The sequence below is a fragment of the Bufo gargarizans genome, chromosome 5 (genome assembly GCF_014858855.1).
Source record: "Bufo gargarizans isolate SCDJY-AF-19 chromosome 5, ASM1485885v1, whole genome shotgun sequence".
Classification (NCBI taxonomy): Eukaryota; Metazoa; Chordata; class Amphibia; order Anura; family Bufonidae; genus Bufo; species Bufo gargarizans.
This window is the reverse complement of record NC_058084.1, coordinates 319557196-320133911: the sequence shown is the minus strand read 5'-3', so window position 1 is coordinate 320133911 and position 576716 is coordinate 319557196. Positions and strand designations below refer to the sequence as shown.

At 43.1% G+C, this 576716-nt stretch overlaps 4 protein-coding genes and 1 long non-coding RNA gene across 6 annotated transcripts; 1 reads left to right on the top strand and 4 right to left on the bottom strand.

The window, feature by feature from the left end:
* The first annotated feature begins 40724 nt into the window (after nucleotides 1-40724).
* On the top strand, nucleotides 40725-65035 carry TXNDC5 (thioredoxin domain containing 5). The gene is made up of 10 exons (XM_044295042.1): nucleotides 40725-40975; nucleotides 44351-44500; nucleotides 46578-46686; nucleotides 48532-48628; nucleotides 48863-48978; nucleotides 51117-51203; nucleotides 53281-53406; nucleotides 53901-53983; nucleotides 54112-54241; nucleotides 64330-65035. The coding sequence occupies exons 1-10, from the start codon at nucleotides 40797-40799 to the stop codon at nucleotides 64450-64452; spliced, it is 1200 nt and encodes a 399-aa protein (XP_044150977.1). The 5' UTR covers nucleotides 40725-40796; the 3' UTR covers nucleotides 64453-65035.
* A 21650-nt stretch (nucleotides 65036-86685) lies between these two features.
* BMP6 (bone morphogenetic protein 6) lies at nucleotides 86686-222138 on the bottom strand. The gene is made up of 7 exons (XM_044293847.1): nucleotides 221413-222138; nucleotides 116446-116638; nucleotides 102286-102434; nucleotides 98624-98821; nucleotides 91345-91421; nucleotides 88886-88996; nucleotides 86686-87123 (listed from the first exon to the last, which is right to left on the bottom strand). Exons 1-7 carry the CDS (start codon nucleotides 221858-221860, stop codon nucleotides 86974-86976), a joined length of 1326 nt encoding a protein of 441 aa, XP_044149782.1. The 5' UTR covers nucleotides 221861-222138; the 3' UTR covers nucleotides 86686-86973.
* Nucleotides 222139-235411: 13273 nt separating this feature from the next.
* On the bottom strand, nucleotides 235412-427729 carry LOC122938568 (carnitinyl-CoA dehydratase-like). Of its 2 annotated transcripts, XM_044294159.1 has the most exons (7): nucleotides 427663-427729; nucleotides 424619-424762; nucleotides 371551-371718; nucleotides 341924-342021; nucleotides 341688-341832; nucleotides 291835-291984; nucleotides 235412-236026 (listed from the first exon to the last, which is right to left on the bottom strand). In XM_044294159.1, the coding sequence occupies exons 2-7, from the start codon at nucleotides 424743-424745 to the stop codon at nucleotides 235806-235808; spliced, it is 909 nt and encodes a 302-aa protein (XP_044150094.1). In that variant the 5' UTR covers nucleotides 424746-424762; nucleotides 427663-427729; the 3' UTR covers nucleotides 235412-235805. The 2 variants fall into 2 exon arrangements, with proteins under 2 accessions (XP_044150094.1, XP_044150095.1); XM_044294160.1 differs by lacking the exon at nucleotides 427663-427729 and having other exon boundaries at nucleotides 424619-424782.
* Nucleotides 427730-439463: 11734 nt separating this feature from the next.
* Nucleotides 439464-539167, bottom strand: LOC122939434 (collagen alpha-1(XXI) chain-like). The gene is made up of 29 exons (XM_044295501.1): nucleotides 539136-539167; nucleotides 537469-537605; nucleotides 531595-532155; nucleotides 524463-524628; nucleotides 522689-522902; nucleotides 520287-520460; nucleotides 517511-517588; nucleotides 517327-517338; nucleotides 516770-516850; nucleotides 507948-508001; nucleotides 506835-506888; nucleotides 506106-506150; nucleotides 503955-504008; nucleotides 499385-499438; nucleotides 497543-497596; nucleotides 493449-493502; nucleotides 492127-492171; nucleotides 489882-489935; nucleotides 454334-454387; nucleotides 454192-454245; nucleotides 452894-452965; nucleotides 448103-448138; nucleotides 444113-444157; nucleotides 443992-444024; nucleotides 442030-442176; nucleotides 441302-441356; nucleotides 440798-440986; nucleotides 440179-440256; nucleotides 439464-439654 (listed from the first exon to the last, which is right to left on the bottom strand). Exons 1-29 carry the CDS (start codon nucleotides 539165-539167, stop codon nucleotides 439464-439466), a joined length of 2877 nt encoding a protein of 958 aa, XP_044151436.1.
* Nucleotides 539168-541735: 2568 nt separating this feature from the next.
* Nucleotides 541736-546442, bottom strand: LOC122938561. Its single transcript, XR_006390035.1, has 4 exons — nucleotides 546384-546442; nucleotides 545749-545819; nucleotides 543488-543532; nucleotides 541736-541914 (listed from the first exon to the last, which is right to left on the bottom strand). It is a non-coding gene; the product is annotated as an uncharacterized LOC122938561 (long non-coding RNA).
* Between the last annotated feature and the right edge of the window lie 30274 nt (nucleotides 546443-576716).

The window sequence follows — 576716 nt, the reverse complement described above, 5'->3', positions numbered from 1 at the left end:
ACTGGCTAGGCCTTCACTCATACCGTTACAGGGTGTGAGTCACAAATACCTTGCAGATAAAAAAAATCTAATATTTTTCTGTGATATAATCCCAGTTGCAAGCCAGTGTGTGTCTGGCCCACAGACTGTACTGTGGCCACTGGCTAGGCCTCCACTCATACCGTTACAGGGTGTGAGTCACAAATACCTTGCAGATAAAAAAAATTATATTTAATATTTTTCTGTGATATAATCCCAGTTGCAAGCCAGTGTGTGTCTGGCCCACAGACTGTACTGTGGCCACTGGCTAGGCCACCACTCATACTGTTACAGGGTGTCACTCACTCACAAATACCTTGCAGATAAAAAAATTATATTTAATATTTTTCTGTGATATAATCCCAGTTGCAAGCCAGTGTGTGTCTGGCCCACAGACTGTACTGTGGCCACTGGCTAGGCCTCCATTCATACCGTTACAGGGTGTCACTCACTCACAAATACCTTGCAGATAAAAAAAAATTATATTTAATATTTTTCTGTGATATAATCCCAGTTGCAAGCCAGTGTGTGTCTGGCCCACAGACTGTACTATGGCCACTGGCTAGGCCTCCACTCATACCGTTACAGGGTGTCACTCACTCACAAATACCTTGCAGAAAAAAAAAAAATTAATATTTTTCTATGGTATAATCCCAGTTGCAAGCCAGTGTGTGTCAGGCCCACACAGACTGTACTGTGCCCACTGCCCACCACTTATATAGGGTGGCACAGTACCTTGCACGCATAGTACCACTTATCAAAAAAAATGACAGGCAGAGGCAGGCCACCCCGCAGGGGCCGTCGTGGTCGTGGTGCTGTGATTTCCAGTGGCCCTGGAATAATGCCCAGTGTTCAGAGGCCACGTACCCTGAACCCAAAAAATTTGGAGAAAATAGTTGACTGGCTTACACAGGACACCCAATCTTCAACAGCTTCCGCTAAGAATCTTGACGCACCATCCTCCTCCAGCTCAGCTTTGGTCACCTGCTCTCAAGTTACCACTCTTCCGCCTGCCGCCACCAGCACCACTACTACCACAGCCGCTTCACTTGATCCCTCAGAGGAGTTATTTACACATCAGTTGGATGAAATTAGTGATGCGCAACTATTATTGCCAGAGGATGTAGATAACAGCGATGAGTCTCAGTCAGGCAGCATTACACACATTGACGTACAGTGTGATGATGATGTTGTACCCGCTGCTGCTTCCTTTGCTGAGGTGTCAGATACAAGTGAAGCAGTTGATGAGGACGATGTGTCCGTGGATGCCACGTGGGTGCCTGCTCGAAGAGAAGAAGAAGAGGGGGAAAGTTCAGAAGGGGAGACAGAGAGAAGGAGGAGACGAGTTGGAAGCAGGGAGAGGTCGTCGCAAGGAGCTAGTGGCACAGTCAGACAGCATGTATCGGCACCCGGGGTCAGCCAGACAGCACGCCAATCAACGCATGCTGTTGCCACCAACGGAATGCCATCATTGCAAAGCTCAGCAGTGTGGCATTTTTTTTTGTGTATCTGCTGTGTGTCTGCCTCTGATAACAGCAATGCCATTTGCAACCTGTGCCAAAAGAAACTGAGTCATGGGAAGTCCAACACCCACCTCGGTACAACTGCTTTGCAAAGGCACATGATCTCACATCACAAACACCAATGGGATCAACACATGAGTACAAGCAGCACACAAACTCAAAGCCACCATCCTCCTCCTGGTCCAGCATCTTCAGCCACGTCAACCACTGCTGTCCTCCTTGCCCCCTCTCAACCACCCGCCACTCCGCCTCTCACCTTCAGCAGTTCCATCTCATCTGCCCACAGTCAGGTGTCTGCAAAGGAAATGTTTGAGCGTAAGAAGCCAATGTCACAGAGTCACCCCCTTGCCCGGCGTCTGACAGTTGGCTTGACGGAACTCTTAGCCCGCCAGCTTTTATCATACCAGCTGGTGGAGTCTGAGGCCTTCAAAAAAAAGGTACCCGGACGAATTTTTTTTCAAAAAAGGCAAGCCCAAACCTCTACTCAGTGATTGAAAAGGAAGTCATGGCATCTCTGGCATACAGTGTTGGGGCAAGGGTCCATCTGACCACTGATACCTGGTCTGAAAAGCACGGTCAGGGCAGGTATATCACCTACACTGCGCAATGGGTCAACCGGCTGACGGCTGCCAAGCATGGAATGCGTGGCTCTGCAGCGGAGTTGGTGACACCGCCACGACTTGCAGGCAGGCCTACTGCCACCTCCTCTACTCCTCCTACTCCATCTTCTTCTATAACCTCCTCGGCTGAGTCCTCTTCTGCAGCGGCGTCTGGCTGCACATCAACTGAATCCCCCCAGCTCCCCAGGGGCTATTCCACATCCCGGATACGACAGTGTCACGCTGTCTTGGGGTTGACTTGCCTAAAAGCAGAGAGCCACACCGGACCAGCACTCCTGTCCGCCCTGAATGCACAGGTGGATCAGTGGCTGACCCCGCACCAACTGGAGATCGGAAAAGTGGTGTGTGACAATGGAAGCAATTTGTTGGCGGCATTGAATTTGGGCAAGTTGTCACATGTGCCGTGCATGGCACATGTGTTGAATCTCATCATACAAAGCTTTGTGTCTAAGTACCCAGGCTTAGAGGACGTCCTCAAGCAGGCCAGGAAGGTGTGTGGCCATTTCAGGCGTTCCTACACAGCCATGGCGCACTTTTCAGACATTCAGCGCCAAAACAACATGCCAGTGAGGCGCTTGATTTGTGATAGCCCGACACGGTGGAATTCAACACTCCTAATGTTCGACCGCCTGCTCCAACAAGTAAAAGCCGTCAACAGGAGTAGTTGTATGACCGGGGTGCTAGGACAGCCTCTGCGGAGCTGGGAATTTATTTGCCACATTACTGGACGCTCATGCGCAATGCCTGTAGGCTCATATGTCCTTTTGAGGAGGTGACAAACCTAGTCAGTCGCACCGAAGGCACCATCAGCGACATCATCCCATTTGTTTTCTTCCTGGAGCGTGCCCTGCGAAGAGTGCTGGATCAGGCTGTAGATGAGCGTGAAGAGGAAGAGTTGTGGTCACCATCACCACCAGAAACAGCCTTGTCATCATCGCTTGCCAGACCTGCGGCAACGCTGCAAGAGGAGTATGCGAAAGAGGAGTCAGAGGAGGAATGTGGCTTTGAGGAGGACGAAGACCAACCACAGCAGGCATCCCAGGGTGCTTGTTGTTGTCACCTATCTGGGACCCATGGTGTTGTACGTGGCTGGGGGGAAGAACAGACCGTCAATGACATCAGTGAGGAGGAGGAACGGGAAATTAATAGCTCGGCATCCAACCTTGTGCAAATGGGGTCTTTAATGCTGTCATGTCTGTTGAGGGACCCTTGTATAAAAAGGATGAAGGAGAACGACCTATACTGGGTGGCCACGCTACTAGACCCCCGGTAAAAGCAGAAAGTGGCGGAAATGTTACCAAATTACCGAAAGTCAGAAAGGATGCAGCAGTTCAAAACCAAACTAAAAAATATGCTTTACACAGCTTATAAGGGGGATGTCACAGCACAGCGGGAATCTAACTGGGGAAGAGGTGAAAGTAATCCTCCTCCTACCACGACCATGGCGGCAAGGACAGGACGCTTTACAGATGTGTTGTTGATGGAGGACATGCAGAGCTTTTTCAGTCCTACACATCGCCACAGCCTTTCGGGATCCAGCCTTAGAGAATGACTCACCGACAGGTAGCAGACTACCTCGCCTTAACTGCAGATATCGACTCTGAGAAGAGATGAACCCCTTGACTACTGGGTGTGCAGACTTGACCTGTGGCCTGAGGTATCCCAGTTTGCGATAGAACTTCTGGCCTGCCCCGCTTCAAGTGTCCTGTCAGAAAGGACCTTCAGTGCAGCAGGAGGCATTGTCACTGACAAAAGAAGTCGCCTCGGTCAAAAAAGTGTTGATTACCTCACCTTCACTAAGATGAATGAGGCATGGATCCCGAAGGGACTGACAGTGGGGGATACGTTTGACTAACAAAAGGGCTGATGACATGCCCTGGCCTCAAAATGGTCCCCACGCTGCTGTATTTAATGTCTGCATACCGGATGACTTTCGTGAATTCTCCGCCACCAACTAGGGTTCATGCCGCAATATTTTAGTCACCTTCCTGCCTGGAAAACATCAATTTTTCCGGCCGTTGCTACAGCAGCTGCTGCAACAATACCTAATTATGGTGCTGCACTGTGGTTGCAAAAACAAAACAAAAGGCACATACATGTGTCAATTCCCCTTCGTGATTGGTACCTTGTTGTGGTGAAGGGGCTTACGTATCACAATGAAGCGATCATAACCTCTACGAGTGTGTTCGCAATGTTGCCACACCCCAGATGATAAGGCCGTTGCTTCATTATGATCAGACTAAAAGCCATCGACTGGATAATTTTTCATAGAAAAAACATTCATTTTCTTTTTTTTCTTTTTTTAAGTTGTATAGGTTTTTAATACATAAAATAAAAAAATCATAATAAACTCTCAATAGTTTATTATAAGTACAGAGCTCAGAACTAAATTATTTCAGGATGTCGTAATGGTTCGTTAATTCGACAATGGTTAATCAATTCGATACGTCCCCGGATAGGAGACGTAACAGGGATTAAACAGGAATAGTACTAGTTAAGACACCACTCATATAGGGTGTCACAGCACATTGCCCCGTGCACGCGCAGTGCCCCAACTTGGGAGTAAGAGGACCGACCAAGCTGCTTTTTCCATCTCCCAGTTCCTAAAATCAATTCAGTTTGGTGTATCAGAGTTTGGTCTGTCACTGTGAAGGCAGTCGAAGGTACCTGGCCTAAGTTTTTTTTTTCACAAAAGGCAATCCCTGATATGGGACGTAACAGGGATTAAACTGATGAGAAGAGAACTACAGAAAATGCCACTCATATCGGGTGTGACAGTAAATTGCACGGCACAGACGCAGTGACCGTGGATTCAAAAAAAGGGGAGGGAGCCAGCGTTTTTTTAACCATCTCCCCGTTCGAAAAATCAATTCAATAAATGGATCCCAGATTGGGGACGTAACAGGGATTAAACTGATGAGAATAGAACTACAGAAAATACCACTTATATCGAGTGTGACAGTAAATTGCACGGCGCAGACGCAGTGACCATGGATTCAAACAAAGGGGAGGGAGCCAGCGTTTTTTAACCATCTCTACGTTCGAAAAATCTATTCAATTCACCTTTCGGGGACCCTTGGTGTTGTACGTGGCTGGGTGGAGGAAGAAACCTTTAATGACATCAACGGGAAATGGCTAGCTTGGTATCCAACCTTGTGCAAATGGGGAGTTTGCGGTTGGGCAAATTGACTGTTTGCGGTGCATTAAAAGGGGAGTTTGGTCTGTCAATGTCTGTAAAGCGGGCGTAACCCTTACACTACCTGATCGATACAACATCATACCTGATCGTATACACACACTGGATGTTTGGGATTGTTAGGTGATTTATGCCCTTTATGGATTAAAACCCAACTCTGCGTCAACTATGTAATTTTCCATGGGAGTTTTGCCATGGATCCCCCTCCGGCATGCCACAGTCCAGGTGTTAGTCCCCTTGAAACAACTTTTCCATCACTACTGTGGCTAGAAAGAGTTCCTGTGGGTTTTAAAATTCGCCTGCCTATTGAAGTCAATGGCGGTTCGCCTGGTTCGCCCATTCACAAACATTTGCAAAAATTGGCGCTCGCCGTTTGCGAACGGAAAATTTTATGTTCGCGACATCTCTACCGCTGAGCTCTTTTAATAGCTTTTTAGACAGCTGACTTAGAACCTCTTCGTCTGTAAAGACACATGCATCAAAAGATTCATTAGTCTTCCTCCCTAACTGAGGTAATTTTCCTTTGTAAAAACTGAGCAGAAGTATTCATTGAGGCAGTCAGCTAGTTCTTTATCTTCTTCCATATACCTTCCTTCTTTTGTTTTTAATTTGGTAATTCCTTGTTTTAATTTCCTTTTTTTATTTCTGTATCTGAAGACTGTCTTATCGCCTATATTTCACTGACTGAGCTAATTTCTCTTCTGCCTGTGCTTTAGAAGCTCTTCTAACTTGCTTGGCCTCTCTCTGCCTAATCTTAGAAATTTCCCTGTCATCCTCGTTTTTTCTTTTTTTATAATTACTAAAAACTATCTTTTTGTTTTTAATTTATTTTGGCCACTTCTGCTGAGTACCACAGTGGTCTCTTCCTTTTTCTGTTTTTACTGACAAGCCTAATGCATTTATCGGTTGACTTCAATAGTGCCACTTTTAAGTAGTCCTATTTCTCCTGGACTCCATTGAAACTGTTCCAGTCTGATAGGGACTCGTATACCACTAATCTAAATTTAGAAAAGTCAGTTTTTCTAAAATCTAAAACTTTTGTTTTTGTGTGGTGTGACTCAGTCACTGTACTTATAGTAAACCACACTGACTGGTGATCACTAGTCCCAAGCTTTCCCCTACAGTAATATCACATACCAAATTCCCATTTGTGAATACTAAATCTAAAATGGCCTCCTTCCGGGTTGGCTTCTCAACTACTTGTTGTAGAGATAATCCCAGTAGGGAATTTAGAATATCTGTACTCCTGGCAGAACTAGCTATTTTGGTTTTCCAGTTTATATCAGGAAGTCTCCCATAATGATAACTTCACCTTTCAATGTAATTTTAGATATTTCCTCAATTATTTGACTTGGCCAGGTGGTCTATATATCACACTTAAACAAGTTACTGTCACGGAAGGTGTAAGGGAAACAAGACAATGCAAAATGAATATATGACTCACTGGATCCAAAACTAAGGAACAAAAGGGAGACCCCTGCATAAGACCTGGCACTCTCCCTGTCTGCTCAGCCTATGCAAAAATCCCAATGGTGGATGATCGCATATCCACGTACCTCAACTATATACCACCTGAACACCCTACAATAGTGAGGGGACACGACCACCGGCTCCCTACACTAGACACGGAGGGAGTCAGGGTCACCTGGGATCCAGCAAACAGAAAATCACAAATAAATGTACAGCACTTATCTTGTAGAAGGCTGGAAAATAGGATCAGCATGCACACACACTCCAGGAAGTTGTATAAGCCGCACACTAATGCATTATGGGGAGGAATTTAAAGGGATGCAATCAGTCCAACTACATGACAGCTGAGAGAGGCTAACAAGATGAGGAACTGAAATTCAAAACAAAGAAAACTCAAGGAGGAGGTTCTGAAAGGCTTCTGTCAGAGCTTCTCAGCTGTCTGGTTATGACAGTTACCTTATAATTATCAAGCTTCAACATAACCCAAACTGAATCTAAACTGACCTTGGACTACACCTTTTGCCTGTCCCTCTATGCTTCGCACTGGTGTCTCTGACTGCCGTGGGTCAGCTGCCATCTACACCAGGACTACAACCAGGAGGTAGTGGCCTGGTTGGTTCCCTGCAATGAAGTCCAGATCCTTGTACAGGGGTAAAAGGAGGAATACCAGAGAACTGCTGCCTAATAGTGGCATTCATCACTCATAAGCTATTAATTGAAGCAGTTTAATGGATGATATGTTATAACCTATTAAATAGCCTATGATGTAGCCTATGGGTGACAGTTGCCACCACTAGGCATGTGTTCACTGGATCCATCACCCAGGCTTTAATGGCATCTGGATGCATCATGAAAACAAATTAAAAGGTTTTTGACATATAACCAGTCACCCATAACTACCATGTTTACACTGGACTTCACTGGATGGAATAGCAGTGTCTACTATGCTATACCATACCTCTTTTGTGGTGTATTGACATATACCATCGGAAGCTAAAAGGACACGCTTAGGGTCAGTTCACATGGCTGATTTTCAAAATACACGTGTAAAAAATCTGTGCTGAATCCAAGCAGATTCTTACGTCTCAAAAAAGTGTTTTTCAGTACTGTTCTACATATGGGCACATCTCAAATGGTGCGTTTTTTTCTGCTTCCCATTCATTTGAATGGGAAAATCTTCACTGATTCTGCCCCAAGATAGGGCATGCTGCTTCTTTTTTACACGTGTTGCTTCCTATTGAAATGAATGGGAGGCTGTTATGAGGCGTTTTTGGAGCAGATTTGGAACTGATTTTGAGACAGAAACGCTCCAAAATCAGTGCCAAAAAACTCTGTGTGACTTGACCCTTATGGCTTCCATCTGGCAATGGAAGACTGTCAGTATGTTTAGTGTATAAAAGCTCATTCACACGACCGTATGCATAAGTCCACATCCGTTCCGCAATTTTGAAGAACAGGTGCGGACCCATTTATTTCAATGGGGCCGCAAAAGATGCGGACAACACAGCGCGTTCTGTTCGCATCCATAGTTTTGTTCCGTGGCCCTGCAAAAAAAGATAGAGCATATCCGCAGATGTAGACAAGAATAGGCATTTTCCATGATAGTGCCAGTCGTGTGCGGTCCGAAAATTGTGGAACGCACACGGGCCAGTATCTGTGTTTTGCGGATCCACAAAACACTACGGTCGTGTAAATGTAGCCTAAGTCGCCAGCGTACGTGTAAACAAAAAAATGTGGTGTAAAGCGGCCATGCTTGTATATTGGAGTTTCGTAAAAAAATGTAATTCAAAGAAAAAAAATGAATATGAGAGTCGGATTTGAAGCATCATGCAATACGATCAACCAATTTTTTTTTATTTATTTAGTTATGTCCTAAAGGGTTAGAATACACTTAAGACACCTGAGATGTGCACCAACTATATTCATTTGAAACATAATTTTAAAATCTACACTTAAAAAGTGATATTTTGCGGAGGATTTTACCAATTCTAATGGGGTATTCCTGTATTAGACTGGATCCACATGTCTAGATTCCGAATGTGTGTCCCTGACCAACCACAGGTTTAATGACCTGGACTCTCAGCGTCATAGAGCTCTAAGTTTGAGCCATTAAACCGGCAATCAATCCAGGACACACATCCGGAATCCGAAGTCTGGCATCCTGACATGTGAACCCCCGCCCCCTTAGGCATTTACAGAATATCTACAGGATTCAGCTCAGGTACTGTCTGACTGGAGAGAGGCCAGTTTTGCCTGAACAAGTGAACAATAAGAGATTATCTCCTGATTGTGTACTTCAGAAGTCTCCTCTCCTCTGCTGTGCAGTTTGGTTTAATAATCATCTATTTATGAAGCTGTCACATGGAATTATCAAATATTGTGTTTCATGCTGTCCAGTTTTATTATTTGTAAGCTAAGCCTTCTTGTTCCTTCTGGCACTTGCATTATGTACTGACCTGTTTTACGATCTGTAAATCAAGGATATTTGCTGTTCCTGGCTGTTGCTTTATGCTAAGTTCATTTAAATTTTTATTTTTTTTTAGGTAAATTAGATTTACAATTCTCAGAATTTAGTAAGTTTTCCATCAGCCATCTTAGACACAAAATCTATTTTTACATAATAGAATTTCGATTTTCCACCCAACTCCTCTTCCTAAAAGTAACACACTGATCAAAGATCTATACTGAACGCCTAAAACATGTACAATATGCGGTGGATGTTAGTTACAACATTTCGGAGTGAAAGTTTAATTCAGATATGAACAGAACCTCTTTTTTCATATTTTGTCCAAGGTTGACAGGTTTGCAGAGGAAGAACTTATTTGCAGAGGTAGGAATCTTTGAATATGAGTTAAAGAGGTTGGACCCCCTCACTGGCACTGCGATATGCCACCATTGTCTGATAGGTGCCAGTCCCAGAGGTGAGACCCGCACCTATCTCCAGATCAGAGCCCCCGAATTAAAGGAGAGTGGACCGCACATGCACGGCCACCCTCTATTCATTTCTATGGGACTGACGGAAATAGCTGAGTGCTGGCTTGGCTATTTCAGTCAGCCCCATAGAAGTGAATGGAGTGGTTGCTGCTCTTTCCCACTCGGCTATTTTCAGCGCCCAATAGAAATGAATGGAGTCTGCTCTCCTTTATTTTGTGGGCTCCGTCCTAGAGATAGGTGCAGGTCCCAGAGGTAAGACCCACACCTCAGACATTAGTGGCATATCATTTTAGATGGCCCATCCCCTGTAAGTAAATATAGAACAGTCAAACTCGTGGCCCTCCAGCTGTTGCAAAACTACAAGTACCATCATGCCAGGACATCCTACAGCTATCAGGGCATGCTTGGAGTTGTAGTTTTGTAACCGTGGGAGGGCCATGAGATCTAGAACATTCATGAGCAAAGCTGACTCACTAGACAACATGAAGTATTCAAACCCCTCTTTCAATCAGTATTGCCTCTTTCACACGGGCGATACAGATTGCGTTAGGATCTGTTCTTGGAAAAAACAATGATTTGCACGCAAGTTCAATCCGTTTTTTCCTGTGTTTAGTGTGTGCGCTTTGTCTGTCTGTGTTGCATTTTTTTTTTTTTTACGCATGTGAAGAAAAACTGAATGAAAACACTCAACTATCAACCATCAGTGAAAAACGCATTGCATGAATCAACAAAAATTGCCAGAAAGCTATGCAAGCAAAACTGAGGATTCTAACAAAGCACACTACGCTCTAAAAGCAGTTGAAAATGGCACCTGAGCGATCATGTGACCTTGTTATGTGAGTTTGAAAGAGGGTTGGACATTTAAATTTGCTTCTTCAGGTGCGGACATAGCGTTACTAAATGGGTATGGCTCTTTAAGGAACTGCGGAGCGGACCGGAGCTAAGATGGACAGATTTTTTTTTTTAGGTTAAGTCTCTTATTGCTAGTGGGGGACCTTCCCCGGTCTCCTGGCAAGGGTCGGGACCTCCCCGGGTACAGTTATATAAAGGGGCCGGTGAATGATAAAGTTTGTACTTACTCCGGCGGTGCTCGCTCCAAATCTCGCGAGATGCGTGGCTATGTCAGACGGGAGTCCCACACACAGCGTCAGAAGGTAGGCGTGGCCTCTTGGAGCTCCGGGATTCCAGGTAGGCGGTATCCTCTTTCCAGACAGGGCAGCGTTTTTCCTCCTTGCAGGCTGGGCGGTACCTTCTCTTGGATGTTGCAGGTGTTTAATGTGCTTGGGGCAAGGTCCCTTTAAGAAACGTGACGCCAGTGCCTGTAACGGTGGCACACCGATTTCTAGTTGTAGTAATTGAGGAACACAGTGGTATGGCAAACCAAACTTTGCTTCACTGGAACAACAGTTCAACTTTGTACAGTTCAGTTTTAGTTCCACATTGCAGCAGTAACAATTAGCAGGCTCTTTATAAATGGCAGACAAATGTTCTTTGCAAGATACTCAGAGGGTAACAATCAACACTTCCCAGACCAGGCTGCACTATTCCTCAGTTATTCTGGCTGGCTGTATTCCAAGGCCCGTGTGACGAACTGCGACCGCCGCGGCCACAATACGTCACGAAACCGTCACAGCGCCCCTAGTGGTCAATCCGCAAACAGGCCTCCCAGCCACTTTCAGCACACCGACAGTCTAACTTGAGTCCGTACAGTCGATAGGCTGAAAGCGCAGGGAGTGGACCTCCGATTGACCGCAAGTAAGCGTGCGACGAACTGCGACCGGAACTACACACAGGGTAGTTTAACTGCCACCACCTCACAATTTATGGGAGCAAGGAACCCATTATCTAGATAACACAACCGAGTAGCTTTCTCTTCGGAGAGGCTAGGGTAAGTTTTTGCAGTGTTTGAAAACAGGCATATGGCTAGAGAAATGACTTGGAGGTCATTTATTATATATCTATATACAATACGAATTATCAAGATGCACAGTAATTATTAACACAATACTAAAGGAAAGTATAGTCCAATAAACAAAAAGGGAGAAAAGGAAGAAAATACTTAGTTTCCGCAGAAAAGATGTCCGTTGGTGAAATAGTCCGTTGCAGGGATAAAGTCCAAGAAACCTTTGTCCAGTGTAATATGCCTACAGCCCACGGGTTCTCTGGCTGAGGCCCTCTTTAGGTGTTGTTAAAAGTGGAGAACTCCTTTAGCAGATTCTAGGTCTTTGTTATAAAGGCTCCCAGAATCAAGGCGGGGAATTGAGAGTCCGCCTGCTGGGCAGGCTGTATTCCTGAGGTGAATGTCAGTTCTGAAATATGGCATGTGCCATATCGTGGGATGTCTCCGCTGTACACAAGTAACAAGCACATATTCACATTCCCCACAAAATATGGAGTTCAAGGATACCAAATATTACTATTATAACTGGTTCTATGATGGGGTAACACCATAACTTTACCTGGGTACATCTTAGAGTTATGTTTGTCCTATGTAAACGTCCAGTGAATTCTGAGTGACATGATGATGTAATTTTTACGTCCATAAGATGCATGGTCTCTCTTAAAAAGGTAAAAATCATATCTCAGATTCATGTTGCAATCTGGGAAACCTTGGTGCCGGCCTGTCTGCCCGCAAGCTACCTTACAGACCCTTATAGCAGCGACACCATATGGCTCCCCCCAGGTGCAGTCTTCACACCTAGCTGTGATATCTCTTCAGGAAGGGAAGTTCTTTTGTCAACCTGAGGAAGCCAGCTGTAATTGCGTTATCTGCTGGGCATCTATTGACTGACTTGAACAAAAGGACTATGTTGTTCTCTGGGTACACAGAAGGACAGAAGGAGACGCTCTTACACAGAAGGACAGAAGGAGACGCTCTGAATAATCAAATTGTAGGTTCTGGGGCCTAGGGAAATAATTACTGTTTAATAGACCTACTGTTCAATAAGGCAGAGTAATATTGGGAGGACAGTTCAATATTCTCGCGGATCATCCGTGACAGCCCGTATGCCCAAATGCTGGCTTTTATCCTTGGTAGGATATCTTCCTCAGGTATAAATCACTTGCCTTAGCTCAATGTCCCTTCTGCCCTTCAGCTTACTTGATTAGCTGGTACACTGGCTCTGCTCTGCTTGTGGGAACTGCAGGATTCTCCCAGGAGAAAAACTCTTCTCATGGGGTGACTCTTCTGAGCTAACATAGACTCAGGAACTTCAGGCTGGCTAGACTACACTACTAGCCACCTGGACTGCACTAACTCTTCCCTGTCTAGGCCTACCTATATATACTCAGGGCTTTCTAGCTCCCTCTAATGTCTAGGAGGCTGAACTACACCCTAACAGGCCTGATACCCAGATAACACAGAGAAATGAACATAAAACATCACATTAATGCAATAGACATATTAACCCTTGTGTAGTGCCCACCTTTACCTAGTGGGACACTACAGATGGCCTTAAGTTCTCCTGCAAAATGTCTTGATAAACTTGGAATTCCTTTTTCCTTCGATGATAGCAATCCGTCCAGGCCCTGACACAGCAAAGCAGCCCCAAACCATGATGCCCCCACCACCATACTTCACAGTTGGGATGAGGTTTTGATGTTGGTGTGCTGTGCCTTTTTTTCTCCACACATAGTGTTGTGTGTTTCTTCCAAACAACTCAACTTTGGTTTCATCTATCCACAGAATATTTTGCCAGTACTGCTTTGGAACATCCAGGTGCTCTTGTGCAAACTGTAAACGTGCAGCAATATTTTCTGGGGACAGCAGTGGCTTCCTCTGGTGTATCCTCCCATGAAATCCATTTTTGTTTAGTGTTTTACGTATCGTAGATTCGCTAACAGGTGTGTTAGCATATGCCAGAGACTTTTGTAAGTCTTTAGCTGACACTCTAGGATTCTTCTTCACCTCATTGAGCAGTCTGTGCTGTGCTCTTGCAGTCATCTTTACAGGACGGCCACTCCTAGTGAGAGTAGCAGCAGTGCTGAACTTTCTCCATTTATAGACAATTTGTCTTACCGTAGACTGATGAACAGCAAGGCTTTTGGGGATACTTTTATAACCCTTTCCAGCTTTATGCAAGTCACCAATTCTTAATCATAGGTCTTCTGAGAGCTGTTTTGTGTGAGGCATCATTCACATCAGGCAATGCTTCTTGTGAAAAGCAAACACAGAACTGGTGTGTGTTTTTTATAGGGCAGGGCAGCTGTAACCAACACCTCCAATCTCATCTCATAGATTGGACTCCAGTTGGCTGACACCTCACTCCAATTAGCTCTTGGGGATGTCATCAGTCTAGGGGTTCACATACTTTTTCCACCTGCACTGTGAATGTTTACATGGTATGTTCAATAAAAACATGGTAACATTTAATTATTTGTGTGTTATTAGTTTAAGCAGACTGTGATTGTCTATTGTTGTGACTTAGACGAAGATCAGAGCACATTTTATGACCAATTTGTGCAGAAATCCACCATTCGACAGAGGGATGCCAGATTCCTGGCAGCAGGCAACTCTTTTGCCTCACTGCACTTTGAGTTCTTGCTGGGAATTTCTACTATTTGTACGATCGTTCCAGGGATTTGAACAATGTGCCCAGTTTCCAAACTGTATTGGGGCGCTGGATGGAAAGCACATACGTGTGAAGAAGCCGGCTCACTCAGTGTCCCGATTCTTCAATTATAAGTAATATTTTTCTGTGGTCCTGTTGGCCTTGGTTGACAGTTACTACGAGTTTATAATTATCGACATTGGGGCCTATGGGAGCGCTTCTGATGCACGAATATTTTGTGCTTCCAGAATGGGTGAACGGCTTCAGTCCGACCAACTCGACCTGCCACAGCCAAGAAGACTGCCTGGATCAGCTGGACGTCCGGCTCCTTTTGTCATTGTGGCAGACAAAGGTTTTGCACTGACACCACATGTGATGTGGCCCTTCCCAAGACGTTATTTAGATGAAAGGAGTTCTGTCTTCAACTACAAGCTGACTCTTACACGTCGTTATGTTGAGTGCGCTTTTGGACTACTTTCCAATAAGTGGAGGGTCTTTATGTCAGCTATACAAATGGATCCTAAGAATGCTACCCTGGTGATTCAAGCGTGTGTGTAACGGTCACGTCCACACACAGGGGGAAGGATAGTGACCACTGCGCTCCACCCTCACCCCTGGCCCTGCCTACTTGCCTCACGAGTCCTGATGACAGGGGACAACTGGTCGACAGTCCCTTACTTAGGATATGTGCGGGGAAGGCAGACAAGACAAAATACGGAACGTGAACGGACCGGGTCAGAACCAAGAGAGCTACGCAGTACAAAGGGTTAAGCAAAGAATGGTCAGGAGAAGCCGGGGTTAAATACCAGGAGAGTAGAGAAGTACCAGAGGAGTCCGCAAAGAGTAGTCAGGTGGGAGCCGAGGTCACAATACCAGGAGGGATGCGCAGTACAGGAGGAGCAGGCAAAGGATCGTCAGGGAACAGGATCAGGTGAGTATTCAGTAGTCCAACAAATAGCCAGGAACCTAGAATTAACAGGCAACCTGTGGCCAGCAGGCTGCCTGTATTTATAGTGGGGTCTGAGGGTCATGTGACATGGCCAGCATCACATGACCGACAGACAGACAAGTCGAGCACCGAGTGATCAGCTCAGCGCTCAAGGCAGACCCAGGAGCAGGGAGCCTCCCCGCTAGCAAAGCTGCCCTGGGAACGAGGCCAAACACAAATCCTCGCTCCCGAAGCTAAGCAGCAGGTCTGCGGCTGATGGGAGACCGAGTGCTCCTTTGGCGCCTCGTGACAGTACCCCCCCTTTTTACGAGGGGCCACCGGACCAAAGACTTTCAGGGTGTTCTAAATGAAATTTTCGAACAAGTCTAGCAGCATGAACCTCCCTGGCGGGGACCCAAGATCTCTCTTTGGGTCCATACCCCTTCCAGTGAATCAGGTACTGTAAGGAATTACGCACTCTCCTGACATCTTAGACACCACATACTCGACAGCATCACTAACAAGAACCGGCGGAGGCGAAGCTTTCAATGGTACAACAGGTTCAAAATACTTTTTAAGTAGAGATTTATGAAATACATTATGAATGTGGAACGACTCGGGCAGCTCCAACTTAAACGATACCGGATTAATCACCTCCGTGATCTTATACGGTCCAAAAAAACGAGGAGCAAATTTTCTAGAAGCTACCTTGAGAGATAGATTATTGGAGGACAACCATACTTTATCCCCAACCTGAAAGTTCACCCCCTTGGAACGTCTCCTATCGGCCTTGAGTTTGTGAGAACTTTGTGCCTTTTCTAGGTTCCATTGAACCCGGGCCCAAACTGTGCACAGTTCGGAGGAGAGTTTATCCGCTTCAGGGTTAGAGGAGGAGACGGACGACCCAGAATGAAAACGGGGATGAAAACCATGGTTACAAAAAAAAGGGGAGACCCCAGCAGAAGAATTGACACGGTTATTCAAAGCAAATTCAGCCAACGGAAGGAATTTGACCCATAATTGCTGGTCATCAGCAACATACAACCTCAAGAATTGTTCCACAGACTGATTAAGGCGTTCAGTCTGCCCATTACTCTCAGGATGGTAGGCGGAAGAAAAAGACAATGAAATTTTACATCTTTGACAGAAGGCCCTCCAGAATTTGGACACAAACTGCACACCCCTGTCAGAAACAATATTTTCTTGGATGCCATGTAAACGAACAATCTCTCTCAAATTAGACGCCAGGGTTTTTGCATTCGGAAGTTTTGACGGGAATGAAATGAACCATCTTGCTAAACCTATCGACCACTACCCAAACCACAGTCTTACCCTCCGCCAGCGGTAGGTCAGTTATAAAGTCCATTGAGATATGGGACCAGGGTATACTGGGAATGGGTAGGGGTCTTAGGTTACCAGCAGGGCGAGTCCTAGGTGTCTTAGACCTGGCACAAACCTCACAGGCTGACATGTAGGACTTGACATCCCTGGTCAGAGTGGGCCACCAATAAGATCTAGAAACCAGATCCTTAGTGCCCTCAAAACCCGGATGTCCACAAAAGGCAGAATCGTGACACTCACCCAACAGCTGGAGACGAAATTGTACGGGAACAAACAACTTATCTGTTGGGGTGGATGTCGGTGACAGATCTTGTTCAGCCTTAATGCGAGCCAAGATATCCTGGGTTAGAGCTGCTAAGAAGATGTTTGCTGGTAGGGTGGGTTCAGGCGGTGCCTCGGTGGTCTCTCCTGATCAGGCTGGATCAGAATGGGAGCGCTACTAAATGCCTTTTTTAATGTTTAAAATGAAGAAATGGCCTTGGTAGAGCAATTCTCCAAATCCGCCCCTTTTTTTGTAAGGTCGGTCAATGGTTTAGCAATTACAGAAAAATTCATGATAAATTTACGATAGTAATTAGCGAAACCCAAAAACCGTTGTAAGGCCTTTAAGGATGAAGGCCTTACCCATTCCTTAATTTCCAAAACCTTACCAGGATCCATCTTAAAGGCATGAGGAGTCAGAACATGCCCTAGAAACAGTATCTCCTGTACACCAAAGACACATTTCTCTTGCTTAGCGGATAGCTGTTTCTCCCTCAACACCTCTAATACTTGTTTGACATGAGACACACACATGAGATTCGAAATCAGGAGAGAATATCAAAATGTCGTCAAGATAGACAATAATAAATTTACCTAAGAACTCCCTAAGAATATCTTTAATTAAGTTTTGGAACACAGCTGGAGCATTGCTGAGTCCAAAAGGCATCACCTGATATTCAAAGTGTCCTATCGGAGTACTGAACGCTGTCTTCCATTCGTCTCCCTCCTTGATTCAGATTAGATTGTATGCCCCTTTCAGGTCAATCTTGGAAAACCAGGTTACCCCCAGAACCTGGTTAAATAAATCCGGAATCAATGGGAGAGAGTATCTATTTTGGACAGTGATTTTATTTAATCTCCGGTAATCAATACTAGGCCTAAGACCACCATCCTTCTTCTTAACAAAGAAAAACCCTGCTCCCATAGGAGAGACTGAAGGTCTCATATGCCCTTTAGCAAGGCTCTCCTTAATATAATCTTCCATAGCCTTCCGTTCGGGCTTAGAAAGATTATAAATTTGCCCTTTAGGAAACTTGTCACCCTCTATTAGCTCTATGGCGCACTCATAAGGTCTATGGGGGGTAGAACCTCTGGAGTAGGGGATGAAAATACAGCAGAATATTCCTTAATAACTGAGGGTAATGTACTAGACCTTACTGAACCCCCAGCCTGGACCATGGATAAGCATAAGTCACACTTAGGTCCCCATTTCACCAACTCTCCTTTGGACCAATCTATTGTTGGGTTATGTAAACGGAGCCAAGGCAACCCTAGTACCACCTCAACCGGTAGGTTCTCCAGGACTAAAAGAGAACATCTCTCAGAGTGGCAGACACCCATGGTTAGAGAAATTTCAGAGGTACATGACCTCACCGTACCACCAATCAGGGGAGTAGCATCAATAGCCATGACATGGATAGGTGTAGGTAAAGCAAACATTGGAATACCCAATTTACTAGCATATTCAAAGTTAATAAAGCTGGTCGCTGAACCGGAATCAATAAATGCCTTACCCGGCTACTTATTAACCCCCAGAGAAATTGTTATAGGTACCAAAAGCTTACATTTAGAAAAATCAGGGTGTACCTGGTTTTTAGGTTGTCTTGCCTTAGGAGACTTGTCAGAGAGGACCCTCTTAGGACACTTGTTGATCTAATGGCCAGGATCTCCACAGTAGAAGCACTCTCCGCATCTGCAACGAAGATTACCCCGGGTCATGTCAACCGGCATGGGTTCCTCGGTGGAGACCTCAATGGAAAAGGCCCTGGAAAAGGCCTCTGGCTGGACCACCATCTGAGAACAGAAATGTCGTTCTTGTCGTCTCTCTCTAACTCGTCGGTCAAGTCGGACAACTATGGTCATCATCTTCTCTAAGGTCTCTGGAATTTGATAACTGACTAATAGATCTTTTAAATTATCAGACAGACCAGACCTAAACTGACTCTTCAGGGCTGGTTCATTCCATCCTGAGGGGACACACCACCATCTGAATTGCGTTCAATACTCCTCCGCAGGGAGATGGCCCTGAACGAGTGCCCTAAGAGCCGTCTCGGTTACCGGGGTCCTGCCTGGTTCGTCATAGAGGGTACCCAGGGCCTGAAAAAAATCCCTCCACAGAAGTTAGACAACTGGCCCCAGGAGGTAACGAGAATGCCCAGTCCTGGGGATTACCCTGTAGTAGAGAAATGATAATACCCACGCGTTGGCTCTCGGGACCGGAGGACACGGGCGCAAACAGAAGTAAAGTTTGCAACTCTCCTTAAAGGAGAGAAACCTCTTCCGGTCTCCAGAAAAGGGTTCTGGGAGCTTGATCTGGGGCTCATAATGTGGACTGGAGGGCTGGGCTGAGGAGTGGAAGAACCTTGCCCTAACTCAATAGAAAGGAGTTTCTCTCCTAGCTCCTGCACCATCTGTGTAAGGTTAGAGACATGGTCAGTCAGGGTCACAAGAGGATTCATGATACAGTGGTTATTGGGCCTGTTAATCTGTAACGGTCACGTCCACACACACACAGGGGGAAGGATAGTGACCACTGCGCTCTACCCTCACCCCTGGCCCTGCCTACTTGCCTCACGAACCCTGATGACAGGGGACAACTGGACGAAAGTCCCTTACTTAGGATATGTGCAGGGAAGACAGACAAGACAAAATACGGAACGTGAATGGACCGGGTCAGAACCAAGAGAGCTACGCAGTACAAAGGGTTAAGCAAAGAATGGTCAGGAGAAGCCGGGGTCAAATACCAGGAGAGCAGAGAAGTACCAGAGAAGTCCACAAAGAGTAGTCAGGTGGGAGCCAAGGTCACAATACCAGGAGGGATGCGCAGTACAGGAGGAGCAGGCAAAGGATCGTTAGGGAACAGGATCAGGTGAGTATTCAGTAGTCCAACAAATAGCCAGGAACCTAGAATTAACAGGCAACCTGTAGCCAGCAGGCTGCCTGTATTTATAGTAGGGTCTGAGGGTCATGTGACGTGGCCAGTGTCACATGACCGACAGACAGACAAGTCGAGCACCGAGTGATCAGCTCGGCGCTCAAGGCAGACCTAGGAGCAGGGAGCCTCCCCGCTAGCAAAGCCGCCCCTGGGAACAAGGCCAAACACAGATCCTCGCTCCCAAAGCTAAGCAGCAGGTCTGCGGCTGATGGGAGACCGAGTGTGCCTTTGGCGCCCCGTGACAGTGTGTACTTCTTCACAATTTTATCATGATGTACGATGCTTCCTTCGATGCAGACCTGGACCAATACACGACCTCTTCATCGTTTGGCCTGGACCAGATGCTGCATGGAAGACAGGATCATCAGGCCTGCATATTCGTGATTTATATGCTGACTATTTTATCAGCCCAGAGGGCGCATTGTCATGGCAGTTAGAAGCAATTCATGGCAGGCACTAAATGAATATTGACTCAGAACAATATTGATCATTTAGTTTAGTTTAGTTCGTTTCCAAGTTGTTATTGTTAGGGTCCATTCACACGTCCGTTGTTTCTTTCCTGATCTGTTTCGTTTTTTGCGGAACAGATCTGGACCAGTTCTGTACCCATTAATTTTCAATGGGTCCTGAAAAAAATCGGACAGCTCAATGTCTGATTTTTTTTCAGGACCCATTGAAAATGAATGGGTACAGAACTGGTCCAGATCTGTTCCGCAAAAAACGGAACAGATCAGGAAAGAAACAACGGACGTGTGAATGGACCCTTAGAGTAGGGACTCGCAAGAGAATGAGGACCCTTGACGAGGGCTTGCGGGCTGGGGTATCTTTCAATGCCGAATTCAAATTTATTCTCTACTGAATTTTTTATATATTTTTTTCTAATCTAAATTTTAAAAACGATTTTGTCTACATATTAAAAACTTAAATTTGATTTTGCCATTAGATACCCTCTAATACCTCATTACTATCAACCATTGCCATGAAATGATTCTAATAAAAATCAGTACTTCAGCTCATGTATGAGATGGGGGCATATCATCATGATATGGTCCCAGTATGTGATAGGTATTGGTGTCACCCGGTGGATACATACCTATCATACACTGGGACCATATCCGGGTACTATGTCACCTATGAGGTTGATGTAATGGGAAGCTAAAATATACCATTTGGATGTACAGAGATAGGTTTCTCTATATTCATTCTGCAGGATCTGCGGTGACATCACTGTGCTTACCACACGGAACGGGGTATCGCACTCTTTCACACAGCGGATTACTCGCATGGCATCCACTTGTGCGAGAGAGCCTTAATAGAGGCTCCTAACTGTACTCCAAAAATGAGAGGTTTCACATCCCTTTTTAAAAAATACATTGCACAAATACGTTAGAACCAAAATAAACTTTATGTCTGAAGATAGGCATATAAAAAACAAAAATAGAATTTTACAAGTCATAAAATTACCTAGTAAATTGGCTAGCAGGCCTTGTGGAGGTGGACCATCCCTCTTCATGTTCACGTTGGTGTATCTGGCCAGTATAAGAGCTGCTGGCCAATCATGGCTGTACAGTGGTAGGGAAGTAACAGGGCATCTGGACACAGATGGACGAGGCCCAGGGGTGGTTACTGGAACCCATGGTGGTCCAATTACTCTCCATTTGTATTGCTCTATTATATGTACCAATTCTGCGGGGTCTTGGGGCCATGAGAAGATATCAAGGATCGTGTTCATGGTAGACATGAACAGGGGCCGATGCACTTCTGGCACACGAGAGAGGAATGGAGCCAGAGATTGGAGCATTAATTCCTCAGGGCTCTCTGATTAATTTCTATTTAGATAGTCTAGTACTCGACTATCTATGACAGCACGAGTATCTGTTGGTGCTTGCACAGGAGGATTATGGCCCCGGCGTCTTGGTTCTGGACCGATCTCTGCTGGTGTTTCCTCTGTACCACTTGATGTCTGAATTTGCTGTGACATCTCTGGTGGGTATGTTGTGGCGTCATCCGGTGATTTCGGAGTCTCTATTTGGGTCTCATCCGAATCTACCGACCCAGTTTGCTCCTCCAGATTATCAACAGTGCTGTAATAAAAAAGAATTCTATACACCTTTATTTTTGTTTCACCACCAATTGGTTTTTGCAGTGTCTCTTTGCTGAAAGAGTAGAGTTTTTTTTTGCTACCTTTTTTGGCGCATTCATTATTAGACATCATTGGGCAAGGTGAAAAAATATTTTTTTGTTTGGCTCTGTTTTTATACATTAATATTTTAACCCAAGGGGTAAGGTGTTGTGATATTTTTTTAGATCAGGTTTTATATTACCACAATGTGTGTATATATATACAAACCGGATTCCAAAAAAGTTGGGACACTAAACAAATTGTGAATAAAAACTGAATGCAATGATGTGGAGATGGCAAATGTCAATATTTTATTTGTAATAGAACGTAGATGACAGATCAAACGTTTAATCCGAGTAAATGTATCATTTTAAAGGAAAAATACGTTGATTCAAATTTTCACGGTGTCAACAAATCCCCAAAAAGTTGGGACAAGTAGCAATAAGAGGCTGGAAAAAGTAAATTTGAGCATAACAAAGAGCTGGAAGACCAATTAACACTAATTAGGTCAATTGGCAACATGATTGGGTATAAAAAGAGCTTCTCAGAGTGGCAGTGTCTCTCAGAAGCCAAGATGGGTAGAGGATCACCAATTCCCACAATGTTGCGCAGAAAGATAGTGGAGCAATATCAGAAAGGTGTTACCCAGCGAAAAATTGCAAAGACTTTGCATCTATCATTATCAACTGTGCATAACATCATCCGAAGATTCAGAGAATCTGGAACAATCTCTGTGCGTAAGGGTCAAGGCCGTAAAACCATACTGGATGCCCGTGATCTCCGGGCCCTTAAACGACACTGCACCACAAACAGGAATGCTACTGTAAAGGAAATCACAGAATGGGCTCAGGAATACTTCCAGAAACCATTGTCAGTGAACACAATCCACCGTGCCATCCGCCGTTGCCAGCTGAAACTCTACAGTGCAAAGAAGAAGCCATTTCTAAGCAAGATCCACAAGCTCAGGCATTTTCACTGGGCCAGGGATCATTTAAAATGGAGTGTGGCAAAATGGAAGACTGTTCTGTGGTCAGACGAGTCACGATTCAAAGTTCTTTTTGGAAATCTGGGACGCCATGTCATCCGGACCAAAGAGGACAAGGACAACCCAAGTTGTTATCAACGCTCAGTTCAGAAGCCTGCATCTCTGATGGTATGGGGTTGCATGAGTGCGTGTGGCATGGGCAGCTTGCATGTCTGGAAAGGCACAATCAATGCAGAAAAATATATTCAGGTTCTAGAACAACATATGCTCCCATCCAGGCGACATCTCTTTCAGGGAAGACCCTGCATTTTTCAACAAGATAATGCCAGACCACATTCTGTATCAATCACAACATCATGGCTGCGTAGGAGAAGGATCCGGGTACTGAAATGGCCAGTCTGCAGTCCAGATCTTTCACCTATAGAGAACATTTGGCGCATCATAAAGAGGACGTGTCACAACCAGACAGCTGAGAAGCTCTGACAGAAGCCTTTCAGAACCTCCTCCTTGAGTGTTCTTTGTTGTGGTATTCAGTTCTTCATCTCGTTAGCCTCTCTCAGCTGTCATGTAGTTGGACTGATTGCATCCCTTTAAATTCCGCCCCATAATGCATTACTGGGCGGCTAATACTTCTTCCTGGAGTGTGTGTGCATCCTGATCCTGTTTTCCTGTCTGCTACAAAGTTAAGTGCTGTACATTTATCTGTTATTTTCTGTTTGCTGGATCCCAGGTGACCCTGACTCCCTCCGTGTCTGGTGTAGGGAGCCGGTGGTCGTGTCCCCTCACTATTGTAGGGTGTTCAGGGGTTATATAGTCGAGGTATGTGGATATGCAACCATCCACCTCTGGGATCTTTGCATAGGCTGAGCAGCCAGGGAAAGTGCTAGGTCTTGTGCAGGGGTCTCCCCTTGGTTCCTTAGCTTTGGATCCAGTGAGTCATATATGCATGTTGCATTGTCTTGTTTCCTGTACACCGTCCGTGACATTATAAGCCGCCAAAACCGTCTCAAGCATGGATCCGGTTTCACTTTTGGCTGAACGCCTTCAGGGTCTTTCATTTGAGGTAGCTGATCTCCGCAGGACTTTTTCTCAGCTTCAAGTGACCGGTTCAGCTGGCGTTCATGGAGTTTGTTCTGAGCCTAAGATCTCGCTCCCGGATACGTTTTACGGGGGTAGTGAGAATTTTGTGCGTTTCAGAGAGGCTTGCAAACTCAATTTTCGCCTTCTTCCCCATTCCTCTGGTGATGAGAAACGGAGGGTGGGGATCATTATATCGCTGCTCAGGGGTAACGCTCAGTCCTGGGCCTTTTCGCTGCCGGAGGGGGCACGGCCCCTCCGTTCAGTGGATGAATTCTTTTTAGCCCTGGGTCAGATATATGATGATCCGGATCGTATTGCTCTGGCTGAGTCTAGACTACGTCTATTATGCCAGGGTAAACAATCCGCAGAGATATACTGCTCAGAATTTCGGAGATGGGCAGCTGATACTGGTTGGAATGATGCTGCACTCCGAAGTCAATTTTGCCATGGTCTTTCAGAAGGATTGAAAGATGCATTTGCCTTTCATGAAAGGCCTATTTCCTTGGACTGTGCTATGTCTCAGGCCGTTCGTATTGACAGGCGTCTTAGAGAGAGAGGAGAGATCTCTCCTTCCTGTCATACTCAGTCCCAGGACGGTGCAGCGGTCCCATTCTGTGCGCAGGGGTCTCAGTCGCTGTCAGCCCCTTCTGAGCAGGAGCCCATGCAGCTGGGGTTGATTGCTTCTGACAATAGAAGATTCAGCCCGCATGGGAGGGTTTGTTTTTGTTGTGGAGGTATAAATCATTTGGCAAATGTTTGTCCTTCTAGGAGATTCAGGCAGTTCTCTGGGAGTAATAAAGAAACAAAGAGGAAAAAATCTTTTAAAAATGTTCCGTCTGTTACTATTGGCAGGGTTGAGGCGGAAATTGAAGGTTTTCCGTTTGCTTGTAGTTCCCGTTTTGGCCTGCCTGCTAGGGTGGCGCTAGAGAGCAAGAGCATTTTTTGTGAGATTTTTGTGGATAGTGGAGCAGCGGTCAATCTCATTGATAGTCAATTTGCGATAACTCATGGTTTCCAGGTATGCACTTTGGGAAAGGATATTCCTGTTTTTGCTATTGATTCCGCTCCACTTTCTCAGAAATCATTAAAGGGCATAGTTCACAATATCCGTTTAATTGTGAGTGATGCTCATGTTGAGGATGTGTCATGTTTCATCCTTAGCGGTTTGCCTACTCCTCTAGTGTTGGGGCTACCCTGGCTAACTAAACATAACCCCACCATTGATTGGCAAGCGAGGCAAATAAATGGTTGGAGTGACTTTTGCAGAGAGAATTGCCTCACGACATCTGTTTCTGAGGTTGCTACTAAGACTGTACCATCTTTTCTCTCTGAATTTTCGGATGTCTTCTCTGAGAGTGGAGTTCAGGATTTGCCTCCGCACAGGGAGTATGATTGCCCTATTAATTTCATCCCAGGCGCCAAGCTGCCTAAATCTCGTTTATACAATCTTTCCCAACCTGAAAGGATGGCTATGCGTGCTTATATCTCTGAGAGTCTGAGAAAAGGACACATACGACCCTCGAAGTCACCTGTTGCCGCTGGTTTTTTCTTTGTTAAGAAAAAAAGATGGTTCTTTAAGACCTTGTCTGGATTTCAGGGAGCTGAACAGTATCACTATTCGTGACCCTTATCCGCTTCCTCTGATCCCGGACCTGTTTAACCAGGTTGTTGGGGCTAAAGTCTTTTCCAAATTAGATCTAAGAGGGGCATACAACCTGGTCAGGGTCAGAGAAGGAGACGAATGGAAGACGGCCTTCAATACCCCTGAGGGCCATTTTGAAAATTTGGTTATGCCTTTTGGTTTGATGAATGCCCCAGCCGTTTTTCAGCATTTCGTGAACAGCATTTTTTATCATTTGATGGGAAAATTTGTATTAGTGTATTTGGATGACATTTAGATTTTTTCTCCTGATTTCAAAACTCATAAGGAACATTTACGTCAGGTCCTGCTCATCCTGCGGGAGAATAAATTATATGCGAAACTGGAAAAATGTGTGTTTGCGGTTCCAGAAATTCAATTTCTGGGGTTTCTTCTCTCCGCTTCTGGTTTTCGCATGGACCCCGAGAAGGTCCGCGCTGTGCTTGAGTGGGAGCTTCCTGAGAATCAGAAGGCGCTGATGCGTTTTTTGGGCTTTGCCAATTATTACAGGAAGTTTATTTTGAATTATTCCTCTATTGTTAAACCACTCACTGATATGACCAGAAAGGGGGTAGATTTTTCTTCTTGGTCGGTAGAGGCGCGTAAGGCTTTTTCTAATATCAAGGAGAGTTTTGCTTCCGCTCTCATCTTGGTGCAACCTGATATTTCTTTACCCTTCATAGTTGAGGTTGATGCTTCTGAGGTGGGTGTGGGTGCGGTCTTGTCTCAGGGTTCCTCTCCTGCCAAATGGCGACCGTGTGCCTTTTTCTCGAAAAAACTCTCCTCTGCAGAGAGAAATTACGATGTGGGAGATAGGGAATTGTTGGCCATCAAGTTGGCTTTTGAGGAATGGCGCCATTGGCTAGAGGGAGCCAGACACCCTATTACCGTATTTACTGACCATAAAAATCTGGCCTACTTGGAGTCAGCCAAGCGTCTGAACCCGAGACAGGCCAGATGGTCTTTGTTCTTTTCAAGATTTAATTTTGTTGTCACGGTCCGCCTTGGGGTTAAGAATGTGAAGGCAGATGCCCTGTCACGTTGTTTTCCGGGAGGAGGGAATTTTGAAGACCCGGGTCCCATTTTGGCCGAAGGTGTGGTGGTCTCTGCTCTTTTTTCTGAATTGGAGACAGAGGTGCAGGCAGCCCAGTCAGAGGCTCCTGATCTTTGTCCTCCTGGGAGGTTGTTTGTGCCTCTCGCTTTAAGACACAAGATTTTTAAGGAACACCACGATACGGTCCTTGCTGGGCACCCGGGGGCAAGAGCCACACTGGATCTCATCGCTCGGAGATTCTGGTGGCCTACGCTTCGTAAGTCGGTTGAGGGTTTTGTGGCAGCCTGCGAGACTTGCGCTCGTGCCAAAGTCCCTCATTCACGGCCATCAGGTCCTCTCCTTCCCTTACCCATTCCTTCCCGTCCTTGGACACATCTGTCCATGGACTTCATAACGGACCTGCCTCGTTCCTCGGGGAAGACTGTGATTCTGGTGGTGGTGGACGTTTTAGCAAAATGGTGCATTTTATCCCTTTTTCTGGTTTGCCCAATGCTAAGACGCTGGCGCAGGCATTTATTGATCACATTGTCAAATTGCACGGTATTCCTTCAGACATAGTCTCTGATAGGGGCACGCAGTTTGTTTCCAGATTCTGGAAGGCTTTCTGTTCTCGCTTGGGGGTTCGGTTGTCATTCTCTTCTGCTTTCCACCCGCAGTCGAATGGCCAGACGGAGCGCGTCAATCAGAATCTGGAGACATATCTGCGCTGTTTTGTGGCGGAGAATCAGGAGGATTGATGTTCTTTTTTGTCCCTTGCTGAGTTTGCTTTAAATAACCGTCGTCAGGAGTCCTCTGATAAGTCACCATTTTTTGGTGCATATGGGTTTCATCCGCAGTTTGGGACTTTCTCGGGAGAGGGGTCTTCTGGTTTACCTGATGAGGACAGATTCTCCTCGTCTTTGTCATCTATTTGGCAAAAGATTCAGGATAATCTAAAGAGCATGAGTGAGAGATATAAGCGTGTGGCAGATAAGAGACGTGTGCTTGGTCCTGGACCTGAATGTTGGTGATCTGGTGTGGTTGTCTACCAAGAATATCAAATTGAAGGTTCCCTCCTGGAAGTTGGGTCCTAGGTTTATTGGGCCTTACAAAATCCTGTCTGTCATCAATCCTGTTGCCTACCGTCTTGATCTTCCTCAGACTTGGAAGATCCATAATGTTTTTCATAAGTCCTTATTGAAACCTTATGTTCAACCCATTGTACCCTCGCCTTTGCCTCCTCCTCCGATTATGGTTGATGGGAATCTTGAATTTCAGGTCTCTAGGATTGTGGATTCTCGTCTTGTCCGCGGTTCTCTCCAGTACCTTGTTCATTGGGAGGGTTATGGTCCTGAGGAGAGGATGTGGGTCCCAGTGACGGACATTAAGGCCTCTCGTCTCATCAGGGCTTTCCATAGGTCCCATCCTGAGAAGGTGGGCTCTGAGTGTCCGGAGTCCACTCGTAGAGGGAGGGGTACTGTCACAACCAGACAGCTGAGAAGCTCTGACAGAAGCCTTTCAGAACCTCCTCCTTGAGTGTTCTTTGTTGTGGTATTCAGTTCCTCATCTCGTTAGCCTCTCTCAGCTGTCATGAAGTTGGACTGATTGCATCCCTTTAAATTCCGCCCCATAATGCATTACTGGACGGCTTATACTTCTTCCTGGAGTGTGTGTGCATCCTGATCCTGTTTTCCTGTCTGCTACAAAGTTAAGTGCTGTACATTTATCTGTTATTTTCTGTTTGCTGGATCCCAGGTGACCCTGACTCCCTCCGTGTCTGGTGTAGGGAGCCGGTGGTCGTGTCCCCTCACTATTGTAGGGTGTTCAGGGGTTATATAGTCGAGGTACGTGGATATGCAACCATCCACCTCTGGGATCTTTGCATAGGCTGAGCAGCCAGGGAAAGTGCTAGGTCTTGTGCAGGGGTCTCCCTTGGTTCCTTAGCTTTGGATCCAGTGAGTCATATATGCATGTTGCATTGTCTTGTTTCCTGTACACCGTCCGTGACAGGAAGGTGCAACAAAGAAGGCCCAAGACGATTGAACAGTTAGAGGCCTGTATTAGACAAGAATGGGAGGGCATTCCTATTTCTAAACTTGAGAAACTGGTCTCCTCGGTCCCCAGACGTCTGTTGAGTGTTGTAAGAAGAAGGGGAGATGCCACACAGTGGTGAAAATGACCTTGTCCCAACTTTTTGGGGATTTGTTGACACCATGAAATTCTGATTCAACATATTTTTCCCTTAAAATTGTACATTTTCTCAGTTTAAACTTTTGTTCCGTGATTTATGTTCTATTCTGAATAAAATATTAAAAGTTGGCACCTCCACATCATTGCATTCAGTTTTTATTCACGATTGTATAGTGTCCCAACTTTTTTTGGAATCCGGTTAGTATGTATATATATATATATATATATATATATAAAATTATTATTATTTTTACAAATTTTAGTTTGTTTCATAAAAAAAAAAAAAAATATTGGCCCTTTTATCAACATTTATTTCTGTCCCACAATTGGAACTTGAACTTTTGGGGGTCTGAATCCCTTTTCAATGCATTACTAAATTTCTGTATTGTAATGCATTGCCTAATCCACTAACACAGGGATGGTCAGGTCATGCCCTGCTGTAGGCTGTTAACTGTAGACAGCCTTTGCATGCTGGGAGTTGTAATTTTCCTACACGAGCCGCATTTTGCCTATCCCTGCTAACAGGTTGCCTAGGAAACCAAGCAAGGGCCTTGATGATGAATGGCAAGGAAATTACAAGTCATATTGGTACACCATAGACTTTTTCCAGTGTGCAGGTGCACACAGAGAGGGCTCCGAGTGCCACCTCTGGCAACCGTGCCATAGGTTCGCCACCAGTGTAATAATAGTACGTCACTTGTCAGTAAAAATAAAAATGTTATAATATATATTTACTTACGGCCGCAACTCCATGATATCTCTTAAGAACTCAGCGGGCTGCTTGGTGTAAATGAAGGGACGTTTCTTTGCACCGGGTCACCGCTACGTGTACTATATACAGTCCTGATCAAAAGTTTAAGACCACTTGAAAAATGGCAAAAGATCATATTTTACATTGTTGGATCTTAACAAGGTTCCAAGTAGAGCTTCAACATGCAACAAGAAGAAATGGGAGTGAGACAAAACATTTTTTGAGCATTCAATTTTAATGAAAACAACGAATAAACTGAAACAGGTTGTTTTTCAGCTGATCCAAATTTTAGGACCACATGCCTTTAAAAGGCCAAATCTGTGCAAAGATGTGGATTCATTGTAATTTTATGTCAGGTAGTCCCACGTTGTGATGGCAAAGGCAAAAAACTCTCCCTTTTTGAACTTGGTCAGGTTGTTGAACTGCATAAGTAGGGTCTCTCACAGCGCCCCACGCTGCTGAGGTGGGACACAGTAAGACAGTCATTTGGAATTTCTTAAATAATCCTGAGGGTTATAGAACAAAAAAGTCAAGTGGAAGACCCAAAAAAATTTCACCAGAACTGAGCCGGAGGATCCAATTGGCTGTCCGTCAAGACACTGGACGATCCTCAACCCGAATTAAGGCACTTACTGGTGGCTGACTGCAGCCCCATAACCATCAACCGGCATCTGAGACTGAAGGGCTTCAAAAACAAAAAACGTCTTCAAAGACCTTGTCTCCTTGAACGACACAGAACTGCTCGTTTGGACTTTGCAAGAGAGCACCAAACATGGGACTTTCAAAGGTGGAAGAAAGTTTTATTCTCTGATGATTTTTTTTTTAACCTTGATGGTCCTGATGGTTTCCAACGTTACTGGCATGACAAGCAGATCCCACCTAAGATGTTTTATTTATTCGACGGTTAAGTCCGGTTGCCTGGGGAAGCTGAAATATTGGTCAGTCCATCAAGCTAGTGATCTCCAAAGAAATAACAGTTTGCTTTTTTCCCTGCATGTGTTAAAAAGGGGCAGTATCATCCCCCCATCACCTGTGATGTCACAGGAGGCCCGGGAGTATGGTAATGACCTTTTATGACCACTTACTGAAAACCAAGTCTGCCTCAAAATCTTGGTATTGAAATATCTTTTCGGGTATTCACCTTAGCAATTTCATATTACCTCCATCCACTCCATCCTAATGTCCTGCACACATGCGTAACAAACATGGCGGAGGTAATGGCAGGATGGCTGGAGTTATCTAATTGCTCACTGTTACTAAGCTGGGATCGAATTGACTTTGCATATACATGGCCTGAGTTCATGTATATGGAGGAAGCACATTGCTCAAATATGGATTTCTCCACTTATTTCTTTGATGTATATTGCAAGACAGGGGTTTCATGTGTGACCTCGGCTGGAAAGGACACTAGCCTTTTCCTGACCCCTCTAGGTCAAGCCTAACTGTAACATTGTATCTGTTTGGGTTGTGTTTCTCCACTCCACTCCTCCTACTAGAAGGTTCTAATTCAGCTGGAAACTGTATATAAGGAGAGCAGTCAGAGCCCTGTGACACAGTGACAGGTCTCACGCAGGGTAGAGGCAAGGAAGGGGTGGATAGTTCGGTCCACACCCCTATTCCACCACAGGTGAGACCAGCTGGAAGTAATCAGGCTGGCACAAAGCACCTCCCAGGGTGTCAGAAAGAGGGGAGTGTGTTACCTATGGACAGAGGCCTGGAGGCTCTGTCAGTGTGGTCCAAGCCAGGAGGGCCGAGAGACTACGATTCCCCAAGAGACACTGGACTGGAGACAGTGTGCGTACTGTGCTCTGTACAGCCAGGAGGCTGTGGGACATTGGCTCAGAAAGCCGCATGTGTTCACAGGGTGTGAACAGTGACTTAGGTGAGTCAGGCCGGGCAAGTGTTTATTATTTTGTATTATTGTTTATGTTTATGCGGCTGTGCCGCAATAAAGCACCGTGTTTGGATCTTAAAGTGGTGTCCTGAAGCTATCTGTGAGAATGACCCCCTGAAAGAGAGCTGATCCCCTACAGCCCCTAATTGTCTGCAGTTAGGGATCAGTGCTTAGAAGAAGAGGCTTTGTCAGACTGCATGAGTCAGCAGAAGACGATGCTGAGCCACAGACCCTGGCCACCAGCCTTTGATTAGTGGACTAGACATCTGAGAGCGAGAGGGACAGCTAGCTCAGGCCTTTCCTCAGCAAAAAAACAGGGGGGAGACTGGAGAAGCCAGCCCTATGCCTCGCCTTATTGTTTTGCACTTGAGTTCCTCCGGTAAAGAAGCACCCTGGTTAACTGCAGACCCCCATATGAAATTGGAGGCATGCGGAGGCAAACTTAACATGCTTTACAGATGTGTGTCACTCGCGGTGTGGGTAGTAAACGCCACACCGAACACAGGAGGGAAGGAAAAAGGTACTAGGCCTAAAAACTAGGCAAAGGGGGAAGTGAATCCCTAAACTGAACCTTGACTACTATCAGTATGAACAGACCTCGATAGTAGGAATGTTCATTCATACGCAGGAACCTAGAGCCCTATCTGACCCTAAAGGGCCCTGGAAATTGTGTCAGGACAAAAGATGACCTGTTCCTTCCCAGCTGAAGGAACAGGAGACTCCCTCAGGCCTAATACCAAAAGATAGGGGAATACAACAAACTAGAAATAGGAAAAGACACTTAACTCTGAAGTACGCGGATGAGCAGGAACTCAGTGGAGAACCAAACACCAGCACTTCCACAACCAGACAGGAGCTATCAATCACATAGCATGATGGGTGAGACCAGACTAAATTGAGGAGTTGGAATGACCACTTAAGCTACACCTGAGACAAGGGATGTGGACATAACCAGCAACAACACAGAAACAAGTGAAACCAAAGAGGCTGTCAGATCACATCACGTGCATCCAGTCTTTTAGATCTTCTGACCCGTGTAACGGGACAGACCGTGACAATGGATTTGTCCAACTACTTGGAGCCATCACAAGAAAAAAGTATGTGCTTTGCCTGAGCTTCACCATTAAATAACGCAGAACGAAGCTCAGTCTACGCCATCTGCATCTACAATTGCCAGGATTGGAGATAACTCCAATCCCAGCCCTTTAACACCTTAAATGCTGTAGTCAATAGGGACTATGGCATCTAAAAGGTTTAACACAGTAACTGACCCTCCGCAACATGAATGCGGGGTGCAAATGAGTTGTGATGGTGGTTGGAGGCCCAACAGTGTCTTCCAATGGCAGGGTCTTCTAGGCTGCCTGTAATACTAACAGATATAATACACTGGAACACAGAAGTCTCCCAGTGGAACTAAAAATCTGTAACAATTTTTAATTTTTTTTATGCTTTCTTTAGTGGGACTCCTCTGCCGCAGTGGCCCCGTGCTGTGTGTTAATCGGTCACACAGATTTCCAGTAATACCAGTTTTGCCAGCCAATCTGCATGTCCATCAGCATGATTAAAGTGTACCTAAACATTCAGAATAAATGTATTTAAAGCTGTTCTAAATGTGCTGAAAAAGTTTTTCTAATTTTTATTTTACTTGCGAAACACGCAGCTGAATCCGTAGTTCCGTCCACTGCTGTGTATGGGAGTACAGATTCCCCAGTTGCTGCACTGAGCGCTGTACAAGCAGGAGCTCCATGGCACATCACTCTCCTGCCTGACCGAGTGCTGCTCTACTAAAGCCTGGTATGGATGGGCTATGTCAGGCTTTAGCAGAGCGGGCACAAGCAGTAAAACACTGCCTTATGTGAGCTCCAGCGCTTGCTCCACTAATAGCCTGCATGCCACATCCGTACAGGCTATTAGCAGAGAGGAGCGAGCTCCTTCCTGTACAGCGCTCAGTACGGCCGCAGGGAATTTGTACCCCCAGCAGTGTACAAGAGTGCTAATTGTAAAAGCGCAACAGGCACCTGAACCCCCCACCAATCTGCTGATTGAAGCGGTCGCTGCACTTGTGTGAGCGCTGCATCCTCTTCAATGTTTGCCTGTATGCCGTTTCCTCCGTAGCGGTGGGGCAGCGTAATTTCTTCTCCAGTTCACTTGAATGGCACAAGCAGTAGTAATTACACTGCACAGCCTCCACAAAGGAGAAGGCGTGCAGTTGTACATTGAAGAGGACACAGCGCTCACCCAAGCGCCACCAACCCTTCAAACAGCTGATCAGTGGAGGAACAGGGAGTGGACCTCATAATTCTGGGGACTTTATTACGTAGTTTTCTGTGGCCTAACTTTTTATATTTTTCCTTCAACCTAGCTGTACCCTAAGGGCTCATTCAGACGACCATATGTGTTTTGCAGTCCGCAAGTTGAGGTTCCGCGAAACACGGATCCGGCCGTGTACGTTCCGCATTTTGCAGAAGGCCAAGGGCAGCCCTATGATAGATATGCTCTATCTTTTTTGCACGGCTGCGGAGCCGAAGTACTGATGCTGACAGCACACGGTGTGCGGAACGCATCTTTTGCGGCCCCGTTGATATGAATGGGTACTCATCTGTTCCACAATCTTGCGGATACAAAATAAGGTTGTTTAACCCCTTAAGGACACATGACGTACCGGTACGGCATGTTTCCCGAGTCCTTAAGGACACATGACGTACCGGTACGTCATGGCTTTAAATAGCGATGCCGGCGCCGCGGGGGTTAATCGGAACGGGATGCCGGCTGAATGATTTCATTTGACCCCCCCGCATCGACGATCGCAGAAAACCGCAGGTCAATTCAGACCTGCGGTTTTCTGCGTTTCCGGTCCATTCGGGTGTCCTGTGACCCGATGAACCGGAAAAAGACTGCGATCGGTGGCTTAATTTTACACCACCAATCGCAGTCCGAGGATTTGCAGAGGCGGAGCTGGCCCTGGTGCTGAACGCCGCTGTCCAGGGTGCTGATTGGTGCAGGGGAGAGAGGCGCGAGATTCAAACTTCCTGCGCTCCTCTCTCCCCTCCTCTTCCTGTCCAGCACCCTGACCGTGCAGCATCGTCCAGCACCAGCTCCTGTGTCCCCCTAATCGGCATCCATCACCCTCCTGCACCCATCGCCACCCAGGTAGGTTAGGGTCAGTGAGGGAGAGGCACCTTTAGGCAGGGATAGAAGGGAAAAGTTAGGAAAAAAAAAAAAAAAAGCACATTTATTCCAAACTTTTTTTTTTCAGCTACCAGACCCCAGACCCCCCTGCCACTTGCCCCCCCCCCGCATCCCCCCCACCACCAGCACCCCCCCCCCCTCACCAGACCCTTCCCCCACCACCACTTTTTTTTTTCTGCGTGCGCTGACTGGCCGGCACTTTTTAGCGTCCGTCCACTGTTAGCGCATCGCCCGCCCCACCACCCCACCGACCGCTGATCAGCAAGTTTGAACTTTTTTTTTTTTTTTTCTAACACTTGCCCATTTTTTTTGCCTGGACTTTTTAGTACGTGAACACCCGTGCCCCCACACACACGCACATAGAATAAAGGTTTACACGCACGCACATACACACGCACACACACACACCCATGGCCCGCCGGGTGTTCTCGGCCGAGGAGGCATATGCCCAGATTGCCTCCGACTCTGAGAGCCCCAGTGAGGATGAGGATGACCCCACGTTCCTTTTGTCATCCGCATCCTCCTCATCATCATCGGATGACGATGAGCCACCAAGGCAGCGGAGACGCCGCCAGGCGGAGCCAGGGGCCACACATGCTAGGGATCCTGTGGCCCACCCTAGTACGAGCCGCCCTGGGGTTCGTACTGGTTTCCCGGCCCACCAAATAAGTTCACCGGAGCCCCCTGCCGATGAACTTAGCTGGTGTCCCCCAGTGGACTTTGAGCCTGAGATTCCGGATTTCGCTGGCAATCCTGGAATCCAGATTCCCACAGTGGGGTTTACTGAAATAGACTTTTTTAGTTTTTTTTTCAGTAACCCACTGGTGAATCTGATGGTGGAGCAGACGAATCTGTACGCCCAACAGTTCGTCGCTCAAAACCCGGGCTCATTTTTGGCTAGACCCGGTGGCTGGACGCCGGTCAGTGCAGCCGAGATGAGGACATTTTGGGGCCTCGTGCTGCATATGGGTCTAGTGCAAAAACCCAGTGTCAGGCTGTACTGGAGTGGGGACGTCCTATACCAGACCCCACTGTACAGTACGGCCATGACACGCTCCCGGTTTGAGGCCATCCGGAAATGTCTGCATTATTCCGATAATGCAGCATGTCCCCCCCGAAGTGATCCTGCCTATGACCGGCTGTACAAGATACGGCCGGTCATCGATCACTTTGGGGCCACATTTCAGCAGGCCTACGTACCTGGAAGGGAGGTCGCGGTTGATGAGTCTGTCGTTGCGTTCAAGGGGAGACTCAGTTTCCGCCAATACATTCCCACAAAGCGGGCGAGGTATGGCGTGAAGCTATACAAAATTTGTGAGAGTACCTCAGGGTACACTTACAAATTTCGTGTGTACGAGGGGCGAGATTCCCGGATTCAACCACCAGAATGTCCCCCCACTCTGGGTGTTACCGGGAAACTCGTGTGGGACCTTATGTACCCACTGCTGGATAAGGGTTACCACTTGTACGTGGACAACTTTTATACCAGCATTCCCTTGTTCAGGTCCCTTGCCGCCAGATCCACGTTCGCTTGTGGGACCGTGCGGAAAAATCAACGCGGCCTCCCTGCCCACCCCCTCCAGGTACCTATCCCCAGGGGTGAGACCCGTGCCCTTACCAGTGGAAGCCTGTTGCTGGTCAGGTATAAGGACAAGAGGGATGTCCTTATGCTGTCCACAATCCACGGTAACAGCACCACCCCAGTCTCTGTGCGAGGTACCACGGCAACGGTCCTCAAGTCCGATTGTATCGTCGCCTACAATCGGTATATGGGAGGAGTTGATCTCTCTGATCAAGTCCTCAAGCCATATAATGCCATGCGCAAAACCCGGGCATGGTACAAAAAAGTTGCGGTCTACATGGTGCAGGTTGCCATGTACAACTCTTTTGTACTATCCCGAAGCGCTGGCAGCACAGGGACATTCCTCCAATTCTATGAGGCAGTCCTCAAAGACCTGATCTTTTCGGACCGGGAAAGAGCAGGCCGGAGTACCTCGGGAACTGGAGGCGCCCGGATCGTCCCTGGCCAACACTTTCCAGGTGTGGTCCCCCATACTGGAAAGAAGGGACGAACCCAAAAAAGATGCAGAGTGTGTCACAAGAGGGGGATACGGAAGGACACCACTACTCAGTGTGACACTTGCCCCGATCATACGGGCCTCTGCGTTATCGATTGCTTCAGGGAGTATCACACTTCCATGGAGTACTAAATTTTTATAATCTCCAACAGTCCCCTAGAGAACATAAAACACTATGTCTCTCAGACTTTGGAGACACAGAAACAATTTTTTTTCCCCAAAAAAATATTAGTTTTAGTGCAGGCATCCTCAAACTGCGGCCCTCCAGATGTTGTAAAACTATAACTCCCAGCATGCCCAGACAACCTACAGCCATCAGCAGGGCATGGTGGGAATTGTAGTTTTACAACATCTGGAGGGCCGCAGTTTTAGGATGCCTGCTTAGTGTCTCCAAAGTCTGAGAGCCATACATATTGGGCATCGTCGCGTGCGTAAAAGTCGTCGCTATAAAAATAACATTTGACCAAACCCCTCGGATGAACGGTGTTAAAAATATAAAATAAAAACGGTGCCAAAACACCCATTTTTGGGCAAAATTTCCATTTGAATCCTTTTTTTCCAGTAATAAAGCAAGGGTTAACAGCCAAAAAAAACTCAATATTTATGGCCCTGACTCTGTAGTTTGCAGAAACACCCCATATGTGGTCGTAAATGGCTATATAGCCGCACGGCAGGGCATAGAACGAAGGGAACTCCATATGGTTTCTGGAAGGCAGATTTTGATGGACAGTTTTTTTTTTTTGACACCATGTCCCATTAGAAGCCCCCCCTGATGTAGCCTAGACTAGAAACTCCAAAAAAGTGACCCAATCTAAGAAACTACATCCCTCAAGGTATTCAAAAGTTACTTTATAAACTTTGTTAACCCTTTAGGTGTTCCACAAAACTAAATAGCAAATGTAGAAAAATTTTAGAATTTTATTTTTTTGTTACCTTGCCTCAAAAAAGTGTAATATAGAGCAACCAAAAATCATATTTACCCCTAAAATAGTACCAAAACAACAACCACCTTATCCCATAGTTTCCTAGATGGGGTCACTTTTATGGAGTTTCTACTCTAGGGGTGCATCAGGGGGCTTGAAAGGGTACATGGTGTAAATAAACCAGTCCAGCAAAATCTGCCTTCCAAAAACCGTATGGCGTTCCCCTTCTTCTATGTCCTGCCGTTTAGCCAAATAGTAGTTTACGACCACATTTGGGGTGTTTCTGCAAACTACAGAATCAGGGCAACCCATTTTGAGTTTTGTTTGGCTGTTAACCCATTTTTTTCAGTAATAAAGTAAGGGTTAAAATGGAAAATTTTCCAAAAAATAGAAATTTCTAAATTGTTTCTCCATCTGCCATTAACTCTTGTGGAACACCTAAAGGGTTAACAAAGTTTGTAAACCCAGTTTTGAATACCTTGAGGGGTGTACTTTCTTAGATGGAGTCACTTTTTTGAAATTTCTATTCTAGGGGTGCAACAGGGGGCTTCAAATGGGACATGGTATAAACAAAACCAGTCCTGCCAAATCTGCCTTCCAAAACCCATATGGTGTTCCCCTCCTTCTATGTCCTCCCGTTCGGCCAAACAGTAGTTTACGACCACATATGGGGTGTTTTTGCAAACTACAGAATCAGGGCAACCCATTTTGAGTTTTGTTTGGCAGTTAACCCTTGTTTTACTCCTGGAAAAAATTGATTATATTGGAAAATTTTCCAAAAAATAGAAATTTCTAAATTGTTTCTCCATCTGCCAATAACTCTTGTGGAACACCTAAAGGGTTAACAAAGTTTGTAAACCCAGTTTTGAATACCTTGAGGGGTGTACTTTCTTAGATGGAGTCACTTTTTTGAAATTTCTATTCTAGGGGTGCAACAGGGGGTTTCAAATGGGACATGGTATAAACAAAACCAGTCCTGCCAAATCTGCCTTCCAAAACCCATATGGTGTTCCCCTCCTTCTATGTCCTCCCGTTCGGCCAAACAGTAGTTTACGACCACATATGGGGTGTTTTTGCAAACTACAGAATCAGGGCAACCCATTTTGAGTTTTGTTTGGCAGTTAACCCTTGTTTTACTCCTGGAAAAAATTGATTATATTGGAAAATTTTCCAAAAAATAGAAATTTCTAAATTGTTTCTCCATCTGCCAATAACTCTTGTGGAACACCTAAAGGGTTAACAAAGTTTGTAAACCCAGTTTTGAATACCTTGAGGGGTGTACTTTCTTAGATGGAGTCACTTTTTTGAAATTTCTATTCTAGGGGTGCAACAGGGGGCTTCAAATGGGACATGGTATAAACAAAACCAGTCCTGCAAAATCTGCCTTCCAAAACCCATATGGCGTTCCCCTCTTTCTACGTGCTCCCGTTTGGCCAAACAGTAGTTTACGACCACATATGGGGTGTTTCTGCAAACTACAGAATCAGGGCAACCCATTTTGAGTTTTGTTTGGCAGTTAACCCTTGTTTTTTTCCAGGAAAAAATTGATTATATTGGAAAATTTTCCAAAAAATCTAAATTCTAAAAATGTATGTCCATTTGCCATGAAGTGTTGTGGAAGACCTAAAGGGTTAACAAAGTTTGTAAAAACAGTTTTGAATACCTTGAGGGGTGTAGTTTCTAGAATGGGGTCATTTTTGGGTGGTTTCTATTATGTAAGCCTCACAAAGTGACTTCAAACCTGAACTGGTCCATAAAAAGTGGGATTTTGAAGATTTCTGAAAATTTCAAAATTTGCTTCTAAACTTCTAAGCCTTGTAACATCCCCAAAAAATTAAATATCATTCCCAAAATGCTACAAACATGAAGTAGACATATGGGGAATGTAAAGTCATCACAATTTTTGGGGGTATTACTATGTATTACAGAAGTAGAGAAACTGAAACTTTGAAATTTGCAAATTTTTAAAAATTTTTGGTAAATATGGTATTTTTTTATGCAAAAAAATTAACTTTTTTGACCCAATTTTAGCTGTGTCATGAAGTACAATATGCGACGAAAAAACAATCTCAGAACGGCCTGGGTAAGTCAAAGCGTTTTAAAGTTATCAGCACTTAAAGTGACAGTGGTCAGATTTGCAAAAAATGGCCTGGTCCTTAAGGTGAAATAGGGCTGTGTCCTTAAGGGGTTAATGAACCCTAAAGGAGTTAGGGAAAAAAAGGTCTGTTTTTCACCCAAATGCCATTCTTGCCCATGGGCTGTGTCTGGTACTGCAGCTGGCATCTTGTGCCTAACAGGAATTTGACCAAGCGCAAGGCAGCTCTTCAGTGGGGCACATTAACTAACAGACTTGCGACTATTTTAGGTGTAAAATAGTCGCAAGTCCCCTTTTTTTTACTAACCATGCAATAATAATCGCATGGCCAGGTGTTTACGCCATGTCTGCCAGTTGTGTGGTGGCAGGGACTCCAGCCCCAGCAAATTTACTAACAGTTATGCCTGGAAACCCCTGGCTGGTGTAGTGTTTTTACGCCAGGCGCTTGAACCGCCACAGATACGCCTAATTTATGATGAGCCGCACACCTCGCCGTCATAATTTACGCTAATCTAATGGCAGCGCAGACAGCAAAGCCAGTCTTAGTAAATGTGCCCCAGTGTGTTTTGACTGACTTAAGTGGTCATGTATGACACACGCGGGATAAACTAGCCTGAAAACATGGCAGACAGTTGAGCATTCACCACATGTCTGCATGGACAGCTGGTAAAACTGTGCAGATGGAACTTTCAGGACAATTGAGCAAGATCATTACTGAAGGGTTAGATAACAGCCACCACTTCCTTCATGAGGTGAAGACATGACACTTCCTTCATGAGGTGAAGACATGACACTTCCTTCATGAGGTGAAGACATGACACTTCCTTCATGAGGTGAAGACACTTCCTCTCACACATATTTGCTTAATCCTTTTGTAATGCCTGTGAATAGAGAGACGTGGCTGTGGCAATACACCTGGCCCGCTGTGCCCCCTCCTTCTTTTCCCGCCCTGATAAGCCATCTTCCTCCTCCTCTGTCTGGTGTCTCCTCCTCTTCTCGTACGGGACCAGGCCGCAGACTGCAGTCTCCTCGCCCGGAAAGATGATGCCGAGCCGGTTCGTGGTTCTGTCATGGGTGCTGCTGGTCAGCGTGTCCGGGGAGATGGGGGAACTGCAGCAGGAGGAGGACGACGACCCCCACAACAAGCACCTCTATTCCGCCGACATGTTCAGCCATGCGATCAGCCAGGCGCCGCACTTCATCATGTTCTTCGCTCCCTGGTAATGCTATACCTGTGCCTGCTGCTTCTGTCATGGCCGCCCTTACACCCTTATTTCAGGGGGAACCTCAGCGTGGTGGTCTTTGTTCCTGAGGAAACCCTCTGCCATTCCTGTCAGGCAGTGTACACACTGGCTGCGGATAAGCCTAATCTGCTGGTATTTCTTATCGGTCAGTAAACAAGAGGCAGTGATTGTGCCCCTCTGAGGGCTCCCTGCCAGGTGGTGACTTTCCCTCCACTTAACCCGTTATCAGCCGCTCCCCTGTAGTTACTATCCAGTCTTCATGTATGTAAATGTGTATATGGCCCATATACGTGTAGTCTGGTCACTGCGGCCTTCGTGTGTGGGACAGGGACCCCGGTCTGTGGGTCTGGACATCACTAGTGGGAGTGTGGATCTGCTGACGTGGCTTCAGATTCCTGGGATTAGGTTACGTGTGCTCAGGGGGTTGTACTAGTCGGATGGGATGATGATTCAGTAGTACGCTGTGCATATGCCTGAGGAGCGGGAACATCTGCTGGCTTCATGGCGTGTTTTTTGTATGTTTTAAAAAAAAACATACAAAAAGTTGTAGTCCTCATTATATCCTGATTCGCACATCGGTTCAGGTCATATGTTAGTCGGCGCTGTTCACACTTGTGTTTGCTGTTTTCCGTCAGGTTTCTGATGCATTTCATAGGTCAGACTGGACTTGGATACTGTGCTACTGTCAGTTTTTTTTTTTTTTTTTACCCACATTTACTATCGTACTTTACAACAATTTTTTTTTTTTTTTTTTTATTTTTTTAACTAAGGGCTCTTTCACATCTGCGTTATTGTCTTCCGGCATAGAGTTCCGTCGTCGGGGCTCTATGCCGGAAGAATACTGATCAGGATTATCCTAATGCATTCTGAATGGACAGTCCGTCCTTCAGGATGCATCAGGATGTCTTCCGTTCCGGAACGGAACGTTTTTTGGCCGCAGCAAATACTGCAGCATGCTGCGCTTTTTGCTCCGGCCAAAAATCCGGAACACTTGCCGCAAGGCCGGATCCGGAATGAATGCCCATTGAAAGGCATTGATCCGGATCCGGCCTTAAGCTAAACGTCGTTTCGGCGCATTGCCGGATGCGACGTTTAGCTTTTTCTCAATGGTTACCATGGCTGCCGGGACGCTAAAGTCCTGGCAGCCATGGTAAAGTGTAGTGGGGAGCGGGGGAGCAGCATACTTACCATCCGTGCGGCTCCCGGGGCGCTCCAGAGTGACGTCAGGGCGCCCCAGGCGCATGGATGACGTGATCACATGGATCACATGATCCATGCGCATGGGGCGCTCTGACGTCACTCTGGAGCGCCCCGGGAGCCGCGCGGACTGTAAGTATACCGCTCCCCGCTCCCCACTACTACTATGGCAACCAGGACTTTAATAGCGTCCTGGGTGCCATAGTAACACTGAAAGCATTTTGAAGACGGATCCGTCTTCAAATGCTTTCAGTACACTTGCGTTTTTCCGGATCCGGCGTGTAATTCCGGCAAGTGGAGTACACGCCGGATCCGGACAACGCAAGTGTGAAAGAGGCCTAAGGCTACTTTCACACTAGTGTTTTGCGGATCCGTCATGGATCTGCAAAAAATGCTCCCGTTACCGTAATACAACCGCATGCATCTGTCATGAACGGATCTGTTTGTATTGTCTTCTATAGCTATGACGGATCCCTCATGAACACCACTGAAAGTCAATGGGGGACGGATCAGTTTTCTATTGTGTCAGAGAAAAAAGATCCGTCCCCATTGACTTACATTGTGTGTCAGGACGGATCAGTCTTGCTCCGCACCATGTGGTGGACAGAAAAACTCTGCAAGCAGCGGTTTGTTGTCCGCCTCCAGAGTGAAATGGTGACTGATCGGAGGCAAACTGATGCATTCTGAGCGGATCCTTTTCCATTCAGAATGGATTAGGTCAAAACTGATCCGTTTTGGACCCCTTGTGAGAGCCCATGACGGGTCTCAGAAACAGAAAGCCAAAACGCGAGTGTGAAAGTGGCCAAATCCACCTTATGTCTTGTTAGGTGAAGTGCACATAGGACTGAAACATTGTGGCTTTTTGTGTGCTGCAGAACGCAGTGTTTTTATACAGTCCCAGCAAATAAATGCAATTTTGCTGTTTGTACAGTGTTTTTACTGGCAAAGATTGGTGCGGATTCCACACCACAGATCAGGGTTACGTCTGCCCCACATAGCTGAGACTGCTGCGGTTTATAGCCATGACGGCACCAGGAAAGGACCTGTGACTTCTAGGTGTGGTGTCCAGACGGACCATGCAGGATACCGTGATGGGCGGACACTTTTGGCCCCATTTAGTGGCGCTAAACTGTGAGTGAGTCAGCGGCATGCACATTAAAACGAGAGGGGTTTCTGCTGTGGAATATGCAGCTGCTTCTGCCTGTGCATCATCCACTGTCTGAACAGGGATGTGACAGAGGACCTGTCGTCACTCCTACTCGTTTCAGTAACTAATTGGGCTCCCTGTGATGTAGAGATTCTGGCCTATCGTTTGTGTGTGTTTTTTTTCTTTCTTGTGGTTGTGTCATCTCGGACAATGTGGGCATATCACTAGGACAGATGCGGCACCTATCTTGTCACACATTTTCATGCGAATTAGGCAAGTTCAGGTGCCTATTCACACTTTGGAATCTGTACCACCATTCAGCACTTTGCGGCCGTTCTGTAAGCGCTGCCATCTCAGTGAGCCGGACAAAGAAATAAAGAACAAACAGCAGGTGGCGCTATACAGATACACTAAATGTTTAAAGGAGTTTTCTCATCTCAGACAATGGGGGCATATCGCTAGGAGTGAAGGAGTGCACAGCCGCCCTCCGTTCATTTCTATGGGCCAGCTGAAAATAGCCGAGCACTGGCTCGGATATTGCCATATGCTCCATAGAAATGTATGGGATCATGGGCAGCGCATGCGCAGCATGCTCCCATTCACTTCTATAGGAGAGGCGGGGATTAGCGCTTGGTGGTGGATGAAATCTGGGGTCCTCCAGCCACAGTGCTCCTCGCTCCATACTCTATATAGGTCCGGGTCCCACCGCTGGGACCATCGGACAAAGGGGGCGTATCCTAGCGATCTGCCCCCATTTGGGGATACCCCTTTAATGACATGCAATTACAAAAGTATTAAGATCCAGGTGATGGTTTGAAAACTGTAGAATATTTTTCATGGGACAACCCCTTAAATGTACTTCTTACAATGCCCTGGTCATATACTTGTCGTTGATACAGCTGGTGGGGATCATTGTGTAATATCGGGCACTTTGCCTCTTTATAACGGTTGCAGATTTTTCTCTTTATGTAAGTGCCTCTTTTATGAAATCCCATTCCTGATTGTAGGTGTGGGCACTGCCAGCGTCTGCAGCAAACCTGGAATGAACTGGGAGATAAGTACAACAACATGGAGAAGACTCCGCTTTATGTTGCCAAGGTGGACTGTACCGTGGAAAGCAAGATCTGCTCAGATAACGGTGTCCGTGGCTATCCCACGTAAGTAGTGTGCTTCCTTAAACAACCAAAATGATAGAACTCTACAGAAATGGCAATGTACAGATTTTGAAGCAGAGTATTTTCCATGTATAAGGTAGGGCTGCGCGATATGGGAATTTTTTGCGATTAGGGCGCTAAAAATTGCGATAACGGTATGTGATGCGATATTTTAAGGGAATTGTGCTAGAGGTCTATTTGCTTGGATTTTCAAGGCAAAAGTACACACAAATTACTGATAATGCTGAAATGTAGTTATGCTTAACTCAAGAACTGAAATGCACAGTGTTTTTCAAAATAAAACATCTTTTACTAAATTAAATAACACATTTGCATTACTGCAAAAGTACAAAATACAAAACTTGCCATTTTCTTAATAGCACTGCACAGAACAGATGAATAAAATAGAATAAATAGAAGAACATTTGTTCATTAAAATAACGACTTGCTTCCATACCCCCCCCCCCCCCCCCCCCCATATACTGTAACTGATGTATCGCCGGCACGCGCTGTGCGGCATAGCGGCCGGCGATACATCCGCGTCAACCACGTAAAAAGTCAACCATCGCTTTATAAGGCGCACTGCTAGTTTCTTATAAAGCGAAAAATTTGGTAATATAATTGCAGCATTTTTGGGTCGGCCAATTGGCGATTGCGATATGGCGATTAACTGTGATTGCTTTGGCGATATATTATGTAGGCCTAGTATAAGGTATTCCTATAATTTAAGGGTCCAGTCACACGTTCATAAAATGTGCAGAACGGGTGCGGACACATTCATTTTCAATGGGGCTGGAATGTGCTGTCTGCATTGGCGGATCCGCACTTCCGTTCTGCAAAAAAATAGAACGTGTCCTATTCTTGTCCGCAATTGCGAACAAGAAAAGGCATTTTCTATTATAGTGCCAGCGATGTGCAGTCTGCAAAATGCGGAATGCACACTGCCGGTATCCATGTTTTGCGGATCCGCAAAACACATAGACGTGTAAATGGACCCTTAGGCTCCATTCACACGTCCGCATCCGTTCTGCAATTTTGCAGAACGGGTGCGGACCCTTTCATTCTCTATGGGGATGGAATGGATGCAGAGAGCACACTATGTACTCTCCACATTTCCGGATCTTCTGGTTCGCAGCTCCGGGAAAAAAATAAATAGAACATGTCTGCAATTGCGGACAAGAATAGGCATTTCTATGGGGGTGCCAGCCAGTTGTATTGCCGATCCGCAATACACTACGGACGTGTGAATGGACCCTTAAACTGTAAGCTGAGTTTTACAGATGAGAACTGCATCCACAGCTTTAACGTAAGCTTTGGGGACCCTGTCATCTGGTTCGTGCTGCCTGACCCACAGACTGTATGACATCCCAGCGGGGCTCCTCATGACGGAGGGTTATGATTCCCTCTGAAATGCGGCAGCTTTTTTGAGCAAACAAATTGAGGAGGGCACATGGAGAAGAGCGCGCTTGCGGCTTCTACCCGCCCTGTAGGACAGCGAGAAGTGGCACCACAAACTCCTCTCCCATTCCCAGCTCATGTTTTCTGTGAAATACTGTATAATTTCAGAGTAAAATCTCTCTGATTGGGGCCCCTGTGAGGATTGCCTGTGGTTCAAGCCTCATGAACTTGCTGATTGCTTCCTTTTAACAAACTTTCATGGTAAGTATAGTTTACAGTGTCCGCTCTATATTGTGTCCTATCCACCAGCAGTGGTAATGGGAGGCAGCAGAAGTGCAGGTTCACACTCGGAGATACGACCCTCTTACAATCCAGTGTCAGCTGGTCTGGCAGATCATCAGCTGTGGGCTACAAGGGTCCAGAGGGCAGAATTTGTATTATTCAGTCTGACATTCCTCCTTTCCAAGAGATGAGCAGCATCTGAGGCGTCTTACAGTTGCTTTCTTGAAGGACCTAGAATGTTATTTAGAGATGGCAATAAAGGTTGAACATAGCGCCCCCTCCAGAGTTTTTCACTTTCTGCTAGCTCTTCTGATTCTCCCACCATGTCCTATCCTGTCTTTACTATGTAAGTAATTACCATGCAGTGACTAGTAATGCTTCCTCTCATTGTTCTCCCCAGTCTAAAACTGTTTAAACCGGGTCAAGAAGCTGTGAAGTACCAGGGAGCAAGAGATTTCCAGACTCTGGAGAACTGGATGCTCCAGACTGTAAATGAGGAGCCAGAAGAAGTGAGTGTTCAGGAAGCACATCCTTCCTGATGATGCTAAAGCCGTCACATCTCTCCTGTGTTATAGATATGCCCAAGGGCACCTGTCAGGAGGACCCTTACTTACTTTTTTTTTTTGTTCTTTGTACATAGAGCTTTAACTCCCTTAATACTGAATGCATTTTAATGTTAAAGGCCTTCTGCAGCTCTTTCTTACTGATGCTCTATCACCATTTGCTTGAGTGGGACTGAGCTGCACATAGGTTTTGTGACCAATGAGTGTAACATCACTGGACTGAGGCTCCAGCAGTCCCTATAGTGCTGCTGTGTCTTTAACATCAGGCCCCACTGATCAGATATTGACAACCTAACCCGAGGGGTCAATATCCCAGAAAACCCCTTTAAATGTTCAAATTTCCCAATTTAAAAAGTAACTAAACTTTTAATTAACGTTTTGATGAAGTGTCCTAATAATACTTCTTGTAATGTTCTTTATTAAAGGGGTTCTCTGGGAATTTAGAAAATGAAAATACTTATTACTTTATTATAAATATATTCTCAAATACCTTTTCATTATTTAGAATGGCTTGTTTTTGTCTGGGGAGCAATGATTAGGAGAAACAAAATGGCCGCTGTCCCATTAGTTCACACGCAACCTGTACTGATCACACATGAGGACAAGTCACTTTCTAACACTGAGGTAAAGAGTTTTCGCCGCCGCCATCATGGTCCTGAATACAGATAAGAACTTTAGCTGAATCTCTGGGGAATTTAGTTCATGAGAAGACATGATGTACAGAGAGGATGGACAGGACAGGCTGTGGTAATGTGAGGCTGTGGTAATGAAGACTGTAAACAAGTGCTGTTGCTCATTAGCCATACCTCACCCTCCTCTCATGTCTCCTCATCATCTCCATTCCCACAGAGATTCACTTGTATTCAGGATCATGATTCCCGACAAGCAGAGCAGAGAGGAGGATGAGGCGGCACTATGGCTCATTGTGGTGAAGCAACTTGTCCTCCTGTGTGATTAGGACAGGTTTTGTGTATACTAATAGGACGGTGGCCATTTTATTTCTCCTAATGATTGTTCCCCAGACAAAACAAGGCATTCTAAGTAATAAAAGGTATTTGTGAATATATTTATTATAAAATATTTTAAGTGTTTTCATTTTTTATCCCTGGAGAACCCCTTTTTAATGCATTTAGAATTTTTGAGATTCCCCCTCCCCTTCCTAAAGCGCACATTTCCCTGTGCACTTAAAGTACACTCTTGCCCGTACTCCATACGCTGCGGCCACATTCATAAACTGTACAGCCCTTACACCACTGAAAAGTAAGTCATCACATAAACTAAAAAATACTTGCCTCTCCTGCTCCAGCCGCCGCTCCTTACCTCCAGCGTTCTTCTTGCTGCCGTTGGCTATGCTATTTGCCCCATAAGACGCAGTGACATTTTCCGCCCACTTTTGGGGGTCGGGGGGGAGAAAAGTATGTGCAGCCATATTACGGCTTTGTTTAGTCAACAGTTGGAAAAAAAAAATAATATATATATATATATATATATATATATATATATATATATATTTATTCTTCTACACTTTTTGACAGGAAAAAAAAAATTGTGGCATGGTTCATCCAATTTTTTATGTATGCAGCTCTTCTCCCATAATGCATTGCTCCTAGGAGAGGATGTGTCCACACACATGGAGTGTGACTGTGCTTGTACAGCAGTTCACATTGGTTGTATGGCAGTGTTTTAGGGAAACCATAGTCATGGCCAGCGTTTGTTATTACGATTTCAATTGTACTACAATTATCTGGTGTTTCGAAGTTTGCTTTGAACTAATTCAAATTTTTTATAAAGGAACCAAACGTTGAACAAGAAGCTCCCAAACCTCCAGAAGCTAAGCAGGGCCTTTATGAGCTTGCCTCATCTAACTTCAAGGATCATGTAGCACAAGGTACAACTTTTTTTTTTTTTTTTTTTTTAGTTTTGGGTCTTGGTTTAACCATATACATAATGCATGTACAAAAAAAACTATACATAAAAACTGCATACTGTTAGAGAACTGGTTTTTGTTTTTATTCATGTCCACATAAGTTTACAATATCTTCACTATGTAGCCTGTATACATGTATACATACCTGTATATGGCATGCTGTTAATTTACTTGTCTTAACGTGTAACCTTGTAGGAAACCATTTCATCAAATTCTTTGCTCCTTGGTGTGGACACTGCAAATCCTTGGCCCCTGCATGGGAACAGCTGGCATCATCATATCAGGATTCTGATGCTGTCCAGATTGCTAAGGTACGTACAGAGGTGTCGTTATTTATCTGTGGAGGCGGAGAATATGCCACTGACATGCTGGTCACATATACAGCCTGTTGGTCTTGTATTGGCTTGATCCTTTGGCTTGATATGTATTTTACTCTGTACTCTGAGTGATTTAAACATTTTCCCACTAATAGAAATTGTGATGAAATAACAAAAATGGCCATACGTACCAGTTTAATCCTCTGCTCCTTCCAGGGCCACGCTCTTGTCCTCACTGCTGGTCTAAATGGCTCAGGGAAAACCCTTATTTTAGATTTGGTTTAACAACCTGTCCGGTTTAAATGAACACATATCAGATCTCAGGCACGTATTGTACAGTACAATGCTGTACATTACTTTGGAGTATGTGCTAAATGCCAACCAACAAATTAGTCACCATTTATTATGACTACTCGTGAGCGTTCATATCCTGCACTCCGAGTTCCTGCAGATGTGTCCTTGCTTTATTAAGATTATTCAGTATACAATTTTCCCTACAAAATATCTTGAAATAGACTCATTTTTGTGTTGAAGGTTGTCACCAGGGAAGATCAATGCAGCCTGAGGGTTGAGTCAGGTTATTTGAAGAAAAGAAAGGAGAAAAAAAAAAAAGTTTAAAACTTTAACAATTCAAGGAGTTGTCTGTTTTCTGTTATAAATGACCAACCCTCAGATTGGTGAGGATACCACTGCCGGCACATTCACTGATCAGCGCTGCATTGTTTTCAGTATCTTTGTGCACAATGTCTAGGTTGTAGTGGCAGAGTGTGCTAAGTACAGCTTTAATCTTCTGTTCAAGTCATTGGGACGAACCACTGTAATGGCACGGCACTGCCGCTACAATCTAGACAATATGCAGGTAAACGGTGAAGAAGATGCAGCACAAGACTCGCGGCCTTGTCAAGCAGCTGACACCCACTTATCTGATATCAATAACCTGTCCTGAGGATAGGTAATCAATCTTTTAAGAACAGACGACCCCCTTTAATTACTGTCCATATGTAATTAGAAGGCAGTCTTGTGGTAGGTAGGATTGATCACTGGACAAACATGTGGGCCTGCGTTCTGGTTGACAGCTGTGACCACTATTTACTGGCAGTTTAAAGCTGAGCTCACAAGTTTTTGCTGTATGTTTAACATTAGACATTTGAAAAAAATAAATAAAAATAGTACACATTTTTATTTTTTTAAATATTATAATTTTTTTTAAATAATGAAACTCTGTAGTCATCCATTGATGATATACTTTGTCTTAAGTTCAACGTATGTGAACCCTGTTCTCTTCAATCCTTGTCATCACTGGAGCACAGTGGCTGTCTGTCTCGGCCATTTGTCACATACATGTGGGGCAGAAGAGCACTACGTTGTCCCTACATCTCCACAACTACATAAGTCCATGAATATGCATGACACAGGAAGGAGCTTCTCATTCAGTTTCCATAGCGTCATATTTTCTATTAAGGCCGTTCTCCAGTTCAGACCGCACCATTATCCCCGCCAGATGTTCTTTAACACATGTAAAGATACTATCATCCCATTCTGCTTTTTTAGTTTCCTTCAAACCCATCCCCCAGTTCTGTAGATTCAGCATAAAAGTTACAGAAAGTCACCTGCCTACTGCTGAACAACGATATGTTGCTTTGGTAGAAGCTGGGAACCCAAGGGTGCTGCAGGGCCCTGTTACTGTGCAGGAGTATAGAGAAGAGCACTACTGCCGTCACCCCATTGGTGCCCCATGACACTATCGTGGAACATTGATTTGCCAAGGCAGCCGGTGCTTACTGTGTCTGTTAGGCCAGGGTACAGACAAATGGCTTTTCAGTTTGTCACTGATTACAGAGTATAGCACTAGAACCGTGACTGGCAGATCATATTTTGAAGTCTCGTTGTGGTAATAAAAATGTTTAATAAGGCCGTTATCTGATCCACAATATGAGTGATGTAAAAAACAATGCTGTGTGCAATGTGTGTGTTTTATTCTCTAAATGCAGCAATGTAAAAACTCAAGTAGGCTCATTAATAAAGGAGGTTAAATGGTCTAGTTATAAAAGTTCCACATTAATTATCTTTGTTTAAATTAACATAACTTGTGTGGTGTTATTTGGTATCTTGTTTTTCTTCACTCCGTGTAGGTGGACTGTACCCAGCATAGTGACCTGTGCTCTGACAATCAAGTCCGCGGCTATCCAACTTTGCTGTGGTTTAGAAATGGGGAAAAAGTGCGTAACAACTGACATTTTATTTATTCTAAAGTTCTGTTAAGGCCTCATGCACACGAACGTTGTTTGTTTCCGTGTTTTTATTTTTATTTTTTTCGGATAGGATGTGGACCCATTCATTTCAATGGGCCTGCAAAAAACATGTACAGCACACCGTGTGTAGTTTGCGGACAAGTATAGGCATTATTACAATGGATCCGCAAAAAAAGATGCCATACGGATGGTTTAAAAAAATATATATCTATCTCTATTATTTTTTTTTTTTTTTTATTATTATTATTTTTGTCCCATTCTGGGACTTCAACTTTTGGGGGTATGATCCCCTTTACAATGCATGACAATACTTCTGTATTGGGATGCATTGGCTGTAAGTGTATTACCAGTGTAAGGCTGGTTTCACACGGGCGTTGCGGAAAAATGTGCGGGTGCGTTGCGGAAACACCCGCGATTTTTCCGCGCGAGTGCAAAACATTGTCATGCGTTTTGCACTCGCGTGAGAAAAATCGCGCATGTTTGGTACCCAAACCCGAACTTCTTCACAGCAGTTCGGGCTTGGGATTGATGTTCTGAAGATTCTATTATTTTCCCTTATAACATGGTTATAAGGGAAAATAATAGCATTCTGAATACAGAATGCTTAGTATAATAGTGCTGGAAGGGTTAAAAAAAAATAAAAACGTTAACTCACCTTATCCCCAAGATCGTGTAGTTCCCGGTCGGTCTCTTCTCTAGCTGTGGGCTTGGGCTGAATGACCTTTGGTGATGTCAGATCACATGCTCCAATCACATGGTCCATCACCATGGTGATGGAGCATGTGATCTGACATCACCAAAGGTCCTTTAGCCACAGCTAAAGAAGAGACCGACCGGGAACTAGGCGATCATGGGGATAAGGTGAGTTAACTTTTTTATTTTTTTTAACCCTCCCAGCACCATTATACTAAGCATTCTGTAGTCGGAATGCTATTATTTTCCCTTATAACCATGTTATAAGGGAAAATAATACAGTGAATAGACTGTCACCTAGAACCCATGCGTGAAAATCGCACCGCATCCGCACTTGCTTGCGGATGCTTGCGATTTTCACGCAACCCCATTCATTTCTATGGGGCCTGCGTTACGTGAAAAACGCAGAATATAGAACATGCTGCGATTTTCACGCAACGCATAAGTGATGCGTGAAAATCACCGCTCATGTGAACAGCCCCATAGAAATGAATGGGTCAGGATTCAGTGCGGGTGTAGTGCGTTCAACTCACGCATCGCACCCGCACGGAAATCTCGCCCGTGTGAAAGGGGCCTAATACACTTACAGCTTCCTGCCTGTGAGATCCAGGGGGCTGGATCTCACAGGCTCTACCAGAATGCAGCCACGATGCTTAAGGAAGGCATCAGGCTGCCGTCTCCGCCATCAGGTCGTGGTCATAGCAGCCGGGGACCCAATGGCCACCCTGCACACGTCTGAAGTCTGCATGTGCCGTGGTCAGCGCTGACCGCGGCCGTGCAGGGGTTAATGCGCCGGCATTGGTGATGCCAGCGCATACAGCAGGGGTCTGGCTACCTGTGACTGCCAGACCCCTGACGCAGATCGGGCGGGCGCAGCTCCTGCACCCGCCTGATCGGCGTGCCGTACATGTACGGCGCTGTGTGTTAAGAGGTTAACAATTAAAGGTCTTGTCTGGCCTCATGGTATTAATGACCTACCCTAAGGATAGGTCAGATCGATGGGGGTAGCACTGCTGGGAGAGAGAGCTGCAGCAGAATGGACATGCTCTCTGAGCTGCCACATTAAGAGATCTAGCATAGCAATTGGAGCAGTGAGCTTAGAGATCTCTGGATACATGTGAGGTACTGGGCTGCTTCTAGCTTTTTAAGAGGGGTTTGTCATCTACTATGTCTCATTTTCATTTTTTACATCAGTCAGGGCCCTTTTAAGAGGGCAATTTCAGCATATCCGTTTCCTTGATATGTCACATGATGAGGACTGCAAACCTGCTATACTCTTATTTTGTTTCTCTTAATGAGGGCACTAAACTATGATGAGGACTATGTTGTTTACCACGCACTTCTGTTATAGGTGGATCAATACAAGGGAAAGAGAGACTTGGATTCCATGAAAGAATATGCCGAAAGTCAACTGAAAACTGTGGACGGAAAGGAAGCTGATATCCCAGCACAGACTGAAGAGCCAGCAGCCGCAGAGGTGTGTACGTGCGGACAGAGATCCCTGGGTTTCCCTACAGCAAACAATGTGCCCGTTGTGATTGAAGGATACTCGTGCCATCCTCTGACCTGGCTGATTAGCTTTGCTGGATATGATGACTGGCTAATTATTGGATGGAAACCAATAGGTGTCAAAGCTATAACTTCAATAATATTGGTTATTATTTTTGTAGTCTTCATTCCACGTTTAGTTCTCAGCTACTGCTATTACTAATCTGCTGACAGCCATATAAATCTATTGGCGCTTTATAAGTGCAGCCAATTAAATTCACAGGAGTTGAAGAGTGAAAACTGATGAAACGTTACAGTTCTTTGGCAGTTTTAGTAAATACACAGCAACTTTACGCCGCAGTGACTGAAAAAGGGTACATTTAGTTTGTGTAATGGAGGGAATACCTGACACGGCTCATTAAGACATGAAGTGTAAATCCACGTAGGTGCTCATGAAAAACATTTTGTTTTTGTCTCTTCCAGTCCAAAGTCCTGTCTCTTACTGAAAGTGACTTTGACCAGACTGTCGCCACAGGCGTTACTTTCATTAAATTCTATGCACCGTGGTGAGTATTTTGGCTGTGAATTGTGGGGTGTTGAAAGTAGGTTCCCCAGATTGTCTGGGTCTACTTTCTTTTCATTAAGGTTTTATATAAAGTGACTTTTATTTTTTCCCCCTCTTCTTCACATCAAGGTGCGGACACTGTAAACATCTTGCCCCTATATGGGAGGATCTTTCTAAAAAGGACTTTCCGGGTTTGAGTGATGTGAAGATCGCCAAAGTTGACTGCACTGCAGAAAGATCCCTGTGTAATAGATTCTCAGTAAGTACAGCTCCGTATTAAAGGAGTTCTCCAGGATTTAACAATTTGACCTATTCCTTGGATAAGTCACCAATTGCAGATAGGTGGGACCGACACCCCACCCCCTATTGTTCAGCTGTTTGTGATTTAGCTCAGGTGCCAGAACTACACAGCTCATCCACTGTGTAGTGGACAGAGCTGCTGCCATTGACTTTAATAGGCGTTGTGCTACAATAATCGGCTCTGTCCACTACACAGTGGACAGAGGTCTGTAGTTCCAATGCAGCTGACTGGAGGATGTGCGTGGTGTTGGACCGCCACTGATCTGATATTGATGACCTTTTCAAAGTATAGGTTATCAATTGTTAAATCGTGTAGAACCCTTTTTAACCTAAAATGTGAACTGCGAAAACTGAACTTTTCACGGATGCGTTTTTCCGTATGGCATATACAGTAATTGCATAGAACAAATTAGGCTGGGCATAACATCTTCAATAGATCGTTCCGTTTTTTTTTTGCGGAACCGACGAGAGCATCCCCCCCCCCCCCCCCCTTTTTTTTATTTGCAAACCCATTGACTTTAATGGAGCCACGGAACATGATTTGCGGCCAAATATAGGACATGTTCTATCTTTGAATGGAGATATGGAAACACTGAAATGGAATGCATACGGCGTACAAAAAACATAATGGTAAATTATTGATTCCCTTGAATAGTCCTAATTGAATGGAAAAATTGCCTGTGCATCTGCCTCCCGTGCTTTCTTGGGAGACAGAAGGCTGGGCAGGAGTCTTAGGAGTTAAAATTACATTTATATTCCCCATTTCTATGAAATCTAATGCTCCGTTACATTCACTGACCTGCGATCCCTGTGATGATAATTCATGAAACAGCAACCGCCTCACTGCGCACAGTGCTTCTACTTCTGGCGGTTGCTTCATGAATTATTATCGCAGGTCAGTGAATGTAACGGAGCATTAGATTGCATAGAGAGGGGGAATATAAATGTAATTTTAACTCCTAAGACTCCTGTGCCCAGCCTTCTGTCTCCCAGGGAAGCACAGCCAGTCTCCCCTTTTCTAATAGGAGCCGCATGGCCCTTGCAACGCTCATTTGAAGAGTGCTGCCAAGGGCCATTTCAGCCCCAGTTTTCTACCAAAAATAAATGTTTTGGCTAAATAAAGTCTATTGCAAAATTGTTACGTATCACTTGCCCTCCACTTTAGCAAAAAAATTATAATAAATATGACAGTGATCCTTTAGAAACATAACTTTCACTAATAGTCATTAAAATATTTCAACACCATAGCGACATGCAACAATTATAGAACACTTGTGTGCTGTGCGCCAACTGGCTACAACATTACTGACTACATCACTAGGCAGGTTGGGACAACCTGGGGGAGGGAAAAATTGAACAATCTCACCAATCCAGACGCGATGGGTGGTTGCTTCGACAAAGGCCCCTAGGTTGCCATAAGTACCAGCTCCGGTGCGTGGTGTACCACCAAGTGGAAGATGGGAGTTCTCCAATGCGTCGTATATGCAAGGCAGGGTAGCTCTTGAATTTCTATGCAGAGGTGACAGCAGGAACAGCTCTCCCTAAATTGCCCTAGAAGGGGAACGGGGCTGAGACAACCCTACCTACCTACCTATGCAAAGCATCTGCCCCGAGAGCGGCGACACCCCCCAAACCCCCCCCCCCCCCCCCCCTTTCCCGCTCAGATACCAGTCCCTAGGCCCGGGAAGAATCCCTAGTGCACCCTAGAAAGAAGTTCCCGGTGTGCCACGTTTTCGTTGCAGTAACTAATCAGGGGATACGCCGTCTAGGTTAGAAAAGCTGAATACACTAATAGCTGCATACACCATTATCTGGGTAAATAAGCTGGGTACATAACTTGCTGGATAAACATATGCTAGTTGCTGAATATAGAGGTAGCTAAATACACATTGGCTGATTACATAATAGCTAAACTTTGAATATTTAAAGTGGATAACTCCAACTATGAATCAGGAGACAGGGATTACCACCAATGTAAAACGATGTCCCATACTGAAAATGCAAGTGATCAGGAAAAATCCCTAAGGGGCCCTATAGTGATAAAGGACTTCAAGGTAATTACAAACTACAGTAGCCTAACTACCAGTGGGCAGGGCTGCATGACTACGCGTCCATTCTGACGCTCGGTGTCTCGGTAAAAGGCGCTGCTTCGCGCCCTTAAATGCAAAATCTGTGTGACTAGTCAGGTGACTCGATCATGTGATGCCGGAACCGCGCCCCCAGGCTCGCCGATGTGTCACGTCATGCGCTCCATGGAACGCAGGCGGCGATCACATGATGTGGAAGTAGAACAGTGGGGACAGCGGCAGTGCCGCTCTGCAGTTGGAAATGCCTGATCAAAGGAATGGATATTCCGGCTGGGGAGACAAGGCATCGATGACTGATGTCAGTTGGTATACAACAAAAGTTCAAAGAAAAGGGCATTTAATCAGGTTGAACCTATCAAAATTCAGTGAGACCCAACTCGAGAAACTGGGTTTCAATCTTGCTCAATGGATGGGCTGACAGATTGGGGTGGAGCCCGACTGCAAAGGGGGAAGTGTACTCAGCTTTTCTAACCTAGACGACGTTTCCCCTGATGAGTTACTGCAGCGAAACGTGGCACGTCGGGAACTTCTTTCTAGGGTGCACTAGGGATTCTGCCCAAGCCTAGGGACAGGTATCCGGGCAGGGTCGCCCTTTCTGGGGCGGGTGCTCTGCATAAGTAGGTAGGGTTGTCTCAGCCCCCTTCCCCGGCAATTTAGGGAGAGCTGTTCCTGCTGCCACCTCTGCATAGAAATTCAAGAGCCTCGCATATATGACGCATTGGAGAACTCCTATCTTCTGCTTGGCGGTACATTGATCACGCATTGGAGCTGATACTGATGGCAACCTAGGGGCCTCCGAAGCAACCACTCATCGCGTCTGGATTGGTGAGATTGTTCAAATTATTATTTTTTCCTTCCCCAGGTTGTATCCCATGGTCCCAACCTGCCTGGTGACGTATTCAGTAATGTTGTAGCCAATTGGCGCACAGCACACAAGTGTTCTATAATTGTTGTATGTCTCTATGGTGTTTGAAATATTTTAACGACTATTAGTAAAAGTTATGTTTTAAGATTCCCCCACCTCCAATTACTGGAGATCTCTCAGATTTTTCTGCTGTTATTGCGAGTATTGTAGGGAGAAGATGCTAATCTCCTCTGGTCTCGTGTTATTGTTCATAGCTTTTAAGCATCTTGAGCAGTGTTCTGAGAATCCTCTCTGTGCAAGCCATCACCTCCTCAGAGATCATTAAAAATATTGAAAAGTTGCTCAGATCTCTCATGGAAATGAATTATGACAGTCAGCACGTTAGTCTCTTCCTATCAATGTTACAAAATCATGAAGTTGCAACACTACTCTCTTTAATACTAGCAATCATTATTTGAGTAATAAAATTTTGTGCAGCTTCAACTTTAGTGCTTTAAAATTTCACAATTCTTAAAGAGGTTATCCAAGACTGTAAAAATCTCCTGCATATGCCCAAGCCATTCAGTGAATATACAGTTGCAAGAAAAAGTATGTGAACCCTTTTGGAATGATATGAATTTCTGCACAAATTGGTCATAAAATATGATCTGATCTTCATCTAAGTCACAACAATGGACAATCACAGTCTGCTGAAACTAATAACGCACACAGAATTAAATGTTACCATGTCTTTATTGAACACACAATGTAAACATTCACAGTTCAGGTGGAAAAAGTATGTGAACCCCTAGACTAATGACATCTCCAAGAGCTAATTGGAGTGAGGTGTCAGCCAACTGGTGTCCAATCAATGAAATTGGAGGTGTTGGTTACAGCTGCCCTGCCCTATAAAAAAAACACACCAGTTCTGGATTTGCTTTTCACAAGAAGCATTGCCTGATGTGAATGATGCCTCGCACAAAAGAGCTCTCAGAAGACCAACGATTAAGAATTGTTGACTTGCATAAAGCTGGAAAGGATTATAAAAGTATCTCCAAAAGCCTTGCTGTTCATCAGTCCACGGTAAGACAAATTGTCTATAAATGGAGAAAGCACTGCTGCAACGCTCCCTAGGAGTGGCCATCCTGTAAAGATGACTGCAAGAGCACAGCGCAGACTTCTCAGTGAGGTGAAGAAGAATCCTTAAGTGTCAGCTAAAGACTTACAAAAGTCTCTGGCATATGCTAACAGTCGGTGAATCTACGATACGTAAAACACTAAACAAGAATGGCTTTCATGGGAGGATACCACAGAGGAAGCCACTGCTGATCTGCAACTATAGGAAACATTTGGTTGAAGTTATTACTGCCAAAGGAGGTTCAGCCAGTTATTAAATCCAAGGGTTCACATACTTTTTACACCTGCACTGTGAATGTTCACATGGTGTGTTCAATAAAAACATGGTAACATTTACCGTATTTTTTCGCCCTATAAGACGCACCGGCCCATAAGACGCACCTAGGTTTTTGAGGAGGAAAATAAGAAAAAAAATATTTTGAACCAAAAGGTGTGCTTTTAGTGGGTTTTGAACTAATTGTGGTCTGTGGATGGCACTGTTATGGGGGATCTGCGGGTGGCTCTTATTGGGCTCTCTGGATGGATGGCACTGTTATGGGGATCTGTGGATGACACATATATAGCATCTTATGCTATGTGTCATCCACAGATCCCCTCCATAAGTGTCCCTGTAGTGAATGACCTTCAATACACGGGGTGGGGGTCGCATCTGCGTTTATAACGACAGCGGGGCCCATGCAGTGACTGTATTCTACTACACGGGCCCCGCTCACTGTATAATCGTAACTCTAATAGTTAATTGTTATGTATATAATCGCATAATCAGCGCTATGTTTTACGGTACTTACAACTACAAGCGTTCGGTAGCAGGGGGGAGGCAGGTCGGGAGGACAGGCGCTGGCAGCGTGAGTTATACGTCATGCGCCCACGCCGCCTGCTTCATTCATAAAGTGGGCGGCGCAGGCGCGTGACGTATGGCTCACGCTGCCAGCGCCTGTCCTCCCGGCCTGCCTCCTCCCTCCTTTCTGCTACCTACCGAGCGGCGAGCGCTTGTAGTTGTAAGTAATACACAGCGCTGATTATGCGATTATATACATAACAATTAACTATTAGAGATACGATTATACAGTGAGCGGGGCACGTGTAGTAGAATACAGTCACTGCACGGGCCCCGCTGTCATTATAAAAGCAGATGCCGGCCCCCAGCCCCTCCTCCCTCACAGCTGATACACCCGCCGCCCGGCATCGCGGCGGTGTATCATTGAAAACTCTGCAAAATCAGCAGCATTCGCCCCATAAGACGCACTGCTATTTTTTCCCCCCCACTTTTGGAGGGGAAAAGGTGCGTCTTATAGGGCGAAAAATACGGTAATTCTTTGTGTGTTATTAGTTTTAAGCAGACTGTGATTGTCTATTGTGACTTAGATGAAGATCAGATCACATTTTATGACCAATTTGTGCAGAAATCCATATCATTCCAAAGGGTTCACATAGTTTTTCTTGCAGCTGTACTTGCCTGGCTCCTGCACCGCCACTGTTTTCATCAGCACATGTTTTGCTCTCTGCTTGACGAAACTAAGCCAAACGGATCTGTCCTGGCACACAATGTAAGTCAGTGGGGACGGATCAGTTTTCTCTGGCACCATGGAAAACTGATCCGTCTCCCATTGACGTTCAATGGCGTTCAAGACGGATCCGTCTTGGCTATGTTACAGATGATACAAACTGATGCATGCAGTTGTATTGTAACCGATCCGTTTTTGCAGATCCATGACTGACCAGCCCAAAACGCAAGTGTAAAAGTAGCCTTAGTTGTAGGCTTTTTAGGAACCATTTTGGGGTATATATTGCGTATTAAATAACTTTTTTTTAATCTTTCCCCCTAAATTTTTTTTGTTTTGTTTTCGTTCTCTTCTCCTCCTGACTGACGGGGGGGGGGGGGGGGGGGGCCTGATTTATCTGCTCATATCTCTGGTTCGATACCAGCTAGAGATATGAGCTTTGTATTGTCCAGCTTTCAGACAGTAAATGCCAGAATGACAGCAATATCTTCAAACGGGATGATATCGCTGATATAAATCGGGATAGTGTAAATGCAGGTTTTACCCGCAATTATTCCTGACTCATTTTTTAGCAGTGATCTCTCCTCTGTTGCTTGGACTTTAGCTGTTATTTTGTGTGAGCTAGAATGCCAGGTTTCAAACAAGACCAGTTGCATGTTTCTAGCTGCTACCATTCAGGAGGCATCTGCATCTAAAGCAGCCCTCCCCTGCCACAGTTGGCTACTTTTCCCACTACCCGAGCTGGACTCAGGCAAAACCATTATAGGTGGTTAAGATCTGTAACGGGTAAAAAAAAAAAATCTTATTTACATGCGCAGGTAGAAAACCCTTACAGCCCTTTTCATTCTAAATGAACATCCAGTGCAGCCATTCCTCTGATAGGCCAAGTTTACCCTTTGGTTATTTGGTCAGTTATTGTGGAGCCTACTTGGATCAGGTGTAATGTAAAGATTTGCACCTATTCTGTGTTTTTTGATCTGCACCTGGATTTGGCTCATAACTAAAGTGTGAACTCTTAGTGATGTTAGTAGAGAATACTGATGTACATTTTACCTTCCCTAATACACAAACTGTCAGCTAGAAGTTCAGCCTGTTTACTCACAAAGGACTATCGAGAGTTAAGATTGTTCTGGTAGATGCAAATAGGCCACCAGGGTTCAACGCTGAGACTTTCAGCAAGCTAGAGCTCCGTGCTCTTGAAGTGAATGTAGTGACTGGTTAAGGATGTGCACAGCTGCTCCATTCATCCCTGTTTTGGGACATCTTTTTAACTTACTATTTTTTTTATTTTATTTTTGTCAGTGAAGTTTTAATGGCACCATTTTTGGTGTACACAACTTATTGATTAACTTTTTGTTAAAGAGATTTCCCAAGTTTTTAGTGATGACCAATCATCTGGATAGGTCATAAATATCTTATTGATAGGGGGTCTGACACTCGGGACCCCCGCCGATCAGATGTTTGTGAAGACACTGGAGCTCACAGTAGTGTTGCGGCCTTCTCTCAGCTTTCACTAGGCCATGTGACGTCACATGGTCTAGGTGCAACTCTGTCCCATTGAAGCGAATGGGGGCTGAGCTGTGATACCAAGCACAGCTTCTTTAAAATGGACTGCGCTGTGCTTGGTGAGCTTAGAAGGCCGCGGCCCCCTCATGGGAACGCCGGTGCCTTCTCACAGTGGATCAGTGGAGGTCCTGGTTGTTGGACCTCTGCTATATCGCAGAAAACCCATAACACTTTTTGATTGCACTGTGTGTTTTTTTTTTTTTTTTTTGTCCCCCCCCCCCCCCCCCCCCCCCCCCAAAAAAAAAATCTTTTGAATGCTGCCTTAATACTCTGTACCCTGTAGTATACTGTTAGCACTAGACTGACAGTTGTCCAGCAGGCTGCGCCAGTGCACATCATGATGGGGATACACTGCAGGCAGGCCTGGGGACTTTATTAGCCGCTTCAAAGACAAAGGAACTGAAGTAGCCGCCAGGCACGGATTGGCCATAGACCTTACACGGAAATGTCCGATGGGCCAATGCCCAGAGGGCCGCCAGAGCCCTCCTTATGGCCGGCCAGTGGAAGTTTTTTTTTTTTTTTTTTTTTTTTTTTTAGGGTTGTATTTTGTGCTGCTGGCAGTGTTTTGTGATGGACTGTGGTACTTTGCTCTATTGGGGTGGTATAATGTGCCACACAGTATGGTATTGCTGGCTCTGCCTTCCATCAATTGAACCCAACTAAAAAAAAAAAAAATTTATTTTTTTACCAGGGTCACTTTAAGTTCCAAGTCTGCCCCTGGTAGCCGCTCATGACAACCATCAAGGTGCTGCCTCTATTTCAGAGTATTTTTTGGAAAGACAAACTGACGTGATTGGTTGCCATGAACAGCTATATCCATTGGTAAAAAGGAATTTAGCCCTCAACTATGGAAATGCTACTAACAAAGGGATCTGCGCTGCATTTTTTAAGCCTAGACCTCACACTTGATTAAAAGCAATGAAAATATTTTAAACACGACAATTACTTTCATCGACACTTGTGTGCATTCTTCTAGCCCAAATGCATGTTTGAATAGGAACTGAGCACCCATCATCCTATTGGTGGTGGTCCTGGGCAGGTGGTATGTTTACTGTAAAACAAATTTGCCGAGGACTATATAACTAAAAATGGATAACTTTCCCCAAACATGCAGGGAGCCTGGCTTAAAGGGGTTATCTGATGATTCATGTAAAAAATGAAATAAGACATCCTCTTTCTAACCAGCCCTCTACCTCAAGTCTTGAGACTTCTCTATTCATTACTTTAATTGATCTGCTACATTTATTTCAAGCTGACAGCTCAGAGGCCATGCCCTTTCTGGGAGGGGTGTGTCCGGTTGCAGTCCAATAGACAACATTTTTATCATTCAGTTATAAAAAAAAAAAAAATGTGCAGGTCCTGGTTTGAAAAGTAGAATATATTACAGTGTGCTGTCCGCATTTGTGGAGCACGGCTCCGATCTTCCGGTCTGCAGCTCCGCAAAAGATAGAACATGTCCTATTCTTGTCCGCAGCAGAATAGGCATTTCTTTAGGGGGTGCCGGCCAGGTGTTGCGGGTCCGCAACACACCACGGACGTGTGAATGGACCCTTGCACACAATCTCTGTCTGATCTCTTACAAACCATTTTTTTAATCAAAAAAAATATAATTCCATATTATACATTAGCTCAAAAGCTTGTCAGCTAGTAGACTTATAATCTTTGCTTTTGTCTCCCATAAAACATGACCAACCCCCACCCACCAGCACTGATGCAGATATTTTTCCATTACAGCTGTACTCCCAGTTGTGTATAAACCTTACATTATGTATCTGTATAGATGCATATACAGCTCAGCTACATGTGGCTACTCAAGTCCCCTAACATCACTTTGGCTGAATGGCTTCCTATATAGCTCTGCTACATTTTTTTTCTACTCCCCCGCTAGCACTGTGTCTGTCTGAAAAGCTTCATATACAGCTTTGCTACATCTGTCTGTTTATCTCTTCAACCAGCACTGTGGCTGAACAGTCTCATATACAGCTCTGCTACATCTGTTTCTCTCTTCCATCTCCATATACTTACATGCGCTGTGGCTGCCCGACGCTCCTTCTTGTAACTCACTGGTCTGTGCGACGCATTACTTATAGCAATGCGCCGCACAGACATGTGACGAGTTACAAAAAGGAGCGCCAGCCACAGCGCATGTAAGAATATTGCTGCAGAGTAACTGACCATGGCAGCCAGGACTTCAGTAGTGTCCTGGCTGCCATGGTAACCGATCGGAGCCCCAGCATTACACTGCTGGGACTCCGATCGGAACTGCGACTGCCCCAATGACTGAGGGGTGGGGGGCACACTGCCCACCAATGTTTTCGCCACAAGAATTTTATTTATACTCTGCCATTCTGAAATTGAAGGAGGGGGAGGGGGGGGGGGGCACATTTATACACAGCAGTGCAGCCTCTATCTCCTCACCATTCACTGAGGAGATCCGGGCTGAACTCTGAAAGCCCGGACAGCTCCCCTCCTTCGCTAATTCTACACTATTCTCCCGAACTGTTCGGGCGGCCGATGCGCTGAACTAGAATTATTTGTGCCGCGTTTAGAATGGAGTCGCGCATGTGCAGCTCTGTTTCGGACAAGGCACAAAGGAATATAGATGTGCGCGGTCACCCGAAGCCGTGCTTGCAAGGGAGGCTGGTCACTGGATCCCCAGAGTTCTTCTGCGCAAGCGCGGCCCATGGATGCGGCAGGCGAGTGGTGACCGTTTCCATGGGCAGCAAAAATAAACAATCGAATTGGAGGCTTCAAATATAAAGCGAACTTTTTATTTATTTTTTTTTTTTTTTTTTTTTTTAAGCAATATATTTAGCCAAATGTTCCTTGGGGGTTATATAATTTAATAAAAATATGATCATTAAGATAGGAATACCCCTTTTAATTGTACTTGATTTTCTTTCTTTAACAGGTACGTGGATATCCATCTTTATTACTTTTCCGTGCTGGGGACAAAATTGGGGAACATGAAGGAGCCAGAGACCTGGACACATTACAAAGCTTTGTCCTGCGCCACTCCAGAGATGAACTATAAATCTGTCCTAAACCCTATGGGTTTGTGCTAATTTATGGGCCAAATGATAACTGAATTATTTACATGCAGTACTATATGGCTAGGGCTCCATAGTGGCATAAGATGGCCTGCAACTCCTAACATGTGTGAACTTTGTGACACGTGACACCATGTAGCCCTATGCCTGTATTGACAGTTTGTCTTCTCAGTGTTTTGTGCAACAGGCCCTATCCTGAAGAAGGAGGCCCTTTAAAACTTGTCTTTCAGAAGTTCCACAAAGACACCTCAGGATGGACGTTTTACCACTAGTTGTTGGTTTATACACCTTTTTGTGCACCAGTTTTTTACCATTATGATAATATTTCTTCCCATTGTTAAATCAGATGTGAAGTGCCTTACTTCCTAGGTGGGTGAGGGATACTGGGTATGTGATTCCCTCCTCTTGTCTCCTTAATCGTGTAGCAAATGCAGTATGGTTTCCATTATATACAAATGTGACACTGTTTTTTGATTTCCAGCAAGGGGATGGGGGCGGATTAAATGATGTCTTGTGTACTGTTCATCCCAGCTGCTGCACCAATAAAAGTGGCTATAATGGACAAAATTCACTGTTTTGGTTCTTTGTGCATGAAGCGACAATCTGCTAGCACTAGTGCTGGGTATAATTTGGTTTTCTGTCAGTAGGTCAGGCTTTTTATATACTAGAATATCTGATCTGGTTTGAATATTCAAGTATCCAAAAATATGAAGAAGCATGGTGTTCCACTCTGAGCACAGAGGGGTACAGCCAAGTTACCGAGACAGACATTCTAATAAGGATTTAACTTAAGTCGTTTTTAATCAGGGGTTTTTTTTTGTTTTTTTTATGGTGACCGCTTTGCTAGGCTGCAGGGGATGTATGGAGCATCCATACATTATGGGTATTGGCTGTATAATAAAGCTGACACCAGCCAACAGTGTCCACGATCAATAATGATGCCAATCCCTGACGTTTACTTTCTTGTCAATAGCCACAACAGCATCTGTGAGGTTTAAAGGGATTCTGTCACCAGGTTTCACCCCTGTCAGCTAAACATATGCTGATGTTCAGGGCCTCATCACGATTCCTAATGTGGGCTCCTAAATGTGATCTGTAGCCTTATTTTGCTAAAAAAAAAAACAGCTTTTACTAACCTGTCATTCAAAGAAATAAGCTGCCCAAGGAAATGTCAAGGGATCCAAGCTGCCGGCCGCACCCGCCGCCGTTCGTGCCCAGCGCCGCCTTTTCAGACTTCTGCACTGCCTCCTAATCCTCTGTGCCGCCTCTCGCTCTCCCTCCCCCTCCTCCTGCTGTAAGATCTCGCGCATACAGGGGTTGAGCGAAGTGCCGGCGCATGCGCACTTCGCTGTAAGAAACCTCACACTTGTGCGTGGTAAGGCATTCGGCGCTGTGATGGCCGTACGCGGCCACTTGAACGCCGGAAAGATATCAAGTCAACCCCGCCTACAGTGGGGGCGTGTGTTAGCGCTCGGCCGAATCAGAGAAAGGTGCGTCATCTGACATTCACCCTTGATCCGCCCAGTGCTCTCATCGTGACACATGCCTCCAAATAGCACAGCAAGTGCTTGTATGAAGGGGAATCGAAGATCGCGGCTTACAATCTGCCACCTAAACGCCTCGTTCTGGTGTCAACATAACAAGGGATCCGAAGTTGGTGACATAGCGGTGTGTATATGCATCCAATTCAGAGCCGTACACCGGGAAAGCATGGACAAAAGCAGTGACATAAATAAAAGCGCAGACAACAGAGGGGTAGATGCATAGTCCAAAAGCGATTGGACAAGATGTTACCATTAAATAACCCCCCTGAACTTATCAAGCATTTCCATATCAAGGGAACAATCATAGAAATGCAACAAGCATTAAAGCTTACAGGGGTGCCCGTTATGATCAACATATATATGCACATGAGGGCAGAGAAAACATCCAAATTATTGGATGCCTGTAACTCAAATGAAGCATGAATACGAAATTGCTTCATTTAACCCATTAGGCTGGATGGTTTGCAATCTAAAGATCCACATAGCTTCCTTTTTTGATGCAGTGGGGTATCTATGTCTCCACCACTTGTGGATCTTTTGTGCATCACAATACCCTGAACTTTCAATACATCTGGATTCCCAGCATGTGCTTCACGCACATGACGAGACACCCTTGAGTTCCGGATGTCTGATAGATGTTCACCTATCCTGCGCCTCAGTTCTCGCTTGGTCCTCCCCACGTACTGTAGCCCACATTTGCAGGTAATGAGGTATATCAAACCCACTGAGGTGCATCTAATAAAGGACCGGATCTTATATCTTAATCCACTAGTGGAGCTAGTGAAAGAATCTCCTTTAGTGATGAATTTGCATATAATGCACGAGCCACAGGGGAATTTACCTTTTGCTGAACCGTATATATAAAGATCATGTTCGATGCTGGTGGGAGGTTCAGACCCTGGACACTTTTATATAAAAAACAATATAGTTCGAAGAGGTCTTAGAAGCCCGATCCTCCCTAGAGCACGTGTACGCTCTAGTGAGTTTCTCAAGAAATGGGAGCAGGAATCTATTGCAGGCTCCCTCCGCTTAATGCGGGTATTCTTGGAGGAAGAGAGACGGTTACTATCAGTGAGTGAGACAGAATTGAAGGAAAGCATTTTACAGGCTAAAAAATTCAGTGAACATAGTGACTTTAATAAAAAAGAAACTCTTTTACAACAAAATATTGAGCGCTTCACAGCCCAAATTAAAGAAAGAAAACATTTTCTATATACAGTCATGTGAAAAAATTAGGACACCCTTTGAAAGCATGTGGTTTTTTGTAACATTTTTAATAAAAGGTTATTTCATCTCCGTTTCAACAATACAGAGAGATTAAAGTAATCCGACTAAACAAAGAAAACTGAAGAAAAGTCTTTTCAAGATCTTCTGTAAATGTCATTCTACAAAAATGCCTATTCTAACTGAGGAAAAAGATAGGACACCCTTGCCCCTAATAGCGAGTGTTACCTCCTTTGGCTGAAATAACTGCAGTGAGACGGTTCTTGTAGCCATCTACCAGTCTTCGACATCGGTCTGAGGAAATTTTACCCCACTCCTCAATGCAGAACTTTTTCAGCTGTGAGATGTTTGAGGGGTTTCTTGCACGTACAGCCCTTTTTAAGTCACCCCACAGCATCTCAATGGGATTCAAATCTGGACTTTGACTTGGCCATTCCAGGACTCTCCATTTCTTCTTTTTCAGCCAATCTTTGGTTGATTTACTAGTATGTTTTGGGTCATTGTCATGTTGCATGGTCCAGTTCCGCTTCAGCTTTAATTTTCTAACTGATGGTCTCACATGTTCTTCAAGCACCTTCTGATACACAGTAGAATTCATCGTGGATTCTATGATGGTGAGCTGACCAGGTCCTGCTGCAGCAAAGCAGCCCCAAACCATGACACTTCCACCTCCATGCTTCACAGTTGGTATGAGGTTCTTTTCTTGGAATGCTGTGTTTGGTTTACGCCAAACATGTCCTCTGCTGTTGTGTCCAAATAATTCAATTTTGGACTCATCTGTCCAAAGAACATTATTCCAGAAGTCCTGGTCTTTGTCAACTTTATCTCTGGCAAATGTCAGTCTGGCCTCGATGTTTCTCTTGGAAAGCAAAGGTTTCCTCCTTGCACACCTCCCATGCAAGTTAAACTTGTACAGTCTCTTTCTGATTGTAGAGGCATGTACTTCTACATCAACAGTAGCCAGAGCCTGCTGTAGTTCTCGAGATGACACTTTAGGGTTTTTGGAGACCTCTTTTAGCATCTTGCGGTCTGCTCTTGGGGTGAACTTGCTGGGGCGACCAGTCCTGGGCATGTTGGCAGTTGTTTTGAAAGCCCTCCACTTGTAGACTATCTTCCGGACAGTGGAATGGCTGATTTCAAAATCTTTTGAGATCTTTTTAAATCCCTTCCCAGACTCATAGGCTGCTACAATCTTTTTTCTGAAGTCCTCTGACAGCTCTTTTGCTCTCACCATGGTGCTCACTCTCACTTCAACAGTCAGGAGCACACCAAACTAAATGTCTGAGGTTTAAATAGGGCAAGCCTCATTCAACATGCAGAGTAACGATCTACTAATTATGTGCACCTGGTGTGATATACCTGTGTGAGATCTGAGCCAATTTAAGAGGGAATACATGTGAGGGTGTCCTATCTTTTTCCTCAGTTAGAATAGGCATTTTTGTAGAATGACATTTACAGAAGATCTTGAAAAGACTTTTCTTCAGTTTTCTTTGTTTAGTTGGATTACTTTAATCTCTCTGTATTGTTGAAACGGAGATGAAATAACCTTTTATTAAAAATGTTACAAAAAACCACATGCTTTCAAAGGGTGTCCTAATTTTTTCACATGACTGTAATAGAGACACCAGTGACTTCAAGGAAGGGAGAGTACTTGAATTTGGCCCAAGACGTCAGGTCACTTCTGACATAGACACGGATCTGTCTTCTTCGGAATGCGAGACAGACGGTGAACGGGTGGTTTTGCCATCCCGTGGACAGGGCAACACGAACAGAAGATCTCAGGGACCACGGGGACCCAAATAAGGTGGAAGAGGAGGTAGAGGTTCACGTGGTTTTTTTTTTAGATCAGACCCCACCAGTATCAGATTACCTACTACGCTACAGGAGACCCCCAGTGGATCCAAAGTAGATGAACTTCAGGTGGTCAACCTGTCTAAGTGTGAGCTCTCTCCACTACAAATAGAGGTTCTTCAAAAAGGGTTATCATTTGTACCCCTTCAAAAGTTTAATTTGTTTTATTGGATCAAAGATCTACAGCTATATGCACGCAAGCTTAAGTGGAATTTTTTTTTCTCTATGCATAATAAACGACAGTGTCTTGAGCTGGGCATTGATGTGGAGGACCTGCAGGATTTAAATCTTTTGGTGGGTCTATCAGAGGAGGGGGATAGGAATATAGGTGATGGTCCGTATACGGATCTGAAGAATCCATCAAAATTATTCCCACCCCTCAATGATAACTCTCCTATTGATACCTTTCTAAATGTGGTGATTCGGGATCTTCGGAAACTTGATGGGGTGCGTTTTGGACACGATAACATGAACCCAGAGGAAAGAATAGCACTAGAACAGTTGGAAAATGACGACAGTGTTGTCATTAAGCCCTCTGATAAGGGCGGCAACATTGTCGTCATGGACCAGGAGAACTATCGTTCTATGTGCCTCAGACTTTTGGAGGACGAAAATACCTATAACATTCTGAGTTCTGATCCCACATCTATTTTTAAGGCCCAACTCGCGGAAATACTGCAGGATGCTTTGCAAGAGAGATTAATTAGCAGGACAGAGTACGAATTTTTATTACCTAAATTCCCTGTTCTTGCTACACTTTATAGCTTGCCCAAGCTACACAAACAAGGTTTTCCGGTAAAGGGCAGACCCATTGTCTCGGGCATGGGCAGCCTCACTGCAAATATAAGCACATATGTGGACATCATTTTGCGTCCATTTGTGGTAAGTCTACCCTCATATGCCCACGATACCATGGATGTGTTACAGAGGTTGGATGGTATCTACTGTGACCAGGGCATATGGTTGGCTAGTCTGGACGTCGAAGCCCTTTACACCTCTATACCACATGATTTGGGGTGTAAAGCAGTTGAGACTTTCCTCCGGCAGAGGGGAAATCAGGGTCGCCGCCATAATGCATTTATTATGCAACTTTTGGACTTTGTCCTCACACGTAACATCTTCCTCTTTGACCAACGTATCTACCACAGCTCAGGGGGGTTGCGATGGGCAGTCCCTGTGCCCACCCTACCTTCGCAAACCTCTTCCTGGGCTGGTGGGAGAAGGAGGTGGTGTTTTTGGATTCCATGGATCAATACACATCCTGTATCCAGTTATGGATTAGATATCTGGATGATGTATTGATTCTGTGGAATGGAACTAGGAATGGATTTCTTGAATTTGTGGAGATCCTAAATACCAACGAAGTCGGCCTTTTCTTCACATCAGAGATGCAGGAGAGTCAAATTACATTCCTAGATCTTACCATCTCGATAGGCGGTGATAGGCGTATTACCACCAAGTTGTTTAGAAAGCAAACCTCGACCAATAGTCTCCTACATTGGGAGAGTGGACATCCCCTGGCCCTGAGAAGGGGAATCCCTAAGGGACAATATCTCAGGGCCAGGAGAAATTGCTCAGAGCTTGGGGATTTTAAGGCCGTGGCTCTAGACCTGAAACACAGGTTTAAAAATAGAGGATACCCGGAATATACCCTTAAAAAAGCATATCATCATGCCATGAGTACGAATCGGAGCCAACTATTGACCCCAAAAAATAGGGACAATGTTAATTCAGCACCACGTATTCTGGCTAATTTTGACAAGGCCCACCGTCAAGTCCGTGAAATTTTGCAGAATCACTGGTCCATCCTTCAATCGGACCCTGACATTGGATTATCTCTATCCGATTGCCCATTGGTCACGTATAGACGTGGTTATAATTTACGTGACCAACTGGTGCATAGCCTCTATACTCGGCCCACTCCTGAAACATGGCTTAAAAACTCAGCAAAAGGTAATTTTCCCTGTTGTTCGTGCATTATATGCAAATTCATCACTAAAGGAGATTCTTTCACTAGCTCCACTAGTGGATTAAGATATAAGATCCGGTCCTTTATTAGATGCACCTCAGTGGGTTTGATATACCTCATTACCTGCAAATGTGGGCTACAGTACGTGGGGAAGACCAAGCGAGAACTGAGGCGCAGGATAGGTGAACATCTATCAGACATCCGGAACTCAAGGGTGTCTCGTCATGTGCGTGAAGCACATGCTGGGAATCCAGATGTATTGAAAGTTCAGGGTATTGTGATGCACAAAAGATCCACAAGTGGTGGAGACATAGATACCCCACTGCTTCAAAAAGAAGCTATGTGGATCTTTAGATTGCAAACCATCCAGCCTAATGGGTTAAATGAAGCAATTTCGTATTCATGCTTCATTTGAGTTACAGGCATCCAATAATTTGGATGTTTTCTCTGCCCTCATGTGCATATATATGTTGATCATAACGGGCACCCCTGTAAGCTTTAATGCTTGTTGCATTTCTATGATTGTTCCCTTGATATGGAAATGCTTGATAAGTTCAGGGGGGTTATTTAATGGTAACATCTTGTCCAATCGCTTTTGGACTATGCATCTACCCCTCTGTTGTCTGCGCTTTTATTTATGTCACTGCTTTTGTCCATGCTTTCCCGGTGTACGGCTCTGAATTGGATGCATATACACACCGCTATGTCACCAACTTCGGATCCCTTGTTATGTTGACACCAGAACGAGGCGTTTAGGTGGCAGATTGTAAGCCGCGATCTTCGATTCCCCTTCATACAAGCACTTGCTGTGCTATTTGGAGGCATGTGTCACGATGAGAGCACTGGGTGGATCAAGGGTGAATGTCAGATGACGCACCTTTCTCTGATTCGGCCGAGCGCTAACACACGCCCCCACTGTAGGCAGGGTTGACTTGATATCTTTCCGGCGTTCAAGTGGCCGCGTACGGCCATCACAGTGCCGAATGCCTTACCACGCACAAGTGTGAGGCTGTTCTGCTATACAGGCAAACAATGTTAAATAGAGATTTTCGCTCCTGATGAATTGTGGCTCACATTGCCATAGCGAAACGCGCTGAGCCGGTGATCTTGTGTTAGGACACGGTTCTCTAGGCAGGGTGTTATTGTCTGCCAGCAGCGCTACAGCTGATCTAGTTACACACATATGCTTGTGATCATTAATGAACACCTAATGGTTTAGGCAGGCTGATGGGGATAGCTGAGTGAGCGTCCACATATATTAGCACTCTGTGGATGCTGTACCCCCAATGGGATTTAATTTCACTCGCTAGCTATTTTACATCGCCCAGCCAGGTAGATCCGCATATGACGCACCTGTGCCTGGTCTGTTTATAGAAACCGTGTCCCTTTTCCCTCACCAGCCTATATTAGCACCTACGTGCTAGCTGGATAGGGAACTAGTCAGGACTCTTAGGTTGTGGTGTGGATTTAATCCCACTCCTACACCATTTTACCTGAGTCTGGAAGCCTGATAGTCACAGATGTGATATTCAGTTTCCCGTTTTTGATATAATAAACTATTTATTATTTTTCCCTATACGTCTATTCAGGCAGATAATTTGAGATCCTATTCACCCTGATAGAGCTCTATCAGGGTGAATAACGCAAGGGATGAAAAGATCCAGGTTCTAGTCCCTAAGGGAAGAAATGGTTATTAAATAAAAAGTAAAAAAACGAACAAAAAAAAAACACCAAAATTCTAAAAGTTTAAATGGCCCCCTTCCCAGTTTTACATATAAAATTTACAAACAATAAAGAATAAACATATTACATATCGCCACGTCCCAAAAATTGTGAGCTATTAAAATATAAAAAAATATTTCCGCTCAGTGAAGGCCGTAACAGAAAAAAACCCTCTAAAACACGCAATTCACCATTTTTAGTCACCTTGTCCCCCCAGAAGATGTCCCTGGATGTGAGAGGTATGTGGTGCTGTTTTCTCCTATACGTAGTGCTGGCTCACTACCGTGACCTGCGTCTCATCTTCTCAAAGTCCTTTTTTTTTTATTATATGCATTTTAAATTTTTTTTTTTTTGTCTTGAGCACTGCAAGGTATTTAAAACTGATTTTACAATCTTTGTTAACCCTTTAGATGTTCCACATAAATTTACTGAAAATGTAGTCATTTATCATTTTAATCCATTTTTTTCCATTAGCAAAGCAAGGGTTAACAGCCAAACAAAACTCAATATTTATTACTCTGATTCTGTAGTTTACAGAAACACCCCATATGTGTTCGTAAGCTGTTGTACGGGCACACGGTAGGGCGCAGGGGAAAAAGGAACGCCATATGGTTTTTGGAAGGCAGATTTCACTGGGATTATTTTAAGTTGCCATGTCACATTTGAAGACCCCCTGATGCACCCCTAGAGTAGAAACTCCAAAAAGTGACCCCATTTTGGAAACTACCGGATAAGGTGGCAGTTTTGTTGGTACTATTTTAGGGTACATATGATTTTTGTTTGCTATATATTACACTTTTTGTGAGGCAAGATAACAAAAAATAGTTTTTTACAATGTTCATCTGACAGGTTAGATCATGTGCTATTTTTATAGAGCAGGTTGTTACAGATGCGACAATACCAAATATGACACGGCGATACCTAATGTCTACTTTTTCAAGTTTTACACAATATTTTTAAAAATAAAAAATAAATCATGTTTTAGTGTCTCCATATTCTGGCATACGTGTTTTTTGATCGCTTGGTGTTGCACTTTGTGATGTAGGGTGACAAAAAATTGCTTTTTTTTACAGTTTTTTTATTTTATTTTTTTCTCTCTACGGGTTCATGTGAGGGGGTGGATCATGTGATATTTTTGTAGAGCTGGACGTTACGGCCGTGGCAATACCCAATATGTCTGGTTTTATTTAATTTAATTTTTTTACAATTTTATGTCTTTATTTTGGGATTATTATTTTTTTTTTTTTTACTTGAAACTTTTTTTAAACGTTTTATTTTTGTCCCACTCTGGGACTTAATCCCCTCTGCAATGCATTACAATACAACCTGTATTGTAATGCATTGGCTGTCAGCTTTTATGGGACGATTTGTGGAATTCACTGTTACCATTTTGGGATATATAATGGTATACACTCACCTATAGAATTATTAGGAACACCTGTTCTATTTCGCATTAATGCGATTATCTAGTCAACCAATCACATGGCAGTTGCTTCAATGCATGTAGGGTTGTGGTCCTGGTCAAGACAATCTTCTGAACTCCAAACTGAATGTCCGAATGGGAAAGAAAGGTGGGCTACAACAGCAGAAGACCCCACCGGGTAGCACTCATCTCCACTACAAATAGGAAAAAGAGGCTACAATTTGCACGAGCTCACCAAAATTGGACTGTTGAAGACTGGAAAAATGTTGCCTGGTCTGAAAGAGTCTCGATTTCTGTTGAGACATTCAATTGGTAGAGTCCGAATTTGGCGTAAACAGAATGAGAACATGTATCCATCATGCCTTGTTACCACTGTGCAGGCTGGTGGTGGTGGTGGTGTAATGGTGTGGGGGATGTTTTCTGGGCACACTTTAGGCCCCTTAGTGCCAATTGGCCATCGTTTAAATGCCACGGGCTACCTGAGCATTGTTTCTGACCATGTCCATCCCTTCATGACCACCATGTACCCAGCCTCTGATGGCTACTTCCAGCAGGATAATGCACCATGTCACAAAGCTTGAATCATTTCAAATTGGTTTCTTGAACATGACGATGAGTTCACTGTACTAAAATGGCCCCCACAGTCACCAGATCTCAACCCAATAGAGCATCTTTGGGATGTGGTGGAACTGGAGCTTCATGCCCTGGATGTGCATCCCTCAAATCTCCATCAACTGCAAGATGCTATCCTATCAATATGGGCCAACATTTCTAAAGAATGCTATCAGCACCTTGTTGAATCAATGCCACGTAGAATTAAGGCAGTTCTGAATGCAAAAGGGGGTCCAACACCGTATTAGTATGGTGTTCCTAATAATTCTTTAGGTGAGTGTATACGTTTTGATTACTGTGCAGGATAAACACATTGATTTTGTAGAACAGATGTGGCCGCTTCAATTATGTTTTTTTTTTTTGTGTAAGGCAAAAGTGTTTACTTTTTTATACGTAAAACCACTTAATTGCCTTAATTGCCACAATCACCACTAACTGGCATCTAAGGGGTTGTCTGAGTTATGGAAAAAAAATATATAGCACTGTAAATGTAGGCAGCAATATATAACTAAGTTAAGCAAGTTTTAGGCCCCAAAAAAAATATTTCCTAATTTCCCTGGTTCTCTTCTTGCCTTTGTTTTACCTGTAATAACAACAATCTCTGAGGTTTTCCTTGTGAATATTTGTGCCCCTCCTCCTGCTCTGCAAAGGGAGTGAATAAAAGGGCTGAACTGAGTGAAATGTCTGTACAAAGTCCGAACTGTACAATTACACTGCTGATACACACAGGATCTTCCCCCTACCTGTTCTTGTGCAATGCTCTGCAGAACTCCTCTAGTCTGTTAGCTCCTGTGCCCAGCATTTGTGTCCTCACTGCCTGCAGCTACTCAGTAAAGCCTCCAGCCCTGTCTGCTGCTGAAGGGGTTAAAGTTTTTCCTGAAGAATCCTGGGAGAGAGCAATAAGAAGCAGATGGCAGGGGGGCGTCGCCAGCACAGTGACAGACACATATATGCTCTCTCAGGCTTGTGCACGAAAATTCGTCAGAGCAGGGAGAGAAGCTGATATCACAAGTCATGTGATCCTCAGTGAAATCTCAGAAAGTAGCAACTGTAGATGCAGTAAGTGCATTGTAAGCCTTTACATTTCAGAAACATACAGAACAAAAAAATAACTCTGACAACCCCTTTTAAGTAGCTAAATCATGGACTAATTAGGTGCAGAGGAGCGATTAGATGAGCAAGTATTCTTTTCTAGAAAATAAAAATATCTCCCTTCCCATATGTGGCAATCACCAAGGGTGTGTGATGGTATGTACTAAAGTTTGTTACCCCATCCCTTTGGATCACTGCTTTAACTGCAGCCTTGCCCGTACGTCCCCTGCTGTCCTCCTTCCACTCCTCTCCTCTAGCTTAAGTGAGAGCTGCAGGTACAGTTGCAAGAAAAAGTATGTGAACCCTTTGGAATGATATGGATTTCTGCACAAATTGGTCATAAAATGTGATCTGATCTTCATCTAAGTCACCACAATAGACAATCACAGTCTGCTTAAACTAATAACACACAACTAATTAAATGTTACCGTGTTTTTATTGAACACACCATGTAAACATTCACAGTGCAGGTAGAAAAAGTATGTGAACCTCTAGATTAATGACATCTCCAAGAGCTAATTGGAGTGAGGTATCAGCCAACAGGAGTCCAATCAATGAGATGAGATTGGAGGTGTTGGTTACAGCTGCCCTACCCTATAAAAAACACACACCAGTTCTGGGTTTGCTTTTCACAAGAAGCATTGCCTGATGTGAATTATGCCTCGCACAAAAGAGCTCTCAGAAGACCCACGATTAAGAATTGTTGGCTTGCATAAAGCTGGAAAGGGTTATAAAAGTATCTCCAAAAGCCTTGCTGTTCATCAGTCCACGGTAAGACAAATTGTCCATAAATGGAGAAAGTTCAGCACTGCTGTTACTCTCCCCATCAGTGGCCGTCCTGTAAAGATGAATGCAAGAGCACAGCGCAGACTGCTCAATGAGGTGAAGAAGAATCCTAGAGTGTCCCCTAAAGACTTACAAAAGTCTTTGGCATATCCTAACATCCCTGTTAGCGAATCTACGATACATAAAACACTAAACAAGAATGGATTTCATGGGAGGATACCACAGAGGAAGCCACTGCTGTCCAAAAAAAAACATTGCTGCAAGTTTGCAGTTTGCACAAGAGCACCTGGATGTTCCACAGCAGTACTGGCAAAATATTCTGTGAACAGATGAAACCAAAGTTGAGTTGTTTGGAAAAAAAACACAACACTATGTATGGAGAAAAAGAGGCACAGCAACATCAAACCCTCATCCCAACTGTGATGTATGGTGGCGGGCGCATCATGGTTTGGGGCTGCTTTGCTGCGTCAGAGCCTAGGACAAATTGCTATCATCGAAGACAAAATGAATTCCCAAGTTTATCAAGACATTTTGCAGGAGAACTTAAGGCCATCTGTCCACCAGCTGAAGCTCAACAGAAGATAGGTGTTGCAACAGGACAACAACCCAAAGCATAGAAGTAAATCAACAACAGAATGGCTTAAACAGAAGAAAATACGCCTTCTGGAGTGGCCCAGTCAGAGTCCTGACCTTAACCCGATTGAGATGCTGTGGCATGACCTCAAGAAAGCGATTCACACCAGACATCCCAAGAATATTGCTGAACTGAAACAGTTCTGTAAAGAGGAATGGTCAAGAATTACTCCTGACCGTTGTGCACATCTGATCTGCAACTACAGGAAACGTTTGGTTGAAGTTATTGCTGCCAAAGGAGGTTCAACCAGTTATTAAATCCAAGGGTTCATATACTTTTTCCACCTGCACTGTGAATGTTTACATGGTGTGTTCAATAAAAACATGGTAACATTTAATTCTTTGTGTGTTTTAGTTTAAGTAGACTGTGATTGTCTATTGTTACTTAGATGAAGATCGGATCACATTTTATAACCAATTTGTGCAGAAATCAATATCATTCCAAAGGGTTCACATACTTTCTCTTGCAACTGTATATACAGCTCCCACTTCAACATGATATAGGTCTCTTTCTCAAAAAAGACTGCAATAGAGCTGTAATGTCACACTGCCATGGAGGAGTAAATTACACTTTTGATTGAACTTGTTTACAGTGCTGCAGCTTCTTCCTCTTTTTACGTGTACTTGTAACGAAGACTCAAGCAAATTATGAATATGGTATTTCCACAGGATATGTTGCCAAAACTCTTTACAGCTGCAAATGATATTAAATTATTTTATTCAAGTAGATAACTGAGAACATTCTAATAACTTGGCTGGTATATTCCAGGCAGACCTGTAAATTTTATTTTATTTTTTCAGTTTTTCAGCTATACTGTACAGGACATTGCGATCTCTGAGCATAACTTTAGGGTATGACCACACATTCAGGTTTCTTGATGAAGTTTTGGAATCCAAAATCAGTAGTGGACCATAAAAGAAGAAAAAGGACAGCTATGACTTCCAAAACGACATCATGAAACTTGAATGTGTCGCTGTACACTTAGGCTAAATGTAGACACTCAGGATTGCGTGCGGATTTTCCGCACAGAATATCTGCACCGTAGGTCATGTACATTGTATTCTATAAGAATTTGAAATTCTCAATGCACACGATGCAGATTTTTCCGCACAAATTTTGACCTGCGGTGTGGATTTTAAAATCAGCAGCATGTCAATTTACTTTATTTTTCCTGACCAGATTTTCTCCATTCACTTAGAAAAATCCTCACCAATTGATGCAGATTGACCGCACGGATTTGCCTGCGAACACCTGTGGATTTCAGTGTGGATTCTCTGCACATGAATCCTGAACGTGTGCATGTACTCTAAGGGCTGTTTCACACAAGCGGATGCCGTGCGTGACATCCGCTCCGTGAAAGAGTGCCAAGACCCGATGCAGACTGCAGAGGCACGGAGCATTAACATGACTGATAATGCTCCGTGCCTCTCTGTGATCTCTTTACTACGAAATCACAGTGAGATAAAGTTGTCACTGTGATTTCGTAGTAAAGAGGTCACAGAGAGGCACGGAGCATTATCAGTCATGTTAATGCTCCATGCCTCTGCAGTCTGCATCGGGTCTTGGCACTCTTTCACGGAGCGGATGTCACGCACAGCATCCGCTCGTGTGAAACAGCCCTTAGGGAAGCACATAGTCATTTGAAAGAACATGGATGCTTAGCTGCACTGAAGAGCCCCTTTTCTTGATAGAATGCAGATCATTTGTATAAACCTAGATGTGACAAATTGTGCGAATTGTGACAAATTGTCTGTTATACAGTATATGTGAATGTCACTTAGTTTTAGGACTCTTGCACACAACTGCATTTTCCTTCAATGCTCTCTGCATTTTCTGTAGCTTGCACACTTACCCAATCGTTTTTATGGAGCCATGCACACAGATCTGTGTGGCCGTTCTGCGTATTACAGTGCATTCGGAAAGTTCACATTATATTGCGACCTTGTGCTAAAATAAAAAGTTTTCCCAATCAATCTGCGCTCATTTTCCTACAATGAGAAAGCAAAACCAGAATTTTAGAAATGTCCGCAAATTTATGAAAAAGGTAAAACTAAAATTTTGCCTGGACATGAGTATTCAGACCCTTTGCTACAGCACTTGAAGTTTAGCCTCTCATTTCTCTTTTACACCTTGATCGGAGTCCCCCAGTGGTAAATTTAGTTAATTGGACATGATTTGGAAAGACACACCGCTGCCTATAAAGCCTCACAGCTGATAATGCATATTAGAGCAAAAACCAAGCCATGAGGAGGAAAGAACTGCCTGTAGAGCTCAGAGACAGGACTGTGTGGAGGCACTGTTCTGGAGAAGGATACAAAAAAAATATTCACTGAAAGTTCCCAAGAGCACAGTGACCTCCATAATTCTTAACCCGTTAAGGACTCGGCCCTATTTCACCTTAAGGACTTGGCCATTTTTTGAAAATCTGACCAGTATCACTTTAAGTGGTAATAACTTAAAAACGCTTTGACTTATCCAGGCCATTCTGAGATTGTTTCTTCGTCACATATTGTACTTCATGACACTGGTAAAATGAAGTAAAAAAAAAAATGTATCTATAAAAAAATACCAAATTTACCAAAATGTATTAAAAAATTTCCAAGTTTCAATTTCTCTACTTCTATAATACATAGTAATACCTCCAAAAATAGTTATTACTTTACATTACCCATATGTCTACTTCATGTTTGGATCATTTTGTGAATGATATTTTATTTTTTGGGGATATTACAAGGCATTACAAATTTTTCAGAAATTTTCAAAAATCAAATTTTTAGGGACCAGTTCAGGTCTGAAGTCACTTTGCAAGGCTTACATCAGGGATGTCAAACTCGTGGCCCTCCAGCTGTTGCAAAACTACAACTCCCATCATGCCTGGGCATACTACAGCTATCAGGGAATGATGGGAGTTGTAGTTTTGCAACATCTGGAGGGCCATGAGTTTGACATCCATGGCTTACATAATAGAAACCACCCAAAAATGACCCCATTCTATAAACTACACCCCTCAAGGTATTCAAAACAGATTTTACAAACTTTGCTAACCCTTTAGGTGTTCCGCAAGAATTAATGGAAAATAGAGATACAATTTCAAAATTTCACTTTTTTGGCAGATTTTCCATTTTAATAATTTTTTTCCAGTTACAAAGCAAGGGTTAACAGCCAAACCAAACTCAATATTTATGGCCCTGATTCTGTAGTTTACAGAAACACCCCATATGTGGTCGTAAACTACTGTACGGGCACACGGCAGGGCGCAGAAGGAAAGGAATGCCATACGGTTTTTGGAAGGCAGATTTTGCTGGACTGTTTTTTTTTGACACCATGTCCCATTTGAAGGCCCCCTGATGCACCCCTAAAGTAGAAACTACAAAAAAGTGGCCCCATTTTAGAAACTATGGGATAGGGTGGCACTATTGTTGGTACTAGTTTAGGGTACATATGAGTAGAAACTCCATAAAAGTGACCCCACCTAAGAAACTACACCCTTCAAGGTATTCAAAACTGATTTTACAAACGTTGTTAACCCTTTAGGTGTTCCACAAGAGTTATTAGCAAATGGAGATGAAATTTCAGAATTTAAATTTTTGGGCAAATTTTCTATTTTAATCAATTTTTCCCAGTAACAAAGCAAGGGTTAACAGCCAAACAAAACTCAATATTTATGGCCCTGATTCTGTAGTTTACAGAAACACCCCATATGTGGTCGTAAACTACTGTACGGGCACACGGCAGTGCGCAGAAGGAAAGGAATGCCATACGGTTTTTGGAAGGCAGATTTTGCGGGACTGTATTTTTGGACACCATGTCCCATTTGAAGCCCCCCTGATGCACCCCTAGGGTAGAAACTCAAAAAAGTGGCCCCATTTTAGAAACTACGGGATAGGGTGGCAGTATTGTTGGTACTAGTTTAGGGTACATATGATTTTTGGTTGCTCTATATTACAATTTTTGTGAGGCAAGATAACAAGAAATAGCTGTTTTGGCACAGTTTTTTTGTTATCTACAACATTCATCTTACAGGTTAGATCATGTGATATTGTTATAGAGCCGGTCGATACGGACGCGGCGATACCTAATATGTATACTTTTTTTTATTTATGTAAGTCTTACACAATGATTTCATTTTTGAAGCAAAAAAAAATCATGTTTTAGTGTTTCCATAGTCTGAGAGCCATAATTTTTTCAGTTTTTGGGCAATTACCTTGGGTAGGGTATGATTTTTGCGGGATGAGAGGTTTTATTGGCACTATTTTGGGGTGCGTGTGACTTTTTGATCGCTTGCTATTACACTTTTTGTGATGTAAGGTGACAAAACATGGTTTATTTAGCACAATTTTTATTTTAATTTTTTTACGGTGTTCATCTGAGGGGTTAGGTCATGTGATATTTTTATAGAGCCGGTTGATATGAACGTGGCGATACCAAATGTGTATACTTTTTTTTATTTATGTAAGTTTTACACAATAACAGCTTTTTTAAAACAAAAAAAAATTATGTTTTAGTGTCTCCATATTCTGAGCCATATTATTATTATTTTTTTGGGCGATTGTCTCACGTAGGGGCTCATTTTTGGCCGGATGAGGTGACAGTTATATTGGTACTATTTTGGTGGGCAAACGCCTTTTTGATCGCTTGCTGTTGTACTTTTTGTGATGTAAGGTGACAAAAAAATTGCTTATTTAGCACAGTTTTATTTTTATTTTTTTACGGTGTTCATCTGAGGGGTTAGGTCATGTGATATGTTTATAGAGCCGGTGGATACGGACGTGGCGATATCTAATATGTATACTCCCCCCCCCCCCCCCTATTGTTTACCAATTTTTTTTACTTTATTTGGGGAAAATTACGTTTTTGTTTATTTTTACTTGAAAGTTTAAAGTTTTTTGGGGGAAAACTTTATTTTTTCAACTTTTTTTTGTCCCCCTTTGGTACTTGAACTTTTGGGGGGCTAATCCTTTACAATGCATTCCAATACTTCTGTATTGGAATGCATTGGCTGTATGAGTAATACTGTGTGTATTACTCATACAGCTTCCGGCCTGTGAGATCCAGGGGGCTGGATCTCACAGGCTCGTCACCGGAAGGTAGCTGCTTTCCATGTCTTCAGGTCCCCCCTACAGCTGCATGGGAACCTGATGGCAAACCTGCGGTTTGCGGCGATCGCCGACACGGGGGGAGGGGGGGAGGGAGGTCCCTGGGTCCCTGGCCCTGGGTTTCGATCACCGCCCGCCGGGCGGCGGAAATCGGAAATACACATGACGTACCGGTATGTCATGGGTCCTTAAGGATTTGGGAACCATGCCATACCAGTATGTCAGGGGGTCCTTAAGTGGTTAAAGAGGTTATCTGTTAATAAATATTGATAACCTATCCCCTGATAGTTGGGCGCTATGTGGGCACCGTGGCCTCTTCTTGGGCCATTTGACGTCACAGTGCATCAGTCACATAGTCTAGTTGCTGCTCAATCCCATTAAAGTGAATGGGGCTGGGTTGCAATACTAAGCACAGCCTCTGTACCTGGGATAGATGTCGGGAGACCCCTGCCAATCTGATAATCATGACCTATCCTGTTATATTTTACTGGATAACCCCTTTAAATGGAAGAAGCTTAGAACAATCAGGACTCTTCCTAGAGCTGGCCCCACCTATCTAAGTAATCGGGGGGGAAAAGGCCTTGGTAAGAAAGGTGGCCAAGAATCCAATGGTCACCCTGGCTGTTCCAAAGATCCTGCGTGCAGACTAAAGAAATTTCAAGAAGGTCAACAATCACTGCAGCATTCCATCAATATGGGTTTTATGGCTGAATAGGCTCATGCACACATCTTTTGGATGTTTTGCTATTTGCAAATTGCGGATCCGCAAAACACGGATACCAGCCGCCCTTTAATAGAACAGTCCTACCCTTGCCCATAATGCGAACAATAATAGAACATGTTCTATTTTTTGGCGGAACAGCCATGTGGACATACGGACACGGAATGCACACAGTCAGTTCCATTTTTTTTTTGAGGCTCTATTGAAATGAATGTGTCCACATCCAACCTGCAAAAAAATGAGAATTGGATGCGGACAAAAAATATGTTTATGTGCATGAGCCCTAAAATTTGTGAAAGATTGCAACTAGTGATGAGTGGCAGGTGCCATATTCGATTTCGACGAAATTCGCGAATATTCGATAGAATATTTGTTTTAGATTCGTCGAAATCGAATATTCAGTGCTAAGTTAAAATCGAAATTCGATTTTTATAACTTGAATTATTCGCATTGCTATTTCAATAGGAGAGTAGCCTTTAAGTTAAAATCGAAATTCGATTATTATAACTTGAAATAATCAAATTGCGATTTCAACGTAATTCTCAAATCCGACAGTACATTCTAGTATATGGAGTCGTTCCCATGGTGATGGGGACGCTCCATGAGCATGGAATATAGCATTACTAAGTTAAAATCGCCATGCGATTACTTCGAGTTATATTAATCGCATGGCGATTTCAACTTGGACCTGGTTTACTATATGGTTGGCTTCAATGGCTTGGTAGAATTAGCGAATATGACGAATATATTCGTTATATTCCACAAAACGAAGATAACGAAGTATTCTGCATCTTCGTTTTAGCTACCTATTCGTCAACTTCGCTAATTCTAGCAATCATATAGGAAAGTTGACTATAGAGACAGCTAAGTTTAATTCGCTATGCGATTATATTACTTTGCTTTTTTTTAAAATAAATAGAATAATTATAATACCTGATAATTATTATAATTATACTATTTATAAAAAAAAAAGCAGTCATATAATCGCATAGCGAATTAAACTTAGCTGTCTCTATAGTAAACTTTCCTATATGATTGCTAGAATTAGCGAAGTTGACGAATAGGTAGCTAAAACGAAGATGCAGAATACTTAGTTATCTTCTTTTTGTGGAATATGACGAATATATTCGTCATATTCGCTAATTCTACCAAGCCAACCATAGTAAACCAGGTCCAAGTTGAAATCGCAATTCGATTAATTCAAGTTATAATAATCGAATTTCGATTTTAACTTAGCACTGCTATAGTCCATATTAGGCTAGAATTAACGAATATGGAATATAGCAGTGCTAAGTTAAAATCGAAATTCAATTTTTATAACTTGAATTAATCGCATTGCTATTTCAATAGGAGAGTAGCCTTTAAGTTAAAATCGAAATTCGATTATTATAACTTGAAATAATCGAATTGCGATTTCAACGTAATTCTCAAATCCGACAGTACATTCTAGTATATGGAGACGTTCCCATGGTGATGGGGACGCTCCATGAGCATGGAAGTCGGCAGAAGCGGCAACGGGCACTGACTGGAGCAGCTAGGAAACCAGGAATCCAAAGGACAGGTAAGAACAACTTTAGGGAAGTGGGAAAGAAAAAAATATAACAATAAAAAAAAAAAAAAAAAGAATATTCGAAATATCGAATTTATATCACTATATTCGAAATATTCACGAATTAGCGAAGTGCCGATATTCGCGAAAAAATTTCGATATTCGAATATTCGCGCTCAACACTAATTGCAACAAAAAAAAAGCACCTAAAAGGCATTTAGACTGTGAGGAACAAGAAAGATTATCTATCTGGTGTGATGAAACCAATTCCAACTTTTTGGCCTCAATTCCAAGTGTCATGTCTGGAGGAAACCTGGCACTTCCCAACTTTCTTTCAGCAACTGGGACAAGGAGACTGGTCAACAGTTGAGGGAAAACTAAATAAAGCAAAGTCCAGAGATATTAATCTCTTAATGAAAATCTGATCTAGAATTCTCTGGACCTCAGACTGGGTTAAAGGTTCACCTTACAACAAGACAATGACACTAAGCACACAGCCAAGGTAACACAGGTGTGGTTTAGGGACACATTGGTGAATGTCCTTGAGTGGGCCAGACTGAGCCCTGACTTGAAGCCAACCAAACATCTCTGGAGAGACCTGAAAATAGTTGTCCACCGACGGTCCCCATTCAACCTGAGAAAGCTTGAGAGGATCTGCAGAGATTAATGGTAGAAAATCCCCAAAACCTTGTGGCATCATACCCAAGAAGACTGGAAGCTGTAATGACTGCCAAAGGTGCTTCAAATAAGTACTAATTAAGGGTCTGAATGGATTATTTTAGTTTTCCCTTTTCAATAAATTATCAAAGATAAGATGGGGTACTGAGTCCAAAATGATGGAGGAAAATCTGAACTTTTTTTAATTTTAGCACAAGGCCGCAACATAACAAAATGTGAAAAAACTGAAAGTGCCTGAAGACTTTCAGAATGCACTGTATAGAGCAGATCCTATTCTTGTCCATATTGCAAGCAAGAATAGCCCTTTCTAAGAATCCACACAGAAGGTACCTGTATTTTGCTGATCTGTTTTGCTGGGAATGGCTGTTTAACAGTGTAAATGTTCTTCACTGCTACTTAGGTAATTTTCATTCTGCTTTTGAAGCTCTTGTCATGTTTAATAAATATGGGATATAATAGCTGCACAAGCCAATAGCCTTTCTAATGACATTTTTTCTAGTCAGTTCATCATTTGCATTGTTGTCTTATATGTTTTATACCATATTAATCATGCAAGCAAGCTCTTTCAGAATCCAAAGGTTGGCATGAGTATACTTAAAGGGGTTGTCTGCTTTTTTATATATTTTTATACTTCGCCGTCCCATCCACTTTAATGGGCGGTTCCTTCCCATTCAAGTGAATAGGAAGGAGCCTTCCCATTCAAGTGAATGGGAGTGCATAGTTTTAATTACACCTGCTTACTGCTGCCATACTGACGGCGAGCAGGTAAACAGTGAAGAGAAGCCAGTGCTAGTACAAGTGATGCTTTTTCTTCAAACAGCTGATTGACAGGGGTGCCTTTGTTGTGGTCCGCAACGTACAGGCACTGGCCGTGTGAATCTCATGCTGTGGATGCAGACCCACTGACTTGAATGGGTCTGCAATCCACAAAATACAGCAAAAGATAGGACATGGCCTATCTTTTGTGGTGTGGAAGCATGGACCTGAAAGCCCACGGAAGTGCTTCCAATTGTTTATGTGGGCTTCCAATCCGTGCCTCGGCTTCACAAAAGATAGGACATTTCCTATCTTTTACTGTATTTTTTGGATCGCGTAACCATTCAAGTCAATGGGTCCACATCTACAGCACCAATGCACATGGGCAGTGCCCGTGTATTGCGGACCCCAACTTGCGGTCCACAATACGGGCACCACGGCAATACGGTCATGTGAATGAGCCCTAAGTGATGTGAGCAGATGTTTGGAAGTATTGTTGGTGGTGTATCCATTACTAGAATACAGACTCTAGAACAATAAAGTGATGCAAAGAGGTTACACTTAATACATATATTATTTATTTTAAATTGAAACACAGCTTGATCCAAGCTAACGATAATGAATTTGCAAAATTTCATTTTGGAAGATTCCATATGTCCAACTCTGAAGTGAAATGACCATCCTGTGGGTACAAGTAATACACATAACTGGCATCTTTATAAATAAGCATCGATAATGCTCTTGCTGAATGCTTCAGTCACTATCAGCAATATGCAATCAAGTGAAAGTGATATAACTGGATGATCTTCTCTCACTTGATGACTCCTTGAAATGGCCAGATCCCGTTTTTAATGGCAGCCACAAGCTCTTACGACCATGTTCCTGTATTTCTTTAGTATGACATTGGAGTTGTCATCAAAATAAAGCACTGATATGGCATTTAACTTGGTTGGGGCGCAGCATGGCTTTGGGACATACTCTGGATTCATAAGGTGGACCTGGTCAGTGAAGAAAAACAAGACCAATGTCAAGCAGTAGTAGGCCATTTTGAAAACACTTTAGCAAATATTTAGCATCCTGTAATAAAGAAGTTGAACAGATTAAGTACATTGTTTTCTTTAAAATCTCTGTCCTCAAGATAGGTCATCAATATCTGAATGGTGAAGGTCTAATTCCCTCAATGATTAGCTGTTTAAAGAGGCCATAGTACTCTGGTTAATGCTGTGGCTCCCTCACGGCTTACCAAGCACAGTGCCATAAATTCTAAAGTAGGTGTGCTTGGTATTGCAGCCCAGGCCCATTTACTTGAATGGGACTGTGCTACACCTAGGCCATATAACCAATGAATGTGATGTCACTGGCCTAGGAAGAGGTTGCAGCACTCATTGGAATACTGCGGTCTCTTCAAACAGCTAATGGGGGGGGGGGGGGGGGCTGGGGGTTGGCCCCTCGCCGATCTGATATTAATAATATCTCTAGAAAAAAAGTGGACAACACCTTTTAAACCTGCAAAATGACAAGACCCCTGAAAACTGTGATAACTTTATATTGTCCAATCGGGAATATGGACAGGGTTTGTTTTCATGAGATACTTGTAGTCTTTTGGAAAAAAAACGTAAAAAACTCTACTAGTAACATAATAAGTGGGAGTTGACATCACGGTTTCATTTTCTGTTCTTCTGATCCATCAGAAGAAGAGAAAAATAAACAAAAAAAAAGGATGCTGTAGATTTCATTATGGCACACAGTCATAAATTAGGCGCATCCTCCGGCAGTGCAGGAAATTTTTGTTAAATCTCACCCCAAAGTCTTGTTTTTTCAGATATAAAATGGCTGACCTCATTATAGTTTTTCTGCCACAATTTCTATTTCTATGAAACCATCCCAATAAATAAACGAAACCGCAAATTCTGCAGAAACCTACGGATCATAGATGCACAACTGGTGGGCCAGACAGATGCTGCCCATAGACTTCTATTATGATGGAATGCCTGTAAGGGCTTGTTCACATCACTGTTAAGGATTCCATTATCGTTTTCCATTATAACAGAAAATAACGGAATCCATAAGACGGAATGACAAACGGAAGCCTTTAAAAGGCATTCCATTTTGATCCGTGATAATAGAAGTCTAAGGGCAATCATAACGGAACCGTCTGTCTACAGGACTTTTTTTCAGTTCTGCATAACGGAAACCAGACAGATCCGTTATGATTCTCCATAGACTTCTATTATGACGAAAAGCAGAACAGAATGCCTTTTAAAGGCTTCCGTTTTGCATTCCGTCATAATACAAGTCTACGGGCATCATTATGGATCCATCCTGGTTTCCATTACACAGGACTGGACTCCTGCATAATGGAAACCAGGACAGATCCGTTATGCTGCCCATAGACTTCTATTATTAAGGATCAAAACAGAATGCCTCTTATAGGCTTCCGTTTTGACTTCCATCTTATGGATTCCATTATTTTCTGTTATAACCATGTTATAACGAAAAACAATAACGGAATCCATAACGGTGATGAGAACCCAGCCTAAAGGTGTAATTCATAAATCACCCGAAACCGGACTTCAGGGAAAAAGTCCCGGTTCGGGTTCCCGAACTCGCAAAGTTCCGTACGAATCTCTACCTATGAGATATTTTGGGCATATATGTTCAATGTCATCCGTGTCTCAGATGGTAAGAATCCTTCCCATTTATTGTGACCCTCGGGATGTAAAAGGTTATAGATACTGTCATGAAGCATATGTCACTCACCAGGGTTTGCACAATAGCATGGTTTGTGGCATTCATGTGAGCATTCAGTGGAAATGAGCATTCTCCTCCACAATAGTTAGCAGCATAGCCTTTTGGTGCTATTATCCAGTCCTTGAAGAAACAGAGATATAGTTATTCAGATAGCTATAAATGTATACATGTGAAAATGTGTTCTTCAAGTGTAACTAGCATTTATTTTTTTAAAAAATTATCTAATATTTAGGGACAGTGATAGGGAACATTTTTCTAATACACTTTATTTACAGAATGTGTACTTTTATAGTAGAAAACTTGCCCTAAAATGTCACTTAGCAGAGCTCTCTAAATGAGCAGCTAAGGCATGTCCATCTACACAGTACAGAGCAGCACCCACTGTGCAGACGGCTGGGGTTAATTCTTTTTCCCTCCCTGCTGACTCCTCTATATTTCTAGAAATTAACATCTGAACTATGCACATATATTTGCTCTGCTATATTGACACTGATCAGGGTGGCCAGCGCTGACAGTGAATAATTCTTCTGTATCCCCGGCGCGCTGAGTAACTAACCAGCCGCTAGGGTCGCAAATTAGTCTGAATGCTGCAGCTTCAGTAATAACTTTGACCAATCAGTTGTCAACATGTAGAAGAGACTGTTCAATTCTGTACAGGACATGTACAGATTTGGGAGACTCTGCTGCCTGTATCTGAGTATCAGCTGAGCAGAAGTAGAGCCATCCTGGATCAGCTGAGAAAGCCAAGCCAATCTGTGGATGAATCACATGACTGCTGCCATCTCAAATCATATGGATGCTTTCAACATCAAAACGTAACAGTTTATTGCCATTTTATTTTTATTTTTTCCCGCAGGGCTACACAGCAAATTTGGCCATGCACAATCAACCCTCAGACAAGTCACACAAGCAAAGACATACTGTTGCACTATTATTATGGAGCTGCAATTTGGCTGTTAAAAAAAATGTATAAAGTTTGCAAGCAAATCACAGTCTCATGCCAGTTACATTTTGGTGTGGACTGTTATGACAGTGGTGCCCTGGGCACATTAGGGTGCCTGCTGCAGTGAAACTACAACACGATCATTAGATGCAATGCCACAATGCAAGATTCCAATCTTCATGTAGGGCAACCAAAGTTTCTATGTAGCCCTAGCATGGGCAGAACTACCAGGGTAGCATACATAGCAGCTGATATGAGGATGAACTAAGGGGGTCTTCAAAAGGTGCAGTTATTGGTAAAATGTATGTAATTTGGTATAGAAAACAGAATGGGCTCTGATTCTAAATATTACATCAATCTGCATGATTTACGCTGTGTCCAGGTTGTCTATTATACCTGTACTGTACATCATTGTGGTCATTATTTCTGCACTGTGACATCACTGTGCTCATTAACTCTATACAGTGACATAACTGATTATTTTCATAACACGGTATTAACACTGTGTACATTTTCCCGCTATTATTACATCACTATGTACATTATCCCACTGTTATTACATCACTGGGTATATTGTCCCACTATTATTACATCACTATGTGCATTATCCCACTATCATTATCACTGTGTGCATTATCCCACTATTATTACATCTAGTGATGAGTGAAGCAAGCTTTGGATGTTACATTTGAAGTCGCTTCGTTCAAAACTTCGGATTAATACTGTACGGAGATCCGTCTTCGTACAATATTAGAATGTATGGACTCCAATGAGTCGAAGTCTGTTATTCGCAAAGTTGCACGTGACTTCGTTGAATAACTTCAGCAATTGATTTTTGAAGTGGAAAGCCACTTTAAAACTTGAAACCGAATTCGGGTTAGGTTCTTAGGTACCAGTCTGAACCAAACCCGAGTTCGGTTTCAAGTTTTAAAGTGGTTTTCCAAAATCAGTAACCGAAGTTATTCAACGAAGTCACGCGCGACTTTGCAAACAACTAACTTTGGCTCATCGAAGCCCATACATTCTAATACTGTACGGAGACGGATCTCCGTACAGTATTAATTTTAAGGTATGAACAAAGTGTCTTCGGATGTATCATCCGTAGCTCGCTTCGCTCATCTCTAATTACATCACTGTGTGCATTATCCCACTATCACTATACAATTTTCCGTGTGCTGTGACATCACAGTGTGCATTAGGGAAACCAGTTTTTCAGAACTTGCTGCTGAAAGTTGTCATGATGGAGTGGGGCCTCATTCTAAGTTTTTCTGTGGGGTCCCATGTTTATTTCTTACGCCCCTGAAGGATCACAGTGTACTTTATATGAACACCATGACCTTCTCATAGTACAAGACATATTTATTATGGCATTCTAACCTCATTTGTGCAGAAACATAGAAAAGCGGGATTTAGGTGATGTAGACTTTTAACAAGTAGTTTAATCACATCATGTGCAATGTCGCTTTAATAAATAATAATTATTCTTATAATTTGATGACATTACTATACAGCCTGTTGTCCTCACCTGCCAACCCAAGTCTTGAAAACTGACATACAACTCATGTTTCCGACAGGCTGTTTTAAGGTCACTGCTGTTGTAATCTGACAGGGAAAAAAAATATAATAATCATTATTATAATAAAATATTGTACATGTATATGCCTTGGTTGCTAAAAATATAGAAGGAGAATTTTCTACTTGGCAGCCATCTTTAATTTGCACCATGATTTATGACATTGGAATAACTGACTGCATTACATTTCATTATGTTCCCTCTGGCTTCTGTATCTCCTAATGAAAACCAAACAGTTATGTTAATGGTTCCTCTAGCCTCCTCGATTTCATCAGCGTTTTTCAGTGCCGTGGTGTTCCAATTAAAACAAAGCTCAGTGCAGCCTTTGATCCAGATATTTCTGTGTCAAAAAAAAGCAGCGGCGTGGTTGACATAAGAGCGCAGGATTTGTATCATTTAGGGCTCGTTGAAAATTGCGGATCTGCAAAAAACGGATGCCGCACCTGTGCCTTCTGCAATTTGCAGAACGGAACAGGAGGCCCATTATAAAAATGCCTATTCTTGTCCGCAAAACGGGACTCATGATTTTTGAAGGGCCACGGAACGGAGCAATGGATGCGGACAGCACACAGAGTGCAGTCCGCATCTTTTGCGGACCCATTGAAATGAATGGTTCAGTATGCGGAACGCAGAAAACGGTCCGTATACTGAACGCAAAATACGTTCGTGTGAACCAGCCCTTAGGCAAGGGCTACGCAGCGAATTGTGGCCGCGTGACATCAAGAGCGGAAATTGTGTGCTGCCAATCGCAACTAATTATAGTAAATGTGATCATGCAGAAATCCAGCAGGTTTGGATTTCTGTAGACTCTTGTGTTAACACCTTCACTATCATTAGTTGCCATGTAGTAGCGCAGCAATGCGATCTTACATTGTGTCCAGAAGTTGCCTTGTAGCCTTGGCCTTAAAGGGAACCTGTCGATATAAAAATCCAATGTAATCTGCAAGCATCATGTCATAGAGCAGGAGAAGCTGAGCAAATTGAGCTATAGTTTAATGGGAAAAGATTCCGCATATCCTGTATTTCATTCATTTAAATTCTTGCATGTTCTGGGTTTTATAGTCAAGGAGGCGGTCCTATCAGTGATTGACAGCTATATCTGTATACACAGTCATTGGGGGAAGGCTGTCAGTCACTGATAAGACCGCCTCCTTGTCTTCAAAGCCCAAAATGAGCAGGAATTTAAATGAATAAAATTAAAGTTTTACAGAATCTTTTCCCATAAACTATAAATCAATCTGCTCAGCTCCTCCTGCTCTATAACATGCAGCCTGCAGCTCAGACATCATGTTCAACGTGACAGTTTCCCTTTAAATAAATAATTGAGAGATTTAAAAACTAAGAGTAAGAATTCAGATAATAAATCCCTAAAGCATAAAGTAAACCTCTATGTATCTGTAATATATACACATTTTTTTAATGCAATCCCAAACTTAAAGAGTTTGTTTGTTTAGTAACTACCCACACAAGTAACAATAGTTCTGGAACATCTTTTATTAGCATTCTATGCTGTACCGTTCCACTATTATGCCTAATAGAGGTTTATGGTTATTATCCCTGCTTGACGATTATGAATGAATTGCCAAAATCTGAAATAAAGATCCATCTGGGTGTTACCAATGGGGGGGGGGGAGCAAGGATGTCCCAGCACAGTCTGAAATTAGCTGCACTGATTGGATAATGTCCTATATTTATTGTAGAGTGCTGGCAATTCATTCAGTAACTTCTAGTACAGTCCTGATCGAAAGTTTAAGAAAAATGGCAAAAAATCATATTTAGCATGGCTGGATCTTAACAAGGTTCCAAGTAGAGCTTCAACATGCAACAAGAAGAAATGGGAGTGAGACAAAACATTTTTTGAGCATTCAATTTAATGAAAACAACGAATAAACTGAAACACTTACTGAAGCTCTATTGTTCCACTGAAGAAAAAAGCACCCCAGACCATTATGGCGCCCCCTCCACTGTGGTGCGTAGAAAACATCTCAGGTGGGATCTGCTTGTCATGCCAGTAACGTTGGAAACCATCAGGACCATCAAGGTTACATTTTTTCTCATCAGAGAATAAAACTTTCTTCCACCTTTAAATGTCCCATGTTTGGTGCTCTCTTCTTGCAAAGTCCAAACGAGCAGTTCTGTGGCGTTCAAGGAGACGAGGTCTTTGAAGACGTTTTTTTTTTTTTTAAGCCCTTCAGTCTCAGATGCCGTCTGATGGTTATGGGGCTGCAGTCAGCACCAGTAAGTGCCTTAATTTGGGTCGAGGATCGTCCAGTGTCCTGACGGACAGCCAATTGGATCCTCCGGCTCAGTGCTGATGAAATTTTTTTGGGTCTTCCACTTGACTTTTTTGTTCCATAAGCCTCAGGATCATTTGAGAATTTAAGAAATTCCAAATGACTGTCTTACTGCGTGCCACCTCAGCAGTGATGGCGCGCTGTGAGAGACCCTGCTTATGCAGTTCAACAACCCGACCACATTCAAAAAGGGAGAGTTTTTTTGCCTTTGCCATCACAACGTGTGACTACCTGACAGAAAATGACAATGAATCCACATCTTTGCACAGATTTGGCCTTATAAAGGCATGTGGTCCTAAACTTTTGATCAGCTGAAAAACAGCCTTTTTCAGTTTATTCGTTTTCATTAAATTCAATGCTCAAAAAATGTTTTGTCTCACTCTCATTCCTTCTTGTTGCATGTTGAAGCTCTACTTGGGACCTTGTTAAGATCCAGCCATGCTAAATATGATTTTTTGCCATTTTTCAAGTGGTCTTAAACTTTTGATCAGGACTGTATGAATAATAGGTGAATAACACAATAGAGGTATATGAAAAAACGATGCTCCAGGATTGTCATTACATGGGGAATGCAAACAGTTAATAAAACAAATGTGAGGAGAGGTGACCTCCCGCTGAATGTGCAGAATCTGTATGCATTCATTTAAGTGTACATTCTGCTACTGGTGCTTCAGTCATGTCTTGGCAAACAGAAAAAGAAGCTACCTCCTCTTAGACCCCTGGGTCTACTATCCCTGTCCAGTTCCAGAGCCTACATACAATCTCTTCTTCAGCCTCCGTCTGTCAGCTCTTCCTGGCCGTTAATCATTGTTAGTGAACTCCCCCTTTCCATGTTAAAAAGGACCTGTCCTAACATGTCTTTTTAGTACATACCTGTATTTCCAGAGAGATAACAATTTTGCATTGTCTTTTTTAAAAACATTACGTTTTTCTGTTCCTCTGTCTTTCCTCCATACAATGTATGAATAAATTGACAATAGGGCATTAGCAAATGGGGTCTGTCCTTACATAGTCTGACATTGCCCAATCAGGGCTGACAGTGGCAAAGTATATATTGATGCGGGCCTTTAAGGGGGTGTTCACATTTGCGTTATAAATTCCGTTACAGGGTTCCATTATAACAGAGTTATAATGAAATTTTAGGACAGAATGCAAAATGGAACCCTTTAAGAGGCATTCCGTTTTGCTCCGTCCTAACACATGTCTATGGCCACAAATAATGGTTCTATTTTGTTCCATTATATATGATGGAAAAAAAAAGTCCTGTCGTTGTCCTGTCGTTTTGCATTCCGTCCTAGAATTTAGTTATATTCCGTTATAGCTTTATAACGGAATTCCTAGTGCAGGTGTAAACCTGCCCTTACAAGGGAAATGATGATGTCTAGTTGTGAATTTATTCATAAATTTGTAGGAGAAATAACAGAGGAATGGCACAATAGGTCATTTTAGGAAAAGGGTCTCCAGAATAATTTCATAGATAATACACACATTTACTAAAATAGACAAATCTTCAAAGAGGACCTGTCCCCTCTCCTGACATGCCTGTTTTAATAGGTTCATGCATTCCCATGTGATAACAATTCTGCAGCACCTATTCTTATGTCTGTATATTGTGCCATTCCTTTATTATTTCCACTAGAAGTTATGAATGAACTGCTAGCAGTCTGCAGTAAGGGTACAGAGGGGATGTAACAAGCTGGGGGTGTGTACCTGCAAAGTCTGAAAATGGCTTCACTGATTGGATAGAGAGAGTCTGTGCAGGTACACCCCCCCAACTGGTTACCACCCCTCTGTACCCTTACTGCAGACTGCTAGCAATTCATAACTTCTTGTAGAAAAATTAAAACAATGGAACAACATACAGCTATAAGAATAGATGCTCCAGAATTGTTATGACATGTTAACATGAAGCTATTAAAACAGTCATGTCACGAGTGGTGCAAGGTCCTCTTTAAGAACCCAGTTTAAGAACTAGTTCAGCCTTTATAAAGGCAGCAAGCAGCAACATCACTGTTCTCAAAAAAACATTCCCCAATGTCTTTAAAAGTCGAAATTACTGGAGAACAATGGAACAGATATATGAGTGGAAATGCCCTACCACCAGTGCTACAACTTCCTGTGGTGAGATGGAATAACGTTCTCAGAGGAGGCGCAAATATAATTTCTCCTACCTTTTACATAGACACAAAAATGTGCGCTGTACAGGAGACAAGACAAAACCTCTTCCAGTACAGTCACATCTGAGTGTAAAAACATCTGCTTTAACGTAGGACTTGCTGCTTAGATCAGGTTTCCGAGTTTTGGCTGCATAACAACCAAAGGACACAGTCTTCTCATCACGAAAGTAATTTTAAAACAGAAGCTCTGCTTTTCAGTTTAAGACATGGACCAGAGGGATAGCTTACATTTCAGGGAAATCAAGTCAGAAACGAGAATTTTTATTTAAAAATTTCCCCAATTTTAGAGCCCATACCAATGATAAACTGCTCTTTTCCTACTTTGTTACTTTTAACTGCACAGGTACCTGTAGATATTAAAGGATTTAGTACCTGATCCGTTTCCAGAGAGGACATCATAGTCCACAACTATGATCTTTGAAAATAAGCTGTGAAAAAGAAAACGGCCCATGGACACAGCAATGTAGTGTGTACGGCACTGTGTAGAGGCACCCAGGGTCCACATGAGCCCGCATTATGTAATGGCTGATGCCATAGGGTGTCTACCAGGAAAAACTACCTACACAGTATGGGCATGCTAAGATCTGTGTCCTCAAAGATTTATACCGGGGGTCAGTCAGCAAGGACCTATGTGTGCATCCACATAAAAGTGGGAGACACACAGAGGTATGGTATGGCTTTGCAACAAATCATTTTTGCTAATACTGTGACAAGGTGGGGCATTGTACTGGTCACTGTGTCATATTATTTGGAGGAGGTCACAGTTTCTTAACTTTGTAACCCTGTAAATTATTTATGTAGGTGCCACAGTCAGTCCTTGAAGCTACTATTGGGACCACAGAGATAGGTACCATACTCGCGTTGACTCTATTTGCCTTAGCTCTAAAGGCTATGTACACCTTCAGGGGCAATTTTTTTAATGATTTCATTATACTCAATTTAGGCTAAAAGTCATTTTTTCAATTGTTCTTTATTAAAAATATTGAACCGTTCTGTCACAAAGGGTTAACTGTCCAGTTGTATAAACTGTACTTTCATGTTTTGTGCCGTCATCTAATAAACCTTATCTGTAAATTACTAAAAGGTCATCAACACTTATTTAAGCCACATTCTTAGCAGTAACATAAGGATTGAGCTATAATCAGTGTTTAGGACATCAGAGATAAGTAGCAGTCAGCTGAGCTCCCTGACGGAACAGAGTGAAAATTCAGAGCCTGCTACTAGAGGAACTCAAGGCTGCACAGAGACAGGGGTTCAAAATTTTTAATAAAGAGCAATTGAAAACATTATTTTAGCTCAAAAAGAGAACAATGCAATAATTTTAATAATACCCCCAAAGGTATACATAGCCTTTAACCTGTGCCATAGCCAAAGCAGCATTGACAATCAATCTAGACCATAGACCATACTGCCTTTCTATTACTAGATCACCTCACCAGAAGAGTGGATACATTTTGATTATTAATAAGTAGCCCCCCCTCTTATGCATCTACCTGGAAAATGTGAGTATCATAGCCAGGCTTTCTTTCACCCGAGGCAAAGATTAATTTTACTGCCCTGGTCCAAAATTAATTTTACCATTCTGGTCCTGTATTAAAATACCCTAGCCAAGGCAGAGTGACCTGTTACTTAGTACCCAGGGTATGTGCCTCATAACCACGTGTCTGCAGCATTAACAAAGATGGGACATTGGTATTGATATTTACGTTGCATGAAATATAACAGTAAATCACAAGATTCTTCCTAAAAGTGAACATATATGAGCAATTGATTCAACACACGCCACTGACTTTTTCACATGTCTGAATATGCCTGGATGACCATCAACAAAACGCATAAAAAATTGCTTCCACTTCACATCCTGTTCTCCATAATCGAAATCTCTTTGCAGCTTAAAGAAACTCCTGATATTTTGGAAATAGCTCAATATAAAAGGTTCAATTAAAAATAATGATGATGGCAAGGAGAAACTTTTGCTGGTGTCACTGGCTTTTTTTTACGTTAATGGAAACCACATTACTTTTTCCCCCTCCTTTATATATCAGAAGTAATTCAAGATTTCCCGACGTTTCTCTTAAGTGTAGGCAATGGCACACGTCATATAAGAAAATCTACATTTTCTTTTACTGGGAAGAACAGAGTAGCAGACTACTCTGGCTGGAGCCATATTTAGTCTAAGGAAAATACCCTGTCCTATGAGATCAGGAAAGCATTTCCCAAAGCAAGCTTTTGGAACAGCTTCCCTGATCCAACAGGATAGGATCTGACCCCATCTTTGCTGATCTCTGAATGTGGGGACTGATACATAGGAAGAAACAGCAACATTTCATAGAGCCATAGATGAGACATTGGGTCTTATTTATCAAAATTACAGAAAATCTAGTTTAATTGCCAAGAGCTCCTAATCACAGTTTAGTTTTCTTTTTGGCACTGGGGCATTTTTATGGGCACTGCTGCACCAGTAATTGTGCTATAGTGGAGACTGACTTCTTTTGGGGGCCAAATGCATATGGCTGAATAAAATGAATATTTCAATAAAGTGCATGCGTCCTCGGTGAGATAACTGCGGCTCGGAATGAAAAACGTAGAGAGTATTTCTCCTAGTCTCCTAGACATTTTTATAAAACTATCTTATACAGTATCGCTCTACACAAGGTACCACCACTGACTCCATTATACACAATTTACAGAAACTTCCTCTGTCAATGCTTTCTTAAAGATACATGACATTAAATACAAATTGATAGAAAAGCACTATACCTGTTACACTGGAAACTCTGGATACATCTTGAGAATGAGAGTAGCGGTTACGATTCTGGTTCTTGCGGTTGCTTGTTGCAGATCTAGCTGTCCTCAGGTGAACCTCGCTTGCTTTAAAAAAAGCGACCATGAATGGCTGCTTGTCATATGGGCCATCTCTGCCAACCAAACCTGCGGCTTTTGTGTTTACATTTTGACCTGGAACAAAATGACAGAAGTTATTACTGAAATATGGTATATGTATATATGAATGTATGCGTGGAAATATCCACACGAGTGGTCTGCTTACATATAACCATGATCAAATATAACTGAAAACTAGTTTTCCCTGCAAAGGCATGCAGGAGGCAAATAGAGGTAGGAAAAGTAAAATTAAGGTATGAAATCCATTTTTTTTAGGAATAGTTTTGCAGTAACTATATTACATCTCACTTGAGAGTTCCAACTTCAAGAGGACCTGTCACCTCTCCTGACATTTCTCATTTAGTAACTACTTACATTCCCCAGTTCTGGAGCGTCTGTTCTTAAGACTCTATGAGGTGCCATTCTTTTATTATTCCTTCTAGACCACATGAAAGAATTACCACCAGTCTGAGGTAAGGGTATAGATGGGTGTTACCATTTGGGGGGCGTCCCTGCATAATTTTACTCTATCCAATCAGCGCTGCCAGTGGCAGACTGTGTCATTTTCCAAAGGAGCTGTAAAAAATGAAAGGTGTAATCTGATTGGTTGCTATGGGCAACTAAGTCGGTTCTACTTTACACCCATTGTGTTTTTTGGGCAATACATTATTATTATAAATTATTGATTAAATGTTTTTCGGAATTCTTTCAGAAGGAATTAAAAAGAAAAAAAATAACTCCACCCTAAAAATAACTCCACCCTAATGTTATTAGTGTTTTTCAGCTGTTTACCATGTGGTAAAAATATGTATAGCATTTTTTACATGTTAGTTTTAAAGAAAAAAAGTTATTTTTGGAGTGCTACATTCTGAAAGCCATGTAAGGGCTTCTTTTTTCATAGGATGAGTTGTAGTTTTTATTGGTACCATTTTGGAGTACATATCATTTGTAGACTAATTTTAATATTTTTTTGAGGAAATGGAAAAAAAATCTGCAGCATAATTAATAAGATATCTATTCTAAGGGCTCATGTACACAACTGTGTGTATTTTTCAGTCCGCAAATACGGATCTGCAAAAAAATGGATGACATCCATGTGACGTCCGTGTTACATCCATTTTTTTTGCGGATCAAGTGTAACAATTATGTCCTTGTCTGCAAACCGAACAAGAATAGGTCTGTTCTATGTTCTATTTTTTTGCGGAACAGACATGTGGACATACGGATGCAGAATGCACACAGAATCATTTCCGTTTATTTGCAGCCCCATTGAAATGAATGGTTCCATGAAGGGGCTGGAAAAAAAAATGGAACGGATATGGACAACAAATACGTTGTGTGCATGAGCCCTAAGAGTCATTATGGCAATACCAAATGTGTATAATTTTTTGGTTAATCATTTTTTTTTATGGGGGGGGCTTTTTATTTTTATTAAATGTTATTGAACACAATTTTCCTTTATTTGGGGAAGGCCCACAAGGGGACTTAGAGCAGTGATCCTTTATCCCATATATAATGTTTTGGAAATCATAGTATTCTAAAGCAGTATAGCCTATTAGGGCCCAACAGATGTCTTAACCCCTTCATGACATCCGCTATGCTTGGCAGATGTTGGAACTTTAAAGATGGCGCATGCTCTGGATGGAGCAGGTGCCATAGCTGGTGGGTTTCTAGTGTTTCACACAGCAGACACACAGGGCTAATGTCTGTGATTGGTGATAATGCCAATCATAGACATTTAACTGCTCAGATGCAGTGGGGAAGTCATTCCTTGGTGATGATAAGCTGTACCCTGTGTGAGTCTACCAGGCCTATTACAGGTATATTCCTATGAAGACCTGCAGATGGCAATGCTTCAAAGGAATATAATGAATTTCCCATACAATACTGTATTAAAACACAGTAGTGTATGGGAGAAGCAATCCAATGATCACATGTTCAGGTCCCCTAGGGTGGCTTAAAAGAAGTAAAAAAGTTAAAAAGTTTTAAAAAATATAAACAAAATTTAAAAATATAAAAATTCTAATCACCCCCCTTTCCCATAACACAAATAAACAATTAAAATATAAAGATCATTTGCACTGCCATGTCCCAAAATTCCCAAACTATTAAAATGTAAACGTATTTATCCTGTACGATGAACGCCATAACAGAAAAAGACATGAAAAAAATTATATAAAAAGTGATCACAAAGTCATACACACCCCAAAATGGTATCACTAAAAACTACAGGTCACCCCGCAAAAATGAGCCTTCACAAAGCTCCATAATTGTAAATATAAAAAAATGTTACAGGGGGTCAGAATATGGTGATGAAAATGTATTTTTAAGTATTAAAACACAAGAAAAACGAATCAAATGAATGATCAGTTTTACTACATAGGGAAAGTCGTAAAAACAAAGCCCCTAAAAATGTCAGACTTGCATTTTTTATTCAATTCCATGCCATTTGAAATTATTTTCCAGTTTGCCACTACTACATCATATGCAAAATTAAATGGTGCTATTAGAAAGTAAACTTGTCCTGCAAAAAAAAAGCCCTCAAATGGAACTTGAAAAATATAAAAGTTATGGCTCTGGAAAGGCAGGGAGTGAAAAACGAAAATGCAAAAATGGAAAATTGCTTTGTCTTTAACTCCTTTTGCGAAGGAATGGCTACACTGATCACTGCATGGGGGAGCCATTCCTGACTCAGAAGCACAGCACTTTAAGATTTTCAGCATTTAGATGCTGTGGTCACATTTGACCACATCATCTAAAGGGTTAAATGTATGTGATCTGCGTTATTGCTATGGCGCCCACTGTGTTTTGCTGAAAAAATACACCAGCTCAAGCTGTTACCTGAAAGTCTATGGAAAATAATAAATACAGGATAGTCAAGTGTTTTTATGCTACTAGCATTTTTTTTTATTTGGTGCCATACTTTTTGTGTCTCTGACCCTTTATTTTATGAAGGATGTAGAAACTATAGCATATCTTTCCTGATAGAAAAATGCCATCCACAAATTTGTTTTGGAAAAAAGGCACTAAGAAAAAAAATACAAAATTCCATGGAATTTTTAAAGATTTGGTTAAAAAAAGCACCACAGCAAATTTGTGCGTGAAGGAAGCCTTAAAGAGTTCTAAGAATTTAGAAGACAGGATCTGCTTTTACAGAAACTGCTCCCCTCCTGTCTATAGGCTGTGCTTAGTAATGCGGCTCATCCTGCAGTATCAGATATAGCGCAATGTCATGATTGATGCTAATTTTGGAAGAACATCAGACTGTCATTTCTAATTACATCGAACTACCATAATGTTCCCAAAACTGTATTGTAGAGTGGCCCCTACATTCTCAGGATTGGTTGGGGTCCTGGTAACCAGACCCTCCCCAATAAAAAGTGACAGCATATCTTGTTGATATGACATCACTTTCTGTGCTGGCAAAACCTCTATAAGAAAGTGTTAAGGTTCCAGGAAGAGAACCTTCGTCATTGATCTCGTTCATGCACACTAATATTCCATCTAGGGAAAGTATGACAAATCTAATCATAAATTACCATCTCTGGTCTCCACGCTAAGCTGCAGTCCAAGATTGTGTCGAGGATTCATTACCCATAAGTTGCTGGTTGCAGTAATATCAAACTCCAGCCATCCTTCTTCAGAAGCCCACACTGTCTGGGTATCCAGGAGAAAAACATCAGTCTCCCTGTCAACCAAAGAAGAAAAAAATATTATTGCTTAGTATTGCAAATATTCAAGGGGTTTTCTGGGATTCATATTTTAATGACCAATCCTCAGAGTTGGACTCAGCTCCTTGAAGAGAGCTGCGGCCTCTTCCTAGGCCAGTAACATCACGCTCATTGGACACATGACCAAGCTGCAGTTCAAGTGAATAGGTCTGAGCTGCAATACCAGCTTGCATATTTCAGTGGGAATTTTTATTGCTGATCATGTGAGCAGTCACCCTCTGACTGACAGTGGGTACGGAATCACTCTGTTATCCAATAGATTTGGCTTTGGGCTAATCCTAAGAACCTTATTCTGGCAGTCCCCTGGTATTCACCCTTTAACCCCTATAAAAAATGTTAGCTGATTTTGGGATAGGTTGTCCAGAAAAAATTCTGGTTGGCAACCCTGTTCTTCTACTATGATGTTGTTGTATTGTGAAGGTTCTCATTCATCCAGGTCATGGTATATCAGTAGTAATAAGTCAGAGCAAGTGAACGTATATCTTTTTTTTTCTTGGATATGTTTCGCTAGTCATCCGACTAGATATTTCAATTAAAATGGCTTGTATGAGAATTCTCTGGCATGACTAAAGCTATTAGGTTTCAGTAAACTGCCTTAGGAGAGATGTTAGAACAGTTTTGTAAGTGACAGACAATAGATGTAGTGCCAGTGAGGAGTGCCAGGAGTTGTACATTGGGTGAACAAAAAAGCTACACCAGCATATTGCCCAGTACAGAAGAGTCAACACCTGCGGTCAGGACTCAGTTGTATACCTACATCTTAAGGACAAAAAACACTTGTCTGTTGACAGTAAGGTTTGCGTCTTAGACACAGAGGAAGACTGGTTCAAAAGAGGTGTGAAAGAAGCTATTTATGTTAAATTGGACAAACTAAGCTTGAATAGAATGCACTTACAATGCTGTTCTAACACCTCTCCCAAGGCAGTTTAATCACACCTAATAGCTGCAGTTATGCTAATTAATGCCTTACCTCCATTAGTGAAGCATGAGTCACCAGTATCTAATGTTTGAGATTTCTCGTACAACCCATTATAATTGAAAAAGCCAGTTGGATGAGCAGCGAAATGTCTTAAAAATAGTCCAGTTGCTCTATTTTCAGTTTATTTTTGAAAATTCTAAATAGTTCAAAATGAATAGGCCATAAAATTGAAGGTGTTCTCCCACAAGTAACATATTTTACATTTTTCAAACCAGCACCTGGATCTCAATACCTTTGTAATTTCATGTCATTTAAAATTTAGAAGAGCCACATAGCTATTCAATACAATCTATCTCTATAGCACCACCTGTTTGTTCTTTTCTTCATTTCTCTGTCTACTTTGCTGCAGTAGAAGCAACCTTTACAGTTCCATCCTCCAGTTGCCATCAGCCCTATCTACTGTTAGAAGCTGTGACAATTACAGTGAAAAAGGCAGCTGCAGTAGAAAGGACATGCCTCCTCGAGAAAGGACACCCTCCTGAGCTGCCAGTTTTAAATTAATCTCGCAGAGCAATTGGAGCAATAAATGGGGCAGCTCTGGACCCATGTGCAGAACAGGGCTAGTTAAAGTTTTGTTAGAAGTTGTCCTATATGATTGTACACTATGTTTTTTTATATTAATATTTGGATATCCCCTTTAAATTTTCTTTACATGTAAGGTATCTGCCATACAAACAATAGAAGATTTGATAATTTAATACAATTTTAAAACTGCAAGCAAAATACACTGCCTGTCCCCCCAAAAAATTCACCACCTGGATTTAACTAAGCAAATAGTTATGAGCCTCCTATTGGATAATTACTGCATGGGCGATTATCTTTCAGCCGGCAATATGTTATTTAACCCCAACTGGTGCAATGAGTTGCTTCTTATTTCTTAAACAATCATGTTGAAAAACATCTTGTGTTCGTGGAAAAGATGTTTGTCTGTTTGAGAAGGGTCAAATCATTGGCATGCATCAAGCAGAGAAAACATCTAAGGAGATTGCAGTTTTAAAATTGGGTTAAAAACTATCCAATGCATTAAAAACTGGAATCCAATGCATTAAAAACTGGAAGGATAGTGGGGACCCATTGTATTTGAGGAAGAAATGTGGCGGGAAAAAAATCCTGAATGATCGTGATCTGCGATCACTTAAATGTTTGGTGAAATTAAATTGAAGAAAAACAACAGTAGAACTCAGGGCTATGTTTAATAGTGAAAGTAAGCACATTTCCACACGCACAATGCGAAGGGAACTCAAGGGATTGGGACTGAACAGCTGTGTAGCCGTAAGAAAACCACTAATCAGTGAGGCAAACCGGCAAAAAAGGCTTTAATTTGCCATAAAGATTGGACTCTGGAGCAATGGAAGAAGGTCATGTGGTCTGATGAGTCAAGATTTACCCTGTTACAGAGTGATGGGTGCATCATGGTAAGAAGAGAGGCAGATGAAGTGATGCACCCATCATGCCTAGTGCCTACTGTACACGCCTGTGGGGGCAGTGCTATGATCTGGGGTTGCCGCAGTTGGTCAGGTCTAGGCTCAGCAACAGTATGTGCTCCAAGAATGAGGTCAGCTGACTACCTGAACATACTGAATGACCAGGTTATTCCATCAATGGATTTTTTCTTCCCTGATGGCACGGGCATATTCCAAGATGACAATGTCAGGATTCATCGGGCTCAAATTGTGAAAGAGTGGTTCAGGGAGCATGAGACATAATTTTCACACAAGGATTGGCCACCACAGAGTCCAGACCTTAACCCCATGGAGAATCCTTGGGATGTGCTGGAGAAGGCTTTGCGCAGCAGTCAGACTCTACCATCATCAATGCAAGATCTTGGTGAAAAATTAATGCAACACTGGATGGAAATAAATCTTGTGACATTGCAGAAGCATATCAAAACAATGCCACAGCGAATGCATGCCGTAATCAAAAGCTAAAGGCAGTCCAACGAAATATTAGAGTGTGTGACCTTTTTTTTTTGGTGGTGACTTTTTTTGGGGGACAGGCAGTGTACATAACATTTACAAACTTGTCACGTCTCTTTTTTCATGCTAATTTAAAGCTCGCTTACGTATTGACTATAAATGTCAAACTCTTGAAGGATACCAGAAACGGAATAAAACCCCCATGTCAATTACATCTTTTTGAATAATGGCTGAATGTCAAATTTTTCAATTAAGCAGGTGTTAAATTGGCGAGCATGAACAACACTACAGTGAAACGCTAAACAAAGTAGTTAATAAAATATTATAATCCACCAAAACTTTCTATCTATACTACTTCAAAGGCAGCAGAGACGGGTTCTCTATAATCTCATTTTAATTACAGTTCATTTAATTTGTTCTTAGAATGAGTAGAAACCATTGGTAGGTGCATTGGGGTATTGTTTAATATTCTGATATTTTGTTTGAATCCTTTAGACTGCAGTAAAGAGTGCAATAAATCAGACTTGTTCTGCTGTTGCCCAAGTATACGTACTGTGTCACCAGTTACAAGTAATCAGTGCTAGTCACACTGCATTGCATTAACAATTTTGAATAGGACAAGGAAGTTGAGTATCTTTTACAATTGTTTGATCATAGAAAGTCAATACCTTGCAAGTATCTGGAGTAGAAGCAGAACAATGTGGGAGATTTATTAAGACCAACGTTGTGTACACTGCTGCGCATACTTCCTAATACCTGTGGTGCATGTTGGGCCACCCGCGCACCAGAACTGAAATCTACTCCAGCCAAGAGCTGGAATAGATTTCTGGTGTAATTTGCACTAATTTTCTGGCCACATGTTGTTAAGGCCACTGTATTTTTCCTCTGCATACAATCCGATTCATTACAATGGGGCCGCAAAAGATGCAAACAGCACACCATGTGTTGTCCGCATTCGTATGTCCGTTCCACAGCCGTGCAAAAAAGATAGAACATGTCCTATTCTTGTCTGTTATGTGGACAAGGATAGGACATGCAAAATTGTGGCATGCAGACGGCCAAGATCTGTGTTTTGCGATCCACGATTTTCAGACCACAAAGCGGACACGATCGTGTGTATGAGGTGGTCTTAATGAGTCGTACCACAGAGGTCCTGCCAGTGGCATAGCTATAGGGGTCTTAGAGGTCGCAATTGTGACCGGGACCCTAATCCAGGAGGGCCCACAGGGCCCCCTTGCAAGTGGCACACTGCCAATTACCGTATCTTCGTGCTCTTCGTGGTGAAGTAAAAAGTCACAAAGCAAATTTTTTTGAGAAATTCGGCGAATCAGCCAAATCAAATTCGCTCATCTTTAATTATAATATATAATGGCCCCCTCTGTATTATTATAATATATGATGGCCCCCTCTGTATTATTATAATATATAATAGCCCCCTCTATATTATTATAATATATGATGGCCTCCTCTGCATTATTATAATATATAATGGCCCCCCTGTATTATTATAATATATAATGGCCCCCTCTATATTATAATATATAATGCCCTCCCCCATATTAGTATAATATATAATGGCCTCCTCTGTATTATTATAATATATAATGGCCCCCTCTGTATTATTATAATATATAATGGCCTCCCCCATATTAGTATAATATATAATGCCCTCCTCTATATTAGTATAATATATAATGACCCCCTCTGTATTAGTATAATATATAATGGCCCCCTCTGTATGATTATAATATAAAATGCCGCCCTTCCCCGTGTTATTAGTAGATATCATTCCTCCTCTATGGTATATATAAGGCTGTTCCCCACCTCTGTAGTACCCCCAGTACTGCCAGCATTAGAATGGATCTATATAAAAAAGAAATATTCACCTGGTTCTGCTGTCTGCCACCGCATCTCCTGAGTTCATTCGTCTCGCAAAAGCAGTAGCGAACACATCACTGTGCTCTCCTGCAGCGCATCATCATGTTAACGCGAGACTCAGTGCAGACACGACTGAACTGCAGGCACGGAAACCATAGGCTCTTGTGTCGCACAGTGAACTGTTGCCCCTCCACGGTCTGGTGACCGGCACCCCCGCATAAGCTGGCACCTGGGGTGGACCCCCCCCCCCCCCCCCGGAACGCCACTGGTAATATTTTGCTTACACCACTGATTATTGCTGTTCAAATAAACTAGGCTTTTGTCTGGATTCTGGAACTTCACTTTACAGTGAAGTTCCAGACAAAAGCCTAGTTTATTTGAACAGTGTGCTGCCCGTGCTGTGTCCACAATGCACGGGCACCGACAGTGGGCCAGCCGCATGCAGATCGCGACCCCATTCCCTTGAATGGGGACCGCGATCCGTCCGTTCCGCAAAAAGATAGGACAAGTTCTATCTTTTTGCGGGACGGAAGCAAAGAACAGAACCCCACAGAACTCTGTGGGGTTCCGTTCCGTGGTTCAGTTCCGTTTTGCACCACATGTCCAGATTTTCGGAATGCACGCGGCCGGTGTCCCATGTATTGCGGACCCGCCATATGTGTGCAAGAGGTCTTATTGTGATAAAACTCAACTAGTAATTCCCTTTCAGCTCCATAATGAGCGCCACTAATGTTCTGTATGAATACATGTCTACACACAACACTCTACATGAAAGGACATTACCAAGGGATAATGATTGAGAATAAGCATCTAAAAGTGTGATTGTTGGACCAATCATCAACCCGTGTGAATGGATCCTTAGCTTGACATGAGCTCCTCTCATCATTTCATTGTTAACAAATTGCTTTTACATGATTAGGGCAATAGCATATTAACCTGTTAAGCCACCATGAGGTAACTGCACCTCAAAGATGGGCGTTCATTACTTTATGTCATGGAGATCATGCAGGTACAGGAGCTGTGCCTGCATAATCACAGTGGACGTTCAGCACTAACTGACGGCTGGACTCCCGCTGTAATGGGAGGATTGTAGATAACTCCAATTCTCAGGGCCGGTTCTAGGTAAAATGGGGCCCTGGGGCGGAAAACAATAAGGCCCCGCCCCCACATGACACTTGCTGACTGCCCCCCCCCCCCCCATGCACATTTCTCCAGTCCAACTGACTCCAAACAGAACCAGGGCGGGCTAGTATACTGGCACTGGGACGGGTGAGATGGTGCCTGGGATGGATCTCGATCCAGTTTAATCAACCAACCAGTTACTGGTAGGTTGGTTGATTAAACTGGGTCGGATCCATCCCAGGCACCATCTCACCCGTCCCAGTGCCAGTATACTAGCCTGCCCTGGTTCTGTTTGGACAGTTGGAGTGGAGAAATGTGCATTTGAGGGGTGTGAGGGGGCCAGTTACTGGTAGGTTGGTTGATTAAACTGGGTCGGATCCATCCCAGGCACCATCTCACCCATCCCAGTGCTAGTATACTAGCCCGCCCTGGTTCTTTTTGGACAGTTGGACTGGAGAAATGTGCATTTGGGGGGGCAGTTACTGATAGTCCAACTGACTCCAAACAGACCAGGGCCGCAGTCCGCAGAGCGGGCTAGTAGTACACTGGGACAGCCCGGACGGGTGAGATGGTGCTGGACTAAGTAAGTCAGTGAGTGGGAAACACTGGGAATGGATCATGGATCCGATCCAGTTTAATTAACAACAAAACAATATAACCAATGAATTATGAACCTACCAGACAGTCAGTGGAAGTTTGGAACGTGGCTGTGGGCGGCGGGCCTTCCCTGGCGCTGCTGGCAGAGTCAGACTGGGCTCTGGGCTGTGGCTGCCAAATGCCATTGGCGCTTGCTTGCTTAATTGCTGCTTGCTCCTTGCCTCAAGTTCAATCCAGGGCGGGGGGCGGAGCCTGTGGTAACGTACGTCAGCCAGACGCTAGACGTGCCTGCCTGTGCCGTGCATGCCGCTGCTCCAGTCTCGAATCTCTTAAAGAGACAATCAGCAGCAGCGCAGCGCAGGCACAGTCAGCGGCCGCCGCCACCCGGCGGGGTGGCCCCTCTTCTTGACTCCAGACTTGGCAATAGAATTAGTAGTTGCGGCCGGGCCGGCGCTGGGGGGCCCCTAAGGAGTCGGGGGCCCGGGGGTAATTGCCCCCCTTGCCTCTATGGAAGCACCAGCCCTGCCAATTCTGACTGTTTAATGCCCTAGATGTCATGGTCAATAGCTCCCTCTGTCCCTATTATCCCCCGTGAACGAGGGTGTCGTTGCAGGGTGTCAATGCACTGCCTTGGCAGCTGGGGGCCTAATAAAGACAATGCCCCAAAATAGCACCAAAAAATAGAACTCATCTTCCAAAAACAAGTCCTCAATGAAAAAGTAAAGATAAAGTTATGGCTCCAGGAAGGCGGTGATGCAAAAATGAATTAGATCCTGTTGGCCCTAATGCTAAAATAGGCATGGAACTTAATGGGTTAAAAGGGCTTTCTGGGACGTTTTTTGCTAAGACAAAGTTAATACAAGGCACTTACTAATGTAATGTGATTGTCCATATTGCCTCCCATACTGGCTTCATTCATTTTTCCATCGCATTAAACACTGCTCGTATCCAGGGATTATGACCACCGCTGTAGTAGAGATACAAGGTGGCAGGGACGGGAGTTTCTGCGCATGCGTGCCTATGTGCACTCTCACAGTCCCCGCCACCAGAGAGGCTGGCGCTTTTTCTTAGTGTGCAAGCACGGTCACCTCTGCTGGATTGCAAGGTGGTCATAACCCCTGAAAAAGAGCAGTGTACAATGCGATTGAAAAATGAATTAAGCCAGTAAAGCAGGCAATATGGACAATCGCAATACATTAGTAAGTGCCTTGTATTCACTCTCTCTACATGACAAATGCCATGTGCTGGAGTGAGACAACCCCTTTAATATTATATTGGTGGGGGTCCGAGAAGCAGACTTAAAGGTGTTTTCCCATAATATATATATATATTTTTTTGCCCGCATCATGTCCCCTGAAATAGTCTGACTGGCCTAAGTGGTGATGTGGCCACAAGAAGCACATCACCACTGAAGCCAGCTTATAAACACGGAAAGCTATGTTTTATCCTATGTGATCCTTGTTTTTTTTTCTTTCTTTTTTACCATTTTTGTTCCATAAGCCATTTGGAGAATGTTTTATTTAGCACTATCATAAAATGAAAAAGAGGGCAGCCCTCCAAAAATCTAATAAAAATGGTGGATGTCTTTATTAACCCATGTATCAGCAACTTTTCAGCTCTACTCAATGAAGCCTTTATCCATTGAGTAGATCTGAAACGTTGCTGATACATGGGTGAATAAAGACATCCACCATTTTCACTTGATTTTTGGAGGGCTGCCTCTTTTTCAAGATGATCTTGGTCATTTCTCCTGAGGGGGATTGCACCCAGTTAATTTTAAGTGTGATGCTTTTTTCTTCTTTTATTCAGCACTATCATAAGCTATAATTGACAGTTTAGAGGTAAAGTGATATTTTCCAATGATATGTCAACGTTTAGCACAGTGATTTATGTGCTTTCTCCTGAACTAATGGCTGATTGTGAATCTCTTGTAATGAGTAATGAAAACGCCTTTAAGAAATATTTTGCATGGAAGTCGCATTTTGAAAAGTCTGATGAAATTTCTTAGCATCAACTTTGTCTTCTTGAGCCAAAATAACATTGATAAATAAGTCCCTGGATGACAATTTGTGTGATTGTGGATCCATTGTGTAAGGTCATCTCCAAACAGCAATCTTCCATCTTATACTCATTTATCTTGATAACTGCTTTGCAGTTTAAAACCATACATTCTTGGAGAACCATTTTGCCAAACAACATCTTTAAATTTCTGAAAAATTCCTAAGAGCATCAAAGAAAGTGAAATATGGTATAAGTACTTAACGAAATATGACATATCAAGAAATGTATCCCTGTATGCGCAGAACAGCTGCTCTTAGTTGGCTTACATGTGTCGGATTAGAAAATAACGTAAATCTTCCAAATATGAAGCTGGCTGCTTCTATCTCTATACTTCCTTTTATGAACATTATGAGCACGGGGCTCCCACCAGACCTGAAATGACATTCCTAATGAATCACTGGGAGAAATTAAAATATGCATCCACATCAGCTTCTGCAGATGTTATAACATCAAGTATCTTGATAAAATATCTGCTGTTTGTGTGAAATGTTGAATAATATGTCACATGTACTGACTTTCGTGAATTACTGTGTTGGCAAAGTCAATTGATGTTGCTGTTATTTCGGGATAACAGAGGTGGGTCCTGTTTAGGGTCTCCCTTGCTATAACCACAAAAGTAACAGTCCTAATGGGGCATTTTACAAGGTGTTGGCTAACCCAAACAGCTCCTTAAATCAACCAAATAAAAAGCATCAGCAAGTGTGAAGTCAACATTATAGTACTGTGAAAAAATATTCTCCCCTCCGTCCCCTTTCAAGCTGCCCCAATATTGCATATTTCTTAGGCTGAATAGTAATTGAAATGGAAACAAAATGTAATACTAGATTAAAGAAACCAGAGTAAACACATAGCAAGGTTTTGAATTATTACTGCATTTTTAGACATTTCAACGAGTTGAAAAAAATAAATCATATTTGAGTTTTCAAAATAAGTTTACATATTGACGGTGCTTCTTTGTACAGTCATAACTGTGAGGAACAGTTACGTTTGGGCTTCCCTAAAGTCTCTTCAGCTGCACAGCTAGATGCATTTCTCTCAGAAACAGTGGGTGGAATCGGCCAGTACTGTATGCAATGACCTCACTGCCCTTACTTTCCACTATGTTTATTTTCTTCTAGGGAGCTCAGAAAGCAGATAAGGAGGGATAAATCACACTTACAGACATACAGGAGCTTCTCTGCTCTTCAGAAGCAGTGTTAGAAGCATGCTAAGTTTTACTATGGGGCCCCTGATCTGGTAATCCCTTTAAAGAATAATGCTGAATCAAGTCATCCATATAGAAAATAACCTCCTTCCCACTTAAAGTACATTTATAGAAACTACAGAATAATTATTTGTGCCTGCTATTTCTAAATATATTCTGCACAGTAATCTGCAGCCTGTGCATGACACTGTGCATGCCCGTGTCACCCACATACACCAGGTATATTTTTTTTTGCTCTGTTTCTTATTGTTAGAGCAAGTGATGATGTACACTCATTGACAAAAAAAATAACACACCAATGAGTTGTTGGAATCCAAAGAAATCTAAGTGATTACAATATTAGAGTGAAAGGATATGCTTATTTGGGGAGAACTGTACAACTGAAAGGAGGCTCTAGTACCCTGATGGGACACCTCTAGTCTGGATACAAAATGAGATACAGTCGGCATAGAGGCATACATGTCTCCTATGGTATCCTGCGGCACCTTTGCCCACAGATATTGCAGCTAGGCCTGTAGATCCTGCACACTCATACAGTTGCAAGAAAAACTATGTAAACCCTTTGGAATGATATGGATTTCTGCACAAATTGGTCATAAAATGTGATCTGATCTTCATCTAAGTCACAACAATAGACAATCACAGTCTGCTTAAACTAATAGCACACAAATAATTAAATGTTACCATGTTTTTATTGAACACACTATGTAAACATTCAAAGTGCAGGTGGAAAAAGTATCTGAACCCCTAGACTAATGACATCTCCAAGAGCTAATTGGAGTGAGGTGTCAGCCAACTGGAGTCCAATCAATGAGATGAGATTGAAGGTGTTGGTTACAGCTGTCCTGCCCTATAAAAAACACACACCAGTTCTAGGTTTGCCTTTCACAAGAAGCATTGCCTGATGTGAATGATGCTTTGCACAAAAGAGCTCTCAGAAGACCTATGATTAAGAATTGTTGACTTACATAAAGCTGGAAAGGGTTATAAAAGTATCTCCAAAATCCTTGCTGTTCATCAGTCCACGGTAAGACAAATTGTCTATAAATGGAGAAAGTTCAGCACTGCTGCTACTCTCCCTAGGAGTGGCCGTCCTGTAAAGGTGACTGCAAGAGCACAGCGCAGACTGCTCAATGAGGTGAAGAAGAATCCTAGAGTGTCAGCTAAAGACTTACAAAAGTCTCTGGCATATGCTAACATCCCTGAAACCAAAGTTGAATTGTTTGGAAGAAACACAGAACACTATGTGTGGAGAAAAAGAGGCACAGTAGACCAACCTTAAAACCTCATCCCAACTGTGAAGTATGGTGGTGGGGGCATCATGCTTTGGGGCTGCTTTGCTGCGTCAGGGCCTGGACGGATTGCTATTATCGAAGGAAAGAATGAATTTCCAAGTTTATCAAGACATTTTGCAGGAGAACTTAAAGGGATTCTGTCACCTCCCCTCAGCCAAAAAACGATTTAAAAGCAGCCATGCAGCACAGCTTACCTGGATTAGGCTGTGCTGTTTTATCTTGAAATCCGTCCAGCAGTTACTTCAAAAAACGACTTTGATCAATAAGGAAATGCGTCCTGAAGGTGCCCAGAGGGGCGTTTTTTTCTTCCTAGTGAGCCCAGTACCGCCCCTCTTTCAGTGCCCAGCCCGCCTTCCTTGTATTTTCTAACCGCCGCCCCCAGCCTGCACACAGCCTCCCCTCCCTCTCCTCCCCCTCCCTCACGCCGAACGAAGTCTCGCACAGGCGCAGTACCCACTGAGGGCTGCGCCTGTGCGATCATCAGGAGACTGAGGGCGGCAGCTTCATCTTCGTCACTGGGCATGCGCCGAGCCCAGTGACGTCCGATGCTCGCTCTTCCCTCAGTCAGCAGGGAAGAGCGAGCATCGGACGTCACTGGGCTCGGCGCATGCCCAGTGACGAAGATGAAGCTGCCGCCCTCAGTCTCCTGATGATCGCACAGGCGCAGCCCTCAGTGGGTACTGCGCCTGTGCGAGACTTCGTTCGGCGTGAGGGAGGGGGAGGAGAGGGAGGGGAGGCTGTGGCAGGCTGGGGGCGGCGGTTAGAAAATACAAGGAAGGCGGGCTGGGCACTGAAAGAGGGGCGGTACTGGGCTCACTAGGAAGAAAAAAACGCCCCTCTGGGCACCTTCAGGACGCATTTCCTTATTGATCAAAGTCGTTTTTTTAAGTAACTGCTGGACGGATTTCAAGATAAAACAGCACAGCCTAATCCAGGTAAGCTGTGCTGCATGGCTGCTTTTAAATCGTTTTTTGGCTGAGGGGAGGTGACAGAATCCCTTTAAGGCCATCTGTCCACCAGCTGAAGCTCAACAGAAGATCGGTGTTGCAACAGGACAACGACCCAAAGCATAGAAGTAAATCAACAACAGAATGGCTTAACCAGAAGAAAATACGCTTTCTGGAGTGGGCCAGTCAGAATCCTGACCTCAACCCGATTGAGATGCTGTGGCATGACCTCAAGAAAGCGATTCACACCAGACATCCCAAGAATATTGCTGAACTGAAACAGTTCTGTAAAGAGGAATGATCAAGAATTACTCCTGACCGTTGTGCACGTCTGATCTGCAACTACAGGAAACGTTTGGTTGAAATTATTGCTGGCAAAGAAGGTTCAACCAGTTATTAAATCCAAGGGTTCACATACTTTTTCCTCCTGCACTGTGAATGTTTACATGGTGTGTTCAATAAAAACATGGTAACATTTAAGTCTTTGTGTGTTATTAGTTTAAGTAGACTGTGATTGTCTATTGTTGTGACTTAGATGAAGATAGATCAGATCACATTTTATGATCAATTTGTGCAGAAATCCATATAATTCCAAAGGGTTCACATACTTTTTCTTGCAACTGTATATGGTGGTCTGCCAGCTGTTCCCATAAATGCTCGATTGGTGATAAATCTGGAGACTGGGCAGGCCAAGTGTTTCAATCTGGTGGAGACATTCCTCAGAAACCCTTGCTGTATGTGGGCAAGCATTATACTGCTGATAAAGCCAGCTGGCTACCGTGCCATAAAGGGCAAAACATGTGTCTTCAGGATGTGCTGCACATATCGCAGAGCTGTGAGTGTCCCTCGTATCACTACTAGAAGTAACAGACTGTCATATGCGATGGCTCCCCAGATCATCACACCTGCAGTTGAGGGCAGTGTGTTGCTCCACTGCAAAGGGAGGATTGAAGCACTCACCACGGGACCTCCATACTTGAAATCGACCATTGTCAGACCCCAAACAGAACCTGGATTGATTGCTTTGTCTAGTCAATTGCAGTCCAGGTTTCTCGTTCATGACACCACTGCAAATGAAGGTGATGGCTAGCTGGCAATAGCAGGACATAATTGATCAGGACTTCAGGAGAATATCTCATATGCATGAATGTAATTAGCGGCATCCTGTAGACCCTCTAATTTAAAGATGGTTGTGGAACCACTGTGCCAACTAACTGGTATGACTTTGGGCTAGACCTAATGATGTTATCCTGGTGGTCCCCTGGTTTTCACCCTTTAACCACTATACTGGGATCTGGTCTTCACTGCAGTGGAGCAGCCATGCCGCTACCTCTTGGAATAGTCCCGATGTAGTTAGCATCTGACAGAGGGAACAGGCAATACCTATAGTCAGAAAACAGGCCAAGGTCAGGGCAGGCAGAGTTCATGCATATACGTAAAACAGGTCTAAAGTCAAGGCAGGCAGCTGAGGGTCAATACCATAAACAAGCAGAAGCCAAGGCAGGCAACAGAGGTCAAAGACCGTAAATAGGCAGAATACGGTACAAAGACAGACAAACAGAAAAGCATGCCTTTATTAGGACTAGCAAGCTAAAATACCTAAAGCTCAGGCACCGCTCCTCTCAAAAAGATGCCTAAAATACCCACAGGTGTCCAGCCATTGGCTAGCGGAGATTGGAGTAATTATGTACTGGCCCTTTAAGAGCTGGAACGCACGGGTCCCCTATGGGAGAGAGGAAGAGGTTTGCAGCCTGGAGCAGGCTGCGGCATCCGAGGGACACAGGACTTTGGTGCTCACCCTGCTGCTGGAGGGCAGAGGAGGGCCAGCTGGGCCTGGCCAAGGCACACAGGCTATTTGTGATGCAGTGCCTGTGCCCGCCCCAGATAGTTGGATGGCAGTGGGCATGGAATGCTACCATGCATTAATATGGTTATGGACATGTATACAGAAATGGAAAACGGACTGTACCTGTTTCGGTGCTCTGTTAATACTTGATAAATGCTGATGAAAAAAGTCTGATTCTCAAAGCTGCCCAGAACACAGTCCTTGTATATTCGGAATTCTGCAGCTGTCACGGCTTCTCCCTCAGGAATCTGAGATAAATTAAACTTGAATTCCTTATGATGTCTTAGGCGAGGTGAAAGCTCCTTGTCATACTCAACTGAAAAAAAAAATTGGTAAACATGTCAATAATCGTATGAAGCATATGATGGACACATGAAAGACAAGCGTTTAAATACATACAATGCATATGGCAAATGTAAGGATAAGGGTCGAAGGGCTTTCATGGACTCAGCAAATAATGATTATTCTTATATAATGAATAGTTATAGTTTCCAAATCAATTCCTCACAGTTTTCAAGATCTCTGCTTGCTGTCATCCAATAGGAACCTTCACTGTTTACTTGGAATATTTGTAGAATGATGGTTTCACAACCTGGACTTTTCAAACACTCGTTCTGGAGATTGGGAGCATTTTAGAAAGGGGGATGGGTGTTGTAGGTTGACTTATGTACTTTTGTTGATTGTTTTTATGTGTTTTATTTCATGAAAAATTGAAGTTTCTTGGTTCAATCTAAAAGATCTGATTTAAAAATAAATCTATCTTACTGTTATAATGGTCACAGAGGTGCATAACAAATCATGGCTGTCATAACTGCATTTGTATGTCCATCCCATGACCAGGACAGATTTTACCCTACTGGAAGTAAACAATGAAGATTCCGATTGATTGACAACAAGCAGATATCTTGAAAATTGTTAGGAATAGATGCACAATGTAAACTGGAGAATGGCTTAGGGTGAGTTCACATCACCGTTATGGATTGCGTTATTGTTTTCCGTTATAACATGGTTACAACGGAAAATAACGGAATCCATAAGACGGAAGTCGAAACGGAAGCCTATAAGAGGCATTCTGTTTTGATCCTTCATAATAGAAGTCTATGGGCAGCATAACGGATCTGTCCTGGTTTCCATTATGCAGGAGTCCAGTCCTGTGTAATGGAAACCAGGATGGATCCATAATGATGCCCGTAGACTTGTATTATGACGGAATCCATAACGGTTTGCGGCATTCAGTTTTGCTTTCCGTCATAATACAAGTCTATGGGCAATCATAACAGATCCGTTTGGTTTCCGTTATGCAGGAGTCCAGTCTTAAAGGCTTCCATTTTGACTTCCGTCTTATGGATTCCGTCATTTTCCTTTCTAACCATGTTATAACGGAAAACAATGACAGAATCCATAACGGTGATGTGAACTCAGCCTTAACTATTTATTATTTAATGAGTAGCCTTTATTTGTTAAAACCAGTGATTTTAATCATTTTTTGTTTCTTTTAAGCCCAGTATTATTAAACATTTCCCTTTGCTCATAGTACATAGGAGCTGCAGAATTCTGATCACATTGAAATACATCAATCTGGTTGTCTAACAGCTGGTTAACCAGTCCCTCTCTCTCTCTCCCTATGCCTTAACAATCTTCTAAGCTAATTTATGATCAGATGAAAATTCAACAGAACAGCATCCTGCAGCTTGCTATGTAATGTAAAACACAGAAGCTGCAGAAGCTAAAGAAAGCAATGCACATGGAAGTGTTGTCCACAGCAGCTAGGTAAATACCGGCTGATTTTCCTGATTTTCTTGGCCAAAGCAACACTTCTACTTGTACTAGTTATTATTAACTTTTCTGATAAACATCACAGCAATAAATGATAACACAACTTCCTAATTAAATTACTGTAAAATGCAGGAACTTTTAATTTACCACTATGATATGATCACAATGCGAACTGGAGATGGTCAAGACCTATTCTGCATACAGTTAACTTCTACAATTGATGGACATGATTATACAGTAGATTTTATACAATGACAGTAAAATAACAATCAATAGTATGACAAGTAACAATGGGACTCTAATTCTTTGCTCGGTCCCTTGCCTGCTACCCTGATAATTACAACCATGAGCTTGATTATATTTGCTAAACAGGAAGTACATAAACACATAAAAATAATCATACATATGCCTGGGGCAGTCTAAACTAAATTACACTTACCCCAGGTATGTCATAGAACTGCTTGCAGACATGCCAAATCATTCAGGAAACACATGATCACTGGGAAATGCAGTTTATCGCTAGGTAAATGATCAGGAAGTAGCTTTTCAGGCATGGAATGTAGCTACACTTCAAGCAAAGTCTGCTATTGTACATGGATGTAATCTCCGGAGATCTTGGTTTCTTATGTTTAAGCTATAACATGGCTAGTTTTCCTACTGAGCCTTATTTCTCTGCTGTTGCTTATTTACTGCACACGTTTCTAATCACTGGTCATTCCATGTTGGTTTCCTTTTACCTTTCTATCTAAATAGCATTTCCCGTCTTTGTGTAAAAATACCTGACCTAAGGAAGCACAAACCAGAGATGAAAAGTGAAATGAACCTTTGACTTCGGAAGATATGGTTCATGCTGCCGCCATTGTATGTGTATTCTCATCCCTGTCTCTTGCATTAGTTATGTCCTCGTCATAATTAAAATTGTAGTTCAGTCATCATGAACTGAATTGCAGGTCTGAAATTTTTCCTAGGTGACACATTTAACTTATTTCTTTAAAAAAATGTGCCATCAGAAGATGACCTATTAAACTATTGTTTTTTGATACTTTTTGTTTTTCCGTTTCCATGGCACTATCTATAGTTTTAAAAAAATCACCTAAAATGATACACATTTTTGCACTGGCCACTTGGCAAAATAATATATTGAGACCTGTTCTGTACAGGTAACCTTTCAGTAGCCATCACATTATCATCTCAGGCAGAATTACAATGACAGATTTCACATTTGTATAGGTAACATAGGATTCACCATTCATAATAGGTGATGTCATGGCATATCTACCCCTTCTGACCTCTGCATAGGTCACAATGCATGCCTAAAACATCTCCTATAGAGGTCAATGAGGTCAACTTCTGTCCATTGTGTCTATGGGCTTGGCATATTTGAAGGCAAAGAACAGGAAGGCTCGACATATTTCAGGCCAGTGCAAACACTGTATGATTGTAGTTTTTTAAATTAAAATATAGATAGGGACAAGGAAAATGTTAGAAAATAACCATACATTCTAAAAACATGATTTAAACAATAGGTAATTTTCTGATTAAACATTCCCTGTAATGCCACTAATTGCCTATTTCTTAGGTACATTTACTGTTGTTGAACCCATATATTTGTGTTTAGCCAACAGAAGATCAGAATGTATCCTACTCAACAACTGAAATCTGGGTATTATGTACATGAGACCAGGAAACACATAGGACTATGTTACATAGCACAGGCTTGGGGCCCTCTGAAGTTTGATGTTATTAGAGCTTACATAGTCAATCAATTTCTACCTATCTTACAACACTTTCTGTTCCAGCATCTTAATTAGAAAGAGGGGAATGGATGCTCATGACAAAACAATGACTATTAAATGGTATACAGTCAGGTCCATAAATATTAGGACATCAACACAGTTTTAAAATTTTGGGCTCTATACACCACCACAATGGATTTGAAATGAAACGAACAAGATGTGATTTAACTGCAGACTGCCAGCTTTAATTTGAGGGTATTTACATCCAAATTAGGTGAACGGTGTAGGAATTACAACAGTTTGCATATGTGCCTCCTACTTGTTAAGGGGGCAAAAGTAATGGGACAGAATAATAATCATAAATCAAAATTTCACTTTTTAATACTTGGTTGCAAATCCTTTGCAGTCAATTACAGTCTGAAGTCTGGAACGCATAGACATCACCAGACGCTGGGTTTCATCCCTGGTGATGCTCTGCCAGGCCTCTACTGCAACTGTCTTCAGTTCCTGCTTGTTCTTGGGGCATTTTCCCTTCAGTTTTGTCTTCAGCAAGTGAAATGCTTGCTCAATCGGATTCATGTCAGGTGATTGACTTGGCCATTGCATAACATTCCACTTCTTTCCCTTAAAAAGCTCTTTGGTTACTTTTGCAGTATTCTTTGAGCCATTGTCCATCTGCACTGTGAAGCGCCGTCCAGAATTCATCCTGCTGCTTTTGTCAGCAGTCACATCATCAATAAATACAAGAGAACCAGTTCCATTGGCAACCATACATACCCACGCCATGACACTACCACCACCATGCTTCACTGATGAGGTGGTGTGCTTAGGATCATGAGCAGTTCCTTTCCTTCTCCATACTCTTCTCTTCCTATCACTGGTACAAGTTGATTTTGGTCTCATCTGTCCATAGGATGTTGTTCCAGAACTGTGAAGGCTTTTTTAGATGTCGTTTGGCAAACTCTAATCTGGCCTTCCTGTTTTTGAGGCTCACCAATGATTTACATCTTGTGGCGAACCCTCTGTATTCACACTGGTAAAGTCTTCTCTTGATTGTTGACTTTGACACACATGCACCTACCTCCTGGAGAGTGTTCTTGATCTGGCCAACTGTTGTGAGGGGTGTTTTCTTCACCAAGGAAAGAATTCTTCGGTCATCCACGACAGTTGTTTTCCAAGGTCTTCCGGGTCTTTTGGTGTTTCTGAGCTCACCGGTGTGTTCCTTCTTTTTAAGAATGTTCCAAATAGTTGTTTTGGCCATGCCTAATGGTTTTGCTATCTCTCTGATGGGTTTGTTTTGTTTTTTCAGCCTAATGATGGCTTGCTTCACTGATAGTGACAGCTCTTTGGATCGCATCTTGAGAGTTGACAGCAACAGATTCCAAATACAAATAGCACACTTGAAATGAACTCTGGACCTTTTATCTGCTCATTGTAATTGGGATAATGAGGGAATAAAACACATATGCAAACTGTTGTAATTCCTACACCGTTCACCTGATTTGGATGTAAATACCCTCAAATTAAAGCTGAGAGTCTGCAGTTAAAGCACATCTTGTTTGTTTAATTTCAAATCCATTGTGGTGGTGTATTGAGCCAAAAATGTTAGAATTGTGTTGATGTCCAAATATTTATGGACCTGACTGTATGTCCCATACGCATGTTCATTCATGTGTGGTCCCAATAAAAAGATAAGATTTACTAGCCTGTGCACTTCCAAGGCGTGTCTACAAATTCTGCACCTGTTACTAATGTTATAGCTTTTGGGGAATACATGCCATAGTGAGTAAGGCCTCTCCTAATCCCATGTCCTTATGGGTTGATATTTATTATTTATTTATTTTATGCATTTATATCGCACTTCTATATTCCGCAGCACTTTACAGACATTACCATCAAGCTGTCCCTAATGGGGCTCACAATCTAAGTTCCCTATCAGTATGTCTTTGGAGATAATACAATATGTGCAGTGTCCCTGCATCGGAAGTCAGCTCAATTCAGGGTAACAGTGTCTTCCTTTTTGCATGGAAAGGAAATGGGAGCACAATAGTTAAAGGGGTTGTTCCTGCTGATTCATTAAAAAATAAAGACTTAGAACACTGTAAAAAAAAAAAAAAAATTCTTTTTGACATCATGTAAATAGCCTATTGCTTGTGCATCACCTATCTTCAAAGAGTCAGTACCAGAATGCAATATGGGAAGTTGACAAGCAGATGGAAGCAGTGTGATGCTCTAGGAAATGTTTTGTTTGGAAACCTTGAGTCCTGGCAATCATGTGGGTGTTACTTTAACACATAGCACATACCTAAATATTGTTTCAAAGTACACCCCTTCATGCCAACAGTATTCCCTAAAGGCAGTGAACAATTCCAGCAGGATAATGCAGTCTACTGCATGAATTTTTCAGAAATGGTTTGAGTAACATGATGACCAAGAGTTCAAGGTGTTGACTTGGCCTCTAAATTCCCCAGATTTTAATCTGATTGAGCATCTGTGGGAGGTTCTGCAAATACAAGTTTAATCCCTGGAGTTACCACCTCTCTACTTAAAGAAGTTGTCCAAGGTATTTTTGGTTTCTATAAACTACTTGGGTTCTGTCAAAGTAAGAGGAGCAAACTTACACTTACCTTCCCAGCTTCCTCCAATCCATCACCATGACCATTGTTTAAATGGGTATTCCCTGCTCTGACTTTTCTGTTGATATACTATAAAATTCCAATAGAATCTATCCGATAGTCTCTATCTCAAAAACAGAGCTTCATTTTTCTAATGCAGGTGTCTCCTCATGTGTGTCTCTCTCCATTTTCTTCTATGGGAGAATGGGACCCATGGTGGGACCTGGATCTATCGGACTCCTGTGGATATGCCTGCAGTCCTACATAACACCAACAATAACAGTGATAACTCTCTGAGTACAGATAATGTAGTAGATGTCACCTGCAGTTCTATATAACACCAGAGATAAAAAATGGATAACTCTTTGAGTATAGATAATATAGTAGATGTCACCTGCAGTCATATGTAACTCCTCAGACAACACAGTGATAACTCTCTGATCATGAACAAATCTATTGCCTTATGCTCTTCCATGATGACTATGTGCAGAATTGTGCCCTGAAGGCACATGAAGAGGACATCCTATCTATTGCCCAGTCCTAGAAACTACAGTGTCATTAATAAGTGGACAGTAGTTCTACATGAAGAAGTGAACTCACTCACACTGACTGGCTGCCTGCCTATGTGGAGCCGAGAACTGGTTTATGCCAATTGATGCCTTCTGGGCCAGTCTATCACACACACTAATGACCATAGCCCTACGTCTACACATAGTACTGAGCCCCCATGAAGGGTGTACTTGTCTGCAGCATACTTTCCTTGTGTGCTGCCCTCACTTTTCTTGTCCATGTCCTTGGTGGAGACAATCAGCAGGTCCAGTAATGGGTGTTCTTATTGTTGTGCCAGTAAGGAGGTCCTAGGTGAAATATTAGGTGCTACTTTTCTGCTGCAGTTCTATGTGTGGACCTCAAAGCTGGAGCCACTTCCTCTCTCTTGCCATGCTGTTACGTTGACCGTCTCCTCTTCCGGTGAGAACATGGCAGCAGCGTGGCAAAAGGGAAGAGGCGGCACAAGATTTTAGCCCAAACAGAACATCCTACAGTGTCTCTGAATGGTGGCACTATAGAAGCTGTGGAGGGAAGACTGGCCACCAATCCTTCTTTTTCCCTGAGCTGAAACCAGTGGTGACTTCCCAAACAGCACTGCAACCAATCACTGGTGTAGGACACAAGATCGCTGAGATCAGTGATATGCAACGGTGGTGTACGGGATGTTTCCGTTGCAGCCAAAACACGTCACTGCTCCCGGGGAGAGGAACGAGTGGTAGCTCTGAATTGAAGGGGGCTGGAAAAGTACGTGTTAATTTGCTTGTTATTCTGACAGATCCCAAGCAGTTTAATATAAAATTCACTGGACAACTCCTTTAAATCATCTGCTGCCAATATCTTAGTGGTAGACAACACAGGACACCTTTAGAAGTCATGTGGATATCTTGTAGAACAGGGATCAACAACTTCGGCTCTCCAGCTGCTGTGAAACTACAACTCCCAGCATGCAAACATGCTTTACTGCTCTTCTAACTCCCATACAAGTGAATGAAGCATTCCGTGAGTTGTAGTTTCTGAACAGCTGGAGCGCTGGAGGTTGCTGATCCCTGTTGTAGAATCTTGGTGGGTATATATAGTTTGATATTCATGGGTCATATATAGAAACAGCCCATGTCCAAGAACAGTAAAAGGAAAACATTTATAACCCAACTAAATCTTTTTTAAGTATAATAAAACTTTTCATGTACTTCAGTAAATCTCAGCATTTTATATTTATTAGTTTCAAATAGTGGATTTATTTCCTTTTGTAACCATAATCCGCATACATATGTTTTTAATTTAATCGTTTGGCAGACAAATAATATTCCTTTTCAACCTAAACTCCTTTCATTTAGAACAGGCACCTGGGAATTGGGTACAACAGCAAATAAAAATCAACAACTTGAATGAAATTAATTAACATCTAGAATACTTAAAGGGTTTCTACCACTTGGATTTCACATAATTAGGTGTCAGACACTAGCGCTCCGCTAGTGTCTGCTCTGCCAAACTATCCTGCTATAATAGCTTTTGGGGCAGCCGTTTACCTAAAAAAAGAACTTTTATTAATATGCTAATGACCCTCTAGGTGCTATGGGGGCGTCATTAGCACCTAGAGGATCGGTCTACCTTCTCAAGATGCCGCCGCTCAGCGCCTCCCTCCAGCCCGCCCATCTGCTTCAGAATGCATCAAACGGACGACTTCACGCGCATGCGCCGTGCGCGGCTGTATTCGGCGCATGCGCAGTGAATGTCCGACCGCTTCCCTGCTCAGACATCTCCACTGCGCCATCATTGACTTATGGCATATCCACAGAACAGGGCCCATTGTGCCCTGTTGGGAATGGAGAGGTGGCTGTGCATGTATGGCTCTCTCCATTCATTTAAAATAGCACTTCTGAAAATAGCCAAGCGTGCTAACTACATGATGGGTGGTATACTTCACAAAACTCCATCCCAACTCCATCCCAATCTAATATTAATAACCTATCATCTGCTACATCAGAATGGAATTACGTATGTTGCCTGTGATTTGTACAAACTCCATTGGCATATATACAACGGTCTGCCGTAGAAGCCTTTTGCAAATGAAAACTGCTATGTGTAAAGATTTACCAATGGGGTTTGCCTGAGTACGAGTGGTTACTTCTCTGTCAGGAGCACACATCAGTTCATTATGGAACTTCTTATACAGCCTCTCTTAACATATTTTTGAACATCCCGTTTGCACTAGATCAGTTTGCATCAGCAGGGGCAGGGCCGGTGCTACCATAAGGCAGACCAAGCGGCCGCCTTAGGGCGCACCCTGGGGGAGGGAGGAAAAATGTGACATGGAGGGGGAGAAATGTGATATGGAGGGCTGATATAGGGAGTGATTTGATATAGAGGGGGAGAAATGTGACATGGGGGCTGATGGCTTACATGGGGGCATGATGAATGGGGGCTTATGGCTGACATGGGGGGCTAATGGCTGACATGGCGGCATGATGGCTGACATGGGGGGCTGATCTGAGGTCTGATTAACATTGGGGGTCTGATTGCTAGTCTGACCTGAGGAGTAATGGAAAATATTTTTTTCATATTATCCTCCTCTAAAACCTAGGTGTGTCTTAGAGAGCGAAAAATACGGTCCTCAAACCATCGATTGTCTGAAGCATAGAAAAGATACCAGGACCACACAGAGGAGAAGCCAGCTGATGCAGACGGGACTAGGGCCAGGTGAGCTGCGAGAAGGGGGGGGGGGGCGCCAAAATGTAGCTTCGCTTGTGTTGGCAAAAATCCTTGCACCGGCCCTGAGCAGGGGCGTAACTAGAAATAACTGGGCCCCAAAGCATATTTTTGAATGGGGGTCTCCTTCCCCCTCAGAAACTACCCTGCAATTTCAGCAGGCATTCGCCGTATAAGGTGCAGGATTACCTAATCTCTACACCCACTGTGGTGAACATACCTGATCCCCACCTGGGTTCTGGCTCCACTGTTGGCTCTGAAGATCCTGGGTTTCCCGACATCCATTTTGATTCGGGGAATGTGTTCTCTACAGCCAATTACTGGCAACAGCAGTGATGGGTCATGTGCCACACAGGTGACTCCCAGCATTTCTAGGATGTTATTATAGGCTATCATAGGACATTACAGAGAGAGGTATAAAAGGAGAGAATTACAACTCTCAGCATGTCCAGACTGTTTCATAGAGCGTCAGTAGACATTATTGGGAGAAGAGTAAAGGGGAGATCAGATTACAAGCTACCATAACAGTCTGTTGAGAGGGGTGGAAAAGGAAAAGAGAACTGCAGGGTTAGAAAAAGAAACCGTGTTTTATCTGCAGCAGTACTGTTCAGAACTTTAAAAAAATGTCCTATATGGTGCTTTTGAGTGATTCCAAGTGAGTGACAGTGAGTTAGGGAGCAGAATCTCCTGCTGTTTCCATGTGCAGTATATGAGAGACACCAACAACTAGTCTTTGGACCAGTTCACAGATATTCATAGTTGCTGTCATAGTTCACTTTATGCTGGATGTCAAGATAAGGTGGCACATTTTCGAATTGAAAAATGTTTGTTTTTATGATAGGTATGGATTTTTGCCTGACAACGAAATGTTGCACATCATTTCACATGTTCATCAGGGGCTTTGGTCGTTGTTAAGGGCTGCACAGAAATAATTTGGGTCTATCATTTCCAGGGCAAAAGAGACTGCTGGAACTAGGGCGTGGGACTGAAATATGCTGAATCTCAACAAAGGAATGCTGAAAGCCAGGAGTAGGTATCAGAATTTTGAGACTGGATGATGTGCATGCAAACGCACAGTTACGAAAGGAGATCAGTCTTGTTCCTGTGACAGTAAGATGGTATCACCAGAAGGGAGAAGAACACAACAGAGTCCTCTGACTGAAGTCCAAATACTAATTCACAAAAGAGATATCCGTTAGTCTTAGTTTTAAAGGGGCTCTGCAAGAATGGGGGAAGGGGGGGGGGGGGCAAACTCCAGATGTTGTTCTTGGTTGGATGCAAACTAGGACTCCAGTGCTGCAAGGCACCAGTGCTGACCACTGAGCCACTGCGCTGTCTGTCTGATAGGTGTAGATCTCATCTCTGGAACCTGTACTGATCTCTTTTATGGGGGTCATCCAATCCCCATTAATTCTGGTGATGTGATCAATGTGTATGAAAAGGTACACATGCTATCTCCCTATTGACTACTATGGGAATACTGAATACAGCCTACAAAAAGTTCTGGAGATAGGTCCTAGAAGTTTTAGGCAAATTCTGTGGGTGAATCAATTGCAATGAATCGATTTGTCTCATCAGCAGGACTTCTTCACTTATGCAGGGGATGTCCCTGCAGGTGAAGAAGTGCCCACCTGCCACAAGATTATCAATTTCCTGCCTCTGCCACATGTCTACTGTAGACCAGTGGACAACAGATTCAAGTGAACCTTGAGTACATGCAATGTCTGCTTATTCATCCAGTTTGAAAAGAAATACCAAGTCTGTATTGCTGTCAGTCTCATGTACATCATTGACTTTAGATTCAGATGTAAACTTCCTGTACCAAGCAAACATATCAATAATCCTTCCTACTGCATTGACACATTGAGTCTGGAATATACGAATTTGCAAGGGTTTGCAAAACTTTATTCATATTATTTTTGGCCAGTAGATTTCGTATTTGTTAAGGGTAATATGAAACATACATACGCTGTAAGACAGTTTTAATGGCAGGTCCAAATCTTGACCACAAGATTTCCAGGGGACAAAACACACAAATACATAGTTAAGAAGAAAAAAAATCTTTTAAAGTAAGAAAATCTGTCTCTGCCATTTTTACTAAATAACCAAAGTCCACGGCACAATTTCATATGAATGATGGCTATCAAAGAATTATTTTGAAATGGTGGTCTGAGCTCTGTTTACTACATACCTATAGGTATACATTGTGTGTTGCCATAGGGCTCTGAAACCCATTTCCATTGTCAACAGTAAATAATGTTTTATTTTCTGCTTAATCTATTCATTTAAAGTAGCATTCCTACAAAAATGTTTATTCTCTGACCTGTTAGAAAGGTACATAATATAAGCTGTAGTGAATGTAATCTTCTCACTAGTGACTGTATTTGTGAGTTATCCCCTCCCTTCTGATCCTTAGCAGTGCTATATGCCATTGATCTGACATTGATGATATCCTCAACATCCCAAAGATAGTCCATTCGCATGTGCCGGGCCCCTCGCAGTAATATTCTTACCCCGCTCCCGGTCTCCGCATTGCCAATACTGCTTCTCCCTGTACACGGATGAAAACATCTGGTGTCAGGGAGGTGGCAGCCAATGGCAGGCAGGGACGGGGACAAGCCTCCCTAGCGTCACCTGCGATGATGGGGAGGTTCGTCCCTGTCCCTGCCTGCCATTGGCTGCTCCCCCCGAACCATGTTTTCATCCGTGTACTGGGAAAAGTAGCAGCAGCGGTGCGGGGACCAGGAGCAGTGTCGGGAGCGGGGTAAGTATATTATCGGTGAGGGGCCCGGCGCATGTGGGGGGTTTTCTTGAAATTGGATAACCCCTTTCCCCTATCCTTCAACAGAGTTTAAAAAAACTGGATGCCTACAAAGCATGAAGAAGGGTTTATACAACTCCTAATGTATGTAATAAACCTATCTTCAATAACTTTCTAAGCTGCTCCTAGTGGTCGCTTTAGGCATATATGTTATTAAATGAATAAGCACAAAAATAGGAGAAATGAAAAACTAAGTATGCTAGAGAAACTCTAATAGAAATTAGAGTTTCTATGACATAACCTAATAAAAGTATGTTATAGTCTTCCCAGACTCCAGATCAGCGGTGTTCAGCCAAAAGCTATTGAAGGTGTACTGGCACCTTTATAGAAAAAGATATGTATGTATATGTATATATCCTGCAACAGTGACGCCCCTCTGGGCACCTTACTGGCTCATTTGCATACCAAATAGACTGGATTTTCAGAGGATAAAAACATCTGTTGCTATAACAAAGGCACATATGGATATAAGGTACTAAGTGCTATTAGGCCATGGCTTTACTTCAATAGCGATTATCCTGGTGACAGATTTTCTTTAATGCTCACCTACAGCAGTGAAGAAAAATGGCTAGGTTGTTATGGAAACCTGGAGTAAAACTGTGTATGTAGAGGCTAAGGGCCTGCAAGCTTCTATTGGCTGATAAGGGTCATGTGACCAGGCTTCTATTGGCTAATGGATTTTTTGGGGACGGTACGTCCTAGAGAGCAGAGACCTGGTCTAAAACCTTCCCGGACACCTGATGTACCTGTGTGCCAAATTTTGTGATTGTTAATACGACAGCGCGGATTCCTTTAGTGGACATACATACATACACTCAACTTTATATATTAGATTATTTCGAACTATGATACATCTTACTTGCAAGCTGCTGACTGGTCATCTAAGTATCTATAGAAGATTTGCAGCACTAAACTGTATAGAAATCATTATGTTTATTATATTTAAAGGGGTTGTCCAAGTGTTTAATACGGATGACCTATACTCCGGATCAGTATCTGTTCGGTGGAGGTCTGAATCCCAGAACCACTGCGGATCAGCTGTTCTGAGACCAAGGCACCCTTCCTAGGACATATAATAACATGTTCACTGGTCATATGGCCTAGGTGCAGCTCAGTCCCATTCAAGTGAATTGGGCTGAGCTGCAATGTCAAGCACAAATGTCATACAATGGTCGGCCCTGTGCTTGGCAAGATGAGAGGAGGCCGTGGCACTCACTGGAGTGCTGCAGACTTCTCAAAGAGCTGATCAGCAGTGGTGCAGGGTATTGGACTCTGACCGATCATATACTGATGACCTATCCTGAGGATAGGTCACCAGTATTAAATACTCACAATTCATAACTAACTCCAAAAGTCATGTAACAGATAAATGACTGAAACCTGATTTTAATTTCTATGGCAGATCTCTAGGTATAACTTTATAAGTACTTCCTTGAAATTTTCTAAGTAAAATCTACTGCAAGGAAATGCGGAGGCATGTGCCAGAGGTGCCACGGAGGGTTAATATGTATACTCGTGTACCCAGACTCTGTATGGTGACACATGGCATCTTTATGGTTGTAATATGGAAATGGTAATGCTTCACGATACCTCTTTATAGCACCATATTCTGTAAGGAAGAATATGTCCGTAATATGGCAAGTGTATAAATCTGTGAGAAACCCCTCAGTATGCCAAAGTGTGAAATAAGAGGCACATGGAGGTACAATGCACATTACTAGATCCATAATATGGTCATGTATTGGGTTAAAATAAACTTAAAGTCAATAGATTACCATAGTCACTAAGAAGTTATTCCTAGAAGAACCTATGGTTAGCATTAGAGTTCACGACATTGGGGCATACAAAGTCCTTACATGACCGAATTATTGGCCCACAGTAGGCAATGTGGGCTGTATTACGGATCCATACTGCGGCTGTGTTCATAACCCTTACCTCTACAATATAGAGACATTCCTGATGTGAAAAAATGATTTAGACGTCTCTCCACTTATTTATAGTTCTGGAAGAGCAGATGGTATTTATCCTGTAAAAACATGTTGTTGTTTTTTCTAGAATTTAAATATGAAAGGCAAAAGTTTCAGTATCTGCAAATTCACATACATTTCCCTACAAGGATCACATATAACTTATTCCCAGTTTATCAATATGATACTGTATATACAGACAGAGACAGATAGACAAATAGATTGATAGGTCGATAGATAGATATTTTCATTGGAAATGGTTAAAACTTCAGCCTCTGTAGACAGATATGATGATATATATGTGAATGCAGTTTGATACTGCAGCATGGGATATCTAGGGTCAAATAGTTATGGAAAAAAATGGTTACACAATATTTGAGAACAGGTGCAGAAGAGCGCAGGATACGTGATAGTTAATCACAGTACGAGTGAAAGTGAAGTACAGGTGCAGACAAGGCTTTGGATTTTGTTCTAACTCTTGATAGTGTCTTTGTGCTCCATCCACATGGAAGAGGTTCTGATTTACAGTCCAAAGATACTAGTCCACCGTTAACCCCCATGCATACGTAAAGTAGAACCTGCAGATTTGTGCGTGGGGGTTAATGTTTGTCTTTCTGACCTCGAAGGGGAGCAGTGGTTGTCTGCATTTAATTTTCAAACCACATTTCGTCCTTTTTCCGCCTGCACATGACCACAAAGAAAAACATCTTTCATGCTGTACATTCTTTCCTGATGCTTTTGGGTTAATGTTAAGTTTCTGCTAGAAACAGCACTTGTTCGTCTAGCCAGAAATGTGAAAGCTCAACTTTATGGGTCCTCCTTGCGCAAAATGAACTGGCATTACGGATACATGTGTGTTGTTTCATCCAGTGGCTAGTCAATGCATGGAAAATCTATTAGATTGGGATGTCTACATATATGATGGTTGGGTTTATGTGCAGGATGACACAACACCTAAGGATTGGTTGTATTGATCAGGGCAGATAAAGTCATTGTGGTTCTTTTACATGTCATGCTGAAGATACACTATATGGACAAAAGTATTGGGACACCAACAAATTACACCTACAGGAACTTTTATGACACTCTATTCTAAATCTATAGGCATTGATATGGAGTTAGTGCCCTCTTTCCAGCTAAAACAGCTTCCACTCTTCTGAGGAGGCTTTCTAAAATAATTTGGAATGTGTTGGACTGGGCTCATTCAACCATGCCCTTATGGACCTTATGCTTTGTGGCTGGAACAGAAAAGTGCTTCCCCAATCTGTGCCCACAAAGTTGGAAGCCTAAAATTGCGCAAAATGTATTTGTATGCGGAAACCCTAAGGCTTCCTACCACTGGAATTAAGGGGTCTAGACCAACACCTGGTTAAACTGGGCAGACTAGATGGGCCAAATGGTTCTTATCTGCCGAAAAATAACCTCATAGCATTATGCCTCCTTTACCAAAGTTGGAGAATGCAGTTAGGCAGGCAATGATCTCCAGTGATTCGCCAAACCAAGACTAGTCAAATACAGAAACGTGACTTGTCACTTCACAGGATACTTTCCACTGTTCCAGAATTCAGTGGCAGCCTGCTTTACACCACTCCATCCGATGCTTGGCATTGTGTTTCATGATGTAAGGCTTGCATGCAAGTGAGCATGTGCGACCAGCTCCGTGAGATGGATAAAAAAAAAAATAAGGAAAAGAACAAACAGCAGGTGGCGATATACAAATACACTGGCCATTCTAAATTTTTAAGTACATGCAATTACAAAAGTATTGAGATCCAGGTCCTGGTTTGAAAAAGAATGTAGAATATGCTTTGTGACACAACCCCTTTAATATTGTATAAACCTTGTAAATAATAATATAAGCCCTATGAATAAATATTCACTTGCTAAATTGATAACCTTGTAGGCCAACAGGTGTCATTGGTAAGACACTGAATATTACAGAGGAGGCTTAGGCTGTTGCTCAAGAGTTCCTCAGAGACCGCTGTAATAAGAAATCCAAACTGCAGCTGCTTGGAAAGCATAATAACATCTGTAATGAACCACCATCCACCTACACCAACTGAAATCTAGACAAATCTGAAAGTGAGATTTTCTTTAGGTCCAGTGGGATGTGGTTGTAAAATTCATATTTCAGCACAAGCTAATTTTTTACTTGTTCAAATGTAGGGATATAATTACTTTTATAGATTTCATTCTTGCTATTTTGCAAATATCAGTACTGAGTACTGAGACCATCTAAACTATGCAATAACGTAAATGCAATTGCATGGTAAACAAATCACGTAGAATTGATATTACAGGGGTTGTCTCATGTGAACAACCCCTGTACATATACTGCTTTAGGACACATGTACATCTCAGAGGGATTCCTCTGTTCGAGACCCCCCTCTACCAGCCAAAACGGAGTGCAGTTGATATATGTTGCTCCAGTTCTGGTTAAATTGAGCTGCGCCTGTATTACATAGCCCGACAGCCAATCATCTGAATGGCCACATGCAGGGGAAATCTCTAGCTGGCCACAGAGTCCCTTGGCAAAATCAGCCATTGGGCAGGGACGTCAGGAGCACATTTTGAAAGGGGTTGTCTCTGATGAGGCAACCCCTTTAAAATGCCACTGCTGTTTGAACAAGCTTTGCAAAATTCAAAGGAAAAAAAATAATACTGCAATACATTTATTAAAATGTATTTTTCACTGTTTATAAATCCCATTTGATCCTTCCTCTGCCTTTTGCTCTGATCACTCAGATCACTCACTCTCAATTCACTGCTGGTTCACTGAGAGATAAGATTACAGCTGCTGCCTATAGGAGTTTATAGAGGGAGTGGAAGGAGCTGCAGAGAGAGAAGGAGTGACACACACAGAAATGCTGCTGCTTCTAGTAAGTGTTCTATTTCACCCCAGTGCTGGATGCACAGTTACACCTGTTCTGGACTGCTGTATAATGTCTCCCATACTACTGCTGCTTCTGAGGGTGTGCTACAGAGACATCAGAGAGTACGAACTCCTGTTTTGAAGGGGTTCCCATATATGTAAAGTATATGCAAGCAACTTTCTCTTTACTTTCCAGTCCAACTCTTAAATCATCATACTAAAGATCCATACAGTTAAACAAAACATACAATGCAACAGCTCACTGCAAACCAAATTAAGCTCGTCTGCCCCATAGGCTGATTTTAATTAGTGCGAGTATATAGCTTGGCCTGCTCCCCCTCACTCACTGAAGCCTTCTGCCACCAGGAGAGAGATAGTGTGTGGACTCTCATTGCAGTCCTTGGTGGCCATTTGGCACCGGGAGTGGTGTGGAGTGGGCCCAGCATTCATGTTGGTACCTGCTTTCCTTGGATATAATGGAGGCCATTTTGGCACCAAAAAAATGACAGACATTAAAGTGGGCCCAGCATGCATGTGAAACTACACTTGCTGAATTATATGGTAGCCGTCATAGCACATAACAGGTAGAATTTAGTGTTAGGAACCCGTCTCCCAGAGATCGCCTTGACGTGCGGCAGACGGGCTCAAATAATTTTGTACAAAATGATTTGCCAAGCATCTCTAACTTATTAGGATAGCATTTGCAATTGTGACGCAATTTTGTACTTTATTTGGCTTGCAGTGAGCTGTTGCATTGTATGTTTTGTTTAACAGTCTTGTTCTCAGCTATAGCAACGTGCCCCTGCGATTTGGGATGTGCTGACTGACCCCCCCCCCTTTTTTCTTTAAAGATCCATACAATCTGTAAGCACTGCCATACAGACTTGCAGCATTGGCCTCTGCCATGTACAATCAGGTCCATACATATTGGGACATCAACACAATTCTAACATTTTTGACTCTATACACCACCACAATGGATTTGAAATGAAACGAACTAGATTAACTGCAGACAGTCAGCTTTAATTTGAGGGTATTTACATCCAAATCAGGTGAACAGTGTAGAAATTACAACAGTTTGCATATGTGCCTCCCACTTGTTAAGGGACCAAAAGTAATGGGACAATTGGCTTCTCAGCTGTTCCATGGCCAGGTGTGTGTCATTCCCTCATTATCCCAATTACAATGAGCAGATAAAAGGTCCAGAGTTCATATCAAGTGTGCTATTTGCATTTGGAATCTGTTGCTGTCAACTCTCAAGATGAGATCCAAAGAGCTGTCACTATCAGTGAAGCAGGCCATCATTAGGCTGAAAAAACAAAACAAACCCAGAGAGATAGCAAAAATATTAGGCGTGGCCAAAACAACTGTTTGAAACATTCTTAAAAAGTAGGAACGCACCGGTGAGCTCAGCAACACCAAAAGACCTGAGGGACCACGGAAAACAACTGTGGTGGATGACTGAAGAATTCTTTCCCCTGTGAAGAAAACACCCTTCACAGCAGTTGGCCAGATCAAGAACACTCTACAGGAGGTAGGTGTATGTGTGTCAAAGTCAACAATCAAGAGAAGACTTTACCAGAGTGAATACAGAGGGTTCACCACAATATGTAAACCATTGTTAAGCCTCAAAAACAGGAAGGCCAGATTAGAATTTGCCAAACGACAGCTAAAAAAGCCTTCACAGTTCTGGAAAAACATCTTATGGACAGATGAGACCAAAATCAACTTGTACCAGAGTCATGGGAAGAAAAAAGTATGGAGAAGGAAAGGAACTGCTCATGATCCTAAGCATACCACACCTCATCAGTGAAGCATGGTGGTGGTAGTGTTATGGCGTGGGCATGTATGGCTGCCAATGGAACTGGTTCTCTTGTATTTATTGATGATGTGACTGCTGACATAAGCAGCAGGGTGAATTCTGAAGTGTTTCGGGCAATATTATCTGCTCATATTCAGCCAAATGCTTCAGAACTCATTGGACGGCGCTTCACAGTGTAGATGGACAATGACCCAAAGCATACTGCAAAAGCAACCAAAGAGTTTTTTAAGGGAAAGAAACATAGAAACATAGAATGTGTCGGCAGATAAGAACCATTTGGCCCATCTAGTCTGCCCAATATACTAAATACTATGGATAGCCCCTGGACCTATCTTATACGAAGGATGGCCTTATGCCTATCCCATGCATGCTTAAACTCCTCCACTGTATTTGCAGCTGCCACTTCTGCAGGAAGGCTATTCCATGCATCCACTCTCTCAGTAAAGTAATACTTCCTGATATTACTTTTAAACCTTTGCCCCTCTAATTTAAAACTATGTCCTCTTGTAGCAGTTTTTCTTCTTTTAAATATTCTTTCCTCTTTTACCTTGTTGATTCCCTTTATGTATTTAAAAGTTTCTATCATATCCCCTCTGTCTCGTCTTTCTTCCAAGCTATACATGTTAAGGTCCTTTAATCTTTCCTGGTAAGTTTTATCCTGCAATCCATGTAACAGTTTAGTAGCTCTTCTCTGAACTCTCTCCAAAGTATCAATATCCTTCTGGAGATATAGTCTCCAGTACTGAGCACAATACTCCAAATGAGGTCTCACTAGTGCTCTGTAGAGCGGCATGAGCACCTCCCTCTTTCTACTGGTAATTCCTCTTGCTATACACCCAAGCATTCTGCTAGCATTTCCTGCTGCTCTGTGACATTGTCTGCCTACCTTTAAGTCTTCTGAAATAATAATCCCTAAATCCATTTCCTCAGATACTCACTGATTTTATATTCTGCTCTTGGGTTTTTACGTCCCAGGTGCATTATCTTGCACTTATCAACATTAAATTTTAGTTGCCAGATTTTTGACCATTCCTCTAGTTTTCCTAAGTCCTTTTCCATTTGGTGTATTCCTCCAGGAACATCAATCCTGTTACAAATCTTTGTATCATCAGCAAAAAGACACACCTTACCATTGAGGCCTTCTGCAATTTCACTGATAAAGATATTAAACAATATGGGTCCCAGAACAGATCCCTGAGGTACCCCACTGGTAACAAGACCTTGGTCTGAATATACTCCATTGACTACAACCCTCTGTTGCCTGTCCCTCAGCCACTACCTAATCCATTCAACAATATGTGAGTCCAAGCCCAATGACTGCACTTTATTGATAAGCCTTCTATGTGGGACAGTATCAAAAGCCTTACTAAAGTCTAGATAAGCGATGTCTACTGCACCTCCTCCATCTATTATTTTAGTCACCCAATCAAAAAAATCAATAAGATTAGTTTGACATGATCTCCCTGAAGTAAACCCATGCTGTTTTTCATCTTTCAATCCATGGGATTTTAGATGGTCCACAATCCTCTCCATAAGTATGGTTTCCATTAATTTCCCCACTATTGATGTCAGGCTTACTGGCCTATAGTTGCCCGATTCCTCCCTACTACCTTTCTTGTGAATGGGCACAACATTTAATAATTTCCAATCTTCTGGGACGACTCCTGTTGCCAGTGATTGGTTAAATAAATCTGTTAATGGTTTTGCTAGTTCACCGCTGAGCTCTTTTAATAGCTTTGGGTGTATCCCATCAGGCCCCTGTGACTTATTTGTATTAATTTTAGACAGTTGACTTAGAACCCCTTCCTCTGTAAAGACACATGCGTCAAAAGATTCATTAGTCTTCTTTCCTAACTGAGGTCCTTCTCCTTCATTTTCCTTTGTAAAAACTGACAGAAGTATTCATTGAGGCAGTCAGCTAGTTCTTTATCTTCTTCCATATACCTTCCTTCTTTAGTTTTTAATTTGGTAATTCCTTGTTTTAGTTTCCTTTTTTCATTTATGTATCTGAAGAATGCCTTATCGCCTTTTTTCCCTGACTGAGCTAATTTCTCTTCTGCCTGTGCTTTAGAAGCTCTTATAACTTGTTTGGCCTCTCTCTGCCTAATCTTATAAATTTGTCTGTCATCCTCTTTTTTTTTATTTTTTATAATTCCTAAATGCTATCTTTTTGTTTTTAATGATTTTGGCCATTTCTGCTGAGTACCACAGTGGTCTCTTCCTTTTTTTTGCTTTTACTGACAAGCCTAATGCAATTTTCTGTTGCCTTCAATAGTGCCACTTTTAAGTAGTCCCATTTCTCCTGGACTCCAATGAAACTGTTCCAGTCTGATAGGGACTCGTATACCACTAATCTAATTTTAGAAAAGTCAGTTTTTCTAAAATCTAAAACTTTTGTTTTTGTGTGGTGTGACTCAGTCACTGTACTTATCGTAAACCACACTGACTGGTGATCACTAGATCCCAAGCTTTCCCCTACAGTAATATCAGATACCAAATTCCCATTTGTGAACACTAAATCTAAAATGGCCTCCTTCCGGGTTGGCTCCTCCACTACTTGCTGTAGAGATAATCCCAGTAGGGAATTTAGAATATCTGTACTCCTGGCAGAACTAGCTATTTTGGTTTTCCAGTTTACATCTGGAAGATTGAAGTCTCCCATAATGATAACTTCCCCCTTCAATGTCATTTTAGCTATTTCCTCAACTAGTAGATCATCTAATTCTTTGACTTGGCTAGGTGGTCTATATATCACACCTACACGAGTTACCTTATGATTATCAAGCTGCAAGGTAACCCAAACTGACTCTAAATTGTTCTTGCTAACTTGTATCAAATTCGATTTTATGCTATCTTTCACATACAGGGCCACCCCTCCCCCCTTCTTGCCTTCTCTGTCTTTCCTGTATAGAGAGAACCCTGGTATTGATATATCCCAGTCATTACTGGAATGTTATGCAATGGCCAAGTCAATCACCTGACCTGAATCCGATTGAGCATGCATTTCACTTGCTGAAGACAAAACTGAAGGGAAAATGCCCCAAGAACAAGCAGGAACTGAAGACAGTTGCAGTAGAGGCCTGGCAGAGCATCACCAGGGATGAAACCCAGCCTCTGGTGATGTCTATGCGTTCCAGACTTCAGGCTGTAACTGACTGCAAAGGATTTGCAACCAAGTAATAAAAAGTGAAAGTTTGATTTATGATTATTATTCTGTCCCATTACTTTTGGCCCCTTAACAAGTGGGAGGCACATATGAAAACTGTTGTAATTCCTACACCGTTCACCTGATTTGGATGTAAATACCCTAAAATTAAAGCTGACAGTCTGCATTTAAATCATATCTTGTTTGTTTCATTTCCAATCCATTGTGGTGGTGTTTGGAGCCAAACATGTTAGAATTGTGTCAATGTCCCAATATTTATGGACCTAATTGTACATGATCTCTATTAAAGTGTATTCTGTGCATTATAGGTCACTTTCAGTCTGCCTATCCTGTATTGATCTTCACAAGAACCTATTTCAGCAGAGTATTTCATGGTTTACGCCATTCCACTTTCAAAGTTACAGCACTGACTATCCCATATTGCTTATCTTTGCTGTATTTTGGACTACCTGAACCACAAAAGACCGATGTCTAGCAAAAAGTGCTATTTGACCCCACCTTGCTTTGTCTTAAACAGTATGAATGAAATACTTTATTGAGACACAATACATAAAAACTTTAAAAAGATGAATCACTACAAAATAAAAAGTGCGGTTTTCTTGAGGGATGGTAACAAGCAGTATATGGTGTTTAGGAAATGGATAATACAGTAACTGTACATGAAATAATCATAAATCAGCTATAAAAATTGTCTAAGAAAAAAGTAATGGCCAAAGGTATAATACAAATGGCTTATATTAAAACCAACAAGACAGTTGCTGATGCTGCAGGGCAATGGTAGATAATAGACAAAAGTTACCCACACTGGTAAAGTAATGCACTGCAGTTAAGATGAATGAGGACAAGTACCATATGTAACCTTACCCATAGACAGTGTTCACCTCAGGACAATGCGCTTCGGCACACCTTCCTCTAGGGGCACAGATTATATACAAAATAAAAAGCGAAATAAAATGTTAAATTGATTGATGTGCTATGAAAAAAAATCTGTTTCCTTTTCTATAAGTAATATAATTACCATCATTGGTGTATAGTCAGGAAGCCAACTGTAAGCCACCTAAAACAGTTTTGTGTGCAGAGACTTCATTAAGGTATGAACCTCCTCCATTCAACCTACAGATATGAAGCCAGGGATAACTGATTTGAGGCCAAGAATAAAATATAGGAACTGGGACCTGAACAGCTACAAAGTACAGACTGAGATCCAACAAAGTAGCTCACAGGAGTGTAATGGATATCTGTGGCAAAGTGGAGGGGAAGTAGGGATTTCTCCACATAGTAAACCTAATGAAGTGCCTTGAGGCCCATTATGGTAGAATAAGGAATTTACTGGAAAGATGGAAATGTACATGGTAAATAACCATATTCTAGACCAACTCATTACATTGCACAACGACAAAATGCTGCTGAGCAGATTGAGACATTTAAGTAGGTAAAGAATTAGAGAATTTAGTCAATCTTGTAAATGTTAGACACAAATGTGTCTTTGTTAAGCCTGTAATTATACCTCCCAAATCTTTCTGAAGTCTGATTAATTCTGGAGCTATTAAATACTCAAGACTATGAGATTGCTGAAACATAAGGAGTTACCTGTAGAAAAGATAAATGTAGTCATAATATTGTCTGCTCCACTGGAAAAAAGAATCGGAAGAAATATGGATAGTTTTCTTTATAGAACACTTAAGCTGTGTGTGTGTCAGGGAACCCAATTCTGAAATTGAAGAGGACCTGTTTAGATTTTCCATGCCAACCCAACTGGAGGGAACTGCAGCAAGTACAATACTGTATCCCCTTCATGCTCACTGTAGACAAACATATATAACTTCACAGTTTGCCAAAGGCATAAAAAAGACTGAACTCCACTAAAAACTCACCATCTTCACTGTAAGACCAATTTCACATGAGCATAATAGAGTGTATTTGTACGCCCATATTTCCAGAACCAAATCCTGTCCTGACTACAGGTCCAGTGACCTGAACTGACAGCCCACTAGCCTAAAGCATAACTGATGCACTGTCAAATTGTGGGATGCTTATCTGTAGAAAGTCCTAAAAAAAAAATCTATGGACTCCAAATATCTCCAACCTGTTCTATGTGTAAATAACTGGTCAATGCTATCAGGCTCTATTCATAGAAAAGGTCCAAATAAATCACCAATGGCGTCAGCTACAATGTACCTTATAGTCTCTGCAGGCTTTATTCTCTTCTATTAGGCAATTTAGATTGTAGACTAATGGCTAATAGGGATATGAATTTGGTTTTGGGACGCCATGCCTCATACTAGTTTGTTCAACAGCACTATAAAGATATGACAATGTTTTCCCAGTCTCTTCCTATATATACAGTACAGACCAAAAGTTTGGACACACCTTCTCATTCAAAGAGTTTTCTTTATTTTCATGACTATGAAAATTGTAGATTCACACTGAAAGCATCAAAACTATGGATTAACACATGTGGAATTATATACATAACAAAAAAAGTGTGAAACAACTGAAAATATGTCATGTTCTAGGTTCTTCAAAGTAGCCACCTTTTGCTTTGATTACTGCTTTGCACACTCTTGGCATTCTCTTAATGAGCTTCAAGAGGTAGTCACCTGAAATGGTCTCCCAACAGTCTTGAAGGAGTTCCCAGAGATGCTTAGCACTTGTTGGCCCTTTTGCCTTCACTCTGCGGTACAGCTCACCCCAAACCATCTTGATTGGGTTCAGGTCCGGTGACTGTGGAGGCCAGGTCATCTAGCGCAGCACCCCATCACTCTCCTTCATGGTCAAATAGCCCTTACACAGCCTGGAGGTGTGTTTGGGGTCATTGTCCTGTTGAAAAATAAATGATGGTCCAACTAAACGCAAACTGGATGGAATAGCATGCCGCTGCAAGATGCTGTGGTAGCCATGCTGGTTCAGTATGCCTTCAATTTTGAATAAATCCCCAACAGTGTCACCAGCAAAACACCCCAACACCATCATACCTCCTCCTCCATGCTTCACGGTGGGAATCATGCATGTAGAGTCCATCCGTTCACCTTTTCTGCATCGCACAAAGACACGGTGGTTGGAACCAAAGATCTCAAATTTGGACTCTGTGGCGGAACACGCCTCGCCACTGGGCATTGGAGAGGCCTGGCTGGCTGCCTCCTACCTGCTGACTATGGCCCCTGGTGATTTGGTACGTTTGAATGCAATATTTGGGCATGTGGTATTTTATATTGCTGCTACTGGCCCTTTAATGGCCATCCGTGGACATGTCTGACTTTTAGGAACAATGCCCCTTTAAGACTGTGTAGCAGATTGCATTCAGGCTGTCTTAAATACTATGTATGTTATTATGTGTTCGGTTACATTGTATATGTGTATGCCAGGGTTCAAGTTAGTCCATTACGTTTGATAATTGTATTTTGTGGATTGCGTCTGAGACAATGCTTATTGTGTTGGTTAATTACATCTCAGACAATGCTCATTGTGTTTTGTTTATTGCGTTACAGACAGAGGGAAGGGGATTTTGTGTACAATTGCTGGGAAGGTTTAAATACTGTAGATACATATGATTGGCTGTTTTTGCAGAGCCTGTGGGTGGTACCTTGTTGGAAGATGTGTATAAATCAATGCTTGTGTTAAAATAAAGGGAGTTCCTGTTTTTACCCTCAAGGTGAAGTGTCGTCTCATTCTTGGGGGAGGATTTATTGCATGCTGTCCCAGTTTGACTGCTAGGAGTGTAAACCTATTCGTATGGTTTCCTATTCAACTGTCTACAGCATTCAGGCTTGAAGAGGATTTATCTGCTTCTTCGGTTCAGTGATGGTGGTGTCTGCCAGAGTGCTTGGAGATCTCAGGAAACGCTAGGAGCATCCAGCAACGGAGGTACTCAGTCGGGGTGCCAGGTGATCCGTTACAGACTCATCAGATCAAAGCACAGATTTCCACTGGTCTAATGTCCATTCCTTGTGTTCTTTAGCCCAAACAAGTCTCTTCTGCTTGTTGCCTGTCCTTAGCAGTGGTTTCCTAGCAGATATTCTACCATGAAGGCCTGATTCACACAGTCTCCTCTTAACAGTTGTTCTAGAGATGTGTCTGCTGCTAGAACTCTGTGTGGCATTGACCTGGTCTCTAATCTGAGCTGCTGTTAACCTGCGATTTCTGAGGCTGGTGACTCGGATGAACTTATCCTCCGCAGCAGAGGTGACTCTTGGTCTTCCTTTCTTGGGGCGGTCCGCATGTGAGCCAGTTTCTTTGTAGCGCTTGATGGTTTTTGTGACTGCACTTGGGGACACTTTCAAAGTTTTCCCAATTTTTTGGACTGACTGACCTTCATTTCTTAAAGTAATGATGGCCACTCATTTTTCTTTACTTAGCTGCTTTTTTCTTGCCATAATACAAATTCTAACAGTCTATTCAGTAGGACTATCAGCTGTGTATCCACCTGACTTCTCCACAACGCAACTGATGGTCCCAACCCCATTTATAAGGCAATAAATCCCACTTATTAAACCTGACAGGGCACACCTGTGAAGTGAAAACCATTTCAGGTGACTACCTCTTGAAGCTCATCAAGAGAATGCCAAGAGTGTGCAAAGCAGTAATCAAAGCAAAAGGTGGCTACTTTGAAGAACCTAGAATATGACATATTTTCAGTTGTTTCACACTTTTTTGTTATGTATATAATTCCACATGTGTTAATCCATAGTTTTGATGCCTTCAGTGTGAATCTACAATTTTCATAGTCATGAAAATAAAGAAAACTCTTTGAATGAGACGGTGTGTCCAAACTTTTGGTCTGTACTGTATATATATATATATATATACATACACATACAGAAAAAAATATATATATATCTTATGGGGGACATTTATTAAGCCTGCTACGCCAGTTTTGTGTCATTAAAAAGTCGCAAAATTTGGTTAGCCTTGGCTGTCTGAAAATGGCAACATGAAATGATTTAAAATGATAAAAAAATTATATAAAAAAAAAAGTTAATGAGCACTTTACTCACAGTTTTCCGGTCTTCTTTCAGGCCCCGCACTGCACTGTGTCCTAACTGCACATAGCATCAGGAAATAGTTCATGAAGGCGTGCAATATGACCTGAGGCTGTGCATCGTATAAGGTCACAGTGCAGTGTGGGGCCTGGAAGAAGACCAAGGAGCAGTGAGTGCGTCAGTTGAAGCAAGAGAGGTAAGTTTATTTATTTTATGCCTGATCTGAGGCCTGATAAAGTTTTGAAGTATAATTGGGGGGGGGGGGGGGGTCTAATAAAAATTGGGGGGAGGAAGAGGGCTGATCTAAGGTCTGATAAAGATTGGGTGTCTGATGAAGCTTAGGGAGTCTGAACTGAGGTCTGAAGAAGACTGGGGTCTGATCTGGGGGTATTATGAAGATTGTGCGGTCTTATCTGAGATCTGATGAAGATTGGGGGTCTGATCTAAGGTCTGATGATCTTCCTCTAAAACGTATATGCATCTTATAATCAAGTGCGTCTTATAAAGCGAAAAAATGAGACATATAAAATTGAAATCTCTGTAATCAAACTGACCAGCAGAATAAAGATAATGTGTCATTTTTCCTGTCCTGAACGGTGTACGGCACAATAACAAACCGCAAAAGCAACAGCATATTTGCTGCCTTTTCTTTCTCCTGCTTCCCAAAAGCCAAAATAAAAAGCAAACAAAAAGTCCTATGTATGTCAAAATAGAACTTATAATTAGGGATGAGTCTCCGATGAGTCTCCGATGAGTCAAAGTTATTGCTTTGCGAAGTCTCGCGAGACCATGCAATAACTTCAGAAATTAATTTGTACTGTAAAAATTCAAGCAATAACTTCCGCTCATCTCAGCCAATAAATTCTAATACTGTACAGAGCTCCTGCTCCGTTCAGTATTAGAACAAAGTTTTATGCAAATCGACTTTGGATGTTTAATCCAAAGTCGATTCGCTCATCCCTACTTATAATAATATCAACATGGTGCCAGTAAACCAATCCATCAAAATCTATGCTGCAAAAGCCAAAAGGTGGTCTTTCCCTTCTGAACCCGGCAGAATACCCAGGCAGAAGTGTACATCCACATTTATGGCATTTCTGTACCCAGTAGAGTGGTATATTTCAGATGGCACAAGCTGGGCACCACACATTGGGGACTGAAAAGTCAGAACTATGGAAATCCCCAGCAAAATCTGCACTCCAAAAGCCAAACAGCACTCCTTCCCTTCATAAAGCAGTCTACATTTATGGCATTTCCGTAACCACTGGAACCTGGTGTAAGCTGTGGAAAAATTTCAATTTTTCATTTTGCATGGCTGCTGCACATTAATTTCTGTAAAATACCTGTGGTGTCAAAATGCTTACTCTCACCCATAATACCTTGAGGGGCAGAGTACCACAGGGTCTCTTCAAATGTCACATGTCACCCAAGAACCATTCCATTGAAATCTGCCCTCCAAAAGACAAATGGCACTCCTTTCTAGGCACTGAGGTGTGTTTATGCAGCAATTTATGACCACATTTGTGGTGTTGCCGCATTCAAAAGAAAACGAGCAACCAATTTTGGGATGCTTTTTCTCCTGTGACCCCTTATGAAAATATAAAATGTGGGGCTAATGCAACAATTTATTGGAAAAAATATATAATTTTTAGTTTTCACAGTCATGTGTTTTTAATTTAATTAAAATGCCTGTGGGGTCAAAACACTTACTACACCTCATGATAAATTATTTGATGGGTGTATTTTACAAAATTGGGTTTCCACTGTAGAGATACTTCAAGGTCTCCTCAAATGCGACATGTTGCCCGAAAACCATTCCAGCAAAATCTCTCCTCCAAAAGCCAAATGGCACTCCTTGCCTTCTGAGCCCTGCTGTGTTGCTGCTAACAGTTTACAACCACATATGGGGTGTTGCCGTATAGGAAAAAATGCTTACATTATTCTGTGTTTTACGAGTGGTATCCCTTATGAAATGGAAAATCTTGGGCTAAAGCAACATTTTATTGGAAGAAAATTTTCTTTTTTCACAACCAAGTGTCTCTAAATTGTATGAATTGTCTGTTGGGTCAAAGTGCTCACTACAACACATAAAAAATTCCTTGGGGGTGCAGTTTCCAAAATGGCTGAATTTGGGCTGTTTCTACTTTTGGGGTACTTCAGGGTCTGTTCAAATGTTGCCCAAAAACCTATGCAGCAAACTCTGACCTCCAAAAACCATATAGTGCTCCTTCACTCCTGAGCCCTGCCGTGTGCCCATATGCACAAAATCAGGATAATAAATATTGAGGTTTGTTTAACTGTTAACTCTCGTTGTGTCACAGGAAAGCATGGTTTAAAATGGAAAATCTGCACATGACATTTTTAAATTTCACTTACATTTTGCTATAAAGGGCATGTCAGCTTATTTGTCCCTTTGAAACTGGCTGACCTGATGATGATTTAATATAGGCAATTGAGCTTCTAGGAGCAACAGGGTTGTTGCCAGTACACTTAGAGGCTCTGCTTCTCTCTGCAACTGCTGTACTCTCTCGACTTTGATTGACAGGACCAGGTGTGATGATGTTTACACTGCCTGGCCCTGTCACTTAAAGTGGGGAGGACACGGTAGTTGCAGAGAAAGCAGAGCTTCTAGGTGTAACAGCAACACTTTGATTGTTTCTAGAGGCTCATTTGCATATTTTAAAATATCATTCTTCTCAGCAATGTAGGCACATATGAACGTGAGACCAACACAGCTGCCACGCACATGTGCAACAGGTCAGCTAGTTTTATAGCTACAAATCTGTTGATAGATGCCCTTTAATTACTGTGGAACATCTAAAGGGTTAACAAAGTTTATAAAATTAGTTCTGAATAATTTGTAGTTTCTAATTTATGGGTGGTTTCTAATATTTTAGCCCCTAAAAGTCAGTTTAAAACTGAATTGGTCGTTTAAAAAGTGGATTTTCTGAAATTTTCGTAAAATTTGGAAAAATAGCTTCTAAAATTCTAAGCCTAATGTCCTATTAAAAAAATGACACCTGCAAAAAGATACCAGCAGAAAGTAGACATATGTTAAATGTTAATATATAACTATTTAGATAGAGTTTTCACTTTCTGTCTTTAAAGTAGAGAATTTCAAATTGTGTAAACTTTTGCACATTTTCTATAAATTAGGAATTTCTTTTATAAATAAAGGTAAAATCATATTGACCCATATTTACCACTAAGGGCTCTTTCACACTTGCGTTCTTTTCTTCCGGCATAGAGTTCCGTCGTCGGGGCTCTATGCCGGAAGAATCCTGATCAGTTTTATCCTAATGCATTCTGAATGGAGAGAAATCTGTTCAGGATGCATCAGGATGTCTTCAGTTCCGGACCGGAACGTTTTTTGGCCGGAGAAAATACCGCAGCATGCTGCGCTTTTTGCTCCGGCCAAAAATTCTGAACACTTGCCGCAAGGCCGGATCCGGAATGAATGCCCATTGAAAGGCATTGATCCGGATCCGGCCTTAAGCTAAACGTCGTTTCGGCGCATTGCCGGATCCGACGTTTAGCTTTTTCTGAATGGTTACCATGGCTGCCGGGATGCTAAAGTCCTGGCAGCCATGGTAAAGTGTAGTGGGGAGCGGGGGAGCAGTATACTTACCGTCCGTGCGGCTCCCGGGGCGCTCCAGAGTGACGTCAGGGCGCCCCACGCGCATGGATGACGTGATCGCATGGCACGTCATCCATGCGCATGGGGCGCTCTGACGTCATTCTGGAGCTCCCCGGGAGCCGCACGGACTGTAAGTATACTGCTCCCCCGCTCCACACTACTACTATGGCAACCAGGACTTTAATAGAGTAACACTGAACGCATTTTGAAGATGGATCCGTCTTCAAATGCTTTCAGTTCACTTGCGTTTTTCCGGATCCGGCGTGTAATTCCGGCAAGTGGAGTACACGCCGGATCCGGACAACGCAAGTGTGAAAGAGGCCTAACATGAAGTACAATTTGTCACAAGAAAACAGTCCCTTTTTTTATAAGTAAGCATTCCAAAGTTATTAACATATAAAGTGAGACATAAGATTTGCCCAGTCTATAAACTGAAGGGGTAAAATTGTTCTTTATTGCAAACAGCTTAAAGTTGGTATATTTGGCTAACAAACCTAATTTGCAAGGGAGGTTGAATAATTTTCATTATAACTGTATATTAATTATATAATTAATTAATGGTCATACATGGACATTTTTAACAGTAGAAATGTTTAAATACTATAAGTCCAGTGCGGGTCTCTTTAAATTAGCAACTCTACGTAAAATGATTTCATTTTTGGTTTATGTCCAGAGATAATAGTTTCTCTTTTCCGAAACAGTAGGGCATTTCAGAGATACGCCTTGGGAAGATTCTACAATGTGTTGAAAAACAGACTAATGTGCCACTCCCTCCAATATAAGCAGCCTTGCCTTAGTGTCACTAGTCAAGGTCAAAAATCTCTGAAGAGCACTGAAATTGATGTTTTCTTACTAGTGCTAAGGGCTGTCCTTCAAATGATGGCTCACCTTACTTCAGTAGAAATAATGAATAGCTACAGGTCTCCAATGTGTTTTTAGGCTAGACCAGATTACTACACAACAGTGAGCATTAAGCTAGCCACACACTAGATACATTTCTGCAGAACATGCTGATTTTGGTGGGCTGACCATCTAATGTGTAAGGGGGCCTCCTGACTCTCTCCACTTGTCAGGGGAGATGAGAATTGGGGAGTTAGATTTCAGAGGTTTTTGCCAGCAGCTTTCTCCACTCTCCCTAATCAAGGCACATGCATGGCTTAAAGGGGTTCTCCAGGAATAAGAAAATAAAATTACTGAAAATTCTTAAATGTTCTTTTATTTTTAAATATATTTCCAGATACCTTTTATTAGTCATAATGGCTCATTTTGTCTAGGGAGCAATCATTAGAAGAAATAAGATGGCCACCGTCCTATTAGTACACACAAAACCTGTCCTAATCACACAGAGGACAAGATACTTCACAACACTGAGCTAAAGAGCTGCCTCATCCTCCTCTCTGCTTGTCGGGGATTATGATCCTAAATACAGTTAATTTATGATCTTCAGCTGAATCTATGTAGGAATGGAGTTCATGAGGAGACATGAAGTACAGAAATGAGGGTGGGGGTGTAGTGATGAGCTGCAGCAATTGTATGTAGTCTCCATTACCACAGCCCCACGTTTACACAGTCTGTCCTGCCCGTCCTCTCTCCACTTTATGTCTCCTCTTGAACTCCATTCCTACAGAGATTCAGCTTAGGATCTTATCAGCTTTATTCAGGATCATAATCCCTGACAAGTAGAACAGAGAGGAGGATGAGGCAGCTCTTTACCTCAGTGTTGTGAAGTAACTCATCCTGCTGTGTGATTAGGACAGGTTTTGTGTGTACTAACAGGATGGTGGCCATTTTATTTCTCCTAATGATTGCTCCTTAGACAAAATGAGACATTATAACTAAGTATTTTAATTGTCTTATTTCCCAAAGAACCCCTTTGAGTTATATTCACACAATGCAGTAGATTTGTTACAGAGATGTCTGCAATTGTTCTATTCATCTGAATAGAGCCTACAGAAATCCATACATATGCTGCAGAAGCAACCCATTAAGATGAATGGAACTCATTTTCGGTTTCAGAATTTGCTGCAATAAAATAGAGATATTCTGTTCAGCATTCATGGTCAGAACAGAAATAAATGAGAAAAGTCCATATACACTGCTTTCCAGTGGTTGCAATTACAATTCTGTTAGGCTACTTTCCACTCGCGTTTTGGCTGGATCCGTCATGGATCTGCAAAAACGGATCCATTACATTAATACAACCGCATGCATCCATCATGAACGGATCTGTTTGTATTATCTGGACTGTAACATAGCCAAGACGGATCCGTCATGAACTCCATTGAAAGTCAATGGGGGACGGATCCGTTTTCCAGATTGTGCCAGATTGTGTCAGTTTCGTCAAGCAGCCAGCGTTTTGGTATCCACCTCCAGAGCAGAATGGTGACTGAACGGAGGCAAACTGATGCATTCTGAGCGGATCCTTTTCCATTCAAAATGCATTAGGGCAAAACGGATCCCTTTTGGACCGCTTTTGAGAGCCCATGACGGATCTCACAAACGGAAAGCCAAAATGCGAGTGTGAAAGTAGCCTTATAGTGACAAGTTGTCTTTAAAGGTCCTCATAAAGTACTCTCCCACTATTCTCAGCCATCAATAATCTGTATAGGCAGCTCCAGACTCTCCCCAGACAGATGATGAATTTCAATGGTCCATTCCTTTGTTCTCCAAGCAGATAAGCCCACTGCCAGTAGTGTCTGGCAGATGCGTTCTCCTCTTTCCCCATTGTGTCAGCTGAGCGTGTATGGGGTGATGGGGGATGGCTATTGAAGGTGTTTGGACAATTCTGGTATAACCGCATACTGTAAGAAAATAAATGAATACTTCCATAGTCATTGTGCATGACATTGTCTTTTTTTAAATACTACTTTACATTTTGAAAAGGACACCAACGACACTGCATAGCGGTTTTAGCACTGCACAGTATAACTTCCAAATATTAGTAGAATTTGCACACTGAAGACTTAAAGGTAGGCAGACAATGTCATAGAGCAGCAGGAAATACTAGCAGAATGCTTGGGTGTATAGGGAGAGGCATTACCAGTAGAAAGAGTGAAGTGCTCATGCCGCTCTACAGAGCACTAGTGAGACCTCATTTGGAGTATTGTGCTCAGTACTGGAGACCATATCTCCTGAAGGATATTGATACTTTGGAGAGAGTTCAGAGAAGAGCTACTAAACTGGTACATGGATTGCAGGATAAAACTTACCAGGAAAGGTTAAAGGACCTTAATATGTATAGCTTGGAAGAAAGACAAAACAGAGGGGATATGATAGAAACTTTTAAATACATAAAGGGAATCAACAAGGTAAAAGAGCAGAGAATATTTAAAAGAAGAAAAACTGCTACAAGAGGACATAGTTTTAAATTAGAAGGGCAAAGGTTTTAAAGTAATATCATGAAGTATTACTTTACTGAGAGAGTAGTGGATGCATGGAATAGCCTTCCTGCAGAAGTGGTAGCTGCAAATACAGTGAAGGGGTTTAAGCATGCATGGGATAGGCGTAAGGCCATCCTTCATATAAGATAGGGCCAGGGGCTATCCATAGTATTCAGTATATTGGGCAGACTAGATGGGCCAAATGGTTCTTATCTGCCGACACATTCTATGTTTCTATGTCTCTTTTTATATGGGAATTTTGGGGGACTGGGAAAACTGCTAATGTAAATTTTGAACCTCTAATGAAGCAAGCAATAACTTTACAATACCATTGTGCTGCTTACTTCATTAGTTACCACTTATATCTAATCCACTTGTTTCTAGTCTTTTTCCTTTTAATAACCGTGTGGTTTAGAAATTGTTCCTGGAACGATTTTTCTATTTTCTTTGGGCCCATGATGCACACACATATGTCACTTCTGCTTCTGAGAGTCTTTTAACTGTGCTTTTTTTAATACAAGAAATCCAGTTCCAGCACTCAGCAGCTGTGTTTGTTTACAGGCTTTGCAATTAACACTGAACTAATGGAGAGATTCCAGAGACTTTCTTGGCACAGTAAAGCCTGATTTCAAATATAGAGCCATGGCCCCCGAATCATAAAATTGCCATTTGTGGTGTCCAAGAATTGATATGCACATATTGGCTAACCTCATACTACTATGGGATATATACACAGTCTAGATAGCGCAGTACTTACGTTACAAGTTTAAGAAATAAGACTACGGGAGGCTAAATATTAAAGGGATTGTGCCATGTAACACATCCGAAATGTTTCAAACCACCACCTGGATTTGAATACTTTTTTAATTGCATGTAATTAAACAATTAATATAGCCACTTTAGCTATTCGATAAAACGTGTCTGTATAGCTTCTCCTTCTGTTTGTTCTTTTCCTTGTCCACCTCACTGGCGTGGTCGCACGCACTCAGTTTAAATCACCAGCCATATCTACTGTTAGAATTAGAAGCTGCGGCAGTTACAGGGAAAGAGCTACAGCAGAAATTACATGCCTCCTGAGCTTCCAGGATGAAGAGAATCTAGCAGATCTTAGGAAGCAATGAATGGGGAGATCTCTGGACCTGGCTCTAGCTTGGTTAGAAAGAGGCTATCATTTACTATATAATGTCTGATTTTCATTTTTTACACAAATCATGGCATAACCCCTTTAATAGACAAACAGGGTTAAGCATAAAAAATACTGGTATTGAGAACGTATAAAGAAGTAGACAAAAAACAAAGGGAGAGATAAGTAACAGAAAGTATTAAAGGATTGGACAACACCCAATGAAGTACCCACCCAAGGTACAAGAAGGGTGGTCGTCAGACTAAGGGCATCCTCTTCACCACCGCTGTATCAGAGCAGACAATATCCTAGGGTAGGTCTTCAGCAGCACACATCTGCATTACAATATCTTTGATTTCATCCGGGTGATGGTTTAGTTCCTCCCTTTAGTTTTTAAATTGTTTACACTAGAGTTGTCCATTTAGAGAGAGGATGGGAAGCAGGGATAATAGTGACTTGCCCAAATGATAAAAATTAGCAAACTGGCTGAGAAATAAACCAGTTGTATTCACCATTACTGTGGATGACTGTTGAGTAGAGTTGAGCGAACACCTGGATGTTCGGGTTCGAGAAGTTCGGCCGAACATCCCGGAAATGTTCGGGTTCGGGATCCGAACCCGATCCGAACTTCGTCCCGAACCCGAACCCCATTGAAGTCAATGGGGACCCGAACTTTTCGGCACTAAAAAGGCTGTAAAACAGCCCAGGAAAGAGCTAGAGGGCTGCAAAAGGCAGCAACATGTAGGTCAATCCCCTGCAAACAAATGTGGATAGGGAAATTAAATAAATAAAAATTAACCAAAATCAATTGGAGAGAGGTCCCATAGCAGAGAATCTGGCTTCACGTCACCCACCACTGTAAGAGTCCATTTTCATAAATTTAGGCCCAGCACCCAGGCAGAGGAGAGAGGTCCCGTAACAGAGAATCTGGCTTCATGTCAGCAGAGAATTAGTCTGCATGTCATAGCAGAGAATGAGGCTTCACGTCAGCCACCACTGCAACAGTCCATTGGCATATATTTAGGCCCAGCACCCAGGCAGAGGAGGGAGGTCCCGTAACAGAGAATCTGGCTTCATGTCAGCAGAGAATCAGTCTGCATGTCATAGCAGAGAATGAGGCTTCACGTCAGCCACCACTGCAACAGTCCATTGGCATATATTTAGGCCCAGCACCCAGGCAGAGGAGGGAGGTCCCGTAACAGAGAATCTGGCTTCATGTCAGCAGAGAATCAGTCTGCATGTCATAGCAGAGAATGAGGCTTCACGTCAGCCACCACTGCAACAGTCCATTGGCATATATTTAGGCCCAGCACACACACAGGCAGAGGAGAGAGGTCCCGTAACAGAGAATCTGTCTTCATGTCAGCAGAGAATTAGTCTGCATGTCATAGCAGAGAATGAGGCTTCACGTCAGCCACCACTGCAACAGTCCATTGGCATATATTTAGGCCCAGCACCCAGGCAGAGGAGGGAGGTCCCGTAACAGAGAATCTGGCTTCATGTCAGCAGAGAATCAGTCTGCATGTCATAGCAGAGAATGAGGCTTCACGTCAGCCACCACTGCAACAGTCCATTGGCATATATTTAGGCCCAGCACCCAGGCAGAGGAGGGAGGTCCCGTAACAGAGAATCTGGCTTCATGTCAGCAGAGAATCAGTCTGCATGTCATAGCAGAGAATGAGGCTTCACGTCAGCCACCACTGCAACAGTCCATTGGCATATATTTAGGCCCAGCACACACACAGGCAGAGGAGAGAGGTCCCGTAACAGAGAATCTGTCTTCATGTCAGCAGAGAATTAGTCTGCATGTCATAGCAGAGAATGAGGCTTCACGTCAGCCACCACTGCAACAGTCCATTGGCATATATTTAGGCCCAGCACCCAGGCAGAGGAGGGAGGTCCCGTAACAGAGAATCTGGCTTCATGTCAGCAGAGAATCAGTCTGCATGTCATAGCAGAGAATGAGGCTTCACGTCAGCCACCACTGCAACAGTCCATTGGCATATATTTAGGCCCAGCACACACACAGGCAGAGGAGAGAGGTCCCGTAACAGAGAATCTGTCTTCATGTCAGCAGAGAATTAGTCTGCATGTCATAGCAGAGAATGAGGCTTCACGTCAGCCACCACTGCAACAGTCCATTGGCATATATTTAGGCCCAGCACACACACAGGCAGAGGAGAGAGGTCCCGTAACAGAGAATCTGTCTTCATGTCAGCAGAGAATTAGTCTGCATGTCATAGCAGAGAATGAGGCTTCACGTCAGCCACCACTGCAACAGTCCATTGGCATATATTTAGGCCCAGCACCCAGGCAGAGGAGGGAGGTCCCGTAACAGAGAATCTGGTTTCATGTCAGCAGAGAATCAGTCTGCATGTCATAGCAGAGAATGAGGCTTCACGTCAGCCACCACTGCAACAGTCCATTGGCATATATTTAGGCCCAGCACACACACAGGCAGAGGAGAGAGGTCCCGTAACAGAGAATCTGTCTTCATGTCAGCAGAGAATTAGTCTGCATGTCATAGCAGAGAATGAGGCTTCACGTCAGCCACCACTGCAACAGTCCATTGGCATATATTTAGGCCCAGCACACACACAGGCAGAGGAGAGAGGTCCCGTAACAGAGAATCTGGCTTCATGTCAGCAGAGAATCAGTCTGCATGTCATAGCAGAGAATGAGGCTTCACGTCAGCCACCACTGCAACAGTCCATTGGCATATATTTAGGCCCAGCACACAGGCAGAGGAGAGAGGTCCCGTAACAGACAATCTGGCTTCATGTCAGCAGAGAATCATTCTGCATGTCATAGCAGAGAATCAGGCTTCACGTCACCCAACATTGGAACAGTCCATTGGCATATATTTAGGCCCCGGCACCCAGACACAGGAGAGGTTCATTCAACTTTGGGTAGCCTCGCAATATAATGGTAAAATGAAAATAAAAATAGGATTGAATGAGGAAGTGCCCTGGAGTCCAATAATATATGGTTAAGGGGAGGTAGTTAATGTCTAATCTGGACAAGGGACAGACAGATCCTGTGGGATCCATGCCTGGTTCATTTTTATGAACGTCAGCTTGTCCACATTGGCTGTAGACAGGCGGCTGCGTTTGTCTGTAATGACGCCCCCTGCCGTGCTGAATACACGTTCAGACAAAACGCTGGCCGCCGGGCAGGCCAGCACCTCCAAGGCATAAAAGGCTAGCTCTGGCCACGTGGACAATTTAGAGACCCAGAAGTTGAATGGGGCCGAACCATCAGTCAGTACGTGGAGGGGTGTGCACACGTACTGTTCCACCATGTTAGTGAAATGTTGCCTCCTGCTAACACGTTGCGTATCAGGTGGTGGTGCAGTTAGCTGTGGCGTGTTGACAAAAGTTTTCCACATCTCTGCCATGCTAACCCTGCCCTCAAAGGAGCTGGCATTGACACAGCTGCCTTGGCGACCTCTTGCTCCTCCTCTGCCTTGGCCTTGGGCTTCCACTTGTTCCCCTGTGACATTTGGGAATGCTCTCAGTAGCGCGTCTACCAACGTGCGCTTGTACTCGCGCATCTTCCTATCACGCTCCAGTGCAGGAAGTAAGGTGGGCACATTGTCTTTGTAGCGTGGATCCAGCAGGGTGGCAACCCAGTAGTCCGCACAGGTTAAAATGTGGGCAACTCTGCTGTCGTTGCGCAGGCACTGCAGCATGTAGTCGCTCATGTGTGCCAGGCTGCCCAGGGGTAAAGACAAGCTGTCCTCTGTGGGAGGCGTATCGTCATCGTCCTGCCTTTCCCCCCAGCCACGCACCAGTGATGGACCCGAGCTGCGTTGGGTGCCACCCCGCTGTGACCATGCTTCATCCTCATCCTCCTCCACCTCCTCCTCATCCTCGTCCTCCAGTAGTGGGCCCTGTCTGGCCACATTTGTACCTGGCCTCTGCTGTTGCCAAAAACCTCCCTCTGAGTCACTTCGAAGAGACTGGCCTGAAAGTGCTAAAAATGACCCCTCTTCCTCCTCCTCCTCCTCCTCCTCCTCCTGGGCCACCTCCTCTTGCATCATCGCCCTAAGTGTTTTCTCAAGGAGACATAGAAGTGGTATTGTAACGCTGATAACGGCGTCATCGCCACTGGCCATGTTGGTGGAGTACTCGAAACAGCGCAACAGGGCACACAGGTCTCGCATGGAGGCCCAGTCATTGGTGGTGAAGTGGTGCTGTTCTGTAGTGCGACTGACCCGTGCGTGCTGCAGCTGAAACTCCACTATGGCCTGCTGCTGCTCGCACAGTCTGTCCAGCATGTGCAAGGTGGAGTTCCACCTGGTGGGCACGTCGCATATGAGGCGGTGAGCGGGAAGGCCGAAGTTACGCTGACATGTCGGGGTAGTTGTGACTGAACTTCTGCACCACCAAATTCAGCACATGCGCCAAGCAAGGGATGTGCGTCAAATTGGCTAGTCCCAGAGCTGCAACGAGATTTCGCCCATTATCGCACACCACCAGGCCGGGCTTGAGGCTCACCGGCAGCAACCACTCGTCGGTCTGTTGTTCTATACCCCGCCACAACTCCTGTGCGGTGTGGGGCCTGTCCCCCAAACATATGAGTTTCAGAATGGCCTGCTGACGTTTACCCCGGGCTGTGCTGAAGTTGGTGGTGAAGGTGTGTGGCTGACTGGATGAGCAGGTGGAAGAAGAGGAGGAGGAAGCCGAGAAGGAGGAGGTGGCAACAGGAGGCAAAGAATGTTGCCCTGCGATCCTTGGCGGCGGAAGGACGTGCGCCAAACAGCTCTCCGCCTGGGGCCCAGCTGCCACTACATTTACCCAGTGTGCAGTTAGGGAGATATAGCGTCCCTGGCCGTGCTTACTGGTCCACGTATCTGTGGTTAGGTGGACCTTGCCACAGATGGCGTTGCGCAGTGCACACTTGATTTTATCGGATACTTGGTTGTGCAGGGAAGGCACGGCTCTCTTGGAGAAGTAGTGGCGGCTGGGAACAACATACTGTGGGACAGCAAGCGACATGAGCTGTTTGAAGCTGTCTGTGTCCACCAGCCTAAATGACAGCATTTCATAGGCCAGTAGTTTAGAAATGCTGGCATTCAGGGCCAGGGATCGAGGGTGGCTAGGTGGGAATTTACGCTTTCTCTCAAATGTTTGTGAGATGGAGAGCTGAACGCTGCCGTGTGACATGGTTGAGACGCTTGGTGACGGAGGTGGTGGTGGTGGTGTTGGTGGTACATCCCCTGTTTGCTGGGCGGCAGGTGCCAACGTTCCTCCAGAGGCGGAGGAAGAGGCCGAGGCGGCAGCAGCAGAAGAGGCCGAGGCGGCAGCAGCAGAAGAGGTAGCAGGGGGAGCCTGAGTGACTTCCTTGGTTTTAAGGTGTTTACTCCACTGCAGTTCATGCTTTGCATGCAGGTGCCTGGTCATGCAGGTTGTGCTCAGGTTCAGAACGTTAATGCCTCGCTTAAGGCTCTGATGGCACAGCGTGCAAACCACTCGGGTCTTGTCGTCAGCACATTGTTTGAAGAAGTGCCATGCCAGGGAACTCCTTGAAGCTGCCTTTGGGGTGCTCGGTCCCAGATGGCGGCGGGCAGTAGCAGGCGGAGTCTCTTGGCGGCGGGTGTTCTGCTTTTGCCCACTGCTCCCTCTTTTGCTACGCTGTTGGCTCGGTCTCACCACTGCCTCTTCCTCCGAACTGTGAAAGTCAGTGGCACGACCTTCATTCCATGTGGGGTCTAGGACCTCATCATCCCCTGCATCGTCTTCCACCCAGTCTTGATCCCTGACCTCCTGTTCAGTCTGCACACTGCAGAAAGACGCAGCAGTTGGCACCTGTGTTTCGTCATCATCAGAGACATGCTGAGGTGGTATTCCCATGTCCTCATCATCAGGAAACATAAGTGGTTGTGCGTCAGTGCATTCTATATCTTTCACCGCTGGGGAAGGGCTAGGTGGATGCCCTTGGGAAACCCTGCCAGCGGAGTCTTCAAACAGCATAAGAGACTGCTGCATAACTTGAGGCTGAGACAGTTTCCCTGGTATGCATGGGGGTGATGTGACAGACTGATGGGGTTGGTTTTCAGGCGCCATCTGTGCGCTTTCTGCAGAAGACTGGGTGGGAGATAATGTGAACGTGCTGGATCCACTGTCGGCCACCCAATTGACTAATGCCTGTACCTGCTCAGGCCTTACCATCCTTAGAACGGCATTGGGCCCCACTATATATCGCTGTAAATTCTGGCGGCTACTGGGACCTGAGGTAGTTGGTACACTAGGACGTGTGGATGTGGCAGAACGGCCACGTCCTCTCCCAGCACCAGAGGGTCCACTAACACCACCATGACCATGTCCACGTCCGCGTCCCTTACTAGATGTTTTTCTCATTGTTATGGTTCACCACAACAACAAAAATATTATTTGGCCCAATGTATTGTATTCAAATTCAGCGGGATATTAATTTGAGGCCTAGTATTTAGGCGCTGGGTTACCGGTATGGATTTACTAACAGAATTAGACTTGGAAATGCACAGTAGCGTGTGTGTGAAGTTATTCTGAATGACCCTATGTGCACCTTGAATATTATATACCCTTTTAGGGATAGATTTCAAATAGCTCTGATATAGCAGAAACCACTAAATTATGAAATTGCTAAATTGGGAATTGTATTTCAACCCAGAACAAAAAATTTGCTTTGGCGGACACTAAATAACTTTCCCAGCCACAACAAGACAGCGGTAACGAGAGATTTAGCGGGATATAAATTTGAGGCCTAGTATTTAGGCGCTGGGTGACCGGTATGGATTTAGCGACAGAATTAGACTTGGAAATGCACAGTAGCGTGTGTGTGAAGTTATTCTGAATGACCCTATGTGCACCTTGAATATTATATACCCTTTTAGGGATAGATTTCAAATAGCTCTGATATAGCAGAAACCACTAAATTATGAAATTGCTAAATTGGGAATTGTACTTCAACCCAGAACAAAAAATGTGCTTTGACGGACACTAAATAACTTTCCCAGCCACAACAGTACAGCGGTAACGAGAGATTTAGCGGGATATAAATTTGAGGCCTAGTATTTAGGCGCTGGGTGACCGGTATGGATTTAGCGACAGAATTAGACTTGGAAATGCACAGTAGCGTGTGTGTGAAGTTATTCTGAATGACCCTATGTGCACCTTGAATATTATATACCCTTTTAGGGATAGATTTCAAATAGCTCTGATATAGCAGGAACCACTAAATTATGAAATTGCTAAATTGGGAATTGTACTTCAACCCAGAACAAAAAATGTGCTTTGACGGACACTAAATAACTTTCCCAGCCACAACAGTACAGCGGTAACGAGAGATTTAGCGGGATATAAATTTGAGGCCTAGTATTTAGGCGCTGGGTGACCGGTATGGATTTAGCGACAGAATTAGACTTGGAAATGCACAGTAGCGTGTGTGTGAAGTTATTCTGAATGACCCTATGTGCACCTTGAATATTATATACCCTTTTAGGGATAGATTTCAAATAGCTCTGATATAGCAGGAACCACTAAATTATGAAATTGCTAAATTGGGAATTGTACTTCAACCCAGAACAAAAAATGTGCTTTGACGGACACTAAATAACTTTCCCAGCCACAACAGGACAGCGGTAACGAGAGATTTAGCGGGATATAAATTTGAGGCCTAGTATTTAGGCGCTGGGTGACCGGTATGGATTTAGTGACAGAATTAGACTTGGAAATGCACAGTAGCGTGTGTGTGAAGTTATTCTGAATGACCCTATGTGCACCTTGAATATTATATACCCTTTTAGGGATAGATTTCAAATAGCTCTGATATAGCAGAAACCACTAAATTATGAAATTGCTAAATTGGGAATTGTATTTCAACCCAGAACAAAAAATGTGCTTTGACGGACACTAAATAACTTTCCCAGCCACAACAGGACAGCGGTAACGAGAGATTTAGCGGGATATAAATTTGAGGCCTAGTATTTAGGCGCTGGGTGACCGGTATGGATTTAGCGACAGAATTAGACTTGGAAATGCACAGTAGCGTGTGTGTGAAGTTATTCTGAATGACCCTATGTGCACCTTGAATATTATATACCCTTTTAGGGATAGATTTCAAATAGCTCTGATATAGCAGGAACCACTAAATTATGAAATTGCTAAATTGGGAATTGTACTTCAACCCAGAACAAAAAATGTGCTTTGACGGACACTAAATAACTTTCCCAGCCACAACAGGACAGCGGTAACGAGAGATTTAGCGGGATATAAATTTGAGGCCTAGTATTTAGGCGCTGGGTGACCGGTATGGATTTAGTGACAGAATTAGACTGGGATATGGCCAAAAAATAACCACACTATTGCTGGTTAAATGCACTTGGTGACGGGCGCAGCTTGCCCCTGATGTAGTATATGGCCAAAAAATGAACAGACTATTGCTGGTTAAATGCACTTGGTGTCACAGCTTGACGAACCACACTACTGAGGGTTAAATGCACTTGGTGACGGGCGCAGCTTGCCCCTGATGTAGTATATGGCCAAAAAATGAACAGACTATTGCTGGTTAAATGCACTTGGTGACGGGCGCAGCTTGCCCCTGATTTAGTATATGGCCAAAAAATGAACAGACTATTGCTGGTTAAATGCACTTGGTGTGATAGCTTGACCAACCACACTACTGAGGGTTAAATGCACTTGGTGACGGGCGCAGCTTGCCCCTGATGTAGTATATGGCCAAAAAATGAACAGACTATTGCTGGTTAAATGCACTTGGTGACGGGCGCAGCTTGCCCCTGATTTAGTATATGGCCAAAAAATGAACAGACTATTGCTGGTTAAATGCACTTGGTGTGATAGCTTGACCAACCACACTACTGAGGGTTAAATGCACTTGGTGACGGGCGCAGCTTGCCCCTGATGTAGTATATGGCCAAAAAATGAACAGACTATTGCTGGTTAAATGCACTTGGTGACGGGCGCAGCTTGCCCCTGATTTAGTATATGGCCAAAAAATGAACAGACTATTGCTGGTTAAATGCACTTGGTGTGATAGCTTGACCAACCACACTACTGAGGGTTAAATGCACTTGGTGACGGGCGCAGCTTGCCCCTGATGTAGTATATGGCCAAAAAATGAACAGACTATTGCTGGTTAAATGCACTTGGTGTCACAGCTTGACGAACCACACTACTGAGGGTTAAATGCACTTGGTGACGGGCGCAGCTTGCCCCTGATGTAGTATATGGCCAAAAAATAAACAGACTATTGCTGGTTAAATGCACTTGGTGTGACAGCTTCACCCTGATGTAGGCTTTAGCCAAAAAACAACCACACCATTGAGGGTTAAATGCACTTGGTGACAGGCGCAGCTTGCCCCTGATTTAGTATATGGCCAAAAAATGAACAGACTATTGCTGGTTAAATGCACTTGTTGTGACAGCTTCACCCTGATGTAGGCTTTAGCCAAAAAACAACCACACCATTGAGGGTTAAATGCACTTGGTCGCAGCTTGGATGCACTTGGTCGCAGCACCGCACAAGACACAAAATGGCCGCCGATCACCCCAGAAAAAAGTGACTGACAAACGGTCTGGGCAGCCTAAAAACAGTGAGTGAGCATTTGAATTTCAGCAGCTCAATGATGCACAGCTGCAGATCGATCGATTAATCAAGTGAAGTCCTTTGGAGGAGTTAATCTGCCTAATCTCGCCCTACTGTCGCATCCGCAACCTCTCCCTACGCTAATCAGAGCAGAGTGACGGGCGGCGCTATGTGACTCCAGCTTAAATAGAGGCTGGGTCACATGGTGCTCTGGCCAATCACAGCCATGCCAATAGTAGGCATGGCTGTGACGGCCTCTTGGGGCAAGTAGTATGACGCTTGTTGATTGGCTGCTTTGCAGCCTTTCAAAAAGCGCCAAGAAAGCGTCACAAAAGCGCCAAGAAAGCGACGAACACCGAACCCGAACCCGGACTTTTACGAAAATGTCCGGGTTCGGGTCCGTGTCACGGACACCCCAAAATTCGGTACGAACCCGAACTATACAGTTCGAGTTCGCTCATCCCTACTGTTGAGCAATACTGAATAATGTCAGAATAATGATAGAAAATCCTCAATAAACAGCATATTCTAGAAATATGTTTCTAGGAGAAAGAATGGAAGGTTTCTTTTCTCCCTTGTGGTGCAAAACAATTTTTGAAGTCCATGATAATGAATGTAATGTGAAAGGGGTGAAAGAAAATCTTATTCTGAAATACTCTTAATTTAAGGAGTGTGAAATATTTCTCAGTAATAAGCAAGTTAAGATGCATCAAAATGAAAAAATGAAGAAATAATAGTAGCTTTAAAGGGGTTTTCCACTGAATAAGAACTGAGCTGCAGGCCACTACACAGCGGACAGAACTTTCTGCACCCAGTTCCATTAACCGTTTTGTTTCCAGATTCACAAAACAGATGATCGATGGGGGTACAAGGTGCTGGACCCGATCAATCTGAAATTGATGACTATCCTGAGGATAGGTCATCAATATCTACAGGACGGAAAACCCCTTTGATGAACCGGTGGTAAAAATAAAGATCTAATTACTTTAACTCCTAATTATCTAGCTGACACGCCTAACATTTGACAGATATCACCTTCAAAAAACTTTCAGTTAAGGTCTGAGTATAGTAGGGATGGAGGGATGCTTAAAAATCAATCTTTCTATGAAAACAACAGCATAAAATTTCACAAACAGGGATGTGGAAATCTTAATTAAATGTAATCTACAATACAGAAAAGGTAGTAGGTAATTTCCTAAAGTCAGAGTGCAACTACTCCAGGACTGCTGGAAGCTTGCAACATTTCTCTGGATCTCCAAGAACTTCTCTAAGCTTTCTTCCAGCTAGATTTGTTGTGCGTTTGGAACTTTGTGCTTATTATTAGGGAATAAGAAGGGAAAATGTTCCCTCAACTGTATAACTAGTTACAACAATGGGTAAAATTTACTAAGACTAGTGTGTCACATGCCAATCTTAGCATAAAGTCCACCAGCTTAACATGCACCAAAATTATTAAGAGCTGCACACCTCCTACTAATTGTGGCATAACAGGACTGTACCAGAAGCTGAAATCTATGCCAGCTATCTGTCACCGCCAGATCTCTGAGAAGTTCTGACAGACGTTCTTCAGTACCTCCTGCATGATGTTCTTTTGTTTTGGTTTCGCTTTGACATCTCTTCTCCCTCTTCCAGCTGTCATCTATTAGCAGTGATTGCCTCCCTTTATATCCCCTCCCATACTGCCTCACTTTGCGGTTTATACTACTTCCTGGATTGTGTTCACTGCTAGATGCTACTACTGCTGGTTCCTCAGTTAGTCTATTTCTGTATTTGTCTTTTCCTGTTGGCTTGATTCTAGGTGACCCTGACTCCCTCCGTATTAAGTGTAGGGAGCCGGTGGTCGTGTCCCCCACTATTATAGGGTTATAGGGTTTGCATGTGTCACTCAGTCTAGGTACGTGGACATGCAACTTTCTATCATAAAGTTCTTTGCATGGGCTGAGCAGTCAGGGAGAGCTCTAGGGCTTTTATAGGGCTCACCTATTTGTTCCTTAGTTTGGGATCAAGTCAGTCGGGTCTTTATTTGTTATTTCTTGTTTTCTGCAACACCATCCGTGACACTATCCCTCTCTTTCACTACGCACCACCCTACCTACCCCTAATTGATATGTTTCCTGAAAAAGATAATGGGTTTGTCCCAGGATTCAATATTAGAAGCTCTTAATATCTCTCGAACATACAAAACATAGGGGGTAATTTATTAAACAGAAATCCGCCTAAATTAAGCTTATTTCTGGCGCATATTGCGGCGCAAAGGTACTTTGCCCCGCAATCTGCAACTTATCCCCGCTAACGCCAGGTCTAAAAAAGTGGGCGTGGTGTGGGTGGGGAAGGGGATGGGCCAGCCTGTTTTAGGAGTACAAAATGGTCTCAATGTAAGACAGCTAGGAAGCTGTCTTACATTTAGAAGCGTTGGTAGATCCGCCACATTTTGTAGAGGCCTGTGCCTCTTCATAACTTCGACGGATCTACCACAAGTGCAGGGCTTTATTAAGGCTGGCGTCTAATACCCTGGTCTTAATAAATGTGCCCCATAATTTTTTTAATGACTCTTTTTAAATTAATGTACCTGCATCTTGATATTACTGTTGCAACCTTTTTTGGCATCCCCTGGTGTTAATTTGATTTAATCAAAATCCACATAATGAATCCATTGCAGATGGTCACACATGCTCAATAGTGCAGTCTCACGACAAAGTGATTCCGCTATTGTGCAGGCCAGCCCACAGGAATCAGCGCACTAGAAGTAGAAACATAGAATGTGTCGGCAGATAAGAACCATTTGGCCCATCTAGTCTGCCCAATATACTAAATACTATGGATAGCCCCTGGCCCTATCTTATATAAAGGATGGTCTTATGCCTATCCCATGCATGCTTAAACTCCTTCACTGTATTTGCAGCTACCACTTCTGCAGGAAGGCTATTCCATGCATCCACTACTCTCAGTAAAGTAATACTTCCTAATATTACTTTTAAACCTTTGCCCCTCTAATTTAAAACGATGTCCTCTTGTAGCAGTTTTTCTTCTTTTATAAAGTTTCTATCATATCCCCTCTGTTTCGTCTTTCTTCCAAGCTATACATGTTAAGGTCCTTTAATCTTTCCTGGTAAGTTTTATCCTGCAATCCATGTACTAGTTTAGTAGCTCTTCTCTGAACTCTCTCCAAAGTATCAATATCCTTCTGGAGATATGGTCTCCAGTACTGAGCACAATACTCCAAATGAGGTCTCACTAGTGCTCTGTAGAGCGGCATGAGCACCTCCCTCTTTCTACTAGTAATGCCTCTCCCTATACACCCAAGCTTTCTGCTAGCATTTCCTGCTGCTCTATGACATTGTCTGCCTACTTTTAAGTCTTCTGAAATAATGACCCCTAAATCCCTTTCCTCAGATACTGAGGTTAGGACTGTAAGTGGTTTCTTCTCACCAGTACTAGTCACAGGATTCTGAGAGGGACTCAAACACCAGAAGGCACAATATCAAGTAGGCATCAGCAATATCTAGACAGGAGAATTTTTAAAAATAATTACAATAAAAAAATGTTTATATAGTATATGGCATTAGGTAACAGAACTTTTAAGGTACTCGTCATGGATTTTTCCACTGCAATTTACATTCTCTATGGACGTACCCTTAATAAAGAAAAAAACAATTCTGCTAGTAAATGTAACACTAATACAGGTGGTAACACTCCACCGTTTAGCAGCTGACATCACCAAAGCGTTCTATATCACAACACTGAGTAATGAGCATAATATAAGAAGAAATACCGCTCTTGGTAACTAGGAGTATGAGCAGTCATGTGACACTGGAAGACTTTGATGGAAAACATCATCTAATCATTAGTCGACGGCTGAAGCGCATACTGTTTTGATTGTTAAACAGGTTGTATATGATGCAAATATATGACTCAGAAATGATTTCACTTAAACGCAAGAGAAATCTGACTCATAAGCTCCAATACAGGGAATAACAAGTCCCTCAGCACATCTGTGCAGTGTGACTGCTGCTCTCTAGAAATGTTGCTCAGCATAAATGACAGCCATACTAATAGTACATTAAAGGGGTTGTCCCACAAAAAATATTCTACAGTTGTCAAACCAGCACCTGGATCTGAATAGTTTTGTAAATGCATGTTATTAAAAATCTAACATAGCCACTGAGTTATTCAATAAAATGTATCTGTTTAGCGCCACCTGCTTATTTTTTTTTCTTATTTCTTTGTCCGGCTCACCGAGAAGGCCGCACATGCTCAGTTTCGTCCTTCAACTGCCTCCTGAGTTGTGATAGGGAGAGCTGAGACACGCCCCCTGAGCTCCAGCAGAAAAGACACTCCCCTTGAGCTGCCAGCTGGATAAAAATCTAGTAGAGCAATGAATGGGCAGATCTCTGGATCCATGGGGCGTGACGAGGGTAGTGTGTGGACTGGATCATCATCATAGTTGGCATATTTATCATCATTTACTAAAGAAACTGGCGTAAATGATGACTTAAATCTACTCCAGCTATCAGCTGGAGTAGATTTTTGTCTGGTGCATGGACTGCCAGAGGAGGGGTTTAATTTATAAAGAGGCCTGCACCTCATCATAAACTAAATGCCTCCTTTGGTAGTGCAGGGCCTGTGTAGCACAGGGCCTTAATGTTTGCTTACATTTTTTATTTGCAGTCCATGGCATGAAAATATATTTACAACGCTTACCATTTTAAAGAGGTTATCCCATGACTGATGTAAAAAATGAAAATCAGACATCATATAGTAGATGGCAGTCTTTTTCTAGCAAATCTAGAACCAACCCGGTTCCTCACATGGATCCAGAGAATAAGCCATTCATTGCTCCAATTGCCCTGCTAGATTTATATCAATCTGGCAACTCAGGAGGCAAGTCATATCTGGTCAGGAGGCAGTTCAAGGATGGAACTGAGCATGTGCGTTCACCTCAGCAAGGTGGACAGAGACATAAATAAGGAAAAGATCAAACAGCAGGTGGCGATGTACAGATACATTTTATTGAATAGCTCAGTGGCTATACTAAATTTTTAATTACATGCAATTACAAAAGTATTCACATCAGGATGCAGTACAGTATGTAAAGATTCCAGGATAAGCAGTTTCTGTGATCTTGCACTTTAGATAAAAGTTGATACTGGCAAAGGTGTTACCCAGTGTCAACCCATCCCATCCTGATTGTCTATGGATCGTCGTAAGTAGCACAAGTTCATGGCACCGTGATAAACCCTGCAGGGAATTTCCGAGTGAGCCGATTGCCGGGTAGCCGCTCAAGCCCTCCTCACGACCGCTAGCCAGGTGCATGACAAATTGATGCCTTCAGCATTAATTATGGCTAGGAGCATAAGGTACTTATACACCTGGCCAGTGACTGCAAGTGCCCTCCTGAACTTCGCTGTACTACCATCCTTAGGACGGTGATACAGTTGAATACCGTGATGAGGGCGACAATATTTGGCGCTGCATTGTGGCATTTTGTTCTGCTGGGGAGGGACTACAGTATTGCAGGTCTTGCCTACTTATTTTTTTCCCACCCACTTGTGTTGGCCCTACCTGCTTGTTTTGCCCAGTGCCTCTTTAAGTGCCCCTGACTGTGCAAATTTCAGACTTGATGCATTATAATGATAAGGTATAGGTATTGTTATTGCCAGAACATATAATATTTCTACAACATCCTAAAGTTCGTACCGAACTTTAGGATTTTTGGACCCCGGACCCGAACCCTTCAGTAAAATCTCGGGTTCGAGTTCGGTGTTCGGAAATTTATTGGCGCTTTTTGAAAGGCTGCAGAGCAGCCATTCAACAAGCTTTTTACTCTTGTGCCATTAGAAGCCATCACAGCCATGCCTACTAATGGCATGGCTGTGAGTGGCCAGTGCAGCATGTGACCCAGCCTCTATATAAGCTGGAGTCACGTAGCGCTGCACGTCACTCTGCTGTGCTTAGTGTTTAACTGTTAGTTAGGTGGGTGGCTGCGGTAATTTTATGAAAGCTCAGTGCACCAGCACAGCATATGTGCATTTGTGACATTGAAATACTAGCTTGAAATACTGCAATAATAATCTGGGATTAAAAAAACTCAAATTTTTGGCAATATCCTGAATCTGGTGCCTTTGCAGCATTTGTCAGTGTGAAAAAGAAGCTTGCAATACTTCAATAATTTTCTGGGTTTAAATAATCACCCATTTTTTGCAAGACCCTACAACTGGGCCCTTTGCAGCATTTCTCAGTGTGAAATTTTTGAAATACTGCAATACTTGTCGTCTGGGTTTAAAAAACACCTATTTTTGGCAATACCCTACATCTGGGGCCTATGCTGCATTTTTTTGTGTGAAATACAAGCTTGAAATACTGCAATGATATTCTGGGTTTAAAAAAACACCCATTTTTGGCAATATCCTACATCTCGTGCCTTTGCAGCATTTGTCAGTCTGAAAGACAAGCTTTAAATACTTCAATAATTGTCTGGGTTTAAAAAAACACAAATTTTGGAGAAATAAATAAATTTGCCGCTGGTGCTGCATATGTCAGTGTGAGATACACGTGTTAGATACTGGTGTTCTATTTTGTTATTTAAAAAAAGAAAACATTTTGGGCAAAATACTTAATTTTGCAGCCTATGCTGCATTTGGTAGTGTGATATACAAGCTTGAAATACTGCAATAATATTCTGAGTTTAATAAAACACCCATTTTTGGCAATACCCTACATCAGGGGCCTATGCTTCATCTTTCAATGTGAGATAAACACATTAGATACTGGTGTTCTATTTTGTTATTTTAAAAAAACACCCTTTTTGGGCAAAAAACTGAATTTGCAGTCTTTGCTGCATCTGTCAGTGTGAAATACACGTGTTAGATACTGGTGTTCTATTCGGTTATTAAAAAAACACACATTTTGGGCAAATTCCTAAATTTTAGATAAATATGAGGAGAGCGTCAAATAAGGGACGTGGCCCCAGTCGTGGTGCTGCTGGTGGAGCTCCTGTTGCAGGGAGAGGACGTGGTCGATCTGTGCCAGCTATACGCACAAGTGAAACACCTTCCTCAGGTGCAAGTAGGCGACAGAACCTTCAGTGTTATTTGGTCGGGCCTAATGCGGCTCTACGAATAGTGAGGCCAGAACAAGTACAGGTGATAGTAGATTGGGTTGCTGACAGTGCCTCCAGTTCCTTCACATTGTCTCCCACCCATTCTTCTGCTGAAAGATCCGAGTTAGCACCTGCAGCCGATGTCCATCAGTCTTTCACCTCACCCCCTTGCAAATCAGCCAAGCAGTCTGAGCCCCAAGTCATGCAGCAGCCTCTTCTGCTTTTTGATGACTCTGCTAGCAGGGTTTCCCAAGGCCATCCACCTAACCCTGCCCCAGAAGTGGAAGAGATTGAGTGCACTGATACCCAACCACTTATGTTTCAAGATGAGTACATGGGAGGACCACCGCAGCACGTCTCGGATGATGATGAAACACAGGCACCAACTGCTGATGAAAGTGTGCAGACTGACAAGGAGGGCGGGGGTGAAGACTGGGTGGAAGATGATGTGGAGGGCGATGAGGTTCTCGACCCCACATGCAATCAAGGTCATGCAAGTGACCTGTGTAGTTCGGAGGAAGAGGCGGTGGTCACACAGAGCCACCAGCACAACAGAAGATGGAGCAGGGTGCAAAAGTAGAGCGGCCGTCCCCTAGACAGTACGCCTGCTACTGCCCACCGCACCAAGGGACCGAGCACACCAAAACCAGCTCCAAGGACTTCCCTGGCTTGGCAGTTCTTCAGACAATGTGCTGACAACAAGACACGAGTGGTTTGCACGCTGTGCAATCAGATATGATTCCTCTTCTGCTGCAGTCTTGGCCTCTTCATCCACCTCTGGAGTGACAGTGCCACCTGTCACCCCACAAGCAGAGGATCTGCCAGCAACACAAACTCCTGGGTCACCAAGCATCTCCACAATGTCCCACGGAAGCGTTCAGCTCTCCATCTCCCAAACAATGGAGCGGAAGAGGAAGTACCCCCCTACCCACCCACGATCCCTAGCCCTGAATGCCAGCATTTCTAAATTACTGTCCTTTGAAATGCTGTCATTACGCTTGGTGGAAAGCCTTATGGCGGTGGCTGTCCCACAGTACGTCGTTCCCAGCCGCCACTACTTTTCTAGGTGTGCCATCCCTTCCCTGCACAACCAAGTGGGGGACAAAATCAGGTGTGCACTGCGCACAGGGCCGGCCTTTGGGGTGTGCGGGCTGTGCGGCCGCACAGGGCGCCATAGCAACAGGGGCGCCGGGCGGCCGACAGCCCGCAATGTAATATGGGCAGGCGAGGCGGCACTTATGTTTCCCCCCCCCCTCCTGTACTCAGCAGGGGGCGCCCGGCGCCCGTTGCGGTAAAAAAAAAAGTTGCTTATATAAGTTGGGGGCGGCTGGCGGCGCCCCTCATTCTGCGCCGCCTGAGTGGCTTGCCGCTCTAAAGAATCCTGCCTGCGCCTGTTAATGTAGCGTGGCCGAGCTCTGTTAGGTCCGCGGTACAGGAGCTTTTGTTTCCTGTACCCGGCCGGACTGACAGGAAGTGCTCACTTAGTGTGCACTTCCTGTCAGTCCGGCCGGGTACAGGAAACAAATGCTCCTGTACCGCGGATCGAACAGAGCTCGGCCACGCTACACTAGAGGTACACTAGAGTGACAAGGGGGGAGGAAAGAAAGAGAGAGAGTGACAAGGGGGGAGGAAAGAAAGAGAGAGTGACGAGGGGGGAGGAAAGAAAGAGAGAGAGTGACAAGGGGGGAGGGAAGAGAGAGAGTGACAAGGGGGGAGGGGGGAGGAAATAATGAGAGTGATGGGGGGGGGGGAGGAAATAATGAGTGATGGGGGGGGGGAGGAAATAATGAGTGATGGGGGGGGGGAGGAAATAATGAGTGATGGGGGGGGGGGAAATAATGAGAGTGATGGGGGGGGGGGGGAAATAATGAGAGTGATGGGGGGGGGGGGAAATAATGAGAGTGATGGGGGGGGGGGGGAAATAATGAGAGTGATGGGGGGGGGGGAAATAATGAGAGTGATGGGGGGGGGGGGAAATAATGAGAGTGATGGGGGGGGGGGGAAATAATGAGAGTGATGGGGGGGGGGGAAATAATGAGAGTGATGGGGGGGGGGGAAATAATGAGAGTGATGGGGGGGGGGGAAATAATGAGAGTGATGGGGGGGGGGGAAATAATGAGAGTGATGGGGGGGGGGAAATAATGAGAGTGATGGGGGGGGAAATAATGAGAGTGATGGGGGGGGAAATAATGAGAGTGATGGGGGGGGAATAGTGAGAGTGATGGGGGGGGGAATAATGAGAGTGATGGGGGGGGGGATAATGAGCGTGACAAGGGAGGGCGGGTGGAATAATGAGTGACAAGGGAGAGGGGGGATAATGAGAGTGACAAGGGAAGGGGGGGGGGGGGAGAGAATGACAATGGAGTCCCCAGAGCCAGACTGCAGCCAGAGTCCAGATCATCTTATTGTCCTGGTGGTAAGTAGACAATGCAATATGTTTATTATTTAATTGTTTAGTTATTAATACTACATTGGAAACAAATTTTCTCAGCTGGACACCGGCCGACACTGTGCATGCGCTGGGAGCCTCACCAGCGTTTAGGGTAGGGAAAAAGCACTGGCCCGTACGTAATTTTTCCCTTCCCTAACCGCTGGTGAGGCTCCCGGTGCATGCGCAGTGTCGGCCGGTGTTCAGCTGAAAACATCCATCCGATCACTGCGCATTGGCCCATAGTTTTTCCCTACCCTAACCGCCGGCGAGGCTCCTGGCGCATGCGCACTCTGCTGTGAAATTTCCCTAACCTGTCGTTGTGCGCCTGCGCGGCGCTGCACACCTCCTCACGTCATGTCCGGTGCGACCGGAAGTGACGAGGGTAGGGAAATCTCACGAACTAGGGAAGTATAACATTACACCGGCCTTTGGGGTGTGAGGGCTGGTAACTACTTGGTTGGATAGTCAGCCAGCCTATGCCATGATGCCAGCAACAAGCAGTGTTTTTATTTTTTTTTGGGGGGGGGGGGGGGCGCCACAAGGTTAGCTCGCACAGGGCGCCTGAACACCTAAGGCCGGCCCTGACTGCGCAACGCCATTTGTGGCAAGGTCCAGCTAACTACGGATACGTGGCCCAGTAAGCACAGTCAGGGACGTTATATCTCCCTAACAGCACACTGGGTAAATGCAGTGGCGGCTGGGCCTGAGGCGGATAGCAGTTTGGCGCATGTCCTTCAGTTTGCCCCCTGTTGCTTCCTCCTCCTACTCCGCTTCCTCATCCTCTACCGTCTCCTCATCCGGTCAGCGTAACACCTTCACCACCAACTTCAGCACAGCCAGGGGTAAACGACAGCAGGCAGTTTTAAAACTTATCTGTTTGGGGGACAAACCCCACACCGTGCTGGAACTGTGGACGGGCCTTGAACAACAGACCGATGAGTGGTTGGTGCCAGTGAGCCTCAAGCCGGCCTGGTGGTGTGCGATAATGGGCGAAATCTCGTAGCAGCTCTGGGACTAGCCGGTTTGATGCAGATCCCTTGCCTGGCGCATGTGCTGAATTTGGTGGTGCAGAGATTCCTTAAAAATTACCCCAATATGTCAGAGCTGCTGCATATAGTGCGGGCCGTCTGTGCGCGCTTTCGGCGTTCTCACCCTGCTGCAGCATAACTTTGGCCTTCCAGCTCACCACCACATATTCGACATGCCCACAAGGTGGAACTCCACCTTGCACATGCTGGCCAGACTGTGCGAGCAGCAGCAGGCGATAGTGGAGTTTCAGCTGCAGCACGCACGGGTGAGTCGCTCTGCGGAACAGCACCACTTCACCACCAATGACTGGACCTCCATGCGAGACCTGTGTTCTTTGTTGCACTGTTTCCAGTACTCCACCAACATGGCCAGTGCAGATAACGCCGTTCTCAACGTTACTATGCCACTTCTATGCCTCCTTGAAAAAACGCTGCTGGTGATGATGGAAGAGGATGTGGCACAGGAGGAAGAGGAGGGATCATTTCATAGGGTTTCCGGCCAGTCATTCACAAGTAGCTCCGAGGGTGGGTTCCTGCACCCACAAACTCCAGGTACACAATTGTCCAGCCAGGGCACAGTTCTGGAGGATGAGGAGGTGGAGGATGAGATGGCGGAGGAGGAACCATGTTCACAGCAGGGTGGCACCCAAACCAGCTCATGGCCATCACTAGTGCGTGGCTGGGGGAAACAGAGGACACAGACGATACACGTCCCACAGAGGACAGCTTGTCGTTGCCTCTGGGCAGCCTGGCACACATGAGTGATTACATGCTACAATGTCTCCGCAACAACCGCCGAGTTGCCCACATTCTAACTTGTGCTGATTACTGGGTGGCCACACTACTGGATCTCTGTTACAAGGACAACGTACCGTCCTTAATTCCGTCACTGGAGCGTGATCTTAAGATGCGCGAGTATAAGCGCACACTGGTAGACGCGCTGCTAGTGGCATTCCCACCTGACAGCCGGGGCACAGTGGAAGCACAAGGCAGAGGAGGAGGAAGAGGTCGCCAACGCAGCTGGGGCACCACCAGGACGTCAGAAGTTAGGGTTAGCATGGCCGAAATGTGGAAAAGCTTTGTCAGCACGCCACAACAACCAGCCCCACCAGCTGATATGGAAAGTCTTAGCAGGAGGCAGCATTTCAGCAATATGAGCAGTATGTGTGCACACGCCTACACGTACTGAATGACGGGTCTGCCCCCTTCAACTTCTGGGTCTCCAAATTGGGCACATGGCCTGAGCTTGCCCTTTACACCTTGGAGGTGCTGGCCTGCCCTGCAGCGAGTGTATTGTCTGAACATGTGTTTTGCACGGCAGGGGGCGTTATCACAGACAAGCGCAGCTGCCTGTCCACAGCCAATGTGGACAAACTCATGTTCATTAAAATGAACCAGGCATGGATCCCACAGGACTTGTCCGTACCTTGTGCAGAATAGACATGTATACCAGCCTTACCCAGCCATTGTTATACTATCGCGCAATTGCTCATTCTTGTATTTTGGATATTTGACTCTCTTTTGCAGTGTACCCTAATTAAAAAATAAAATAAAAATGAAAACCAAAAACCAGTGTTGGCTACCTCGTCCTCCTCCACCGCTGCTTCCACCTACACTGCTACGTCCACTGCCTCCTCAAACTCCTACTCCATATGGACCTCCACCTCATAAATCAAGATTAATTTTTTTTATTTGTACGTATTTTATTTTATGTCATTTCACTAATTTGTCTGTTAAATTTTCGGGTGAAATTCACCAATTTTTGGGTGTGATATACCCCTGCTGTACCTAGTAGACAGGTAAAAAAAATTCACTAAATTGTCTGTTACATATTTGGGTGAAATTCATCAATTTTTGGGTGTGATATACCTCTGCTCTAACTAGTAGACAGTTAAAAAAATTTCACTAATTTGTCTGTTATATATTCCCGTGAAATTCACCAATTTTTGGGTGTGATATACCCCTGTTATACCTAGTAGACAGGTAAAAACATTTCACTAATTTGTCTGTTACATTCTTGGGTGACATTTGACCATTTTTTGCCGTGATTAATGCCCTGCTCTGCATAGGTGACATGGACATAAATTTAAAAAAAATCGTCTGTTACATTGTCAGGTGACATTTTACCAATTTTGCCGTATACAAACCCCTGCTCTGCATAGGTGACAGAAAATTACATTTAAAAAATTCTTCTTTAATTGACGCGCTTAAACTGTTAAACTTGTCCCACATTTGCGCTTCAATAATTTGTCCCACTTTTCCGCTCGATCACATTTAATTTCAAACAATTAACCTGCCTTGGATGTTGTATCCCTTTCTCACGCTCCCTCTCCGGCGTGGAACCCTGATTCGCCGCTAACCGTTATCAACATGGTAGGCACAGAAAAGAACATTGAAAGTTGATAGAGCAGATATCCAATTGGATTGTGAACATCACCGGGACGTGCGACATGGTGGGCAGTATGTGTGCACACGCCTACACATACTGACTGATGGGTCTGCCCCCTTCAACTTCTGGGTCTCCAAATTGGGCCCATAGCCTGAGCTTTCCTTTTATGCCTTTGAGGTTCTGGCCTGCCCTGCAGCCAGTCTATTGTCTGAATGTTTGTTTAGCACGACTGGAGGGGGTTATCACAGGTTATATTTCCCAATGTTTTGGGGTGTACCCTAATTTAAAAATTAAAATTAAAAATTAAAACCAAAAAGCAGTGTGGGCTACCTCCTTCTCCACTGCTGCTTCCACCTACACCGCCACATCCACTGCCTTCTCAACCTCCTACTCCATATGGACCTTGTCCTCCTAGATCAAGATTATTAATTTTTATTTTTACGTATGTTACTTGAAGTCATTTCCCTATCCACATTTGTTTTCAGAGCACTTGCCAGACTCTTAACCACATTTTGCATGCTTCTCTGGAATTCTGGGAAGAAAGGGATGCAAATAAGCTCCCAACAAGCTCCAAACAGTGAGGCCAGCATCTTTTATCTGTTAGTACAGGTATTGTGGCTATTGGAACATTTCTCCAATTTAACTTTGTAGTCCTGCTTATGCATCTATTTAGTGTCTTTCAAGGCATAACCAGCAGGTGGTGCTATGTTATAATCATTAACTAATCCTAATTTATTAAAGATGACCAGAAAACAGCTGGATTGTATTGTCTATAATAAGCTTCAGCACAATTTAATTAGGCTGGGGCTACACAGTGATCTTGGCTGTAACACCCGAACACCCGTAGCGACACAGCAGCCATTGAACTGAATGGCGTTGTAGCGTGACCCACAGTTGCTGCAACCACTTCCCCAAAATCACAAAATCAAATCTAGCACTGCTAATTAAAACAATGGCAATGTACTGAATACTAAGAGGTATCAGTATTCCTTTAATCGATAGACAAATCCCAGAAGTTAAGTAGATGGTTTGTAAATTTGCTCCTAGATTCCTTGGCTGCTTTTTGAAACCTACAAGATGAGTGAAAGAGTAAGTATTTCTGTAAGCCTGCATTCATACTCTGTTGGTGCTTACAAATGCTGCAATAAATGCGAAGAAAAATGATTGATGCCAGGCGTCATGCCATTTTTACTTCCTGACCCTGTCAATCAGGTTGAGAGGGTGCGGCAGTTGCAGAGAAAGTGTAGTAACGGTAATGCCCCCATTGCTCCTAGAGGCTCATTTGCATATACAGTGATCCCTGAAGATACAATGGCCTCAGGATACAACATTTTCCACATACAGTACAATGGCCATCGTAAGTTGAAACCAGACTCAACAAACAATGTCTCAGATTCAGATCCATCCAATCAACATGGGCATTTCTCTGGTAAACACCTTTATTGGTTGTTTAGTAGCTCCTCTGTGGTACTAAATATTCTGTACTGCCCCCTATCTGTGCCAAGATGAGCTGCTCAATTGGACACGAGTTGAGCGTTGACTTATATTTCTGGTACATCTAGATACTATGCAAGACCCTTAACAAGCTCCTGCCCTAACCATAGAAAGTCATTTACAACTTGTAGCATCTATTCCTGTCTGCATTACTTGATTTATCTCTCTTGGTTATCTGCTTATTTTTCTTCAAACTTCACATTTTCCTATTCTGGGATGACATTTTTGGGTTTTCAAACTAATTACTGGTTTTCCATGTTACAATGTTTTCAACTTACAATTGTCATCCCGGAACCAATTAATATTGTGAATTGAGGGACCACTGTATTAAAATGCTATTTTTCTCACTAATGTGGGCACATATGAACATGGGACCAAGTGTACATGCAACAGGTCAGCCAGCTTCATATGTACAAATATGCTGACAGATGTCCTTTAACAAGTAAACTAGCCTTGAAATAAAAAAGGAGACCTTGGTGTTGCAACTTAAATTGGTTGTGTCACAAAACATATTCTACATTTTTCAAAAAAAGCACCTGGATCTGAATACTTTTATAATTGCATGTAATAACAATTTAGTATGGCCAGTGAGCTATTCAATAAAATGTATATGTATAGCGCCACCTGCTGTTTTATTGTTTTCCTTACTTATTGTCCCTTTCACTGAGCTGGTCGAACACGCTCAGCTTAAATGTTCAACTGTTAACAGCCATATACAGTGGGATGCGAAAGTTTGGGCAACCTTGTTAGGCCTTCTTCACACTTGCGTTCTCCGGATCCGGCGTGTACTCCACTTGCCGGAATTACACGCCGGATCCGGAAAAACGCAAGTGTACTGAAAGCATTTGAAGACGGATCCGTCTTCAAAATGCTTTCAGTGTTACTATGGCAGCCAGGACGCTATTAAAGTCCTGGTTGCCATAGTAGTAGTGGGGAGCGGGGGAGCGGTATACTTACAGACCGTGCGGCTCCCGGGGCGCTCCAGAATGACGTCAGAGCGCCCCATGCGCATGGATGACGTGCCATGCGATCACGTGATCCATGTGCTTGGGGCGCCCTGACGTCACTCTGGAGCGCCCCGGGAGCCGCACAGGCGGTAAGTATGCTGCTCCCCCGCTCCCCGCTACACTTTACCATGGCTTCCAGGACTTTAGCGTCCTGGCAGCCATGGTAACCATTGAGAAAAAGCTAAACGTCGGATCCGGCAATGCGCCGAAACGACGTTTAGCTTAAGGCCGGATCCGGATCAATGCCTTTCAATGGGCATTAATTCCGGATCCGGCCTTGCGGCAAGTCTTCAGGATTTTTGGCCGGAACAAAAAGCGCAGCATGCTGCGGTATTTTCTCCGGCCAAAAAATGTTCCGTTCCGGAACTGAAGACATCCTGATGCATCCTGAACGGATTTCACTCCATTCAGAATGCATTAGGATAAAACTGATCAGTATTCTTCCGGCATAGAGCCCCGACGACGGAACTCTATGCCGGAAGAAAAGAACGCAAGTGTGAAAGAGCCCTTAATCGTCATGATTTTCCTGTATAAATTGTTGGTTGTTTCGATAAAAAATGTCAGTTAAATATATCATATAGGAGACACACACAGTAATATTTGAGAAGTGAAATTAAGTTTATTGGATTTACAGAAAGTGTGCTATGATTGTTTAAACAAAATTAGGCAGGTGCATAAATTTGGGCACCACAAAATAGAAATGAAATCAATATTTAGTAGATCCTCCTTTTGCAGAAATTACAGCCTCTAAACGCTTCCTGTAGGTTCCAATGAGAGTCTGGATTCTGGATGAAGGTATTTTGGACCATTCCTCTTTACAAAACATCTTTAGTTCATTCAGGTTTGATGGCTTCCGAGCCTGGACAGCTCTCTTTAAGTCACACCACAGATTTTCAATTATATTCAGGTCTGGGGACTGAGATGGCCATTCCAGAACGTTGTACTTGTTCCTCTGCATAAATGTCTTAGTGGATTTTGAGCAGTGTTTAGGGTCGTTGTCTTGTTGAAAGATCCAGCCCCGGCACAGCTTCAGCTTTGTCACTGATTCCTGGACATTGGTCTCCAGAATCTGCTGATACTGAGTGGAATCCATGCGTCCCTCAACTTTGACAAGATTCCCAGTCCCTGCACTGGCCACACAGCACCACAGCATGATGGAACCACCACCATATTTTACTGTAGGTAGCAGGTGTTTTTCTTGGAATGCTGTGTTCTTTTTCCTCGATGCATAACGCCCCTTGTTATGGCCAAATAACTCAATTTTAGTTTCATCAGTCCACAGCACCTTATTCCAAAATGGAGCTGGCTTGTTCAAATGTGCTTTAGCCCACCTCAAGCGGCACTTTTTGTGCTGTGGGCGGAGAAAAGGCTTCCTCTGCATCACTCTCGCATACAGCATCTCCTTGTGTAAAGTGCGCCGAATGGTTGAACGATGCACAGTGACTCCATCTGCAGCAAGATGATGTTGTGGGTCTTTGGTGCTGGTCTGTGGGTTGACTCTGACTGTTCTCACCATTTGTCGCTTCTGTCTATCCGAGATTTTTCTTTGTCTGCCACTTCGAGCCTTAACTTGAACTGAGCCTGTGGTCTTCCATTTCCTCAATATGTTCCTAACTATGGAAACAGACAGCTGAAATATCTGAGACAGCTTTCTGTATCCTTCCCCTAAACCATGATGGTGAACAATCTTTGTCCTCAGGTCATTTGAGAGTTGTTTTGAGACCCCCATGTTGCTACTCCTCAGAGAAAATTAAAAGAGGAGGGAAACTTACCATTGACCCCCTTAAATACTCTTTCTCATAATTGGATTCACCTGTGTATGTAGGTCAGGGGTCACTGAGCTTACCAAGCCAATTTGAGTTCCAATAATTAGTTCTAAAGGTTTTGGAATCAATAAAATGACAACAGTGCCCAAATTTATGCACCTGCCTAATTTAGTTTAAACAATTATAGCACACTTTCTGTAAATCCAATAAACTTAATTTCACTTCTCAGATATCACTGTGTGTGTCTACTATATGATATATTTAACTGACATTTTTTATCGTAACAACCAACGATTTATACAGGAAAATCATGACGATTAACAAGGTTGCCCAAACTTTAGCATCCCACCGTATTCTGTTAGAAGCTCTGGTAGTTATAGGGAGAGAGCTGCAGCAGAATGGACATCCCCCTGAGCTGCAAGGCTGAAGATAATCTAGGAGAGCAATTGGAAGAGCGAATGTGGAGATCTCTGGACCCATGTGAGTCACATGACGGGTTCTAGCTTTGTTAGAAGGATATTGACATGTACTCTATGTTGTCTCATTCTTACATCAACCATGGTAGAACCTTGTTAAAATGAGTTCTTCTGAATTTAACAACTGATGACCTATCCATAGGATAGGTCATTGATACCAGATTGATGGGTGTCTGAAATTCCACACTCTCGCTGATCAGCATTTTTGCCATAGTACAGGTACTTGAATGACACAGCTCCATCTATTTTGTTATGCTGGTAACTACAGCGCTACTTCGTTTAAAGTGAATGAGAGCAGCGCCGAAGTAACCAGCTCTGTTCACTGCATAGTATTATTATTTAAGTGCCATTCATTCCATTGTGCTGCACATATGATAAGGGCGCACATACATAATACAGACAATTGCAATAAGCATGAACAAGATAAGTTACAAACTGGTACAGAAGGAGAGAGGACCCTGCCCTTGAGGGCTTACAATCTACAAGATATGGAGGAATGAAACAGTAGGTAAGGGTAAAGCTGGTCATGGTGGTTGCAGGCTTGTCTGAAGAGGTGGGTTTTCAGGTTTCTGTTGAAGGATTCCACTGAAGGTGAGAGTCTGATATGTTGGAGTAGACAATTACAGAGTGTGGGAAGTGGTGATGTGCGGATGCGGGTGATATTTTTGAATTGGAGATGGCAGGTGGTGGAAAGGGCTTGGATGTGCAATTTGAAGGACTGGGCCGAATCCAAGATTACTCCAAGGCAGAAGACTTGGTTGACCGGGGACACACTGTTTGCAGCCATTGATTGTAATAGATAGATTTGTTGAGCAAGAAGAAAAAATCTGTTTTATTCATGTTAAGTTTTAGAAAGTGAGAGGAGAAGAATAGGATAGAAGAGGATATAGAAGATAGGCATTGTTGGATTCTGGATAGTAAGGTGGTGATGTCTGGAGTCCAGAGAGGTACATTTTTGTTTCATCAGCATAAAAATGATACTGAAAGCCATGGGACTCTATGAGCTGTCCCAGGCCAAAGGTGTAGATTGAGAAGAGCAAGGGTCCTAGGACAGAGCCTTGTGGGACACCAACAGAGAGGGAATGAGACAAGGAGGTGATGTGAGAGTAGGAGACACTAAATGTCTGGTCAGTGAGGTATGATGTGATCCAAGAGAGGGCCAGGTCCATGATGCCAAGAGGTGACAGAGCTTGTACTAGAAGAGAGTGGTCCACAGTGTCAAAATCAGAGGACAGGTCAAGGAGGAGGAGGACAGAGTAATGTTTTTTGGTTTTGGCTGTCAGCAGGTCATTGGTGACTTTAGTAAGGGCAGTTTCAGTAGAGTGGTGGGGTCGGAAGCCAGATTGTAGCCGGTCAAAGAGGGAGCAGGAAGAGAGGTGGGAGGACAGTTCAGAGTGGACATGTTGTTCAAGTAGCTTTGAGGCACATGGGAGAAGAGATATGGGGCAATAACTGGACAAAGAATATGGGTCAAGGGAAGGCTTTTTGAGGATGGGTGTAATGCTATCAGGTTTAAAACCAAAGGGGAAGACACCAGTGATATTAATAGGTTTATGATAGGTTAGGGCTGGGATAAACATCGTGGTGAGGTTGTGGATGAAGTGGGATGGGATTGGGTCCAGTACACAGGTGGTGAAATGTGATCTGGAAAGTAAGGTGGAAAGTTTTTCTTCTGTAATGGTGGAGAAGCATGTTTTGGGAGAAAAAGACTGAGTAGTTGTGTAGAGGGGCTATGGGGACTGTGCGCTGAAGCTTTCTCTGATGTTGACGATCTTTTGTATAAAGTATGTGGCAAAGTCTTCAGCTGAAATGAGAGGTGAGGGTGGGGTGCTGGGGGACGGAGAAGAGAGTTGAAAGTGTTAAAAAGTTGTTGAGGTTTGTGAGACAGGGAAGATATGAGGGATGAGAAGTAGTTTTGCAGCAGTAAGAGGATTTGAAAATAAGGAGGGGTTGTTTGTATGCTGTGAAGTGCTCCTTAGAATGGGATTTTCTCCATCGCCGCTCAGCAGCCCTGAAAGCTTGTCTCGGTTTTTTGGTGCCAGGCTAGTGTGCCAGAGTTGTCTGTTGATTTTTAGGGATTTGTTGTTTGTGTATGTGGTAGAATTTGTGTCCTGGAGGGAACATATGGTAGAGAGTGGTGGAAGAGAGTCAGAAAGCAAGCGAAAGTCAAGGTGTTTAAGGTTCCCTGTGGGAGTGGGTTAGTGTGTGGACTGGGGGAGCAGCTGGAGAGACCAATAAAGAGAAAGTTAGTAGGTTGTGATTGGATAGGGGGAGAGGCGAGTTAGAAAGTTAGATAGGGAGCAGAGGCAGGTAAAGATCAGATCCAGATTGTGACCATCTCTGTGGATGGTAGCGGAGGACCACTGCGAGAGGCCGAAGGAGGAAAAGCATGCCAGAAGCTTAGAGGCAGCTGAGTGGCAAGTGTCAATGGGGATGTTGAAGTCACCCATAATTATAGTGGGGATGTCAGCTGAAAGAAAGTGTAGAAGACAGGTGTCGAAGTGGTCAAGGAAGATGGTGGCTGGGCCAGAAGGGAGGTAAATGACATCTACTTGGAGGTTGGAGGGAGAATAGATGCGAACAGAGTGTACTTCAAAAGAAGGGAATGTAATAGAGGGTGGCAGTGGAGTTGGGCTGTAGGAGCAGTTGTCTGATAAGAGAAGACCAACTTCTCCACTATGGTTGCTGCCAGACCGGTGGGGGGGGGGGGGGGGGTGAAATTAAATCTGTTATAAGAGAGTGCAGTGGGGGAGGCAGTGTCAGAGGGTGTCAGCCATGTTTCTGTTAGACCCAGGAAGGAAAATTTGATGAAGAGGTCATAAATGTAGGAGAGTTTGTTGCAGAAAGAGTGAGCGTTCCATAATGCTCCTGCAAGAGGGACCAAGGGAGCAGGGGTCAAGGGAATGGTTTTCAGGTTTAAGTGGTCACAGAAATTTGTAGAAGGAGATCAGTAGTGGGAGGTAGACGTGATAGTGGGGATTTGCTGAGGAGGGCCTGGATTTGGAGAGATATCGCCAGCAATAGTAGATGGAGCTATGTAGCTGGTTTGGCACTGGAGCTACTTCTAAACAATTGACCTATGGGGTTTTGGATCCCCGCCTACCTGTGTTAATCTATAGTAGGGATAGGTAATCCAGTGTTAAATTTTGGAGAACTCCTTTTACACTACTACAGATAGAAAAACATAAAATAAAAAACAACAACAGAAACTTTTAATGGGGAAAAGACCATAATTATAGTATAATAAGATTAAAAGAAGAAAGCTCTAAAATCCTCAAAAACAAACTTTAGAAAAATGTAATGTAAAAGGGGTTATACTGTGCACAATCCCTTTCTGGGAATGTTACATGTCCCTGCGGCACCACCACAGGGGAAAAGTAGCATTAGAGTTCACATTAAAATGAACTGGTCTGTGTATTAATTGGATATGCATGGCCCTTCAGAGACAATGAAGCTTTTAAGGGAGCCATACATATTCAGTAGCCTTTGGATGAACAGCTTTCGCCCCTGACTCCCCCATACACATATACATTCTGCTCGGCCAAACGTGTATGTGTATTCAATGGGGAGTAGGGAGAAAGATGTTGCCAAACACCTCTGGCAGTGGCTTATCTCCCAGAAGAACAAAAAGATTGGGCGAAAATATTCCCAATCCTTCTCTGCCTCAACATCATCTGTTGGGGGTAAGTTGGGAGCCCTCCACACACATTAGACTGTCGGTTTCAGGTGACAAAACACTAATGTGTATGAGGGCCCTTAGCAGCTACTTTGGCTAAACCAACCTCTTTAAATCTGCATGCAAGAAAATTTGAAATTTGCTTTTCTAATACAGGCAATACCTTTAAAGGGATTATCCCATAAAGATCACCCCTGTCCTATAACTCTGTACTAACAGCTCTCATTCGAGAGGACATAAAAGGTTTTTCCAAGACTGATATACTGATGACATATCCTCTGAATAGGCCATCAGTATCTGATCGGTGGGGTTCCGACACCAAGGTCCCTAGCCGATCAGCTGTTTAAGAAGGCACAGGTGCTCCTGCCTTCTCTCTGCTGACCAAGCACAGTGCCGTATATTGTACAGCAGCTGTGCTTGGTATCGCAGCTCAGCCCCATTCACTTCTATAGGGCTGAGCTGTGCCTAGGCCATGTGGCCGATGAACGTGTTGTTACTTGGCCTAGGGAAAGCTGAGAAAAGGCTGACGCGCTATGCAAGTGCCACTGTCTTGTCAAACAGCTGATCGGTGGGGGTCCCAGGTGTTGTACCCCCACCAATCAGATACTGATGACCTATCAAGAGGATAGTTAATCAGTATTTAAGTCTTGGAAAACCCTTTCAAACCATCTATGTATTACATGTACAATAATCTGTTTGAATTGCTGCCATGTAATACTACATTTCTCCTGCGGTGGCCGCTGCAGAGGAAATCCCCAACTGACCTGGGGCGATCAGCTGATTACTTTGGTGGCCACATTTCGAAAGAAGTTTTCTCACAACCCTTTTAGGGTTTTTACAAATATCAGTCTTCTTTAGTACTGAAGTTGGTAACCTGATATACTGCTGTATACTTTGTGTGCTACAACAATTTCTTTATTTCTACATTCAAGCTGATTGTTTGGACCAACGTCGATTTAATAATTGATGTGCAGCTATAAACGGCTAACATTTACGCAATATTTTATAGAATATGCTCTCAAGTTTTCCCCTGAAATATTGCGTAACACTTTTGTTCCCCAATTAACACAGCTGGGCTGACATAACTCCAATGTGTGTCACCACTTTCTATGAAACTTACACTGACACGGCCCATCGGGAAGCAGCTTGCAAACATGTGAGCACTTGCTGGCATCTAGTTCTGTTCATTTTAAGAAGTAGTTTATGTTCTTTTATGTTCCCCTATGTTCTAATCAGCTCTTTTAAGACAACCCGTTTATATTATCTTAAAGGAAACTACACTCACCTAAAGAATTATTAGGAACACCTGTTCTATTTCTCATTAATGCGATTATCTAGTCAACCAATCACATGGCAGTTGCTTCAATGCATGTAGGGTTGTGGTCCTGGTCAAGACAATCTCCTGAACTCCAAACTGAATGTCAGAATAGGAAAGAAAGGTTATTTAAGCAATTTTGAGCGTGGCCTGGTTGTTGGTGCCAGACGGGCCGGTCTGAGTATTTCACAATCTGCTCAGTTACTGGGATTTTCACGCACAACCATTTCTAGGGTTTACAAAGAATGGTGTGAAAAGGGAAAAACATTCAGTATGTGGCAGTCCTGTGGGCGAAAATGCCTTGTTGATGCTAGAGGTCAGAGGAGAATGGGCCGACTGATTCAAGAAGAGCAACGTTGACTGAAATAACCACTCGTTACAACCGAGGTATGCAGCAAAGCATTTGTGAAGCCACAACACGCACAACCTTGAGGCGGATGGGCTACAACAGCAGAAGACCCCACCGGGTACCACTCATCTCCACTACAAATAGGAAAAAGAGGCTACAATTTGCACGAGCTCACCAAAATTGGACTGTTGAAGACTGGAAAAATGTTGCCTGGTCTGATGAGTCTCGATTTCTGTTGAGACATTCAAATGGTAGAGTCCGAATTTGGCATAAACAGAATGAGAACATGTATCCATCATGCCTTGTTACCACGGTGCAGGCTGGTGGTGGTGGTGTAATGGTGTGGGGGATGTTTTCTGGGCACACTTTAGGCCCCTTGGTGCCAATTGGCCATCGTTTAAATGCCACAGGCTACCTGAGCATTGTTTCTGGCCATGTCCATCCCTTCATGACCACCATGTACCCATCCTCTGATGGCTACTTCCAGCAGGATAATGCACCATGTCACAAAGCTCGAATCATTTCAAATTGGTTTCTTGAACATGACAATGAGTTAACTGTACTAAAATTGCCCCCACAGTCACCAGATCTCAACCCAATAGAGCATCTTTGTGATGTGGTGGAACGGGAGCTTTGTGCCCTGGATGTGCATCCCTCAAATCTCCATCAACTGCAAGATGCTATCCTATCAATATGGGCCAACATTTCTAAAGAATGCTATCAGTACCTTGTTGAATCAATGCCACGTAGAATTAAGGCAGTTCTGAAGGCAAAAGGGGGTCCAACACCGTATTGGTATGGTGTTCCTAATAATTCTTTAGGTGAGTGTATATCTACCATCTACATTTACTCACATGTCCTACAGAAAAAGGTAAAGACAAAAATGTATTCCTTATTCTGGGGCCCACCTTTATTGGCAAAAGCCATTTAAGAGAGAGAGAGAGAGAGAGAGATAGTCTTCTTACATTGTGCTCAGGTTTGGTGATCTCAAATCAACATTAATGTCCAAGTTAGGTGCGTTTTTAGGTTAGTTACGATGTGGAAACTGGTGTAGATAGAGGAAAAGATCCATAAAAACTCCCTATGATGGAAATAAACCACAAGAACTAGACGTACTGACACACAGAAGTAGGTGGCCATAATGTTTTTCACTGGTAACTTGCCAAGTAAGTTTTTCTTCCACATTTATTTTAAGTACACTAACAAATTTGTATGTAAAACTTGTGATGGAGTTCACATTTTAATAATCTACTTACCTTTGTACATTGCACTATAAAATAGCTCCTAAGGTTGCTGTTTGCATCCGTAGTTCCCTTCTGTGGTCCCACCAAAAAGATAGAGCATGTCCTATTCTTGACAATAATAGGCATTTCTATCATAGGGCTGGCCGTGTGCACAATGCGGAATGCACATGGCAGGAACCCATGTTTTGGGGATCTGCAATTTGCAGACCACAAAACACTTATGGTCGTGTGACTGGACCCTAAGTTGCATGCCACAACCTATTAACAGGGATGATGCTGCTTTTGCCAGAGGGCAGACATGTTTTTCTAATAATGGATAACCTTAAGGGAGATTTCGCACATGTTTCTCTGGAAAAAAAGCTAAAGTTTTTGTGGTAATTTTTCATGCAGTCTTTTTAGCCAAAGTCATAAGTGGATTTAAAAGGAATTGTAAATATGAAGAAAGGACTCATTCTTCTCCTGCCTGCTGGATCCACTTCAGGCTTTGGCTCAAAAAACTGCATCGAAAACTGCAGTGGATTTTACAAGTAAAAACATACTAGGGACTCCTTTATGCACGGATCTGGTTCTGGTCGTTTTTTGGGGCCAAAACAAAGGCTAAAAAATGACTGACTTGATTAGCATTTTTTAAAGGGCATCTGTCAGCAGATTTGTATCTATGAAACTGCCGCGCCTTCTGCACTTTAAGTGACAGAGCCAGGTGTGATGATGTTTTCACTGCCTGGCCCTGTCAATCAAAGTGCAGGGGGCATGGCAGTTGCAGAGAGAGCAGAGCTGCTAGAGGCTCATTTGCCTATATTAAAACATCATATTTCTTTATGGGTTCAGGGAAGGGTATTACATGTAATTAGATGATGTATGTAAGTTTACATGTAACACTGATTATGTTGAGACTTACTTCTTGATGTAACTTTAATGTACAATGTTTTTTTTTTGTAATACATACTTTTAAAAACTAATAAAGATGATCTGATAAAAAAAAAAAAAAAAACATCATGTTTCTCAGCAATGTGGGCACATATGAACGTGGAACCAACACAGATGCCTTCATCTGCCAAGCGCACATGTAACAGGTCAGCCAGTTTCATAGGTACAAATCTGCTGACTGACGCCCTTTAAAGCGGTTTAGCCCAAATAATGTGTATTATCAGCTGTTGAGTTTTTAATGGAGCTTTTAGTATGCTGGTGTACAGTACAGGACAGAATGTGCCCAATGCGAAACCACTCTCCCCTGTGTGACACACCCTTACTGAGTGCTCTATCTGCAACCTTTCTTCTTTACGGCAGTGGTTTGAAAAGGTCTTTACTGACCGAAACGTCACGTGTGTAGCCACCTCTAAATTTACTCACGCTTTGCATCTTGAAGATCCTGGAGTTTTTTCTTACACTATGGATAGGGTGGGAACCCTACACCAAGCACTGGGTAACCACAGTGTGCTGCAAGATTCCTATTGAACTTGTAAAATGTGGACAACTGCTAGCATCCAAATAATTAAGTTAAAGTATAGCTGTCATTTCAGTTTATTTTTAATGTTGCGTAGGGACAGGGACCTTAAATATTTTTGTATTGTACTTTGTTAGTGAAAGATACTTCTTTGTATTAGAAAATACTGCAAAGTGTCTCATTAGCAACGATGTATTGCTAAGGGGCATCCGTCTTTTTCTGATGACCTATCTTAAGGATAGATCATTAATATCAGATTGGCGGGGGTCTGACACCTGGAACACCCGCCGATCAGCTAGTTAAAGAGAAAGCATGCCTAGTTAAAGTCGTGCCAGTGCAGCCTTTTCTTCAATGTTTACCTACTCGCCATTACAACAGCAGCGGTAATTACAAAAATCCATCTCATTCACTTCAATGGGACAGCTTGTTCCTATACACTTGAATACCAATCCTGAGGATAGTCAAGGGGGTCTATGCTGCAGCCTCACACAGCGGCATATATTTTGTAGGGACCATTGCGTGGTACTGCACCTCCATTCCATTCAAGTGAATGGGATACAGCTATGTGTAGTACCATGCACAGCCCCTAAAGTACAGCACCGTACCTGGTAATGATGAGGCAACAGTACTAGTGCCCTAGTGCCATGGGCATTCAAACAGCTGATCAATGTGGGTGCCGGGAGCCAGCCCCCCACTGATCTGATATTGATGGTCAGTCCTAATAAGAGGTCATCAATATTACAATCCAAACATTTAGTGATGGTCAGTTCGCAGTGTTCGCCAGCGAACTCATGCGGGCTGCCATCTTTAGTAAGGTAGACTCACCCGTCCAGCGATGCACAGGTAATCCCTTACCTGTGCCTGTGCCGGGAGCCGGTCTGAAATCAAATGCAGTCACTGGGAGCAGGCAGTTCCGAGAACAGCCCGATGAAGGCCCCCAGCGGCTGTTCTTGGAACTGCCTGCTCTCGGTGACTGCATTTGATTTCAGACCGGCTCCTGGCTCAGGCACAGGTAAGGGCTTACCTGTGCATTGCCGGACGGGTGAGTCTACCTTACTAAAGATGGCAGCCCACATGTGTTCGCTGGCGAACACTGTGAACTGACCATCATGCACACAAGTCACAAACTGCAGACTGTAGTACATGGCAGCCAAATAGTTGGCATGACAAACCTTAGTGGAGATAGTCTAGAACCACTAGGTTACTACAGATTTGATTCTTAAACATTATGAATTCTTCATCCTAGAATCTCTGCAAGATGGTACAGAGTTTCCCACCAGGAATTGTAAGGTAACTACTCCCAGAGTTGTCTTTGTTAGCAACTTCTGTCATTTACAGAAACTGAAGATGCAATTGGAGGGTCGGAGGAGGTAAGACAGCATTTGTCTCATGAATATACCAGACACATAAGTATTATGTGATTTAATTCAATTGTTTAATTGGTTTACAATTATTTCAGTTGATGGCTGTTACCGCCAGACATCTGAGAAGCTCTGACAGACGTTCTTCAGAACCTCCTGCTTGAGGTTCTTTTGTTTTGCTTTCGTTTTGTCATCTCGTTTCCCTCTCTCAGCTGTCATCTAGTTGCACTGATTGCATCCCTTTAAATCCCCTCCCATACTGCATCACTTTGCGGTTTATACAACTTCCTGGAGTGTGTACATGCTGGATGCTACAACTGATGCTTCTACAGATAAGTCTGTTCATTTATTTGTGTTTTCCTGTTTGCTTGATCCTAGGTGACCCTGACTCCCTCCGTATTAAGTGTAGGGAGCCGGTGGTCGTGTCCCCTCACTAATATAGGGTGTTCAGGTGTCATACAGTCGAGGCACGAGGGCATGCAATTTTCTATCATAGAGATCTTTGCATGGGCTGAGAAGACAGGGAGAGTTTCAGGGCTTAACTAGGGGTCACCCTTTTGTTCCTTAGTTTTGGATCAAGCCAGTCGGCTCATTATTTGTAACTTATTGTTTTCTGTTACACCATCCGTGACAATGGCTTCTCATCTTTGAACAATTAGGGCACATTTATTAAGACCGGCGTTTTAGAATCTGCACCAGATATATGCCACAAAAGTGGCATATATCTGTTCGTAAATTACCCCCATTGTTTTTTGACACTTTGAGTTGAGTTTCATTGCCTTTCATTAGTGGGACAGGATATGCCAGTAGGCTAGGGAGGCAAAGTAATTTCCCTTTGATAGTGATCTCTTCTGAACATTGCTGTGGTTATCCTACATCATGCAACATTTTGGAGTTCTGTAGGACTTTTTTGTTTTGTCAAATGTGATTCAATACATTATTGTACTTTTAATATAAACAGTAAACTTGTAGTTCTTCTATTCCACATAATGATATTGTGTTTGAGGTTTACTAAATGAAGTGAATTTTTTTCTGCATATTTCTTCTGCTCAACAGTCCATTACTTTCAATGGTTTGCTGAGAACTATACTTTAGAAACAGGAAAGCCTAAATCATTTAAATATCAAAAGAAATCTGCTGTAACAGACTGGGTTTTTGGATGCATTTTTTGAAAGCAGAACCAGCTGAAGATCATAATGGGAAATTAACTATAAAGGACAGATGCTACCACTTTAACTTCACTCTTGGTTTTGGTTTCAAAACCTGCATCCCAAAAAACTCAACGTGGAAACCCAGTTTTAGACTTTTTTGCTGTTTACATAAATTTCCTCAGCATTACATTACAGCTATTCTCACTTATTTCTGTCAGCCTGTTTTGACTCATCGTCCTGAGGAGCTACAATGCTCTTGAGGGCATTATGTGGCTGAAGGGCTGCCAGCTGGACCAACCTTCTCACAATGGGAGGTCCCGTTTTGTAACTGTGATGGAAAGGCTGAGAAGACACATCTTGCTATAAAACATTAGCAATAAAGACTTAATGCTGAGAAACAATGCCAAAACTTTGGAAAGACCTGCATTTATGACACAATTTAACTACATCCCACTTGAAGAATGTATTTTGTTCATGAAACTAGCATATAGCAAAAGAGGAGAAACAGAAAAAACATGGACATGTAAGCAATGCAGTATATACACTACCACATTGCATCTACAGGAACTTTTATAACATCACATTCTTTCCCCACTTTGCAGCTAAACAGTTTCCACTCTTGTATGGAGGCTTTCTATAAGATTTTGGCGTGTGTCTATGAGAATTTTTGCCCATTCATCCAGAAGAGCATTTGTGAGGCCATACACTGATGTTGGACACGACATCATGCCTCAATCTTCCATTCTAGAAAGATGTTCTAAGGAGTTGAGGTCAGGGGTCTGTGTGGGAAAGTCAAGTTCTTCCACACCAAATTCACTCAACCGTGCCTTTATGTACCTTGCTTTGTGCACTTGTACAATTGTCCCTTCACTGGAACTAAGGGAGCTAGAGTCTGTGAAGGTTCTCATTTATCCAGGTCATGGTATATCTGTAAAGAATAAATCAAGGCAACTGGACCTACTGTAGATTTCTTGAAAACATTTCACTCGTTCTTCCAACGAGCTTTCTCAATTCTGAGTGACTGTACAAGAATTCTCTGGGAATAAATATGTAACTGAATCAACATCTGGTAATTATACCCAGCATGGGGTCAGAGCTCATTATATCCAGCATGGGGTCAAAGGTGTTGATTGCATTCCCAGTGCAATGAGGAATGCTCAGAACTGTATATCGGTGAAACAAAACAACAACTACATCAGCGTATGGCTCAGCATAGAAGAGCCAAAACCTCTGGTCAAGATTCAGCCGTGTACTTACATCTAAAAGAAACAGGTCACACCTTTGAAGACAGTCAAGTACGTGTTTTGGTACAAACAAGGTGTGAAGGAGGCCATCTACGTAAAAATGGAGACGCCAAGCTTGAATAGAGGCGGGGGGGGTTAGACATCTACTGTCTGCCACATACAATGCTGTCTTGACACCTTTTTCTGGGAGGTCATTATCACCTACTGACTCCAATTAGGATAATGGAATTATCACCTTTGACCCCATGCTGGGTATAATGACCTCTGACCCCATGCTGGGTATAATTACCAGATGTTGATTCAGTTCCATATTTATTCTCAGAGAATTCTTGTACAGTCACTCAGAATTGAGAAAGCTTGTTGGAAGAATGATGAAACGTTTTCAAGAAATCTACAGTAAGTCCAGGTGCCTTGATTTATTCTTTACAGAAGCCGTGGCATTATCCCTCTTCCACCAAATGTTACAGATGACATAATGCAGTCAAGCAGATATTGTTCTGTCTGACAGTCTCATCCATCAGACTGTCAGACAGAGAAGCGTGATTAGTCACTCCACAGAGCACGTTTCCACTGCTCCAGAGTCCAGTGGCAGCGTGCTTTCCACCACTCTATCTGACACCTGCCATTGAGCTTGCTGATGTAAGGCCTGCATGTAGCTGCTCAGTCATGGAAACTAATGGCATGAAGTTCCCAGCGCACAGTTTTTGTGTTGATCCCAAATGCGTAGAAGGCTTTCTTAGAACTTTGAAGTTGAGTTAGTACAGAGTTTGTATGTACTATAGGTAGAGATTTACCAAACTGTTGTAAAGGAACAACAACCAATCATATTCCACCTTTAATTTTCCAAATGAGCTCTGAAAAATAAAAAGTGAAATCTAATTGGTTGATATGGGCAACTAAGCCAGTATTCCTATACACCAGTTTTAATAAATCAACCTCTATGTGCCTCAGCACTCAGCGACCCCACTCTGTAAATTTACCTGCTCTGCCTTTGTATCTGGGTGGCTGTGGTTCCTAAACGCATCTACTTTGTAATAATATCACCCGCAGTTGATGGTGGAATATCTAAGATGGAAAAACATTTAAAAAATGGACTTGTTGCAACAGAGGCATGCTATTAAAGTACCTCGCTGGAATCCAGTTAGAACAACCGATTCTTTCACAAATGTCTGTAAAGGCAGACTGCAGGACTAGGTGGGACTAAATGAGACACCCGGATTCAATGACCAAGAGCTGCGTCCCAATGCTTTTTTTTACATAGAGTACATTAATATGCATCTATATTGTACCCACTGTAAATATATATATATATATATATATATATATTTGTAAAATCCAGAAAAAGAAAAAAACTTTTATTCACCTATATGGAAAATGCAATGTTTCGGCTCAGCAATAGAGCCTTCTTCAAGCCATATTGCTGAGCTGAAACGTCACATTTTCCATATGAGTGAATAAAAGTTTTTTCCTTTTTTTTTCCGGAGTGCTGCCCGTTTTTCTAGATTGTCTATATTGGGGTTTGCTTATCCCCTTTATGGCTGTTGCACCCGATTGCTTTTTTCTAGACGGTGCTGCCATTTCCTTTTATATATATATATATATATATATATATATACACACTGTATATTGTGCTGCTTCATTTTCCATCTCCATGTTTGTTTGTTTGTTTTTTTTTGCTACATACTAATGAGGACTATTCAGTTAAATGAGTTGTCCAGGATTAGAAAACATAGCTACTTTTGTAAAAAAAAAAAAACAGCATCACCAGTGTCCACGGCTTGTGCCTGGTATTGCAGCTCAGCTCCACTGGAATCAGTGGGGCAGAGCTGCAATATCACACAAGACCTATGAACAGGGGCAAAGGGGAACTATAGCCATAGAGCTTGCTATGGGGCCCAGAGGTTGAGTGGGCTATAATTTGGGTTTTCTGATATATGGTACTAATCAGAGATGAGCGAATTAAAAAAAAAAATGATTCGCCGGTTCGCCGAATTTTCGGGAAACCTTTGGTTCGATCCGAATATATTCGCGGCGAATTACATTAAAAAACTGCTATTGTGCCTTGCTGTACCTCACATAGGGAGTCTGCTTTGGTAGGGCTATAATACTGTGAGTCTGTATGACATGCAGATGACAGGGGTCGCTCTTAGAATCACTGCACACTTCACTTTTTAGGGCAGTCCCGGGTCCAAAACTGACCAAATACAGTTGCAAGAAAAAGTATGTGAACCCTTTGGAATGATATGGATTTCTGCACAAATTGGTCATAAAATGTGATCTGATCTTCATCTAAGTCACAACAATAGACAATCACAGTCTGCTTAAACTAATAAAACACAAAGAATTAAATGTTACCATGTTTTTATTGAACACACCATGTAAACATTCACAGTACAGGTGGAAAAAGTATGTGAACCCCTAGACTAATCACATCTCCAAAAGCTAATTGGAGTGAGGTGTCAGCCAACTGGAGTCCAGTCAATGAGATGAGATTGGAGGTGTTGGTTACAGCTGCCCTATAAAAAACACACACTAGTTCTGGGTTTGCTTTTCATAAGAAGCATTGCCTGATGTGAATGTTGCCTCACACAAAAGAGCTCTCCGAAGACCTACAATTAAGAATTGTTGAATTACATAAAGCTGGAAAGGGTTATTAAAGTATCTCCAAAAGCCTTGCTGTTCATCAGTCCACGGTAAGACAAATTGTCTATAAATGGAGAAAGTTCAGCACTGCTGCTACTCTCCCTAGTAGTGGCCGTCCTGTAACGATGACTGCAAGAGCACAGCACAGACTGCTCAATGAGGTGAAGAAGAATCCTAGAGTATCAGCTAAAGACTTACAAAAGTCTCTGGCATATGCTAACATCCCTGTTAGCGAATCTATGATACGTAAAACACTAAACAAGAATGGATTTCATGGGAGAATACCACACAGGAAGCCACTGCTGTCCAAAATAAACATTGCTGCATGTTTCCAGTTTGCACAACAGCACCTTGATGTTCTACAGCAGTACTGGAAACATATTCTGTGGACAGATGAAACCAAAGTTGAGTTGTTTGGAAGAAACACGCAACACTATGTGTGGAGAAAAAGAGGCACAGCAACATCAAACCCTCATACCAACTGTGAAGTATGGTGGTGGGGGGCATCATGGTTTGGGGCTGGTTTGGGGCTGCTTTGCTGCATCAGGGCCTGGATGGATTGCTATAATCGAAGGAAAAATGTATTCCCAAGTTTATCAAGACCTTTTGCATGAGAACTTAAGGCCATCTGTCCACCAGCTGAAGCTCAACAGAAGATGGGTGTTGCAACAGGATCGACCCAAAGCATAGAAGTAAATCAACAACAGAATGGCTTAAACAGAAGTAAATACGCCTTCTGGAGTGGGCCAGTCAGAGTCCTGACCTCAACCTGATTGAGAAGCTGTGGCATGACCTCAAGAAAGCGATTCACACCAGACATCCCAAGAATGTTGCTGAACTGAAACAGTTCTGTAAAGAGGAATGGTCAAGAATTATTCCTGACCGTTGTGCACGTCTGATCTGCAACTACAGGAAACGTTTGGTTGAAGTTATTGCTGCCAAAGGAGGTTCAACCAGTTATTAAATCCAAGGGTTCACATACTTTTTCCACCTGCACTATGAATGTTTACATGGTGTGTTCAATAAAAACATGGTAACATTTAATTCTTTGTGTGTTATTAGTTTAAGCAGACTGTGATTGTCTATTGTTGTGACTTAAGTGAAGATCAGATCACATTTTATTACCAATTTGTGCAGAAATCCATATAATTCCAAAGGGTACACATACTTTTCTTGCAACTGTAACTCAAGTATGAACTCAACCTTACAGGTCGATGTTAGCGCCAAGAAGAAGAACACTCCTTTTACACCGTTGCCAGCTGATTCCACATAGATGTCTACAGAACCTGTTCTATTACGGTAAATGTGTATACAAGTAGAGGCCCCCGGACAGAGTGAAAAGGGTGTCAGCAGTATATTTGTGTTGACGTCACTGATTAATTTGCCCTTCCTCTGATCCGTCAGAACAATAACCCACAAAAAACAGATACTGTCTTTGGACCATAAGCCTTCACTCGGTCAGCATTTGCTCAATAATCCATCAGTATTGCTAATGCAAAAAAAAAAAACAGGGGTGGATCTAAAACAGAGATGACACAAGAATTAAATATTTGTATGTCTTCTGTGTTTTGTATCCACTCCTGCTTTTGGCTACCAAATCATAAGGCAATTCTGATGGGACCATAAAGGCCTTAAAGATACTACACAGACAGGATCCGTTGTGACAGATAAGAAGAGAAGTAAAATAAATCATGATGTCAGCCAGGCCGAAAGGCAAAATAGTGGCCCAGTCATGAAGTGGGGAGGGTGGGAACAGAATGAGAAGTCCACAAAGTGGACCTATGACATAGTGGTGAGGAGAAATCAGCATGAGGAGACCATAGAGTGGCCTAATGACAGAGTCTGGAGGTGGCGGCAGCATCAGGAGGCCACAGAGTGGCACAATGACGAAAGATTGTGGAGGTGGCAGCAGCATGAGGAGGCCACAGAGTGTCACAAAGACAAAGTGTGGAGGTGTCAGCAGCATGAGGAGGCCAGAGTAGCACGACAATGAGAGATTGTGGAGGTGGCAGCAGCATTAGGAGGCCACTGAGTGGCACAATGATCAAGTTTGGAGTTGCCAGCAGTATGAGGAGGCCACCAAGTGGTACAATGACCAAGTCTGGAGTTGGCAGCAGTATAAGTAGGTTACTGAATGGCACAATGACTGAGTCTGGAGGTGGTGGCAGCATCAGGAGGCCAGACAGTAGCATGACGATGAGAGATTGTGGACGTGGCAGCAGCATGAGGAGGCCACAGAGTGTCACGAAGACAAAGTGTGCAGATATCAGCAGCATGAGGAGGCCAGAGTAGCACAACGACAAGAGAGGCCACAGAGTTGCAGCACGACAAAGTTTGGAGGTGTCAGAAGTATGAGGAGGCCATTGAGTGGCACAAGAACACAGTCTGGAGTTGGCGGCAGCATGAGGAGACCACAGAGTTGCCCAATGACAGAGTGTGGAGGTGTCGGCAGCAGCAGCATCAGGAGGAGGCCACAGAGTGGCACAATGACCGAGTCTGGAGGTGGCGACTGCAGCAGCAACAGGAGGATACCAAAGAGTGGCAAGTTGACATAGTGTGGAGATGGCAGTAGCAACAGCATCAAGAGGATACCATAGAGTGGCAAGGTGACCAAGTGTGGAGATGGCAGTACCATCAGCAGCATCAGGATACCAAGAGTGGCAAGGTGACAAAGTGTGGAGATGGCAGTAGCAGCAGCAGCATAAGGAGGATACCACAGAGTGGCAAGGTGACCAAGTGTGGAGATGGCCGTAGCAGCAGCATCAGGATACCACAGAGTGGCAAGGTGAGGTGTGTGGAGATGGCCACAGCAGCAGCAGCATCAGGAGGATACCACAGAGTGGCAAGGTGACATAGTGTGGAGATGGCAGTAGCAGCAGCATAAGGAGGATACCAGAGAGTGGCAAGGTGACCAAGTGTGGAGATGGCAGTAGCAGCATAAGGATACCAGAGAGTGGCAAGGTGATATAGTGTGGAGATGGCAGTAGCAGCAGCATCAGGATACCACATATGGTGACGCTTCATATGTTGACACAGGGCTGTTGTGCCAACATTGGCACGTTGGCCACGCTTCACCTTCTGTCCACATATTCTACATATGGCCATGTTAACCTCCTCCGGCGGCTTAACATCAAACTGCCCCCCCACCAAGTATGTGATTTTCCCCCATACAGTCCGCACTGACTGACTGCTTCCGTGAACCCCTGCACCACAACTTCCCGGGCAGGTCAGCTGCTGCAAAGCAGGTGGTCTACCCAATGTACGTTTGGCTCCCGATCTCCCACTGCTGCCACCCTGCTGACTCCCAGCCATGCTTTCAACACATTTAACTGCCGACGTGAACTGAGAATATATTTTTCTTTTTGTACTGAAATACAAAATAACACATATAACTGCCGCACTGACTGACTGCTACTGCTGCGGCTTCCGTGAACCCCTGCACCACTACTTCCCGGGCAGGTAGGCTGCTGCAAAGTAGGTGGTCTACCCTGGGCACTTTTTGCTCCCAACCTCCCACTGCTGCCACTCTGCTGACTCCCAGCCATGCTTTCAACACATATAACCGCCGACATGAACTGAGAATATATATATTTTTTTGAACTGAAATAGGCCACTAAATGCTTTCAACACATATAACCACCGACGTGAACTGAGAATGTATTTTTCTTTTTGTACTGAAATACAAAATAACACATATAACCGCCGATGTGAACTGAAAATGAATGTTTCTTTTTGTACTGAAATAGGCCACTAAACGCTTTCAACACATATAACCGCCGATGTGAACTGAGAATATATTTTCCTTTTTGTAATGAAATAGGCCACTAAACGCTTTCAAGACATATAAACGCAGCAGTGAACTGGGAATATATTTTTCTTTCTGTACTGAAATAGGCCACTAGACGCTGTCTCCACAAATAACTGCAACAGTGAAGTCCATATATTTTTTTCTTTCTGTACTAAAATTAGCCACTAAAGTCTTTCACCACAAATGCAACAGTAAAGTGCGTATATTTTTTTCCTTTTGGTAATGAAATAGGACACTTAACGCTTTCACCACATATAACTGCAGAAGTGAAATGTGTATATATATATTTTTCGTTTTGTACTGAAATAGGCCACTAAAGTCTTTCACCTCAAATAAATGCAACAGTGAAGTGCGTATATTTTTTTCCTTTTTGTACTGAAATAGGACACTAAACGCTTTCCCTACATATTACCGCAGAAGTGAAATACGTATATTTTTTTTCCTTTTTGTACTGAAATAGACCACTGAACTCTTTCAACACAAATAACTGCAGAAGTGAAATGCATATATATTTTTCTTTTTCCACAGATATAAGCCACTAAAGTCTTTTTAACATAGCACTTGCACCCCAATAACAAGAACAAATTGCTGGAATGCCAGAGCTGTATATTGGCTATTTGGATCCCGAAATAATGTTTCCCTGCACTTGTAAATCGCTTTTTTTTTCACAATGAGATTTTTCTGGCACTGTCCCTAGCGACTTCAGACATCTCTCCCTGCACTAAGATGCTGTGAAATGATTTCCTCCCTATCCTTTCCCTGCACTTATAGGTTTTTCCTATTGCTATCCCTAGCACCTTCTCACATCTGTCCCTGCAGTCAGAACATGTCTGACTCTAAGATGGCCGCCGTATTTATAGGGCTGTGACATCACAGCGCTGGCTGCTGATTGGCTGCATGCATGGCATTATGGGTCAGCCCGCCTTCCTAGATTTCCTTGCTCCATGTCCTCACACATGTAGCCACCATTTTAGGAAAAATTGTGATTCGTTACCACGAAACGTGAGGAAATTCGCATTCGTTGCGAATCTAATTTTTCCTGAAATTACGATCGAATTCCACTTCGCCTAATTCGATTTGCTCATTACTAGTATACATACCTTTAATTACTGCTACTAATGCTGCTGTTAATTTTCTTAAACTAGGTGATGGGGCCCTATGAATTATAGTTACGCCCCAAGGGATAGTGCTTTTTTTAAAAGAAAGCAGTCACGTTTTTCTATTCCTGGACAACCCCTAAATGCTAAGTAAACAAAAAGATTTGGCTATAGCTTAACTAATTGAGGAGAAATTCTGACAACTGCTGCTGCCACCTCAGTAACGTGCAGCAGCAGTTGTTTGCTCCTTATGCTTATGGACTATTTTATATGTAAAACCCCTTGAAAAGCCCTAGATTGAACTAAAGAATGTTAAATGACTTTTTAACCCCTTAACACATAATGCTGTACATTTATGGCATTATGCCCAGGAAATTGTATGGATCAGGGTGCTGCGCTGAGCCGGCTCCATACGTGGCTGATGCTGGCTGTATGCTACAGCAGGCACCTGGCCGCAACGACACCGTCATTTAACCGCTCAGATGCCGCATGTAAAATCGTTAGCGGGATCTGTGAGGTTAGTCGCATCCCTCTGCCTTCCAATCGGAGCCCCCACAGTGAAATCGCGGGGCTCCAATCAGTTACCATGACAACTGGAGGTTTCCAGGCCTGCCATGGTAAGCTTCCTGCTAAGGCTGAGTTCACATCACCGTTTATTTTTCCATTCTTCTGATCCATTAGATAAATGAAAAATAAAGAAAAAATGGATCTTGTAAAAACAAACGGATTCTGAGCACCAGTTATGCAAATTTGGCATCTGTTTAAGCCATTTCCGTCTAAGATCTGTTATTTTAGACGGAAAAAAAGTCCTGCATAGAGGCCCGCCTACGAGTCTGTGTGTCCCCTGTTACTTTACATAGAGCCAGTCTGACATGTAGGTTTCTATAGAAAATATGTTGCATAATGTGCATTACACCTTTAAGAATTTTTATTTACTGAGCTCACAAAATAACATAATATCTAGGTAAACCTCATATGGGAGTTATTTGATGTTTAAAAGCTATAAAATATAGTAACACCTAATGACAGGAAGTGTTTCATGGCTGTAATATTCAGCAGGTTTGTCATTAAATGATTTAAAATTGGCTTATTTATTTCTCACTCACATAACTTACTGTGGTCCCCCGGCCTCCCCGCTGCTGCTGCCGCACAGTAATTGAGTGCATCTAGACCTCTTACAACTTTGATGTAGTTTTCTGTTTTTAATGTTCCCTGTCAGTCACCAGTGACTGAGTTTCAATAGACATTATGTCACCTCCTTGGCACAAGTAAACATAATGTCTAACACCTAAATAACCTGTGCCAGGCAAGCGTAATGCAAATGATGACAAGATAAGTACACAATTTTGCACCTGCAGGAAGAATTATTCAAACGGGTTTACATGGACAAGATGTGTCCTATTTGCTGCTCCTCCCGGCCTCATACAGCTAGTTTTACGAGCAACGAGCAATAATTATGAATCCCAACTTCTTGCATCTAAATAAGTGAAATAAAAATGGTCAGAAAACATTACCGACATTACAGAAGCGTTTCTGCTTGTAATACCTCACATAATAACTTACATCTTCTTGTGAAAGCTACTTTCTATTAGTCTTACATTTGTGGGCCATAGCTCTTATTCTGCAGGAGGGAAACCTATAGTAAGGCCGCTTTCATACAGTCAGCGTTTGATCAGTGATGTAATGCAAAACCAGGTGCGGGCCAAAAACACAGAACGGGTACAAATCTTTCCATTATACCTTCATTCGTTGTTTGTCTAACAATCACTGATGGAAATCACTGACCAAACACTGACAATGTGAAAGTGGCCTAATGCAGGAACATCTATATGAAAGTTGCTTAAAGGGATTATCTGGGAATTAATGAAATTAAAATACTGAAATATTACTTTATTATAAATATATTCCCAAATACCTTTCAATAGTTATAAGGGCTTGTTTTGTCTGGGGATCAATCATTAGGAGAAATAAAATGGCTGCCGCCCTGTTAGTACACACAAAACCTGTTATAATCACACAGGAAATAATGGCCAGGAGATAGAGAAAGGCGCTCATAGGGTGAGTATGTTCAATAGGTGGATAATCCACAGGTTTGCTCACCTATTTTGGTTGCACCTATTGGGTGCAACCACAATGAAGGCTCAACGTAAATGGTTCACAGTTGGTACAGCCCGGGTTCGTCCAAACACCTTGGACGAGAGCCACCCCACCACTCTGGTGTGAACTACAAATGGAAGGATGCTTGACTTTATCAGTGTGGATAACAGGAGGTGCACTTACACAACTGAGTATTTTGCAATATTCAGTTTATTGGTAGACAACGTGTTTTGGGGTACTTCTGACCCCTTTATCAAGTGAGAGGTTATTTTGATTGATGTAACACCTGGTTTGAGTCAGAGGTGCAAGCGGCACGGCTGGTGTGTCAGCAACACGTGGAGGACGCCGAGGTCAGAAGTACCCCGAAACGCGTGGTCTACCAATAAACTGAATATTGCGAGATACCCAGTTGTGTAAGTGCACCTCCTGTTGTCCACACGTTAGACTAATAAAGTCAAGCATCCTTCCTAATCACACAGGAGGACAAGTTACTTCACAACACCGAGGTAAAGAGCTGCCTCATCTTCCTCTCTGCTCTGCTTTTCAGGGATTATGATCCTGAATATAGTTTAATATGATCTTCAGCTGAATCTCTGTAGGAATGGAGTTCATGTGGAGATAGAGAGGAGTACAGAGAGGAGAGAATCTTCAGTAAAGTCTAATTTCAAAGAAATAGACCCTAGTGGCAAGTGATTGGCTCCAAATGTGATTCACCTCCTGGACCTTTAAGGCCCACTATGGCTCCAGAGTATCCTCTAGTACTCTGATGGGCCAGTCCAACCCTGCTTAGAAGCGCCCCCCTCTGCAGCCACACAGCCTAAGCAAAAGAGCATTGTCCAGGATTGACATATTGATGACCTATCGGCAATGGTCTGACTCCTGGGACCCCTGCCGATCAGCTCGAGGAAGAGACTGCAGCCCTCAATGAGTGCTTAAGCCTCTTCCTAGGCCATGTGATGTCACGTTCTCAGTCAAATGGCCTAGGTGCAGCTCAGCCCCATGCCTAGGCCATGTGACCAATGAATGGCCTGGGCTAGGCAAAACTGTGAAAAGGCCACGGTGCTAGAAAATGTAGATATTGAGTTTGTCAATGGTTTTCAATAGCTTTTGTAACGAGATAACACTGTGACACGTGTTATCTCGCCTCCTTTTAGTTCTGCTACATCTGTAGCTGTAGTTCACCTGATTAAAACACAGTTTTTCTTTAGTTGATCCAAGATTCAGTTCCCCAGTATTATGCAAAGTAGGCATTTGGTGCAATGAGGGCGTCACTGTTGATCTTGTTGCGCCCAAGCTCCACCCTGTTGTGTGGCCAGATGAGAGGGCCAGATGATGGAAAAGCAGCGAGGGACAGGCTGGCCAGAGAAAGGTGCTGAGTTTGGGTGCGCTAAATATTAAGGAACCACCCCCTGGGCTCTTACAGGATGAAAACATTGAATCTCGGTTATTCAACCTGCATGACCATCACTCTAGGTATAGCTCTCTCCATTCCAGATTTGAGCACTCAAACTGCTTAGGCCAGGTTCACATCACGGTTTCATTTTCCATTCTTCTGATCTGTCAGAAGAACACAAAACATCGTAACAAAAAATCAGATCCTGTATTTAAGCATCCGTTATATCCATTTCCGCCTGAGATCCTTTATTTTAGAAAGAAAAAAGTCCTACACAAAGTAAAAAAATTTTCAGTCTTAAACGGATCTCAGATTGAATTGGCTAAAACGGATGCAAAATGTAAATAAATAAGCAACACGAATGCTTAAAATACAGGATCCATTTATTTTATTTTTTGTTTTCTGCTCTTCTGACGGATCAGAAGAACGGAAAATGAAACCATGATGTGAACCCGGCCTAACAGACTCAGTTTAGGAATGTGCTTTTCACCAGCATCATGACAATAGGAGGTCGCTGCTCTTTTGAAAACATACATACTTATTAATATACTTTGACTAAAAGGTAGTTTTCATAGTTAAAACGAGTGCGTGAGCAGCTTTGACTCCTCAATACTGCTGGCAGGGCTAGAAAGATAAGATGTAAAGCAGGGGAGAGGTTTGGAAAATGTTCAGAGCTGAGGGCCCAAAACACTTCAAAGTTGCCCAGCAGACACTTCGCATTGCAGTGCTAGGCTAATTGCACATTATTTTTCTTGCTCGTACAACTAATAAAACCATCCAGGTATGTTTTCACTGCTATACACTCACCTAAAGAATTATTAGGAACACCTGTTCTATTTCTCATTAATGCGATTATCTAGACAACCAATCACATGGCAGTTGCTTCAATGCATGTAGGGTTGTGGTCCTGGTCAAGACAATCTCCTGAACTCCAAACTGAATGTCAGAATGGGAAAGAAAGGTGATTTAAGCAATTTTGAGCGTGGCATGGTTGTTGGTGCCAGACGGGCCGCTCTGAGTATTTCACAATCTGCTCAGTTAACTGGGATTTTCACGCACAACCATTTCTAGGGTTTACAAAGAATGGTGTGAAAAGGGAAAAACCTCCCGTATGCGGGAGTCCTGTGGGTGAAAATGTCTTGTTGATGCTAGAGGTCAGAGGAGAATGGGCCAACTGATTCAAGCTGATAGAAGAGCAACGTTGACTGAAATAACCACTCGTTACAACCGAGGTATGCAGCAAAGCATTTGTGAAGCCACAACACGCACAACCTTGAGGCGGATGGGCTACAACAGCAGAAGACCACCACTACAAATAAGAAAAAGAGGCTACAATTTGCACATACTCACCAAAATTGGACTGTTGAAGACTGGAAAAATGTTGCCTGGTCTGATGAGTCTCGGTTTCTGTTGAGACATTGTAATGGTAGAGTCCGAATTTGGCATAAACAGAATGAGAACATGTATCCTTTATGCCTTGTTACCACTGTGCTGGCTGGTGGTGGTGGTGTAATGGTGTGGGGGATGTTTTCTGGGCACACTTTAGGCCCCTTAGTGCCAATTGGCCATTGTTTAAATGCCACGGGCTAGCTGAGCATTGTTTCTGACCATGTCCATCCCTTCATGACCACCATGTACCCATCCTCTGGTGGCTACTTCCAGAAGGATTATGCACCATGTTACAAAGCTCGAATCATTTCAAATTGGTTTCTTGAACATGACAATGAGTTCACTGTACTAAAATGGCCCCACAGTCACCAGCTCTCAACCCAATAGAGCATCTTTGGGATGTGGTGGAACGGGAGCTTCGTGCCCTGGATGTGCATCCCTCAAATGTCCATCAACTGCAAGATGCTATCCTATCAATATGGGCCAACATTTCTAAAGAATGCTATCAGCACCTTGTGGAATCAATGCCACGTAGAATTAAGGCAGTTCTGAAGGCAAAAGGGGGTCCAACACCGTATTAGTATGGTGTTCCTAATAATTCTTTAGGTGAGTGTATACCTCACTTGTCTAACACTGCCACAGTTCTGAGGGGTCAAAACTGCTAGAAGATTCCCTTTAAAGGGGTTATCCAGGAATTTGATATTGATGGCCTATTCTAATATCAGATTAGTGGAGGTCCGACTCCCAGCACCCCCACCAATCAGCTGTTAGAAAAGGCCATTGCACTCCAGTGAGCTCTGCTTATCAAGAAAAGTCCCACTTGAATGAGACTGAGCTGCACCTAGGTCACATGACCAATGTATGGTGACGTCACTGTCCTAGGAAGAGGCCTAGGCACTTACAGAGAGCTGCGGGCTCTTTGAACAGCTGATTGGCGTGTGTCATAGCAGTCAGACCCCCACCGATCTAGCATTCATGACCTATTCCGAGGATAGTTATGAACCTACGAGACCTCTCTGTCTATAGTCGACAGCACAGCACTCCACCTGAGATAGCACACAATATCATAACAAAAGAACCAGTGGAAATAATATATCAAAAATAATATCAACTTTATTGCATATAAAAATATGAAGAAAAAAGGGCAAGATGGAGAAGGTATACAGAGAAGCAAAGGGCATTCCCTCAACTGGACAACCATGTATCCCCACAGAGCTAGTAAGCAAAAAGATCGTCTTGCACTTAGGGCCTTCACATCTCTCCTGGGCTAGATCATGTCTTCAGGTATGTCCCCGGTTAGGTGTTTCTATTAAGACACTGCCATACACAGTACTCATATTAGGCCTATGATATTGACTAGGCTGTGTATATACCATCATTATGTTGTATCCATAGACTAGGCTGTGAATATATAATTATCATGCTACTTATATACATGTTGTCTATAGTTACCAAGGACGCAGGCTGTGGATCTCACAAATATCCAGGGATCACTTTTTGATACAACTGTACCACGGTGTATAATCTCCTATTGGGGTGTTTGACACATGGTATTATCTTTTGTGGTACATAACACAGCGTATGGCCTGGTACCCGGAAAGTGCTTACTAGCTCTGTGGGGATACATGGTTGTCCAGTTAAGGGAATGCCCTTCGCTTCTCTGTATACCTTCTCCATCTTGCACTTTTTTCTTTATATTTTTATATGCAATAAAGTTGATATTATTTTTGATATATTATTTCCACTGGTTCTTTTGTTATGCTATTCTAAAGATTGGCCATCAATATCAAATTCCCAGATAACCCCTTTAACTAAAAGTAGGTGCAATAAAAAAATGTTTTTGAACATTGACCCATGGTAAATGGAAGATGGTTTTTCAAACTCAAGTACATTTCAAGAATTTATGAAAAGCTGGACTTGTTTATAGAAGATAGGATACCAGTTATCTTAGAATATACCATTTCTCATGTCAGAACTTGCACTCATAGCAATGCAGTTAACAAGCATCTACTTACGAATGCTGTAAGTCGCTTAGGAAAAGACGACTACACCGTATAGAACTCCATCATCATGAATCAAGAAGCCTTTTGAGAAGACACAGTAATTCTCACTAACGTCATTAGGGAAAAGAGTTCATGCCAAGTGAACCAAATAATTAATATGAGGCCGAAAGTAGCAATTGGGGTGGGAAAAAAACTGATGGCGTTATTTATTTGCACTTTGCACAGGCTTTGATCTGGTGAGGCCCAAAGAGTTCAAGTATAACACATAAAGGACAGAACGTGGTACAGACTGACTCCAAACTACAACGCAAACATCGCATGTGGTAAAGCACTAAGGTGTGACCCGACCCAAAATCCACTTTGAGCTAATCATAGCCCATGAATGAGTAGCCTATTTCAACCATGCCCTTATAAATTCGCAGTTGCACTAGTTATGATCATTGCTAGCATAAATGCATGCGCTTTTCTGTAGTAGACTAACTTTATTTTCATTGGTGCTTGATGCCAAGTATGATGTAACATATGATCTAATCATTACCAAAAACACAGATTTCTATAAATAAAAAAAAAGTAAAAATTAATATACTATATTAAGAGAGAAATTTCCGTAGGTACAGTACAGAGATTGCATGAAAAGCAGCAAAGGGGACAAGTGGACCAAGGAAGTACAAGAAGCACAAGTTGTTCTACAAGTAGCTTGTGGGGGAGGAAGAGGGTCTCAAAAAGCTGTATTACTGCTCTGTTGGTTTTTGTCCAGTAAGGTTTCATTATCAGGACCACCAGAGTACCAATAACAGTACTTATGGTACTATTTCCAGGCAAATAAAGGACCCAAACTCACCCGAAGACCACCATGGACGTTACCAATGGGCAAACTTGCTTCCCAACATGTGAAGCACTACAGTACCACCCACAAACGATAACCAGCTTCCAAAGTTGTGCTATTCTGTTGTCTGTTCCGGATGACATCCGTCTGTTCAAACCACGATCACTGTGGGTGCCCAGAGACAGATCCTCGCTAATCTGATATATTGATGACCTATCATAAGGATAGGTCATCAATATTACAGTCCCAGCAACCCCTTTAAGTTCTGTCATCCCCACACATGGACCTGAAGTGTGACATACCATCTACATGTATGTCACCACTGACAGCCAATCAGTGACCTCAGAGGCGATTTTGGTCACGTGATGGTCCCACCCGGGTCACCTCTGAGGCCAATCATTGGCCATCAGCAGTGACATGCACATACATGCCAGATCTCAAAACCAGAATGCAAAACGCATATGTGAAAGTAGCCTAAACCGTGACTTTTTAAGGTTTACATGAAAACATAAAAAAACATGTGAATAGATTATTCTTAAGTATTTGTGAGCTCACTGATATGGGTGATCTTAGGCTACTTGGATTTCAATGGCTCCTGAGAAAAACTAATATGTGAATTTCAGCCCGATTATCAAAATGCCAAGTCTCTGTACTGCCTTATTCACACAGTCAGTGTTCAGTCAGTGTCTTCAGTCAGTGATTTTGAGCCGAAACCAGGTGTAGCTTTAAAGGGATTCCGTCAGCAGGAAAATGGGTATTTAGCTGACTGACATTAGTGATGTACTAATGTCAGCTGAAGGTAACTATATTAGTGCCACCTCACTGCGTGCCGCCGTTATTGAGAAAAAATAACTTTTATAATATGCAAATGAGTCTCTAGGTGCAGGGGGGGCGTTCAACCTGCTCCTAGAGGCTCCCACCTCTGGCCACGCCCTGCTACACTTGATTAACATCTCGCGCCTGCGCTGTCCCGTTCAGTATTCAGTGCAGTAAGTGAAGGACGCTTGCCGGCTGCCGGCCTCGCTCACTGCGCCTGCGCCAAATACTGAACGGGACAGCGCAGGTGTGAGATTTGGAGACCAAGTGGAGACCAACAGTGCCTGGCCCTGTCAATCAAGTGTAGCAGGGTGTGGCCAAAGGTGGCAGAACGGAGTCTCTAGGAACCTCTAGAGGCTCATTTGCATGTTTTAAAAGTTATTGGCACTAATATAGTTACCTTCAGCTGACATTAGTACATCACTAATGTCAGCCAGGTTAATACCATTTTCCTGCTGACAGAAACTCTTTAAGCAAAAAACAGGTGCTGATCTTTCCCTTAGGGCTCACGCACACAAACGTTTTCTTTTCCGTGTCCGTTCGCTTTTTTTTTTCAATGAGTTGTGATCTTTTTACTAGAAAATCACGGTGACAACTTTATCTCTCTGTGATTTTGTAGTAAAAAGATCACAGAGAGGCACAGAGCATTATCAATCATGTTAATGCTCCGTGTCTCTGCTGTCCAGAGCGTGGCTTGGCACTCTTTCACGCAGCGGATTACCCGCACGGCATCCACTCGTGTGAAAGAGTCCTTAGGCTCTGTTCACAACATATCTTTAACCCCTTAGTGACCTGCCTGTTTTGGGCCTTACTGACCAAGCGTTTTTCTTCCTTTTTTCATTGCCGCCTTCCAAGAGCTATAACTTTTTAAGCTTTTTATTTTTCGGTCTATATAGCTTTATGAGGGCTTGTTTTTGTGGGACAAGTTGTAGATTTTAATGCCGCCATTTTGGGGTACACATAACTTTCTGATTAACTTTTATTAACTCTTTCTGGGAGGGAGATGGGAAAAACTGCAATACTGCTACTCCATTTTTATGTTATACAGTTTACAGCGTTCATTTTTTGGTATAAATAACATAATATCTTTAGTCTCTGGGTCAGTATGATTACAGTGATACCAATTACATATAGTTTTTTTACGTTTTACAACTTTTTTGCAATAAAAAAGAAAATTTTAAGAAAAAAATGTTTTCCCAAGGCCATAACTTTTTTTTATTTTTCTTCCTACGGAGTTGTGTGAGGGCTTTATTTTTGTGGGACGACTTGTATTTTTCATTGGTATCATTTTGGAGTAAATGGCGCTTTTTGATCGCTTGTTTTTAGGTTTTTTCGGTGGCAACTAAGAATAAATTGTCAATTCTGTCTTTTTTTTACGGCGTTCACCATAGGGGATAATTTACATGATATTTATGTAGTCCAGGTCTTTACAGACGTGGCAATACCAAACATATCGGGGAGATTTTTTTTTTGAATTTTTTTCCATTGAAAAGCGTATTTTCAATGCAAAAAAGGACATTTTTTTCATGAGATTTTTTTTATTGATTTTTTTTTACCACTTACAGTAATATATCCCTATAGTGAATTGCATTTCAATGTCAGTGCTATTCTGACATCTCTGGGGCAGCCTGCTGGAAATTACTCAAGGCTGGTCTGGGGCCTACATCAGACCCCTGCCAGCCTTCACACAAATCAATCGCATTTACGGGGTGCCGATGGGAGACAAGAGGGAGTCTACTCTTTCTGTCAGCACTTTACATGCAGCTGGCTCCATTGCCCGCGTCATGTAAAATGTAAAATGGCCCAGGTCAGCACTCCTGCTGGTCCGGGCTGTTAGAGTAGGGCTGCGGCTCTTATGCGGGGACCCGTGCTTAGACTGGGCCGCTGTAAAAAAGCAGCAGCCCAGCCTAAGGCCCCGGAATACGGCAACAGCTGAGCAACGGTCGTGTGCATGAGCCCAAAGGGTTACAAAAATACTGAGAAGTAGGACCAGAAAAATGTCCTTTCACAAACCCCACACAAAGACATAAAATAGACAGATGATCGCCAAAATTCTGCGTCTGGAAGATGAGGAGCTGTGATTCCTGATGTCATAAGTCTCCTTGATAGACTTTGCAGATCTATTCTCATCATTTGCAGAAAGTGGACTCTCCATGTCGCTTCTCTGAGCTCGTGGTATAGCAATGATGCTAAACTATGTAACGTCTGCACTGGATGAATGAAACACCTCAGGCAGCACATTCATTGTAACCATTAAGCCTATTTTTCTGAGCGTAATGAAGTATCTGCTAGGAGAAATAAAGCAACATTTTGAGATTTTTTTCCTTCTTTCAGTCCACACAACTCAGCAATCCGCCGTCACCTTGTGTTCACATTGTTTGCAGTGACAGTGATCTTGTAATTTTTTAGGAACATATCTGATTAAAGAACCATATACAGTAGGCACAACAGGCACAGGGTGAATGAAATACTACCGGGGGGTTACTATATAAGTCACTGTGGAAAAAACATCGACATTTGGGATAATAATGTATAACACACAAGCTTACCGACTCATTTAGTATGACTGGAAATATATAAATATTAAGGATTAATTTAGAATAGTTCAAAATAGGACAGACTCAGATTCCATTCTGTGGCGCCACCACCACTACTATCTCTAGAGGGTACTATGGTGATCTAGCGTCCATTCCGTAGAACTGTGGGACAGCCATCATTCAGCCCAAAGCTGGCCATATATATTAGATGACAACCTCCGGCACTCCAGGTGTGGTGAAACTACAACTCCCAGCAGTTCTATGGGACTTCTGTGAACAGCCAAGCAAGTGTGCATGCTGGGAGTCGTAGTTTCCCCACAGCGGAAGTGCTGAAGGATGCCGATCCCTGTATTAGATGTCAGGTGATTTGGCAACGACTGGCCGACCATCTACTGCATGTTGAATGGAAGCCTCCAGGCTTTCCCCAATGGCAGATATTGGGGGAGGTGGGTGGGGGAGATAATGATCAGACAGTTTGATTTTAACTTCCCAAGAAGCGTCTGGTAGTGGCTTCCTCCCCTCCGGTGATAGCTGTCATCCACCCAAATAGGCAGCAGCTATCGTTAAGACTCATGCACACGACTGTCTGCATTTCTTTTGTGGACCCATTGACTTCATTGGGTCAGTGGTCCACATTCCGTGGACATACGGAGGGTTAAACCATGTGTTTTTTACATCCTTATGTCCATTCAGCAAATAGTTAGAACATGTCCTATACTTGGCCACAAAATGCAGACCACTGACCCATTGAAGTCAACAGGTCAACAAAAAATGTGGATGCAATGCAAATGGTATACATATTTTACAGAATCGCAATATGTGGACCACAAAATACATACAGTCGTGTGCATGAGGCCTTATGTGTATGGCCAGCATACCCTCATGAAGTTGGCACTGGTATAGTATGATTGGCCTATCACAATGAAATGCTTACCCGCCAGGGATATCTACGATATGTCTCCTTGCTGGTATTCACTGTGACACATCTGTTTCTTTTATAATTACAGAGGAAACTTCCGGGTCATCAGCAGCAGAAGAAACATACCAAATATTTCACCTCGTCACACATCTGACCATTCACTACTTAATCCGTCATTTCACAGACAGCAGTGGTATAAGGAGAGGCAGCTTGTCAGGTGCAACAATATCTCCTTCAAATGGCCCCTTGTGAATAATAAGTAAGAAAGACTCCCAATATATGTTGGTTACTGGAATATATTCATTTATAAAAAATACAAAAAACATGATTAGGGTCCATTCACATGTCCGTAAGTGTTTTGCGGATCCGCAAAACACGGACACCTGCAATGTGCGATCCGCAATTTGCAAACCGCACATCACAGACACTATAATAGAAAATGCCTTTCCTGGTCTGCAATTGCGGACAAGAATAGGACATGTTCTATTTTTTTCTGGAACGGAATTGCGCATCCTGGAAAAAACGGATCCCAAAAAAACAGATGTGGATCCCGAAAATGCATATGCGGATCCCGTAAATGCGGATTCGCATCCGTTCCAGCCCTATTGAAATGAATGGGTCTGCAAATTGCGTAACTAATGCGGACCCAAATTACAGACATGTGAATGGACCCATAATGACAGCATTGCAACATTAAGCCAGAGAAGTCAGCCATCATTATAATAATGTTTCTAGGTAGAATTGTAGAGAGAGGGATAACATAAAATGGTTTAAAGGGAACCTGTCACCGGGATGTTGTCTATAGAGCTGAGGACATGGGTTGCTAGATGGCCGCTAGCACATCCGCAATACCCAGATCTTATAGCTCTGTGTGCTTTTATTGTGTAAACAAAACGATTTGACACATATGCAAATGAACCTGAGATGAATCCTGTCCCTGATAGGAGTCCAGCGTGAAGAAGCCCAGCACCGCCCCGCATCCTCAGAATTCTTGCTCCCCGACGTCTGAAAGCTAGAGCGCTGTAGTCGTCACAGTGTTCCTTCCCTGTGCTGGCATCAGCCTCAGGGAAGGAACTGCGCATACGCTAGCTCGCGCATCGCAAGATTACGAAGCTCTAGCTTTCTGACGTTGGGTAGCAAGGAGGAGATTGAGGATGTGGGGCGGTGCTGGACTCATATCAGGGACAGGACTCATCTCAGGTTAATTTGCATATGTATCAAATAGTTTTTTTTACACAATAAAAGCACACAGAGCTATGGGGACTGGGTATTGCGGATGTGCTAGCGGCGATCTAGCAACCCATGTCCTCAGCTCTATACACCAAATCCAGATGTCAGGTTCCCTGAGGCATCTGTCAGCAGATTTGTACCTATGAAACTGGCTGACCTGTTACATGTCTGCTTGGCAGCTGAAGGCATCTGTGTTGGTCCCATGTTCATATGTGCCCGCATTCCTTAGAAAAATAAAGTTTTAATATATACAAATGAGCATCTAGGAGCAACGAGGGTGTTGCCATTAGTCCTAGAGGCTCTGCTCTCTCTGCAACTCCTGCGCCCTCTGCACTTTGATTGGCAGGGCCAGGCAGTGAAAATGTGATCATGTCTGATCCTGTTAATCAAAGTGGAGAGGGCAGTGCAGTTACAGAGAGAGCAGAGACTTTTAGTGTAATGGCAATGCCCCCGTTGCTCCTAGAGGCTCATTTGCATATATTAAAATATAATTTTTCTCAGTAATGCGGGCACATATGAACATGGAGCCAACACAGATGCCTTCAGCTTCCAAGCGCACTTGTAACAGGTCAGTCAGTGTCATAGGTACAAATCTGCTGACAGATGCTCTTTAATGTTGCATGGCGCTATTATTTGTGTACTAGCAGGAAACATACACTCCTGACATACGGTAGATATATTTGGGTATGATATCATTTGTCTGCTATATAGTGCTATGTTTGACATCATTCACTTTGTACAGCACAGCTGAAAAGCACCGTGTCCTTCATTCTATGGGAACGCTGGTTATACTGACATCTAGTGTGCAACCAAAAACCTAAATCCTTAGGAGGATTGGATCGTTGTAAAATGAGTTCAAAATAAGCAAAAATATATATAAAAAAATCAAAGAATAAACAAATATCCTTTTTTTAAATTGAGATACCCCTTAAATCCTGGGACAGTTGTAGCTTTGACCGTCACATACTCCAGAAGGAACTGCTGTTATATAGAGGACCGTGGTTCAGCATTCCATAAAGATGTAAACAACATGGTTATCGTGTCAGCAATAAGTGATAAAATCTGAAACCAGAAACCAGATCTAATATGAAAAGCAGGAAACCACAATAATAAAATATATGGCAAGAGGGCAGCCGCCATCAGAAACGCCCGGTGAAAAGGAAGGTCAGCAGCTGTCTTCCTTTCAGCAGTTTTCTTATCAGACTTGGAGAGCTGAAAAAAATGTCTGTTCTCTAGGTTCAAATGTGAACCTAATTTGTATCACATTGGTAGAATGACTCAGGATATACTTACATAGAGCTAGGACCATTGCACTTATTTCATGTTCTCATGATGAGACCAATTCCACGGTGAAGCTTCTGCTGCATGTTTTGACATCACTACCACTAAAATATCACCAATCCTAAAAAACTGATAACTGCACTAAAACAATTAAATAAGAAATAGATAGTAGCATCGGATCTGAGCAAGCAAGTGCCACTAGCCCGATTGTTCTGAATGATCATCACTTATCAAAGTGAACCTGTCAAATATGGGGGTTCTGAGGTAATTATGGGCATGGCTTTGACTTGACTGGCGTGAAGAACATCTTGGTCACAATTCTCCAAACCAAAATAGTAACTTAAGTACTAAATTAAATTAATTTCCTTAAACTGTTGATCAGATGTTTGACCTAAAAATGAAAGTGCACATTAAAGGGGTTTTCCAAGTGTTTAAGGCCTTATGCACGCGAGCGTAGGCGGTCTGTGCCCGGTCTGCAATATACGGGCACTGGTCATGTGTACTCCGTATTACATATGTGGACCCATTCACTTGAATGGGTCTGCAATCCACCAGATACATTGCGGAACGGAGGTACAGAGCCGAAACTCAGGGAAACAGTACGGGGTGCTTTTGTGGGCTTTCTGTCCGTGCATCCACACCACAAAACAGATCGCAGACCCATTTAAGGGACAACGGCCACACAGACGGGGCCCATGCATTGTGGACCGCTACAGCCATGTGCATGAGGCCTTATACTGATGAGCTATCTTTAGGATAGTGGTATACTCTCTATGATGAGAAGAGGAGCTTCTTCAGAGTCCTGTATAGTACACAATGTACCACAGCATAAATCTGCACATGATACTAAGATATCTGCCACGAGTTAGCCAGCAAATGCTGATTAGATTAGATAATTAGTGGGACAACAACCCCCAGTAAATGAATGGCTTTATCCAGTGTACAGTTCTTGAACAGCATATTAAGGGCTCCAAATAGAGCCAAGCAGTTACATGACAATTTGTGGCATTTCATACTTGTCTGTGAAGGTTCTCATTTATCCAGGTCATGGTATATCTGTAAAGAATAAATCAAGGCAACTGGACCTACTGTAGATTTCTTGAAAATGTTTAACTCGTTCTTCCAACGAGCTTTCTCAATTCTGAGTGACTGTACAAGAATTCTCTGGGAATAAATATGTAACTTAATCAACATCTGGTAATTATACCCAGCATGGGGTCAAAGGTGTTAAATCCATTATCCTAATGTGTAATTGGAGTCAGTAGGTGATAATGACCTCCCAGAAAAAGGTGTCAAGACAGCATTGTATGTGGCAGACAATAGATGTCTAACCCCCCCCCCCCCCCCGCCTCTATTCAAGCTTGGCTTCTCCATTTTTACATAGATGGCTCCTTCACACCTCGTTTGTACCAATCGGCCTCCTTATCCAAAACACGTACTTGACTGTCTTCAAAGGTGTGACCTGTTTCTTTTAGATGTAAGTACACAGCTGAATCTTGACCAGAGGTTTTGGCTCTTCTATGTTGAGCCATACACTGATGTAGTTGTTGTTTTGTTTCGCCGATATACAGTTCTGAGCATTCCTCACTGCACTGGACTGCGTACACAATGTTGTCCATCTTGTGTTTAGGCGTTGGGTCTTTTGGGTGAACCAGTTGTTGCCTCAGTGTGTTGCTGGGTTTAAAGCAGACAGGGATGTGATGTTTATTAAAAATCCTTTTGAGTATCTCAGGCACCCCAGCTACATATGGGATAACCATATTCTTGCGTCTGTCATGCTTCTCGCCCTCACTGGTAGTCTTGGTGCTCTTTCTTCTCCTTTCTTCTGTTTTGACAAAGGCCCAATCTGGATACCCACCAGTTTTAAGTGCCCCTCTGAGGTGTTTGAATTCCTTCGCCTTGGACTTGCTGGTGGGGATTTTCTCTGCCTGGTGGTGTAGAGTCTGGATGACTCCCAGTTTGTGGTCTAGAGGATGGTGGGAATCAAATAGCAGGTACTGGTCTGTGTGTGTTGGTTTTTCGCTAGACCTCTATTCCCAGAACTTATCCTTATACTTGAAGTAAGTGGTACTCAGACAAAGGTCCAGTAAGGCACACACTTGGTCTGGGCTAAGTTCTGTTCTGCAGCCTAAGGTGTTGTCTAGTAGCAACTGTTTCCTGACTGTTTCAATTGCCTCTGTAGTGGGTATGCAGGTAAAGAGGGATGTAACATCATAGGAGACCATTGTTTCTTCTGTGCCCAATACCAAGTTCTGGATTTTGGTGGTGAAATCCTGAGAGTTCTGTATGTGATGTTGTGTGTTTCCAACCAAGGGCGCTAGGATTCTGGCTAAGTATTTTGCCACATTGTAGGTCACAGAGTTGATGCTGCTGACAATTGGCCTTAGAGCGGTCCCATCCTTATGTATCTTAGGAAGTCCATAAATACATGGAGGGGCTTCCCCAGGGTAGAGGCGATGATACATGGCCCAATCAATGATTTTGTACTTTTCTAGTTGTTGTAGTAGTTCTATAACCTTCTTCTTGTGAGAAGGTTATACTTGGATCTTCTAGATGAGCAGGCATTGTTTCAAACCTATTAGATATATATTTCTAAAGACTAATGCTTCTTGTTAATCTTGTATGTGACCATTAACTTCAGCGTGTCACAGATCTTAAACTCTTGTTAAGAACCCTTGATTGCCTAATACTTGACTGCACCCTATCTATGACCTGCTTCTTCTGTTTATACCCTTGACTTGTCCCAGACTTCAATCTTCTGCTCATCATAACCTTTGAATTCAACTTGTCTTACCGCAATGTTTTGTTTATAACCACTGACTTTAGCTTGTCCCAGGCCTAAATCTTCTGATTATAATCCTTGACTGTAGCTTATCTCAACCTGCTTATAGCCCCCGTCTTTAGCTTGCCTTAGACCTCCGTCTCCTGCTTATAACCATTGTTTGAGTTTTTTCCTAGACCTCAATCTTCTGTTCATAACTCTTAACTTCAGATTGTCCCAGATCTTAATCGTTTGCTTATAAACTTTAATTTCAACTTGTCCAAGATCTTGCTATTCTGCTCGTAACCCTTCATAGAAACTTTTCCCAGACCTCAATCTTCCTCATAACTGATAACTTAAACTTGCCCAGTCTTCTGTTCATAACCCTGGACTTCAGCTTGCCTCATTAATAATCTGCTCATAATCCTTGACATTAGACTGCAACAGTCCTTGATTGCCTGTCCATGATAATTAACCCAAATGTCTGTTCATGTTCTTTGACCTTGACATAGTCTCTTGCCTGTGTCTTCTGCACTCCATCATCAAGCAGTCTTTAAGACAGGAATGGATTGGCACATATGAGGAAGTAAGGAGAAGGACTGGTTTTGCAAAAACAAAGCTAGAGAAGGAATGATCTGATATCCAGTCAGAAACTGTTGCTACTGACATCACACTATAAAATTGTGTGATTGGTACATATCAGGAAGCAAGGGTTGGGAAGAAGATCCAAATTTACCTCACATATCATATTTGCTGAAAATAAAGTCTATGGACTATGGAAAATAAAGTCTATGGACTGTTGTCTATAGTTGTAATGGGTCCAACTGGCTTGACATTTAAAGAACCAAAAGGACTATTTCTGCTTAAATGTAAACTGCTATAATAAAAACTATAACAGCTCATAGGAACTCATATCCACCAACCATAAGACAATGAGATTTGTAGATTTACTTAGGCTGTTTGCTGGGAAGTACAGACATTTGCAAACATAATTTTAAACAGGAAATAAAAAATGATGACTTGCACCATGTACTCAATTCGAGCAAAACGTCTCTCACATACCAGCCCTTCTTTTATTTCATCTATTTATTTTTCAATTTAGCCATTATATGGAATAGGAATGCTGTTTAAATATGAAATCCGCAATTGATATTCTAGGACTCCCCCAACACCCATCCTGGGAAGTAACATGCTGAGTAAAAATGCTGACAGCAGTATATTTAACACTGCAGAACATTTATAGCTGTTATGTGAATGAGTTGTTATTGTTATGCAGAACAATAGAATATGTAAGATGTAACCTGAATAATGTGGAAAGAATCCACCCAAAACCGGCAAAACATCATCAGATACTTGCTAGAACGTTCACATTCACATCGGCATATTCCTCAGCATGCATAATATACTCCCATGTCTAATAAACCATCATTTCACAGGATGAGCTACTGTATATCAATTACTTATATATAATATTTAATCATTTTTAGTCGTCATAAAATTTTCTTTCAGTTTATTTTGAATCAGGATTAAAAGAAATCATCAATCCAATCTTCTAATTCTTGAAAACCACAGAATTTATTGGCATCACTAACAGTTGGCAAAACACATTAGATGACTGTTGGCAGAATATGCCAATATCGGCCGGACTGACCGTGCATTTAACATTGCATGATGGTATCCCGCCTCACTTCTTGATGGTAGATATTAGGGCAAAGAGAGGTTGGACATGTTGTAGTTCAACATGCCTGAACCTTTATTTTAATTTAAGATGTGCTGCTGCCGCCAGTGGTGTTTGGCAGTGGCTTATTCCATTTTACTGACTGAGAATGCATGTACACTCAGTATGTGTATGGGGTTTGGGAGGAATAACTCTTAGCAGTGGCGTACTAAGGGGGGGCGGTCCGCCCCAGGTGCCGCTCTCAGGGGGGTGCCAGAAGCAATGAGCGCTTCCATCAATACAGATGGAAGTGCTCATTGCTGGAGCGCTGGGAGCTGCGGTCCTGTCACTCACCGCTCAGCTCCCCACACTCCTCCCCTCCTTCAGGCTGGCGGCGCACAGAATGGTGAAGCAGGAAGACTTCTCCCCACTCCACCATTCAGCCTGCAGGCACGGATCGCGCTGCCGGCCTGTGTGGGAGGAGCCTGCAGCACGGAAATCTGCATAAGCTCCGCCCACACCATGCTGCAGAGCGATCTGTGCCTGCAGGACAGAGAGGTATTTGAGCTTCAGGAGCAGGACAAAGTATGTAGTTACTCAGTTTTTTTTTTTTTTTTTTTTTTATACAGAGGGGGCACAGAGATGCTTTATTACTATGTAGGGAGAACAGAGGGCTTTATTACTATGGAGGGGCACAGAGGGCTTTATTACTATGGAGGGGCACAGAGGGCTTTATTACTATGGAGGGGGCACAGAGGGCTTTATTACTATGGAGGGGGCACAGAGGGATTTATTACTATGGAGGGGGCACGAAAGACTTTATTACTATGGAGGGGGCACAGAGGACTTTATTACTATGGAGGGGGCACAGAGGGCTTTATTACTATAGAGGGGGCACAGAGGGCTTTATTACTATGGAGGGGCACAGAGGGCTTTATTACTATGGAGGGGGCACAAAAGACTTTATTACTATGGAGGGGGCACAGAGGGCTTTATTACTATAGAGGGGGCACAGAGTGATTTATTACTATGGAGGGGGCACAAAAGACTTTATTACTATGGAGGGGGCACAGAGGAATTTATTACTATGGAGGGGGCACAGAAAGCATTACTACTATGGAGGAGGCACAGAGGGCATTTCTACTATGGAGGGGGCACAGAGCCAGAGGGCATTACTATAATAAAGGGGACACAGAGGGCATTATTACTGTGAAGGGGGCACAGTGGGTGTTATTACTGTGAAGGGGGCACAGAGAGCATTATTACTGTGAAGGGGGCACAGTAGGCATAATTACTGTGAAGGGCGCACAATAGGGATTTCTACTATGGAGGGGATACAGAGGGCATTGCTAGCACAGTGGGCATTACTACTATTAAGGGGACACAATGGGCATTATTACTGTGAAGGGGCAAAATGGGCATTATTACTATGAAGGGGGCACAATGGGGATTATTACTATGAAGGTGCACAATGGGGATTATTACTGTGAAGGGGGCACAAAAAGGGCATTACAACTGTGAAAGGGGCACAAAGAGGGCATAACTACTGTGAGGGGGGCACAAAATGGGCATAACTACTGTGAGGGCACAATGTGGGCATAACTACTGTGAGGGCACAATGTGGGCATAACTACTGTGAGGGGGCACACATCTGTACAAAACTACTGTGAAGGTTGTACAATGAGGGCAATACTAATGTGAGGGGGTACAATTTTTTTTAAAGCATTGAGGTAGGAGGTGCCAGAGAAAGAACCCTCCCCGGGTGCCAAACATCCTAGGCACGCTACTGACTCTTAGTTGAAGGGTGTAGATGACAGCTCTTTTAAGTTGGAAGTCGAGCTTTAGGCTACTGTAGGTTCTTCAATCACATATTTATTGTGGACCCTCGGTTGCAGAATCAGCACCGAAATTCCACACTAATGTATAATACAATTTCAAGAGGTTTCTCTAGACATAAATACTGATAGCCTATCCTCTGGATAGATCATCAGTATCTGATCGGTGGGGGTCCGACACCCAGAACCCCCACTGATCAGCTGTTTGAGAAGGCATCGGTACTGGCAGTAGCACAGCAGACTTTTCTTAGCTTTTCCTAGGCTGAGTTACGATACGTGACCTAGATGAAGCTCAGCCCCATAGAAGTGAATGGGGCTGAGTTGCAATAGCAAGCACAGCTACTATACAATGTACAGTGCAGAGCAGTGCTTGGTGAGCAAGGATAAGGCCATGGTGCTCACAGTTGCGACAATGCCTCCTCAAACAGCTGATCAGCGGGGGTCCCGAGTATGGGGCCCCCATGATCAGATACTGATGACCTATCCTGAGGATAAGCCATCAGTATTTAAGTCTCGGAAAACCCTTTTAAGATAATGGGTTTTAACATATTTCATTTACTGTACTGCATGAGGGAAATCTATAGCTATATCGCCATCAAAATCTGAATGTAACAAATGTGTATTTCACTCCAGATTTAGGTACTGATTTTAATGGGGTTATCAGGATCTTTATACTAATGGCTAGAGATGAGCGAATTTCAGGTTATGAAATTTGTTTGTGCATCGTTTGGTGGTAAAAGGTGAAATGCGTTATGGATTCCGTTACCACAGACCATAACACAATTCTATGATGGCATTCTGTTATTCATTCCATCATAACAGAAGTCTATGGGCTGCAAAACGGATCCACCCCATTTCCGTTACGCAGGGGAGTCCTCTCCTGCATAACAGAAACGGGACGGATACGTTTTGCAGGCCATAGACTTCTATTACGACGGAATGAATAACGGAAAGCCTCTAAAGGCATTCCGTTATGCATTCCGTCATAGAATTGTGTTATGGTCCGTGGTAACAGAATCCATAACGCAATTCACCTTTTACCAGTAAACCAAGCATGAACGAATTTCAAAATATGAAATTCGCTCATCTCTACTAATGGGCTACCCTCAGGATAGACAATCAATATCAGATCAGCTGGAGGCCGACACTCCGCACCCCAACTGATCAGGTGCTTCTTTGCCACTCCAGCGCCAGGAGCAGGCAGCGGAACTACACAGCTCCTTTCATCGTGTAGGGAACAGAGCAGTGCAGCTCCCACTACACAATGCATAGAGCTGTGTAGTTCTGGTGCCCACTTCCGCCAATCAGCTGAGGGGGAGCAGAAGCTGGCACAACAATCTACATGCTACACCGCACAACTTCAGAAAAGTGAGTCCATTGTCTACCACTCATTCTCCTGTTTGAATGTCCTACTACCAGGTGAGCCTACTGCAATCCTATAACTATGGTCTGCCATCAAACAAGCTGGCACTGCCCCAAGCCATGCTAAACTCTGTTGCGTACCTCTACCTGCCACTCAACTGACTGTCAATCACCTCAAAATCTCAACCTACAATCCTTACTACGGCCAGATTCCTCCATACATATCCTCATTCATCTCAAGGCTGACTACTTCTCCGCACATATTAATCCAATCCCCTCACAAGGACTCCTCTTCTCTGGAATCTACTGTGACAATCCATCCGCCCCATTAAAAGAAACCTAATCTGACCTCTGAAGTCTGGCAGAGATACCCCTCATCAGTAAAAAGCGCAATCTGCCCCCTATCTACACCTCTTATTGGCAGTGCCCTCTATTTCTGATTACTCTATGGTGGTGTTTTATAAACAGCCATAATAATAACATCATAAAAGATCAATAATAATAAAAAAATGTACAAATTGTTATTATTTATTTGCCACCTCACAAGGAGCAGCCTCCAACTCCAAACACATGATTGGAGACTTGACACAATAAACTACAGATCAGTACTATGAAGTGAAACAAAGTCATCTACATCTAAAGAACAAAAGGAAATAATAAACCTCTAAAGAGACAAAAAGGAATTCACTAAATATCTTGTTCCATATGAACAGGGTCAGGAGACCCCATCCCACCTGAGCTCACGCACTTTAGCGCTCTGATACCGGTGCACATAAAACCTGACTAATCTTGTCCTCGCCCCATCTAATGTTTATGGTGTCACAGCCACCAAAAATGCATTGTCATATCCAGTCACATGATGCTTCCATTGTCACCATTTGTAGGATCCCCATACCCTGCTTGAATGTATTACTGACATTCTGTACATACTAATCCGCCCCCACACACGGCTATCCACCATGGAAACACTGAGCTGTGCAAATCTATTACAGATAATTCAATCCTTTGAATTAAAGAAAAACAAATTTCCAGAAATTAAACAGATTTCCAGGCGATCAATTTAATGTGTTCCCCACATGTTTCTCAATTAGATTCATGTGTAGGAAGAAGAAAAGTAGGGGCAATAAATCTCTACCATATGCATCACGTATGGTACATGGAGCACAATGGTCTCTGCAGATTGCAACACATTTGGCACATGGAAGAGAAGGCTTGGGACACTCACCCAGGTTAACAAAGCTCATGACCATGTCAGCATCATTGAGGAAAGCACTGTCCTGCTGGCTGGTCAGGGGGCTGCTCAGCAGACTCTTCACCTGATGACTATGGGGGCTTCTGTGTGACCAGCCCTTCATGTCCATGGCTTGCTCCTGACCAGACATGGCATTATACAGGTCCAGCATGAAGAGGGGGGCAGAGTTCAGTCTCCCAGGCTGCTGTGCAGAGCTGAGTCCATGCAGGGGTCTAGGTCTATGGGGCAGACCTAGGATGGAGAGGATCTCTTTCTGCATCTCCCTCTTCTCGTGGTTCTTCAGACGCCTGTACAAGAAGCCACTGTCCATGTTTGCTCTTCTGCTGCTTTCCACCAATGTCCCCTGTGCCATGGGCAGCAGCATGAGGGAGCAGCAGGAGAGCCAGAGTGACCAGGAGAAAGGTAAGGGTGACCTCTGCATGCTCCCTGCCCAGATACCCCACTATGACTATTGAAGATGCTCCTGCCTTGGAGGTACCATCTCAACACCAGCTTCCTTCTGAGTGAGGTGAGGAGCCAGGCACCTGTCTGCTCTGTACCTGGCAGTCTGGACCTCCTCCACTTCAGCTATGGAGATGACAGATGTGAGGGGAAGCAGTCATCGCCTCTATCCGGAGCCCTCAGCACAGAGGCTGCCTTCTTCCTCGTCTCATACAGGCTTGGAAGTGGAAAACTTCAGACAGGTTTGAGCGGACTTGTTCTTCCTTCCATAGCAGATTCACTGACTCACTTCTCCAAAGCAGGGCTTTATGAAGTACAATAACGTGTCCACTAGAGACACCTACTGGTCAATGTGAGCACTGCACTACGGGGTCGACTGAAAGTTCAGCATTATCCACGACCATTGTCTTTTTTCAGTATTCCTTGGGTTTCAGTATCCAATGTTCATATTTTTGGAATTTTTAAGCAATCGTAGAAAAAAGCTCAGCTGTTTATATGGTTATTAATCCAGCTACTTAATCACAGATATGTTCACAACAAATCCTCATAAGGTCACATACAGGCCTCTTGCACAGGAATGTTTTTTCCCCCCGTTTTATTGCATTCCGTATACAGTCCGTATACGGAACCATTAATTTCAATGGGTCTGCAAAAAAATGCATTCCGTTTCCGTATTTCCGTTTTTCCATTCCATTCAAAGATAGAAAATGTCCTATTAAAGGGTCCATTCACACGTCCGCAACGTGCTTTGCAGATCCACGGAGCAGCAAAACACGGACAGCGGCATTGCCGGCACTATAGAATATGCCTATTCTTGTCCGCAATTGCGGACAAGAATAGGACATGTTCCATTTTTTTCGGGAACGGAATTGCGGACCCGGAAGTGCGGGTCCGCAATTCCGTGTCCGGGCAGCACATCGTGCTCATAGGAATGAATGGGTCCGCAATTCCGTTCCGCAAAATGCGGAAAGAAATTGCGGACGTGTGAATGGACGTATTTGTGGATCCGCATTTGTGGATCTGCAATACACGGGTCCCGTTCTGTGGGCATTCCGTATCACGGATGCGGACCCATTCACTTTAATGGGTCCGCAAATCCGGAGATGCGGAATGGTGCGGAACGGAAGCACGGAATGGAACCCTACGGAAGCACTACGGAGTGCTTCTGTTGGGTTTCGTCCCGTACTTCCGTTCCGCAAAAAGATAGAGCATGTCCTATCTTTTTGTGGAACGGCCGGATTGAGGACCCATTAAAGTGAATAGGTCCATGATCTACTGCGGCTGCCCCACGGGCTGTGCTCATCCATTGCGGCCCGCATTTTCCGGGCCACAGCACGACCACGGGGCGCACAAGCCCGTTTGAAAAAGGCCAAAAGGGAGCTGCAGAGCATCATAATATACAACTCAGCTGCTTCAGAACTTCATAATATATACCTCAGCTGCAGCAGAACATCCTAATACACACCTAGCTGCTGTAGAACATCATAATACACACCTAGCTGCTGTAGAACATCATAATACACACCTCAGCTTCTGCGGAACATCATAATACACACCTAGCTGCTGTAGAACATCATAATACACACCTCAGCTTCTGCGGAACATCATAATACACACCTAGCTGCTGTAGAACATCATAATACACACCTAGCTGCTGTAGAACATTATAATATACATCTCAGCTGCTGTAGAACATCATAATACACACCTCAGCTTCTGCGGAACATCATAATACACACCTAGCTGCTGTAGAACATTATAATATACATCTCAGCTGCTGTAGAACATCATAATACACACCTCAGCTTCTGCGGAACATCATAATACACACCTAGCTGCTGTAGAACATTATAATATACATCTCAGCTGCTGTAGAACATCATAATACACACCTCAGCTTCTGCGGAACATCATAATACACACCTAGCTGCTGTAGAACATCATAATACACACCTAGCTGCTGTAGAACATCATAATACACACATAGCTGCTGTAGAACATCATAATACACACCTTAGCTGCTGCAGAACATCATAATACACACCTCAGCTGCTGTAGAACATCATAATACACACCTAGCTGCTGTAGAACATCATAATACACACCTAGCTGCTGTAGAACATCATAATACACACATAGCTGCTGTAGAACATCATAATACACACCTTAGCTGCTGCAGAACATCATAATACACACCTCAGCTGCTTCAGAACATCATAATACACACTTCAGCTGCTGAAGAACATCATAATACACACCTCAGCTGGAGCAGAACATCATAATACACACCTAGCTGCTGTAGAACATCATAATATACACCTCAGCTTCTGCGGAACATCATAATACACACCTCAGCTGCTTCAGAACATCATAATACACACCATAGCTGCTGCAGAACATCATAATACACACCTTAGCTGCTGCAGAACATCATAATACACACCTCAGCTGCTTCAGAACATCATAATACACACTTCAGCTGCTGTAGAACATCATAATATACATCTCAGCTGCTTCAGAACATCATAATACACACCATAGCTGCTGCAGAACATCATAATACACACCTTAACTGCTGCAGAACATCATAATACACACCTCAGCTGCTTCAGAACATCATAATACACACTTCAGCTGCTGAAGAACATCATAATACACACCTCAGCTGCAGCAGAACATCATAATACACACCTAGCTGCTGTAGAACATCATAATACACATCAGCTACTGTAGAACATCATAATACACACCTAGCTGCTGCAGAACATCATAATACACACCTAGCTGTTGAAGAACATCATAATACACACCTTAGCTGCTGCAGAACATCATAATACACATCAGCTACTGTAGAACATCATAATACACACCTCAGCTGCAGCAGAACATCATAATACACATCAGCTACTGTAGAACATCCTAATACACACCTCATGTGCTGAAGAACATCATAATACACACCTCAGCTGCTGCAGAACATCATAATACACATCAGCTACTGTAGAACATCCTAATACACACCTCATGTGCTGAAGAACATCATAATACACACCTCAGCTGCTGCCAAACATCATAATGTATACCTCAGCTGCTGCAGAACCTCATAATACATCTCAGCTGTTGCAGATCTTTTATTTTATTTTTATTTTTTGACAGGTATCTTCCCCTCAGCGTACATCCACAAAGGACAGAAAATAAGATAGATTTTACCATATACATTGCAAAACAGGAGTGTTCAGTAACTGACAGACAGGAGGAAGAGGAGGACTGACTCTGGACAGGAAGAGGGAAGAACCATGAGACAGAGTGCTGCTCTCACTATGCCCACAGACTCTACTTGTCAGAGGCTAGGGGACAAATAATGCTGCCCACCCTACTCCACTCACCCCATTTTGCAGCCATGAGCTCTGCTCCTACTTCCAGAGGATCTCTCTCCACACTGGCCTCCTAGACTCCACTAACTTCCTCACAAGGAAGGATCTAAGTGCTCACAGCACACCAGGAAACTTGTTTGGAGCCCTGGAGGAACCCTGTTTCTGCAGTCCATTATGTAGGTGGGCATGTTGCAGTGGGAGACACTGTCAGAAACGGTATAATCAGCGGAGCTGGCAGTAAACTGTAGAAATATTATTTTTTTTCATAAGAAAATTGCACCCCCTCCTGCGTGTCACTAGGTGGCGCCCTAGGTGATTGCCTACCTCTGACCACCCCTGCAAGGTGAGCCCTAAATACCCCTTTGCCTAAGGGTCCATTCACACGTCTGTAACGTGTTTTGCAAATCCGCAAAACACGGACACGGCAATGTGCGTTCCACATTTTACGGACCGCACCTCGCCTGCACTAATAGAATATGCCTATTCTTGTCCGAAATTGTGGACAAGAATAGGACATGTTCTATTTTTTTCGGGAACGGAAATGCAGACCCAGAAATGAATGGGTCCGCAATTCCGTTCCGCAAAATGCGGAATGAAATTGTGGACGTGTGAATGGGGCCTTAGGGCTCATGCACCTGACCATGTCACGGCCGTGCCAGTATTGTGGCCCACAAACAGCGGGTCCGCAATATACAAGCATCTGCCATGTTTACAGCGTATCATGGATGTGGATCCATTCACTTGAATGGATCCGCAATACAGAAGATACGGAACAGAGGCACCGACCAGAAGGTCGCGGAAGCACAGCGGAATGCTTCCGTGGCATTTTGGTCCGTTTCTCCACCAGCATAAAAATAGAAAATGCTCTATTTTTTGAAGTGTGGACGGATCAAGGACCCATTCAAGTTGAATGGGTCTGTATCCACCAGCGCAGGCCAAACGGACGGTTCCCGTGCATTGGAGACCGCAATTTGTGCATGAGCCCTTAGAGAGCAGTTCCAAGAGGCAGGGAAAGCAATATCTTCCCTCTCCAGGCCCCATCCTATGGTTGCTGAGGCCCCAATTACTAATTATCGTCTTGTGGCATCTTGAAGGCCTGCTGCTGTGTGAGCGCATACCTACTGCTACCAGCTAAGAGGGCCATACTTTAATGGAGGAGCCAGTCAGCAGGCCCCAGACAGGGCCCCCAGAACATAAACAGTCTACACTGGGCTCCAGAATGAATGTCACTGGTCACCCTTGGCACCCCAGGTCAACACTGTTCACAGGCAATGTTTAGGCGCCTTTAAGGCAAATTATTTTTCTCCTTTCTTTTAGCTAAAGTGCTGTTTGCTAGGAGTCTATATAAGGCCCTTTTCACACAAGCGAGTTTTCCGTACGGGTGCAATGCGTGAATTGAACGCATTGCACCCGTACAGAATCCTGACCCATTCATTTGTATGGGTCTGTGCACATGACCGTTGTTTTTCATGACTCATATAAGTTAATAGGGCTTCCGTAAAAAATGCAATCCGGATGCAAAGCATTTTTCACTGAGGGTTGCTAGGAGTGCTTATAGCACTCACGCTGAAAAAACTGATAGCATCCTTGTTGAAAAAATAATTGGAGCCACTGAACGCAGTCGCAGACAACACTGAAATAATTTGGTCCCAAAATCACATGAGTTTCACTGAACACATCCTGAGGCAATTCGTAACACTCGTGTAAAAGTTCCTAAAATTACAAAAATAACTAAATACTATTATTTATGGTGTTTTCATAAATTTTTGCCGCATACTTCATCCTGTGTATTGCAAAAAGTGAAATCCATGGGGAGATCCTTATCATAAATTGACATGCTGTGGATTTAAAATAGACACCCCAGGTCAATTTTATTTGCAGTGTGTGCAGACTTGGATAAAAACTAAAAGTGGCCCTATGGTGTTGGCAGGTCCAAATTGACAGAATATGGTACAACACAATTATTCAGCGCCAACACAAGCAGGCAGAGACAACAGACATAGGTGGGGTCTGCAATAATGTAGTACAGCACAATATACTGTCTCAGCAGAAGCAAATACCACGTACATCACAAAATACTGCCACCACCGCTGCAGTAGTCAACTGTAATCACTCCTGAGGACAGTGCTACAGTTGAGTTCAGGAGGGCACCTGCGGCCGTTGGCCAGGGGCATAAGTATCTGATGCTCCCAGCATTAATTAATGCTTAGAGTATCAGATCATTATGTAACAGCCGGCAGATGTGCGGAGGGCTTGGTCAGTACCTAGGGCATCGGCCCACCGGGAAATTTCCCTGTGGGGTCTATGGCCAGTCCACCCCTGAGTGTATGAATGAAATTTCCGAAAATCTTATACACACAGATATGCAGATATGCCACACACAAATCCACAGTGTTTGAATACCCTTGTAGACATACCTTAAAAATGCCTCAAAAAAGGATGTAAACAATTTATTTAAAACAATGCAACTAAAATACTATAAAACAGCATTTTTACATGAGTAAATTTAAAATCCTAGTAGTAATAGCGCACACACTTAGCTCCATAGACTTTGAATGGAATGACCATGCCCATGCTCCACCGCCAGTGGTGTACCCCCAATGGTGGTAGTCCAAGCTGCTATGAGGCCCATGGGGGGACAGGGCTCAACTGTGGATGAAAGGCCTGCGCCCTAATTACCCTTGGCAAGCTGGTTGTGAACAGGAGACGATACCAGGTGGAGAAGGACCTGAGTGATGCCATCATCATGTGACCAGTGCAGGAAGAGACAGAACTCAGCAGTGCACGGGAGAACTGGTGAAGGACCTGTGTGATGTCATGATGTGAGGGGGTGACGCTTCTGTGCTGTGTTTGGAGGCTTTTTCATAGGTGTACAACATTTATATCTAAATAGCATAATTATAGTGATTGATTATATAGAATAGACCATATTGTGTTATATTCACCATTGTGTATGTATTTTAAAGTAGGCCGAAAGAGGTTCATGGAGAGGACACAGTTCATATAATTTTTTCTATGTAAATTATCCCCATGGTTTAATATATAAATTATCCCCATGGTTTAATGTCTATTGATGAAGGAGAAAATCTGTGATATATGTGTATAATGAACATTAAGTTTTAGTATAAGATAATCAATAGGAAATATGTATTGTACTATGTTGAATATTATGAAGGATGTCAATGCATCTATTATCTTATATATTTCTCACTAGGAATGCATACACTCCTAAAATATGATGAAAATAATTTTAAGTGTAAACTTTGTTAGTAAGATAGTGTTATTTTAATTAACAAACAATCAACGTTGGAGTAACAGAGACGACACACATTTCTGTGATAGTACAAGGTCCATTATACTCATATCAGTACAATAAATGTAATAGCTTGGGAAATGTCTCAGTAGTACCCAAATGTCTGTGTTTTAGTTGGGTTATGTGTCAAAAATAATCCCTTAGCTCTGATTTAGGATTCCTTATATTATGTGTATAGAATGTAAGAGAAATCAGACCTAGACAGTTAACCCTTAATAGTGATGCATAGTAGTTTATGCAATAGTGCCACCTGAATAGGTAACATTGCACCAACAGCTGAAATGGATTCTGGGCGATACAGTGAAATCACAGTCATTATCATATGCACACGCCTAACTGACAGTGATTGGAAACATCCAAGTTAAGAAGGTGTGTCTAACTGATAAGTTTGTGATCATAAACCACACACACATGAAGGGGAAAAACAGGGAGCAACAGAAGACAGAGATATAAAGAAAGAAAGGAGAGACCCCAGGAGAAAAATCCCAATGATCAGAACGTACTTCAGAGCTGACTTCCCTTAGACTCTGCATATCAACTACACTCTCGGGTAGCGTATAACTTTATTATGTGTAGTATTGATTGAATTATTTGGCTTGATATTTAGGAAAATCCTCTCTTTAGTGTGGATGTATAATGTTAACTGCTACATCAATATTATTAGATCTAATATTGATATCGGAGAAACTCTCTGATTGGAATATTATATTCCATAGCCAATATCTGGTCTGATAATTTATAAGTTGTATAGCAATACTACCCAATATCGAGATCAGTGGTCATACTTTGAGCAGAGCAAGGGTTCGTATCTAACTTAGTAAGTTTATTGTGTATATTTAATAATTCAAATGCAATGGCACTCTGCAACCAGCACTCTGCCCTGCCTCTATGCTGGATGTTGAATGAGGCATTAGTGTACATTTTGGCCAAAGTGTAATAAGCCACTCACCACGTCAAGGTCGCCTCTATGAGTGGTTTCTAACACTAGTTCCTACCTGTTATAAGCCATGACAGCCACACAAAGTCCAGGGAGCGCAGGTACAGCATGCACACAAGGCACACTCTGCTTTTAACTCCGTCCGGTGCCATAACAGCTTCCATCGGATCCAGGGATGCAAGTACCAACATGCATGCTGAGCCCACTATATACTTCTCCTGGAGCCAAATGGCTACTGGTAGGCACTATAAAAGCAGACTTAGTTTTATACTGACTTTAAAACCAGCCTCCAGGGCAGACTAACTGGTCAGGTGTGCATGACTGCATGGAGATCGCCATGCCTCCAATATATACTACAAAGAAAAAAATGTGGGGGGTTTAGTCAGCACAACCCTGTATGCAGGTGCACATTGCTATGGCGAAATACAGATACAAACACAAAAACACAAATGCAATGGCACTCTGCAACCAGCACTCTGCCCTGTCTCTATGCTGGATGTTGAATGAGGCATTAGTGTACATTTTGGCCAAAGCGTAATAAGCCACTCACCACGTCAAGGTCGCCTCTATGAGTGGTTCCTAACACTAGTTCCTACCTGTTATGGGCCATGACAGCCACACAAAGTCCAGGGAGCGCAGGTACAGCATGCACACCGGGCACACTCTGTTTTTAACTCCGTCCGGTGCCATAACAGCTTCCATCGGATCCAGGGATGCAAGTACCAACATGCATGCTGAGCCCACTATATACTTCTCCTGGAGCCAAATGGCTACTGGTAGGCACTATAAAAGCAGACTCAGTTTTATACTGACTTTAAAACCAGCCTCCAGGGCAGACTAACTGGTCAGGTGTGCATGATTGCATGGAGATCGCCATGCCTCCAATATATACTACAAAGAAAAAAATGTGGGGGGTTCAGTCAGCACAACCCTGTATGCAGGTGCACATTGCTATGGCGAAATACAGATACAAACAGAAAAACACAAAATGCAATCGCACTCTGCAACCAGCACTCTGCCCTGCCTCTATGCTGGATGTTGAATGAGGCATTAGTGTACATTTTGGCCAAAGCGTAATAAGCCAGTCACCACGTCAAGGTCGCCTCTATGAGTGGTTCCTAACACTAGTTCCTACCTGTTATGGGCCATGACAGCCACACAAAGTCCAGGGAGCGCAGGTACAGCATGCACACCGGGCACACTCTGTTTTTAACTCCGTCCGGTGCCATAACAGCTTCCATCGGATCCAGGGATGCAAGTACCAACATGCATGCTGAGCCCACTATATACTTCTCCTGGAGCCAAATGGCTACTGGTAGGCACTATAAAAGCAGACTCAGTTTTATACTGACTTTGAAACCAGCCTCCAGGGCAGACTAACTGGTCAGGTGTGCATGACTGCATGGAGATCGCCATGCCTCCAATATATACTACAAAGAAAAAAATGTGGGGGGTTCAGTCAGCACAACCCTGTATGCAGGTGCACATTGCTATGGCGAAATACAGATACAAACACAAAAACACAAATGCAATGGCACTCTGCAACCAGCACTCTGCCCTGCCTCTATGCTGGATGTTGAATGAGGCATTGGTGTACATTTTGGCCAAAACGTAATAAGCCACTCACCACGTCAAGTTCGCCTCTATGAGTAGTCCCTACCACTAGTTCCTACCTGTTATGGGCCATGACAGCCACACAAAGTCGATCTCCATGCAGTCATGCACACCTGACCAGTTGGGCTGCCCTGAAGCCTGTTTTTAAAGTCAGTATAAAACTGAGTCTGCTTTTATAGCGCCTACCAGTAGCCATTTGGCTCCAGGAGAAGTATATAGTCGGCTCAGCATGCATGTTGGTACTTGCATACCTGGATCCGATGGAAGCTGTTATGGCATCGGACGGGGTTAAAAGCAGAGTGTGCCTGGCGTGCATGCTGTACCTGCGCTCCCTGGACTTTGTGTGGCTGTCATGGCCCATAAAAGGTAGGAACTAGTGTTAGGGACTACTCATAGAGGCGACCTTGACGTGGTGAGTGGCTTATTACACTTTGGCCAAAATGTACACTAGAGGCAGGGCAGAGTGCTGGTTGCAGAGTGCCATTGCATTTGTGTTTTTGCGTTTGTATCTGTATTTCACCATAGCAATGTGCACCTGCATACAGGGTTGTGCTGACTGAACCCCCTACATTTTTTTCTTTGTAGTATATCTAATAATTGTCGTCGGGACGCTTGTACTACATTTTTATGTTTGAGAGGTGTTATGGAGCTCTGGTAGTTGTGCTAGCGCCATCTAGTGGCGAATTTAGAGTACTGCATATAACTGTCTTATTGCATATTATTGAGTTTTTTCTATTGATTAAGCTTTGATTGTATTTTAAGTTATCATATAATAAATTATTAATATTTTTGCATAGACACTTGTACCATGTTTTACTGATTGCAGAATATAATTAAATTAACGACAAACTCTTTTTTAGGTGTTCTATATGTCCACCTCTAGTATCAATTCCCTTTGATCCTTTCTTTTATATAAAGCATTTGCTTTGTATCTCCAACAGAGATTAATTAGTGGTTTCTCTACTTCTATAAGTTGTAATGTCTTGTGAAAGCCCATAATAACATTCTAGAAATGTAGCCCTCTCCATGTAATGTCCACTGATGCACTATAATAACAGTTTGGTCATGCTTAGAATTGTAGTTCTCTCCTCTTATACCCCATTACTGTAATGTCCATGCAGGTCCCATAACAACCGTTTGGTCTTGCTGAAAGTTGTAGTTCCCTGTTTCTATACCTCTATCCCAGTAATGTCCTCTGATGCCCTAAAATAACTGTCTGGACATGCTGGGAGGGAGTTATAGTTCTCTCATCTTATACCTCTTCGCTGTAATGTCCACTGGTTTCCCATAATAAGTCTGGGCATGCTGGGAGTTGTCATTTTCTCCTTTTACATGTACTCACTTTTGTTGCCAGCGGTTTAGACATTAATGGCTGTGTGTTATTTTGAGGACAAATCAAATTTACAGTTATACAAGCTGTACACTGACTACTTTACACTGTATCAAAGTGTCATATCCTCAGTGTTGTCCCATGAAAAGATATAATAAAATATTTATAAAAATGTGAGGGGTGTATTCACTTTTGTGAGATACTGTAGCAAGTAATTTAGTTTTTCATAAATTCTCCAAAGGAGGTGCTATTTACCTAATCTGCCCGGGGCACCAAAATCCTGTCCCTGTTCCCCTGTCAGCACAAATTTCACTTGGACCTGACGGACCTTTCCAGACCTGACCTGTGTCATCATCATCACCAGTTCAGACTCCAGTCCAGTGCTGTAAATATCTCCTCCAGTCTCTGATTGCTCGCTACCACAGTGGGGAAGAGAGGGGAGGGTGAAAAAGCAGCAGGCAAAGATCATAGGAGGGTATGACACACTATGAAATAGGCAATAGGCACAGTCCATGGGGGAAGAGTGGCACACTGTATAAAAGGCAGCAGCAGTGGGCATAGTTCATCAGGTAAGGGTAGGTGCACACTTGCGATCAGTTTCCGGTATTCTGTTGCAGAGTAGGAGCACAATACCAGACTTGCTGCATCAGACATAGGCTGAACACCACCATCACCTTCCAGATCCCATTCACAATAATCTGGATCTAATTGTTCTGGATCAGGTGTGAATACAAGCATATTTTGGCTGGAATCTGTAATGGAGGCTTCTGCTGGAACCTCTGCAGCAGATGTGCAGGTAGCCCAAGGGGTCCTATGGCTCAGAAGACTGCAGGTGCAGCGCAGTTCTTGGGTGGGCTGATAGGATTGCAGACACAGTTCTTGGGGGAAAATGATTGGGCTGCAGTAGTTCATGATGGTGGGTGAGGGGAAATTGGGTGGTAAGTTTGTAGCAGTCCATGATAGGGTGGGGGAAGATTGCCCATAAGAATTCAGATTTTCTGGCTGAAATGGCTGGGTGGTGGTTAAATGATTGATAGATTGGTGGATAGAGTCCTAGATTGTAAGCTCTTGCGAGCAGGGCCCTTATTCCTCTTGTTTTAATTGTTGACTTGTTTGTTGCTATGTTATTTATGACTCTCTTTGTACATGAATCCCCTGATTGTAAAGAGCTGCGGAATATGTTGGCGCTATATAAAGATTATTATTATAAATGGCAACAATTCTTGATATGGGGAACAATGATTTCTATGTATGCCCTTGTCCACTGCAGCTCCATTAAAACTCCTCTTTACCACAGTCCTGTACTGGGAATGATTTGGTTACTTGGGTCCCCAATTCTGGTGGTTGCTGGGACACCCAGCAATTATAAATGTATCAATTATTCTGGGGATAAGTGATACATTTTCTTTGTGTTAAAACCCACGACAGAATACTCTCAACAAAAGAAGAAAATCCGCTGCAGAATACAATATACTGTAAAATCTCACTGGAGTACTGCAGCCTCTTCAAACGGCTGATCGGTTGTGAGTGTCAGACCCCCACTGATCAGATATTGATTACCTATCCTATGTTATACGTGCAAAACCTCTTTGGCCTCTTTCACACGGGCGTCATGTTTTTTGCCCGGATAAGACACGGGTGCGTTGCGGAAGTTTCTGCGCGAGTGCAAAACATTGTAATGCGTTTTGCACACGCGTGAGAAAAATCGGCATGTTTGGTACCCAAACCCGAACTTCTTCACAGAAGTTCGGGTTTGGGTTAGGTGTTCTGTAAATTGTATTATTTTCCCTTATAACATGGTTATAAAGGGAAAATAATAGCATTTTTAATACAGAATGCTTAGTAAAGTAGGGCTGGAGGGGTTAAAAAAATAAATAAATAATTTAACTCACCTTAATCCACTTAATCCAGTCTTCTTCTTTGCTGTGCACAGGAATAGGACCTTTGATGACGTCACTGTGCTCATCACATGGTCCAATCACATGGTTCATCACCATGGTGAGGGACCATGTGATTGGATCATGTGATGTGACATCACCACAGGTCCTTAGCCGGCAGCTCAACATTACAGAAGAAGACAGAGATCCGCAACTATGTGATCAAGTGGACTCGGTGAGTTAATATTTTTTTTTTAACCCCTCCATTACTATTTTACTTTCCATTCTATATTCAGAATGCTATTATTTTCCCTTATAACCATGTTATAAGGGAAAATAATACAGATCGGGTCCCCAGCCCGATCGTCACCTAGCAACCATGTGTGAAAATCGCACGGCATCCGCACTTGCTTGCGGATGCTTGCGATTTTCACAAGGCCCCATTCACTTCTATGGGGCCTGCGTTGCGTGAAAAACGCAGAATATAGAGCTTGCTGCGATTTTCACGCAACGCACAAGTGATGCGTGAAAATCACTGTTCGTGTGCACAGCCCCACAGAAATGAATGGGTCAGGATTCAGTGCGGGTGCAATGCGTTCAACTCGGAATACTCGCCCGTGTGAAAGGGGCCTTTATGTCTCTGTCACAATTTCTATGAGTTTAGATGTCTTGTTAGCCAATAAACTAAGCCTCAGTTAGTGTCTGTTCTCACTTCAGAGCATTAGGCACTGTGTATAACACCATAATTTATGAAGGTAGCACTCCCTAGGAGCATAGTTTTTAGTGGAGAATACCTACCTCTATTATACAGCATATGACTGTTTTTTCTGTTTGATTTTATATGAATCTCATTAAAAAAAACTCCATATGTCCCTGCGTGAAGTCAGAGGGATGTGGAGATACAGTATGGCCTCATAAACCTCTATTGGTACCATTTATGGATCCATACGACTTGAAGCTTATGTGAAGTACTGAAGTAACATAGCTATGTGCCTCTGTGGATCAGAATGTTATGGCACAATATCTAGTAATGTATAATGTTAGCAGGATAAAGGAATGTGTACACATGGAGCAATGACACAGACATTTGAGTCTTAATTAACTTTATTGTGTATCTATAGCATTGAATACAATAGGAAACCAATCACAATAGGGATCCATCCCTTGGCCGCAGTATAATGTCATCAAAATTTTGTATGGATTCTTTAAATGTGTTCATCTTGGGACATTTTACTTTGTGTATAATTAGGATAGCCCAATATTCACGCACAGGTTCTTCAGAGCTCAACTTAAAGCCTTGAACCAGACACAATGGATTCCTAATGTTCTACACAAATTTCTATCTTACGCACCTTGTACGGTATATTGGGCATAAGTACAATTATGTAAAAAGACTACATATACCAACTGTTAGTGTCAAGGAGTTTATAAATGTAGGTTACAAAAGCCTTCATCCTCATGAATCAAGAATCCAGAGTACCTATAACTTCCCTTTCCTCCCTTCACCAGCAGCGAACCTGCTTGCGCCTGCAACCGACTCTTCCACCAGAACTTCTGCTCCATGGTCGAATTCAAACTGCATCGCATCTCTGAAGCTGGTGGTATCAAATGTGCTGTAATAGGCAGATGCTCGGTCACTACGCATGCATTTCTGAGGGAAGGCAGAGATATGTTCTGCTAACTCAATAGCACTCTGAAGACCTAAAACAGGAGTAAATGGGCCATTAGTAATATAATAGTAATAATAATATAAAAATCCAATACATTACTTGATACTTAGCTGCAAAAAGCTAAAGGGTCATGTAAAAACTGTGCTGTTTACGAATTGTCCAAGCCATGCAATGCTTTCACTTACTTTATGTATATATAAAAAGACATTGCAACATTAGCCCTTTTAAGACCAGCCTATTTCGGACCTTAAAGGGATTATCCTGAATTTTGATGTTGATGGCCTATCCTCAAGATAGACCATCAATATCAGATTGTCAGGGAACTGACTGCCCACTGCCCTGCTGATCAGCTGGTACCATGTAGCTGAGACAAGCCAGAAGTCGGTGCTGGAATGACACAGCTCCATCCACTGTGTAGTGGACAGAACTGGTAACTACAGCTTCTCTCATTCACTTCTATGGGAACAGCGCTGCAGTCACCAGCTCTGTCCACTACACAATAGACATGGCTGTGAAGTTCCAGTGACAACTTTGGTTAACTTTGGGTGCAAGCGGTTGGACCCGAACTGATCAAATATTGATGGCCTATGCTAAGATGACCTATCAATATCAGAATCCTGGGCAACCACTTTAAGAAAGATTTTTTTTTTCTTTGTTTTTCCACTGTCACATTCCAAGAGCCTTAACTTACTGTCTTATTTTTCTGTTGATGGGCAAGCTGCAGTTGTCATTGGTACCATTTGAGGGTATACACAACATTTTGATAATTTATTACTCTACTTATCAGTAGGCACAGGGCCACCAACAGGGTAGTACTGCAGGCAGGGGCCCAGCAGCCTCATTAGTATTCACTACAATGAATCTTAATAAAGCTGTGCTAGATATGGATTGGAGTAGAAACCCTATTCTAGCACATTTTGCTTTTACAGGTTTTTGAACCTCAGACCTTTGGCATGGCAGACAGAAGAATTACCATTACATTACAGACCTGCCCCATTGACAGGGTTGAATTTTCAGTGTTTAAAAACCTATTTTCTTTACAGGCATAGTATTAAATAAATAGTATATTATTGAAATGAAGAAAAAAATGTGTGTAATTTACCAGTCACCATAAGTAATGTACTCACTATATTGTATAGCTTATGACTACAGGTATACCAAATAAAGTATTGTGATATTTCATTGTATGTTACAAAATGTAATACTTTTTGCTTAGTTTTTTTAATAAGAACTTTTTCAGAAAATTTTAACTTTTTCCATAAAAAAAGCTGGAAAATAAAATTAAAGATTATTTTTTCAGTCTTGGTAGGATTTGAACTCTAGACCTTCTATACAGTAGACAGTAGCCTTACCTACTCCTATACAAAAGTTCTGCTGTAAAGACAGGATTTATTTTATGCCTAATTGTATTACTGTTTTCTTCACAAGCACAATATTGAGTAAATAGTTACACTATGGCGTTTTAAGCACAGACTAAAACACATCTTTATGACAGAGCAGTCCTATAGACCAGTGGTATGTCTGTTGCCTGCTGTACAGATTATCTGTGAATCAATTCCCACCAAGACCTGAGAATTTATTTATTTATTTTTTACAAAAGTTATGGCAGAAAAATTTAATATTTACATTCCTGCTTTTTTCTTTTATAGTAAAAGTTCCATGTTTCTCCAAAGTTAATGTTACAAAAAAATAAAACACATTATTTATGGTGATCAGTAAACGGCATAAATAGAAATGGCAAATTTTTTCCCCCTAATTTAATCCATAATAAAAGTTGATAGAAATTAAAATCTTGTTGATGTGTATGGCATAAAAGAAGTTATAGCTCTTATGGCTAGGAATGTGAGAAGGCCACATGGTTTGCCTCTATGGGGCTCTGAAATTCCTGATGCCAGTCCTGTTAGGCAGAAAGAGAGGGAGACTTTCTACATAATAAAGCCTCATATCACGTTTTTGCCATCCATCTAATGTATTTATTAATGGATGCCGCAGACTGAAGTCATACAGTGGCATCGGTTCACCAGAGATTTCTATTGTAAAAATAACGTATCATTTTTTTTTACTGGTGTGCTACGCTTTTGTATGCTTTTTTTCCCCAAACTTTTTAAACATTTCCATTTACTATATTTATTAGTCCCACAAGGGATCTTGAACATATGACCATTTGATCGGCTACATCTGGCAGGTTATATAAGCTTCTGTGCTAGGCAGACCTAGGAGGTCATTATTAGGACCCCACCTACCATAGCAACCTTTGGCACCATGCAGGGGGAGATATGGAGTGACAGAGGAGACTACTCCCTCTAACTGATTATATGGCATGGTCGCTATTGACCATGGCACTTAAAAATAAATTTGTCCTAACTAAAGGCAACATAAACAAGTGACAAATACCCTTAACAAAATGCTGGGTCACTTTCTTTAATTGACCCAGCCGTTTTGCCAAAATCTTGTACTGAGCAGCTCCATCACATAATGATAGTTCCCGAATAGGGTTTAGCGAACTTTAGGATTTTGGGACCCCGGACCCGAACATTTCCGTAAAAGTTCGGGTTCGGTGTTCGCCGCTTTTCTGGAGCTTTTTGAAAGGCCAAAGGCCTACTAATGGCATGGCTGTGATTGGCCAGAGCAGCATGTGACCCAGGCTGTATATAAGCTTGAGTCACGTAGCGCTGCACGTCACATCAGCTCTTACTAGTGTAGGGAGAGGATGCTGCTGGACTTGTGATTTCAGGGAGAGAATAGGAGAGAATCTAACTCAGCGATCTACAGACAAATAGTTGTGTGGGTGCAGGGAACTATCGTTTTACCCTGCCCTGAGCTCATTGACCAAAAAATACTAACTTTTAGAATTCTGTTAGTTAGGTGGGTGGCGGCGGCGGCCATTTTATGCATGCTCAGTACACCAGAACTGCATCTGAGCTTTTGGGACATTGCAAATCACCATTTTTTGGGGGCAAACTACAACATCTGTATTAGTCAGTGTGCAATTTAAGGTAGAAATACACCCATCATTTTCTGGGGTTTAAAAAAAACATTTTTTTTTTTTAAAAACAGTATTTTCCAGATCTGCAAGTGTTAAATTCAAGTTTAATATATACAGCTTTCATATTCTGTTAGCAAAAAAAATACTTTTTGGGCAATCTACAACATCTGTATTAGTCAGTGCCATTTTGTGCAAAGATATATTTACTGCAGGCCTACACTGATTCAGGGCGTGTGAGATACCCTCTATACAAACAGGGGTTTGAATTAGGCATTTGAAATACAGCCATTTGTAATGCAGCCTTTTTGTGCAAATGTAAGAGGCAGCCCTGATCATCCAGCAACATTTCCAACACATATATATATAGCAGACTGTCATGTTTCCCTCCAGCCACCAGAGGCCACTGTGGCTGAGTAGGACAGTGAGAGGAGTTGTTTTCCAGAGGACAAGGAGTTAAGTGTTTTTCCCGGGCTGAGCAGGGAGCCTGGGCTGAAGGTGTCTGAGTACACAGGAAGAAGGACGCTGTGCACTGAGAGGGAGATCCACAGGGAAGATTAGAGTGATTTCTCCCTGCCTGCTGTGACACAGTATCTGGGACATTAGAGTGTGTTTGCTCTCTGACTGAGCTGATGTGCCCTGGTGTAGAAGAGAGACTGCTGTAGTGTGAGGCACTTACCAGAGGAACTGTGAGTGAATTCCAGGCCCTCCCTGATTACACGTCCAGAGCTGCTGATTATCTCTAACCAGAGTTACAGAGACTACAAAGAGAGGCCAGAGCTGAGCCACGCTGAAGCAAGCAAGCAACCAAGCAACCAGATCGGGACCCAGACTGTACCTGCCTGCATGTGCCGGACACCGAACTGTGAGTGCACTGATGCTAACCTGAGCTAGGACATAGTGGAACAGGATTTAGTTTAGTGCACCGTAGAGGTGCACCCCGGGTAGCGGGGACAGATAGAACTACCTAGAAGAGAGTAGCCTGCTATTGTCTGTACTTGTGTTTGTGATTCATTTGTGTTCTTTATGCAAATTTCCATTATCTTTATTGTGAATTCTCAAGCTGTTCATATTGTAAATCTGCTTCTCCGGCAGTTAGAGTTCTCTTTTAATAAAGCCGGTTTCTACTTCAGCCTCCTTGTCTGCTGCACTGTACTTGAGTCCTGCTCTACGGTCTCTTCCTCTGCTGACCATTACACAAAGATATATTTACTTCAGGCCTACAGGAGTTTCAGGGCGTGTGTGATCCCCCCTACATACAGGGGTTTGAATTAGGCATTTGAAATACAGCCTTTGAAATACAGCCATTTTGTGCAAAGATATATTTACTTCAGGCCTACACTGGTTCAGGGCGTGTGTGATCCCCCCTATACATACAGGGGTTTGAATTAGGCATTTGATATACAGCCTTTGAAATACAGCCATTTTGTGCAAAGATATATTTACTTCAGGCCTACACTGGTTCAGGGCGTGTAAGATCCCCCCTATACATACAGGGGTTTGAATTAGCCATTTGAAATACAGCCATTTGAAATACAGCCTTTTTGTGCAAAGATATATTTACTTCAGGTCTACACAGGTTCAGACCGTGTGAGATACCCCCCTACATACAGGGGTTTGAATCAGGCATTTGAAATACAGCCTTTTTGTGCAAAGATATATTTACTTCAGACCTACACTGGTTCAGGGCGTCTGTGATCCCCCCTATACATACAGGGGTTTGAATTAGGCATTTGAAAAACAGCCATTTGAAATACAGCCATTTTGTGCTAAGAAATCTTTAATTGAGGCCTAGTCTGGTACAGGCCGTGGGAGATACACCCTTTACATACTGTCGTTCTTTTCTACTATTAAACACCTGTTTAGGGCAAGATCCTAAATTCAAAAAAATGAGGAGAGCGTCAAATAAGGGACGTGGCCCAGGTCGTGGTGCTGCTGGTGGAGCTCCTGTTGCAGGGAGAGGACTTGGTCGATCTGTGCCAGCTACACGCACAAGTGAATCCCCTTCCTCAGGTGCGAGTAGGCGACAAAACCTGCAGCGGTATTTGGTCGGGCCTAATGCTGCTCTACGAATGGTGAGGCCTGAACAAGTACAGGCGATAGTAGATTGGGTTGCTGACAGTGGATCCAGTTCCTTCACATTGTCTCCCACCCAGTCTCCTGCTGAAAGACCACAGTTGGCACCTGCAGCCGATGTCCATCAGTCTTTCACCTCACCTCCTTGCAAATCAGCCAAGCAGTCTGAGCCCCAAGTCATGCAGCAGTCTCTTCTGCTTTTTGATGACTCTGTTAGCAGGGTTTCCCAGGGCCATCCACCTAGCCCTGCCCCAGAAGTGGAAGAGATTAAGTGCACCGATGCCCAACCACTTATTTTTCAAGATGAGTACATGGGAGGACCATCGCAGCACGTCTCGGATAATGACGAAACACAGGTGCCAACTGCTGGGGCTTTCGAAAGTGTGCAGACCGACAAGGAAGTCAGGGGTGAAGACTGGGTGGAAGATGATGTGGAGGACGATGAGGTCCTCGACCCCACATGGAATCAAGGTCATGCGAGTGACCAATGTAGTTCGGAGGAAGAGGCGGTGGTCGCACAGAACCACCAGCACAGCAGAAGAGGGAGCAGGGTGCAAAAGCGGAGCGGCCATCCTGTAGACAGTACGCCTTCTACTGCCCACCGCAGCAAGGGACCAAGCACACCAAAGCCAGCTCCAAGGAGTTCCCTGGCGTGGCAGTTATTCAGACAATGTGCTGACGACAAGACACGAGTGGTTTGCACACTGTGCAGTCAGAGCCTGAAGCGAGGCATAAACATTCTAAACCTGAGCACAACCTGCATGACCAGGCATTTAAGTGCAAAGCATGAGCTGCAGTGGAGTAGACACCTCAAAAACAAAGAAAGGTCTCTGGCTCCTCCTGCTTCCTCTTCTGCTGCAGTCACGGCCTCTTCATCCACCTCTGGAGTGACAGTGCCACCTGGCACCCCACAAACAGAGGATCTGCCAGCAACACCAACACCTGGGTCACCAAGCATCTCCACAATGTCCCACGGAAGCATTCAGCTCTCCATATCCCAAACGCTGGAGAGGAAGAGGAAGTACCCCCCTACCCACCCGCGATCCCTAGCCCTGAATGCCAGCATTTCTAAATTACTTGCCTTTGAAATCCTGTCATTCCGTCTGGTGGAGACGTATAGTTTTAAAGGCCTTATGGCGGTGGCTGTCCCACAGTATGTCGTGCCCAGCCACCACTACTTTTCAAGGCGAGCCATCCCTTCCCTTCACAACCAAGTAGGGGACAAAATCAGGTGTCACTGGTGTGTGGATGGGAGGATACAGAGGACACAGACGATACACCTCCCACAGAGGATAGCTTTTCGTTGCCTCTGGGCAGCCTGGCACACATGAGCGATTACATGCTGCAGTGTCTCCGCAATGACCACCGAGTTGTGCTGATTACTTGTGCTGATTACTGGGTGGCCACGCTACTCGATCCCCGTTACAAGGACAACGTACCGTCCTTAATTCCCTTACTGGAGCGTGATCGTAAGATGACGGGCTGGTAGACGCACTGCTGGTGGCATTCCCACCCGACAGTGGGGGCACAGTGGAAGCATAAGGCGAAGGCAGAGGACGAGGAAGAGGTCGCCAACACAGCTGGGGCACCGCCAGCACTCAGAAGGCAGGGTTAGCATGGCCGACATGTGGAAAAGCTTTGTCAGCACGCCACAACAACCAGCACCACCAGCTGATATGGAACGTCTTAGCAGGAGGCAGAATTTCACCAACATGGTGGAGCAGTATGTGTGCACACGCCTACACGTACTGAATGACGGGTCTTCCCCTTCAACTTCTGGGTCTCCAAATTGGGCACATGGCCTGAGCTTGCCCTTTACGCCTTGGAGGTGCTGGCCTGCCTTGCAGCCAGTGTATTATCTGAACATGTGTTTAGCACGGCAGGGGGCGTTAACACAGACAAGTGCAGCCGCCTGTCCACAGCCAATGTGGACAAGCTCACGTTCATTAAAATGAACCAGGCATGGATCCCTCAGGACTTATCCGTACCTTGTGCAAAATAGACATGTATACCGGCACTAAGCAGCCATTGTTATACTGCAGCACAATTGCTCATGTTTGTATTTTGGATATTTCACACTCTTTTGGAGTGTACCTTAATTTTACAAAATTAAATTAAAACCAAAAACCTGTGTTGGCTATCTCGTCGTCCTCCACCGCCGCTTCCACCTACTCCGCTGCGTCCACCGCCTCCTCAAACTCCTACTCTATATGGAACTCCACCTCATAAATCCATTTTTTTTTGTACGTGTTTTATTTTATATCATTTCACTACTTGAAATTCACAAATTATTGGGTGTATAGTGCCACTGCTATACCTAGTAGACCGGCAAAAAAATAATAAATTGTCAGTTACTTTTTATGGTGAAATTAACAAATTTTGGGGTGTATAGTACCACTGCTATACCTAGTAGACAGGTTAAAAAAAAATATAAAATTGTTATTTAGATTTTAGGGTGAAATTCACCAATTTTGGTGTGTATAGTACCACTGCTATACCTAGTAGACCGGTAAAAAATAAAATAAAAATTGTCAATTCGATTTTATGGTGAAATTAACACATTTTTGGGTTTATAGTACAACTGCTATACCTAGTAGACAGGTTAAACAAAAAAATTGTCAGTCATATATTCTGGTGAAATTCACCAATTTTTGGGTGTGATGTACCACTCCTATACCTAGTAGACCGAAAAAAATAAAAAATATTGTCAGTTACATTTTTTGGTGAAATTCACCAATTTTTGGGTGTAATTTGGGTGTGACAGCTTAATAAATTTCAATAATTTTTCTGTTACAATCTTGGGTTGACATTATACAATTTTAGACGTGAATAAACACCTGCTATGCATAGGTGACAGGGAATAGAATGTTATAAATTATTCAGTAATTAATGAGCACCACATCCTTTCATTCAATGCCTAAACTTTGAAAAGTTGTCACACTTTTGTGCTTTAATATTTTCTCCCATATTTCAACTCTATAATTTTAAATTTGAAAAAATTAATCCTCCCTTGGATGTGGTCTCTTTTTCTCACGCTCCCTCTCTGGCCTGGAACCCTGATTCCCCGCCACCCGTGATCACCATGGTAGGCGCATAAAAGAACATCGAAAGTTGATAGAGCAGATATCAAATTAGATCATGAACATCACGGGGACGTGCGACATGGTGGGGCAGTAAGTGTGCACACGCCTACACGAACTGACTGACAGGGGTCAGCCCTGCAACTTCTGGATCTCCAAATTGGGCACATGGCCTGAGCTTGCCCTTTACTCCTTGGAGGTGCTGGCCTGCTCTTCAGCCAGCGTATTGTCTGAACGTGTGTTTAGCATGACTGGAGGGGGTTATCACAGGTTATATTTCCCAATGTTTTGGGGTGTACCCTAATTTTAAAAATAAAATTTTTTAAAAAAAACCAGTGTAGGCTACCTCCTCCTCCACTGCCGCTTCCACCGACACCGCCACATCCACCGCCTCCTCAACCTCCTACTCCTCCTCAATATGGATCTGGTCCTGCTAGATCAAGATTTTTTATTAAATTTTTTTACGTATTTTATGTTATTTAAAGTCATTTCCCTATCCACATTTGTTTGCAGAGCACTTGCCATGCTCTTAACCACATTTTGATGCCATTTGGAGCCCTCTAGCCTTTTCCATGACATTTTTACAGCCATTTTAGTGCTCAAAAGTTCGGGTCCCCATTGACTTGGGGTCAAGTTCGGTTCAAGTTCGGGTCCCGAACTCGAACTTTTTTCCAACGTTCGGCCGAACTCGTCGAACCTGAACATCCAGGTGTCCGCTCAACTCTAGTTCCGAATATTCATGAGCTACTGGCTTTCCCCGCCCACCTGCTGCTGATTCAGTTGGGGGAAAAAACTGTCATTCACAGGCAGGTGGGCGGGGAGAGCCATGTGCTCATGAATATTCGGGACTCATCATTATGCAATGGAGATGTTAGGATTTTAAATGGAGGGCAGCATATACCGGTGACAGATATATATTTAAGGGACCATTCACATGACTATTTTTCTCTCCGCATCCATTCCACAATGCATTTTATGCTCGAGTGATTTGGGGTTATTAGAAAATTTCTACATGCAGGTAGTTTTTTATTAAAATGCTATTATTTGAAACCAACATAAATGTTAAAAATATTTACTAATACACTTAGAACACTTCAAAAATGTTTTAAATCAATTCTCCCAGATAAAAATCATGTTATTTTGGTGCTGAATATTATGTCTTCATTTTACTCTTCTTAATGTCAGTCTCCACCCGAACATCCTTCACTTAGTATGACTAGCCAGGAAAAACATGCCAAATGTCATTCTACTTTGCCTACAGTATATTCGACAAACGGCACTTGATTTTATTAGCATTCGTTTTAAAGATAGCCCATTACCTGCCAAGCTAAACAGTCATATTTTTAATTTGAATCAGGGCAACAACATGCCCAGGGTGCAAGGCAGCTGCGCTGAGTCTGTAGAGACATTAGTCACCTCTTGGATGAAATGATGGTAGTTTCGGGAGGTCTGAATAATGTTCTGTGCTGTAATATTGTACACTTCATACGTGATCACCTCCCTTGGTTCTCCTTGTATACAAGTTGTGCAGTACACATACAAACACAGACATCATGCAGAAAATGTCTTGGCATTGAGTTCTGAAACAGCTCAAATCTACTGTGTAGTGCAAACCATCACGGATTAGCCACACAGATCCAACTAAGATAGAAAATGGACATTTTCCAGGTTTAATAGACTAATGCTACAAATGGTGGAACATCTGGCTGAGGCTGTTACTGATTTAATATACAGTATCCCACAAAAGTGAATACACCCCTCACATGATTGTAAATATTTTATGTTATCCTTTCATGGGACAACACTGAAGATATGTCACTTTGATACAATGTAAAGTAGTCAGTAGTAGTAGTGCCCTCAAAATAACTCTATACACAGCCATTAATGTCTAAACCGCTGGCAACAAAAGTGAGTACACCCCTAAGTGAAAATGGCCAAATTGTGCCCAATTAGCAATTTTCCCTCCCCGGTGTCATGCTACTCATTAGTGTTACAAGGTCTCAGATGTGAGTGAGGAGCAGGTGTGTTAAATTTGGTGTTATCGCACTCACACTCTCTCATACTGGTCACTGGAAGTTTATTATGGCACCTCATGGCAAAGAACTCTCTGAAGATCTGAAAAAAAGACTTGTTGCTCTGCAAAAAGATGGCCTAGGCCAGTGATGGTGAACCTTTTAGAGACCGAGTGCCCAAACTGCAACCCAAAACACACTTATTTATTTCAAAGTGCCAACACGGCGATTTAACCTGAATACCAATATAATATATTCCATGTACTTTATCATTTAGCTATAAAAGCCTGCTTACATTCAGTGCGCTGCCTGTCCTATTCATAGTGTGCCCTGCGCTGATGACTGGCAGGAAAAGTCACTGGCATAGGCTATAAGAAGATTGCCAACACCCTGAAACTAAGCTGCAGCACGGTGGCCGAGACCATACAGCGGTTTAACAAAACAGGTTCCACTTAGAACAGACCTCGGCATGGTCAACGAAAGAAGTTGAGTGCACGTGTTCAGCGTCATACCCAGAGGTGGTCTTTTCAAAATAGACGCAAGAGTGTGTGGTGTGCCAGAACCGCAGGGGCGACACGTGAGGTGCACAGTGGGCCGATGAGGGGGAGTAATAATACAGTTCATCGGTTTAATCACGATTAGCAGAAAGCCTCCCTAGGCCGGCAGCACAGTGATGAAGAAGATGGCACGAAACCTTCCGGGGCACACTCTGTGGTAGGGGAGCACCAGCCAAGATGGAGGTTGAGGTGCCCTTGATGACCGTGGTGTTTAGGGTGCTTGTGGCGGCTGGGTCCCTTAGTGGTACGTCAGTACCGTTTATGGTGGTACAACCAGTTGTAGTGGTAGTATTGAAGAATGAGGTAGACAGTGGTAGGGTACAACTCACAACTTTTACTGTAGCTGGTTTAAGTTGCAGCATAAACATCCAGACAGAATACAGTCTCTTGGTATGTAGAGGAATTCTGTTGATCCACTGTTAATAGGTTTTGGCTAGGTCCTGACTCAGACTGTGGTTCAGTAGTACTCTTTTCGGGTATGCTTAGTCCTATAATTTCTGTATCTTCCAAGCTCTTAAACAGGTAGCTAATCTGTCTTCTATACTTTATGGTGATGCTGCCTGTAGCTAGATTGTCCTCCACCATGTGCAAAGGTGCCCGTTAAGCCTTAGGTAGTGGCTGTTATCACCGATGTCTCTCTCTTAGATTTCTTCCAGGGACGAAAATCTATCCTCTGGTTGTAGGATGAAAGGAACTAAGAGGACCACAGGAGGAAAACGCTCTCCTGCTCCTCATACCTTGGCACTACCACATCATTGCTTCTGACTCCATTCACTACTCTGTGATGTGTAGTCTTAACTGAACTGAATCTCTCTCCTCAACAATCCTTCCACACTAGGCCTGACTAAGGTATTTATATAGACTGAGTGCTACCCCCCTAGTGGTGGGATGTATAAAAAAAATCTAACCAGCCTATGAACAGGGATACAACAGGTGATGTAATGCAGAATGACATGCAACACAGTAATTCAGTTTTACAGTGATTTTGCAGTTCCCACTTGTCCTGAGTGGGACGCTGCAAGTGCTGACAACATTGCTGCGAGGTTAAAGGGGTCAGCCTATCAGTGCGCAGACCATGTGTTACACGCTGCATCAAATTGATCTGCTTGGCTGTGATCTCAGAAGGAAGCCTCATTTAAAGAAGATGCACAAGAAAACCTGCAAACTTATTGTGGAAGACAGCAGACTAAGGACATGGATTGCTGGAACCATGTCCTGTGGTCTGATGAGACCAAGAAAAACTTATTTGGTTCAGATGGTGTCAAGTGTGTGTGGCGGCAACCAGGTGGAGTACAAACACAAGTGTGTCTTGCCTACAGTCAAGCATGGTGGTGGGAGTGTCATGGTTTGGGGCTGCATGAGTGCTGCCGGCTCTGGGGAGCTACAGTTCATTGATGGAACCATGAATGCCAACTTGTAATGTAACATACTGAAGCAGAGCATGATCCCCTCCTTTCAGAAACTAGGCTGCAGGGCAGAAGTCCAACATGATAATGACCCCAAACACACCTCCAAGATGACCACTGCCTTGCTAAAGAAACTGAAGGTAAAGTTGCTGGACTGGCCAAGCATGTCTCCAGACCTAAACCTTATTGAGCATTTGTGGGGCACAGAAGGTGGAAGAGCACAAGGTCTCTAACATCCACCAGCTCTGTGATGTCGTTATGGAGAAGTGGTAACCTGTGAAGCTCTAGTGAACGTCATGCCCAACAGACTTAAGGGAGTGCTGGAAAATAATGGTGGCCACACAAAATATTGACACTTTGGGTACAATTTGGCCATTTTTACTTAGGGGTATACTTACTTTTGTTGCCAGCAGTTAAGACATTAATGGCTGTGTGTAGAGTTATTTGAGGGCACACCAAATTCACACTGTTATACAAGCTGTACTGTCACGGCTGAGGATGGGGAAAACCCTCAGCCGTGCGATGCCAGAAGATGGTAGGTCGCTACTTGGCCAGGACCACAGAATAAGGGAGCAGGTCACCTCCTAGAGCTTCCCTAATCTGACCCTGACTCCTAGCTACATGAGCTGACCTTGAAGGTAGGAGGGCTCATGCTCAGGAACCTCGGATCCCTACTCACCCTCCGCAGATCCCTGAGCTAGGAGCTGGGTAGACAGCCCGTTCCTCCTGGACGCAGAGAAACAGAAGTCTAAAGTGGCCAAGCTGCAAGGGGATAGGAACATGAACAGCCTATGGATATGGCAGGAGGATAAAAAGTACTTCCACACCTACCTGCCACAGACACACAGACTGGATCCCGTGCAATACAAGCTAGTGTCCACACCCAAACATAAATGGACACAGCACACACACAAACACACAGGAACCGAGATCCATAGGTGCATAAAATATGAAAGAAAAAAGAACATCAACTAAACATCATGTATAACATTTATGACCACAAGGGTGGCCCCCACTGGCAGATGGGATTAGAGACCAGGAGGGTGCCTCCAGCTTACTACAAGGCTGGAGTACCCCTCAGCTTCTGAATCACAGCAGAAGCTATATAGGCCCAAGTAGCCACACCCACACAGACACACCCAGTGTTCACACAAACAGAAGGGAATTAACCCTTCTCCCACCAGGGAAGGGAAGACAGCAACTTAAAGGAGAATACACACACACACACAATAAACCCTGTGCACACCGGACATGGAAAGTGCACACCTATCACACAAGTTGCCAGAGACAACCGCCTGCTATGACAGCGAGCAGCCTAGCAACCAGATGCTCTACTGCCACATACCTAATGTTGCCAGCGGCAACCACAAGTGAGCCAACAAACTAGCAGCACTCACCTGTGATTGAACAAGCAACCAAACCGCAGGCAACAGCAAGCGGTTCAGGAGTCGGGACCATGGCCATGGCATGTACACAGACTACTTTACTTTGCATCAAGGTGTCATATCTTCAGTGTTGTCCCATGAAAAGAAAATATTTACAAAAATGTGAAGGTGTGTACTTACTTTTGTGATTTACTGTACATCTATACTATATAAATTTGTATTTATAGTTTATAAGGCTGAAAAAAAAAACATTTGTCCATTCAGTCTGTTTTCCTGCAAAGTTGATCCAGAGGAAGGCAAAAAACCCATGAGGTAGAAGCCAATTTTCATTTTAGGGAAAAAATATCCTTCCTGACTCCAATCAGGCAATCAGATTGACTCTCTGGATTGACAAACCTTCTCCAGAAATCTAATAACTATAACATGTAATATTACTGCCCTCCAGGAATACATCCAGGCCCCTCTTGAACTCTTTTATTGAGTTTGCCATCACCACCTTCTCAGGCAGAGTTCCATAGTCTCACTGCTCTTACAGTAAAGAATCAATTACTATGCAGAATTGCAAAATTGTTTATCTCCTTTGGTTGGTAAGATACCTAGTGAGCCACTTGTGCCATGGATCTATGTTTCAGACATACATACAGTACCATTGTATCTTATATTCTAGTACTAATTTTGAAGTCGTAACGAAACATTCACCAACAATGTAAACCATGTTTGGTGGTTAAATAGTGCATCAGGCAGCCAGCAGGGGAGAGCTGCGAGGAGGACAGGAGTAGTAGCAGTGGCAAAGATAGGAGTAGTAGTGCTTCACAGTGGCTGTCCCTGGGACTATGCAGTGAATGGAGGGCAAACCCTTTCTTTCCTCAGGACAGTATCTAAGGTTTGATGCTCCTGTCTGGTGCTGAGTGGGGTGCCCTTGATGTTGTGAAGTTGAGAGGTGAAAGGCAGGGCTCCATTGTAACTTAGGCTGTGCAATGAAGGTGCAAAGTAATAACCATGCCAGCGTACGGATAACAAATCCAGTGTTCTTTACTTAGGTAGCTTAGGCAGTTCATAAACAGAGAAACTGGTAGCATTCAGTTCAGACTCTCCAAAGTGCATACCCAATGCTTCCAAGGCTGAACATGGGATAACTTGCAATAAAATGGCAGACAGAGTCTCTCTCTCTCAGACCCAAACTACTTTCCAAATTGACCAAAAAGGTGCACATTCACAGTAGGTACTACAGTTCCCACAGCAGTGTGTAAATCCTTCAATGGGTAGCTAATTTGTGTTAAAAATGTGGTCAGCACCTGAGGCCATGCACCCTTTCCAATAGCAGTAAGGCCTGTTGCTGTATAAAAGAGATTGCATCAGTCCTTTAAATTGGCCCTCAACACTCTGTGTATTCTGTACTTATTTCTCTCTCAGAGGATGGTGGTAGTTGTTGGGATGCAAGGATGAGGGTTCCTTGCAGCAGGTCTCACTTGTACACAGGCACAAGCAGATGCTTCCTTTTTCTCAGCCTATCTAGACTGCTCTCACTTGGCTCCTGGCCAAGAAGAGAAGGACCTGCCTCCTCCGAAGGCACAATAACTAAACGTTGTTCCCATTTCAGCTCTTGGATTACAAACATCTGTGGGGTTTCGCTCTGGTTTACAGGATTAGCGGACACAGTATAGAGGCAACAACAAGTTCTTTGGATCAAACAGTTCAGTGTTTAATTCACACTTTAGACAAGTGACAAAACAAGCAATCATAATGAAACAAAAATCCACCTTGTGGTGTTGGTGGTAATTCACAGCATGCGGCAATTCTGCCTCAAAGAGTCCTTGACCATAGCAACACCAACCTGTTTTCTCGCCAAACAGGTATCAAGCCTTCATCCAGACACAAGGCTCCCAGATCCCAACACAGAGACCTGGCTTCTGAGCCCAGCTGCCTATTTAAAGACAGGTGCTGCCAAAACCTGGACCGGGACTTAAAATCCGGTCTGGTATTTGACCTCACCTGGCTGTAAATCAGCCCAGTAGCACATGCTGGAAGGAAAATACCTGTTTTCCCAGACAAAACCTCTCACTGTGTCACATACCCCCCAACAATTTTGTTGAACCCTGAGGGAGTGAACACACACCAGACAGTGTACCAGGGACAGGGCATCTGCGTTTCAATGTAACCGGACTGCCCTGTGTTCCACTGAAAACTTAAAGTTTTGTAGGGAGAGAAACCATCGGGTAACCCGGGCATTTCTGTCCTTGGCCAGGCTCATCCACTTGAGAGGGGAGTGGTCAGTCACAAGGCAGAATTTTCTCCCCAATAAATAGTAGCTGAGAGATTCTAGTGCCCACTTGATAGCCAGGCACTCTCTCTACTATACTAGAATGGGTCTCGGCTGGGGTGAGCTTACGGCTGAGGAAGACAGCGAAATGCTCCTCCCCGTTGACTTCTTGAGACAGTACAGTACCAAGGCCTACTTCGGAGGCATCGGTTTGTACTATAAACTTCCTTTTGAAGTTGGGCGTCACCAAAACCGGGGACCCGCACAGGGCCGACTTCAAAGCGGAGAAAGCCTCCTCCGCCCGATCATCCCAGCAAACCATCATTGACTTGTGTCTCTTCAAGAGTCCTGTCAAGGGCGCGGCTAGAGTAGCAAAGTGGGGAACAAACCTCATGTAATAGCCCACCATTCTCAGGAATTACTTTATTTGCCTAGTGGTGACAGGTCGGGGCCAATTCCGTATCGCCTCTATTTTTTTCACTTGGGGTTTGAGGACATACCCCAGGTACTTAGTCTCTTCTAACCCTATCGCACATTTTTTTGGGGTTAGCGGTTAGGCCAGCTTTTCGAAGGGAGTCCACTACAGCCTGCTCTTTGGGTAGGTGACTTTCCCAGTCAGTACTGTGGATGACAGTATCGTCCAGGTAAACCAAAGCGTACCGACAATGTGGACGAAGCACAATGTCCATTAGTTGCTGAAAAGTGGCGGGGGGGGCCATGCAGACCAAAGGGTAAGACCTTATTTTAATACAGCCCCTCAGGCGTGATGAAGGCAATTTTCTCTTTGGCAGCCTCCGTTAAGGGAACCTGCCAGTACCCTCTCGTGAGGTCTAAAACAGAAAAATACCGGGCTTGTCCTAACCTCTCGATGAGCTCATCCACCCGGAGCATGGGATACGCATCCAATTTGGAAACCTCGTTAAGTTTTCAAAAGTCGTTACAAAACAGCAACATCCCGTCTGGCTTGGGAATCAATACTATAGGACTGGCCCACTCCCTTTTTGACTCCTCAATGACGCATAGCTGCAACATTAGCTGCACCTCCTCCGATATGGCTTGTCGCCGAGCCTCGGGTACCCGGTATGGTTTTAATCATCCTTTTGTCTGAGGCTCAGTGACAATGTCATGCTGGATTATGGAAGTGCATCCAGGGAAGTCCGAGAACACGGATCTGTCAGCAATTAGTACTGTAGCAGCTGCCTCTCTTGCATGAGACAGAGGGGCCGGTACCTCTTCTCCTAGAAAATCCGGCCGCAGGCTGTCTTCTGTACAGGTTTCCCTATCTTTCCATGGTTTGAGTAAATTCACATGGTAAACCTGCTCCAGCTTTCGCCGCCCTGGCTTATGTACCTTGTAGTTTACATCTCCAATTTTCTCGAGTACCTCGTAGGGCCCCTGCCACCTAGCCAGGAACTTACTGTCCACGGTCGGCACCAGAACCAAAACCCGATCACCCGGGTTAAAGATCTGGACCGGAGCCTGACGATTATATACCTGACTCTGGGCTCGCTGAGCTGCCTCCATATGCTCCCTAACAAGAGGCAACACTGTCTCTATTCGATCTTGCATCTGGGTAACGTACTCAATGATACTTTTATGTGGAGTGGGTTGTTGTTCCCACGCCTATTTGGCCACGCCCAAGAGACCGCAAGTGTGTCTGTCATATAGCAGTTTGAAGGGCGAGAACCCAGTAGAGGCCTCGGGTACCTCTCACACTGCGAACATGAGATAGGGCAGAAGAAGGTCCCAGTTCTTCCCATCTTTAGCCACCTTTTCAACATATTTTTTAATGTTTGATTAAACCTTTCTACCAGACCGTCCGTTTGTGGATGGTAAACGGACGTCCGTAGCTGTTTTATGTGCAGCAACTTACAAAGTTCCCTCATCACCTTGGACATAAAAGGGGTCCCTTGGTCGGTCAGAGCCTCTTTAGGTATGGAGTTTGGCCGAGGTATGGCGCAGTCTAGAATGACTAAGGCCTCTTTCACACGGGTGAGATTTCCACGCGGGTGCAATGCGTGAGTTGAACGCATTGCACCTGCACTGAATCCGGACCCTTTCATTTCTATGGGACTGTACACATGAGCATCTTGTGCGTTGCGTGAAAATCGCAGCATGCTCTACTTTGTGCTTTTTTCACACAACGCAGGCCCTATAGAAGTGAATGGGGCTGCGTGAAAATCACAAAAGGCTCCATGCACTTAATACGGACGGAGTCAGGGTCACCTAGAATCAAGCCAGCAAGGAGAAACAATGCATGAAAATACTTATCTGAGCGAACAGCAGCAGCAGCCTCCAGCAGTGAACACTTCATCCAGGAAGTAGTATAAACCGCAAAGTGAGGCAGTATGGGAGGGAATATAAAGGGAGAAGATTAGTCTAAATAGGTGACACCTGGGAGAAGGAAAGGAGATGACAAAGTGAAACCAAAACAAAGAACGTCATGCAAGAAGTAGAGAAGGACGTCTGCCAGACCTTCGCAAAGAACTGGCGGTGATAGACGCACCCGCATCTTATCCGGCCCAAAACCATGATGCCCGTGTGAAAGAGGCCTAATATGTGTTGATGCCCTCTGGCGGACTTCGGTACTGGGCCTATGAGGTCCATAGCTATTCAGTCAAACAGTTCTTTGATAAGCGGGAGAGGTACTAGGGGACTACGGAAATGTGGCTGGGGGCTAGTTATCTGGCAGGTCGGGCAAGACAAAAAAAAACCTCTTCCAATTCTTTGAATAAGCTGGGCCAGAAAAACCGCAGTGGAACATGTTGGTGGGCTAGATCACCCAAAAGTTGGTTTACCCGATACAACATATCCTGATGAACCACAAAACGGGGAAACACTGACTGCCCCAGGTTGTTGTGGTTCACCATCTCCATTAACACATTTTCCCAGGCGCGGGATAAAATTATCCCTGGAGACATTGAGGTCTGCCAATTCAGGACCAAGCGGCAAGTCCTCCACGTCTCCCACCATCACACTTATCGGGGTTGTCACCCCCTCTTCCACCGAAGTGGAGGTCAGCCCTACCGCTGGCCCTTCGGTCTCAAGTTCCCAGGGTTCTGGTCTCCCCCCTGAGCGGGGCCACTATGCTAGAGTTACCCCTGTCTCATGGGCATTAGTCACTCTCATAGCAGGCCACAGTGCCGGGAAGCCCAGGAAGTATCTTCCTATTATGAGTTCATAATGTCGATTTGCGGCGACAGCCACCTCGTAGGTCCATCTACCGGCCACCGTGGTTAGAGACACCAGCGCGGTGGGGTAGTCTTTTAAGTCTCCGTGGATGCACATCACCCCGACTTTCCGGACAGTATTCTCAGGGGACCGCACCAGGGTAGCCCTTACTAGGGTGACCAGACTCCCTGAGTCCAGAAGAGCCTCCACCGGAGTGTCTCCCACTTACACCTGGCACAAATGATCTAGAGACTCTGGGTTACCTGTTAAACACAGTCTCCTGGCATATAGCGACTGATGGTAGCCATAGTTAATGTCTATGAGCTCAACCCCATGGGGACAGCCAGCCCTTACATGGCCAGACTCCTGACACAGCCAGCAGACTATCGAAGCCAGGTCTGCCGTGGGTACATCCTGGGTGGGTTTTATCGTCTCAAATCTCCGGGCCTAGGGTTGAGATTTCTGGGGTTTGCCGACCCCCTCCCGACAGAACCCTACTTTAGATTTCTGGTAGCTTCATAGCATTCCACCAGGTCCACCATCTCAAGGGCATTGCCAGGAGACACCTGACCGATCCAGTGCTGGAGAGGGTAAGGCAAAGCCCTCCAGAACATATCGGCTAACAGACAATCCAGCATAGCAGTGATACTCAGCACGTTAGGCTGTAACCATTTTTGCAAGAGGTGAAGTTAGAATAATGGGGTCTTGCAGGCTCAGCCGGGTTGAACCCCCACTGATGCACGCGCTGGGCCTGGACTAACACATTCACCCCCAGTCTTTCCATAATCTCACCCTTGACTTTCTGGTATTCGGCCGCTTGATCGTCCGGCAAGTTGAAAAACACCCTCTGGGAATTGGATGCCAGGAACGGAGTGGCGACCTCAGCCAACTGGTCACGGGGTAGCTTTTCCCTGTTGGCCACTTTCTCGTACATCGCCAGGTAGGTTTTGATGTCGTCTGCGGGGGGCATCTTAGGAATCACGGCACATACTGCTTTCCGGGCATCGTGGATGCTTGGAGCTGCTCCTGCTCTCTGCAAAGCCATCACATGTTGTAGCAGCAACTGGTTAGTCTCCTGCGGCTGCTTATTAGCCTTGCGTTGCTGCAGGTTTGTTTCTCACTGCTGCAGATTAGCCTCCATGAGGGCCTTCACAACTGCCTCCATTTTGTTGTGGGGCACTGGTTGTAATACAGATGGTTTAATGTAAGACATACAACCGTGCCTGAAAAATGCAGAAACCCCAAAAAAATCAGCGTTAACGCCAGCCTCACTGCTCATGCCCACATCCTCCACCAATTGTGGGGTTTTCGCTCTGGTAGACAGGATTAGCGGATGCAGTATAGAGGCAACAACAAGTTCTTTGGATCAAACAGTTGTCACGGCTGAGGATGGGGGAAACCCTCAGCCGTGCGATGTTAAATGTATAATGCAGCTGCTTGGCCAGGACAACAGAATTAGGGAGCAGGTCACCTCCTACAGCGTCCCTAAAACTGACTCCTAGCTGTATGAGCCAACCCTGAGGTAGGAAGGCTCATACTCAGGAACCTCGGGTCCCTACTAGCCCTCAGCAGATCCCTGAGCTAGGAGCTGGATAAGACAACCTGTTCCTCCAGGACATGGAGGAACAGGAGTCTAAACTGGCCAAACTGCAAGGGAAGGGAAACATGAACAGCGTATGGATATGGCAGGTGAGTGAAACCACTTCCACACCTACCTGACACAGACACACTGACTGGATCCCGTGCTCACATGCTGATGTCCACACCAAACATAAAAAGATACAGCACATACACATAAACACACAGGAACCCAGATCCATAGCTGCAGTAAGAATAAAGACCAAACAAACATAACATAACATCATGACATAATATTTATGACCACAAGGGTGGCCCACACTGGCAGATGGTAAATGAACCAGGAGGATGACTCCAGCTTAACAAGAAGGCTGGAGTACCCCTCAGACTTCTTATCTCAGCAGAAGCTAAATAGCCAGTAGCCACACCCACACAGACACACACTGGGAAGGGAGTTAACCCTTGTAACACCAGAGAGGGTAAGGTAGCCACTTAAAGGGGAAGTGCACACATACATTAACCTTGTGCACAACAAACAGGGAAAGTGCACACATACATAAACCCCGTGCACACCAAACAGATAAAAGGCACACCTACAAAGACAGGTTGCCAGGTGCAACCGCATGCACCTAACAGCAAGCTGCCTAGCAACAGCTCAGACGGCTATGCTGCCAAATACAATCCTGTTGGCAGCGGCAACCACACGTGAGGCAACATACTAGCAGCCCTCACACCATGTGGTTGACAACAAAACCAGTCCGCAGGCAACTGCATGCGGTTCCAGGAGTCACTGCATAACCATTGTCGTGACAACAGTGCAGTATTTTATTAACACTTTAGGCAAATGACAAAACAAGCAGTCATAAACAAAAAGTCATGTAGTATGAGACTGGCACTCCCTCGCATGGGAATAGAGCAATAGTAATAGTGTTGTTACACAATATTTAATTGGCAAAATATATTAAAATACAACATCACAATACAATATTAAAATAACAATCGCTGCAGCGGAGACAAAATCAGTCCCTAAAAATACCTAGAATCTAAAACTTCAATAAAAACTCAAAAAAAGTCCAAAAAAGAAGGGGACCATACGTCCTGAATGTGCAAAAAATATCGCAAGGCAAAAGTATCAGTCTATTCCTTATAATAGTATTGGCATTCCTTTCTTGTATGCAATATAACAAGCAAAATCCATGCAAGGCACCTTTTCAAATATTCGGAATTGTCAGATATAAATATTCAATAAAGTATCCAATCGGACACCAAGTTGTTACTCACAGGTGAATGTCGATTATCCTGCAGTCCCAATATTCAATCCTTTTGATTTTTACTCACGGTATTTATTAATGTGGTTCTCAGTGTTAAGCGTCCCACCTGGTTCGTTCGTCTCTGGTCTCTCTCGAACATTATTCACAAATCTCAGTTTGAATGACTGAAAATCCGGGTCTTTATCTTTGGAGCGCTCCAATTTCTTTATATATCTCCGGATATTAGTAGCCGAACTTCCAGTGGGGGTCACTTGTTGGGAATGTCTTTGAAAAGCACCAAACGCGTTTCGGGGATCTCCTCTCCCCTTCCTCACTGAGCAGTTTATTTATTTAAGTTTTACACAATGACAGCATTTTTGAAACAAAAAAAAAATCATGTTTTAGTGTCTCCATATTCTTAGAGCCATAGTTTTTTTTATTTTTTTGGGCGATTGTCCTAGGTAGAATCTTATTTTCTGTGGGGTGAGATGATGGTTTGATTGGTACTATTTTAGGGTGCATATAACGTTTTGATCGCTTGGTATTACACGGTTTGTGATGTAAGGTGACAAAAAAAATAGCTTTCTTGACACATATTTTATTTTGTTTTATTTTTTAATTATGTTCACCTGGGGGTTAGGTCATGTGTTATTTTTATAGATCAGATCCTTACGGACGTACATATGTAAAACATGTAAGGTGATAAAAAAATATGATGTAAGGTGACAAAAAATTGCTTTTTTGACACTTTTCTTTTAACGGTGTTCTCCCGAGGGGTTAAGTCATGTCGCATTTTTTTAGACCAGGCTGTTACGGACACGGTGATACCCAATATGTCTACTTTTCTTTTTTTCCCTATTTTTAACGTTTTTTTTTACTTTATTTGGGGAGAAAGATGCTTTTTTTTTACTTGAAACTTAAAAAAAATATATTTCACTTTCTTTTTTGTCCCACTCTGGGACTTCAACTTTTGAGGGTCTGATCCCCTTTACAATGCATCACAATACTTCTTGTAATGCATTGGCTGTAAGTGTATTACCAGTGTAATGCACTTACAGCTTTCCTGCCTGTGAGATCCAGAGGCCTGGATCTCACAGGCTGTCACGGAAGGCAGCCATGATGCCTAAGGAAGGCATCGGGCTGCCTTACCCACCATTGGGTCCCCTTCACAGCAGCGTGGGAACCCGATGGCCACCCCGCACCCGCGCTGATTGTGGATGCGTGAGGGTTAATGCGCCGGCATCAGTGTTTTCACCGATGCCGGCACATACAGCGAGGTCCGGCTATCAGTGACTGCCGGACAACTGCCACTGATCCGGCAGGCGCAGCTCCTGCACCCGCCCGATCGGCCCGCTGTACATGTATGGCGCGGGTCCTTAAGGGGTTAAGTACGTTCTCTCCTCTATATGCGTGAGAGGGACATAAGTTGACAGGCAGCTAAACTTCCTCTTAGCAACCCATTGACTCAGGACAAACAGCTAAACTTCAGCTTTTATTGCTAGGATAGTGTGAAACTGAGGAACAGTAAGAAAATGTGCTTACTATTGTTCATCAGCAATAAGCTATAACACGTAACTACAAAGCTATGCAAACACAAGCATGCATAAAATACAGGTTACACATTGCATATAAATGTGCATGAACATACAAATCTGCATTGCTGTATGATAGCCTAAACATACCAGTGAAACCACATTACATCTGGGTAAAGAGGATCCCAGTGTGGCTTCCAGTCCCCAATCCAGTGCAACATCTGGACAGACACCTGGGAGTCCTCCTTTTCTGTTGCGCAGCACACTCAGACAGCGGCATTTATCTATCTATCCATCCAAAAGCGTAACTTGTAGTTCTAGGACTCCAAATTCAAAATTATTAACAGGAACCTCATCTATAATGCTTCACTTATAGTACTATTCTCCTCATATGGGGAAGAAAGACCTTATCAGAAACCTGAGGCTTCTGGACCCAGGTGCAACCACAGTGTCTGGACCCTCTATGGTTGTGACCCTCTATCTACCTGTCTGCTCTTTTCTCAGGTAATTATCAATAACCCACCATTCATTTCTGATAATTGCCTACTCAGCATGGAAGGTGAAAGATACTGTCATGGACGTTCCCGTGACAGGTGGCAGGAGATCGGTGAGACTGGCAACACGTGGTTTGATCTGACATGTTCTCTGTTTGGATAAAATGACGTCTGTGTTGTTTCTGGTGCTTGCCATGCCTTCTTTCCCCAGGTGTGGCTATTATGGTCATTTAACCTTCTCTAATTATTGTTATTTGTCCCACTATGCTATGCGGTTTATAGCTTCTCTTGGAGTTGTGGATAGCTGGTGTGTGGATCTCAACCGAGTTCCTGGTGTTGTGATAGCCACTTGAAGTTAAGTATTTTCTTTCCCTTTTGTACTTTGTTTGGGTTATTTTGTGTGTTGCATTTCCCTGTCATTTGTATTAAGGCCCGAGGGAGACTGCTGTTTGTTCTTCCTTTTGGAGGAATAGGTTGTCTCAGTCCTGACATTAGTACCAGGGTCCTATAGGGTGAGTTAGGACACTAGGTATACAGTGTATGAACTTGCCTACCTCTGGGGCCTGTTCATACTGGAAGTTATGATAGGAAAAGACCGGCACTCTGTAGCTTGTACACCTCTATAACCAATCAGAAGGATCTCAATGCTGTCAAATGTCTTTTAGAGCACAGTACACACAGCACAACACAATGCGATTTTTTTCTATCCCTCTTGACGATTGTACTGGAGCAGAATTATTTCCGTTTCAATACACATTCTACCAACACTGGTGTGCGGGGCTGCGATGGGTTCGAATGTCGCACCGCCATACGCAAATTGCTATATGGCAAAATTTGAGACAGATTTTATTTACTCTAACCAACTATATCAACGACATTGCATCTTTTGCATGTTTTTTGTGTGTGGCGAGGCGACATTCGAACCCTACAAGAGTTGAATTTCTCTATAAATGCGATCTGGCCTGAATTACAATTCACTCTTTATTTTGACAAATGTCGAATTCTATTTTTAGACACCTGGGTCATCAGGGGAGTGAATAGTCTGTTTGAAACTGACCTTTATGTAAAAAATACAGATCGGAATAGTCTACTCATGTACACTAGTAACCACTCAGCTTCCACCAAATAATAACTCCCCTACTCTCAGTACCAGAGAGTCAAGCGGATTGTGAGTGATCCCACTATACGTGAAATGAGATTGGATGAAAGGACTTGAAAATTCAGACGAAGAGGGTATCTCACACATCTATTACAACAACAACAAAGGAACAGAATCCATGAAGTTCACATTCAGGAGAAAACTCCAAAACAACCTTGAATACCTTTTGTAGTGAAATATTACCCATTATTGATTAACAAAGTTAGAACAACCATTAATCTTCCCATGTTTTGTTACAAGAGAACAGATAATATCAGAGGTAAAATTATTAGAGCCGATATTGGCAGTAATAAATGTGTACTGAAACAAAGTGTATTCTCTACAACAAAACTTGGCACCTATCCCTGTTTGAACTGTACACATCGCTCCAGTGTTATTAAGGCTTCCTTTTTTACTTATCCACACACAGGGGAAAAAATTCCAATACAATTTTTTTTTTTACCTGTGACAGCAAATTTGTCATCTATACTCTAAAATGTCCATGCGGGTTACGTGCACCATCCAGCAGGTATATCGCAGTGCAGACTGACTATTGTTACGTAACATACTGGTAGTTAGTCAGGACTTTGATTAGGGTTTTACTAGGAGGTGTCCATCTCCTTTCCCTAGTTTCCAGGCCTTATTCCCTCACCCCTTTCCCTCCTACTGCATGTTCGATGAGGTGTTTCCCTCCCACACCCGAACGTAACAAATACATTTACAAACACCAATCAGCTACTGGGATCTCTCTTCCCCATATAAATTTATTGGGGCACATTTACTATTAAAAATTTGCATTTTGCTCATAAAAATAGGCATGCATGCTTTGCATTACATTTGTTGTTTTACACACTTTTCTGAGCAACAAGAGACGTGGTCTCACAGGAAAGGGTGTTGCTTTGCTGGAAAGGGACTTGGCAAAATTTTGGTACATCTTTGGAGTGAAACTACAGGAACTTAGATTAGACTTTATTTTGCGTACACTGGCAAATTTTTTAAGCATGGATGGAATTCTAAGGTAAATCTGGTGCATGATTTATAATCCTTCAAATTTATAAAGGTCCATTCGCCAGAACTGTAAATTTGTGTAATATTAAATCATTAAAACAGTGATTCTTATTCTTAAAGATTGGAAAATGCATCTATCTGGCTCATATCTGTCAGATTGGGAATGAAAAATACATGCTCCTAAGCACTGCCTTGTGTAAACTTGCCACATATATTGTGTTCAGTAAAATATGTATGTATGAAAATATCACTAGCAATCAGCATTTACTAGAAAGATAACCAGAAATGCACAAAGAGCTAAGAAATAGTCCAATGAATGTCCTCTTCTGCTGGGATGGTGCCAACCCTCAGATGTGTTTCAGTGAAGGCCTCATCTTGGGGTGGGCCTGCATGCTTTCAAATGCCAGGGCTGAATTTCTGTTCTAGTCCGGCCTTGAATTTAACCTTCAGCCGGTTTGGACAACCCATTGACTATATGTGTCTGGGCAGTCTTAGTTTATTTCTGCAAGGGAATTCTTGAATGTTCTATCATAGATGACAGCTGCATTCTAATCATGCAGCTGCAGGAGCATGGAAGCCCATTGTCAGTAACAGCCAGGTTACCTATAGAAAAGGTACAGATTTTTTTCTTTTTACTATCCTTGCCACCAGCTTCGCTGTATATACAGCGTTCAATGAATGCTATATATACGGACAAGACAGCAGCAATGCACTTCCTGCTTTAGCCCTAGAAATCATGTAATCTTTGGGGACTGAGAAACTGCAAAAGCTGCTGGGTCTAAACAGACCCAGATCAGCACTGCAGTGAGACTGAACAGCCTAATTGCAACGTCAGGGGGCTGAATTCCCCCTGTAACTGGGGCTAATACAGTATGCCAGTATTAGTAATGTTAAAATACCCCTCCCCCTAAATGTTTTGTATAGCCTTATGGGGGACACAAACAGTTAAAAAGATAAAAATAACAAAAAATAAAATAAACATAATAATGATAAAAAAAATGCCACGAGTATCCCACACCACATCTTCTAGCCCCGCCCTCACCCTGCCCCAACTATATACGGTATAGCCATATCAAAACTACCATTACGGTAAGGGAACACAATAAAAAAAATGCATTTTAATTACAGTTTTAGTTAACAGTTAATATAAGTTTTTTCAATTTAAGTATCTTTATTATTTTTTTCCAACTACAAGCAGTATAAAAAAGGACATCAGATCACAGGGAATGAGCACATATAACAATTACATGTAGAATGTATCGCTTACATACCATAAAGCAAGCATATATAGCGAGATGTCTATAATCAGGATAGCCCAGCTTTGATATCGATTCTCTGGCATAGATATCAAACCCCAAGCAAAACCCATCCCCCCCCCCCTCATCACCCCCCCACCCATCCCACCTGGCTTGGTGCGGCCGCCACGAGGGGCGGCGGAGTGCTCATGCCCCCCTCATAGATATTTTCTTCAATCCTTTTCAATATCAAACCTGCTTAATGTGGACTGTGTTGATAGAGTTTATCTTGTAGGGATGTATAATGATTTGTTAGGTTGTAATTTTGCCATAGTCTCCACCGATAAGTAGTCATCAGTTCTAATCCAGATATTGCTACTAGCTGTTTCCCCTCTCTATACGCCCATTCCTATGACATCGCTCAATCCGCGTCGTTTCATGCCCTCAAAATGTGTTATTCTCGTCATTAGACTTTGCCATTCATTTATTGTTGGAGATCTATCTTTCACCCACTGTCTCATGATTATCACCTTAGCCAATAAGAATCCCTTCAACCAGTACGCCTGTTCATTTTTGGTGGTTTTGTTTTTGTACTCAGGGGGGAAAAGTCCAAGCACAGCTACTTGGATAGTCAAGGGGGGGCTATTCCTACTGTTTACCGCCATTGTCTGAAATAGGCAGCCCCAAAAGGTCCTAATAGCGGGGCAGTCCCACAGCATGTGTACAAGCCCTGCGGCTACGAGGGAGCATTTCAGACAACTAAATTCCTGACCGTTATTGATGTACATTTTGGATAATAGACTTGGGGTAACATATAGACGATGTATTATTTTAAATTGTATGAATCGGTGTTGTCGTGAAAGGGAGGCCTTCTTAATGTTTTGGTATATTTCCCGCCATTGTGAGGGGTTACATTCCCCAATGTCCATCTTCCATTTATCTACACTTTTGAATTTAGTGATAGTGCTTAATTCCTCAATGAATCTCCTATATATTAGTGAAATCTTAACTTTATTCCCTACTATATTATAACAAAATAGTAAAAACCCCTGGGTAGCTCTTGTCAGAGGTGTTTTTTTGAGCGTGTATGCTGATGCGTGTTGTAATTGACAATATCTATAGTGCTCTAGTGCAGTTATTGGTGCTTGTTGTATCAGTTCCCTTATTGGTTTGATTTTCCCTTTCGTGTATATATGTGAAACTAATGTGATGCCTTTTCGAGTCCAGTATTCATTTTCGTTAAGTGTCAGAAATTCTGTTAGCGCGGGATTATCCCATAGCGGGGAGAAGTCCAAAATTTGAGGAGCACGAATCAGTACCTTGATTTTATTCCAGGCTTTCTGTAGCGCGGCCCCAATGGGGCAGGAGTAATCTGCGCGCTGAAGCAGCCCGGATTCCAATATACTAAAAATGTTATTTACGTGCTGTTGGCGTTGACCTAGGATATGGGATAGTAATACTCCGTCCCCGGTGTTAACACACCATTGTAGTTGTGCACACAGATAGTAGATTTGAAAATGGGGCAGGCCTAGGCCCCCATTACTTGCGGCCATTTGCAAATATTGTAATTTGATGCGGACCCTTTTTCTGCCCCATATCAAATCATTTATCAAGCGATCAATCAGATTGAAGACATTGTCCTCAATCCAAGCAGGGCAGGAGCTGACCGTGTACAATATCCAAGGCAACAAAACCATTTTAATGAGCGCAATCCTATTAATCTGCGAAAGCGGAAGTTTCTGCCAAACTCTTATTTTGTCTTTTATTTTCCCAACTAGAGGGGTAATATTTAGCTGATTAAACTCCCTAATATTATTGCTAATTTTTATCCCAAGATAATCTAAGTGGTCTATTGGGGCAATAATTCTAATCCTGAGGTCGTTCGGGGGGGGCATCCGGTTCAGGGGGAAGAGTACAGACTTTACCCAGTTTATCTCATATCCGGCAATTCTGCCGAATTCCTCTGTTATCCGCATAACATCGGGGACGCTTCTCCATCCATCATTCAGGTAGAGTAAAACGTCGTCTGCATATAAACAAATCTTATCATCCGTCCCTCTCCCCCCAAAACCCACTATACCAGGTTCAGCCCGTATCCTGCAGGCAAGGGGTTCCATAAAGATTGAAAAGAGGAGTGGAGAAAGGGGGCATCCCTGACGTGTTCCCCGCTTTAGGGAGACAGCCGGGCTGAGCACCCCGTTAACCTTAATTCTGGCAGTTGCTTCACTATATAGCAATTTAACCCATCCAATAAATTCCTGGCCCAGATTCATCCTATACATAACACGCCAGAGGAAGGGCCACTCGACCCGATCAAACGCCTTAGCGGCGTCCAATGATAGGATCGAGCGGTCCTCCCCCCCTCCAATCTGAGTATTAAGGATGGTCCGGCGTATATTGGTCTGTATCTGTCGCCCAGGAATAAACCCTGTCTGGTCTACATGGATCAGGCGGGTTATTACTTTTTTTAGCCTGTTAGAAAGAACTTTTGCGATTATTTTATAATCTGCATTAAGCAGTGATATTGGGCGATAGTCCTCCACTCTATTGCCCTTTTTCCCTTTTTTGAGGATCAGTGTAACCGTTGCTTCGGTCAACGACGGGGGCAGCTTTCCACATTTGCTAGACTCATTTAGGACCTGCAGCAATCCAGGCAAAAGTACCTCCGCATGGCGCTTATATATGCCAAATGGGAGTCCATCCGATCCAGGCACCGAAGAACCCCGGGTCTCATGCAGAGCCGCCTGTAGTTCCCCCAAAGAAATGGGGGCGCTCAAGGGGGCAGAGTCGGAGTCCGACAGCGCCGGGATCTTGACTTGTTCTAGGAAATCATCTATTTTAGTCACTGTATCTACCACGCCGGATCGATATAAATTATCAAAGTGATTAAAGAACTCTGCCACCATCTCCACTCCTCTTTCCAATGTACGCCCATCACCTGTCAGTATTTGTCTAATTCTTTGGGGGGCTTTTTGATTCGCTATAATAGAAACCAATAGTTTACTCGGGGTGCCCCCCTCGCAGAAATCTTTATAGCCCATAAAGAATAATTGATTCAGTGCTTTTTCCTTCATGAAGGTAGTATAATGATCTTTGGCAGATTTTAACTTGGTGCGCGTATTCGCATCATTCCGTACTCGAATACAGCCCTCCAAGTATGCAATATTTGTCTCCAACTTTTTTTGTTCCGCAAAGAATTCATTTTTTTTCTTTTTTATTCTAGAAAAATAAAGCCCGCGCATAAATGCCTTCATAGCATCCCAAACAAAGTGGACGTGTGCTGTACCGCTGTTCTCTTGCCAAAATTGTAAAAGTTCTTTATCTATCCCAACGGAGTCGTTTAATATGGTTAGCCAGTGTTCATTCAATCTATACGATCTGCTAATCCCGGTTTGTTGTCCGGTCTTCATCACCAGTAAGATCGGTGAGTGATCGGAAATGCCGTGTATCTCATATGTCATTTTTAAGATAGATTCAAGCATCTGCTCATTGGCCAAGGCCATATCAATCCTGGACATAGCGCTGTACGCTTTACTAAAGCAAGAGAACACCTGTTTATTGCCATAAAGCCATCGCCAAACATCTGTTAAACCTATCTCCTCACAGAACCCACGAAGTAAGGCATGTTTTCCCTGCGCACTTTTCCGGGCAACTGAAATTCTATCCAGCGCCGGGTCAAGCACGCAGTTAAAATCACCGCATATTAATATCGGAGAACTCTCTATATTGTGCATAAAAAGCGCCAGCTGCTTTAAGACTGTCATTGTAAACGGTGGCGGAATATACAGAAAAGCAAGGACGCACTTTCTGCCATTCCATTGGGCAAAGAGGAAGATATATCTCCCATCTCTATCAATCAACTGGTCAAGCAGGGTAAAATCAATGCTATGATGTATATACACGCTGATCCCTCGGGAGTATGCCGAGAAACCAGAGTGGAATTGATGCCCTGCCCATCTCTTTATTAAGTATTCAGGGATATTAGGTGTAGCATGCGTTTCTAGTAAAGCAACTATTGCAGGGAGATGTCGAGTAATCAAATCGAAAACCACTACCCTTTTCGTTCTATCAGCCAGTCCACGCACATTCCATATCATGACTCTATTATTAGTCATATCATGAATTGTGAAGGAGGCGTCCGTCGCCCCCCAAAGGCAACCGCCACCAAGCCAGGGTGCCCCCCCACCCTCTATCCGCCCACCCCCTTTGACCCCCACCCCCCGGCAACCCCCTTACTGGTTCACTGATGCAAAGCATCGTTGTCAACCTCTTACATTTCGCCCATCCGTCCATGGGTCGCCCCCGCTGTTCCCCCACCCCTTGATTGAGTGGCATTCCTGCCACATCAACCAAGACCCGGCGTACAAACCCTGACAGAATCTAGCCATTCTAGAGTTTCTCTAGGGGAGTGAAAAAACATTACGGTATCTCTATACACCACTCTTAACTTAGCGGGATATAACATGGAATATTTAATATTTCCCTCGCGTAATCTTTTCTTAATATCAAAATATTCCCTACGCTTACTTTGGGTATCCCTAGAGAAGTCGGGGTATATCTGTATGGGGTGTCCATCAAATATAGTGTTAGCTAGATCCCTCTTGCGTCGAAGCACCCAATCTCTATCACTGGAAGAAAGTATCCTAATTAGGATGGCTCGGGGGGGGCCACCCGGCGGGGTCTTTTTTGCTGGAATTCTATGCGCTCTCTCCACACATAGTGCAGGAGTATCACCGCCGGATCCTAGCGTTTCAATCAGCCATTTTTGCATAAACGCCACGGGGTTCCCCCCCTCTACCCCCTCAGGAAAGCCCACTATTCTGAGATTGTTACGGCGTGCCCTATCCTCCATATCAGTTAGTCTTGCATTAATCCGTTTATTTTCTTTGTCCAATTCTTCTATTTTTTTTGACATCTGTAACTGTTCTGTTTGAACCTTGGATAACCCAGTTTCTACAAGTGAGATGCCGGCCCTAATTTGGTTCATATCTTCTCTAATGAGAGTAAGTTCAGTCTGTAGTGTCTGTGCGGTGGTGGAGACGTCTAAGACTGATTGGTTGGTGGTCTGCACTACCAATAATATGTCCGTTAATTTGTTCTCAATAATGTCAAATCTCATGCACTGTTCAGTCTGTATAGGTGGGTCTATCTGTATTTCCGCCAGTTCGGGTATTTTTTTCCCCCCCCTCTGTTTCGGTGGAGGCGATTTCAGGTATTTATCCATTCTCGCCTGTGGACTGCTACCACCGCCCGCCCTAGGGGATCCCGTACCCCCGGATCTCCGGTTGTATTTAGGAGGCATATTGTCAAGTTTTTCAAGCAAGGGTACACCATATACTATTCCAAAAGCAGACGCTCTCTCAGTGCCGCCCCCCTGGCGAGGGTATCCCAGCGCTGTTTCAGCGTCCGGTTTTGTAATTGTATCAATCAAATGGCAAAATGAAATTTCTATGCAACCTGACGTTAATTTATACAGACCCGTCTAGGAGGGGGGTATAGCTATATAGGCATATACATATATAATAGACCCAACGCTTGTTTACATGGCATAAAGAAACAATAGATATCAAAAAACTTAAACAGTAGCAAACTGTGATCGCAGGTGTCGGGCGTGAGCCAGACACCCATTTAAATCAATGGTACAAACAAAGTCAGTAGTGGTGGATAAGGGTCACGGACACCGTCACCACGCATCACATGTACCCAGGTGATGCCTGGTGACCATTAGGGCCCCTGATTGACGTCAGCGAATAATGTCCATCGCGGGAGCTCCAGAATAGTAGAGGGTAATCCCTCATTTAAATTGCCGCAGAGGTAGTCCAATCGATCCGGCCAAGCTCGGCACAATAACGTAGAGGTGGCCTCTATTAGCTTTTTTTTTTTTTTTTTTTAAAGGAAAGTATCAGCAATAGGCCCCCATAGACCCTAATATGTTCCTTATAGTTTAGATTCTTCGGCACGTATTCAATGTTCATTCGTCGTGAGGGAGTGTGTGAAGGCTGCTGCCGTTAAAGGGTTAAATTGACATCGACTGGGACTTGAGGAAAATCCATATAACGGCTAGCCACATAATTGGCATATGCCCACGTATCAAAAAGGAGTGTCGGGGTTCCAGCCCTCCGTCACCAACCATCAATTTCATAGGGGGTTATCACGGGGGCTATCCCACACAGCCATTCCAGCAGTATATGCAGGAGTCCTGCTCCTAACCAACCCAATAGCCGATAGTCAACAGATAGGCAAAAACTGTACCGTGCAGGCGGCGGCTATCCGTGCACACAGGATTAGAATAAGCGACATGGGTTAGTAGGGAAGGGTGACAATGGGCGACTTGACACACTTGACACAGAGGCGAGGGGCGACACAGAGGCGATCTCACCAATCTTCAGTAGCAGCCCGCCATCAAATACATCCGGCACTTCACTGCACACATGACAGGTATCCCTCAGTCATCCATAGCCGGCGATCCCAACGTGCAGCAGACGGCACCCAGCGAAACCTCTATGTCCACCACCGGCAGGTGAGCGCCGTATCATAAGCCTCAGTCCGCATTCTTCCTCCAGGACAAGACTGCAGGGCGGCCGTCCGGCCGTTCAACACCTCCACCTATTCCCTGCTTCGGTCAGGTTTTCAAAAGACCGCGCTCGAGGCTGCAGAGCAGGGGAGAGGGCCAGGACGCCGAGACGCCGAGTCGAGCGGGTGGGCGGTACCCATGCGGACGTGCAGTACGCCTACGCAGCTACTCCGCTACGTCATACTGCTACGGCACTTTTAATATAAGTTAATTTTTTTATTTTTTTATTTTTCCTAGGTACACAAAATAAAAAAATAAAATAAAAATACTATACTAAAAAGGGAATAACAATAAAGTCCCATGTATCACCAAAGAAAGAAAAAATATTGAAATAGCTGAATGAGAAAAAAAAATAAAGGTTACAGAAACCACATGTACTATATAAACCAAAATGTGTCTACTCAGGAATGGGTGCCTGCTCTTGAATTGGTTAAAGGGTTTGTCCCATTAAGATGCCATGCTTAGGGTTATGCCTCCTGCTGTGCAGGACATTACCAGGAAGACTACATATTTCACATCTGCTTTCCCCCCTGACCACAGCTGTCCAGCAGCTGGACCTCCTGGACTACCAATTTCATTTACAAAAGTATAAAACAAAATAATAATATCATAAATTAGTAAGGTTTTAATTAAAATTGTTTTTAGTAAGTATATTGTTCATTTTAGGAAAGATCATTGAAATGTTCACTCTTGTGAAAGCATTTTCATATGTGCTGTATGCTCACATAGACATTTGTTTTTATGGCTTGCCGCTACATTAGTGAAAGAGAAGTGCCCATAGGGTGTTACTGCAGGATTAACAGTACTGTTAGCTTTTAGTAATCATACAAATATCAGATTGATAGAAGCAGCACAGTATTCTTGTATGTCATAGACTACTCATTTGTTTACCCTACAGAGGGGTGATCCATCCTTAGGCAGTATCAGACTGTGAATTCTGGAACATTTACATTTACCTTCTACAGAGTTACACCCTTGTTATTCTAACAGATTTACGCGGACAATTTATCCAACAGGCTAAGTACGAATGTAACTCAGTGGAGAGTTCTCCTCAAATGAGAAACAACTGAGCATTATGTAACCTGGAAAATCACTCCATCCTATTCAAATACTACAAGTTATCATAGTTTTAATAATCAGCCAGTGATCACAGAAAGTGATTTTATTTGTGTGTGGGTACATATCTATATCTATATATATCTATACACACACACACACACACACACACACATTTAGGTCCATATATATTTGGACACTGACAAAATTTTTGTTTTTATTACCTGTTTACTAAAACATATTCAAGTTATAGTTATATAATGGAAATGGACATAAAGTCCAGACTTTTAGCTTTCATTTGAGGGTACATTAAAATTGGATGAAGGGTTTAGGAGTTTCAGCTCCTTTACATGTGGCACCCTGTTTTTAAAGGGACCAAAAGTAATTGGACAATTGACTGGTTGTTTCATGAGCAGGTGTGGGCAATTCCTTCATTCTCAATTAAGCACATAAAAGGCCTGGAGTTGACTTGAGGTGAGGTGCTTGCATTTTGAAGATTTTGCTGAGAAGTAAACATGCGGTCAAAGGCGCTCTCCATGCAGGTAAAACAAGCTATCCTTCTGCGAAAACAGAAAAACCATCCGAGAAATTGCTACACTATTAGGAGTGGCAAAATCTACAGTTTGGTACATCCTGAGAAATAAAGCACTGGTGACCTCAACAATGCAAAAAGACCTGGACACCCACGGAAGACGACAGTGGTGGATGATCGCAGAATAATTACCATGGTAAAGAGAAACCCCTTTCACAACAGCCAACCAATTGAACAACACTCTCCAGGATATAGACGCATCAATATCCAAATCTACCATAAAGAGAAGACTGCATGAAAGTCAATACAGAGGGTTCACTGCATGGTGCAAGCCACTCATAAGCCTCAAGAATAAGAAGGCTAGAATGGACTTTGCTAAAAAAACATCTTTAAAAACCAGCACACGCCTGGAAGAACATTCTTTGGACAGATGAAACCAAGATCAACCTCTACCGGAATGATGGAAAGAAAAAAGTATGGCGAAGGCATGGTACAGCTCATGATCCAAAGCATACCACATCTTATGTAAAACACGGCGGAGGCAGTGTGATGGCTTGGGCATGCATGGCTGCCAGTGGCACTGGGTCACTAGTGTTTATTGATGATGTGAAACAGGACCAAAGCAGCTGAATGAATTCTGGGGTTTCAGAGATGTACTGTGTGTTCAAATGCAGCCAAACTGATTGGTCGGCGTTTCATAATACAGATGGACAATTACCCAAAACATAAAGCCAAAGCAGCCCAGGAGTTTATTAAAGCAAAGAAGTGGAATATTCTTGAATGGCCAAGTCAGTCACCTCATCTGAACCCAATAGAGCATGCAATTCACTTGTTAAAGACTAAACTTCAGATAGAAAGACCCACAAATAAACAGCAACTGAAAACCGCTGCAGTAAAGGCCTAGCATAGCATTAAAAAGGTGGAAACACATCGTCTGGTGATGTCCATGAGCTCAAGACTTCAGGCAGTCATTGCCAACAAAGGGTTTTCAATTAAGTATTAGAAATTACCATTTTATTTACAATTATTTATTTTGTCCAATTACTTTTGAGCCCACGTTGCAGAGGGAATAAAAGATCCACCATTTTCACTTTACTTGGAGTGCTGCCTCATCCTTTGGATATTTATTTACCTATAGCCGTGTGAGCCTGCGACTGAGAGGACCTGCACCTGTATTCCTTGTCTTGTGCTGCTGGGACCCGCTTTTTGGTTTCTCTCTCTCTCTCTCTCTATATATATACACATATATATATATATATATATATATATATATATATATATCCATATCCATATCCATAGGAAAAGTCTGGCAGCACTCCCTTTAAGACTTTTACGATGTAAATGTAGGGTGCCCGCGGTGATCCCTCGATTCAGGACAGAAAACAGACAATGAAAGTCTGCAGCACTCCTTGAAAGATAAAAATTTGCTCTTTATTCACACATATCAAGTGACAACATTTCGGTTCTCTCACAGAACCTTTCTCAAGTCAGGTCAGGTCCTGACTTGAGAAAAGTTCTGTGAGAGAACCGAAACGTTGTCACTTTGATATGTGTGAATAAAGAGCACATTTTTACCTTTTTAAAGGAGTGCTGCAGACTTTCATTGTCCATATATATATATATATATATATATATATATATATATATATATAAAGAAAACAAAGTGGCAGCACCATCCCTGGTGCAAGTAATAGGGTGCAACTGGCCCAATATGGATATAAGCCAATCCAAATAGACAGAAAATGTAAAAATGGGCAGCACTCCAGAAAGTAAAAAATTACAAAAATGCTTTATTTACCCAAAAGGCATGCGACGTTCGGCTCTATACAGGAGCCATCCTCAAGCGGTGTGTACAGACAAAGTGCAAAGTATATATAGCATTATGCTGAATCATAGCAAGTGTGTTCAATTCATAACAATTAATAACCAATCATAAAAAAATACAGTGTAATCACATAGTAATGACGTGTAACTAAGATTATCAATAATTAATGATCACATAATACATATCAAGATGACAAAGTGCACTCATGATTCTTTTCTATATACCGTATTTTTCGCCGTATAAGACGCACCGGCGTATAAGACGCACCTAGGTTTTTGGGGAGGAAAATAAGAAAAAAAATATTTTGAACTAATTGTGGTCTGTGGGTGATGCACTGTTATGGGGATCTGTGGATGACGCACTGTTATGGGGGATCTGTGGGTGACACTTATAGGGGATCCTCTCTGGATGGCGCTGTTATGAGGATCTGTGTATGACAGTTATGGGGGGGATCTGTGGATGACACATATATAGCATCTTATGCTATGTGTCATCCACAGATCCCCTCCATAAGTGTGGGGGTCGCATTTGCTTTTATAATGGGGGTGGGGGTCGCATCTGCATTTATAATGACAGCGGGGCCCGTGCAGTGACTGTATTCTACTACACGACTGTTGTGTGCACTGCATGTAAAAGCATAATGAGCGATGATGAGCGCTATTACTTACAATTAGAAGCGCTTGCCGTTCGGAGCAGGGAGGAGGGAGGAGGCAGGAGGCAGGCCGGGAGGACGGGCGCTGGCAGTGTGAGTCATCCGTCATGCGCCCACGCCGCCTGCTTCATTCATGAAGCAGGCGGCGCAGGCGCGTGACGTATGACTCACACTGCCAGCGCCCGTCCTCCCGGCCTGCCTCCTCCCTCCTCTCTGCTCCGAACGGCAAGCGCTTCTAATTGTAAGTAATAGCGCTCATCATCGCTCATTATGCTTTTACATGCAGTGCACACAACAATTAACTACGGTATTAGGGATATGATTGTACAGTAAGCGGGGCCCGTGTAGTAGAATACAGTCACTGCACGGGCCCCGCTGTCATTATAAATGCAGATGCCGCCCCCAGCCCCTCCTCCCTCACAGCTGATATACCCGCCGCACGGCATCGCGGCGGGTGTATCATTGAAAACTAAGCAAAATCGGCTACATTCGCCGTATAAGACGCACTGCTATTTCCCCCCCACTTTTGGGGGGGAAAAAGTGCGTCTTATACGGCGAAAAATACGGTAGTAATTCATACATAAACATATAATTGGTGTTGATAGCATTATCGGTGCCAAATGTGATCAATAATACAAAGTGCCAGGTGCTTACTAGAAGGTATTGCAGACGGAGGGTGAAGGAGGAATAAAGAGATGAATAGCTCTGCCATCCATGGTAACGCGTGCAGTCTGGATGACGTATACTTCGTACTTCCGGATTTCGCCGCGATCGTCATAATGTAGCTGCGCTTTGCAACTGCGCACGCATTCATCAGCAAATGTGTTATTCCCGCACCCAAAATGGCCGGCCCGACCTCAGAGTTGTAAAGCGCAGCTACATTATGACGATCGCGGTGAAATCCGGAAGTACGAAGTATACGTCATCCAGGTATGTGCAGTTACGCCTCAGGCACGCCGGACTGCACACGTTACCATGGATGGCATATACATATATTAAAACATTTGGTTTTAAGGGGTTTTGATAAGTGGGGGTTCGAGTGCTGAGAACCCCACCGATTACTAAAACAAGCAGATAGAAGTACTTATAGAGAGCAGTGTCTCTCCTCAGTCCCGGTTAGACTCAATAGAATGTCTATGTCTAAAGAGAGACAGAGGTGAGGAAAAATACAGGGTCACTCTATGGGACCAGTCTAAATCTGCTCCGTGTCTTTCTTGGCTACTATGTTTAGTAGGAGTGGAACCAGGTTACAGGTAACACACCTATCAGATATAAAGGGACAGCAGGAGAGAAGTACAGGTGCCGCAGAGTTCACAGTCACAGTCATAATGCATTAACATAGAAACATAGACTGTGTCGGCAGATAAGAACCATTTGGCCCATCTAGTCTGCGCAATATACTGAATACTATGGATAGCCCCTGGCCCTATCTTATATGAAGGATGGCCTTATGCCTATCCCATGCATGCTTAAACTCCTTCACTGTATTTGCAGCTACCACTTCTGCAGGAAGGCTATTCCAAACTAGATGTGATAACTCACCAAGTGTGACTGTTAACTCTTCTAAATCTGTACAAGCCAGAATCTAAAGGCTGTATTAGACAGCCCCATGTGGCTGACGATTGTCGGGAGGGAAGCGTTCCCTCCTGGCAATCACCTGCTCACTTGGGGAGGAGACTGCTCTGCTGCTACATGCAGCGATTTCCTCCGCAGCATGGGGGGGAGTGATCGCTATGCCATCACTTGCTCCCATGCTGTATAGTGGTTTGCTGGCAGCAGATCGTTATTAGAAACCACGTTATGCCGCCTGCAAACAATTATTTTTTTAAATGTCAAAAGATTTGGTTTGCCCGATGATTGATAGTTTGCTTATCCATCGGGCAATCGGCGGCAGTATTACACTGCAAGATGATTATTAATAGGCATTCATACAAACGCCTGTTTATCGATCATCTGCCAAAAATTGGCAGGTGTAACACAGGCTTAAGACAGGAAAATCAGTGGGAGCCAGATCAGTAGACAACAGGTAAATCCTGACACAAGGCAAATTCAGTTCACCAGAAGAGACAATTGAAGTCAAGTCAGTAGACAATAGGTTAATCCAGTAACAAGCCAAAGTCAATATATAGGAAGGTCCAACAGACATACAGCAAGGTTCTGAGCACACAAAACTAACAGGAACCAGGAAAAAAAAATCACAGGCAATGGCAAATAGCAAATGTCAGACTTAAATCCCCTTAATAGCTTTGGGAATAGACTGGGGTTGCCTGGGGTTTGGCTAGTCAGCATAAAAACCATCCTAAAACTTCCATACATTGGATCATGGCTAGGTAAGCTCCTTACACTATGTGGAATTGAGTGGATTTACCAAAACTGGTGCAAAGATAAAAATTAACTTAGCTGCCCATTACAACCAATCAGATTCTACTTTTCATTTTTCAGTGTTCCTTTGGAAAATGAAAGGATCAATTTGACTGGTTGCTATGGACAACTAAGCCAATTTTCCTTTGCACCAGTTTTGATACATCTCCTCCTATGAGTCCATCATAAGCAGTGAGGAGAGTGTGCCCTGTTTGAGTACTCCTGTTTCCTCATACAGTCCTGATCAAAAATTTTCAGAAATCATATTTTACATTGTTGGATCTTAACAAGGTTCCAAGTAGAGCTTCAACATGCAACAAGAAGAAATGAGAGTGAGACAAAACATTTTTTGAGCATTCAATTAATTGAAAGTAACGATTAAACTGAAACAGGCTGTTTTTCAGCTGGTCCAATTTTTAGGACCACATGCCTTTAAAAGGCCAAATCTGTGCAAAGATGTGGATTCATTGTCAGTTTCTGTCAGGTAGTCACACCTTGTGATGGCAAAGGCAAAAAAAATCTCCTTGAACGTGGTCGGGTTGTTGAACTGCATAAGCAGGGTCTCTCACAGCGCGCCATCGCTGCTGAGGTGGAACACAGTAAGTCATTTGGAATTTCTTAAATGATCCTGAGGGTTATGGAACAAAAAAGTCAAGTGGAAGACCCAAAAATATTTCATCAGCACTGTCCGTCAAGACACTGGACGATCCTCGACCCAAATTAAGGCCCTTGCTGGTGCTGACTGCAGCCCCATAACCATCAGACGGCATCTAAGACTGAAGGGGTTCAAAAACAAAAAACGTCTTCAAAGACCTCGTCTCCTTAAATGCCACAGAACTGCTTGTTTGGACTTTGCAAGAGAGCACCAAACATGGGACATTCAAAGGTGGAAGAAAGTTTTATTCTCTGATGAGGAAAAAGTTTCACCTTGATGGTCCTGACGGTTTCCAACGTTACTGGCATGACAAGCAGATCCCACCTGAGATGTTTTCTACGCGCCACAGTGGAGGGGGCGCCATAATGGTGCTTTTTCTTTCAGTGGAACAATTGAGCTTCAGGAAGTGCAGGGGCGTCAAACAGCCGCTGGCTATGTCCAGATGTTGCTGAGAGCATTCCTCATGACTGAGGCTCCTCGTCTGTGTGGTAACGACTGGGTTTTTCAACAGGACAACGCTACAGTACACAATGCCCGCAGGACAAGGTACTTCTTCCAAGAGAATAACATCACTCTTTTGGCCCATCCTGCGTGTTCCCCTGATCTAAATCCAATTGAGAACCTTTGGGGATGGATGGCAAGGGAAGTTTACAAAAATCGACAACAGTTCCAGACAGTAGATGGCCTTCGTGCGGCCGTCTTCACCACTTGGAGAAATGTTCCCACTCCCCTCATGGAAACACTTGCATCAAGCATGCCGAAACGAATTTTGGAAGTGATAAACAATAACGGCGGAGCTACTCATTACTGAGTTCATGTTTGGAAGTTGGATTTCTGAGGTGTGGTCCTAAACTTTTGATCAGCCTAAAAACAGCCTGTTTCAATTTACTAGTTGTTCATTAAATTGAATGCTCAAAAAATGTTTTGTCTCACTCCCATTTCTTCTTGTTGCATGTTAAAGCTCTACTTGGAACTTTGTTAACATCCAGCCATGCTAAATATGATTGTTTGCCATTTTTTAAGTGGTCGTAGACTTTTGATCAGGACTGTATTAGCAATCAGTGAGTATATCAGAACTTAGACCCCACTGATCAATGCCTTTAATATGCCGCTATGTACAGTTACAATTTAACAATAGGATGGACAAAGGCACTGGTTGAAGTCTAATCTATAATCCTACTGTGTTGATCAAGAGGAAGGCATACACCCAGTATGAGACTGGTGCCAATTGCCCCATATTAGAGGACAAATTCCTATCTAACTCCAACTATGGCAGAATGCATCCAATCTCCAGAAATCTAGTACATATATCTTGTGATAATATTACTTTCAAGAAGACATCCAGTGCCTTCTTGAACTTGTACAATGAATCAACCATCCCAACCTTCGTCTGGCAGAGACTTCCATAGTCTTTTAGCATTTAAATAAAGAATCCTCATCTATGATAATGGTGAGACCTTATTTCCTCTAGGCATAGAAGTTGCCCTCTTGTCGTGGTCACAGACCTGGGTATAAAAAGATCATTACAAAGATTTAGATTGCCCCTAAAGCATCTGTTTTCCAGAGTGAGCAAACCCAAGTTTAACCCCTTAGTGACCAGCCTGTTTTGGGCCTTACTGACCAAGCATTTTTCTTCCTTTTCCAAGAGCTATAACTTTATTTTTCCGTCTATATAGCTTTACAAGGGCTTGTTTTTTGTGGGACAAGTTGTAGTTTTTAATGGCGCCATTTTGGGGTACACATAAATTTCTGATTAACTTTTATTAACTCTTTCTATATATTTTACGGCGTTCCTTTTTACGGCATAAATAACATAATATCTTTTTTATCTGGGTCAGTATGATTACAGTGATACCAAATACATATAGTTTTTTTTTACGTTTTACTACTTTTCTGCAATAAAACCCCTTTAAAAAAAATAAAAAATGTTTTTGCATTGCCGCTTTCCAAGACCCATAACTTTTTTGTTTTTGTTTCTATGGAGTTGTGTGAGGGCTTGTTTTTTGGGGATGACTTGTATTTTTCATTAGTATCATTTTGGAGTAAATGGCGCTTTTTGATTGCTTGTTATTAAGTTTTTTTCGGTTGCAACTAAGAATAAATTAGCAATTCTGCCTTTTTTTTTAGGGCTCATTCAGACGGCCGTATGCTGTCCGCAAAAATACTGAATGCTATCCGTTTTTTTGCGGATCCGCAAAAAAATTGATCCGCAAAAAAACGGATAGCATTCAGTATTTTTGCTGACCCATAGACTTCAATAGGGCCATGTCCTGATTTTCACGGACAAGTATAGGACATGTTTCATTTATTTTGCGGAACCTTGGAATCGAAAAGGGCCCCATAGAAGTGAATAGGTCAGCATCTAATCCGCAAAAAAACGGATCCGCATTTTTGCGGATAGCATACGGCCGTCTGAATGAGCCCTTATGGAGAGTACTAGGGTAGTTGGTAAGCTGTCACAGGCTGATAAGAGCCCTCCTTTTTGCTGTTCCATTCACAGTGTGCAGAACAGTGGCCATCTGGTGAGATCTGGTGACATGAGTACAGCACTAGATATATGGCCCATTGGTGATGTGACAAGGCACAATGTACAAGCAGATAATATACACACTAATCCATGATAGCAGCAATTAGAAGAGGTAAGTGGGCAAAAGAAACTATACCTTTAATACCATTACATTAACAAGAGGTTCAGTTTACAGCACATATATGTTACAAGGGAAAAACCCTGTAATAATAACCCCTTTAACGAGAACCGATCACCAAATTAAACTAGACACAATGCCTTGTAGGTATAGTACACCTGAATATAATAATACCTTTCGCTTTTGTTGCCTGAAGGTCCCTTTACATGGGACAACAGAGCAGCAGATTGTTGGGAAGGAAGCGTTCCTTCCCTGCAATCTGCTTCTCACTGGTGGAGGAGACGTCTGCATTTACATGCAGAAATCTCCTCCAGGGTATGGGAAGGAGCGATCGCTAATGCCATCACTCTTCCCAGTACTGACTCATTGTTTGCCATTGTGTTTGCCATTGTTTGATTTTTGCCATTGTGTTTGCCATTGTTTGATTTTTGTGTGCACACAAAGGATTGGATTACCCAATGAACGAGTGTTTCAGTGGTACATTTACCACCAAATAATCGCTAACAAGCATTCCTATGAACAATCGTTAGCGAGTATCTTTAAGATTCTCGGCCCGTGTAAAGGATCTTAAAATTTGGAGAAAAAGTACTTTTAATCCATATAGAAATGATGAATTATGTGCACCAAGGGCGGGCTGAAGCCACTCTCTGCAATCTTGCTCCTCCTGCTTTCTCTCTCTTCTTTTTGATTGACAGGCCAGGTGAAGTTACTGTGCAGGACCGTCTCCCTGTGAGTCATGGAGAGGGAGGAGCTGGAAAGGAAGCAGGAGGCGCAGAATTCACCTAAGCTGGCCCTACAAGGCATTGTGTCTGATTTAAGAATAATTTTCCTTATGGCAGACTCCCTTTAAAGGGGTTATCCACTTTTTTTTTTACATATAAGTATCTCACAAAGGTGAGTACACCCCTCACATTTTTGTAAATATTTAACCATATCTTTTCATGAAACAACACTGAAGATATGACACTTTCATACAATGTAAAGTAGTCAGTGCCCTCAAAATAACTTAACACACAATCATTAATGTCTAAACTACTCGCAACAAAAGTGAGTACACCCCTAAGTGGAAATGGGGAAACTGTGCACAAAGTCACAATATTTTGTGTGGCCACCATTACTTTCCAGCACTGCCTTAACTCTCTTGGGCATGGAGTTCACTAGATCTTCACAGGTTGCCCCTGGAATCCTCTTCCACTCCTCCATGTCGACATCATGGAGCTGGTGGATGTTAGAGACCTTGCATTTGTCCACTTTCCATTTGAGGATGCCCCACAGATGCTCAATAGAGTTTAGGTCTGGAGACATGCTTGGCCAGTCCAGCACCTTTACCTTCAGTTTCTTTAGCAACACAGTGGTCGTCTTGGCGGTGTGTTTGGGGTCGTTATGTTGGAATACGGCCCTGCAACCCAGTGTCCGAAGGGAGCAGATCATGCTCTGCTTCAGTATGTCTCAGTATATGTTGGCATTCGTGGTTCCATCAATGAACTGTAGCTCCCCAGAGCCGGCAGCACTCATGTAGCCCCAAACCATGACACTCCCACCACCATGCTCGACTGTAGGCAAGACACGCTTGTCTTTGTACTCCTCACCTGTTTGCCTCCACACACGCTTGACACCATCTGATCCAAATAAGTTTATCTTGGTCTCATAAGACCACAGGACATGGTTCCAGTAATCCATGTCCTTAGTCTGCTTTTCTTCAGCAAACTTTTTGTTGGCTTTCTTGCGCATCATCTTTAGAAGAGCCTTTCTTCTGGGACGACATCTTCTTATAGCCTAGGCCATCTTAATGTAGAGCAACAATTCTTTTTTCAGATCCTCAGAGAGAGTTCTTTGCCATGAGGTGCCAAGTTGAACTTCCCATAACCAGTGTGAGAGACTGAGAGTGATAACACCAAATTTAACACACCTGCTCCTTATTCACACCTGAGACCTTGGAACACTAACGAGTCACATGACACCAGTGAGGGGAAATGGCTAATTGTGCACAATTCGGCCATTTTCACTTATAGGTGTACTCACTTTTGTTACCAGCGGTTTAGGCTGTGTGTTGAGTTATTTTGAGGGCACACCAAATTTACACTGTTATACAAGCTGTACACTGACTACTTTACATTGTATCAAAGAGTCATATCTTCAGTGTTGTCCCATGAAAAGATATAATAAAATACAAAAATGTGAGGAGTGTAGATGACCTAATATCAGATAATATTAGATTATATTGATTACCTGAGGATAGGTCATCAATTATAAAAAAAAGTGCACAACCCCTATAAGCTTATAGGATTTCAGCTACTGATCATGTTCAACCTTAAGCAAACACACTATATATTTGTTTTTGTTCCACTGTTTAGCAATACATGCCTTGCATACAAATGTTTATCTACCATAAACTGATGTTGGAATTGTAACCAATTCACTGAAAATTACAAACCAATTTATTAAAGTAGTGGATATCCATGCAATCAGTTCTACCCTTTGGCATTTTACTTTTATAAAAATATAAAAGGAACCTGTTTTCATGTACTTCTTTTAGACATTTTCCTTTATTCTATATTAACTGAGACATTTATATCCGTAGCAGTCAAAGATTCCAAGGGAAAAATATTATAATCAAAACTTATGAATATTTTTTAATAGTAAGTAAATGGTGTGATACATTTCACAGAAATAATTTCTTCCTAGCACCAAGGACTATGAGTAATGCTTGCGTCTGGGCTCCTGAGTAAAATACAACCGCTATACATGGCAGATCGCCAGTGTCGGTTCTGGGTCACATCCGATAATTCACCTTGTGACCAGAGAGTTGTACTCTTGTCAGGTGAAAAAATAATAGCACTTTCACTAAAAACTTGTGAATTGTGTGGTTTTAAGTCAAAGGATTTTCACATGGCCCCACAGTTTATTAATAAAGAAACAGCTCCAATACTAGTTTTACTCTGAAAATAAAAAAAATGGAAAATATTACCAAAGTTTGTTCTGTACATGAGGAAAAAGAAATCCTCTTAATCGAGCACTAAAGTCTTTAAATTCTTTAGTGGCAGTGATGAGTCAGAGTATTGACCCAGTCTGGCATGGGACCCAAATGACAAAATTTTTATGTGAGGCTTAGTATGACTTAGGCCAGCTGTTTATAGAATAGCAGTCTCTAATATGGGTTTAGAGAATACTATCTGGCCACTTCTAGGCCCACAATTTTATACTTTGTATCACGCTACTGTAAGGGATCGCTCTCTATCAGGGGGTCTCAATCACAGATTTCTCGCAGACAACCGGATTGAAGTCCAAACGATACTTTATTTTCTAGCACTTTAGCACAACACAGCAACCAAAATAACTCCTGCCCGTCTAGGCACTACCTAATACATATCTCATTCCCTGACTCACCTCTAAAGAACACAGTTCACACACGTGATTAGATGCGGCTTTCTCAGCCCAAACAGTCCAGCAGCTTTTAGGTTGTGACTCCCACAACATTAGTACCTTTGGGGGATTGTGACCCAGAAGTCTTCCTGACTCTGGCCGTGCGACCCTCTCTCCACAGGCGTTGCTAGCTCCTCCAAACCCAGGCTTTCTCAGCCTTTCTCTCTTACTCTCAGGCCTCCTCAGCCTTTCCTTCCCCCTGATTAACACACAGAGGGTTGGTTTTATACCTCCTTGATTAGAGCAGGCCAAACCTGCAATCACCTCATGTGAAAGGGAATACCTGTGCCGGAAGGGTGTGGACTGGTAGATCCCACTACTAAACCTATCTGCCAATCCAAATAAAATCCAGCCCAGAAGAAAATGTATACAAAACTGTCTCAGCAAACTATACTTTGCTGAGACCACTGCAGCTTTCCGGATTTTAGTTATATACATGCCCTCTCGCACTGTCCACATTACCACACTACGGTTGCAACATGAACATCAATATTTCTCCTGTACTAAATGTAATAAATTAATAATTTGTTAAACAATTCTACTCCTGCTAAAAACTGCAAAACGTATGCTTACAGGGAATTACATAGTAGTTATGACCATACTAAATTGCTATCAGCACTAGGTCTGGGTTGGGGAGGCTAGAACAAGCATATATTTTTTGCATCAAGAGTAGTATGAATATAAACTTTTATTCTGCCAGATTATGCTCCGGCAAGTGCCCAGGGGGTGACCTTCCCTGTGAAGTGCTCCTCATTGAGCTGCTTACAAACCCCCCTCCCATAATACTCTGAATGGTCTCCTGGTTGCATGCTACAGTTGTCATTCAGAGCAGAGGGGAATGGTTATGAAGCAGCTGACTGCAGATGTATGTCCTGGGCATTTGCAGGGGCAAAACTAGGCAGATAATGAAAGTTCCACAAAAGGTATCGTTGTCCTGCTCTCCCTGGTCCCTACCTAGTGCTGTCAGCAGTTTAGCATGGTCAAAACTGCTGACAGAATCCATTTTATAAAGTGTGGATAATATCCAATGCTATGGTACATTTGCCATCCCCGTCACCATGGGAATGCCTGTGGGTTAGAAAATACCATCGGATCTGAGTTTTCCCTGAGATCGTGAAAACTCAGATCCGATAGTATATTCTAACCCACAGGCGTTTCCATGGTTACGGGGACGCTTGTCGGGGAGCAGGATGCCAAAGTGGAATAACAGTACACATTAGAGAAAAAAAATACGAATATTCTAAATAACGAATTTATTCACTCTATTGCTCTAACTTAGTCTTTTAGAATATTACGAATATTCTAAAAGACTAAGTTAGAGCAATATTACGAATATTCGTAAAATACACATATAGACTGTAATTTAGCTAATATAGTGCTATAATCTTTTCTTTTTTTAGTCAAATTTAGTTAAATTGAATATTCGTAATATTGCTTTAACTTCGTCTTTTAGAATATTCGTATTGTTCTAAAAGACGAAGTTATAGCAATATAACGAATATTCGTAAAATACACATATAGACTGTAATTTAGCTAATATAGTGCTATAATATTTTCTTTTTTTAGTCAAATTTAGTTAAATTGAATATTCGTAATATTGCTTTAACTTCGTCTTTTAGAATATTCGTATTGTTCTAAAAGACTAAGTTAGAGCAATATTACGAATATTCGTAAAATACACATATAGACTGTAATTTAGCTAATATAGTGCTATAATCTTTTCTTTTTTTAGTCAAATTTAGTCAAATTTAGTTAAATTGAATATTCGTAATATTGCTTTAACTTCGTCTTTTAGAATATTCGTATTGTTCTAAAAGACGAAGTTATAGCAATATAACGAATATTCGTAAAATACACATATAGACTGTAATTTAGCTAATATAGTGCTATAGTAATTTTTTAGTGTACATATTTTCCAAAACTGAAGTTCAGAAGAGGCAAAAAAAAAATAATCGGACAAAAAAAAAGATTATAGCACTATATTAGCTAAATTACAGTGTATATGTGTATTTTATGAATATTCGAACTTCGTCTTTTAGAATATTCATAATATTCTAAAAGACGAAGTTAGAGCAATATAACGAATATTCGGAAAATACACATATTAGCCTAGCCATAGGAACATTGCCTTATACTGTCAAAAGAAAAATCGCAATACGCGAATAATTAAATCGTATATTATTCGCGATAAAAGGAATAATGATGAATATTCGATTTCAACGAATATAAGATGAATATTCAATTGAATATTTGCGAAATATTGCGAAATCGAATATGGCACCTCCCGCTCATCACTAACCATTACTTTCTGAATATTATATTGGTCTCTGCTCTCTGATGCATCTCCACAGCAGCTTCCATAATGTAAGTCAATGAAGAGTCACCTATCACACACTTAATGTTAATTTACAGGTTCTAATAAGCAAAACCCTAAATTAAGACTTTTGGTGCCTAGCGGTAAATTAGTAGTTGAGTAATGGATGTGTCCAATTATTTTTTCTCCATCTATACAACTGGTTGAACTACTTTTCCAGTTTAAAGGGGTTGTGCAGTGGTATAATATTGATGATCTGTCTTTAGGATAGGTCATCAATATTACATTAAACAAAACAATAGCTGATCTCAGGGAGACTAACTACAAAAAACACTTTGGAGCCTCATTTAAGAGTCTCAACACAGCAATCCAAAGTGCAAAGCTCCCTAGGAAACAGTAATATGCAAAATAACTGTGGAGCCCCAGTAATGGGTCTACAACACAGTGAATGCCAGATATCCCTCCAGGGAAGGAAAACCAAGCAAAGCATTACAGAGATCACCAGATCCACCATATTAAGTGGCCCCTATGTCAAGATCCAGCACTTTTTACAAGCCTTAAAGGGGTTGTCCCACTTTGCTGTTTCAATCTTACCAGCAGTAAATGTCCTGATAACTTCCTGGTTCTCAGGCAGTTGAGTGAAGGCCACGCCTCCTCATGACTCACCCTCAGAGCTCAGTCCGTGCTCGTTCATGTGGATGAGTCATCCACATGGAGCCTGCAGAGTATGTAAAGCCCCTCCCCCTGCTGGGGAATCACTCAGTGACCACTGACCAATGCTAGTGAACTAATGGAGTAACTTGTGGCTGTCCTGCATTCTAATACACTTACACATAAAACCTGTGTTACAAACCCATTCTGTGCAGCAAAAACAATAAATCACTACAGCCCAAATGCATGTTAGCTAGTAGCCATATGATCTGTGCTAGATATAGATAGATATATTCACTGACTTATTACCCAGCTTTCCCGGTGTACGATATTATTACAGACTTATTACCCAGCTTTCCCGGTATCAGATATTATCACTGACTTATTACCCAGCTTTCCCGGTATCAGATATTATCACTGACTTATTACCCAGCTTTCCCGGAGTACAATATTATCACTGACTTATTACCCAGCTTTCCCGGTGTACAATAATATTACAGACTTATTACCCAGCTTTCCCGGTGTACAATAATATTACAGACTTATTACCCAGCTTTCCCGGTGTACAATATTATCACTGACTTATTACCCAGCTTTCCCGGTGTACAATATTATCACTGACTTATTACCCAGCTTTCCCGGTGAACAATATTATACAGCTTGACATATATCACTGACTATTACCCAGCTTTCCCGGTATCAGATATTATCACTGACTTATTACCCAGCTTTCCCGGTATCAGATATTATCACTGACTTATTACCCAGCTTTCCTGGTGTACAATATTATCACTGACTTATTACCCAGCTTTCCCGGTGTACAATAATATTACAGACTTATTACCCAGCTTTCCCGGTGTACAATATTATCACTGACTTATTACCCAGCTTTCCCGGTGAACAATATTATCACTGACTTATTACCCAGCTTTCCCGGTATCAGATATTATCACTGACTTATTACCCAGCTTTCCCGGTATCAGATATTATCACTGACTTATTACCCAGCTTTCCCGGTGAACAATATTATCACTGACTTATTACCCAGCTTTCCCGGTATCAGATATTATCACTGACTTATTACCCAGCTTTCCCGGTGAACAATATTATCACTGACTTATTACCCAGCTTTCCCGGTGAACAATATTATCACTGACTTATTACCCAGCTTTCCCGGTGAACAATATTATCACTGACTTATTACCCAGCTTTCCCGGTAAAGCTGGGTAATAAGTCAGTGATAATATCTGATACCGGGAAAGCTGGGTAATAAGTCAGTGATAATATTGTTCACCGGGAAAGCTGGGTAATAAGTCAGTGATAATATTGTTCACCGGGAAAGCTGGGTAATAAGTCAGTGATAATATTGTACACCGGGAAAGCTGGGTAATAAGTCAGTGATAATATTGTACACCGGGAAAGCTGGGTAATAAGTCAGTGATAATATCTGATACCGGGAAAGCTGGGTAATAAGTCTGTAATATTATTGTACACCGGGAAAGCTGGGTAATAAGTCTGTAATATTATTGTACACCGGGAAAGCTGGGTAATAAGTCAGTGATAATATTGTACACCGGGAAAGCTGGGTAATAAGTCAGTGATAATATCTGATACCGGGAAAGCTGGGTAATAAGTCTGTAATATTATTGTACACCGGGAAAGCTGGGTAATAAGTCAGTGATAATATTGTACACCGGGAAAGCTGGGTAATAAGTCAGTGATAATATTGTACACCGGGAAAGCTGGGTAATAAGTCAGTGATAATATCTGATACCGGGAAAGCTGGGTAATAAGTCAGTGATAATATCTGATACCGGGAAAGCTGGGTAATAAGTCTTATAGACTTATTACCCAGCTTTCCCGGTGTCTGATATTATCACTGACCTATTACCCAGCTTATATGGGGGGGGGGGGGCATCTGTGGAGGACACTTATGGGGTGGGGGGGCATCTGTGGAGGGCACTTATGGGGTGGGGGGGCATCTGTGGAGGGCACTTATGGGGTGGGGGGGCATCTGTGGAGGGCACTTATGGGGTGGGGGGGGCATCTGTGGAGGGCACTTATGGGGTGGGGGGGGCATCTGTGGAGGGCACTTATGGGGTGGGGGGGGCATCTGTGGAGGGCACTTATGGGGTGGGGGGGGGCATCTGTGGAGGGCACTTATGGGGTGGGGGGGCATCTGTGGAGTGCATTTATGGGGTGGGGGGGCATCTGTGGAGGGCACTTATGGGGTGGGGGGGGCATCTGTGGATTGCTGCCTGGACTCCTTCTGGGCGCCGGAGCACACGGCGTCCTCGGTTGCTATGACGCCGTGCGCTCCCTCATGCTGCCGGAAAACAGTAATACACTGCTATGATCTATAAGATGTATCACTGTATTCCGGTGGCAGGAGGGAGCGCACGGCGTCATAGCAACCGAGGACGCCGTGTGCTCCGGCGCCCAGAAGGAGTCGGCCCGTGACTAATAGGGCCCAGGGGAGCATATCAATCACTAACCTCTGCCACCGTGATCTTCCAGGGCCCTCCTCCCTCCTCTAGAATCTGCAGGACAGCAGCGTAGCAGGCAGACAGTCTCTCTCCCCGGCACTATCTCCAGCATGCAGGACACGCCTCCCCAGCTTGTAAAACAGCCATGCGTGCGCGTTCTCGAGCGGCCGGCTGGGGAGAAGGTAGGACATTGTGCGCAGGCGCGGCACATACAAGCCCCGCAAGTATCTGGCCGTATCCATGGGATACAGGTAGACAACAGAGGCGCAGATGAAGGCATTTTTCAGGAGAACCGTGCAAGTTAGGAAATGGAAGTTATTTAGAAGATTATTCAAGGACACTTGGGGAAACTGATTAACAGCAATTAATGAAATGGGACAACCCCTTTAAGGATGTGACACAGGAAGACCTAAGCCAGATATCCATCCACAGACAGCTATTTCACTTTTTAAGGACTAGTTCAGGTCTGAAGTCACTTTGTGAGGCTTGCATAATAGAAACCACCCCAAAATGACCCCATTTTAGAGACTACACCCCTCAAGGTATTCAAAACTGATTTTTACAAACTTTGTTAACACTTTAGGTGTTCCACAAGAATTATTGGAAAATAGAGAGGAAATTTCAGAATTTAACTTTTTTGGCAGATTTTCCATTTTAATAAAAAATTTTCCGCTAGCAAAGCAAGGGTTAACAGCCAAACAAAACTAAATATTTTTTGCACTGATTCTGTAGTTTGCAGAAACACCCCATATGTAGTCGTAAACTGCTGTATGGGCACATGGCAGAACGCAGAAGCAAAAGAACGCCATATGGTTTTTGGAAGGCAGAATTTGTGGGACTGTTTTGTTGACACCATGTCCCATTTGAAGACCCCCTGATGCACCCCTAGAGTAGAAACTGCAAAAAAGTGATCCATTCTGGAAAATACGGGATAAGGTGGTTTTCTTGGTATTATTTTAGGGTAAATATGATTTTTGGTTGCTCTATATTATACTTTTTGTGAGGCAAGGTAACAAAAATAACTGTTTTGGCATAGTTTTTCTTTTTTGTTTTTACAGTGTTCATCTGACAGGTTAGATCATGTGGTATTTTTATAGAGCAGGTTGTTACGGACGCGACAATACCAAATATGTTGTTTGTTTCAGTTTTACAAAATGATTTTTTTTAATGTCTTCATATTCTGAAAGCCATAGTTTTGTCTTATATAGGGCTCATTTTTTTCAGTATGAGATGACGGTTTTATTGGTACTATTTTAGGATGCATATGACTTTTTGATCGCTTGGTGTTACACGTTTTGTGACTCAAGATGAAAAAAAATAGCTTTTTTTAAATACATATTTTTTTCCGGGTGTTCACTAGTGTTGATCGAGCACTAAAGTGCTCGTGTGCTCTGACAAGACTAATAATCTTGTCATAAGACTATGAAACCAATAGATGGCGCTGTTCATGAGTAGTGTAGATTCGCAAATTATTAATGCAAATTGTTTATCAGCTGAAAAACATGGCAGATTCTGCTCATTTGCATGTCTTTCCCATATGCCGATGTTTATGTAAATGAGTTTTTACATGACAAAACTGTATAGAAAGGTTATTGAATATTATATTAGGACAATCAGATTTTTTTTCTCGCCCTAATGATATTGATCTAGGTGCGCAGGTCCACCCAAGGCATCCAACAGATGTGAAGCAACTTTGAGGCTTACTGGTTCTTAGTCAGATGAGAGCTGGTTAGGAATGTCTCATAGTGCACAAGGCTGTTATCTGTCTCATGGATAGATCGTTGGATTCCACATACCTGGCTTTTGTCATATAGCCTTTGTGTGGTTGTCTATTGTATGTCATAGATAATAGGAGTCCAAGACGCATTCAGCTATCCTCTTAAATGCTGTTTCCAAACCATTTTGATGGGGTTTACATCAATTTCTAACCTTATTTTGTGAACTAGACACCCTCTCTTCTTCAGAGCAGGGGGTGCCTGGTCTGATGCTCAGGTCTCCCATTGACTTTCATTGTATTAAATTGTACTGGAGCACCCAATGTATTCGGCCAAGCATAGCGATGCTCGAGCTGAACAGCGAGCATGCTCGCTCAACACTAGTGTTCACCTGAGTAGTTAGGTCATGTGATATTTTTATAAAGCAGGTTGTTATGGAAGTGGCAATACCTAAGATGTATACTTTTTTATTTCTTTCACTTTAGCACAATAATAGCAGTTTTGAAGCAAAAAAAAATCATATTTTACTGTCTCCATTGTCTGAGAGCCATACCTTTTTAATTTTTTTGACCGATTGCCTTAGGTAGGTCCTCATTTTTTGCGGGATGAGGTGACGGTTTGATTGGTACTATTTTGGAGGTCATATGCCTTTTTGATCGCTTGCTGTTACACTTTTTGTGATGTAAGGTGACAAAAAATTTCTTTTTTGACACCGTTTTTCTTTTAATTCTTTTACAGTGTTCATCTGAGGGGTTAGGTCATGTGGTATTTTTATAGAGCAGGGTGTTACGGATGCGGCGATACTTAATATCTCAACTTTTTTTTTTACATTAAACACAATAAAAGCATTTTTGAAACAATCAGGTTTTAGTTTCTCCATAGTCTGAGAGCCATAGTTTATTTTTATTTTTGGGGCGATTGTCTTAGGTAGGAGCTCATTTTTTGCGGGATGAAGTGACTGTTAGATTGGTACTATTTTAGGGGGCATACGCCTTTTTGATTGCTTGGTGTTTCACTTTCAGTGATGTTACGTGACAACAAATTTTCTTATTTTTTTTTGAAGGTGTTCACCTGAGGGATTAGGTAATTTGATATTTTTATAGAGCCGGTCGATACGGATGCGGAAATACCTAATACGTCTACTTTTCTTTTTTTCCCTATTAATTAATTTTTACTTTATTTTTGGAAAAGGACACTTTTTTTTTACTTGAAACTTAAAAAAAATTCACTTTTTTTGTCTGGGACTTCAACTTTTAGGGGGCTGATCCCCTTTACAATGCATTACAATTCTTCTGTATTATAATGCATTGGCTGTTAGTGTATTACCACTGTAATACGCTTACAGCCTGCTTGCCTGTTAGATCCAGGGGGCTGGATCTCACAGGCTCTTCCGGAAGGCAGTCACGATGCCTAAGGAAGGCATCGGGCTGCCTTCCCTGCCATGGGGTCCCAGTCACAGCAGCGTGGGGACCCCATGGACACTGGCACCCGTGAGGATACCACACGTGCCACGGTAAGCGCTGACTGTGGCCGTGCAAGGTTTATTGCTCCAGCTTTGGTGATTTCACCAATGCCAGCACATACAGCAGGGGTCCGGCTATCAGTGACAGCCAGACCCCTGCCTCTGATCGGACGGGCGCAGCTCCGGCACCCGCCCAACCAGCTCGCCATACCTGTACTGCCCTGGGATTTCCGTCCCGCATTTCGGCACCGTACATGTACGGCACTGGTATCCTAAGGGTTAATTTTCTTAATTTTTTTGTTGCTAAAAACAACTTCACTTACCCTGTCCATCAGGAACCACCCGATTGGCTAGTCCAAAAGCATATGCTTCTTGGGCTTTTACTGGCCTTCCTGTAAGAATGAGATCCAGAGCTCTGGAAAGCCCAATTAACTGTGGCAACCTCACTGTTCCCCCATCGATTAGTGGAACACCTGTAGAAGAAAAAAAAAGAAAAAATGTATCTATTATTTCATGGCTTCAAATGCTTTTTTGCAAGTACTCACAAATGCAGGACACAATGATTTTATTATTTTATCCTATTTTATTTGATTATGTGCAAAGTATATATTATAGATGGTACTACATCGGTGGTGGTCCCACCATCATGAGAAACCCCAGTGCCCCTAAGTTGCAAGACGATGGGTAAGAAGAGCTTGGATAAGCAGTGGTCACACAAATATGCTTCCACTCCATTTAAACTTACCCTAACAGTAATCAAATGGGGTTTGGACACCCATTTCATCAATATGTTGGGAATCTTAGTGGTAGGACCCCCACTGATCTAGCATTTATGATGTAGGATTATGGATGGAATACCCCATTTCAATAGTTTCCCCAAATACAAAGAGCACATTATAATCAATTACACATTTAGGACTGTGTAATGTGTATGCATCTGAATGGGTAAAGTTATAGGGAATGTAAAGGTTGTTCAGGCATGAACAGGAGTACCACTTTAAATTTGTAGTTCAGTGGGTTCAGAGAGTTATAGTATTCTGTGATAATTAAATAATAATAATAATAATAATGTAATGGCACGCAAAAATAAACAGAGACATCTCCATTGACCTATTGTTAGATTTAGTTTTTAATTTAAATGTATTGCTTAAGAATTCATGGGGATTTTTTTTATTCTATTTTATATGTCACTATATTTAAAAAGAAAAATTCAGGTTTTTAGACTGCCCACTAATATGCTGACAGACACTTCATATCCTGCAGAGATCAGTTATCAGTAGTCATATTATTACTGGCAAGTTTAACATAGAAGATATATCACAGGATTCACCATTCACAATAGGTGATATCACAGATTATCTACCCCCCTGCCCTGCACAATGACTCTACACAGTTCATAGAGCAAGTCTAGGAAAAACTTCCCATAGAAATTAATGAACATCCTCTGTCCATTGTGTAGTAAGCCCAGGAAGAGAAGTGGAGGATGGGAATGTTAGTACTACTGCCACCTCTGGGCCACAACTAAGGCAGGTGTCACACGAGCAAGTTAAACGCATTGAAATCGTAGCATGCATCTGACATAATGCTGTCAGTGTTATACAATACATTCCAGAACTCTAAGGGTTACATAGCATCAAAAATCAACATAATGCTAAGCGACCCTGTCAGTGCTAAGGAGGTCAGTACGGGAGCTTCCACAGACACATGCTGCAAGTTCAATGCATTGAACTCGCACGTGTGAAACCAGCCTAACAGTTCACAGTAGCAATTTCTTCCTCTGGTGCTCCCTGGGGATATGCAGTGATTGGAGGGCTCTTTCTTTTCTTTGGGCATACCCTAGCATTGGGGCTCCTGCCTGGTGGTAGGTGGGGTGCACTTGATGTTAAGTGTTAGTCTGGGTGCAAGCAGGGGTGGTCTGGGAACTTAAAGTGGCCCTTGAAAAAATACTAAAAGTGGCTCCGTTTTGTAGCCTGGTCCAAATTGATGGAAGGCAGGGCCAGCAATACCGTATTGTGGCACATTATACCACCCCTCACAAAATACTGCCAGCAACACAACATATACATCCCCAAAAACTTCCACAGGCCGGCCGTAAGGAGGGCTCAGACGACCCCTGGCATCAGCCCACCGGGAAATTTCCCTGTAAGATCTATGGCCAATCCGCCCCTGGGTGAAAGGCAGGAATGCAGGTGCAGTGGCTGGCGAACGGTGAGGTTAGTAACCAGGCCAGTTGGTATGAATAAATAAGTCTCTCTTACTCTTTACTAAAGTGCAGAATAGGAGTAGTAGTACATGCCACAATAACAAGGCACAATTCCAAGTCATGTAACACGGTGCAAGCCTTCCCCAATAGCAGAATATGGACAACGGCAATGATGGATGTTGTAGTACTCCTTCTCTCTGTCTCTATAATGTGTCTCGCAGAACCTTAGGCATGCAATGAGGTTCTTGATAATTTTCTGCATTTCCTGGGCTGAGGGGTGCAGATTTGAGATTCTGCTGGCCAAACCATTTTCAAGTGTTGAAGGGTGCGCTATCAATATTCCATCTCAAAGTAGTAAGGTCTCTCTGGAAATAACTTGCACAATACTTTGCTGACTGACTCCAATGCATGGCCTTCTAGATTCCGGACCTTCTGATTTGGTTCTATCTGAAGCACTTTTGATGTAAAGTAGTTTCCTTGGCTATAGAAGTGTAACATCCAAGAGTTGTGTTGCTACACGCCTCTACCCCGCTACTATCTTCTAAGAGCCTGTATATTGTCATCTGATATGATTTTGCTCATGTCTTCACAAATGTGCATGTAGAACTATGTTAAAAACAATTTTCCATGTTCACCAGCAGGTGGAAGCAAAGCATTAGTAAGGATCTAGTTCTAGTTTAGTGTATCTAGGCTGGAATAGATTATTCCAGCTTAGCTCCCCCTCTGTGGAGGTGTGGACTATTCCCACATCCTGCAGCTTGGGTGAAGAAGGGACTTAGAGTTAGTGTAGCCCACCCCCTGCTAGGGGTAGGGTGTGTGTGTAGGAGATGCCCTGCATAGGCAAGAAAGCCAGGATCTTGTCTCAGCTGAGACATTAATCACATACCCAGTCTGATCCCTGCAGCCTCAGCTGGATGAAGAAAGCTACAAACAATCTCCAGAGTTCAAGGATGAAAGCATTCCCTGAGAAACCATCTGAGAGTAAGTCCAGAGACCTAGGAGAAGCCATATCCTCCTCAGCTAGTCTGTTCCCATACAGCAGAAGTACAGAGAGGTGCAGAAGATTAGTTCCTGCCACAAGTACAGAGCTACCAAGCAGACGAATTATCCTGCAAGCTGCTCACATTAAAGCAGAAGCATTGATTCCTGCCAATGCTTGTTAAAACCTGCTGGGACCAGAGACCAAAGCTGTATACTGCTTGGATGCTAGTTATCGTTAGTAAAGAAAAGTTTGAACTTCATCTAAAGGTCTGGACATCATTTCTGCTGCAAAATTCCTCTAATATTCCTACTATCACTACACTCAAATTTATTGCTAGTGAGCCAGGATCCAGGAGTCCAGCCGTACCCAGGTAGAAGACACAATAACCACTACTCTACAGACATTATAGACCATTACACCACTCTGGCATTCCTAACCTGGGACGTGCGTTATAACACCTTGGAAGGGCCCTGTGATAGTACCCTGCTCACGCTGCAGTTGGCATCACAAACAAACTACAAACTATTAAACACCCATATCCTGGCACACTGCATAAGTGGCATCAGTGTAATCGTATCCTGCTCATTGCAGAAGTATCAGAGATGAAGGTTCTCTGAGCTCGGGTCTGGCTCTGATGAGCTTGCACATGTAGGTCTTCATTGTTCCTCAGGCAGAAATAGACTGCTCACTGACTTACCTGGGGGTGGACCAAAGTCTCTTTCCTGGCAGCCTAACAGGATGAGCCAAGGCTTTAACCCTTAATTGTCCATACAGTACTGTTAGGTACATAAATCACATGATTTTAACTTAGAAATATTACATGACAGCAATTAACCCTGCAGTACCCCTGATCTGAGGTACTGCAATTGCGTCTATGGTACATGTGGCTGCTGTAAAACATATCTCTAATGGGAGCCACATGAACACAACTGGAATTTAAGCATTAATGAAGTAAGAAGAAAGGGCAAGTGTAAGAGAATTTTTTCTTCTAAGCAAGCATATTGTTTTCATTAATATTTATAGTTATATAATGCAACTATAGTTGGGATTTAATAAAAATAATAATAATAATATGTGGGTAATGAAGAGCAGTTAAGTTGTTATATTAGAAAATGTTTGTTAAATGCATTTATGGGGTGTGTAAGGGTGTGTCAAAATACAGTTATAAATTTAAGAAGATTCCTAGAAGTGCCAAGCTCTACCAATTCAGAACTAATCTTCTTAACAGACTAACTAGAGAAAGAATACATGAAGAAAAATTAACTAAAGGGGTTGTTCAGCCTTTAGTTAACTAAAGGGGTTGATCAGCTAGTAATGACCTATCCTGTGCGGTAGGTCATCACTTAGTAAAGGCTGGACAACCCCTTTAAATTGAAAATATTGTATTTCACACATTATAAGACACATTTTTTTGCCCTAAGAGTCGGGATAAATGGCTGTGTGTCTTATAAAGTGAATACTAGTGAGTGCTATCATTATGTAAGAGCTCACTAGTATGCAGGAGGACTGGGGAGTGATAAGGCTAGCACTGTCTGTACTCACCGCTCCCTGGTCATCCTCCAGGTCCCGCTTAACGTGTCCTGACTGTATACAGTCAGTGTGTGCACTATGACCTGACGCTGTACGCAGTCAAGTCATAGTATAGCAAGGGTCCGGAGAAGACCAGGGAGCGGTGATTGCAGGAGAGGCAGCAGACCAGAAGAGGTAAGTTAATTAATTTATTTTATCTCTGATTGAAATCTGATATGGAGGTCTGATATGGGGGTCTGACATGGGGTCTCATCTGAGCTCTGATCGGGGTCTGACCTGAGGTCTGATGGGGGTCTGATATGGCCATCTGATCTGAGGTCTGATTAAGGTCTAAAATTGGAGTCTTATCTGAGGTTTGATATGGGGATCTGATCTGAGGTCTTATATGGGGGTGTGATCTGAGGTCTGGTCTGAAGTCTTATATTGGGGTCTGATCTAAGCTCTGATGGGGTTCTGACCTGAGCTCTGATGGCGGTCTGATCGGAGGTCTGATGATGGTCTAAAATGGGAGTCTGATCTGAGGTTTGATATGGGAATCTGATCTGAAGTCTTATATGGGGGTCTGATCTGAGGATCTGATCTAAGGCCTGATATGGGAATCTGATCTGAGGTCTGATATGAAAATCTGATCTGTAGTCTGATGAAGATTGGGTTTCTAATTTTGGGAGTCTGATGAAGATTGGGGGTCTGTTCTGATGAAAACAGTTTTTTCTTATTTTCCTCTTCTAAGACCTAGGTGCATCTTACATCAGCTGCGTCTTATAAAGTGAAAAATACAGTAAATCTCTTCTTCTCACACATTATAGGCTCCTTTCACACTAGCGTTCGTCGGTCCGCTCGTGAGCTCCGTTTGAAGGGGCTCACGAGCGGACCCGAACGCTTCCGTCCAGCCCTGATGCAGTCTGAATGGATGCGGATCCGCTCAGACTGCATCAGTCTGGCGGCGTTCAGCCTCCGCTCCGCTCGCCTCCGCACGGACAGGCGGACAGCTGAACGCTGCTTGCAGCGTTCGGGTGTCCGCCTGGCCGTGCGGAGGCGTGCGGATCCGTCCAGACTTTCAATGTAAGTCAATGGGGACGGATCCGTTTGAAGATGCCACAATATGGCTCAATCTTCAAGCGGATCCGTCCCCCATTGACTTTACATTGAAAGTCTGGACGGATCCGTCCGAGGCTATTTTCACACTTAGCTTTTATATGCCAATATAATGCAGACGGATCCGTTCTGAACGGAGCCTCCGTCTGCATTATTATGATCGGATCCATTCAGAATGGATCCGATCGAACGCTAGTGTGAAAGTAGCCATAAACTGACAACAAAAGAGACATTTGCCTGTGTATATATAAATAGGGAGACACCTGTCAGTCAGTCTGAGTTGGTCAGGGAGCGATCCTCTTAGGAGAAATTGGAAAGGATGGGAGTGGTATTGGTCCTGATGAGGTTTTGTGTTAATTGTGTACTCCCTCATGCTGTTGCTCCCTGGGGATTGGAGCAGTGAAAAGGTGCATCCAGCTTATGGTACATCCTGCAGTACAAGGGAAAAATACAATGCAACAGCACTCTGCAAACCAAATAAAGTACAAAAAAGTATTCTAATGCTATGCTTATTAAGTAAATTTGAAATTCTTGGCAAATACATTTTGTACAAAACTATTTGGGCCCATATGCCACATGCCAAAGCTATCTCTGTAAGACAGGAGCCTAACACAAAATTCTACCCATTATGTGCCATGACGGCTACCATAAAATTCAGGGAGTGTAGGTTCCACATGCATGCTGGGCCCACATTAATTTTAGTAATTTTTGGTGCCAAAATGGCCTCCATTAAATCCAGGGAATGCAGGTACCCACATGCATGCCGAGCCCATTCCACACCTCTCCTGGTGCCAGATGGCCCCCAACGAATGCAGTGAGAGTCCACCCTATGCCTCTCCTGGTGCCAAAAGGCTTCCAGTAAGTGAGGGAGAGCAGGCTAAGCTGTAGGCCTCTTTCGCATGAACGTCGCGGATTAGGTCTGGATGCGTTGCGGGTGCGTTTCGGGAAAATCGAATGTATGCAATTGTGTTGCGTGATTGCATTTTTTCCACACGGGTGACATGCGGATTGCATGCGTTATTAACACGCATGAAAAAAAAAAACACTCTCTTGATTCACCTTTTTACTGATAAGAGATATCAAAAACCACCAGCATGCATTATGTTTAAGGAAATCTCCTTATTTATTTTTGGGGAAAATTGGTTGTGTGGCTGGATTGTGTATTGTTTTTTTTTTTATATTTTGCATATTATTATTATTTTTTTAAACACGGTATGTGAAATATGTAAAAATACCTCATTGCTATAAAGCTTAAATGTAAGCACTATTAAAATGTATGCCAGTATCACCATCATAATAAAGAAAGCAGTAGTTGGCCTCAATATAAATTACTCAAACTATCATGACATGCCATGTCACTAAACTCCATCTCTATTGTCTATAGTATCGTGTGCATATGGACATAAAATTGTGTTAAATTTGTATTGGAAGATATGTATTATAAAATCCAAAATGTGCAATCAAATCTTTAAATAGTTTTATATTGTTTGTAAATAAATTAATATTTATGTGTAAATTATTTATAAATCATTTTTATATAGTTCCGTATATTTCAATTATATTCGTTAATAAGAAACATGTACAATCATTAATGTGTTATATGTGTGTGTTCTACATAAATATATTTATTTAATGTGTATAATAAAGACATCAAACAAGAAAATGTATGTAAATAAAACTCTGTTTATTTTTCCACAGAGTTCTTTTTTTTTTTTTTTTCAGAACATAAAGAACAGAAAATAATTATAAAAAGGAACACATTTATAATTTAACCACCTCCCGTCCGCCCATTGAATATAAATGTCCGGGAGGTGGTTCTCCATCTCGGAATGGAAGTTTTAAAACGTCCATTCAGAGATCGCAGCTGCACGCTTATCGTGCAGCTGCTGATCGGGCAACCCTTAGAGAAGGCGGGGACAGTGCCCAGGTGTCCCTGCTTTCTAGATCGATGTACACACAGCACTCACCGAGCACTGTGTAGAGTGCAGGAAGCACTATGCGCTTCCTGTTCCGGCCCGGCAGACATATGACCGCCGGAGCCGGGTGAGTGCCGGAGTGTGAGGTCTTTCAGAGACCTCGATCAGCCCTGCACTGAGGCTGTACAGCGCTGTATTGCGCTGTACAGCCTCTTTGGGGGGTGCATTTCACCTGTAACTGGGGCTACTATGTCAGCCCCAGTTACAGGAGAAAAATCAGCAGTGAAAAAAAAGTGAAGTAAATGTCCCCCAGAGGTCTTGTATGACCTTATGGGGGACACAAAGTGTAAAAAAATAAAAAAATAAAATAAATAAAGTGTTAAAAAAAATAAAATAAAAAAAGGTTTCACATGTAAAAAAAAAAAAAAAAAAAAATCCTCATGAAAGGCATAAAATAAAATGTTTAAAAATTGAAAAAAAATAAAATAGACATATTTGGTACTGCCGCGTCCGTGACGGTCGGCTCTATAAATATATCACATGATCGATCCATAAACACCATACAAAAAAATGAAAAAAAAAACACGGTGTCAAAAAAAGCCATTTTTGTCACCTTACATCACAAAAAGTGCAACATCAAATGATCAAAAAGGCTTATGTCCCACAAAATAGTACCAATAAAATCTTCACCTCATACCGGAAAAAATGAGCCCCTACATAAGAAAAAAAATTGCTAAAAAAAATTGCAAAACTATAGCTCTCAGAACATGGACACATTAAAACATATTTTTTTTGTTTAAAAAATGCTATTATTGTGTAAAACTTAAATAAATAATAAAAATTATACATATTAGGTATTGCCACGTCCGTAACAATCTTCTCTATAAAAATGTCACTTGACCGAAGCCCTGAGGTGTACACTGCAAAAATAAATAAATCAAAACTGTGCTAAAACAACCAATTTTTGGGTCACCTTGCCCCATAAAGTGTTATAATGAATGATCAAAACATCATATGTACCCAAAAATAGTACCAATAAAACTGGCACCTTATCCCCTAGTTTCCAAAATGGGGTCACTTCTTGGGAGTTTCTACTGTAAGGGTGCATCAGGGGGGCTTCAAATGGGACATGGCATCTAAAAACCAGTTTAGCTAAATTTGCCTTCCAAAAACCATATGGAATTCCTTTCCTTCTGCGCCCTGCCGTGTGCCCATACAGCAGTTTTTGACCACATGTGGGGTGTTTCTGTAAACCGCAGAATCTGGCTAATAAATATTGAGTTTTGTTTGGCTGTTACCATCGATGTGTTAAAGAAAAAAATTGGATTAAAATGGAAAATCTGCCAAAAAAGTGAAATTTAAAAATTTGATCTCCATTTTCCTTTAATTCTTGTGGAACGCCTAAAGGGTTAACAAAGTTTGTAAAATCGGGATTAAGTAACTTAAGGGGTGTAGTTTCTACAATGGGGTCATTTATGGGGGGTATCCACTATGTAGGCCCCACAAAGTGACTTCAGACCTGAACTGGTCCTTAAAAAGTGGGTTTTGGCAATTTTCTAAAAAATTTACAAAATTGCTTCTAAACTTATAAGCCTTCTAACGTCCCCAAAAAATAAAATGACATTTCCAAAATGTTGCCAACATAAATTAGACACATGGGAAATGTTAAGTAATACATATTTTATGAGGTATCACTTTCTGTTTAAAAGCAGAGAAATCGAAATTTAGAAAATTGCACATTTTTCAAAATTTTTGGCAAATTTGGGATTTTTTCATAAATAAAGGTGAGATATATTGACTCAAATTTATGACTAGCATGAAGTACAATGTGTCACGAGAAAACAATCTCTGAATGACTTGGATAAGTAAAAGTGTTCCAAAGTTATTACCACATAAAGTTAGATATGTCAGATTTGCTAAATTAGGCTGGTCAGGAAGGGGGCAAATGGCCCAGATGTGAAGTGGTTAAAAAAAATGCCTTGGGGAAAATGGTGGAGGCTGAAACTGGGGCGCATGGTAGGCCGTTTGGGAAGGGTGGACAGATTGCTGAGAGGGGCCAGCTTGTGAGGAGGAGGAGGAGGAGGGGCCAGCTGGCCATATGGTTACCCATTTGGGCGAGGTTGTGGCCCGTGATGTTCCCTACTCAGATCAATTTGTTGCGGCACCTGTGGACCCTGGGGAATTTGGTGGAGGCCAGACATGTGGCCATGGGTCCTCCAATTTTCAAGGGCCACAAACATGTCTGATGGGTCACCAGGTGGAGCGGCTGTCTCCAGAACAGTACCGAGAGCAGCTTTGGTTCTCAGTACTCGTTCTGAAAGCAGTCTCCAGCCAAATAATCCAAAACTTTGGTATTTAGAGCAGACTCAGCAGGAGGCATTGGTCTGCGGTGGCGGGCTGGTAATGACAAAGTGGGGGGGCCACAGCAGCAGCTGGGGGCTGAGAGGAGGTCGAGGTGCTGGGCCCTTCAGCACTGTCTTGAGGAGCTTCTGAGGCAGGAGGCTCCTCATCACGTGCTGGAGTGCTGAGGAGCACTCTCTTCAGCTTCCTCCTCAAGGTTGTCCTCCGTTCCGCAAAATAAAAACAAACATAACATGTTACTTAATATATGAACACACCAATATGTTCAAAAACTAAAATTATAATACTACTATCATCAGAAAAATACATTTTTAACATAATACCAGTTTAAATATGACCGATCAACACTCCTGACATGTGTTCTTTATTTACTTCATGTATTCCCCATGTAATAACATTTCTGGAACATCTATTGTTGTGGCTCTATGTTGTGCCATTCCTATTGCCATTATTATTTCTAAAATAGAAGTATTAAATGAATTGCTATTTTCCTTCATTTTTAAAGGGTACAGAGGGGTAGTTAACAAGTGGCTGCTCTGATTGGATAGAATGTGTGTCTGTACCCTTATTCAAGTCTAATAGCAATTCAATTATAACTTCTAGCAGGAATAATAAAGGAACACCACTACATAAGATTCATAAGAATAGATGCTCCTGAATTGTAATTGCATGGGGAATACATAAAGCTATTTAAAAAGGCATGTCAGGAGTGGTGACAGGTCATGTTTAACCCCTTCAACCCCGGGCCTGTTTTCACCTTCCTGCCCAGGCCATTTTTTGTAAATCTGACATGTGTCACTTTATGTGGTGATAATAACTTTAAAACGCTTTTACTTATACAGGCCATTCTGAGATTGTCTTCTCGTCACATATTGTACTTCATGACAGTGGTAAAATTGAGTCCAAAAAAATTATCTTTATTTATAAAGAAAATTCCAAATGTACCCAAAATTTTGAAAAATTAGCAAAATTCCAAATTTCTATTTCTCTACTTTTATAATAGATAGTAATACCTCCAAAAATAGTAGTTACTTTACATTCCCCATATGTCTACTTCATGTGTGGATCATTTTGAAAATGACATTTTATTTTTTGGGGACGTTAGAAGGTTTAGAAGTTTGGAAGCAAATCTTGAAATTTTTCGGAAAATTTCCAAAACCCACTTTTTAAGGACCAGTTCAGGTCTGAGGTCACTTTGTGAGGCTTACATAATAGAAACCACCCAAAAATGATCATTTTAGAAACTACACCCCTCAAGGTATACAAAACTGATTTTACAAACTTTGTTCACCCTTTAGGTGTTCCACAAGAAATAATGGAAAATGTAGATGACATTTCCGAATTTCACTTTTTTGGCAGATTTTACATTTTAATCATTTTTTTCCAGTAGCAAAGCAAGGGTTAAAAGCCAAATAAAACTCAATATTTATTACCCTGATTCTGCGGTTTACAGAAACACCCTACATGTGATCGTAAACTGCTGTATGGGCAAATGGCAGGGAGCAGAAGGAAAGGAATTCCGTATGGTTTTTGAAAGGCAAATTTAGCTAAACAGGTTTTTAGATGCCATGTCCCATTTGAAGCCCCCCTGATGCACCCCTACAGTAGAAACTCAAAAAAGTGACCACATTTTGGAAACTACGGGTTGTTGGTACTATTTTGGAGTACATATGATTTTTAATTGCTCTATATTCCGTTTTTTGTGAGGCAAGGTAACTGAAAAATGTTTTGGCACCGTTTTTTTTTATTTATTTTTACAGCGTTTACCTGAGGGATTAGATCATGTGACTTTTTTATAGAGCAGATCGTTACGCACGTGGCAATACCTAATATGTCTACTTTTTCTTATTTATTTAAGTTTTACACAATAATAGCAGTATTGAAACAAAAAAAAGGATGTTTTAGTGTCTCCATGTTCTGAGAGCTATAGTTTTTTTTATTTTTGGGCGATTGTCCTAGGTAGGGGCTCATTTTTTGAGGGATGAGGTGATGGTTTTATTAATACCATTTTGTGGGACATACGCCTTTTTGATCGCTTGGTGTTGCACTTTTTGTGATGCAAGGTGACAAAAATGGCTTTTTTTTGCACCGTTTTTATTGGACAAGGTGGATCATGTGATATATTTATAGAGCCGGTCATTACGGAGGCTGGATCTCCTCGGCACCCGTAGAAGGCAGTTCCCGATGCCATGCAAGGCATTGGGCAACCTCTGCACGGCACCGGGCTGCCTTGTGTCGCATCGGGTCCCCGCCACACCAGCGCGGGTACTCGATGCGATCACTCACCCGACACAAACCTCTTCTATGTCGCGGTCAGCGCAGACGGCGGCATAAGGGGTTAATTCCGCCGGCATCAGCTTTTACAGCGATGCCGGTGGATACAGCAGGGGCCCGGCTACCATGGACTCCGGTGCCCGTCCGATCACTCAAATTGCGGGAACTAAGTGGTTCCCATGACGTAGTAGTACGTCATAGGCCGGGAAGGGGTTAAACTAACCAACATATTACATATGTGGTCATGTAGCTACATTATAGAAATTGGAAGTGGCAAAGCTGTCCATAGCAAATAATCCTATTCCACTTGTAATATTTTTCACATAGTTATGCAAATGCAAAGAGTTATCGGATTGGTTGCCATTGTCAACTATGACATTTCTAAGTTACACATTAGTACAAATTACATTACCCACATAGTAAACATACAGTGTGTATTGATAAACATGTAGTGGCATTGTTTATAATGTACTTAAGGACGCGGCTCTATTAATGGGCGCAGGAACATCGGTTGTTCCTTGACCAGGTAGGGCCTTATTCTGGATGTCCCGGACCCACTGCGGCCTTGAAATTTGGATTTGGATTTCTTTCCGGAACTGGGCCCAGCAGTTCCTCCAGCGATTCTTTACTTCATCAACTTGTAATAACAATACAACAAAGATTTACGAAACAATACAATCTTACAGAGGATAATGTATGCTATGTGCTATGCTAGGGAGGACATCTTATGCCATGTGCTATGCTAGGGAGGACAGCTAGGATCAAACATGTATAGATTGTCCACTTTACTTACCCAACCTCTGCCGACTCTGGCATTGAGTATTCTCCCATACTGTAGAAAAAAGTTCCTTGGCTATTTCTTGCCATCCGTCGTCCTTCTTGTACCGGTCGTGGTACTCCCCCGACCTGCTATCCCAAAGACATGGCCTCTCCTCCACCAGGATGATTATTTTCTTAACATTTTTTGGCTTTTGGGGCCTTTCGCATGTTGAAATTCGCTCCGCAACGGCAAGACAAGAAGAACAAATCTCTTTCCCATGCAGTGCCTGCAGCCAGATGCAGAGAACTGAACTTCCTGTCTTAAATCCCTTCACTGTTGCTAAGTTACTTGTGTTAACAACGCAACGCAGTGCATACGGATGCAATGTGTTTTTCACGCAGCCCCATTCATTTCTATGGGGCCTGCGTTGCGTGAAAAACGCAGAATATAGAACATGCTGCGATTTTCACGCAATGCACAAGTGATGCGTGAAAAACAACGCTCATGTACATAGCCCTATTGAAATGAATGGGTCAGGATTCAGTGCGGGTTCACGTCACGCATTGCACCCGCACAGAATATTCCCTCGTCTGAAAGGGGCCTTATACTTACACTAATTAAAATCACCTAGGGGCAGACAGGCTGGTCAGGAGTGCACGACTGAAGAGTCAGCCACACCTCTGGTACAAACTGCAAAGAAAAAAAAAGGGGCAGTCAGCACATCGCAATGGGCAGGTGCACGTTTCTATGGCTGAAAACACAAAGAAAAAATACAATGCAACCGCACTCTGCAAACCAAATAAAGTACAAAAAAGTATTCTATTAGCATAGCATTAGCATTAGAATACTTTTTTGTACTTGTAATTTGGTTTGCAGAGTGCGGTTGCATTGTATTTTTTTTGTTGTGTTTTCAGCTATGGCAGCGTGCAACTGCCCATTGGGATGTGCTGACTGACCCCTTTTCTTCATTGAGGTTTGTGACGGAGGTGTGGCTGACTCTTAAGTCATGCACTCCTGACCAGCTCGTCTGCCCCATTGGCTGATTTTAATTAGTGTAAGTATAAAGCTTAGCCTGCTCTCCCTCACTCACTGGAAGCACCAGGAGAGGTATAGGGTGGACTCTCATTGCATTCGTTGGTGGCCATTTGGCACCAGGAGAGGTGTTGAGTGGGCTTGGCATGCATGTTGGCACCTGCATTCCCTGATTTAATGGAGGCCATTTTGGCACCAAAGATGACAAAAATTAAGGTGGGCCCAGCATGCACGTGGAACCTACGTCTTGGCACATAACAGGTAAAATTTAGTGTTAGGTTCCCGTCTTACAGAGATCACCGACGTGTGGAAGACGGGCCCAAATAATTTTGTACAAAATGTATTTGCTAAGAATCTAAAATTTACTTAATAAGCATAGCATTAGCATGAAAATACTTTTTTGTACTTTATTTGGTTTGGAGAGTGCTGTTGCACTTTATCCCGCAGTAGAAGGTACAAAGGGCAGTTTTGTTCACCAGATGATGAAGCATGGTGGCTGGTTAGGTGGTAATTAAATAACACTAACAGGCACTTGTGGATATAGGTTTCCATGGCATGGTGTTTGGCTGGCCTGGAAGAGGTCTAGGTGATGAGTATCTGATTCGTAGTCCCTCTCCTGCAGCAGGATCTGGAATGCTGTGATTTTGCTTTTCACTCTGCTGTCTAGGCACACTGAAACTTTTTGGGAAGTAGCGTTCTCGATTCTGATACTCTTCCTGGAGTGAAGGTCACAGGAGCTCTGACACCCCCACCGATCAGCTGTTCTCAGCAGCTGAAAATAACACATGCAAAATGGTGTATGGTACTACTTATAGCAGATTGGGCACTTAAAGTGGCCTTGGAAAAAAATATATAAAGGTGGCCTCATGTTGTAGGTGGGTCCAAATAGGCAGCAGCAGGTAAGGCCAACAATTATTGTGGTGTGCCACATGCTGTTGCAACAAATTATTCCTACTCCAGTACAGCAAACAAAGCAGCCAAAACACTCTAAAATAAACTATACATGAATATGGACTCCAAATGAATATTTGTTGTACATACTGGCCAATGTCCAATACATTTTTCAAATTGTTGCATACCCAAGCAGTATCTCTGAAACCACATTTCTAAACACAGAAACTATAGTCCAACACATTTGATCCAAGCACACTGAAGGCAATAATCTGTGGAATTGCGAGAGACGTTGCTGACATCATATAAGGCTTCTTGCACATGACGATAGTTTTGGTCTGCGTTTGATCAGCATTTTGCAGACAGTTATGTTATCCATGGGCTGTCCACATCTGTGTTGTCATTCTGCAAATTCTAGAACATGTCCTATTCGTATCTGTTTTGAGGACAAGAATAGGCATTTCTACTGATGGAAGTGAGAAAACTGTGTAATGCATACGCCCTGTATCCGTATTTTAAGGATCTGATGTTTGCAGACTGCAAAATGGATATGGTCATGGGAAGGAGACCTAACATTGTGATGCTGATTTGCAATGCCCTACAAATACCTCTATAGAGTGTTCAGCTAATTCCAGTATTAAGTGCCCAGTTAATGCCACCATACAATACATAGTTACAGACACTATTCAGTACCCAGTTTTTGCCACTGTTTAGCGCCCAGATAATGCCAACATACAATGTATAATTAATGCCACTATTTAGCACCTAGCTAGTCACCTTTAATATGCAGTTTTTGCTGCCATTTAGCACTTACAGTTAATGCAGCACTACAGCAATGTCCATAAAAGTACAGTAACCAGCATATATATACACTCACCTAAAGAATTATTAGGAACACCTGTTCTATTTCTCATTAATGCGATTATCTAGTCAACCAATCACATGGCAGTTTCTTCAATGCATGTAGGGTTGTGGTCCTGGTCAAGACAATCTCCTGAACTCCAAACTGAATGTCAGAATGGGAAAGAAAGGTGGGCTACAACAGCAGAAGACCCCACCGGGTACCACTCATCTCCACTACAAATAGGAAAAAGAGGCTACAATTTGCACAAGCTCCCCAAAATTGGACTGTTGAAGACTGAAAAAATGTTGCCTGGTCTGATGAGTCTCGATTTTTGTTGAGACATTCAAATGGTAGAGTCTGAATTTGGCGTAAACAGAATGAGAACATGTATCCATCATGCCTTGTTACCACTGTGCAGGCTGGTGGTGGTGGTGTAATGGTGTGGGGGATGTTTTCTGGGCACACTTTAGGCCCCTTAGTGCCAATTGGCCATCGTTTAAATGCCACAGGCTACCTGAGCATTGTTTCTGACCATGTCCATCCCTTCATGACCACCATGTACCCATCCTCTGTTGGCTACTTCCAGCAGGATAATGCACCATGTCACAAAGCTCGAATCATTTCAAATTGGTTTCCTGAACATGACAATGAGTTCACTGTACTAAAATGGCCCCCACAGTCACCAGATCTTAACCCAATAGAGCATCTTTGGGATGTGGTGGAACGGGAGCTTCGTGCCCTGGATGTGCATCCCTCAAATCTCCATCAACTGCAAGATGCTATTCTATCAATATGGGCCAACATTTCTAAAGAATGCTATCAGCACCAGAATCAATGCCACGTAGAATTAAGGCAGTTCTGAAGGCAAAAGGGGGTCCAACACCGTATTATTATGGTGTTCCTAATAATTCTTTAGGTGAGTGTATATCCACACACATGTATATGGCTAAATACACATGCACACATATGCAGCTAGCTCTTGAGGTGCCACAGCGGAGGATGGGAGTGGTAGTGGGCCAACAATAGGATGTATCACAGTGGTATCCCCCAGGCCGTTGTTCCCTAGGGCTGGCACAGTGAACAGAGGACGCACACTTTTTTCCCTCGGGGAAACTCCCTGTAGTTGGGGCTCCTTCCTGATGGTAGTTTGGGGTGTCCTTGATGTTGGTGGTTTTATGGGTGCCTGGCAGAAGAGTTATTAGCATTTAATTGCCAGCACGTGGCGCTGTAGGAGTCAGTAAACCGGGCCAGCTTTAACACAACAAATTACTTTATTTACTTGAATACAAAATAGGAGCTGTAGTACATCCAACAACAGTCTGTACACAGTGCAAATTCCCCCCAGATGTCTGTGTACGAGTTAGGAAATGTTGAAAGCCATCTGGTTACATTATCTATTGTTAAAGTCTCTCTACATTGAATCTCTAGCTGGCAACTGCATTCTATAAATAACGCTATTCGCACTGCTGCGTGCAGGTTCAATGATACGACTGGCCAAGTTGTTCCTGATGTGTGTAGAGTGTCTTAACTTGCTACCCCTACAGCAGAGTCTAGGAAGCTTAACACAGGTTACCTTGCTGACTGACTCCTTGCCTAGCCATGCAGATTCTCCAATCTTGTCTTTCTTCCTCTTTTGCTGTAGCAGGACCAGAGGATTCCAAAGAGATCTGTTAGTCTCTGTATTCTTGAAGCTGGAGGCCTGAGGAGAGAAGCACATAGTGTCTGCTCCCTACCCCCTTTAAGCTCTCCCTACAACTGCCTAGAATTAGCTAGAGCCAGGGGTGGAGCCAGCTATTAACCCTGCCTGTGCCTATTCATGCTCAGACATACTCATTATACAGTACACTACATCGCATAGAGTAACACTACAGTACAATACATTACCCAAAAAATAAAGATACCTCTGTACTGGGGTACAGCACATATGTTACTATAATAATAGAAATACATGGAGGGGAGGTGCTTTTTCTCTGTGCTGTCCCTGCCCTTCTTCTGTACAAAAAGGCAGATTCTTCACCCCACCTCACTTGCTTAATTTTCAGGGACCTACCTGAGAGGCGCAGGGCAGAGAATGAGAGTGGTGACTGAGGCCCTCAGAGGGGTAGTAGTACCAATAGTCCACAGTGACACTGGGGCCTGCAGTGAATGGAGGACACACATATTCTTTTCTCAGGGCATTCCCTGGTATTGGGCCTCCTGCCTGGTGGTAGTTGGGGTGTCCTTGGTGTTTAGTGGGTGTTTGGCAAGAGTGCAGGTCTGGCAGAGTATGGAGCCAATTGCAAAGCCACAGTTCTGAGGTATTTCACAAAGCAGCAGTATCCTCGATGGCAGCATAGGAGGAACAATGATGGCGGTTGTATGATGGATAAGTGTTGCGTGTATATCTCTTAATCAATCTTTTTGATGAATTATTTAGAGTTTTTTTCTGCTCCTCTGACAGCACAGAATGGCACAGAAAGGTAAGTGCAGATATGGAGGATTCATCCTAATCAATCCCTCCATCAATCAGAGAATATACTTACTCTCACAGTGTTACACTTTTTTTGGGGGGGGGGGGGGGGTTGTCTTTTTTATGAAAAGTGAGAAGATGAACGCTCTCCCATCTAATCACCTCTCTGCTCCTAACAAGGCCATTTTATTGACACTGTGATCCTGAAGTTTACCAGCATCTGGATCACAGCATCAAATAAGTTGCACCAAACACATAAACATCAATAAAGTTGATATTTTACTATGCCGTCCTCCTGTCCATTCGGGATCTTTATCGTAAAGCATGCCACTAGTGATAATTACAAGAGAGTACTATATAATATATCTATGATAGATAAAAAGGTTGTCATTAAATCAGAAAAGACATCTGTTTTTGGTGTAGAAAAACTTTTCAAGGCCATTGCAACTTTTCTAGTCACAATTGGCATTTTATGCACCAATTTTATCAAATGGAGGCGTGGCGAGATTGGAGTGTGTGCAGGGCTATCATCCCCGGCTCCTTCATTATTTTTACCGGAAACTAGACTAAATAATGACTGAATTCAATGGTAGCAAAAATCCGCCGTAGATTTCATTCCAGCTCACAGTCTCCTGGAGAAGCCCCCATCAAGACCGATGCAGAAAACGCAGGTCTTAACCCCTTAAGGACTCGGCCCGATTCCACCTTAAATAGGACCTTTCATCGGTCCAAACATTGTGAACTAAGTATCATGACATATACAGCGGCATCCAGGGATCTCACTGCACTTACTATTATCCCTGGGCGCTGCTCCGTTCTCCCGTTATGTCCTCCGGTATGTTCGGGGACTTGGTTATAGTAGGCGGAGTCTGCCCTTGTTCTGCTGGGCGTGTCCTTCTCCTAGGCTGTAGCTCTGGCCAATCGCATCGCAGAGCTCACAGCCTGGGAGAAAAAACCTGAGCTCTGTGCTGCGATTGGCCAGCGCTACAGCCTAGGAGAAGGAGACGCCCAGCAGAACAAGGGCAGACTCCGTCTACTATAACCAAGTCCCCTAAGTCTCCGCGTACTATAACCAAGTCCCCGAACATACCGGATGACATAACGGGAGAACGGAGCGGCGCCCAGGGATAATAGTAAGTGCAGGGAAATCCCTGGGCGCCGCTGTATAGGTCATGATACTTAGTTCACAATGTTTGGACCGATGAAAGGTCCTCTTTAAGGACTTGGCCATTTTTTGCAAATGTTTTTTCGTCACATATTGTACTTCATGACACTGGTAAAATGAAGTAAAAAAGATTCATTTTTATTTTAAAAAAATTCAAAATTTACCCAAAATTTGTAAAAAATTGCTAATTTCCAAGTTTCAATTTCTCTACTTCTATAATACATAGTAATACCTACAAAAATAGTTATTACTTTACATTCCCCACAGGGCTCCAGATGGCGACTTTTTTGTCTTGTCGCTATTTGCCACTGTACCGCCGTGATCCTGCGCAGCCCAAGTTCTCTTCAGTAGCACAGTCAGTGGAGAAGGAAGGAGTCCCTCCCTCTCCACTGTGACGCGGCCGCCACTACCACCAATGGGGAGATAGCAGGGAGGAGGAGGGGAGGAGCTGTCGCCACTGCGCCACCAATGAATGTAAAACATAAGTATAGGCAGCGGTATCACAGACCCGGCACCCGGCCTCAATAACAGGGCATGACGCGGCAATTAACCCCTCAGGTGCCACAGATCGCATGCCCTGTTATTGAGGCCGGGTGCCGGGTCTGTGATACCGCTGCAGACAATTGTATAAAGGAGTTAAAGAGGACCTTTCATGGGTCCAAAGAATATGAACTTAGTAACAGGCTGCATAGAGCGGCGCCCCAGGGATCTAAGTGCACTTAGTATTAGCCCTGGGCGCCGCTCCGTTCGTCCACTGTGGCCCCCGGTATTTTCAACATTCAGAGCAAGGAGGAGGAGACACCAGTGTCTCTCCTTCTCCCTGACAGCAGCGCTGACCAATCACAGTGCAGAGCTCAGAGCCAGGGAGAAAAAAAAACTCCCTCGCTCTGAGCTCTGCGCTGTGATTGGACAGCGCTGCTGTCAGGGGGAAGGACAGACACTGGTGTCTCCTCCTCCTTGCTCTGAATGTTGAAAATACCGGGGGCCACAGCGGACGAACGGAGCGGCGCCCAGGAATAATAGTAAGTGCACTTTGATCCCTGGGTGCCACTCTATGCAGCCTGCTACTAAGTTCATATTCTTTGGACCCACGAAAGGTCCTCTTTAATTACATTAATTGCTGATGCAGTGCGCCCTCCCAAAGCCTCATCACCCCCCATTATCACTGGCCACAAGTCCCGTGCCTACCCCCCCCCCCCATTGTATTATGGTGGCCACAGGGTCCCATCCCCTCTATTGGTGGCAGTGGCAGATTACACTGCTGGGGCTCAGATCGTTACCATGGCAGCCAGGACACTACTGAATCCCTGGCTGCCATGGTAACCTCCTTGCTGCTGTGTGCACAAAGCACAGGGAGATGTGTGAGATCCTATTCACCTGTCACGGCCACGGTTATGGCCATGACTCCTTGGGAGCCGCATACAGTTGCCTGCGGTTTGGGTAGTTGTTTCAACCGCAGCTTGAGGCATGTTGTTGTTTGCCTCAAGTGCGGTTGCCGCGGACAACAGTGATGTGTGCGGTTCCCTTGGAGTTATGTGCGTGTGTGTATGCTTGTATGTCTTGTCTGGTGTGCACTTTGACACTTTCCTTCACTGTGGCTGCCCGTGGCAATGTTTGGTATGTTGTACATGTGGTGGCAGTGTCCCGGCCTTTGGGCTGTCTCCCAGGACGGCTGCCACCCATGTGATCTTAGTTTGGTCACTTCCCCTTTATGTGTGTTTCCTTTCTGTGGTGCTGGAAGGGTTAACTCTCTTCCCAGTGTGTGTGATGTCACTGGGTGTGTCCAACTGTGGGGTGTGGCTTCTTGGCCTATATAGCCTTGGTGTTTGGCATGGCTCAGTAGGTTGCTTCAGTCATGCTTGGCTGGAGCAGCCTCCTGTGCATATTATCTGCCAGTAAGAGCCACCCCTGTGGTCATAAAGATAAAGATATTGTCGTTATGTTTATGTCTTGCTGTGTGTGATGTATGTTATTTTCTGTTGGGACCTTCCTATGTGTTTTGGTGCAGCTTACGGTTCTGGATTCCTGTTTGCGCAGGGATCCAGTCAGCAAGGCTGTGGCAGGTTGGTAGAACCACTAGTTCGCCTGCCATACCCGTAAGGCTGTATGAGTTCCCCTTTTCCCAACAGCTTGGCCATGGAGACTCCTGCTCCTCTGTACCTTGGAGGAGTAGGTCGTCTTACCCTCCGCAAATCCCTGAGCTAGGAGCTGGGTAAGTCAGGGCTCCGAGGTTCCTGCGCATGGGTCCTCCTACCTTAAAGGTTGGCCCATGCAGGTAGGAGTTAGGGTCAGGTTAGGGATGCTTAAGGAGGTGACCTGCTCCCTATCCTGTTCTCCTGGCCGAGTAGCCACTACATCATCTGGCATCGCACGGCTGAGGATTTTTCCCCATCCTCAGCCGTGACATCACCCTGATAGATCTCTATCAGGGTGAATAGCATAAGGGATGAAAAGATCCAGGTTCTAGTCCCTAAGGGTAGAACTGGTTATTAAATACAAAGTAAAAAAAAAAAAAAGTTTAAATGGCCCCCTTCCCAGTTTTACATATAAAATTTACAAACAATAAAGAATAAACATATTACATATCGCCACGTCCCAAAAAGTGTGAGCTATTAAAATATAAAAAAATATTTCCGCTCGGTGAAGGCCGTAACAGAAAAAAAAAACTCGCAATTCGCCATTTTTAGTCACCTTGTCCCCTAGAAGATGTCCCTGGATGTTAGAGCTATGTGGTTTTCTCCTATATGTAGTGCTATCTCACTACTGTGACCTGCGTCTCATCTTCTCAAAGTCCTTTTTTTTTTATTATATGCATTTTAAATTTGGCGACTAAAAAATTTAATTTGGCTCCTAAATTTTTTAGTTTAGAAGCCAATGGCTCCTGGTCATTTTTTTTGTCTGGAGCACTGCCCCATATGTCTACTTCATGTTTGGATCATTTTGGGAATAATATTTTATTTTTTGAGGATGTTACAAGGCTTAGAAGTTTAGAAGCAAATCTTGAAATTTTTCAGAAATTTTCAAAAACCCAATTTTTAGGGACCAGTTCAGGTCTGAAGTCACTTTGCAAGGCTTACATAACAGAAACCAACCAAAATGACCACATTCTATAAACTACACCCCTCAAGGTATTCAAAACTGATTTTTACAAACTTTGTTTACCCTTTAGGTGTTCCACAAGAATTAATGAAAAATAGAGATACAATTTCAAAATTTCACTTTTTTGGCAGATTTTCCATTTTAATCATTTTTTTCCAGGTACAAAGCAAGGGTTAACAGCCAAACCAAACTTTTGTTTACAGAAACACCCCATATGTGGTCATAAACAGCTGTACGGGCACACGACAGGGCGCAGAAGGAAAGGAATGCCATACGGTTTTTGGAAGGCAGATTTTGCTGGACTGTTTTTTTTGACACCATGTCCCATTTGAAGCCCTCCTGATGCACCCCTAGAGTAGAAACTAAAAAAAAGTGGCCCCATTTTAGAAACTACGGGATAGGGTGGCAGTATTGTTGGTACTAGTTTAGGGTACTTATGATTTTTGGTTGCTCTATATTACACTTTTTGTGAGGCAAGATAACAAGAAATAGCTGTTTTGGCACCGTTTTTATTTTTTGTTATTTACAACATTCATCTGACAGGTTAGATTATGTGATATTTTTATAGACCAGGTTGTCACGGATGCGGCGATACATAAATTTAAAAAAGGATACATATTAGGTAAGTTTTACACAATGATTTCATTTTTGAAGCAAAAAAAAATCATGTTTTAGTGTTTCCATAGTCTGAGAGCCATAATTTTTTAAGTTTTTGGGCATTTACCTTGGGTAGGGTATGATTTTTGCGGGATGAGATGACAGTTTTATTGGCACTATTTTGGGGTGCGTGTGACTTTTTGATCACTTGCTATTACACTTTTTGTGATCTAAGGTGACCAAAAATTGTTTATTTATTTAGCACAGTTTTTATTTTTTACGGTGTTCATCTGAGGGGTTAGGTCATGTGATATTTTAATACAGCCGGTCGATACGAACGCGGCGATATCAAATATGTATACTTTTTATTTATTTATGTAAGTTTTACACAATAACAGCTTGTTTAAAACCCAAAAAAATGATGTTTTAGTGTCTCCATATTCTGAGCCATAGTTTTTTTAAATTTTTGGGTGATTGTCTCAGGTAGGGGCTCATTTTTTGTGGGGTGAGGTGACGGTTAGAGTGGTACTATTTTGATGGGCAAACGCCTTTTTGATCGCTTGCTGTTGTACTTTTTGTGATGTAAGGTGACAAAAAAATGGTTTATTTAGCACAGTTTTTATTTTTCATTTTTCACAGTGTTCATCTGAGGGGTTAGGTCATGTGATATGTTTATAGATCTGGTTGATATGGACGCGGCGATACCTAATATGTATACTCCCCCCCCCCCTATTTACCTTTTTTTTTTACTTTATTTGGGGAAAATGAAATTTTTGTTTATTTTTACTTGAAACTTTTAATTTTTGGGGGGGAAAACTTTATTTTTTCAACTTTTTTTGCCCCACTTTGGGACTTGAACTTTTGGGGGTCTAATCCTTTACAATGCATTCCAATACTTCAGTATTGGAATGCATTGGCAGTATGAGTAATACTGTGTGTATTACTCATACAGCTTCCGGCTTGTGAGATCCAGGGGGCTGGATCTCACAGGCTCTTCACTGGAAGGCAGCGCGACCAGGTAAAAGCCGCAAACCGCAGGTCTGAATTGACCTGCGGTTTGTGGCGATCGCCGACACGGGGGGGTCACAGGACCCCCCGCGCATTTAGCCAAGGTGCCCGCTCAATGATTTGAACAGGCACCGGGTTCCGATCACTGCCCGCCGGGCGGTGGTGATCGGAACTATACATGACGTACGTCATGGGTCCCTAAGGGGTTAAAGGATGTCATATTTTCATTAAAAAATCTATTTTAACATATGTTACTGCTGCAGCAGCATTTAGTTTCTTCACTTACCACTCTTTTCCTTCAGTTTCCACCTTAGTTATAGCTGTTTTGAATCCTAAATTATGAGGATCTTCTCAAGATGGCTCCTCTGCCAGTTCTCTGAGGCCAAAACTGCATTCCCTCAGGTCACATGCAAACTTGCTGTAGCCAGCAGCTTCCTGCCAGCAAATCAGAGAGACACACCTCCTCACTCTGGGGCCTAATGCAGGCATGCAGTGTGAAGGACCGCCCCTCTGTCTTCCTAGCCGGAGACAGATGAACCATAGCAATAACCTTTTACGGGAGCAATGGAAAGGGACAGAGGACAATAATGAAAGCTGCGGTAATTACAGATCTTTTGGCAATCATTGATAGACTAACTCAGGTATACATGCCTAGCTCTAATAAACTAGCAAATAAAAGAAAAATATAACAGTTATCCTTTAATGAATCAGGGCCTTTATATCTCACTGACTGTTGCCATAAACCACCATTTTCAGTTAGAGTTTATGCTTCAGTTATTTGGTCAGTTATTTTGATCAGTTATTGTGAGCCAAATCCAGGTGCAGGTCAAAAACACAGAATAGGTGCAATACTTTAAATTAGGTTTAGGGCCAGTTCACATTGAGTTTTTCAGTGCTGATTTTGGCACGTTTCCACCTCAAAACACTTGAATCTCCCATTGAAATGAATATGAAGCATCAAAAAACAGCTCAGTACATGTCTGCGCGTTTTCTAGTGTGAATCTGGTCCAAAAACCACAAGATAAAAGTGACGTTTTGTACTGAATTAAACAGATTATTGAAAAAAAAAGACAAAATCCTTTGAAAAACAGCATCAAAAATGTGTAAAAAAAACGCATGAAAAACACGCAAAAAAAACATGCATAGATTCTGCAACTGTATTTGTAGGCAATTTTTGAAGTCCGTTGTGTGAACATACCCTTAGGGGCAACGATGAAACCAATGTAGGGGATGCATTTTTTCTGACTTTGCGCTTGTTTGCCTCTCCATAAGAGCTCATATAATTTCACCTGTTCACTCGCAAGGCCTTTTTATCATGTTTGGCTCCATTTGATATTAAAAATGGGAGGAAAAAATTGCTTGATGTTAAAGGTAATTTGTTTGTTATTGCATTGAGCTAAACATTTTTTTTTTATTGGTCTTTATTAAAAATATGGCTTTCTTTGTTCTGTACAGAGCTGATATGCTATAGAAGCACCCTTTGGACTTTGTCTTTTTCGTCAGACCAGGAGCAGACGGACTCCTTATCTATGCTCTCTGACCTTATAAATACTCATTATAGCTCAGTTCTTATCTTACTGATAAGAATGTGGGTTAAGTAAGTGTTTATGACCTCTCAGTAGTTTAGAGATAAGATTTATTAGATGAAAGTGTAAGTACCAGTCACAACGCTAGAAAAACAGCTAACCCTTTGTGACAGAACAGTTCAATATTTTTATTAAAGGCCAATTGATAAAATGATTTTTAGCCAAAAATGAGTAACATGCAATCATAAAAAAAATTGCCTGCGATGGTGTACATAGCCTTTAAATAAACACAGCAAAACTCTAAATATGATCAAGCCATTGATGTCAAATAACATGCCGTGTTAAAGGGACGCCCCCAAAACAGCACCCCCTTTTTACCCATGGAAACTTGGCCACAATTGACAGATGTGTGAATGAGGCCTAAAACTGAGGCTATGTGGTGCGGAGAGAACTTATCTTCTTGAAGAGCGGATTGTGGATGTCAGTGAACGCCTGAATGAAGAAACCACTGAGACAGAGAACTGAAGTAGCGGTAGGTAGGTTGCAATACGTCTGAAAAGGTCTTAGTGTCTCTCCAAGCAGTATAAAAGCTGAAACCCCTTTGCTTTATAAAACTAATTTAGAAATGCAGTGGGTTGTTTCAGTGCAGATTATAGGATTATAGATCATAGTAAATTTACTTTAATAGGAAATACTGTATATTAGCAGGCAATCAATGGAGCAAAGACCTGGTTATGCCTGTTAACCACATGCCTCTCTGAGTGAGGGGCAACAGGATGGCAGAAAGTGTCACTGAGTCTGGGAAATGTGAAGGTAGATGTGTCAACCACAGTTGTCAAAAATAGGGAAGACCTAAAAATGTTGCATTTTGCTAGTGTGGCTTAAAAACAGACCACATGACTAAACATAGAGCTTCAGAAGTCATGTAAGCAGTTCTCTCTGCTTGTGGATGGTGACGCAGACTCTAATTTTAGTCCATCAGAGGTGTCAACAGTTACCATGCAATGATAAATCTGGTAAATGTATCCACCAAGGAAAGACTTTATCAGTAGCTTTATGTGAGAAAACTGGGGTACAGAAGTCAAAGATCTTGGCTCAAGTCTCATTTTCTTAAAAAACTTTTGAGTTCTTATCACCACTTTTCTGAAAAGTGGCCAAGATTTTGCAGGAAGGGTGGGGAATCCCAGATTTACTAAAATGTATGCCAGGTGGTGTAATCAGATTTTCTGGCACGTAGACAAAGGTGCAAAATATGTATTAAGAGGCCTGTTAATAACTTTGCAGTATCTTACTCCAGAGCAGTTTGCACTAAGATCAAGGTATGATAATGCCAGCCTAAGTAAATTTCCTAAAAAACTGTTTATACACCAGTCCTAATTAGGGATGGGCGAACCGGAACTGCAAAGTTTGCGTTCATACCGAACTTTGGGAGTTCGGGTACCAAGAACCGAACCCTGACTTTTTCACTGAAGTCCGGGTTCGGTGTTCGGGTAATTTTATTATTTTCCGTTATAACATTGTTATAGAGAAAAATAATACTATTCTTAAGAATACAAAAGAGTATGGTAATTTTTAAAAAATAAATACAAATAAATCACCTCATCCACTTGATCGCACTGCCGCAGTGTCTTCTTTCAGCAGGACCTGCAAAAAGGTGGAGTTACAAAAGCCTGGAGAGAGAGATAGAGCAGCCATCTTGGGGATCGCTTTGAAGAGAATCCAGGCAGTGTAGGAGGAAAATCCATCGGCATCGAATCCAGGCAGTGTGGGAGCACCCTTCGGTGACCAGGTCTACAGTGCAGTGAAACTGATTGTGTCCAACAAGGCCCTGATCCTGTCCAGATGCCGAGGAGAGGATTGCTTCCAGGAACGCTGATGAGAGCTGAGGAGCAAAGCAACATACTCTGTGGCACCGCATGCTTGTTGGAGAAGCTTTTGTTCGCTCCACAGCCACGGATGCAGAGCAGACCCGGGTCGGTAAGACTGATCGTGCACGCACCCCACCACAGTGTTGGCAACTAGAATCCTAGAGACCAGGCCTGTAGTTAGTTAGATAGGATTTCTGTTTGTGTCAGGCCACAAGTGTTTTGCTCAGAATGAATACTCTGGCACGTGCTCAAAGACCAGTTATGAGGCTTGTGACTGAGCCTTGTGAGCCTCTAAAGTAGAGAGTTACAGGCAACTAAATATTAAAGTTGCTGCATAGATACAGGCCAGTAGGGTAAGCCCTGAGAATGTTATCAGGTGCTATCCTACTAAGTGATGTGTACTGAGAAGAGGAATACACATTGAAAACTACAGTCTCACCGCTCACTCTGAGGAATTTTAATCTTAAAATTAGAGTGATATCTTTTAAAATAGAATTTATAAAGATATATGTTTTATGAAATAAAAATAAAAGATAGTCAGTAGGTGATCCAAGCCACGCTTTGGTCGCATTGACCTCTAAAACTCTTGTTATATAATTAAATAGCATGGCCACCTCCTGTAGGACCCATTTAGTCTGTCACATGTATAGGGGAATACTGTAGAGCACTGTAAGATTGTAAGCTGTTGTGCTGCGCAGCAGGCTGGCCCGTACCACACAACCAAACAGTTGTTCTTGATTTTTTTCAGGGTAATAGGTAAGGTGTGGCTGTTTTTAGTTGTGCCTGCCAGTAGGTAAATTACTGCACTTTCCTCCTGCATCCATCGGAGGGCGCCATGCTGTGCAGCACAAGGGTCTCAGCCTCCGGGCTGGGTGTATGTAAATTTATTGTTTGTTCCCAGCATTTGTGGTTGTGCTCATTGCTACGTTTAAGTAAAATGCTGTTTTGGCAAAACCTGGTGTTGGATTCACTTTCTTCGTTCGTGACTTCACTGTATCCTGGGGAGCCCACCCCGGTACACGGCTTTTCTCACTGTGGCAAGATAACTCTGATTCCAGCATTTTAACCCTCCCAGATGCCATGGCAAATAGTGAACGTGCATATAAGTGGTTTACAAAATAAGGGGCTCCCTCTGTACCCCATTGGGCACCACAACATAATTGCAGGGTCCTAACAGTGGCCTCTGGGACTGCCATGTATGAAAGTCGATTAGACCCTAATAGGTGAACTGTCAGTGTAACATTGACAGGTGCGTGTAAAATACATTGCAGTACAGAAGTATTTTAATATAATTTCCAGTTATTAGAAGATTGTAAGTGCAAATCCCCTAGTGGAAAAGAAAGGTAAAAGTAAAAAAAAAAAACTTTTTTTGAAAAACTAAAAAAACTAAATTTCAGGAAAAAATCTAGTCCTTTATTATTGGAAAATAACTGAAAAAAGTAACACATAATTTGTGTTGCCACATCCATAATGACGCAATGTAAAAAATGATCCATGTTACTAATCTCATTGCTGTTTTTGGTCATTTCAGCTTCCAAACAAATGGTATTAATAGGGATAAACAAAAATCATATGTTTGCCAAAATGTACTACATTCAAAATATGGGTATATAGCGACGCAAAAATAAGAGATTTTTTGCTAAAAAAAAAGTGATGTAAAAAGTACACTATTCTTTAGCTAAAAAGTATGGCTCCTATAAGTGATTTCATGCTTTAAAAGGTAAAAGTAATATAAAACATTAAAAAGCAGTATAAATCTGGTATATTTATAGTTATATTAACCAGAAGAATAAAGCTATCACGTTATTTAGCCCACATGGTAAACCACATAATTATTCTGACATGATTGAAATTATTTGGCAACCTGGCCTGCCAAAATATGGAATAAAAATTTATCAAAAAGCCAAATATAACCCAAAATGGTACAAAAAATATATATAGTCTGTCCCAAAAAAAAATCCTCACACAACTGTCTTGACAGAAAAATAAAAATGCTATTGGGGATTAGAATATGGTGTCATAAACAATAATTTTTTAATATGATGCACCACCATAATTGTATCAACCTATATAATAAGAGCACAGTGAACCTCCTAAAAAATAAACACTAACAGAATAGCTGTTTTTAATTCATCTTAACTCTCAAAAATTAAATTAAAAAGAAAAACAACACTCTGTCCTGAAGAACCCCTCCTCCCCACACACAAACAAAACCTCGCACAGTTCCATCCAGCAAAAAAATTAAAAAATTATGGCTCTTAGAATATGTTGACAAAATCCTACGGCTTCAATGGTGCAAAAGTAATAAAACATCAAATGCTCTATACATTTAGTACCTCCACAATCATATCAATGCACAGAATAAAATTAATATGTCATAATTACTGAGTATAACCTCTGTTATTTTTCTAAAGCATTTGCAGCCCAGGAGCTTCCGCTTGGCAGTGTGTTCGGTGATGTCACCGACTCTGATGGGCGGGCTTTAGCGCTGCCTAGCCATTTTACTGGCTAGGGCAGCGCTAATGCCCACCCATCACTGCCGGTGATGTCACTGGACTTCCTGGCAGCCCCATGGAGAGCCCGGTACATCCCTGGATCTTCAAAAAATGCCTTTGCCCTGTGTGCGATTTACTGCGGGGCAAAGGAGAGCATCGGAGCATTGGAGATGCTCAAGTCAGGGGGGCTGCCTGGGTGAAAATGGGGGTATGTCCGGGTTTAGCTCTGAACATAGACGACCCTTTTAATAGGGGTTATCCTACAAATTAAAATTTGTTTGTAAAACTCTTTTACTCACTTATGTGGAGGACATTCTTTTATTTCTGTGGATAGGCAGCAGCTCATCAAACACCTGCATCTCCCAGGATGCCCTGCAATCAGCTCTTGTTAACCCTGCATAGAAAAAAATCCCTCACATGCAGCCCAAGAGATACATATGGTATGTAATGTCCCCACAATTTCCCTCTTTACTGACTAGAGACAAATATAGCTTTGTATTTCTGTTAATCTAGAGGTAATGATAAATGGATGAATGAAGGTATCTGGACCATTTCACCTTCTTCTCTTTGGGACCACTATGCCAGTACTTAGGGAAGGAGAAGGGAGCAGGGAAACTACTGAGATGTTAAGGCCCAACTATTGGGAAAAAGCATTCACAGGAACACTCCCAATAATTGGCCAATCAACCAATAATTGAGCAATCACTTGTGTGTCCACCAGGGGCATTGCTAGGTTAAAACATTCGGGAACTGGACCCCTGATGTTTTGTCCCAGGCCCCGAATGTACTGCCTGCCAGATAGATCCCACTGTATTGCCATCCTCAGGACGGCAATACAATTTAATCTAATCATTTGCAAGAGCTGAAGGACCTGTGATGACATCACAGTCTATGTGATCAGTTCTAAATACAGTAGCTGAAAAGGACCCGCGATGAAGTCACCATCATGTGATCAGTGCAAGAGAGGACGGCTCAGCAATGAAGAGAAGTCTTGGGTAGAAGCTGTGGTGAGGTCTGCTACATGAGGAGAGGTAAGTGAAGGGGTAGATTACTCAGTGTGAGAGGCAGAGCAATGTTGGGAGTTGTAGTTATTTAACTGTGACTCTATGTTAGGGCTGAAGTTATTTACGTGGGACAGTGGGGTGGAGTGATGTTATTTACATGGAACTGAATATTGAGGGGCAATGTTATTTACATGGGACTGTATGTTGAAGGTGGCTGGGGAGGGGGTGATGTTATTTACACGGGACTGTATTTTGGAGGGGGCTGTAGATAGAGAGGGATGTTATTTACATGGGACTGTATATTGGAGGGGGCTGGAGAGGAGGGAAATAATATTATTTACATTGGACTTTATGGTGGAGGGGCTGAGGAATTATAATTTCTGAGGACAGTCAACAGAGGAATATAACTACAGGGGGTATTATAAATACTGGGGTCGCTTCAAGGCGAGCATTATAACAGTAGGCGGCAATATAAATACTGAGGGGCACTGTGTGGGCATTATAACAGTAGGGGCGATATAAATACTGGGGCACCTCAGGGTGAGCATTATAACAGTAGCGGGAATTATAAATTCTGGGGGAAATGTGGGGACATTTTAAATCCAGGGGACATTAAGCGTTATTACTGGGGGCTCTATAGTAGGGACTTATAGATCCACATTATTTCTATTAAGAGCATTATGGGGGGCCTTATTACTACTAAGAAAGCTAAGATGTCTCTGTTTCACACTCTGCAGAGACGAGGTGTGGCTGAGAGAAGTTGTCTGGACCAAATGGAGAAGAGGACAGAAAAGATCTACATCAGAGGAGACATCACCTGGGATGCACTAGAAGTGAAAGGTACGTGCTGCTGTATAGCAAGTACAGTAAAATGTCTTTAGTGCTAGTGTTTGCAGGAAGAGGGGGGGGGGGCGATTGGGGCTTGGGCTCCGGATCGTTTAAGACGCTAGTAATGCCCCCGTTGTCCACTGATTTGCATCTTCCATCAGAATGAAAGATGACTCTTATCAGCAGCACATCTCTTAGTATATTTAGGGATACACTGCCACTAATGAACAGAACTGAATGAGGGAGGAGTGATTGCAGTAGCAGTCGTCCCTCCCAAGAAACTTTGCTTCAGCCTGTGTAACAGTGTTTATCGTCAATCAGCGCTCATTCTGCCTGAAACTCGGGGAGTGAAATAGGTCTCTTAGCCCGTAGTCCACCTCTGAATGCGTAAGAAGGTGGACAAAAGAGTAAACAGCATGGGACACTACAATAAAAATAACTGGCTCCAAATTATCAATCCTACTTTAAGCGCTGCAGCTCTCAGGTGTGGTGGATCCTGTTCACACTAAAATTCACTAACACAAGAAAAAAAACGTACTGCTCCTAAACTAGTGCCGCTCCGACCAAATGCAGACTTTTAGAAATGCACCAATCACTGTTTTAGTGCTCCACATTTTGCTGATAATCGTCTCTCCTATAGGTGTCAAGACGAGAAAAGCAAAGAATAGTGCAACACCACAATGGATGATCAATGTCAGCTTTTTATTATACTCAGAAAGATAAAATAAACATAGGCGCATCAAGTTTTTAGACCAATTTCCTGTCTGTCACCAGACCTGGGTTTCACCTTCACTTCCTCAGGGGTGCATGTCCCACCTTTCTAGGGGGTACTTTTTATACAAAAATGTTGTTCCTCCCATCATTTACATAAATATCTACAAACCATTCTACAATCCTTTAAAAATGAATTTAAAAATAAATTATATAAAACGTGATTCTCTATAAACATTTTAAACTATCATTCACAGTACTTATCTATCTCCCCGTTTCATTCATAAAATAGCTCTTTCAATCCATGATCACATGTCACAATGTGGCCAATTACAAGTTACTATCACATTCCATTCCTAAAAAAGGCTTTTCACCTCTCTCCTCAATCAAATATTTTTATCCTCCATTCAATACAACCAAAATATCTTGACTTTTAATAGAATGCTGCCATACATTTTATAGCTCTCCTCTATAATACATGGTACCTCCATATAAAATCATAAAGAATATAATATATTGGGAACATTTCTCTTTATGTTAAACAGGGTTTCAAATCAAAATCCATACTCAACCCAAAGGGCTGAAAGTACCTAATTTAAAAATCCATTCTACATTACGGCAGTTAATCTTGGCTATAGGTTCTTCTCCCCGCCATTTATTTTCCACTCGTTCCACTCCCATAAACTTCAATCCAAATCGATTTTTATTGTGCACTTTTTTTAAATGTGCCGAGACACTGTGTCCCTCTTTTATATTTCTCACATGTTCCTGTATTCTTGTCTTTAATTTTCTCAGGGTCCATCCCACATACTGAAGTCCACAAGGGCACTCCAGCATGTAGACGACCCCCATCCAGCATGTAGACGACCCCTATGTTTTCACAAGTTATTTCATCCTCAATTCTAAATTCACCACCATTACTTTTGGATACCACTTTATCTGCATTACGTATTTAATCTTTTTTTTCTGGCGGTTTTTGCATGGCATACAAAAGCCACACCATGTGAATACATGTTTTTTCTCTCCTTTTTTATCTATGGATAAACAACTGTGTGCAAGACGATTCTTCAGACTAGGTGCCTTCCTGAATGTAAAATCTGGATGTACTGGCAGAACTTTTCCCAAGATTGGGTAATTTTTTAGAACCTAGCTATTCTTCTTTATGGCATTCTTAATAGGGCCCACATTACAATTAAATTGAGTGATAAAAGAAAAACTAAAATCTCTTTTGTTCTTCAGTGCCCCTTCACAACTCGTGCACACCTCCTTTTCTTTCTCTATTTCTTTCCTGCACTCTTCTAGATCTTTTTTTGGGTAGTCTTTTTCCCAAAAAACGCTCCTGTATTATAGCACTCTGTTCCCTAAAGGTTTCTACTTCTGTGCAATTACGATACACTCTTTTTAATTTTTAATCCACGGACCATAATGCCAACTTGTATTGTCTATATATGCATTAACGTCTGTGGGTTTAAAATATGTCTTGATTTTTTAACTATTATTTTCCACATAGATAGTGAGGTCCAAAAAGTTAATACTATCTTGACTTATAAGTGCTAGTGAATTTCAAATTTCATTAATTAATATTTATATTATGTATAAACTCCTCTTCTAAGCCCAATAGCTCACCTTCCCAGATCAACAAGCAGTCGTCAATAAATCGTTTCCACAAACATAATTTTCCCTTTTCCTGTTCCACATTTAGTACCAAATCAATAAATTCTCTCCCATGAAGCCATGAACAAGTTTGAGAAACTGGGGGCGAATTTCGCCCCCATCGCCGTACCAGTCAACTGTAAATAAAAATTCCCCTTAAACCAAAAATAATTATGACTCAAACAAAAATTTAAACACTCAATTATAAAGTCCCCCTGTTCTTCAGAGATCCTAGAGTCACTTTCTAATCGTTGCTGAATCGCCATTATCCCTTTGTCTTTTGGAATGATTGTATAAAGTGACATGACATCTGCTGTAGCTAAATACATATTTTTATCACATTTCCTGTATCTTGTAAATATGAAGCTGTAGCAGTTACATAGAAATCCACATATTCCATAGAAGAAATCCACATATTCCGTTAACCTACTTGTGACCGAATTTATTCCTGATACAATAGGTCTTCCTGGGGGTTTATGAGGCTTTTATGGATTTTGCAGAGTTGATATATGACCAGTATTACAAGATATTTTATCATCAGGTATTAAAGTTCTTTTTTATTTAATATACTTTTCCTATAACTTTTCTCCAAAAGAACTTTCGGATTAAATCCCCTTTTCGGATCTCTCTTTAACCTTTTGTACGTACTTTCATCCTCTAATAATCTCAACATTTCTGCCTCATACTTTGTCCTATCTCGTATCACAACTCCACCCCCCTTATCAAAGGGGTTTTATTACTCAGCTTTCTTTTCTAGAGCCAACAAAGCGTGTTTTTCCTCATATTTTAAATTAAAAGGTTTCATGTTTATATTTTCTACTCCTCTTTTGAATGCCTCTTTACACTCATTTTCCTTCATTTGTGGACAACATGTAGATTTTTCCCACAGTTCAGTGTGAACTGCTCCTTCATCTCTGGTTGTGATATTTTGTATTTTGGGGTTTAACATGGCATATTTAGCCAGATTTAGCCTTCTTATATATTTATGCACATCTATGAATGTTTCAAATTTATTCATCGTTTTGGTAGAGGCAAATTTTAAACCCTTCATTAATACTTTTTCCCGATTTTTTGTTAGCTGATATGAACTTAAATTGGATATTCCTTTTATTTCTATTTCATTTTCTTGGATCTGGGGCTGTGATTTTTCTCTTTTTCCTCTAGCTCCTCTTTTAAATTCCTATTTAATAGGGTTCTGCCCTTGTCTATCCTTTCTTGAGTTCCCACATTCTCTTCCCTTTGCCTTCCCTTTATTCCCTGATGTGGAAAATTTTGGGCCTCCTCCTTAATCTTTTTTACATGTTCATTCTGCAAATGTATGGGTTCATCCTGTCTTCTCTCATAGTTATTATTTCGGTATGCATAATTTCCTTTACTTATTTTGGTTCTCCTATCTCCATGATATTGGTTGCATGGCAAGTATTAAGATCGCCACTGATAATTTGATCGAGGCTAATGCTGGACATTATTCCATGTTTGTCTATGTCTATAATTATTATAGTGTGTTCATGGTTTATAAAAAATATGAAGATCTCCTTTTTTGCATGTACTGTAGCTATAACTTTCCCTTTGTTGAGGTATATATGCTTGCTGATTTGGACTGCCTTCAGTGTATTTTTCCTTCTCGGATAAGGCTGCATTTCTATCAAACACCCTTTCATTGTCGTTTTTGAACTCTGTCTCTTTAATTCTCCACTTATAAACTCTTTTTGTACAGTAATCCTCCGTTACCTTTAAATACTTTTTATGGTTTTTAAAAAAAAAAAAATTGGCAAATCTGGGACAATTTATCATAATCTTTTAGATTTTTAAAGGGTTCTATTTTTTCATGTATATCTTCTATTTTTTTCTCTTTGATATAATAAACTGCATTGCATTAAAACCACACTCATCCATGAACTTCTCCCAGTCATCCAGATCTTGTTCCTCATCTGAACTCAGAGGTAATTGCCATCTCAAACCTTCTGGGATCTTTTTTTCTCCTAAATACTTCTCAAGAGCTATTATGTCCCAGGTGGTTTTCACCTCCTTGATCATCAACTTCTATAGCTCTACAAAGATCCCTTCCAAGTCATTTGTCTTTTTTAAGGCATATTCAGATAAAAAAAACTGCTGATAAGGGGGGTGGAGTTGTGATATGAGATAGGACAAAGTATGAGGCAGAAATGTTGAGATTATTAGAGGATGAAAGTACGTATAAAAAGGTTGAAGAAAGATCCGACAAGGAAATTTGAGAGAAATTGAGGTTCATCTGGAGAAGGGATATAGGAGAAGTATATTACAAACCGGATTCCCAAAAAGTTGGGACACTAAACAAATTGTGAATAAAAACTGAATGCAATGATGTGGAGATGGCAAATGTCAATATTTTATTTGTAATAGAACATAGATGACAGATCAAACGTTTAATCCGAGTAAATGTATCATTTTAAAGGAAAAATACGTTGATTCAAATTTTCACAGTGTCAACAAATCCCCAAAAAGTTGGGACAAGTAGCAATAAGAGGCTGGAAAAAGTAAATTTGAGCATAACGAAGAGCTGGAAGCCCAATTAACACTAATTAGGTCAATTGGCAACACGATTGGGTATAAAAAGAGCTTCTCAGAGCGGCAGTGTCTCTCAGAAGCCAAGATGGGTAGAGGATCACCAATTCCCACAATGTTGCGCAGAAAGATAGTGGAGCAATATCAGAAAGGTGTTACCCAGCGAAAAATGGCAAAGACTTTGCATCTATCATCATCAACTGTGCATAACATCATCCGAAGATTCAGAGAATCTAGAACAATCTCTGTGCGTAAGGGTCAATGCCGTAAAACCATACTGGATGCCCGTGATCTCCGGGCCCTTAAACGACACTGCACCACAAACAGGAATGCTACTGTAAAGGAAATCACAGAATGGGCTCAGGAATACTTCCAGAAACCATTGTCCGTGAACACAATCCACCGTGCCATCCGCCGTTGCCAGCTGAAACTCTACAGGGCAAAGAAGTAGCCATTTCTAAGCAAGATCCACAAGCTCAGGCATTTTCACTGGGCCAGGGATCATTTAAAATGGAGTGTGGCAAAATGGAAGACTGTTCTGTGGTCAGACGAGTCACGATTCGAAGTTCTTTTTGGAAATCTGGGACGCCATGTCATCCGGACCAAAGAGGACAAGGACAACCAAAGTTGTTATCAACGCTCAGTTCAGAAGCCTGCATCTCTGGTGGTATGGGGTTGCATGAGTGCGTGTGGCATGGGCAGCTTGCATGTCTGGAAAGGCACCATCAATGCAGAAAAATATATTCAGGTTCTAGAACAACATCTGCTCCCATCCAGACGTCATCTCTTTCAGGGAAGACCCTGCATTTTTTAACAAGATAATGCCAGACCACATTCTGCATCAATCACAACATCATGGCTGCGTAGGAGAAGGACCCGGGTACTGAAATGGACAGTCTGCAGTCCAGATCTTTCACCTATAGAGAACATTTGGCGCATCATAAAGAGGAAGGTGCAACAAAGAAGGCCCAAGACGATGGAACAGTTAGAGGCCTGTATTAGACATGACTGGGAGAGCATTCCTATTTCTAAACCTGAGAAACTGGTCTCCTCGGTCCCCAGACGTCTGTTGAGTGTTGTAAGAAGGGGAGATGCCACACAGTGGTGAAAATGGCCTTGGCCCAACTTTTTGGGGATTTGTTGACACCATGAAATTCTGATTCAACATATTTTTCCCTTAAAATGGTACATTTTCTCAGTTTAAACTTTTGTTCCGTGATTTATGTTCTATTCTGAATAAAATATTAGAAGTTGGCGCCTCCACATCATTGCATTCAGTTTTTATTCACGATTTGTATAGTGTCCCAACTTTTTTGGAATCCGGTTTGTAAATTAAAAAAACAAAAACGTAAATACCTGATGATAAAATATCCTGTAATACTGGTCATATATCAACTCCCCAAAATCCATAAAAGCCTCATAAACCCTCCAGGAAGACCGATTGTATCAGGAATAAATTCGGTCACAAGTAGGTTAACAGAATATGTGGATTTCTTCTTACAGGGCTATGTAACTGCTACAGCTTCATATTTGCAAGATACAGGAGATATGATAAAAGTATTAAAAAAATTTGGGTCCTTTACTAAAAATATGTATTTAGCTACAGTAGATGTCATGTCCCTTTAGGGTACTTTCACACTAGTGTTTTTCTTTTCCGGCACTGAGTTCCGTCAAAAGGGCTCAATGCCGGAAAAGAACTGATCGGGTATATCCCCATGCATTCTTAATGGAGAGCAATCCGTTCAGGATGCATCAGGATGTCTTCAGTTCAGTCATTTTGACTGATCAGGCATAAGATGAAACCGCTGCATGCTACTGTTTTATCTCCAGCCAAACAAACTGAAGACTTGCCTGAATGCTGGATGCGGCATTTTTTTCCATAGGAATGTATTAGTGCCGGATCCGGCATTCAAAATACCGGAATGCCGGATCTGCACAGACCGAAAAAAAGGTGAAAAAAATAAATGCAGGTGTGAAAGTAGCCTTATACCATAAATCCAAAAGACAAAGGGATAATGGCGATTCAGCAATGATTAGAAAGTGACTCTAGGATCTCTGAAGAACAGGGGGATTTTATAATTGAGTGTTTAAAATTTTGTTTGAGTCATAATTATTTTTGGTTTAAGGCAGGGATGCTCAACCTGCGGCCCTCCAGCTGTTGTAAAACTACAACTCCCATGATGCCCTTCTGTAGGATGATAGCTGTAGGCTGTCAGGGAATGATGGGAGTTGTAGTTTTGCAACAGCTTGAGGGCCGCAGGTTAAGCATGCCTGGTTTAAGGGAATTTTCTTTATTTACAGTTGACTGGTACGGCGATGGGGGCGAAATTCCCAAACATATTAATGGCTTCATGGGAGAAAGGGAAAATTATGTTTCTGGAAACAATTTATTGACGACTGCTTGTTGATCTGGGAAGGTGAGCTATTGGGCTTAGAAGAGGAGTTTTTACATAATATAAATATTAATTAATGAAATTAGAAATTCACTAGCACTATAAGTCAAGATAGTATTAACTTTTTGGATCTCACTATCTATGTGGAAAATAATAGTTTAAAAACCAAGACATATTTTAAACCCACGGACATTAATGCATATATAGACAATACAAGTTGGCATTATGGTCCGTGGATAAAAAATATCCCTAAGTGGCAATTAAAAAGAGTGTATCGTAATTGCACAGAAGTAGAAACCTATAGGGAACAGAGTGCTATAATACAGGAGTGTTTTTGGAAAAGAGTTACCAAAAAAGAGATCTAGGAGAGTGCAGGAAAGAAATAGAGAAAGAAAAGGAGGTGTGCATGAGTTGTGAAGGGGCACTGAAGAACAAAAAGAGATTTTCGTTTTTCTTTTATCACTGAATTTAACTGTAATGTGGGCCCTATTAAGAATGCCATAAAGAAAAATTGGTTGATTCTAAAAAATGACCCAATCTTGGGAAAAGTTAAAATTTTTTAGATTTTATTTTTCAGGAAGGCACCTTGTCTGAAGGATCGTCTTGTGAACAGTTCTTTATCCATAGATAAAAAAAGGAGAGAAAAAACATGTATTTACATGGTGGGGCTTTTGTATGCCATGCAAAAACCACCAGAAAAAACATTAAATACGTAATGCAGATAAAGTGGTATCCAAAAGTAATGGTGGTGAATATAGAACTGAGGGTAAAATAACTTGTGAAAACATAGGGGTCGTCTACATGCTGAAGTGCCGACTTCAGTATGTGGGATGGACCCTGAGAAAATTAAAGACAAGAATACAGGAACATGTGAGAAATATATAAAAAAAGCGCACAATAAAAATCGATTTGGATTGAAGTTTATGGGAGTGGAACGAGTGGAAAATAAATGGCGGGGAGAAGAACCTATAGCCAAGATTAACTGCCGTGAGATAGAATGGATTTTTAAATTAGGTACTTTCAGCCGTTTGGGTTGAGTATGGACTTTGATTTGAAACCCTGTTTAACATAAAGAGAAACGTTCCCAATATATTATATTCTTTATGATTTTATATGGAGGTACCATGTATTATAGAGGAGAGCTATAAAATTTATGGCAGCATTCTATTAAAAGTCAAAATATTTTGGTTGTATTGAATAGAGGATACAAATATTTGATCGAGGAGAGAGGTGAAAAGCCTTTTTTAGGAATGGATTGTGATAGTCACTTGTAATTGGCCACATTGTGACATGTGATCATGGATTGAAAGAGCTATTTTATGAATGAAACGGGGAGATAGATAAATACTGTGAATGATAGTTTATTTTAAGAGTACAAAGGATTAAAAATGTTTATAGAGATTCACATTTTATATCATTTATTTTTAAAATGCATTTTTAATGGATTGTAGAAAGGTTTGTAGATATTTATGTAAATAATGGGAAGAACAACATTTTTGTATAAAAAGTATGCCCTAGAAAGGCGGGACATGCACACCTGACTAAGCAAAGGTGAAACCCAGGTCGGGTGACAGACAGGAAACTGGTCTAAAAACTTGATGCGCCTATGTTTATTTTATCTTTCTGAGTATAATAAAAAGCGGACGTTGAACATACATTGTGGTGCTGCACTATTCTTTGCTTTTCTCGTCTTGAAACCGATAGGAGAGACAATTATCAGTGAATTGTGGAGCTCTAAAACAGTGATTGCTGCATTTCTGAAAGTCTGCGTTTGCTGAAGTGGTCGGAGCGGCACTAGTTTAGGAGCAATGCGGTTTTATCTTGTGTTAATGGGACACTACAAGAGAGGACATGAGTCTTCTAAAATTTTGATTACTTAATTTGTCATCAGTATTTGATCATGGGGGTCTGAGACCCAGGACCTCCACCGATCAGCTGCTTAAGGCAGCAGCATGGACGCTGCAGCCTTCTCGCAGCTCACTAAGCCCAGCGCTGTATAGCGGCTGTGCTTGGTGTCACAGCTCATCTCATTCACTTCAGTAGGGCTGAGCGGGGTACCAAGCACAACTGCTATACAATGTACGGCGATGTGCTTAGTGACACAGGAGCACCAGTTTCGGACCCCCACGGTCAGATTCTGATGACCTACAGTCAGGTCCATAAATATTGGGACATCGACACAATTCTAACATTTTTGGCTCTATACACCACCACAATGGATTTGAAATGAAACAAACAAGATGTGCTTTAACTGCAGACTGTCAGCTTTAATTTGAGGGTATTTACATCCAAATCAGGTGAACGGTGTAGGAATTACTACAGTTTGCATATGTGCCTCCTACTTGTTAAGGAACCAAAAGTAATGGGACAATTGGCTTCTCAGCTGTTCCATGGCCAGGTGTGTGTTATTCCCTCATTATCCCAATTACAATGAGCAGATAAAATGTCCAGAGTTCATTTCAAGTGTGCTATTTGCATTTGGAATCTGTTGCCGTCAACTCTCAAGATGAGATTCAAAGAGATGTCACTATCAGTGAAGCCATCATTAGGTTGAAAAAACAAAACAAACCCATCAGAGAGATAGCAAAAACATTAGGTGTGGTGGATGAGCGAAGAATTCTTTCCCTGGTGAAGAAAACACCGTTCACAACAGTTGGCCAGATCAAGAACACTCTCCAGAAGGTAGGTGTATGTGTGTCAAAGTCAACAATCAAGAGAAGACTTTGCCAGAGGGAATACAGGGGGTTCACCACAAGATGTAAACCATTGGTGAGCCTCAAAAACAGGAAGGCCACATTAGAGTTTGCCAAACGACATCTAAAAAAGCCTTCACAGTTCTGGAACAACATCCTATGGACAGATGAGACCAAGATCAACTTGTACCAAAGTGATGGGAAGAGAAGAGTATGGAGAAGGAAAGGAACTCCTCATGATCTTAAGCATACCACCTCATCAGTAAAGCATGGTGGTGGTAGTGTCATGGTGTGGGCATGTATGGCTGCCAATGGAACTGGTTATCTTCTATTTATTGATGATGTGACTGCTGACAAAAGCAGCAGGATGAATTCTGGAGTGTTTCGGGCAATATTATCTGCTCATATTCAGCCAAATGCTTCAGAACTCATTGGACGGTGCTTCACAGTGCAGATGGACAATGACCCAAAGCAGTTAAAGCACATCTTGTTCGTTTCATTTCAAATCCATTGTGGTGGTGTATAGAGCCAAAAATGTTAGAATTGTGTTGATCTCTCAATATTTATGAACCTGACTGTATGTGGAGGACATGTCATCAATATCAAAATCTCAGAAAGACTAACTATTTTTATTGCATGTATATTGCAATAATACTTCATTTGACGTGCGATATTCATTGCACTGTAAAACTTTTAGTAGAATAACCCCTTTAAGGAGAGTGAACACCGGCAAGGAAGTTTGTTGAGGATGAAAAAAATTGCATCCTGGAATGTGGCAGATGTTCAGCATCAAATACATGATATAAACATAGAAATAGTGAGCAAACAAGAACAGAAACAGTATCTGATAGAAATATGTAAACTGAAATCCTAAACACACTTATTATGGAGCACTGCTGCCAGCATGAAATATAATACAAGTTATTAAAGGCGCAAGGGAATCAGTAAGCACACAATCTATATATATAAAGGACGTACCTTATATATGTGTATGTATGCATGTTCTGTGATCACTCAAAAACGCAACCATCGATTTCAATGAAACTTGGTATACACATCCCTTGCTACCTGGAAATAAATCTTGTGGGGTCACGTACCGTTCCTGAGATATTCCGAAAAAATGAACTGCATTAGCCAATACAAGCCTGCAAGTCTTTCTCTTATATCCCCAGGGCTGGCGTTGGGGGGAGGGGGGTGCAAACAGGACCCCTTGCTGTTAGATACTTAAGTATTCCCTCTCCCCGTCTCACCAGAGCTCGGTGACAGGCCAGCATTAGCCACAATCCGGCATCAGGACGTTCTGTGTGGGTGGAGCTAACATAGCTCCGCCCCTATAATTTGCCTGCACTTGCTCCAGACAGCAAGGCCCAAACGTCTGACTGGGTTTACTGGGCCTTCTGCTGTGTCCAACCCACAGGCTCTGACCTCAGCTTCTGGACTGCAGGAGCTACCAGGACCCTCATATTAGAGCACCTAGTAAGTCCATCTAATAAGAAGCATGCAGCAGTGTCTATGGAGGGGGTGCAGGGCTGCTGTGGTAACACTCTCATTGTAACAGCCCTGCACCGCCCTCAAGTACTGATGGTCACTGACCTGTGAGCTCCCTGTGCCCCCTCCTGTGTGCTCCCTGTGCCCCCTCCTGTGTGCTCCTTGTGCCCCCTCCTGTGTGCTCCCTGTGCCCCCTCCTGTGTGCTCCCTGTGCCCCCTCCTGTGAGGTCCCTGTGTGTGATCCCTGTGCCTGCTGTGTGTGCTTCCAGTGCCCCCGTGTGAGCCCGCTGTGTGAGCTCCCTGTGCCCACTGTGTGTGCTCCCTGTGCCTCAGTGTGAGCTCCTTGTGTCCTGTGGGCTACGTGTGACTCCAGGGCACAACCAAGCGGCATGCCCGTGTGGTGCTTGTGACGTGGCAATGCTGCGTTCAATTACCACATGACTGTCTGGGCCATAGAGGGCTCTAGTTAAACTAATGAAGATGACATTGTTTAGGTGGTCTGCATTGTTAATGGGAGGGGGGTGGGGGGTGGGGCATTGGAGTATAGATTAAGAACCTAAGTCCAAATTAGCAGTGTATTTTATTTTTTATTTTTTTCAGTACTTGGGGGGAGCAGACCAGGACTGCTAATAAAGGAATCTGTAAAGCTATGTCACACATTGTGGCCGTATCACAGCCAGATACCCCTTAACAGTGTCCTCCACAGATTCCCTCAAAACAGTATGTCATCCATAGGTCACCCATAACACTGTCATCCACAGGTCCCCCATAACAATGTGACATCCCCAGGTCCCCCATAACAGTGTGTCATCCCCGGGCCCCCCATAACAGTGTGTCATCCCCGGGCCCCACATAACAGCGTGTCATCCACCGGTCCCCCATAACAGTGTGTCATCCACCGGTCCCCCATAACAGTGTGTCATCCACCGGTCCCCCATAACAGTGTGTCATCCACCGGTCCCCCATAACAGTGTGCGTCATGCACAGATCCCCTATAACAGTGTGCGTCATCCACAGGTCCCCCATAACAGTGTGCGTCATCCACAGGTCCCCCATAACAGTGTGCGTCATCCACAGGTCCCCCATAACAGTGTGCGTCATCCACAGGTCCCCCATAACAGTGTGCGTCATCCACAGGTCCCCCATAACAGTGTGCGTCATCCACAGGTCCCCCATAACAGTGTGCGTCATCCACAGGTCCCCCATAACAGTGTGCGTCATCCACAGGTCCCCCATAACAGTGTGTCATGCACAGGTCTCTCATAACAGTGTGTCATGCACAGGTCTCTCATAACAGTGTGACATCCACAGGTCCCCCATAACAGTGTGACATCCACAGGTCCCCCATAACAGTGTGTCATCCACAGGTCCCCCATAACAGTGTGTCATCCACAGGTCCCCCATAACAGTGTGTCGTCTGAAGGTCTCTCATAACAGTGTGACAGCCACAGGTCCCCCAAAACAATGTGACATCCCCAGGTCCACCATAACAGTGTGTCATCCACGGGTCTCCCATAACAGTGTGTCATCCCCGGGCCCCACATAACAGTGTGTCATCCACCGGTCCCCCATAACAGTGTGTCATCCACCGGTCCCCCATAACAGTGTGTCATCCACCGGTCCCCCATAACAGTGTGTCATCCACCGGTCCCCCATAACAGTGTGTGTTCTCCACAGGTCCCCCATAACAGTGTGTGTTCTCCACAGGTTCCCCATAACACTGTGTGTCATCCACAGATCCCCCATAACAGTGTTCGTCATCCACAGGTCCCCGATAACAGTGTGCGTCATCCACAGGTCCCCCATAACAGTGTGCGTCATCCACAGGTCCCCCATAACAGTGTGTCATGCACAGGTCTCTCATAACAGTGTGTCATGCACAGGTCTCCCATAACAGTGTGTCATCCACAGGTCTCCCATAACAGTGTCATCCACAGACCCCCATAACAATGTGCATGTGCAGCATTATCTCCATTCACTGCTATGGAATTGGCAGTGATCAGCTATTATCAGAACACTCATAGCATAATGGAGGATGACCATGCATGCACACTGTGCTCTCCCTTCACTTTAGGGACCCGGATGGGACAACCCCTTTTTTTCAGCTTGTGGTTTTATAAACTGCACCATGGAGAAACAGAAGTGCCCTGGCCATTCATAACGTGAGAATTCCCATTGAAAATTGGAAGGAATAAAAATCCACACCAAAACTGCCTCAAAAAGTGTTTTATAAAATTAGTCAGAAAAAAAAACATCCCAAAAAAACTTGATGTTTTTTTAAGCACAAAAAATACAGTGAGTGATTATACCCAAAGAGGCTGCAGGATCAGCAGTTTACAGTGGAAAGGCTAAAGAGTAGAGTTGGGTGAACACCTAGATGTTCGGGTTTGGGACCCGAACTTGATCCGAACTTGGACCCGAACCCGATTGAAGTCAATGGGGACCCGAACTTCACTTTATTATTTTCCGTTATAACATGGTTATAACGGAAAATAATAGTATTAGCTTTTTCAGATCTGAGTTTTCACGATCGTGAAAACTCAGATCCGACAGTATATTCTTTCTTTCTTTTTAAAATGTTAGAATATACCATCGGATTTGAGTTAGATCGTGAAAACTCAGATCCGACAGTATATTCTAACACAGAGGCGTTCCCATGGTGATGGGGACGCTTCATGTTAGAATATACTATACGAATATACTACTAATTAAAATCATTGGTGGCAGTGGCCACAGGTTAACAACCCCCCCCATCATTGGTGGCAGCGGTGCGGCAGTTCCGATCGGAGTCCCAGTTTAATCGCTGGGGCTCCGATCGGTTACCATGGCAGCCAGGATGCTACTGCAGTCCTGGCTGCAATGGTTACTTAGCACTTTTAGCAGCATTATACTTACGTGTGCTGTCTGTGGCCGGCCGGGCGCTCCTCCTACTGTAAGTGAAAGGTCTGTGCTATAAGCAATGCGCCGCACAGACCTTTCACTTACCAGTAGGAGGAGCGCCGGCCGGCCACAGACAGCGCATGTAAGTATAATGCTGCTAAAAGTGCTAAGTAAACATGGCAGCCAGGACTGCAGTAGCGTCCTGGCTGCCATGGTAACCGATCAGTATATTCTCAGTATATTCTAACTTGAAGCGTCCCCATCACTATGGGAACACCTCTGTGTTAGAATATACTGTGGGATCTGAGTTTACACGATCTAACTCAAATCCGATGGTATATTCTAACATAGAGGCGTTCCCATGGTGATGGGGGCGCTTCCAGTTAAAATATACCATCGGATTGGAGAAAACTCCGATCCGATGGTATATTAATATTACCCAAACTTTTACTGAAATACTTTACAGTTCAGGTTCGCTCAACCCTACTAAAGAGAGATGATGTGGCATTCTACGCTCAGCTACTGTGGTTGCAACCGCTGTCCGTGCCTACAAAGTCCTGTCAAACTGCTAGTCCAATATTTCAGGATTTGGGGCCCCGCTTTCAATTTTGCCCAGAATCACACTTTGCATATCCCAACTGCCATACACACGGTCACATGTACCTATCAGCCAATAGAAGCTTGCAGGCCCTTAGTCTCCACATACACACAGTTTTACTCCAGGTTTCCATAACAACCCAGGCATTTTTCTTCACTGCTGTAGGTCAGCTTTGGGCTAGGGCTACACAACGACGTGTCGCGTGACAATAAGTGGCACAACACATTGGGCACAACTACACTGCTATATGTGTCGCGCGACATTAATGTCTCACCAATGTCACGCGACAAGTTTTATATGGGGACCACATATGGGGTGTTTTTGCAAACTATAGAATCAGGGCAACCCATATTGAGTTTTGTTTGGCAATTAACCCTTACTTTATTACTGGAAAAAATGGGCTAAAATGGAAAATTTTCCCAAAAATGTAATATGTGATGAAAAAACAATTTCAGAACAGCCTGGGTAAGTCAAAGCATTTTAAAGTTATCAGCACTTAAAGTGACACTGGTCAGATTTGCAAAAAATGGCCAAGTCCTTAAGGGGTTAAGGTGCATTTCAGAAACAAAGCAAAGTCAGACTTAAAACTGACACAAAAACAACCGCAAATGATAAAGGTCCCTCTATGTCTTTATTTCCTGAGATTAAAAGAAAATGTTAGCAGATGTAGCAGGGGATAACAGTCACTCCGGTTTGGAGGGGTTATCTTTTAGGATAGGGGCTACACTGCGACTTTTTGTAGCGCGACTGACTATTTAACTACAGCTACAGTCCAAATAAATGCATTCCGCTGAATGCAATCTTGTGGACTGCAGTTGTCATTCAATAGTTAAAATCAGTCACGCTGCAAAAAGTCGCAGTCGCAGGCTTATGTCTCTGGACGCACACACACCTGCATTTGAATCACTCCCAAGGTGAAAGATAGTTTCATTCTTTTTATCCTGTGGAGGAAAGTGAATTCTGTTCTATTCTGTCTTTGCTTGACCCAGTGGGGCAATTTTGGACATATATGCGGTAGTTTGTGGTAAGTGTTATATATTTGCCTTTGTGTATTAAAGTATTATTCCCGTCTCAGCCGTTTATGGCTAATATCAGAATACCACTCTTATGTGATGGCCAGGGAGGTCAAAGTTTCGGAAACAGCCGAGCAAGCTGTGCTATGCTGTTTGTGTAACTGCACTGTAATCGACACTGTTTCTGTAGATCCTAAGTCACTGCGCTGCTTCTGTATCTCCCATTCACTTCTATGCTCGTCTGGCTCTTCTCTTCAGATTGGGTGGGTAGGTGCTGTTAAATGAGGCCACCAGCGGTCCCCGACCTCTCTATTCACTTAGACTATGCTGATGTCTAATTGCAGACATTACCACATATTGCCACTTTAGAAAATTGGCAGTCTGAATTTATGGTGACGTTGGTTGCTATGACTATTCATGTGACATCATATGTAAACCGACAGCCTGACCGGAACTCCATTCCCTAATAAAGTCTTCACACCTGAGCAAAATTGGCCGCACTTTGGGTTAAACAATCTGCAGAAGCTTTTGCCCCTTTAATGGAAATGACCTGTAAGTCCTGTTTTCCTTGCCCACACAGAGTGATTGACAGCTCTCCCCGTATAAACACTCATAAAACCTGTCAATCAGATGAGTAAAGCAGAACACACAGGCTTTCTCTATGAGCCCTGGCAGCGCTCGAACAGTGCTTTACATTAAAATACCCAATCAAATCCTCCTCTGTTATCCAATCGCATAGGACACTTGATATATCTGCATTAAGTAGAACGGCACATGCTCAGTTTAACAAGCAGATTACAGGGAAATGTACTTCAGGTCAACTCCTAATTATTGGAAATAGGAAACCCTATAATAGTATCAGCCACAGGGAGCTATAAGTTACAGTGACGGCAATTGTACCCCCATTATACTGTATCATGGTTATAGCCAAAGTGACAGCCATACAGTAGTTCCACACACAACATCCCATTAGGCTAGGTTCACAGAGGCCACAAAAGTTCCAGCATGGGCCTCCATTGCAGATTTTGGAAGAAATTGTACAAAATAGCACTGCTTGTAGTGGTATGTTGTCTGTTAGAGTTGAGGAAACGGTAATGGAGACCCAACAGGCCCCATAATAGTCAATGGTATCAGTCGGGCACCATTGGTGTCCAGTATATGCCAGGTGCAGGGCTTCCATTCATTTTTTGTTTTCTGTTACTAAACCAGAACAGAAAGATAGAATCGCAACAGTGATTTGAACCTAGCCTTAGAAGAGTATCCCATTTTTAATGCATGGCTTACTTTGGGTTAATTAAAGAGATAAGTCATACCTACACCGACGTCCCACTGCTGTCATTCCAACGCTGCTTTAGTCCCTGCTGCTCCCAACTTCCTGGTCACAGGAAATCCCATGAAAGTCCTCCTTCGCCAATCACTGGCGAAGGCAGTTCACTGTCATGGCAAGTGATTGGCTTATCAGGCAACTGAAAGCCTGTCTTGTATGTCAAGCCAGGAACAGGAAGTGGAGAGCAACAAGGACCTGAGCATTGTCGAAACAGCAGAGGTGTCGTGATCAATAAGGGTAAGTAAGGCTTCCGTTTTATTTTTCACCCCTAAAAAATGCTATACTACTGGACAACCCCTTTAAAAGTACTTCCCACAGTAACACATTCTCATCAAGATGCCAACTGCTTCTTTGCCCTACACTCAGGGGCGTAGCTATAGGGGGTGCAGAGGTAGCAGTCGCTACCGGGCCCAGGAGCCTGAGGGGGCCCAAAAACCTTTGTGCCACATAAGATACTGGCATTATGGAAAAGTGCATGCTGGTCTATTTACACCTCTGGCTAGAGGGAAGGGGTTAGGTCAAGAATTTGGCATGAGGGTGTTCTTTCAATGTTTGCCTCTGGCAGCAGGAAGGCTATCTGCTACCCTGCCCCTTGCCAACAAGCACTAAAGGAATGGGGGCCCAAGCTGAACTCTTGCACCAGGGCTCGTAAGCCTTTAGCTACGCCCCTGCCTACACCATCTTCTAGGAAGGTACATACAATTGAACAGTCAGCTGCTTGGTCTTAACTTCTCCTTCAGTAGTCTGATGAAGAAGTTTGTCCAACAGTAAAGATTCTGAAAGACTACTTTCCTGGTATTCCAGGAAGATGTTAACATGGCAGACTTCATGGCATCCGTTTACATAGTCTGCAGGCATTATACATGTGTAGAAATGACAATAATTACTCAGTACACAGTATTGCTCATAAAGAGAGCTTTTGAAAATGAACTAAACTTAACAAACTCACCAAAACGTCTGCAAAATACTCCAAATGTTGCACTTTCCTCCACAACTCGCAGGTCAGCTAGTAGAGACAGTTCTAGACCTCCAGCCACGCAATAGCCGCTAACAGCAGCAATGACTGGTTTAGAAAACTGCATCCTAGAAGGTCCCTGAGTAGAAATTTAAATATATAAAACATCATTTCAATGTGTTTCTCAGATTAATTCTACAGTACATGGCGCTTTAAACTATGTTACATACCATGGGTCCAGGTCCACTAGCAACATCCTGCTCTATCTTTAGAGAAGCTGCATTGTTGGCCACCTCTTTCAAATCAAAACCAGCACAGAAATTGCCCCCTGAAAATAAATCACATATATTAGCTGTTACAAAAGACAAATGGCTATTCTCCAGATTTTTCATAGTAAAAGTAAAATACAAAACAAGCAAAGACTTCTCTTATTGAAAATCAATTAAATTGTTATTAACTCTAATATCCAATAACATAATTTTGGATTAACGTGCCCTTAAATAATGTGAATAACATAATTTGCATGGGATTTTCTGACCTTTACTAAATGATTCCAAGAAGCTGGTAATGACTAGTAAGAAAAACTAATATGATTACCTTTAAAATCTTGTTGCTCATATACCCCATAGTGACAAAGTCAAAACAGAATATTCTTAGCTAATTTATTGAATGGGAAAAAACAAAGTCTTGTAATGACATAAGTATTCAGAACCTTTAATCAGTACTTAGTTACAGCACCCTTGGCAGCGATTACAGCCTCCAGTATTCTTGGGTATGATGCCACAAGGTTTGCATATCTGGATTTGGGGATTTTATGCCATTCTTCTCTGCAGATTCTCTCAAGCTCTGTCAGGTTGGTTGAGAGCTATCAGTGGACAGACATTTTCTGATTTCTCCAGAGATGTTTAATTGGATTCAAGTCAGGTATCTGGCTGGGACACTGAAAGACATTCAAAGAGTTGTCCTTAAGTCATTCTTTAATTGTCTTGACTGTGTGATTAGGGTCAATGTCTTGTTGGAATGTAAACCTTTGGCCCAGTCTGAGGTTTAGTGAACTCTTGATTAGGTTTTCATTAAGAACACTTCTGTGCTTTGCTCTATTCAGCTTTCCTTCAACCCTGATCAGTCTCATTGTCACAGCCTTTGAAAAACACCCCCTTGGCATCACTCTGCCATCACCATACTTCACTGTAGGGATGGTATTGGGCAGGTGATGAGCAGTGCCTGGTTTCTTCCAAACATGATGCGGGTGCAATGTCCCACTAAGGGCATGCCTGGAGTATCCCTTGCCCCTTAGGAGGTTTCTGCAAAATATGTCCCCCCTTATAGAGCAAGTAAACATGGCACCAGCTGTGGTTAAGCAGCGGAAGCACAAGGCTCTCTTTGTAGATGGTACCCAGGGGTAGGATTGCCAGAGTGGTGCGGGGGGGGGGGGGGGGCTACAGTCTCTGTAGATGTTATGTACACGTGTAACAGTGTTCCTACTTGGATATCCATGGATCCCAGACATCATGTGGTCCGAAGCAGTTCAAAAGGGGTAGGTGAACTTGGATGGTGGATGAGTAGAATAAATGGAGTCCAGACTTTGTAGTAACGTTGAACAGTTGCTTTTACTTAGCATCAATTGGTAATCCAAACAGTTTCCAAACAATATCTTGGTCATCAGCAGGTATTGGCTTAACTTTAGCAGGAAAATACTTCTATGCAACAATCTCAGCTCTGCTATGCTTGGCTGGATAAATAGGAAACTTTCCCTCTTCTGCTGGAACTTAAGTTAGCTGTAGTCTGTCTCTTACTTATAATCCTAGGAACTTCTTGTCTTCGCTTTAGAGTACCTCAAGCTTTGGCTCAGCTTGGATGAAGGCAATGCAAGCACAGGAGGGGACAAGCAACCATGTAGACTTCAGAGGCAGGGCCTCTGGGCCTAGCAGAGCAGGCAGTGCTGTGCTAGCCAGCACACAACCTCTCCCTGAGGGTAGACTAGACTGCTTCACTGACTAACTAAAACTCCTCCCTCTCTAGAATGGACTGGAAGGAAACAGAAGGTTCCTCTCCAGAAAAACTCTGCCAATGTTGCCGCCATCTGCTGGTGGACAAGGTAATTGCATGAATACAACAGTTTCAGGAATAAATATGCAAATTATTCAGAGATGACATAAAATACATTAGATGTTATACATTAGTACATAGGAGATGGAAACAAGGTGCCAAAATAAGTGGTAATGGCACTCCGGGTCATTACACATAGAATTAAGGCCCTGATTGGTAGAGTGCTGCAGTGATGGTTGACCTTCTTGAAGTTTCTCCCATCTGCACACAGGATCTTTAGAGGCCTGCCAGAATGACCACTGGGTTCTTGGTCACCTCCCTTAGCTAGGTGGTTCTCCCCTGATTACCAAGTTTGGTGGGGTGGCCAGCTCTAGGGAGACTCCTGGTTGTTCAAAACTTCTTCCATTTAAGTATTATGGAGGCCACTATACTCTTGGGAACTTACAGTACAGCAGAATTTTTTTTTTTTTACCCTTCTCCAGATCTGTGCCTTTACACAGTCCTGTCTCTGAGCTGAACAGGCAGTTTTTTCCTCCTCATGGCTTAGTTTTTGTTCTGATATGCATTGTTAGTTGTGAGACCTTAAATAGGCGGAGTCTTTCCAAATGATGTCCTATGAACTGGATCTACCACAGGTAGACTCCAACGAAGGTGTAAAATATCTCTCAGAACTAAATTTTAAGTGTCATAGCAAAGGGTTTGATTACTGATGTCCATGCAAAATGAGTTTTTCCTTTTTAATAAATTTGTTAAAATCTATAAAATTAAATTTTCACTTTCTCATTATGGGGTATTGAGTGCAGAATGATGGGGGAAAACTTGATTTTATTTTATTTTTAATTTAGAACAAGGCTGTGACGTGGAAAAAGTGAAAGGTTTTTAAGACTTTTCAAATGCATTGTTGAGAAATAGAGTAAATTACTTTTTGCGACAGATTGTCATTTACAACCTTCTGGGACATTTTAGGCTACTTTCACACTAGCGTTCGATCGGATCCGTTCTGAACGGATCCGATCATATTAATGCAGACGGAGGCTCCGTTCAGTACGGATCCGTCTGCATTAATAACTTAGAAAATTTTCTAAGTGTGAAAGCAGCCTGAGCGGATCCGTTCAGACTTTCAATGTAAAGTCAATGGGGGACGGATCCGCTTGAAGATTGAGCCATATGGTGACATCTTCAAGCGGATCTGTTCCCATTGACTTACATTGTAAGTCTGAACGGATCCGCTCGCCTCCGCACGGCCAGGCGGACAGCTGAACGCTGCAAGCAGTGTTCAGCTGTCCGCCTGTCCGTGCGGAGGCGAGCGGAGCGGAGGCTGAACGCCGCCAGACTGATGCAGTCTGAGCGGATCCGCTCCATTCAGACTGCATCAGGGCTGGACGGAGGCGTTCGGGTCTGGGAGGCGTTCGAGCTCACGAACGGACCTATGAACGCTAGTGTGAAAGTAGCCTTAAAGAGGTTCTTTAGGCTTTGCAGAAAAACCTGCAGAGTTCTGACTCTGAGGAGGAAAGATAGTTTCATACGTACCCCTCTGTTGGCCCACCAATGCCACTATCTCTGCTGTGCTCAGAACTAGTGTTGAGCACGAATATTCGAATAACAAATTTTAATAGTGAATATCTGCACTTCGAGAATTCGCGAATATTTAGAATATAGCGCTATATATTCGTAAAATTGAATATTCAGGTTTTTTTTGTTTGTTTTTTTAACACAGTACACATCAGGTGATTGTCCCTCCCTTCTTCTAGCTTGTGGGCCAATGAGAAGGCATTGTCACAGCTTATTAACATCCCTAGCAACCAATAGAAAAGTTGCCTACCCCTGACTATTGCCGAAAATTTGCAAGCGCAAATATATTGGAGTATTCTATCTGCATATAAAGCTATTCTAATGTTCTGCCGTGCCAACCATTTTCTCCATTCTCAGGAAACCTATACCAGCTTGAAAAATGTAGCATAAGTGACCCACGCCTGTATTTTGTGCGCATTACACGAATATTACATTGCCGATTTTCGCAATCAAGAATATAATCTTGAATTCTCAAATTCACGAATATAAGACAAATATTCTACAAAATATTCGTGAAATATCGCGAATTCGATTATTGCCCCTGACGCTCATCACTACCCCGGCTGCAGGCTCTTCCAGTCAGGACCCAACTGGATCTGTTCCCGAGTGTTCCTGTTCAGCTGCAGATACATTACAGTGTATATGTAGCTAACCATAAAAACCTTGCTTACACCCAAATCAACAGAAGGAAGCAGCACTTCAGTGCAACAAGGATGTTTATTCTCCCAATATCAGACAGGCAACTGCTCAATGCAGTCATTCTCAAACAACAGTGTTAACGTGTCATGGCATAAAAAGGGTAAATGTCCAAAGAATACAAGATTACATTAAGAAGCTAAATGCACAGTGTCAAAGTGCCAGCATATCTCAATTCATCCATATATAGATGTGTTCATAAAAGCTTACATAGCGTGCAAATAGTGCCAAAATTCATTGAATGCACTGACCACATTTAAATGTAAAAGAGAACATCCCATAACTATAACCTGCGCATGTCCATTGATCCCCCCACAATATATATTGAGAACTAGGAATGGCGCCTGAGGATCAGTGGCGTCCCAGAGATTACAAGGCATCTGCTCATGGAATCTATCACAGGATGCATGGCTCTCACAGCATGACAAAAGGGAAGGCGGGTCACATGGCCAAGACATACAACAAAACACCTGCCACCTAATGTCAGAAGGTCTGCGCCTGCTCACTACCATCACAAGCGCTGAAACACGCCATCTTACTATCTGGCAAAACACAACTATATCATATAAAGAAGAGGGAATAAGATGAAATTGAATGAAAATCAACAGAGACAACAATATAGGTGATAACGTGTCCTTGTTGCACTGGAGTGCTGCTTCTCTCTATTGATTTGTGGACTGGCGAGAGTTTGGGTTGGATCTCCCTGGAGGCTTGCACCTACTTTTATCGTCACATTGCTGCTTCATTTTCTTCAATTAACTTAGCTCAGGCACAACATTTCAGACCTAGTGTAGAACCTGGTGTCTAGTATCTGGTATATAATAAGCTGTAATATTAACGATGATCATTGTTCAGCATTTGAAACAAAGCTAAAGGAACACTAACCCTATAAATGAATGCTAAAAGTCAACATAAAATATGGTTGTCCGCACTGTTTGTCTCAGAGTGCAGCATTTTCTATATGATCCTGACACAGTTTTGTAGAAATCCTCAAACGATGTTTGTGATCTATTACATTTTTTTAGTGATAGAATAATACTACATATTCTTATAGTCTGCTGCCTTACTACACGGAAATCAATACCTCTTGCACCATTGATATAGACCAGTGATGGCTAACCTCCAGCACTCCAGCTGTGGTGAAACTATGACTCCCAGCATGTTCCATTCATTTCTATGGAGTTCTGAGAACAGCCAAGCAAAGGGGCATCATGGGAGTTGTAGTTTTACCACAGCTGGAGTGGCAGAGATTAGCCATGACTGGTATAGACCTTCTTATTTGGAGCTCTATCGGAAGTTCTTTCCTCCTCAAGGCTTGGTTTTTGCTCTGATATGCATTGTCAACAGCAGTGGGTTAATCTGCTAGTTTTTCCATCAATGTTAGGAGCATTAGGGATCGGTCTAGACGTCAGACGATACTAGCCTTCCTTACTTCTCAGGTTGCCGACGTTTACATGTTGCAGGAGTGTCCTTTGCCCCCCTCTAGGTCCTACAACCACCTGGCCAGGCAGTGGTCCCATGGCCCCTCCTACTGGTCTGGTGGTCGCAGCTTTAAGTCCGCTGGGGTTGCCATCCTCCTCAGGGGAAACGCGTTCACACTTAACTCCGTCCAGGAGCTTGTCTGCGGCAGGCTTCTTGTCGTAGACGGCTCCTGGGCAGGAGAGCCGGTTAGGCTCATCAACGTGTTCGCCTCCCCTGACAAGGGTGAGCAACTGGAGTTATTCCAGGCCCTACGACTGCAGCTCGCTACCACCAGGGCCATAGTGATGGCCGGGGATTTCAACTGCCCGATAGAAGGGGACGGACGCAGCTCCGGGAACTCAAGCAAGCTAGACATCACTTCCATCGAGATGGAGACCGAAGCGTCCTTGCAGGATGTTGTGGGATCCATGGGGAACGGCTCCATTAATTATACGTGGTGTCGGCCTGATGGCTCACTCCGTTCTCGGAACGACTTTGTGTTTACCTCTCGGGCAGTCAAGCGGTGTAGGCACTCTATGGTCCCCTGCTTCTTCGCCGACCACAGGGCCATTCAGGTCCAGTGAACCCTAGGCACCGGGTTCCCCTCGGTCCGTGGGTCCTGGAAGCTGAACTGCGCTCTGTTGAGTCGGGGAGATGTGCTGGCGGAGCTTAGGGACACCTACATAGACTGGCGGAACGACAAATGTTTGTTTAAATGTACTAGTGACTGGTGGGAGTATGTTAAAGTCCAGTTTCGTTGTTTCTTTCAGGCTAAGCAACAACATCAGGCGTGTGAGAAAAAGAAGGCCTTCAGAGCACTGCAGCGTGAGTGGCGGTCCAGGCAAGATCTTCACCGGTGCGGCTGGAACATGAGGGAGGACCTTGATAAGACCAAAAAGAGCCTTAAAAGGCACTTTGAGGAGGAATCCAGACGAATCGTCTTCCGTTCCAAAGTGGAAAACCTGGAGAAGGGTGAGAAGTGCAACTCATTCTTTTTCAGGAAACTCCACGCCGGCCTGAACGAACTGCGGGACAGAGATGGCAATGTCACGGACGGTGTACAGGAAACAAGACAATGCAACATGCATATATGACTCACTGGATCCAAAGCTAAGGAACCAAAAGGGAGACCCCTGCACAAGACCTGGCACTTTCCCTGGCTGCTCAGCCTATGCAAAAATCCCAAAGGTGGATGGTTGCATATCCACGTACCTCGACTATATAACACCTGAACCCCTACAATAGTCAGGGGACACGACCACCGGCTCCCTACACCAGACACTGAGGGAGTCAGGGTCACCTGGGATCCAGCAAACTGAAAATAAAAGATAAAAGTACAGCACTTAACTTAGTAGCAGACTGGGAAATAGGATCCGCATGCACACACACTCCAGGAAGAAGTATAGGCCGCCCAGTAATGCATTATGGGGCGGAATTTAAAGGGATGCAATCAGTCCAACTACATGACAGCTGAGAGAGGCTAACGAGATGAGGAACTGAACACCACAACAAAAAAAAAACTCAAGGAGGAGGTTCTGAAAGGCTTCTGTCAGAGCTTCTCAGCTGTCTGGTTGTGACAGTACCCCTCCCTCTACGAGTGGACTCCGGACACTCAGAGCCCACCGTCTCAGGATGAGACCTATGGAAAGCCCTGATGAGACGAGAGGCCGTAATGTCCGTCACTGGGACCCACATCCTCTCCTCAGGACCATAACCCTCCCAATGAACAAGGTACTGGAGAGAACCGCGGACAAGACAAGAATCCACAATCCTAGAGACCTGAAATTCAAGATTCCCATCAACCATAATCGGAGGAGGAGGCAAAGGCGAGGGTACAATGGGTTGAACATAAGGTTTCAATAAGGACTTATGAAAAACATTATGGATCTTCCAAGTCTGAGGAAGATCAAGACGCTAGGCAACAGGATTGATGACAGACAGGATTTTGTAAGGCCCAATAAACCTAGGACCCAACTTCCAGGAGGGAACCTTCAATTTGATATTCTTGGTAGACAACCACACCAGATCACCAACATTCAGGTCCGGACCAAGCACACGTCTCTTATCTGCCACACGCTTATATCTCTCACTCATGCTCTTTAGATTATCCTGAATCTTTTGCCAAATAGATGACAAAGACGAGGAGAATCTGTCCTCATCAGGTAAACCAGAAGACCCCTCTCCCGAGAAAGTCCCAAACTGCGGATGAAACCCATATGCACCAAAAAAAGGTGACTTATCAGAGGACTCCTGACGACGGTTATTTAAAGCAAACTCAGCAAGGGACAAAAAAGAACACCAATCCTCCTGATTCTCCGCCACAAAACAGCGCAGATATGTCTCCAGATTCTGATTGAAGCGCTCCGTCTGGCCATTCGACTGCGGGTGGAAAGCAGAAGAGAATGACAACCGGACCCCCAAGCGAGAACAGAAAGCCTTCCAGAATCTGGAAACAAACTGCGTGCCCCTATCAGAGACTATGTCTGAAGGAATACCGTGCAATTTGACAATGTGATCAATAAATGCCTGCGCCAGCGTCTTAGCATTGGGCAAACCAGGAAAAGGGATGAAATGCACCATTTTGCTAAAACGGTCCACCACCACCAGAATCAGTCTTCCCCGAGGAACGAGGCAGGTCCGTTATGAAGTCCATGGACAGATGTGTCCAAGGACAGGAAGGAATGGGTAAGGGAAGGAGAGGACCTGATGGCCGTGAATGAGGGACTTTGGCGCGAGCGCAAGTCTTGCAGGCTGCCACAAAACCCTCAACCGACTTACGAAGCGCAGGCCACCAGAATCTCCGAGCGATGAGATCCAGTGTGGCTCTTGCCCCCGGGTGCCCAGCAAGGACCGTATCGTGGTGTTCCTTAAAAATCTTGTGTCTTAAAGCGAGAGGCACAAACAACCTCCCAGGAGAACAAAGATTAGGAGCCTCTGACTGGGCTGCCTGCACCTCTGCCTCCAATTCAGAAAAAAGAGCAGAGACCACCACACCTTCAGCCAAAATGGGACCCGGGTCTTCAAAATTCCCGCCTCCCGGAAAACAACGTGACAGGGCATCTGCCTTCACATTCTTAACCCCAGGGCGGAACGTGACAACAAAATTAAACCTAGAAAAGAACAAAGACCATCTGGCCTGTCTCGGGTTCAGACGCTTGGCTGACTCCAAGTAGGCCAGATTTTTATGATCAGTAAATACGGTAATAGGGTGTCTGGCTCCCTCTAGCCAATGGCGCCATTCCTCAAAAGGCAACTTGATGGCCAACAGTTCCCTATATCCCACATCGTAATTTCTCTCTGCGGAGGAGAGTTTTTTCGAGAAAAAGGCACACGGTCGCCATTTGGCAGGAGAGGAACCCTTAGACAAGACCGCCCCCACACCCACCTCAGAAGCATCAACCTCAACTATGAAGGGTAAATAAATATCAGGTTGCACCAAGATGGGAGTGTAAAAAAAAACTCTCCTTGATATTAGAAAAAGGCTTACGCGCCTCTACTGACCAAGAAGAAAAATCTACCCCCTTTCTGGTCATATCAGTGAGTGGTTTAACAATAGAGGAATAATTCAAAATAAACTTCCTGTAATAATTGGCAAAGCCCAAAAAACGCATCAGCGCCTTCTGATTCTCAGGAAGCTCCCACTCAAGCACAGCTCGGACCGTCTCGGGGTCCATGCGAAAACCAGAAGCGGAGAGAAGAAACCCCAGAAATTGAATTTCTGGAACCGCAAACACACATTTTTCCAGTTTCGCATATAATTTATTCTCCCGCAGGATGAGCAAGACCTGACGTAAATGTTCCTTATGAGTTTTGAAATCAGGAGAAAAAATCTAAATGTCATCCAAATACACTAATACAAATTTTCCCATCAAATGATAAAAAATGCTGTTCACGAAATGCTGAAAAACGGCTGGGGCATTCATCAAACCAAAAGGCATAACCAAATTCTCAAAATGGCCCTCAGGGGTATTGAAGGCCGTCTTCCATTCGTCTCCTTCTCTGACCCTGACCAGGTTGTGTGCCCCTCTTAGATCTAATTTGGAAAAGACTTTAGCCCCAATAACCTGGTTAAACAGGTCCGGTATCAGAGGAAGCGGATAAGGGTCACGAATAGTGATACTGTTCAGCTCCCTGAAATCCAGACAAGGTCTTAAAGAACCATCTTTTTTCTTAACAAAGAAAAAACCTGCGGCAACAGGTGACTTTGAGGGTCGTATGTGTCCTTTTCTCAGACTCTCAGAGATATAAGCACGCATAGCGACCCTTTCAGGTTGGGAAAGATTGTATAAACGAGATTTAGGCAGCTTGGCGCCTGGGATGAGATTTATAGGGCAATCGTACTCCCTGTGCGAGAGAAAATCCTGAACTCCACTCTCAGAGAAGACATCCGAAAATTCAGAGAGAAAAGATGGTACAGTCTTAGTAGAAACCTCAGAAACAGATGTCGTAAGGCAATTCTCTCTGCAAAAGTCACTCCAACCATTTATTTGCCTCGCTTGCCAATCAATGGTGGGGTTATGTTTAGTGAGCCAGGGTAGCCCCAACACTAGAGGAGTAGGCAAACCGCTAAGGACGAAACATGACACATCCTTAACATGAGCATCACTCACAATTAAACGGATATTGTGAACTAACGGATATTGTGCCCTTTAATGATTTCTGAGAAGGTGGAGCGGAATCAATACCAAAAACAGGAATATCCTTTCCCAAAGTGCACACCTGGAAACCATGAGTTATTGCAAATTGATTATCAATGAGATTGACAGCTGCTCCGCTATCCACAAAAATCTCACAAAAAATGCTCTTGCTCTCTAGCGCCACCCTAGCAGGCAGGACAAAACGGGAACTACAAGCAAACTGAAAACCTTCAATTTCCGCCTCAACCCTGCCAATAGTAACAGACAGAACATTTTTAAAAGATTTTTTCCTCTGTTTCTTTATTACTCCCAGAGAACTGCCTGAATCTCCTAGAGTGACAAAAATTTGCCAAATGATTTATACCTCCACAACAAAAACAAACCCTCCCATGCGGGCTGAATCTTCTATTGTCAGAAGCAATCAACCCCAGCTGCATGGGCTCCTGCTCAGAAGGGGTTGACAGCGACTGAGACCCCTGCGCACAGAATGAGACCGCTGCACTGTCCTGGGACTGAGTATGACAGGAAAGAGAGAGCTCACCTCTCTCTCTCTCTAAGACGCCTGTCAATACGAATGGCCTGAGTCCAAGGAAATAGGCCTTTCATGAAAGGCAAATGCATCTTTCAATCCCTCTGAAAGACCATGGCAAAATTGACTTCGGAGTGCAGCATCATTCCAACCAGTATCAGCTGCCCATCTCCGAAATTCTGAGCAGTATATCTCTGCGGATTGTTTACCCTGGCATAATAGACGTAGTCTAGACTCAGCCAGAGCAATACGATCCGGATCATCATATATCTGACCCAGGGGTAAAAATAATTTATCCACTGAACGGAGAGGCCGTGCCCCCTCCGGCAGCGAAAAGGCCCAGGACTGAGCGTTACCCCTGAGCAGCGATATAATGATCCCCACCCTCCGTTCCTCATCACCAGAGGAATGGGGAAGAAGGCGAAAATGGAGTTTGCAAGCCTCTCTAAAACGCACAAAATTCTCACTACCCCCGGAGAACGTATCCATCCGGGAGCGAGATCTTAGGCTCAGAACAAACTCCATGAACGCAAGCTGAACCGGTCACTTGAAGCTGAGAAAAAGTCTTACAGAGATCAGCTACCTCCAATGAAAGACCCTGGAGGCGTTCAGCCAAAAGTGAAACCGGATCCATGCTTGAGACGGTTTTGGCGGCTTATAATGTCACGGACGGTGTACAGGAAACAAGACAGTGCAACATGCATATATGACTCACTGGATCCAAAGCTAAGGAACCAAAAGGGAGACCCCTGCACAAGACCTGGCACTTTCCCTGGCTGCTCAGCCTATGCAAAAATCCCAAAGGTGGATGGTTGCATTTCCACGTACCTCGACTATATAACACCTGAACACCCTACAATAGTCAGGGGACACGACCACCGGCTCCCTACACCAGGCACGGAGGGAGTCAGGGTCACCTGGGATCCAGCAAACAGAAAATAACAGATAAAAGTACAGCACTTAACTTAGTAGCAGACTGGGAAATAGGATCAGCATGCACACACACTCCAGGAAGAAGTATAGGCCGCCCAGTAATGCATTATGGGGCGGAATTTAAAGGGATGCAATCAGTCCAACTACATGACAGCTGAGAGAGGCTAACGAGATGAGGAACTGAACACCACAACAAAGAAAACTCAAGGAGGAGGTTCTGAAAGGCTTCTGTCAGAGCTTCTCAGCTGTCTGGTTGTGACAGGCAACATGCGTTCGGGGAAGGAGGAAGTAATAGGAGTCGTCACAGACTACTACAGCGTCCTCTACTCCCTGAAGAACACCGACCAGACGGCCGCCGATTTCCTGTCAGGTATCACTAACCATCTTGACCCTGCAGGTACGGAGGCCATGGATGACCCTCTGACGGTGGGGGAGGTGCTCTCTGCAGCTAGATCCTTTAGGTTAGGCAGGACCCCGGGCAGTGACGGCCTCCCAGCAGAGCTCTATGTAGCGCTGGGGAATCTGATCTGTCCGCACCTGCTGGAACTCTATGAGGAGATGGTGGTGGAGGGTAGGATGCCCCCATCGTTGAGGGAAGGAATGATCACGATCCTGTATAAGCGGAAGGGGGAGAGATGTGACCTGAAAAACTGGCATCCCATCTCTCTCCTGAACGTGGACTACAAGATCCTCGCCAAGGTACTAGCCAACCGGCTGTAGGTCGTCATCGGCGGAATCGTCCACCCGGACCAGACCTGCGGCATTCCAGAATCGCAGACAGCTTCGCTCTTGTGAGAGACACGGTGCACTACATCCAGGACCGTCTTGTTCATGCCGCCCTGGTCAGCCTGGACCAGGAGAAGGCATTTGACCGGGTCTCTCATGAGTACATGGGCAAGGCGCTGCGCAGGCTAGGTCTAGGCAGGAGGTTTTGTTCATTTGTTGACCTAATGTACCTTGACATTTGCAGCACGGTGTTGGTTAACGGTTGGAGGACTGACCCCTTCCCTATCCTCTCTGGGGTCAGGCAGGGCTGCCCTCTTTCGCCTCTTTTTGTTTGTGTTATAGAATCCTTCGCGGAGGCTATCCGGCAGAATGGGAAGATCAGAGGGATCACCGCACCAGGACCAGGACATCACGAGGTCAAGTGCTCGCTGTACATGGACAACGTGACCCGTGACCGTCTTCTGCGCTGACCGGCGTTCGGTGACTACACTCGTCCAGACCTGCAAGGAGTTCAGACAAGCTTCAGGTGCCAAAGTCAACTGCGGCAAGTCAGAAGCCATGACTTCATTAAAATCCTTGGAGTCTGGTTCGGGAAGGAAGGCGCAGCCCTCAAGTCTTGGGAAGAACGCTTGGCCAAAGTCAACCAAAGAATCGGACTGTGGAGCCTCAGACTCCTCACGATTGAAGGGAAAGCACTCGTTCTGCGTAAGTTTTGCCTGTGCTCCAGTACACCGCACAGGCATGGCCCCCTCTTGCCACCGTTTCCAGGGCCATCACCAGGACAGTGTTTTGCTTCATCTGGGGATCTAAGATGGACAGAGTAAAGCGAGCCATCATGTACAAAGAGCCCCGCAAGGGCGGAAAGGGCATACCGGACCTGCCCACTTTATTGTGGATCGCCTTTGTCTGTGACAGCGTTCGCCGGACTCTGAGAACGGTCAACGGCTCTGCGGGCAAGGCTATGTCTCGCTTTTTCCTCCTGCCCCTCTGGAGGGGTCTGGGCTGGTACAAGTGGGACAGCTCCATCCTTTACAACTGGCATGCTCCCTGGTTCTGCGGGGACGTCGTCAGGTTTGTGAGGGAACACCAGCTGGAGGGCCTCAAACCCGACTTGTGGAAGCCAAAAACTATCCACAAACTCATCAGAGCAAAGGATGTGGTGGAGTCAATTCCAGGGATCCAAGACGACACTGTAGAGACATTTTGGACTAATGTGTCGTCAAACAGGTTGACTAACGGGCATAAGGACTTATCTTGGATGGCCATTCAGGGCGGAGTGCCAATTCGGTCATTCATGCATGCCCGCAATCTGTGCAAAACCCGGTACTGCCCCAGGTGCCCTTTCCTGGAGGAAACATCTTATCACCTGTTTTGGGAGTGCCCCGTTGCATAGCGCCTGTTGGACGCCCTGGAACATGAACTCAAAGACTCTGTGCCCAGGAACAGCCTGCAATGCACCTCGGTGCTGTATGGACTATTTCCTGGGATTCATACTGTTGAGGCCATCCAGGAGGCCTGGCGACTTATGAATTGCTTTAAGGACACTATTTGGGTCTCCAGGAACCGGCTCGTGCTCAGGAGGGAGAACATGTCCGTCCTCGACTGCCGCAGACTTATCCATAGCCTGCTGCGGGATTACAACATCTCTGAGGACATCGACGAAGAAGAGGACTAAACCCCTCTCCTTCCCCCCTTTCCCCCGTGTGTTTTTGTCTTATCAATAAAGCTTCGGGCATGTGATCTCCCCCTCCCTACACCCTCCTTCCCACTCCCCCCACCCACATCACTGTCCGTACGCTTTGTTGTAAGGTTTATTGTGATTGAATAGGTATGATAGTGTAGCATGCATTGCGATGTATAACGTAGGATAGCCTGTATCTTTATATAACAATGCCATGCTCGCCAAGATGAATATCTGTAATTTATTGAGTGCTGTGCTGCGTCACAGTACCACAGTATGTATGTATGATGGCTGATTGTAATCTTCCATCTCTCCACCTCTCTTCCATCTTCTCCTGGTAATCTGATCTGGGGGCTTAACAAAGGGGCAGGGCTTACACATCTGATTGTACTGTTGCACACAGGGAAGATGGAGGAGGCTCCTTCTCCAGCCAGTTATCTTACAGACACGACATTGAGGAGGTAGAGAAGGTAGGATGTGGACTATATTCTGGGACACAGATTTCTTTATATACATTTTTCATTTGTAATTGTCATATAAGACAATTAAATAGAATAAAAATCTCTGGGCACTCTCAGGATATCTGGACCAGTTGAAATTTATTAGCATATATAATCATAAAATATCAATAAATAACAGTATGTACTGGCGATGAGGGTAAACACTAACAATATAACATAATACACAACATGCAGTATAACTGTGTAAAACACATGGATAAAGATATAAAATGTAATAAAATTTGAGGAATAAAATGGAAAAATTGATAATATAATGTTCATATGAATATTCAGCCGAATATTTGTATGGGAAAGTCACGTAACTAATGATAGCGATAAAACGGTGTCCTCTAATATTGCCCCATCCGATATAATAACAGGGGTATCCGAAAATGCTACAGTCCCAATGTGAAATAGACTGCACATATAAGACAAAATAGGACCAATCAAAGGAGGAGATGAAAGGAGGATTTTTATTTTATTGTGCATTTTCTTTAGTTAAATTAATGACCATTTTTACACAGCTCCAGAACACAGCTGCGGCTTTTTGTGTATAATACCACACCCTAAAAGTACATATTACTAAACAAGTATACAAACAGTGAGCAGCTACAACATTGTAACCCTTGTGACATATTAGTAGGTCAAACAGAACATAACTTTCTCAAAGTAGTTGATCTTGAGATACCTCACAGCAGCTGCAAGTCATTTCTAAATGAAAACATATTCAGATATTGGCACTTCTACAATGACGTAGAATTAGAGAAGGGTGTAAACAAAGATATAAAAGACCCAAATACTGTCTTTTATAACTAGAAGTATTTTTCACTACTAAGATACTATATAATAAAAGCCGAGAATTAAAAAACACAATTGGTATAAAAAAATATAAAAATTGTAAGTAAATATTACCTTCCTATGGGAACTATGAATAGTTTTGTCTTGGTTACATAGGATTAGATTTAGAATTTTTTTGTATCAGCAAATACTGTGCCAGTTAAAGAGGTTTTCCAGGCTCCACAAGATGGTGACCTATCCTCAGGATAGGTCATCAATACTCCAACCAACCAGCTGATCCCTGCCGCCTCTGACACCAGAAATAGCACTTTGAATGAAGCTGGGAGCACAGATTTGCTCAAAGTATAGTGAACGTACCAGGTTACTGCAGCTCCCATTTACTCCAGACGCAAGAACTGATGTTATTGAGTACTAAAGTCACCGTCCGGACTGCAAACTGCAAACCCCAAAATGCTTACTCACCTTCCCAAACTACTAAAAAGACCCCCAGGTATTAACCAGATCCCACTGCAAGACAGGGTGGACTTGGCTGCTAGGGACCCGGGATTCATCTGCAGAGATATAGCAGAACAACGGTGCAGGAACACTAGTTGCAGACCTAGCAGAATGACCAGGGTGGTATAAAGTGGAGTAAGCAAGCAGGGTCAAACCAGGAGAGACAGATACAATGAATGCAGTATACGAAAGGTTAATCCAGAGACAAGCCAGGGTAGGTTACCTGGAGAGTTTATATAAGCAGGAATGGCGGCCCAAAACAAGCCAGATCACCAGAGAAGTCAGTAGGCTCACAGTGTAGAATACTAAATACAAACCTAATCATCAGAATCAGAACCCTTAAGTGGTTCGACAACCAGTCAAACTGACAGGTCAACCTGCCGGGACTTAGCAGGACAGCCTGGCAGCCCTCCCAGCACTGGTCTGCATGGCGGTTTGGCTGGGCGATCACCTGCATCCACCTCCATCCAAAGTGCTAGTTCTGGTGCTGTAGGCTGCAGAGAACAGCAGATCAGTGGGGGTGCTGGCTGTCAGACACCACCAATCAGATATTCATGAATATGTGGAGCTGGAAAACCCATTTCAAAGAGGTTGTCAAATCCCTCTTTTTTTTTTTATAAGCAGCTGATAATCATATAAAACAAAAGGAATAATACAAATCGAAACAATCCCCCCCTTGCATACTTCCATCCGTCTATTAGTGCGCAGCAAGATGGATCCGTCCTGACACACAATGTAACTCAATGGGGACAGATCCGTTTTCTCTGACACAATAGAAAATGGATCCGCCCCTATTGACTTTCAATGGTGTTCAAGACGGATCCGTCATGACTATAGAAGACATAATACAACCGGATCCATTCATGACGGATGCATGCGGTTGTATTATTGTAACGGAAGCGTTTTTTCAGATCCATGACTGATCCGCAAAAAACGCTAGCGTGAAAGTAGCCTTACCTGGCTCTATCAGTCACATGGCTGGTCAACATGTAACTAATGCAACCAGAGATCAGTGTGGCTACCAAGTAAGCATAGGTATGGCAGGGAATTGCAAGGTTAGTATTGCTCCTTTTATTATTTTCTACAATTATCAGATGTTTAAATGGGTATTCCGGTTGGAACAATTGATTGCCTATTTTAATGGATAGGAATAACAGTTTTATTAGTGGGAGTTCAACCACTGGGACCCCCATCAAACATCTGTAGCACTTCACCACTCAAAGTCTAGAGGATTGCCTTATATAGCCCAGAGCAGTCCCATAGAAATGAATAGAGCAGTAGAGTTTATGCTCAATTTGCCACTCCATTTATACAGGGGCAAGTGACCCCCGTTTTCGTGATTGTTTGGGGTTCAAATGGTTAAACCCCATCGATCTACCCCTTCAAGGCTCAGACAGGTGTATTTACAAGAGGACATAAAGGGTAAATTGTAGAATCTCCTGAAATGGACTGTAGAGGTGCTCTTGAGAAGGACATATAGGTGGTACTTCAGGAGAAGAGCCCTATAAGTCAGTGACTTTCCTTCAGTTTTGCTACTGGAGGTTGTGGCCAAGGCTGCCCATCTATAGCAGCGTGACATTCAACTAGATTTCCAATAGAGAGATTTAGATTTATCTACATTTTTGCAGTATTCAAGCTTGACCCAATCTCCTCATAAGCTACAATATCAAAGCTTATTCTTCCGGGTCTATTTCTTATAGCAGTTTAAGTATCACATAATCCCTACAAAAAATGTCATATTTTTCCAAACACTTCTCTTGAAACGCTAAAATGTATAAGGAAGAAATGACTAGGCAAGCCTAATTAGAACTGGAAAGTGAGGAAATAAAGTGACCAGCTAAGGCCATCTAAGAATAAATATATCACTAGCCACATAAGGAGAATGGGTTAAATATGATTTCACCAGTGATGTCACTTTGTTTGCATTCACAACAAACCCTTCTAAGTGGGTCTTTTAGGAAATCAATGGCCAATTATCAATGATTTCTTTCCACAGATGAAAAATGTAGGATGTAAAATAATAAAAACAAGATACTTAGGAAAGTTTAAACTTAATAGCTTCCCAGCTCAGCTCTCCGACTTCCTGGTCGTGTAACAAAAGGTGCAAGTCATATTTTCTTTGCAAATACTGAAAAAGGGAGTCTGTATCTCAGCTTGAAAGAAAGTGACGGAGAACATGGAAACTTACACTTGGCCCCCTTGCTCATACGTCAGAATGACTACTGGAATTAGTGTGTTTAGGCTAGAATTACAGCTCCTGATGGCAAGTCATTTTTGAGACAACTCAGCTCATATTTTTGTAAAACTGAAGCTTAGCAGAGTAAAAGCTGACTCCTGTATTTCATGTGCTGCTGTTTATAGCGATATAGAATCTCTTACTATTTGCTTTATCAGCTTGAACCTGACAGCAAATTGGTATTTTTTTTATGTATTTATTAAGTATTTTAACAATTTGTTCCAAAGTAAACCATCAAAAAGGGCGACATAGTCTAATGTGTAGGATACCTGCCCAGGCTCCGACCCACTAGCCAAAAGAAAATTTGCATTTTATCACAGTATTTAACAGCTTGAAGATGTATACAATTAGGCCACTTTCACACAGTCAGTGTTTGATCAGTGACTTCCATCAGTGGAGGCTACACAGAGATGAGGCATAATGGAAAGATTTGCACCTGTCCTGTGTTCTTGACCCACACCCACACCATTGAAATCACTGATCAAACACTAACCGTATGAAAGCGGCCCTTCATTATTTTATTTTGATGTATTTTTCATATATAAAAAACTTATTATTGATGAGCGGCAGGGGTCAAATTCAAATTAGCGATATTTCATAGAATATTCATCGATTATTCGCGAATTCGAATATTCGCTAGGAGTAGTGTTGATTGCGAACTTTTGTAATGAGAATTTTCGTGATGCAAATTTTTGTGATGCGAATCTTTGTAATGAGAATCAATGAGATCGTGAAAACTCAGATCCGATGGTATATTCTAACCCCCAGGCGTTCCCATGGTGACGAAGACGCTTATCAGGGAGGAGTATGCTGAAGTGGAACAACTGTACAGATAAAAAAAAAAAAAAAAAAAAACACGAATACTCTAGAAAACGAATATATTCATATTTTTGAATATTCGTAATATTCAAAAACAAGAATATATAGCAATATAGCGAATATTTTATAAAAAACAAATCTTCTTTATCAAACAGTTGTAATTTTTTTCTAATCTGAAGTTCAGATTGGAAAAAAATTACAACTATTAAAAAAACAACAACATAGCACTATATTAGCTAAATTGTTCTACATTAGTTTTTTTTCCGAATATTCGCTATATTGCTATATATTCTTGTTTTAGAATATTACGAATATTCGAAAAACAAAAATTATTGCACTATATCAAATATATTTGTTTTTTAGAATATTCGTTATTAAGTAACTTAAGCAGGGAGGAATCGTGACTTCAGATGGAAAAAAGACTAATATTCTAAAAACAAATATATTCGATATAGTGCTATATATTTGTTTTTTTAATATTTGTAATATTCTAAAACAAGAATATATAGCAATATAGCGAATATTCGAAAAAAAAACTATTGTAGAGCAATTTAGCTAATATAGTGCTATAATCTTTTTTTTTTTATAGTTTCAATCTGAACTTCAGATGAGAAAAAAATTACAACTATTAGACAAAAAAGATTATAGCACTATATTACCTAAATTGCTTTATATTCGTTTTTTATCAAATATTCGCTATATTGCTATATATTCTTGTTTTTGAATATTACAAATATTCTAAAAAAACTAATATATTTGTTTGTTAGAATATTCGTCTTTTTTTTTTAATCTGTACAGTTGTTCCACTTTGGCATACTACTCCCCCGACAAGAGTCCCCGTCACCATGAGAATGCCTGGGGGTTAGAATATACCATCGGATCTGAGTTTTCACAATCTTATTGATTCTTATTATGAAAATTCTCATTACGAAAATTCGCAATCAACACTACTCCTAAAGTCAAAGATATTGCAGCCTTTCCATTGGCCCACAAGCTAGAAGCAGGGAGGGATCATGTGTACCGATTAAAAAAAAATCTCGAATATTCGAAATTACGAATATATATCACTATATTCTAAATATTCGCAAATACTCGAAGTGCCAATATTCAAGATAAAAATTCGCAATTCGAATATTCGTAATCAACACTAAAACTCATTTTATTTATGAATTTTTGTATACCACCACCAATGAGATTATGACCCCAACGAGGCTCACAGCCTACATTTCCTCTCACCTCAAAAACGTACTAGGGTCAATTTCATAATCCAATTAATCAAGTGTGTAACTTGATAGGATGCAGAGATAGGTATTGTATTATCCTGTAGTATTCCTCCTCTTTTGATCACTCCTGCTGTACTGCACACCATATTATGACTGTTCATCACCATATCCCTTGTCACAGCATAAAGCCTTATTCACACGTCAGTGTTTCACGGACGTGTGCTGTATGTGTTCTCCACGGACAGCACACGTCCCCCTTCATTTTAACGTGTGTATTTAGACATCAGTGTTTTAGCACGGTCCGTGCGTCAGTGTTTTCAGCACGGATGCATGCTCTATTTTGTCCGTATTCACGGATCCATCACGCCCATTATATGGGTCAGTGAAAACCACAGATGCAACACGGATGCCTTCCGTGTTACATCCGTGTTTCACTGATCATTAAGAATTTTTCAGCTGTTCAGTGTCAGTGAAACACGGATGGAATACAGACAGCAAGAAACGGACACACGTACCCAACATGGATCCTTCATGGACAGCTTCACGGATGCATCACTGACCACCTGCTTATGGATTTGAGCATGGACACGGACGTGTGAATGAGGCTTAACACAATGAGGTTTTCTGGCTGGAACCTTCTTTATCATGTAGAGAAAGTTAATACAAGGCACTTACTAATGTATTAGTATTAGTAATAGTATTAGTATATTGATTGCATCAATATATGTCCAGTAATTTAATTATACGTCACACAGTGCAGACCTTTTTCGTTAGGATAGTGCAAGCTTCACAGTAGGTCATCTATTAATAGGGTAAAAAGTAACACAGCCATAGTAGTGGCTGACCTTTTTCAACAGCATATACAGTCGTGGCCAAAAGTTTTGAGAATTACATAAATATTGAAAATTGGAAAGGTTGCTGCTTAAGTTTTTATAATAGCAATTTGCATATACTCCAGAATGTTATGAAGAGTGATCAGATGATTTGCATAGTCCTTCTTTCCATGAAAATTAACTTAATCCCAAAAAAACTTTTCCACTGCATTTCATTGCTGTCATTAAAGGACCTGCTGAGATCATTTCAGTAATCGTCTTGTTAACTCAGGTGAGAATGTTGACGAGCACAAGGCTGGAGATCATATGTCAGGCTGATTGGGTTAAAATGGAAGACTTGACCTGTTAAAAGGAGGGTGATGCTTGAAATCATTGTTCTTCCATTGTTAACAATGGTGACCTGCAAAGAAACGCGTGCAGCCATCATTGCGTTGCATAAAAATGGCTTCACAGGCTGGAACAGTCCTGGGAACACATGCTGACGGAGGGGAGCTGGAGGCTGGCGGTGCGCTGCTGGAGGCTAGCTGCCAGTGTCAGGGTGAGACTGGTGCCGACATCCCTGGGGACGCACAGTGTGAACTGTCACAGCCGCCTGCTTTTATCTACCACCCGAAACTGCCAGACTACAGTATGGAGAGGCCTGTGTACCTGGGGAGCCGCCACGGGAGACCAGCCTGTGGGGAAAGTGCAGTCCACCCATTACCAGCTCGTGTACACCTGCAAGGTTTGCTCTACAAGGTCCGTGAAAACGATCTCTAAAGTGGCGTACCGTAACGGCGTGGTGATCGTGAGGTGTCCCGGCTGCCAGAACCATCACATCATAGTCGACAACCTGGGCTGGTTCTCTGATCTGGAGGGGAAGAAAAATCTTGGCGGCTAAAGGGGAGAAGGTTCATCGGATTGTGGGTGAGGAGGCGCTGGAGCTGGTGCTGGACAGCAGTACCGCAGGGGACGGGTCAAGTCAACCTGAGAATCAGGACCAGACGACCTGCGAGAAGTCAGCGACTTGACCATCAAGATGGACTGTGATCTCGTAAAGTTTGGAGAATTCTGCGGAGTGGTCGGTTCACAAGTAAAGTGAGAGGAGGGCGGTCATTTTGTCGCACACCTGTTAATCGCTCATGAGTGACCCTACGCATTTCCACAATTATACGCCCTGACGACAAAATGGCCTCCTTTCTTGCGGACAGATCAGGGGTGGACTGTTCTTCTAAGATCCTGTGAAGAGACTGAAGACATTAGACTTGTGCCGCGCAGCTGAGGACCCTACCGAACAGCACCCCGTATCTCAGCTGCCTGCACCCCAGACAGGTTAATTGTAGCCGTGGCTGGATCCATACTTGACCGTCTCAAACTACAGTCCACGTTTGCAGTTCTTGTAGCAGCAATGGATTTGGGGTCCCAAGTTCTCACCATCGTTCTGCTCCCGGTGTCGAGCCGAATTGACAACCTGCAGCTGCATTGTGGCCGTCACTTGGTAGAAGCGCGATCCGAAATAGAAGATGAATAGGTGCCCTTCGCGTGTCAACGTATGTCCCTGGCAGTAGCAGGAATTTTCTGGGTTGCAGATAAACTCGAGCACCACAAGGGGGCGCTGTATATTATGCCTGTACTTTGTCTCTGTAGTATTTTCTTGTATTTTTTCATATTTATCCAGTAATCCCATGTAAAGCAAATAAAATATTTTTGAAGGAAAAAAATAAAAATGGGTTCACAGGCAAGGATATTGTGGCTACTAAGATTGCACCTCAATAAACAATTTATAGGATCATCAAGAACTTCAAGGAAAGAGGTTCAATTCTTGTTAAGAAGGCTTCAGGGCGTCCAAGAAAGTCCAGCAAGCACCAGGATCGCCTCCTAAAGAGGATTCAGCTGTGGGATCGGAGTGCCACCATTGCAGAGCTTGCTCAGGAATGGCAGCAGGCAGGTGTGAGCGCATCTTCACGCACAGTGAGGCGAAGACTTTTGGAAGATGGCCTGGTGTCAAGAAGGGCAGCAAAGAAGCCACATCAGGGACAGATTGATCTTCTGCAAAAAATATAGTGAATGGACTGCTGAAGACTGGGGCAAAGTCATATTCTCCGATGAAGCCTCTTTCCGATTGTTTGGGGCAGGAAAAAGGCTTGTCCGGAGAAGAAAAGGTGAGCGCTACCATCAGTCCTGTGTCATGCCAACAGTAAAGCATCCTGAGACCATTCATGTGTGGGGTTGCTTCTCATCCAAGGGAGTGGGCTCACTCACAATTTTGCCCAAAAACACAGCCATGAATAAAGAATGGTACCAAAACACCCTCCAACAGCAACTTCTTCCAACAATCCAACAACAGTTTAGTGAAGAACAATGCATTTTCCAGCACGATGGAGCACCGTGCCATAAGGCAAAAGTGATAACTAAGTGGCTCGGGGACCAAAACATTGACATTTTGGGTCCATGGCCTGGAAACTCCCCAGATCTTAATCCCATTGAGAACTTGTGGTCAATCCCCAAGAGGCGAGTGGACAAACAAAAACCCACTAATTCTGACAAACTCCAAGAAGTGATTATGAAAGAATGGGTTGCTATCAGTCAGGAATTGGCCCAGAAGTTGATTGAGAGCATGCCCAGTCGAATTGCAGAGGTCCTGAAAAAGAAGGGCCAACACTGCAAATACTGACTCTTTGCATAAATGTCATGTAATTGTCGATAAAAGCCTTTGAAACGTATGAAGTGCGTGTAATTATATTTCACTACATCACAGAATCAACTGAAACAAAGATCTAAAAGCAGTCTAGCAGCAAACTTTGTGAAAACTAATATTTGTTTCATTCTCAAATCTTTTGGCCATGACTGTACACTATTGGGGTCATTTATCAAACTGGTGTAAAGTAGAACTGGCTTAGTTGCCCATAGCAACCAATCAGAATCCACCTTTTATTTTCCAAAGAAGCTGTCCAGAATGAAAGGAGGAATCTGACTGGTTGCTATGGGCAACTCAGCCAGTTCTACTTTACACCAGTTTAATAAATGATCCCATATGTTCCTTGAAGTCATTCAGAACAAGCCACAGTTTGAAGAATGGGAATATACCAGATACAGCTGAAAATGGTTCAGGAGGATAGAAACGTCAAAGCACAATGACTTTGTTACCTTTAACCTAGTAATAAAACACCTGCTAATGTGAATTTTGCACTATACTTGCCTGCGAATGGGTATGTGACTGAGGATTGCCAGGAAAAGCTCATGTCGATGGGTAGCAAGGGAGGTTCAATGGAATGTACAGATGCGAAGTGTATTTTTTAACTAATTAATACATTTGTTCGGTAACATAATATTGAGAAATGATTAAATAATCAAATTTCTAGTTAATTTACAAAAGTAGCTAAAAAACAGAAGTGTTATGGATACACTGACACCTAGTGGTGCATTATGGCAAGCACTACCTTCAAAAAGCTTTCCAACTGATATTATACAACTATTATTATTTTACTATTACTATGACAAAGTATTATTTCTGTTTGTACTTTTGAAGATATTCTGATTTCACTGTTATCTGCCTCTTAGCATTACCCTGCCTCCACTATATTAACATGATGCTAATGAATGGGATCCTCGAGATATCTACAGCTACCATAAAGTGGATCAGTCAATGACAGCTTATTTTTGGGTATTTCATTTTAGGTGACCATCTTTTATTGTATCACATTATTCTTTGAGGTTGTCCGAGTATAATAAATAAAAGTACCTGTAGGAAATGTTATAAAAAACCCGCCAGCCATTTACTGACATGTCAAATATAGAGCAGCTCCACCGTCCATGCTCTGGTGGTCCCATATACAGACGTGGACAAAATTGTTGGTACCCTTTGGTCAATGAAAGAAAAAGTCACAATGGTCACAGAAATAACTTTAATCTGACAAAAGTAATAATAAATTAAAATTCTATAAATGTTAACCAATGAAAGTCAGACATTGTTTTTCAACCATGCTTCAACAGAATTATGTAAAAAAATAAACTCATGAAACAGGCATGGACAAAAATGATGGTACCCCTAACTTAATATTTTGTTGCGCAACCTTTTGAGGCAATCACTGCAATCAAACGCTTCCTGTAACTGTCAATGAGACATCTGCACCTCTCAGCAGGTATTTTGGCCCACTCCTCATGAGCAAACTGCTCCAGTTGTGTCCGGTTTGAAGGGTGCCTTTTCCAGACTGCATGTTTCAGCTCCTTCCAAAGATGCTCAATAGGATTGAGGTCAGGGCTCATAGAAGGCCACTTTAGAATAGTCCAATTTTTTCCTCTTAGCCATTCTTGGGTGTTTTTAGCGGTGTGTTTTGGGTCATTGTCCTGTTGCAAGACCCATGACCTGCGACTGAGACCAAGCTTTCTGACACTGGCTAGTACATTTCTCTCTAGAATTCCTTGATAGTCTTGAGATTTCATTGTACCCTGCACAGATTCAAGACACCCTGTGCCAGACGCAGCAAAGCAGCCCCAGAACATAACAGAGCCTCCTCCATGTTTCACAGTAGGGACAGTGTTCTTTTCTTGATATGCTTCATTTTTTCGTCTGTGAACATACAGCTGATGTGCCTTGGCAAAAACTTCGATTTTTGTCTCATCTGTCCACAGGACATTCTCCCAGAAGCTTTGTGGCTTGTCAACATGTAGTTTGGCATATTCCAGTCTTGCTTTTTTATGATTCGTTTTCAACAATGGTGTCCTCCTTGGTCGTCTCCCATGTAGTCCACTTTGGCTCAAACAACGACGGATGGTGCGATCTGACACTGATGTTCCTTGAGCATGAAGTTCACCTTGAATCTCTTTAGAAGTCTTTCTAGGCTCTTTTGTTACCATTCGGATTATCCGTCTCTTAGATTTGTCATCAATTTTCCTCCTGCGGCCACGTCCAGGGAGGTTGGCTACAGTCCCATGGATCTTAAACTTATGAATAATATGTGCAACTGTACTCACAGGAACATCTAGTTGCTTGGAGATGGTCTTATAGCCTTTACCTTTAACATGCTTGTCTATAATTTTCTTTCTGATCTCTTGAGACAGCTCTTTCCTTTGCTTCCTCTGGTCCATGTCGAGTGTGGTACACACCATATCACCAAACAACACAGTGATTACCTGGAGCCATATATATAGGCCCAATGGCTGATTACAAGGTTGTAGACACCTGTGATGCTAATTAGTGGACACACCTTGAATTAACATGTCCCTTTGGTCACATTATGTTCTGTGTTTTCTAGGGGTACCATCATTTTTGTCCATGCCTGTTTCATGAGTTTATTTTTTTACATAATTCTGTTGAAGCATGGTTGAAAAACAATGTCTGACTTTCATTGGTTAACATTTATAGAATTTTAATTTATTATTACTTTTGTCAGATTAAAGTTATTTCTGTGACCATTGTGACTTTTTCTTTCATTGACCAAAGGGTACCAACAATTTTGTCCACGTCTGTATATGATCGCTGCAGTGAATCACTGGCCTCAATGGTGATGCTTGCACATGACCACTGTAATAGTAATGCTTCAACACAGGTAATTAATTGAATATAGACTATTTTGTTCTGAAATTTACACACACTACTGATCAGAATATTTGAGTTTGGCTAAATTATTTTTGTAACTTCACTTATAATTTTTCTATACAGAAATTTTGTAAAATTACCTCCCCCCCCCCCCCCCAAGATGTCTCTAATCTGTGAAAAGGTAGTCACCTACAGACTGCATATATGGTAAAGACATCTGTCATCTCCCCTGACCTATCTGTAAATGGCTGTATCTCCCATGTAATAACAATTCTGGAGCATCTTTTCTTATAATTCGGCATTGTGCCATTCCTCTATTATTCCTAGTAGAAATGCATTAACAAATTGACAACTGAGTGTTACAATCCAATCAGTACAGTGTCAGACTGAGCAAGGACGTTTCTCTTAGACAAGGGGAATGGAACACCAGTTACATTTTAGGCTGGGTTCAGACCTGAGCGTTTTACAGCGCGTTCCTACGCACTGTAAAACGCTCAACAGGCAAGAACCAATGCTTCCCTATGGGAATGGTTCTCACCTGAGCGTTTTACAGCGCGTACGATCGCGATGTAAAACGCACAACGCCCCAAGAAGTACAGGAGCTTCTTTGGGGCGTTTTGTCGCGCGTTCCCGTACATAGACTTCCGGGAATGCTCGACAATGGGTGTTCGCTTGTTCCGGAGCCGCGATTGTAAACGTGCATACAATCACGCGCTCCATCCCGAACGCTCAGGTCTGAACCCAGCGTTAAGGTTCATTTCTAGGAGCAATAACAGAAACCTCCCAATATAGGTTTAGAAAAAAAATCTGGAATTACGTGGTGACATCATCATTACACCTGCTGAGCAGCGCAGGAGAGCGCACAGACAGAGGATAACTCCCCAGGAATTGGCCTGTGCACTCTCCTTCTCAGCTCAGCAGGCACAAGGACATCAGTGCATTGCACCTGCTGCTGGGAAGAGAATAATATGCTATTTATCAGGGGAACAGCTTCTCAGGCAACCTCTTAGAATCCCATAGACCTCAATAGTACTTTTTTGTGGTCCATGGGAAAAGCAGTCAGAAGATCACATGTTCATGTTCTAGTCCCCAAAATTACAGTAAAAATGTTAAAATGTGTAAAAAACACGAACAAATTCAAATAACACACTTTTCCGGTTTTACATATAAAACTAAATAAATAATAAAATTATTGAACAAAAAGTCATATACAGTATGCCCCAAAATAGTACCATTAAAAACTATAGTTAGCCTTCATACAGCTCTGCAGATAGAAATATAAAAGAGTTATAGCTGTCACAATATGGCAATGCAAAGAAAAAAAAGTGTTTTCAAATGTTTATCTTTTTTTAAAAAGTAGTAACACAAAATATAAACTAAATAAATTTGGCATCTCCGTAATTGTACTGAATAAGGTCGTCATGTCAGTTTCAGTGCATGGTGAACAGCATAAAACAAAACCCCCAAAAGCCTTGATGCATAAAGAATATTTTCCTGTTTTCCAATACATCCTATGGAAAAATAAACAGTGCTTTCAAAAAATACAACTTGTCCCTTAAAAAAAAGCCTTTATACAGCTATGTGAACAGAAAACGAAAAAATAAAAATAAAATAAAAATCAAGGCTTTTGGAAGGCAGGGAAGGAAAAACTAAATGGAAAAAATTAAATCAGTCTGTTTCACAAAAGGGTTACTAAGACTTACTAATATAGTGTGATTATGAATATTACACTTTTCTAAGGAAATCAGTGCCAGTTGAGAGGTCCCTACAGCTCTCCTTGTTGGTAAGTGACTAGTGTGTGATATTGTAGAACAGCTCTTCCTGTCTGATGTTTGTGCCTAATTGTATTGAAACTGTCATTTGGCATTTTGGGCACTAGAGGCCACTGTTTTGCAGCAACAGCCAGCACACTCTGGGATTTGAATATGCAAAGTAGATGATGACTCATGCAGTGTGCTTCTGAAGAGAATGAGGAAGTGGGAGCTAATCTGACATGGTGGGAGGATTGTTCTGGGAGAGACTGAATCCGATTCCATCCTGGCTTGCGGATGTCCGGGGGTGAATGGACACGCAGAGGAAGGAGATTAGCTGATGTCCCCTTACTGGATCCGGCTCTTTGAAAGAGATATTGTTCCAGGAAGACCATTTACAGCATGTGGGCAGAAGTCTTATTATCAAGCAAGGCCGCACGGTTGCTTAAAGGTTGGTGGCCATCCCGGGTAAGCAGCATCCTCGGGCCCAGAACCGACACAGGTCAGTACACCTGGTTACTGGTTGTCTTAGGCCCCATGCACACGGCCGTGTTTCACAGCCGTGTGCGGGCCGTGGAACCGCGGCCTGGATCCCTCCTGAGAGCAGGAGCGCACGGCGTCACTGGTTTCTATGACGCCGTGCGCTCCCTGCTGCCGCCGCTATGCAGTAATACACTGGTATGATCTATACCAGTGTCTTACTGTACTGAGCCGGCAGCAGGGAGCGCACGGCGTCATAGCAACCAGTGACGCCGTGCGCTCCTGCTCTCAGGAGGGATCCAGGCCGCGGTTCCACGGCCCGCACACGGCTGTGAAACACGGCCGTGTGCATGGGGCCTTATACTGTGTGGTGCCTGAAGTAACGGAGACTAGCCTAGACCTTAAAGTAGTGAGATAGTTAGGGTTATATGTTTTGCTAGGCCTTACTGTACTGAACTGCGGCGCAGTATTTGACTTGCAGGCTCTGCTGTGTGCGCCCTCTATCGGCACAGCACGACTTGCAGGCTCTGCTGTGTGCGCCATCGGGCTAGGCCTGTTCCTTCGCACAGGGACGGTGACTGTGGGCCTAGGGTATAACTTAGTCTGTGTATACTTATATTGTTGTGTTATTACTATTGTTAAAGTAAAGTTTCTGTTCTTGCATATAAAGCTGGTGTCAGTGTCGCTTTTCTTGTCTGTGACTTCGCTGTATCCTGGGGAGCCCACCCCGGTCCACGGCTTACAACTGCTCAGCTAAAAACTACGCCTGCCCCTTCTCCATCACAAAGACAAATAGAACAGACAAGCAGCATAAAGATTCAACCAAAAACTTACCCTCTCCTGTACCCTGACAAACATGACTTGGATAATAGGTTTAACTATACTTTCAAATTTCTAATTCATCTTTAAAAAGTATTCACCCAATCCATGGAGAACAGCCGCTGTTAGAGACGGGTCCTTCTCAAATTCTTCAAATGCATGGACAAGCTGCGATGCAGTCTCAGGATTTACAGCATTTCTGGCTTCAGGTCTGTTAATGCCGATTGTTAAAATTGTTCCATGTCTTTTTGTAATTACATTCATATTGCCTGAAATGAAACAATACGAAAAACTAAAATGAGCACGCCAAGGGTACTTTCACACTTGAGTTAAACTTTACCGGCATTGAGTTCTGTCCTAGGGGCTCAATACAAAAGAAAAACTGATCAGTTTTATTCTAATGCATTCTGAATGGGGAGCAATCCGTTCAGTATGCATCAGGATGTCTTCAGTTCAGTCACTGTACGGTTTTTGTAAATCACAGAAGAAATGCACCAAACGGATATGCCACTGACTATACTGGCTAGTCATAAATGCAGATATTAAAAGCTGAGACTTTTGCCAATATATTCCTGTCAGGAAGATATCGGAGCCCAACATGCACCACGTCACGGTTCTCAGCATGGCAAGGGGTCCTACCACTACGCTACCTATGGTGTGAACAAGGTCTGAAGGTGATGTAATCCAGCTCACAGCCAAGCTTCCACACAACCGCCTAGCAGGACAACTAGTGCAATGTGAACAAAGCCAGACTGTAAGCTGCACCCATATCAGACCGTGTGATGGAGGTTACCAGGTGCAAAGGAGAGTGTTTGAATGCCAGGTGAAGGCACATACACTACATATAAAAACAAGACAAAAACACAGAAATATAGTGGCAAATCTGGGGGAGCTGCTCAACCCCTAACACTGTAGCGTGTTTTTCATTGGGGGAGCAGCCCCACCACATAGTGTATGTGCCTTTACCTGGCATTCAAACACTCTCCTTTGCACCTGGCAGCCTCCATCACACGGTCTGATATCGGTGTGGCTTACAGTCTGGCTTTGTTCACATTGCACTAGTTGTCCTGCTAGGCGGTTGTGTGGAAGCTTGGCTGTGAGCTGGATTACATCACCTTCAGACCTTGTTCACACCATAGGTAGCGTAGTGGTAGGACCCCTTGCCATGCTGAGAACCGTGACGTGGTGCATGTTGGGCTCCGATATCTTCCTGACAGGAATATATTGGCAAAAGTCTCAGCTTTTAATATCTGCATTTATGACTAGCCAGTATAGTCAGTGGCATATCCGTTTGGTGCATTTCTTCTGTGACTTATATGATTATATTTTCATCCGCACAATGCTCCGTTTTGTGTAGGATGCCTTTGTAGTGCATGTGGACCGCGCCGACATCCTCCACCGTATGCAAAAATTTTTTTGCTGGGGATAGTCGTTTGCTGCGGTCCACATGCGGTGGGGCTGAAATGAAAAACACGCTACAGTGTTAGGGGTTGAGCAGCTCCCCCAGATTTGCCACTATATTTCTGTGTTTTTGCACTGTACGGTTTTTGGACAGAGAAAATACCGCAGCATGCTGCAGTATTTTCTCAGTTCAAAATTCTGAAACAATTATTTTCCATTTAAATGCATTAACGCCGGTCCCAAGTGTTCCGGAAATTACTTGCAAGAATTACTTGCTATGTTTTTTATGCCATGCGGAGCTTTAAAAACAAAACAAAAAAAAGATAAAAATCAGCAGGACAACCCTTTTAATAAAAAAAAATTTATTTTAAGAAATCTGATATTGTGATAAGGTTGTTTAGCTTGAAATATAGTATATCTCAGAAAACACTGATTCTCTGATCCATCTGGTGGGGAGTCTTTAGGACAATGTTACCTGTGAAATAACATGCAAAATAGCTCTCCTCCAGTAGGAAGAAAAGTTATCGGCGGAAATATCGTCCAGTGTAATACAGCCTTTAGGGCGAGTTCACACGAACGTGTGTGATCCGTGGCCGTATTGCGGGCCGCAATACACGGCCACAGTTCCGTGTGCATTCCGCATCACGTATGCAGACCCATTCACTTCAACGGGTCCGCAAATCCGAAATTGCGGAACGGCCGCACGGAACGGGACCCTCGGAAGCACTACAGAGTGCTTCTGTGGGGTTTCGTCCCTTACTTCTGTTCCGCAAAAAGATAGAACATGTCCTATCTTTTTGCAGAACGGACGGATCGCGGATCCATTAAAGTGAATGGGTCCGCGATCCGATGCGGCTGACCTACGACCGGCGATTGCGGGCCGCAGCATGGGCACGAGTCACACACGTTCGTGTGAACTCGCCCTTAGGCTGTGTTCTATTAAGACGGTGTCACAATAGTATCTGTGTTTATACCAAGACTGTATACTATTGTAAGTGATGATGTCATAATAGGGATTGTCCTTATGGCAAAGCTGTGTTTTATTGTGATGATGCTTTAGTAGTGATTTCACAATAGTGTATTTATTACTAGACCATATTCTGTTGTTCTATTATGTCATAGTAGCGTTATTTTCTTTATTTGTAGGCCGTGTTCTGTTATCAGAACATTGTAATGTCACAATAGAATGTGTGTTTATATCTCGGCTTTACTATATTAGGATGATGTCACAATCTGTGGTTTCTTCATTTATAAGCAGTGTTTTACTGTTTACTTACAGTACTACATACTGATGAAGATCCTTTTCACCATAGTAACAGTACATAAAACAGCGTAGCAACAGTGCTCATATAATTCTTATTGTTCAAGCCTAGTGGATCCAATACATTTTTTTAATGATCTACTGTATCTGGCTTCCCTGCATAATAATTATTTTTGCCGATCACCCCCCATACGCAGAGGGTGATGCCTGCAAAACAAGAGTATCAAGATTGCCATCATGCATATCTTTTATATGGTCAATTAAACGTGTGGATCCATGTCCTATAATTCCTGATCTGTAGTGCTTGTTGAGTCCCTTAAAGGGACAGCAAATCGTTTTTCCAATATAAAATTGATCACATGGACAGAATATTACATATACAATTAAATCGGTTTTACAATTAATGGACTCTTTCATCACCCAGTGTACTACACCAAGAACAAGGTTCTTTACCCCATAATTATATTTGCAATATGAACAATAGCCACATTTGAAATTATTTGGTGTCATTCTATCCAGCCACAACTTCATACCTGTTCCCAACCAGGGTATATTTAGGCCTCATGCACACGACCCTTCTGTTTTTTTTCCAGTCTGCAAACCGCGGATCTGCAAAAAACGAAAGCCGTCCCTGTGCCTACCGCAATTTGCTGTACAGAATAGGAGGCCCATCGTAGAAATGCCTATTCTTGTCCGCAAAACGGACAAGAATAGGACATGTTATATTTTTTTTGCCGAGGCCACGGAACGGAGCAACGGATGCGGACATCTTTTGCGGCACCATTGAAGTGAATGGGTCCGCACCTGAGCTGCAAAAACTGCGGCTCGGATGCAGACCCGAACAATGGTCATGTGCATGAGGCCTTAATGGTAGAATTTCATCTGAATGCTATGATCACTTTCTTTTTATACCAAATCACCAAAACAGACACCATTGGACTATGTTTAAGGGAGAAAACAAGATCCCGTGAAGTGTGGATGGACAGAATGATACCGAAGGATAATTTTAAATGTGGTCACTGTCCATATTGCAAATATAATTATGGGGTAAAGAACCATACGGGATAATACTTTTATATTTTAATAGTTTGTACATCTTCAGATGCTATGATGCTTTATTTATTTTTATTTGTAAAATGGGGAAAGGGGGTGATTAGAATTTGTAATTGTTTTTATATACAGGTCCTTCTAAAAAAATTAGCATATTGTGATAAAGTTCATTATTTTCTGTAATGTACTGATAAACATTAGACTTTCATATATTTTAGATTCATTACACACCAACTGAAGTAGTTCAAGCCTTTTATTGTTTTAATATTGATGATTTTGGCATACAGCTCATGAAAACCCAAATTTCCTATCTAAAAAAATTAGCATATTTCATCCGACCAATAAAAGAAAAGTGTTTTTAATACAAAAAAAGTCAACCTTCAAATAATTATGTTCAGTTATGCACTCAATACTTGGTCGGGAATCCTTTTGCAGAAATGACTGCTTCAATGCGGCGTGGCATGGAGGCAATCAGCCTGTGTCACTGCTGAGGTGTTATGGAGGCCCAGGATGCTTCGATAGCGGCCTTAAGTTCATCCAGAGTGTTGGGTCTTGCGTCTCACAACTTTCTCTTCCCAATATCCCACAGATTCTCTATGGGGTTCAGGTCAGGAGAGTTGGCAGGCCAATTGAGCACAGTAATACCATGGTCAGTAAACCATTTACCAGTGGTTTTGGCACTGTGAGCAGGTGCCAGGTCGTGCTGAAAAATGAAATCTTCATCTCCATAAAGCTTTTCAGCAGATGGAAGCATGAAGTGCTCCAAAATCTCCTGATAGCTAGCTGCATTGACCCTGCCCTTGATAAAACACAGTGGACCAACACCAGCAGCTGACATGGCACCCCAGACCATCACTGACTGTGGGTACTTGACACTGGACTTCAGGCATTTTGGCATTTCCCTCTCCCCAGTCTTCCTCCAGACTCTGGCACCTTGATTTCCGAATGACATGCAACAGTCCAGTGCTGCTTCTCTGTAGCCCAGGTCAGGCGCTTCTGCCACTGTTTCTGGTTCAAAAGTGGCTTGACCTGGGGAATGCGGCACCTGTAGCCCATTTCCTGCACACGCCTGTACACGGTGGCTCTGGATGTTTCTACTCCAGACTCAGTCCACTGCTTCCGCAAGTCCCCCAAGGTCTGGAATCGGTCCTTCTCCACAATCTTCCTCAGGGTCCGGTCACCTCTTCTTGTTGTGCAGCGTTTTCTGCCACACTTTTTCCTTCCCACAGACTTCCCACTGAGGTGCCTTGATACAACACTCTGGGAACAGCCTATTCGTTCAGAAATGTCTTTCTGTGTCTTACCCTCTTGCTTGAGGGTGTCAATGATGGCCTTCTGGACAGCAGTCAGGTCGGCAGTCTTACCCATGATTGCGGTTTTGAGTAATGAACCAGGCTGGGAGTTTTTAAAAGCCTCAGGAATCTTTTGCAGGTGTTTAGAGTTAATTAGTTGATTCAGATGATTAGGTTAATAGCTCGTTTAGAGAACCTTTTCATGATATGCTAATTTTTTGGGGTTTTCATGAGCTGTATGCCAAAATCATCAATATTAAAACAATAAAAGGCTTGAACTACTTCAGTTGGTGTGTAATAAATCTAAAATATATGAAAGTCTAATGTTTATCAGTACATTACAGAAAATAATGAACTTTATCACAATATGCTAATTTTTTTAGAAGGACCTGTATATTTGTGGTGATTAGTGTTGATCGAGCACCATAGTGCTCGGGTGCTCTGGGGCTCGGGCGTTCATAGGAAAAGGTAAAAAATTGATGGAAACACCACCGAAATGGCTTGAGAACAGAATGGGGAGGATGTCTGGATGCATCTTGGACTCCCAGGGTGCTGCTGGGAATGATGTTGTCCGAGTAGTATGCCACTTTTACAGACTGACAATAATACACACAAAACCGAAGATTTTAGAGGAAAAATTGTTAGGAAACATTATTTCCTGTATATTTACTTGTATATAAAGTGCAAGTGCTGCCAAAAATTACAAGGAAGAGACACTCCGATACAACCTGTATATCACATAAAGGAGAGCCTCATTCACATTGTGGTACAATTGTTCAGGTAGTGGGACTCCTACACTCATAAAGCCTATGCGCTAAGTGAAAGGGCTGCCAAAAATTACAAGGAACCGGCACTCCAATACACCCTTTATTACACATAAAGGAGGGCATCATACAACCTTGAAAAATTATGATTGGTGGCCTGCTGGTGACCCTCAAAAACATTTGGAGCAAGGGCCTGTTGGTGACCCTCTAAAACATTATGTGCGAGGGCCTGCTGCCGCTATGGTGACTCTAGATAACCTGGGCCCGATCGCACGTCCCCGTGACAGCGACGATTCATTCAGATGTCTGCCCTATCAACTTTCGATGTTATTTTCAGCGCGAACCACGGTGACCATGGGTAACAGGTCCATCAGGGTTTGATTCCGGAGAGGGAGCCTGAGAAACAGCTGCGTCTGCCACTTCCAAACAAGGCAGCATGCGCGCAAATTAACTATTAGGTATAATTAGGTGAGGGCCTGCGGGTGAACTAACCCTCTAAAAGATTGTAGGTGAGGGCCTGCAGGTGAGCTGACCCTCTAAAACATATGCGAGGGCCTGCTGCAGATGAGCTGACCCTCTAAAACATTATATGCGAGGGCCTGCTGCTGAGCTGACCCTCTAAAACATGATGGTTGAGGGTTTGCTGCTGAGCTGACCATTTAAAACATTATGGGAGAGTGCCTGCTGCTTAGCTGACTATTGAAAAAATGTACAGTGTTCAAAGCAGGCCGGGTCGTCTGAATACTTCAGCTAGGAATAATGGAATAGGACTCTGGTTCTATTTTGTTGGTTTTTGGAACTGGGGCCATGATTAAGAGGGACGGCTGAGGGCATTCATATTGCGCCACTAGAGGTGAAATTCTTGGACCGGCGCAAGACGAACCAAAGCGAAAGCATTTGCCAAGAATGTTTTCATTAATCAAGAACGAAAGTCGGAGGTTCAAAGACGATCAGATACCGTTGTAGTTCCGACCATAAACGATGGCTTAGGCCTCCTGCACACGACTGAATGGCTTTTTCTGTTTTGCGGTCCGTTTTTCACCGATCCGTTGTTACGTTTTTTGTTTCTATTGTGTTTCCGGTCCGTTTTTCCATATGGCATATACAGTATACAGTAATTACATAGAAAAAATTGGGCTGAGCATAACATTTTCTCTTTTTTTTTTAAATCAAATCTTTTTTTATTGATTTTCAATAAAATTTTATACAAACACCCCGAAAAAGGGGAAAACATAAACCCTCCCTCCCTCCCCACACCCTGAGTCTCGGGTCCGAGGTTGTAAGAAAGTCCATAGGAGAGGCATCGATGATGGCTTCATGTTACTCCAAGAACCATAGTCCCAGAAGATCTTCAGGATGAGCCATTACTCGACTTCCCGTTGGCTCTTCATTTTTCACATGCAAATCCAGCATCCACGCCAGCTATCACCCCGTCGTACTCACAGATCATCATGCAATACCTTTCCATCACCATTCAAAGCAACAAGTCTACTACATTACACCACAACATTATAATGTGATATCCAAAGTGACCATATTTTTTCGAATTTCTTATTACTTCCTCGTTTTTGGTATACATAACTCTCCAGTCTCACTAGCATATGAATCTTATCCACTAAATGCTGAATAGCCGGGGGGACAGAGGCAATCCAGTGATACGCAATTAACTTCCTTGCCTGGTAATGGATTCTTGTGATCGCTATTCTAAGCTCAGGGGTAGCAGGAATCAGTTTGGTATACCCCAAAATACAGACTGTAGGAGCTAGATCAATAGTTATATCAAACACATTACATAGTAAGGTCCCCACATCTGACCAATATCTTCGCAACCTTGGGCAATTCCACATCAAGTGAATTAAATCTGCATTGTGCGCGCCACATCTAGGGCAATTATCATCCGTCCTGTACCCCATTTTGTGTAAGAGGACTGGAGTTCTGTACACTCTATGTAGTAATAGCAATTGTGAGACTCTATGGGCCTCACTTACCGCTACCACTGGGAAGTCTTCTAATACCTTCTCCGATTGTTCCACTGTTAGATCAGTGACATCATGTTGCCATTTGGAGTATAACTGCAGCGGGTGGGCCTTGTGTAATGCCTCCATTAGGCTCAGATAGAATGAGGAGATTACCCCTGGGAGGTAATATGAGTAATAATCGAATGCAAATCAGCAGGGACTATTTTCTCCTTACGGTCTTGTATTTGTATAGCATGCCGTACCTGAAGGTAGACATAAAATACTGTCTTAGGCAGACCAAACTCCTGCTGTAACATATTAAAGGATTTAAGACAGTTATTCTCATATAGTTGACACATTTGATTAAGACCATAGATGTCCCATACTTTCACATTGGTTACTGTATTTAGCTCCTTGTACAGGTAATTAGGCCAGATCGGGGTAAGTTGTGTGTACCCTTGGATTCCTACAATCTCTTTAGCTTTCCACCATACTGCGTGTATGGTGCGTAGGATACCGTATTGCCTACCCTTGTCATAGAAAACTCCACCCTCCAAAGCTGCCATTACATTTTTAGCATGGATAAGCTGTTGCACAACTCGCCCAGCAGTGCCCAACCCATCTACTTCTCCCCATCCTCGAAGATGCTGTAATTGGGCCGCAATATAATACATCCGTGGGTCGGGGACACTCAACCCCCCCCCCCTGGGTCTTGGATCTACACAGCACTGCAAGTTTAATCCGGGGTGTCTTTTTCTTCTAGATCTCGGAATATTGCATTAATAGAATGAAATATTTTTAAGGGGATCCAGGACGGGGAGTTATGTAAAATGTACAAGAGCTGTGGCATAAGAATAATTTTTAACAAGTTGGTACGACCAATAAGTGACAATGGGAGTCTAATCCATACTTGGATTTTCCGTCTGAATTTATTCAGTAGCGGTAATAAATTCAAACGGATAAAATCTTTAGGATTTGCCGATACCTGTATGCCCAGATACTTAAAGGAGGATACAATCTGCAAGCCTGCGGTAAAACGATGGTCTGTCTGTGTAGTATTTCCCAAAGGCATTCGCACTGACTGAATTAATAGTCAAGCCAGATAGACACCCAAAATCATTAATGATTTGCATAGCTGCTGGTAGGGAGGAGGTCCAGTTATCAAGAAATGGCAAAAGGTCGTCCGCATAGAGAGCGACCTTTTCCGTTATTGACCCACAAGCGATACCCTTCACCGTTTCTGCCTTACGGAGAAACTCAGCTAAAGGTTCCACCGCGATTGCGAACAATAGCGGTGAAAGAGGGCACCCCTGTCTAGTCCCCCTGTGCAGTTCAAAGGAGTCAGAAAGATTGCCATTCACCTGTATTCTAGTAGTAGGACGTGCATATAGTAGCTGGACCCAATTAATAAACCCTGACCCAAATCCCATGGCCTTCAGTTGTCACGGATGGTGTTGCAGAAAGCTGGAACTTATAAATAAACATCTGACTGGCTTGATCCCAAACTAAGGAGCATATGGGTGAGCCCTATAAAACCCCTAGAGCTCTCCCTGACTGCTATGCCCATGCAAAGGTCTTAATGGTAGACGGATGCATGCCCTCGTACCTTATACTATGTGATACCCGAAAACCCTACAATAGTGAGGGGACACGACCACCAGCTCCCTGCACTTAATACGGACGGAGTCAGGGTCACCTACAATCAAGCCAGCAAGAAAACACAAATAAAGGAAACAGACTTATCTGAGGAATCAGGAGAAGCAGCATCCAGCAGTGAACACAATCCAGGAAGAAGTATAAACCGCAAAGTGAGGCAGTATGGGAGGGAATATAAAGGGAGACAATCAGTGCAAATAGGTGACAGCTGGGAGAAGGAAAGGAGATTAGAAAGTGAAACCAAAACAAAGAACATCACACAACAGGTAGAGAAGAACATCTGCCAGATCTTAGAACTGGCGGTGACATTAGTACAGCAATGAGGTATTGCCACTCCACACTGTTGAATGCTTTGGCCGCGTCTAGAGACGCGACCTCCGCATCCGACGCATGAATCTGGCCTACCTGAATATTCAGGTACAGTCGCCTAATATTCACCGCCGTTGACATGTTGGGTATAAATCCAGCTTGATCAGAGTGGATTACAGACTTAATCACAAGGTTCAAACGGTTAGCCAATACCTTCGCCAACAGTTTGATGTCCACCTGCAATAGGGAAATGGGTCGGTAAGATTCTGCCTCTAGGACGTCTTTCCCCGGTTTTGGGATAACTACAATAATGGCCTCATTCATAGAAGCTGGCAGGGCCTTACTAGTATGAGCCTCTTTAAATACTTCTAACAACTGGGGCAGGAGTACTGAGGAATAGGTTTTATATACTTCAGCTGGTAGTCCATCCCTCCCAGGGGATTTATTATTGGACATGTCTCGCAGCGCTATTTCTAATTCCATAAGGGAGATGGGAGCGTCTAATTGAGATTGTTGGTCCTGTGTAAGAGTAGGGAGGTCAAGTGGGACCAGAAAGTCGTCCATCTGAGACTCAGAGGCAGTAGTTTTGGAGGAATATAAATTGGAGTAAAAGGTATACATGACCTCTATCACCTGCTCCGGGGAGGTGCATATCGACCCTTCTGAATTACGCAGAGCTGGTATAAAGCTGGACTGATGTTGGGCCTTAGTTAAAGTATAACTGTCATATTTATTTATTTTTGGAGTATTGTATTGTGGTGATTAATATCTCCTTGGTGGCCCTATTTAAACTTTTCACTGTGTATTCAATTACCCCTTAATTCCACAGTTTTGTTCCCTGTACTGCCTACTTTTACCTGTGCTTAAAATAAGGTTGCTAGTAGAGTTGAGCGAACACCTGGATGTTCGGGTTCGAGAAGTTCGGCCGAACATCCCGGAAATGTTCGGGTTCGGGATCCGAACCCGATCCGAACTTCGTCCCGAACCCCATTGAAGTCAATGGGGACCCGAACTTTTCGGCACTAAAAAGGCTGTAAAACAGCCCAGGAAAGAGCTAGAGGGCTGCAAAAGGCAGCAACATGTAGGTAAATCCCCTGCAAACAAATGTGGATAGGGAAATGAATTAAAATAAAAATTAAATAAATAAAAATTAACCAAAATCAATTGGAGAGAGGTTCCATAGCAGAGAATCTGGCTTCCCGTCACCCACCACTGGAACAGTCCATTCTCAGATATTTAGGCCCCGGCACCCAGGCAGAGGAGAGAGGTCCCGTAACAGAGAATCTGTCTTCATGTCAGCAGAGAATTAGTCTGCATGTCATAGCAGAGAATGAGGCTTCACGTCAGCCACCACTGCAACAGTCCATTGGCATATATTTAGGCCCAGCACACACACAGGCAGAGGAGAGAGGTCCCGTAACAGACAATCTGGCTTCATGTCAGCAGAGAATCAGTCTGCATGTCATAGCAGAGAATCAGGCTTCACGTCAGCCACCACTGCAACAGTCCATTGGCATATATTTAGGCCCAGCACACACACAGGCAGAGGAGAGAGGTCCCGTAACAGAGAATCTGGCTTCATGTCAGCAGAGAATCAGTCTGCATGTCATAGCAGAGAATGAGGCTTCACGTCACCCACCACTGCAACAGTCCATTGGCATATATTTAGGCCTAGCACACAGGCAGAGCAGAGAGGTCCCGTAACAGACAATCTGGCTTCATGTCAGCAGAGAATCAGTCTGCATGTCATAGCAGAGAATGAGGCTTCACGTCAGCCACCACTGCAACAGTCCATTGGCATATATTTAGGCCTAGCACACAGGCAGAGCAGAGAGGTCCCGTAACAGACAATCTGGCTTCATGTCAGCAGAGAATCAGTCTGCATGTCATAGCAGAGAATCAGGCTTCACGTCAGCCACCACTGCAACAGTCCATTGTCATAAATTTAGGCCCAGCACCCAGGCAGAGGAGAGAGGTCCCGTAACAGACAATCTGGCTTCATGTCAGCAGAGAATTAGTCTGCATGTCATAGCAGAGAATCAGGCTTCATGTCAGCCACCACTGCAACAGTCCATTGGCATATATTTAGGCCCAGCACCCAGGCAGAGGAGGGAGGTCCCGTAACAGAGAATCTGTCTTCATGTCAGCAGAGAATCAGTCTGCATGTCATAGCAGAGAATGAGGCTTCACGTCACCCACCACTGCAACAGTCCATTGGCATATATTTAGGCCTAGCACACAGGCAGAGCAGAGAGGTCCCGTAACAGACAATCTGGCTTCATGTCAGCAGAGAATCAGTCTGCATGTCATAGCAGAGAATCAGGCTTCACGTCAGCCACCACTGCAACAGTCCATTGGCATATATTTAGGCCTAGCACACAGGCAGAGCAGAGAGGTCCCGTAACAGACAATCTGGCTTCATGTCAGCAGAGAATCAGTCTGCATGTCATAGCAGAGAATGAGGCTTCACGTCAGCCACCACTGCAACAGTCCATTGGCATATATTTAGGCCTAGCACACAGGCAGAGCAGAGAGGTCCCGTAACAGACAATCTGGCTTCATGTCAGCAGAGAATCAGTCTGCATGTCATAGCAGAGAATCAGGCTTCACGTCAGCCACCACTGCAACAGTCCATTGTCATAAATTTAGGCCCAGCACCCAGGCAGAGGAGAGAGGTCCCGTAACAGACAATCTGGCTTCATGTCAGCAGAGAATTAGTCTGCATGTCATAGCAGAGAATCAGGCTTCATGTCAGCCACCACTGCAACAGTCCATTGGCATATATTTAGGCCCAGCACCCAGGCAGAGGAGGGAGGTCCCGTAACAGAGAATCTGTCTTCATGTCAGCAGAGAATCAGTCTGCATGTCATAGCAGAGAATGAGGCTTCACGTCAGCCACCACTGCAACAGTCCATTGGCATATATTTAGGCCTAGCACACAGGCAGAGGAGAGGTTCATTCAACTTTGGGTAGCCTCGCAATATAATGGTAAAATGAAAATAAAAATAGGATTGAATGAGGAAGTGCCCTGGAGTCCAATAATATATGGTTATGGGGAGGTAGTTAATGTCTAATCTGGACAAGGGACGGACAGGTCCTGTGGGATCCATGCCTGGTTCATTTTTATGAACGTCAGCTTGTCCACATTGGCTGTAGACAGGCGGCTGCGTTTGTCTGTAATGACGCCCCCTGCCGTGCTGAATACACGTTCAGACAAAACGCTGGCTGCCGGGCAGGCCAGCACCTCCAAGGCATAAAAGGCTAGCTCTGGCCACGTGGACAATTTAGAGACCCAGAAGTTGAATGGGGCCGAACCATCAGTCAGTACGTGGAGGGGTGTGCACACGTACTGTTCCACCATGTTAGTGAAATGTTGCCTCCTGCTAACACGTTGCGTATCAGGTGGTGGTGCAGTTAGCTGTGGCGTGTTGACAAAAGTTTTCCACATCTCTGCCATGCTAACCCTGCCCTCAGAGGAGCTGGCCGTGACACAGCTGCCTTGGCGACCTCTTGCTCCTCCTCTGCCTTGGCCTTGGGCTTCCACTTGTTCCCCTGTGACATTTGGGAATGCTCTCAGTAGCGCGTCTACCAACGTGCGCTTGTACTCGCGCATCTTCCTATCACGCTCCAGTGCAGGAAGTAAGGTGGGCACATTGTCTTTGTAGCGTGGATCCAGCAGGGTGGCAACCCAGTAGTCCGCACAGGTTAAAATGTGGGCAACTCTGCTGTCGTTGCGCAGGCACTGCAGCATGTAGTCGCTCATGTGTGCCAGGCTGCCCAGGGGTAAGGACAAGCTGTCCTCTGTGGGAGGCATATCGTCATCGTCCTGCCTTTCCCCCCAGCCACGCACCAGTGATGGACCCGAGCTGCGTTGGGTGCCACCCCGCTGTGACCATGCTTCATCCTCATCCTCCTCCACCTCCTCCTCATCCTCGTCCTCCTCGTCCTCCAGTAGTGGGCCCTGGCTGGCCACATTTGTACCTGGCCTCTGCTGTTGCCAAAAACCTCCCTCTGAGTCACTTCGAAGAGACTGGCCTGAAAGTGCTAAAAATGACCCCTCTTCCTCCTCCTCCTCCTCCTCCTCCTGGGCCACCTCCTCTTCCATCATCGCCCTAAGTGTTTTCTCAAGGAGACATAGAAGTGGTATTGTAACGCTGATAACGGTGTCATCGCCACTGGCCATGTTGGTGGAGTACTCGAAACAGCGCAACAGGGCACACAGGTCTCGCATGGAGGCCCAGTCATTGGTGGTGAAGTGGTGCTGTTCTGTAGTGCGACTGACCCGTGCGTGCTGCAGCTGAAACTCCACTATGGCCTGCTGCTGCTCGCACAGTCTGTCCAGCATGTGCAAGGTGGAGTTCCACCTGGTGGGCACGTCGCATATGAGGCGGTGAGCGGGAAGGCCGAAGTTACGCTGTAGCGCAGACAGGCGAGCAGCAGCAGGATGTGAACGCCGGAAGCGCGAACAGACGGCCCGCACTTTATGCAGCAGCTCTGACATGTCGGGGTAGTTGTGAATGAACTTCTGCACCACCAAATTCAGCACATGCGCCAAGCAAGGGATGTGCGTCAAATTGGCTAGTCCCAGAGCTGCAACGAGATTTCGCCCATTATCACACACCACCAGGCCGGGCTTGAGGCTCACCGGCAGCAACCACTCGTCGGTCTGTTGTTCTATACCCCGCCACAACTCCTGTGCGGTGTGGGGCCTGTCCCCCAAACATATGAGTTTCAGAATGGCCTGCTGACGTTTACCCCGGGCTGTGCTGAAGTTGGTGGTGAAGGTGTGTGGCTGACTGGATGAGCAGGTGGAAGAAGAGGAGGAGGAAGCCGAGAAGGAGGAGGTGGCAACAGGAGGCAAAGAATGTTGCCCTGCGATCCTTGGCGGCGGAAGGACGTGCGCCAAACAGCTCTCCGCCTGGGGCCCAGCTGCCACTACATTTACCCAGTGTGCAGTTAGGGAGATATAGCGTCCCTGGCCGTGCTTACTGGTCCACGTATCTGTGGTTAGGTGGACCTTGCCACAGATGGCGTTGCGCAGTGCACACTTGATTTTATCGGATACTTGGTTGTGCAGGGAAGGCACGGCTCTCTTGGAGAAGTAGTGCCGGCTGGGAACAACATACTGTGGGACAGCAAGCGACATGAGCTGTTTGAAGCTGTCTGTGTCCACCAGCCTAAATGACAGCATTTCATAGGCCAGTAGTTTAGAAATGCTGGCATTCAGGGCCAGGGATCGAGGGTGGCTAGGTGGGAATTTACGCTTTCTATCAAATGTTTGTGAGATGGAGAGCTGAACGCTGGCGTGTGACATGGTTGAGACGCTTGGTGACGGAGGTGGTGGTGGTGGTGTTGGTGGTACATCCCCTGTTTGCTGGGCGGCAGGTGCCAACGTTCCTCCAGAGGCGGAGGAAGAGGCCGAGGCGGCAGCAGCAGAATAGGCCGAGGCGGCAGCAGCAGAAGAGGTAGCAGGGGGAGCCTGAGTGACTTCCTTGGTTTTAAGGTGTTTACTCCACTGCAGTTCATGCTTTGCATGCAGGTGCCTGGTCATGCAGGTTGTGCTCAGGTTCAGAACGTTAATGCCTCGCTTCAGGCTCTGATGGCACAGCGTGCAAACCACTCGGGTCTTGTCGTCAGCACATTGTTTGAAGAAGTGCCATGCCAGGGAACTCCTTGAAGCTGCCTTTGGGGTGCTCGGTCCCAGATGGCGGCGGTCAGTAGCAGGCGGAGTCTCTTGGCGGCGGGTGTTCTGCTTTTGCCCACTGCTCCCTCTTTTGCTACGCTGTTGGCTCGGTCTCACCACTGCCTCTTCCTCCGAACTGTGAAAGTCAGTGGCACGACCTTCATTCCATGTGGGGTCTAGGACCTCATCGTCCCCTGCATCGTCTTCCACCCAGTCTTGATCCCTGACCTCCTGTTCAGTCTGCACACTGCAGAAAGACGCAGCAGTTGGCACCTGTGTTTCGTCATCATCAGAGACATGCTGAGGTGGTATTCCCATGTCCTCATCATCAGGAAACATAAGTGGTTGTGCGTCAGTGCATTCTATGTCTTTCACCGCTGGGGAAGGGCTAGGTGGATGCCCTTGGGAAACCCTGCCAGCGGAGTCTTCAAACAGCATAAGAGACTGCTGCATAACTTGAGGCTGAGACAGTTTCCCTGGTATGCATGGGGGTGATGTGACAGACTGATGGGGTTGGTTTTCAGGCGCCATCTGTGCGCTTTCTGCAGAAGACTGGGTGGGAGATAATGTGAACGTGCTGGATCCACTGTCGGCCACCCAATTGACTAATGCCTGTACCTGCTCAGGCCTTACCATCCTTAGAACGGCATTGGGCCCCACCATATATCGCTGTAAATTCTGGCGGCTACTGGGACCTGAGGTAGTTGGTACACTAGGACGTGTGGATGTGGCAGAACGGCCACGTCCTCTCCCAGCACCAGAGGGTCCACTAACACCACCACGACCATGTCCACGTCCGCGTCCCTTACTAGATGTTTTTCTCATTGTTATGGTTCACCACAACAACAAATATATTATTTGGCCCAATGTATTGTATTCAAATTCAGCGGGATATAAATTTGAGGCCTAGTATTTAGGCGCTGGGTGACCGGTATGGATTTAGTGACAGAATTAGACTTGGAAATGCACAGAAGCGTGTGTGTGAAGTTATTCTGAATGACCCTATGTGCACCTTCAATATGATCTACCCTTTTAGGGATAGATTTCAAATAGCTCTGATATAGCAGAAACGACTAAATTATGAAATTGCTAAATTGGGAATTGTATTTCAACCCAGAACAAAAAATGTGCTTTGACGGACACTAAATAACTTTCCCAGCCACAACAGGACAGCGGTAACGAGAGATTTAGCGGGATATAAATTTGAGGCCTAGTATTTAGGCGCTGGGTGACAGGTATGGGTTTAGTGACAGAATTAGATTTGGAAATGCACAGTAGCGGGTGTGTGAAGTTATTCTGAATGACCCTATGTGCACCTTGAATATTATATACCCTTTTAGGGATAGATTTCAAATAGCTCTGATATAGCAGAAACCACTAAATTATGAAATTGCTAAATTGGGAATTGTATTTCAACCCAGAACAAGAAATGTGCTTGAACGGACACTAAATAACTCGCCCAGCTACAGCACTAAGGACAGATTTAGCGGGATATAAATTTGAGGCCTAGTATTTAGGCGCTGGGTGACAGGTATGGGTTTAGTGCCAGAATTAGACTTGGAAATACACAGTAGCGGGTGTGTGTGAAGTTATTCTGAATGACCCAATGTGCACCTTGAATATTATATACCCTTTTAGGGATAGATTTCAAATAGCTCTGATATAGCAGAAACCACTAAATTATGAAATTGCTAAATTGGGAATTGTATTTCAACCCAGAACAAGAAATGTGCTTGAACGGACACTAAATAACTCGCCCAGCTACAGCACTAAGGACAGATTTAGCGGGATATAAATTTGAGGCCTAGTATTTAGGCGCTGGGTGACAGGTATGGGTTTAGTGCCAGAATTAGACTTGGAAATACACAGTAGCGGGTGTGTGTGAAGTTATTCTGAATGACCCAATGTGCACCTTGAATATTATATACCCTTTTAGGGATAGATTTCAAATAGCTCTGATATAGCAGAAACCACTAAATTATGAAATTGCTAAATTGGGAATTGTATTTCAACCCAGAACAAGAAATGTGCTTGAACGGACACTAAATAACTCGCCCAGCTACAGCACTAAGGACAGATTTAGCGGGATATAAATTTGAGGCCTAGTATTTAGGCGCTGGGTGACAGGTATGGGTTTAGTGCCAGAATTAGACTTGGAAATACACAGTAGCGGGTGTATGTGAAGTTATTCTGAATGACCCAATGTGCACCTTGAATATTATATACCCTTTTAGGGATAGATTTCAAATAGCTCTGATATAGCAGAAACCACTAAATTATGAAATTGCTAAATTGGGAATTGTATTTCAACCCAGAACAAGAAATGTGCTTGAACGGACACTAAATAACTCGCCCAGCTACAGCACTAAGGACAGATTTAGCGGGATATAAATTTGAGGCCTAGTATTTAGGCGCTGGGTGACAGGTATGGGTTTAGTGCCAGAATTAGACTTGGAAATACACAGTAGCGGGTGTGTGTGAAGTTATTCTGAATGACCCAATGTGCACCTTGAATATTATATACCCTTTTAGGGATAGATTTCAAATAGCTCTGATATAGCAGAAACCACTAAATTATGAAATTGCTAAATTGGGAATTGTATTTCAACCCAGAACAAGAAATGTGCTTGAACGGACACTAAATAACTCGCCCAGCTACAGCACTAAGGACAGATTTAGCGGGATATAAATTTGAGGCCTAGTATTTAGGCGCTGGGTGACAGGTATGGGTTTAGTGCCAGAATTAGACTTGGAAATACACAGTAGCGGGTGTGTGTGAAGTTATTCTGAATGACCCAATGTGCACCTTGAATATTATATACCCTTTTAGGGATAGATTTCAAATCGCTCTGATATAGCAGAAACCACTAAATTATGAAATTGCTAAATTGGGAATTGTATTTCAACCCAGAACAAGAAATGTGCTTGAACGGACACTAAATAACTCGCCCAGCTACAGCACTAAGGACAGATTTAGCGGGATATAAATTTGAGGCCTAGTATTTAGGCGCTGGGTGACAGGTATGGGTTTAGTGCCAGAATTAGACTTGGAAATACACAGTAGCGGGTGTGTGTGAAGTTATTCTGAATGACCCAATGTGCACCTTGAATATTATATACCCTTTTAGGGATAGATTTCAAATAGCTCTGATATAGCAGAAACCACTAAATTATGAAATTGCTAAATTGGGAATTGTATTTCAACCCAGAACAAGAAATGTGCTTGAACGGACACTAAATAACTCGCCCAGCTACAGCACTAGGGACAGATTTAGCTGGATATAAATTTGAGGCCTAGTATTTAGGCGCTGGGTGACAGGTATGGGTTTAGTGCCAGAATTAGACTTGGAAATACACAGTAGCGGGTGTGTGTGAAGTTATTCTGAATGACCCAATGTGCACCTTGAATATTATATACCCTTTTAGGGATAGATTTCAAATAGCTCTGATATAGCAGAAACCACTAAATTATGAAATTGCTAAATTGGGAATTGTATTTCAACCCAGAACAAGAAATGTGCTTGAACGGACACTAAATAACTCGCCCAGCTACAGCACTAAGGACAGATTTAGCGGGATATAAATTTGAGGCCTAGTATTTAGGCGCTGGGTGACCGGTATGGATTTAGTGACAGAATTAGACTGGGATATGGCCAAAAAATAAACAGACTATTGCTGGTTAAATGCACTTGGTGTGACAGCTTCACCCTGATGTAGGCTTTAGCCAAAAAACAACCACACCATTGAGGGTTAAATGCACTTGTTGACAGGCGCAGCTTGCCCCTGATTTAGTATATGGCCAAAAAATGAACAGACTATTGCTGGTTAAATGCACTTGGTGTGACAGCTTCACCCTGATGTAGGCTTTAGCCAAAAAACAACCACACCATTGAGGGTTAAATGCACTTGGTGACAGGCGCAGCTTGCCCCTGATTTTGTATATGGCCAAAAAATGAACAGACTATTGCTGGTTAAATGCACTTGGTGTGACAGCTTCACCCTGATGTAGGCTTTAGCCAAAAAACAACCACACCATTGAGGGTTAAATGCACTTGGTCGCAGCTTGTGCTGGCGCACCACAAGACACAAAATGGCCGCCGATCACCCCAGAAAAATGTGACTGACAAACGGTCTGGGCAGCCTAAAAACAGTGAGCAATTGAGGATCAGCAGCTCAATGATCCACAGCTGCAGATCGATCAGTTAATCAAGTCCTTTGGAGGAGTTAATCTGCCTAATCTCGCCCTACTGTCGCAGCCGCAACCTCTCCCTACGCTAATCAGAGCAGAGTGACGGGCGGCGCTATGTGACTCCAGCTTAAATAGAGGCTGGGTCACATGGTGCTCTGGCCAATCACAGCCATGCCAATAGTAGGCATGGCTGTGATGGCCTCTTGGGGCAAGTAGTATGACGCTTGTTGATTGGCTGCTTTGCAGCCTTTCAAAAAGCGCCAAGAAAGCGTCACAAAAGCGCGAAGAAAGCGACGAACACCGAACCCGAACCCGGACTTTTACGAAAATGTCCGGGTTCGGGTCCGTGTCACGGACACCCCAAAATTCGGTACGAACCCGAACTATACAGTTCGAGTTCGCTCATCCCTAGTTGCTAGGCATGGTCCGTCTATGTGTTGAAGGACGGAGGACGCAGAAGCACGCAGCGTGCAAGGTCAGATTACTGACAGCCAGGGACTGTAAGTAAATGATTAAAGCCAGGTCCTCCCCAGCAGCTGATAACAGTGCCTGGGCTGTGTGCACTTCTCCCTGTCCCTGCGCTTGGCAGACGCTCCCTCACTCAGCAGAGCTGGAGAATGCAGAGTTGAACTAGCGCAGCTCAGTGAAGGCAGATCTGTCGTCTGCTCAGTGTATAAATGAAGGCAGCATGTGGTAAGAGGACCCCTTTGTGCTGCAGGAGATTAACCCTTTAGGGTGGAGGGCTCTGGTTACTGACACTTTTGGGGGGCTATTGTTACTGGCTAGTGAGGGCAGGCGGGATTAGCCTCAGGGTGAGGGCAGTGGCGGACATCTTAACTGAATAGTGAAACTGCAGTTTTATGCAGACTGGTTGCTAAGCGCTGAATCTTATTAAATATGGGGTAAGTCAGTCTAATAGTAACTGATTCTGGAATATCATGTTATTAGTAACTACATATATGAAAATTGAAATTAGGGTCTAAGTGTGACAGTTATCCTTTAAGAGAGCTAGCAATCTCCCTGTCTTTTCTCCCTCCTCATAGTACCGCTGTTTTTGAAAGAATCTCCTATTCTGCGCATTCACCAATAATCGATCATTCAGCGCCTTTTAGGCCTCATTCCACTTATTCTCAGAATCTACAGATGGACTTAATATAAACTCAGCTTCAGTTTCCGCTACTTCTTGCATCAGCCTCCTCACCTTTTCTCTAGTCTCCTTTTTCCTCCCAGAAGAAGAAAGGCTTTCAGCGCGTCCCAAACAATCATCCGCGAAGCAGTAGGTAAATTAAAAAATTCTGCCAATTGTTGCTTAACATCTGCTACATCCACTAGTATATGCAGCCAATTCGGGTTAAATTTCCAACACCTGTCTCCCTGCTGCAAGCGCGGCTGTAAGGTAATGATTGTCAGTAACGGAGAATGATCAGACAACCTCCTAGGGGGGTAAGCAATATTGTCTATAAAAAACGGCCCATAGTCTAATTTCCTAGCGCCAAATCAATTCTAGATAATGAGCCATACGAACTAGAGTGACAACAAGAATATTGTCGCACCTCTGGATTTCTCATTCTCCAGAAGTCAAAAAGCGCCGCCTCCTGTATTAAGCGCGTAAAGGGAGTAATACCCTCACTTATCACATTGGAGGTCTGACTGAGCTTGTCTAATTTCTGACAGGGAACAGTAGTATTAAAGTCACCAAAAAGTAGAGTGGGAACCTGTGGCAAGTCCGCGATAAAGGAGATCACTTTCCTTATCAGCGATGGTGAATAGGGTGGAGGGATATAGATCCCTATAAGAACGCATTTGACCTTAAATAAAGTGCAGTGCAGATATACATATCTCCCTTCCTCATCAATTCTACTGGTGATGCAGGTAAACAGAATATTTTTATGAACCAGAATGCTCACTCCCCTGGCATATGACGAATACGTGGCGTGGATGTCCAGCCCAGAAAGGAGTGAGCAAGTGAGTATCAGAGGAGAGCAAGTGAGTTACTGCAAACAACATATTAAAGGCTGGTGCTGTCGTACACTGTCTAAAACTGCTTTTCTTTTGTTGGCGTCCTTAATCCCTCTCACATTCCAGTTCAGAAGATTTACGGAGCTAGCCATGGTCATCAAACATCAGCAAGTGACTAATTAAAGCGTACCTCTTAGGAGCCCAATTTTCCCCAACCGCGACCCTTGGAACCCTCCCTATCCCCATCCCATGTAAACAATTGGAACTAAAGGACGGACACAGGCCGTACCAACAGGTCCACGCAAAAACTCCCATGACAGGATCGCTGGATCAATAATCAAAACCCGTCAGCACCACCGGGTCCAGCCCCGTAGTTGACTACCCCGTGAGGGGAGTGGTAGTAAAATACAAAGGTAAAACTTTTAAACTATGTAACACAGAACAATTCAAATAGAATCTGCAATCATTGGGACCTGTAGAGTCCTTGGACCCACCGCTATCACCCCCTCGAACTATGCAATTTCAATATAATCTCAAACCTAGTCATATTATATAACTACTATGGATCCCTAATATCTTTTGTTAGAAAGGGAAAACAGTGCCATCAAAACGGAAACTGTAGTGCATAGCAGCATAAACATTCAGGAACACCTTCTCATGCATGCATTCAGTGCAGTATACTCAAGTATTCAATGGCGTTCAGAAGAGAGAATAATTCAGTCCCCATCTGCCTGTGTTTCCGCCACACGTAGTTGCCGATCATGAAGATCTAGCCATCTCATTGCTTCTCTTGGGTCTTCAAAAAATGTGGTAGTTCCTAAGGCAACTACTCTCAATTTTGCCGGATAAAGCATAGAGTAGGACACGTTGAGAACTCGCAGGCGACGTTTTATGTCCATGAATTTCACCCTTCTTTTCTGGACATCAAGAAAGAGTGACACCTTCTGGCTGTTAATAGACATTGCAGGCAATTCACGAGCTTTTCTGAGAATAATGTCCTGGTCTTTATAATGGAGAATTTTCATAAGTACTGGTCTGGGTGGGGCACCTGGTGGTAGGGGCCGGGTCGGGACCCGATGCGCTCTTTCCACTGCGAAAAGTGGAGTGAGGAATTATGTCCCGAATTACTCTTTAATCCAATTTTCAAAGAAATCAGTAGGGTTCGGCCCTTCTACTTTTTCCGGTACTCCCACAATATGCACATTATTTCTGCATAGGCAATTTTCCAAGTCGTCCTGTTTGGCCACAATAACATCTAGCTTACGGGTATGTTCACTCGTTTCCCTTCTGAGAGGTGGTATTGCGTCCTCCAGATCCCCCATGCGACCTTCTAGAGCAGTAGTACGTTCCGCCAACCGTTTTAAATCATGGCACACTATAGACACGTCCTCTTTAATAGTACCCACTTGCATTTTGAGAGCGGTTAAGGACTTACTGCATTTAGTGATGGCTCGCAGGACGTCCTTAAGAGTAGGTTCTTCTGGCTCTGGGTCTGCATCCATCTCAGCTCTGTCTTTATAACTTAGCAAGGATTCACTTGTGTCAGAGACATGCCTGGTTGCAATGCCTTCAGCAGAATCTTCTTCCTCTGAATCAGTGGGAGGATGTTGCCTGTTGCCACCGCTATTCTTTGCTGGGGTTGAGGCTGCATTACGGGCATACTTGCCCAGCTTAGCTGCTGCTTCCCGCTGAACCTCCCCAGCGTGCTCTCGGCGCTTCAGAGTGTCAGATCCGGCGCCATCTTGGATATCCCTGTCGGCGCTTTTGGCTCCTCTCCGGCCGGTCATTTCTCCTCCTGCTGCAATATCACAGGTACCGGAGGACTCGGGGCACTGTTAGACTTTGGGGATCCAAATATAATAATTGGGGTGGTTTTTCACGATAAACTCCCGAGGAGGTGCGGGAGCTCACCGGACCTGCAGCCGCTCACATGCTCGGCTAGCCACGCCCGGGCATAACATTTTCAATAGACGGTTCCGCAAAAACGGAACGGATACAGAAGACATACGGAGTACATTCTGTATGTGTTCCTTTATTTTACGGACCTATTAAGTTGAATGGAGCCACGGAACGTGATTTGTGGGAAATAATAGGACATGTTCTATCTTTCAACGGAAAAACAGAAATACGGAAACTGAATACATGCGGAGTACATTCCGTTTTTTTGAATGGGTCCGCATCTGAGCCGCATAAACTGCGACTCGGATGCAGACCAAAACAACAGTTGTGTGCATGAGGTCTGTATATTTTATGTTGTATTTTCTTTGATAACACCATTGTTTGCACGCACTGTCCTTTTTTTATATTAAAACTTCACTTTACAGGGAGTGCAGAATTATTAGGCAAGTTGTATTTTTGAGGATTAATTTTATTATTGAACAACAACCATGTTCTCAATGAACCCAAAAAACTCATTAATATCAAAGCTGAATATTTTTGGAAGTAGTTTTTAGTTTGTTTTTAGTTTTAGCTATTTTAGGGGGATATCTGTGTGTGCAGGTGACTATTACTGTGCATAATTATTAGGCAACTTAACAAAAAACAAATATATACCCATTTCAATTATTTATTTTTACCAGTGAAACCAATATAACATCTCAACATTCACAAATATACATTTCTGACATTCAAAAACAAAACAAAAACAAATCAGTGACCAATATAGCCACCTTTCTTTGCAAGGACACTCAAAAGCCTGCCATCCATGGATTCTGTCAGTGTTTTGATCTGTTCACCATCAACATTGCGTGCAGCAGCAACCACAGCCTCCCAGACACTGTTCAGAGAGGTGTACTGTTTTCCCTCCTTGTAAATCTCACATTTGATGATGGACCACAGGTTCTCAATGGGGTTCAGATCAGGTGAACAAGGAGGCCATGTCATTAGATTTTCTTCTTTTATACCCTTTCTTGCCAGCCACGCTGTGGAGTACTTGGACGCGTGTGATGGAGCATTGTCCTGCATGAAAATCATGTTTTTCTTGAAGGATGCAGACTTCTTCCTGTACCACTGCTTGAAGAAGGTGTCTTCCAGAAACTGGCAGTAGAACTGGGAGTTGAGCTTGACTCCATCCTCAACCCGAAAAGGCCCCACAAGCTCATCTTTGATGATACCAGCCCAAACCAGTACTCCAACTCCACCTTGCTGGCGTCTGAGTCGGACTGGAGCTCTCTGCCCTTTACCAATCCAGCCACGGGCCCATCCATCTGGCCCATCAAGACTCACTCTCATTTCATCAGTCCATAAAACCTTGAGTCTTGAGATATTTCTTGGCCCAGTCTTGACGTTTCAGCTTGTGTGTCTTGTTCAGTGGTGGTCGTCTTTCAGCCTTTCTTACCTTGGCCATGTCTCTGAGTATTGCACACCTTGTGCTTTTGGGCACTCCAGTGATGTTGCAGCTCTGAAATATGGCCAAACTGGTGGCAAGTGGCATCTTGGCAGCTGCACGCTTGACTTTTCTCAGTTCATGGGCAGTTATTTTGCGCCTTGGTTTTTCCACACGCTTCTTGCGACCCTGTTGACTATTTTGAATGAAACCCTTGATTGTTCGATGATCACGCTTCAGAAGCTTTGCAATTTTAAGAGTGCTGCATCCCTCTGCAAGATATCTCGCTATTTTTGACTTTTCTGAGCCTGTCAAGTCCTTCTTTTGACCCATTTTGCCAAAGGAAAGGAAATCGCCTAATAATTATGCACACCTGATATAGGGTGTTGATGTCATTAGACCACACCCCTTCTCATTACAGAGATGCACATCACCTAATATGCTTAATTGGTAGTAGGCTTTCGAGCCTATACAGCTTGGAGTAAGACAACATGCATAAAGAGGATGATGTGGTCAAAATACTCATTTGCCTAATAATTCTGCACTCCCTGTAATAAGAGCATTCTTGTGTTCTAATGATTCCATGACCTTAGAAAAAGCATTACCTATATTGTATTACTGTTTGAATACTAGCCCGCATAGTGAGTTGTAGAGTGTACTTGGGCATTATTTAATGCAATGTGTCTCGTCAGCCTGATATGACGAGTGGTGGCAGCTAAAATTGATTCGTTTTGGATGACGGAGAGCTGAGAGAGGGAGGTCCAGCATGACCCTCCAGGCTCCCATTCTGAATCTCAGTCAGTAATCCTGACAATATTATTAAAAACTTTTTTTAACTTTATTTTTAGCCCCCTATTCGAACATGTGATGATTGGATTGCTTATACTATAGACTGCAATTGCAAAGTGTTCTTCTTAAAGGGACTCTGTCACCAGTTTCTAACCCTCCTTTTATAACTATGGTTCTCTCCATGGTCCCCTTCTCATTACAAAGCTGTTGTTATAAGTTAAATCCGCCGTGTAGTTTTCATAAAAATCGCTTTTATCTAACCTGTCAATCTTCAGGGTAAGGTGCCCAGGGCGTTTCTGATGGTCTGAATCTGCCGCTCTTCGCCGCCGCCGTTGGTGCCCAGCTCCTCCCATGATCCTTTCAGCGCCACCTCGATGTAATGCAATCCGCCTCCGGCTCTCCTCAGTGCCCCCTCCTCCTTTTCAAAGATCTCGCGCGTGCGCACAGGCCTGTGCCTGATGCGCCCGTGCGGACGTTTAGATTCTGCCTCGTGGAGCGAAGTGCGCATTCGCGCATATTCGCGCGCATGCGCACTTCGCTCAACAAGGCAGAATCTAAACGTCCGCACGGGCGCATCAGGCACAGGCCTGTGCGCACGCGCGAGATCTTTGAAAAGGAGGAGGGGGCACTGAGGAGAGCCGGAGGCGGATTGCATTACATCGAGGTGGCGCTGAAAGGATCATGGGAGGAGCTGGGCACCAACGGCGGCAGCGAAGAGCGGCAGATTCAGACCATCAGAAACGCCCTGGGCACCTTATCCTGAAGATTGACAGGTTAGATAAAAGCGATTTTTATGAAAACTACACGGCGGATTTAACTTATAACAACAGCTTTGTAATGAGAAGGGGACCATGGAGAGAACCATAGTTATAAAAGGGGGGGTTAGAAACTGGTGACAGAGTCCCTTTAAGTCCTGCAGGGCTTAATAAAAACGTAACCATGACAGGCCTGGGAACCTGAAGAAGGTCCTAGGCAGCCATCGCAACTGAACAGCTCAAACAATCTCGGGACAGTGGTCCCCATCTCTGTAAAACACATGCACTGACTGCGCTTCCACGAGACTTCAGGGCCAGGCATAAATATGTTTTCACTGTCTGGCCTGTCAGTCAAAGCAGTGGGGGCGCAGCATAGGAGATAGGGAGTATTAATGGTTAATTTACATATTATTAAAACAGCTATTTTCTCAACATTGTAAACACCTATGGAGATGGGACCAACAGCATTACCTTAATCTGACAAGCGCACATCTCGCATGTCAGATGGATGAATGCTGATATATATATATGGTGATAGATTCCCTTTAATTCTTTAGATTATGATTTAGAAAATATACCTTGGGTCTTCATTAAAATATATAAGCATATTGAAAATCATTGACATAATGTATCTGCTGTGTACCAACTGTAGTTAACCAGCTAAGAAAAGAGGCTGGACTGAAGTGTGGTCAAAAATGAAAGGAATACAGAGAACTCTTGCAGGTCTTAGTGGTTCATAAACATTGCCAAATAGTGGGCTAAAAGTCTTTAATATATTCCTCTTCTTAAATTAACAAAGTAGTTTCATCTTTATATTGGGCTGCTACACTCCAGGGATATGGAGTTGTTGTTTTTTGGTCAAGCTCTTGGTGACCATACATGCATAAACAGAACGATGCGGGTGTCTAGGTAGATGAACCACAGTGCGCTGAAGTCAACAAGCGCGTCTATGAAAACAAACTCAACATTTTTGGATCAGATCTTAAAACTGTCGTTTAGGACGGGGAAAGCCTGATTTCCAATCTTAAATTCATCTCTGCTTTGAAATAAAAGATCTTGTTCATTTGAGTCTTTAAAGAAAATTGTTAAGTAGCAATTAACAACATTTTATACATTTTGGAAATGTTAACTCAACGAGATAATAAGGGCTAAATATACCCAAGTGTATAATAGACAGCTTCTTCAATAATGATAGTTCATGTTTGCGGCTGTCTCATGGGTACATAGTGGATAATACTAAAAGCTTGTTAGACCAGCAAAGACAGTTTTTATGCCATTGAGGCATAGTGTGTACTTTATACAAAATTCAATAGGGGTGGTGAAACATGAAGGAATATCTACAACTACTTTTGCATTAATGTAGGCCTGTGATAGTCAGTAACTTTACATTTATTTACTTATACTAACTGAAAGAGTATTAAAGGGGTTGTCTGGCCTAGGAGACAACAACCTCAATAATAGTAAAATGTGACCAATAAAAAAAAAAAAACACTATACATGGTCCTGTCATTTCGTGCCTCTGCACAAAAAGTGGCCTGATCCCATGGTCACTGCTAGTGACATGCTATTCTGGTGGGGTATGGAAGTGGCCAGAAATGAGACAGTGGTGTGTGAAACCATGGACATGTGAAGTTTTTTTTTTTTTTAATTGGCCACAGGTTATGACCATAGGCATTGTCGACTCCTAGGCTGGACAACCCCTTAACTCAAAAGCATCCTCTAAGTTTCTCATTTTTTTTAAGTAGGGGGTTTAAAACATTTTGTACCATCAGGTTCCTATGCTTTGGCATGATATTCTATGAACCACAAAATATCCTATGAACTTGTATAATGTTCAAGACTGGTGTCCCCCCACTAAAATTTACATGGTATCTTCCAACATAACAGAATTGTATTACGTTCCCATACTGAATCCTATCACAACCCATAGCCAGATAAGCAATGAAGAGGATGACATAAAGTGGAAAATTGTGGTAACCTGAACAACACAAGCAGTCATTGCTGACAAAAGGAACAATCAATGTAAAGGGAAATTTGTATGTGCTATGTAGGAAAATGTACTTTTTTAACAGTATATGTCCATTGATTTAAGAAATATACAAACAAAAAGTATATAATCTAAAAAGATCATTCATATATGTGTAGTAAATTAATGGAATCCGCTTTGTGCCATATTTAAACACTTCCAAGCCAGGATACCACTAAGCTCAGTAAACAGGGGTCTCCAAACTTTTTTTAAATAATTTTACTTTATCAAGTGATTTATAGGGCTCTACACCCAGGATCCCAGCTGGTTGAGAAGGTCATTGTGTTTTGGTGAGCACAGCGGCCTTTTTGAGGCTTACCCTAGGCCAATGATGTCACATTTACCGGCCACATGACTTATGTGCAGCTCAGTCCCACTGAAGTGAATGGGCTTGAGCTGCAATAGCAAGGACAGCCTCTATACAATGTATGGCGTTGTGCTTGCTAAGCTATGAGGAGGCCACGGCTCTCACAGGAGCATTGCGGCCTCCACGAACAGCTGATCAGAAGGGGGGCCTGGGTGTCGGACTCCCACCAATAAGATACTGATGACCTATCCTGAAGATAGGTCATTAGTATATAAACTTTGGAAAACCCCTTTAAGCTAAAACGTTATGTTTGACTAATTTCATAGATAGTTTATACGGCTGCAAGTTCCGCACGACTGTGGATCTAATGACCAGAACTTACAGCGTCTATGTCTGTATTACACTTGTGTGAAATTCTCCTTTAACCTGAAAACAATTCCCTTACCTATAAAATACTATTTAACAAAATGAATATGCATTCTACTCCATACACTAAGTAATAGTGACTTGTGAAGTATGTGTAAAAGCTACTGCTCAATTAATCAGCCAATGCAACGTGAGATCACGTAGTTGTATGTTTCCAAAATAATGAGTACATATGAAACCAAGTGAAAGAATCCCATTCCCCAACCATTGCAATGTAGAGGACTCAATGACGCAACTGAAACACCTGCCATAGCGATGGAATGGGAAAACATGACCCTGCGCTGAGGACATGTAACATCTCAGCTATGCGGTTCCTCCCTTTTCTCAATTTTAGTGTTAATTGTAAATGTTCAGATCTTTTCCAGATGAGATACAAGAGATAAAGGCAATATAAATCTGGTAGATTCAATTCACATTGTGTAATTTAATCCTCCATATGCAAGGAGAACGCATTGAGTGACATTGTAAATGTACTTTTAAAATTAAAGGGCCATTAAACCCAGAATCCAAAGAAAAAAGAACAACCAACAAAATCTAACCTAATCTCCTTATGAGTCTGTTATTTGCGCTTGTTTCACTTAGATATCACAATTGCAGACCATGAAAAATAAACTAGAACAGCAGTGCATTGTTCTTTCAGGCTGCAGCCATGCCTTCCCTCCCTCCCCGCTTATGATGTTAGTGCTTGTCAGCCAGAAAGTTTAGGAGGAGGGGGCTGGGTTTAGTGGATACATTTTGTCTACACAGTGAGCATGGCAATTTTGTAGAAAGAAATCTCTTAGCTACTAATAGTACGGAATAGATTTAGTCCTCCCATCACTCCATGACTAATGTATAAAATGAAAATCAGACATCATAGTACATGACAATCTCTAACAAAGCTAGAACCAGCCCTGTACCTGACATGGATCCAGAGATCTCCACATTCATTGCTCTACTAGATTCATATCAAGTTGACGGCTCAAGGGGAGTGTCTTTTCTGTTGCAGCTAAGGGGGCGTGTTCATGCTCCCCCTATCACTACTTGAAGGATGGAACTGAGCAAGTGCGGCCATCTCAGTGAGCAGGACAAAGAAATAAGGAAGAAAAAAAACTGCAGGTGGCGCTATACAGATACATTTTATTGAATAACTCAATAGCTATAATAAATTTGCAATTGCATGCTATTAAAAAAGAACTCAAATCCAGTAGCTGGTTTGAAAACTAGAATATTTATTATGCAACAACCCCTTTATTTCTAAATTTGATTAGTTATCTAGTGATAAATCCCTTCATGTAGCTAGATCAGCTTGCCGTTAAGGCATCTGGAAAACCTGGGTGACAAAACTGTAGAACTGCATAGATTATGTTGCCCTGCTACCACATGATAGATCCACATATTGTATTAGGGCAGCATTGTGTGCATTTTTTATAACCAATATGGCCCCCATCACTAACCAACAAAGGTTGTTACCCAGCATTCCCAGTCTATAGAATGCCAGCTCAGCCTGTTTATGACTTGGTAAATCCCCAGTATTGTAGAATAACAAGCTGGAATTGCTAGCCGGGGGCCTGGAAAAGCTTAGTAAGAATCCTAGTGACAAATCCTCCATACTGTAGCATAGCTAGATAGATCTGTCATTCAAGAAAACTTGATGACAATTTAATGATGATAATGCCTGTAAAGCGATGTGGAATACGTTGGCACTATATAAGTGACTGTAGAGACTGCTAGATAATAATTCTACCTACAGTCATTCCACTTACTCCAAAATAGTGCTAAAGCTAGACAGATTTATCTTTCGGGGTCTCCGGAAGGCTGGGTTACAATCATGTGGCGCTGTAATAGACTGCAGAAAACTAAATCCACCAAGATAAATCCCAGTCCTCACTCCTAAATAGTGCCACAGCTAGGCAGATGTGCCTTTCAGGATCCTGAGAAAGTTGTTCATAAATAGACTGGTGTGCTTCAGTGTAGATGTGTCAGTGATGCTCTTGACATGTAACCTGGTCATGGTGACTAGTTGCTGCAAATAGACCTGAGGTTTTTAGCTGGTTTGATCTTCCTTGGAAAGAAGTTTTGCAACCACTGGTTTAGATCCTATTCCCAAAGGCACAGCAAATAAACAAATGCATTAATAACCCCTTCCCTTTCAATTTTACCTGCATGTAGAAACATTTTCAAATATTTTCATTTCTGTCTGAAATTCATGTATATGACTATTGTATGCTAAGATTGTGAATGTCACGGAAGGTGTACAGGAAACAAGACCATGCAAAATGAATATATGACTCACTGGATCCAAAACTAAGGAACAAAATGGAGACCCCTGCATCAGACCTGGCTCTCTCCCTGTCTGCTCAGCCTATGCGAAAATCCCAATGGTGGATGATCGCATATCCACGTACCTCGACTATATACCACCTGAACACCCTACAATAGTGAGGGGACACGACCACCGGCTCCCTACACTAGACACGGAGGGAGTCAGGGTCACCTGGGATCCAGCAAACATAAAATCACAAATAAATGTACAGCACTTATCTTGTAGAAGGCTGGAAGATAGGATCAGCATGCACACACACTCCAGGAAGTTGTATAAGCCGCACACTAATGCATTATGGGGATGAATTTAAAGGGATGCAATCAGTCCAACTACATGACAGCTGAGAGAGGCTAACGAGATGAGGAACTGAAATTCAAAACAAAGAAAACTCAAGGAGGAGGTTCTGAAAGGCTTCTGTCAGAGCTTCTCAGCTGTCTGGTTGTGACAGTACCCCTACCTCTACGAGTGGACTCCGGACACTCAGAGCCCACCTTCTCAGGATGGGACCTATGGAAAGCCCTGATGAGACGAGTGGCCTTAATGTCCGTCACTGGGACCCACATCCTCTCCTCAGGACCATAACCCTCCCAATGAACGAGGTACTGGAGAGAACCGCGGACAAGACGAGAATCCACAATCCTAGAGACCTGAAATTCAAGATTCCCATCAACCATAATCGGAGGAGGAGGAGGCAAAGGCGAGGGTACAATGGGTTGAACATAAGGTTTCAATAAGGACTTATGAAAAACATTATGGATCTTCCAAGTCTGAGGAAGATCAAGACGGTAGGCAACAGGATTGATGACAGACAGGATTTTGTAAGGCCCAATAAACCTAGGACCCAACTTCCAGGAGGGAACCTTCAATTTGATATTCTTGGTAGACAACCACACCAGATCACCAACATTCAGGTCCGGACCAGGCACACGTCTCTTATCTGCCACACGCTTATATCTCTCACTCATGCTCTTTAGATTATCCTGAATCTTTTGCCAAATAGAAGACAAAGACGAGGAGAATCTGTCCTTATCAGGTAAACCAGAAGACCCCTCTCCCGAGAAAGTCCCAAACTGCAGATGAAACCCATATGCACCAAAAAATGGTGACTTATCAGAGGACTCCTGACGACGGTTATTTAAAGCAAACTCAGCAAGGGACAAAAAAGAACACCAATCCTCCTGATTCTCTGCCACAAAACAGCGCAGATATGTCTCCAGATTCTGATTGACGCGCTCTGTCTGGCCATTCGACTGCGGGTGGAAAGCAGAAGAGAATGACAACCGAACCCCCAAGCGAGAACAGAAAGCCTTCCAGAATCTGGAAACAAACTGCGTTTCCCTATCAGAGACTGTGTCTGAAGGAATACCATGCAATTTGATAGTGTGATCAATAAACGCCTGCGCCAGCGTCTTGGCATTGGGCAAACCAGGAAAAGGGATGAAATGCACCATTTTGCTAAAACGGTCCACCACCACCAGAATCACAGTCTTCCCCAAGGAACGAGGCAGGTCCGTTATGAAGTCCATGGACAGATGTGTCCAAGGACGGGAAGGAATGGGTAAGGGAAGGAGAGGACCTGATGGCCGTGAATGAGGGACTTTGGCACGAGCGCAAGTCTCGCAGGCTGCCACAAAACCCTCAACCGACTTACGAAGCGCAGGCCACCAGAATCTCCGAGCAATGAGATCCACTGTGGCTCTTGCCCCCGGGTGCCCAGCAAGTACCGTATCATGGTGTTTCTTAAAAATCTTGTGTCTTAAAGCGAGAGGCACAAACAACCTCCCAGGAGGACAAAGATCAGGAGCCTCTGACTGGGCTGCCTGCACCTCTGCCTCCAATTCAGGAAAAAGAGCAGAGACCACCACACCTTCAGCCAAAATGGGACCCGGGTCTTCAAAATTCCCACCTCCCAGAAAACAACGTGACAGGGCATCTGCCTTCACATTCTTAACCCCAGGGCGGAACGTGACAACAAAATTAAACCTTGAAAAGAACAAAGACCATCTGGCCTGTCTCGGGTTCAGACGCTTGGCTGACTCCAAGTAGGCCAGATTTTTATGGTCAGTAAACACGGTAATAGGGTGTCTGGCTCCCTCTAGCCAATGGCGCCATTCCTCAAAAGCCAACTTGATGGCCAACAATTCCCTGTCTCCCACATCGTAATTTCTCTCTGCGGAGGAGAGTTTCTTCGAGAAAAAGGCACACGGTCGCCATTTGGCAGGAGAGGAACCCTGAGACAAGACCGCACCCACACCCACCTCAGAAGCATCAACCTCAACTATGAAGGGTAGAGAAATATCAGGTTGTACCAAGATGGGAGCGGAAGCAAAACTCTCATTGATATTAGAAAAGGCCTTACGCGCCTCTACCGACCAGAAAAGAAAAATCTATCCCCTTTCTGGTCATATCAGTGAGTGGTTTAACAATAGAGGAATAATTCAAAATAAACTTCCTGTAATAATTGGCAATGCCCAAAAAACGCATCAGCGCCTTCTGATTCTCAGGAAGCTCCCACTCAAGCACAGCGCGGACCTTCTCGAGGTCCATGCGAAAACCAGAAGCGGAGAGAAGAAACCCCAGAAATTGAATTTCTGGAACCGCAAACACACATTTTTCCAGTGTCGCATATAATTTATTCTCCCGCAGGATGAGCCAGACCTGACGTAAGTGTTCCTTATGAGCTTTGAAATCAGGAGAAAAAATCAAAATGTCATCCAAATACACCAATACAAATTTTCCCATTAAATGATAAAAAATGCTGTTCACGAAATGCTGAAAAACGGCTGGGGCATTCATCAAACCAAAAGGCATAACCAAATTCTCAAAATGGCCCTCAGGGGTATTGAAGGCCGTCTTCCATTCGTCTCCTTCTCTGACCCTGACCAGTTTGTATGCCCCTCTTAGATCTAACTTGGAAAATACTTTAGCCCCAACAATCTGGTTAAACAGGTCTGGGATCAGAGGAAGCGGATAAGGGTCACGAATAGTGATACTGTTCAGCTCCCTGAAATCCAGACAAGGTCTTAAAGAACCATCTTTTTTCTTAACAAAGAAAAAAACAGCGGCAACAGGTGACTTCGAGGGTCGTATGTGTCCTTTTCTCAGACTCTCAGAGATATAAGCACGCATAGCGACCCTTTCAGGTTGGGAGAGGTTGTATAAACGAGATTTAGGCAGCTTGGCGCCTGGGATGAGATTAATAGGGCAATCGTACTCCCTGTGCGGGGGCAAATCCTGAACTCCACTCTCAGAGAAGACATCCGAAAATTCAGAGAGAAAAGATGGTACAGTCTTAGTAGAAACCTCAGAAACAGATGTCGTGAGGCAATTCTCTCTGCAAAAGTCACTCCAACCATTTATTTGCCTCGCTTGCCAATCAATGGTGGGGTTATGTTTAGTGAGCCAGGGTAGCCCCAACACAAGAGGAGTAGGTAATCCGCTAAGGACGAAACATGACACATCCTCAACATGAGCATCACTCACAATTAAACGAATATTGTGAACTATGCCCTTTAATGATTTCTGAGAAAGTGGAGCGGAATCAATAGCAAAAACAGGAATATCCTTTCCCAAAGTGCACACCTGGAAACCATGAGTTATCGCAAAATGATTATCAATGAGATTGACAGCTGCTCCACTATCTACAAAAATCTCACAAAAAATGTTCTTGCTCTCTAGCGCCACCCTGGCAGGCAGGACAAAACGGGAACTACAAGCAAACGGAAGACCTTCAATATTCCGCCTCAACCCTGCCAATAGTAACAGATGGAACATTTTTAAAGATTTTTTCCTTTTTGTTTCTTTATTACTCCCAGAAAACTGCCTGAATCTCCTAGAGGGACAAACATTTGCCAAATGATTTATACCTCCACAACAAAAACAAACCTTCCCATGCGGGCTGAATCTTCTATTGTCAGAGGCAATCAACCCCAGCTGCATGGGCTCCTGCTCAGAAGGGGCTGACAGCGACTGAGACCCCTGCGCACAGAATGAGACCGCTGCACTGTCCTGGGACTGAGTATGACAGGAAGGAGAGATCTCTCCTCTCTCTCTAAGACGCCTGTCAATACGAACGGCCTGAGACATAGCACAGTCCAAGGAGATAGGCCTCTCATGAAAGGCAAATGCATCTTTCAATCCCTCTGAAAGACCATGGCAAAATTGACTTCGGAGTGCAGCATCATTCCAACCAGTATCAGCTGCCCATCTCCGAAATTCTGAGCAGTATATCTCTGCGGATTGTTTACCCTGGCATAACAGACGTAGTCTAGACTCAGCCAAAGCAACACGATCCGGATCATCATATATCTGACCCAGGGCTAAAAAGAAATCATCCACTGAACGGAGGGGCCGTGCCCCCACCGGCAGCGAAAAGGTCCACGACTGAGCGTTACCCCTGAGCAGCGATATAATGATCCCCACCCTCCGTTCCTCATCACCAGAGGAATGGGGAAGAAGGCGAAAATGGAGTTTGCAAGCCTCTCTGAAACGCATAAAATTCTCACTACCCCCGGAGAACGTATCCGGGAGCGAGATCTTAGGCTCAGAACAAACTCCATGAACGCAAGCTAAACCGGTCACTAGAAACTGAGAAAGATTCTTACGGAGATCAGCTACCTCCAATGAAAGACCCTGGAAACGTTCAGTCAAAAGTGAACCGGATCCATGCTTGAGACGGTTTTGGCGGCTTATAATGTCACGGAAGGTGTACAGGAAACAAGACCATGCAAAATGAATATATGACTCACTGGATCCAAAACTAAGGAACAAAAGGGAGACCCCTGCATCAGACCTGGCTCTCTCCCTGTCTGCTCAGCCTATGCGAAAATCCCAATGGTGGATGATCGCATATCCACGTACCTCGACTATATACCACCTGAACACCCTACAATAGTGAGGGGACACGACCACCGGCTCCCTACACTAGACACGGAGGGAGTCAGGGTCACCTGGGATCCAGCAAACATAAAATCACAAATAAATGTACAGCACTTATCTTGTAGAAGGCTGGAAGATAGGATCAGCATGCACACACACTCCAGGAAGTTGTATAAGCCGCACACTAATGCATTATGGGGATGAATTTAAAGGGATGCAATCAGTCCAACTACATGACAGCTGAGAGAGGCTAACGAGAGGAGGAACTGAAATTCAAAACAAAGAAAACTCAAGGAGGAGGTTCTGAAAGGCATCTGTCAGAGCTTCTCAGCTGTCTGGTTGTGACAGTTAATTTATAACTAACAGTTACCGTATGTTGAACTTATTAATGAAATCTGTCATATGCATATGAATATAAATATATAAAAGTATTTCTAGAAATATATTTCTACAAATATTTATATAGTTATATCAATACTTCACTTTAAAAAAAAGATTTTTCAATTTTAATATTAAAAAGTTCAGTAAGGGTGAATACTTATCTTCTACATTATTGTTATTACATGATACTGGATTATCTGCTCATACAGAAAGTTAGAATCTCTGTTTTGCTGGTAATTCTGTCCTTGGAATATGAAGTACAACTGTAAATTCAAGTCATGCAGCACTCACATCACTTGCACTCAGTAGCCATACTGTAACACATCAATATCTAAACATAAAATATACATATTGGGTTTCTAATATTAATGTAGCTCACTGTGTAGATGTGTTCAGAAAATCGATGTGCAGAGATGTATTGCAAAGTTCAATCCGTATGTTGGTTTGAACAGTGTTTGACCTAGTGTGCATAGTTCATTCAAAGTGTCATGTGAGCTTGAGAACATATCTACTGATTATCTGTCATTCTCACAGCTAAGCTCTGCATGAGCCAAGATCAACAACTAAGTGCCATTCATGTGCTAGTATAGTATGGATCAGCAAACTCCAGAACCCCAGCTACTGTGACCCTAAGTTCACACCTGAGCATTTTACAGTGCGTTCAAACGCGCTGTAAAACGCTCAACACGTGAAAACCAATGCTTCCCTATGGCCCTGGTTCACATTTGAGCGTTTTACAGCGCTTTTGAACGCGCTGTAAAACACCCGATGCATAAACAAGTTCTTGAGCTTTTTTGGGGGCGTTTGTCACGCGTTTGGGCCATAGACTCATTGGACAACACTGCAGTCAATCACACAAACGCGCGTTTACTATTGCAAAAAACGCGCATAAAACTATAACTCCCTGCATGCTTCATTCACTTGTATGAGAATTCTGAGAACAGCCTAGCAAGTGTGAAAGTTGGGAATTGCAGATTACTGGTTAAAAAAAATAAGGAAAAAAAACAATTACAACCGCAATTCCCAAAAAGTTGGGACTCTGTGTAAAACGTATATAAAAACAGAATTCAATGATTTCCAAATCTCGTAGACCCATATTTTATTCACCGTAGAACATAGAACACATATCAGAAGTTGAAAATGAGACATTTTAACATCATGATGAACTCAATTGGAACTTGATGAACTCAGCACCCAAACTCTTCTTCCGCAAAACCATGCTGCTGTGATGGATGCAGTATGTGGTGTAGCATTGTCTTGGTGAAATATGCAAGGCCTTCCGTGAGGTCTGGATGGGCGCATAACCTGTTCTAAAACCTGTATATACTGTTTAGCATTGATAATGATTTTCCAGATCTGTAAGCTGCTCATGCCATAGGCACTAATGCAACCTCATATCATCAGAGATGTAGGCTTTTGAACTGTGTGCTGATAACAAGCTGGATGGTCCTTCTCCTCCTGAGCCCATGTTTACAAAAAGAATTTCAAATTTTGATCCATCTAACCACAAAACAGGTTTCCATCTTTCCTTTTAAATGACCTTCCAGAATGTTCCTGAGCCCATGCAGTGATTTCTTAGAATCATGCCTGTTTTTAATGCAGTGCCTCCTGAGGGCCCGTAGACTACAAACATCTAATATTGACCATTGGCCTTGTTCCTGGCTCCCTCTTTTGGAAGGACAGCCTCTCTTTTTGACTCTTGTCCCTTAAGTTTATGTTCCCAAGATGTTTTTAGGTAGCTTTGATACTGCTGCATTGCTCCTACAGTCCCCAACAGACTGTTTACATTTCTGTTTATGTATGCCATCACTTCCTGCTGCAAAGCATTGTGTGTCCCAGTGCAGTTCAGCAGCAGGCGGTTTCTACAGTGTAAGATCACCTCCCTGTATTCGCCCCCCTCATACATATTTAGCCTCCTGCACATTATTCACTCCTCCATAGATCTGCCCCCCCCTCATACATATTCAGCCTCCTGCACATTATTCACTCCTCCATAGATCCGCCCCCCTCATACATATTCAGCCTCCTGCACATTATTCACTCCTCCATAGATCTGCCCCCTCATACATATTCAGCCTCCTGCACATTATTCACTCCTCCATAGATCCGCCCCCTCATACATATTCAGCCTCCTGCACATTATTCCCTCTTCCATAGATCCGCCCCCCCTCATACATATTCAGCCTCCTGCACATTATTCACTCCTCCATAGATCCGCCCCCCCTCATACACATTCAGCCTCCTGCACATTATTCACTCCTCCATAGATCCGCCCCCCTCATACATATTCAGCCTCCTGCACATTATTCACTCCTCCATAGATCCGCCCCCCTCATACATATTCAGCCTCCTGCACATTATTCACTCCTCCATAGATCTGCCCCCTCATACATATTCAGCCTCCTGCACATTATTCCCTCTTCCATAGATCCGCCCCCCCTCATACATATTCAGCCTCCTGCACATTATTCACTCCTCCATAGATCCGCCCCCCCTCATACACATTCAGCCTCCTGCACATTATTCACTCTTCCATAGATCCGGCCCCCTCATACATATTCAGCCTCCTGCACATTATTCATTCCTCCATATATCCGTCCCCTCTTACATATTCAGCCTCCTGCACATTATTCACTCCTCCATAGATCCGCCCCCCCTCATACATATTCAGCCTCCTGCACATCATTCACTCCTCCATAGATCCGCCCCCCCATACATATTCAGCCTCCTGCACATTATTTACTCCTCCATAGATCCGCCCCCCCTCATACATATTAAGCCTCCTGCACATTATTCACTCCTCCATAGATCTGCCCCCTCATACATATTCAGCCTCCTGCACATTATTCACTCCTCCATAGATCCGCCCCCCTCATACATATTCAGCCTCCTGCACATTATTCACTCCTCCATAGATCCGCCTCCCTCTTACATATTCAGCCTCCTGCACATTATTCACTCCTCCATAGATCCGCCCCCCTCTTACATATTCAGCCTCCTGCACATTATTCACTCCTCCATAGATCCGCCCCCCCTCATACATATTCAGCCTCCTGCACATTATTCACTCCTCCATAGATCCGCCCCCCCCTCATACATTAGATCCGCCCCCTCATACATATTCAGCCTCCTGCACATTATTCACTCCTCCATAGATCCGCCCCCTTCATACATATTCAGCCTCCATAAACTCCTCCTTGCACATGTCATGTGCTCAGTGTTTGCAGAGCAGAGAGGCAGACAGTGAATCCACATACAGAGAGCACAGCTTTCCAGAATGGTCCATCATTTATACTGCATTCCTTTTATGTTTACATTCATCATTACAATAACCAATTTATAGTAATCTATCTAAGCAATGATAAAGTTATTTTACAATGTCCCCACATTTGCTCTGCTACACAGATAAGGCTACTTTGGCACTTGCGTTTGGTGTGGATCCATCATAGACGGATCCGCATCTATAATGCAATCGTCTGCATCTGCTCAGAATGGATCCGTTTGTATTATCTTTACCTTAGCCAATACGGATCCCTCTCGAACACCATTCAAAGTCAATGGAGGACGGATCCGTTTTCTATTGTGCCATATTGTGTCAGTGAAAACTGATCCGTCCCTATTGACTTGCATTGTGTGTCAATATGGATCCGTTTGGCTCAGTTTCGTCAGACGGACACCAAAACACTGCAAGCAGCCTGCAGAGCAGAATGGAGATGGAACGGAGCCAAACTGATGCATTCTGAGCGAATCCTTATCTATTTAGAATGCATTAGGGCAAAACTGATCCGTTTTGGACCGCTTGTGTGATCCCCAGAACAGATCTCACAAATGATGCCAGTTTTTTTTTCGTAGGATCTGTTTTTTTCCACAGATCCCTTTTAATAAATGCCTTTCCTTGTCCGCAAATGAGAAAAAAGTCGGACATACACTATTTATTAGTTTTTTTTCTTATTGAAACCACGGACAATGCAGAACACCTATCATCATTTTTTTACTGACCCATTGAATTCAATAGGTCCCCATCCTATCCGAAAAAAAAACTGAACGGACTCCGGGAAAAACAACTGTCCACATTGGCGGATCTGCAATATACGTGCACCGTTCCGTGTGCATTCTACATCACGGATGCAGACCCATTCACTTCAATGGGTCTGCAAATCCAGACATGCGGAATGGAGCGGAACAGAAGCGCGGAATGTATCACTAAGGAAACACTATGGAGTGCTTCCTGGGGTTCCATTCTGTGCCTCAGCACCACAAAAGATAGAACTTGCTCTATCTTTTTGCGGAACAGATGGATCGTGGACCCATTCAAGTGCATCACGGTGCATTGTGGACCTAGATTTTCGGTCTACGGCACGAGCACGGGTTGCACCAAGTCGTGCAAACAAGGCCTTATGTGGGCGTTAAATTGCAGTTCCTCAAAATACAAATGCCGTCTGTGTGCCGTCAGAACCCCCCTCCCTCCCCAGTATTAAAATCATTGGTGGCCAGTGTGGCCCCCCAACCCCACCCCCCTATTAAACTAATTGGTGGTTAGTGCGGCCCCCCCCTATTAAAATCATTGGTGGCCAGTGCGGCCCCCCTCCCTCCCATCCCAGTATTAAAATCATTGGTGGCCAGTGCGGCCCCCTCTCCAGTATTAAATTAATTGGTGGCCAGTGCGACCCCCCTCCCTCCCCAGTATTAAATTCATTGGTGGCCAGTGCTGCCCCCCCTCCCTCCCCAGTATTAAATTAGTTGGTGGCAAGTTTAGCCCCCCTCCCTCCCCAGTATTAAATTAATTGGTGGCCAGTGCAGCCCCCCTCCCTCCCCAGTATTAAAATCATTGGTGGCCAGTGTTACCCCCCAACCCCCCCTATTAAAATCATTGGTGGTTAGTGCGGCCCCTCCTCCCTCTCTCCCCAGTATTAAATTCATTGGTGGTTAGTGCGGCCCCCCTCCGTCCCCAGTATTAAATTCATTGGTGGCCAGTGGCCAGTGCGGCCCCCCTCCCTCCCCAGTATTAAAATCATTGGTGGCCAGTGCGGCCCCCCCCTACCTCCCCAGTATTAAATTCATTGGTGGCCAGTGCGGCCCCCCTCCCTCCCTCCCCAGTATTAAATTCATTGGTGGCCAGTGTGGCCCCCCTCCCTCCCCAGTATTAAATTCATTGGTGGCCAGTGTGCGGCCCCCCTCCCTCCCTCCCCAGTATTAAATTAATTGGTGGCCAGTGTGCCCCCCCTTCCTCCCTCCCCAGTATTAAATTCATTGGTGGCCAGTGCGGCCCCCCCCCGCCCAGTATTAAAATCATTGGTGGCCAGTGTGGCCCTCCCACCCCCCACCCCCTATTAAAATCATTTGTGGTTAGTGCGGCCCCCCTCTTCCCCCCCACCGCTAATTTAAATCATTGGTGGCAGTGGCCACAGGTTAACAACCCCCCTCCCCCCATCATTGGTGGCAGTGGAGCGGCAGTTCCGATCGGAGTCCCAGTTTAATCGCTGGGGCTCCGATCGGTTACCATGGCAGCCAGGACGCTACTGCAGTCCTGGCTGCCATGGTTACTTAGCAATTTTAGAAGCATTATACTTACCTGCACTGTCTGTGGCCGGCCGGTCGCTCCTCTTACTGGTAAGTGAAAGGTCTGTGTGGCGCATTGCTTATAGCACAGACCTGTCACTTACCAGTAAGAGGAGCGCCCGGCCGGCCACAGACAGCACAGGTAAGTATAATGTTCTAAAATTGCTAAGTAACCATGGCAGCCAGGACTACAGTAGCGTCCTGGTTGCCATGGTAACCGATCGGAGCCCCAGCGATTAAACTGGGACTCCGATCGGAACTCTCCGCTGCCACCAATGATGGGGGGGGGGGTGATTTTAATTAGGGGGGGAGAGGGGAGGCCGCACTGGCCACCAATGAATTTAATACTGGGGAGGGAGGGGGGACCGCACTGGCCACCAATGAATTTAATACTGGGGAGGGAGGGAGGGGGGCCGCACTGGCCACCAATGAATTTAATACAGGGGAGGGAGGGAGGGAGGGGGGCCGCACTGGCCACCAATGACTTTAAAACTGGGTTGGGAGGGGGGTCTGGCACCCTGCTGCCTGGCAGCACCTGATCTCTTACAGGGGGCTATGATACACACAATTAACCCCTCAGGTGCTGCCAGGCAGCAGGGGTCCGTTATGTCCACAGTTCTCAGTATATTCTAACTTGAAGCGTCCCCATCACTATGGGAACGCCTCTGTGTTAGAATATACTGTCGGATCTGAGTTTTCACGATCTAACTCAAATCCGATGGTATATTCTAACATAGAGGCGTTCCCATGGTGATAGGGACGCTTCAAGTTAAAATATACCATCGGATTGGAGAAAACTCTGATCGGATGGTATATTAATATTACCCGAACACCAAACCCGAACTTTTACAGAAAGGTTCTGGTTCGGGTGCCCACCGCGGCATCTATGGGGTTAAAGACCACAGATCAGTGCCAGCATGGATTTGAGGTGTTGGAGACGAGTGTTAGACGTAAATTACAGCTAACACTCTGTCACTCTCTCTGCAAATGTCAGCGGCTCTAGGGCAGCAGGAGCAGTAGCGGAGGAACATGGGGGCCATTGAGGACAATGAGGGGGGATTTATTTGATGAACGGCACTGGGGCACATATGAGGGGGCGGAGGCACTTACTCGCTTTCAGGCAGCGATCTACACTCTGAGTGGAGATTGCAGCCTGAAACCAGCATTTTCACAGTACCGCGCTCCAATTCGTTGGTCTGCATAGACTAACCAATTGAAATGAGCGTGGCCAAGGGACCACCCTGATTGGTCCCTTGTCGGCACCCGGTGACGTCACTGGACTGGAGGGGGCGGAGCTTAGCGGGATCTCGACCAGGCTAGTTACTGCCCCTCTAATACTTTTGCATAATTAGCTAGGCTGGCAGTGACGTTACTGGGCTCCCTGAGCAGCGGAAAAGGAAGCTTTCCTCCTCTTCAAGGGACCCGTTACGTCACTGAGTGAAAGAAAACATTCACTTCCGGCAGAGAATTTATGGGAGCAAAAGGGGGCATTAGAAGTAAGTTCATGAGGTAGGACATGGGTGTTGTTGATGTGGGTGACACTGCAGTACTATAGGACAAAAGTCCCAAATCCCGGACAACCCCTTTAAGCCGTGTCACATTTGAAGCCCCCCTGATGCACCCCTAGAGTAGAAACTCCCAAAAAGACCCAATTTTGGAAACTATAGGATAAGGGGGGAGGGGGGGAGGGGGGCAGGGGGATCACGCACACGCTCGTCCGCTCAGCCGCTAGGCCATCCTGAAATTAGGGGGGCAGATTAGGAGCTGCGGGGATTAAATAACATCATTTTATATATACAGTCAGGTCCATAAATTTCAAGACATTGACACAATTCTAACATTTATGGCTCTATACACCACCACAATGGATTTAAAATGAAGCAAACAAGATGTTCAAGATGTGCAGACTGTCAGCTTTAATTTGAGGGTATTTACATCCAAATCAGGTGAACGGTGTAGGAATTACAACAGTTTGCTTATGTGCCTCCCACTTGTTAAGGGATCAAAAGTAATGGGACAGAATAATCATAAATCAAACTTTCACTTTTTAATACTTGGTTGCAAATCCTTTGCAGTCAATTATAGCCTGAAGTCTGGAACGCAGAGAAATCACCAGATGCTGGGTTTCATCCCTGGTGATGCTCTGCCGGGCCTCTACTGTCCGTTATGATTCCCATAGACTTCTATTAAGACGGATCGAAACGGAATGCCTCTTAAAGGAATCCAGAACCCACCCTTAGTTACATGTGTAACACCCCAGAGTTGTGTTACGAAGCTCTTTTACCCCGCTACAATCTGTTAAGAGCATTAACCTTGTCATCTGATGTAATTTTACATTATATCCCCACAACTGTGCATTATAAACCATGTTAAGTGTATATTGCTGTAATTTCCATGTTCACCAGCAGGTGGCAGCAATGTTCTGGTAAGGACTTAGGTTTAGTTTAGTACATCTAAGCTGGAACAGTTCTTTCCAGTTTAGCTCCCCCTCTGTGAGCAGAGTGGGCTGTGCCCACATCCTGCAGCATGGGGAGAGAAGGAAGTTGGAGTCAGTGTGCCAGCCACCCCTGTTGGGGATGGCTGTGTGTTAGTCTTCAGGAGTCCCCCTGCATAGGGAACCAAGCCAGGATCTTGTCTCGGCTGAGACATTGATCATCACCCCCAGCCGGAGCCCCGCAGCCTTGGCTGGATGAATCAAGCAGACAAACTCCAGAATTCCAGGAAGAAATCATCCCCTGAGAAGATAACTGTGAGTAAAGTCCAGAGACCCAGGAGAAGCCAAAATCGTCCTCAGCTAGTCAGTCCCCATACAGCAGAAGGTACATTTCAGAGCAGAAGCCAAATTCCTGCCACAGTATAGGGCTATAAAGCAGATGTCCTTTCCTGCAAGCTCCAGGTTGATAGAGCAGAAGATAAATTTCCTGCCAACCATTGCCAATACCTGCTGGGACCTAAGACTAAAGCTGTACCTTGCTTGGATGAAAGTTACAATCAGTAAAGACAAGTTTGAACTGCACCAAAGGTCTGGATCTCAATTTCTGCTGCAAAATTCCTCTATTATTGCTACTAGCACTAGACTCAGAGTGCATACTTCCGATCCAGCTCATTGCATTTTTGGCGTCACGAACGGTATCGAGCTGTGTGCCAACAAGATCGGATTGAATTGTGTGCCCATCCCTGCCATAACCGGATCCAACTGTGTGCCAACAGAACTGGATCCAATTGTGTGCCAACAGGATCAAATTGCATGTTTAACACTGCTACAAGGCCTGAGGATTGTGCAAAATCCTAAAAATTGACTTTTATTGCTTAATTGCTGTGCCAGAAAGCGCAACACAGTGCACACCAGCACTCCAAGGGTTAATTCGCCATATTTGTGTAATGGCGACGCTTCTGCATGCCCTTCAGAAGCAGGAAAACTCAAGGACGCCCTCTCAGGAGCGCAAAAATGCCGAACATGCCCCCCTAGAAGTGGGAACTCTCAAGCCTGCCCACCAAGAACTTTGCAATGTGAGCCAAGGGAGTGCAGACTCCTCCCTCTGAGCTCCACCCTCATTCCCTGTACCAAGTGAGAGAGGAGACGCAGGAAACATGGCGTTCCCATCACCTAAGTGGGACCAGATGGCGATACAAGGAGAGCTAGTCTACGAGGCTACCTTACCTGAGATCCGGGTCTCCCAGCTCGTGAAGAGAGCTGGCCCCTGCACGTTTGGAGTTTCCCCAGAGCCTGCGCATGCCGCGACTGGTGGAGAGATAGTCGCCTCCGACCAAATCAAGATGGCTGCCGTTTCTGAACCCGATCCCACGGAAGAGAACATCGCGACTACAGCCCAGACCCTGGAGGCTGTGGATCCCTCCACGACGGCCGAGCACACGGACCAGATATCCCCAAGATGGCCTCCAATGCCAAGCCTGCTCCCGCGGAAGACACCGCCGACCAAGTTGCCCAAGCCTTGGACCAGCCTGCACCGCTGACGGCACCTGAAGCCCCAGATGACCACCAGGAGGCACCGGAACTGGCCGTCTGGCTACGACATCGGGTAGGAGCAGTCACGCTTCCTAAGGCCCAGGCCGGTCCGAAGCTGCCCCTGCATAATTCCCAGAGAATTCTGACACCCCTGGTAGGCCCAAGCCAGCTCCGCCACGCACACATGCTGGTGCGGCAGAGGCGGACGGAATTTCCACTCCGTCGCCCAGAACCAACACCTCCAGAGCGGGACGCCTAAATCCTAAAGTCCCATTGGAAATCACCACTCATGCTCAGATGGCATGGGAATACAAGTCAGCTATAGAGGAATGGGTCAAGCAGGTTCTAGATAACCCCCAGCCCGGTGACCCAAAGCTCATCAGGCGCACTGGGATCGTACTCTGGTTCGGCGTGGAGAGAGGAGTTGGATTCTTGCAAGACAGTTACAGTGGGGAAGAGATATTTGTGGGCCGCCGCTATGTCAAGCGCCACTACTTACCACAGGCCCGTCACAACCTGTACGCAGGGGATCAAGTGGAGTATACCCCTATGCGCTCCATCCAAGGCCTGTTTGCTGACGGTGTGACCCTGCTGGCCAAACCTTTATCCCCTGCAGTTACCCCAGAGACCTGGCAGGAAGATCCAGGCTCTGCAGGGAGAGTTAGGTGCCTACAAGAGACCCAAGATGGCAGGATGCGGTTCAGGGAACAAGCCCAGCCAGAACCAGAACCCCTCATTCCTGACCTTGCTGCACCCCCAACACTACGGGTGGGCCAAATCAATAACTCAGTGTTGACATTCAACCCCAGGGTGCAACCTTATGTTTTGCCATGGAAGTTCCCACAGGCACCCCCAGTTTGCCTTCCAGAACCCCTTCAACCAGAAGTTTTACCCACCTCTGCATCGGCTAGGGATCCTGGTTTGCAGCAGGTCACAGCTGCATTCACCAGGCTGACTGCTCAGCCAATCCCCAAAGACACCACAAGAGGGCAGCGGCGCACCACTACAGCTGCAAAATTAAGCTACCAGAGGCAAGAGCACCCTCTAATGAGCTTCAGTAGCTCTAGCAGTGAGGAGGACCTGGATGTCCTTCTCTAAATGTCTTCCTTTTCTAAAAATGAAGGACTAATGGGAGCCACGTTATGGACTGTTCCTGACAGGTGAGGACCCGTTGGCATTGTTTTAATGTTTTCTTTTACAGGTTGCCCTATTTCATCCTCACCCTGATGGTCATGTGCAGTAAGGACTCCCCCCATCATCATTAACCCCTGATGTCCAAGTTTACATTGTTTTATCCCCTTTCTCAGGTTACTTGACAGCCTTATGGAACTACGGTTTCTTAATATGCTGCTTTTATGTGTTTTATGTCATTTTATACCGCCTAATGGATTACAATTAACTATATTATTCCTGTGGATTACAATTGACTTTTGCCTGTTTCCAGAGGATTCTACATCAAGTACTTCAAGAAAAAGGACTCAAGCCTTATTTGAGCATATTATTGCACTAATAAATGAATAACGCATTTGCACTTTTTACCAAAATGATTACTGCAACGTTAAAAGCTTGCACCCAAAGAAGACTCAAACGTGTACCTGAGCTCTTTGTGATCTCTATGTGTTATTCTTGCACTAATTTTGCCTAAATGTTTTCATGTTATGTAACGTTCAAGTATAATATGCCCATCGTGTGTATTTTCTTTTAGTGCCGCAATGTGACCTCATGCACTTATTGTGAAATTGCACTTAACTTTTGCACTTAGCCAGATATGTAGCACCTTACTCTTGTGTGCCTTGCTTTACAGCACTTGTTCTCTCCCCCCATTATACGGACTGCCTATATGGACGCTTAATACTAATGGCCTACACCTGGTGTTATATACCCATAGGTACCCAGGGTAGGACCAAGTGGTAAGTCCCGGCAGGTCTAGTAACTACACTGGTAACCCCAATGCTTCGGGAACGGTTAGAGGAGTTTTTGACCCCTCCTTACCATTTGTTATATGTTCAGGATTGCTCCCATCCTGAGGTGTCTTCCAGGAGTTCCATGGGATTATCATACCCTCCTCCTGTGACTGCCAGAAGCGCATGGAGAAGCTAATACCTCCCCTTCTCTGCCTTTGCCTAAGGCATGGCGCCTCAAGCCTTAGTGTCATTTTAGATACCCATAGTCACCATAGTGATCGTGCTATAAGCCTTATATTTTGACTTTGGTGCAGGGAAGGGAATACAGGATAAATCCACCCTTCTATTTGCGGGCATTTCATTACACAATGGTGGGACTACAGAGTAAAGACACCCCCATGCTTTCTTTGGTGTTTAGAGGCCAGAACACTTCAAAGTCAGTCAGTAGTGATTGCTTAGTGCAGACCTTTGGTTCACTAGTTATACCGAGAGGGAAACTGTTAAATAGGACACCCTACTCATGCGGATGGGAACCTCAGGGTAGCCGTTATATGTTAGTCTATGTATGTCATATGTGTAATACATGCAGCACTTTGTATTTTATTTGGGTACCCCAGAGCTGGTTCCTCCCCTCCTAAGCATAAGCCAAGGGCGGCTTAACTCAAAGTAAGGGGGAATTTAACACCCCAGAGTTGTGTTACGAAACTCTTTTACCCCGCTACAATCTGTTAAGAGCATTAACCTTGTCATCTGATGTAATTTTACATTATATCCTCACAACTGTGCATTATAAACCATGTTAAGTGTATATTGCTGTAAATTCCATGTTCACCAGCAGGTGGCAGCAATGTTCTGGTAAGGACTTAGGTTTAGTTTAGTACATCTAAGCTGGAATAGTTCTTTGCAGTTTAGCTCCCCCTCTGTGAGCAGAGTGGGCTGTGCCCACATCCTGCAGCATGGGGAGAGAAGGAAGTTGGAGTCAGTGTGCCAGCCACCCCTGTTGGGGATGGCTGTGTGTTAGTCTTCAGGAGTCCCCCTGCATAGGGAACCAAGCCAGGATCTTGTCTCGGCTGAGACATTGATCATCATCCCCAGCTTGAGGCCTGCAGCCTCGGCTGGATAAAGCAAGCAGACAAACTCCAGAATTCCAGGAAGAAATCATCCCCATAGAAGATAACTGTGAGTAAAGTCCAGAGACCCAGGAGAAGCCATAATCCTCCTCAGCTAGTCAGTCCCCATACAGCAGAAGGTACATTTCAGAGCAGAAGCCAAATTCCTGCCACAGTATAGAGCTACAAAGCAGACGTCCTTTCCTGCAAGCTCCAGGTTGATAGAGCAGAAGATAAATTCCTGCCAACCATTGCCAATACCTGCTGGGACCTAAGACTAAAGCTGTACCTTGCTTGGATGAAAGTTGCAATCAGTAAAGACAAGATTGAACTTCTCCAAAGGTCTGGATCTCAATTTCTGCTGCAAAATCCCTCTATTATTCCTACTAGCACTACACTAATTTTATTGCAAGTGAGCCAGGATCCAGGAGTCCAGCCGTACCCAGGTAGGAGAAAGCGTTGACACAATTACCACTACCATACAGAGACATTACACCACTCTGGCATTCCTAACCTGGGGCGTGAGTTATAACACCTTAGAGGGCCCTGTGACAGTACCCTGTGCACGCTGCAATTGGCGTCACAAATAAGAGTTTCTTTACGGGCTTCTGCTGTGCAAAACATCACCAGGAACCTGGGTTCTTCAAGGCTAATGGTAAAATCATAACTTTTAGATATGTAACTCCTTGGCTTGACATTAACTGATGAATTAAATTATTCAGGCGTGCCGGAACAAATAAAGCACACAACAGGGTAGTATGTTCTACGCAGTTTGTATGATCAATAGAGCAATAATGGAGGCTCATCTTAGGCTACTTTCACACTCGCGTTTTGGGCGGATCCATCATGGATCTGCAAAAACGTTTCCGTTACAATAATACAACCGCATGCATCCGTCATGAACGGATCCGTTTGTATTATCTGTAACATAGCCAAGACGGATCCGCCATGAACTCCATTGAAAGTCAATGGGAGATGGATCTGTTTTCTATTGAGCCAGATTGTGTCAGAGAAAACGGATCCGTCCCCATTTACTTACATTGTGTGACAAGACGGATCCGTTTGCTTAGTTTCGTCAAGCGGACAGCAAAACGCAGCAGGCAGCGTTTTGGTCTCCACCTCCAGAGCAGAATGGAGACTGATTGGAGCCAAACTGATGCATTCTGAGCGGATCCTTTTACATTCAGAAGGCATTAGGGCAAAACTGATCCGTTTTGGACCGCTTGTGAGAGCCAAAACGCGAGTGTCAAAGTAGCCTTAGGGGGTTGTGTTAAAGGGCACAACCCTATTGTAGACTTTTTAGGAAAAAAAACTTCGGTAGCTGGATATGCTGCTGCAGGAACAGTTCCTTTGGGATGAGATACCCAATCTCTCAAGGAGATGTATTAGTTAAAATGAGTCCCTGCTTTGGCGCAAGAACAGCGGCATATATAATTTGTGAAGTTTCAGGAATTCTTCTTTATTTTAAAGTAATTTGGACATCAGGAGTAAAACAACGCGTTTCGGGGAATCTAAAGTCCCCTTTATCAGGTTAAAAAATTTATAATACAAGAGGTGCACATATGACTATATAAGCTGAAAAAAAAGCCAAAAAAATGCACGTGGGTTGTCCCAACTTTGTGGGACCGCCCTCAGGTGCTGTCTCATTAACGTAGAGCAGTCAAACTGACAGTTTAGAGTACTTTATAAATTCATTGTTGTAAACGGGAATAAAACATATTCAGAGATGCGGAAAGGAAGAATGGAACGCAAGCACTACGGAAGCACTACATAGTGCTTTCTGGGGTTCCGTTCCGTGCTTCCGCACCGCAAAAAGATAGAACTTGCTCAATCTTTTTGCGGAAGGGGAGGATCACGGACACATTCAAGTGAATGGGTCTGCGATCCTCATGCGGCTGCCCCACGGAAGGTGACCGTGCATTGCGGATCGCAATTTACGTTTCACAGCACGGGCACGGACTTCACACATTCGTGTGAACGAGCCCTTACTGTTTTAATTACCACTGAGAGCTCATTATGTCCCCGGCCAAAGGCAGAAAGCAGGGCTCGGGTGGCCCTCTGGGCATCGGCCCACCAGGAAATTTCCCTGTAGGGTCTATGGCCAATCCACCCCTGAAGGTACCCCTTTAGCTCTTCTGCCAAAATATCGCAAGTGATGACATGTCAAATTTTGGCGGTAAAATTTGAAACTTTTCTCATGGCCAGCACCAAGAAATGTGGAAATTTAGTTTAGCCTAAATGTATTATTTAGAACTGAAGAAAATGATGCAACTGTACATCTGCTCATAGCAGGTGACTCCTTTGGCTCAGATTACTCCAACCTATACGAAGATTGGCTTAAAAAGTAGTCCTAATAAATGCGTGCCTTTTATTTCTGTGTCAGGGGGGAACTAACTCTCCTTAGGGAGAGAGCACCTTAATCTTTAAAAGCAGAGCTTGTTAAGAGCTCATTTGCATCCCTTCCCTCCCAGAAATCCAGAGGAGCATGTATGGCCTATAAGTCTCCTCACACTGATTAAGGCGCTCTCTCCTTAAGGAGAGTTAGTTCCCCCCTGACCCGGACACAGGCCTCTCACCCAGTTAAAAGCCAGTATACTCTGCTCTGCACTCATGTGGGGCAATTACCCCAAAACAGCTATCTGCAGATGAGGTGCTGGCTTATTTAATATCCAAGTCATGTCTCAAGGCTAATTTTAAGAGCTGAACATTGACTTATAGGATAGCTGCCTTACATCTGGTGGCATTAGAGACACGGCTTGTTAAGAGCTCATTTGCGTCCCTTCCCTCCTTTTTATTTCTGTGGGATGGTACAAAGTATGGCTTTTCTACTTTCATAGCCACTGTGAGCCACATATGAAAGTGCATTCATACTAATAAATAAGCATCTGAGAAGCTGAACTAGGGAGCCACATGACTTGGATGACACCAAAACAAACAGCCTGGTGGGTATTTATACAAGGCGCTTGTGGTCCCTGCAGTTTGTAGAAATAAGGGTCAACCCCAAAATGGTAGGTATAACTTTCGGGTAAAAAAACATTTTTATGGTGTTGAGTGGGAAATTTGAAGAAATGCATTGTCTCTCTACTGAAGGGTTTCTTTACGAATACTCATTTGGGATTCTGCTCATTTAGACCTGTTGGGGCAGGTTCATACATCAGACTTTGTACCAGACCCTTGGATTTCTGCTGGGAATTTTCAGTTGAACATAACACGGAAGCAGCCACTCAACAAAGTTTCCACACGGAGAAGATAAGAATGTCCATTTCGCGCTTTTTCCACAACATGGATTCAAATCCGCACCAGATTCAGATTGGTTTTCATGTAGAATCCACACAGAACAAAACTCCATCTGAACATACCCTTAATATGCATGACTCCCTAATTTCCTCTACTTGCATCCACAGGCATAACTGTAGCTGTATCAACCATCCCAGCTGCTATAGGGCCCAGAGATTGAGGGGGCCCACTCAGATGCAAGAACACTGCACCTTTATGTAAGGGATAATCTGGCACTACTATGTGGGTTTTGTGATATATCCATTATAATGTTTCCATTATCCATACCTTTCATTATTGCTGCCGTTTTAGTATACTGTGATTAGATGTTGGGGGCCCATCTCATTTTGCTATGGGGCCCCAGGAATTCTAATAACGACCCTGCTTGCATGCCTGTGTTCACACATTCACTGCTTACCTCCAGTCAACGTGATTGGTCAACACCTCTCAAACTAAACCTAAAAACTTGTTCTGGGAGGACATTGGATGGACTCAAGACTTTTGCTCTCATGATCAGTAGTGGTCCCAGTGATCATATGCTTATCGTCTATACTGCGGCTAATATCGGCTATGTGACAACCCTTTTAATACAACCCAGCCCCTCACTTCACGGTGGAAAGATATATAATAAAATACACACCTGACTGATGTGACCTGTTGGAGAAACTAGACAACAATCTCGTCTTATAGGAATGCACAGTTCCTGTGGAAAGAATCCAGAGAGATGTATGGCCCCAGAGTCGAACTCCAATTGCAGATCTTAACATCCCAGGTCAGTAAAAATCTATAAATGAAAATGCCTTCATCAATGTGTGAACCTGCGCAGAAAGCAGTTGTCACTAAATGAAAAAATACAAATCTAATTACTAAAATAAAAGCAGATTTCAAGCAAAAATAGATGGGTACAACTGAGGGTACGTTTGCCTGGTATGTTCACATAGATTTATTGCACACATTTTAGCGACTGTCTCATTCATTTTATTGGGGTCTGCAGTAAGCCATGGTACATGCAGCTGAAAATGCACCTGAATGTCTGTAACGCCCATTTAATCACAGCCTGGATACCTTAACGGGCAGGATGGGTTGGAAGACCTCAATTATAGAAAAAGGTGCAACTCCCAGAGGTTGACCCACATTATTATTTTTTATTATTTATATATTTTATATTATTTTACTTATGTATTAGATATTTATGTCATATCCTGTGGATACACCTTAAATGTCTAACATTTGAATTTACTTGTTTAAAGGGGCTGTCCACTTTCACCAGACAACCAACATTGGGTTTTCCGGTAATAATTACTTTTTATCTAATGCCTGCCTCCGGAAACAGAAAATTTGTGCGTACCTACTCCCTGCCGTTCCAGTCCTCTGCTCTGTCTCCACTGTGACTGACTTCAGTGGCGATGTGCCGCTTGTGCCCTCATCACCGCTGAAGCCAGTTATTGGCTGCAGCGGAGCATGTGACCATGCAGCGCAGGATGTAAACACTCCAGGACTAGAATATGGCAGTGCAGAGGATCAGGCTGACTGGGAGAAGATAAGTAAGAACTTTCTGTTTCAGGAGGCAGGCTGTGGGCATTACACAAAAAGGTAATTATTACCGGAAAACCCCTTTAAGGCTCTATTGACTTCACACTATGCTAAGTATCTTTCTATGGAATATCTAGGAGGCCTAAAGGACAATTTTTTGGGGGTTTCTGTTGGGTGAATACTGCCCTGTGGATACTCTTAGCATGTAGAGTTGCACCGGGTATAAAATATATAAACAATACAAAAATAAGCATAATACACATCGCCACGCCTGAAAAAATGCGAACTATTAAAATATAAAAAATAGCTACTATGCAGTGAACGCCGCAGCAGAAAAAATTATGGGCTGGAAGTGTTTTATTTTTTGCGCGTGGTATCAAATGGTATCGAGTATAGCAATACTTTTGTATGGTATCGAAGTCGAATCAAAATTTTGGTATCGTGACAACCCTATTAGCATGCATGCTGGGAGCTATTATAAAGAAAATAAAGTGTTTAACCAGCTGGGAGCCATTCCAGGCATACACATGAAAGTATACATCACTTATGTAATATGAACATGTGCATGTGGCTACAGTCACACAACCGTTAAGAATGAGTCCGCATCCGGGTGTGGACCCATTCATTTCTATGGGGCCGATGTCCGCATCCGCTGCTCTGTGCCGCTACCCCGCAAAAAAAATAAATAGAACATGCCCTATTCTTGTCCACAATTGTGGACAAGAATAGGCATTTTCTATGACAGCTGCGGCATGTGCGGTCCGAAAATTGCCGAACACACATGGGCGGTGTCCGTGTTTTGTGGATCTGACCGTGTGATGGAGGTTACCAGGTGCATGATGGGCTCCGATGTGTTCCTGACAGGAATATATTGGCAAAAGTCTCAGCTTTTAATATCTGCATTTATGACTAGCCAGTATAGTCAGTGGCATATCCGTTTGGTGCATTTTTTCCTTTGATTTATATAATTATATTTTCATCCGCACAATGCTCCGTTTTGTGTAGGATGCCTTTGTGGTGCATGTGGACCGCGCCGGCATCCTCCATTGTACGCATTTTTTGCTGGGGATGGTCGTTTGCTGTGGTCCACATGCGGTTGTTTGCTGTGGCCCCCAATGAAAAACACACTACAGTGTTTGGGGTTTGAGCAGTTCCCCCATATTTGCCACTATATTTCTATGATTTTGTTTTACATTGATGAAAAAACAAAAAAGTTAGAGCTCGTAGAATGCGATTTTTAAATAATGTGGATACTTCGGTCAAAAGTAGGGACTGTCCCTCCAAAATAGGGACACTTGGGGGGTCTGTTATGGGGATACATGCCAGGACCAAAAACGATGATGAAAAAACCACTGTGCGGCTCATCTGAAAACCTGTGCACAGGATCAGAGGGCATTTATTTATTACATATGTTACTTTCTCATCCACTGGAATACCTACTTTATCGCACAGCTATTGTGCCCGTGTGCAAGTGTGCTCCATGTGGCACTACAGATGTACTAGAGTCAACACACATGCTTTATGAGATGTGTCATCTAAACTAAATGTGTTAGGCTACTATCACACTAGCGTATTGGCTTTCCGTTTCTGTGATCCGTTCAGGGCTCTCACACGCGGTCCAAAACAGATCAGTTTGCATTCTAATGCATTCTGAATGGAAAAGGATTCCTCTCTGGAGGCGGACAACAAAACGCTGCCTGAGGCGTTTTGGTGTCCGTCTGACGAAACTGAGCCAAACGGATCCGTCCTGACACACAATGTAAGTCAATGGGGACGGATCCGTTTTCTCTGACACAATATGGCACAATAGAAAACGGATCCGTCCTCCATTGACTTTCAATGGTGTTGAAGACAAATCCGTCTTGGCAATGTTAAAGATAATACAAACGGATCCGTTCTGAACGGATGCAGACGGTTGTATTATCTGAACGGATCCGTCTGTGCAGATCCATGACGGATCCGCACCAAACGCGAGTGTGAAAGTAGCCTTAAGCAAACACCTTTAATTGCTTTTCAATGGCTTTTGTTTCAAGATAACGCGATGAGTTAAGAAATTTGAGTTAAGACAGAGTGTGTATGTGTTAACCCTGCTACATCTGTAGGTAGGTGAACACAGCATTTGTCACTTGGGGACACGGTGACTATTCTTACCTTCCTTGTGTGACTGTGAGAGAGGAAGAACGTGAGCACTGTACAGAGCGTGCGCACCAGAATGTCCGTTTGCTCGGGGTGGTCATGTGACTTCCCGGCAGCTGCCAGAGCACAGCAGAGCTGGTTGTGTTCTTTGACCTCCTACAGATGTAGCAGGGTTAGCACACACACTCTTAACTCAAATTTCTTAACTCATTGTGTTATCTTGAAATAAAAGCCATTGAAAAGCAATTGAAGGTGTTTGCTTAACGCATTTAGGCTACTTTCACACTAGCGTTTGGTGCGGATCCATCATGGATCTGCACAGACGGATCCGTTCAGATAATACAACCATCTGCATCCGTTCAGAACGGATCAGTTTGTATTATCTTTAACATAGCCAAGACGGATCCGTCTTATACATCATTGAAAGTCAATGGAGGACGGGTCCGTTTTCTTTTGTGCCAGATTGTGTCATAGAAAATGGATCCTTCCCCATTGACTTACATTGTGTGTCACTGCAAGTAGTGTTTTGTTGTCCACCTCCAGAGCGGAATGGAGATGGAACGGAGGCAAACTGATGCATTCTGAGCGGATCCTTTTTTTATTCAGAATGCATTAGGGCAAAACTGATCCGTTTTGGACCGCTTGTGAGAGCCTTCAACGGACCTCACAAACGGAAAGCCAAAACGTGAGTGTGAAAGTAGCCTTAGTTTAGATGACACGTCTCATATAGCATGTGTGTTAACTCTACTACATCTGTATGTACAAGGAGGGATCTCTTCATATTGTTATGTATGCGTTTACAGCAGGACACTTTCAATCTGTATATCTGTGTTTTACTCTACATTACTCTGGTAATAATAATTATTATGATATACTTATTTATAAAACTAAAGGTTAGTTTCACACTAGACGTCTGTCACGCTGTTTCGGCATTGCCGGAAGCTTTAAAGTCTCCATCCGAACTCGTTAACTATAATGGGGTCCGTGCTGGAACCGCTTGACGGATCTCTAGCGCTAGTGTGAAACTAGCCTTAGGGTACTTTCTTCTTAATATAATCTTTATTAAAAAATTTCCATTAACGAGAACAATTTATTAGTATAAACATGTATAAAACAACTTTACCACCTCATATAATAAAGTATTCCGGCTATAGACCATTTTTCTTTTTTCACTTCCTTTGCTGTTGGTTTGTAACGCCTAATCCCACCCCTACTTCCTCCCACCCCACCCCACCCTGTACTCCCAGAATAGATAATAATGGGGGAAAAAAAGGAGGCAAAAATAGAGAAAGAGGGGGGGGAGACCCCCTCCCCACCATCTCACTCGCCCCACTCCCTCATCCCCTCCCCACCTCCGTCTAGTCATGCTCATTATTCCCTTTTCCCCACAACTTATCGAATTTTTCCTTCTTCTTCTAGGATCTTATATGTACCTTCTCACAAGCCAATGATCATTTTACCAAGCTTTCACACATTTTTATCGTTGGAGACCTTTTGCTTACCCATTGCTTTACTGTACATCTTCTGTCTTGAAATAAGAGTTTAGCCACAATTTCTTGATATTTGGTATTACTCAGAGCTTCCATGTCACCCAAAAGACACATATTTAAACTTTTTTGAATTCTGATCTTATGATAGCTCCAAATTAAGGTAATAATGTCACAACCGTAGGCAGGGACATGCACTCACACGGTGAGCCCTAACTTGAACCCAGCCCTCTGACCCTGCCTACTTGCAGAACAAGTCCTAGGCGACAAGTCCACACCTGGTCGACGGTCCCTATAATGGTAAGTGCAGAGATACAAACCAAGTACTCGTGGAAAACCGCAGGCACCTGTTCACACACAGGACCAGACAAACAAGCACAAAGAGGAAGTCATGCCAGAAACAGTCAAACCAGGAGAACAAAACAAAACAAAATCACTAAGCGGAAGGAGATAGCAATAACAAGCCAAGGATCAATACCGGACAGGAAGCAAGTACAGAATCACTAAGTAGAGGCCGAGGGAGAGGTCTAGGTATAGTCGAGGTCAAATCCAAAAGCAACAGTCTAATTCACACACAGGCAGCAGAGCACAGCAAGGAAAATCTATAACTGGCAAAGGATGATTGCCAGTAGCTGCCTTAAACAGTGAGCTAATCACCTGAGCGCTGACACCACCGGGGCGTGGCTCAGGTGTGACATCATCAAGGGGCACGGCCAAAGCTGACTGGCAAGGCTGGTGTGAGGGGTGTGGCCTACGCAGCATTGAGAGAGGGTGTGGACTAAGCACCAAATCACCAAGGGGCATGGCCTGACAGCACATCTTTCACCGCGCTGAGAGATATTTTTTACAATTTTTTTTTTTTACTTTAGTTTGGGAAAAAAGACGTTTTTTTCTTTTTTTTACTTGAAACTTAACTTTTTTTTTTCTTTATTTATTTCTTTATTCTTTTTTTGTCCCACTCTGGGACTTCAACTTTTGTGGGTCTGATCCCCTTTACAATGCATCACAATACATCTGTATTGTGATGCATTGGCTGTAAGTGTATTACAGACTGTAATACACTTACAGCCTGCTTGCCTGTGAGATCCAGGGGGCTGGATCTCACAGGCTCTCCCGGAAGGCAGCCACGATGCCTAAGGAAGGCATTGGGCTTCCTTCCCTGCCATCGGGTCCCCATCACAGCAGCTCGGGGACCCGATGGCTGCTTTCTCCCTGCACGAACATCACACGTGTAATCGAGTAACATCACACGTGTAAGAGATGTAATTGACACCCTTCTGGGCCGAGATAATAGAGGCAAGTCTCTTACCCGGCAGGTGACCCATTATAAATTGTCCCTTAATATTATCTAACTGTTGTTCGGCTATAAAGTATAGCTTTTTCTATATCTAGTTTATGCATCATACCATTTCTGGCAATTATATTCTGTAGAATTCTCGACGTATTCCCCATCACATTTACTAACTTCCACTTCTAACTCCCTCAGATGTTTATCTCTCTTTTTTTTTTATATATGGAGGTATATTTCATAAGGATCCACCTTATATAGGCTTTCCCAGCTTCCCAAATTATCTTTTTATCTGTAGATCCTTCATTCACTATGAAGTATTCCCTAATTTCCTTTAATATTTCCTCTTGTGTCTCTCTCTTATCTATCCACCCTGTTGTCATTTTAAACCGTATACCGTTCCCCATAACTTCTTCCCTGATATTCACCATTAATGGACAGTGATCTGACACTCCTCTCTGTATATAATTAACTCTGTTAATCTCATACATCGCTTTCTTATTTTCCATCGCTATATCAATTCGTGATAACACTTTGTGAGTTTTAGAAAAATATAAAAAAAAATTGGTTTAGGGTTTAACAATCTTCAAATATCCACCCCTTCTAATTCTTCTGTAATATTTTTCAGTTTAGATTTAACGTGCGGCCACTTTTTTCCTCCCATTTCACATCTATCTATACTTTCGTCCATAACATTTTAAAATCACCTACAACTAAAAGTGCTCTATTTCCTCTACTAATTGAAAACTCGTGAATTTGAATCAAAACTTCCATAGTAAATGGAGGAGGGATATATATACTGGCGATTATCCAGGGTTTACCTTCCAATACACTGTCTAGTATCACATATCGCCCTTCTTTTTTCGTTATTAATTAGTTCACTTTTATTTTGACATTTTTATGGATCAAAATGCTTACACCTCTCGAGTATGAGGAGAGCCCTGAATGTTATGCATATTGCACCCAGGGCTTCTCCAACTTAACAATTTTCTTTAGTTAAGTGCGTTTCCTGGAGACATATAATTGCTGGCAAAAATGTTTTAATTGCATTAAGTACTGCTATTTTTTTTGCACCGGGACCTAGCCCTCTTAATATTCCATGAGACTATATGCATTTTTTACTTTATATATTTTAAAAGATTACCTCTATGGAGAGAATCATCCGCCCAAAATGGGCAAACGGATAGGATCCAAAGGAAAGGGAAGGGGAGGGGGGAAGACACCTCCTGAAGAAAAACAAAACATTAAACCAACCTTCCAACCGATTGACCCAGTAGCTCTCTATACTTAGCATTCTCTCTATCCCAGACCCCAAAACCCGACACCTATCTAGACAAAGCCCCCATCCAGTTTTTAACTTCCTCAGGAGTGCTAAAAAAAACTAATTTTTTCTTTCCATTCAACAACGTAGCCTTGCAGGAAATAACATAGAATATTTAATCCCTGTGTTTCAAAGTTCCTTTTTAATGTCTATAAATGTGCTTCTCTCCTGCACCGTCTCCCTTGCATAGTCTGAGAACAGCATCACAGAATCCCCTTTATACTCCAATTTCCCTTTTTTCCTTGCCCTACGCAGGATCTCGTTTCTATCCCTGGAAGATAATAGCTTGACCAATATTGGTCTAGGTCTCGTACCTGGAGGGGGAGGTTTTGTGGGTACTCTATGTGCTCGTTCAACCAAATCTACGTGCCTTTATATATCCTGTCCAAATGTTTCCAACAACCAGTTTTGCATAAACAGTCACTTCTTGCCCTTCCACACCCTCCTGGAATCCCATACACCTTATATTAGACCTTCTAGCTCTGTTCTCCATATCTACTGATTTATTCTTTATTTTCAGATATTTTCCCCCTCTCTATGACCGCTTTTTGTACCATATCTTCCATGTCTGATACTCTCTTCTCAAGTACATCTAACCTGTTCTTATAGTTGTGCAAATCTGCACGGAGTAGTTCTACCTTTTCATTCACATTCCCCATTTGGAGAGAGAGAGATCGATAATAATTGATGTGTTAAATTTTTTAATCTCTAGGAAGATATCCTGCAGGCTGGGAACCTGTACATCTTTTGTTGAGCTAATGTCGCCTCCCCCTATGCTCTTCCTAATGTCTCTCTCCACAATTGGGGAGTCTTCCTCCATATCTCCACCCGTAACACAGGGGATATTATCGTCTTTTTTAAGCTGAGCATTTTTGGAGGAACTCATTTGTTTATTCATACAAGTTATCAGCTGCTGTTTAGTTTGGTCTCCTTTTTTTGTACCTTGGGAGATGGAGATATCTTAGTTCATCTGAAGTTTCCCTCTCTTCCCCCCTGTATTCTTTCAAATTCCTATGTTGACCGGGTATATTATTCCTTAAAATATAACTTTTACTAGATATGCCATAAAATATATAAAGAGTTAAAAAACACAGGTAGGTGAGGGATTCATTCACAGCGTCATCGAGAGGGCCTTACAAGTCGGGATGCTTATTGGTGTGCATTTCTCTGTGCACCAAAAACACATCAGCATTGAACCGAGGCCTGGGAGGGAGCAGCAAGCGCTACTTCCTGCATGCGCTCATATGCTCCTCCTCCTGCGCTCCAAGCAATCATTTTTAAAAAGCCTTAGGGTACTTTCACACTAACGTTATTCTTTTCCTGTATTGAAATCCAGTAAAGGGTCTCAATACCGGAAAACCACACATCAGTTTTGTCCCAATGCATTCTGAATGGAAAGCAATCTGTTCAGTATGGTTCTAGAGACGGATCCATCTTGACTATTTTAGAGATAATACAACCGGATCTTTTCATAACGGATGCAGACGGTTGTATTATCATGACGGAAGCGTTTTTCTGATCCATGACGGATCCAGCAAAAACGCAGATGTGAAAGTAGCCTAACATATACGTACTTTACCTATACCCATCAGCTTGGTAACTAGTATGAACAAAACATTGCCATGGCATGTGCAGGCGTCATGCCAAATAGTATACAGAGAGAAGTTGAAAACCAACAGACTAGAAACACAGAAATGTGTGAATGGCTATACATACAATCAATGACAATGTCCTCAACTCTGTTGCCCGTCTAATCCACCTCTCCCCCTGTTGCTCCTCTGCCAATCCCTTCACTGGCTCCCCATTGCCCAGAAAAATTCAGTTCACAATACTAACAAATACGTTTAAGACCGTCCACAACCTGTCTCCGCCATACATCTCTGAGCTACTGTACATCCCCACCCTCTCCTCACCTCTTCCCACAACCGCCTCCAAGATTTCTCCCGTGCATTCCCCATACTCTGTAATTGTCTACTCCAACATATCAGACTCTCACCTTCAGTGGAATCCTTCAAAAGAAACCTGAAAACCCACCTCTTCAGACAAGCCTACAACCAGTGACCCTGCTGCCTCTATACCGCTATGACTAGCTTCACCCTCACCTTCTGATTCCTTCCTCCATAACTTGTAGATTAAGCCCTCGCGGGCAGTAGATTGTAAGCCCTCTCTCCTTCTGTACCAGTCTGTAACTCGTCTTCTTCATGCCTAGTGCAATTGTCTCTATTATGTACAGTATGTACACCCCTTATCCTATGTACAGCGCTATGGAATGAATGGTGCTTTAATAATAAATAAAAATAACGGCCAGGAACGAGTTTTTAGAATCAAATAAAATTTCAAATCTAAATGTAATGATGATACATGTGATTATAATATTGGAGCGAAAGGCTAAGTGTTATGAATTGTCTTATATGAGTTACATCTTATTTGTATAAATTCTGTTATGAATCGTGTTGTGCTAGGAGTCATAGTTCATTCGTATAAATCCATACATTTATCAAGACTGTCTTACCCATACGTCTTGATCTCCACGCGCCTCTTAATAAATTAGGCACATCTCTGCCCTGCCATGCGCCAACCAGGTATAAATTATTCCAGTTTCTGGTATAAGTTATAGTAAATCTGGCGGGCTGTGCTAAACCCCACCCTCCCGTGAAGTCACTCCCCTTTTAGTGGTGGCAAGAAGTTTAAAAAGTAGCAAATTATGGTGCACATATGCATTTACGATATTTTGCAACAAAAGCGGCATAAAGAGTTTTGTAAATGTCCCTCATAATATTTAAAAGTCCAAAGTCATAATACATTTTTAGAATTTATTGTGCGTTTGCGTGGGTCGCTTAACTACTTGGCAGCCTTAGGCATTAGGCAATCGGGAAAGCATGTGTGGAAGCAGAGTAACCCCTTACAGTCACATTAAAGGTCATGGGTGCAGCGAATTGCAGATTGCCTCCTCATGTCGTGCTGTGTGTGTGTCTATCGTTATAAGTTTATTGGGGAAGCCTGCACAGAGGCCATGTGTATTAGAGGTGTGACTTATTTTCCTCATTTGTGGCTTTCTTGCGACTTTTCGATTATTCATTTTGCCCAGCACAAGAGTGGTACTTAGTGCTGAATCATGGATTTCTCCGTTAGTTTTAATGGGGGTTTAAATTTTTTTTTTTTAAAGGGGTGGGTTGAAAACATTGAGCCTTTTGTTCCCCTGAATTCTTAAGTTCATAATGCGATCATGCATCAAAATCATTTTACTGTATATTACCGGTGCTTTTCAGTCACATTAATGGCATCATAGAAATATACAAGAGAAGTAAAAAATGTTTTATTATGACAGAAACAAAATAAGAACAGCCCATAATACGTACAAGAAGGATCACATCCGTCATTAAACAATGATTTTGATAAAGTAAAATATAAAAGAAACATTGTAATACTGATGATTTAAGATTCATGTAAACATTTTAATGAATATGTTTAATTCATTATTTTACCTTAAACCTCCATTTTTCAGTTTATATAACGATATAATGTAAAAATGAGTTGTGTTACCTTGCCAGTACACTGCTGTACTTACAGTATATTCTGTCATATTTAGCTACCATATGTGATACAGGGCATGCTCACAACTTTCCATGCATTTCAATAGGGTCTGTAAAACCCCATGTGTGTACTTTAACAGCCCCAGTCAGTATTTTAGTCATTTAAAGTTCTACAAAGAATCTGTCATGTGCCAAAAAAAGTTTCCCCCATTGCAGAAAGTAATAAAATATCACCAGAATTATCGGATTGGTGAGTGTCCCAAAGTTAGCCAAGAAATTTGATTTGTTACAAATTAATTCAACATGAATCACTATAAATCAGGTATACCCAGGCGCTGTGCTGCGGGCAGACTTCGGCCATGGTGTGGTGAAGAACCACATGGCTAATTAGCCTGCAGCTGCCTTTCATTTAATAATGAAGACTGGACTGTATAGTCCTTCATTGTTAATGGTCACGCGGCACCTTTAATGCACCTGTAAACAGGGGCTGTTGCTGGTATGGGGACAATATGCATATTATTGCTGTTCTGGCCTGCAATCTCCTGCAGGTTATTTGACAGTAAACACAGACTATTAATCGGCTCTGGCATACCCACTTCTCCAACCCCATCTCTCTCCTGCCCTACTGGAGGGAGCCCTTCTTCTGCCATCTGCTTTTCTTCCTTTTCCACATCATCTAATATCGATGAGTATATGTCATCAGGAACATCCAGATCCTCCTCTCTCTGCATCTTGCTGACTTTTCTAGGACATGGAGACTTTGAAGGATAATTTGGAAGAAGTAAAAGCAGCAAAAGATGAAGATGGTCATCATTAAGACCTGCTTCCCCTAAGGGGTGCAGACAGGATGGTATTGATTGGCACACTGGAACTGGAATAATAAAGACCATCTAATTGGTATTGAATTACATATCTTAGTTTACAGCTGCTGTAGGAATAAGTAAATGTAGGAATAAATAAATAAAACTGATGCAGAATACGTCTCCCTACACTCTGCCTGCACTCTCCCTGCTCCAATATTCTTCTATTAATAATTTTTAGCAACACTGTCCCTAGCACATGAGCACCATGTCTCTCCCTATGCTCAGCTCACAGGACAATTGTGGAGACCATGTGGGATGAGGGTTTTATAGGGCTGTGACATCACATAGGATGGCTATGTGTGGATTGCTGGCTGCACGGCATTATAGGCTATCTTATATTCCCAGGCTTCTTACTTTCACTTTGTAACACGTCAATTTTCACCAAATATTCATTACCATGAAGCACAAAGAAATTTGGATTCCTAAACTTTGGACCAAATTCCGTTTTGAATGCTTCGCACAACACTAGTCCTAACATATGGACCCTAAGGGTGGATTTTTGTGCAAGTTTTTGGGGCAGTTTTTGAGCCTATGTCGGAAGTAAATCCAACAGGAAGCAGAAGTATAAGTCCTTCCTTTAAATTGTTCATCCCCTTCCAACCGACTTCTTGCTTTGGCTCAAAAAACTACCCAAAAATCTGCCACAGAAACCAACATGTGGACCCACCCTAAGAATGAAGGGCTATTTTAGCACCAGTTCTTCCATGCTCGGACCATGGTCTCAGCCATCAGCTATGAAGGCAGACTGCTGTAGGGGAAAACTTCGAAGAGGTGCAACTTTAAACTAGTGATATGTTGCTTTTAGTCTCAGGATTGTGTGATTTTCGGTAGTCAGACCCCCGTCATAGCATGTCATAGTAATATCCTATAACTTTCTGTCACGGGAAAACCCTTTAACGTACCATTAATAGTCCAGAATTGAATTCACACTTCTGCTGTTTGCTACTGAAACCAACTGGCAGTTTGTGGGCAGACAGATCGCTACCAGTTTAACGCTCTGTGCTGCTATCTATGAAAAAATGACTATGTTAACTAGTCATAAGTATATAAATAGTATATATGTTTGATTTAATAAAGACTATTGTTCACACTTATGTATCTGGGACCATATGATCTAAAAGTGTATCCTCAATAATAGAAGATTTATCCTAAATTGTTCTTCAAAACTGTAGATAGGATTACAAAGGCAACTTATATCTCATTTTGGTAGTAAAATCTGTGGGTATGTTTTATTGTTTAGTAGGTATTTATGAGCAGGGGCAACTGATATGAGAGTCATCAACATGTAAATTTCCCTCTTGTTACCTTGTCTGTCTGTTGATATCTCATACAAGTCAGTGATGTCTATAAAGTGTCAGGGCCATGTCTTTATATTAAGCTGTGTTACCCTCAAAATGACAGAAACATCAGAACTGCAATGGGCTCCATTGTAAATCAGTGGGTTATGTCAAGCATCTCTTGGGTTCCATTGTATGACACATCCAGCAAGGCATCTTGTTTTTTGTTGAAGAAAAGATAAGTCGCAGATGTTAACATTACCTTACAAAGAGTACATCCAGTGTTATAATCAATTCAGATTGTTGACTTTCTACCTCAATCTTCATGTTCATATATTTGTTCAGCTATGATTGTACAAGTCCCCGTGACAAACGGAGTGATTGCCTACATAGAACATTAGGATAGATGAAGGCTCTGTATTGTGACTGAACAAGCCAAGTCCTCCAGAGTGAGGGCTGCTCTTTGCAGACACTCTTCCTTCTAAACTGATGAAGAGGACCAAGTAGCCTCGAAAGCTTGAAATTTTATCATCTTTTCAGTTAGCCATTAAAAGGTATCAACCACTGAGGAATCACAATCTTTTTTCATCTTACCTTCTAAACTAGACAACCTCTTTAAAGAGGACATGTCCTCAGTTTTGTTTTTTAACCAATCACAGAAAGGAGGAGACCTCAGCTGCCCTAAGTGGATATTGTTATCTGCCTCTGTGACGCTGTCCAGTCAGTGCAGACTTATAGTGATGTTAGAGACACTCTGACCTTAGCCTCTGTAATCCAGTTATACTGGAGCAACTGCCATTGTGAACGGAGGTGAAGAAGTCACTGTCACGGAAGGTGTACAGGAAACAAGACAACACAAAATGAATATATGACTCACTGGATCCAAAACTAAGGAACAAAAAGGGAGACCCCTGCATCAGACCCTGACTGCTCAGCCTATGCGAAAATCCCTATGGTAGATGATCGCATATTCTCGTACCTCGCTGTATAACACCTGAACACCCTATAACAGTGAGGGGACACGACCACCGGCTCCCTACACTAGACACGGAGGGAGTCAGGGTCACCTGGGATCCAGCAAACAGAAAATCACAAATTAATGTACAACACTTATCTTGTAGAAGACTGGGAAATAGGATCAGCATGCATACACACTCCAGGAAGTTGTATAAACCGCACACTAATGCATTATGGGGAGGAATTTAAAGGGATGCAATCAGTCCAACTACATGACAGCTGAGAGAGGCTAACGAGATGAGGAACTGAAAACCAAAACAAAGGAAGCTCAAGGAGGAGGTTCTGAAAGGCATCTGTCAGAGCTTCTCAGATGTCTGGTGGTGACAGTCACAGGCAGAAGACCAGAAGATCCAGACAGGAGATTAATTCTGTGTTTGCAAGGGTGGCGGCTCATAAATGACTGGGTTACAGAGCGTCATAGCATCACAGTGAGGAAGAAGACAACGTCCACTGAAGAGAGCTGATGTCTACTCTTCCCTGTACATTTACTACAGATAGCCATATTGGGTGCCAAAATGGGGCAGTGGAGGGACAATGGACAGGGCAAAAAACAAACAAAAAAAACAAGCGGTGAAGTCAGGAGAGCACAGACAATAAGGGGAGGCAATTGGTTAAAAACTGGACAGGTATAAAAGATTATGTTTTGAAGGCTCTAAATAGTGTATTTATCTCCTCAAAAGTACTAGACATTAGTTCAGCAGCTCTGATCCTGTGTGTCCAGAGCATGTCAGATAATTTAACATGTATAAATTCCTCCTATTGTCCTATGGAAAAAATAATAAGAATACAACTTCTGTAATAAGAGTAATACAATACTGCAGTCTGCCTTACACTGGAAGGTAAACGTGTTTTTGATGAAAGTAGTCCACTGAAAACGAGATGCAAGACGTGACGACATCAGTGCAAGATGTATACTCTATTATGCGTACTGTACAAACCAGCTGCTGTACACTGTAACACATCAAATAGTTCCTTTTCCTGAGATGATATACAGGATGAAGTCTTCAAACGATCAGACTTTTCCAGAAGTTCAGAAGTTTGGTCCTTTTCTGAAAGGGTCATCCCTAGCTCCATATGCAGATAGACATGAAGATAGGTCGCAAACTCCAGGAGTTCCAGGAAATCCACGCTTTCCTGGAGTTCCAGGTACTCCATTTTTTCCAGGATTTCCTGAAGGTCCAACCAGTCCTTCTCCATTGCTTCCATTAATTCCAGGTAATCCTGTCAGGTATCAGTACAAATTCATTTAAAATAATATCCATCGTTGTGTACTAGAGATTGTTCTTTATGTAATTTGCAAAGGAATAATGTTCAATAAACCAAAATCTTAAATTTTTTGCTTAGAATTTTTTTTTTTAAGATTTCCCTTCGACATCACCTTTTTTTTCACTTTTGTGACGCGTCAATGAGACAGTCACAGGACATAAGAGGTGGGTGCTGAAGCCGATGACCTGGCCAAGTATGGAAATTTGGAGTCCATTATTCTGGGCATATAGGTCAGACTCCACCTAGGCTTTTCTTAAGAACCTGTCTCATTGACAGGTCATACAAGTAAAAATGAAAATGTATCATGCAATAAAAGCTACAGCCAAATCTAGGTGTATTTAGGTAATTTTCTTTTCAACCTCTAGTATTTAGTATTTGGGATTATTTCTGTTGACATGATTTAGCAATATAATTTAAGATATTGTGGATTTATACCTGTTTCATTTTATCATGTATACAGTAATTCACATTTTTTATACCTTGAGCTCCTGGTGGTCCTTGCTCTCCTATGCCACGTTCTCCTTTAGAACCTTTTTCTCCTTTTGGTCCTTTATCTCCTGCAATAAACAGATTCACTCATTTTCAAGACATAACTATATGTTAAGTCATTATGAATTCAACATTAGTGGCTGAATTGTAAACTGGATGTACTCTAACCCTGGGTTCACACCTGAGCGTTTCTGAGACGCGCGTTTTTATGCGCGTTTTTTGCAATAGTAAACGCGCGTTTGACGCGCGTTTGTGTGATTGACTGCAGTGTTGTCCAATGAGTCTATGGGCCAAAACGCGCGACAAACGCCCCCAAAAAAGCTCAAGAACTTGTTTATGCGTCTGGCGTTTTACAGCGCGTTCAAACTCGCTGTAAAACGCTCAAGTGTGAACCAGGACCATAGGGAAGCATTGGTTTTCACGTGTTGAGCGTTTTACAGCGCGTTTGAACGCGCTGTAAAACGCTCAGGTGTGAACTTAGGGTAAGGGTTTTTCGGACTCGTAAGGGTTTTTCGGACTGGGTTTTTTATAAAAAATACAAAAAAGGTAAATTTAAACACAAAATATGTATACGGTAAAGAACTTGTAATAAATCCTTTATAATGTCACCTTTAATTCCTTGAGGTCCTATTAATCCCTGAACTCCTGGATATCCAGATCTGCCTCCTCTTCCTGGGTACCCGGGTGGTCCTCTATCACCAGCTTTTCCTTGGATACCAGGCATCCCCGGGAGCCCTGGCTTTCCCTCACAAGGTGGACATCTTGGGCTCATATTATGAAGTAGAGAAGGTAGCTGCTCTAAAAAGGGAATGCACAGCACATCAAACAGGGAAAAGTAAGAAACATACAGTCTGCTTAAAACAGAAGCAGATTATTTTGAAGTCTATCTATAGTTGTAGTCTATGTATAGTTAGGTATACTATATATAAAGAGTTTTATGGATGAAGCCTTCACCACCATAAGATCCATCTACTAAGTGAAGCTTGGATTCCAATACAGTTAGACTAGAGCAAGACTGTGCTGTCACACTCATTATATATTACATTATGATCTTAGCACAAGTGATATTCACTAAGTTAATAAATCTATGACTAACTTGTTATTATCACTTACCACGCAATAAATTACTGCACAACTTCATGACATGGTCATCAGTCATTGATTTTCCCTATAGCAAAAAACATACATTTTTCAGTTTTTACCAGCGGAGAGGACTGGATACATGTCAGTAATCGGCAAAACCTTTACCCATCCCAGGATTGTGTGTAATAGTTTCCATGGAAGAAATTTACACTAGCATTATGATTTCCACTTATAACATTGGAGTCAATATTTTTTACGGCAAAAATAGAACTGCAAGATTGGCCAGTTTCACACGCACGTGTTTAGTCCGGGAAACACACCCCTTGTGATGGCTATATATCCTGGACCGACCACTGCTCATTTGACATGAACTCACAGTATCATAACGATTTATGCTGCTGTGTACTCCTGCCCGATCGCTGATCTACTGAACGGTACTCACATAATTCCATGAGTACAGTTCAGTAGACCTGCAGTGACGCATTGTACGCAGACATGAACAGAGCCTGTGATAAAGCTGTGTTCATATCTGCGTTGCAATTTCTGTTAAAAAACAATAGACAAAAAGATAAAATGTACTGCGCTATTTTGTTCAATAAAATGATGGACACCATGATGGAAATTGAATGGACCCCATTAAAGTCAATGGAATTCTATGGAAATCACTAGTAGATATGTAAACAGAGCCAAATTTACAAAAAAACGACAATCTTTTAATACTAGAATATGTAGCTTTTACGGCTAATGTTGCTACTAACCGGTTTTCCTGGAATACCAGGTATTCCAGATCTTCCTTGTGGGCCTATTTCCCCTGGAAAACCACGAGGCCCTAGAATTCCTTGTGTACCAACTTCACCTTTTATGCCTTCTTGCCCTTTTTCACCATAGTCGCCAACTTCACCTTTCTGCAGTTCACAAAAACACAAAGATCTTAGTGTAGGCACATTACAGAGAAATAAATGCAATAAATCCTGTGTGTGTGTGTGTGTGTAAAAAGTATATCTATTTTTATTAATGCAGTGTAAAGCTGATTTAGGATTCAACATAATGAAGTTTTGCTGTTTACTCTGTGACCAGCAGGTGGCGACATTTTTATATAATACACTGAAACATGATATAATGCCCAGAAGTCTTCTTCCAAAATTCTTCTGGTTATATAGTATCTGTATCTTTCTATCTTTTATTTATTCTGAGTCTTCTTTCCGGCATGGAAAATCTTAGCCAGGTCTAGGTACAGACTCCTTAGTTGCTGTATGAGATGTGCAAGCAGGGCTTTACATATAACTTCATGTAGTACAGGGATCAACAACCTCCGGCACTCTAGCTGTTCTGAAACTACAATTCCCAGAATCCTCTTTGAATTTCTATCGGAGTTATGAGAACAACCAAGTATGTGTGCATTCTGAGAGTTGTAGTTTCACAGCAGCTGGGGTGCCAAAGGTTGCCAATCCCTGATATACGTAGTGAGATAACTGCTTTCCTTGGTAGTTACAGCATTGTTCAATCCACTTCCCCAGTCTTCACACAACAACCCCCACCTTCCTCAGTAATCATAGCATGTTCCTCCCCCAGTCCACTCCCCTTTTAGCACTCAGCAATACTAGCCCCAGTCCACCCTGCTCCCAGTTGTCACACTACTACTATCTCCAACACCAGCAGACACCACCAATGTTGCTTGGGGACTAATGTTAGGAGTTATGTAAATAAAATAAAGTACTGGAAAGCTGATGGTCAGCATAATATACATCAACGAAGCACGTTTTAGACAAAAAAAAGTATTTCCTCTTTTCCCTAGTTTTATTGTGGCCCTTTGTTGACATGCAGTTGCAGAGCTGTGGGGGCGTGTAACAACAATCTCTGAGGTTTTCTTCATGTATATTTGTGGGTGTCAACAAAGATTACCCCCCCCCCCCTCCCCCCGCTATGCAAAGGGAGTGAATAAGATTGCTGCCCTGAGTAAAATGTCCGACTGCTGGGATACTCATGTCTGACTGCTGGGATACTCATGTTCTATGCGTGGGACTACAAGTTCCAGCAGTACAGTACAATGACATTGCTGATACACACAGGATCTTCCCCCACCTGTTCTTGTGCAATGCTCTGCAGATACTTCCTCACAGCCAGCAGAAGAGTATTGAGGAGATAACTCCTCCAGTATTTGTCAGCTCTGTGTCTGCAGGGTGAGGAGGGAGAGAAGATCCTGTGCACAGCATTTGTCTCTTCAGTGCCTGGAGATGAGGAAACCCTGCAGCTGCTCAGTACCTGAGCCTCCAACCCTGTGTCTAAGCTGCTGATTGTAGAATGGGTTAAACTTTGCTGAAGAATCCAGTGTGTGTGTGGGGGGGGGGGGGGGGGGGGGGAAGCACAGGGCAGATAACTCAGCCAGCAGACCGGGTAGTGCAGGGTGCGTGGTGTATCACTCCAACCAGCACAGCCTTCACAGTGTGACCTTCCATGCACAGAGGCAGACATGCTCCTCCCACTCCCTCAGACTTGTGCACGGAAAGACGCTGACATCACAGGTCATGTGACCCTCAGCTAGCTAGGAGAACAGGGCCACTGTAGGCGAAGTAAGCGAATTGAAAACCCCTTACATTTGCTTAGTTACAAACATACAAAGAACAAAAAAATAAATAAATAAGGACAACCCCTTTAACCCAGGGATAATAGAGTCTCACATCATGAACCAAGAAGCCATTTTAGTATTTTTCTCACAGTACCTCTCCTTTGGCTCCTTTGCCTCCTTCTTCACCCTGCATTTTTAAGCAAAATGAAAAATTATTAAAATCATTAAATATTTTTTATTATGTTTTCACACATGAGCAATAGCATTGTGGTTACCCTTATTCCTGGAGGTCCAGGTTGACCAGCTTCACCTTTATCCCCCTGCAAGAAAATAGCACAGAAAATGGAATTAATTAATAAGTCAGATAAGGGGCATGGGAAGAGGGGTTATGCTGAGTGCCATGCCAGGAGCTACACCAACAAAGATCCAGGGTTAGGGCAGCAAAATGAACTTTTGCCCTGGGTGAAAGTAACTGTAGTAGGGTTCTGAAGAGATCATATAACATTTGAACATGCAATAGGCGCAGCAGTCCATTATGATTGTTTTCCAGTATTATTGGTGTTATGGTATTACACCAGAACTCTGAGAAGTGAAGGGCTTTAGCAAGATTTAAAAGAGCCAAAATATTAGAGAGAGGCTTTCAAAAGTGTGCTCCTGGGGCCAACATTTTGTAGCCACTGTTTATATGTATGGTGTATACAGTGCTTGGGACATCCACCTCTCAGGGAAACAACAGACTCTTTGGCTGTTTGACAATCCTACTCAGCCAAGAAAAGTTGAGACGTGTATGACTCTCTCTTCTGGAATCTAAGGGATTTCATAGTTTGAAGATCCCCATAACTGCATAGAGTCTATACATTTCAGTGGAGAGGGCTATAATGTCTCTATAATATATGACTGCAATTAGGAGATCAGATGGAGTCTGAGTTTTAGAGGTGGGATAAGACCTCTTGAGGACCCTGGGATTTTTTTTTTTTTAAGTTGTACTTTTTAATGGTACCATTTACTATTGCATAAATTGTAGTTGGAAGCAGAAAAAAAAAATCCAAATGAGATTGAATAGGAAGAAAAATGCAATTCCACCACAGTTTTATGGGTTTTGTTTTTACGGTGTTCCCTATGCAGTAACTGACCAGTTAGGCCCCTTTCACACAAGCGAGTTTTCCGCGCGGGTGCAATGCGTGACGTGAACGCATAGCACCCGCACTGAATCCTGACCCATTCATTTCAATGGGGCTGTGTACATGAGCGTTTTATTCACGCATCAGTTCTGCGTTGCGTGAAAATCGCAGCATGTTCTATATTCTGCGTTTTTCCTGCAGCCCTGGCTCCATAGAAGTGAATGGGGCTTCAGTGAAAAACGCATTGCATCCGCAAGCAAGTGCGAGTGCAATGCGTTTTTCACTGATGGTTGCTAAACCTTCAGTCTATCATGCGCGTGAAAAATGCATCAAAACGCATTGCACCCGCGCGGAAAAAACTGATCAACTGAACGTAATCACAGACAAAACTGACTGAACTTGCTTGCAATATGGTGCGCGTTTCCCTGAACGCATCTGGACCTAATCCGTCACGCTCGTGTGAAAGAGGCCTTACTTTTATTCTCCAGGTCAGTATGATTACAACAATATCACATTTTGGGCTCATGCACATGAACGTATTTTCTTTCCATGTCCGTTCAGTTTTTTTTGCGGACTGTATGCGGAACCATTCACTTTAATAGGTCCACAAAAAAAAAACAGAAGTTACTCCGTGTGCATTCCGTTTCCGTATGTCCGTATTTCCGTTCCGCAAAAAAAGAGCATGTCCTATTATTGTCCACATTACAGACAAGGATAGTTCTATGACGGGCCAGCTGTTCCGTTCCGCAAAATACGGAATGCAGACGGATGTCATCCGTATTTTTTGCGGCCTGCAAAATACTTACGGTCGTGTGCATGAGCCCTTACATAGTTTTTCTTGTGTTTTAATACTGAAAAAAAAAACTTTGGCAAAAATTAATTTTATATTTTCATCGCCATATTCTGACCCCCCTTAACATACAGTTATGTTTATGGAGCTGTATGGGGGGGCTTCATTTTTGCAGGATGATCTATAGTTTTTATTGATATGATTTTGGAGTGTGTACAGCTTTTTGATCGCTTTTTATTCAATTTTGGTAGATTAATTGCCAAAAAAAAAGACAAATTGGCCACTTTAACTTTTTTCCATTACGCTGTTCGCCGTATGGGATAAAGATTTTTATTTTTTAATAATATTGGCGTTTTTAGATGTGGCGATGTCCATGGTGTTTTATTTCTTTTATTGTTTTTTTTTTAATTCAAAGTGATTTGAATTTTTATATTTTTATATTTTTTAATATTTAAAAAAAAATATAAACTTTTTTAAGTCACCCTCGGTGCCTGTAATACTGTATATCTATGCATGCATATGTATGCATTACAGATTATGCCACCTGCAGACCTACATTGGAATATACTACTATTCGGTCTGTGAGCCTTGTACAGGCTTAGAGCTTGCACTGTCCGTGGGGCAGCTGCATGGGGATCGCAGACCCATTTACTTGAATGGGTCTGCGATCTGTCCGTTCCGCAAAAAGATAGAGCAAGTTCTATCTTTTTGCGGTGCGGAGGCACGGAACGGAACCCCAGAAAGCGCTCTGCAGTGCTCCGTAGTGTTCCGTTCCGTGCTTCCATGCTGCATCTCCGGATTTGCAAAGCCATTGAAGTGAATGGGTCCGCATCCGCGAAGCGGAATGCACATGGAACGCTTCCCGTGTATTGTGGATCCGCAAATGCAGTCAGCAATACAGCAATGGGCAGCACACGTTTGTGTGAATGAGCCCTTAGGCCTACTACTAATATGGGCCACTTTCCCCGATCTCAGCAAAGGAAGGGTGGCCTGGGCTGGCAAGTGTGTGGCTCCCAGTTTTAGCATTCCCAGATGCCGTGATGACCACGGCAACTGAAGGGTTAAATGTCCATGCAGACATTAGCCCCGGCCCTCTGCTGTGGAAAACAGCAGAAACCCATCGGTTATAGCGCCCGCTGTGCTCGCAAGCGGGTGTGCTATCTTTAAAGCGAACCTTTCACCAGGATTTCACATAATAAACTATTACCAGTACCTTATAGATATCCTCATTGTGTTTGAATGCATTATTGTGCCGCTTTCCTGGCATGGATATTCATGAAAAAAACGAGTTATAAAGTCCTCGTCTCCAGCTCCTGAAGTCATGCTCCTGAAGTCAAGGGGGTAGCCCTTCCCTCACTCCGGGCTGTACCTCCCCTGCCCTAACCCCGCCTCTATGTAGTGTAACTGACACCCGGCTCAGTCGCAGGGACCGCGCTTGTACAAGCGGCGCATGCGCCGTCGTACTCGAGCGTGATCCTGTAACTGAATCGCACGTGAGAAAGAGTAGACAGGCAGGCATCGAAGACGGCGCATGCGCGATTCAGTTACAGGATCGCGCTCGAGTTCGACGGCGCATGCGCCGCCTGTACAAGCGCGGTCCGTGCGACTGAGCCGGGTGTCAGTTACACTACATAGAGGCGGGGTTAGGGCAGGGGAGGTACAGCCCGGAGTGAGGGAAGGGCTACCCCCTTGACTTCAGGAGCATGACTTCAGGAGCTGGAGACAGGACTTTATAACTCGTTTTTTTCATGAATATCCATCCCAGGAAAGCGGCACAATAATGCATTCAAACACAATGAGGATATCTATAAGGTACTGGTAATAGTTTATTATGTGAAATCCTGGTGAAAGGTTCGCTTTAAAGACTGGACTTGTACATGTACGACGGAGGTCTGGAAAGAATTAAAGGTGTAATATTCTATCCACAGGATAGGCAATCAATATCAAAACTGTGGGGGTCCAATACCCTGCACCTATACCAATCAGCTGTTGCAGAGTAGCTTCAGCGACAGAAGTCAGCGCCGAAACTGCATAGCTCTGTCCTGCGTAGCTGCCGAGGCAACTTTCGGTGCTGAAAATCTGAAAAGTCTGATCGTTGCCCCCGCCAATCTGATATTGATGACCTATCCTGAAGATAGATTATCAATGTTAAAATCTTGGAATACCCCTTTAATCCAGTCCAAGGACATTCCACATGTTAAACAAAAAGATCAATTTCACAGCAAGAAAAAAATGTTTTTAAATGCTACTAAGTAATTCTTTGAGTTGAGCATAAATGTGTTATATGCATTAATATCTGCACTTTAATGTGTGCAGAAACAGTAAGATAGTGTAAGATGTTACAAATAAATTACCTGATCCCCTTTCACTCCATCATCTCCGCTCTCACCCTGCAAGACAGTTAATAACATTTTTATTTTTTTTAAATACAAAAAAATATTTTAAACATTTTGGCTGATTCAGACGGACATATTTTATGCTCTTGTGTTATCCTTGTAATCAATGTACTGCACATGGACCTATTAAAGTCAGTGGTTCAATTCACGCAACTGTTGGTTGCATGCACTATTCTATTCTTGTCAGTATTCAGTCAAGTGTATGGATGAGTAGAAAAATGGATGCACATGGACATCCGCACAGAATGACATATCTAATTTTTTGCAGATGTAGACTGGATTCGCTATTTAAGGCAGGGCATAAAAGGGTTCTACACCTTTTTCTTACTGATGATCTATCCTTTGAAAAGGTCATCATCATCTGATCGGCGGGGGTTGTGACGTCACTGGCTTGCAGGCTGCAGCGAAAAAGCAGCGGCGCTCAAACAGTTGATCGATGGGGTCCTGGATGTCAGTCCCCACCAATCAAATGCTTATGACCTATCCAAGGTATAGATCATCAGTAAGAAAAAGGTGTAGAACCCCTTAAAGCAATTATTATAACTTGCTCCAAAATAAACTATTAACTATAAAATATTACAGCAAAAATTTAGAGCTTTTTTAAAAAAGAAATTCTCAATTTTTCTAGCTTTTATTATTAATTCTGTGGACACCTTTGATAAGGAAACTTTTCTTTTTATATTACTAGTTAGTGGTTACCATGAGCGAAAAAAAAGGCTGCAATCTTCATTCATTCACTGAGACCACCAATTATTCAGTTTGCAACCTGCTCCTAGTTTACACTTTTCTCATATGAGTGTGTCTTTTCTAACAATTCATGCTGGATATGAAGTCTGTGTGTCCAGGAGGCTGCTGAGTTCGCTAGCATTTAAGTATCTGCACAGCTTAATTCCTGTACTGAATTTCTCCCTTCAGCTTCTGCAGACTGCCATATGGTTGTGGTCTTCTCCCAATCTACTTTCTGACATAGTACAGCCTATGTAATGTAGTATTCCTGAATGCTTAGATGCTTTTCCCCTCTCCGCTCTCTGATCTTCTATGTACAATCTTCTCCACATTCCTGCTGGTGTCTCTAACACTGGGCTACAGTGAAAGAAGAGAGGGTAGAGCAGAGAGCGTGAACACAGCCATGAGCAGTGGCGTAGGGATCGCCATAGCAACCATAGCAGTGGCTATGGGGCCCTACGCCACTGGGGGCCCGCCCGTCCGGACCGCATCATTTTTTTTTTTTTTTATAATCACAGCACTCACAGGCAGCCAGGGCCGACCGCTCGCCCAGTGTAGTGGGCGGGGCGCGGGCGGTCCAACATGAGGTAGGCCGGCGGATGCGGTGGAGGGGGCCGGAACGGGGGCGTAGCGGAGGCGGAGCCAGGCTGGCACCAGCGCCGCCCGCAGACCGCAGTGCAGGAAAAGAATGAATTTCCCCGCCCCCTCCACCGCCTGAGTCCGCCTCCTGAGTCCTCCCACCCAGTCCCTCTAGTTAGTAGGAGGCGGACTCAGGCGGGGGAGGGGGCGGGGCCGGGGGGGGGGGGGTTGGGGGTGGTTGTTACCTGTCCTGCTGTGTGGAGGAGGGACTGGGAGTGGGACGAGGGAGACTGGTCCCGCCTAAAACCTACTACTGCTGTCACTGGATGGCACAGAGGGGTGATGGCACCTACTTCTCCAGGCTGCCTGTGAGGACCAGACATCAGCTGTCTACAGGAAAGGTAAGTGTCTGTCTGTAGAAATAGTGTCTGTCTGTAGAAATAGGTGTATAACTACTTGAAAGTTCATGTGTATGTAATGTGTGTGTGTGTGTGTGTGTGTGTGTGTGTGTAATATATATATATATATATATATACACACAGTATATATGTCCATATATGTGGTGAGTGCGTATGTGAGTCTGTCCATGTATGTGGTGAGTGCCTGTATGAGTGCGTCCATGTATATGGCGAGTGCCTGTATGAGTGCGTCCATGTATATGGTGAGTACGTGTATGAGTGCGTCCATGTATGTGGTGAGTACGTGTATGAGTGCGTCCATGTATGTGGTGAATGCGTGTATGAGTGCGTCCATGTATGTGGTGAGTGCCTGTATGAGTGCGCCCATGTATGTTGTGAGTGCCTTTATGAGTGCGTCCATGTATGTGGTGAATGCGTGTATGACTGCGTCCATGGTATGTGGTGAGTGCCTGTATGAAGTGCGTCCATGTATATGGTGAGTGCCTGTATGAGTGCGTCCATGGTATGTGGTGAGTGCCTGTATGAGTGCGTCCATGTATATGGCGAGTGCCTGTAGAGTGCGTCCATGTATATGGTGAGTACGTGTATGAGTGCGTCCATGTATGTGGTGAATGCCTGTATGAGTGCGTCCATGTATGTGGTGAATGCCTGTATGAGTGCGTCCATGTTATGTGGTGAATGCGTGTTATGAGTGGCGTCCATGTATATGGTGAGTGCCTGTATGAGTGCGTCCATGTATGTAGTGAGTGCCTGTATGAGTGCGTCCATGTATGTGGTGAGTGCCTGTATGAGTGCGTCCATGTATATGGTGAGTACGTGTATGAGTGCGTCCATGTATGTGGTGAGTGCGTCCATGTATGTGGCGAGTGTGTGTATGAGTGCGTCCATTAAGTTTGGGAGGGGCCCAGTACAAAAATTTGCTATGGGGCCCAGTCAGTTCTAGCTACGCCCCTGGCTATGAGCAATGTGTTGTCAAATCTATGTTAGTAGCATTCTGACACAGTGCCCTGCTGCTCTTTCCTATCCTATGGTGGGCTACACCTTTCCTATATTCCTGGACCAGGTATGCTGGAGGAGTAGGAATACTACTTTCTCCACAATACACTTCAGGTTATTCCCCGTGTACTCTTACTAACATTTCTAACTTTCACAGATACAGAAACCAACAAGCCACGGCCAAACGACTTTTTTCTTCATGTCCATGGATCCTCCAAAAATCAAGGAAGACCCACGGAAGAAAAAACGGACACGGATCACGGAACTACGGAACCAATTTTGCGGACCGCAAAAATAACGGTCGTGTGCATGAGGCCTAATTGATATAGGGGGTCATTTATTAAAACCGGCGTTTTAGACGCTGGTCTTAATAACCCCTATATCTAGCGGTGGATCCTTCAGCACATCCAACGCCAGTCTAAATGTAAGTCAGCTTCCCATTTTATTGAATAACTCAGTGTATATGCTACAAAAGTATTCAGATCCAAGTGCAGGTTTAAAAACTGTAGAATGTTTTTCATGGGACAAACCCAATAAAACCAATAATTCTTCCCTTAACTTTGCCAAACAAGCCTACTTTACTTCTCTCCGCTTCTTACTTTTCAACAAGCCAAAATGACTGTTTGCCCACTAATATGTAGTATTTACCGGTCGGCACTGCGATGGAATAGTGTGGCGGTGCACGTGTCTGTGGGCTGGCGTCCCAGGAAACAGCAATATAGAAAGGACCGGCACTCACCCATGGTAGCTTTTTGAATGCTGAATTTATTGGTCACATATCATAACTGACACGTTTCGACACTGAACGTGCCTTCATCAGACTGTACATACATATTAACAAAACATTACTTTAAATCGACTGCCAAAATACAAAGGAACTGACGTCATTGAAGAGACCCCGGTATTTGCCCACCACTGACTCTGTGCTGAAGATCTGGCCACTTACTTCAAAGATAAGAATAACAACATCTGGCAGGAATTTATCACAAAGTCACCATCCAACTTCGATCACCCTCCCTCTAACACTTCCTCCTTGTTCTCTCTACTCATTTGACACTATAGCAGAAGTCTCTAGCCTCTTCTCTTCTCAACCAACTACGTGCAGTAGTGATTCTATACTCTCCCACCTCCTCCAGTCCCTCTCGCCAACTCTCATTAGTCACCTTACTACAATAGCTAACCTTTCTCTCTCTTTCCATCCTTTTTTAAACATTCTGTTATAACCCCACTACTAAAAAAATTTTTGGACCCAACTTGTGCTACTAACTTCCAACCTTTCTCTAATCTCCCCTTTATTTCTAAAAAATTCTGGAACGTCTGGTCTACTCTAGCCTAATAAGTTACCTCTCTGCTAATTCTCTCCTTGACCAATAACAATCTGACTTTTCTACTCTTCAGAAACTGCCATTACCAAAGTGTCTAATGATCTTCTGACAGAAAAAAGGAATGGCAACTACTCTACTAATTCTTCTGGATCTGTCTGCAGCATTTGACACTGTAGACCACAAACCTCTCCTTAATATGCTCTTCTCTATTGGCATCAAGGACACTGCTTCTCTCCTGGTTTTCTTCCTAACTTTCTGCCTACTCTTTCAGTGTATTATTTGCTGGTCATACTTCTCATCCTCTCACTGCTATAATAATAATACTAATCATCTTTATTTATATAGCGCCAACATATTTCAAAGTGCTTTACAATCAGAGGGTTCATGTACAAACAAAATCTTATATTACATCACAATAAATTAAAACAAGAGTACAGAGCTTTCAATCTATGAGGTGATAGGGGTGACACAGAAGATACTGTACAAGTACTTGTTTCATGCAATGATTCAGCCATCTTAACGAAAATAGGGGAGTAGATAAGCCACAAAGCTGGACGGTGTCGGGCAAAGGCCACCATTGCAACACTTGGCTAGTCTGCAGAGAAATCGATGACTTTTGTTTTTATTAGCAACTAATGAAAATTTAAATTAACATTTGTGGTATATATAAAAATTAGTAAGTATAACATTATTTTACAATTTACCTTACATCCTTTTGGCCCTTGGCTTCCCATTGAACCTTCTAAGCCCGGCAAACCTGGATCCCCTCTTTGACCCTACAAAGATAAATCAATGGTTTTTACTAGGGATGTCCCAATACCGATACCAGTATCAATATCGGGACCGATACCGGATATTTGCACGAGAACTTAAACTCGTGCAAATGTCGCCGATACCACTGTGTCCCAGATGATCAGCGGTGGGGATGGTGGCTGTGACGGGGGGTCCCGTGTCAGCGGTGCTCCCAGCCGATCAGCATGGGGACGGCAGCGTGTCCCAGCTGATCACCGTGGGGGCGGGACTTCTGTGCGGCAGCTCCCAAGTTCCATGCGGTTGTCTAGCACTGGGAGTTGAAGCCACTTCCTCACAGTACTCTGGTGCATCCGCATGGGAAGAATTACAGCAGGCCAGGTGGGTATGGTGCATAAAATGGAGGAGAAATTCAGTTAATTTCTCTCCATTTCATGTTCAAACTGTGAATATAAAATAAGGTGGGGGGGGGGGGGAAATGGGCATATAATAGTGATTCCCAACCAGTGTGCCTCCAGCTGTTGCAAAACTATACCTCACAGCATGCCCAGACAGCCTTTGGCTGTGCGGGCATGCTGGGAGTTGCAGTTTTGCAACAACTGGAGGCACGCTGGTTGGGAAACACTGTGGATATGCCCATTCTCTCCTTTCATATGACCATTCCCCTCCTTATATGCAAGTGTTTCCCAACCAGTGTGCCTCCAACTGTTGCAAAACCACAACTCCCAGCATGCCCGCACAGCCAAAGGCTGTCTGGGCATGCTGTTAGGTATAGTTTTGCAACAGCTGGAGGCACACTGGTTGGGAATCACTATTATATGCCCATTTCCTTGTACAAAGGAAAAGTAAAGCAGTTGTCCATAGCAACCAAACTCCAGCTTTAATTTTTTTCATTGCTATCAGCAACTGCGCCGCTGTTTCTTTGTACAAGGTTTGATAAATCTCCCCTATGACTAAATGAAATTGAAATTTGCTGTAAAAACATTACCACACAATAATTGGTATCGGTAATTGGTATCGGTGAGTACCTAAATAAATAAAAGTATCGGTACTCGGTCTTAAAAAAAATGGTATCGGGACATCCCTAGTTTTTACTGTATAAGGTTTTCATAAATAAATCCTTGCACAAACTTGAAAAACAGTTAAACACTGCTCATAAAATCAGGGTGATTAACATATATTTGGGGCCAATAATAAATATACATTCCACTGGAGGAAGTTCTCATGGAGACAACCATAACTGTGCACTTACTTTTATTCCAGGGATGCCTGGTAGCCCTGGAGGCCCATTATCACCTTGGAAACCCTGTCATACATAAAAGTAATTGTTTAAAAAGAAAAAATTTCTAGAACAAATATCAAAAGAAAATGCATAAAAAAATGCAGCATTTTACTTTTGTCCCTTGTGGCCCTTCTGCTCCTGGAAGTCCAGGTGCCCCGCTTTCACCCTGCAATAAATAAAAACAAAATCATGAGAAATGAAAAACACAATGATGTGATGATGGTCTGGTAATGGTTGTGACCTCCACGGAGGAGGAAGGTCAGTCAAGATTACAGTTCTTGTATCACATAATGGGGCAGATTTATCAAAATTAGTATAAAGAAAAACTGGGTTAGTTGCCCAAAGCAACCAATCAGATTCCACCTTTCATTTTTCAGAGCTCCTTTGGAATCTGATTGGCTACTTTGGGCAACTAAGCCAGTTTTCCTTCACACCAGTTTGATAAATCTCCCCCATGGAATACTACAACTTACTTCACTATTCTAGGCATCAAAGAGAAGTGGAAACCACAGTTCTTTGGAATGAAAAGAATTGTCCAGTTTCATGATATTGATGATGACCTGTCCTCAGTGTAAGTCATCAATTTAAAATCCTGCAATTGGTAACTTCAATGATCAGCTGTTTGAAGGACCACAACACACACAGGTAAGTGTAGGTTCTCAAAAGAGGTCACCTTGCAGTTAGTGTATGCTGCCCCCCCCCCCCCACCCAATTTTTATCAAAAATCCTAAAATTTCCATGTACAGCAAGTACAGCACTACAATTCAGGAAAATTAATGTATACAATGTTTGCATGATTCTTTGTGCATGGAGCAATTTGCTGTTACATGTACTGTTTGCTGCTTTTGCATATCAGTCATGGTAGCATGCATTTGTACATTTATTTTATCTTATTTGGAGGTGCTAGTTTAACTTTGTTTAAAAGCAAATCATAAAATTTATATGTACTCCAAAATAGTGCAATTGAAAAATGAAACTTTTCCAACAAACATGTCTCTAGGTGATGTTGTAAAATGGCTACCTGTCTCTAGGTGATGTCAATCAAATTTGGTGTAAAAATTTTTTTTTTTTAAAACAAACACAGCAGATCTGTTTCTAAGACACTGACAGGCATGATGAGATACTCCTGCTGGTAGTTACATTGTCACATAGTTAATGCGGTTGAAAAAACGCCACACACTATTTTTCGCCATATAAGACGCACCTGCCCATAAGACGCACCTGCCCATAAGACGCACCTAGGTTTTAGAGGGTGAAAATAGGAAAAAAATATTTTTACTCCCCTGCATAACGGAAACGTGACGGATTCGTTATGAAGGCCATAGACTTCTATTATGACGAAATGAATAACAGAATGCCTCTGTAATGACCGGCAACACACACAGGGAGGAACACAGGGAAAGCCCTGCACAAGGGAGAGGGAAAGGTGGTGACCCCTAACTCACCTTGCAGCTGGTACCTGCCTGCCCTGTCGTCCCTAGACGGGTTCCTCACCCGTGCGGCGATCACGTGCCTAAACCCTGGCTTTCCCTGAAATGAGCCCTAGATAATGAACGGGCCGGTGGGATCGCTAGTCCTCACCACTGCACTAAGAGGGAAACACCAGGGAGAGGACAGACAAACACAGACAAACACAAACACCCAGGTGGACGGCAACAATTGTCCACAAAGGTCCAACAGGGATCCGGAGGGTAGCGTTCTAAGGCAACACTCAGAGAACGCAGCAACACAGCTCCAGTGGGTCAGAATAGATGTCCAGGCAGGAAGCTCTATATCTGGCAACCAGAGAAGTGTGAGAGGGGAATATAAGGAGGATTGGGAGTGCTGGACAAGGAACAGCTGAGAGAAGGAGCTACGGATCCCTGAGTGAGCCAAAAAGGTTTGTAAAGCAAACCCAGAAAGCTACAATAAGGAAACTTCCCTATCTGACATAGAGCGTGCAGCCAACCGCTGCGACCTCCTGACCCCGGGTACAACGGAGTCAGGCGTGGCTCTTGACACCCTCGTGACAGTACCCCCCTCTCTACGAGGGGCCTCCGGACACTCAGGACCAGGTCTCTCAGGATGAGAGGCATGAAAAATCCGGACTAGCCTGTCGGCGTTTACCTCAGACGCAGGAACCCACATTCTTTCCTCGGGACCGTAACCTCTCCAGTGCACCAGATATTGGAGAGAGCGGCGGACCCGACGAGAATTAACAATTTTGGATATCTGAAATTCCAAACTACCATCCACGACAACAGGAGGGGGTGGCAGCGGTGACGGTTCTAGAGGTGGAACATATTTTTTGAGTAACGACTTATGAAAGACATTATGGATTTTAAAAGTCTGAGGTAACTCCAGGCGAAAAGCCACGGGGTTGATGATGGCTACAATCTTGTAAGGACCAATAAACCTAGGACCCAGTTTCCAAGAGGGAACCTTCAACTTGATATTCCTTGTAGACAGCCACACATAGTCATTCACTCCTAGGTCCGGACCTGGCGACCGTCTCTTATCAGCCATGCATTTGTATTTACCTCCCATATTTTTCAAGTTAGCTTGCACCTTCTGCCATACTGATGAAAGAGATGACGAAAACCGTTCCTCTTCGGGAACCCCAGAAGACCCCCCCTCTTTGAAAGTACAGAATTGGGGATGAAAACCATATGCACCAAGAAAAGGTGACTTGCCAGTGGATTCCTGACGGCGATTATTTATGGCAAACTCAGCTAACGGTAAATATGACGACCACAACTCTTGGTTTTCAGACACAAAACATCTTAGATATGTCTCCAGGTTTTGGTTGGTACGCTCAGTCTGTCCATTCGACTGAGGATGGAAAGCTGAGGAAAAGGACAAGTGAACCCCTAAACGGGAACAAAAAGCTTTCCAAAATTTAGAAATAAACTGGGTTCCCCGGTCCGAAACAACATCGGAGGGGACCCCGTGAAGCTTCACGATCTCACTGACGAATACCTGAGCAAGAGTTTTAGCATTAGGTAGTGCGGGTAACGCAATAAAGTGTGCCATTTTGCTAAACCTGTCCACTACTACCAAAATCACTGTTTTACCCGCAGACAAAGGTAAGTCAGTGATAAAATCCATAGACAGATGTGTCCATGGTCTATTGGGAATGACGAGTGGTAATAGAGACCCTGCAGGACGTGTATGTGAAACTTTTGCGCGCGCACAGGTAGAACAAGAAGACACAAAATCCAATACATCCTGACGCAACCTTGGCCACCAAAAACGACGAGACAATAGCTCTAAGGTTGCTTTACTACCCGGGTGCCCAGCAAGTGCCGAATTATAATGTTCCTTTAATAATTCGAGACGTAGGTTCAACGGTACAAACAACTTCTCTGAAGGGCAAGAGACCGGGGCGTCCCCCTGGGCCTCTAACACCTTCCCCTCCAAGGCAGAGTGTACCGCAGAGACAACTACTCCTCTTTGTAGAATGGGTACCGGATCACTCACATTACCCCCTCCAGGGAAACAACGAGATAGTGCATCAGCCTTGGTATTCTTTACCCCAGGACGATAGGTAATCACAAAGTTAAACCTGGTAAAAAATAGCGACCACCTAGCCTGTCTAGGGGTGAGACGCTTAGCTGATTCGAGGTACAGCAGATTTTTGTGGTCCGTAAACACAGTGACGGGGTGGACTGCCCCCTCTAAAAAGTGACGCCACTCCTCAAACGCAAGTTTAATAGCTAACAGTTCCCTATTGCCAATATCGTAGTTCTGTTCCGCTGCAGATAGTTTTTTAGAAAAGAAAGCACAAGGACGCCATTTGCCAGGAGACGGACCCTGAGACAGCACAGCCCCCACTCCCACCTCTGATGCATCGACTTCAACAATAAAAGGCTGAGAGACATCAGGTTGGACTAGTACAGGTGCTGAGGTAAACCTCTCTTTTAGAGAGGAAAAAGCAACTTTAGCGGCGTCAGACCATTTAGAAAAATCAGTCCCCTTCCTAGTCATGTCAGTAAGGGGTTTTACGATCACCGAATAATTTTTAATGAATTTCCTATAGAAATTCGCAAAGCCCAAGAACCGTTGTAGTGCTTTGAGGTTCTCAGGAAGATCCCAATCCAAAATTGCCTGGACCTTCCTAGGATCCATACGGAAACCTGACGCAGATAAATAATAACCTAGGAATTGTATCTCCTGAACGGCAAAAACACATTTTTCAATTTTAGCATATAATTCATTCGTCCGTAGGACCTGTAGTACTTGTCTGACATGCTCCTCATGTGTTTTCAGATCAGACGAATAAATTAAGATATCATCTAGGTATATTACCACAAACCTGCCGATTAGATGACTAAAAATGTCATTAACGAAATGTTGAAAGACGGCAGGAGCATTGGTCAGGCCGAAAGGCATAACTAGATTTTCATAATGCCCCTCAGGGGTGTTAAAAGCTGTCTTCCACTCATCCCCCTCCTTGATACGAATCAGATTGTAGGCCCCCCTAAGATCGAGTTTGGAGAACCACCTAGCACCCGCAATCTGGTTAAACAGGTCAGGAATGAGAGGAAGAGGGTATGGGTCTCGGATGGTTATCCGATTTAATTCACGAAAATCTAGGCAAGGACGCAGGCCCCCATCTTTCTTTTTAACAAAGAAAAACCCTGCAGCCACGGGTGAAGAAGAGGGTCTGATGTGTCCCTTAGCCAAACTCTCGGAGATATAATCCTTCATGGCTTGTCTCTCTGGACCTGAAAGATTATATAACCTGGTCTTGGGTAATTTTGCGCCGGGAATGAGGTTAACCGGGCAATCATAAGGACGATGAGGTGGTAACTTCTGACAACCCTTTTCAGAAAAAACGTCCTCAAAGTCCGAAACAAATGTAGGTAGGGTAGTTATGGAGGCGACTAAGCAATTGCTATTTAAGCAATTTTCTCTGCACGGCTCACTCCACTCCAATATCTCCCTGGCCTGCCAATCCACCACTGGATTGTGCGCTACCAACCAGGGTAGGCCCAGCACCACCGGAGTGGGAAGCCCCTCCAGAACATAACATGAAAGCATCTCGTTATGGTGGTCCCCTACCCGAAGGTGTAAATTATGAACGATGTGGGTGAGGTTTCTCTGAGACAGAGGAGCAGAATCTATAGCAAATATGGGAATAGGTCTCTGTAACGTACAGAGAGACAAACCCATAGTGCGGGCAAAATGGGCATCTATCAAATTTACCCCTGCTCCACTGTCTAGAAAGAAAGAAACAGTCTCTGTCTTATCACCAAAAACAATAACCGCTGGCAACAAAAATTGCGATGTACGTATGGAGGAAACGTATACCCCCCGGCTGACATCCTCCACACAGCCTGGGGTTAGTAGTTTTCCGACGGTTTTTTTGTTTCTGAGGAAAGAAGGACAGACGTTAATGAAATGACCCCTCTCCCCACAAAAAAAACAACCCCCACGCCTACGGCGAACCTCAGGAGGACGGACCTGACGAGTAGTTCCTCCTAGCTGCATAGGCTCGTCTATGTCCGTACAGACTAACTGCTGCTTGGGAGGGGTTATCAATGGCTCCGGTTTTTTCAACCTGTCCCTAAGGCGTCTATCTATACGGATAGAAAGGGACATAACTGCATCAAGGGAAAAGGGGGTCTCATACAATGCAAGCGCATCCTTAACCCTTTCGGATAACCCAGAGCAGAACTGACTCCTGAGAGCCGGGTCGTTCCATTGGGTATCCGTAGCCCACCTACGGAAGTCAGAGCAATACTCCTCTACCGGCCGCTCTCCTTGTAGGAGTCTCCGTAATTTTGATTCAGCCAGTGCGACTCGGTCAGGGTCGTCATATATGAGACCCAAGGCCCCGAAAAACTCATCCACTGACCGAAGAGCCTGGGAATCAGTAGGTAAAGAGAACGCCCAGGACTGCGGGTCCCCCTGCAGCAGGGAAATAACAACACCCACCCGCTGTTCTTCATTACCAGAGGAGTAAGGACGCAGTTTAAAGTATAGTTTACAGGCCTCACGGAACGTCAAAAACTTGTCCCTTCCCCCAGAAAATCTGTCAGGGAGAGGGACCTTGGGTTCCGCAACAACCTGGTTACCAGTAGCAACCGCTGGGCTTGCGGTCTGTTGTAATTGCTGCTGTTGCTGGAGGACCGACGCCTTCAATCCTGCCACCTCCAAAGACAGGCCATGAAATTGTTCGGACAGAGCAGCAATTGGATCCATACTGGATTCTAAGTAGGTAAAAAAATTTTTTTTTTTTTTTTTTTTTACCTACACAAAAATAAGGGCCAGATATAATGTAATGACCGGCAACACACACAGGGAGGAAAACAGGGAAAGCCCTGCACAAGGGAGAGGGAAAGGTGGTGACCCCTAACTCACCTTGCAGCTGGTACCTGCCTGCCCTGTCGTCCCTAGACGGGTTCCTCACCCGTGCGGCGATCACGTGCCTAAACCCTGGCTTTCCCTGAAATGAGCCCTAGATAATGAACGGGCCGGTGGGATCGCTAGTCCTCACCACTGCACTAAGAGGGAAACACCAGGGAGAGGACAGACAAACACAAACACCCAGGTGGACGGCAACAATTGTCCACAAAGGTCCAACAGGGATCCGGAGGGTAGCGTTCTAAGGCAACACTCAGAGAACGCAGCAACACAGCTCCAGTGGGTCAGAATAGATGTCCAGGCAGGAAGCTCTATATCTGGCAACCAGAGAAGTGTGAGAGGGGAATATAAGGAGGATTGGGAGTGCTGGACAAGGAACAGCTGAGAGAAGGAGCTACGGATCCCTGAGTGAGCCAAAAAGGTTTGTAAAGCAAACCCAGAAAGCTACAATAAGGAAACTTCCCTATCTGACATAGAGTGTGCAGCCAACCGCTGCGACCTCCTGACCCCGGGTACAACGGAGTCAGGCGTGGCTCTTGACACCCTCGTGACAGCCTCTAAAGGCATTCCGTTATGCATTCCGTCATAGAATTGCGTTATGGTCCGTGGTAACAGAATCCATAACACAATTTTGCTTTTACCACCAAACGAAGCATGAGCAATTTTCAAAATATAAAATTCGTTCATCTCTAGTCACTTTATCAGACGGGTCACTTTATTAGAAGTGGGGTCACTTTATTAGGGGGGGTCACTTAATTAGGAGTGAGGTCACTTTATTAGGGGGGTCACTTTATTAGGATTGGGGTCATTAGGGGTACCTTTTAGATCACTTTCTGGCAGGGAACAGCATGCAGGGGCACAGCACGCAGGACACATCTCTTAAAGCAGTGACAGTGCAGGTAGCCAGGAGAGCAGGCACGTATCAAGACTGAGAGGCAGAGCAGGGGCAGCAAGGTACCGTAATAAGCAAAGCGCCAGACATTTTCTTTTCCCTATATTCACCCCATGAGACGCACTAACGTTTCCCCCGCCCACTTTGGGGGGGAAAAGTGTGTCTTATAGGGCTAAAAATACGGTAAGTCCATCAAGTTCAACTAAGGGATAGGTGGGGATGCAAAATGAGACTCACATTTCTACATGTTTATATAAGCATTAATGTTGTTCGCTTTTAAGAATTAATCTAAACCCTTTTTAAAACTGTCCACTGTTCCTGCTGTGACCACGTCCCGAGGAAGTCTATTCCACAGATTCACAGTTCTTACAGTAAAGAAGGTTGGACGCTTCTGGAAACTGAACTTTTTCTTCTCCAGTCGGAGGCAGTGCCCCCTTGTCTTTTGAGGGCATTTTACATGAATGGTTTTTCACCATATTTTTTGTATGGCCCATTTATATATTAGGCTAATCATGTCCACCCTTAGACGTCTCTCCTCAAGACTAAATAAATTCAATTCTTTTGATCTTTCTTCAAAACTAAGACCCTCCATGCCCTTTATCAGTTTAGACGCTCTCCTCTGTACTTTTTCCAGCTGCAGTGCGTACTTTCTATGGACTGGTGCCCAGAACTGAACTTCATATTCCAGATGAGGCCGCACCAATGATTTGTAAAGTGGTAATATTACATCCCTGCCCAACGAGTCCATTCCTCGTTTAATGCATAACAATATCCTGGTGGCCTTAGAAGCAGCTGACATTGTATGCTGTTATTTAATCTATGATCTACAAGGACACCCAAATTCTTCTCTACAAGTGACTCCCCCAGTGTTACATCCCCTAGGACATATAAAGCACAGAGATTATTACTACCAAGATGACTAACTTTACATTTATCCACATTGAACCCCATTTGCCAAGTTGATGCCCAATCACTCAGAGTGTCCAAGTAAGCTTGTAGTTTATGGACATCTTCCATAGACTGTACAGTTCTACATAGCTTAGTGTCATCTGCAAAAATAGAAATGGTGCTATTAATCCCGTCCTCGATATCATTAATAAATAAATTAAATAATAAAGGACCTTGGGGTACACCACTTATAACCCGGGACCATTCTAAATAGGAATCATTGACCACAACTCTCTGGACACGGCCCTTCAGCCAGTTTTCAATCCAATTACAGACTATACTTTCCAAGCCTATAGGTCTGTAATTACCTGTGGAGGACCTAGATCCTTTTTTGAATATGGGCACTACATTTGATTTGCGCCAATCACTTGGCACTGTACCAGTTCCTAGAGAATCTTTAAAAATGATAAACAGGGGCACAGCAATGACTGAACTAAGCTATTTAAGTACTTTTGGGTGTAATCCATCTGGACCTGGAGCCTTGTTCACATTTTACTTATTTAACTTATCTTGGACCATATCTACAGTTAGCCAATTGAGTATATTACTGGATGTACTAACAGCCCCAGCACCACAGATATCAGCTCCTTTCTCTTCTTTTGTATATACAGAGCTAAAAACCCATTTAGTAATTCTCCCTTTTCCTTATCTTCAGTGACTACCCCCCTTTACCATTGTTTAAGGCACCTACCTGCTTAGAACTTGGTTTTTTAGCATTTATATATTTAAATAATTTTTGGGGATTTGTTTTGCTCTCTTTTGCCACCTGCTGTTCATTTTGTATTTTTGCTAATGTTATCTCCTTTTTACAGATTTTATGAAGCCCTTTGTAAACTTAAAATGCTACAGCTGACCCCTCAGATTTGTATTTTGTTAATGCCCTTTTTTGTCTTTTATTGCCCTTTTTACAGTAAGCCATAGGGGGTTTAATTTTAGCTGTTTATACTGGTTACCTAAAGGAATACATTTTTGAGTGCAATTACTCAATGTGGATTTAAAGCTCTCCCATTTATCGTCAGTATTATTGACAGTAGCTGCACCCAGTCTATGCCCTGAAATGCTGCCCTCAACCCAGGGAAATTAGTAGAGAGTTTGCTTCTTATAGTTTAGGAGGAATATAATTATATTGTGGTCACTATTACCTAGTGTTTCTCGAACAGTAACATTTCCAACAAGCTCTGCATCATTCGAAATTACCAGATCCAACAGAGAATTGCCCCTAGTGGGAGCTTCAACAAACTGGCCCATAAAGTGGTCCTGCATTAAGTTGAAGAATCTTCTCCCCTTTGTGGTTGAGGCAGAACCATGACCCCAGTCAATGTGTGGGAAGTTAAAATCTCCCACTATGACCACTGTACCAGCCTGTGCAGCCCGCTCTATTTGGTTATACAATTGCATTTCTATCTCCTCTGTGATGTTAGGGGGGGGTCTATAGATTACACCAAGTATTATTTTTCTGTGTTTATATCCCTTTAACCACTTCAACCCCCCTAGCTGAAACCCCCTTAATGACCAGGCCACTTTTTACACTTCTGCACTACACTATTTTCACCGTTTATTGCTCGGTCATGCAACTTACCACCCAAATGAATTTTACCTCCTTTTCTTCTCACTAATAGAGCTTTTATTTGGTGGTATTTCATTGCTGCTGACATTTTTACTTTTTTTGTTTTTAATCGAAATTTAACGATTTTTTTGCAAAAAAATGTCATTTTTCACTTTCAGTTGTAAAATTTTGCACAAAATAAACGACATCCATATATAAATTTTTAGCTAAATTTATTGTTCTACATGTCTTTGATAAAAAAAAATGTTTGGGCAAAAAAAAAAAAATGGTTTGGGTAAAAGTTATAGCGTTTACAAACTATGGTACAAAAATGTGAATTTCCGCTTTTTGAAGCAGCTCTGACTTTCTGAGCACCTGTCATGTTTCCTGAGGTTCTACAATGCCCAGACAGTAGAAAACAGCCACAAATGACCCCATTTCGGAAAGTAGACACCCTAAGGTATTCGCTGATGGGCATAGTGAGTTCATAGAACTTTTTATTTTTTGTCACAAGTTAGCGGAAAATGATGATTTATTTTTTATTTTATTTTTTTCTTACAAAGTCTCATATTCCACTAACTTGTGACAAAAAATAAAAACTTCCATGAACTCACTATGCCCATCACAAAATACCTTGGGGTGTCTTTCCAAAAAGGGGTCACTTGTGGGGTAGTTATACTGCCCTGGCATTTTAGGGGCCCATATGCGTGAGAAGTAGTTTGCAATCAAAATCTGTAAAAAATGACCGATGAAATCCGAAAGGTGCTCTTTGGAATGTGTGCCCCTTTGCCCACCTAGGCTGCAATAAAGTGTCACACATCTGGTATCGCCGTACTCAGGAGAAGTTGGGTGGGGAATGTGTTTTGGGGTGTCATTTTACATATACCCATGCTGGGTGAGAGAAATATCTTGGCAAAAGACAACTTTCCCCATTTTTTTTATACAAAGTTGGCATTTTTTTTTTTTTTTTTTTTTTTTTTTTTTTGCTTCTAAAGATTTATTGGAAAAAAACACTACAAAAACATTTTTTACAGACATTTTTACAATCTCTCAATTCTTAGTGTCCCAACTAATTATGTATAATTATAATATATTCAATTCATCTTTTCTTTCATTTAGAAAACCCTCCCCTCCCTCCCCCCTAATCCCTAATCCCTAATCTGTGGTGCGTCAAAGCAGGCCCCCCGTAAATAAACCAACTTGACCTCGACTAATCAATCAATCTTCCAGCCATCCCATATCTTGTTCCACTGTTCCTCAACCTCCCTCCGTTTATATAAAATTTTCTCGTAGTTTTTAACCTTATCGGTTAGGTTTATCCATGTGTTGATGTCTGGAATGGAACGGGCAAACCAGGTCCGGCTGATCAGTACTCTAGCCAGCATCAATATTCTACTCAGGAAAATCTTTTGATACTTATGATTTTTTAATTTGGAGAGATCATTAAGCACGAATATTTGTGGTTCAAAAGGAATTCGAATTTTTAATTTGTAGATAATACAGTTATTGATGTTATTCCAGTAGTTTATAAGTTCTGGACAAGTCCATATCATATGGAGGAAGTCCGCTCCTACAATGTCACATTTGGGGCAGTTGGACATATCTCTTAACCCACATTTCTTCATCCATACGGGAGTAATATATAATCTGTGACAAATATAGAATTGTATTAAAACATGGTTGAAGTTCTGGGATACTGAAACCAAATTCCCAAAAATATTCTCCCAACCTTCTACTTGTAAGTTCGGACAATCCGCCTCCCAGGCTTTTTGTCCTGGTGACTGTGTATCACTAAACCGTGCCTTAAGTAATAACTTATATATATTTGAAATCTTTATTTTAACAAGTGCACCCCCTACCCACTCATTCAAAAAAGATAAATTATCTATATCCAACAATCGCTTATCATCCAAACTGGATAATACAGATCGCAGTTGAAAGTACCTAAACCATGAAAGATTTCTTATATTATGTGTCATTTCTATAAAGGATTTAATTTCTCTATCTTTAACTACCTGTGAAATATATAAAATTTTATTCTTCTGCCAAAATATGTCAGCTGCAATATCATCTAAGCTTTGTAAATAGAAATTATGCCAAAGAGGCGTAAATGTGAATGAACCCTTAACCTTCAACCATGTCCTAGTTGTATTCCACATTTTCAGAAGTAGATTAATAGTTTCTCTATAGCCGTGCTCATAACTCTTCAATAAACCGGATTCCAACAAAGTAAAAATATTATTATGAGCATGGCTAGTTACCAGCTTCCTCAAGAGTGCGCTGTTCTCTGATTCATAACACCTCAATAGGTGAGCTGCAATAAAGTACCCTTTAAAGTAGGGGAGATTTAAACCCCCGGACTCCACGGATTTATACAAATATTCCAACTTAATTCGAACTCGCTTTCTTCCCCATATTAAATCATTAATTATTCTTTCAATAAGTTTAAAGTGTTTGTATTGTATCCAAATAGGTGTATTCCTGAGCACATAGAGAAATTGTGGTAATATCACCATTTTAACTAATGAGATTCGATCAGCTCTGGATAGGGGAAGTTTCAGCCAGATTCCTATTTTAGCTCTGGTCTTTACTATTATAGGAATCAAATTAAGTTGTAGAAAATTTTCAACCCGAGGCGATATAGTCAGACCCAAATATTGGAAAGTATCAACAATATCCAACTGTATACCAGGAACCTCCTTCTGTGACAGAGGGTCTATTGGGAGTAAACTGGTCTTAGCCCAATTTATACAAAGACCAGACACCTCACCAAATAATTTAACCATATGAATGATCCTCGGAAGAGTAGTTTCCGTATGATCTATAAAAAACAGAACATCATCTGCATATAATGAGATGCGGTCTTGTGTTCCTAACGTACCGAATCCTTTAACCTGATCATCTTGCCTGATGGCCATCGCAAGGGGTTCGATATAAATATCGAATAGCAGGGGGGATAATGGACAGCCCTGGCGGGTGCCTCTCTTTAAATCAATACTGCCGCTCAGGATTCCATTAAGACTCAGTTTTGCCCTTGGAGATCTATACAGTAGCTTAAGAGTGCGTATAAATCTTTCTCCAAAGCCCATCCTTGCAAGAACCTTCCAGAGGAAACGCCACTCCACCCTGTCAAAGGCCTTGGAGGCGTCCAATGACAGGATGGAGCGGGCAGTCCCCCCCGGGGCCTGAATATTGGAGAAGAGCCGGTGTAGATTATGATGTGTACCCTTATTTTGGATAAAGCCGCACTGATCCGGATGGACAATGGAGGAGATGACCCTGGAAAGCCTTGTTGCCAGGACCCTTGCAAGGAGCTTTACATCTGCATTAAGCAGTGAAATTGGTCTAAATGATTCTAATTCTAAGGGGTCCTTGTTTTTTTTCGGTATTAGTATTATTATGGCCTCCATCATTGAATCTGGCAACATCCCATCCTCCACTGATTCAGCAAGGACCTCCAACAGTCTGGGAAGAATGCAGTCCCCATATTTACTATAAAATTCATATGGAAGCCCATCTGAACCAGGGGTGGAGTTAGCCGAACATAGTTTAATAGCTCCCTCAAGTTCCTGTATTGAGACCTCCATTTCTAGTGCTTTCTTTTCCAACTCAGTAATAGTTGGAAACTTGATCCTATCTAAATAGAGATCTATCTTATCATCTGTGATGTTAGAATCAGCTTTATACAAATCAGTAAAATAATCAAGAAAGGCCTTCTCCACCGGGCCCTGTGTAGTGACTATCCTACCATCACTCAAACGAAGTTTATCTATATGTTTTTTGGGTTGTTGATTGGAGATTACCCTGGAAAGGAGTTTACCAGGTCGGCCTGATTCTGTAAAGTATTTTTGCCCTTTAAAAAAAAGGTTCTGTTGGGCCTTATCCAATAAAAAATTAGCATATATTTGTGTGGCTCTTTGCATATTTTGCCTATTCTTCTCCGTCTTATTCCTATAGAAGGATTCTGTTGCTAACACTGCGTGTTCTTTTAGATTTTTCTGTTTCTTTCCATATTCCTGTCTAAGGTTCGCAATGTTACTAACCATCAATCCCCTCATATACGCCTTGAAAGTATCCCATACTACTTGAGTTTTCGCTGAACCGTAGTTAATTTCCCAGAATCGACCTATTTCGTTTTGAATTGTTTCATGTGTCTTTATAACTGATAACCAGTAGGGATTTAATCTAAAAGGAGATTTTGGTATATATCTTTCCTGAGATAGACATAATTCAAGTAGTATCGGAGAGTGATCAGATACTGACCTTGTTTCGTATTTCATTCGCTTTATCTGATTCACATATTTACTATTTATCAATACAAGATCTATTCTGGACAGCGATTTACCTGCTTTACTAAAGCATGAGAAAGCCCTTTTCCCCTGTCCCAGATGTTCCCAAGCGTCCTCAAATCCAGCCTCCAGGCAGAACCGTGCCAGGGGGGACCCCTGGACCGTACTGTCACTCCTAGCACTCGTAGAAATCCTATCGCGAAGAGGGTCGATAACACAGTTAAAGTCGCCGATAATCAATGTTGGGCATTCTGGCCATTTATCCATAAATAATAAAAGAGAATTAAGAACCGAGAAAGAAAATGGCGGTGGAATATAGACAAAGGCCAAAATACATATCTTCCCTCCTATCTTACAGTATAAGAAAATAAATCTCCCCTGTTGGTCGACAGAGGATGCCTCACAGACGAAATCAATAAGTCTGTGTATCAACACCGTGACACCTCTCGAATAGTTGGAGAGGGTAGAATGGAACGTGTGCACAGCCCATCCCCTGTCGAGCACTCTAGTGGTCTCCTCAGTAAGGTGGGTCTCTAGCAGGCATACTATTGCTGGTAAGTGGGCCTGTGTCAAGTCAAAAATCGCTTGTCTCTTGCCTCTATCCCCCAAGCCACGTATATTCCACGCAAAAATTCTAATCAGCGTCATCATGAAAGGTCAAAATGGAGAAATAGAAGAAAGAAGAAAAAAGAACAAAAAACCAAAAAAAGGGAAACCACACCTACTTTGACGCACCACAGCCCAACCCCACCTCCCCCTCCCCCCACCCCCCACCTACAAGCAATCCACCACATTTGTAGTAGATTTCTTTCCTATGACCATCCCTCCACCTTCCCCCCCACTCAGCCATCCTCATTAAGAAGCAAAGGAAAAGTACATTTTGGGGGTATAAGCCCCTTATAGTACTAATTATTCCCACCAAAACATAACCCAATTGAGTTATCAATTCTTTCGATCAAGCCAGTCCGCAGCTTCTTCTGGGGTGTCAAAAAAAAAGATTTTATCATTAAAAACAATCCGCAATTTGGCTGGGAATATGAGAGAATATTTAATATCCCTTTCTCTTAGCCTCTTTTTAACGATCATAAATGTGCGTCTCTTTTCTTGTACATCTTTCGAGAAGTCGGGAAAAAAAGCCAATCTAGTCCCGTTATATATAACCGGTGGGGATTCCCTTGCCCTTCTCAGGAGGATATCTCTGTCCCCTGAAGTCAGTAGCTTGACGAGGAATGTCCGAGGTTGTCTCCCTGGAATTGGTTTTCCCCCTGGGACCCGATGGGCTCGTTCAATCATAAAAAAGGAAGAAAATGACTCCTTCCCGAAATTCTCAAGGATTAACTTCTGTATAAATTCGGTTGGGTTTTTCTCCTCCACACCCTCTGGAATCCCAATTATTCTCACATTATATCTTCGTGACCTATCCTCAAGGTCCACTAACTTTTTCTTCAAGAGATTATATTCTGATTTAAATGTAGATAATTCCATATTTGTTTTTTTGGAATCCTTCTGTATAAGGGTGACGGAACTCTCAAGGAGTTTAACTCTATCTCGCATTTTGGAGACATCATCTTTTATTAATCCGACGTCGACTTGAATAAACCCAAGCTGGGTTGTTACAGCTTGTATTAAATCCCCATTCTGTTTTACCGCTAGCAGTATTTCTTCTAGCGGGGAGGAGTTATCATTGGGGATGACTTCCCCCATTATGCCGTCTTCCTCTTCGGGGTATCTAGAAGCTTTTTGTAATTCTGTTACAATCACCTCAGAATCATCATCATTTTTTTTTGTGGCAAGTTCTTTTTGTCCGCCCCTCGTATTAATCCTTGGAGATCTCAAGAACTGGTCTATTTTAGTTGTTTCGTAAGTTTTAGACCCCGATTTCTGACTTGAGTGGTCAGCCGATCGCCTGGGAGCTTTTGGAGCCATGGTCGGTTCCTTGATAATTTTTTTTTTTTTTTTTTTTTATTTTCCTCCCCTTTTCCTCCTACTCCCTTCCCGTCTCCCCTCCTTTTCTTTATTCTCTTTTTCTTCTCCTCCTTTTCTTTACTCTCTTTTTCTTCTCCTCCCTTTTTTTTTTTTTTTTTTTTTTTTTTCTCCCCCTTTCCCTGTGTTTTTTTTTTTTTTTTTTTTTTTTCCTTACTCTCCTTTTATATTTGTATCTCTTCTTCTCTCTTTCTTTGCTCCTTCTCCCTCTTTCGCCCCTTTTTTTTTTTTTTTTTTCCTTTTTGTATTCTTTTTTTTTTTTTTTTACTTTTTCCACTCTTCCACTTCCACTTTCCACCTGATACTGTATGGTTTACTACTTTTAGTATTTGTAGGCACCAAGTGTGTTTTTAGGATGGCGAAGTAGATTTTAGTTAGCAGCTATCATCCGCGGGAGAGGACGTATAGGAGACAAAAGGAAGTGGGGTAACAAAAGAAAGGAACAATCTCACCGGGTTTCAACCTTCCCCAGGACCAGAGACTCCTAAGAGACACCAGCAGCCAAAACGGAGAAGCCGAATATCCAGCAGCCTATCAAAAATAAAGTTTTATAGGGTTGATCCCAGTATTACAAAGACACAGTCACAGGGAGGTTAGTCACAACAGTGACAGGGAAGCAAATCAGTAAGAACAAATGGGGGGAGAAGTCGGCTGTAAATCGGACGATCAGGTAAGAGAGAGTCCCATAGAATTTAATCTAATCAGAACGGCACAGGGAGAGGGACGGGGGATCAGGAGGAATCAGCAGGAATCAGCAGGTCTGAGGACCAATACATACAGTAATACAGGCAGCAGGAGCAGGAGGCAGCAGGAGTGAGGATCCAAACCCGTTCAGCGATCCAGCGATCCAGGCAAATCCAGACGGTGCCGACTCCAAGTTTCCACAGCGGGATGGAGAGGAGGGGAGAGGATCGACGAAGACCGGGGAAATATAAGCTGATGATGAGCTCCTCACAGGTAGAGCAGTCGGAGCAATCGTCGGAGCGGCAACATAGAGGAAACACGGCCAGGGAGCGTCACAGAGACGCCAAGAGATCCATGAGACGCCGAAAGCTCAGAGCAGCAGCAGGACAGCTGAGCCACGGGGGAGGCGGAGAGCGTGACGTACTCAGCCTACGTCATCGCGTCACCCCATCTGTTTATAGTTTTGGCATTTGACCAAGATATTTATCTCACCCAGCATGGGTATATGTAAAATGACACCCCAAAACACATTCCCCAACTTCTCCTGAGCACGGCGATACCACATGTGTGACACTTTTTTTCAGCCTAGATGTGCAAAGATGCCCAAATTCCTTTTAGGAGAGCATTTTTTGACATTTGGATCCCAGACTTCTTCTCACGCTTTAGGGCCCCTAAAAAACCAGGGCAGTATAAATACCCCACATGTGACCCCACTTTGGAAAGAAGACACCCCAAGGTATTCAATGAGGGGCCTGGCGAGTTCATAGAATAGTTTTTTTTTGGCATAAGTTAGCGGAAATTAATATTTTTGTTTTTTTCTCACAAAGTCTCACTTTCCGCTAACTTGGGACAAAAATTTTAATCTTTCATGGACTCAATATGCCCCTCAGTGAATACCTTGGGGTGTCTTCTTTCCAAAATGGGGTCATTTGTGGGGTGTTTGTACTGCCCTGGCATTTGAGGGTCTCTGCAATCATTACATGTATGGCCAGCATTAGGAGTTTCTGCTATTCTCCTTATATTGAGCATACAGGTAATGAGATTTTTTTTTTCCGTTCAGCCTCTGGGCTGAAAGAAAAAAATGAACGGCACAGATTTCTTCATTCGCATTGATGAATGTGGATGAAAAAATCTCTGCCAAAAAAAAAAGGAGTGGAAAGGCATCTGCCAGGACATAGGAGCTCCGCCCAACATCCATACCCACTTAGCTCGTATGCCCTGGCAAACCAGATTTCTCCATTCACATCTAGTCGATCGGTTGGTCCACCTGGAAGGTAAAAAAAAAAAAAAAAAAAAAGAAAAAACCAGGCCGCAACGCAATAATTTTATTAACTTTTGAACAGAACATATAAACTTTAACTTTTTGAACTGAACATTAACCTTTTTGCTTACTGGTGATTTTTATTTATTTATTTTACCTTTATAGGACAAACCTCTCCTTCCCCATAGGACAATGTGCAAAGCGCAAATCGCCCAAAGATGTGGCAAAGTGAATTATGCACTTTGTCCCAGGTGAAAGGAGAGGTTTGCAGCAGCTCTGTGTGAATGGGCCCTAATAGCCCTGTGTGCCTGTCCTGGTGAGATGTGATCCCTATGCTAGGTGTACCTGTGTGTGGTACTTCCGGAAACACTCCCCTAAGCATAGGGCAGGGTGGTCAGGGCAGTCAGGACAGAAATAGCGGGTGTCACGCCTTATTCCACTCCTGCTACAGACACAACATCTTTTTCGGGGTGACTGTTGGGTTGAGGTACCGGCAACGACATTGGGGAAATGTCACTCGTGTAGACGGCTAACTACACTGGTGGATGGGGCCACGGAACCTCCTGGGTACAGGAGGTTCTCGATGATCTCTTCCTGAAATTTGAGGAAGGATCCTGTTCTCCCAGCCTTACTGTAGAGAACAAAACTATTATACAGAGCCAATTGAATCAAATATACAGACACCTTCTTATACCAGCGTCTGGTTCTGCGGGAAACTAAATACAGAGACAACATCTGGTCATTAAAGTCCATCCGTCCCATGTAAAGGTTATAGTCGTGGACTGAGAGGGGCTCTTCAATGACACGGGTTGCTCGCTCAATTTGGATTGTCGTGTCTGCGTGAATGGAGGAGAGCATGTAAACTTCACGCTTGTCTCTCCATTTCACCCCGAGCAGTTCTTCGTTACACAAGGCAGCCCTCTCCCCCCTTGCAAGATGGGTGGTAACGAGCCGTTGGGGGAAGCCCGCGCGACTAGTTCGCGCGGTGCCACAGCAGCCAATCTGTTCTAGAAACAAATGCCTGAAGAGGGCCACACTTGTGTAGAAATTGTCCACATAAAGATGGTACCCCTTGCCAAATAAGGGTGACACCAAGTCCCAGACTGTCTTCCCACTGCTCCCCAGGTAGTCAGGGCAACCGACCGGCTCCAGGGTCTGATCTTTCCCTCAAAGATCCGAAATTTGTGGGTATAGCCTGTGGCCTTTTCACAGAGCTTATACAATTTGACCCCATACCAGGCGTGCTTGCTTGGGATGTATTGTTTGAAGTCAAGGCGCCCGGTAAAATGTATTAGGGACTCGTCTACGCAGATGTTTTGCTCTGGGGTATACAAATCAGCAAATTTCAGGTTGAAGTGGTCTATGAGGGGCCAAATTTTGTGGAGCCGGTCAAAAGCTGGGTGGCCTCTGGGACGGGAGGTGGTGTTGTCGCTAAACTGCAGGAAACGCAGGATGACCTTAAAACGTGCCCTGGACATGGCAGCAGAGAACATGGGCATGTGATGAATTGGGTTCATGGACCAATATGACCGCAATTCATGCTTTTTGGTTAGACCCATGTTGAGGAGAAGGCCCAGAAAAGTTTTAATTTCGGAAACTTGGACTGGTTTCCACCGGAAAGGCTGGGCATAATAGCTTCCCGGGTTGGCGGTTATAAATTGTGTGGCATACCGGTTTGTTTCTGCCACGACTATGTCCAAGAGCTCCGCAGTCAAGAACAGCTCAAAAAATCCCAGGGCCGAACCAATTTGAGCTGTCTCAACCCGAACTCCAGACTGGGTGGTGAAAGGGGGAACTACAGGTGCGGCTGAAGTTGGGGACTGCCAATCAGGATTTGCCAGCACCTCAGGGATTCTAGGGGGTCTACGGGCCTGTCTGTGCGGTGGCTGCGACGGGGTAACTACTGCACGTGCCACCGTACCAGCTTCAACTGCCCTTTTGGTGCTCGCCACTTCACCATGTTGTACGGCAGTGCTGGTACTAGGTCCAGGGAGGGCTGCGCTGCTGGTGTATGCCTCACCACGTAATCCGACAGCGCCAGCCCCACTCTGCTGCCCTTGAAGCGGATCCTGCGCAACCTGTGGTCTAGCGACACGGGGCCGGGTACGCCTGGTGCTATCAGGGACCTCAACCTCCTCGTCCAAACTTTGAGTCAAACTGCCACTGCTTTCTACAGGTTCATCTTCTGACCCGCTAGATTCGTCAGATGAGGGTTCCCATTCCTCATCCGACTGGGTCAGAAGCCTGTAGGCCTCCTTAGAAGAATACCCCCTGTTTGACACTTGGGCAACTAAATTTAGGGGTATTCCCTGAGACTACCCAAGAAAAAAAGCAAGCCTGTCTTACAAATGGGAGGCTAGTGAAGTACCGCTGAAGGCCACTGCGGTTGCTAAAAAATATCAAAACTGATTTTTTTATCGCCGCAGCGCGTGTAAAGTGAATGTGCAGTAATCAAAAAATATATATTTTTTGTCACTGCGGCGGGGCGGGCGTGGGTGAACGCATGTGTGGGCGACCGATCAGGCCTGATCGGGCAAACACTGCGTTTTGGGTGGAGGGCGAACTAAGGTGACACTAATACTATTATAGATCTGACTGTGATCAGTTTTGATCACTTACAGATACTATAAAAGTACAAATGCTGATTAGCGATACGCTAATCAGCGAATAAGAGACTGCAGTGCGGTGGGCTGGGCGCTAACCGATCGCTAAACTACCTAACCAAGGGGCCTAAACTATCCTAAAACCTAACGGTCAATACCAGTGAAAAAAAAAAGTGACAGTTTACACTGATCACTTTTTTCCTTTCACTAGTGATTGACAGGGGCGATCAAAGGGGTGATCAAAGGGTTAATTGGGGTGCAGGGGGTGATCTGGGGCTAAAGTGTACTGTTGGTGCTACTCACTGTGAAGCCTGCTCCTCTGCTGGATCCAACCGACCAAAAGGACCAGCAGAGGAGCAGGGAAGCCATATAACACATCATATTTACTAATATGATCTGTTATCTGGCTTCTCATTGGATTTTTTAAAAATCATCAGCTTGCCAGCCACGATCATTGGCTGGCAAGCTGATGACGCGACCCCCCTGGAAGAAATGCCGGCCCGCGATGCGCATGTGCGGGCAGGCTGAGCGCGTCATCTCGCGTCTCGCGAGATGACGCGTATATGCGTCACTCTGGCTGCAGCTGCCGCCTCCGGACCGCGGATCTGCGTTAGGTGGTCCGGAGGCGGTTAAAAATCCACCCATATGGTTTCCACATCCTCACCATCCTCCCCTGCATAACGGAAACGGGATGTATTCGTTTTGCAGCCCAAAGAATTCTAAAGACATTCCGTTATGCATTCTGTCGAAGAATTGCGCTTTGGTCCGTGGTAATGGAATCCATAACGCAATTCACTTTTTACCAACAAACAAAGTATGAACACATTTTATAAGTGGAAATTCGCTCATCTCTAGCCCCTAAGTATTTCAAGCTGCTTATTTAGATCCAAGATCTGGGCTTCCAAATATGCAACATGATTGCATCTAGTGCAAATGTATTCACCCTCGAAATGCTCTTCAAGGCACGCATACATTGCACAGGACACACACTTATCAGCATTGTCAATGGAGCATATGTTTAAATGGGGATGAACAGTAAAGAAGGAAAACAGTAAATATAAGTTAGGCCGAATGCACACGGCCGTTGTTCACGGCCGTGTGCGGTCCGTGGAACCGCGGCCTGGATTCCTGCTGAGTGCAGGAGCGCACGGCGTCATTGGTTGCTATGACGCCGTGCGCTCCCCGCTGCTGCCGCAATACAGTACTACACTGGTATGATCACTTAACTCACAAGGGCCTTTGCTATAAACTATATGCAATTATTTGCAATCACTCCCACAAAATCACACTCAGCACCAGCACTCCGGTTCTTTAAACTCCACTTATTCACAAGCCCACTGTATATACTGTTAAGTTCTGCTCCTCAGTACACTACTATTCACCTGTTAGATACTTGGGTAGTTACTTGTCAGCCAGGTCACATGACACTTGTGACTGACGCTATGTTTAGTCCTATGGATGCATTTCATAGAACTAAAATGGGCCGTACTTATTTTTTCTTTACGGAGAAGGTACTGTATGAATATAATATAGATCTGCAAGCTAAATTTTAAATAGATGTACAGTACAGACCAAAAGTTTGGACACACCTTCTCATTCAAAGAGTTTTCTTTATTTTCATGACTATGAAAATTGTAGATTCACACTGAAGGCATCAAAACTATGAGTTAACACATGTGGAATTATATACATAACAAACAAGTGTGAAACAACTGAAAATATGTCATATTCTAGGTTCTTCAAAGTAGCCACCATTTGCTTTGATTACTGCTTTGCACACTCTTGGCATTCTCTTGATGAGCTTCAAGAAGTAGTCACCTGAAATGGTTTTCACTTCACAGGTGTGCCCTGTCAGGTTATATAAGAGGGATTTCTTGCCTTATAAATGGGGTTGGGACCATCAGTTGCGTTGAGGAGAAGTCAGGTGGATACACAGCTGATAGTCCTACTGAATAGACTGTTAGAATTTGTATTATGGCAAGAAAAAAGCAGCTAAGTAAAGAAAAACGAGTGGCCATCATTACTTTAAGAAATAAAGGTCAGTCAGTCCGAAAAATTGGGAAAACTTTGAAAGTAAGGGCTATTTGACCATGAAGGAGAGTGATGGGGTGCTGCGCCAGATGACCTGGCCTCCACAGTCACTGGACCTGAACCCAATCGACATGGTTTGGGGTGAGCTGGACTGTAGAGTGAAGACAAAAGGGCCAACAAGTGCTAAGCATCTCTGGGAACTCCTTCAAGACTGTTGGAAGACCATTTCAGGTGACTACCTCTTTAAGCTCATCAAGAGAATGCCAAGAGTGTGCAAAGCAGTACACAAAGCAAAAGGTGGCTACTTTGAAGAACCTAGAATATGACATATTTTCAGTTGTTTCACACTTGTTTGTTATGTATATAATTCCACATGTGTTAATTCATAGTTTTGATGCCTTTATAGTCATGAAAATAAAGAAAACTCTTTGAATGAGAAGGTGTGTCCAAACTTTTTGTCCGTACTGTATATTAGAAAATTGTTCAACCTCCTATTCCCTAAATAAATAAATATGTTCATTAAAACCGGAATACCTCTTTAAAGGGAACCTGTCATCACCAAGTAGAGACGGGTGAGTTGATTTCAGGGGTCTGTCATTTATAAGTTAAATCATAGATTTAGGACCTGACCTGGGCAAGGTTAATAACAACTTTATTTACAAATGCCTACACGGGCAATGGCAACCTATCTTGGCCCAAGTACAAATTTAATACTTCACTTTTATTGTTTTAATCATTAAAAAGTGTCACTGGTGTATGTGATTCACATGTGATAGGACACAGACACACAAACAGAATAGCCTACTAAAGTGTTAAAAACACAGTCATACAGCCCACTGTGAGAGATGATGGATATGGCCGGTTGGAGGCGATACATATAATGGCTTGCTCCAATATACGTGAAGAACAGAGGAGAATATAGTGCCACCACGTCCCGCATATATTGTACCAATTAAATTCTACTGGACTGTCAGTCCAAAATCAATAGTGGGAGAGTGATGCCTCAATCCCACTATGTAAATCGAGAAAATGTTAGACCCACCCCTGTTTATTAATGCCAGGGTGTATTGCCACGTCCGCAGGTTCTAGTGACCAGTCTGACTGTCCAAATTGTTGCCCTTTATTTATAAGGGAGGAGGGGGGATTTGTTTCATCACCCCTCTACTCAACTGGAAGTGCTATTTGGCACTAGTACTTAAATACAGACAATGGCTTCACTATTAACCACCCAGGTGTGGTGGTACATTCGGGGTTAACAATGATGTTTTCCTCTTGAATGGTACAGCCTGCTTGTGGTGCCAGGCGCGTACCTATGGTACTAACGGGACTGGTGACACTACTGTCCTACTGAGTGAACGACCTGCTGGTGATGCCAGACAGGTTACAGTACATCGATCAGCCTGCTAACACTCTCCAACAGTGGGAGACATGGCTGCTATTTAAAACTTAATTCTGCCCCCCGACATGTTTCGCCAGTAACACTGGCTTCCTCAGGGGTAACGGGCAGCAATGGATTACATACAATGCCGGAAGTAGATGTAGTGTTCCAATGATTGACAACAGCAGGCGCCCTATCCATAACAGGGGCGGAACCTGCCCCCAACCAATTACCGCGACAGAGGAGGCTGACATCATCACTCCATGCCAGCCCTCCCTGTCGCGACCCGATTGACGTCATCGCCTCGCCATACACTCTCAGTGCGCATGCGCTAATTACTCGAAAATCGGCCCTCTAACAGGGCACCTCATTGCGCATGCGCTGCGCCGTGAGTGGCTGCGCACCGACTCTGATCCATGCAAGTGGCACCTGACATCCCAAAAGAGAGATATGATCTCCCTCCTAGCTGGGGAAAGGAGGAAGGAGGGGGGGGGGGGAGAGGGGGGGAGAGGAGGGGAGGAGGATGAATAGCTGTCATTATGAAAGAATTCAATTTGATAATAAATGCAATAGCGGCTGCTAGGAGAAACCAATGAGCCATACTTGTAGTAGGAAGAATTGGTAAAACCCTATTAATCAAAATCGATTATTCCTTGGAATATTACTGTATTGTAAAGTAGGACAAAAGGGAAAAAGAGGGGGGGGGGGGGAGAGGAGGGAGAGGGGGGCCTCCGCACTGACGATACATGCACTCACTGATCATTGTTATTAATATTCATCAAATGATACAGTAATTGTTTATGGGTGGATGGCGCCCGCATCTTGTCAATCAAGAACCTAAAACTTGTCAATCAAGAGCCTAAAACATTCTACATGTGTAGATGATACTACATGTGACATATTACATATTATTTTATTTCATTTTGGTACAGATTATTTAATCCGGTAAAGAAAATCCAAAAACTATTATGACACTGTGTCTGTGTTTGAATATAGATTCTGCTAATACTCCAACCACTACTAGGGTGGGTGGATGAAGGATTCTAATTTTTGACCTATTCATTCCAAAAAGATACCTCCCAAGTTATAAAAAAGCAGTGAAAGCGAAACCTTCATTGAGTCCCTTTGGGTTTAGGCTGTCAAGGCGGTAAATCCACCTGGTTTCTTCTTGTAGAAGAATGACATCCAGGTTACCTTTTCTTGCTCCTAAAGTCTTTTTGCAGATACCCCAGAATTTCAACACCCTATGGTCTCCCCCATGATGACTTCTGACGTGTCTGGAGATGGATGTATCTGCAAGAGTGTTAATGCTGCTAATGTGTTGGCAGATCCTTCTCCTAAATTCCTGGGATGTTTTGCCAACATAAATTTTAAGACAAGGACATTGGATGGCATAAACTATACCTTTGGTCTTGCAATTAATATATTGCCTAATCTGATATTCTTTTTTATCAACAGGATTGATGAAAGACCGACATTTCTTCATAAGTGGACAATAAACGCAATTACCACACGGGTAAGTACCCACTACATTTGATTTCAACCAAGTAGTTTTTTGTGGTTCCGGACGAGAGAAACTGTGGACTAGTACATCCTTTAAATTTCTGCCACGGCGATAGGTCACACTAGGATTGGATGTGATGATTGACCTCAGATCATTATCAGCCCACAAAACATGCCAATGCTTCCTGAGAATGCCAAACACCTTATTATTCTGTGCATCGAACGTGCCAATGCATCTGACCGTGTGCATCTTTGAAACCGCAGACGAATTGGTCAAAAGTTCAGTCCTATTGGTCCTACTTGCCCTGGCATAGGCCTGATGTAGGACCTTTTTTGGGTAGCCCCTAGCTCGGAATCGATCGTATAAGATTTTGCTTTCTTTTTTAAAGCTTGCTTCGTCCGAGCAATTCCTACGGGCCCTGATGTATTGCCCTATAGGTATTCCTTTCTTAAGGGGTCTGGGGTGGAAACTATTCCATTCCGTCGCTGTGGGTTTCCGGTAAACTTCTGACCGGATGTGGCCATCAGGGTCCAGGGTCAATTTTAAATCCAGGAAAGTGATAGTGCTATCATTTATCTCTGAAGTGAATGCCATACCGATGGCATTATTGTTAAGTACTGTAACAAAACGGTGAAAGTTATCAGTGGTGCCGTCCCAGAGGATTAGTACATCATCAATGTACCTACCCCAAAATAAAATGTGCTGAGTGAATTCAAAAAAATCAGACGTGAAAACAATAGTGTCCTCCCACCACCCCAAAAATAAATTAGCGTAATTTGGTGCACATTTACTTCCCATTGCGGTCCCGACAAGTTGTAAATAATATTGGCCGTCAAAAAGAAAGTAGTTGTGTGTGAGTAAGTAATGAAGGAGAGTTAAAAGAAACTCATTATGTGCGTGAAACTGAATACTTTTTGTTAAAAGAAAAGTGGAAACCGCCTTTATTCCTAAATCATGCCTGATATTTGTATAGAGGGCCTCAACATCGAGGCTGGCTAGTTTCGTTGTCTGAGTGACCTGGATATCCTGGAGTCTGATGACCACATCCTTGGTATCCCTAATAAATGATGGTAGACTGGGCACAAAAGGTGCTAAAAAATTCATCAATATATTGACTGATATTTTCGGTCAGACTGTTATTACCAGACACTATCGGCCTGCCTGGTACCGGTCGTCTCTGTTTGTGCACTTTAGGGATCGCATAGATGGTAGCGATCGTCGGGTGCGCATTGAGGAGATATTTATATTCCTCTTTTGCACAGGGGTCTGTTCCAGTGTCAAGTGCAATTATGACAATATCCACTCCTGCCTCTGTAGCCAGTTCCCAACAACAAACGCAATTTTTACCCTCTTTATCATCTGGGGTATTTTGTGCCCCTTCAACACCTATGCCATCTACCACACCATCTACAAACCTGCCCTCTTTTTTAGGCCAAGGCCCATCTCTGAGGGACAGGGAGAAGTGGGCATACAACGCCAGGACGTAAATGACTCACTTAGGGTGATCAATCTTTCTAGTTTCACTCTGGGATCAGAGCATATTAAAATACTTAATAAAGGACTGTCCTTTACACCAACCCCCTCCTTTCAATGTTTCAACTGGGTTAAAGATATTAACCTGTTTGCTAGGAAGTTGGCCCTACATAAAACGTTCAATCAACAGTCTAGAGACTTCCAGCGAATACAGGCCAATGAAAGACAGGCTTTGGCCATCCTGGAATCACTAGACACTTTTGATGAAAACGCCCAAGATACAGTTGAGGCACCGCTTTCAGGATTAAAATCACAATCCAAGTACACCCCCCCTTTTTCTCAGTATGGCAATATTGATACGTTTGTACAACTAGTAACAAGGGATTTAAAAACCTTAAGTACTAAAATACCAACTGCACAACTTAATCTTGGGATTGATGAACCACGGGCCCTAGAGGAACTGAGCAAGAATAAAGACCTGGTAATAAAATCTTCGGATAAGGGGGGAAATGTTGTCCTTATGGACAAACAGGACTATCAAAAAATGGTTGAGGTTTTGGTTAAACAAAGTGATACATATCAGAAGCTGGACTGTAATCCAACAGATAGGTTCCTAGCGGAATTGAAAGGAATTTTGACTGCCGCCAAGGTTGAAAAATTAATATCAAAAGAGGAATATAAATATCTCCTCAATGCGCACCCGACGATCGCTACCATCTATGCGATCCCTAAAGTGCACAAACAGAGACGACCGGTACCAGGCAGGCCGATAGTGTCTGGTAATAACAGTCTGACCAAAAATATCAGTCAATATATTGACGAATTTATAGCACCTTTTGTGCCCAGTCTACCATCATTTATTAGGGATACCAAGGATGTGGTCATCAGACTCCAGGATATCCAGGTCACTCAGACAACGAAACTAGCCAGCCTCGATGTTGAGGCCCTCTATACAAATATCAGGCATGATTTAGGGATAAAGGCGGTTTCCACTTTTCTTTTAACAAAAAGTATTCAGTTTCACGCACATAATGAGTTTCTTTTAACTCTCCTTCATTACTTACTCACACACAACTACTTTCTTTTTGACGGCCAATATTATTTACAATTTATTTTTGGGGTGGTGGGAGGACACTATTGTTTTCACGTCTGATTTTTTTGAATTCACTCAGCACATTTTATTTTGGGGTAGGTACATTGATGATGTACTAATCCTCTGGGACGGCACCACTGATAACTTTCACCGTTTTGTTACAGTACTTAACAATAATGCCATCGGTATGGCATTCACTTCAGAGATAAATGATAGCACTATCACTTTCCTGGATTTAAAATTGACCCTGGACCCTGATGGCCACATCCGGTCAGAAGTTTACCGGAAACCCACAGCGACGGAATGGAATAGTTTCCACCCCAGACCCCTTAAGAAAGGAATACCTATAGGGCAATACATCAGGGCCCGTAGGAATTGCTCGGACGAAGCGAGCTTTAAAAAAGAAAGCAAAATCTTATACGATCGATTCCGAGCTAGGGGCTACCCAAAAAAGGTCCTACATCAGGCCTATGCCAGGGCAAGTAGGACCAATAGGACTGAACTTTTGACCAATTCGTCTGCGGTTTCAAAGATGCACACGGTCAGATGCATTGGCACGTTCGATGCACAGAATAATAAGGTGTTTGGCATTCTCAGGAAGCATTGGCATGTTTTGTGGGCTGATAATGATCTGAGGTCAATCATCACATCCAATCCTAGTGTGACCTATAGCCGTGGCAGAAATTTAAAGGATGTACTAGTCCATAGTTTCTTTCGTCCGGAACCACAAAAAACAACTTGGTTGAAATCAAATGTAGTGGGTACTTACCCGTGTGGTAATTGCGTTTATTGTCCACTTGTGAAGAAATGTCGGTCTTTCATCAATCCTGTTGATAAAAAAGAATATCAGATTAGGCAATATATTAATTGCAAGACCAAAGGTATAGTTTATGCCATCCAATGTCCTTGTCTTAAAATTTATGTTGGCAAAACATCCCAGGAATTTAGGAGAAGGATCTGCCAACACATTAGCAGCATTAACACTCTTGCAGATACATCCATCTCCAGACACGTCAGAAGTCATCATGGAGGAGACCATAGGGTGTTGAAATTCTGGGGTATCTGCAAAAAGACTTTAGGAGCAAGAAAAGGTAACCTGGATGTCATTCTTCTACAAGAATAAACCAGGTGGATTTACCGCCTTGACAGCCTAAACCCAAAGGGACTCAATGAAGGTTTCGCTTTCACTGCTTTTTTATTACTTGGGAGGTATCTTTTTGGAATGAATAGGTCAAAAATTAGAATCCTTCATCCACCCACCCTAGTAGTGGTTGGAGTATTAGCAGAATCTATATTCAAACACAGACACAGTGTCATAATAGTTTTTGGATTTTCTTTACCGGATTAAATAATCTGTACCAAAATGAAATAAAATAATATGTAATATGTCACATGTAGTATCATCTACACATGTAGACTGTTTTAGGCTCTTGATTGACAAGTTTTAGGTTCTTGATTGACAAGATGTGGGCGCCATCCACCCATTAACAATTACTGTATCATTTGATGAATATTAATAATAATGATCAGTGAGTGCATGCATCGTCAGTGCGGAGGCCCCCCTCTCCCTCCTTCCCCCCCCCCCCTTTTTCCTTTTGTCCTGCTCTATAATACAGTAATATTCTAAGGAATAATCGTCTTTGATTAATAGGGTTTTACCAATTCTTCCTACTACAAGTATGGCTCATTAGTTTCTCCTAGCAGCCGCTATTGCATTTATTATTAAATTGAATTCTTTCATAATGACAGTCACTCACCCTCCCCCTCCCCCCCCCTTCCTCTTTTCCCCAGTTAGGAGGGAGATCATACCTCTCTTTTTGGATGTCCGGTGCCATTTGCATGGACCAGAGTCGGTGCGCAGCCACTCACGGCGCAGCGCATGCGCAATGAGGTGCCCTGCTAGAGGGCCGATTTTTGAGTATTAGCGCATGCGCGCTGAGAGCGGATGGCGAGACGATGACGTCAATCGGGTCGCGACAGGGAGGGCTGGCATGGAGTGATGATGTCAGCCTCCTCTGTCGCAGTAATTGGTTGGGGGCAGGTTCCGCCCCTGTTATAGATAGGGCGCCTGCTGTTGTCAATCATTGGAACACTACATCTACTTCCGGCATTGTATGTAATCCATTGCTGCCCGTTACCCCTGAGGAAGCCAGTGTTACTGGCGAAACATGTCGGGGGGCAGAATTAAGTTTTAAATAGCAGCCATGTCTCCCACTGTTGGAGAGTGTTAGCAGGCTGATCGATGTACTGTAACCTGTCTGGCATCACCAGCAGGTCGTTCACTCAGTAGGACAGTAGTGCCACCAGTCCCGTTAGTACCATAGGTACGCGCCTGGCACCACAAGCAGGCTGTACCATTCAAGAGGAAAACATCATTGTTAACCCCGAATGTACCACCACACCTGGGTGGTTAATAGTGAAGCCATTGTCTGTATTTAAGTACTAGTGCCAAATAGCACTTCCAGTTGAGTAGAGGGGTGATGAAACAAATCCCCCCTCCTCCCTTATAAATAAAGGGCAACAATTTGGACAGTCAGACTGGTCACTAGAACCTGCGGACGTGGCAATACACCCTGGCATTAATAAACAGGGGTGGGTCTAACATTTTCTCGATTTACATAGTGGGATTTAGTGATGAGCGGCAGGTGCCATATTCGATTTCGACGAAATTCGCGAATATTCGATAGAATATTCGTTTTATATTCGTCGAAATCGAATATTCGTCATTATTCTTGTTATCGCGATTAATATGCGATTTAAATAATCGAATTTCGATTTTAACTTAAAGGCTACTCTCCTATTGAAATTGCAATTCGATTTTTTCAAGTTATAAAATTCGAATTTCGATTTTAACTTAGCACTGCTATATGCCATATTAGTTAGCCTAATATGGCATATAGCAGTGCTAAGTTAAAATCGAAATTCGAATTTTATAACTTGAAAAAATCGAATTGCGATTTCAACGTAATTCTCAAATCCGACAGTACATTCTAGTATATGGAGTCGTTCCCATGGTGATGGGGACGCTCCATAAGCATGGAATATGGCTTCAATGGCTTGGTAGAATTAGCGAATTGACGAATATATTCGTTATATTCCACAAAACGAATATAACGAATGTATTCGTCATATATCACAAAACGAAGATAACGAAGTATTCTGCATCTTCATTTTAGCTACCTATTCATCAATTTCGCTAATTCTAGCAATGATATAGGAAAGTTAACTATAGAGACAGCTAAGTATAATTCGCTATGCGATTATATGACTGCTTTTTTTTATAAATAGTATAATTATAATAATTATCAGGTATTATAATTATTCTATTTATTTTAAAAAAAAGCAGTAATATAATCGCATAGCGAATTAAACTTAGCTGTCCAGTCAGTGCCCGTTGCCGCTTCTGCCGACTTCCATGCTTATGGAGCGTCCCCATCACCATGGGAACATCTCCATATACTAGAATGTACTGTCGGATTTGAGAATTACGTTGAAATCGCAATTCGATTTTTTCAAGTTATAATAATCGAATTTCGATTTTAACTTAGCACTGCTATATGCCATATTAGTTAGCCTAATATGGCATATAACAGTGCTAAGCTAAAATCGAAATTCGATTATTATAACTTGACATAATCGAATTGCGATTCCAACTTGGACCTGGTTTACTATATGGTTGGCTTCAATGGCTTGGTAGAATTAGCGAATTGACGAATATATTCGTTATATTCCACAAAACGAATATATTCGTCATATTCCACAAAACGAAGATAACGAAGTATTCGTCATATTCCACAAAACGAAGATAACGAAGTATTCTGCATCTTCATTTTAGCTACCTATTCATCAATTTCGCTAATTCTAGCAATGATATAGGAAAGTTGACTATAGAGACAGCTAAGTATAATTCGCTATGCGATTATATTACTGCTTTTTTTTTAAATAAATAGAATAATTATAATACCTGATAATTATTATAATTATACTATTTATAAAAAAAAGCAGTCATATAATCGCATAGCGAATTATACTTAGCTGTCTCTATAGTTAACTTTCCTATATCATTGCTAGAATTAGCGAAATTGATGAATAGGTAGCTAAAATGAAGATGCAGAATACTTCGTTATCTTCGTTTTGTGATATATGACGAATACATTCGTTATATTCGTTTTGTGGAATATAACGAATATATTCGTCAATTCGCTAATTCTACCAAGCCATTGAAGCCATATTCCATGCTTATGGAGCGTCCCCATCACCATGGGAACGACTCCATATACTAGAATGTACTGTCGGATTTGAGAATTACGTTGAAATCGCAATTCGATTTTTTCAAGTTATAAAATTCGAATTTCGATTTTAACTTAGCACTGCTATATGCCATATTAGGCTACATCTCCATATACTAGAATGTACTGTCGGATTTGAGAATTACGTTGAAATCGCAATTCGATTTTTTCAAGTTATAAAATTCGAATTTCGATTTTAACTTAGCACTGCTATATGCCATATTAGGCTAACTAATATGGCATATAGCAGTGCTAAGTTAAAATCGAAATTCGAATTTTATAACTTGAAAAAATCGAATTGCGATTTCAACGTAATTCTCAAATCCGACAGTACATTCTAGTATATGGAGATGTTCCCATGGTGATGGGGACGCTCCATGAGCATGGAAGTCGGCAGAAGCGGCAACGGGCACTGACTGGAGCAGCCAGGAAGCCAGGAATCCAAAGGACAGGTAAGAACAACTTTAGGGAAGTGGGAAAGAAAAAAATATAACAATAAAAAAAAAAAAAAAAAAAAAAAAAAAAAAAACGAATATTCGAAATATCGAATTTATATCACTATATTCGAAATATTCGCGAATTAGCGAAGTGCCGATATTCGCGAAAAAAATTCGATATTCGAATATTCGCGCTCAACACTAGTGGGATTGAGGCATCACTCTCCCACTATGGATTTTGGACTGACAGTCCAGTAGAATTTAATTGGTACAATATATGCGGGACGTGGTGGCACTATATTCTCCTCTGTTCTTCACGTATATTGGAGAAAGCGATTATATGTATCGCCTCCAACCGGCCATATCCATCATCTCTCACAGTGGGCTGTATGACTGTGTTTTTAACACTTTAGTAGGCTATTCTGTTTGTGTGTCTGTGTCCTATCACATGTGAATCACATACACCAGTGACACTTTTTAATGATTAAAACAATAAAAGTGAAGTATTAAATTTGTACTTGGGCCAAGATAGGTTGCCATTGCCCGTGTAGGCATTTGTAAATAAAGTCATTCATAAGTTAAAAGTAAGTGGTTGCCGAGAACCAACATCACAACCATTGCAGACTGGGCCTGGAAAAGAGTCCCGGCCACCTGAGAAGAGTCCTGGTTATTCATGAATTCCTGCTGATGACTGACAGGCTTCTACCTAGTTTTCTCCCTTTCTCTCTAGGACAGAACTGCCAATCATCAGCAGATGGGTGAGGAGAGCAGGAGATTATGAATGACCAGGACTCTTCTCAGGTAGATTTGACTCTTTTCAAGGCCTGGGCTGCAATGATTATGATGCTGGTTCTCAGCAACCACTTACTATTAGCTCATGTGTGACACACCGCTGACATCAGCATTTCTGTCACTAATTTATGCTGCCCTCAGTGAGGTTAGCATAAAGTGAATGACAGGTTCCCTTTAACCATGTTTATGCACAATTTTTTATACTTTTTATATGTCATCTACAGATAACTAGAATTTTGTAGACCAAAATGCACAGTTAATTTGACTTCCGAATGTTTATACGACTGTTTACTAAGTTTCCCCTATATAGTGGCAGGGTAAAAAAAGTTGTACTTAATAATAAATACCTAAAAATAGATATTGTAAACATACCACACAACATTTTGTACTAAATTATATATAATCCTTTTGTTGATATCAATGCAAATTTGCTGGTAGATTAAGTTTACCACTTGGTGGCAGTACAGGCTAGTCGCTATACTGTGATTCATTAGCTGGTTTCATATGTAACAAACTTCATTTGGAAAGCCACAGCAAGTGTGATTTACAGTACGTACTATGAATACGGTATACTATAGATCATTACAACTAGCCTTTTCTGTCTTCCTGTCTTTTCTTAAAGGGGTTGTCTGACAGTCTAAAAATAGAGGAGCACCACATGTTCTAAAATAACAAAAAAAACTGTACTCACCCGTTCAATCCCCCGATGATGCTTTGGCTGTTCCCCCAGTGGCCTTTGCTTACAGACTACAAATGATGATTTGCTGTACGGCATATGACCACTGCAGTCATTTAATGGCTGCAGTGATATTGAGCTGCATTTAATGGTATTACTGCAGGGGACAACACTTGCGCTGGATTGGCAAAGGACTGAAGAGATTAGTATGATCCACTGCTCCTTTTTCTGACAGATGACCCTTTTAAAGGGATCGTGCAAGAATTGAGGGGTGGGGGTTGGTAAATTCCCCCTCACGGCTGAACCTGTAAAGGAAAGATAGATCAATAAGTTTTGGAACCGCGCTGCTGGACACTATGTGTTCCGGTTACAGGTGAATGATACAAGGGTGTCCACCCTCTCCTCAATGCCAAGGAATATGATCCTCCCAGATCTCCTCCTCTACAGGGTTTAAGATGATACGAAGAATAGTGAAGCACCCTTGAGAATCTTATCTTTAAAAGGTTTTATTCTACTTACAACAGATCAGTAGACAAAAGGCATAAAATACAAGTAGATCGTCACAATCCTGCCCGACCCGGGTTTCGCTGCCTCGCTTCTTCAGGGGCAATGACTGAGCATGCTCACCATTGAGCCCTTTAAATAGCCCAGCTGTCTCATTATACAAGTGGGTGTGATTCCGATCAATTCTAAGATTCTCAAGGGTGCTTCACTATTCTTCGTATCATCTTAAACCCTGTAGAGGAGGAGATCTGGGAGGATCATATTCCTTGGCATTGAGGAGAGGGTGGACACCCTTGTATCATTCACCTGTAACCGGAACACATAGTGTCCAGCAGCGCGGTTCCAAAACCTATTGATCTGACTTTGCCAGTGTGAAACCTACCGCACTATTCCGGGACCAGCAGCAGCGCAAGTAATTGTCCGTGTTGTGACATAGGACTGACCACTTTGCCATATCTGTATTTTATTTGTAAAGGAAAGATGACTTACCGGTTTCCTGTGCCGGCTCCCCACTCCTTTTCCTCTAGGCCTGCTATGCTTCACTGGGCTCCCTTGATGTCAACATCTGGTTTGACATTGCCACAGACAATTACTGGCCGCAACGGTGACTGGCTCCCCTTAAGTTATGACAAATGGTCACATGATGCAAGGGGAGCCAGTATCTGCTGCAACCAGTGATTGGCTGCAGTGATGTCAGAAGAAGAAGTGGGGAGCTGGCACCGGGAAGCAGGTAAGTAACCCTTTACAGGTCCGGCTAAATAGGGGAGGTTTACTAACCCCCCACCCCCATTCTTCACAACCCCTTTAAGGTCCAGATAAACACAAGTTTTAAATTCACTTGTGTGAATATTTCACATCGTATTAATGTGCATCAAAAATTATTAATACGTTTTATTTCATAAAGATTTCAATTCATGTATAGCAATTACCTTAATGCCCAGAGGTCCAATGGCACCTTTTGGTCCTGTCATTCCCCTTTCTCCCTGCAAAAATAAGTTTGAGCTTTGATTAGTAATGTATGTAATTAAAATGTATCTCATATGTATTTCGTATACCTCAATGTATGTGACCCAAATAGTAACTTTCTGATAAGAAAACAATTGCTTTCCCTTTGCTATGAATTCTCCTACTTTTCCCACCCCTGTTCAAACTGTGACATTCCCATTTATAAGGTTACTACAGAAAGTCTTGCTAATATTTGTTGGTAATATTTGTCAATCCATAATTCAATAATCATTACATTATTTCAATGCAAATTATTTCAAGACATCAGTTTCAATGACTGTCCACAGTCTACCAGATTCAGGCTAAGGCCTCTTGCACACAAACGTGTTTTTTTTCCGTTCACGTTCCGTTTTTTTGCGTTCCGTATACCGACCGTATACGGAACCATTAATTTTAATGGATCCGCAAAAAAAACGGAAGGTACTCCGTATGCCTTCCGTTTCCGCATTTCCGTTCCGTTCAAAGATAGAACATGTCCTATTATTGTCCGCATAACGGACAGGGATAGTACTGTTTTATCGGGGGCCAGCTGTTCCGTTCCGCAAAAATCGGAATGCACACGGACGTCATCTGTATTTTTTGTGGATCCGTTTTTTGCGGGCCGCAAAATACTGAAAAAGCCATACAGTCGTGTGCAAGAGGCCTAATACAAAGTTTTCCAGAAATTCCCCATCATTCGTTCAGTATGGCCTAATAAGGTCTTTTAAATAGATTATTTACCAGACCAGGCTACCCTTAAAGGGAATATCACCTACTCTGAGTGTTATAGGACGTTTGCCCCCTATTAAAATAGTACCTCTCTTATGTCTGTCCCACGTAGAGATCCTGGAAAAAGTACTTTATAAAGTTATGCAAATTAGCTGTTGCAAGTTCCCAGGGGCGGAGTCAAGGGTGTAAGTGCCCAGGCCCCTCAGCTATGTGCCCAGGCCCCTCAGCACCGCTTTGTCCTCCTTCTTTGTCTTGGATATCTCGCGTGAGCGCTGGTCACCGCCGGGCCTATGCATGCACACAGTTAAGATGATTGGGCCTGGCAGTGCACGGCACTCATGCGAGATATCCAAGCCAGAGGAGGAGGACTAAGTAGGAAAGGAGGATGGGCCAGATGACTGCAAGGGGAGCAGTTATTTGGGCACATAGCTGAGAGGACTGGGCACTTGCGGCTGTAACTCTTGCAACTTGCACCAGATAATTTGCATAACTTTATAAAGTACTTTTTTTCAGAATCTCTACGTGGGAAAGACACAAGAGAGGTACTATTTTAATGGGGGGAAAAGGTTCTATAAAGTGATCTGAGCGGTCTAAAACACTCACAGTAGGTGACAGACTCCCTTTCACTAAATCCAGTTGCTTGCAAACCAAAATACTAATACTGCACCCAATGTACCATGGCCAGCACGTAGTCTATGTTCTATGTCTATGGATATCCTCATCTTAAACATTTGAAGCACATCCACAGAATATGGAGCACACAGGGTTGCCTTTAACCACGTTTGCCAGTCCACGCAACCCGCTTTCCCCTAGAGAGGTTCCCCCTTACTACTGAAGCTGAAAAGAGTTATGGAAAGATTTGAGTAAGCAGCGAAAAGCTGGCGTGAGTTGCAGAACAAGGGTCATGGAATCCCTCTTCTACTAATAGTTGAAGATCCAAGAGATGAATATGTCATGAAAACTGAAGATGGGAATACTGATGCTGGGATAGATAGGCGTGAAATCTGCTGAACCCAATTAGTATGTGATCAGAACTGGGTTCAACCTTCAGTACACTATAGAGTTTTGTTTTTGGGTTTCCTGCTTTCATGGGTGATGTTACACTTAACCTTCTTTCTGGGGTGTGAATATCCTGTTTATTATCTTTCATCCACTTTGATCATGAAGGAAAAGAAGACACTTGCTAGCTGCTTAGTTCCTGGGCTACTTGGGCCTCTTCTTCAGGCGTCTTCTAAAAAAAGATGCCTGAGGAAGAGGCCCAAGAAGCCTCGAAAGCTTGCGATTGTGTCATTATCTTTTCAGTAAGCCATTAAAAGGTATTAACCACTGAGGAATCTATTTTATCTTCAATTTACTGGCTAACACGGTACAAATATATTTTTTACTTTTGCATATTTCTGGACACCATTTCTGCAGTTAGATGCTAATCAAGTAGATGAAGTAGTAGTCATGTAAAATTACCTTTAATCCTATTGGACCAGTAAGACCAGAAGTGCCACGAAAACCCTAAAAAGACATTTAAATGTTTTCATTTTAATATATGGTATGTCTCAGTGTACCCAAAGAAGGGGTCCTATGCATTGAAGCGTGTTGTACTGTATTTGAAACCAGTAAACTTACACTCCCCAGTACTTCTGGATTTATCTGCCGTTACTATGTGAGTTTTACACTGACAATTGCCTATGAGACCCAGCTTGAGGCCTTCTGTACATGGCAGGCCCGGAGGCCTTTCTAAAGCTTTCAGGTGCCATGGCAACCATTGGCATGCCGGGATCGCATTGTGGAGAGCTGATGGACTTCTTCCCTCAGTGTATACCTTAGATGCTGACCGCGGCATCTAAGAGGTTGATCCACTGGCATCTGAGTTTTCAGTGGTGCCAGTGGAAAAAGCCGTTGTCTGGCTATCAGTAATATCAGGCCCTGGTACAGATCGAGCAAGTACAATTACTGTGCCTGTTCGATCAGTGCGCCATACACGTATGGCAGATTGCGGGAAGGTGTTACAAAGTATTGGATATCTGCAATACAAGCATTTTCATGCAAAGATTATCATGTACTAATTTGTTCACATGCGATCATTTACTCCCTGAATAAAGGATTGTAGGAAATGCAATACAACCTCTTTTAACTGAATGAGGATGTACAGTAATTCTGAAAACTAGACTGTAAATATGGGTGACATGTCATACTGTGAACAATTGGATGTGCTAGTATATCTAACTGATACAGTATGTCATCAATGTCTTTTGTTCAAGAAAAAGTTGCTTAAAATATAAAGAAGTAGAAGTACTTAGCAGCTTAGCCCAACCCAACATTTAGAGACATTGGATCAAGTTAATACGTTCAAAGGGAGATCTTTCTTTCAAAGGGAATCTGTCAACTCCGAAACTCTCCCCAAACTAGAGTAAGAGGCGAATAGTTTAAGTGACGCTGAGTCCAGTTATGTAATTTTTATCTTGATACTCACTTGCGTTCTGAATCACTTGTGCTCTGACAAACCAGCATCAAAATGCATTGAGAGGACTCCTGTGCTCATGCACATAATGGAGAGGAATTAAAGAGGAGTCCTCTCAATGCATTTTACTGCTGGTTTGTTGGAGCACTGAGTCAGAATACAAGTGAGTATGACGATAAAAATTACATAACCAGACTCAGCATAATTTACACAACACACACCTACTCTAGTTTAGGGGTGTTTTGGAATTAGAGCTGACAGGTTCCCTTTAATACATTATTATTTGTGATAATAGCTAAAGTGAAATAACATATATCTTCTTTCTTACCGGTAATCCGGGGCGGCCGTCTGTTCCAGGTAGACCTTGCTGACCTTTATCTCCCTACAAAAAAACCACGAAGGGCTATAAAACCGGTTTTCCAAGGGAGTTGGTGCTTACAACAGAGAGAAGGAAACATCCCAAGTTTCCCACTCCACCCCGATTATATTTCTTTTGCTAATTATACTTAAATAAAAAATCAGTGATAGCATTCCTGAAATATTCCTAGGGGTGTAAAGTCGTTAATACCCAGTTTGGGGAATTTATCATTTCCCCCACACCATTTTTCTGGCATAAAAACCTTTTGTTTGCGACTATTTACACGCCATTGCACCAAAATTTATGCACAAGTGGTGTTTCTATGCTGCCCTCGCCACTTTCCCAAGAAGGGTGCACAGTGAGGCCAGGGCGAGTGGGCTTGGCATATTTATCGTCTTTCACGCCAGTTTTTGGGCGTAATCGAAGACTGAAATCTATGTCAGCTCCCAGCAGGAGTAGATTTCACTTTAGTTGCATGGTCTGCCAGAGGATGTGCCTATTTTTTGAAGAGGCATTCAAGAGGACACTAGAAAGGAAGGGGTAAATATTTCTGTCCGTGCGTGTGTGCCGATGTTAAATGCACATGCACGGCGCGCCGGCCAATAGAATCACAGCGCTCCACACGCGGCCGCACTGCCCACAGCATGCGCCAGCGAGCAGGTTGGAGGGCTGACAGAGGAATGTAGGATTTGGTGAGCGGGACCAAGGAAGAGGAGGACACTGCAGGAGCCGAAGTCAGGTAATCACCGCACGACTGACAGCAGCATGGAAGGCGCGGAGGTGCACGCTGTGTGAGGAAAGAGGTGTGGAGCCCGGAGACCCCTCCTCTCTGTCCTCCCTCCTCATGGAGCCCACTCCCCCAGTGTCCCTACATTACTCCACTGCCCTCAGCCCTGTCACTGCCCGGCCACCAACTGTGGCTCTGCTCTATACAATAATCTATAGGCGCTGTGACCGCTGACATCACATAGAGGAACCTGCACTGATCACATATTATAATCTACACCTAATAATAATCTATCTTCTACAAACCGGATTCCAAAAAAGTTGTGAATAAAAACTGAATGCAATGATGTGGAGATGGCAAATGTCAATATTTTATTTGTAATAGAACGTAGATGACAGATCAAACGTTTAATCCGAGTAAATGTATCATTTTAAAGGAAAAATACGCTGATTCAAATTTTCACGGTGTCAACAAATCCCAAAAAGTTGGGACAAGTAGCAATAAGAGGCTGGAAAAAGTAAATTTGAGCATAACGAAGAGCTGGAAGACCAACTAACACTAATTAGGTCAATTGGCAACATGATTGGGTATAAAAAGAGCTTCTCAGAGTGGCAGTGTCTCTTAGAAGCCAAGATGGGTAGAGGATCACCAATTCCCACAATGTTGCGCAGAAAGATAGTGGAGCAATATCAGAAAGGTGTTACCCAGCGAAAAAATTGCAAAGACTTTGCATCTATCATCATCAACTGTGCATAACATCATCAGAAGATTCAGAGAATCTGGAACAATCTCTGTGCGTAAGGGTCAAGGCCGTAAAACCATACTGGATGCCCGTGATCTCCGGGCCCTTAAACGACACTGCACCACAAACAGGAATGCTACTGTAAAGGAAATCACAGAATGGGCTCAGGAATACTTCCAGAAACCATTGTCAGTGAACACAATCCACCGTGCCATCCGCCGTTGCCAGCTGAAACCCTACAGTGCAAAGAAGAAGCCATTTCTAAGCAAGATCCACAAGCTCAGACGTTTTCACTGGGCCAGGGATCATTTAAAATGGAGTGTGGCAAAATGGAAGACTGTTCTGTGGTCAGACGAGTCACAATTCAAAGTTCTTTTTGGAAATCTGGGAAGCCATGTCATCCGGACCAAAGAGGACAAGGACAACCCAAGTTGTTATCAACGCTCAGTTCAGAAGCCTGCATCTCTGATGGTATGGGGTTGCATGAGTGCGTGTGGCATGGGCAGCTTGCATGTCTGGAAAGGCACCATCAATGCAGAAAAATATATTCAGGTTCTAGAACAACATATGCTCCCATCCAGACGTCATCTCTTTCAGGGAAGACCCTGCATTTTTCAACAAGATAATGCCAGACCACATTCTGCATCAATCACAACATCCTGGCTGCGTAGGAGAAGGATCCGGGTACTGAAATGGCCAGTCTGCAGTCCAGATCTTTCACCTATAGAGAATATTTGGCGCATTATAAAGAGGAAGGTGCAACAAAGAAGGCCCAAGACGATTGAACAGTTAGAGGCCTGTATTAGACAAGAATGGGAGAGCATTCCTATTTCTAAACTTGAGAAACTGGTCTCCTCGGTCCCCAGACGTCTGTTGAGTGTTGTAAGAAGGGGAGATGCCACACAGTGGTGAAAATGGCCTTGTCCCAACTTTTTGGGGATTTGTTGACACCATGAAATTCTGATTCAACATATTTTTCCCTTAAAATGGTACATTTTCTCAGTTTAAACTTTTGTTTCGTGATTTATGTTCTGTTCTGAATAAAATATTAGAAGTTGGCACCTCCACATCATTGCATTCAGTTTTTACTCACGATTTGTATAGTGTCCCAACTTTTTTGGTATCCGGTTTGTACTATATAATGAAAGCCCTCTGTGTCCGTGAGTGTGTGCCGATGTTAAATGCGCATGCGCGGTGTGTCGGCTAATCAGCACACATGTATGGACACCGCCCATACCTGCGCGCCCAGCTTGTACGGGGGAGAACGCCCAGCGTGTAGCGCTGTCTAGAAATAAAGGGCCACATACATTGGGGGAGGGGGCTCTGTGTGCTGCACTGTCAGGGCTCCCCCCCAGTACCCGGCTCTGGAGCTAATGATCTCTCCTACTCGCTGCAGGGGCGGAGTTTGGTCGGCCGCAGTGAGAGACTCCTGATGCCCCAGTCCGGTCTCTGCTGTGGGAGTGCCCCGTGACTGTAGCTTTCCCCTGGGGGAGGTTTCGGGCTACGGACCCTCCTTTCTCTGAGCCTCGAGCTCTCTTATTGTGTAACCAGGAGGACTGCAGAGATGAGTCAGCTGCAGTATCCTGGACTCCGTGCCCCTCACAGAGTGTGATCCCAGCCAGTGTCGGGTGTAAGAGTACTGCCAATAAGGATGGGTCCCCAGCGCCGATCCCGCCTACGCCAGCGGCGGTGATTGGGCGGCGCGCAGGTGTGGGCGGCGTGTGGAGCGCCATGTCCTCATTGGTCGGCGTGCTGTGGGCGCTGCGGGCGGCATGTGTGCTGATAGGTTGCACCGCGCATGCGCATTTAACATCGGCACACATACACGGACACATCGCAGGCACAGAGGGCTTTTATTATATAGGAGATACTTTAGAGAAGCAGGGAGGTATATAACATAGAATCTCTGTGTGAGTGCTCAGGGCTGCATGTCCGTGCGTGGGGGCCGATAATTGAACTGCGCATGCGCGACTCGCCATCCAATCAACACATGGCACTCCACATGCCGCCCACACAAGTGCGCCACCCAATCACCGCTGCACACACCAGCGCGCACGGCACGCTGACCAATCATCACACGGCGCTACACGCACCGCCCACACCTGCGCGTTGGCCAATCACTGCCGCCACTTGCAGGTTATGGTGTGCTAACCACGTTGAGTGCCACCATTACTGTTCGTGCATCACACTCTCAGCCACAGCATGCTCAACCACAGACAGCAGCCGCTGCCAGCAGTCTCAGCACCACCAGTCAGTGCCAGCTATCTCAGCCATCAGTCAGTGCCACCAGCCACAGCCACCAGTCACAGTTCCAGAAGACTCAGCCACTAGTCAGTGCCAGCCATCTCAGCCACCAGTCAGTGCCACTAGCCACAGCCACCAGTCACAGTGCCAGCAGTCTCAGCCACAGCTAACAGTCTTGACCACCAGCTACAGCCAGCCACCAGTCTCAGCCACCAGTCAGTGCCAGTTCCATTTAATATAGACTGCTCCTACTAATGTTTATGCACTACCGTTCTAGCGCCCGTTATTGTAACGGGCTTAATGTCTAGTATGCTAATAATTGTATAGATCGTATGACATGAAATTACTCACCTTTGACCCTACTAGACCTGGTAAACCATTTCTTCCTGGTAATCCCGATTCACCCTAAAACCAGAAATAGATTTGTTACTTATGTTATTCCTCTAATTGTTATTACTACTGCTGTGTTGTGCCTTTGTGAAATATTAGGCTACATTCAGTGCCTCCAATGGCAGTTCCATTACATTTGACGTCAAAATAAGAAACTATGATAAAAAAAGCCAATGAGATTAGTTGGTGTTGGGGCCGTCATGTGATGGATTCAGCACTGTGTCATGGTACAACGGCTCTGTGTGTGAAAACGTTTTTTTATTTTGTTGTGCCTCTAAACATTCTAATGAGGTTCAGAACACTATAATGACTGAAAACTGGCTTTGGGTTGGACCTCATGGTATTTGGGCCCCAAATTTTTGATGAATCATAGTTACGTATGGATGAAATGATCTATATGTGCAAATATAACAGCATTAGTTTACAATGGAACGAAAAGTGGACACGAGGATATTCCGTATAGCTGGAATATGAGCCCTCAGAATCATTTCCTTTGATAGACCCATTGAACCCTGGTCCAACCCTACCTGCTCATTGATTTTATTCATAGATCAGCTTCACTGTAAGAAGAACCTCACTGAGAAATAAGGTAGGCAATATTTTAACCCTCCAGTTCTGTACTAGACTATTTGCGGGTATGCATACTTTAATCTCTCCTGACATAAATAGCTTTTAACCCCTTCCTGCACCTGGGCGTAACTGTACATCCAAGGTGTTAGAGGGATGTATGGAGTGGGCTCAAAAAGTGATCCCACTCCATACACAGCATGTACTGGCTGTGTAAAATAGCTGACACCTGGCGGCAATAACCAGGATTGGAGATGACTCTGATTACAGTCATATAGGCAGGGTTAGACAGAGGGGAGCCATCTGGCTTATAATTGGAGCCACCATGGCAAAATCATGAGATTCTGATAAAGTGTTGCCCGAAAAAAAAAAAGAATGAAACAGCTCTGTAGAAAGAAATATGAAAATGTTATGAGTGTGCAAATATGACGTTGAAAAGAAATGTTTCCTTTTTTTAAAGATTTTTATTTTTTTAAACTAGTAAAACATAATAAAAACTTTATAAATTTGGTATTGCCATAATTGTACTGACCTGCAGAATAAGGTTGTCATGTCATTTTTAATACCCCAAAAATCATGGCAAATTGCGTTTTCCCCGCAACTTTACCTTACGATTCCAAGCTATGGTAAATTAAGGCTATGACTACATGGTGACGTGTCACATGACAAGAAAGTTGCGTGACTTTTCATGTAATGTTTGTAAATGTCAGTCGCAAAAATCCAGACATGCAGGATTTTGTGTCGTATGTGACTGTAATGTAAGTCACACATGACACACGACTCGTCTGTGATTTGCTTGTGACTTGGCTGTGTTTTCACACTTGGCTGTGTAGTCACGCGACAGCAATTTGCAGACAAGTCGCACCTATTTTTGTGTTGCGTGACTTTTCTGCTTCTTGCTATCGCCATGTAGCAGTAACCTACATGGTGCCATTATGAAATATAACTTGTCCCGCACAAAATCAAGCCCTCATACGTCTACGTGAATGGAAATTTAAAACAAAAAAGTAAAGCTATGGCTCTTTGAAGACAGGGAGAAGAAAAGCAAAAAATCGCCCTGGTCCATTAATCTCACTGAGTGTCAGTGAAGTAAAATTTTATTGAAATATACATTTTACAGCTACTTTCTCACTATTTTAAAGATGTATAAAACTGAAGGTTAATGCTAATTAATTTACTATGAATTCCAGGTTAGGTATTTCTACATAACTTATAGGATTCAAGAATACTACTTACTGGAGGTCCATGAGGTCCTGAAGGGCCGACTGTTCCCCTTTCCCCTTTACTGCCCTACAAATGAAAATTTTAAAAGAAAATATGACCAAATATGCTTTCTCTGAGAGCAGTTTTTTTATATATATATATATATATATATATATATATATATATTAGTAAAACATATACATGACATTATTTGAAGTAATAAGAGGATAATATAGTTGGGATTATAACATAAATTTTTTTTTTATCCAAGGCAGCTAAAGGAGAAAAGGAAAAATATGTCTTTATTCACTTATATAGCGCTACTATATTCCACAGCGCTTTACAGACATTAGCATACCGGGGAGAATATACAAACTCCATGCAGATGTTGTCCTTGGTTGGATTTGAACCTAGGATCCCCGTGCTGCAAGGCACCAGCGCTAACCACTGAGCCAACATGCATATGCAGGATTCAGCCGTAAGCAAGACAACTGTTATGGCGGATTTAGACAAATAGATGATCTCTACAATTCAAATGCTCTTGATTCATGTTGGATGATAATTGTGTAGTGTAAATGTATAAAGTGACGATTGTACTGAAAATGCTTGTTTATCGCTTGTAAACTCATTCAACTGGTTGTCGTTATTGAACTGAGGTAATGTAAAGGTACATCGTGTCATCTGTTGATGATGTGAGTGATGTAAAAATAGGCGTATGTTACATAAATTATTGCTGCCTAAATACAGTGAACGATCCTCGATGAAGCAAGTAAACAACCACATGCGAACCGATTTGTAGACAATAATCTCTGCATGAAAATGCTTGTCTGTCATCGGCCTTAAATCACTAAACTATTGTCTAAACCTCTAAATTCACCATTACACTGTAGCTGTATGCTGTTTCTGATATATTTCTATCTGTCTGTCTCTGACAATTTATCTGTCACATTCCTATATGTGCTCCTTCTAAACCATCAGGTTCACACACTCGTGACACTGTTCCATCTCTCCTTTCTCACCCTGTCACGGCTTGGTGGTAGTTTGCCGTGACACTTTCGCCGCGCATGATGGTTGCTGGTGACAATGTGTTAGTGTTTATGCATGTGCGTGCGCTTTCCCTTTAAGGCTGTTTCCCTTCCCTTTTGGTGAGCACGGGGTTAAGGTGTGTGCTAGGTGGAGCTGGGTGTGGCCTTTTGGCTCTTATAGTCTTGGTGTTGAGAGCCTGAGTTCAGATTCACTTAAAGGGCTTCTGTCACCCCCCAAAAGTCATTTTTCATTTTTGTGCTAATTAAAATCCTTATAGTGCGATTATTCAATATATAGGGCTCTTACATTTTTCTGTGACTTAGTTTCTTTAAAAACTGCACTTTTATAATATGTTAATTACCTGGCTACCAGCAAGTAGGGCGGTTGCTTGCTGGTAGCCGCCGCATGATCCTTTAAAAAAAACGCCCCCTCCTCCTGTTAATTGTCAGGGCCAGCGAGCGCTCTCCTCCTTCGGCTGGCCCTGTCTGCGTTTCAAATCTCGCGCCTGGGCCGTACCGATCTTCAGTCGGCGCAGGTGCACTGAGAGGAGGACCTTGCTCGGCCGCTCCTTCCTCAGTGCGCCTGCGCAGATGACGTCACATCTACACCCGGCACAGGCGCATCCGTGTCGTGGATGAATAGTCCGTCTCTTATTCCTGACTTCCATATTGCAAGGACCTTTAGGGTCAGTAAGGCCCAGGTTCCACTGCATGAGCCCTCCTACCATCTGAGTTCGCTCATGCAGTTAGGAGGTCAGGGATAGGATGAGGGTGGTGATAGGAGGTGACCTTCTCCCTTATCCTGGCTTCCAGGCCTAGTGGCTTTCCCTAATTTCAGACATTGTACGGTGGGGGGTTTTCCCCACTCCCCATCGTGACACACCAATGCCAATAGTAAAATGTTGCTAAATGACTTCTTCACATCCCAACTGTACTAATGCAAGGAAGGTCCTTCTCTGTGGCCTGCCATTAGATACGCTGGCACCACCCCTATCCATACCCCTATCTCTACAACTGCACTTCTCCATTAAAAAAAGGTTCTCTCCGCTAACTCAGCTTCAATCATGCTAAACTGCTGACAGCACTAAGTAGGGGCCAAGAAGAGTAGTAAAAACATACCTTTTGTGGAGAATTTATTATCAGAAGTAGTGTGAATACCAAGTTTTATTCTGCCAGGTTCAGCTCCGAGCATTGGGCTGAAGTGCCCTCGCTATTGGGCTGGTTCACAGTTGCTTTTACTTCAAAGGAGAGGGCGGAGAGCAGTTCAACACATAGTCACTCTGACAGGCACAATAATACAGCCTGCCAGCCGGAACATGGCAGGCCTTGGACTCTTCAGAAGGCCCCCAGCTGCCATGCTGAGTAATCATATCCCACATTTGTGTTTGTGGGGTGCCGATCAGAGGACAGAGGGAGGTCCCTCTGTCTAACCAATAAAATAATGTGGTCACGAAACTGCCAGGAGTGAAGATGACCTGGGTGCCTGATGTATAACACAGCCCGCACTTGCAAGTGAGCCTGTGCCATCACCATGACATATAGTAGTATTATGGCACAAAGTGGGAATGACCTTGCTGCCATGACATAATAGTACGTCATGGGGTGTTAAGGGTTTAGTTTTAAACCACATATTTTATATTCTCACTTGTGGAACTCCATTGTGATACTACATTGAATCTATTGTTTTTTCATCCCTTTAAAGGCTATGTACACCTTTGAGGACAATTTTTTAAATTATTGCATTGTACTCATTTTGAGCTAAAAAAAATAATTTTTTCAATTGATCTTTATTGAAAAATGTGGGCTCCTATTTAAAGTGTGAAGATGAAGTTTCTGGTCATTTGAATTCCATTTTGTATCTGTTCATTTAAATTTCATGTTATGCCCTGTAAATGCAGGTGCAAGAGGGAGTAAGGCTTTGTCTACATATTTTCTCAAGGTTGTTTGGGATTCTGACTCGTTGCGGACCTGGGAACTAACTGCTTCAAGGTCTGGGGTGATAGCAGATGAACCACACGTACACAGTGACAATTATAGAGCGCATGTGCTGGCTATGTTCCACTAGGGAATGGAGCTTTTTGTTTATTTGGTATAAAGCTGTGACCCTTCAGGAAAGAAGTCAGAAGCTCATCCTACGGGGGGACGCATGGTGTAGGGAGCTAATCAGTGTTTTCCCGATCGAGACTCTGACCGCTTTCGCTGAAGGGCTTCCCAGCTGATGTCGCTGTAGTGAGGCCTCCAGATGAAGTGTTGATGTAATTGTGCATTATGTTCTTTATCCTTTGTATGTAGATAAGTGCAAAAGAAGGACATTATATCGCTATATGTATATACTACTTATTATATTTAATAAAATCAAACCTTCCTTTGACGTGTAGTTCAGTTATGAGTCTCTCTTTAAAGAGTATCTGAACCTAAAGTCTTGCTCTTCAGCAAAACACTATTTCTCTACAGTTTTGAGATGTGTGTTTTTACTCTGTTCCATCACAGTTTAGCTGAGGGTTTCTTATCTCTGCTCTCTGACATTATAAGCACTTATTACAGCTCAGTTCTTATCTTACTGCTAAGAATGTGGCTTAAATAAGTGTTTTTGAGCTACTAGTACTTTAGAAATAAGGATTGTTAGATGACCTGCACAAAGTGAAAGTACAATTCACACAGCTAGACAAACAGTTAACCCTTTGTGACAGCTGAATATTTTTAATAAAGACCAAATGAAAAAAAAATTTTTTGCCAAAAATGAGTGAAGAGCAATCATAAAAACATTGCCCCAGAAGATCTCCATAGCCTTCAAAGCATCTGGAAATCTTATCGCATCACCTCAGACAGACGTACAAATTACTTATTAGCTCAGTCACTACTTGAGAACTACTATTCAAAACGAATTACAGTGGGGCAGATTTACTAATCCTGTCTAATATTTACTTAAATTATTTACTCAAATTTATACCAGACAGTCTAAAAATGAACAAAATAAAAGTGGCTCAAACTGGAGGTATACCGCTGAGGACAATGATTGGCTACAGCAGTCATACATCACAACGGCAGTGTGTCAGCTAAGAGCAGGGGACTCGAACTGGCGGTGCAAAGAATGGCGCCAGAGATTTGTGTGTTTGTATGCATAATTTTAACAGCATTCAGCGGCATTGATATCATTTCTGATTATCTCTGACAACCCTTTTCTGAGTTACTAGAGTAAATATTTTGTTTGGGATCCTCATCTTATGACCAGGAGTGTTTGGCAGCAACTTTCACCTCACTTCCCCATTAAAAGCACAAACACACTCAGCCAAGACTCAGGAGAGATAGCTACTAGTGAAACTAGTTATTGAAAGGGTATGGGCACCATAACAACTGTGGGGCCTAGCAGAGGAACTATCTGTGATCTGCTTATTGTCACATAGGGATTGTCCAAAACATGGACAATTGTTACCAAAACCTGGCTCCTTTGAATTCATCAACACCTGAGCTGAAAGGGCATGTTATTTCATAGGACTGGACAAGTTGGATTCATATATTTAGTTTTTTGTCATGGCAACATCTTGGAATAAGATAGTGCTATATCGTTCAATTTGTACCTTTTTTCCTGGAATCCCAGGACTTCCAGGCTGACCACTTGGTCCAATTGGTCCCTGATATGTAAGAAAAAAAAATATTCTATGTTATACAATGTTATATCATGACACATTTACATACCAATCCATATTCAAACTGTACATATTGTAATACATTTACCTTTTGCATGAACTAATTTACTGTACTTTATTTAGTGGAAAGGCAAGTTTGTTCTATTTTTCCCTTTTGAATGTTTTACATGGCATAAGAAATTATAATTACCAGTAGTAGTAGATGCTTTTTTCTTCTATATGTTTTTTTAACTTCTTACCAAATACAATAAAACAACGAAATGAAAAAGTAAATAGACTATAAAGGTATCAGTATAAGTTATGTTACAGTTGTAGGGTGGGTGCCGAGTCCACCATAAGAAATGATCGCCTTACTGCTCCAAAGCTATGACCCCTTTAAATGTATGAGTAGCCCTCCTCTCTAACTCTGCTCTACCCCCAGTCAGAAAAGAGAAGATGCCAGCCCCTCTCCCTTCATGAAGATACCCTGTGGAGTGTGACCCGTTTAATTGTAGAGTAGGAAAGAATGGTGGTGCCATTCATCCCCTGATGATGTGGGAGGCGATAATTGGCCAGATTCACTGCTTGGAAGAAGATGGTGCACACTTCACCATCCTTCCCAGTGCAGCTATGGGTGCACACTCATCATGCCTCTCCTCCTGCTGGCAGTGAGCACTGGACAAGGCCTGCTGCAGTGGCAGTTACAGCATGGGAAAGATAAGCAGGCCCTAAGCTTTTCCCCATAAAAGTGATCCAGTAACACCAAATGCAGTGCACAGCCCTCAACTAGAGGTGTACTAAAGTTTGGATCACAGACTACAAGCTAAGCAGTCCCTGACTGAGTCACCAAGCGGTGGTTACCAGAAAATTGCAGTGGGCTGCCAGTAGTGGCCACAGTGATGGTTGCATTGATGGAAATGTTCTTGCAGAAACTTCTGGCAATGTGACCAAAGGGAGTGATGAAAGCGAGGTCCACTGAGAGTGAAGCAGTAAAGGTTAGTGCGCTGGGCCTAAGGGGAGCCAATGCCCTGGTCTGTTTTTAATTCTCTTTGACACAATGGAGCAGTAGGAGGAGTAATACTTGTGACAGAGTGAGGGGTTGTGTCTGGCAAGGCAGGTATTTTCCTCCCAGCATGTGCGGCTGGGCTGGTTTCCAGCCAGGTGAGGTCATATACCGGACTGGATTTTAAGTGCCGCTCCAGGTTTCGGCAGCACCTGGCTGTCCTTAAATAGGCAGCTGGGCTCAGCAGAGATGTCTCTGTTTTTCGGATCTGAGGCTTTGTGCCGTGCTGGAGGGCTGAGAGCTGCATGCTGGGGAAACAGGCCCCCTAAAGCCTGCTGTGGACTACTGGAGGCAGAACTACCAGCAAGGTGACTTGTGTTATATGAATTTTCCATTGTGTGTGAATTAACACCAAGACTGCAAAGTTACGTGCTGTTTTGTGCAATTGCCTTAAGTGTGAATAAACACTGACGTTCTGAGTTACCCTATCTACCAGAGCTAAACCCCACATACTTCAGGCAGGTGTTGGAGACTATGAGCAAGAGGAGAGCGCGAGCTGGACATCTGGGGCCTATTGGACAGGTAAGTTTCCCATGAGTCTAGTAATGTGCTTATATGGTCTGTATATAGTTCAGGAATGTGCCATTAAAAGGACACTACCATCATTATTTTATTTTTATTTTTATCACACATTAACAAACTATATATATTTTGAAATAAATTATTTTTGTGTAAGTAAGGTTTTATTATGTGCTGAAAAGAAGTAGGTGCTTTGACGGCTTTATTTATGCACTACGCAAAATGTTGAATCTTATGCCATATCCCTTTTCCCCTAAAACCATGCCCAGTTCACACGAAGACCCACCCTTTTTTAAGCAAGTTGGAAAAATGTTGTAGAAAACCTAGCTATGCCACAGATTCTAGGCGCAGGCACATCTGTAAATCTGGAAATTGAGATATTGGAATTGCCTGCATAGGAATGTTGTTGACATCAGGAGAAGGTAGAAATACATTACACAGTGTCGATGTAGTAAAGCTAGATCAATGGTTTGACACTTGTTTGGGATTTTTGGAACAGGAAACAAAACTATTTCTAATACCTTAAGTCCTATTTGGCCTGACACACCAGGCATTCCAGGTGGTCCCTAAAAAAAAATCAAGATTAATAATTTGTTAGTATTTATTCCAGAATAAGTTTAAAGGGTCACTAACTTTTCAAAAAACCTTTGATATGTCATCATAGAGGCATATTATAAGTTTAGTTTGGTGGGGGTCTGAGTGCTGAGACCTCCACCGGTCTCAAGAACCAGAGTAGAGAAGCTTGTGCACTCTCTCTCCTTGATGCACAGGAAGGATTCAAGACCATAGCCCATAGATTTTTTTGGAACGGGCCTAATGCAGCAAGGAGAGAAGGCGCTATGCATGTGCTTCTCTCCGCACGTTCTAGAGATCGTGGGGATCTCAGCAATCAGACCCCACCGATCTAAACTTTTGATATGTCTCTGTGATATATCAAAAGTTTTTGGAAAAGTTAGTGACCCTTTAAGGTAATGAATATATAGTGAAGTAAAAATATATCAACCTGCTAATATATTTATAGCACCCGACCTGAGCTACCAATCACTACTTGTCAGTATATATCTACTGTAGAGTGTCAAAAATATACATATTTTATATTGTCATGTATATTTTTAGCGGGGAAAAAAATAGTATTGACTAATGGAGCCAGAAAATTGCGTTTTTATACCGACAACTGTATGCCGTTACTGAGGATCAGCACAATTTATGGTTATCCTTCTATATGATAAGAAAACTCTCATACTTCTTACCTGAACTCCTGGTGGACCAGGATCACCTTTTATCCCGGATGGCCCATGTGGACCCTAAAACAGACCAAAAAAGTATAGATACATTTTACTACATCATATCATCAACGTGCAAAAGGCTTTGAGAGGGCGAAAGGCGGTATCCACAGCTGAAATGCTGCATTTTCCTTCCAGATTTGTGGAATACTGTTGTAGCAAAGTGGATGAGATTGTAGCAACCTTTACAATCTTGTGAAAAATGTCCTTGTCCGTGAAAAATTGAACTGCGAGCCTACTTTATATGTGCAGCATGTCAACTGTTTCTGCGGATTTTCCCCTTTGCCATGCATATGTCGAAAACATGCAGAATTGCAATGAAATCTTTAACGGGTCTTTTCTGTACCATGTGGACATATCCTAAACTATAATCCTTACATTTTACATATAGAATTTTTTTTACCAAACTCTACTACTAAAAAATTTAAGTCTAACTCCAAATGATGAAAAGATACACATAGGCACAGATACATACACAGATTTTCCTCCTCATTAACTAGCTTGTGGTCATACCACATCAGAGCAACTATAGGGATGCAGAGGTTACAGTTGCACTTAAAGGGGCTGTCCGCTTTTTACTTTTAAAGACCTATCCAGTTCGGCAGGGGTCTGACGCCCAGCACCCCCGCTAGTCAGCTGTTTGAAGAGAAGGCAGCACTTATACAAGCGCTGCCTTCTCTGCTCTGTTTACCCAGCAATTGCAACACTAATGTGAAAGTAGCCGAAGTGAATGGGGACGCCATAATTACACCTGCCCACCACTGCAATTGTTCTGGCGAGCAAGTAAAAAGAGCAGAGAAGTCAGCACTTGTACAAGTGCTGTCTTCTCCTCAAACAGCTGATTGGCGGGGTTGCAGGGAGTCGGACCTCTGCCTATTTGATATTAATGACCTATCCTGAGGACAGGTCATCAATAGTAAAAAGCGGACAACCCCTTTAAGCCCTATACAACATTGGAGGACACAAGTACTACTAATGGTACATGAAAGTATGAGAGTTCAGGTAAGTGACACCTTATGGACTACATATAAAGCAAAAAGTTATAAATTATTCCGATACAGTTATTCGAAAAATACATACCCTTTCTCCTGGCGTTCCAGGTATGCCAGGTGGTCCTGGAGGCCCCGGGAAGCCCTGAAGACATGAAGTATGTTCTTTAGTAATTAGTACCTTTTCTTTAAAATCAAACTGTATTTTGTAAATTATAATGATTATATATATGGTATATAGTAATACATTGTACATCACTTCCTCTTTTAAACTACCGTACATTGAATAGCTTTGCAGCAGTAGATACTTTTAAGGGGGTTTCTAGGATTTTAACACCTTAACTACCAAGCCTATTTTAGTATTCAGGTGAGAGAATTTTTTTGCACGACTGCATTCTTAGAACTATAACTTTTTAACGTTTGTATTGATTTAGGCTACTTTAACACTCGCCTTTGGTGCGGATCCATCATGGATCTGCACAAACGCATCCGTTCAGATAATACAACCACATGCATCCTTTCAAAACGGTTCAGTTTGTATTATCTTTAACATAGCCAAAACGGATCCGTCTTGAACACCATTGAAAGTCAATGGGGGACAGATGCATTTTCAATTGTGCCATATTGTGTTTGGCTCAGTTTTATCAGACAGACACCAAAATGCTGCAAGCAGCGTTTTGGTGTCCGCTTCCAAAGCATAATGGAGGCGAAACGGAGCCAAACTGATGCATTCTGAGCGGATCCTTATCCATTCAGAATGCATTAAGGGCAAAACTGATCCGTTTTGGACCGCTTGTGAGAGCCCTGAACGGATCTCACAAACAGAAACCAAAACACCAGTGTGAAAGTAGCCTTAGCCATATGAGGGCTTGTTTGTTGTGGAATGAAGTGCCTTTTTCAATAGCTCTCTTGTGGGGTACATATAACATTAACTTTTATTAACTCTTTATGGCAAGAAGTGGGAAAAAAAACTGGCATTCCATCATTGATATCATGTTTTAATTATTGTGCCATTCATTTTGGGGCATAATTAACATTACTTTTATTCTATGGGTCGGTATGATTACAACAATATGAAATCTGTGTAGTTATTACATAGTTACATAGTTAATATGGTTGAAAAAAGACATAAGTCCATCAAGTTCAACTAAGGGATAGGTGGGGACAGGGGCGTACATAGAAATCACTGGGCCCCATAGCAAGCATCTGAATTGGGCCCCCTAACCCCACCCACTATCCACCCCTGGCCCGTCCCACCTCCTGTCCTGGCTCCTCCCATGCCACACCCCCATTAAAGAATCCCTAATGCCCCCCAAAATGCCCGGGGGGAAGGAGTAGGAGAGCACACTGTCCACTATGAGCCCCCCAAACCCTTAATGCCCCCCAAAATGCTCAGGACAGTGTGCTATCCTTCTACTTCTCTTCCCCCTGGGCATTTTGGGGTAATGGGGGCATAAGGGGGGCTCATAGAGAATTCAGGGGGGAGGCTCATACAGGACAGAGTAGGAGTAAAGCAGACTGTCCTCTTTGAGCCCCCCAAACCCTTAATGCCCCCCAAAATGCTCAGGACAGTGTGCTTTCCTTCTACTCCTCTCCCCCCTGGCATTTTGGGGGGCATTAGGGGTTGAGGGGCTCATAGAGGACTGGGGGGGGGAGAGGCTCATAGAGGACAGTGTTCTTTCCTCCTACTCTTCCCCGAACCTGGACATTTTGGGGTAATGGGGGCATTAGGGGGGCTCATAGAGGATTCAGGGGGGGGGGGCTCATACAGGAAAGAGTAGGAGGAAAGGCGGGACATCATATAAGGATTTCTTGGTCTGCAGGTATCTGTTACTTCTTTACAATGTGCCCCCGTTGCCTGTCACTGCAGGGAGCTCGGCCCATATGCTGAAACTACATGCAGCATATGGGCCGAGCTCTCTGCAGTGACAGGCAACGGGGGCACATTGTAAAGAAGTAACAGATATCACCCTGCCCCCCAGAGATTTGTAAACTAATACGGGCCTCAGGCAGCATAATATATAATATAGTCATAGTCAGAGTCGGCCGGGCCAGGCACTGCTGCAGGGAGTGCAGCCGGCAGTGACACGGCGGCACGAACGAACGGTACTTGTTCTGAGTCTGAGTGACTTACTTCAGGCCAGCCAGCCAGGGACACAGCCGGTGCTTCAGAATCTTCTCCTCAGCTCAGGCACTCTGGCGACGGCGAAGTTCGAGCCGATTCTCCCGCCCCCTTGCGCCACTGGCCAATCAGCAGCTGCCTCAACAGAGTTACCTTGTGCTGATTGGCCAGCGGCTCGAGCGCTACAGGCTGGCTTGATCCCGATTCCGCGTCAGCAGACTGTCAGGATCAGGTCAGGAGGAGGTCAGGTCAGGATCAGGTCAAACGGGGGGGGGGGGACTTGGCGGCGATTGCGGAAGATGAATTGGGGCTGGAGAAAAGCAGCCGCATAGCCGGCTGCAGTTCATGAGTGGGCGGGGCCAAATAGTGTGGGCGGGGCCTTCTCTGCGCTACGGGCCCCCCAGTGCCGCGGGCCCCATAGCAGTGGCGTGGTCTGCCTCTATGGGCGGTACGCCACTGGGTGGGGACGTGAATCCCAGAAGGAAATGAGACTCAGATTTCTACACATTTTCATAAGCATTAATGTCATTTACTTTTAAAGGGGTTGTTCGGGTTCAGAGCAACCTGACTTGAGCATTGGAGCAGTTCATGCTCCGATGCTCTCCTTTGTCCTGCACTAATCGCGGAGGGCAATGGTATTTTCTGGCGTTCCAGTGATGAACCGGTCTCTCCATTGGGCTGCCAGGAGGAGGCTTCCGCCCATTAGTGAGACCGGTGACATCACCGGCCTGTAAAACAGCTAGGGCAGCGCTAAAGCCCGTCCATCAGAGTCAGTGACATCACCGAACACATTACTGGGCAGAAGCCTCCACCCGGCAGTGTGTTATTGTAAATAAAAGAGCCCTTGCCCTGCGCGATCCAGCACAGGACAAGGAAGAGCATCGGAGCATGAAATGCTCCGATGGTGACATCAGGGGGGCTGCCTGGGTGAAATTATGGGTATGTCCGGGTTCAGCTCTGAACCCGGACAACCCCTTTAAGAATTTGTCTAAACCATTTTTAAAACTATCCACTGTTCCAGCTGTGACCATGTCCTGAGGTAGTCTAGTCTACAGATCCACATTTCTTTTTTTTACTGTTATTTCTTAGTACTTTTCTACAATAATAGCGCATCATGCAAAAAAAAAAAAATGTTTTTTTTTGTGCGACCTTTCAAGAGCCATAACTTTATATACCGTATTTTTCTGTTAATGTAGCTGTATGAGGGCTTGTTTTTTTGCAGGGCAATATTTTATTTTGACATCATTTGGGATACATATAAATTAATGACTGACTTTTATTAATGTTGGAATGGTGGAAGTGGGAATAAAAAGCAGTTCCGCTGCATATGTATGCATGTTTTTTTCAACTTTTTTCAACATTAAATATATTTTTTTTATTCCTTTTTTCACTCAATAAACTTTTAAGCATTTAGTAAAGGCAGACCTGTGGGCTTTTGTTAGGCCCTGGCTGCCATGGCTTTCTTTTGGCACTCTGTGATAACATTTGCAGGTTCAGGGGACCATAGGGACAAAGGGAGCACTCTTCCCTCTGGCTAACTGCCTAGGTGCCTTGGTCACTATTAATTGCAGCATCTTTGGGGTTAAAAGAACAGGACAGGAAATATGTCAGATCCTGGCCATTATAGTGGGAGCTCAACTGTTTTGCTGACACAGTTCCTCTGCCCACACAATGTCATGTAGGCTTAATGCAAGCTTATCCATTATGTGCATTTATGTTATGGTGGTTTGGCCATAAATATTAGATTGATGAATGTCCAACTCTCAGCATGAACACTGATCAGCTCCGTAAACAATGAGGAGGCTGCTGAGAGAAGTGATCCTTTCCCTTCAAACTGTTGATCAATAGGGGTGCCGAGATTCAGGCCCCCACTGTTTTAATTTTGATGGTCTATTCTAAGGATAGTTAATCAAAATTCTATAATATCTTCATAGGTAGCATTTTTTTAAAGAAGTTGTATGCTATAGTAATACTGTACAAACATTAAAGTAACTCACAGGTTTTCCCTCAGGTCCCGGGACTCCACTTTCACCGACAGGTCCTTTGTTACCCTGTAGGATCACATGATTAAGATAATGCATTTTATTATTTCTTAAGAATCTGGGTCCCATACAACTGTCTATGGGACTGACGGAGATAATGCAACACTTGGCTGTTTCTCTGCGTTTTTAAATGCAAATTACTCCTTTTTCCAAAAAGAAAAAAAAGATGTAAGTAGATGTAATGTATCTATCCTATAAGTCAATGCTCAACTTTTTAACTGGCCTTGAGACGTAACTTAGTATTTTAACTAAGCCAGTTCCACATCTGCAGGCAGATCGTGATGATTGCCCCTCATCAGTGCATAGCAGAGAGAACTGGCTTAACTGGGTGAAAGGCCTTTGTCAGGATCCATGACCTACTATTTTATCTTGTGGAGAGTGCCTAGCAGACAGGAGGCAAGGATTATCTGGGGGAAAAAAAGGTATGCAAACTAGCTCTTTCCAAAAAGAAAAGAAAGGTGAGCCTCTAATGCCACAAGAGGTAAAGTAGTTATCCTATAAGTCAGTCTTAAAAGTTCTGTACATCGCAATGTTTCTAATTTTACAATTTTAGTATTTACAGCCATTGTATCACTTGTTAAGTGTTCTTGCATGGCATCTCACATAAATACAGTTGCAAGAAAAAGTATGTGAACCCTTTGGAATGATATAGATTTCTGCACAAATTGGTCATAAAATGTGATCTGATATTCAGCTAAGTCACAACAATAGACAATCACAGTCTGCTTAAACTAATAACACACAAAGAATTAAATGTTACCATGTTTTTATTGAACACACCATGTAAACATTCACAGTGCAGGTGTAAAAAGTATGTGAACCCCTAGACTAATGACATCTCCAAGAGCTTATTGGAGTGAGGTGTCAGCCAACTGGAGTCCAATCAATGAGATGAGATTGGAGGTGTTGGTTACAGCTGCCCTGCCCTATAAAAAACACACACCAGTTCTGGGTTTGCTTTTCATAAGAAGCATTGCCTGATGTGAATGATGCCTCGCACAAAAGAGCTCTCAGAAGACCTACTATTAAGAATTGTTGACTTGCATAAAGCTGGAAAGGGTTATAAAAGCATCTCCAAAAGCCTTGCTGTTCATCAATCCACGGTAAGACAAATTTTCTATAAATGGAGAAAGTTCAGCACTGCTGCTACTCTCCCTAGGAGTGGCCGTCCTGTAAAGATGACTGCAAGAGCACAGCACAGACTGCTCAATGAGGTGAAGAAGAATCCTAGAGTGTCAGCTAAAGACTTACAAAGTCTCTGGCATATGCTAACATCCCTGTTAGCGAATCAACAATACGTAAAACACTAAACAAGAATGGATTTCATGGGAGGATACCACAGAGGAAGCCACTGCTGTCCTAAAAAAACATTGCTGCACGTTTACAGTTTGAACAAGAGCACCTGGATGTTCCACAGAAGTATTGGCAAAATATTCTGTGGACAGATGAAACCAAAGTTGAGTTTTTTGGAAGAAACACACAACACTATGTGTGGAGTAAAAGAGGCACAGCACACCAACATCAAAACCTCATCCCCACTGTGAAGTATGGTGGTGGGGGCATCATGGTTTGGGGCTGCTTTGCTGCGTCAGGGCCTGGACGGATTGTTATCATCGAAGGAAAAATTAATTCCCAAGTTTATCAAGACATTTTGCAAGAGAACTTAAGGCCATCTGTCCACCAGCTAAAGCTCAACAGAATATGGGTGTTGCAACAGGACAACGACCCAAAGCATATTAGTAAATCAACAAAATGGCTTAAAACAGAAGAAAATACGCCTTCTGGAGTGGCCCAGTCAGAGTCCTGACCTTAACCCGATTGAGATGCTGTGGCATGACCTCAAGAAAGCGATTCACACCAGACATCCCAAGAATATTGCTGAACTGAAACAGTTCTGTGAAGAGGAATGGTCAACAATGACTCCTGACCGTTGTACGCGTCTGATCTGCAACTACAGGATACGTTTGGTTGAAGTTATTGCTGCCAAAGGAGGTTTAACCAGTTATTAAATCCAAGGGTTCACATACTTTTTCCACCGGCACTGTGAATGTTTACATGGTGTGTTCAATAAAAACATGGTAACATTTAATTCTTTGTGTCTTATTAGTTTAAGCAGTCTGTGATTGTCTATTGTTGTGACTTAGATGAAGATCAGATCATATTTTATGACCAATTTGTGCAGCAAGCCATATCATTCCAAAGGGTTCACATACTTTTTCTTGCAACTGTATTCTTATTATTATATCCAAATTTACCACCCTAACTCCTCCCAAAGTTTCTACACTACATAGACAGTAATATACCAAAAGATGCTGATTGTTCCCGATTGGTGTGCTATTACTTTGTGGAACATTTCGCCGAATGGTTTACGAAATTTCAGCGTTTTTGTGGCAAAATTGGTCCAATAGGAATGAATGGCGGAATGTTTAAAACTAGAGTGAGAGCTGACAAAAGCTAGAGTGTGAGCTGAAAAATCAGGAAATGATTTCTAAACTGCAACCACTCCCTCATTTTCAAGCCCACCTACTCAAAACGTTCAGCTATCTCTGCTGCCACTAGTCCTGATAGTTTTCACAATATGACCATTTGTTTGCAACTCACGCTGCCCATTGACATTCATTGAAACTCCACTCTAGCCACCTTAAATTTGAAGGGTAATTTCTAAACTGCGACTGTGCCTTAATTTTTAATATTTCAGAGACATACTATGCATCAAATGTAGGTCTGGGTCTTGTGATCCTCACAATATAAAGCTCTTTGCTGTAGGATTTATCATTTTTAAACTACAACCGTTTGAAGATGGCAACCGCCAGTGAAGTGCCACTCCACCCAGTTACTCCCCCCACTCCAGTTGTAGACTACTGGTGGAGGCAAGAACACTTCACACAATTTCCCCAGAAATTGTAGCTTTTATATTTACTGTTGTTTTTTATAACAACAGTAAATATAATATAATAATATAATAAAACAAGAGGTATTAAGGAGGAGCAGGCATTCATAATGCAACTCCACCTAGGTTGGCACATGTGAATCCCTCCTAATCCACGGAGCATTAGGGAATTAGGTGCCAAATAACCCAGGGACCAGTTATTCAAGTGTGCTGAACTTTTAAATGAAATTAAATGGGGCACAAAACAAACAGACATTTAAGTAGAGGGGGAAAAAACTATGGACACCAGAGACTGGGACATCAAAGTTGTTTTTCTTATGGTTGTATTTATCATATCCACAGTTGCAAAAAAATTCTGCTGCAAGAGTGGAAGGCATCCAGCAAGTTTCCTACATTTCTCAAGCGTGCAACACGCTATTGGTCATGACATGCCATGACTAAATGTGTGTTGCACGCTTGAAACATGTAGGCAGTTTGGATTTTAAATGTTGTATGTGTTCCAAATGAAGTTGCTGGATGCCTGCCACTTTTGCACTTGGCTTTGTATGTGGGAGACAACCCTGTTTGTGCAGAAAGAAGATTTAAAATAATAATAAGTAATAAATAAAAGTTTTGTCACAGTAAGACCCATTTGTATTGGGTCAGGGAAACGCGCATGTGATGGACCCATTTCCCCAGACCAAACAGTGCTGCCCTGACTGAACTCACTGTATAATAAAGATCTACAATCCTGTGAATTCCTGCCTGAATGTGGCTTTTCTGTACAGTACTCACAGCATTATGTCAGTACAGTACACTGGACCCACGGTCCGACAGGGATACACAGCAGCATAGATCATTATGATGCTGTGACTTTGGTAAGAGAAACAGATTTTGGTCAGGTAAATGCGGCCGGCACATGAAGCGCATTGTTCCGATTGAGTGCACTAGTGTGAAACTGGCCAAAGGAGGACTAGGTGAGCTGATCCACACATTGCTTAGCCAACAAAGTCTACTAAGATAACTAAAGTACACAAGCATGGTCCTGCCATTTAGGGTCCATTCACATGTCCGTTGTTTCTTTCCTGATCTGTTCCGTTTTTTGCGGAACAGATCTGGACCAGATCTGTACCCATTCATTTTCAATGGGTCCTGAAAAAAATCTGACATTGTGCTGTCCGATTTTTTTCAGGACCCATTGAAAATGAATGGGTCCAGATCTGTTCCGCAAAAAACGGAACAGATCAGGAAAGAAACAACGGACGTGTGAATGGACCCTTACAGTATATAGTTGGATAGTCTCAGTGTCTTTCTACAAATGGGAAATTTAGAAACTATTGGGTACAATAAGCCCCTGCGCTATCGACATAACTTCAGCGGATCGATCGCCGCTTCTAAATGTAAGATAGATTCCTTGCTGTCTTACACGTAGACCATTTTCTACACCTCACGCTCACTTTTTTAGACCTGGCGTGATTCCCTCATTGTTTGTGATGGGGAATCCCCTATAAACACGATAAAAAAAATAGGTAATCAATATCAGATCGGTGGTGGTTAGACACCTGGCACCGCCACCAATCGTCTGTTTGCTGCAGGTGCCAAAACTATCACAGAGAATGTAGCAAATAGCTACAGTAACCATAAAAGACCACTACACAGAGATATTAACTTCCAGCTCATTCTGTGTTAGTTCTGGCACCAGAGGCTGCTGCAAACAGCTGATCAGTGGGGTCCAGATGTTTGACCATCACAATGTGGCATTGATGACTTCCTTAAGGATAACCCTGAAAACCCCATCAGTATTAAGCAGCTTACTATTACTTTCAGATGTCATAGAGTTTGCAGCAACACATCCATCAACAATGAGAGAAAAGATTTACCTCTGATCCTGGTATTCCTGGAGTCCCAGGCTGACCTTCTGGACACTGACAAGCAGATGTGGGCACCCTGTCAAGTGGACACTATGGAGAGTGAAAGCGAAGTCATTAATATGTATTTATATAGTTAAACAGGTTTTCAAGACTAGAAGACTGATGGTTTATCCTTAGAATAGACCAAATACCATATCAGTGGGAGTCTGACTTTTGCCACCCACATTATCAGCAGATTGAAGGAAGCACAGCAATAAAGCAAGTGCTGTGTCCCCTTCATTGTCACTGTACATTTTGTAGCGCCTGTGCCTGGTACTGCAATCTAGTCCTATTTATTTGAGTGGTGTTGAGTGTAACCTCCCCACCAATATATTATTGACGGCCCATATTAAGGATAGACCATTACTATAAAGTCTCAGAAAACTTCTTTAAGTATGTATGGGTGTATAAAATAGATTTAATTTCAAGTAAAAAAAAAAAAAACTAAAACATTATGCCAGTGTTTCTAGATTCATGTATTTATCTAAACTGTATATGATATATTCACAAAATGTTCATGTACTTACCCTAGGATCATCCTGGTAATAAAGAGAAAATAAAGAAAGTTATTATTAATCTACATATTTCTGAGGGCCAAGATGAATCCACATTAGAATGATATCTAAATATCGTCTTAACAAAGTCCCAAATCTCCGAGAAACATATTTACTGTAGTTTTTTTTATTTTTATTGACATTAGCAAACTCTTACCACAGAGTAAATTTCGCAGGCCGTCTCTCTTTCACTTTGCTGTGGATCACAGTACAACCGCAATTTCTGAATCTCCATCTAAACATAGAGCAGATTTTTGATGAATAGGTTTCCTTTAGTTCCTTCTGGGTTATTTTCTGACTTCCATATTTTTTTGATCAATCACTCTTACATACATTAGGATTTTTTGTCTTTTTTACTTTCAAATACTGGGTCAAACTTAAAAGGACCTCATTATATGTCAGTGGTCCATCTTGCATCTTTAGAACCCATTTGAATACTGATCTGGCTTAGCTATCTTTACAATAGAAGCCATAATGCTAATGTGAACAGAGCCTTAAAGGGGTTATTCCGAGAGTATAAAATTCCCCCCACATGCCTGGGCCCCCCACAGTAAATATAAATACCCCGCTCCCAGTGGTGCTGCTGGTGCCCTCACCGCCGCTGCTGCTTCTTCCTGTGCGCGGGTGAAAACATCCGATGTCAGGGGGAGCAGCCAATGGCAGGCGGGGACAGGGACAAGCCTCCATAGCACCGTGGGTGACGCTAGGGAGGCTCGACCCCATCCCCGCCTGCTATTGACTGCTCCCCCCGACACCGGATGTTTTCATACGTGCACGGGAAGAAGCATAAGCGGTGGTGCAGGGACCAGGCGTGGCGCGGGGAGCGGGGTAAGTATAATCATTGTGGGGGGCCCGGGCATGTGGGGGGAATTTTATACTCTTGGATAACCCCTTTAATGCCCCCTTACACAGGCCAATTATTGGGAAAAACAATCATACAAATTAAGCTTGTTCCCAATAAATACCCTGCGTAAAGGTGTGACCAATCACCCGATAAACAAGGAAAGGCTCGTTCATCAAATGAAGGCGTCACTGATGTAGCCCCCAAAATCATTGTATCAGCAGCAGATTGTCCCTTGTAAATAGGGATCTGCTGCTCAGAAATAGTGGATCTAAATGGAGCTGAGTAATTGTAGTAGCAAATCTTCATCCCCATACAGAGGTGATGATTGCTGCATGTAAATGCCGCTTTCATTTCTGCTGACGATCAGGCATTTATTGAGAATGAATGGTGTGTATCCAGTAATTATCAGTAAAGGGGCCTTTAGCACAAATCCATTTGTTCATCTCCACTAATTTATGCTTGTGAAGGAGGTCCCCACAGCTCTAGACACCCCCTCTGCTGGCAGATTAACATAGCTGGACATCTTGCACGGCCTTGAACATCCCGCGGATGTACCGTGACTCCATGTATCAGCGTATGCACATATGATATGCCTACAAATCCACGTCAATGAATTTGCATGCATCGCTAAATGAACTTTAGAGGTGCGGGCACAATCGCTGATTCTTTTTTAGTAGGCATATCATCTACGCATGCGCTGATACTCTCAGCAACGGCACATGCACGAGATTATTGTGGTCTCGCGAGATGTGCGGTTGTGTTAATCTGCTGGCACAGTGGGAAATCGTCTGTAGAGGGACATAATCCATGATTTGGATAACAGATATAGGAAGAAGCACACAAGCATACATATATCCCCAAATGTCTTTACATTTAGGTTAAAATAATTGAAATGTTTTACTGAGCTCAGTGCTTGTCAATAAAGGCATTGTCCAAGTTATGTTTTTGTTCTTTGCATGTTTCTAACTGAGCAAATGTAAGGGGTTTTCAATTCACTTAATCTACAGTGGCCCCGTTCTCCTAGTTAGCTGAGGTCACATGACCTGTGATGTCCGCTTCTTCCCTGCTCTGATGTGTTCTGTGCACAAGCCTGAGGGAGCAGGAGGAGCAGGTCTGCCTCTGTGCTGGTTGGAGTGATAAGCTATGCCCCCTGGACTGCCGAACTGCTGGTTAAGCCATCTGCCTCGTGTCTACCTTCCCACCGAATTCTTCAGCAAAGTTTAACCCCTTCTACTATCAGCAGCTTAGACCCAGGGTTGGATGCTTTGCCTCAGGTACTCAGTAGCTGCAGGGTTTCCTCTTCTTGAGGCACTGAAGAGACAAATGCTGTGCACAGGATCTTCTCTCCCTCCTCACCCTGCAGACATAGCGCTGACAAAGACTGGAGGAGTTCTCTCCTCTGTACTCTTCTACACAAGAACAGGTAGGGGAAGATCCTGTGTGTATCAGCATTGTACTGTACAGCTGGGACTTGTAATCCCACACATACAACATCAGTATCTCAGCAGTCAGACTGCAGACAGGGCAGCATATGCACTCCCTTTGCAGAGCAGGCGGAGGGGAAAGGCAGACCTTGTTTACACCCACAAATATTTATGAGGGAAAACCTCAGAAATTGTTGTTACATGCCTCCACAGCTCTGCAACTGCATGTCAACAAAGGGCCAGAACAGAACTAGTGAAATGAGTAAATATAATTTTTTTGCCTCAAACTTGCTTATCTTATGTATATATTGCTGACCATCAGATGTACAGGGCTTTATTGTTTTGTTTTTACATAACTCATACAACCCCTTTAAATTTGTCCAACCTGGAAATACTTTTGTGTTGAATCTTGAAACAGATCTTTCTCTAGACCTTTCTTTTCCAGAGATAATCAACCAGTCACTTTCAAAGTCCTTCAGGTAGTCATGTATTAACAGTGGGTGCACATTTTGCTATGGGGCCCTATGGTTTTGGTATATGCCCCTATCTAATAAATCAGTGCATGTTGACCAATTGTACATAATTATAATCTCTATAATTAGTAAAACAGTCATATACTATAATAAGCAAAGTAATATACTGTCCACATATAAAGCCATACTTACAGTGACTGATTCATCTGTCTTCGCTTTCTTTACAACCTGAGTTTTGCCATTAATAAAAATTGGTCCAATTTCCTCTAGGACTCTGTTTTCAATGATTGAATCATCTAGAAATAAGACTGCACTGTTACTTCTCACTAGTATCTTCAGCTGATGCCACCGCTCATCAAATAGTTCCTAAAGAAGAACATAATGTAAATGAAATGAATTGAGAGGCTATTGACACCTTTGTAACTGATTTTCCTCCATTTCATCTTTGCAATTAGTCTTGCATAAACCATTTCTACTGTTTTGTGTCTACTGCACCATTGATACATGAAATTTTGATTTTACTTAAATTGTTAAGGTTATAAATACATTTGCAGTCATTTTGTTTTTTCAAAATTATTATTGCAGTGCACCTATTATAGGTTAAAAGTAATTTTCATAATAGTTTTTTTTATGAAAAATAAGTTTGATCCAGTTGTGTTCTAAAGCAGGTTGTTTTCACACATACTGCAGGCTGGTCTGTCCCCTGTACAGAGGAATCCATCAGAGAAGCTGAGCCATTGATATTTATATAGCTACGAATATTCAAGCCAGTTATGGACATTAATGGCAATGGTAATGTGATCCATTAGTCTTTGTGACTTATGCTGACAAAAAAACTTAAGAGCATTTTGTGGGCATTTATTATTTTCCTAATAGGTTTTCAGTCAATAATAAAATGGCTGCCGTCCTATTAGTACACACAAAACCTGTCCTAATCACACAGCAGGATGAGTTACTTCACAACACTGAGCTAAAGAGCTGCCTCATGCTCCTCTCCTACTTGTCAGCAGTGATCCTGAATACAGCTGATTAGTGATGAGTGGCAGGGGCAATATTCGAATTCGCAATATTTCACAAATATTTGGGCAAATATTCCCCATATATTCGCAAATCCGAGAATTCGCAATTATTTTCTTGATTGCAAAGGTCGGCAATGTAATATGCGCGTATTGCACGCACAATACAGGTGTGGGTCACTGTTGCTACATTTTTCACGCTGCTAGAAGTTTCCTGAGACTGGAGAAAATGGTTGGCATGGCAGAACATAACAATAGCTTTATATGCAGATAGAGTGCTCCAATATATTCACGATTGCGCAAATCAGCAATTAATGATGCGCATATTTTGGCGAAATACTGATTACTGATTGGTGCACTAAGTATTGTTGTGAACTTGTGACATCACAGCACCATGTCTGTAGCATGTATGTATGGACAGCAGAGAAACAGTAATTCCTATCACACTACCTAACACCCTGCACTGGAATATCAGCTACACTATATCACTATATAACCTACACTATCTCCCCCTAACTATCTGTATTATATATACTGTATAAGCTAACTAACTAACTAACTAACTAACTAACTATCTAATGTAATGACACAGTAAAGCACAGAGCACAGCAACGACACTGCTCTCTCTCTCAGAACTCCATAAAACTACAGAAAATGGCTGCTGGGGAGGTTCTTATATAGTAAGGGGCAGGCAACTTTCCTATTGGTTGCTAGGGATGTTGCTAAGCTCAGACAAAGACATTGCAGCCTTCTCATTGGCCCACAAGCAAGAAGGGAGGTTATTGATGAAAAAAAATCTACAATATTCGTGAATACGAATATATAGCACTATATTCAAAATCTTTGCGAATTCTCGAAGTGCCGATATTCGCGATTAAAATTCGCAATTCAAATATTTGCGCTCAACACTACAGCTGATAAGATCTTTAGCTAAATCTCTGTTGGATTGGAGTTCATGAGGAGACATGAAGTACACAGAGGACAGACAGGACAGACTGTGGTAATGGAGACTGCATACAAGTGCTGCTGCTCATTAGCCATAGCCTTACCTCCTCTCTGTGCTTTATGTCTCCTCATGAACTCCCTTTCTACATCTTAGCAGTGTTTTAAAGAGACTTGTCCTCCTGTGTGATTAGGACAGGTTCTGTGTGTACTAATAGGACGATGGCCATTTTATTTCCCCTAATGATTGCTCCCCAGACAAAACGAGCCATTATAACTAGTGAAAGGTATTTGGGAAGACTTTTATAATAAAGTAATATTGAAGTATTTTTATTTTATGAATTCCTGGAGAACCCCTTGAAGCTACATATACATTTTTAGTCAGCATTAGTCAGTCAGTTTATAATGGCCCATCCTTGTCACAAACACATATTGATCAAATTATCACCGCCTACACCTACGTAATCTTTATAGTTAGTATTAAAATACCCACCGTTGTCACAAAGACATGTGAATAAAATTACTATCGTCATCAATGCCCTCAAAAGCTATATAATTATATATATATGCAATGATGTAAAAAGGTTTCCCATGACAAGGCTTGTTCCTGATTTGAGGTCAGTAATTGCCTTTTACCTTTAATTTTATCTTTATCACTTGATAATTTTCATTCATCCCTGTGACAGTAAGGATCACTGAACTGTCTGTGCCATCCAGAGTCACAGCTGCCTGGACCTCTCCAGCTTTGGACAAAATTCTCCACAGGTCAATAACTTGTGTTTCCGGAGCTTTTAAACGTATGGTTGCCACAAATACATAGGAGGGAGGAAGGCCTTCTGGAAATATGTCTCTGTAAGACAAATAATGGTATATAAAGACTAAATAACACTCCTAGAAATAAAATATTTGAGTATACATCTAAGTATTGTGGCAATTAAATGTCAACACCTTTACTTATATAATTAACCGTCTACTTATTTCATGGTTGCAAGCTGGATGTTAATTTGGGCTGAAAATTTAGAATTTAAACAATTCAATTCAGTGTCATACAGGGGGCTCCTCAGATTAAAACTATCCTGAGTGTAGAGCTATTTCTTCTATCCACAAAATGATGGTGGTCTATGGATGACACTATTATGGGGATCTGTGGGTGACACTCTTATGGGGGATCTGTGGCTGATGCATTGTTATGGGGGATCTGTGGATGACACTGTTATGGGGATCTGTGAATGACACACTGTTATGGGGGATCTGTGGATGATGCATTGTTATGGGGATGTATGGATGACACACATATGGCATCTTATGCTGGTCCCCTCATGGTCCTATGTGTCACAGTATTGCGTTATTAATGTGTCCCCTCATGTCTCTGTGTGAATAGTGACTCCATTACACCAGACCCCTCTCACAGCAGTCTTTACATGTAAAGTCTATTTATTTAATGCTCAATCAGTGGCTCTGCTTTGTTAAACTACCGTAATCGTCTGTAGCAGTACTCACTATCAAAGCAGCAGTCAGGCCGGCAGTGTAACGTCACTCACTCGGTCATGCTCCTCCCACTTCATTAATGAAGCTGGCGGAGCAGGAGCGTGACCGAGTGAGTGACGTTACGCTCCCGCTGACCGCTGCTTTGATAGTGAGTACTGCTACAGACGATTACGGTAGTTTAACAAAGCAGAGCCACTGGTTGAGCATTAAATAAATAGACTTTAGATGTAAAGACTGCTGTGAGCAGGGCCTGGTGTAATGGAGTACAGTGACTGCATCGGGCCCAGCCGCGAGTGCTACAGCAGTTGCTGGCCTCCAGCCACTCCTCCCACCCGCGTGATAGAGGTTTACTGTAACTGATACATCGCAGGCCACACTGTGCAGCATAGCGGCCGGCGATGTAACAACCATGTAAAAATTGCACCATTCGCTTTATAAGACACACTGCCATTCCCCCCCACACACACACACACACATACACACACACACACATACACACACACACACACACACACACACACACTATTATAAAGCGAAAAATATGGTATCTCCTAGTCTAAATGTTTCTAAATATTTCACATTATCTGGAAGAACAATTTTCCACTTAACATGTGGGTGAATAGAATTAGGGAAGTGATAGTTGGCCGCCTACAAAGCATTGCCCAAACTCATAATATGAACAGCTATTTTTTACCTATTATGCCATACAATTTAGGTCCGTATATTTCTTGCAACTCGTCCAATGTATATCATCGGAAAAATGGAAAAACTGTATTTATATAGATGCTTGATCTGTACAGAATTTAAAGGAATTCTTAGAGCATTTATCTATTTTTTAGTTAATATATATAATGTGATAACTGATATAGTTTATAATATTTTTCTTGATACATATTGAAACATTTGTAGTATGATTTTTTACCTTGTATTTTCAGTCACATCAACATCAGGAGTAAGAAGATAGGCTTTTTCTGAAGTCAGTGATCCTACTATCTTTTGACCTTTTTTAGGAATTTTCATGCCCACAAGCAGCTCAAAACCCTTTTCATCCCGTGATGCTACAGGTATTCGAGTAGGACACACGGATTCTGTGGGAAACATACTTTTTAAAAGTGCTATAAGTAATTCCTGGATCAACATAATACTCTTGTTCCATTACAATAATACTATTAAACAGCATTATACTATTGGTTAAGTGATATCAAAGCTTTGAACTATACTATTATTAGTTTACAATTAACGCTAAATCATCAATCAATATCTGTAATTTCAAGCTTTATTAGTTACTGATATTATCATCGCTTTCCATGTTCTAAATTTTTGAGGCATTTTTTAGTTATATTTGGGCCATTTATATTGTGCACCATGTTATAACACAGAATATGATCTTATAGTATAGAGTCTAGGTGTAGATTTAAAGGGGTTATCAACCCCTATAATGCCCCCCAAAATGCCAGGGCCCCTCACACAGGTTATACTTACCTCACTCCCAGACACCCATGTTGCTTCTGATGCCGACACGGCTGCCGCTGCATCTCCCCGTCACATGGGTTTTGACATGAATGTTGAGACCATTGCTGATCGCTAAAACAAGGAGAAACACAGAGCGCTGGGTCTGCTCAATGCTGAAGATGGACTTATTAGAAAGTCTATGAGTCCGTCTCCAGTCTGTACCCTACAATGAGGAGAGCCAGCACCGTGTGAGCTCTTCTTTCTTCTCATTTTACCAATCGGCAACGAATTCAGCATTTGGTCCTTCACCAATCAATAGAACACTTTAACCATCATATTAAGGGAACCGCAGGAAATTACCCTACCATTTACACACACCTAACTGTATTCTATAAATGGTAAAGGAGTATGCAGAGAGTCTGCAAGATAATGGGGGACATTTATTAAGCATGTTGCACCAGAATTATGGTGTAAAATGCGCCCAAAAAAATGGCGTTTTAATTTGCACTAAATATATCAACTGTTTTCTCCACAATTTTCCCCATAAAGAATGCATCATGCCAGAAATAAGCTAGAAAATTTCAAAGTGGGCGGGGGCTCTCAAATTGGCGCATATTAAGCCTCATTTATCATCTTCTTATTAGCAGAAATGGCTGAAATTGTTGCAGACAATTAAGCCAGCTTATGTCGTGGTGTTATGCGTAAAAAGTTGCATTTATGGTATAAAGATGCGACTTTTTCTCAAAAAGTTGCATTTATGAAAAGAAAAACCAACTCGTTGTGGGAACAAGTAAGTATTAAAACAGGATGATATACGGTAAATGAGCCAAACCACAGGGTTTTGTCAGTAAAGTGACATTTAACAGAAACGTCCCGAGTCTGAGACAAAAGTCGCAATTTACCAGTGGAAAAGTTACAAATATGCTTCAAAGGTCACAATATGTTTCAAAAGTCGCAAGTGCGCTCTGGGGGCCCCAATGGAGACAGCAAGTGATGATAACGTCTGTAAAGTGCTGCAGAATACGTGTTATATAAGTGTGTAAAATAAGTATCCTAGGGCATGAAGGCAAAGACTCCCAAAGTTTTATGCGCATCGATTTCGGATGTTTCATCCGAAGTCGATTTGCTCATCCTTAATTGGGGCACAAAGATGGCTGTTACTGTTCTGGGGGAAAAGCGAGTATTAACATTATTAATAATAATAGTCTTTTTTTTTGCCTCAAAACAGTAATAACAACTGCCTTTCTGCCCCCACATCATAAAAAATGTCCTTTTCTATTTATTTATTTATTTATTTATTATTTTCTAGAGCATTTTACTCTGTAGGGGGAATGCAAGCATTATTACTGTTGTTTTTATAGTTTGTGGCATTGTTTGGCATTATTAATTTTGGGGTGCTATTTATCTGGCTGTAGTATTTCAGGAATGCTGTCTGTGGGCCGTGTTTTGAGGGTCGTGGATAACTATGACACCATTATATTTAAAGTATATTATTTGGGGGAGTTGTGCAACACAGCAGGTACAATAATAAGTGGAAAGGGAGCGGTAACATGCACATAAATGGGGGTAGCGGCAGGGAAGGATGCTTGTGTAGAGGGTGGGTATGGGTGGGGAAGGTGCTGGAAAAGTTAGTGGTCAAGATGTCTGTGTTGCAAGCTCTGCAGAGACAAGTCATGCCTGGACAAGTTTGCCATGGCAGTCTGGGCCAAATGGAAATGACTGGAAAAGTGACCGACTCCAATCAGAGAAGTCAACTGTAAGCCAGTGGTCATGGTGTGGCGGTATTATTTGTGCCTTGTATAGTGGTATCATTGGTAATATTGGTCTTTGTATAGTGAGTTTTGTTTAGTAACAGTATGGAGGTAATAGTTAAAGGGGATGTCCGAGACTTATATACTGATAGTGGCACGCTGACACACAGGACTCTGTTGATCAGCTGTTTGAGAAAGCACCAGTAGTGCCGTGACCACCTCTCCACTTGGCCTAAGCCATGTCATGTTCATCGATCACGATTGGATGATTGCTGTGAGCGCCAGTGTCTTCTCAAACAGCTGATCTGCGGGGGTCCCGGGTTTCGGACCCCACCGATCAGATACTGATAACTATCCAGAGTATAGGTCATCAGTAGTAAAGACTCAGAAACCCATTTAATCATTGTATGGTAACATTTTGTCATGGTATAATTTGATATTACTATATGTACATACATAATTTATTTGTGTGGGTGGTGGAAATATACATAGAGGCTTGTGTCCCTGATATTAAGACCCTAACAATGCCCATAATGTGTCACAGTGATGACATCATAGGGGAGAGCGTGTTATTGAGATAATTGTAGGTTCTAGAAGTGGGATCCGCACCTTTCACACTTTAGTATGTGATATATTTGTGATAATGTCAGTACAATTATGTGGAATATGTTGGCTCTATATAAATAAAAAGTAATACATATTTGCTATAGGGGCTAATTTGCCACTGACTATGCCACGTGTTATGAGGTGTAATCAGGGGGTGCACCTAGCTTTTTTGCTGCCTGAGGAGAAAACTGAAACGGTGCCCCAACCCCCAATGCCAATTTCTTAACCTAACCCCTTCCCTCCAGACTTACTGTTAAAGACATGCTTGGAAAACATTAGATACAGCGCTACAGAACATACAAGGTAATACAGCGCCAAATACTGTGCCCACTGGGCTTCCCAATGCTATCCTGCAGAAACAGATAACTCCCCCCATCTGCTGCCCCCTCTTGCCCCTACCTGGTGCTGCCTGAGGCAATCGCCTCACTTCGCCTCATTGGTGGTGCACTCCTTTGTGTAATTTAGAAAGTATATTGGGTAGTCGAATTATTACAGATATTAAAGGGGTTGTCCAGGCGGAGGTCAGGCACCCTGCACCCCTGTTTATCAGCTGTACGAGGAGACTGCGCACGCAGTGCCGACGTGCCATCTTCCTCCTCTCTTCCTGTCCACCACTGCTATCTACGGCAAAGGCAATAGACAACAGCGGTGAACAGGAAGGGGGAAGGGAGACAGCACGTGAGCACTGCGCACACCGTCTCCTCATACAGCTGATCAGCAGGGGTGCAGGGTGTTGGACCCCCGCAGATCTGATATTGATGACCTATCCTGAGGTTTGGTCATCAATAGTAAAAGCCCGGACAACCCCTTTATTATCCTTTATAATTAGACTACACCCACACATTATGCAGTGCTATATACTGTATTTCACATTAGGGGATGTAATTTACACAATTGGAACATAAACAGTGATGGGACACAGGAGGAAAGGATAGCCAAATCATCAATACATTTAGACTTTATAAGGGAGACAGGGGAATGTATCATCCCCCCTATGCCAGTTCTCTGGCATAAAAAAAAGTTGCAAACCTTGTGTGACTTTTTAAACGCAACTGCTACAAAATTTTACGTTGCCCTCACCACTTTCCAAAAAGGGAGCATGGCAAGGTTGAGGAAGGAGCAGCCCCAGCAGTCCTGGCAAACATCTTCATTCATGCCAGTTTTCTGGCATGAATGAAGACATAAATCTACGACGTCTAGGAGGTTGTCGTAGATTTTCGTCTGGCGCATGGCCTGCTGGAGGATACACCAAACCTATAACGAGGCCTGCTCCTCTCGGGCATAAATTTGTCACCTCCTCTGGCTACACAGGATAAGTCAAGACTGGCGAAGACAACACCAGTCTTGATAAATGTCTCCCTATAACTTTACAATCGGTGCCCATTGCCCCTTGTATTGGGAGTGTAAGAGGGAAAAGCAGAGCTTACTCACCGCAGTACCGGTCCACAGGATCACACCCAGCTTATTTTCTTAGAGTCTTTATATATTTTATAGAGCAATTTTACAGTTCACCGTGTACTTTTGACATGTCTGGAGCTGGGCATATACCAGGTCTGTGACTTATGAATGTTAAACAAACATAAGCTGTATGTCAGCATTGCTATTCATGAATGTAATAGGTGTACTGCATTACATCAGCCGTCCAGCATGTATTGGAGGTGTTTATGCTATGAGGATGATGACGCCATTGAGTAGTAGTAGATGTGGGTAGGGAAGGGGAAATCTGAAACATACCTATATTTAAAATACATACATCATATATTTTATGTACATATGTACAATCATGAAGAGTCTGCCGAAGGGCTAATGCACAAAGGGGGTCATTTATTAAGCTTAAATACGTCGCCGGGTCTAGAAAAGTGGGAGTGGCGTTAAATGTAAGACAGCTAGGAAGTTTTCTTACATTTAGAGCTGGCACTGGATGCGCCGGTCTTAATAAATGTGCCCCAAAGTCTATATAGCCTCCATGTACCCTAAAAGGGTGTACAGGGTGCCATATATATGAAGATATCTTCCCCTAGTATGAGGCTATTACCCAGCATGCACATCTACATAAAGCAGGGATTTGTACCTACTACTGTATGTCTTACGCATTTTGTTAATTATATAGCCTTACTTTATAGATACCTTTAGCTATTTGAGATTATATTTTAAAGAGAATCTGTCAGCATGATCAACCCTATGAAGCCAGGTATACTGCCTAGTAGGGTTGATCATGCTGATTAAACAATACCTTCATTATGTTTCTACATGGATCTGGTGCTTCCCCAGCAAAGCAGATTCTGAATGCGCATGTGCCTATGTCACAACACTGAGAAGTGAAGCCTCTAGTGCCTCCACTTCTGGGTGTATGGTCATATCATCAGCGCATGGACAGTCAGAATCTGCACTGCCCAGAAAGCAGCAGATGCACTGTGCAAGCGCTAAGACAAAGAGCCACAGCGCAGGCACAAGAAGACAGGGTTAGATGAAATCTCTAGCTCTCTGCAATCCAGGGGAAAGAGGAGTGGCCATAACTGAGAAGTGGAACAGAACTGGTGCTCCGGGGCTCTGGCCATTACCTCGGTGCTCCAAGTACTTAATTTGCATATTAACACAAATGGGGATTGCTCAAGAACAGTGCAATGAAGAAACATAATGAAGATATCCTTTTAATCAAAATGATCAACCCTATCAGGCAGTATGCCTGGTTTATTATGGTTGATCATGCTGACAGATGCTCTTTAATGTTTCAATGTCAGGAATACATATGTATAAAATTAGTCTTCTCCTGACGTGTCCTCAAGCCACGAATTTTGGAATTTATTTTGTAAGTATGCCTATTGTAATATAAATAAGAAAATATGTATTATTACACTTTAATAAAATCACACAATCAATGAATTAAATTGGTTGGCAACTCCAATGACCTATTAGGGTGAATTTCCCAAAATGCTTCCTTTTCTGCGCATGGATTTCTGCAAGCCCCATTCAGATCAACAGGACAGTCACATACCTTTCTACAACAAATCTGGCACATGGTAATTTACCCTAAGGCTGGGTTCACACCTAAGCGTTTTACAGCGCGTTCCTACGCGCTGTAAAACGCACAACAGGCAAGAACCAATGATTCCCTATGGGAATGGTTCTCACCTGGGCGTTTTACAGCGCGTACGATCGCGCTGTAAAACGCCCGACGCTCAAACAAGTGCTTGAGCTTTTTTTTGGGCGTTTGTCGCGCGTTCCCGCACATAGAAATTCGGGAACGCGCGACAATGTGTGAAAGCCAGTCTCTGTATGCGCGATTGTAAACGCCCGTACAATCGCGCATACAGAGCTATGGTTTCAGTACGCTCAGGTCTGAACCCAGCGTTAGAGATTATGGATGTCATAGAGAGGATTATCCTTAAAGACACCCTCCATATTGAAAACCCAGCACATTTTTGCCCACTTCAATTGGTGCCATCTTATACTATATCGACTGCTGCAAGGGGAAATATGTGACCATCTTCAGCTTCTCTAATTGATGCTTCATGATTGTCAGGACAGCTTACTTTTGAGAACACATTGTTAAAATGGGAATATGACTCTAAAGCAAGGATTCTCAAGAAAGGCCCACTAAACAAGAGCCAATCAACTATCTATGGCCCTGCATCAGGGGGCATAAAAGAACCCATACAGATTAGGCCTATATGCTGATCTAGTTTCTATACAGTAGAACCGCGGAAAATGCAGAAATACCAGTTATTTTGCCTGTAAAATGGACCCTAAATTTAGAGTTAGATTAGACAGTATGAGCCTATGCAATATGATAAAGCATATTTTCCATGAATTAATTTTTTTAAACAATTTTCTATAATTTACCTGTGCCATGTATATGGGTATGTGTCATAGTAACAGAACAATGTTGTAAAATACAGTAACCTACAAAGCTATGCAAATATGAAATATATACTATAAAATAGCCAAATGTTGTCATCACATCTTATAACATAAGCATACCCTTGAGGAAAAAAACATCTAGAATACATGCCATTACCTAGCCAACAGTATTTTGGGGTGGGAAATGTCTCATCAGCTTCATCAAATATATGTACATTTGAATACTCTTTGGTTATGTCAAACAATTACTGTATGTCCAAAATTTGGACGAATGCATTCATCATTCTGTACCACTAAATTATGGGTCTACCAGTTTTAATAAATGATCTTGACTGCATGTGCACTCTTATCATCACAAATCACAGTTATACAGTGGGACTTTACCTTCACATATCTTCTGTTGCATGGCCTCCTTAATCCTGTCGATGGTGGTGTAGTCTTCTGCATACAGGACATAGTCAGTGGATGGAGAATTAGCAATTGCTACCAGTTCAGACTTGGTGATTTCAGAGCCAACTCCCACTGCAAACATAATAATATTTTGTGCTCTGGCTTCCGCCGCTATCTCCACCACATCATCCTGAGATTTGCCATCAGTAACTACAATGGCAATTTTGTTTTTGGCAAGATTTGTCCTTTGGGATGACGGAAAAACCTTCTCAGTTGAAAATTTTATTGCTCGTCCTGTCTGTGTATTTCCTCCCAAGTATTTCATACCTTTCAGCGCATTAATAAGTTGTTGATTTGTCCGATGTTGCCCAAGGGTAAATTCTAACCTTGGTAGATCACTGTATTGTACTACAGCCACCTGGGTGTAAGCAGGTCCAATGTCAAAGCTACTGGTTATGTTTATCAGCCAGTTCTTCGCAGTGTCAAAGTCAACGTATCCTACACTCCAGGACCCATCAACGATGAACACTAAATCGTTCACAGCAGTTCGGCAACCTGTCAACATATACAAACATGCTCAATTTAAGAGGAATGCACTTTCCCTAAAGGGACAATAGTCCTTCTCAATAAGACGTTTCATGTATGACAATTACGGTTTTCGACTATTACTACTACTACTACTACTACTACTACTACTACTACTACTACAACCACGGTTCCTCAGTGTTTGGTAAAAATTAGACTGTTTGACTTTACCTGGAAGTGATTCCAGGTCTACTGTGCTTCTACACTTTGTACATTGCATATGGTATGTACAGTACAGCCTATGAAATGGTAAGAGCAGTCCTTTTGTGACAGACGTGGATGGTCCCTCCCTGTATGACATGATCAGTCCATCGTTTCAATGGACAAAATGTAACACTTCATGTCTCCTGCGGCAGACACTGTGGGAGACATGAATGGCCAGCTACAGATTTTCCCAGTGATCACATCTGATTGCTGGTGCTTCTGAAGCCAGATCTTCTTGACGTTTGCCAGAATTCGCTTATTTTACAGTATAAGGGTCCATTGACACGGCTGTGCCTGTTTTGCATGTGCTCCCAGATCCATGTGGCCACACCGCAAAAGATAGGACATGTCCATGTTTTGAGGATCTGTGGTTTGTGATCCACAAAACAGACATGGTTGTGTGAATGGATGTTTAGAACATCTACACTGGAACAATAAGAGCCCCTAAATACATAAATTTGGTCTTGCATTTCTGATCACTAAAGACCTAAAAAATGCCCTAGAAAGCGCTTGTGTTTTTTCCTCCATACTGCATGAGTTTCTTTAATGACATTTTAGGCTACTTTCACACTAGCGTTCGATCGGATCCATTCTGAACGGATCCGATCATATTAATGCAGACGGAGGCTCCGTTCAGTACGGATCTGTCTGCATTAATAACTTAGAAAAAATTCTAAAAATTAGAAAAAAAGTGTGAAAGTAGCCTGCGCGGATCCGTTCAGACTTTCAATGTAAAGTCAATGGGGGACGGATCCGCTTGAAGATTGAGCCATATAGTGACATCTTCAAGCAGATCCGTTCCCATTGACTTACATTGTAAGTCTGAACGGATCCGCTCGCCTCCGCACGGCCAGGCGGACAGCAGCGTTCAGCTGTCCGCCTGTCCGTGCGGAGGCGAGCGGAGCGGAGGCTGAACGCCGCCAGACTGATGCAGTCTGAGCGGATCCGCTCCATTCAGACTGCATCAGGGCTGGACGGAGGCGTTCGGGTCCGCTCGTGAGCTCCTTCAAACGGAGCTCACGAACGGACCTATGAACGCTAGTGTGAAAGTAGCAGTGATGTTTTTTTTTGTTTAAAACAAACGCTTGGATTGTGGTTTTAGGTGTTTTTCCTACAGAGAAAGACATAGTATAAGCCATAGCTTCAACATGCTGCATTATTTAAAGAAAAACACCAGAGACAATAAACGCCGCCAATTTAAAAAAAAATAAACAAAAAAAAAAGATTGTGTGTACTGCAATTTGCGGCCCCCAATGCATGGGCAACATCCGTGCAGCGGCCGGGACCGATCGAGACCCATTCAACTTAAATGGGTCCGTGATCCGTCCGCAGCGTAATTTTTTTTTTTAATATGTTCAAATGGGTCCGCATCCGTGATGCAGGGAGCACATGGCCGGTGCCCGCATATTGCGGACCCGCTGTTTGCGGGCCACAATAGGGCCATGGCCGGTCAACGGCCATGTGCATGAGGCCTTTATCTTACTGATGATAATGTGGCTTAAATAAGTGTTTATGACCTCTTAGAGATAGGGTTATCAGATGACCAGCACAAAGTGAAAGTAAAAAGTACAATTCACGCAGCTAGACAAACAGTTAACCCTATGTGACAGAACGGCTCAATATTTTAAATAAAGACCAATTGAATTTGAATTATTTTTTTTGCCCAAAATGAGTAAAATGCTATCATAAAAGTTTTTTGCCTCCGAAGCTATACATAGCCTTTAAACTAACATCTGAAGCCAGTAAAAGCACACAAGCACCGAAAAAAAATGCAAAATACTTATAGATCATTCCATCCTAACAAATTAAATAGGGCAAGATATATTAAATACAGTATAAAAATAAAATTTTGCTTTACTTTGTGCGGTCGTATTCTTTTTATGCTGAATTTCCTCAAGACAATTACATTTTGATAGCTTTAGCCAGAACCAATACAGCAAACAGTATCTCTATTGAAATAAAGGAGTTGGCTTCCAAATTGCTAACACCCTCCTAATTACACAGATCTACTGTCATGAAGTTGTAATTATACTTTTTCAGTAATCTCTGAACTTTTGCTTTGGAGGGTCGTATTTGTTTTTACAGAACTAAATACCAGACTTCAGCCAGCCAAAAACAACTGGACAGTCATAAAATGACCTTTTAGGAGAAAACACAAAAATTTATACCTATGAGTAAATTGCTTAAAGTGAATTAAGGAGAGAGGGCTCTGCTATTTTGCATATGACATCACCCACAATTTATTTACTAATGGAAATAATTATTGCTAACAAAAATGTCTTATGCTAGGAACCAAGTAGATATTGGTTATAGGAGAAGTTAGAGTATGTCTAACTTTGGACAGGCAGCACTATATACAACATTTTAAATTATTGTCCAGTGGCCCTTTGCATTTGAGCCCTACATTTTACATATACACTAGGAAAGGCTCCCAGCATATACATAAAACTTACCTATAAAGCTCCATTCACCAAACAGAGGTCTGAAACTGAGGGTAAAGGTGCTGGACTGGCCAAGCATGTCTCCAGACCCAAACCCTATTGAGCATTTGTGGGGCATCCTCAAATGGAAAGTGGAGGAGCGCAAGGTCTCTAAGGGCTCTTTCACACTTGCGTTGTCCGGATCCGGCGTGTACTCCATTTGCCGGAAGTGCCCGCCGGATCCGTAACACCGCAAGTGAACTGAAAGCATTTGAAGACTGATCCGTCTTCAAAATGCTTTCAGTGTTACTATGGCACCCAGGACGCTATTAAAGTCCTGGTTGCCATAGTAGTAGTGGGGAGCGGGGGGAGCAGAATACTTACCGCCCGTGCGGCTCCCGGGGCGCTCCAGAATGACGTCAGAGCGCCCCATGCGCATGGATGACGTGCCATGCGATCACGTCATCCATGCGCGTGGGGCGCCCTGACGTCACTCTGAAGCACCCCGGGAGCCGCATGGACGGTAAGTATACTGCTCCCCCGCTCCCCACTACACTTTACCATGGCAAACAGGACTTTAGCGTCCTGGTAGCCATGGTAACCATTCAGAAAAAGCTAAACGTTGGATCCGGTAATGCGCCGAAACAACGTTTAGCTTAAGGCCGGATCCGGATCAATGCCTTTCAATGGGCATTAATTCCGGATCCGGCCTTGCAGCAAGTGTTCAGGATTTTTGGCCGGAACAAAAAGCGCAGCATGCTGCGGTATTTTCTCCGGCCAAAAAACATTCCGGTCCTGAACTGAAGACATCCTGATGCATCCTGAACGGATTTCTATCCATTCAGAATGCATGGGGATAATCCTGATCAGGATTCTTCCGGCATAGAGCCCCGACGACGGAACTCTATGCCGGAAAAGAACAACGCAAGTGTGAAAGAGCCCTAAGATCCACCAGCTTTGTGAGGAGTAAAGGGGATCCCAGTGGCAACCTGTGAAGCTTTAGTGAACTCCATGCCCAATAGAGTTAAGGCAGTAATGGAAAATAATGGTGGCCACACAAAATATTGACACTTTGGGTATACTTTGGCCTTTTTCACTTAGGGGTGTACTCACTTTTGCTGCCAGAAGTTTAATGGCTGTGTGTTGAGTTATGTTGAGGGCACACCAAATTTACATGGATACAAACTGTACACAGACTACTTTACATTGTATCAAAGTGTCATATCCTCAGTGTTGTCCCATGAGAGGATATGATAAAATATTTACAAGAATCTGATCGGTGTACTCACTTTTGTAAGATATTGTACTTCTCTATTCATTCCTATTGGACTGACATTGAGGTTCCCATAGGAATTCATAGAGAAAATGTCTTCCTGTCCACATGTAAAATGCTGTGTTATTTGGAAAGTCAAAGTGCTGGTCACATAACACAGCTGAGGATCAGAAGTGAGGTTATAACTCACAAGTGCAGTCTCCAGTAAGAAAATCACCTTCACTACACCATGGATCTTTCTAACAGGTCAGAGAATAAAAATGCTTGTGGGAGCGCTTTTTTAAAGTGTGCTTCATGAATATTATAACGTATGGTAGGTATTTATCTTTTTTGTTAAGTCTGTAGCACAATCCAGTACGGTTTGCAGTGCCTTAATGGAGAAAATTAGTGCAGAATTGATGGGTGTTTAATTTTCTGGGTTGTAAGATCTTCAGTACTGCGCTCTTGTACTACACTCTATTCTTAGGGCTCATTCACACGGCCGTATGAACGGATCCGCACCCGTTCCGCAATTTTGCGGAAGGTCTGCGGATTCATTCATTTCTATGGGCCCTCAAAAGATGCGGATAGCACACCATACCGCGGCTCTGCAGAAAAGATAGAACATGTCCTATTCTTGTCCACGGACAAGAATAGACATTTTCTTTTATGGTTGCGGCCATGTGCGGAACGCACATGGCCGGTATCCGTGTTTTGCAGAGCCACAAAGCACTACGGTCATCTGAATGAGCTCTTAGTGTACAGCTGGAATGCAACTTACGTTACAAAAGAGAAAATGAAAAGGCTCAGTGGATTTACAGGACTATATTCCGTTTGTGTGTCATCCGTTTTTCGTGTCTCAGAGAAATGGACTGCACGTGAATGGCATCCTTGTGTTGTCTGTTTTTTTTTGCCGACCCATTAACTTGAATGGGTGAGTAGTGCATGCAGTGATTTTCTTTACACGGACTGATGGTCCATGTGGAAAATCAGACATGTGGATTGGCCCATTAACTATAATGTGTCAGTGTTCAGTCCCTGTGCTCTCCGTTATACACTCAGATATGAACATCGCTTCTCTGAATAGGCCCTAAAGTGAACAAATCAAGAAAATAAATCTCCTACAGAAACTAGAATGAGTAGCAGATATAGGAGTCATGCAATAATCTGAAAACAAATAAGACCCCAAGCAAAAATATATACAAAACTACTCAAAAACATCTCCAAATGGCAGGCAGCCATCCTGTGTGTTATGCTTAGTGCAGGGCCTAAGAGGGGAGGTCGAGATTCAAGCAGCACCAAAGAGTGAATCCCTGTGCACCATCCCCTCAGACCTGGCACTAGGCATAACCCAGATATCACATCACTAAAACATATATTTTAACACTAGAGGCAGAAGGTGCATACCTGCTTGAGTATTTTCATCTTCATCATCATCATCATCTATATCTTGTCCACATATACACTCTGTGAGTATTATGATTGTAAGAACATTAAGTGCCCAAGTAGATTTCATTGTAGACTGGATTGTTGCTTGAAGTGATCTGTAGGAAAACCATACAATCAACAATGCAAATTTGAATAAACGGTGGAGGGTATTTTTCAGACTTTTTGAAGTTTTATGGTTAGATTATTAACTGGACAGCACCATCTGATGTACAGTAGGTTCAGCCTTACAGGGGAGGAATTATCCTTGTCAATTTTCTGTTGTCTATCTATTGTTAGCTCTGTCTTGAGTTGAAGACATGGGTAACCTGGGACAGACTTCTTAAACCATGTCTTACCCCACCTCAACTAATGGAGGTGTTGAACCTATAGCATTATAACATTTGTTTTGTAAGTGTATAACTAAAAAACTCTTGGAATTACAGGCACATAGGGGGGCAATTATCAAGACATGCGTTCCCATATGCTAGTCTTTATCCCCATGCGCTGGAGTAAGATGCATAGATGCCTCTAACCAGGGCCGTATTTAATATTGATTGGACCCTGTGCAAGAATTAACTTGGGCCCCCTGGATCCCGCCCTAGCATGCAATCACGCCCTCCTCCACAACACGCAAAAAAAATAAAATCCACACACCTCGTAGAGTACAGTGAATGACTATAAATACTTCCAGTTCTGAAGACTCCAGCGGCTCAGGATCAGTGCTCTGGGCAGCTGGGCTCAGGCTGGAAGTGGGCACCGCTCTGCAGGAAGGAGATCAGGGCTAGGCTCACCCTAGTGTTACAGTGCACCCCAGCACCCCACAGTATGCAGTATAGCACCCTATAGTATACAGCACCACACAGTATGCAGTATAGCACCCTATAGTATACAGCACCACACAGTATGCAGTATAGCCCCCTATAGTATGGTTTTCTGACCCCTTTCCCCCCAGTAAGGCAAAAACTGTGCACATTTCAGAGTGGTCTTTTAATGTGGGCAGTCTAAGGCACACCTGTGCAATATTCATGCTCTCTAATCAGCACCTTGATATGCCACACCTGTGAGGTGGGATGGAGTATCTCAGTGCTCACTAGTGATGAGCGGCAGGGGGAATATTTGAATTTGTGATATTTCACAAATATTTGGGAGAATATTCGCTATATATTCACGAATTCGAGAATTCGTTATCTCTAATCATTATTTTCTTGATTGCGGAAATCGTCAATTGAAAGATTTGCAATAGAAATTCGCATTACGAAAATTTGCAATCAACACTACTCCTAAAGTCAAAGATATTGCAGACTTCTCATTGGCCCACAAGCTAGAAGCAGGGAGGGATCATGTGTACTAATTTAAAAAAAATCTCGAATATTCAAAATTATGAATATATATCACTATATTCTAAATATTCACAAATTCTCGAAGTACCGATATTCACGATAAAAATTCGCAAATTGAATATTCGTGATGAACACTAGTGCTCACTAGCACAGATTTAGACAGATTTGTGAACAATATTTGAGAGTAATGGGTCTTTTGTGTATGTAGAAAATGTTTCAGATATTTGAGTTCAGCTCATGCAAAACGGGAGCAAAACCAAAAGTGTTGCGTTTATATTTTTGTTCAGTGTATGTACTATAACTTACAAGAGCAAGTTACAGTAAATCTGGTGTGCCATGATAGGCTCTGCCCATCCAACTAAGCCCCACCCCTTTCATAGACACTTTAGAAAATGGCAAAAAGCTAATCAAGTCACAAAATATGGTACAAATATTGAGTTCTCCATAATTTGCAACTTTTTAACATCATAATAGTTGTTTAGATAGCATGATAAATGCCCCTCATAGTTCTATCACTTTATAAATCACTAGTCAGACTGCAGATAGAGTATGGAGTACAATGTTGGGCAGAAGGAAGACATAGTGTCACGAAAAGTAGGGAAGAGTGCATCCCTGAAATCCACCTGCACCTCTATCCCTACCTACTTGCACGACCCGTCCTAACTGACGGCGTACAACTTGGCGGCAGTCCCTAGCTTATATACATGCAGGGGTCTAAAGATGATAAGAGGAAAAACCGTGAACAGAGTTAGGGAAGCAAAAGTCAAAGCCAGGAGGTCACACAGGTACACAGGGAAAAACACCACAACAAGGTCAATACAATCTAAAGTCAGAAGTTGAGGTCAAAAACAGAGCCAAGGTCAAAACACACAGAGTACACAATATAACAATATGCTGGTGTGGGTAGCAAGACCAATCATAGGCAACCTGTGGTCAGCAGGATGCCTGCTTAAATAACCCCTACAGGTGAGTCACGTGACGTGGCCAGCGTCACGTGACTCGTATTGTGGATAATACAACTGAGCGCTGATTCATTATTATCGGCGCTCAGATCCCCTGCTGCTCGTTGTCTAGGGGACGGAGGACGCCAACCACGTCCTCGCTCCGCTATATGCGCGGGAATGTCGGCCGCGCTGTGAAGGAAGAGCGCGCCGCCGGCTCCCCGTGACACATAGCAGAGTTAGAGAGAGTTCGAAGGTGGGCCAAATTATTTATGGAATGGGTGGTCAAAACTATGGCTATTTAGTTTAGAAAAAAGTTGGCAGAGAGAAGGCCTAATAACTATGTATTAATATATCAAAGGTCAATACTGAGATTTCCTCCATGATCTATTTATTACTAAGACTGTGACTGTGACAAAGGGACATCCTCTACGTCTAGAGGAAAGAAGGTTTCTCCATCAACATAGAAGAGGATTTTTACGGTAAGAGCAGTGAGACTATGGAACTCGCTGCCTGAGGAGGTGGTGATGGTGAGTACAATAAAGGAGATGTATTTCTGGAGTGTAATAATATTACAGGTTATAGTTACTAGATTTCTGGAGAAGAGTCGTTGATCCAGGGAATCATTCTGAAAGAAAGGAAATGGCTTTTGCTCTATAAGGGTTTTCTGCCTTCCTCTAGATAAACTATGCGGGGTAATAGGTTGAACTGGATGAGGTATGTCTTTTTTTCATGTTTACAAACTATGTTACTATGTTACTTCAGTGCAGAGGTGTCTTGAACCCATTGTTCTAGAAAGAATCAAGATAATGATAGACGCTGATCATTTTCAAAGCCACCCAATGAAACTAGGTGTACCCTGTCCAGTCAACAAAATGCTATCCTGTCAGAAAATGTACTGAAAATGGGCATTATCAAATTCTCTTTATAAATTGTCCATAATTACACCTGTTGTTCCACAAATCTAGATGCCGTCCCTGAATAAACCTATTTAAACAGGGATTTTAAGTGAGAAATAGACATGGCCAATATCAATGAATCTTTTCACTTTCTCAGCAAGTACTTTTAAAAGAATTAGAGTATGATTCATGGTTATATTGCTGGATGAATTCTAGGATAGCCTGGGGTGGTAACAAAGACCATCAATTCAATTTACATTCCCAGAGGTTCCCAGAAAACCTTTCAGCTTCTTGCAGTTTTATTGGTGTGGGCATTGAAGTCCTCTACTCTAGGTTATTGACTGATTTATGGTGGAGGGTTAGAGGTTACCACAACTCATTGTTTCAGGCCACCTCTATCAGTACACAAGCTAGAGCCTGTCCATCCATAGTCTGAAGACCATTATCAAAATGTCTGATTTTGCTATAAACACCTAGTTCGAAAAGATTTCTGCTGATATTGATATGTATTAAAGATCATATTTAGCAATTTTTTACTTTTTTTAACCTTTTTATTTTAAGCCAGAAAGACCTGTGCAGAACCAGTATGGGGGCTCATTGCAATCCAATAGCTAGTTTGTCAAGTGTAAGGGGACCATCATAGAGCTCTTCTCTCTTGGTTCCCTAACAGTTCTTTCACCAATGGGACATTGGCACCAATAATGGCAAAATACTCCATACACAAAAATATGTGGAGAAAAAACATATTCGCCTGCCTTCTACCAGTTGAGGTATGTCTTCTGCATGTTAGTAACCATAAAACTGCCAAAGTGCCAAAAATGGGCACTAATAACTCTACCTAGACAACTTGGCTGAATAGTGTGTGTAAATCTAGCCTAAAAGACTCATTGTTTTAGCCTCCATTCATACCTGGGATGAAAAGATGTGGATGCCACAAGAGCATGTCCTCATTTTTTATCCATTAATAAACAAGAAATATAACACTAGTTTTGGTATCGCCCCATCACTCCTGACATGTCTGTTTTAGTAACTTCTTGCATTCCCTATGCAAATATAATGGAGCGAACCATACTGATAAATTCAGTGTGGTGAGCCATGATGACATGGCACCTAACATTACAGTTAATATGTTGATTATATTATTTACTTACCTATGTGAAGAATGGGTTAACCCAGATGCTGTGGGTGCTTGCGCTGATATCTTCAAATTTGATTGGAGATCACTTTAACTGCCAGTTTGAGAACCTATAAAAGAACAGAAAATAACGATTTTGGCTCATTCACGTAAGTATTTTTCAAGAGACAGACCTGCGTTCATCTGTGTCATGGAAGATCTGTTGAAACAACTTATTTTCAGAGCAGAAAGCAAAGGGGGAGAAGAATGGCTGAGGAAGTGCTTACAGCAAGGACCGGACCAGCAAGAAGAGCTTCTTTTATCTTCTAATCCCGTCTGCTGCGCAGTACCTGGCGCGAGCGCCGAACTGATCGATCCTCCCTGCGATAATTTTTTGCGCATGCGCGAAAAACCTGAGACCCGCTCGCCGATTAAAAAACGTCAGCGGAGAGACAAGAGGGCATATTCCCCTTCACAATATGCGCCTCCTTCTAAGACCAAGAAAACCAACTTATCTTCAAGCCGAGCCAGCAGGAAAATTCAACGGCGTCATTTTCAACAGCATTCAACTGTCACTCAGGAGCCATCACCTGCTTCAACAGTTGATCATCCTCCTACATCATCTGCTTCTGGTGAGCTGAATTATAACTTTTTAAGTGACTGCAAACCGCAGGGCACTATTAATCAAGAGATTAATTCACTTGACATTGATTCTTCTAAATTGAAGATTCAGTTGTTTGATGAATTTTTACTTTACCTATCTAAAAAGGATGAGTCACCAAAAAATGTTTGGTCTGGATTAGCAGATGTCAGTCAAGTTAATACCCTTAATAGTCTGACTGCTGCTAATTCAACCATTCAACCGTTCACTAATGTACCTAAAATGTCCAATATTAACCCTGAAATGGCAGTAATTCCTGAGCTTGAATTTAACTCAGGTATAAAAGAGACATCTGTTAAAGAAGTTCTGGCGTGTCAAATTTCTCCATTAGGGTTTCATTTACCCTTGAGCGTGAAAGAAAAAATTTGGAGAAAAGAATATGTTGAAATTTTTTCTCTTCTTCCTTCATCTAGTGAGAATTTAAAAAGTGAATTATTGAAAGACAAAAAATCAGATTCTGAAGAAAATAGAAAATTACACCAGAAATCCTTTTTTAACTGACTGCAAGCATTTAATATATACGCAGCAGTTTTGGGTGAAAAATTTCCTAGTCTTTGTACTGGTTTAATTTACCATGTAGATACTATTTTGGAGGCATATAGAAATTTTGGCGGAATGGGTTGGTGTCTGTATGACGAATCCTTTCGTCAGAAACTTGCAGTATATCCGAATCTAAATTGGGGTAGTAAAGATGTCGGGCTTTGGTTGAATTTAATGCTCCCTAACAAAAACAATCTTTTTCGTCAACCCAATTTCATTAACGTCAAAAAAGGTATCTGTTTCGCATTTAACGAGTCGCATTGCAGATGGCAACATAATTGCAAATACCGACACGAGTGTTCTTTCTGTGCCGGTTCTCATTCAGCCTCAAAATGTTTTAAAAAACAAGGTATTCACTTCCCAATTTCTAACAAGGAAATTCAATCGTTTAAACAAGGTGACTCCGCTGAATTTGCCAATAATAATTCAGTGGCTAGGTCATTACCCAAACATTCAGATGGCTAATTTATTAATTGACAGTTTTACCAATGGGTTTTTCATACCTGAATTTGTGGGTCCAGGTTGCATTCTAGTTGAAAATGCGTTATCTGTAAAACAAAATATTGACATTGTTAAAGAAAAAATTGAATCTGAAATTTTGGCAGGTAGGATTGCTGGTCCCTTTGATTCTCCCCCCTTCTTGAATTTTCGTATATCTCCTTTAGCTTTAGTTCCTAAAAAAGAACCAAATTCTTTTCGTCTTATTCACAATTTATCTTATCCTAAATTCAGTTCCTTAACGATGAGATGGAAAAAAATAAAGCCAGTGTGAAATACTCCTCATTTGATCAAGCTTTGTCTTTTTTACAAAAAGCAGGCCGCAATTCTCTTCTTGCCAAAGCTGACATTAAATCTGCTTTCAGACTACTACCTATAAACCCCATCGGTTATAATTCTTTGGGTTTTTATTTTCTCGATAAATTCTTTTATGATATGGCCCTTCCCATGGGATTCACCCTATCTTGCTTTTATTTTGAGGCGTTTTCAACTTTTCTACACTGGGTTATGGATATTCACTCAGGTAGTGGATTTTTACTACATTATCTCGATGACTTTTTATTTATAGGTCGTGTAGATTCGGATGATTGTATGAATCTTCTGAATAGATTCATTGGTATAGCTAAATATTTCTGCATTCCATTAGCTGTAGATAAAACTGTCTATCCTACTACGAATCTCAAGTTTTTGGGCATAGATATAAATACAGTAACAATGGAATTTAGCATACCAATGGAAAAAATCCAGAATACTGTTCAACAATTAACTCGCATATCCGGAAAAGAAAAAATTACGCTTAAACAACTTCAGTCTCTTTTAGGTTCTCTTAATTTTATTTCTCGTGTGATTCCCATGGGAAGGGTCTTTTCTAAAAGATTGTATGCTGCCACATCAGGTAAGTCCTCACCTCGATCCCATATTCGCATCACCAAACAACTAAAGGATGACATTTCAGTTTGGTTGCAATTTTATGTGAATTTAACGGTCACACCATTTGGCAGGAAGAGTTTGTTGGCTCAGACACCTTGTCTCTTTATACAGATGCGTCTGGTGCTATTGGATATGGTGCTTATTTTGACAACTTTTGGTCTGCCGAACGTTGGCCTTTAAATTGGATTACTAATAACAAGTACTCAAAAAATTTGGTTTTTCTAGAATTATTTCCAGTTCTAGTTTCTCTAACAATTTGGTCCTCAGTGTTTCAGAATAAGAGAATTCTGCTAAGGTCGGACAATATGGGAGTAGTTTTTTCCATAAACTGTTTAACTTCAAAGTCTCCGTTAGTTTCTTCATTATTGCGTAAGATAGTTTTTCAATGTCTAAAATTTAACATTTGGATAAAAGCTAGATTTATTTCTGGGAAAACTAATTATATTGCTGATTATTTGTCCCGACAGCGCTTCAAGGAATTCTTCTTAATGACACCTCGAGCTTCCCGAATGGGAATTCCTTGTCCAACTCATCTTTGGGAGATATCAGAGGATTAACTAATGAACTTAATTTTGGTTCATTAGCCAAGAATACATGGGCAGCATATTCTGCCGCATGGTTGGATTGGAAGCTTTTCTGCATATCTCAAAAAATTTCTTACATTGATTTTAATTTAGGGAATTTTATCAAATTTATTATATATCTTTACAACAACGGTTTACAAGCCGATTCTATTTCTAAAAAATTATCGGGCATTTCTTTTTTCTTTAAATTAAAAGGCGAAAGCTCTATTCTGAATAATTTTATCATTAAACTAATGATTAAAGGTATCAAAAGAAAGTCAGTCCACAATGTTAAGACCAGCCCTTTATCTATTGAATTGTTACAAAAGGTCATATGTAATTTAGTATTAGTTTGTTCTTCGGAATATGAAACCAATTTATTTTCTGCAGCATTTTCTATAGCTTTCTTTGCTGCTCTAAGATTAAGCGAGATTGCTGCAGACAATAAAATCTCAAATCCCCCATTATTGATATAGGACCTTCAAAAGTTGTATGGATTTTTGGTGATGAACTGATTCAATTGGCTGAGAGAAGATCTGCTTTTAGACATTCTACTGTTAATTTAGGTTATTCAGCAGAATTTTCCATAAACTGGTTTTCCTTTGCTGACCTTAAAATTTCTGATATCTTCAAGAATGTCAGCCTTATATATTCAAAAATGTCGAAACCTGACCTGTTTATTTTACATATTGGCTCGTTTGATTTGGGAAAAATCAAAACGCATTTGTTAATTTATGAATTAAAAGAATTGTTATGTAAAATATGCTACTTACTTGATGGTGTTGTACTCGTATTTTCTGACATCATCCCAAAATTTTCTTGGTTCAATTCTGAGTTATCCTTTCTGGAAACAATTAGGAAAAGAATTAATAAAAAAAATGGAGATTTATTTGAAGGAAATTGGTCATGGCAATTACAGACATGTTGAATTAGAAGGATTCGTTAGAGGACTTTACCAAGAAAAGGATGATCAGCTTTCTGATATTGGATGTGATATATTCATTTCAGATTTGCAGAACATAATTGATAATGGTTTTTATTAAAGGCTTGCAATGTTTATTGGGCCACTTGTTTTTATGTGGCGTTGTGGGGTTAAGTCACTCTCTGAGTGGACTGAGTGTTATATGGTTTATTGGTTTAAATATTTACTTATTTATATTTGAGAATAAATTGGATTAACCAGATTATAATTAATTGGTTAAGTAATAAGCATTGCGGCCTTTAATTACCCAACTAAATAAATAAAGATATTTGCTTAAATTCTATTTTGAGTGATGATTTATTCTATTTTGTGAATTGGAGCGTATGACATCATGGAGCGAACCATACTGATAAATTCAGTGTGGTGAGCCATGATGACATGGCACCTAACATTACAGTTAATATGTTGATTATATTATTTACTTACCTATGTGAAGAATGGGTTAACCCAGATGCTGTGGGTGCTTGCGCTGATATCTTCAAATTTGATTGGAGATCACTTTAACTGCCAGTTTGAGAACCTATAAAAGAACAGAAAATAACGATTTTGGCTCATTCACGTAAGTATTTTTCAAGTTCCCTCCCTCCCTTCCCTATTTATTTTGTCGCTTTGCTTATTGACGGGGGTTAAGTCACTCTCTGAGTGGACTGAGTGTTATATGGTTTATTGGTTTAAATATTTACTTATTTATATTTGAGAATAAATTGGATTAACCAGATTATAATTAATTGGTTAAGTAATAAGCATTGCGGCCTTTAATTACCCAACTAAATAAATAAAGATATTTGCTTAAATTCTATTTTGAGTGATGATTTATTCTATTTTGTGAATTGGAGCGTATGACATCATCCTGGAGCATCCATTCTTATAACTTATAACTGTTACCAGTTGGCCTGTGTCCCTGCACAAGCCTGACACTGTCAGCACCGACTGCACTGACAGTCCGCAACTGGTGGCATCCAGCTGTGCCTTGATTGATAAAGCTCTAGCAGGAATAACAGAGGAATGACACAACATAGAGTTAAATATCAGAATAGATGCTCCAAATATGTCATTTCATGTGGAATACAATCATTTCCTAGAACAGACACGTCAGAAAAGGTGTCAAGTCCTTTTGAAGTGTGAGCAGAGACTTATTAGCAAATTAGCATTTGTAAATAAAACATTTGTTTTACATGAGAAGAGACAGCAAGAAAGTTTACTTGTGATTTCAAAACTCAAAAACCTAGCAGAGTTTACAGCAGGCTGTAGCTGGCAGACTAGTAGGAATTGAATGAATGCATAATAGAGGACTGATGGAGAAAATAAGCAGGAAAACAGGTACCTATACAGCAACACATACATAACAAGAAAAAAATACCTAATGTCTACCGACACTGTGGAAATGTTAGAAAATGCTGCTTACCTGTGTTAGAGAGCAGGCAGTGTGCTGGCAGTCGTGTCACGGCGCTGCATACCTGGAGGTCACCTGGTGAGGAGCAGACTGGGAGGCCGTCAGTGCAGTCCCTATAGTCACTGAAGCATGCTTTCCCTATCCCACATCAATCTATGCCAGACGCCTCTTTCTATTATATTTACACAGGCTGTCTTGCTGACTCTGATGTCACCAGCTCATTTCAAGCCCTGCCCACCAGCTCCACATAGAAATAAGATACATTTGCATTTAAGAGGTTTTTGGAAATGATTTGCCCCATCCTGAAGTTCATTATTATTGGATGATTGTGATACTGAATAACCTTTATTAAAGAGGACCTGTCACCTCTCCTGACATGTCTGTAGTAGTAACTATGTGCATTCCCCATTTATCATACAATTCTAGGGTTTCTATTCTTAAGACTCTATGTTGTGCTTTTCCTCTATTATACCTGCTAGAATTTCATGAATAAATGGACAACTGAGTATTACCAGTTGGGGGTATCTTCCTGCACCGTCTGACATTGTCCGGTCAGTGCTGTCAGTCACAGACTGTGCAGGGAGGGACTCACCATCTCCGACATGGTACGTTTGATAAAAGTTATAGAGGAATGTCACAACATACATTTATAAGAAAATATACTCCAGCATTTTTATTACAAGGGGAATCTGAGTAGTTGTAAAAACAGATGCAGTACTTGAAAATTGTTCTTGATTTGATGTTATTTAGTCTGTTCATGCTTTGCATTATGCTTTGTTTGTATTCCCGAAAGCTGTCTGCAGGAGGTACTGTTTAGTTCATTATGCCCTGACTCAACAGTCAATGTATAATTAACTCCTCCCTCTCTGAGGGAGGAGTTTTCTAGCCCGGATTGCATCAGCCACTTCAGTTGAGTTCCTGCTGTTCAGTGCAGATGATAGTTTATATAAATCATAGAAAAAAATGCACTAAACGGACTTGCCACTGACTATACTGGCTAGTCATACAAGCAGATATTAAAAGCTGAGACTTTTGCCAATATATTCCTGTCAGGAACACATCGGAGCACATCATGCACCACGTCACGGTCTCTCAGCATGGCAAGGGTCCTCCATTGTACGCATTTTTTGCTGGGGATGGTCGTTTGCTGCGGTCCACATGCGGTGGGACTGCTCCCCCAATGAGAAACACGCTACAGTGTTTGGGGTTTGAGCAGTTCCCCCATATTTGCCACTATAATTCTGTGATTTTGTTTCAGATGACAGTTTAGCTCCAGGAGAAACATTGTTCCTGTTGAAAGAACAATCCCTGTGACTTGCCTTGAAACAGTGCCTCAATATCGTTGGATACTTGTTTATTTTCTACAATCAGGCTGGTTACTGACTCAAGCACCATTTGCTGGCCATGGCACCTACTTCCCCTGCCTTGCACCCCTACAACTCTAACATCACCAAGGGCACCCCAACTACCATCAGGAAGTAGCTCCAACATAATGCTGTTCCCCGAGCAAAGAGGGAAGAAAGGGTTTGTACTCCTATTGGCGTGAGGATTGCAATTGTGAATGCTTATTGCAGCCAGAGCCATAACCACTCCCATCCTCCGCTATAAGTTATACAGCTCCCATTTTATTTTAACTCATCATAACTATCATAAATCGTTGCAGCACCACCACATGTGAAATGAAGCATTACACAGTGCCCATTGAAATCAATGGGTTCTCCATTTAATGTAAGACATGACAGGTCAAACAGAGTGAGAAATAATTTTTGCAACTGCTCTCTTCTTTGACTAAAAGATGAGGATCCTGAACTGGGGCCTCCTCCCCTTTATTCTAAAAGTCCTTCCGTTCCAGTACATTGGTAGTCTTATTTCACAATCTTCACTAAACCAATTAGGTATTAAACTGAAATTGAAAATGATCATGCCTGAAAGTGGCCAGATCACAACCGGTCCCCATTATAGTCAATAGGGATCTGGTGGTGATCTGTTGAATCCAGCGATGCTGGATCCGGTAAATGCTGGCAGGCTGTTCTTTGCCGAAACCTGTTCTCTTCACCGGAGTTGAAGACACTTTGAGAAGTACTTACCCTTCCATCCCTCTGATGATTCCACAAGACAATTTCACAGCCCACAGCCAGGATAAGCACCTGTGATAATTCTGGCGCATGTCTAGACAGTCTACGTTTACGTCATCTGCAGATTAGTAAATCTGCTGTGCTGTAATAAAATGTTTTAAAGGGAATCTGTCACGTCATTTTCACCACTATAAGTAACAGTATTGCCCCACAAATGACTGCAAACACACTCCAAACATACCTGTGGTGTCTATTCCATGTCCAGAAAAAGTGCTTTTTTTCTGCTGAAAATGGCTCCCCAGTGCCTGACTAGGCGCAGTTTGCTGTTCCACATGCCAAAAGAAAACCAGGTTTAAGAAGAGGGAGGGTTGCTTTAGCTTCTAATATCTTGGGCTTGGTAGCAGGTAGAGATTCAGAAAATACCAGAATCACAGAAATATATCACTATGCTCCCAAAAGAAGGGAAAGATAACACATATTGCGTAAGTTACAGACCAATATCACTATTAAATAATGATTTGAAACTGTATGCAAAACTCCTGGTGTCAAGACTTCAAAAAATCCTAAGCTTTTTAATCGGGGGTGACCAGATGGGATTCATACCAAATAGAGAAGCAAAGGACAATACCATAAAGGTATTACAAATGATCCAACATGCATCTTTGAAGAATATCCCGTTCCTGCTGGTCGTCTCCGATGCGGAAAAGGCTTTTGATAGGCTGAACTGGACCTATCTACATGCAGTCCTGAATAAATTTGGGTTCCCCAAAGGTTTTGTGGAGAAAATGATGTCCCTCTACACCATTCCATCGGCTAAGGTTAAAGTTAACGGAATACTATCCAAATCGTTTAACATACAAAATGGAACGAGACGGGGCTGCCCCCTTTCCCCCCTCCTTTATGTCCTGTCCCTGAAGCCCTTCTTAATCAGGATACGGAAAACCAGAGTATCAGAGGGTTACCTACCAAACATGGAGAACATAAAATAGCCGCATATGCGGATGATACATTATTCGCTCTCACAGACCCGATACACTCTCTTCCTAAACTAATTGAGGAGTTTGAGATTTTCAACAAGATATCGGACTTTAAAATTAACTTATCAGAAATATTTAATGTTACTCCAAAACAAGAAATGTGGGAGAAGGTTAAAAAAACTTAGCATGCTCAAACCAGATATCAACGCCTTTAAATACTTAGGGATTAATATATGTTTGAATTCCTCGGATCTATATAAATATAATTATTTGCCAATACTGAAAAAATAGAAGCTCAAATCAAAGAGTGGGAACCATTATTACTGTCCTGGTTTGGGAAGATCAATCTAAAAAAAATGAACATACTACGAAGGGTTCTTTATCTGTTTCAAACCTTGCCTATTCCTAGAGAATTCTTTACTACAATTAAAAAGATGATAACAAAATTTGTCTGGCAAAACAAGCAGAACAGAACACTATGATTAGAAGCAGAAGGAGGGGAGGGACTGGTTTGCCTGACATCGAGGGGTATTTTAAAGCGTCAATCATATCAAGGTTGCTGGAATGGGTAGTAGCTCCGATCAGAAAACTCTGGGTGGAAATTGAAAATGACACTAATGAGATTAACTTGCCTTCAATGTTATGGAAGATGCCCCTATACACAAACAATCTTAAAAAAAAAATAAAAAAATCTGCTGACTAGATTCTCCATCAAAAAATGGCACACCCTTAACAAGACCTTGAAATTCTCCCCTAAAATTAATTTAGACACTCCACTTATTGGAGTTATCCCCAATACATGGCATATTTGGTTAAATATTTTTTTAAAACAATACAACCATTACAGAAATCCCAATTAGGTCAAACTGGTTTATGTCACTGTGATTTTTTATGTGTTTATTTGAAAGGAGCAGAAGAATAACACTAGTGAACAGGCAGTAACAGTGACTACTATCCTCCTGGCCAGGAGGATAAAAAATATGCAGTAGTCACTGTTACTGCCTGTTCACTAGTGTTATTCTTCTGCTCCTTTCAAATAAACACATAAAAAATCACAGTGACATAAACCAGTCACCAGTGTATAGGCTCACTGAAGATTCTAAATGAATGGCCTCTTTTCTTATATTCTGAACTTCTTTCGATATAGAGTTAAAGGGGTTTGTCACCAGCAAATAGTATTTATTATGTAGAGAAAGTTAATACAAGGCACTTACTAATGTATTGTTATTACCCGTATTGCTTCCTTTGCTGGCTGGATTCATTTTTCCATCACATTATATACTTCTTGTTTCCATGGTTATGACCACCGTGCAATCCACTAGTGGTGGCCGTGCTTGTATAATATAGGAAAAGGCACCAGCTTATGTGAGCTCCCATGGTCCCGGCCACCAGATAGGCCGGCAATTTCTCCTATAGTGTGCAAGCACGACCATTGCTGATAGATTGCTGGATGGTCGTAACCATGGTTTCGAAATGTGAATAATGTGATGGAAAAATGAATCCAGCCAGCAAAGGAAGTAATATAGATAATAACAACAATTATCAAGTGCCTTGTATAACTGTCATTTTTTTTTTATTTGTTAGTTTATTAGAGCTAGGCATGTATACCTGAGTTAGTCTGTCAATGATTGCCAAAAGATCTGTAATTACCTTAAAATAACAGCGTTCATTAATGTCCTCTGTCTCTTTCCACTGCTCCCTTAAAAGACCGTTTCTATGGCTCATCTGTCTCCGGCTAGGAAGACACAGGGGCGGTCCTTCACACTGCATGCCTGCATTAGGCTTAAAGGGAACCTGTCATGTGGATATTTGATTATAATCTAACTAATTATATACAATCATTAACTACTAAAAAGTACCTTAGATGTATTCACTTACTGGTGTGACAGATGGTTACCTCATAATATACGCACAAATATACTGCATGCCGCATGCTAATGAGCTGATTTGAGTCCAGCGTGATTTCATGGAGTCCAGCGTATATTTAATTCAGAGCTATAGCCACTCCCCTGCCCACCTGCTGCTGATTCTTATGGAAACAAACTGTCATTCAGCAGAAGGTGGGCGGGGAGAGTCAGGAGCGCATGAATATTCATGACTAATCATGATCAGCTGGAGCTTTTCAATACAAGATGTTGGCAGATTGACTGGGTCAATTAAAGAAAGTGACCCAGAATTTTGCTAAGAGAATCAGTCACTTATTTATGTTGCCCTTACTTAGGACACCATAAAACTGGTGACAGGTTCCCTTTAAGGCTTGTAACAGAGCCGGATCTCGACATAGGGGCCACTTAATATGGTGGATTTGGTGATCTCTGAAACAGAGACACCCCTTTGTTTGGTTTTTCTTCTCTTGAGGGATATCTGGCTTTCACTGTGTTAAAGACCCATAACGGGGACTCTACGGTTATTTTGCATATTACTTTTTCCCAGGGAGCTTTGCACTTTAGATTGCTGTGTTGAGACTCTTTAAATGAGGCTCCGAAGTATTTTTTTGTAGTTGGTCTCCCTGAGATCAGCTATTGTTTTGTTTGAGTAGTCTCCAAGGCATTGCTCCTGGTTAGCCAGAATCCTACTCCACACTGATGATGGGCAGCACCCTGAAACAGCTGTCTGTGGATGGATATTTGGCTTAGGTTTTTTCCCTTGTCACATCCTTAAGGCTTGTAACAGAGCTGGATCTTGACATAGGGACCACTTAATATGGTGGATTTGGTGATCTCTGAAACAGAGAAACCCCTTTGCTTTGTTTTCCTTCACTATGTTGAAGACCTATAACTGGGGCTCCACAATATTTTTTTTTTATATTACTGTTTCCCTGGGAGCTTTGCCCTTTGGATTGCTGTGTTGAGACTCTTAAATGAGGCTCTGCAGTATTTTTTCTACCAATACAATTACACCAGATACCTGTACATTAGTGGGGTTCCTTTCTACATTCAAATATTTATGTAACAAGTAACAAATATTTATGCCACTTTCAGGGCTCCATTCTCCATATATATCACGTCTGATACGGCAGATAACAGATGTGCAGCACAGAGGGGAGAGAAGGAGAGTACCCTTTCACTAGGGAGAGGGAGTGGAAGTGGTGACCCCTAACTAACCTAAGACTGGCACCTGGCTGCCCTGATGTCCCTAGATGGGATGCTAACCCGTACGCTGATCACGTGCCTCATCCCTGGCTAATCCTGAAATAAGCCCTAGGTAGTGAGTATGGCAGTGGGAGCATTAGTCCTCACCACTGACACCTAGGGTAACAAAAGGGAAAGGACAAACAACACAAAAACCACAAACAATGCCCAAAGGGAGGCAACAAACAGGAGACAACAACAGGAGTGAACCGGAGATCAAACAGCACCAGTTCCATCAGCTCCACAGCAACTCCAACTCTACCAGAGGTCACAATAGAAGAACTGGAAAGAAGGTCTATATCTGGCAACAAGGGAAGCAGAAAGGGAGAATATATAGTAGCTGGGAGTGGCTTACAGAGGACAGCTGAAAACAAAAAGGATTGCAAACCTAAGCAGGAAAACCTGGACCGGAATCCATTCTCACCATTAGGTCATGGAGTGATCCCTTGAGAAACTGAGCGCATAGCCACCCGCTGCAACCTTCTGACCCCAGGCACAACAGGGTCAGCGATAGGTCGTCACACCCTCGTGACAATATAGGTGCGGGTCCCAGCGGTGGGACCCCTACCTATCAGACTATGGGAGCATATCCAAGCGATATGCCCCCATTGTCTTTGATGAGACAACCCCTTTAATGACTCACAAGACAGTAAATTAGACAACATGCTGAAATGGGAACAGGATTTATAGCTGAATTGGACAAGAGAAACTTAGCAGAGGTTGCAATCAAGCATTGGTAGTAGAAACTTTATTGAAGTTGTATCATAGAGCTTATTTAACTCCAAGTAGAATACCCAGGATTTATAGCACAAATAATGATTAATGTTATAGAGGGTGCGGTGAGCAAGGAACATTAAAGCATATGTGGTGGGATTGTGGCTTAGTAGGTAGGTTCTGGAAAGATGTTTCAGAAATGTTGTATAAGATAGTAGGACTACAAGTGACCTTGTCCCCTGAAATTTATCTATTGGAATGGACTTTAATAGGGTTCCCAAGAAAATTAATATTTCTGTTCAAAAATTTGGGGATTTGATATAAAGGATAAATTTGGTTAAATGTGGGGAAAGATTACTGTAGTTGCAGTTAGATATGATAAATTGGGACATGTTTCTGATAAATGAACAGGTTTAGGTTCCAATCTAACTGATGAGAGGAATGACATAGATTATTAAAGTATTTAATTAGGATTTTTTTTTTTTTATTGGGGGGGGTGATACCATTTGCATAGTCATATTTTGTTATAATAATGTTAGAAGATTTTCTGTTTGTGTTTACTTTTATTTGTCTTTTAGAAAAATAATAAATGAAATGGGAAATACAGTAGGGCCAAAGCACATACAACATACCGACTGCAACTACCGATGATGACGGTAGTTGCGAGAGGTCAGAGACGTGCGCAATAGACAGGTGACGACCAAACAGATGTAGATTATGATGTAGCCTATCGCAGGTGGGAGCCGAGTGAAGAGGGGGCATCGTTATCATCAGGGGGCGTTGGTGGCAGCATACCCATGAGACAGCAGGGTGGCAGCATGCCCATGAGACGGCAGGGTGGAAGCATGCCCGTGAGACAGCAGTGTAGAAGCAGTGGGAGATCTGCAGACAAACACGGGAGGGATACACTATTTATACTCAGGGGACTATCTATGAGGAACACACTAGCAGTGAATGGGTTCATAAAAGCAGCGAAAGGCAGGCATCACGCAGTGGAGGAGTGAAAATGCCATACTTGCCAGTGTGGGAATTTTTCACCAAGTCACTAGGGAACGTTAGCATTGCGATATACAGAATGTGTGGGCAGAAGGTGAGGCGCAGCCAGGGTACTAATGTTGGCATGACAGCCTTGTGTCAGCACATGGAGCGTCATCATAAAGTGGTGTGGGAAAAACATGCCACTCGTTTAGTGTTACAGCCTGATGCATCAACTGCACAAGGGACTTGGAGGGCCTCCCTGCTTCCATCTCCACTGCATACTGCCACGGTCTGTTGGGGTCATCTGCTTTGTCTTCGTCGTCGCCCTCCAGCTCCTCCTGCTGCTCCTGTCGCTTGGGCAGAAAAACCACCTGGTTGTGTATAAAATTCCTGGGCATTTATGTCCTCCTGCTCAGGGCTCAGGTGGCCGTAAAATGGCAACCACTGCATCTCCCACCAGCCCACACTCCCTCTCCAGCAGTCAGGGCTCAACAACATCAGCAGAAGGAAGCTGTTTTTCCTTCCCATCGACTTCATAGATGTCCTCTATTGCTACTGATGCTCCTCCACATCACTTGTTTTGACAGCAATCGATCACTGAGACAATTGCAAATAGACAACAGTATGCGTGCACTCATCCAACGGCGCAGAAGCTGAACCTGCACCTGGCCAAGTATGCTGGTACCACAGTACCTCCCTTTCCATGTATTTGACTTTGCACATTTCAGAGAATTCATGGCTCCTGTTTTCGGCTTACAAATACTAATGCAAAATATTAACCAAATACTGACCGTGTGAAAGAGGTTATTAAAGTCCTGCATGAGGGAATTTTTTTTCCTTGTTAAAAAAAAAAAGATTTCAGATGTAAATGGCCAAAATGGATGCAAATTGAGCGTAAGGCCTCTTTCACTCTGTTTTGGACCCACTCCTAGTTTTGGCTTACAATTACTGATCAAATACTGACCGTCTGAAAAAGGCTGTATCTAGTTCCTCCACATAGTAATGTAGGCCTCTGACTTGGCTTTAATTTTAGTCAACAGCCTGTGTCTGAAGGCATGGGGTGCTTTTCCACAACCTGGGAATAACAGTCCTGACAGCAATGAAGAGAAAGTGTGAAAGAGTGCCCAGTAACATGGAAAGTACAGAGTCCAAGGGCTCATTAGAAACTGCAACGCCTGTCAGTTTGTGGACCAGATCTAACGCTTCTCCAAAAACATGAATAGGCAGACATTGCCATCATATATAAGGCATAGAATCTTGAGCCTGGTTACAACACTGGCAAAATGTAAAATTCTAGGAAGCAGGATATGGGGCAGAAACAATACCTAGTCGGTCAAAATAAGTAACTAAACTGTTACCGGGATACTCAAAAATATCAATAATAAACTTCTATAAATGAGTACACAAAATCCCATTGAATTTTAAAAAAATTATACATGATCTTTATTGAACAATCGTAATTGTAAACATGATTGCGACATTATAACATTAAATTATATCAATAATAGTGAGCCTTTGTAATAAAGGAATCTAATAGCTAATGCACCTATTACTTATATAGGACTATGAACATAGAAGGAACCATCAATGGTATATATCAGCAGGAAGGTGAGCTCTATTTAACTATGAGGCTGGGGTGCACTAGCGATATCATTCTAAATGCAATCACCCATGTGGAGATATATGGAGACTGTTACCATTCCTAAACCGAAAGACATATGCTGCTAAGTGAATGAGTTAGTATCAAACAGCTGGCCATTGACAGAATATGAACCTACCTATGAGGGTCAAAAAAATAGGCGCTGGATCTCCCCGACGCTCAGGAGGACGCAGCACGGCGAAACGTACGTCGGGGAGATCCAGCGCCTATTTTTTTGACCCTCATAGGTAGGTTCATATTCTGTCAATGGCCAGCTGTTTGATACTAACTCATTCACTTAGCAGCATATGTCTTTCGGTTTAGGAATGGTAACAGTCTCCATATATCTCCACATGGGTGATTGCATTTAGAATGATATCGCTAGTGCACCCCAGCCTCATAGTTAAATAGAGCTCACCTTCCTGCTGATATATACCATTGATGGTTCCTTCTATGTTCATAGTCCTATATAAGTAATAGGTGCATTAGCTATTAGATTCCTTTATTACAAAGGCTCACTATTATTGATATAATTTAATGTTATAATGTTGCAATCATGTTTACAATTACGATTGTTCAATAAAGATCATGTATAATTTTTTTAAAATTCAATGGGATTTTGTGTACTCATTTATAGAAGGATATGGGGCAGCTAGTTAATATACCAATTAGGCAAGATTTTAGAATTAGTTTTTTGAGCTTTACATAAGTTAGAGAACTTATGACACAAACTGAATGTTTTTTCCTACTCAGAAGACAGACGAGATCAAGCCAGGCTTGACATCAAAATTAGGAGCTTTTTTTAAATTTATATTTTTTGTCTATTTAAACTGGAATCCTTGCAGAGCAGTGACCCTGATCCATAGTGAGGGTTACATATTTCCATGTTATGTCTCGCCACGTAAATTTTTTAAGTTCTAAATAAATATTAACATAATGTTTATTTATGTATTTTGCTAAACCAATGTAAGCATACTGGAAGTGACTGTACAGAAAACACATCTCTGCCGCAGCGTGACAGCTGTCATTTTAACAGATCACCGGGTAATGAACAAATGCTCCAAAGTCAAACCATATTTAATCCTGAGGTCAAATATACACATGATATCATCACTTTCTCAGCAGTAATAAATGACATCTATCAGTAGGGGAAATTATAATATTTACAACATGACTTTACACAAAAATACTACGGTAAAAGTAAAGAACACAAGTGACCCAAATGCATTTTCGAATTACATTTAGGAGATTGTTTAGCAGTAAGTAAGTCAGTGACACTCCTCACTATGCAGTGGGGGGGGGGGGGGGTTCCTGATGTTGAGAATAGGAGTGTCCCTGATGGAGTGTTTTGTCATGGTGTACTCCCTTCAGCCTGTTGCTCCCTGGGGATTGGTACAGTGGAAATGAAGTAGGAGGAAAGAATTAAACATAACAAAGTCTTTTTACTAAGTTCAATGTAGAATTTAATTTAACACTAAGGTTATACTGGCCCAATAGTAGTCTGGTATTCGGTGTCTAGGCTGTAATGTCTCACCTTCTAGCAGTGTCTTCAATGCTAAATGTAGCAGTTCTGTATGCTGACTTGCGTCTCAAAACTTTACTTGAGGATCGTTTGAGTAGTTCTCTCTGGAGATTGTGTTACAGGAGCAGGAGCTCTGCAAAGTGCTTCCTCTCCCCTCTGTCTCTGGACAGGAACTCCTCCAGGCAGGAAGCAGGACCAGCCCACTCCCACCAAGACGGGAGGAACAAGGTGGCCAGCCCTGTTCCTTGCCAACCTTTGCCATCCATATCATCTGCTGGTAACTACAGCCAGATGCATACAATGAAATACATAACAATACAGAAATACAAATACAAATTGTAGTACCCTAGGTCTAGAGCACTACAGCTGTACTGTAAATGGACTGGTTCGCTATAATGGTATGTTTACAAGCAGCAGATTTGTTGTGGGAAATTGTGAGGAATACAGCACTGAAAAGGACAACAAAGTGACCACACTGAGCTGTGTATTCAACATAGTGGCGGAAGAAGGGACCCAAAGGCCACATGTGGTATATAGTGCCACAGTAATACTTCTCAACTGTACCCAAATACTACCATCAAACAATGGCCATATGTGTTAAATAAAAGTGGCATACAGAGCTCCGGTTACCTTTTCCTACAAAGTTGGAAGCCGGGATCAGGAGCCTAATTGAAGAAGGTTGTGAAAAGCTTCCTAAAGGCTACTAAAAAAAAGTCCTTGCACATAGACCTAGCCCAACAAGCTTCAAGCCCATTTGTAGTTGAGCGCCCTGGAGGCTGCGGGGGTACAACCTAAGGAGGAAAAATGCATAGAAAATTGCTGATTTCTTCAGTGGCTATGGTGACCCATGGAGCTGGAGGGAGGGCAGATAATCTAGCACCAGATCCTTCTTAAGAGCTTATTAGTTAGTATCATATATTCTGAATATAAGACATGAATAGCTTTTACCATTTGATTACTATCTACATAAGGACTGCACAATCTTTGTATTAATCTGACTATAAGACATAGTTTACATACCTAAGTGCTACAAATCTGTTAGGATTGCACAGTGGCAAATCACAGTTAACCTTTCATTGAATGAATTTGCCCTCACTTGAATGTGTGCACAATAAACCCCCCTCTTAACCCAGAGACAAAACACTGGTAGCCTGAAAATAAGCCAGTACCAGATCTGCACAGGCTGCTATTGGAAATAAGTAAGGCATAAAAAAACAAAGTCTATCCAGTGCTTCTTGGGAAGCTGCACCGCCAAATGTTTATTATTGCTACAAGTCCATACAGATTCTCCATTATATACAGTAAATATAAAGTATATGTATAGTATTTGGTCTGAACCTAATTCGTTCACAGAATGATATTTTTTTCTTTTCTATTTTTAGAATACATGTATTTATAAAAAAGGCTTTCCAGAAATTTGGTTATGGCATTTTGCTTCTATATGCCATTAGATTATGATTGGTGGGGTCCAACATCTAGTACTTTCAACGATTATTGGAATGAAGAGGTCACATTATTAGAAAGTTGCCATTTCTCTTAACTTAAAGGGGTTCTGCAGTTTGATCATCAGCGTCTGACCGGCGGGGGTCCGACACCCGGGACCCCAGCTGATCAACTGTTTGAGAAGGCAGCGGCGCTGGCAGTAGCGCCGCGGCCTTCTGGCTGTTTACCGCAGGCCCAGTGACGTCACGACTAGTATTGATGGCCTGGGCGGGGCTAAGCTCCATTCAAGTGAACAGAGCTTAGCCCCGTCCAGGCCTTTGATACTAGTCATGACGTCACTGGGCCAGCGGTAAACAGTGAGAAGGCCGCGGCGCTGCTGGAGCGCAGCTGCCTTCTCAAACAGCTGATTAGTGGGTGTCCTCGGTGTCGGACAAACTGCAGAACCCCTTTAAAGGGGTTTTCTGGGACTACAACATTGATGACCTAACCTCGGGAAAGGTTACCAATATATCATCAGTGGGGGTCAGTCACCCACCATCACAGCAGTTGTTTGAAGAGGCAGTAGCACTCCACTCCAGTAAGCGCCGTGCCTTCCTCACAGCATACCAAGCACAGCACTGTACATTGTATAGTGGCTATGCTTAGTTCAGCAATCCAGGCCCATTCACGTGAATGGACTGAGTTTCACATAGGCCATGTAGCCAATGTATGTGACATCACTGACCTAGGAAGAGGTTAAAGTGGTTATTAGATCACGGCTGCTATTTCAAACAGCTAATCAGTGGGGGTGCTGGGATAAGGACCCCAACCAATCATATATTAATGACCTATCCTGAGGATAGATCATCAGTATTCTGCTTCCAGAAAACCCCTTTGAAAAGGATAGGTCATCAGTATCAGATCAGTGGGTGTCCTACTCCTGACAGCTGTTTGAAGAGACCTCAACACCCAGTGACGTCACATTCATTGGGCATGTGGCCTAAGCACAGCTCAGTCACATTTAAGTGAATGGGGCTGAACTGCAATACCAAACACAGCCACTATCCAATGGACGGCACTGTGCCTGGAAAGCTGTGATAAGACCATGGTTTTCACGAAAGCTCCACAGCCTCTTCAAAAACTGATCGACAGGGGTGCTGGCCGTTGGACCCCCACGATCACATAATGGTGACATTTTCTAAGGATAGGTCATCAGTATTAAACACTAGTACATGCTATAAATGCCTGATAGACTTTTTTTTGCTCCATTGTTTTTCCCATTATGTTTTTTTGCAACATACCCTATCTATTGTGTGGTATTTTCCTCGAACTGACTTTTCATAAATGAATGGTACTCCTATGTTTTTCAGTTGAACCATGTTGTGCATTTTCAATTTGGAATTGGTGCTCCTACCAATAACATCACAGCCACCATATGTGACCCTGTATTACTGCCACATGTCAAGCAGGTATTAATCTGGCATTTTGTGCAAATACAAAAAATGGATTTTCTTACGCTCAACATGCTCATGTGCCATTACCCAACATTGTTTAATTATTTTAGGGTGAAAATTCTGTTTGTAAGACCAAGGACTTAAAAAGGGAAAAAAGTAAATTACCGCACAAATCATGTATTGGCTATCTGGTAAATAGAGCTGTGGTCCCTCTTTACAATGAGTCTATCAGAAAATTACCTATTATTTAGATCAACTTTTCTTTTAAACACATTTTGCCACGGACGTACCAAGACATTCTGACGTTCCCACAACAGGTGGCAGGAGATCTGTGAGACTGGCAACACGTGGTTTGGTCCGACATGTTTTCCTTTTGGATCAAATGACGTCTGTGTTGTTTCTGGTGCTTGCCACACCTTCTAACCTAAGGTGTTGCTATTGTGGTCATTTGGCCTTCTGTATTTATTGTTGTTTCTCCCAATATGCTATGCTGTTTATAGCTTCTGTTGGACTTGTGGTTAGCTTGTGTTTGGTTCTCGGCTGAGTTCCTGGTGCTACCAAAGCTTCACTGAAGATAAGTGTTTCCGTTCCCTTTTGTACTTAGTTTTGATATATGTGTGTGTTGCCTTTGCCTGTTGTTTGTCATTAGGCCTGAGAGAGACTCCTGTTCATCCTTCCCTTTGGACTCAGTCCTGACATAAGTTCTAGGGTCCTATAGGGTGAGATAGGATTCTAGGTATCAGGTGTATGAACTTGCCTACCTTTGGGGCCTGTTCATACTGGTAGTCTGTCAGGACTGGAGTTAGGGTTTTCTCTAGGAGGTGTCCATCTTCCTTCCCTAGTTTCCAGGCCTTTTCCGGTATCCCCTTTTCCTCCTATGCTCGGTGTGGTGTTTTCTTCCCACACATGAGCGTGATACATTTATTTGAACAGTTTTGGTGTTTTTTTCTAATTTTCCATATCATTATCTATATTGAAAAAAATGCTTACACTTTTGTAACTATTAGGACAAAAGTTATTCCCCCGGATCTTTCAAGACAATGGACTTTATTGTTCTCAACTCATCATTGGTTGGGTAATTGGAATAGTGAGTGTACATTTTGAGGTGAATGTAAAAAATGCTGAAATCCTGCAGTTTTCACACTGAGTCTCACAATAGGCTGACACTTCCTGAAATCACTTCTCAGCAGTCATCTCGTTATCATCACAGGCAGATCACAATGAACATTAATGCTTCTGTTATAAAGCTTGAGGTAGATAACACAAAACTTACACCACTAAGAATAAGGGATGAGTACAATTTATGTATTCCTCTTTTCTTCCCGCATAGTGACCACTGCACAGGTCACAGAGCATGCCCACATCACTCTCCCATAAAAGTCAGTTTCAGTATCCATGTGGCTGCTATAAAGCAATCTCTGAACAGCACATAGAAAAAAGAAAATTGAAATAAAAAAATGCCAAATAAAATTCAAAAATTATAATTTTGCTATCTGTTAATATAAAACATTTCATTTCTAGTACACAAAGGTAGATTTGTGAATTTTCACAAATAAGTAGGGTTTGAACTGAGCCATGGTTCCTGAATTCTACTCCTACAGCTGGGAGGATGTTTGAGAGCTGATGAGAGGGCTTGTGATATAAATATTATTTCTGCTCTATTAGAGGACTTGGATGAATGCACTAGTTAAATAAAATGCCTTGAAGTAAATGGCTACCATGCCAGGTTTTCTTCCTTCGCTGGCACAACTTTCAATACACCTTTCTTTACATAAGTAAATGTTTCTGATGCATGTTTTGCTCACAGGGAAATAGCGCCAACTTTAAAATGTCACAGACAAATTGCGTTACTGATATTTCTTGTGGTTTCCTTGTCTTCGCACATATACTGACTATAAACAGTTTGCCTTTACAGTGTCAATGATTCTAGATTCCTTATTATTACGATATGCTTTTAGTTCCTGATCTGTGGGAGTCCGACTATTCACGTCACGACTCTTCACACATTTTCCCTGCATATTGTCTGCTTATACCCTGTCTGCCAAAGCAAGAGAGACATTGGTCCCTTTATACTTGACATAATGTTAGGACAAATACTAACAATAGTTACTATATGACAATTTAGACTAGCACATTCATATTCATAGTCACAGGTGCATACCCATCAAGCAAACATGGTTGATAAAAAAATGGCTGCACAGCTTTACACATACAAATAATAGAGCTGAGAAATGGGGATCATTCAAAATTAAAGTGGTATTATACCTACTGTAAATGGAAAAATTGAAGCTCTTAGCGCACATTTTTGATCAAACGTGTCAGGCTCATCTATCAGGCGTCAAGGTGGCTTCCGCAGATAGGTACCTAACACTAATATATTGCCTCTCTTGGACTTAAGCCTGCATTTTCAGGGCAGTGTAGGAACCAGCTACATTTGTACTCTGCTCAGAAGCCCCAGGCAGATGGGCGTTGCTCAGTCTAAAAGAGGTGCTACCTAGTGATGATCGAGCATCAAAGTATTCGGGTGTTCGGCCCGAACACATTGCTATATTCGTGCGCTCGGCCGAGCACCCGAGTATAATGGAAGTCAATAGGAGACAACCAGGCACAACCAGGCACCCCTTGCTCTGAAGAGGGGAGGATGCCTGGTCCATTGGAAAAGGTCAGAAAGTGACAGAAACACCACCGAAATGGATCAGGAACAGCATGGGGACGATATCTGGATGCATCTTGGACTCCCAGGTTGCTGCTGGGAACCATGTTGTCCGAGTTGTACGGCACTTTTACAGACTGACAAAAATATCCAAACCCCCCTCCCCCCAAAAAAAATTTTACAGGAAAAATTGTTAGGAAACATTCTTTCCTGTATATTCAATTGTATATAAAGGCACTCCGAAAAGCCTGTATATCACATAAAGGAGGGCCTTATTCACATTGTGGTACAATTGTTCAGGTAGTGGAACTCCTACTCTCATAAAGCCTATGCACTAAGTGAAAGGGCTGCCAAAAATTACAAGGAACCGATACTCTAATACACCCTTTGTTGCACATAAAGGAGGGTATTATACACACCCTTAAAAAATTATGATTGATGTCCTGCTGGTGATCCTCAAAAACATTTGGAGCAAGGGCCTGCTGATCTGACCATTCAAAACCTTAGGGGCGAGGGCCTGCTGCTGCATTGGTGAATCTAGATAATCTCTGGGCGATTGCACGTCCCCATGATGGCGACGACCTATTTGGATTACAAAGTCCAATAGGTCGGCACTGCTGGTACGTGGTTTGTGGTGCTCACGTCCTAGGATTGGCATCCCACAGAACAAGAACAGAAAGGACCGGCACTCACTAAAGTCGTCTGCAAATATCACGTTTATTGCCACATAGTCCTGTGACGCGTTTCGACACTCGCAGGTGTCTTTATCAAACTGTTTGATAAAGACACCTGCGAGTGTCGAAACGCGTTACAGGACTATGTGGCAATAAACGTGATATTTGCAGACTTCAGTGAGTGCCGGTCCTTTCTGTTCTCGATCCATTTGGATGTCTGCCCTATCAGCTTTCAATGTTCTTTTCTGCGCCTAGCATGGTGATCACGGGTAACGGGGAATCGGGGTGTGATGCTGGAGAGGGAGCTTGAGAAAGTAATACCACATCCAATGGCTGAAATCTGATTAGCTGTTGTTGCCTTGCCACTTTTTTTTTCATAATTGTGAACCACCCAGAGAGGGTGGGTCAAGTTATTAAAGCAGAAACATTCAAAAAAGGCAGCAGGCGCGCGGCAATTACCCACTCCCGACTCGGGAGGTAGTGACGATAAATAACAATGCAGGACTCTTAAGAGCCCCTGTTATTGGAATGAGTAATAAAAAATTACAGGAAATGTCACTGCGGTATTTTGGATGAGGAAACGTTATACAGGAGAGGCCCTGCTGCCGCTTTGTTGACTCTAGATAACTTCTGCCTGATCGCACGTCTCCGTAACGTCCACGATCCATTTTGATATCTTCCCTATCAACTTTCTATGTTTTTTTTTGCGCCTAACATGGTGACTACCGGTAACAGGGAATCATTGTTCGATTTCGGAGAGGGAGCCTGATAAAAGGCTACGGATACTACTGCAAAGCAAGGCAGCATGAGTTGCGGGCCTGCCGTTGAGCTGACCCAGTAAAAGATTTTAGGTGAGGACCTGCTGGTGAGCTGACCCTGTAAAACATTATATGCGAGGGCCTGAAGTTGAACTGACCCTCTAAAACATTAGGGCGTGAGCCTGCCTGTGAGCTGACACTCTAAAACATTATATGCGAGTGCCTGCTGCTGAGCTGACCCTCTAAAACATTAGGGGCATGAGCCTGCTGGTAAGCTGACAATCTAAAACATTATATGCGAGGGCCTGCAGTTGAGCTGACCCTCTAAAACATTAGAGGGACGAGGGCCTGCTGCTGAGCTGACCCTCTAAAACATTTGTGGCGAGGGCCTGCTGGTGAACTGATGCTCTAAAACATTATATGCGAGTGCCTGCTGGTGAGCTGACGCTCTAAAACATTATATGCGAGGGCCTGCAGTTGAGTTGACCCTCTAAAACATTAGTGGCGAGGGCCTGCTGGTGAGCTGACGCTCTAAAACATTATATGTGAGTTCCTGCTGCTGAGCTGATGCTCTAAAACATTATATGCGAGGGCCTGCTGGTGAGCTGACGTTCTAAAACATTATATGCGAGTGTCTGCTGCTGAGCTGACCCTCTAAAACATTAGGGGCTAGGGCCTGCTGGTGAGCTGACCCTGTAAAACATTATATGCAAGGGCCTGCTGCTGAGCTGACCCTCTAAAACATTAGGGGCGAGGGCCTGCTGGTGAGCTGACCCTATAAAACATTATATGCGAGGGCCTGCTGCTCAGCTGACCCTCTAAAACATTAGGGGCGAGGGCCTGCTGGTGAGCAGACCCTCTAAAACATTATATGCGAGTGCATGCTGTTCAGCTGACCCTATAAAAAAAATTAAAATGGATGGAATTTATACAATCTGGAGGAGGAGAAGGGGGAGGAGAAAACAAGATTCAACCATATACTCTTTTAGGTGGTGGAAAAGGTGCATGGGAATACACTACAGTAGATTGAGTACATTATAAATGATATATTGAAATTGCCTTTATGTTCATCATCAGCTTAGCTCTCCTCTGCTGGAGTTTAGAAGTCAGCGGCAATCCAGGCTTTGTTCATTTTTATCTGAGTCAACCTGTCAGCATTGCCAGTGGACAAGCGGATATGCTTATCTGTTATAATGCCACCAGCAGCACTAAATATACGCTCAGACAAAATGCTGGTGGCAGGGCAGGCCAGCCCCTCCAAGGCGTAGAGCGCAAGTTCGTGCCATGTGTTCAACTTGGACACCCAGTAGTTGTAAGGCACTGAGGGATCATTTAGGACACTGACACGGTCTGCTATGTATTTCTTCACCATCTTCCAAAACTTTTCCCTCCTTGTACCTTTTCTCCCTTCCTCGGTTGCCTAAGGAAGTACGGACTCTGCCGCCAACGTTGTCAGATGGAAAATTTTGGAGCAATCTCTCAACAAGTACCTTCTAGTATTGCACCATTTTACTCGTCCTCTCCACCAGAGGAATGAGAGATGAGAAGTTCTCTTTGTAGCGGGGGTCGAGAAGGGTGAACACCCAGTAATCCTTGTTATCTCAAATGCGTATAACGAGAGGATCGCAGGAAAGGCAGCCTAACATGAAGTCAGCCATGTGTGCCAGAGTACCAACAGGCAAGACGTCAATGTCGACATCAGGATGACTCTCCATCTCCTCCTCCTCCTCTTCTGCCCATCCACGCTGAACAGATGGAATTAAAGTTTCATGGGTACTACCCTCTGTAGCAGAGGCAACTGTCTCCAGCTCCTCCTCCTCCTCTTCTTCATGGTCCAATTCACGCTGAGAAGATGAACTGAGGGTGGGCTGGCTATCACCCTGTGTAATGTCCTCCCCCATTTCCTCGTCTGCCACATTCAGAGCATCGTCCTTAATTGTGAGCAGCGATCATTTGAGTAGACACAGCAGTGGGATGGTTACGCTGATAATAGAGTTATCTCCACTATCCATCTGTGTGGATTCATCAAAGTTTTTTTAAAACCTCACAGAGATCTGCCATCAATGCCCACTCCTTGCTTGTGAATAGTGGCAGTTGACTCGAAAGGCGACGACCATGTTGCAGCTGGAATTCCACAACTGCTCTCTGCTGCTCACAAAGCCTGGCCAACATGTGGAACGTAGAGTTCCAGTACGTGCTCACGTCTCACAACAGTCGGTGAGCTGGAAGCCACAAGCACTTCTGCAGCGTTGACAGACTGGCTGAAGCTGTGGACGACTTGCAGAAATGGGCACACACGTGGCGTGCCTTCACTAGTAGTTCTGGCAAATTAGGGTAGGTTTTGATAAACTGCTGAACCACTAAGTTGAATATATGGTCTAGGCACGGGATGTGTGTCAGGTTGCAGAGATCCAAAGCCGCAACCAAGTTACGGCCATTGTCAGACACAATGATGCTTGGTGGTAGGTTGAGTGGCGAGAGCCACAGCTCAGTCTGGTCCCTTATACCCTGCCACAGCTCTGCGGCGGTGTGCTGTTTGTCCCCTAAACAGATCAACTTCAGCACGGCCTGTTGACGCTTACCCACATCAGTGCTACACTGCTTCCAGCTAGCGACTGATGGATGACTGCTGCTGGAGGTGGAAACGGAGGAGGAGGTAGCGGAGGAGGAGAAGTGGGGGTTGGAGCCAGTAACATAGCTGCTGGTGGAGACTCTGATGGATGTAGTGCCCGCAATCCTGGGCCTGGTTAGCACCTGTGCCATCCAGGGTACGACTCACTCCCGGCCTCCACAGCGCTGGAAAGAGCTCCCCGGAATATCCGAGTGTGGGATCACTCGTTTGGCAAGCCTCTCTATGGTGGGAGAAAGGATGATCAGAGAGAGGATTCGGTTGACCAGACTCTTGGCTACAGAGACTAGACTTGGTGGAAGAGAGGGTGGTGCTTAACCAACTTGAAGAATTATCCTCAGCAATCCAACCGACCAACTGTTCGCACTGCTCCGACTTGGACAGTGTAATCCTGCGCCACCCAGCTAAGTTGGACATGAAGCTGGGTACAGTGGATGTTTTTTTTTTTTCTGGTGCACTGGCAGCAGGCACAGTTTCATTGCGCCCAGGGCCACGGCCTCTGCGTGCACCATCAGCATCACGCCCACTTCCCCGTCCCTTAGTGCTCGCCTTCTTCATATTAATGGTTTTGTCACTAGATGTAGTGCAGATTTTTTTACAGTCCTCTAAAGACACCGTTTTTTCGGATGCAGGACAGTATATGTCACAGAAACCCACATAATATGGACACTGTATTAGGCCCAGATTAATGGAATTTGCCATAAAGAAACAGTTTTAGGATGCAGGACAGTATATGTCACAGAAACACACAGAATATGGACACTATATTAGGCCCAGATTATTGAAATCTGCGGTACAGACACTGTATTCTGATGTAGTTTATATTTATATTTTTCACTATATCTGGGCCTGACAACCACACAAGGTATTGAAGCGCAGATCACAAAATTCACGGATTACACCGTTGACAGCAAAAATGTGGATAGATTATGGGAGAAAAATTGTTTTCTGTATTTTACATTTTTTCCCTATATTTAGGCCTGACAACCACACAAGGTATTGAAGCGCAGCTCACACAATTCACGGATTACACCGTTGACAGCAAAAATGTAAATAAATTATGGGGAAAAAAAATTGTGTTTTCTGTATTATCATTTTTTCCCTGGGCCTAACAACCACACAAGGTATTGAAGCGCAGATCACACAATTCACCGTTGACAGCAAAAATGTGGATTCTGGGGAAAAAATTATTGTTTTCACTAATATTCTTCCTATCTCTGCCCCTGACACACAGAAGGTATTGCTGCATAGATGTCACAAGTCACTGCAGACACCTTCTATATAGCAAAATAATTGCTATTTCGCAAAGTATAAAAATAAAAATTTTAGTACAACTTTGCACAATTAAATTGCTGCCACCACACACAATAGTCCCTAAAAGGACTTTTGGGTCTTTGAAACGTTATTCACAGAAATATATTGCGCAGCTCTCCCTGACTCACAATGAGCAGAACCCGCGTCATCGGGTGCTATATAGGCTACTAGCATTACAGTGATTGCAGTACTTACCTGCACGTTTATTGGCTGCTTAGCCGAGCATGCTCGCTCATCACTAGTGCTACCCTCAATATGACTATGTATATGAATGTGCTAGTATAAATTTTCTTGTAGGATATATTGAGGGTAGCACCTCTTTTGGACTGAGCAACTCCCATCTGCCTGGGGCTTCTGAGCAGAGTACAAATGTAGCTGGTTCCTACACTGCCCTGAAAATGTAGGCCTAGGTAAGTCCAAGAGAGGCGGTATATTAGTGTTAGGTACCCGTCTGCGGAAGCCACCTTGACGCCTGGTAAATGGGCCCGACACACGTTTGATCAAAAATGTGCGCTAAGAGCTTCTGCAGCATGCCGGGGCTCCCTAAGGATTATTTTGGGCGTGAGCATATTAGTGAATGAGGTGCCGAGGATAGTAGTACACACAGTTTAGTTGTCCCTTGGGGCCGGCCCTGCAGTGGATGGGAAGACGGCACAAGATCTTCTGGGGGGCACTCTCCATTGCAGGGAACACCAGCCAGATGTTGGTTGAGGTGCCCTTGATGGTGGTGATGTTTAGGGTGCTTGTGGCTGGGCCCCTGGTTCGTGACGCCAGCACCGTTGGGTGCAAATGTTGAGAGTAGATGTTGCAAGAATAAGGAGTCAGAAATTGTAAACGAGTTGAACATTTACTGAAGATCAATAGTCTCTGGACAGTTGGTACAGTTCATCAATAAGAAGCGTTTTATATGACATAAGTAATAAGTTCACTGATAATCCTATTATCTGGTAGTGGCAAATGTATTCTAGGAGTTTTCCTTTAAGGGCGTCCCCCTCACGGCAGGCAAACACATCTACTTCATTCTTTGGCAGGAAACTCATCTAGAAACGGATTTTATGTTTTCTCACTACCACCCGGAAGGTCAAGTTAGTGATAATGACAACTTGGCCTAAATTGTCTTGTTGTGTTCAGGAAGCTACTCCTGGTCACGTGGTGCTAATGAGGTCCATCAGTCTTAGTTAGCTGTTACCCTCAATAGTCATCTTGGATCTCTGTGTATAGACTCACTGTCTGGTGCTGGTCTTTTGCAATGATCTTCTCCAGGCTTGATCAGGGCCCAGAGGGAAGTACAGCAGTTACATGGTGGCTTAGGTCTGTCTCTCTCCTCCATGATTAAATCCACAGGATTTACTTTATGCTGTTGAAAATAAAAATAAAACAGGGCGCATCATAGGGTAATACCGTTTGTAGACAGGTAAAATAAATGGTTCCAGTGCAAGGCTCACCTTTGATGATTGTGCTACCTGTAGGCGCAACTCTAGTGAAAGCTTGTCAAGACGTGTACTGGAGTCACGGTTTGATGGTGGATCTGCAGCCGCGAAGGGATGACTTCTTGTCGGAGATACCTGAGGTCTCCAAGAAGTGGTAAGATTACAGAGGTAAGTAGATAAAATAACTGCAGTGTTATGTACCTGATGAAGGGGAACTATTACCCGAAACGCGTTGTACTTCTGCAATAAATATTTCTTCACTATCACCATCTGGACTGGATTCTTGCGCCCTGGGATATTTTATCTACTTACCTCTGTAATCTCTCCTCCATGGACTTGCTTCTTCCTCCTCTAACTTCAACAACGTCTACACTACTCTAAGCTAGACACTATATACATTATGTGGTGCCAGCACCACCTAGGGGCAAATACTTGTAATGACATTGCCAGCTAGAAAATAGGAAAGACCATACAATGCGAATAAACACATGTGTGTGTGTGTATATATATATATATATATATATATATATACACTGCACTCCCATTTTTCCATTTATAGTAGGTACACTATAGTAGGTATACACTTTACTTTAGAATGATCCCCATTTCTCAGCTCTATTGTTTGTATGTGTAAAGTTGTGCAGAATTTTTTTTATCAAACAGATACTAACAATAGGGCATAACATTAAAAGATGGGAATACCCCTTTATCTCCAAAAATGAACAGTGCTACATAGTGAAGATATGACACTCACAGAAAACTGCCAATGTAGCAGAACTGTATTTGCTCCATTAGTGGACTTTCCAATAACCTCTTCTGTCCTCCCACTAACAGAAAAGGGATCATTCTTAAAGTGTGTCTGTCAGCAGATTTGTACCTATGAAACTGTCTGATATGTTGCATGTATGTTTGGCAGCTGAAGGCATCTGTGTTGTCCCCATGTTCATATGTGCCCGCATTGCTGAGAAAGATGATGTTTTAATATATGCAAATGAGCCTCTAGGATCAATAGAGGAGTTGCTGTTACTCCTAGAGGCTCTGCTCTCTGCAATAGCTGAGGCCTCTGCACTTTGATTGACCAGGCCATCTAGTGTAACTGGCCTTGACTTCTCCTCAAGTCTGGTGCTGCGCCGTGCGCTTCAGTATCCGGCACGGGAGCAGTGCAGAAAAGAAGCTTGCAGTTCGGAAGGGAACATTTGGCGAGCCTCTTTCCTGTACTGTGCCTGTGGTGGATACTGAAGTGCATGGTGCAGCACAAGACTTTAGCAGAAGTGAGGACCTGGCGTGATCATGTTTACACTGCCTGGCCCTGTCAAAGTACAGATGGTGTGGCAGTTGCAAAGAGAGCTGAGGCTCTAGGAGTAACAGCAACGCCTCTGTTGCTCCTAGGAGCTCATTAGCATACAGTACAGACCAAAAGTTTGGACACACCTTCTCATTCAAAGAGTTTTCTTTATTTTCATGACTATGAAAATTGTAGATTCACACTGAAGGCATCAAAACTATGAATTAACACATGTGGAATTATATACATAACAAAAGAGTGTGAAACAACTGAAAATATGTAATATTCTAGGTTCTTCAAAGTAGCCACCTTTTGCTTTGATTACTGCTTTGCACACTCTTGGCATTCTCTTGTTGAGCTTCAAGTTGTGCAGAATTTTTTTTATCAAACAGATACTAACAATAGGGCATAACATTAAAAGATGGGAATACCCCTTTATCTCCAAAAATGAACAGTGCTACATAGTGAAGATATGACACTCACAGAAAACTGCCAATGTAGCAGAACTGTATTTGCTCCATTAGTGGACTTTCCAATAACCTCTTCTGTCCTCCCACTAACAGAAAAGGGATCATTCTTAAAGTGTGTCTGTCAGCAGATTTGTACCTATGAAACTGTCTGATATGTTGCATGTATGTTTGGCAGCTGAAGGCATCTGTGTTGTCCCCATGTTCATATGTGCCCGCATTGCTGAGAAAGATGATGTTTTAATATATGCAAATGAGCCTCTAGGATCAATAGAGGAGTTGCTGTTACTCCTAGAGGCTCTGCTCTCTGCAATAGCTGAGGCCTCTGCACTTTGATTGACCAGGCCATCTAGTGTAACTGGCCTTGACTTCTCCTCAAGTCTGGTGCTGCGCCGTGCGCTTCAGTATCCGGCACGGGAGCAGTGCAGAAAAGAAGCTTGCAGTTCGGAAGGGAACATTTGGCGAGCCTCTTTCCTGTACTGTGCCTGTGGTGGATACTGAAGTGCATGGTGCAGCACAAGACTTTAGCAGAAGTGAGGACCTGGCGTGATCATGTTTACACTGCCTGGCCCTGTCAAAGTACAGATGGTGTGGCAGTTGCAAAGAGAGCTGAGGCTCTAGGAGTAACAGCAACACCTCTGTTGCTCCTAGGAGCTCATTAGCATACAGTACAGACCAAAAGTTTGGACACACCTTCTCATTCAAAGAGTTTTCTTTATTTTCATGACTATGAAAATTGTAGATTCACACTGAAGGCATCAAAACTATGAATTAACACATGTGGAATTATATACATAACAAAAGAGTGTGAAACAACTGAAAATATGTAATATTCTAGGTTCTTCAAAGTAGCCACCTTTTGCTTTGATTACTGCTTTGCACACTCTTGGCATTCTCTTGTTGAGCTTCAAGAGGTAGTCAGCTGAAATGGTTTTCACTTCACAGGTGTGCCCTGTCAGGTTTAATAAGTGGGATTTCTTGCCTTATGAATGGGGTTGGGACCATCAGTTGGGTTGTGGAGACTGTTAGAATTTGTATTATGGCAAGAAAAAAGCAGCTAAGCAAAGAAAAACGAGTGTCCATCATTACTTTAAGAAATTAAGGTCAGTCATTCCGAAAAATTGGGAAAACTTTGAAAGTGTCCCCAAGTGCAGTCACAAAAACCATCAAGCGCTACAAAGAAACTGGCTCACATGCGGACCGCCCTAGGAAAGGAAGACCAAGAGTCACCTCTGCTGCGGAGGATAAGTTCATCCGAGTCACCAGCCTCAGAAATCGCATGTTAACAGCAGCTCAGATTAGAGACCAGGTCAATGCCACACATAGTTCTAGCAGCAGACACATCTTTAGAACTATTGTTAAGAGGAGACTGTGTGAATCAGGCCTTCATGGTAGAATATCTGCTAGGAAACCACTGCTAAGGACAGGCAACAAGCAGAAGAGACTTGTTTGGGCTAAAGAACATAAGGAATGGACATTAGTAGAGTTGAGCGAACACCTGGATGTTCGGGTTCGAGAAGTTCGGCCGAACTCGACCCGAACTTCACCCCGAACCCCATTGAAGTCAATGGGGACCCGAACTTTTCGGCACTAAAAAGGCTGTAAAACAGCCTAGGAAAGGGCTAGAGGGCTGCAAAAGGCAGCAAAATGTAGGTAAATCCTCTGAAAACAAATGTGGATATGGAAATGAATAAAAATAAAAATAAAATAAATAAAAATTTACCAATATCAATTGGAGAGAGGTCCCATAGCAGAGAATCAGGCTTAATCTCACCCACCACTGGAACAGGCCACTGTCAGATATTTAGGCCCCGGCACCCAGACAGAGGAGAGAGGTCCCATTGCAGAGAATCAGGCTTCATGTCATAGCAGAGAATCAGGCTTCACGTCACCCACCACTGGAACAGGCCATTGTCAGATATTTAGGCCCCGGCACACAGACAGAGAAGAGAGGTCCCATTGCAGAGAATCAGGCTTCATGTCATAGCAGAGAATCAGGCTTCACGTCACCCACCACTGGAAAAGGCCATTGTCAGATATTTAGGCCCCGGCACCCAGACAGAAGAGAGAGGTCCCATAGCAGAGAATAAGGATTCATGTCATAGCAGAGAATCAGGATTCATGTCATAGCAGAGAATCAGGCTTCATGTCATAGCAGAGAATCAGGCTTCACGTCACCCACCACTGGAACAGGCCATTGTCAGATATTTAGGCCCCGGCACCCAGACAGAGGAGAGAGGTCCCATTGCAGAGAATCAGGCTTCAAGTCATAGCAGAGAATCAGGCTTCATGTCACCCACCACTTGAACAGGCCACTGTCAGATATTTTTAGGCCCCAGGACACCCAGACAGAGGAGAGAGGTCCCATAGCAGAGAATCAGGCTTCATGTCATATCAGAGAATCAGGCTTCATGTCAACCAACACTGGAACAGGCCACTGTCAGATATTTTTAGGCCCCGGCACCCAGACAGAGGAGAGAGGTCCCATAGCAGAGAATCAGGCTTCATGTCACCCACCACTGGAACAGGCCACTGTCAGATATTTTTAGGCCCCGGCACCCAGACAGAGGAGAGAGGTCCCATAGTAGAGAATCAGGCTTCATGTCATAGCAGAGAATCATGCTTCATGTCACCCAACACTGGAACAGGCCACTGTCAGATATTTTTAGGCCCCGGCACCCAGACAGAGGAGAGAGGTCCCATAGCAGAGAATCAGGCTTCATGTCATAGCAGAGAATCAGGCTTCACGTCACCCACCATTGGAACAGGCCATTGTCAGATATTTAGGCCCCGGCACCCAGACAGAGGAGAGAGGTCCCATTGCAGAGAATCACGCTTCATGTCATCCACCATTGGAACAGGCCATTGTCAGATATTTAGGCCCTGGCACCCAGACAGAAGAGAGAGGTCCCATAGCAGAGAATCAGGCTTCATGTCATAGCAGAGAATCAGGCTTCATGTCACCCAACACTGGAACAGGCTACTGTCAGATATTTTTAGGCCCCGGCACCCAGACAGAGGAGAGAGGTCCCATAGCAGAGAATCAGGCTTCATGTCATAGCAGAGAATCAGGCTTCACGTCACCCACCATTGGAACAGGCCATTGTCAGATATTTAGGCCCCGCCACCCAGACAGAGGAGAGAGGTCCCATTGCAGAGAATCAGGCTTCATGTCATAGCAGAGAATCAGGCTTCACGTCACCCACCATTGGAACAGGCCATTGTCAGATATTTAGGCCCCGGCATCCAGACAGAAGAGAGAGGTCCCATAGCAGAGATTCAGGCTTCATGTCATTGCAGAGAATCAGGCTTCATGTCACCCAACACTGGAACAGGCCACTGTCAGATATTTTTAGGCCCCAGCACACAGACAGAGGAGAGAGGTCCCATAGCAGAGAATCAGGCTTCATGTCATATCAGAGAATCATGCTTCATGTCACCCAACACTGGAACAGGCTACTGTCAGATATTTTTAGGCCCCGGCACCCAGACAGAGGAGAGAGGTCCCATAGCAGAGAATCAGGCTTCATGTCATAGCAGAGAATCAGGCTTCACGTCACCCACCATTGGAACAGGCCATTGTCAGATATTTAGGCCCCGGCACCCAGACAGAGGAGAGAGGTCCCATTGCAGAGAATCAGGCTTCATGTCATAGCAGAGAATCAGGCTTCACGTCACCCACCATTGGGACAATCCATTGTCAGATATTTAGGCCCCGGCACCCAGACAGAAGAGAGAGGTCCCATAGCAGAGAATCAGGCTTCATGTCATAGCAGAGAATCAGGCTTCATGTCATAGCAGAGAATCAGGCTTCATGTCACCCACCACTGGAACAGGCCACTGTCAGATATTTTTAGGCCCCGGCACCCAGACAGAGGAGAGAGGTCCCATAGCAGAGAATCAGGCTTCATGTCATAGCAGAGAATGATGCTTCATGTCACCCAACACTGGAACAGGCCACTGTCAGATATTTTTAGGCTCCGGCACCCAGACAGAGGAGAGAGGTCCCATAGCAGAGAATCAGGCTTCATGTCATAGCAGAGAATGATGCTTCATGTCACCCAACACTGGAACAGGCCACTGTCAGATATTTTTAGGCCCTGGCACCCAGACAGAGGAGAGAGGTCCCATAGCAGAGAATCAGGCTTCATGTCATAGCAGAGAATCAGGCTTCATGTCACCCACCACTGGAACAGGCCATTGTCAGATATTTTTAGGCCCCGCCACCCAGACAGAGGAAAGAG

Bases quoted from the DNA above. Each gene is read 5' to 3' on its own strand.
- TXNDC5 (XM_044295042.1), top strand. From the start codon at position 40,797: ATGATGCCGAGCCGGTTCGTGGTTCTGTCATGGGTGCTGCTGGTCAGC. The intron at 40,976-44,350 runs GTAATGCTATAC...TCCTGATTGTAG, and splicing joins ATCATGTTCTTCGCTCCCTG to GTGTGGGCACTGCCAGCGTC. The intron at 53,984-54,111 runs GTGAGTATTTTG...CTTCACATCAAG, and splicing joins ATTAAATTCTATGCACCGTG to GTGCGGACACTGTAAACATC.
- BMP6 (XM_044293847.1), bottom strand. From the start codon at position 221,860: ATGCAGAGGTCACCCTTACCTTTCTCCTGGTCACTCTGGCTCTCCTGC. The intron at 116,639-221,412 runs GTGAGTGTCCCA...TTTTTTTTTCAG, and splicing joins CATGAGCTTTGTTAACCTGG to TTGAGTATGACAAGGAGCTT. The intron at 88,997-91,344 runs GTGAGGACAACA...TGTTTCTTCAAG, and splicing joins TTCAAGACTTGGGTTGGCAG to GACTGGATAATAGCACCAAA.
- LOC122938568 (XM_044294159.1), bottom strand. From the start codon at position 424,745: ATGTTAAGATCTGCAATTGGAGTTCGACTCTGGGGCCATACATCTCTC. The intron at 342,022-371,550 runs GTGAATACTTTT...ATTTATTTTCAG, and splicing joins GGCTGTTCTCCATGGATTGG to GGGGCAATTTCTGTGCTGGT. The intron at 236,027-291,834 runs GTAAGTGAAGTT...CTCCTGTTTTAG, and splicing joins GGTGGTTCCTGATGGACAGG to GTCTTCAGAGTGCTATTGAG.
- LOC122939434 (XM_044295501.1), bottom strand. From the start codon at position 539,167: ATGGCACACCAGATTTACTGTAACTTGCTCTT. The intron at 524,629-531,594 runs GTAAAGTCCCAC...TGTTTCCCACAG, and splicing joins GCAACAGAAGATATGTGAAG to AATCCGTGTGTCCTACTCGA. The intron at 497,597-499,384 runs GTAAGTAGTATT...TTCTGGTTTTAG, and splicing joins CAGGACCTCATGGACCTCCA to GGTGAATCGGGATTACCAGG.